The sequence below is a fragment of the Hypanus sabinus genome, chromosome 18 (genome assembly GCF_030144855.1).
Source record: "Hypanus sabinus isolate sHypSab1 chromosome 18, sHypSab1.hap1, whole genome shotgun sequence".
Taxonomy (NCBI): domain Eukaryota; kingdom Metazoa; phylum Chordata; class Chondrichthyes; order Myliobatiformes; family Dasyatidae; genus Hypanus; species Hypanus sabinus.
In genome coordinates this window covers 72,019,306-72,596,021 of record NC_082723.1, presented here as the reverse complement: position 1 = coordinate 72,596,021, position 576,716 = coordinate 72,019,306, and the positions used below count along the sequence as shown (strand labels likewise).

The 576,716-nt window shown below is 43.2% G+C and overlaps 4 protein-coding genes across 5 annotated transcripts; 3 read left to right on the top strand and 1 right to left on the bottom strand.

Moving 5' to 3' along the window:
* Window positions 1-27,075: 27,075 nt before the first annotated feature.
* Window positions 27,076-87,995, top strand: dgcr8 (DGCR8 microprocessor complex subunit). Its single transcript, XM_059994650.1, has 14 exons — window positions 27,076-27,171; window positions 31,040-32,041; window positions 33,400-33,562; window positions 39,288-39,430; window positions 41,746-42,091; window positions 48,388-48,585; window positions 49,717-49,818; window positions 51,779-51,877; window positions 53,347-53,429; window positions 66,860-66,960; window positions 71,928-72,034; window positions 73,335-73,462; window positions 75,468-75,581; window positions 84,867-87,995. The coding sequence occupies exons 2-14, from the start codon at window positions 31,328-31,330 to the stop codon at window positions 84,948-84,950; spliced, it is 2,382 nt and encodes a 793-aa protein (XP_059850633.1). The 5' UTR covers window positions 27,076-27,171; window positions 31,040-31,327; the 3' UTR covers window positions 84,951-87,995.
* Window positions 87,996-96,233: 8,238 nt separating this feature from the next.
* trmt2a (tRNA methyltransferase 2 homolog A) lies at window positions 96,234-147,130 on the bottom strand. Its single transcript, XM_059994649.1, has 12 exons — window positions 147,062-147,130; window positions 142,257-142,885; window positions 134,195-134,303; window positions 132,597-132,778; window positions 131,337-131,451; window positions 114,431-114,546; window positions 107,650-107,761; window positions 106,977-107,099; window positions 105,357-105,432; window positions 104,311-104,427; window positions 103,129-103,225; window positions 96,234-96,609 (listed from the first exon to the last, which is right to left on the bottom strand). The coding sequence occupies exons 1-12, from the start codon at window positions 147,095-147,097 to the stop codon at window positions 96,480-96,482; spliced, it is 1,842 nt and encodes a 613-aa protein (XP_059850632.1). The 5' UTR covers window positions 147,098-147,130; the 3' UTR covers window positions 96,234-96,479.
* Window positions 147,131-147,312: 182 nt separating this feature from the next.
* On the top strand, window positions 147,313-172,350 carry ranbp1 (RAN binding protein 1). 2 transcript variants are annotated; one of them, XM_059994648.1, is made up of 7 exons: window positions 147,382-147,464; window positions 151,764-151,823; window positions 153,079-153,215; window positions 162,109-162,266; window positions 163,525-163,653; window positions 168,982-169,038; window positions 171,004-172,350. In XM_059994648.1, the coding sequence occupies exons 2-7, from the start codon at window positions 151,812-151,814 to the stop codon at window positions 171,135-171,137; spliced, it is 627 nt and encodes a 208-aa protein (XP_059850631.1). In that variant the 5' UTR covers window positions 147,382-147,464; window positions 151,764-151,811; the 3' UTR covers window positions 171,138-172,350. The 2 variants fall into 2 exon arrangements, with proteins under 2 accessions (XP_059850630.1, XP_059850631.1); XM_059994647.1 differs by lacking the exon at window positions 151,764-151,823 and having other exon boundaries at window positions 147,313-147,464.
* Window positions 172,351-201,792: 29,442 nt separating this feature from the next.
* On the top strand, window positions 201,793-542,671 carry zdhhc8b (zinc finger DHHC-type palmitoyltransferase 8b). Its single transcript, XM_059994651.1, has 11 exons — window positions 201,793-202,082; window positions 429,270-429,391; window positions 450,829-450,986; window positions 454,083-454,255; window positions 457,214-457,316; window positions 457,560-457,651; window positions 460,171-460,303; window positions 461,763-461,886; window positions 466,248-466,366; window positions 474,639-475,651; window positions 538,527-542,671. Exons 1-11 carry the CDS (start codon window positions 201,985-201,987, stop codon window positions 538,708-538,710), a joined length of 2,319 nt encoding a protein of 772 aa, XP_059850634.1. The 5' UTR covers window positions 201,793-201,984; the 3' UTR covers window positions 538,711-542,671.
* Window positions 542,672-576,716: the final 34,045 nt, after the last annotated feature.

The following is a 576,716-nucleotide window of genomic DNA, read 5'->3' as shown; positions in this document are numbered from 1 at the left end:
TCTATAGTTTTGTGCAAAAGGCTAAGTCATCTATCTCTGTCCTTCCATCTATATCTATATCTATCCTTCGGGTGCCCAAGACTTTTGCACACGAGGAGTGTAAAATGAGTTTGTAACTCTGGCAGAAGCAAAGGATGTTGGGAATGGCGAGGATGGAGGGCCATGGGAGATGTGTGGGACAGGTGGCAGAGAAAGAGGGGGTGGTGATGCAGGTGCAGACACATCCAGCCCTGAGACACCAGGCAAGGTCAGTTGATTCCAAACAATTGGTTTATTGATCATTACAGAATATCTCTCTCATGCTTCCCACTCCCTCCCCTCTCCCTTCCCCTTTTCCCAACCATGATTCCCCTCTCCCTGTCCCCTTCCCACTCTCAGTCCACAATAGAGACCCATATCAGAATCAGGCTTATCATCACTCACATATGTCATGATATTTGTTTCTTTTTTACACAGTAGTACAGTGAAATACATAAAATTACTGTGCATATGTCTTAGGCACCCCTTTTGCACAGTTCTGTGCATTCAGGCTGCACGTTAGGTGTTTGTAACGTTAGGGGTTAAGACAATATATTAAACCCTTACTGTGTAGCCTTCAAAATCAAAGTTGAAAAGTATTGTCTAAGTACCATCTACCATATTGAGATTAATGGATTCACAGGCAAAGAAATCAAAGAAATAGCTGAAGGAAGGCACACACTCAGTGATTCAGGAACAGCTTCTTCCCCTCTGCCATCAGGGAGGAGGTACAGGAGCCTGAAGACACACACTCAGTGATTCAGGAACAGCTTCTTCCCCTCTGCCATCTGATTTCTGAATGGGCACTGAACCCATGAACACTATCTCATTTCTATCTTTGCACTACTCATTTTAACTTCACTATTTAATAAGCATATTTTCTCTATATTTATTATCATGTATTACACTGTACTGCTGCTGTAAATTTAACAAAATTTCACAACATATGCTGGTGGTATTAAACCTGATTCTGGAATTTACAAACAAATTATTGCCAACTAGCTGGACTGTTGTGAATCTTTAAAGGAGCCATGCTAGTTATCCATATTCCGGGGAGTTAGAGCACCTAAACCTCGCAAGCTAGTGTGATGGGCGAGTGTCGTAACAGGGCCTGCACCCCTATAGCCAACTCCTGATGGTCCTGCCTGCCCGGAAATAGGATGATTGTAGTCATAGATGAGAGCCAATCCAAGATGTCTCTTTCTCCTCCAGTCCATATTCTTCCTAGTCCATGAGATATTGCCGAACACCTCAAACAGTATGTATATCCAAAATTCTCATGGTGAAGACTTGCTCCCCATCAACAAAGTTGGATGGTGGTGGGGCCAGTGGGCTGGCAGCCACAGGTTTTAACTTGGAAATATGGAAAGTGGGTCTGACCGAGGCTCTCGTGGAGTTGCAAGGTGAAAGCCGCCAGGTTCACTTTCCCAAGAATCCTGAAGGCGCCAATTTCCTGAACTCTACTCGGAGAGGCAAATCCTGAGCTGATAGCCCGACCTGTTGTCCCGGCTGCAAAACTGGTCCCTGTCTTCTCTTGTGGTTAGCCTTTATTTCAGCCTTCTGTGTAGAAAATCTCCCTTGCCCTAGTTAATCTCTTCTTGCAACATCAGACAAGTTCTTCAGCTGCAGGAACCCCAATGTCCGCCTCCTGCTCAGGGAGAATATACAAATTGGCATTCGAAAGGGGACATCCTCTGCCCATATCAAATGGTCACTCCACTCATTTGGTCTTTCAGAGGCCAGGCAGGCATTTTAGGGTACGTCCCATATCTTGGGTCTGACCGTTGGACTGTGGGTGAAACCCAGAGGAAAGACTTGCTATTACCCCAGTTTGCAAAACCCCCTCAGGAAACACGATGCGAATTGTGTCAGATCAGGGTCTGCAATGTCCACTGGAAAACCATGGATCCTGAAGACCTGCTACAGGACAGTCTTGGCCATCTCCACCACAGATGGAAGTCTGTCCAAGTCGATGAATTTGCAGGCCTTTGAAAAGCAATCCACAGTTACCACGATTGTAGTCTTCCCCTTGGAAGGAGGAGGACCTGTGACTAAGTCCATGACGATGTGCACCCATGGTCTGTCCAGAACAGGCAGGGGTGAAGAAGCCCTTGAGGCCAGGTATGGGACTCTTTGTTCTGGGTGTACACCTGACACACCTGCACATACTGCCAATCTTCCATCATCATTCCAGGCCACCAATACCTCCTCTAGATAAACTCGAGGGTCCTGGCAATGCCTGCGTGAGCACTCATTCTCAATGAATGTCCTCACTGGGGTACCAGGGACCAGATGGAACTTGGGATGAACAGCCAACCTGGAGGACTGCTCTTAGGAATTTCCCCTTGCACTTGGTCCTTGCAAAGAAATGTCAACTCCCCAATGAATTGGCACTACCACCTTGGCCTGGGGCAAAATGGTGGACAGCTGCTCCTCAAACTGATGGGCCAAGGCATCTGGCTTCTTAAGTCAGGATGAAATTAAAGTGGTTAAAGAACAAAGAGCACCTGGCCTGCCTGCAGCTCAACCTCTTGCCCTCCTGAACACAAACCAGGTTCTTGTGTTCTGTCCAAACGATAAAAGGGTTCTTGGCCCTTTAGCCAGTGCCATCATTCTTCGAAAGTTAACAACTGCAAGAAGCTCCTGATGCCCGATGCTACATTTCATCCTGTTGGAGATAGCCATCTGAAAAAGAACGCACACGTTTATTGTCCGAATGTGTCCGTTGAGACAACACCCACTCCATTGACCAAGGTGTCCACCTCCATGAGGCCCATGTATGACCTGCTTCCCTGCAGGAACAGCAGCACCCTTCACTCCAACACCGGGATCTCTCTTCAGCAGAGATTCTGAAGTGGTCGATGTGTATGCGCTCGACAGGATCACGAACTGAGCACAAAGCAAACTCCAGACAAAGTCACTGGTCGGTTTACAGTTGAGCACTCAGCCTCTCTCCGGGTGCTCCTTAAACGCTCAATCCTTGGTGCTCAAAACATAATTGCCAATTAGCAAGACTGTCCTGAATCTTTAAAGTTATTCTTACTCCAGGAAGCTGGCGGAGCTGGGTGCACGTGGTAATAGTAATAGATTATTGTGGCACCACTCAGCCAAGTTTCCAATATCCATCCAATATGAGGCCATAAGACATAGGAGCAGAATTAGGCCATCTGGCCCCTTGCGTCTGCTCCGCCATTCATTCATGGCTGATCCTTTTTTTCTCTCCTCCTCAACCCCAGTTCCCAGCCTTCTCCCCGTAACCTTTGATGCCATGTCCAAACAAGAACCTATTAATCTCTGCCTAAGTACACCCAATGACCTGACCTCAAATTCCACAAATTCACCACCCTTTGGCTAAAGACGTTTCTCTGCATCTCTATTTTGAAAGGGTGCCCCTCTATATGCTGTGCATCAAAATTGTTGCTGTGTATGCCAATTTACAATCATGATTTTAAAGTTCAAAGTAAATTTATTATCAAAGTACATATACCGCCCTGAAATCCATTTTCTTGTGGGCACACTCAATAAATCTATAGAATAATAACCATAACAGAATCAATGAGCAACTGCACCAATTTGGTCATTGAACCAATGTGCAAAAACAACAAACTGTGCAAAGACTAAAAGATAGAAATAATAAGAATAAATAAATAAGCAATAAATATCGAGACCACGAGAGTCCTTGAAATTGAGTCCATAGGTAGTGGGAACATTTCAATGATGGGGCAGGTGAAGTTGAGTGAAGTTATCCCCTTCGGTTCAAGAGCTGGATGGTTGAGGGATAATAACTGTTTCTGAACCTGGTGGTGTGAGTCCTGAAGCTCTTGTCTATTCTACCTGATGGCAGCAGCAAGAAAAGGGCATGACCTGGGCGATGGGGGCCCCTGATGATGGTTGCTGCTCTCCCATGACAGTGTTTCATGTACACGTTTGTACATCAGAAAGTCTGCAGATGCTGGAAATCCAAAGCAACACACACACAATGCTGGAGGAACTCAGCAGGTCAGGCAGCATCTATGGAAATCAATAAACAGTTGATGTTATGTAGATGTGATCAATGGTTGGGATGGCTTTACCTGTGATGGACTGGGTAAGATTTTCCGTTCAACCTGATTCTGGTGTTTACGCCAATCACACAGATTTTCAGTGGACATAGTGTACTGTGGAATGTCCCGAAAGCCATTATAAAAATGCAAGTCTTTCCATCTGCCATAAAGGAAGCCAGCAGGGTCAATCATTGCTGTTTGACATGACCAGGTGATTAGCAAACACGAGGAAATCTGCAGATGCTGGAAATTCAAGCAACACACACAAAATGCTGGTGGAACGCAGCAGGCCAGGCAGCATCTATAGGGAGAAGCACTGTCGACATTTTACGCCAAGACCCTTCGTCAGGACTAACTGAAAGGAAAGATAGTAAGAGATCTGAAAGTAGGAGGGAGAAGAAATGCAAAATGATAGGAGAAGACCAGAGGGAGTGGGATGAAGCTAAGAGCTGGAAAGGTGATTGGCGAAAGGGATACACAGCTGGAGAAGGGAAAGGATCATGGGACGGGAGGTCGAGGGAGAAAGAAAGGGGGAGGGGAGCACCAGAGGGAGATGGAGGACAGGCAGAGTGATGGGCAGAGAGAGAAAAAAAAAGAGGAGGGGGCAGAAACTAAATATATCAGGGATGTGGTAAGAAGGGGAGGAGAGGCATTAACGGAAGTTAGAGAAGTAAATGTTCATGCCATCAGGTTGGTGGCTACCCAGACAGTATATAACGTGTTGTTCCTCCAACCTGAGTGTGGCTTCATGTTGACAGTAGAGGAGGCCATGTCCACCCTATAGATGCTGCCTGGCCTGCTGCGTTCCACCAGCATTTTGTGTGTGTTGTCAGGTGATTAGCTAATTGGGTTGTCAGTAACATCAATGCAATTTTGCTTTCTTCTACATATGCTTCCTGGCAACTGCATTTTATTTTGTTGTTTCAGATTTACAATAGTTGGATTTTCCAGCTAATAGTTTGAGCTGTTTTTGTTTATTTTCCCCTCTCCTGCCTTTGATTTGTTGAGCATTTCCAACAGTTTTGACTTTTTTTCAGATTTCTGAATCAGAATCAGGCCCTTCCGGAAAGATGGTATGTTTGGATACAACAGCTTCTCCGGTGCTAACCAAAGAAGTTTTTGCCTTTTTAAAAAAACATCTTTTTTTACTTTCACAAAACTTAGCAGGACATTAAGAACTTCAAGTGCTGCAGGCCTACCCCATCAGCGAGATGCTTGTAGGCGGTGGAGCTGGACTCACTGCACACTGTTACTGTCTGCTACCAAAAGGCTTTGGAGTCAGTGTGCAGTGAGTGATTGTCTTGGACATTTCTCTTGTAATTGCAAGATCCTGTTTGCCAATGGTAATGTAAAATACTACCATGAGTCAGTTTTCCTTGCTGATGGGGGAGATAGACAGCGAGGGAGCTGTGTGGCCTCAAGCCTTGGGTTTGCCTGACCAGCAGAGGAGATGGCTGAGGCCCATAGTACATCATCCATGCTGAGCTAGGGCAGGAGAGGTGCTGTCCCCTCCTATCAGTGTTGCCCTCTAGTGTTTACTCAGGGGAAGACAGGCTGGACTGCATGCATGCATACTTTCACCTGCATACTGCTGAGACCTGCTTGTTCTTGGGCTAATACACATACATCATTAATTTGCAGGACATGTCACTCAGGGACATACACACTAATATATATATACACACACACACAGATATTCTTTGTGTGTGTGACTATATGTTGTTATCTTTGTATTGAGTATGACTGTTGGTGCTGTGTTTTGCACCTTGGTCCTGGAGGAATGCTGTTTCATTTGGCTGCATTCATGGGTATTCATGTATGGTTGAATGATAATTAAACTTGAACTTGTACTTAATATTGCTGGCTTATGTTGTGAATTTGTTGTTTAGCAATATATTTCAGTACATAGTAAAACAAACCCTGTAAATTACAATAAGAAATATATTTTCAAAAATAAATAAGTAGTACAAAAGCTATTCGTTAGTATACATGCATTCAATGTCCATTCAGAATTGGATGGCATAGGGGAGGAAGCTGTTCCTGAATCATTGAGAGTGTGCCTGGAAGACTGGCTGGAAACATATGCGTTGTGAGGAGAAGAGGTCAGCTCCATGCCTGACAATCCAACCCTTCTCTCAAGCTCTCTATTCTCTCCTTCTCTCATTCTCCACCCGCACTTTCCTGCGTTCCTCCCCCACTGTTCACAGTACCCTTTGTTCATAGCACACACTCTGTTCACAGCGCACACTGTTGTCATTACCCACTCTGTTCACATTCGCACTATTGTCATTACAAACCTGTTCACATTGCCCACACTGTTCACATTCGCACTATTGTCATTACAAACCTGTTCACATTGCCCACACTGTTCACATTCGCACTATTGTCATTACAAACCTGTTCACATTGCCCACACTGTTCACATTCGCACTATTGTCATTACAAACCTGTTCACATTGCCCACACTGTTCACATTCGCACTATTGTCATTACAAACCTGTTCACATTGCCCACACTGTTCACATTCGCACTATTGTCATTACAAACCTGTTCACATTGCCCACACTGTTCACATTCGCACTATTGTCATTACAAACCTGTTCACATTGCCCACACTGTTCACATTCGCACTATTGCCATTACAAACCTGTTCACATTGCCCACACTGTTCACATTCGCACTATTGTCATTACAAACCTGTTCACATTGCCCACACTGTTCACATTCGCACTATTGTCATTACAAACCTGTTCACATTGCCCACACTGTTCACATACACACTATTGTCATTACAAACCTGTTCACATTGCCCACACTGTTCACATACACACTATTGTCATTACAAACCTGTTCACAGCGCCCACACTCTGTTCTCATTACCCACTGTTCTGTTAGGAACGCGGCCGGATGGATCCAAACGCAGGACGCAGACACTGAAGTACTAGGGGGAGGACAGGATGGGGCTGCCATGGCATTTAAGGGTAGAGCTGGGGTTCAGATAGATAGAGTTCAGGCAGGCAGAGCGGAGCGGGGCTCCCGGGGTTCAGGCAGGCGGAGCGGAGCGGGGCTCCCGGGGTTCAGGCAGGCAGAGCGGAGCGGGGCTCCCGGGGTTCAGGCAGGCGGAGCGGAGCGGGGCTCCCGGGGTTCAGGCAGGCGGAGCGGAGCGGGGCTCCCGGGGTTCAGGCAGGCGGAGCGGAGCGGGGCTCCCGGAGTTCAGGTAGACGGAGCGGAGCGGGGCTCCCGGGGTTCAGGTAGACGGAGCGGAGCGGGGCTCCCGGGGTTCAGGCAGGCGGAGCGGAGCGGGGCTCCCGGGGTTCAGGTAGACGGAGCGGAGCGGGGCTCCCGGGGTTCAGGCAGGCGGAGCGGAGCGGGGCTCCCGGGGTTCAGGTAGACGGAGCGGAGCGGGGCTCCCGGGGTTCAGGCAGGCGGAGCGGAGCGGGGCTCCCGGGGTTCAGGCAGGCAGAGCGGAGCGGGGCTCCCGGGGTTCAGGTAGACAGAGCGGAGCGGGGCTCCCGGAGTTCAGGCAGGAAGAGCGGAGCGGGGCTCCCGGGGTTCAGGTAGACAGAGCGGAGCGGGGCTCCCGGGGTTCAGGTAGACAGAGCGGAGCGGGGCTCCCGGAGTTCAGGTAGACAGAGTGGAGCGGGGCTCCCGGGGTTCAGGCAGCAGAGCGGAGCGGAGCTCCCGGGGTTCAGGTAGACAGAGCGGAGCGGGGCTCCCGGAGTTCAGGCAGGCGGAGTGGAGCGGGGCTCCCGGGGTTCAGGCAGGCAGAGCGGAGCGGGGCTCCCGGGGTTCAGGTAGACAGAGTGGAGCGGGGCTCCCGGGGTTCAGGTAGACAGAGCGCAGCGGGGCTCCCGGGGTTCAGGTAGACAGAGCGGAGCGGGGCTCCCGGAGTTCAGGCAGGCAGAGCGGAGCGGGGCTCCCGGAGTTCAGGCAGGCAGAGCGGAGCGGGGCTCCCGGAGTTCAGGCAGGCAGAGCGGAGCGGGGCTCCTCAGGCAGAGCGGAGCGGGGCTCCAGGAGTTCAGGTAGACAGAGCGGAGCGGGGCTCCCGGAGTTCAGGTAGACAGAGCGGAGCGGGGCTCCCGGGGTTCAGGTAGACAGAGCGGAGCGGGGCTCCCGGAGTTCAGGTAGACAGAGCGGAGCGGGGCTCCCGGGGTTCAGGTAGACAGAGCGGAGCGGGGCTCCAGGAGTTCAGGTAGACAGAGCGGAGCGGGGCTCCCGGAGTTCAGGTAGACAGAGTGGAGCGGGGCTCCCGGGGTTCAGGCAGGCAGAGCGGAGCGGAGCTCCCGGGGTTCAGGTAGACAGAGCGGAGCGGGGCTCCCGGAGTTCAGGCAGGCGGAGTGGAGCGGGGCTCCCGGGGTTCAGGCAGGCAGAGCGGAGCGGGGCTCCCGGAGTTCAGGCAGGCGGAGTGGAGCGGGGCTCCCGGGGTTCAGGCAGGCAGAGCGGAGCGGGGCTCCCGGGGTTCAGGTAGACAGAGTGGAGCGGGGCTCCCGGGGTTCAGGTAGACAGAGCGGAGCGGGGCTCCCGGGGTTCAGGTAGACAGAGCGGAGCGGGGCTCCCGGGGTTCAGGTAGACAGAGCGGAGCGGGGCTCCCGGGGTTCAGGTAGACAGAGCGCAGCGGGGCTCCCGGGGTTCAGGTAGACAGAGCGGAGCGGGGCTCCCGGAGTTCAGGCAGGCAGAGCGGAGCGGGGCTCCTCAGGCAGAGCGGAGCGGGGCTCCAGGAGTTCAGGTAGACAGAGCGGAGCGGGGCTCCCGGAGTTCAGGTAGACAGAGCGGAGCGGGGCTCCCGGGGTTCAGGTAGACAGAGCGGAGCGGGGCTCCCGGAGTTCAGGTAGACAGAGCGGAGCGGGGCTCCCGGGGTTCAGGTAGACAGAGCGGAGCGGGGCTCCAGGAGTTCAGGTAGACAGAGCGGAGCGGGGCTCCAGGAGTTCAGGTAGACAGAGCGGAGCGGGGCTCCCGGGGTTCAGGTAGACAGAGCAGAGCGGGGCTCCCGGGGTTCAGGCAGGCAGAGCGGAGCGGGGCTCCCGGAGTTCAGGCAGGAAGAGCGGAGCAGGGCTCCCGGAGTTCAGGTAGAGCAGAGCGGGGCTCCCGGGGTTCAGGAAGAGCGGAGCGGAGCTCCCGGAGTTCAGGAAGAGCGGAGCGGGGCTCCCGGAGTTCAGGCAGGCAGAGCGGAGCGAGGCTCCCGGGGTTCAGGAAGAGCGGAGCGGAGCTCCCGGAGTTCAGGAAGAGCAGAGCGGGGCTCCCGGAGTTCAGGCAGGCAAAGCGGAGCGAGGCTCCCGGGGTTCAGGAAGAGCGGAGTGGGCTCCCGGAGTTCAGGCAGAGCGGAGCGGGGCTCCCGGGGTTCAGGTAGACAGAGCGGAGCGGGGCTCCCGGAGTTCAGGCAGGCAGAGCGGAGCGGGGCTCCCGGGGTTCAGGAAGAGCGGAGCGGGGCTCCCGGAGTTCAGGAACAGCGGAGTGGGCTCCCGGAGTTCAGGAAGAGCGGAGTGGGCTCCCGGAGTTCAGGAAGAGCGGAGCGGGGCTCCCGGAGTTCAGGAAGAGCGGAGTGGGCTCCCGGAGTTCAGGAAGAGCGGAGCGGAGCTCCCGGAGTTCAGGAAGAGTGGAGCGGGGCTCCTGGAGTTCAGGAAGAGCGGAGCGGAGCTCCCGGAGTTCAGGAAGAGTGGAGCGGGGCTCCTGGAGTTCAGGAAGAGTGGAGCGGGGCTCCTGGAGTTCAGGCAGGCAGAGCGGAGCGGGGCTCCTGGAGTTCAGGTAGACAGAGCGGAGCGGGGCTCCCGGGGTTCAGGTAGACAGAGCGGAGCGGGGCTCCCGGAGTTCAGGCAGGCAGAGCGGAGCGGGGCTCCCGGAGTTCAGGTAGACAGAGCGGAGCGGGGCTCCCGGGGTTCAGGCAGGCAGAGCAGAGCGGGGCTCCCGGGGTTCAGGAAGAGCGGAGCGGGGCTCCCGGAGTTCAGGAAGAGCGGAGCGGGGCTCCCGGAGTTCAGGCAGGAAGAGCGGAGCGGGGCTCCCGGAGTTCAGGCAGGAAGAGCGGAGCTGGGCTCCCGGAGTTCAGGCAGGAAGAGCGGAGCGGGGCTCCCGGAGTTCAGGCAGGAAGAGCGGAGCGGGGCTCCCGGAGTTCAGGAAGAGCGGAGCGGGGCTCCCGGGGTTCAGGTAGACAGAGCGGAGCGGAGCTCCCGGAGTTCAGGCAGGAAGAGCGGAGCGGGGCTCCCGGAGTTCAGGAAGAGCGGAGCGGGGCTCCCGGGGTTCAGGTAGACAGAGCGGAGCGGAGCTCCCGGAGTTCAGGCAGGAAGAGCGGAGCGGGGCTCCCGGAGTTCAGGAAGAGCGGAGCGGGGCTCCCGGAGTTCAGGCAGGCAGAGCGGAGCGGGGCTCCCGGAGTTCAGGCAGGAAGAGCGGAGCAGGGCTCCCGGAGTTCAGGAAGAGCAGAGCGGGGCTCCCGGAGTTCAGGAAGAGCGGAGCGGGGCTCCCGGAGTTCAGGAAGAGCGGAGCGGAGCTCCCGGAGTTCAGGAAGAGCGGAGCGGGGCTCCCGGAGTTCAGGAAGAGCGGAGCGGGGCTCCCGGAGTTCAGGAAGAGCGGAGCGGGGCTCCCGGAGTTCAGGTAGACAGAGCGGAGCGGGGCTCCCGGAGTTCAGGCAGGAAGAGCGGAGCGGGGCTCCCGGAGTTCAGGTAGACAGAGCGGAGCGGGTCTCCCGGAGTTCAGGAAGAGCGGAGCGGGGCTCCTGGAGTTCAGGCAGGAAGAGCGGAGCGGGGCTCCTGGAGTTCAGGCAGGAAGAGCGGAGCGGGGCTCCTGGAGTTCAGGAAGAGTGGAGCGGAGCTCCTGGAGTTCAGGCAGGAAGAGCGGAGCGGGGCTCCTGGAGTTCAGGCAGGAAGAGCGGAGCGGAGCTCCTGGAGTTCAGGCAGGCAGAGCGGAGCGGGGCTCCCGGAGTTCAGGAAGAGCAGAGCGGGGCTCCTGAAGTTCAGGCAGGAAGAGCGGAGCGGGGCTCCCGGGGTTCAGGCAGGCAGAGCAGAGCGGGGCTCCTGAAGTTCAGGCAGGAAGAGCGGAGCGGGGCTCCTGGAGTTCAGGCAGGCGGATCGGAGTGGGCTCCCGGAGTTCGAGTTCAGGTAGACGGGCTCCCGGAGTTCAGGCAGGCAGAGTGGAATGCCCGCAATGTTCCCATTACACACTCTGTTCACAGCCGAAACATTCTGTTCACATTGCCCACACAACCTGTTCACATTACGCAATGTTTACCTTACCCACTGTTCCCATTCGCACTGTTGTAATTACCCACTCTGTTCACAGTGCACACTCTGTTCTCATAACCAACTGTTCACATTACACACTCAGTTCACATTCGCACTGTTGTCAATACCCACTCTCTTCACAGTACCGAATGTTCTCATAACCCAATTTTCACATTAGCCACTCTGTTCACAGTACACACTCTGTTTTCATTACCCACTGTGTTCTCATTACCCACTGTTCAGCTTTGCTCTGTTCTCATTACCCCCTCTGTTCCCATTACACTCTGTTGTCATTACACACTGTGGTCATTACACACTCTGTTCACATTCACAGTGTTGTCATTACACACGCTGTTCACATTTCCCACATTCTGTTCACATTCGCACTGTTATCATTACACACTCTGTTCACATTCACACTGTTGTCATTACACACTCTGTTCACATTGCCCACTGTTCTCATTACCCACTCTGTTCTCATTACACACTGTTCACATTACCCACTTATCGCATTACACACTCTGTTCAAATTACCCACTGTTTACATGACCCAATCGGTTCATATTACCCACTGTTCACAGCACACACTCTGTTCACATGACACACTATTCACATTAGCCACTCTATACTCATTACCCAATCTGTTCATATTACCCACTCTGTTCATATTACCCATTCTGTTCACATTACCCACTGTGTTTTCTTAACCCACTGTTCACATTACCCACTGTACACATTACTCACTCTGTTCTCATTACACACACTGTTCACATTAAACACTCTGTTCGCATTACCACTCTGTTCAAATTACCCACTCTGTTCACATTACCCACTGCTCTCATTACCCACTCTTTTCACATTACCCACTCTGTTCTCATTACACAGTCTGTTCACGTTACCCACAGTTCACATTACCCACTGTACACATTACCCACTCTGTTCTCATTTCCCAATGTTGAAATTACACATGGTTCACGTTGCCTACTGTTCACATTACATACTGTTCACAATCCCCACTCTGCTGACATTGCCCACTGTTCTCAATAACCACTCTGTTCTCATTACACAGTCTGTTCACATTACCCACTCTGTTCACATTAACCACTGTTCTCATTACCCGCTGCTCACTTTACTCGCTGTTCACATTACCCACTGTACACATTACCCATTCTGTTCTCATTTCCCAATGTTGAAATTACACACGGTTCACATTACATACTGTTCACAATACCCACTCTGTTCGTATTGCCCACTGTTCTCAATACCCACTCTGTTCTCATTACACACTCTGCTCACATTACACACTCTGTTCACATTACACACTTTGTTCAAATTGCCCACTCAGTTCACATTACCCACTGTTCAATTTACCCACAGTTCAGATTACCCACTGTTCTCATTACCCACTGTTCAATTTAATCACTGTTCACATTACACACTGTTCAAATTACCCCCACTGTTCACATTACCGACTCTGTTCACGTTACCCACTGTTCACATTACCCACTGTACACATTACCCACTCTGTTATCTTTACCCACTGTTCACATTACCCACTGTTCACATTACCCACTCTTTTCTCATTTCCCAATCTTCACATTACACGTTTATCACATTACCCACTGTTCACATTACCCATGGTGTTCACATTACCCACTGTTCGCATTGCCCACTCTGTTCACATTACCCAATTTGTTCTCATTACCCACCGTTCACATTAACCCCACTGTTCATATTACCAACCGTTCACCTTACCCCCACTGTTCACATTTCCCACTTATCACATTACCCACTCTGCTGACATTACCCACTCTGTTCCTATTACCCACTCTGTTCACATTACGCACTGTTGACATTATGCACTCTGTTCACATTACCCTCTCTGTTCTCTCTACCCACTGTTCACATTACCCATTGTTCACATTGCCCACTCTGTTCACATTACCCACTCTTTCCTCATTTCCCAATGTTCACATTACACACTATTCACTTTACCCTCTGTTCACATTACACATTTATAACATTACCCACTCTGTTCACATTACCCACTGATCACATTGCCCACACTGTTCACATTACCCAGTGTACACATTACCCACTCTGTTCTCATTTCCCAATGTTGAAATTACACACGGTTCACATTACCTACTGTTCACAATACTCACTCTGTTCATATTGCCCACTGTTCTCATTACCCACTCTGTTCTCATTACACACTCTGTTAACATTACCCATTGTCCAAATGACCCTCTCAGTTCACATTACCCACTGTTCTCATTACCCACTCTGTTCTTATTACCGACTCTGTTCACATTATCCACTATTCACATTACCCACTCTGTTATCTTTACCCACTGTTCACATTACCCATTGTTCACATTGCCCACTCTGTTCACATTACCCACTCTTTCCTCATTTCCCAATGTTCACATTACACACTATTCACTTTACCCTCTGTTCACATTACATATTTATAACATTACCCACTCTGTTCACATTACCCACTGATCACATTGCCCACACTGTTCACATTACCCAATCTGTTCTCATTATCCACTGTTCACATAACCCACTGCTCACATTACCCACTGTTCACATTACGCGCTGTACAGTTTACTTGCTTTTCACATTACCCAATCTGTTCATATTACCGACCGTTCACATTTACGCCACTGTTCACTTTACCCACTGTTCACATTAACCACTGGTCTCATTACAGCTGTTCACATTACCAACTCTGTTCATATTACCCACCGTTCACATTTTCACCACTGTTCACATTACCCACTATTCACATTACCCACTGGTCTCATTACAGCTGTTCACATTACCAACTCTGTTCATATTACCCACCGTTCACATTTTCACCACTGTTCACATTACCCACTATTCACATTACCCACTCTGTTGACATTACCAACTCTGTTCTTTTTACCCACTGTTTTCATTACCCATTCTGTTCCTATTACCCACTCTGTTCTCATTACCCACTGTTCACATAAGCCACTACATTCACCATCTCCTCTCTCCACATTACCCACTTTGTTCATATTACCCACTGTGTTCTCTTTACACACCATTCACATTACCCACTGTACACATGACCCACTCTGTTCTCATTTCCCAATGTTGAAATTACACACGGTTCACGTTGCCTACTGTTCACATTACATATTGTTCACTATCCCCACTGTGCTGACATTGCCCACTGTTCTCATTAACCACTCTGTTCTCATTACAGTCTCCCTCACATTACCCACTCTGTTCACATTAACCACTGTTCACATTACCCGCTGTTCACTTTACTCGCTGTTCACATTACCCACTCTGTTCATATTACCCACCTTTCCCATTACCCCCACTGTTCACTTTACCCCATGTTCACATTATCCACTCTGTTCATATTACCCACTGTTCTCATTACCCGCTGTTCACTTTACTCGCTGTTCACATTACCCAGTGTACACATTACCCACTCTGTTCTCATTTCCCAATGTTGAAATTACACACGGTTCACATTACCTACTGTTCACAATACTCACTCTGTTCGTATTGCCCACTGTTCTCATTACCCACTCTGTTCTCATTACACACTCTGTTAACATTACCCATTGTCCAAATGACCCTCTCAGTTCACATTACCCACTGTTCTCATTACCCACTCTGTTCTTATTACCGACTCTGTTCACATTATCCACTATTCACATTACCCACTCTGTTATCTTTACCCACTGTTCACATTACCCACTGTACACATTACCCACTGTTCTCATTACCCACTCTGTTCTTATTACTGACTCTGTTCACATTATCCACTATTCACATTACCCACTCTGTTATCTTTACCCACTGTTCACATTACCCACTGTACACATAAGCCACTCTTTTCACAATCCCCACTCTCCACATTAACCACTCTGTTCAAATTACCCAGTGTTCATGTTACGCACTGATCACATTACCCACTGTACACATTACCCACTCTGTTCTCATTTCCCAATGTTGAAATTACACACAGTTCACATTACCTACTGTTCACATCACATACTGTTCACAATACCCAATCTGATCACAATGCCCGCTGTTCTCATTACCCACTTTGTCCTCATTACACACTATTCACATTAGCCACTCTATACTCAGTACCCAATCTGTTAATATTACACACTCTGTTCACATGATCCTTTGTTCACTATACCCACTGTTCTCTTTACCCACTGTTCACATTACCCACACTGTTTACGTTAACCACTGGTCACTTTACCCACACTGTTCACATTACCCACTGTTCACTTTACCCACCCTGTTCACATTACCCACTGTGTTCTCTTTACCCACTGTTCACAGTACCCACTGTTAACATTACCAACTCTGTTCCCATTACCCACTCTGTTAATATTACCCACATTGTTCACATTACCCACTGTTCTCATTACCCGCTGTTCACTTTACCCACTGTTCACATTACCCACTGCTCTCATTACCCACAGTTCTCATGCCCAGCTGTTCAATTTATTCGCTGTTCACATTACACACTGTTCACATAAGGCACTCTGTTCACAATCCCCACTCTCCACATTACCTACTCTGTTCATATTACCCACTGTTTTCTCTTTACCCACCGTTAACATTACCCACTGTACACATTACCCACTCTGTTCATATTACCCACTGTTCACAGCACACACTATGTTCACATTAACCACTATTCACATTAGCCACTCTATACTCATTACCCAACCTGTTCATATTACCCAACCTGTTCACTTTACCCTCTGTTCACATTACCCACTGTTCTCATTACCCACTGTTCACATTACCCACTGTTCACATAAGCCACTCTGTTCATATTACCCACTGTTCACACTACCCTCTGTTCTCATTACTCGCTTTTCACTTTACTCTCTGTTCACATTTCCCACTCTGTTCTCTTTACCCACTGTTCACATTACCCACTCTGTTCTCTTTACCCACTGTTCACATTACCCATTGTACATATTACCCACTTTGTTCTCATTACCCACTCTGTACACATTACCCACTTAGTTCTCATTACCCAGTGTTCATATTACACACTGTTCACATTATCCACTTTGTTCACATTACGCACTGTTCTCACTTCCCACTGTTGATATTACCCACTGTACACATTACCCACTGTGTTCACGTTACCCACTCTTTTGATATAACCCACTGTACACACTACCCACTGTGTTCATGTTACCCACTCTGTTCTCTTTACCCACTGTTCACATTACCCACTCTTTTCTCATTTCCCATTGTTCACATTACACACTGTTCACTTTACCCTCTGTTCACATTACCCACTGTCCACATTACCCACTGTTCACATTGCCCACTCTGTTCACATTACCCACTGTTGACATTACCGACTATTCACATTACCCACTGTTCACATTACCCATTGTTCACATTACCCACTGTTCACATGACCCACTGTTCACATTACCCACTCTGTTCTCATTACCCACTGTTCACATGACCCACTGTTCTCATGACCCACAGTTCACATTACCCACTGTTCACATTACCCACTGTTCACATTACCCATTGTTCACATTACCCACTCTGTTCTCATTACCCACTGTTCTCATGACCCACTGTTCTCATGACCCACTGTTCACATTACCCATTGTTCACATTACCCACTGTTCACATTACCCATTGTTCACATGACCCACTGTTCTCATGACCCACTGTTCACATGACCCACTGTTCTCATTACCCACAGTTCATATTACTGACTCTGTTCACATGACCCACTGTTCACATTACCCACTCTGTTCTCATTTCCCAATGTTCTCATTACCCACTCTGTTCTCATTACCCACAGTTCATATTACTGACTCTGTTCACATGACCCACTGTTCACATTACCCACTCTGTTCTCATTTCCCAATGTTCACATTACCCACTCTGTTCTCATTACCCACTGTTCACATTACCCACAGTTCACATTGCCCACTGTTCACATTACCCACTGTTCACACTACCCACTGTTCTCATGACCCACTGTTCACATTACCCATTGTTCACATTACCCATTGTTCACATTACCCACTCTGTTCTCATTACCCATTGTTCACATTACCCACTCTGTTCACATTACCCATTGTTCACATTACCCACTGTTCACATTACCCACTGTTCACATTACCCACTGTTCTCATTACCCACTGTTCACATTACCCACTGTTCACATAAGCCACTCTGTTCATATTACCCACACTGTTCACACTACCCTCTGTTCTCATTACTCGCTTTTCACTTTACTCTCTGTTCACATTTCCCACTCTGTTCTCTTTACCCACTGTTCACATTACCCACTCTGTTCTCTTTACCCACTGTTCACATTACCCATTGTACATATTACCCACTTTGTTCTCATTACCCACTCTGTACACATTACCCACTTAGTTCTCATTACCCAGTGTTCATATTACACACTGTTCACATTATCCACTTTGTTCACATTACGCACTGTTCTCACTTCCCACTGTTGATATTACCCACTGTACACATTACCCACTGTGTTCACGTTACCCACTCTTTTGATATAACCCACTGTACACACTACCCACTGTGTTCATGTTACCCACTCTGTTCTCTTTACCCACTGTTCACATTACCCACTCTTTTCTCATTTCCCATTGTTCACATTACACACTGTTCACTTTACCCTCTGTTCACATTACCCACTGTCCACATTACCCACTGTTCACATTGCCCACTCTGTTCACATTACCCACTGTTGACATTACCGACTATTATCATTACGCGCTGTTCAGTTTACTCGCTGTTCACATTACCCACTCTATTCATATTACCCACCGTTCACATTACCCCCACTGTTCACATTATATACTCTGCTCACATTAAACACTGGTCTCATTACCGCTGTTCATATTACCCACCGTTTACATTACCACCACTGTTCACTTTACCCACTATTCACATTACCCACTCTGTTCTCTTTACCCACTGTTTTCATTACCCACTGTGTTCCTATTACCCACTGTTCTCATTACCCACTGTTCACATTACCCACTGTTCACATAAGGCACTCTGTTCACAATCCCCACTCTCCACATTACCTACTCTGTTCATGTTACCCACTGTTTTCTCTTTACCCACCGTTAACATTACCCACTGTACACATTACCCACTCTGTTCTTATTTCCCACTCTGTTCATATTACCAACTCTGTTCACATTACCCACAGTTCACATTACCCACTCTGTTCTTATTACCCACTCTGTTCACATTACCCACTGTTCACATTACCCACTCTGTTCTCTTTACCCACTGTTCACATTACCCACTGTTCACATTACCCACTCTGTTCTCTTTACCCACTGTTCACATTACCCATTGTACATATTACCCACTTTGTTCTCATTACCCACTGTTCACATTACCCACTCTGTTCTCTTTACCCACTGTTCACATTACCCACTGTTCACATTACCCACTCTGTTCTCTTTACCCACTGTTCACATTACCCATTGTACATATTACCCACTTTGTTCTCATTACCCACTCTGTACACATTACCCACTTAGTTCTTATTACCCAGTGTTCATATTACACACTGTTCACATTATCCACTTTGTTCACATTACGCACTGTTCTCACTTCCCACTGTTGATATTACCCACTGTACACATTACCCACTGTGTTCACGTTATCCACTCTGTTGATATAACCCACTGTACACACTACCCACTGTGTTCATGTTACCCACTCTGTTCTCTTTACCCACTGTTCACATTACCCACTCTTTTCTCATTTCCCATTGTTCACATTACACACTGTTCACTTTACCCTCTGTCCACATTACCCACTGTTCACATTACCCATTGTTCACATTACCCACTGTTCACATTACCCATTGTTCACATTACCCACTGTTCACATGACCCACTGTTCACATTACCCACTCTGTTCTCATTACCCACTGTTCACATGACCCACAGTTCACATTACCCACTCTGTTCTCATTACCCACTGTTCACATGACCCACTGTTCTCATGACCCACAGTTCACATTACCCACTGTTCACATTACCCATTGTTCACATTACCCACTCTGTTCTCATTACCCACTGTTCTCATGACCCACTGTTCACATTACCCATTGTTCACATTACCCACTGTTCACATTACCCATTGTTCACATGACCCACTGTTCTCATGACCCACTGTTCACATGACCCACTGTTCTCATTACCTGCAGTTCATATTACTGACTCTGTTCACATGACCCACTGTTCTCATGACCCACTGTTCACATTACCCACTCTGTTCTCATTTCCCAATGTTCTCATTACCCACTCTGTTCTCATTACCCACAGTTCATATTACTGACTCTGTTCACATGACCCACTGTTCACATTACCCACTCTGTTCTCATTACCCACTGTTCACATTACCCACAGTTCACATTGCCCACTGTTCACATTACCCATTGTTCTCATGACCCACTGTTCACATTACCCATTTTTCACATTACCCATTGTTCACACTACCCACTGTTCTCATGACCCACTGTTCACACTACCCACAGTTCACATTACCCACTGTTCACACTACCCACTGTTCTCATGACCCACTGTTCACATTACCCATTGTTCACATTACCCATTGTTCACATTACCCACTCTGTTCTCATTACCCATTGTTCACATTACCCACTCTGTTCACATTACCCATTGTTCACATTACCCACTGTTCACATTACCCACTGTTCACATTACCCACTGTTCACATTACCCACTGTTCTCATGACCCACAGTTCACATTACCCACTGTTCACACTACCCACTGTTCTCATGACCCACTGTTCACATTACCCATTGTTCACATTACCCACTCTGTTCTCATTACCCACTGTTCACATGACCCACTGTTCTCATGACCCACTGTTCACATGACCCACTGTTCTCATTACCTGCAGTTCATATTACTGACTCTGTTCACATGACCCACTGTTCACATTACCCACTCTGTTCTCATTACCCACTGTTCACATTACCCACTGTTCACATGACCCACTGTTCTCATGACCCACTGTTCTCATTACCCACAGTTCATATTACTGACTCTGTTCACATGACCCACTGTTCACATTACCCACTCTGTTCTCATTACCCACTGTTCACATGACCCACTGTTCTCATGACCCACTGTTCTCATGACCCACTGTTCTCATTACCCACTGTTCTCATTACCCACAGTTCATATTACTGACTCTGTTCACATTACCCATTGTTCACATTACCCACTCTGTTTTCATTACCCACTCTGTTCTTATTACCCACTGTTCACATGACCCACTGTTCTCATGACCCACTGTTCACATGACCCACTGTTCTCATTACCCACAGTTCATATTACTGACTCTGTTCACATGACCCACTGTTCTCATGACCCACTGTTCACATGACCCACTGTTCTCATTACCCACAGTTCATATTACTGACTCTGTTCACATGACCCACTGTTCTCATGACCCACTGTTCACATTACCCACTCTGTTCTCATTTCCCAATGTTCTCATTACCCACTCTGTTCTCATTACCCACAGTTCATATTACTGACTCTGTTCACATGACCCACTGTTCACATTATCCTCTCTCTGCTGTCCACCATTTTAGTCTCCAGCTCTCTGATGGCAATGACCTCCTGATACTCCACCGTACCGTCCTCGATCACCTTGCCCAACCGTTCCCTTCTTCTTCACCCTTTCCTCCAACTGTTCTACCACTCCATGAATTTGTTCCATATCCTCTCATTATCCTCCACTGCAGCTGACCCCTCAGGCTGGCTCTGTAGTTCAAGTTCAAAGTTCAACATATATTCGTGATCAGAGTATGTGTTCTGTATACTGTACAACCTCGTCTCGTTACCAGCAGCCAGAAAGCGGAGGAACCGAATAGAACGCATTAAAACAAAAACAAAAGAAGCCTGTCAAACTCCCAAAGCACAGTGAGAAAAAAATAATACAAGTTAAAACAAGAGAAGTAAGCAAATTGCATGCAGAACTGAAGTTCTCTGAAGTGAGTTCCGTACTGTGCTGGTTGCAGGCCGCAGCCTCAGTTCAGCACAGAGAAGAGTCGACCTTGCAGAGTAACAAGCTAAACTGGCCCATTCCTCAGCTCTGGCCCCAACACCCTGTGCTTTTCAATTTGACCCAGCGCTGAAATCATTCCTTGCTCTTGGATCCAGGCTTTTCTGCTTAGATATGCTCTTGGGCTTGCCTCCGCTGCCTGGATTTGGCCCTTTTCTGACATTTCCTTGGCTTGGAGCTTAAATTAAGCAATCCTCAAGTCTTTCCTTGGTCTTGGACCCAGGCTCTACCTTGATCCTGCTCTTCTCGCCTCGGTTCTGCCACATCAGAACAGCTGCACTAGCAAAGGCCAAACATTGGCTCATTCATGCAACCATCCTGCGCCTTCGAGACTTCAGTTATCACCATAAAAATGCCAGGTCAAACAAGCAGTCCAAGACCTCAACTCTGACAGTGAAGTCACAGAGTACTGTTTGCAGTCATCGTTTACCAGAAAAAGAGTGATTAATAATGTATTTAGTTGTTTTTTTAGAATTTATTTGCCACCATCAAGTGGTTGTTGAGCTTCCCCAACTCCATCTTGAAGCGTAGCGGAGAGTGCTATTCACTTCACACTGTACAGCACCAACAAAGGAGCTGGTTGTGGATTACAGGAGGAAAGGAGACAGGAAAACTCCAATTGACATCAATGGATCTGGGGTCGAGAGGGTAAACAGCTTCAAGTTCCTCAGTATCCACATCACCGAGGACCTCACGTGGTCTGTACACACCAGCTCTGTGGTGAAAAAGGCACCACAGTACCTCTTTCACCTCAGATGGTTGAGGAAGTTTGCTGTGGATGCCCAAATCCTATGACCTTTCTACAGGGGCACAATTGAGAGCATCCTGACTGGCTGCATCACTGCCTGGTATGGAAACTGTACCTCCCTCAATCACAGGACTCTGCAGAGAGTAATGCGGACAGCCCAGCACATCTGTAGATGTGAACTTCCCACTTTTCAGGACATTGACAAATACAGGTATGTAAAAGGCCCAAAGGATCATTGGGGACCTGAGTCACCCCAACCACAAATTGTGCCAGCTGCTTCCATCTGGGAAACGGTACCGCAGCATAAAAGTCAGGACAACAGGATCCAGGACAGCTTCTTCCACCAGGCCATCAGACTGATTAACTCACGCTGATTTGAGTGTATTCTATGTTACATTGACAGTTCTATTTATTATAAATTATTATAAATTGCACATTGCACATTTAGACAGAGACATAACATAAAGATTTTAATTGCTCACCGGCATGTGTCATGAAATTTGTTAACTTAGCAGCAGCAGATCAGTACAATACATAATGTAGAAGAGGAAAAAACAAAGTAAATCAATTATAGTATATGTATATTGAATAGATTAAAAATCATGCAAAAAATCCCTGAAAAAATATGTATTAAAAAAGTGAGGTAGTGTTCATGGGTTCAATGTCCATTTAGGAATCGGATGGCAGAGGGGAAGAAGCTGTTCCTGAATTATTGAGTGTGTGTCTTCAGGCTTCTGTATCTCCTACCTGATGGTAACAGTGAGAAAAGGGCATGCTCTGGGTGCTGGAGGTCCTTAATAATGGACGCTGCCTTTCTGAGACACCGCTCCCTAAAGATGTCCTGGGTACTTTGTAGGCTAGTGCCCAAGATGGAGCTGACTAGATCTACAACCTTCTGCAGCTTCTTTCAGTTCTGTGCAGTAGCCCCTCCATACCAGACAGTGATGCAGCCTGTCAGAATGCTCTCCACAGTACATATATAGAAGTTTTTGAGTGTATTTGTTGATATACCAAATCTCTTCAAACTCCTAATGAAGTATAGTCACTGTCTTGCCTTCCTTATAACTGCATCGATATGTTGGGACCAAGTTAGGTCCTCCGAGATCTTGACACCCAGGAACTTGACGCAGTTCACTCTCTCCACTTCTGATCCCTCGATGAAGATTGGTGTGTGTTCCTTCACCTTACCCTTCCTGAAGTCCACAATCAGCTCTTTTATCTTACTGATGTTGAATGCCAGGTTGTTGCTAAGGCACCACTCCACTAGTTGGCATACCTTGCTCCTGTACGCCCTCTCGTTATCGTCTGAGATTCTACCAACAATGGTTGTATCATCAGCAATTTATAGATGGTATTTGAGCTATGCCTAGTCACACTGTCATGGGTATAGAGAGAGTAGAGCAATGGGCCAAGCACACACCCCTGAGGTGCACCAGTGTTGATCGTCAGCGAAGAGGATATGTTATCACCAATCCACATAGACTGTGGTCTTCCGGTTAGAAAGTTGAGGATCCAATTGCAGAGTGAGGTACAGAGACCCAGATTCTGCAACTTCTCAATCAGGATTGTATTAAAGCTATAGTCGATGAACTGCATCCTGACATAGGTGGTTGTGTTGTCCAGGTGGTCTAAAGCCCTGTGGAGAACTATTGGCCTATTGTGGTGATGGGCAAATTGCAATGGGTCCAGTTCCTTGCTGAGGCAGGAGTTCAGTCTTGTCATAACCAACCTTTCAAAGCATTTCATCACTGTCGATGTGAGTGCTACTAGAATTGTTGTCTTTTTGAAGCAAGTGGGAGCTTCTGCTTATAGCAGTGGGAGGTTGAAAAAGTTCTTGAATACTCTTGCCAGTTGGTTGGCACAAGTTTTCAGAGCCTTACCAGGTACTCCATTGGGGCCTTCTGCCTTGAGAGGGCTCACTCTTTTTAAAGACAGCCTAACATTGGCCTCCGAGACAGAGATCACAGGGTCAGCGGGTGCAGCCAGGATCTTCACAGCTGTAGTTGTGTTCTCCCTTTCAAAGCGTGCATAGAAGGCGCTGAGTTCATCTGGTAGTGAATTATCACTGCCATTCATGCTACTGTATTGGGTTTTGTAGGAAGTATTGTCTTGCAAACCCTGTCAGAGTTGTCGTACATCCAATGTCGCCTCCAACCTCATTCAGTATTCTCTCTTCGCCCTTGAAATAGCCCTCCACAAGTCATACCTGGTTTTCTGGTACAGCCCCGGGTCACCAGACTTGAATGCCACAGACAACATACCTCCTGGTTCATCCACAGAATTTGGTTTGGGAATGTATAGTAAGACTTCGTAGGCACACACTCATTCACGCAGGTTTTAATGAAGTCAGTAACAACTACAGCATATTCATCCATATTCGAAGATGAACCCCTGAATACAGTCCAGTCCACTAATTCAAAGCAGTCCTGTAAGTGTTCCTGTTCTTCCCTTGTCATTAGGCTGTCCACGCCACTCTCTGCAAAGTCCTGCGATGAAGGAAGTACAGTTCCCATACCAGACAGTGATGCAGCCAGTCAGGATGCTCTCAATTGTGTCCCTATAGAAAGATCTTAGAATCTGGGGGCCCATACCAAACTTCGTCAACCGTTTGAGGTGAAAGAGGTGCTGTTGTGCCTTTCTCACCGCACAGCTGGTGTGTACAGACCACGTGAGATCCTTGGTAACGTTTATGCTGAGGAACTTAAAGCTGTTCACCCTCTCAACCCCACATCCATCGATGTCAATAGGGATTACCCACTCTCTCTATTCCTCCTGTAATCCACAACCAGCTCCTTTGGTTTTGTCACAATGAGGGAGAGGTTGTTTTCTTGACACCACTGTATCAGGGTGATGACTTTTTCTCTGTAGGCTGCCTCATTATTATTTGAGATTAGGCCAATCAGTGTAGTGTCATCAGTAAATTTAATTAGCAGATTGGAGCTGTGGGTGGCAACATAGTCATGGGTAAACAGAGAGTAAAGGATGGGGCTTAGGACACAGTCCTGAGGGGCACCTGTGTTGAGGGTCAGAGGATCAGAGGTGAGGAGCCCACTCTTACCATCTGCCGGTGATCTGACAGGAAGTCCAGGATCCAGCTACACAAGGCAGAGTGAAGGCCAGGGTCTCTGAGCTTCTTGTTGAGCCTGGAGGGAATGATGGTGTTGAATGTGAACTGTAGTCCAAGAACAGCATTGAAACTGTACCAGAACTGTGTTCTGTCCACACTCTCGTACAGGTCAGTATGCTGACACATGACAGAGAATGATCTCGCCAAGCTGTCATCATTCCACATCACCAGCCTCCAGATGATCCTCTGTATTTTCTGGCCAAGAAAGCTCTAACATGCCCAACTCCTTCAGCGTCCCCAAGGTGACATGGCCACAATCACCACGAAGGAACATTGGAGATGGATTGGCCATGTGATGAGAAGAGAAGCCGACTCCATCATCAAAACAGCACTACGTTGGACCCCTGAAAGGTGGAGGAAACACAGGAGACCAAAGGCAACTTGGCACCGTACTGTAGAGGTTAAAATGTGGACCCCGAACCACACCTGGGGCACAATAGAGAAGATGGCCAAGGACAGACAGAGATGAAGAAACTTCATTGATGTCGTAAATGGTAGTGGCATAACAGGCAGTAAACATTCCGAAGTCCCTGTCAGCTCTCTCCTGATTCGACCATCCATCTACACAGTTGAGATGATTTAATGGCCATCTTGAGGATGCCGCTTTTGGTCGAGTTGTTTGCTGGTGTCATCTTCTTCCAGATAGAGACAGAACATAATGCAATCACCATGATTACAGATAGGTGTGCTGCAGAGTGTAAAAGCTACCAAAACTACTAGTAAGCACAAAGTACACTGCAGATGCTGTGGTCAAATGCAGATTTTTACTGAGTTGGGCACCTCTGCACGTGCCTTCATGATGCTGTGCCCGAAACATTGACTCCTCGTTTCCACAGATGCTGCCCGACCTGCTGAGTTCTACCAAAACTACTGTTGCTTGAAATCTGAAATAAAACCAGAAGCCCTACCAGATTCTTGAGGTGTTGCACCTTGATAGGGAAGGTCCTTGCATTCACGTCATCACTCTCTCCCTCAAAGCTATTGGAGAATGGTGCAGGAGCAGGGTTTAATTGACGTGGATTGTAAATTGAACTCTAATTCATGTTCTGATGTGTTTTATTTTCTTGTCGCTCCCTTATCTTGATGCCATTTTTGTGCGATTTTAGAATCAGAGTGGCCTGCAGAAAATTTCAGCTGAACTGAAATGTGCCTTTTGATTTTGTGTTTTATATTCTGTGTTTTTGCTCTTTTTTGTTGCTGTTTTGTGTGGTGATTTGCTTTTTTTTTTACGCACATGGGGCTGGGGTTGTGTTTCTTTTTGCTTTGAATGGGTTCCATGGTTCTTTATTTTGTGGCTGTCTGTGTGAAGGTGAATCGCAGTATTGTATACTGCATATATACTTTAATAATAAATGTACTTTGAATTTTGCTTACTTTTGTATTGTTTGCACAATTCGTTTTTTTTCACATTGGATAATTGTCGGTCTTTGTGGTGTGGGTTTTGTTCTGTTTCATTAATTTGTTGGTTACCTGCAAGAAGATAAATCTCAAGCTTATAAATGGTGTTCATATTTGATAATAAATGTACTTTTAAACTTTGGTGGAGCGGAAAATCCCCGATGCGCACGGCAATTGGTGAAGCAAACTGTCCATCATTCTAGCGAGTGGCGCACTCGGCAAGGGCGGGTTAGAGCTCGCCACTGATCCGCCGGACGATTGGAGAATAAAGACATCTATCATTCTTCCTGGACGCTGATTGGTGAAGCTGCGTAAACGTACCCTTTTAGCCCCGCGTTTATTGATGGAGATGGCAATCAATCTTTAATTGTGGGCGGGTCTGGGTTGGAGCCGAGGCTGCGGCCGGTGCCGGGGCATTGGGGGGGATGAGGGGGAGGCGATGAAGTTTAATTACGTTAATAGCTGCGGCAGACACCACGGTAGGTTGGCCACGAGGTGTATTTAGAGGGGCATCTGTTTACTGGTGGTTGTGGTCGTGAGGTGGGGGGCAAAATGAGCAGTCTCTGCCAGTGGGGGTGAGCGGCCTACGTCCTCACTAGGCCTCGGGCCCTCGCCTATATCTTCTCTCCGTGGGTCAGGCAGGCGCATGGATCGTCTTTGCCGGTCTTTCACCGGCTCGGGCCTGCAGATTATCTACCTTCCCCCCGTCTGGTTGTCGAAACCTTTCTCTTCCTGGCTCACTGGGGCCCGCAGCAGCCTTTGGGTGCAAACTGTTGTGCAAAAGTGTGTACCCACTGGGTAGAATAAACTAGAAATGCGACATTTACTGCTCTAAAACCGGAGAAAACTTACTTTAAGCATTTCGCTTTAGTGATATACTAGTATTTAATCTACTAAGTGTTTAACAAATCCAAATGATCATTGGGACGTACTGAGGTCCTTACACAAAACCACTGGTGCAAACCAATTTGGGAGAATCGTACATTCTCTTAATAGAAAGGGAGACGGGAAGGGAATCTGATGATTCTCTAAAACTTTTTCTGCATTAATTATCACCAGGATAAGTGCAGTGAACACTTGTATTGATTTGAGCTTTTGCAGACTAATTCTTCATTTGTAAATGAAATGGGATAAGTTACATGTTTTATACACACACACACTCCCACCCTCCTACCTGGAGGAACTCAGCAAGTCAGGCAGCATCTATAGAAAACAGTTGTTGTTTTGAGCAGAGCCTCTTTGGGACTTGTCAACCGTTTGTTCCTTGCCATAGATGCTCCTGAGTTCCTCCAGCATTTTGTGTATATTGCTTTGGATTTCCAGCATCTGCTGATTTTCTCGTGTTTGTAAATTACAAGTTGTAAATTTGGGTGATGTTGGGAAAGGTATTGCGCAAATGGTAATTAATATGTGGTGGGGCTTTGCTTTTTTTTTCTATAATTGAAATTAGTTTCAAATAAAATTAGAGAGGAGTAGTGGACAAGCAAGGTAAAAACGATGCCAGTGAAAATAAGAGAAGAGAATTAGATCAGAATTGGGTTTAATATTACTGGTATATGTTGTGAAATTTGTTGTCTTTGTGGCAGCAGTACATTGCAATACATAATAAAACCAAATCGCAGTAAGTATATATTAAATAGTTAATTATGTAGTGCCAAAAAAAAAGTGAGTGAGTGTTCATGGGTTCAGTGTCCATTCAGACATCGGATGTCAGAGGGGAAGAAGTTGTTCCTGAATCATTGAGTGTGTGCCTTCAGGCTCCTGTACCTCCTCCCTGATGGTAGCAATGAGACGAGGGCATGACCTGGGCGATGGGGTCCTTAGTGAAGGGTGCCACCTTTTTTTTTGAGACATCATTCCTTGAAGGTGTCCTGGATACTTTGGAGGCTAGTGCCCATGATGGAACTGACTGAGTTTACAACTCTACAGCTCATTTCAATCCTGTGCTGCAGCACCCCACCCCCCACCCTCCCCTTGATACCAGCTGGTGAATGTAGGGTGATGCATGCTGTCCACTTTACATCCGTGAACGTCTGGTGACACACAGAATCTCCTTGAACTCCTGATGAAATGTCAGTAACACACAAAGGCACTGAGAAACTCCGAGGCAGGCTGAGAAGTTTTATTTCATCCTTTAGGACCTTGGTCTTCAGGGATGATAATGTACAAACTACTGCTTGCAATAGAATTAAAAATGCTTTAAGTTAAATCTCCTAGAAAATTATTTACATGAATCTTTAACTGTCCCATTTCCATTGGTTAGTGTCACATTTTAGAGCACCTGCTATCAGATCAGGGTTCAAATCCAGCTACTGTCAATGAGGAGGTTGTGTGTTCTTCATGTGACTCTGAATTTCCTCAAGGGGGTCTGTTCTCTTCCCACATTCCAAAGCTGTATTGTTGAGCATTAGCAAGTTGTGGGCATGCTATATTGGCGCCAGACACGTGACCACATTTGCGGACTGCCCAGCACAATCTTACTGATCTGATTTGATCCAAACGATGCATTTGACTGTATTTTCTAGTGTACGTGTGACAAATAAAACTAACATAAAACTCTTTAATTTCCACTAATGTCTGAGTTTTCCCAATATTGGGTTTTTGGCTCCTGTTTTTTGGCATCAATATCATTTTGATTTCTAGAATACAAAGTACATGAATGGGAGTGGGTAAATTTGTCCCCACTGATTATGTCTGGTCAACTGCATTAATGCATTTGTTCAAAATTTACACCCTTCCCATTAAATCATTGTCCCATCAGCCAGGTCATCCCCTCTTTTTGCTGCCATCGGGAAGAAGGTACAGGTGCCTCAAGTCTCACCCCACCAGGTTCAGGAACAGTTACTACCCTCAACCATCAGGCTCTTGAACCAGTAGGGATAACTTCACTTGCCCCATCATTGAAACATTCCAACAACCATCTCAAGTTCTCAATATTTATTGCTTGCTTAATTATTATTATTTCACCGTATTTGCACAGTGTGTGTCTTGCACACTGGTTGAATGCCCAAGGGTGCGAGCTATCATTGAATCTCATATATTGTGGTATATTTGGACTATGATTATTTACTTTTAGCTTTAGACAAGTTGTCATTTTCAAATGCATTGAGCAGTTATTTTAAAACATGAGTTGTATGGCTTTGGGGAAAGAGTGGGGAAATTGTATTTGCTGTTAATTAGATCCAGTAAGGACCTGGTGAGGCAAGTGGTTCCCTCCTTCACTGTAACCTTTAAATTCTGGGAGTCTTGAACAAAGGTGGAAGGCAAATTTTACACTTAAGTAACTTTAAAACATTGTCTCTTTTGCAATTTTGGAAGGCAACAGCAGGTTTAAGCATAGTGAATGGTAACAATCAATGGTTGCCAACTATATTTGAATGAACTGTTGTACACTTGTGTACTGGAAAAGACCTTAAGCAATCTCGAATCTTGTAAAGTGGGATAAGTTCAGTAGTCAGTAAATTACACTTTCCTTTGTAAATTCATTCGTCAGTGATGTCCACTCTCCTTCATAAATTCAGTCGTCAGTAACATCCACTCTCCTCTCCTTTGCAAATTCAGTCATGAGTAAATTTCAAAACGCAAGCACGAGGAAATCTGCAGTGCAGATGCTGGAAATTCAAGCAACACACACAAAATTACCCTCCCGACGAAGGGTCTCAGCCCGAAACATTGACTGTGCTTCTGCCTATGCACGATGCCTGGCCTGCTGCGTTCCACCAGCATTTTGTGTGTGTTGCATGAGTAAATTTCACTCTTCTCTCCTTCGTCAATTCAGTCGTCAGTAATGTCCATTTTCCTTTCCTTTGTAAATTCAGTCATTAGTAAAGTTCCCAACTTTTTTTATTCAATGAACCAATGCCATGAAGTAAGGATCCCAGGTTGGGAATAGTGGCTTTCTTTTATTGCTTGTAAACTTTTGAACTAAATTGTCTCAATGCTGATGAAGGCAAGTGTGCAATTGGTATTCTGGCTGAAGCTGGTTTTGGGGAGATAATGGTATAATGTAATTCCCAGTGCACAAATGTAAAGGAGAATAAAATAATTGTTACTCTGGATCCGAAAACAATGTATCTCGCCTATCGTCAGTGGGGCCTTTTGTACATAAGAGAGCTTCCGTTCTCTGTTTCTCTGATCTAAGAGGGCAGATTGATCACTGATTATGACCTTTCATAAAAGCTGTGCAGCACTCACAAGTTACTGCACAGAACTTTTGTTAGATGGTCTTCAAGTCTTTGGATCGGGACTTGAGAAGAGTGGACAGAGATTTCAATTGAAATGGCAGAGCTGTGATGACCAAAATTTTTTGGTGGAAGTGATTAACAGTATTTTATTTTACCTCTGCAGGTGATCAGGAGTAGAAGATGGTCTTGAGGACTCAAGATGATGAACTCTGTTTAATCTCTGACGTTGATTAAGCTGAATACATTGTGATTTTCAATAATTGAGACAGTGATTCTAAAAGCTGTCTACTTTAATGAAAAGAGTAATGTAGTCAGCTTAACTGAATCAACTGTAAATTTTGATTAGTACCATAACATTCAAATAATACACTTGGACTGCTATATGTTTAATTCCCCCTTAACAGGGGATTAAGTAAGAAATTATTTATAGAATTAGAATTATTTTTTTTAAATGGAGATGATCAGAAACGTACCTCCTCTGGCCGACGAGCCTTCATTGCCACTGAATGTGGAGGATCAGCCGTGTCCCCCACCTCTTCCTCCAAGCGTGCCGCCGCCTCCACCACCTCCCCTGCAAACGTCCAGTGACGCAGAAGTTATGGACGTTGGCTCTGGTGGTGATGGACTTTCAGATACTCCCGCTGCGGACTGTAACACGTCCAGCCAAGACCAGCACCTTGCGATGGAATCCACTGTCTTTAACAACCAGTTGACAGCAGTCTCGGGAAGCTGTCCTCTCAATCCGAGAACAGCGCGTCATGCACCAGCTGTTCCTAAGTTTGCCCCTGATATTAAGTTGCTGAAAGATGTTAAAATCAGGGTGGTTTTTTCAGATAACAGTAAAAATAAAGACAGACAGGTAGTATATGCTGGTGTTGGAGCTGGTGAGAAAGGTACTGAACTTAGCAATAGCACGAATGGAGGTTTGCATGGCACTCCTTTTGACGGGAAGGGCGCAGTAGGGCCAGGCGGTTTTTGTAGTAAAAGTATTGATAGGCAGGAAGTTGAAGACAATCAAGAGAAAAAAGTGGAATTTGCGGTACTCGACGAAATAGACTTCCCTGAAAACTTCGAAACCGATGACATGGAAGCAACGGGTTTCAAATCTGAAATGATTATTCAGCAGGATCGCGTCGATGAAGAAGCTCTGAGTTACTCGTTCGAGGTATGTGAGCAGGGTTCAAAATACTCACGTGCACATGAGACTGCGCGTGGATATATCCTCGTAAATACCAATGCCTTCCTATTTTTTCCCTCATATTTTGTCCCTTACGCCAACCTGGTGCATGTAAACCTCTGTTAATCGTTTTAAAAAGAGAGAAAATGAATGTTTAAATAATTAAGATTTGCAGGTCATGGTGAATATATTTAAAGGCTGTTTGCTGAACGTTTACATGCATCAGGTACCTGTATAGTATTTTGAACCCTGTATGTTGTCCGGTCCTTTGAGCAGCTCGTCTTGCCTATTTTCGCAACTTATAAAGAATAAAAAACTTGATTTCCGTCCACAGTTCAAAATTGTGTGTGGGTCTAAATAGGTAAGGAGAAAAGATTTGCATTATTGGTAAATAATGCAGTGTTTAGTATTTCAATGTCTGTGTGTCCTTCCGATACTATTTTCTGTGTTTGCAACTGGGGTCCTTCAGTCTATAGAATGGATGAACAGATAAGGAACCCCTGCGCAGTTGTGATGCCAGCCCCTTGTCTATGCATTGGTCAGTCGGACTTGTGTCCACCCATCGGTCGGTGTGTATGGATGAACCAACTCTGCAGACTGACCGAATAGATAAAGCTCAGTACAATGACAGCTTCGACCACAGGTTGGCACTAACACTGGAATTGTGAAACGTCTATCTTTTATATCCTCATTATATCATTTGTAAGTGTTTTGATTGAAGTGGCTTGCCCAGTTTATCAGTATTAAACCATTTATTTATGTGTTAAGCTATTTTCAGTATTTGAAAAATTATCACTACAGGCATCGAATTACATCAGTGGTCTCCATGTGATGTTTTACAGATCATCCAGATGTTTAGACAAGTCAGACTATTCCTTCAGATGTGTTACATTAACATTTGATTTAAGAAGCATTTTGTGAAGCGGAACTATCTCTATAGAAACTAATATTGCTTTTAAAAATTAATAGCATTTTCAAACAGAATTTTATTAAGATTCTGTTAAATATTGTCTTGTTAAGAATTAAAATTGTCAGGATAATTGATTCATAGTATGAGCTGAATCCATTGTAGTTTGGAGAACAACAGATTTATAGTTGAAATAGAAATGACCTGGCAGACTTTTAACTTTTTAAAGATAAATATATTCCTGTGCCACAGGGGGCCTACTATACCTGGGGCCTATGATCTGTATTGTGGCCATTCCTGTAGAATTCAGTGGGATTTGGGTTCAGTTGAATTAGAGGAAACAAGAAAGTTGATATCATAACAAGTCAATGTTTTTAAATGGCCCAATTAGAAATATTCAGTGTTACAGTAGGATGGCCTTTGATACTGTATTTTACAGGAAGACTTTGATCATGATGTTGATGCGCTCCTGGAGGCAGTGCTGCCTCCTCCCAAAAAGAGGAAGCGGGTTGAAGAGGATGTTACCGGTGACAGCGACCACCAAACAGATGAAGAAACCAGTGTGCAGCCCATGATGACCAAAATTAAAACTGTATTAAAAAGTAAGTGAATCGGACAGCGCGGGAGGTCAGAATTCAGAGTTTTCCTGGGTGCTATTGTTTTCTTCCAATACGCTAAAATGGACTTTCGGACCCCTCGTCTACCTCATTGTGACTTTGCATTTTGCAATCTGCCTGCAAGCACTTTCTCTGTACTATAAAACTATTCTGCACTCTTATTATTTTAACTTGACAGTACTAAAGTGTACTATTTTAGAACATAGAACATACAGGGTAAATGGTAGGGCATTGAGGAATGCAGTGGAACAGAGAGATCTAGGAATAACAGTGCATAGTTCCCTGAAGGTGGAGTCTCATGTAGATAGGGTGGTGAAGAAGGCTTTTGGAACGCTGGCCTTTATAAATCAGAGCATTGAGGACAGAAGTTGGGATGTAATGTTAAAATTGTACAAGGCATTGGTAAGGCCAAATTTGGAATATTGTGTACAGTTCTGGTCACCGACTTATAGGAAGGCTATCAATAAATTATAGAGAGTGCAGAGACGATTTACTAGGATGTTACCTTGGTTTCAGCACTTAAGTTACAGAGAAAGGTTGAACAAGTTAGGTCTCTATTCATTGGAGCGTAGAAGGTTGAGGAGGGATTTGATCGAGGTATTTAAAATTTTGAGAGGGATAGATAGAGTTGACGTGAATAGGCTGTTTCCATTGAGAGTAGGGGAGATTCAAACGAGAGGACATGATTTGAGAGTTAGGGGGCAGAAGTTTAAGGGAAACACGAGGGGGTATTTCTTTACTCAGAGAGTGATAGCTGTGTGGAATGAGCTTCCTGTAGAAGTAGTAGAGGCCAGTTCAGTTGTGTCATTTAAGGTAAAATTGGATAGGTATTTGGACAGGAAAGGAGTGGAGGGTTATGGGCTGAGTGCGGGTAGGTGGGACTAGGTGAGATTAAGAGTTCGGCACGGACTAGGAGGGCCGAGGTGGCCTGTTTCCGTGCTGTGATTGTTATATGGTTATTGTAATAAGTTCATCTATATGAACAGCACAGTACTGTGCAAAAGTTTAAATATCTGGGGTATCTAAGACTTGCACAGTACTGTAGTAATTTTATGTATTGCAATGTACTGCTGCAAAATTAATTCATGACGTGAGTGATGATAAATCTGATTCTGATATGGGTCTGTTGTGGACTGAGAGTGGGAAGGGAGCAGGGAGAGGGGAGGGAGTGGGAAGCACCAGAAAGATATTCTGTAATGATCCATAAACCAATTACTTGGAATCAGATAACCTTGCTTGATGTCTCAGGACTGGGTGTGTATGCACCCTCCACCTTGACCATTTCCAGCATCCTTTACTCCCATCAGATTAACAAGCTCACTCTCAGTTTCACATTGACAAATACAGTACTGTGCAAAAGACTTGGGCATCCTAGCTATATATATGTGCCTAAGTCTTTGCTCAGTACTGTATGCAAGACAAGCTTTTCACTGTGCATGTGACAATAATTAATTATTTTTTCCTGGGTTTGATGAGTATATGAATTGAGTAGTAGAGGCAGGTGTAATAGTGTCATTTAAGAAGTACTTGGATGGGTACCTGAGGGGGCAAGGTGCAGAGGAATATGGGGCAAATGCAGGATAATGGGACTAGCTAAGTGGTCGGCATGAACTGGTTGGGCCTGTATTTGTTCTGTATTGCTTATGAATCTATAACATCTTTATAAAAAGTCTTTGACTGAGGTTTATAAGATTATGAGAGGCCTAGATAGAGTGGACAGGGAGCATCTGTTCCCCAGGGTTGAATTGTCTGATACCAGAGGGCATGCGTTGAAGGTGAGGGGGGGGTACATTTAAAGGGGATGTAAGGGATAAGTTTTTTACTCAGAGTGGTGGATGCCTGGAATGCGTTGTCTGGTGTGGTAGAGACAAATTGTTTCGAGGTTTTTAAGAGACGCTTGAATAGGCACATGGATGTAACAAAGATGGAGGGATATGGAATGAATGAAATTAATTTATTTCGGTCAGTACAAACATAACAAAAAGCGTCATTTACATGGACAGAGTGTAGGTAGGATGGATTCGTGTTTGGGTGTTTTGGATTTGTTTTTTAGCTGGTTCATCACAACGTTGTGGGCTGAATGGCCTGTTCCTGTGCTGTACTGTTCTATGTTCCTGAAGGCCTTACTGAACTTTCAGCTAAAAACCGATAGAAAGTTTATAACTGTATTATGCTTGGCAGTAACCATTCTCAATCAATCTCATTGAAAAGGTGATACTGGACTGGTTTTGAGAGATTTAAGCCAAAAAATTCTTCAATAAAGCTATTCTTCATTTATATTCTATGTGTAGTGCGAAGGGTGGGGAGAGGGGCTTTCAGGGCTTCAATGTTTCATTTATTCTATGGGTATTTTGTTTCATGAACGTCTGTGAAGAGTAAGGATTTAAGGTTGTATACTGTACACATACTCGGATATTAAATGAATTTAAATGAACTGAATTACATTCCAGTATAAATTGCTGTTAGTATTTGGTAGTGTTTTTGAGAAGAGGGAATTAGAGAATAAGACACAATTGCCTTATTTTACCTGGGCAGAAAGGCATAGTTCAGAGATCTTTTGATCTAAGGTATTAGTGTTTTTTGAAGGAGACCTTAAAATCAATATTATGTTCTTGGCATGCATGGGTGTCCTGCATGTCCTTTCATTAGTGTCTTAAGTAAAACGTGTGAACATGATCAGAAATGAGAACCTTCCTGGAAATTAGTTTGCCAGTGAGCTCATTATTCACGTTGGTTTCTTACATTTCTTCCAGTCCAGTCATCCTGGTAATCTTGTGTCAGATTTTAATTCCGATTCCCAGTTCCATCCCGACATGTCAGTCCATGGTCTCCTCTTGTGTCAAGAGGAGGCCACCCTCAGGATTGGAGGAACACCACCTTATATTTCGTCTGGCCTTTCGTATAGCATGAATAGCAATTTCTCCTAGTAAACAAATCCTTCCCTCCCCACTCTGACCTTTTACTTTTTCTCACTTGCTTATTACTTCCCCTGGTTCCTCACCACCTTCCCTTTCTCCTGTGGACCACTCTCCTTCACTCTCATCCTATCAGATTCCTTCTGTTCCACCTTTTTATCTTTCCTACCCACTTGCTTTACTTATCACCTTCTAGCCATCCTCCTACCCCTTCCCCCCCCCCACCACCTATCTATTCTGGCATGTACCCTTCCTTCTCAGTACTGAAGAAGGGTTTTGGCCTGAAATGTCAACTGTTTATTTATTCCCATAGATGCTGCTTGATCTGCTGAGTTCCTCCAGTGTTTTGTGTGTTTTGCTTTGGATTTCCAGCATCTGCAGGATTACTAGTGTTTATAAACTTGTCAATTTGTGCTCACAGAAATAAAACAATGGTCATAAACTGTAAATCTTGTACCTTGTTTTAAGCTACATTGACTTGCAAACCCGAATGCAGAAATGTCCTTTGTTGCTTCATTTTACCTCAAAGACATATTTTTCTGCTCAGCCATCCACAATACATTAGTTTGTTTTTATATTGTGTCTCACCTCAAACTTTACAAAATCCTCCTTGGACCCATCTTCCACTCTCATTTTTAGGTGCAGAGTAAAAATCTTGAACCACTTTTAGTGAGATACAGTGTGGAATAGGCCCTTGTGACTCTTTGAGTGCAGCTGCCCAACAACCCCTGATGTAACCCTAGCCTAATCACAGGACAATTTACAATGACCAGTTAACCTACCAACCAGTGCATCTTTGGACTGTGGAAAGAAACTGGAGCACCTGGTCATGGGGAGGACATGGAAACACCTTGCAGAGAGTGGCAGGAATTGAACCCTTGTTGCTGGTTCTGTAAAGTGTTATGCTAACCTTTAGGCTACCGTACCTCTAGAAACAGTGCAGATCTACAAGCTCTTTGTTCTTTGTTCATGATCATTCATTATGTGTTGTGTTGCATTGATGTGGGCAAATACAGTCTTCCATGGCTCTTGACAAATTTTTCTACAGAAGTGGTTTTCCATTGCCTTTTTCAGGGCAGTGTCTTTACAAGATGGGTGACCTTGGTCATCATTAATATTCTTCAGAGATTATCTGCTTAGCATCACTGGTCGCATAAGCAGGAGTTGTGATATGCACCAGCTGTTCATACGACCATCCACCACCTCCTCCCTTGGCTCTATGTGACCCTGATCTGGGGGTGGGGGTGCTAAGCAAGTGCTATACCATGCCCAAAGGTGACCTGCAGGCTGGTGGAGTGAAGGAGCTTCCACCTCCTTTGATAGAGACAGATGGCTACCCCATTTGTTAGTTATGAGGAAGCAAAAACCTTAATCACTGAAGCTATTGATTTCTAACCATACGTAAATATGAATACACTCCTGCACCTGGAAAAGAGCAGTCTTATGCTAGGAGGCAGTAAATGAAAACTAATGTTTACATTAGTATTTTAAAATTTGTGCGTCCTAAATTGGGGCCATGTATGGCTACAGCTTAAAAATGATTACAGTTTACAGGTTAGCTCTGCTGTAATTGAGGATGCTAATAGCTCAGGGCATTCTGGAGTTCTGAGTTCAATTCTGGCACCGTCTGTAAGGAGTTTGTATGTTCCTCCAGGTACTCTGGTTTCCTCGCAGTCCCAACAATGTATCGGTTAATTGTTCATGGCAAATTGTCCTTTGATTACTTACTTCCCGTTATGCTGCTGGTGTTTTGGGCAGCACTTAAGGTCTTCCATCTCTGGCAGGGCTTCCTTCATCATGTCAGTAGCTTCCTTTCAGTTTTCACTACTGTCACTCATGCAAGTCACGGATGGAGACTAAGGAATACTGTTGCACTCAGATGTAGAAGGATTCTTCATTGCTGTTTCCATGACAATTTTGATTTACCAGTCAGGGTTGTTTGTCCTGGCTGAACCCCTGAACCTGGAGGACCTGTGGACCAGTCTTAGTCTGGCCTCTACCTTTTGACATTTTTTTGCATGGGTGACCCTACCAAGAGTCAAATCATAAGACCCTGACTCCAGCCAACATAGCTCTTCAGGTCATTGAGGCTCGCAAGCTTCCAAATCATGACAAGGTTGTGGTCCTCTTAGAGGTCTACTGTGATTAAAGTAATGGTGAATAGGTGGGTTGCTGGGTGGTATGGCTCGTTGGACTGGAAGGGTCTGTTCTGCACTGTATCTACTAAATGAATAAATAAACCAACCAGCTCACCCACCTACTCACTGGAGATACTCAGCAGGTCATGTTGTTGTTTCAGCACAATGGCATTTCATAGAATCCAGATGATACTAGTCTCCTTTAGTGGGAAGGAAGAGAGAATATTGGAGACCTATTGAAATAAATAACTTCATTATGTTTACAACGGCTAATTTTATTTTATGAGTTATTTGAAAGTGCTGTGTTTGGATCTGTTGGATAAGGAGCATACTTTAACAGTGTTGGTGCTGATGATGACTCTTGGGTTTGTCAGTAAATGTTATTAAATTAACACACACAAATGTTGGAAGAACTCAGCAGGCCAGGCAGCATCTATGGAAAAGAGTAAAGAATTGACGTTTTGTGTGGAGACCCTTCTTCAGGACTGGAGAAAATGATCCATAAATGCTGCCTGACCTACTAAGTTCCTCCAGCATCTGCAGATTTTCTCTTGTTTGTAAAGTTAATGAATTTCATCTCTTGGTTTTTACTGTGCCACAAAATAATTTAGACATTTTGAGTAATAATTGTCATTAAAGTTATCTTATTTCTTGTAGATCGTGGGCGTCCACCAACTGAACCCCTTCCTGATGGCTGGATCATGACATTCCATAATTCCGGTATTCCAGTTTACCTGCACAGAGAAACCAGGGTAGTTACCTGGTCACGACCTTATTTTTTAGGAACAGGAAGTATCAGGGTAAGATATAAATAAATTAATCTTGTCTTGCTGCGGACAGTGACTGTCTATTTAAAAATAGTTCCATGAATCCAGGGAGGCCTCTTGAATTTTATTCTTTCTTACAAGATTGGCATCGTTAAGGGAAAACTGGTACTAAAACAATGTTGAAGGATATTGTTAAACAACTGCAGACTACAAACTCAATTATTGGGTTCATTTGATGAGTTTTTGTGAGCTGTTCTTGGACATTGTGACTTTTGCTCAGAGATTTAATTAAGCTTAATTTGATCCCCAATTTTCTCTTCAATAATACAAGAATGCAAACATCAAAAGAACAAAGGAGAGGTTACAAGTCAAGTTTATTGATTTTTTGACTATGTACACATATTGCCATCAAACGTGACGTTTCCATTCTCCGGACCAGGGTGTAAAGCACATTTAGTACACATGACACACGTATAAACACACAATAATTTAGGAAAGTCAAAATTAAATCTGCAAATGAATTACACATAGATAAAGTAAAATACATAAATGTAGGGTACAGTACAAATTATCTGGTGACACTTCGAATGTGATGCGGCGGGGAGTTCAGAAGCCTAATGGCTTGAGGGAAGAAGCTGTTTCCATCCTGACCATTTTTGTGCATCGGAGTCTCCTGCCTGATGGTAGAAAGTCAAAGAGGATACAGGATGGATGGGTGGGATCCTTGATAATACTAAGGGCCCTGATAAATGTAGTGCTCCTGATAGATATCCCCCATGGATGGAAGGGACACTACTGTGAAGCTCTCAGCTGTTCTCACAATCCTTTGTAGGGACCTCTGGTCTGATGCTTAGCTGCTCCCATACTAGATGGAGATGCAACTTGTCAGGGTGCTCTCAGTGGTGTTCCCATAAAATTCAATTGAGATGGGAGGGGGAATCCTTACTTATGTCAATCTCATTAGGAAATGGAGGTGCTGCTTTGCCTTCTTGATCTGGAAGGTGATATTAAGGGACCAGGTGAGTTCATCATTGATGTGAACTCTCAGGATCTTGGTGCACTTAACTCTCTCTACAGAGAGGGGTGCTTCACTGTACCTTCCTGAAATCCATCAAGCTCTCCCACCTTTGGGCTTCTGATGTTTTTATCATTCATTCTATAGGTTGTCTTGTTTTGGGGATGTCTGTGAAGAGTAAGAAGTTCAAGTTGTATACTGTATACATTCTCTGATATTAAATTGAACCATTTGAACTCTTTGCCTGTTCCATACAATCTCCCTCACTTTTTCTCTTCCACAGGGTTGACTATTAGATATTTTTAATCTTCATATTTGATTCTGTTTCCTTATAAAGCTGTAGGAATTTAAATATTTTTATACCAGGTTGTGGTATTCACATGTCCTGAGTTCCAACACTAGTGTTATGATAAATCTGTGTTGGAGAAGATGGAGTGTTTCTCTTGTTTTCTCACCCTGCTAATGTGTAGAAAATCAACTATGCAGAAGACTTTAATGATATTTGTTTTGTAGAATGTGGATTGATCTGTCAACAGCTAGGTAGAATGTAATGTATGCATGCATCTTTGCTGTAACATCCTATTATCCTTTGTGCATTTGCTCTTATCTGCTGGAATGATAGATTATACACCATACATGTTTTTTAAACACATGTACCTAATCCAACTTCTTGTTTACATTTCTCCAACACATTATTTCTGCACATCCATGCTAATTTTGTTTCCTGTTTTTTCATTATTTCAAAGCACAAAATCTGCATTCAAAATTAACTTGTTACTCCTCATGTGCTGTTCTGTTATAATTTGTTCAAATGAATGCCAGAGAAAATGTGAAGTAACACGTTTTGTGCAAACTCTGTCTGCAGGTCTTGGCTGTTAGTTGGATGTTGATAGCTGTGCTCTCAGAATAGAATTGAAATGATGCCCAGTCTTGCTGTCTTCTCGGTATTTGACACCCTTGTCTCTCATGCAATGTCTCTTTCATAGCTTGAATTTAGTTGTAAACACAAGAGATTCTGCAGATGCTGGAAATCCAGAGCAACGTGCACGAAGAGCTGGAGGAACTCAGCAGGTCAGGTAGCATCTATGGAGGGAATAAACAGTTGGTATTTTGGGCCAAGACCCTTTATCAGTACTAGAAAGGAAGGGGGGAAATTTTGGCTCCTTCCCCCTTCCTTCCAGTGCAACCTGAGATGTTTACTCTGTATTCTTCTCCATAGATGCTGTCTGGCCTGCTGAGTTCCTCCAGCATTTTGTGTGTGTTGTCTTTACTTGTGTTTACCAGTTTTCCTCTGTCATCCTTGCAAGTCAGTGTTTCTTTTTGTTCTGTGCAGAAACATGATCCTCCGCAGAGTAGCATTCCTTGTCTGCACTATCAAAAAATGAAAGACCAAGAGAGAGAGCAGAATATGGCAGCAATCAATGGTGAGGTAACCAAAGTGACCATGAATGGAGATATGTCCCCAGAAAAAAATCAGAATGTTTCTGTAGACGGAAACGAGGAACCAGACTACAATGCCTCTGAGCAAAATCTTGTCACTAATTCAGTATCTCTTAGTAGCTCAGGGGCAGTGAACTCTAAGTCCCCGGAGGAAAGAGAAACTTTGGGTGGAATCGTTGCAGCGGGAGCCCTGGGGCAGGTGAAGGCTAAAGTTGAAGTATGCAAAGAAGAATCTATTGGTAAGATGGTGATTCTTAATCTGAAAGGGATTGTGCTCATAAAACTTTTTCTGTTCTGTCGTGTTGAACTTTGTGTGTGTGTGTTTCTCCATGGTCATGGGAATTTGCTGCCAGGCATTTCCTCAGGTTGCTTCAGAGATTGGGTTAACTTGGCCACTTTTTTGCTGCATGTTTTCAGCCTTTTCCGTAAATATTTAGTCCATAGATATTTAACGTTGTTATATTGAAGTTGTATAAGACATTGGTGAGGTTTTGGTCACCTACCTACAGGAAAGATGTAAATAAGGTTGAAAGAGAAAATACACAAGGACAAATTCAAAATTCGAGGAGCAGATAGGGAGACAGATTCTGGAAAGTAGTAATAATAACGGTTATTGTGGTGGGAGATTTTAATTTCCCAAGTATTGATTAGCATCTCCCTAGAGTGAGGGGTTTAGAAGGGATGGAATTTGTTAGGTGGGTTCAGGAAGGTTTCTTGACACAATATGTAGATAAGCCTACAAGAGGAGAAGCTGTACTGGATCTGGTATTGGGAAATGAATCTGGTCAGGTGGTGTCTCTCAGTGGGAGAGCATTTTGGAGATAGTGATCACAATTCTTTCTCCTTTACCATAGCATTGGAGAGGGAAAGGAACTGACAAGTTAGGGAAACGTTTAATTGGAGTAAGGGGAAATATGAGGCTATCAGACAAGAACTTGGAAGCATAAATTGGAAACAAATGTTCTCAGGGAAACATGGAAGAAATGTGACAAATGTTAAGGGGATATTTGCGTAGGGTTCTGCGTAAATATGTTCCAATGAGACAGGGAAAGGATGGTAGAGTACAGGAACCGTGGTATACAACGGCAGTTGAAGAAAAGATGAGCTTACGAAAGGTTCAAAAACCTAGGTAATGAGAGAGATCTGGAAGATTATAAGGCTAGCAGGATGGAGCTTAAGAATGAAATGAGGAGATCCAGAAGGGGCCATGAGAACGCCTTGGCGGACAGGATTAAGGAAAACCCCAAGGCATTCTACAAGTATGTGAAGAGCAAAAGGATAAGACGTGAGAGAATAGGACCAATCAAGTGTGACAGTAGAAAAGTGTGTATGGAACCAGAGGAGATGGCAGAAATACTTAATGAATAATGAATACTTTGCTTCAGTATTCACTACAGAAAAGGATCTTGGTGATTGTAGTGATGACTTGCAGCAGACTGAAAAGCTTGAGCATGTAGATATTAAGGCAGAAGATGTGCTGGAGCTTTTGGAAAGCATCAAGTTGGATAAGTCACCGGGACTGGACGGGATGTACCCTAGACAACTTTGGGAAGTGAGGGAGGAGATTGCTGAGCCTCTGACAATGATCTGTGCATGATCAATGAGGACCAGAGAGGTTCCGGAGGATTGGAGGGTTGCGGATGTTGTTCCGTTATTCATGAAAAGGAGTAGGGGGTAGCCCAGGAAATTATAGACCAGTGAGTCTTACTTCAGTAGTTGGTAAGTTGATGGACAGGATCCTGAGAGGCAGGATTTATGAACATTTGAAGAGGCATAATATGATTAGGAATAGTCAGCATGGTTTTGTCAAAGGCAGGTCCTGCCTTACGAGCCTGATTGAATTATTTGAAGATGTGACTAAGCAGATCGATGGTAGAGCAGTAGATGTATATATGGATTTTAGAAAGCCATTTGATAAGGTACCCCATGCAAGGCTTATTGAGAAAGTAAGGAAGCATAGGATCCAAGGGGACTTCGTGGATCCAGAACTGGCTTGCCCACAGAATGGAAAGAGTGGTTGTAGATGGGTCATATTCTGCATGGATTTCGGTAACCAGTGGTGTGCCTCAGGGATCTGTTCTGGGACCTCTACTCTTCGTGAGTTTTATAAATGACCTGGATAAGGAAGTGGAGGGATGGGTTAGTAAATTTACTGATGACACAAAGGGTGGAGGTGTTATGGATAGTGTGGAGGGCTGTCAGAGGTTAGAGCGGGACATTGATAGGATTGCAAAACTGGGCTGAGAAGTGGCAGATGGAGTTCATTTCGGGCTGAGATCCTTCCTGATGAAGTCCTGATGAAGGGTCTCTGCCTGAAACATCGACAGTGCTTCTCCCTATAGATGCTGCCTGGCCTGCTGTGTTCCACCAGCATTTTGTGTGTGTTGTAAGTGTGAAGTGGTTCATTTTGGTAGGTCAAATATGATGGCAGAATATTGCATTAATGGTAAGACTCTTGGCAGTGTGGAGGATCAGAGGTATCTTGGGGTCAGAGTCCATAGGACACTCAAAGCTGCTACGCAGGTTATCTCTGTGGGTAAGAAGGCATACGGTGCATTGGCCTTTATCAATCGTGGGATTGAGTTTAAGAGCTGAGAGGTAATGTTGCAGCTATATAGGACCCTGCTCAGACCTCACTTGGAGTATTGTGCTCAACTCTGATCGACTCACTACAGGAAGGACATGGAAACCATAGAAAGGGTGCAGAGGAGATCTACGAGGATGTTGCCTAGTTGAGGAGCATGCCTTATGAGAATAGGTTGAGTGAACTCAGCCTTTTCTCCTTAGAGCAACAGAGGATGAGAGGTGTACAAAATAATGAGAGGTGTTGATCATGTGGATGGTCAGAGGTTTTTCCCAAGGCTGAAATGGCTAGCGCAAGATGGCATAATTTTAAGGTGCTTGGAAGTAGGTACAAGGTAGATGTCAAGGGTAAATTTTTTATGCCGAGAGTGGTGAGTGCATGGAATGGGCTGCTAGCGGCGGAAACAATAGCGTCTTTTAAGAGACTCATAGATGGATACATGGAGCTTAGAAAAATGGAGGGCTATGGGTAAGCCCAGGTAGTTCTAAGGTAAGGACATGTTCGGCATAGCTTTGTGGGCCAAAGGGCCTGTATTGTGCTGTAAGTTTTCTATGTTTCTTTGTTACCAGATCTGGAAGACCTGATTTATATGGAAAGATTGAATAGAATAGGACTTTATTGGAATGTTTTATTGGGATGGGACCCGGAGTTAGAGCAGTGAAAGAAGTGCATGGAGTAAAGCCAGATCTAACATATAGAGAGGCTTTGAGGAAAGAGCAGCAGAATAAAGGGTATAAAGGTAGTAAGGTAGAAGGGCTAAAGTGTGTGTACTTCAATGCAAGAAGCATCAGGAACAAAAATGAACTGAGAGCTTGGATACATACATGGAATTATGATGTAGTGGCCATTACGGAGACTTGCCTGGCACCAGGGCAGGAGTGGATTCTCAATATTCCTGGATTTCAGTGCTTTAAGAGGGATAGAGAGGGGGGAAAGGGGTGGAGGGGTAGCATTACTGGTAAGGGATACTATTACAGCTGCAGAAAGGGTGGGTAATGTCGCAGGATCCTCTTTTGAGTCAGTATGGGTGGAAGTCAGGAGCAGGAAGGGAGCAGTTACTCTGTTGGGAGTATTCTATAGGCCCCCTGGTAGCAGCAGAGATACCGAGGGGCAGGTTGGGAGGCAGATTTTGGAAAGGTGCAAAAATAACAGGGTTGTTATCCTGGGTGACTTTAACTTCCCTAATATTTATTGGCACTTGATTAGTTCAGAGGGTTTAGATGGGGCAGAGTTTGTTAAGTGTGTCCAGGATGGATTCCTGTCCCAGTATGTTGACAGGCCGACTAGAGGGAATGCCATACTAGATCTAGTATTAGGTAATGAACTGGGTCAGGTCACAGATCTGTCAGTGGGTGAGCATCTAGGGGACAGTGATCACCGCTCCCTGACCTTTAGCATTATTATGGAAAAGGATAGAATCAGAGGAGACAGGAAAAATTTTAATTTGGGAAGGGCAAATTATGAGGCTATAAGGCTAGAACTTGCGGGTGTGAATTGGGATGATGTTTTTGCAGGGAAATGTACTATGGACATGTGGTCATTGTTAAAGGATCTCTTGCAGGATGTTGAGGATAAATTTGTCCCGGTGAGGAAGATGAAGAATGGTAGGGTAAAGGAACCATGGGTGACAAGTGAAGTGGAAAATTTAGTCAGGTGGAAGAAGGCAGCATACGTGAGGTTTAAGAAGCAAGGATCAGATGGGTCTATTGAGAAATATAGGGTAGCAAGAAAGGAGCTTAAGAAGGGGCTGAGAAGAGAATATAGAACGTAGAATAGTACAGCACAGTACAGGCCCTTTGGTCCACAATGAAGAGCAAGAAGGGGGCATGAGAAGGCCTTGGCGAGTAGGGTAAAGGAAAACCCCAAGACCTTCTTCAATTATGTAAAGAACAAAAGGATGACAGGAGTAAAGGTAGGACTGATTAGAGATAAAACTGGGAAAATGTGCCTGGAGGCTGTGGACGTGAGTGAGGTCCTCAATGAATACTTCTCTTCGGTATTCACCACTGAGAGTGAACTTGACGGTGGTGACAATATGAGTGAGGTTGATGTTCTGGAGCATGTTGATATTAAGGGAGAGGAGGTGTTGGAGTTGTTAAAATACATTAAGACGGATAAGTCCCCGGGCCCTGACAGAATATTTCCCAGGCTGCTCCACGAGGCAAGGGAAGAGATTGTTGAACCTCTGGCTAGGATCTTTATGTCCTTGTTGTCCACGGGAAGGGTACCGGAGGATTGGAGGGAGATGAATGTTGTCCCCTTGTTCAAAAAAGGTAGTAGGGATAGTCCAGGTAATTATAGACCAGTGAGCCTTACGTCTGGTGGGAAAGCTGTAAAGTAAAATGTAGAGTACAAAGTAAATGGCAGGATACTTCCTAGTGTGGAAGAGCAGAGGGATCTGGGGGTACATGTCCACAGATTTCCTTAAAGTTGTCTCACAGGTAGATAGGGTAGTTAAGAAAGCTTATGGGGTGTTAGCTTTCATAAGTCGAGGGATAGAGTTTAAGAGACGCGATGTAATGGTGTAGCTCTATAAAACTCTAGTTAGGCCACGCTTGGAGTACTGTGTCCAGCTCTGGTCGCCTCAGTATAGGAAGGATGTGGAAGCATTGGAAAGGGTACAGAGGAGATTTACCAGGATGCTGCCTGGTTTAGAGAGTATGGTTAATGATCAGAGATTAAGGGAGCTAGGGCTTTACTGTTTGGAGAGAAGGAGGATGAGAGGAGACATGATAGAGGTGTACAAGATGTTAAGAGGAATAGACAGAGTGGACAGCCAGCGCCTCTTCCCCAGGGCACCACTGCTCAGTACAAGAGGACACGGCTTTAAGGTAAGGGGAGGGAAGTTCAAGGGGGATATTAGAGGAAGGTTTTTCACTCAGAGAGTGGTTGGTGCGTGGAATGCATTGCCTGAGGCAGTGGTGGAGGCAGACACACTAGTGAAGTTTAAGAGACTACTAGACAGGTATATGGAGGAATTTAAAGTGGAGAGTTATATGGGAGGCAGGGTTTGAGGGTCGGCACAACATTGTGGACGGAAGGGCCTGTAATGTGCTGTACTATGTTCTATGTTTAAGATTGAATAGTTTTGAGAGAGCTATACGAAATTGAGGTGTATGGGTAGGGTAAATGCAAGCAGGCTTTTTTCTACTGGGATTGTGTGGAACTACAACCAGAGCTCATGGATTAAGTGTGAAAGGTGAAAAGTTTAAAGAGAGTATGAGGGGGATCTTCAGTTAGAGGGTGGTGAGAGAGTGGAATGAGATGCCAGTGCAAGTTGTGGATGCCAGCTCGGCTTCAATGTTTATGAGAAGTTTGGATAGGTACATGGAAGGGATATGGAGGGCTATGGTCCTGGTGCAGGTTGATGGGAGTAGGCAGTTTAAATGCTTCAGTGTGGACTAGATGGGCTGTAGGGCCTGTTGCTGTGCTGTACTTTTCTATGACCCTATAAGACAATAAATTTAAGAATGGTTAGTAATAATATTAAGATTTTGATCTGTCTTGTGTTGAAATCTGTTGCTGTAGGTATCGTAATATGGTCTAGCATTCCCCTTGAATCTAAATAATAACATTATGTAAATTGCTTGTGCTTGTAATTTGTGAGTGTAGAACTTCTATTATCTGATTTAATCATGATAAAAGCATGAAAGGTGGTTATTGTACTCTCACTTGTGGTGAATTATGTTCTTGTTTCAATAAGTTAATGCTGATTTCTTAAAGATGCTACAAATCTGTGTTCTTGTTGCCTATAGATATGTCGGTTTTATTGCTTTGGAGTAGTACCTCTTTCCTATACCAAACAATTTTTAATTATCTCACTCAGAATCTTGAGGGATTTTATATCTTGTGTGTTTCAAAGTGTGCATCTGGGGAGCCAGCAGTTTAGTTAAATACACTTCTGTCTATTTTATTGTTAATCCAATAATATAAACTCAACCAAATTTCCAGCCATTGATGAATTTAAAAAATACTTGGAGAAACGCTTTGATTTTGAACAAGTCACCGTGAAGAAATTCAGGACCTGGGCAGAGCGTCGCCAGTTTAATCGGGAGATGAAACGGAAGCAGGCTGAAGTGGAGCGGCCTATTCTGCCGGCCAATCAGAAGTTGATTACCCTCTCTGTTCAGGATGCACCTACTAAAAAAGGTAAAATAAATTATTTCTGCTTTGAACTTTGGATATCTGTGGCAGTTTTCAGAAAGTAAACCTTTGCAATGTGTGGTTGCCTTATCCTTATTTGTTGTTATATAATAGGCAAAATTGCACATCACATTGTAAAATGAAAATTATCTCACCATCGACCTGTATCCAGGGGTGATGGCAAAGAGAAGTGAGCATGTCCTGTGTGGCCTGCGATGGACTGGTTCAGATATGTGGAGAGACGAGAAAGGCAGTCCTTCAGAAGAAAGAGGGAGGGGGTGTGGGTATTTCATTGAAACCTCCTGAACATTGAAAAGTCTAAATGGAGAGGATGTAGAGAGGATGTTTCCTATAGTGGGAGAGTCTAGGACTGGAGGGTGGAGCCTCAGAGTAGAAGGACACCCCTTTAGAATGGCAATGAAGAGGAATTTTTTTAGCCAGAGTGTGGTGAATGTGTGGATTTCATTGCCACAGATGTCTGTGCAGGCCAAGTCATTGGGTATTTTTAAAGGAAAGGTTGATAGGTTCTTGATTAGTAAGGGCATCAAAGATGGTGGGGAGAATGGGGTTGAGGGGGAATAATAGATCAGCCATAATCAAATGAATGGCAGAGCAGACTCAGTGGACCAAATGGCCCAATTCTGCTCCTGTGCCATATGGTCTTATAATTTGCTTTGTGTTTGATTATCCTCTAACTGCATCACAACATTCAATTTGTTCTGTTGACTGTTGCTTCACTGTAATTCCATATTATTACAAAGAAAAGCTGTGATCTGGAACACAAGAGAAGTATAGAACGACTTTCAGTGATGCAGTCGGATCATTGCATAGACAGATTGTATAATGAACCGTTTATTTAAAAAATGAATTAATGGTTCTATATGTATTTATATATTGCATTAATCATCATTATTGGTTGACCATTTAATGAAAATTTGATTGAGCAAGTATGAGGCATTTTTCATGATGATTTATTTCACAAGGGATAAATGATTAATTTAGTGTTGGTAGTTAATCTGGATATTGTATTCCATTTAATGAAATTTTATTATTTAGTATTCTGAACATAATTCATGAGGGCTTAAAACAGCTTGTAACTGAAGCCTTTGATTCAGTATTCTGTCATTTCTTTGTCAGAGTTTGTCATTAATCCAAATGGGAAATCAGAAGTTTGTATACTACATGAATATATGCAACGGGTCTTAAAGGTTCGCCCTGTTTACAATTTTTTTGAATGTGGTAAGTTTTTCATGATGAGCATATTTTCCAAATTTTTGTTAAACATTATTCTGCACTTACCTCTGTAATCAAATTTATTTATTATGATACAGTGTGGAACAGGCCTTTCAAGCCATGCCACCCAGCAATTCTCCCTGATTTAACCTTAGCCTGATCACAGACCAATTTACTTCGACCAGTTAACCTACCAGCTGGTGTGTCTTTGCACTATGGGAATGAACCAGAGCACCCAGATGAAACCAACTGTTATGGGGAGAATGTACAAACTCCTTACAGGCAGTGTGGTGGGAATTGAACCTGGGTCATCTATACTGTAAAGCATTGTGCCAACCACTATGCTACTGTGCTGCTGCCTAATGCTTTGGCAAGAACACCTCCATTGAAGTTCTTCAGTTTGGGTCTCCTGGCATACAGTTGCAAAAATATGTTTGTGAGCCCTTTACAATTACGTGGTTTTCAGTCATCCAAGCAATGATGAGAGGAATCAAGGCACCTCCTCTAATGGATGTCAAATTAGACATCCTCAAATTATGGGTCCAATTAAAATCTCCTCTATGTCAAATGAGATTATGGGATACGTGCTTCACTGCAGGGGTCCCCTGACCTGGGTCCATGGGACCCCCCCTTGGTTATTGGTAGTGATCCATGGCATAAAAATAAGGTTGGGAAACCCCTGGTTCAGTGAGACCTTGGGGACAGGCAGAGAGACAACCTAGTGGGTTCTTGGAAATAGTGTTATGGTGTCCTTTGTAACAGTGAGACCTCAGGAAGCGGGATGAAGTGAAATAACTTAGACACTTGAAACAATTGTGATTTTTCAGCCTGACTAGTAAAAGTAGCTTTAAATATTAAAGCTATTATTAAAAACAATAACTATATACTGTAATTAAAAAGTACATGATTTTCTCTTGCCACTCTAGAATGTCCCTTGAATCCTGAACATTGTCAAAAGCATTTATTGATCCTCTTTGAAAGCAAGTACTGTGTAGAAATTAGCCATCTGGTCTGATGTGGGGGCGGATTGCAATAGTTGTAGCCCAAGGCAATTTTAAATTTAGCTTCCCTGCAACTTAAAGCCATTTGGAATTGATTTTACAGTAATTTATTTATTATTGACTTTTAAAAGCACTTATTCCAAATTTTCCCTGTAATTTAGACTGATACTTATGTTCAGAGGGTGTTGTAAAGCATAGGGTGGTTTTGTAGTCTTGACTGGGAGTACCACAAACAAGAGAATCTGCAGATGCTGGAAATTCAGAGCAACACACACAAAATGCTGGAGGAACTCAGCAGGTCAGGCTGTACCTATGGAAAAGAGGAAACAGTTTTATGTTTCAGGCCATGTCCTTTCTTCAGAACATCGTATTTCAGGCTCTTGGCCTGAAAAATCGACTGTTCACTCTTCCATAGATGCTGCCTGACCTACTCAGTTCCTCCAGCATTTTGTGTGTGTTGCTTTATTGGGAGTACGTTGTCTTTGCTGAGCTCCAGAAAAGAGAACAAGGGGGTAATTGCATGTTTAATGACTGTATGTACTTGCATTAAAGTTCATACCTGCAGTCCAGTCCAGGATGTAAGCGCCTAACAAGTCTGTCAGTTATAAAGCCAATCAGGGAGAAGCAATAATTCCAACTTCACTGATCTGGTCTTTGTCCTGAGAACCATTTCCTGAAACATTAAAACATCTGGCTGTTCAAACTGATCTGTCAAACAACAATGGATGTTCCACCCAGCAAGACTGAATATGGTTGTATTTCTGAGATTTAAATTGTACAGTTGATGGTGACTTAAATGACGTACCTGTTGCTACCTAGCCTGCTTATTTCCAAATAAAATTAAACCATTTTACTGAATTGATTTAAATAAAGAAGTTTAAGTTAAGGCCCCAACTTAAAATTATTATAGGAAGTTCTTTGGTTCACCGATATCTTTTAACTCCTAATTGTTGCATTTATTTCAGAAAATCCAAGTGACCCTTTTGGAGCCTCAGTGGTAATTGATGGAGTCACATATGGTACCGGAACTGCCAGTAGTAAAAAGCTTGCAAAGAATAAGGCTGGTAATGGTTGTTTTGTTATAATTTAACTGCCAGTGGCGAGACTGGAGGTAGTGCTGAGAAAGTTGACTACGTTTCGGTAATGATGGATTGGTGCATTTTCCAGACTTTTGGAGTTATGTTAATTCCCCAGTACATTTTCCACACTTTGACCTTTCACCTCACCTGCTGATTAAATCTCCTTGGGTCCTCTCCCCTTCCCTTTCTCCCCTTGTCCACTCCTACCTCCTATCAGATTTCTTCTCCTCCAGCCCGTTACCTTTCCCATCTGCATGGCTTCACCTATCACTTTCCAGTTAGCCTTCTTCCCCTCACCCACCTAATTCTGGCATCTCACCCTTCCCTCTCAGTCCCAAAGAAGGGTCTTATTCTGAAATGTTGACTGTTTCCTCCTTTCTATAGATGCTGTCTGACCTACTGAGTTCCTCCAGCGTTTTGTGTGTGTGACATTTTAAATTAGGTTTTTTTTTAATGATGAGTAATAAATTCCCCTGTGAACCTGGTTAGTTTCAGGATGAGAGCATGGGAGCCGAGGACCCAGTGAGGTTCTGGTGAGCCAACTGCCAAACCATCATGCAAGTTAATAGAGTTTTGCTGTAATGTTTGAAAGGAAAGAATTGGAAGTCAGTCATGACTTACTTACTGCCCATTACGCCACTGCTATTTATGACAGCAATAAAGGTACTCCTTCTCTTTTGGTCCATACTGTCGCACTCAGATGTAGAAGGATTCTTCATTGTTGTTTGCACAACAATTTTGTTTTACCAGAGGTAAACTCCTGAATCTGGAGGACTGGTGGACCACTCTTGGTCTGTCCTCTACCCTTTGACCTGTTTGGCATTGGTGACCCAACCAAGAGTCAAAGCATAAAGCCCTGACTCCATCCAACATAGCTCTGAGTCATTGAGGCATGGCAAACCTCCAAACCCAACGACAAGGTTGTGGTCCTCTTAGAGGGAGACAGTCATTAGAATGTGGGTATTTGGGACTAAAATTAAGGATCAGCTTTATTTGCCATATGTATTAGGAAATTGCTGTGGTGTGTTGGTGCAGCATGTAACATAAAATGGGAAGATTCATCAAAGAAATAGAATAAAGAATTATCTGAAAAAAAGGTAGAAGTACAGATATAGAATAAAATGTGCATAAATACCAACATTAATTTGACTAGATTGATTCTCTTCATGTAGAGCCGGTATGGATGACTCTCTCCTAGGCTGTGATAGTACAAGGATTTCATCCTTGAAGAATGCAAGCTCTTTTCCAGAGGAGCATTTTCTAAGTCAGTGGCCTAAATTAGATCAAACTATTCCTCTACAACCATACTGGAATTGTCCATGTACAATCTAATGGTCTAGTTATTATTGTTGTTTATTTGTAGAGAGTGAACAGGTTTTTCATTTTATGGAGGTGCAGTTTAAGGCCGATTGTGCATAATTTCTACATTTCCTATTGTCCTTTAACTTTGCCAGCCCGTGCTACACTGGAAATCCTCATTCCTGACTTTATCAAACAGACCTCTGATGAGAAGCCCAAAGACAGTGATGAACTTGAGGTAAATACAATGTGATTTAAACCTTATTTTGTGTTTTTTTTAAATCAGATTTTCTGTTTGCATTCTCTTACTCAATCAATGGTCTTAAAAGCAGAACATTGCAAATGGCAATAGGCCATGCAGTCCCGTGAGAGTGTTCCTTCGTAAATTAAAATTGTAACCGATCTATTCTTGGCTCTCCACTCTAGTCGTATTAATAGTTTGCAGAATAGCACTGTCTAATATTCTGCATTGTTTTATTGGAAGTATCCCAAGTCCTACTGGTGTTGGTTTAATTTTGTTTAGAAATGGAACTTTATTGTCATAGCTCAGGACTGTGAGATTGTGGTGCTACTTCAGTCCATGCAAAATAGATATTTACAAAGCATGCAGTATGGCATAATTTTTTTAAACTCTCATATTTACATGCAAAAACTGACTTTTATAGTCTATAAAGGCCATTGGCAAGCTGGAATTTAGCTACACAGCAACCTTTGGGAAGAAGCTGTTTTTCAGTCTTACTGTCTTGGCTAAGATGTTTCTGTATCTCCTATCAGATGGCAGAAGATTGAATAGACAGTGTCCGGGATGGGATGGGTTACGAGCAGGCATCGAAAGTTGTAGGTTGTTTCCAGGTCCAGTAGTTGAGTACAGTGCAGTAACAGAACCTTCAGTCCCAGTGAACCCACTTTGCCCAATTACATCCATGTGTAATTAACCTACTAACCCATACTGCTTTGAAATTAGAAGGAAACTGGAGCACATGAAGGAAACCCATGTGGTCATGGGGAGAATGTACAAAATCCTGACAGATAGCAGTGACAATTGAACCCTGGTCGCTGGTACTGTAAAGCGATGTGTTAACCACTCTGCTACTGTGCTGCCCCACTGTATTGCTTGTATATTTATTTTCACAATAGAGAGGAAGGATTTGTGTACATGGTGAAACAATGTAGTTCTTATTCCTATAATCTGCAGATAGACAGTTGAGCATGTGATCTAAATCATATACATCTTCAAAAAGGAGAGGCAAATGTGACTAGTAGCTACAAAGAGGTCTTTCTGCTCTGTGCCATGGGGAAGGGTATCATCAAGTTGCCCCTCGCCTGCTTCCTGCTTTTTAGCTGCTGTCCACCACATGACAAATGCAGGGAGCAGTGTCAGCCACTGGCAATTTTTCTACCTGAGTAATTGGAGCCTGCCGACCATGCCCCTCAGATTTAATTGTCTACAGAAATTCATCACTCTTTGCAACTGCTTCATGACTGCAGGCAAGCAATGATCTACAACGCAGCCAACTGCAGTGAAGACCAGTGTCAAAGATTAAGGATTAGCTTTATTTGTCATAATGTACATCAAAGCGTATGATGAAATGTGGTGTTTTCACCAACAGTAAGCATAGAACAGTACAGCCTAAGCACAAACAACTCAGAAACACCCAAACATTAATCTCCCCTTCCCAAACATTGTCCAGATCCTTCCATCTTCCTTACGTCCATGTGCCTATTCAGACATCTTAAAAGCCTCTAATGTATTTGCCTCTACCACCATACCAGGCAGTGCATTCCAGGCATCCACCACTCTCTGAGTAAAAAAACTTGCCCCTCACATCCCCCTTGAACCTACCTCCTCTCACCTTCAATGCATACCCTTTGGTATTAGTCTGATTGTGCTGGCAGCAGCCCACAACTCAGTAACCCTAACTGTACTTCTTCAGAATGTGGCAGGAAACCCACATGATCATGGGAAGAATGTAGAAGCTGCGTACAGACAGTGGTGGGAGTTAAGCCCCAATTGGAGATCACTGGTGGTGTAAAGTGATTACACCACCCATTGTTGACCCTGTAATAAGAGTTAATGCCTACTGCACAGAGCTGCTTTGGGAACTGGAGCCAACAGCACAGGAACAGTAGCAAACCACACCTCAGAACTAAAACCATCCACAATTTATTTGTTAAGCTGCATCATTGCAAATGATCATCTGACTTACTTGCACTCAAAAGGCTGAGAGCTGCCAAGTCATTGAATTGGTCCACCAGAGCATAAGAGCAGGTTGACCTTGAGTTCAACATCTGCAAGGCAAAAGACCTTGACCAAACTGAGCAATACACAAAATACTGGAGAAACTCAGCAGGTCAGAAACATCTATGGAGAGGAATAAACGGTCAACGTTTTCAGGCTGCAACCCTTCATCAGAACAGGAAAGGAAAAGTAAGAAGGTGGGTGGAGGGGAGGATGAAGTCCAAGGTGGCAGGTGATAGGTGAAACTTGGAGATGGGGAGGGGGTGAAGTCATGAGCTGGGAGGTTGATTGGTGAAAGAGATAAAGGGCTGCAGGAATCTGATGGGGGAGGACATGAGACCATGGAAGGAAGAAAGGGAATGGGGAGAAGCACCAGAGGGAGCTGATGAGCAAATAAGAAGATGAGGTGAGAAGGGAATGGTGAAGGGGGGGGAGGTGCAGCATTTACCAGAAGATAGAGAAATTTTGTTCATGCCATCAGGTAGGAGGCTATCCAAACAAAAGATGTAACTCTCTACCAAACTAAATCCACTGCTCGCTGCCCTCTGTCACTGAAAGATTTGGTAAATGTAAGCCACTTCCCATATGTTAGATTTCACCTCTCAGCAGAGGTGGACGTTGATGAAACTTGCCATCACTCTCACAGGGATTTGATTAATCAAAGTGAACATCCTTCAGCATCTTGTGAAATTTAACTACATTTTGCCCTCCTTATCCATGGGTTCCGCATGCGCGAATTCAACCAATCGCGGATCGGGAAAACCTGGAAGTTCTCTCTCCAGCACTTGTTTGAACATGTACAGACTTTTTTTTCTTATCATTATTCCCTAAACAATACAGTATTACAACTTACATAGCATTTGCATTGTATTAGGTATTATAAGTAATCTAGAGGTGATTTAAAGTATACGGGAAGACGTACATAGGTTACCACAGATCGGGAATCAAGAAAAAAAACATAAGTTCTCTAAGTTGGAACTGGTACATCCCGTATTATTTAGTGCCAGTTAGTCAAATGTTTGTTTTAGTATATAGTATATTACCTTTCTATGCATATAACACACTTAAGAAACGTATGTATTTCAATAATTAAACCACTGCGTTGCTTAGTAATAATTGTAGCTTTCATCGGGGCAGGGCTTTCACATGCTCCATTATTCGCACCTTATCCTTAAATTGTTCCAATCATTGACGGACTGTAGCGTAACGCTTTTCCAATGACCAATGGCATTTCACCTCTTTCTGATCACTTTATTATTTCCACTTTATTTTCAATTGTGATCATTTTCCGGAACAGAAGCACTGCAGGTGGCAGGCCCCAAGCTCTGCTGGGTTCTAAAGTCCACCTCACTGAGACAGGTTAAATAAGCTCCGGAGCTCCGCTGGGTCCTAAAGTCCACCGACTTGAGTGTCCATGTTTTTTTGCTATCCGCAGGGGGTCCTGGAACCAATCCCCCGCAGATAAGGAGGGCCAACTGTACTTCCAAAGGTAGACACTGCAAACTTGGCATGCACTGGTTGGATTGACAGTGTGGGTTCTTTCACCTACTCGAAGATCAGTCTAACCCTTTCATCCCACACAGCCCTCCATTTTTCTTTCATCCATGTTTCTGAAATATCTCTACTGTAGCACTCCCAGATGTGTATTCCATGCACTCACCACTTTTGCCCACATGCCCCACCGATCAAGGTCACATGAAGCCATGGGAGCAGGTGGTGGGTGGTCGTATGAGTAGCTGGTGCATATCACAAGTTCTGGTTATGTGACCACTGACACCAGACCGATAATCACTGAAGGGTATTGGTAATGGTTGGGGTCACTCATCTTGTAAAGGCACTGCCCAGATGGTGGCAGTTGAAAAATTTGCCAAGTACAATCGTGGTCATGGGAAGTCTATGATTACCCACGTCATATGACACAGCACATAACAAACGAATGAACCTTTCCTTCATTCACCCTTAAAACTATGCCCTCTTGTATTAGCCATTTCTGCCCCAGAAAAAGATGCTGGCTGTTCACTCAATCTATGCCTCTCATTATGTTGTAAACCTCTATCAAATTCCTTCTCAGTCTCCTCTGCTAGCTTACTCAACCTTTTCTTATAAGACATGCTCTGTAATCCATGCAGCATCCTGATAAATGTCTTCTGCACTCCCTCTAAATCTATCACATCCTATAATGAGTCGACCAGAACTGAACACAATACTTCCAAACATGGTCTAACCAGGATTTCATAGAGATGCAGCATTACCTCGTAAATCTTGAACTCAATCCCCTGACTAATGAATGCCTTCTTAACAGCCCTTTGTGGCAGCTTTTGGGAAGAAACAATCAGCTAAACAGAGGAAAAGACTGAGTAGTGCTCAAGAGTGAGTAATTTCAAGTTCCTGTGAGTCACCATCTCTGAGGATCTATCCTGGATCCAAAATATGGATGTAGTTACAAAGAAGGCACAACAGCAACTATATTTCAGTTAGAGTTTCTGGAGATTTGGTACGTCACCAAAGACACCTGCAAATTTCTGAAGAAGTACTGTGGGGAGCATTCTATCTGGCTGTATCACTGTTTGGTGTGGGGGGGCGGGTGGCTACTGCACAGGATCGAAAGTAGCTGTAGAAAGTTGTGAACTCAGTCAGCTCCATCATGGACACCAGCCTCCGTAGCATCCAGGACATCTTCAAAGAGCGATGCTTCAAAAAGGCAGCGTCCATTATTAAGGACCACTATCACCCAAGACATGGCATCTTATTGCTACCATTGGAGAGGAGGTATAGGAGCCTGAAAAGTGCACACACAATGATTCAGGAACAGCTTCTTCCCCTCTACCCTCTGATTTCTGAATGGACATTGAACTGACATTTGTATACTTAAATTTTATTATTATGTATTGCATTGTACTGCTGCCACGTAACAAATTTCACAACATATGCCAATGATATTAAACCTGATTCTGATGCTGAAATCTTCAAAACAGTACCCATGATCACTTATATTTATTCAAATTGCTGAAGGAGCCTTCTGCTCCATGCTTTGAAGAACTTTTAGCAAGTCCTACATATCTAGGCCTCAAACTGCGGTGGCGTCTCTTTACAGCCACCCAGGAGAGAGGCCTTGGAGTTTTTGCGTTTCACTGAACACATTGTGGCGTAACGTCCAAGCTGGAGTTGTTGCTGCTCTCCAGTGTTCGCTTGGCAGAAGATAAGCGGATATAGACTGTAGGCTCCTGCAAGTTCCATGGGGCTTGGTTCTATATGGTGACATATACAGTTGCAAGAAAAAGTTTGTGAACCCTTTGCAATTACCTGTTTTTTTGCATTAATTACTCATAAAATGTGATCTGATTTTCATCGGCATCACAATAATAGACAAACACAATCTGCCTGAACTAATAACACATGAACAATTGTACATCTTCTTGTCAGTACACTGTTTGACCAATCTCAGCCTAGGTTCAGAAATGTATGTGAACCTCTGGGGTAATGTCTTCTACAAAAGCTATTTGGAGTCTGGTGTTATAATCAATGAGATGAGATTGGAGGTGTGGGTTGTAGAGGTGCCCTGCCCTATTTAAAAAAAAGACACAAAGTCAGGTTACTGTTGAGCCTGCTCTTCTCAAGGGTAGCGGTCTGTCACCTGAAGCTTAATAGAAATTGAATGACGTAACAAGGCAATGATCCGAAGCACAGGAGTAAATCAACAATAGACTGGTTTAAAAAGAAGAAAATGTTATTTTGGAATGGTACAGTTCAAGTTCAGACCTTAACCCAATGTCTGTGGCATGACCCAAAGAGGGCTCTACATGCAAGGTACCCCAGAAATATTGATGAGCTGAAACAGTTTTGTATGTATCAGTGGTCTGAAATCCCTCCTCACTGTTGTGTAAGTCTAATCAGCAACTGCAGGAAACATTTGATTGAGGTTATTGCTGCTAAAAGAGGTTCTACCGGTTATTAAACACAGGGGCAGATACATCTTCCAGCCTAGACTGTGAATAATTAAACAATGTGTTCACTAAAAACATGAAAAGTACGATTGCTTGTGTGTTATTAGTTTTGGCAGATTCTGTTTTTCTATTGTGAATTAAATGAAGATGAGACTATATGAGAAATTAGTGCAGTAAGCCAGGTAATTGTAAAGGATTCACAAACTTTTCTTTGCAACTGTGTATTTTTGTATGAAAGTATTTCATTGACATTTTATATGTATTTTTATCTTATACATGCTGTGTATGACTGTTGGGACTGTGCTTTGCACCTTGGACTTGGAATAATGCTCTTTTGTTTGGCTGTATTCGTGTATGGGTGAATAACATTTCAACTTGAACTTGATGCATATCAGAAGGAGTGCTGCAGCTTACAAACTATCCACCTCTCCCATCAGGTTCTGCACTTCTTTCACTTGGCCCTGTCAGCCACCTCAGGTCCCACAAAGATGAGAAAATCTGCAAATGCAGGAAATCCAAGCATCACACAGAATGCTGGATGAACTCCGCAGGCTTGGCAGCATCTATTGAAAAGAGTAGTTGATGTTTTGGGCTGGAACCCTTCATCAGTGCACAGATTCTCCAGCATTTTGTGTGTGTTGCATAGGTCCCACAAAGCTGGAGTGAAAACAAGTCCTCAATCCCAATGAGCTGAACACTTGGTCACTGAAAATAATAAGCACAGATTTATCAAAATATGCCTGACAGAGCTTACAAAGAAGCTGGTAACATCTGCTGACCTTTATGCATCTATTTATTAACACAAAACTTTCCTGAAGGATTCCAACTCCAGTAATGAGCACCATAGTGAATTGCTGAGATCAGCTGCACAGCTGGTAAAAATCTCTTTGTAATTCCACCAGAGATTACTGTATTCAGAACGAACGATGGTGTTAATACTTCTTGGGCCTGTGATGTTTATCATGTAATTTCCATATGTCTACAATTGTGTAATTTTGAAATAAGATGTATTAAGTATTTGCAAAAAGTTAGTCTTCACAAGCCAAGTCATAGATCACTACATCACAGAAAGGGGCCCATCAGCTCATCTACTCCATGCTGAATCATTCATCTGCCTAGTCCCATCGACCTGCAACTGGACCATAGCCATCCATATCCCTCCCATCCAGAATCAATCAGGCATAGAATCACCAGCATATGTCATGAGATTTGTTAACTTTACAGTAACAGTGCAATGCAATACATTATAGAGAAAAAAGTGAATTACAGTAAGTATATAAAATAGTTAAATATGTACTGCAAAAAAAGGGGAAAAAGTGAGGTAGTGTTCATGGGTTCAATGTCCATTCAGAAATCAGATGGCAGAGGGGAAGCAGCTGTTCCTGAGATATTGACTGCGTGCCTTCAGGCTTCTGTACCTCCTCCCCGATGGTAGCAACAAGAAGAGGACATGTCTTGGGTGATGGCGATTCTTAATGATGGATGCCACTTCTCTGAGGTATCACTCCTTGAAGATGTCCTGGATACTGTGGAGGCTAGTGACCATGATGGAGCTGACAAATTTTACAACCCTCCAGCTTACTACGATCCTGTGCTGTAGCCCCCTCCCCACTACCAAACAGTGTTGCAGCCAATTAGAATGCTTTCCACTGTACATGTGTAGAAATTTGGGAGTGTCTTTAGTGACCAACCAAATCTCTTCAGGCTTTCAATGAAATATAGTTGCTGTCGTGCCTTCTTTATAGAGTAGCTGCTTTGATATATTGGGTTCAGGTTGGGTCCTCAGAGATATTGACACCCAGGAACTTGAAATTGCTCACTCTTTTCACTTCTGATCCCTCTATAAGGAATGGTGTGTGCTTCATCGTCTTACCCTTTCGAAGTCCACAATCAGTTTTTATCCATGTGCTTCTCTAGATATTTCGTAAATGTTGCAGTCGAACCCGCATCCACTGCCTGCGCTGGCAGCTCCTTCCACACTCTCACCACCTTCTAAGTGAAGAAGTTCTCCCTCCCATATTTTGTGTTTCACCCATTAATAAGTTTTTTAAACGTTTCTGTTCATTGTTCTTGTTTTTGATGGTTAGTATTTACTGTTTAAAACGAGGCACAAAAATCATTGTGGACTTCAGGATGGTGCAGATGAATCATCCCCCTCTGCAAATACAGAGAGTGAAGTGCACCACGTTCCTGAGACTTCACACTAAGTATGACCTCACCTGGTCCCTTAATATCACCTCCCTGAACAAGAAGGCACAGAGTGCCTCCACTTTCTAAGGAGATTGAGACAAGTGAGGCTGCCCCCTGCCCACCTTAACTGAATTTTATAGGAGCATCATTGAGAGCGTACTGACAAGTTGTATCTCCTGATAAGGGAGCAGTCAAGCATTGGACCGGAAGTCCCGACAAAGGACTGTGAGAACAGCCAGAAAGATCATAGGGATCACCCTGCCAACCATCTAGTATCCTCTTTGATTTTCTACCATCAGACAGGACACTTCGATGCATAAAGACAAGAATGGTCAGGGTGGGAAACGGTTTCTTCCCTCAGGCCATTGGCTTCTGAACTTCCTGCCACATCACATTTGAAATATCACTGGATAATTCGTACTGTACCCTACAGTATTTAATTTTTGCACTTTATCTATGTGTAATTCATCTGTAGATTTTATTCTGACTTTCCTAAGTTATTGAGTATTATATGCGTGCCATGTGTACTACCATGCTGTATGCCCTGGTTTAGAGAAACGTAGCCTCGTTTGATGGTATACATGTATATTGTTAACTAACAGTGAACTTGTACTTGGCCATTGGTGAGGATTTTACACAATGACTCCCAAGGAATCCTGGATATTGAGAAATAAAGAGCAAAAAGGTACTTAACATTTAAATCAAAACGGCAAAGGGGGAACTCTTAAAAGTAGTATAGGCAAGTTAGATTGAGGAAAATGGATCTAATTATTGAAACAGGATTAATCTGCACTGGAAAAGACATATTAATCAAGGATCATCAGGATGGCATTAATAAAGGGAGATCCTGTTATAAAGTAGATTGTCACTCTGTGTGTGTTAATGAGGCTAATTAAACACAATCTGCATGAATTTCAGTGAAGCTTTTGACAAGGTCCTTTGTGGGGGAAAATGTCCAGAAAACAAGACACCATGGCTGTGAAATAGACAGTGATAGGGAGGGACTTGACGGTCAAGGGTTGTTTTTGCAATTAGAAGTCAGAGACCATCTAGGTACCTACAGAGCTGGTACTTTTGGTATTTAATGACGTTGGTATGCATGTCCAAGGAAGGCAGAATAAATACAGATAAAGGTCAGTTAGGTTTTTGGGATACTTCATTTGTCAGCACATGGAATACAAGATGATATATGATAATTTATAACATTAGTTTGACCACAGTAATGGTCAGTGCATTTCAGAAGAATGGATTGCACTGGAAAAGGTCCAGAGGTATATTATGAGGATGTTAACTGGGATGAAATGTCTTAACCTTAAGGAGAGACTCAGTTGGGTTTTTCCCCCTATGAGCAGACAACTTTGAGGAGAGAGCTGACAGGAATGCCAAGTCAGGATTAGTAAAGATGGGGTAGATCCCCAAGCCATTGCCAAGCTCAGATTTGTGGTCAGTGATTGGATATTTAGAGTGGATTTGAGAAAGAATTTTTCATCCAGAGGTTGGTTGAAACATGGAACACACTGGCTTAATGGATGATGGAAGCAGTTTCTCCCATACTACCTAGAAACAGTTAGATGGGCACTTGAAGCACCACATAATGGAAGGCTAGAAAATAGTTTTGCTGTACATGAGCATGATGAGTTGAAGGATCTCTTCATGCTGCATGGTTCTATGCAAATTAACATTTGTTAAAAGTCAATTTGACTGAGGCTATGATTGATAACTAGCTCCTGAAAATTTGACATTGTTGAAAAGCTTCCTTCAGTTTTTTGAAGAAGGATGCTTGAATGTGAAGTCCTCTTTATAAATTCCTTCATCATTCAGCTTCCCATAACCTCTCAAATCTCTTCCTTATCAAAATATCAGCCTGTGCCCTCTGGTGTTTTTACTAAAGCCAAGTAATCTCGGCTTCCTCTACAGATTTTTTTTCTGTAAATGCATCCGTGTTGCAATTTTTTTCTTTTTTCTAGCTCCTTTCTGTTAATACTCAGCATTTACTAAATGTCACCAATCGTCTGTTAAGCTTCTAAACTAAATGGAGGCAGTTCTGTGCCCTTTTTATTCCCAGGGTCCTTTATCCTTCATAGCTTCTGTGAATAACAATGAAATGAACTATTTGTGTGTGTGCGGGATTCATCTTGTGATCTGGACATCTGACCTAAAGTATGTGGGTTTGAGAAGTGTGTATGTGGCTCCAGAGAACAGCGTGTTCCATCCCTTAATATCACTGTGTATTTGCTATTGAGAATTTTGACTTTTGGTTTAAATACTGCCATACACTCAGTGGCACCTTTACTAGGTACAGCACTGGAACCCAGTCCATCCGTTTCAAGGTTTGATGTGTGTGCATTCAGAGATGCTCTTCTGCACACCACAGTTGTAATGCATGGTTATTTGAGTTACTGTCACTTTCCAGTCAGCTTGAACCAGAATGACAGTTCTCCCCTGACCTCTCTCATTAACAAGGCATTTTTCCCCACAGAATTGCTCACTGGATGTTTTTTGTTGTAAACTCTATAGAAGGGGTTCCCATCCTGGGGTTCATTGGCCCCTTTGCTTAATGGTATTGGTCCAGGGCATAAGAACAGTTGGGAGCCCCTGATCTAGAGAGTGTGTGAAAATCCCAGGATCAGCATTTTCTGAGATACTCAAACCACCCCATCTGGCACCAGCAAACATCCCATGGTCAAAGTCACTTAGATCACATTTCTTCTCCATTCTGATCTTTGGCCTAATTAACAACCGATCCTCATGACTATGTCTGCATATTTTTATGCACTGAGTTACTGTCACATGATTGGCTAACTAGATATTTGCATTAAAGAATAGGTGTACAAGTGTGCATAATAAAGTGGCCACTGTAAGCATAAGATTTCTACTGCTTCACTAATGAGCTCTAATACTTTATTTATTTTTAAAATGATTTATATATGGTTGTTATTTTGCCAGTAGGGAAGGATGTATTTAGATGTTATGATTTTGAAATTCTGAAGCCTTTGCTCAACACAAGCAAATCATGTCTTTTGATGAAATGTTGTTGAAAGGTCTCGGCCCAAAATGTTCCCCTCCATGGGTGCTGCCTGAGTTGTTGTGCTGCCCCAGCATTTTGTGTGTTTTGCTCAATATTTCCAGTATCTGCAGAATCTCTTGTGTTTATGATAATCAGTGTTACATTGCCAGTTAAGAACAGTATAACAGCACAGTGGTGTAGTGCTTAGTGTCACGATATTACAGCTCGGGAAGAGTAACGGGGGAGTTCATTTCCAGTATCCTCGATAAACAATTTTGTACATTTCTTCCCATGTGCATGTGTGTTTCCTTCAGGTGTCCCAAAAGTCCAAAGACATATTGGTTAGTAGGTTCATAAGAACAATAAAATAAGGGCAGGAGTAGGCCATCCGGCCCATCGAGCCTGCCCCACCATTCAATAAGGTCATGGCTGATCTGTCTGTAAACTCAGCTCCATCTACCTGCCTTTTCCTCATAACACTAAATTTCCCTACTGTGTAAAAATCTATCTAACCGTATCTTAAATATATTTAGTGAAGAAGCCTCAACTGCTTCCCTGGGCAGAGAATTCTACAGATTCAGCACTCTGCGGAAAAAACAGTTCCTCCTCAACTCCGTCTTAAATCTTCTCCCCTGAATCTTGAGGTAATGTTCCCTAGTACTATTCTCACCTACCAATGGAAACAACTTGAATCGTTGTAAATTGTCCTCTGATTAGGCTAGTTTTAAATACGTAGGTTGCTGGGTGGTACGACTCGGGGCTGGAAGGGCCTGATTTGCACGGTATCTTTAAATAAATATTTGTCCCCCTCCTTGAAATGTTGGCTGCTAAGTATTAGTATTGAGTATTGGCATTCATGTGCTTGGGACGTACCGAAAAAGTCATTCATATGGACAGCAATCCATTTGAACTTCCTGACAGAAACTGGCAGGTTTTTTTTCTTCCTTTTTGTCCTTGGACATTTGGAAGTTTGATATTGAAGTCATCGTGGCTGCTTAGATAACCTTTCAGGGAAGAAAGCAGAACAAAACCAAAGCTAACTGGCTCAGTGGGATGCAAAACGTTGTTAACAAGTTCATCTTTGGCTCATGATGTCTGTTAAGACAATGAGCTGGAGCACAGCTGAGGGGGTACACACAGTATAATTTACCCTCACTTTTTGTCATTTGTTTTCACACTGTTCACTTTGTTTTCTGGTCTCCACCAACACTGAACTTCATTTGCCTTTTAGTCAATTTTATTTGTACTCTTGATATAGCTAGATATTGCCATCTAGTGTCAATGCTTAATATTGCACCTGAATTGAACCATGCTTAATTGATACACCACTGGACAACAAACTTTTTCGAAAGTTTTTCTTCCTCAGAATCTGTACTTGTTTAGGATAGACTGTTTTGATGCTGAACGCAAATATTATTTCAGAATTCTTGTGTCATGTAGGAATTTAGAGAAACAAGAAATTAACTTTTATTGAATATGTGTTTAATTACATATCGGTGCGGCGTTTTGCAATAGTTCAATTAAGCTAAAAATATTTTGTTGAAGATTCTCATCTGTTCTTAGTGCCTGAGGTTTATTGCTTCAGTGCCCAACAATAATCGGCCAGCATTGATGGAGTGTTGCACTGATACCGTTTCTCCATGACCGCAGTGTCCTGGTGAAACATTTCGTTGTGCTCGTCACTTACAGCACCTAGTCTAAATGGGAATGCTGAAATGTTTGAAGCATGTTGTCAACCAGCTGCATGTGGTTTGGTGCTCTGTAGTTCCCAAGAAACATTCTTGAATGCCTTCTATGTGATTTTCTCCGGTCCCATTAGAAGTTCTTTGAATTGCCGTTCACTTATGACCCGTTTGATTTGAGGACTAACAAATATCCCTTCTTTCATCTTGGCATCAGTTACTCTGGGAAACACCTGTCTTAAATATCGAAATCCCGCACGAAAATTTATAGCCATTTAAAAACTTCTTGCCATGCAGCATCTGCCCTGCCCAGGCATGCCTGGACAAGATAGAAAACTTTTCAGCTTACATTGTGAGCAACATTTTAACTGACTTGAATTATGAATTGAAATAACAAATAGAGGTGATTTCAAAGAAAATGGTGTACAATGGGGAAATTTTATGGTGATTTTCATGATCAACTGCCCAAAATCCATAAGATACACCCCAAAGTATTCAGGAAGCAAAATCTTTGTTCTCCAGCGTATTCGAAGCAAAGCTCAAAATGAACACAAAGTAGTGAGGATGGTTTTGTGTATTATTAATGTGAATTTCATTTCATTGTAGTACTTCAACCATATTAGTATTGAGGACTCGAGGGTGTATGAACTGACGAATAAAGCTGGACTGTTGTCACCATATCAAATTCTCCATGAGTGCCTTAAGAGGTAAGCTGCAAAATTGTATTTATATTTATTAATTTGATCGACCACTGAATGTTTGCTTTCCATGCAGAGTGTGACATCAGAATCAGAGTCTGTTTTATATGGCATATGTCGTGAAATTGTTATATAATTGAATAAAATAAGTATTGCAAAGCAGAAATAAAACAAAGCAGTGAGGTAGAAGTGTTCAGGGTTCAATATCCATTCAGAAATTGGATAGTAGACAGAAAGAGGCTGTTCCTGAATTGTTGAGTGTGTGTCCTCGGGCTTCTGTGCCTCCTTCCTGATGTTGGCAATGAGAACAAGGCTTCTGGGTTATGGGGGTCCTTAATGATGGATGCTACCTTTTTGAGACATCACTCCTTGAAGTGGTACTGGAAACTGTGGAGGCTAGTATCCAACATGGAGCTGATTAATTTTTACTATTCTCTGCAGCTTACTTTGACCCTGTGAATAATAGTATTATAATAGAATTTTTTCCAGGTAATATTGTGCTAAGCTGCTGTGCTAATTATTACAACCAATTACATTGAAATCAAATATGTTTTAGCAATGTTTTCAGACTATAGCTGAAGTAGTATTACATGTAACAAAGTATAGCACATTGGCATATTCATTATTTGTTCCTTATTTCCTTTTAGTATGTTGTGCAGTGTCACTTGTTACATGTGGCCATTAATCCATGAGTCAGAGATTGTGGTTTTAAGACTTGTCGCAAGGCTAACAACCCTGACTAGTCAAACAAACTTGTTATGGAAACAGCAATGAAAAATCCTTCTATATCTGAGTGTAACAGTATTCCTGAGTCTCCATCTGGGTCTTGCATGACTGAAAACCGAGAGGAAGCTACTGACACAAAAGCCTCCAAACCACGACAAGGTTCTGGTCGTCTTGGAGGTAAATGGTGTAAGTTAGTATAGAAATACTGATGGAGGTGTATAAGATGATGAGAGGCATTGATCTTGTGGATAGTCAGAGGCTTTTTCCCAGGGCTGAAATGGTTAACACGATACAACACTCTTTTAAGGTGCTTGGAAGTAGGTACAGAGGAGATGTCAGGGGTAAGTTTTTTACGCAGACTGTTAAGTGTGTGGAATGGGCTGCCAGCAATGGTGGTGGAGGCGGATAAAATGGCATCTTTTAAGAGACTCCGGATAGGTACATGGAGCTCAGAAAAATAAGAGGCCTATGGGTAACCCTAGGTAATTTCTAAGATAAGGACATGTTTGGCACAGCTTTGTGGGCCAAAGGGCCTGTATTGTGCTGTAGGTTTTCTGTTTCTAAATACATCAAAAGAGAGAATAGTTACTAGAACTGCCTTCTTTACAAGTTTTCAGTGTTTGACCCAAACCAAGAAGCTGTGCTAATTTTGGTTTCTTTCTATATTTTTGACGTGAGATCAAACTTTGCTCATTGCAATGGGTGATGCTTTGCTGCCCTCTTCTGGATATTATGGGACTGGTCTAACATCCTGGCATCTTGTTTGCTTTTTAAATTTCCCTTATTTGCTCTTTAAATTAATAAATGTAAATAATACAAGTGGAAACAAATAATCCTTAATCCTAAAACAATAAGAGAGAGGTTGTGTTTAACAGAGAAGTACAACTAATTCAAAGCCGTGTTGAGGGTACAAAGCCATGTTAAGAGGCTGCGAGTTTCAGTGAATGAGTTTTTGATCTGATTCAGGTTAAACTTTCCAAATGCAGTTAGCAGACATGGCTGTGCAGATTTAAGAACTTCTTTGACATTTGGAAAAATCTGCAGTGATTTCAAAGAACTTCTGACGTGCCACTTGCAATGAATGGTAGTTCAGCCAAAGCTTTTCTGACTGGATTCAGCCAATGCTGAAATCCAGATAGCGCTGTAACTACTGTGTGCTTTCTCCATGTCCAGTTTTATTTCAGATTATAGGAAAGTGACAAATTAAATATATTTCTGAATATATATGAGGAGGTAGTATAGCTACCTTCATGTCAGGCTGGGAAATTACTTCTTCCTCTAGGTTCTTAACACACTGCTTCCTCCCAGCGCACAAGTACATTTGTTTATTATATGATGTAAGTGATCATGGTCTCAAGACCATGATTATTGTTGGCAAAGTTTTTTGGCAGAAGTGGTGTGCCATTGCCCTGGGCAGTGCCTTTACAAGACGGGTGACCCCACCCGTTATCAGTACTCTTCAGAGGTTGTCTACTTGGTGCCAGTGGTCACATGACCAGGACTGGTGATGTGCACCAGCTACTCAAGCAACCATCCACCACCTGCTTCCATGGCTTCACGTGACCCGGAGGGGGGAGGGCTAAGCAGTGCAACACCTTGCCCAAGGGTGACCTGCAGGTTAGCAGACAGAAGGCGTGCCTTATACCACCCCACCACTCTGAGAGCCCTGCTGCACCCCACTCTACTGCTCCCCAACACACAAACTCTCATCCTGGGCTGGTATCTTTTTATAGCTGCTGTCTTGCATTTTTATATTGCTTGTTTTACTGTAATATTGGCAGTAACAATATACTGTTTGCATAAGCAGAGCACTCAAAAGGCTTACCATTTGAGATGCTTTTGATGGCTCATGACCTGTATACACCAGAATTCAGAAGAATGATGGAGTGGGGGGAATCTCATTGAAACCTATTGAATATTGAAAGACCTTAATCGAATGGAATCAGAGAGGATATTTCCTATGGTGGAGGACTCCCAAGATCAGAGAGAACTGCTTCAGAATAGAGGACGTCCATTTAGAATGGAGAAGAGGAGAAATTTCTTTAACCAGAGAGTGGTGAATCTGGTGAATTCATTGCCACAGACGGATGTGGAGGCCAAGTCATTGGGTATATTTAAGACAGAAGTTGATAAATTCTTGATTGGTCAGGGCATGAAGGGATACAAGGAGAAGGAAGGAGAATGGGGCTGAGAGGAAAGTGGATCCATCATGAAATGGTGGAGCAGACTCGATGGGCCAAATGGCTTAATTCTGCTCCTATATCTTATGGTCTTGTAACTATATGTGCTGGATTGTGAAAGGATATTAAAAAGTATTCCCCCCCCCCCCCAATCAGAAGTCTTCATGTTTTATTGTTTTACAACGTTGAATCACGGTGGATTTAATTTGGCTTTTTTGACACTGATCAACAGAAAAGTCCTTTTTTGTGTCAAAGTAAGACTAAATTTCTACAAATTGGTCTAAATGTATTACAATTACTAAATAAAATGATTCGCTGCATAATTACTCAGCCCTTTCAAGTCAATAGATGCACTTTTGGCAGAAGTTACAGCCTTGAGTCAGTGTGGATAGAACTGCCTATCTGGACACTGCAATTATGTAAGTTTGAAGTTAATAACTAATAGCCTACTGTGGGCCACAAACTTATCAATCACCCCTGCTGTGGACACTTCCCAGAGGTCCACGATCCATATGCTCCACAACCGCTGGACTAAGTGTGTAAATGTAGGAGAGGACTATGTTGAAAAATAAATGTCCTAGGTTTTCTAAAATTGACTCCTTCTACCTGAGGCCACGATCTTATCTATCACCCTTTGTATACTATAATTGATTTATATGCATTTATTTTTTTTTTAAATTTTTATTATTTCTTCTCTTCTATATTGAACTGCTGCTGCTTTAAGTTAACAAATTTCACATCATATGCTGGTGATAACAAACCTGATTCTGATATGTTAGGAGCTCCACACATCACTCTGCATCTTTAAACTGTGAAGTCTGTATTATGCCTCAGCTGGAAATTTGTCCTCGATCCTAACCAGATGTACTCATTTCCTGAAATTCTTTTCTATTGAAGTCAGTGAAGAAGTGCTCAGCAGCCTTGCACTGTCATGTCAGGTATAAATAGCATGAAGCTGAGGACAGATTTTTGTCCCATGCTTTTTGCCAAAATAAACACCAGATTTAAAAGTATTTATGCTAATAGTGGAGATTTAGTGTTAAAGATGCCATTGACAAAAAAAGGTAATAAAATTCTGGTCATTGAGGGACAGGCTGAATAAATCGCACAACTCAGTGTTATCATTTCAGAGGACCTGTCCTGGGCAAGTGCAATTGTAAAGAAAGCATGGCAGCACCAGTACTGCCTTAGAAGTTTGCAAAGATTCAACATGACATTGAAAACCTTGACAAGCTTCTATAAATGAGTATATTGACTGGTTACGTCACAGCCTGGTATGTGAATACCAATACCCTTGAATAGAAAATCCTACAAAAAGTAGTGGATACAGCCCAGTCCATCATGGGTAAAGCCCACCCCATCATTGAGCACATCTACCTGAAGCGTTGTTGCAGGAAAGCAGCATCCATCATCAGGGATACCCACCGGCCAGGACATGCTGCTGCCATCGGGGAGAAGGTACAAGAGCATCAGGACTTGCATTACCTGGTTTAGGAACAGTTGCTACCACTCAACCAAGAGGATAATTTCACTCAACTTCACTTGCCCATCATTGAAATGATTCCTCAATCTATTGACTCACTTTTGAGGACTCTTTATCTCATGTTCTCGATATTTGTTGCTTATTCGTTTATTATTTCTTTCTTCCTGTATTTTCACTGTTTGTTGTATTTTGCACACGTTGTTGTGGTCTTTCATTGATTCTGTTATGCTTAGTACTCTACGGATTTCTTGAGTGTGCCTGCAAGCAAATGTGTCTCAGGGTTATATATGATGACATATATGTACTTCAGTGATAAATTTACTTTGAACTTTGTTTGCAGAGGTATCATTCATGCAGATTTCATGTTTGTATATGACCAAAGTGTCTTGTATTTTTAATGAATGGTTTCGGCCCAAAACATAAACTGTTTATTTCCGTCCATAGATGCTGCCTGACCCACTGAGTTCCCCCAGCTCTTTTAGTATGTTGTTGAAGATTTGCAGAATTTTTTTTTAACTTAGGGTGAAGTTAGTAGAATCTGTTTTGACTTGATTCCTTGGTACAAACTAAAAATATTTTATTTTCAGAAATCATGGAATGGGCGACACAAGCATTAAGTTTGAGGTAATTCCTGGTAAAAACCAGAAGAGTGAATATGTCATGACCTGTGGCAAACACACAGTGAGGGGCTGGTGTAAGTATGGGAATAAGTGTTGATGTTAAATATGTTTTATTTTAATAATACTTCATCCACAAAGCTATTAAAGAGTGTCATATGTCTTTGTGTAATTTTTGATTATTGAAATATTTATCAAATGCATGTCCATAATGGGTGTCCAAGTCATGTTTCTGCTCTATAGCCTTGAAGCATTACTCCAGCTCATTGAAAGACTGGTTTGGGGGCGGGGGGGGGGGGGGGCGGCGGTGTGGTTCAGAAGTGCTGCTTCTTAACATTTCACAATAAGGTTGGGCATTGTTGGAGATGAAGGTCCTATTCTTACCCATTGGCTCCGTGGTGCTTGACGTCAGGATCACATGCCAGACCTAGCCAATAGCATGTTGGTCGGGTAACTGAATGAAAATTGTTCGTCTTTTATTAAAGACTGTGACAGCATAGTTGGAACAGGTTTCTTTGAAACAGTTTTATTTTAACTGAGGCTTTATGAATTTAATGTGAGTGCTTTTACTCCCATGATAAATGTCTCTGAATCAAAAATTGCATAATTTTAGAAATTCAGGACTTTGAAGTTTTTGGCTGTGTTGTTTCTTGATGGCCTCCAAGTGATGTTAATGGATTTCAGTTCTTTGTTAATGAAATGTGAAGGCCAATTTAAATTTGGGTTTCTATACCTCTGTAAAATTGAGCTGCCCATTGTCTAATATACTGATTCTGGCATTTTTGCTTTCTTCTTTTGCATTGGTTTCTATCTATAGACCACTGCAACACACCAAAAGAGGCCCTTTGGTCCATCTAGTCCCTCCATACATTGCCCATACACGTATTGACCAACTTTTTCTTAAATGACTCATCCATCACTTCCATTGGCAGCTCGTTACACACTCTCACTACCCTCTGAGAAGAACCTCTTCATATTCTTTCTTAAATATTTAACCTTTCATCTCGTTCTATTTTCATGCAACCTCAGCCTGCTTGTATTTACCCTATCTTTACCCTTCATAATTGTGTATACCTCTATTAAATCTTCCCTTGTTCTTGTATACTATAGGGAATAAAGTCCTAACCTATTCAACCTATGTAATTATGGTCCTCAAGTTCTGGCAACATCCTTGTAAATGTTCTCTGTAGTCTTTTAATTGATAATTTCTGAGTGCTGGTTCAGTGGTTTACATGTCATACTGAAGCTTTTACTTGAAGCTTACATTTGTACGTTCACCTGTCTGACTTGAATTGGCCTTTGGTGGATGGAAAATGAAATTGGGAGATAATTCCAATTTTACAACACTGTAATAAAAGGAAAAATTTAATTTCTCAGGTAAAAATAAGCGAGTTGGCAAGCAGTTGGCATCTCAGAAAATCCTACAGTTACTGCATCCTCATGTGAAGAACTGGGGGTCACTATTACGCATGTATGGCAGGGAAAGCAATAAAATGGTCAAACAGGTAAATATAGTCTGAAATTAATGTTTGATCATGATTTAAATGCCTCCATTCTGGTAGGTTGTAGAAGTATAATTTAAACATTTAAATTACAGAGCAGCACTATAATGTAGAGTTGAAATCTTGCCACTTACTTCGCTGGCCTTTAGGGTAACAATGGAGGTCTTCCATCTCTGGCAGTGTTTAGGCCTTCCTTCATCATGTCAGTTGCTTCTCTCGGTTTTCACTACTGTTAGTCATGCAAATCTCGAGTGGAGACTCAAATTTAGAAGGAATCTTCATTGTTGTTTCCATAACAATTTTGTTTGACCAGTCGAGGTTGTTGGCCCTGAGCTGAACCCCGGAACCTAGACCATTCTTAATCTGGCCTCTACCCTTTCACCCGTTTGGTACGGGTGACCCTACCAAGAGTTAAAGCATAAAGCCCTGACTCCAGTCAACACAGCTGTCAGGGTCATTGAAGCATGTGAGCCTCCAAGCCTACGATGTAGTTGTGGTCTTTTCGGACGTATGTGTATCATTTAGTGCAACGTTTTACGGTACTAAGATCAGGGTTCATTTCCCATTGCTGTCTACAAGGAGTTTGCATGTTTTCCCTATGACCGCAAGGTCCAAATAACAAGTTAAGTTTAATGAGTTGTGGGAATGCCACGTTGGTACTGGAAGTGTAGTGATACTTGTAGGCTGCCCAAGACAATCCTCACTGATTGGTTTGAAGCAAGTGACACATTTCACTATCTATTTCAATGTACATGCAACTAGTCAATCTAATCTTGTTATATTCTAAAAAGAGAGTGACATAATTTTTCTAATCCTTATCACACATTTACCCGATAGACTGTGTTCCAACTGGAAACAAAGATGGTAATTGTTTTCTTTACTGAACAGTAGAGTGTTTAAACAGTGTCATTGGCTGCAAACAATGTCAGTAGAGTCAGGAGTCATTCCCCATCCTGAATAGCTCTAGAGAGCTGGTGTTGAGCCTGCCTGCTCAAACTGGGTGAATGGTTTCACACAGTGGAGTGCCAGGATAAAATGCAGCGTGGGGTGCAGGGACTTGCAGCTCAAACCAATGACAGCCTCATCTAAGACATTTCAAGTTGAGAAAAAAGTTGTCAATGCATTTGATATGTGGTTATTCAGGATTGTTTGTCATTTCCAGTACACAAGTGTAAAGGAGGATGAAATTACCCCAGATCCGATTCTACACAATATAAGAACACACAAAATAAAATAAAGAACGCAACTAAAAAATAACACAATGTATACAATGACCTGGTATTGGTTCTTATATTTGAGGCCTCCACTGGTAAGTGTTGACCATGGATGTTGTGTCCTAGTTGTCTAGATATGCAAGCCTGGACGGTACAATGTGGAGAACAAGCTGTTGCCCATGTAGTAGGCTCCCCCTCTCCACGCATCTGATGAATCAAAGGAACGGCAGAAACCAATACGATTTGGCACCAGCAGCATTGCAGGTGTTGCCAGTCGGTGTTGAACTCAATGTAAGACTGCCTTGGGGACTCCACCTCTGGATTTTACTTCCTTGGAGTTTACTCCTGAAGCCTTCCTCATGAGCTGGGTATGGCTGCAAGGCAGCGAAGGTTTAAGATCAAGCATTTTCCACCTTCTAGATGAGCTGCCAACCACGGCTGACGAACCCCATCTGCTTGAAGCGGTTGGTTTTAAGGTGCCAGTAACCCACTTATGCCCCTTCTTCTGTCAGTAGAAACAGTTCCACCGGGTTTCATAGCTAAGCCACACTTGAAGGCCAGGAGCTGGACTTGGCTGTCAGGGGCTTTTTGAGATCCACGGCATTGGGAGCATTTAATTGATAGTGGGACCTTGGCCCTATTACCACCCCCTGTTATTGCAACCTTAAGAAACCTGTTTCTTGTATATGGAATTTAAAATGACTTGCTGTTCCTTTTTTATTCCTATTACTTGTGATACCTGTGGTTTTTATCTGCCATTTTAATATGCACATCTTTCTGTTATTTTCATGCAGGAAATGTCTGATAAAAGTGTGATTGAACTGCAGCAGTACGCCAAAAAGAACAAACCAAATCTGCATATTTTGAATAAGTTACGAGATGAGATGAGGAAGCTGGCACGGGACAGGGTAATTTTCTTTATTTTCCCTTTTACAGGGACTTGTTTCCTATCCTGACTGCTGTAAAAATAATTGATTCCACCAAAGCCTGTCTCTTATTTTCTATTCTTTGTAAATCCTCTTGTGTTAGAACATAGAGGAGTACAGCACAGGAACAGACTATTCCGCCCACAATGTTATGCCAAACCAGCTAAAAAGCAAATCAGAAACACCCAGACACTAATCCTTCCTATCGACGCCGTGTCCATATCCATCCATCTTCCTCACTTCCATGTGCCTGAAAAAATGTCTCTTAAAAACCTCTAATATATTTGCCTCTGCCACCATACCAGGCAGCACATTTCAGGCATCTGCCACTCTTGAGTAAAAAAACTTACCCCACATAACCCCTTTTGAGCCTATCCCTCTGGTATTAGACAATTCAACCTTGGGAAACAAATACACTCTGTCCACTATCTATGCCTCTCATAATCATATAAATCCTTTCTATATGGGGTAACCAGAACTGTATGCAATACTCCAGTTATGGCCTAACTAAATTTAAGTAAAATCTTAAGATATAGGAGCAGAATTGGGCCACTTAGCCCATCGAGTCTACTCTGCAATTTCATCATGGCTGATCTATTTTCCCCCTCAGCTCCAATCTCCTGCTTTCTCCTTTATTCCTTCATGCCCTGACTAATCAAGAATTTACCAACCTGTGCCTTAAATAAACTCAACTTAAATAGACTTGGCCTCCACAGCTGCCTGTGGCAACGAATTACACAGCTTCACCTCTCTGACTAAAGAACTTTCTCCTCATCTCAATTCTAAAAGGATGTCCCTTTATTCTGGGGCTGTGCCCTCTGGTCTTAGATTTTCCCACCATAGGAAACATTCTCGCCACGTCCACTCTGTCGAGGCCTTTCAACATTCGGTAGGTTTCAATGAGGTCTCCCCTCCTGAATTCCAGTGAGTAGAGGCCCAGAGCCAACAATCTCTCCTCATATGACAAGCTTTTCAGTTCCTGAACCATTGAATGGGATAGTTTGTGTTACGTTTTAATGGTTAATTCTTTGTTCACACACCTCTTCCCTACCACTACTGTTCAGGTAGCTTATAGTACCACGGCTACAAGGCATGACCAGTCCTTTGTCCGTTTTCCCCATTTGTTAAGTGTGAACCATGATCAGGAAACTATAATCCTAAGATGTATCTCTTCCTCCTCTGACTTTGAAAGGAAATTTGAAGATAAAAAGATTTGCAGCACAGGAAGCTACACTATCTGGAGAGAAAATACTTAACTGATCTTTCCAGTTCTCTATCTCCAGTCTTGCAAATTCCAAAATGTCAAGTGTTCTACATTTCTTCAACCTGATGGGGATTTCAGTCTCTTCCATGCTTTCAGGAAGTTCACCCCTATCCATACCGCAAGGCTGAGAATTAGATTTTTTAATCCTCTGCATTACCTGAAATGTGTCCTTTCTTGTTATTGAACCAGCTGAGGAAAAATAGTTTCCTTACAGTAGGCATTCTCAACATGGGGTTCATGGACCCCTCGGTTAATGTTAGGGGTCCATGGTATAATAAAGGTTGGGAAACCCTGCCATTAAGATCTTCCTTAATTTTATAACTTCAAATTAGATCTTCCCTTTAGCTGCTAACTTCTAATAAAACTCTTTCTCTAGCATTGCAAATATTCTCTGAACCTGTAAGAATACCATGATGAGTGTTCAGAGCCATCTGTGGGGTGCAGCTCAATATCCACTTGTTTCCTCAACATTTCCCGATGACCTTTCAATTCATGTTTTCTCTGATTTTGTTTGCCTCCCAAAATGGTTTACCTCACATGACTTGAATGTCATTGTCCTTTTCTGCCTGACTAACTGTGCCAACTTCTATGCAATCTGGGGCATTTTGTCTCCATTGGTAACCACACAAACTTAATCCCTTCCTCTCCCCCACGGTAAGTCTCCCTGTACACAATAGAAACTGAAAGGCCTAAAATTGTATTTTTTTGCAGAGCTGTATTGGAAACATCCTTTCCGTTAAAAATACAACACTGCAAAAGTCTTAGGTACTGTAGCTATACAGTTATAACCATATAACAATTACAGCATGGAAATAGGCTATCTCGGCCCTTCTAGTCCATGCCGAAAGCTTACTCTCACCTAGTCCCACCGACCTGCACTCAAGCGCTTAACCCTCCATTCCTTTCCTGTCCATATACCTATCCAATTTTACTTTAAATGACAATACCGAACCTGCCTCTACCACTTCTACTGGAAGCTTGTTCCACACAGCTACCACTCTCTGAGTAAAGAAATTCCCACTCGTGTTACCCCTGAACTTTTGCCCCCTAACTCTCAACTTATGTCCTCTTGTTTGAATCTCCCCTACTCTCAATGGAAAAATCCTATCCACGTCAACTCTATCTATCCCCCTCATAATTTTAAATACCTCTATCAAGTCCCCCCTCAACCTTCTACGCCCCAAAGAATAAAGACCTAACTTGTTCAGCCTTTCCCTGTAACTTAGGTGCTGAAACCCAGGTAACATTCTAGTAAATCTTCTCTGTACTCTCTCTGTTTTGTTGACATCTTTCCTATAATTCAGTGACCAGAACTGTACGCAATACTCCAAATTCGGCTTTACCAATGCCTTGTACAATTATAACATTACATCCCAACTCCTGTACTCAATGTTCTGATTTATAAAGGCCAGCATACCAAAAGTTTTCTTCACCACCCTATCCACATGAGATTCCAACTTCAGAGAACTATGCACCATTATTCCTAGATCACACTGTTCTACTGCATTCTTCAATGCCCTACCATTTACCATGTATGTCCTATTAGGATTATTCTAACAAAATGTAGCACCTCACACTTACCAGCATTAAACTCCATCTGCCATTGTCCAGCTCACTCTTCTAACTGGCCTAAATCTCTCTGCAAGCTTTGAAAACCTACTTCAGGGTACTTGGTAGTGTGGAGGAGCAGAGGGATCTGGGGATACATGTCCACGGATCCCTGAAAGTTGCCTCACAGGTGGATAGGATAGTTAAAGCTTATGGGGTGTTAGCTTTCATAAGTCGAGGGATAGAGTTTAAGAGACGCGATGTAATGATACAGCTCTATAAAACTAGTTAGGCCACACTTGGAGTACTGTGTCCAGTTCTGGTCATCTCACTATAGGAAGGATGTGGAAGCATTGGAAAGGGTACAGAGGAGATTTACCAGGATGCTGCCTGGTTTAGAGAGTATGGATTATGATCAGGGATTAAGGGAGGTAGGGCTTTACTGTTTGGAGAGAAGGAGGATGAGAGGAGACATGATAAGAGGTGTACAAGATATTAAGAGGAATAGACAGAGTGGACAGCCAGTGCCTCTTCCCCAGGGCACCACTGCTCAGTACAAGAGGACATGGCTTTAAGTTAAGGGGAGGGAAGTTCAAGGGGGATATTAGAGGAAGGTTTTTCACTCAGAGAGTGGTTGGTGCGAAGAATGCACTGCCTGAGTCAGTGATGGAGGCAGACACACTAGTGAAGTTTTAAGAGACTACTAGACAAGTATATGGAGGAATTTAAGGTGGAGGGTTATATGGGAGGCAGGGTTTGAGGGTCGGCACAACATTGTGGGCAGAAGGGCCTGTGATGTGCTGTACTATTCTATCTTCTAGGTTCTATCCACAACGCCACCTACCTTAGTATTATCTGCATACTTACTAATCCAATTTACCACCCCATCATCCAGATCATTAATGTATATGACAAACAACATTGGATCCAGTACAGATCCCTGAGGCACACCACTAGTCACCTGCCTCCAACCTGACAAAGTTATCCACCACTACTCTCTGGCATCTCCCATCCAGCCACTGTTGAATCCATTTTACTACTTCAATATTAATACCTAACGATTGAACCTTCCTAACTAACCTTCTGTGTGAAACCTTGTCAAAGGCCTTACTGAAGTCATATAGACAATATCCACTGCTTTACCCTCATCAACTTTCCTTGTAACCTCTTCAAAAAATTCAGTAAGATTTGTCAAACATGACATTCCATGCACAAATCCATGCTGACTGTTCCTAATCAAACCCTGTCTATCCAGATAATTATATATACCATCTCTAAGAATACTTTCCATTAATTTACCCACCACTGACGTCAAACTGACAGGCCTATAATTGCTAGGTGTACTCTTAGAACCCTTTTTAAATGGAACCACATGAGCAATACGCCAATCCTCTGGCACCATCCCCGTTTCTAATGACATTTAAAATATTTCTGTCGGAAAGTTGAAAGAAAAAGTTTGCGAACCCTTTGCAGTTACCTGGTTTTCTGCATTAATTACTCATAAAATGTGGTCTTATCTTCATCTCAGTCACAATCATAGACAAACACAATCTGCCTAAACTAATAACACCAAACAATTGTATTTTTCATGTCTTGTGATTAAACACATTGTTTAATCATTCACAGTCCAGGCTGGAAAAAGTACTTGATCTCTTGTATTAATCACTGCTAAAATCTCCTTTAGCAGCAATAACCTCACGAAATGTTTCCTGTAGCTGCTGAACAGACTTGCACAATGGCAAGGAATTATAGACCATTCCTTCATACAAAACTGTTTCAGTTCATCAATATTTCTGGGATACCTTGCATGAACAGCCCTCTTCAGGTCATGTCACAGCATCTCAATTGGTCTGGACACAGATTTGGCTGTTCGAAATTGCGAATTTTCTTCGTTTTAGACAATTCTGTTGATTTACTCTGGTCTTTCAAATCATTCTCTTGTTGCATCATCCAACTTCAATTAAGCTTCAGGTGACAGACCACTACCTTGACATTCTCCTGTAAATTGTCTTGATACAATTTTGAATTCATTGTTCCCTCAACGATTGCAAACTACCCAGGCCCTGAGGCAGCAAAGCAGCCCCAAACCATGATGCTCCTTCCACCATGCTTCACAGTTTTGGTGTTGGTGTACAGAGCCCATTTTCCCTTCAAGCCGAGTGGTGTACATTTCTGCCAAAAAGTTCACCTTTTGTCTCATCTGTCCACGGACCATTGTCCCAGAAGCATTGTGGAACATCTAGGTGGTCTTTAGCAAAGTTGAGATGTGCAGCAATATATTTTGTTTGAGAGCAACAGTGTCCTTCCAAGAACACCATTTTGCTCAGTGTTTTTAGTGGACAGATGAACAGAGATTTTAGTAAGTTCAAGATATTTCTGCAGATCTTTTGCTGTTACCCTTGTTCTTTGTCATCTCCTTCAGCATTCATTGATTGGAACACCTGACTCCAAATAGCTTCTGTAGAAGGTACTACCCCAGAGGTTTACATTCTTAAACCTAGACTGTGATTGTATAAATGGTGTACTCAATATTGATGAGAAGAAGTGCAATTGCTTGTGTGTTGGTAATTTGGTAGACTGTGTTAGTCTATTATTGTGACTTAGATGAAGATTGGACCACATTTTGTGAGTAATTAATGCAGAAAACCAGGGTTTGCGAATTTTTTCTTGCAACTGTATAACTCAGGTGCCTAAGACTTTTGCACAGTACAACATTTGTCAACCTGGAGCAGAGAGGGTATTTGTAAAACTTGTGAGCAAAGGATGTTGGGAATGGAAATGGTGAGGGTGGTGCACCGTGGGAGGGGTATGGGACAGATAGCAGAGAGAGGACCGGGGTGGAGGAGGGAGTGGCATGGGTGCAGACATACCCAGCCCTGACACACCAGGTAAGGTGATTTGATTCCAAACAATCGGCATATTGATAATTACAGGATGTCTTACTGGTACTTCTGACTCCCTCCCCTCTCCTGTCCCCTTTTCCGAAACGTGATTCCCCTCTCCCTGCCCCCTTCCCACTCTCAGTCCACAATAGAGACCCATATCAGAATCAGGTTTATCATCACTCACATACGTCATGAAATTTGTCATTTTTATAGCAGCAGCAGCAACAGTACAGTGCAATACATAAAATTACTACAGTACTGTGCAAGTCTTAGGCATCCTAGCTGTATATATGTGCCAAGGACTTTTGCACAGTATTGTACGTATTTTAATAATAACTCCTTGCTTGCTATCACTTTGGCTTTGGTACAGCTTACACACACAAAATGCTGGTGGAACGCAGCAGGCCAGGCAGCATCTATAGGGAGAAGCACTGTTGACATTTTGGGCTGAGACCCTTCGTCAGGACTAACTGAAAGGAAAGATAGTAAGAGACTTGAAAGTAGGAAGGGGAGGAGGAAATGCGAAATGATAGGAGAAGACCGGAGGGGGTGGGGTGAAGCTGAGAGCTGGAAAGGTGATTGACAAAAGTGATATAGAGCTGGAGAAGGGAAAGGATCATGGGACGGGAGGCCTAGGGAGAAAGAAAGGGGGGGAGCACCAGAGGGAGATGGAGAACAGGCAGAGTGATGGACAGAGAGAGAGAAAAAAAGAGGAGTGGGGAAAAAACTAAATATATCAGGGATGGGTTAAGAAGGGGAGGAGGGGCATTAACGGAAGTTAGAGAAGTCAATGTTCATGCCATCAGGTTGGAGGCTACCCAGCCAGTGTATAAGGCATTGTTCTTCCAACCTGAGTGTGGCTTCATCTTGACAGTAGAGGAGGCCATGGATAGACATATCAGAATAGGAATGGGACGTGGAATTAAAATGTGTGGCCGCTGGGAGATGCTGCTTCCTCTGGTGGACGGAGTGTAGGTGTTCAGTGAAATGGTCTCCCGGTCTGCGTCGGGTCTCACCAATATATAAAAGGCCACACCGGGAGCACCGGACGCAGTATATCACACCAGCCGACTCACAGGTGAAGTGTCGCCTCACCTGGAAGGACTCTCTGGGGCCCTGAATGGTGATGAGGGAGGAAATGTAAGGGCAGATGTAGCACTTGTTGCGCTTACTTCTCTAACTTCTGTTAATGCCCCTTCTCCCCTTCTTACCTCATCCTTGATAGATTTAGTTTTTTCTCTCTTTCTGCCCATCACTCTGCCTGCTCTCCATCTTCCTCTGGTGCTCCCCTCCCCCTTTCTTTCTCTCTAGGATCATCCCCTGATCCTTTCCCTTCTCCAGCTCTGTATCCCTTTTGCCAATCACCTTTCCGGCTCTCAGCTTCACCCCACTCCCTCCGGTCTTCTCCTGTCATTTCGCATTTCCCTCTCCCGCTCCTACTTTCAAATCTGTTACTATCTTTCCTTTCATTTAGTCCTGACGAAGGGTCTCGGCCCAAAACATTGACAGTGCTTCACTCTATAGATGCTGCCTGGTCTACTGTGTTCCACTATCATTTTGCGTGTGTTGCTTGAATTTCCAGCATCTGCAGATTTCCTCGTGTTTGCTTTGGTTCAGTTTGCCATTTTTCTTTATACGCTGTGAAATTTAACTTTTCTAAAGATTTTCTTTTGATTTGTAATTTTATCAAATGCCTTGCTAAAATCTTTGCTCATTGATACTCCTTTACCCAACTTGCATTCAATCATTCTTGGCTTGATAATTTTATATCCTTTAATATCCTTGGAAGATAATGAACATCACAGCATTATTTTTTTTTTATAAAGGATGTAGGTAAAATGTAGGTAACTATAGGCCAGTTAACTTAATGCCTGTAGTTGGGAAAATGTTTGAAGTTATCATTAAGGCGAGGCATTTGGATAGAAGATGCTCCATCTGGCTGGCACAGCATGGATCCATGAAGAACCAGGCCCATTTGACAAGCTTACTGGAATATAATGAGCACCGTTGATATTTGAATTGAATATTATATACTTGGTTTTCCAAAAGTGTTCAATAATGTGCCTTATAAAAAACCTAACCAAAAAAGTAAGTATGTCTGGATGCAGGTAATAGGCCAGAGAGTTGGGATAAATTGTTTGGTAGTCTGGTGTATGGAGTGCCTCAGTGGTTAGTGCTGGACACGCAACTGTTTATGATCATGCATGAACAATTTGGAAGAGAGGACCAAGGGTAGTGTTTGCTGATGGCATTACACTGAATTTAAAAGCAAATTGTGCAGAGAATGTGGAGATCCTGCAGGGGAATATAGAGTGGACAGGGTCTAGCAGATGGAGTACAACATTGGTGAATGAGAGGTCACCTACTTTTGGAAGAAAAGTTAGACAATCAGATAGTGAAATACTGCAGCATGCTGTTGTGCAAAGGGACTTGGGAGTGCTTGTGCATGATTGGTTTGCAAGTGCAACAAGTTATAGAAGAGTACAGAAAAGGGCAACTTGGCCCACTATGTGTCAAACCAACTGTAAACCAAATCAAAAACACCCAAACACTAATCCGTGTTACCTATGCCGTGTCCATATCTCCGTCTTCCTTACATCCATGTGCTTATCAAGCGCTTCTGAAAAGCCTCCGGTCTGTTTTCCTTCTTTCACCATACCAGGCAGTGCATCCAGGCATCCACTCTCTGAATAAAATACTTGACCCTCACTTCCCCCTTGAACCTACCCCTTGTTCTCACCTTCAATTCATGCCCTCTGGTATTAGACATTCAACCCTGAGAAACAGATACTCTCTCTCCACTCAATCTATGCCTCTCATAATCTTGTAAATCTCTATCAGATCTCCCCTCAGCCTCTGGTGCTGCAGAGAAACGACCCAAGTTTATCCAGCCTCTCATCATACCACATGCCCTCTAAGAAGGCCAATGAAATGTTGGCCTTCACTGCAAAAGGGATTGAATTTAAGAGCTGGGAGATGACGCTGCAGATTTACAGAGTACTGCAGACAGTTCAGATCTCACTTGAAGAAAGGTATATTGGCTTTGGAAGTGGTGCAGAGGAGGACCAACAAGATTGATACCAGAGATGAAGCGATTAACCTGTGAGGAGAGATTGAATTACATGGGATTGTACTCACTGGAATTCAGAAGAATGACAGGGGATCTAGAAGAATCATATAAAATTATGAAATAGATAAAATAGAGGCAGTGAAGTTGTTTACACTAATAAGTGAGACTAGAAGTAGGGGATATTGCCTCAAGATTCGAGGTAGTCAGTTTAAGATGGAGATGAAGAGAAAATGTTTTTCCCAGAGAGAAGTAAATCTGTGGAATTCTCTGCCCAGGGAAGCAGTAGAGGCTATCTCATTTAAACATATTTGGAAAGATTGATATTTGCAATGCAGGGGACTCGAGGGTAATGGGGAAAAAATCTTATTAAATGATGGAGCAGGCAAAATGAGCCGGATGGCTGACTTGTGCTCCTGTTTCTAATGTCAAAGATTTGAAAATAATTGCAAGTAATATTTTTTTTCTTTTGCCTCCTCCACTGCTATCTCATCCCCATAAAGGAGGAAACACGTAAGAAGCCGAAAATGACAATAATGGAATCAGCGCAGCCAGGCAGTGAACCTCTTTGTACTGTTGATGTGTAAAGCACTGCATTGTGGACAGCAATAACGCACTGGACAAATTCATCCTCGACAATTATCGCTGTAACCTTATTTTAAAAAAACTTCAGTTGCAAAATTTGTACAATTTTCAAAGTCTCCCCATCATAGGTTAACAGTGTACTCATTTACTTATGCATTACCATTACAACAGGCAATATATTACTGAACTTGAATCTTTACCTCTGTGATAGGAAAGGAAATGAGACTAAAGGTAGATTCAGAGAATGTTGGATATTACCTCAGAAAAGAACCTTTAGACCAGTGAATTTATAATTTGATTAATTAAATTGTAGGGGTCTTTTGAATTTCCTGCATTGGCCAGCTTTAGAATGGTGACTGAAATATTATGCACTGAGCTGTTGGTCAATTAACCCTTCTTATACTGAGGGGGGGTAACTTACTGGAAGAAGTACTTTTCATTGTTTACATGTAACCTGGTGCCAGTGTGAGATGGCTTTTAGTAGACACAATCTTAAGTTATTTCTTTTTAATACTACTTTTTTTTGTTAGCAGTTTTTAAGCAACTTTATGAGTAAACTACATTTTGAAATGAAGTGACACTTAGCCATTACTGAAGAAACACAAAGTTTATACATGAGATCATTTGAGGACAAGGTTTTGGAGAAAATTGGGGTTTTTTGGAAATATTAGAGCTTAAGGTACTGGTATTTTGACTCAACGGTTTTAATGGTGGCCTTTGTAGGATGTAATCATTCACAAATGGTTCTTAAATTGGAAAATAGTAACTACCGTGGTCTCTACTACATGGATACAATGGCATTTTCAACACATTTTGTAACAATTGTGACTTTGATTTCAATCTGTTAATATGCATCGTTTTTTAAATCTGGAAATGGTCAAAAATCTAGATCACATATAAGTAACTATAATGCATGTTGAGACTGCAAGATACCGTTGAAGAGCTTGCGATGTTTGTCTTTCACTTTCAACTCCTATCGTTCAGGCATATAGAAAATGTGTCATTTTTGTGGCAGTGTTAGTGCCATCAGCTTCGAAGTTTAGTATTAGAGCTGGAGTTACAGTTATGTGTCTTTATTTAAAGACCCTGTTTCTGATTTGCAGTATTGTTTTAAGCCCAGATCTTGCAAGTTTTAAATTCTAACTCACTTGCTCAATATATTTTGTTGTAGATTTTTGTTTGTATTTGTTTTAGTGTGGCCTTCTGTTTTAATTGGAACAGATTATTAACATACGAGTGAATAGGTTTGATTTGCCTACTGGCTGGAGAGTAGGTTATAAAATGTATTGTTTCTCCAACTACAATTTACATTATAACCAGGTATGCACATTTGGAGGTTTGAAAGAGATGCTTGAAATAGTTCTCATCGTCTTATATTTACAGTCATTTTCTTTAACAACTTAGCTTTTCTACTTCACTTGAACACAAACTAATAACCGGAAGGAAACAAAGTACCATGACAAAGCTCCTGTGTACTCTTGGAAACGTGAACCAAAGCTTTATAATTGTGTCTTATGCAAACTGACAAGACTAATACATTTTTAATGCTTGCTGCAGGCTTCAACAGTGCCGTGGGGATGGGGGAGGGGGGAAGAAAAATGCAGTAACTGCTGGAACAAAATTTACGTTGTGCACTGTTTTGTCAAGTTTTTCGTGTGTTTTAAATGTTTACTACACTTCTGTTGAATGCAACATTTCTCGCCTTTGCACATAAGCACAAGAGCTGCTGTGAGAGAGTACTGATAGTGGTTTAGCATTCACGTGATCAACTTTATGAATCCTAAACGAATACTAGTTGTCTTACCTTCCTAATTAATTTGTATGTTTAAAGTTGGTATTTGTGTGAATGGATTGTGATTTGTAAGTACATATTCAATGTAGATGTTTCTTTTTAATTAAACATGTCGATTTATTTCTGTCTCAAAGGTAATCATGAAGTAAAGGATTGTAATTTGACCACCTTTTTTTAACACATTGGAAACAAGACTTGTGATTATGGGTGTCTTTTGATTGGCTATAGTGCATTTTTCTTTTTTTTAAAAAGGCATGTCTTGTTGTTGTATTATTGTGTACATGCTGTTATAGGAAGGAATAACCAATTGGCCTGAAAGTATGTTAAACTTGTATCGAATGATAAAGATTTTTATGCACAACAAGGACTTAAAATTTAAGAGGTCATTTAAAAATGGGAAAGCACTAACACTCCAAGAACAGTATTGAAGTCTTAACATTATGAAATTTGGGTTTTTTTTTTGTAAAATTGCATTTGATTTGTCCAGAAATTTGAAGACAACTTTATATATGGCTATTAATCAACTGTAGTTATTACTGGTATTGATGTCTGAATTTATTCCAGCAAAGCTTCTAATAACTAATATATTGTATGTTCAAGAAGTTTTTAAGTGTGATTCTTTATGAACTGTCAAGGAGCAAATGAATTCCAGTGAACAAAGAAAGCATTCATGGAAATCTGTATTCTCACATGAGTGCAGAGACAAATTCTTGGAAAGTTTGATATGTTTTTCTTGTGTTTACTTCCTGAATTGTACAAAACAAAGCTTTATAAACTGGTTCTCTTATAGTGACTTGGTCTTCATTTACTACCACGGTCCACACACTATTACCCTTTCCCAGTGACTGATTAATGAAGATTCTCAAATTGAAATTAATTTCTTTTAAACTAAAGGAATGAAGACATTAGTAGAGTTTTAAAGGACAAAGTTAGTTACCAGTGTTTTTATGGTTTTTTTCTCTGATTTAGCAAGAAATAAGAATTATGAAGTTTTAAGAATCTGATCTGTTGAACCCTTTAAAAAATAATATTTTGTGTCTGATGGGAACTTGAAGTACGATACCGCACCTATGAATTATGTGCAGTTACTACAAGTGCTATTTTAAGTGGCTAATTTTAAAGGTTCAAGTACATGTCCTTTTAGCCTACGCTTGCTGCACTGCAGAGCCATCTGGAAATTTGTGTGGTCCTTTTCAAATGTAATTTTTTTTGCGCTGTAGTTTGAAGCAATAAAGTTTGATAACTCATTATAAAATGTCTTGTCTGTATATAAGCACCCCTGAAACATTGACTTTATTCATTTACATAAATGCTGCCTGACCTGCTAAGTTCCTCCAGCATAATTTTGTGTTACTATAATCCCTTTCTGCAACCTTGTTGTGGTTTGGAGGCTTGTGTGCCTCAATGACCCGGAGAAATATGTTGCCTGCAGTCAGGGCTTTATGCTTTGGCTCTTGGTAGGGTCAGCTGTGCCAAACAGGTCAAAGGGTAGAGGCCAGAGTGGTTCATTGGTCCTTCAAATTCAGGGGTTCCAGCTCAGGGCTAACAACCCTGACTGGTAAAACAAAACTGTTACAGAAACAGCAATGAAGAATCCTTTCACATCTGAATAGTTTATTGTAGGGGAGGGGAGACAGATTAAAATCAGAGGGGAGATCTGATAAGATCTGTTGGAGATTGAAAGGCATAGAGTAGACAAGAGTATCTGTTCCCCAGGGTAGAAATGTCTAATACCAAAGGCATAAATTGCAGGTGAGGGGTAAGTATTTTACTAAGAGTGGTGGTTGCCTGGAATGCTCTGCCAGATATGGTAAAATATTGGAGGCTTTTAAGAGACATTTAGGCACATGGATGTAAGGAAGATGGAGAAATATAAATGTGTAGGTAGGAGGGATTAGTGTTCTGATGTTTTTGATTTTGCTTTTCAGCTGGTTCGGCACAACACTGGACCAAATGGCCTGTTGCTATGCTGTACTTTTCTAAGTTTAGTGTTCTGTAAAATGCTGCTCACTAATGGGAATTGTCCAAGGAGAAGTCATAAAGGGATATAGGCAGGGTGAGTGTATGGGCAAAAAAGCACAAAACAGAAAATTTTTAAATGAAGCAAGTTGTCTGGAATTGTTGAATTCAACATTGTGTGGAGAAAGCTACAATGTGCCTAGATGGAAAATGAGGAACTCTAAGTATGCAGAATGAAACTGATGGACAACTGAACACCCAGTGGTCTGCAAGGTAGTCACATAATCTAGGTTGCCTAAGAACATAGAATAGTACAGCACATTACAGGTCCTTCGGCCCACAACGTTGTGCCGACCCTTAAACCCTGCCTCCCATATAATCCCCCCCCCCACTTTAAATTCCTCCATATACCTGTCTAGTAGTTTCTTAAATTCCACTAGTGTATCTGCCTCCACCAGGCAGTGCATTCCACGTACCAACCACTCTGAGTAAAGAAAAATCTTTCTCTAATATCCCCCTTGAACTTCCCACCCCTTACCTTAAAGCCATGTCCTCTTGTGTTGAGCAGTGGTGCCCTAGGGAAGAGGTGCTGGATGTCCACTCTGTATCTATTCCTCTTAATATCTTGTATACCTCTATCATGTCTCCTCTCATCCTCCTCCTCTCCAAAGAGTAAAGCCCTAACTCCCTTAACCTCTGATCATAATGCATGCTCTCTAAACCAGGCAGCATCCTGGTAAATCTCCTCCGTCCCGTCTAAAGCTTCCACATCCTCCCTATAGTGAAGCAAACAGAATTGGACACAGTACTCCAAGTGTGACCTAACCAGAGTTTTATAAAGCTGCATCATTACCCCGCGACTCTTAAACTCTATCCCTCGACTTATGAAAGCTAACACCCCATGAGCTTTCTTAACTACCCTATCTACCTGTGAGGCAACTTTCAGGGATCTATGGACATGCACCCCCAGATCCCTCTGCTCCTCCACACTACCAAGTATCCTGCCATTTACTTTGTACTCTGCCTTGAAGTTTGTCCTCATGCTTCTCCGGGTTGAACTCAATCTGCCACTTCAGCATCCTATCAATGTCTCTCTGCAATCTTCGACAATCCTCTACACTATCCACACCACCACCAACCTTCGTGTCATCTGCAAACTTGCCAACCCACCCTTCTACCCCACATCCAGGTCGTTAATAAAAATCATGAAAAGTAGAGGTCCCAGAACCGATCCTAGTCACAATTCTCCAATCCGAATGCACTCCCTCCACCACGACCCTCTGCCTTCTGCAGGCAAGCCAATTCTGAATCCACCTGGCCAAACTTCCCTGGATCCCATGCCTTCTGACTTTCTGAATAAGCCTACCATGTGGAACCTTGTCAACTGCCTTACTAAAATCCATGTAGATCACATCCACTGCACTACCCTCATCTATACGCCTGGTCACCTCCTCAAAGAACTCTATCAGGCTTGTTAGACATGATCTGCCCTTCACAAAGCCATGCTGACTGTCCCTGATCAGACCATGATTCTCTAAATGCCCATAGATCCTACCTCTAAGAATCTTTTCCAACAGCTTTTCCACCACAGACATAAGGCTCGCTGATCTATAATTACCCGGACAATCCCTACTACCTTTTTTGAACAAGGGGACAACATTCCCCTCCCTCCAATCTTCCGGTACCATTCCTGTGGACAACAAGGACATAAAGATCCTAGCCAGAGGCTCAGCAATCTCTTCCCTCACCTGGTGGAGCAGCCTGGGGAATATTCCGTCAGGCCCTGGGGACTTATCTGTCCCAATGTATTTTAACAACTCCAACACCTCCTCTCCCTTGATATCAATATGCTTCAGAACATCAACCTCACCATCATCAAGTTCCCTCTCAGTGGTGAATACCGAGAAGTATTCATTGAGGACCTCGCTCACTTCCACAGCCTCCAGGCACATCTTCCCACCTTCATCTCTAATTGGTCCTACCTTCACTCCTGTCATCCTTTTGTTCTTCACATAATTGAAGAATGACTTGGGGTTTTTCTTTATCCTACTTGCCAAGGCCTTCTCCTGCCCCCTTCTTGCTCTTCTCAGCCCCTTAAGCTCCTTTCTTGCTACCTTATATTTCTCAATAGACCCATCTGATCCTCGCTTCCTAAACCTCACGTATGCTGCCTTCTTCCACCTGACTAGATTTTCCACATGTCTTGTCACCCATGGTTCCTTCACCCTACCATTCTTTAATTTCCTCACCGGGACAAATTTATCCCTAACATCCTGCAAGAGATCCCTAAACATCAACCACATGTCTATAGTACATTTCCCTGCAAAAACATCCCAATTCACACCCGTAAGTTCTAGCCTCATAACTTGCCCTTCCCCAATTAAAAATTTTCCTGTCCCTTCGGATTCTATTCATGATAATACTAAAGGCCAGGGAGTGGCAGTCACTGTCCCCCAGGTGTTCACCTACTGACAGATCTGTGACCTGACCCGGTGATGCACCATCAATAACTCACTCTGAGACGTAAAGGCGAGATATCGGCTTTTATTGACTGGAAGAAGGAACCAGCAGTGAGCGACCACCATACTACATCCTGGAGACTGAGAGGCCAGCCCCAGGCCTCGATCGCCTTTATACAGGGGTCTGTGGGAGGAGCCACAGAAGCAGTCAGCAGGGGGCGTGTCCAGACAGGCACACGTAGTTCACCACACCTGGTTCGTTACTTAATACTAGATCTAGTATGGCATTCCCCCTAGTGGGCCTGTCAACATACTGTGACAGGAATCCGTCCTCCACACACTTAACAAACTCTGCTCTGTCTAAACCATTGGAACTAATCAGGCGCCAATCCATATCAGGGAAGTTAAAGTCACCCAGGATAACAACCCTGTTATTTTTGCACCAAAATCTGCCTCCCAATCTGCTCCTTGGTATCCCTGCTGCTACCAGGGGGTCTATAGATTACTCCCTATAGAGTAACTGCTCCTGACGTCCACCCATACTGACTCAAAAGAGGATCCTGCTACATTACCCACCCTTTCTGTAGCTGTAATAGTAGCCCTGATCAGTAATACCACCCCTAAGTGTGGAAATGTGGCTGAGTCTTGCTCCAGGAACCTTGTACACAGTCATAATGAGATCTATTAGGAATCTATAGTCTTCCATTAACAAAGAAACCCTATTGTCCAAACAAACTGATCTGTGCAATTCTGTGGCAAGAGCTGAAGTGCTTTAAACTTCACACTTCAATACCTGACTCTCATTAATGAAATATATTGGGTAACAGCAGGATCCTACTACACACTGAAGTGGCGGCAAGGTTTCTACAGTGCAATAATTGAATGGCTGGAATGTCAAAGAATTATAAATCATAAGACATAGGGCAGAATTATGCCATCTGACCCATTGAGTCTGCTTTGCTGTTCAATCTTAGCTGTTTCCTTTTTTTCTCCTCCTCAACCCCAGTTCCCGGCTTTCTCCCCGAAAACCTTTGTTGCCATGTCCAATAAAGAACCTATCAATCTCTCCCTTAAATATGCCCAATGACCTTGCCTCCACAGCAGTATGGCAACAAATTCACCACCCTTTGAAATTTCTCTGTTTCTGTTCTGAAAGGGTGCCTCTCTATCCTGAGAGTGTGCCCTCTTGTCCTGGACTCTTCCACCATGGGAAACATCCTCTCCACATCTACTCTGTCTAGGCCTTTCAACATTCAAAGGGTTTCAATGAGATTCCCTCCTCATCCTTCTGAATTCCAGCAAGTACAGACCCAGAGCCATCAAGCATTCCTCATATTCTTTCATACCTGGAATCCTTTCATTCTTGGAATCATCCTTGTGAACCTCCTCTGGACCTTCTCCAATGACAGCACACCTTTTCCAAGATGAGGAGCCAAAAACTGTTCACAATGTTCAAGGTGAGGCCTTACCAGTGCCTTATAAAGATTCAGCATCACATCCTTGCTCTTGTATTCTTGACCTCTTGAAATGAATGCTAACATGGCATTTGCCTTCCTCACCACTGACTTAACCTGCAAGTTAACCTTTAGAGTGTTCTACACAAGGACTCCCAAGTCCCTTTACATCTCAGATTTTTGTATTTTCTCTCCACTTAGAAAATAGTTTGCACATTTATTTCTACTACCAAAGTGCATGACCACTCATTTTCCAACACAGTATTTATTTCATTTGCCACTTTCTTGCCCATTTTCCTAATCTGTCTCAGTCCTTCTGCATCCTACCTGTTTCCTCAGCACTACCTGCCCCTCTACCAATCTTCATACCATCTGCAAGCTTGGCAACAAAGCCATCTATTCCATCATCTAAATCAATTATACAGTCGTAAACTTAAACATGAAGTGAATTGGAAGAAGAGATGCCCGGTTTAAAAATGTTCCTCAGCAGCTGGTAGGAAGCACCAGCTGCTGAGTGTTGAAGTTGTGGTTTAAGCAAGGATAGCCTGGGGTAATTATGGTGAAGTGTGACACTGCTGCTTACAGCAGATAAGACGGGCTGGGTTTCTGCGGCAGTTTGTACTCATGCCTAACAGGTGAGGCCGCTGTAGTGAGACTTGCCCAGAAAGATCTTCTTACGACAAGCATCTATTTCATAATAGGGGATGGTGGAGACAGATAACAGAAGGATGTGAAGCATACCCAACAACAAAGGCTCTATTGTCTTTACTAACTTCAAAATATCATCAACAGTCTCCTTGAAGTTTCAATTGACACCTCTTGTGAATGGAAATTGATCTTGCGTGTAAGGAATCCAAAAATATATACAATTTACAATTATCAATATTTGTAACCAATCAGTACAGGCAATTCTGTACAAAAGTAGCAGTTTTCTGTTTAGACTTCAGAGTGGTGTGGGTGACAGGCCCATGTTGTCCTCCTTGTGCAAAAGTAAAATAAAACTAATGCCTCAGACGTAAGAGTGCAGGTGTTCTGGGCCCAGTTGTTATCGGCGACATCACTCTGAATCATCTCCATGCATTTGGATATATTAAGTAACATCTAAATCTAAATAAAAAGACCCTATTCACTATTTAGAAAGCAAGGAAGATCTTCCAATGAGTTGGCCAACAAGTATTGTGAATTGTAATGTTGAGGCTTTAAGGCACGGGTGAGGCCTCACTTGAGAGTATTGTGAGCAGTTTTGGTCCCCTTCCCTAAGAAAGGTTGTGCTGGCATTGAAGAGAGTCCAAAAGAGATTCACGAAAACGATTACAGGGTTGAGGAGCATTTGCTGGTTCTGGGCCTGTACTTATTAGAATTCAGAAGAATGAGGATGGATCTCACTGAAACCTATCAAATACTGAAACCCTCAAGAGTGTATATGGAGAGTGTGTTTCCTATGGTGGGGGAATCTAGGACCAGAGGACGCAGCCTAATAGAGCGATGTCCTTTTAGCACAGAGATTTCTTTAGCCAGAGAGTGGTGAATCTGTGGAATTTGTAACACAGGCAGCTGGTCATTGGGTATATTTCAGGCTGAGGTTGATAGATTCTTGATTAGTCAAGGCATGAAGGGATATGGGGAGAAGGTAGGAGACTGGGCCAGAGAGGGAAATTGATTAGTCATGATGAAATCTCCTGTATCTTATGGTCTTGTGTTTTATTTCCATTTCATTATATACAGAGGGAATCAGAGTAGGAAGGCCTTGGCTCAACAGGGCTTAGGTGTTAACAGGTTGAGGCGAGGTAGTTTGCCTGTGCAGAAAACAGACAGGAAGAATGTGTGTGAGGCTGGTTTTCTGTGCTTGGTGTCATGGCCACATCTGCGCCACATGCATTGAGCTGCAGCTCCTTGGGGACTGTGTTAGGGAACTGGAGATGTAGCTCGATGACCCTCCTCTGGTCAGGGAGAGTGAGGAAGTGATAGAGAGTGGCTATTGGCAGGTAGTCACACTCAGGCCTGGGGAGATAGATAACTGGGTAACAGTCCGGAGAGGGAAGGGCAGGAGTCAGACACTAGAGAGTACCCCTGTGGCTGTACCCATTGACAATTAGAACTCCTGCTTGAGTACTGTTGGGGGGGGGGGGGGGGGAGGAAGACAGCCTACCTGGGGGAAGCAACAGTGGCTGCGCCTGTGGCACAGAGTTTGGCCCTGTGGCTCAGAAGGGTAGGGAAAGGTAAAGAAGATGGCAGCAGTGATAGGAGTTAGAAAGGAAGTTGAGAAACAGGACCAAAAAGGTAGTCATCTCGGGATTACTGCCTGTGCCACACGACAGTGAGTATAGGAATAGAGTGAGGTGGAGGATAAATGCATGGCTGAGGGATTGGAGCAGGGGACAGGGATTCAGATTTCTGGATCATTGGGATCCCTTCTGCAACAGGTGTGACCTGTACAAAAAGGACGGGTTGCACTTGAATCCCAGGGATATTCTGGTGGGGAAGTTTGCTAAGGCTGTTGGGGAGAATTTAAATTAGGATTGCTGGGGGTGGAAACCAAAATGAAGAAACTGAGGAAGAGGTGGTTGGCTCATTAATAGAGAAAGCTTAGACAGTGCGAGAGGTAGATGATTGAGAAGGGATGGGCTCAGACCGATGGTTTGAGATGAGTCTATTTTAATGCAAGGAGCATTATGAACAAAGCAGCTGAGCTTAATCGTGGATCAGTACTTGGAGCTATGATGTTGTGGCCAATAAAGACCTGGCAAGTGTCAGGCTTTAGATGTTTCAAAAGGAGAGGGAGGGAGGCAAAATTGGTGGGATCATGGCACTGTTGATAAAGAGTCATGGCCGTAGAAAAGGAGGAACCCTGGAGGGGTTGTCCACGGAGTCTCTGTGGGTGGAAGTTAGAAACATGAAGGGGTCAATAACTCTACTGCGTGTTTTTTTACAGACCACACAATAGTAACAGGGACATCAAGGAGCAGATAGGGAGACAGATTCTGGGAAGATGTAATAATAGCAGGGTATTTGTGGTGGGAGATTTTAATTTCCCAAATTTCGATTGGCATGCTCCTAGAGCAAGGGGCTTAGATGGGGTGGAGTTTGTTAGGTGTGTTCAAGAATGTTTCTTGACACAATATGTAGATAAGCCTACAAGAGGGAGAGGCTGTACTTGATCTGGTATTGGGAAATGAACCTGGTCAGCTGTCAGATCTCTCAGTGGGAGAGCATTTTGGAGATAGTGATCATAATCACTATCTCCTTTACAATAGCATTGGAGAGAGACAGGAACAGACAAGTTAGAAAAGTGTTTAATTGGAGTAAGGGGAATTATGAGGCTATCAGGCAGGAAATTGGAGGCTTAAATTGGAAACAGATGTTCTCAGAGAAAAGTACATTAGATATGAGGCAAATATTCAGGAGATATTTGTGTAGAGTTCTGTTTTGGTATGTTCCAATGAGACAGGGAAGTTATGGTACGGTACAAGAACCGTGGTGTGCAAAGACTGTAATAAATCTAGTCAAGAAGAAAAGTTTACAAAAGGTTCAGAGAGCTGGATAATGTTAGAAATCTAGAAGATTGTAATGTTTCTATGTCTGTAATAGAAAACAAAGTAAAATACAATCAAAACCTTGAAATACTGACCAGGCTTTATTTAGTTCCGATAAATTCACGTGAGGAGGGAAATACATACTAAACAATTCAGAGAAAAATTCTAATTGTTTTTTAATGATTGCAGTCACATTACTGTTTTAGTTAAAACATTATGCACAGTAAGTAATTAAAATACCAACACAAGAAATGCCATTTGAAATAATTCATACAATTTCCTGATTGTAGTGCTAAAACTACTGAATTCATACAAGCTTTAGCCATGATCAGTTCTAACACTCCACTCTCTCAAACAATATTAACAGCTCATAATACATTGTATGTGGAAAGAGATCGACAGCTAAGGCCTTAACAGGACGGAAAGGAGATCCCTTCACTCTGTGAGATGGGGCACGGCAAAGGCTGTGAGAAAAAAGCAAAAAGATATTCATAAAATTCATTGGTCCTGTTTATTAAAAACTTTGTTCATTTAGCCTGCAATATTGGAGCCAGAATCCCCAATCCCTGAGAAGATAAAAATTCACTATTATCCAGTAGGTGAGCAACAGCAGAACAGAGATCAAGATCAAGAAGTCAGCAGTGTAGTGGTTAGCACAATGCTTTACAGTACAGGTGACCGGGTTCAATTCCTGCCGTTGCCTGTAAGGAGCTTGAATGTTCTTCCCGTAACTGCGTGTGTTTCCTCCAGGTGCTCCGTTTTCCTCCCACAGTCCAAAGATGTACCGGTTTGTAGGTTAATTGGTCATTGTAAATTGTCCTGTGATTATGCTAGGGTTAAATCAGGAGATGCTGGGTGGCACAGCTCGAAAGACCATAAAGGCCTGTTCTGCACTGCATCTCAATCAATCAATAAAATAAACAAAACACTTACATTTTTATCATAGCATCACAATTACTATTCTGCATTTTCAAAGAGCATGTGCTGATTAAATTAAAATTCTTTTAAGTAACTTGACTATTTGTAAAAATCATGAACTCATAGATCCACATTTTCAAATAATCTGATTTCCTCCTACATTTGAAAGAGGTTAGTTCGTTTGGTGCCAGAGCATGGTGACACTTGTAGGCTGCTGAGCACATCCTCACTGATTTGATGCAACCAATGCATTTCACTGTATGTTCTGATGTGCATGTGACTAATAAAGCTAAACTCTTTAATCCCTGGACTGATTTGGATGTTTTAATTGAATGTAATGTTTCCATTTTCGTGATTTTCGTAAGTCAGTGCATCAAATCTATGCAAATCCCTGGATTTTAATCCTATTAAATAAAGTATCGCACTTTTATCCTGTTTACTGCACTCTTCCTCCTGGGAAGCACTTCTTAATTACAAATCAAGCTTTGCAAAACACTCAGCAACACCCTAGAGCCATGAATAAATGCCAACGTGTGCAGATTGCATGTTCCCAGTCACACTGTGAGCTACGTTTCAAGTTGTGGCGTATTCTGGAGTTATGGGTTATAGCAAATATTAATTTCAGCAGTAACCAGACCTCAGATCTGAATATAGATTTAAAATACAGCTCAGAACAACGGTCTTCCTGGAGCTGCAGACTGGAGTCAGATTGCAAACCCAGAAATACCTCACTGACCTGAAAGTAGACTAAAAAGGCAGTTGGAAAGGAAGTTGAGAAGCAGGACCTCAAAGATAGTAACCTTGGGATTACTGACTGTGCCACGTGACAGTGAGTATTGGAATAGATTGAGATGGAGGATAAATGTGTGACTGAGGGATTGGAGCAGGGGGCAGGGATTCAGGTTTCTGGATCATTGGGACCTCTTCTGGGGCAGATGCGACCTGTACAAAAAGGACGGGTTGCACTTGAGTCTGGGGGTGGGGGGGGGCAATATCCTGGCGGGAGGATTGCAAAGGCTGTTGGGGAGTGTTTAAACAAGAATTGCTGGGGGTGGGAACCGAACTGAAGTGACAGAAGAAAGGAAGCTTGGCTCACAAATAGAGAAAGCTTGGAGGCAGTGCGAAAGGGTGGATAGGCAGGTGATAGAGAAGGGACGCACTCAGACTGATGGTTTGAGATGTGTATTTTAATGCCAGCAGTATTATGAATAAAGCAGATGAGTTTAAAGCGTGGATCAGCACTCGGAGCAATGATGTTGTGGCCATTATAAGGCTAGCAAGAAGGAGCTTAAGAATGAAATTAGGAGAGCCAGAAAGGGCTATGAGAAGGCCTTGGTGGACAGGATTAAGGAAAACACCAAGGCATTCTACAAGTATGTGAAGAGCAAGAGGATAAGATGTGAGAGAATAGAACCAATCAAGTGTGACAGTGGAAAAGTGTGTATGGAACCAGAGGAGATGGCAGAGGTATTAATGAATACTTTGCTTCAGTATTTACTACAGAAAAGGATCTTGGAGATTGTGGTGATGACTTACAGCAGACTGAAAAGCTTGAGCATGTAGATATTAAGAAAGAGGATGAGCTGGAGCTTTTGGAAAGAATAAAATTGGATAAGTCACCGGGACCAGACAGGATGTACCCCAGGCTACTGTGGGAAGCAAGTGAGGTGATTGCTGAGCCTCTGGTGATGATCTTTGCATCATCAATGAGGACGGGAGAGGTTCCGGAGGATTGGAGGGTTGTGGATGTTGTTCCCTTATTCAAAAAAGGGAGTAGGGATAGCCCAGGAAATTGTAGACCAGTGAGTCTTATTTCAGTGGCTGGTAATTGATGGAGAAGATCCTGAGAGGCAGGATTATGAACATTTGGAGAGGCATAATATGATTAGGAATAGTCAGCATGGCTTTGTCAAAGGCAGGTTGTCCCTGACAAACCTGACTGAATATTTTGAGGATGTGACTAAACACATTGATGAAGGGAGAGCAGTAGACGTAGTGTATATGGACTTTAGCAAGGCATTTGATAAGGTACCCCATGCAAGGCTTACTGAGAATGCAAGGAGGCATGGGATCCAAGAGGTCATTGCTTTGTGGATCCAGAACTGGCTTGCCCACAGAAGGCAAAGAATGGTGATAGACAGGTCATATTCTGCATGGATGTGCCTCAGGAATCTGTTCTGGGACCCCTACTCTTTGTGATTTTTATAAATGACCTGGATCAGGAGGTGGAGGGATGGGTTAGTAAATATGCTGATGACAGCATATTTGGGGGCATTGTGGTTAGTGTGGAGGGCTGTTAGAGGTTATAGCGGGACATTGATAGGATGCAAAACTGGGCTGAGAAGTGGCAGATGGAGTTCAAACCAGTTAAGTGTGAGGTGGTTCATTTTGGTAATTCAGATATGATGGCAGAATATAATATTAATGGTAAGACTCTTGGCAGTGTGGAGGATCAGAGAGATCTTGAGGTCCGAGTCCATAGAATGCTCAAAGCAGCTGCGCAGGTTGACTCTGTGGTTAAGAAGGCGTATGGTGTACTGGCCTTCATCAATCGTAGAATTGAATTTAGGAGCTAAGAGGTAACGTTGCAGCTAATAAGGACCCTGCTCAGACCCCACTTGGAGTACTGTGCTCATTTCTGGTTGCCTCACTACAGGAAGGACATGGAAACCACAGAAGGGTGCAGAGGAGATTTACAAGGATGTTGCCTGGATTGGGGAGCATGCCTTATGAGAATAGGTTGAGTGAACTCGACCTTTTCTCCTTGGAGTGATGGAGGATGACAGGTGACCTGATAGAGGTGTTCAAGATAATGAGAGGCATTAATCGTGTGGATAGTCAGAGGCTTTTTCCCAGGGCTGAAATGGCTAACACAAGAGGGCATAGTTTTAAGGCGCTTGGAAGTAGGTACACAGGAGAGGTCAGGGTTAAGTTTTTTTACGCAGAGAGTGGTGAGTGCATGGAATGGGCTGCCGGCGGCCACGAAAGCGGAAATGATAGGGTCTTTTAAGTGGCTCCTGGATGGATACATGGAGCTTTATTAAAATAGAGGGCTGTGGGTAAACCTAGGTAGTTCTAAGGTAAGGACATGTTTGGCACAGCTTTGTGGGCCAAAGGGCCTGTATTATGCTGTAGGTTTTCTATGTTTCTATGACCTGAGCTGCTTGTAAGAGACAGTGGTGATTGATTAACATTTAATCTAGGGTGGCTAGAGTGTTGGTGTGAAGAAAGAGTTTGAAAATTATATGTAACTCAAAGTACGTATCAAATTCACTATCAACCAGAAGTATTGAAACAAACGTCGTTGTAACCATTGAAACTGTACTGAGTTACCATTGAGTTTAAGGGTATAAAAATGTGATATACTTTAAGTTTATGAGCCTCTTCCAAGAGCGCCTCCAAGTATGATACCTGTTTTTTTGGCTGAACAGAAATTTCTATATCCACAGGTTCAGTGTCTCTCTGGTGACTTCGTTCACAGTCACAACACACTTATTCAAACCATAATAGCAGAATTAGAGACCGAGAGATACAGCATGAAGACAGACCCTTGGGCCCACTGCATTTTACCCATTTTACTCAGAAGTGGGTTTGTTATGATGTGATATTTGTTGTGGCAGCAGCACAGCGCAAATGTAAAATTCCTACAAATTACAAAGTAAATATATAGTGCAAAACAATAACAAAGTAGTGTACATGGCTTCATGAACAGTTCAGAATTCTGAATGCAGAGAGGAAGAAGCTGTTCTTGAATTGCTGAATATGGGGTTTAAGGCTCCTGTACCTCCTCCCTGATGGCAGTAATGAGAAGAGAACACGTTCTGGATGGTGAGGATCCTTAGTGATGGATGTTGCCTTTATAATCCTACCCTGATGATGACTCCTGATGAAGGGTTTCAGCCCGAAATGTCGTCACTACCTCCTCCCATAGATGTTGTCTGGCCTGCTGAGTTCTGCCAGCATTTTGTGTTTTTACTTATAATCCTACCCTAACTCAGTTTGTACATTACCATACAATCTTTTGTTTCATATGGTGCACAGTACTGAATTTTATGTATTGTACTGTACCGCAGGTGCAAAAAAATTAATGACATATGTAAGTGATGATAAACCTGATGTTGATATGGGTCTCTATTGTGGACTGAGAGTGGGAAGCACTAGAGACATTCCATAATGATCAATAAACCAGTAGGTTAGAATCAAATTACCTTGCCTGGTGACTCAGGGCTGGTTGTGTCTGCACCGGTGCCACTGCCCACCCCTAGCAGTCTGCCACCTGTCCCACACCCCTCCCACAGCACTCCACCCTCATTGTCCCAATTTCCTTTGCTCCCACCAGATTTACAAACTCTCCATTCCACGTTGACAAATAGAGTGCTATGCAAAAAGGCCTTAGGCATCTAAGCTATATAAATGTATCTACGATTTTTGCACAGTACCGTACATTTACACCTACGCACGAGACAATTTGCAATGACTAATTAACTTACTAACCTGCCCATTGTTTGGGATGTGGTCGTAGAGAATGTGCAAACACTCAGAGCCAGCAAAGAGCTCAGAACTGTATTTCAGTCACTCCAGTACTTGCGGCACTGTATGTAAATGGCTGTGAATTTAACCCCACCTTATGACATTATTTCACAGCAGGCAACAGCTGATGCTATCTATCTGGTGTAAACGTAATGCTTAAGAATGCACATACCCTTTCTGACTGTCACCAAAGACTCGAGCAAATTTGGACAGATACACCATAGTGAGCATTCTGACTGGTTGCATCACTGAATGGTATGGGGGGGCCAATGCACGGGATCACAAATAAGTAACAGAGGGTTGTAAACTCAGCCAGATCTATCACAGGCACTAGCTTCCCCATCATAGACGACATCTTCAAAGGATGATACCTCACGAAGGTGGCATCTATCATTATGGGCCCATGCCATCCAGGACATGCCCCTCTTCTCAATATTACCATCAGGGAGGATATACAGGCACATGAAGACACATACTTAAAGATTTAGAAACAGCTTCTGCCCCTCTACCATTACACTTATGAATGGTCCATGGACCTTACCTGTTATTTTGCTCTCCTTTTACACTACTTACATATTTTATATATTTCTTACTGTAACTTAACAGTAATTTATTCTGTATTGCACTATACACCTGTCACAAATTTCAAGACTTGTCAGTTTTAATGAACCTGATTCTGATTCTGAACCATGTGGAAATGATGCCCAGCCCCATGTTGCAGCGTGAGTCAGTGGTGAGGAAGGAGATGCAAAGTTAGCATTCATTTCAAGAGGACTAGAAAATAAAAGCAAGGACATAATGCTGAGACTTTATAAGGTACTGGTGAGGCATCACTTTTTTGTGAGCAGTTTTGGGCCCCCAACCAGGAAAGGATGTGTTGACTTTGGAGAGAGTTCAGATGAAGTTCATGAGAAAGATTCCAGGAATGAAAGCGTTATCACATGAAGAACATTTGATGGCTTTGGTATTCAAAAGAATGAGGAACATCTCATTGAAACCTATCGAATGTTGAAAGGGCCAGATAGAATGGATGTGGATTAGACGTTTCCTATAGTGAGGGAGTTTAAGACCAAGAGGACACAGCCTCAGAATAGAGGAACATCCATTTAGAACAGAAATGAGGAGAAACTTTTTTAGGCAGAGGGTGGCAAAACTGTTGAATGTGTTGCCACAGGTGGCTGTGGAGGCCGAGTCATTGTGTGTTTTTAAGACAGAGGTTGATAGATTCTTGATTAGCCAGGGCATGAAAGGTTACGGGGAGAAGGCAGAAGGCAGAACGCAGAAGGATGAGGTTGAGGGGGAAATGGATCAGCCATGATGAAATGGTGAAGCAGATTCGACAGGCCAAATGGCCTAATTCTCCTCCTGTCTCTTTATGGACTGATGTTAAGGAATTGTACAACATGCTCATGAGTGAGAAACTAATATGGCAAAAGGCCCAACCACAAAAGGCAGAAAGTACGTGAATTACTTTAAAATTTGCACAACTGTATCTCTGTATTTAAAAAAGCTAAAATAATAAGTGCGTAACTTACTCCACAAAATTGTTCATTGCCGCTCGAGCATTGCAAGCAACATAAATCAGCCGCTTCAAGTGTTCTGCTCTTCTTATTGCTAGCACAACTCTGGAATCTGCAAATGAAAAAAATCACTCAGTGTCCACGTTATTGGGTATACCTGTACCCGTGCTCATTAATGCAAATATCTAATCAGCCAATTGTGGCAGCAACTCAATGCACAAAAGCATGCAGACATGGTCAAGTGGTTCAGTTGTTGTTCAGGCCAAACATCAGAATGGGGAAGAAATGTGATCTAAGTGACTTTGACCATGGAATCACTGTTGGTGCCAGACAGGGTGGTTTGAGTATCTCAGAAACTGTTGATCTCCTGGGATTTTCATGCACAACAGTCTCTAGAGCAGGGTTTCCCCACCTGGGGTAAAAGGACCCCTTGCTTAATGGTATTTGTCCATGGCATAAAAAGTGGTGGGAACAGTCTACAGTTTAGTGAATGGTGCAAGAAACAAAAAAAAAATCCAGTGAGTTTCAGTTCTGTGGGTGAAAACACTTTGTTAGTGAGAAAGGTCAGAGGAGAATGGCCAGACTGGTTCAAGCTGACAGGTGAGTGACAGTAACTCAAATAACCACGTGTTACAACTGTGGTGTGCAGAAGAGCATCTCCGAATGCACAATATGTGGAATCTTGAAGTGTATAGGCTACGGCAGCAAAAGACCACGAACTTAAACTCAATGGTCACTTTATTAGATAAAGGAGGTAGTCAATTTTGCATTGTACTCAATGGAAAACAGAGAAATAGAAACCCTACAGCACAATAGAGGCCCTTCAGCCCACGATGCCATGCTGAACACGTACTTATTTTAGAAATGACCTAAGGTTACCCATAGGCTTCTATTTTTCTAAGCTCCATGTACCTATCCAGGAGTCTCTTAAAAGACCCCATCATATCTGCCTCCACCACTGTCACCGGCAGCTCATTCCATCCACTCACCACCTTCGGCGTAAAAAACTTGCCCCTGACATTACCTCTGTACCTACTTCCAAGCACCCTAAAACTGTGCCCTCATGTTAGCCATTTCAGCCCTAGGAAAAAGCCTCTGACTATCCACACGATCAATGCCTCTCATCAACTTATACACAGAAATCAAATAATCAATCAGGAAAATTCATCAGAAGAGATCAGTGTCAGAGGTTCTTACGTAGTCCTGCTCTGGGTGGGTCCACAATAGCAACCAAGTTTTGTGACGTTAAAGAATTAATTACAGTCGGAAAGAGGTCTTCAGCTTTGCCACACAAGAATTCCACATTGGACAGACCTAAACAAAATCAAAGAATACACAGAACATAAGCTAAATACATGTCCAGCTATCCTCGAATAGGAACATAAAACGTAAAACAAATATTGGATTTCAGATTACACTGGCAATTGATTAATAATTGTTTCATTCAAGTCAGATGAGATCAGGAAGCTTTTCTAGAACCTGAGCACTAAGCACTTCCAGGCTGAAGACTCTTCATCACTGTCAACAGTTTCACTTTCAAAAGTCAAAGTTCAAAGTAAATTTGTTATCAAAGCGCACATATACAACCCTGAGGTTTGTTTTCTTGTGGACATACACAATAAATACAAAGAAACACAACTGAATCAGTGAAAGACCATGCACAAGACAACCAATGTGCAAAAGACAACAAACTGTAAAAATACACCAAAAAAAACAATAATTCTCAAGAATATGAGATGAAGAGTCCTTGAAAGTGAGCCCATAGGTTGTTGGAACAGTTCAGTGTTGGGGAGAATAAAGTTATCCACTCTGGTTCAGGTCTGATGGTGGGAGGCGGGGGGGGGGGGGGTGGGGGGTAAAAACTTCTTGAACCTAGGGGTGTGGATCCCCAGGCTTCTGAACCTTCTTCTCAATGGCAGCAGTGAGAAGAGAGCATGATCTGGGTAATGGGGGGGTGGGTCCTTGATGATGGATGCTGCTTTCATGTGACAGTGCTATGTGTGGATGTGCTCAACGGGAGGGAGGGCTTTGCCCATGATGGATGGCACATGCCTAAACTGCTGAGTGTTTGCAGCATTTTCGCATGATCAAACTCTTGCTATTCTGCTGGGTGCATCACAACAGAACAGAATTTTACATGAAACACGTGGGCAGTAGGAAGGATTGGTGGTTAAGGGAGGAAGGTTCTGAATTCCACATTGTTAACATTAATAAAACCTTCACCAGACATTATAAGTACTAACCATTTAGTTCTGTGTTCACTTTCGCATCTTCGATGGCTTCTTGACACATCTCAATTCCAATGACTTTCTTCACATTCTGGGCAACATGATAAAGAAAACATCAATTTCAATCATGATACCTGATGCCAGAAACCTTGCATCACTTGGCTGTCTCAACTAATTTTGGAATCAATCCCAGCTCTTTATTTCACACCTTTCCCCTCTCCCGGTTTCACTTCTCGCCTGCCACCTTGTACTTCTTCCTCCAAGTACGCTGGAGGCTTTTAAGGGACATTTAGATAGGTGCATGGATGTGAGGACGATGGAGGGATATGGAGATAGTATAGGTAAGAGGGATTAGTGTTTGGGTGTTTCTGATTTGCTTTTAGCTGGTTTGGCACGACACTGTGGGCCAAAGGGCCTGTTCCTGTGCTGTACTCTTCTATGTTCTATTATCATAAAATATAAATAGAAAGTGAATTTGACAGTGATGAGAATGCCAATTTATTTTATTTATTTAGAAATACAGCGTGGTTAGACCGTTCCAGCCCAGCAAGCACTTATTCCTGTATTATACCCATGTGACCAATTAACCTGCCAACTGGTACGTTTTTGGGATGTGGAGAAAACCCGAGCACCCTGGGGAAACCCGCATGGTCCTGGGGACAATGTACAAACTCCTTACAGACAGCAGCAGGCATTGAATCCGGGTCGCTGGTACTGTAATAGCATTATGCAAATCACTAAGCTACAGGGCCCTCTTTATACTGAACTGCAACTATATCAAGGTACAGGAGCTCCTAACATCAAACAAAACACTTTCAACTGGGGAAAGCAAATATATTGAGTTTGCAAGTATTAATAGGGCCATCACTGCAATTTCTGTGAATGCACTGCAAGTCATTGCTGTCCAAATTAACTGCTTGAGCTCTGGCTGGTACACTCGGAAACACACCCCACACCCCAAAATCCTCAAACCTGGGAACTACTGAGCCTCCTCCTCCCATTATATATCCAAAAACTAAACTTCATATTTTCCTATAATCTCCCAAATAATCTTCTCTTTGCAGCTCTTTACTCTAGGTGATGCTAAAAACTATTTGAAAACTATCAAATATTGAAACTCCTGAAGGGTCTTAGCACAAAACTTCAAATGTTTATTCTTTTCTATAGCGCTGCCTGACCTGGTCAGTTCCTCCAGCGTTTTGTGTGTGTGTTAATTTGGATTTCCAGCATCTGCAGACAGTGTTTTTAAATAGTAAAAGACCTAGATAGAGTGGAGAGGATGTTTCCAATAGCGGGAGAGCCTAGGACCATAGGGAACAGCCTCAGAATACAATGACATCCCTTTAGAACAGAGATGAGGAAGAACTTCTTAAGCCAGAGGGTGGTGAATCTGTGGAATTCATTGTCACAGACGGAGGTAGAGGCCAAGTCATTGGGTATATTTAAAGTTGAGGTTGATAGGCTCTTGATTAGTCAGGGCATCAAAACTACAAGGCGGCAGAAGAATAATATACAGCAATGACAGAATGCGGAGCAGACTCAAAGGGTTGAATGGTCTTTTCCTGCTCTCATGTCTTATGGTCTCTGTTCTACTGACACTAGATCATTCAACATGTTTTCTCAAGTTTTACTTACCTTTGCCAGAGAAAGCCCAATAGTTCCTGTGCCACAGCAAACATCTAACACGGTGCTGTCCTGATTAAGATCAGCCCAGTCTCCCACTGCAGAATAAAGCACTTCTGCAGCAAGGGTGTTCACCTAGACACAAAAATATGTTTAATTGATGTTTACTTATGTTATAAAGAAACTAGTTCAAAATAGTCCTTCCTGTATTTTGCAATGCAACTACATGTTTTTGTGATACTACTGAGAATTTATCCTGAACATCTGCAAACTGTCCTCCAAGAGGACCACATCCTTGTCATTGGGTTTGGAGGCTTGTGTGCCTCAATGACCTGGAAAGCTATGTTGGCTACAGTCAGGACTTTATGCTTTGGCTCTTGGTGGGGTCACACAAAACTGTTACGGAAAGAGCAATGAAGAATCCTTCTACATCTGAGTGAGACGGTATTCCTGCGTCTCCACCCAGGACTTGCATGACTGACAGTAGTGAAAACCGAAAGGAAGCTACTGACACAATGAAGGAAGCGTTGAACACCTCCAAGACCAGACAGACATGGAGGACATCATTGCTGGTCTAAAGGCCAGTGGTGTAACAGGCAGTAAGTAAGTAAGTAAGCTGCAATCTGCACAACAAAACAGTATGATTATATCTGGTTTTAAACCACTTAGGTACAATTCACTTCACCTGGAAAAATGCATGAGGGGAAATTCTGAAATTAAGTCCCAGGAGCTCTTCATATATGTACTTGTCTCCATGTACGTGGTCCAAAGGCAAGTCTTCCAGGTTGGGGGATTTTCTGGAAATGTTCAAAGCAAAATTTATTAATTCAACAAAAGGCCTTGACATCTGGTGTAGCCTGAGAATGAAAAGGTTTCCGGATTTCTAAAATTCAAGTTTAATTGTCATTCAACCTTACATGAGTACAGCCAAATGTAGCAGTGTTTATCCAGGGCTGAGGTGTAAAGCACTGCACCAACAGTCACACACAGCACAAAGCACGTATAACAGTTTGCTATTTGCTGTTCTTTTTTGCATCCTGTGGCACATCAGGCAGCATTTTTGCTGTTTCATTAGCACTTGTCTGTTTTTTTTTACAAGGTCAAGATGCCAGCTCGGCACTCAACCCAGCATCAGGCAGCAGTTTTGCCATTTCCTTAGCATTTGCCTGTTTTTACAAGGCTGAGTTGCTAGCTCGATGCTCAACCCAGCATAGATGGAAAGCATGCAAGGAGCCAGCCAAATTCACCTCCAAGTCCAGTGCTGATGCCACTACACCACCAGCCAGATAAACAGTCACACAAAAAGAAGTATAGCACAAGTCGCTGAGTTCAAGTCCTGTAGATAGATGGTTCGTCAAGAACAAGCCCACATCATGCGCTAATGCCACAGATAAGCACAATCCAGCCTGCATTCCTGGTGCAGCCTGACCCCAATTGCAATGCATCCACTGCACTTCTCTCTCCCACGCCGCCTGAGGCATCTCTCCCTGGGATAGCTGCAACAGACAAGCCTGCAGCATGAGGGCCTAGTCCACGCTACAACCCAGGCCACTCAGCTCCCCCTGCCATCAGTCAACAGATTCTCAGGATGTCCCCTTGAAATGCAGCCTTCTGGCGAGTTTGTAACAACGTTATTCAAACAGCAATGGTTGCTTTCTGATGGAGTGGAGGAAGATTAAGTTTGGGCAAGATAGTTCAAGGTAAACAAAGACAGGTTGCATGAAGTTCTGTACCCTACCTCTTCCAGCCAACACTGATTTTATGTGATGTGGGCAGCAATGACACAGCCAGTATTTATTGTCCATCTCTATTTGCCCCTGAGGTTTCATAAGAATTGCAACCGGACTCCCTGGAATCCAGAATCAGAGGGTACAGGTACAGAATTCATGGACGTCCATTCAGAACAGAGATGAGGAGGAATTTATTTAGCTGAAGGTGACGAATCTGTAAAAATCTATTGCCACTGATGACTGTGGAGGCTAAGTCATTGGGTATATTTAAAGTAGAGGTAGATAGGTATTTAATTGGTAAGGGCATCAAAGCTTAGGGGGATAAGGCAGGAAAATGATGTTGAGAGGGATCATAAATCAGGTGACACAATGGGTCCAATGGCCTAATTCTACTCCCATGTCAGGAACCCAGCACATAAGTGCAAACACTGCAGTGCCTTTTCTTAAAAGAGTCTGTGGAGATTTGGCATGGCATCTTAAACTTTGACAAACTACTATATTTGTGTCATGGAAAGTACGTTGACTGGCTGCATCACAGCCTGGTATGGAAACACCAATGTGTTTGAACGGAAAGTCTTACAAAAACTAATGGATTCGGCCCAGTACATCACGGATAAAGCCCTCACAACCATTTAGCACATCTATTTGAAACTTTGTTGCAGGAAAACAGTATTCATCATCAGAGATCTTCACCACCCAGATTATGCTCTCTTCTCGTTATTGCCATCAAACAGAAGGTACTCGCAACACCAGGTTCAAGAACAGTTACTATCCTTCAACTAACAGGCTCTTGAACAAAAGGGGATAACTACACTCATTATTGAAATGTTCCCACAACCAATGATCTCACTTTAAGATCTATTTAAGATCTTTAAGATTTATTACTACTTATTTATATTCACATTTGCACAGTTTGTTGCCTTCTGCACTCTGGTTGATCTTTCATTCATCCTGTTATAGTTACTATTCTATAGATATACTGAATATGCCCACAAGAAAATGAGTCTCATTGTTGTACATGATGACGTACAGATACTTTGACGATATATTAACTTTGAACATTACTTTGTACTTATGGCTTTAAAACAATGAAAAAAACAAGGTCAGAGAAACCCAGAACGATATCTGATTGAATCAGTTGTGTGAATAGGCTCCACAAAATAGACTTTAAACATCAGGAGAAATACCAGTGCAGGAGAGTCATGGAGTCAGTCCACTGCATCATGGACTCATCCTTCTCCATCACCAGTAGTATCTAGAGGAGGCACTGCCTCGAGAATGCAACATCAATCATCAAAGGTCCCCAACATCCAGGGCACACCATCTTCTCCCGGCTACATCGGACAGGACATACAGAAGCGTTTAGTCTCACACCACCAAGATGAAGAACAGCTAGTTCCCTTCAACCATTTGGTTCTTGCAACCAACCAGTACAACCTTAATCACTACAGTCCAGCAGCACCACCTGCGACCATTTCCATCAGTTTGCACTAAATTTGACATTTTCTGTTCTAATTGAGGGTATTCTTGTAAAGAATTGTGTATAAGCTATGCTTGATTTAGATTTTTCTTGTGAATGTTGGTTTTTAATTGTTCTGTGTACACATATATGTATGCGTGTATATGTATGTATAATATAGAGGGAGGGGGAAGGGGGGAGGGAGAGCGCTAGGATGCCTAAGACTTTTACACAGTACTGTAGTAATTTGACATATTGCACTGTACTACTGCCACAAAAATTTCATGACGTATGTGACTGATGATAAACCTGATTCTGATATGGATCTCTATTGTGGACTGAGAGTGGGAAGGGGGCAGGGAGAGGGGAATCATGGTTGGGAAAAGGGGAAGGGAGAGGCGAGGGAGTAGGAAGCACTAGAGAGAGATTCTGTAATGATTGATAACTCAATTGTTTCAAATCATACCACCTTGCCTGGCATCTCAGGGCATCTCAGGTCTGCACCAGTGCCACCCCCCCCCCCTCCATCCTCAGCACTCCCACCTGTCCCACACACCTCCCATGGTGCTCCATCCTTGCCATTTCCAACATCCTTTGCTCCTGTCAGATTTACAAACTGGCTCTTCACTTCACGTTGACGAATATAGTACTGTGCAAAAGTTTTAAGCACGCCAGCTATATATATATACCAAAGGCTTTTGCACAGTTCTGTCAGAATAATGTTTAATATTACCAGCATGTCATAAAATTTACTGTTTTGCTGCAGCAGTACCATGCAATACATAGTAATAAAAACTATAAATTATAATAACAAATAGATATTAAAAACATTAAATTAAATAAATAGTACAAAAAAAGAGGGGTCCATTCAGAAATTAGATGGCAAAGGCAAAGAAGCTGTTCCTGAATCATTGAGTGTGTGTCTTCACACTTCTGTATCACCTCCCTGATGGTAACAATGAGAACAGGGCATGTCCTGGGTGCTGGGGGTCCTTAAGGACCTCGAGGTACATAAGTTACACAGACCAGATGAACTGTACCCCTAGGATTCTGAAAGAGGTGGTAGCATTAGAAATGATTTTTCAGAAATCATTGGACTCTGACATGGTGCCAGAGGACTGGAAAACTGCAAATGTCACATCACTCTTTAAGAAAGGAGGAAGGCAGCAGAAAGGAAATTATAGACCAGTAAGCCTGACCTCAGTGGTTGGGAAGATGTTAGAGTCAATTGTTAAGGATGAGGTGATGAAGTACTTGGTGAAACAGGACAAGACAATACAAAGTCAGCATGGTATCCTTCAGGAAAAATCCTGCCTGACAAACCTGTTGGAATTCTTTGAGGAGATGACAAGTAGGATAGGTACAAAGGGGATGCAGTGGATCTTGTATATTTGGACTTTCAGAAGGCTTTTGACAAGGTGCCATACATGAGGCTGCTTACCAAGTTAAGAGCCCATAGTATTACAGGAAAGTTACTAACATGGTTAGAGCATAGGCTGACTGGTAGGAATCAGCAAGTGGGAATAAAAGGATCCTTTTCTGGTTGGCTACCAAAAACTAGTGGCGTTACGCAGGGATCTGTGCTATATATAAATGAATTAGATGATGGAATAGATGGCTTTGTTGCCAAGTTTGCAGGTGGTACAAAGATTGGTGGAGGGGCAGATAGTGTTGAGGAAACAGGTAGATGCAGAAGGACTTAAGACAGATTAGGAGAATGGGCAAGAAAGTGGCAAATGAAATAAATACAATGTTGGAAAATGCGTGGTCATGCACTTTGGTAGTAGAAATAAATGTGTAGACTATTTTCTAAACAGGGAGAAAATCCAGGAATCTGAGATGCAGAGGGACTTGTGAGTCCTTATGCAGAACAGCCTAAAGGTTAACTTGCAGGTTGAATCAGTGGTGAGGAAGGCAAATGCCATGTTAGTATTCATTTCAAGAGGTTTAGAATACAAGAGCAAGGATGTGATGCTGAGGCTTTATAAGGCACCGGTGAGGCCTCACCTTGAATATTGTGAAGTTTTGGGCCCCTCACCTGGGAAAATGTGTGCTGGCATTGGTGAAGATTCAGAGGAGGTTCACAAGGATGATTCCAGGAATGAAAGGCTCATCATATGAGGAATGCTTGATGGCTCTGGGTCTGGGCTTGCAGGAATTCATTAGGATGAAGGGGGGGTGGGGGGATCACATTGAAACCTTTTGAATATTGAAAGGCCTAGACAGAGTAGATGTGGAAAGGATGCTTCCCTTGATGGCAGAGTCTCAGCCTCAGGATAGAGAGGCACCCATTCAAAACAGAGATGTTGAAATTTCTTTAGCCAACGGGTGGTGAATTTGTGGAATTTGTTGCCACATGCAGCTGTGGAGGGCAGGTCACTGGGTGTATTTAAGGCAGAGATTGATAGGTTCTTGATTGGACATGGCATCAAAGGTTATGCGGAGACGGCCGGGAACTGGGGTTGAGGGGTAGAAAAAAAAATGATCACCCATGATTGTATGGCAAAGCAGACTCGATGGGCCAGATGGCCTAATTTTACTCCTATGGTTTTAATCAGTGGTCGCCAACCCGTCGATTGTGATCGACTGGTCGATCTTTGAGACTTTCCCAGTAGATCCCGCAAAAGAAAAATAAATACACAAATACTGTTGAGAGATTGTTTCCGGATTGTGGGGTTTTAGTTCCATTCTTTCTGCTCAGTGCGCATGTGAGCAGCTCTACTACAGCGCATGTACTACAGTGTACTTCAGTGGTCCCCAATGAGGAAACGATATGAGTCAGCTACACCTTTCCTCACTCCCTGTCATGCCCACTGTTGAACTTGAACGCACGCAAGGTCATCAGTCGCCTAAACGCAGTGATACCCTCGCGGCAGGGATCACTGGTTGGCCTCATGTGGCCAGTGGGAAGCACCGTTGCTACCAGCCTGGAGACAGATGGGTGCCACCTCTAAACCTGTTTACCACACCAAATGTTCGTGGGGAAACCTGGTGCTAAAATATTTGCAGACCACCTAATTCCGGTTCAGGGTTTCGTAAGTAGCAGAGCAGCTAGCTACCTTGATGCGATCTACTGAAAGTCATCCCTCCAGCCGGACTTCGGTTGGGTGGGGGGGGGGGGGGAGAGGTGGCCAGCGTGTCTCCTGTTGCACTCCTTGCTTGATCAGTCGCTCTCTCCAGACTGCGACCGCCGCGGCCCCGGCACAGGGATCTCCGGCCCTTACCTTGTCCTCTCACCCACCCACGACCAGCCGCGCTTGGCCAAGGCATCTGCACGGAGGCTGAAGCTCGGGCCCTCAATGGCAATGGAGCCCTCAAAACTGCTTTGGTACCTTGAGTTCAAGCACCCTGCACTTAAAGACAAACCCACTGAACTTTTTCAGTGGGAAAAATGTGAGCAAGTGAGACAGAAGCTAAGCGCTAAGAGCCAAGTAAACTAAATTGCGGAATAGACTGGACATAAGGAACCTGCTTCGAGTATCGCTGTATTCCAGTATTGGTTAACACCCCCTCACCTCCGTCAGCTGGTCCGCAAGAATATTATCAATATTAAACCGGTCCACAGTGCGAAAAAAGGGTGGGTACCCCTGGTGTTTATACATTATTTCTATTTCTGGGTTGCGGGGTTTTACTTCCGGTCTTTTCTGCCTGGTGTGCATGCGTATAACTAATCGATTTGGGGTCGATCTTGCCTTTCACTAAAGCCTAGGTAGGGAATCTTGGGCTTAAAAAGGTTGGTGACCACTAGTTTTAATGATGGATGCTGCCTTTTTGAAGGTGTCCCTGATGCCAGGAAGGTTGTGCCCATAATGGAGCTGGCTGTGTTTGCAACTTTCTGCAGCTTTTTCTGATTCTGAGCCGTGGCCCCTCCGTACCAGACAGTGATATATACAGATAAAATGCTCTCTGCAGTACACTTGTAAAAATTTGCTAGAGTCAAATACCAAAATACCAAATCTCCTCAAACTTCTAATGAAATATAGCCACTATTGAGCCTTCTTTGTAACTGCATCTATATGTTAGGCCTAGGATAGTCCCTCAGAATTGCTGACACCCAGGAACTGTTAATATCCACGAACTCAGTGACAATAAACTCAACTGTGCACTTTTGAAGTACTTTCCCCGTATACAGGCAATTCTTCTATTGTAACTGAATGCAGACACAATCTGGTATTTATACCACTTGCAAAGGTCAGCCATCTTTCTAACTAACATTAAAAAGCTTAACAAACTTTAGAAACTAAAAGCACTTATAATCACTTCCATGTATTCCTTACCTCTGACCTTCTTCTGCGAAGTAAAGTGATGTTACTCCACAATCTTTCCCTTCACCTTCTGTGAAATATTTGGCTAATTCGCCTTGTACCTCCATTAGTTCCGATTTCTTTAATTTCTATAAATTGTGGAGAGGAAATTAAGAGTTGTAGAAAGTCACCAAATAATGAAGGAAAATATGTCAACCTGAGGACAAAAATAACCCAGCTCCAAAAGCAAATACCAGAACAGGGGTAGGCAACCTACGTCCCGCAGGCCAGAACCAGCCCGCAAGCAAATATTGAGATAGTATGTTTATCCGGCCCGCAAGTGATTTTTCCTTATTCTGAGTGTTTCACGTGACCACACTGATGGACGTGCATGGCGTCTTGTTACACTGGCACCAGGTTCCGTTTTGTTCCAAATCAAACACTGGTATATACAAACGACGGGAAGGCAGATTACCTTATTAATACTCTCCATGCACGCACAGGTTTTCAGATGGGATTGTTCAAATTTGTAAATAGAAACAGCATCACTGTGTTTTAACAGGAAATCCACGCTAAATATCCAGATATTTACATGTGCTACGATACTTGTTGAATAACTCGTGTTTCGAAATAAAATCAACGAAAAAATTTCCAATGGCAATGAATGCAAAACGCAGGAAGGTAGACAATGAGTGCCAAAATTTCCAAGACACTTGGACACTAGATTTCTTCTTCATCGAGCAAGCTGGGAAAACAGGTTATCCCATTTGCCTAGAAAATGTTGCTGTGAAGAAGGTGGCAAATATCAGGCAACATTATGAGACCCGCTATAGTGGAAATTTTAACAAGTTTACTGGGCAAGCAAGGAAAGATGAAGTTGAGCGAATGAAGGTTAGTTTCAGAAAACAAACATCATTTTTTGCCAAGAAAAGCAGTGAAAATGAAGGAATTACCCGTGCCAGCTACAAAGTCTCAAAATGTATTGCAGAAAAGATGAAGCCTTTTACAGATGGAGAGTTTGTCAAAGAATGTTTACTGGCAGTGGTGGATATTGTTTGTCCTGAAAAGAAATCATTATCTGCATCTATCAGCCTGTCAGCAAGAACGATCACAAGGCAAGTTGAAGAAATGTCAGCAGATGTTAAAAGTTGTTTAAGGTATGCCTGCAACGAATTGCAATTTTTTTCAATTGCGCTTGATGAGAGCACAGACTTGAGAGACACTGCTGAACTTGAAGCATTTGCGCAAGGAGTGACCTCAACTTTTCAAATATTTATTCAATTTATTCAATTCAGTTTATTCAATTAATTCCTATGAAGGACATGGTTTACTGGAGACATTTTTGAAGCTTTGTTGAATATGATGTCAGAAATGAAACTTAATGGGTCGAAGCTTATTGGCACCACAACTGATGGGGCAACAGTAATGGTGGGACAGAAAAAAGGCATCATCGCATTGCTGCAAGGACGAATGGAAAACCTTAGAATCGCACAGGAACTGGTTAAAATTTTCTTTTTTATTATACTTAATTTACCACCATTCAATGCATCATATTCATACGTTTTATGTTTAAAGATTCTTTGTGTCCTTTTAATAGATTCAAAAGATGCCCTGATTGAAATAAATTGTAACTAAACGGAGTTCTTTGATTACTAATTGGCATCCTTGGTTAAGCACAAATGATTTTCTAGCAAGCGTTATTCATTAATTTGAGACAAAACATAACCAGATGTATCTAAATGGATAATTTCCATATTTCAAGTTTTTTTTTTTACGGCATTTATCTGGCCCACCGTCCGCTCATTAATACACGATTCAGCCCACAGAGGCAAAAAGGTTGCCGACCCCTGTACTATAAAATACACTAAGTGACCACTTTAATAGGTACCTACAATGAGTGCATGATTGTAATTTTCTGCCACCTGGCACCAACTGTCACATTTCTTCCCCATTCTGATGTTTGGTCTAAACAACAACTGAACCTTTTGACCATGCCTGCATGTCTTTATGCATTGAGTTGCTGATTAGGTATTTGCATTAGCAAACAGGTGTAGAGCTGTACCTAATAAAGTAGTCACTGAGTGGAGAGTTTTGGTTTTCTGTTGCTGTAGTCCATCCACTCAAGGTTCAATATGTTTGCTCAGAGATGCTCTTCTGCACACCACTGTTGTAATGCAAGGCTATTTGAGTTACTGCCGTCTTCCTGCCAGCTTGAACCAGTCTGGCCATTCTCCTCTGACCTCTGACAACAAGGCGCTTAAGCCCACTGAAATGCCGCTCTGGATTTTTGTTTTTGCACCATTTTCTGTAAACACTACAGACTGTTGTGTGTGAAAATCCCAGGTTTCATCCCGAGTTTAGCTGCCTCATGTTGGAGTTTGTGAATTCTCTCTGTGACTGTGGGAGTTTCCTCCAGCTGATCTGGGGTCCTCACACACCCCAAAGCCATGTGATTTGGTGGTTGGCAGGAGAATATTAAAGGGAATAAGTTCCAGGGATATAGGTGTGGGAATGGAATTAAGTCATAGGAGCAGAATTAAGTCATTCAGCCCATTGAGTGCACTCTGTCATTTCATCATGACTGATCAATTTTCCTCTCAACCCAACCTTCTGCCTTCTCCCCATAACCTTTCCATGTCCTGACTAATCAAGAACTTATCAAACTTCACCTTAAATACACCCAACAGATTCCACAGATTTACTACCTCTTGGCTAAAGAAATTCCTCCTCACCTCTGTCCAAAAAGGACTTCCACCTAATCTGAGGCTATGCCCTCTAGTCTTAGGCCCCCCTTTCAGAGGAAATATTCTCTCCACACCCACTCTATCTAAACCTTTCAACATCTGATAGGTTTTAATGAAATCCCCTCATACTTCTAAATTCCAGCAAATAAAGGCCCAGAACCATCATACAATAAGCCTTTCATTTCCAGAGTCATTCTCATGAACCTCTGCTGAACCCTCTCCAAGGTCAGCACATCCTTTTTTACAGAAGGGGCTTTTATATTCTAGTCCTCTTGAAATGAATGCTAATGTTGTATTTGCCTTCTTCACCACTGACTCAACCTGCAAACTAACCTTTAATGAATCCTGCACAAGGACTCCCAAGCCACTTTGCACTATGGATTTTTAAATTTTCTGTTTAGAAAATAGTCTATGCTTTTATTCCTTCTTCAAACTGCATAACCATACACTTCCCAACACTGTATTCTGCGAATAAATTACTGTGAAAAAAGGAGCATCTGATTCACAAATAAAAATTCCAAGTGAAATTGATAAAAATCACTGGTTGTAGTACTCATTTATCTGAACAAAGGGTTGGGGGCTGAATACTTTTAGAAGACACTATATGTGAGCTTCACCAAGAGCGATAATGTTACCAGCACCTCCCAAGAAATGGGACTGTATAGAGCATGGGGTTCCCAACCTGGGGTCCACGGACCCCTCAGTTAATAGTCAGGCTCCATGGCATAAAAAAAGGTTGGGAATTCTTGGTGCTGATGGAAAGGACAAAATTTGCAAGTGATCACTGAATGTAGTGTGACATTTGTAAGCTGAGTGTTGTCATTGCTGATAAACTAGACACTTACAAACTCACACTTGTCATTAAAACATACTTTATTTACTTATGCACAGCCCTGTCACCAAACTGTTCTGAAAAATGTAATTTTTATATGGAATTGACTAGCAATTATGGATATTGTCAAACATGTATGTTCAAATTGTTGATTTGTAAGATCAATCAGCATTAACAATAGAAATGTTAGCAGTCAATATGAACTATAAGCTCTCAACTGATACTTTTGTTAGTAAAGTAATTGTCCCTTAGTTGATGTGTAGCTTGTATCCTTCAATTGCACCTTTATCTTGTCTCCTTATGTTAAATGGTTCCGTAATATCCCAAACACCTTCAAGGACTGATGCCTCAAAAAGGCTGTGTCCATTATCACCGAGGACATGCATTCTTCTCGTTACCATCAGGAAGGAGGTACAGATGCCTGAAGGCACACACTCAATTATTCAGGAACAGCTTCTTTCTCTCTGCCATCTGATTTCTGAATGGATATTGAACCCATGAACTATTTTTTAATTTCTATTTTTGCACTACTTAATTTAACTACTTACTATAACTCAGTTTTTTTTCTCTTTATTTTTATGCATTGCATTTTACTGCTGCCACTAAAGTAATAATTTTCATGACATATGGCAGTACTTCCTCAGAAGGCTGGCGTCATTCAATGTTTGTAGTGAGATGCTGAAGATGTTCTATCCGTCAGTTGTGGAGAGCGCCTCTTCTTTGTGGTGGCGTGCTGGGGAGGCAGCATTAAGAAGAGGGACGCCTCACGTCTTAATAAGCTGGTAAGGAAGGCGGGCTCTGTCGTGGGCACAGAACTGGAGAGTATGACATCGGTGGCAGAGCGGAGGGCGCTGAGTAGGCTACGGTCCATCATGGAAAACCCTGAACATCCTCTGCACAGCACCATCCAGAGACAGAGAAGCAGCTTCAGTGGTAGGTTGCTGTCAATGCAATGCTCCTCAGACAGGATGAAGAGATCATTACTTCCCAACGCCATTCGGTTCTACAATTCAACCACCAGGGGCAAGACATGTTAAAGTGCCGGGGTTAGGACTGAGCTTAAGTTACAACTCAATGCACTTTAGTAACTATTTAAGAACTTTTTAAAAGCTATTTATTAATGCTTTTTGGGATGGTGATTTTAGATGCATATCATATTTATATTGAGTTAAATACTTATGTAATTAGTTTTGCTACAATAAGTGTATGGGACACTGGAAAAATGTTGAATTTCCCCTTGGGGATGAATAAAGTATCTATGTGGCGACCCATTTCCTGGCACATCCGAACCGGCTCACAATTAGCCAGCGTTCCGGCTAAGGGAGATAGCCTGCGGGGATTTGCGAGCACAGAGCTTTGGAGCCTCTGCGCCACGGGGGGCAGGTTGAGGGAGGCTTAAAAGTGAGGCTGGGGATTTCAAATAAAGTTTTTTCCTTCAACTGCAGTTACCGACTCCGTGTCGTAATTTTAGCACTGCGTGTAGCACACCGCTACAATTGGTGACCCCGACGGTCCAAACGATTTTTGGACCAGAAATGACCGACGCTGCCTCTGTTCATGCGGTTTCGTTGAAACTGCAGAGTTTCTGGACACGGTGTCCTCACCTGTGGTTTCAGCAAGCTGAAGCCCAATTCCACGTTTGGCAGATCGCCTCCGAAGACACCCGCTACTACTACTTGGTGAGCTCCCTCGACCAGGACACAGCGGCCCAGGTCGCGGAGTTCGTACAGTCGCCCCCAGCAGACGGCAAGTACGCAGAATTCAAAGCCCTGCTCCTTAGGACTTTCGGACTCTCACGGCACGAGCGGGCTGCCCGTTTACTGCACCTGGATGGCTTGGGCGACAGACCTCCATCGGCTTTAATGAATGAGATGTTGTCTTTGGCTGACGGACACACACCCTGCTTCATGTTTGAGCAGGCATTCCTGGAGCAGCTGCCCGAGGACATACGCCTGCTGCTGTCCGACGCGGATTTCAGTGACCCCCGGAAGGTGGCAGCCCGGGCGGACTTGCTGTGGAACACCAAAAAGGTGAGTGGGGCGTCCATCGCACAGATCACCCAGCCCCGCTCCCAGCAGCAAACCAGTCCAGGCCCGGCCGCAGAGCCCGCTAACCCCAGGGGCAGGGGTGGGGGGCCCAACGAACAATGGTGCTTCTACCACCAGCAGTGGGGCGCAGAAGCCCGCCGTTGTCGCCCGCCCTGCAAGTTCCCAGGAAACCGCCAGGGCCAGCCGTCGCTGATGGCTACGGCGGCTGGCCATCAGGATAGCCTCCTGTATGTGTGGGACAAGCGTTCAGGACGCCGCTTTTTGGTTGACACCGGTGCTGAGGTTAGCGTTTTACCTCCGACGAGTTACGACACCCGCAGCAGGGCATTGGGTCCCCCCCGAGGGCCGCAAGCGGCAGCACAGTAAGGACCTATGGCACCCATCAGGTGCAGCTACAGTTCGGCTCCAGCCAGTTCACATGGGACTTCACACTGGCCGCTGTAGCCCAACTGCTTCTGGGTGCGGATTTTTTGCAGGCTCACAGCCTACTGGTCGACCTGCCCAGGAAGAGACTGGTCCACGCCGAGACCTTTCAGACGTTCTCCCTGGGTGCAGCCCAGTTGCCAGCCCCTCACCTCGGCTCCATCACGCTGTCCGACAATGACTTCACCAGGGTCCTGGCGGATTTTCCTTCGGTTCTGGCACCGCAGTTCACAGCGGCCCTGCCCCGACACGGCGCACAGCACCACATCCCGACCCAGGGACCACCCCTCCACGCCCGCGCTCGGCGGCTTCCCCCGGACAAGCTCCGACTGGCAAAGGAGGAGTTCAGGAGGATGGAGGAGTTGGGGATCATCCAGCGGTCCGACAGCCCATGGGCCTCCCCCCTGCACATGGTGCCTAAAGCGACAGGGGGCTGGAGACCGTGCGGCGACTACCGCGGGCTGAACGAGGCTACCGCACCGGACCGCTACCCTGTGCCGCACATTCAGGACTTTGCAGCAAACCTGCACGGCGCACGGATCTTCTCCAAGGTAGTCCTCGTCCGAGAGTACCACCCCGTTTGGCCTTTTCGAGTTCCTTCGCATGCCGTTCGGCTTGAAGAATGCCGCACAGACGTTCCAGCGGTTAATGGACGCCGTGGGACGGGACCTGGACTTCGCGTTTATCTATTTGGACGATATCCTCATAGCCAGCAGCAGTCGTCAGGAGCATCTGTCCCAACTTCGTCAACTCTGCGCCCGACTGAGTGAGTACGGTCTAACGATCAACCCCGCCAAATGCCAGTTCGGGCTCGACACCATTGACTTCCTGGGGCACAGGATTACTAAAGACGGGGCAACCCCTCTGCCCGCTAAGGTAGATGCGGTCCGCCATTTCCCCCGACCCACCACGGTCAAAGGTCTTCAGGAATTCGTAGGAATGGTCAATTTCTACCACAACTTCCCCCCTTCAGCTGCCCGGATCATGCGCCCCCTGTTCGCTCTGCTGTCCGGTCCGGGCAAGGACATTACCTGGGACGAGGAGTCCGCCGCCGCTTTCATTCAAACGAAGGAAGCTTTGGCGAACGCCGCGATGCTAGTGCACCCCAGAATGGACACCCCTACCGCCCTCACAGTGGACGCATCTAACACAGCAGTCGGTGGGGTACTGGAGCAACTCATCGCAGGTCGCTGGCAACCCCTGGCATTTTTCAGCAAACACCTGCGGCCACCCGAGCTCAAGTACAGTGCTTTCGACCGGGAACTGTTGGCGCTCTACCTGGCAATCTGGCATTTCAGGTACTTCCTAGAAGGTCAGCCCTTCACCGCGTTCACGGACCACAAACCGCTTACCTTTGCGTTTACGAAAGCGTCCGACCCCTGGTCAACGCCACCTGTCCTACATCTCTGAATACACGACGGATGTCCGGCACGTCTCGGGTAAGGACAATGTCGTGGCAGATGCGCTCTCTCGCCCTACCATTCATGCCCTTTCCCAAGGGGTAGACTTTGCGGCACTGGCAGAGGCGCAGCAGGCAGATGAGGAGATTCCGAAGTACAGAACCGCAGTCTCCGGTTTGCAGCTCCAGGACCTCCCCATAGGCCCAGGTGTGAGGACCCTACTCTGTGACGTCGCCACCGGCCAGCCCCGTCCCGTCATCCCGACAGCCTGGCGGCGCCATGTTTTCGACTCCATTCATAACTTGGCGCATCCCTCCATCCGGACAGTTGTCCGGATGGTTTCCAGCAGGTTCGTTTGGCACGGACTCCGCGAACAGGTAGGTGAATGGGCCAAAACGTGCATGCACTGCCAGACGGCCAAGGTGCAGCAGCACACCAAAGCCCCACCGCAGCAGTTCCATCTCGCCCACCGGCATTTCGACCACATTCATGTGGATATCGTGGGCCCCCTGCCGGTGTCGCGCAGAGCGCGGCACCTCCTGACTATCATGGACCGGTTCACAAGATGGCCAGAGGCAATCCCACTCACCGACACCACCTCCGAATCTTGCGCCCGAGCCCTGGTCGCCACCTGGATATCTCGCTTTGGTTTACCGGCCCACATTACCTCCGACAGAGGCGCCCAGTTCACCTCCAGCCTGTGGTCAGCTATGGCCAGCCTTTTGGGGACTCAGCTGCACCACACCACTGCCTACCACCCGCAGTCGAACGGGCTAGTGGAGCGTTTCCACCATCACCTGAAGTCGGCACTCATGGCCTGCCTGAGAGGAGCCAACTGGGCGGACGAGCTTCCCTGGGTCCTACTTGGCATCCGCACAGCGCCCAAAGACGACCTGCACGCCTCGTCAGCCGAGTTGGTATATGGCGCGCCCCTGGTTGTCCCCGGGGAGTTCCTACCAGCCCCATTGGGGCAAGAGGAAGATCCCGCAGCAGTCCTGGGCAGACTACGCGAGAAGCTCGGTAACCTGGCCCCCATACCCACTTCGCAGCACGGGCGGAACCCGACCTGCGTACCCAAAGACCTGCAGAACTGTAAGTTTGTGTTTGTACGAAGGGGCGGGCATTGGCCACCACTGCAACGGCCCTACGAGGAGCCGTTTACGGTGCTCCGGAACAACGGGTCCACGATCGTGCTGGACGTTGGGGGGAGAGAGGAGGTTTTCACGGTGGACCGACTAAAACCGGCCCATATGGACCTGGCGCAACCGGTCGAGTTTCCGGCACCTCGGCGCAGAGGCCGACCTCCCAAGCAGGTTCCGGCCCAGACTGTGGACATTGGGGGGTGTAACGCCGGTTCTGGGGGGGGGGGGGGTTATGTGGCGACCCATTTCCTGGCACATCCGAACCGGCTCACAATTAGCCAGCATTCCGGCTAAGGGAGATAGCCTGCAGGGATTTGCGAGCAGAGCTTTGGAGCCTCTGCGCCACGAGGGGCAGTTTGAGGGAGGCTTAAAAGTGAGGCTGGGGATTTCGAATAAAGTTTCCTTCGACTGCAGTTACCGACTCCGTGTCGTAATTATTTTAGCGCTGCGTGTAGCACACCGCTACATCTATCTATCTATCTAGTAAACCTGATTCTACACTACCCCCCCCCCCCCCCCACCATGCAAAGGGAAGCTGTGTTCTACAAAGACCTTTCTCACCTGGGCAGACTGCACTGCATCTATCCTTGCCTGGACATTATGTTAACCTTTGCCTCATCTCAGTTCCCACACTGGGAGTGTTTGAGATAGGATGACAGGAACGGGATGTTTGTCACAGGAAAGGAAGCTGGCGACTAATATCAAAGAAGATACTAAAAGCTCTTTTTAAGTATATAAAGGGTAAAAGAGAGTCGAGGGTGGATATAGGACCAATAGAAAATGATGCTGGAGAGACACAGAAATGGCAGAGGAACTGAATGCGTATTTTGCCTCAGTCTTCACAGTGAAAGACATCTGCAGTATACCGGACATTCAAGAGTGTCAGGGAAGTGAAGTACAGTCGGCCCTCCTTATCCGTGAATTCCATTTGCGCGAAGTCAGCCGAACGCAAATTGCGAAGACCCGGAAGTGCTCTTCCAGTACTTGTTGTTCGAGCATGTAGACTTTTTTCCTTGTCATTATTCCCTCAACAATGCAGTATAACAACTATTTTACATAGCATTTACATTGTATTAGGTATTATAAATAATCTAGAGATGATTTAAAGTATACGGGAAGATGTGTGTGGGTTATCGTGGATTGGGATTGAAAAAAAATCAGAAGTTCTCTTACTAAGTAAGTCGGAACAGGTACATCTGGTATTACTTAGCGTCAGTTCGTCAAACGTTTGCATTCGTATATAGTATATATTTTACCTTTCTATGCATATAAAACACTTAAGAACGTATGTTTCAGCGCCAGACTCGGGAACGGAAAATCCTGAGTTCAATCACTATTGAGCACGCTCTCCACCGTGCCGGGTTGATGTGGAGGATCAAAAACCCAAAACCTCAAAACCCAATAATTAAAACACTGCGTTGCTTAGTAATAATTGTAGCTTTCATTAGGGCAGGGCCTTTCTCACTTTATCCTTTAAAATTGTTCTGATCATTGACCGATGTAGCCTAACGCTTTTCCAATGACCGATGGCGTTTCACCTCTTTCCAATCGCTTTATTATTTCCACTTTATTTTCAATCGTTATCGCGATTATTTCTTGAACAGAAACACTGCGGATTCAGATCTCTACCGCTGAGTCCCAATGTCCACCGCACTGAGAGAGGTTACATAAGGTCTTGGGTTCCGCTGGGCCCTAAGGTCCATCGCATTAAGACAGGTTGAATAAGGGACTGAGCATCGCAAATTTTGGTATCCGCAAGGGGTCCTGGAACCAAACCCTCGCGGATAGGGAGGGCTGACTGTATGTGCAGTGAAAATTACGACTGAGAAGGTGCTCAGGAAGCTGAATGGTCTGAGCGTGGATAAATCTCCTGAACCTGATAGAATGCATCCTCGGGTTCTGCAGGAAGTAGCTGGAGAGATTGCAGAGGCATTAACGATAATCTTTCAAGAATCGATAGATTCTGGCATTGTACCGGATGACTAGAAAATTGCAAATGTTACTCTGCTATTTAAGAAGGGTGGGAGGCAGCAGAAAGGAAACTATAGACCTGTTAGCCTGACATCAGTGGTTGGGAAGTTGTTGGAATCATTTGTTAGGGAAGAGATTACGGAGTACCTGGAAGCACATGTCAAGGTAGGCCAAAGCCAGCATGGTTTACTGAAAGGAAATTCCTGCCTCACTAACCTACTGCAATTTTTTGAGGAAATTACAAGCAGGGTAGACGAAGGAGATGCAGATGTGGTGTACTTGGATTTTCAGAAGGCCTTTGACAAGGTGCTGCGCATGAGGCTGCTTAGCAAGCTAAGAACCCGTGGAATTACAGTGGAGTTACTAGCATGGGTGGAGCATTGGCTGATCGGCAGTAAACAAAGAGTGGGAATAAAGGTATCCTATTCTAGCTGACTGCCAGTTACCAGTGGAGTTCCACAGGGGTCGGTGTTGGGACTGCTGATTTTTACAATGTATGTCAATGATTTGGACTATGGGATTAATGGATTTGTGGCTAAGTTTGCAGATGATACAAAGATAGGTAGAGGAGCGGGTAGTGTTAAGGAAACAGACAGCCTGCGGAGAGACTTACATAGTTTAGGGGAATGGGCAAAGAAGTGACAAATGAAATACAATGTTGTAAAGTAGTGGTCGCCAACCCGTCGATCGCGATCATCTGGTTGATCTTTGAGACTTTCCCAGTAGATCCCGAAAAAAATGAAAAATAAATACACAAATACTGTTGAGAGATTGTTTCCGGGTTGCGGGGTATTAGTTCCGTTCTTTCTGCCCAGTGTGCATGTGTGTAGCTTCCCCCACCACGCACCATGGTAGAAAAGACCCGAAGTAAAACCCTGCAACCCAGAAGCAACCTCTTTTCACAAACAGCTTCCATAGCAGGGGGCATTGCTAGATTATCATTATCCTAATTTGTATTAACTTATCTTTATAACGCTCACGTTAGAACACTTCTCCCCCTTTAAATTCCAACATTCCCCAAATGTAAATAACTAAGAAACAAAAAACAGTGTCATTAACTTGCATACCTCTGAAACTTATACTAGTGTCTCAGTAACAGTTTACCAATGCAAAACACCTGAAAAACGTGGCAGATTCAACATTCAGTCTAACAAAGGAAACTGTCCATTCAAATATTCAGTCTGTCAGGAGGTTTGTGAGGGCACTGTGCTGCAACACAGCAGCACAGGCCTGAACAGATTAGATATAGCAAACTTATTTCCCACAGCAGGGAGTCGAGGACAAAAGTGCACGACTTCAGGATTGAAGGACATCTATTTAGAACATTGATGCAGAGAAATTACTTCAGTCAGAGTGTGGAATTTGTTGCCACAAGTGGCTGTGGAGGCCAAGTCATTGGGTGCATTTAAGGGAGAGATAGATAGGTTCTTGATTAGCCAGGGCATCAAAGGGTATAGGGAGAAGGCAGGGGAGTGGGGATGACTGTAAGAATTGGATCAGCTCATGATTAAATGGCGGAGCAGACTCGATGGGCCGAATGGCCCACCTCTGGTCCTATAGCTTACGGTCTTATAGGAGGTTTCTGTGAGAATGTATGTAAGGAACCAGCAAGGAGTGGGGCAGTGTTCGCAGGAGGCTTTCAGTAACATCACTGTTTTCCAGGGGACTATAGGCAATGTATATGTTATTCTCAGGATTCATTTCTGTTTCTCCCTGCAATATTTCACTTTATTTCCTAATTCCTTCAAGTTAAATTAAACTGGAAAGAATAATTCAAAATATTTTGTGCTATGTCTTAGCCATATCCTTGTTCCCAAGCAACATTTTAGAACTGACACTCTCTTAACCTAGAGAGGGGCTCAGGGAGTATACATAATCTCACCTCTACCGTTCCTAAGGTCACAGATCCAGGGTTACCATGGAAACCAGTTACTCTTTCCATCTTCACCATATCATTGTAACCCAGTAAATGACCAGGGTTTTTACTAAATATGCAGATGTTGAGGTTTGATCACTCAGGGAGAGGTCAAATCCTGGCATCACATCAGATATCAAACTCTGGTCACCTGGACCTCAGATGCAAATCAACCCCTCAACACGGTTGCAGGCCAGTTTGCTGTTCTAAAGGCTGATGTAGACATGATCCGTTGAAATGCCTGGTTCTGGGCTGCAGATTTTGCTGATCCTCAGACAGCGACTTTGCAATTTGCCTGGTCTCCAAGTGATAAATCTGGTCATTGGATCTTCCTGCCTACCGGTGTTGCCAAGGAATGGCACAGATCAAGTTGGGGCCTGGTAAATTTGAACCTACAACCTAGTAACACCACAATGGGTGAACAATCTCACCTTGGACTCAAGAATACTTCTTTTAAGTGGGATTTTGCAGGTCACGTTATCGTACTGTTGTTTTACAACCAGTATCTGAAGCATTTACCATTGACACCATTCAGGGCACTAGAGATCTGGGGGCTTGGTGCTAGTGATAATCCCTAAGACGGTTATTTATCAGTGAAGTTGGAGGGTGGCATTTCAATTCTGGTGGGGACCAACACCCCTCTTCTGAACAGGCTCATTGGGGTCTGCAAGGAAAAGGCTGGCGAGAGCTTTCCAGGAACATTGTCCGTGCACCCGGGGTTTTGAGCTGCTTTTGAGGAAGTGTGTGGCAACACTGGGCCGGATACAGAATTTAAACGAGGGACTGTGTGGTTCACCCAGTCGAAGCCAATGGTGGTACAGCCCGGGTAAATAGCGAGAGTGATGGGGGGCCCCCTAAGGGCGAAGTCCTCTTAGTGGACGCTCTGGAAGGCCACGAGGGAGAGTCAAAATTTCCTGCTGGGGTACCGGTGAGGCCCGAGGATACCCTGTTCAGAGAAAGGTCGTGGCAACTGGCCCCTGCAGAGGTGGAGGACGTTCAGCGGCATTTCTACAAGTTGAAGGAAGCTGGGATAATCACTGAGTCCCGAAGCCCCTATGTGTCCCCAATAGCAGTGGCCCGAAAGAAAAATGAGAAGGTACAGATGTGTGTGGACTATAAGACTCGGAACAGGCGCACTATCGCTGAACAGTGTACTATTCTGAGGACTGAAGACACGCTGGCCTGCCTGAGCTGTGCGAAGTGGTTCAGTGTGCTGGACTTGAGGAGTGGATATTACTAGATGCCCATGAATGAGGCTGACAAAGAGAAAATGGCATTTATACATCCCCTGGGATTTTTCCAGTTCGAAGGGATGCCCCACGACATCTCGGGAGCTCCTGCAAACTCCTGTGAGGCTGCTGAAGGTGCTGGGCCGCCTGAAAGCTGAAGGGTTAAAACTTTCCTTGGACAAGTGCCAGTTCTGCCAAACGTCTGTTAGCCATGTTGGACGCATAGTCTCACGGGATGGGGTAGCTACAGACCCAGCTAATATTGAGGCAGTTACCACTTGGCCAAGACACCAGACTGTGAACGCTCTGTGCTCGTTCCTCGGGTTCTGTAGTTACTGTCGGAAGTTTGTGAAAGGCTACGCGAAAGTGAGTCACCCTTTGAATCAGCTTCTGTGTGGTTACCCTCCCTTGGGGAAGAAGGAGAGGGGGAGGAAAGGACAGGAGAGTGGAGAGTATCTTAGCCCGTCGGAGCCCTTTGGACCGAGGTGGGATGCAAAATGTGAGGAAGCCTTTCAGTTGCTGAAGGAGCTGCTGACCCAGGCGCCAGTGCTGGCTTTTGCAGACCCCCGATTGCCGTATGTACTGCACACAGATGCCAGCCAAGAGGGTTTAGGGGGCATCCTATATCAGGATCAGGGCTCCGGGTTGAGGCATGTTGTGTTTGTCAGCTGGAGTCCGTCGCCCTCCGAGAAAAACTATCCCACCTGCAAGTTGGAATTTCTGGTGTTGAAATGGGCGGTAGTGCATAAGCTGAGTGACTACCTCTATGGGGCCAAGTTTGAGGTGAGGATGGACAACAAACCCTTTAACGTATATCCTGACCTCGGTGAAACTGGATGTCACAGGCCTTTGGTGGTTGGCAGCGTTGTCTGCCTATAATTTCAGCCTGAAGTACTGACCGGGAAGCAGGAACTTTGATGCTGATGCTTTGTCCCGAGGGGCGCATGAGGGACTGGTCAGGGATGAGGAGTGGAAGAGCGTTCCTGCCCCGGGGTTGAAGGCCCTGTGTCAGTTTGCCATCACCTCTATGTCAGAGGAAAAGGAGGGTCAGGAGCAAGTGGTGGATCAATTGGGGGCGTCTGATGATGCCATTCCCCCAAGTTTATTGTAACCTGACTGTTCTGAAGACAAATCAGCTGCCGGATTTGAGTTCTGGGAAACTGGCTGCTGCCTAGCGAGATGACCCAGGCATTGGTACCATTTGGGTTGCTGTCAAAAAGGGAGACATGGCTCAGGCGGAGACGACGAAACATTATTACAAAACATTCACGTGCACAAAAATAAAAAGCAAAATATTAGTATTGGTTGATTACTGTCACATGTACACATACTATTGCCACGTAGGAGGTTGGCTTAGTTGCCAGTTGAAAGCCACTTCTGCCATGTCAGTCATTGATTGGTCTGTTTTTAAAGTCGCAGCCACACTTTCTTATAGGTTGGCTTGAACACCAGGGCACCAATATCCGGTTCCGAGCGCCTCAGGCGGTATAAGAAAGGATGGCTCAGCCACTTTCTTCCATCTCCACAGCGCGCCTCAAGCTGAAGTCGTGAGCAGCGCTGAAGGACTATTAAGAAAGGGCATTGCAAACATAGACAGGCCCCCATTTTTGTTTAGTTAAGTATTCATTTGTAACAGGCTTGGTTCTTCAGTTTTATAATTTGGGGAGATTTAAAAGAGTACCCATTAAATTAAAGGGTAACTGAATGTCCAGCAGTGTAGTTTTGTGTAGTTTACACAAACACTTGTTTAGCTAAATGCTCAGTTTAATGTTTCACTGTTCATTTTTAACTAAATACTTAAGGTGTCCATTTTAAATTTGTGTCTTCTGTTTCATTCAGTGGATCTTCAAAAATGCCTCCACATTATAATGATTACATTCGCTGGGCAAGAGAAATGATGCAAATGCTAGATTTCTACCAAAACATCAGGAAGTGTGCACAAGACCAGAGTGGCCAGCAAGTCTCGCAATAACCTGGCGGAGAGATGCCAAGCAACATTAACCGCTCCCTGACACAGAAGGAAAACAATATCAGTGGCTCCAATTCCAGATCCAGACACACATAAATTTCTAGAGGAACCATGGAGAGCATTCTAGCTGGCTGCATCAGCATCTCGAATAGGTCGACTGTTTATTCCCTCTCCATAGATGCTGCCTGACTTGCTGAGTTCCTCCAGCAGTTTGTGTGTGCATTGCTCTGGATTTCCAGCATCTGCTGAATCTCTTGTTTACAATCTGCTGTTACATTTTGTTTCACAAACAACTTTTCAGCAGATTCCCAGAAGCAAAATTTTTTGTGACACCCTTTTTGATCGTGAGGTAGTGAATAGGGCAAGACCCCTGGTTGGGAGTCTCGTTTCAAGATGCAGGCTACTGGAATCATTCCATCCAAATTTCCACTTCCTGGCCATCTCAAACAAGCAAATGGGGAAACTCACAAAAGGGACAAAAAAAGACTGTTGGATCTCTGTTTAATTTCTGATCCCTTAAATCTTAAGCAGTCTTAATTCCAAGATTTATTACAAATATGCAAATATGAAGCAAACTAAATAAAGAGTTGAAAAACTATGCTAAAAGAATTAATGCTAAGACAAAAAATAAACACAGCTTTTCTGAAAAATCTATCACTTTTACGGATAAGGGAAATTCCTTAGATAGAAATAAATTGATTAATTTTTTTGTGCCATACTCTGCCAGAGCCTCGGCGACCACTTTTTTTTTCAAGTGGTTGTCCTGGAGGGAAGGTTCTGTGAGTGGTCCCCCACGTCCTTTTCACAGTGCAGTTGTGTTTTTTTTCACGAGGCTGAGTTGCAAGCTCAACACTCAACCTGGCAAGGATGGAAAGCGTGCCTGGGAGCGGTCCGACTGGGTTCGAACTCGGGAACCTTCGCACCAGAGTCCGGCGCTGATGTGACTGCGCCACCAGCGGGCCAAAATTGATTAATAAGCCATATAATTAAATCACGCAGGTAATGTGCCAATACTTAGCCAATGAAAAATGAAAAAGGTGATAAACTGTTAATTTAGTTGCTATACCACTTTCTGTGAATGCGAAAAAATGTGTGTAAATAAGTACAAATCTTATGAAAAGTGTAATTAAAAATAAAACAGTGGTTTCCAGCACCAGCATATGCAAATTGCTAAATCACTTTTCCATAACAACTTATTAATTACAACAGGGCAGCCCTTGACTGGCAGAAAAGTACAAAATTACAAGAGGAATTATCCGACAGTACCTGAGGGTTGAAGTAAACAATGGCCATAATTTGCTTGGCTCTGGAAATGCGTACAGTCAACTGCTTCCAGTAACCTTCATAAGTTTCTGGATTATACACACAATAAGGAGATGACCTGCAAACAAAAATAAAATTGGACTCAATAGGATACAAGGTGAAGGACATGGTGGGGGAGGGGTTGCTTTTCTTTACTTTACTGGTCACTTCAGCATAATATTTTACCCCCAGTTTAGTCCAAACTCATCTTTTCAATGACATGGGTAACTAATAGGTTAACATTGGATGGTGCACGTTTGGACTGAGTTTCTGTATCAGTTCTGTCTGTGTGTGGTATTAGCTGGAGAATATTGCTAACAAATTGTTTTTGTTTTTGTGTGGCCACATTAATCACTGTTCAAATACAGCTACTAAACCATTTAAGAAGAAAGCTTTTGATGAATGTCTTTTAAACTGCATTGAGACTTACAAGAAGAGTTGCTTTGTAGCATCTTCCAAGTGGCACAAGAATGTTGGGCTGATGCTACAATCAGCAGTAAGAGGCACAAGAGGTGGAATCTTACCCTAGAATGCCTCTCCTTTGGCAGTATTTCATCAGAACATCTGAAACAGGACCTGCCCTCACTAATGGCAGTTGTCCCATTGATAGGAAACCTGTGTGGGAGGGTTTGTAAAGTAGAAAAGATGTTGCACTGGGGTAATCCCACTCTCTCAACCTTATGTCTGGGTTCCCTAAAATCATACTTCAAATCAGCACTAATGGGCGTGGCCAGGTATGCTTGGACAGGCTAATTTCTAAGGCTGCATTACGTCGGGTATGGGATGGGGGAGGGGGCAGGATCAAAGTAAGCTGTAGAGATTGTAAACTTAATTACAACATGGGCACTAGCCTCTAGAGTATCTAGGATGTCTTCAAGGAGCGATGTCTCAAAAATATGGCGTCTATCATTAAAGACCCCCATCACCCAGGTCATGTCTTGTTCTCATTACTACCATCAGGGAGGAGGTACAGAAGCCTGAAGGCATACACTCAGCAATTCAAGAACAGCTTCCCTTCTCCCATCCAGTTTCTGAATGGACACTGAACCCATGAACACTACCTCACTACTTTTTTATTTCCGATTTTTGACATAAGCCGATAATATTAAACCAGATTGAAATAGCAGATATTACTTCCATACAGAAGGATAAAAGAGACGATGTGAAAAAAATGCAGCTAATAATACAATATAATCATCCATTGAAATAGTGGCTTTTAATAACCTTAGGTACTTCTGAAATGCCTTGACAACTTCCTTTGTTTGGGCTGGAATATGAACAGTATCAAATGGCTCTACAACAGCACATGATCCTCCCTTGTATTTACCCAAGCGACATCCAACAGTTTTATCTTCTCCATTTGCTCCAACGCCAATTAGAAACTCACACTTGTTGCGGTATTCACTCTGAAACGGAAAATTGCAATGCTGGAAATCAGCTGGGGTGGCTGAATCCATAATTGAGTACAAACACCAACTTTGCACTACTGAAGCTCCCATGTTTGACTGATTGAATTTTACTAATATCTCAGTGAGTATTCATACAAGGTAAGTAACAATTCAGAAGAAGTTAGGTCAGTATATGTTCACATGCACAAGTTGAAATAAGGCAGTCAGCCAAAACGGCAATCACTGAATCAGCTACAAATCACAGTAGATCCAAACCACATCTCTTGCTGAGCTGAGGAGATTTACCAGGATGTTGCTTGGATTGGAGAATTTTGTCTTGGTTGAGTGAGCTAGGACTTTTCTCTTTGGAGTGAAGGATGATGAGAAGTAACTTGCCAGAGACATACAAGATGCTAAGAAACACAGATCAAGTGGACAGCATGAGACTTTTTCCCATGGCTAACACCAGGGGATACGTCCAAGAGCACCACATCACTGGACTGTCTCAATGACCTGGTGAGCTACATTGGCTGGAGTCAGGGCCTTGCCCTTTGGCTCTTGGTAGGGTCATCCATGCCAAACAGGTCAAAGGGTACAGGCCAGACTCAGGGTAGTCCACAGGTCATCTAAGTTCAGGGGTTCAGCTCAGGGCTAATAACACTGACTGGTCAATTTTTAAATTATTATTATTACGGAAACAGCAATGAAGAATCCTCCATCTGTGTATGATGGTATGGACAGACAAAGATGGAGGACCTTCACTGCTGCCCGAAACCTCAGTGGTGTAACAGGCAGTTAGTAAGTAATATCACAGGGAATAACTTTAAGATGACTGGAGAAAATTACTGGGGAGAGATGTCAGAGGTAAGAATTTTTACACAGAGTGGTGGGTGCATAGAATGCGCCATCATGATGGAGGCATATACATCAGGGACATTTAAGAGGCTCTTAGATAGGCACATGGATAAAATATAAAAGAAGGGCTATGTGACAGGGAAGGGATAGATTGATCTTAGAATAGATTGAGAGGTTGGCATAACATCATAGACCAAAGGTCCTGTACTATGCTATAATGTTCTATATTGTTAAAGGCTGAGTTGTCACTTGTACATTTTCAACACTCATCATTACAATGCCTGTGTGGAAATATTTTCACACCCAAGACAAGTGATGAAAGAGTCTGTAGATCACTGTGGCATTTTGTTCTTTAATCTGCATCTACCAAACAGGATCTAATTGCATCCAGGAGTGGATATCAATTGCTCAAAGCCAATGCCAGAAGAGCAGATATTCTGTACATTTACAGTTACGTATTAGAACTTCACGTCAATCAGATTCACTGTGGTTCTGCTCACTCAAGTCTTAGGAAAGATTCTGACTTTGGGAAACAGATACAACTGACAAAGTCATGTGAAATATGGAACATTAACATACCTGCACTGGCGATGGCTTCACTCCCTCTAAAGGGCAACAGATTCCACCATGCGTCTTTTTCTGTTGAAAAACCCAGGGCACAAAAGCTCGATTGTGGGCTACTATTTCACTAATAGTTTGAAAAAGAGAGAGAAACAATTACTCTGAGGTAAATTATGTTAAGAACAAAAATAGCAGCTGGAACAACCCATACAGACCCTTGGGTCTGCTCTGCAACATGTGGATTTTTCAATGGTTCTATTTAATATCAGAGAATGTATACAGTATACAACCTGAAGTTCTTATTCTTTGCAAACATCTACGAAAAAGGGAAAAGATCACGAAGAATGAATGACAAAAAAATGTTACAACCCAAAGCCCCTCCCTCCCGTGCACAAGCAGCAGCAAAGCATCACCGCTACACCCCATTTGTTCCAAACGGAAGCATCAGCCACCAAGCAAGCAATAGCAAAGCCCCCAAAGGGAGACTGTGATCTGCAGTCCAACAAAATCCATTATTCACTTGATAATTGGTCATGCCACAGGCTCTCTTGCTCACTAACAAGTGACAAAGAGGTGTCACCCCCTTCCACAGTGAGAGAGGAGATCAACAAATGTTACAGACTGAAACACTGCTTTTATTCTGAGTTTCTCCAACTTGAGAATCAGGGGAGAGGGGGTGGGGGCAAGGGAGAGGGGGATAGGTGGTAGGGGGAGGGAAGAGGAAGGGGAGGAGAGGGATCACCGGAATACTGAGGCTTCCAACAGCCACACCTGCTGTCACAATGTTCTGTTCTCCCGTGATGCCTCAGTGGGCAGCATCATCATGAAATCACTTCATACACTGAGCCCATAATATCTATCAATCAATTCTGACTTGAATATATTCAGCACTGAAACCTCCTCAATGTCTTGTGCAGGGAATTCTAATGTTTCTTTCCCACTTGGCTGAGAAAAAAATTCTCCTTGTTTGCTTTCCAAGTGAGTAACGATCGATTTCACATAAATTGGAGAGGGGAAGTGTTATCCTTGTAAACAGAAAGATTTTGAGCATTTCAATGGGATCACCTTTCATTCTAAAGAGTATAGGCCCAGTCTGCTTCAATTTGTACGACAAATCCTCTATACTTCTTCACTTGGACCTCATAACTACCAATTTGGAAATTCTAAACATAAATATTCATGATATTTTTCCTTTTGGCATGGGATCCAAGTTAGAAAAGTACACTTTGTTGGTTATCTTTAAATAAACTGCTTTACTTTCAGATTGAAATAAATGTTGCATGATTGATTTATTTTCCTTATGGCTCTTGCCCTTGAGTTGATAACTGAAACCTACAAATCTGATATTGGGTAGCTCTCTCTTGACCGGCACTGGCATCAAGAGTTGAATGAATAACTTCTCTTCATTATATTTCCTACTTTCTGAGTTAAATATTGCTTTCAAAATTGAAACACAAATAAAATGGATAATTGTTGCACCAAAATGAGCAAGTTTGTGTCAGACAAGAAGGTAAAAATTCACATATTTCAGTACTGAATCTGAACTGTCTGAAAAGACATTATTCAGATTTTAATTTATATTTTTATTCATAGTGTTGCAGGATAAATGATTTTATCTGTGTCCCAACTTTATCATTAGCAAGCTGGGTTACCCAGGCCTTGGTAAATGAGACAGTTAAAAGTCAAGAATTTCTGAATGAAACCACCCTGGGCACACTCTCTTCTCGCTGCTACCATCAGAAAGAAGATACAGGAGTCTCAGGAACCACACCACCAGGTTCAGGTACAGTTATTACCCCTCAACCATCAGGTTCTTGAACCAAAGAGGATAACTTAACTTGACTTGCCCTATCACTGAACTGTTTCCACAACCTATGGACTCACTTTCAAGGACTCTTCAGCTCATGTTCTTGGTTATTTATTGCTTAGCTATCTATTGTTATTATTTCCTTTTTTTTCCCTTTTGTACTTACACTATTTGTTGCCTTTTGCACATCGGTTGTTTGTCCGCCCTGTTGTAGCGGTCTTTCACAGATTCTATTATGGTTCTTGGACTTACTGAGTACTGTCTGCCCCCAAGAAAACAAATCTCAGGGGTGTATATGGTGACATATATGTACTTCGATAATTATCACAAATGATAATAAACTATAATTATGATTTTTAAAATAATTATAATTTAATTTCTTTGAACTTTTCTATCCCAAATGTAACACAAAAAACGCTGGAGGAATTCAGCAGATCAAGCCAAATCAATACAAGGAATAAACAGTGGAGTTTCAGACTGACACCCTTCAACAGGGTTGTAAAGAAAGTGGACAGAATAAGAACGAATCTGATAGGAGAGGAGAGTGGTCCATGGGAGAAAGAGAAGGAGGAGGGGAACCAGAGGGAGGTGATCAGCAGGTGAGAAGGTGTGAGAAACTAACCAGAATGGAGAATGGAAAAAGAGGGGAGTAAAAGGATGAAATTATCAGAAGTTGGAGAAATCAATGTTCATGCCATTAGGTTGGAGACTACCCAGGCAGAACATGAAGTGTTGCTCCTCTAACCCGAGTGAGGCCTCATAATAGCAGTTGAAGAAGCCATGGAGAGACATGTCAGAATGGAAATGGGAAGTTAAGTAATTTCTCCCCTTCCTACCTTCTCTCCTTTTCCATCCCCTAACCTGATTTCCATGACACACAAATGCTTGATGCCTGGAAGCAGGGTGCTGGGAAATGAGCAGATGCCGCACTGCCCTGCAATCCCCGATTTAACCTTAGCCTAATCACAGGACTATTTACAATGATTGATTAACCTAACTGATATGTCTTTGAACTGTGGGAGGAATCCAGAGCACCTAAAGGAAACACACATGGTGACGGGGAGAGCGTACAAACTCTGTATAGGCAGCAGTAGGAATTGAACTTGTGCCACTGGCACTGTGAAACATTGAACTAACCACTACACTACCACACTGCCATGCATGTGATATTTTTGTACCTGTCAACTTGAAAGCATTGCACTCATCGAAACCCTGGTTTCCATCAGTTAATCAATCATTGCATGGTGCTCATCTATTGCCATTAATCCACTGCAATAACTTTGTTTGTGGCAATTTGTGCCTTTTGGAAATTTACTTATTTATTGAGATACAGCACAGTGTCTCAGGGTTGGGTGTGTCACCATCTGCGCCACCCCCACCACCCCTGGCACTCCTTCTCTGCCACACCCCTCCTGCATCACTCCACTCTCACAATTCCCAATATCTTTTCCTTCTGCTAGATTTACAAGTGTATTCTCTGCTCCACAATGACAAATACAGCACTGTGCAGAAGTCTTAGGCACTCTAGCTATATATACAGGTATGTGTCTAAGACTTCTGCACTCTCCTGTATGTTTTGTTGACTACTTAATTACTCTTAAGTTTCATCACTTCAAGACAGGAAAGTTCATACTGTGACCTAGTTAATCTGGAAGGAGACCAATCCTGACACTATGCGCCAGACAAGAATGGCTGACTGTCTGGTGTGACAAGCTTTAATGACTTCAAGACTGCATGCTTACTTGCTAATAAATACATTTCTTTAACTTTGTGGAACATCATTATTATTGGATTGATCGGAGGAAGTATCATACAAGGAAAACAACCCATGATAGGTTGCCAGCCACAGCAACTGGCTTGTTAGAATTAATTGACTGCTACACAATCCTTAACTTTTCTTGTGATCAAATAGGATGTACATCTACTGGGAAATATAATTCTGTCCACCACTGTATGATTTCTAATAGAGGTGGAAGGGAGTGGAGTTGGAGAAAAATAAGGCAATTCCAGAATACAAAGTGAAGTCAATTGGAAATATTTCAATCAATAGTGGTCAATGTTTTAAAAAAATCAGTGGGGAAAAGATGTCATAGAATTGTGGTGGGTCATTGCCACTGACTGAAGTCAAACAAATGTTACAGATTTCAGGTACTGAGGACAAGAAATCAGAAGAGGGTATCAAGAATATTAATAATAGTTGGAAGTTGGATTGTACCCAAATCAGACTGATATTACTTACATTTGTTCTATATTCTAAAAGGTTAGATCAATCCTGGAGCAGGTTTAAAAGATTGGCAACATTGTGAGCTGAAATGCCCATAGAGTGCTGCACTATTCAATGTTCTATTTAATGAAAAAGTCAACAAGACATTGCACACCATGCACTTATGGTATTATGGTCCATTTCACTTTGTATTTCAATAGACATGATAAATATATAATCAAAATCGAATTCAAAATAAATCTGCTGACTTCATGAGATTTGAGGCAGTTATTGTGGAAATATAACTGTAACAATAGAACAATAGAAAGCTTTTGACAAGAAGCCATTGGCCCAACAAAGTTAGCCAAATTCCCATTCATATAACATGTTGAAATAACTACTGAGTTTAGATTTGAAAGTCTCTAAGGTTCTACTCTCAACTACACAACTAAGTAGTTTGTTCCATGTGTCCACAACTTGCTGGGTAAAGACTTCCTGATGTTAGTCTGAAATCGCCCTTTAACCAGTCTCCACCTACGATGATGGATTAATTTTCAAGTAGCAGTTGACATCCAGCTTACTTATATCCTTAATGATTTTGGATACTTCTTTCATGTCTCCTCTCATACGTCTACATATGCTAAAAAGACTTAATTATTTCAATCTTTCTTTTTAACTCATACCCTGCAGACCTGAAATGAGCCTAGTTGCCCTTCTCTGAATTCTCTCCAGTGCCTTCACATCCCTCACAGAATATGGAGACCAAATCGTACACCATACTCAAGGTGTGGCTTCACAAGCGCATTATACAGCTTAAGGAGAACGTCTCTAGACTTGAACTCCACTGAGCGCCTTATATAGCCCAACATTCTGCTAGTCTTCCTAATCACATTGTCTAGATGTTGAGAGTGATGAGTCTATTGGGCCACTCAAATCCTCATACACTGCACTTTCTAACTCAAGACCTCCCCCCCCCCCCCATTGTATATTTGGATCTAATATTTTTACTTCCTATATGTAATACTTTACATTTACATTACATTAAATTTCATGTGCTATTTATCTGCCCACATCTGTATTGATTCCGCTGCCTGAATGTTATCAGTACCCCCCCCCAAAAATTCTGTGTCATCTGCAGACATTACTAGTTTATTTGTGATGTGCTTAACCAAATCATTAACGTAAATTAAAAACAACTGCGGTCCCAAAACTGATCCCTGCGGAATCCCACCTTTAACATCTTCGAGGTGTGAAAATGATCCTCTCACCATAACTCGTTTTCTGTTTTTGAGCCAATTCTGCACCCATTCGCACACATTACCCTGAATCCCTACCTCTTGTAATTTGATTATTAACCTCTTGTGAAGTAACTTGTCAAAAGCCTTCTGAAAGTCCAAATAAATTATATCAACTGCTCTATTGCTATCATAAATTTAAGTTACCTCTTCATAGGGCTCCAGCATATTAGTAAAACATAAATTTCCCTTTCTGAACTCATGCTGGCTTCCGCTAACATGCCTGTTCTTATCAGCTGCTTTTCCACTTCATTCTTTATTATTGCTTCCATTATCTTACCTATGATACAGATTCAGCTTACTGGTCTATAGTTACCAGGGTCAGTGTGGTCACCTTCTTGTATACCAGGACAATGTTAGCCTATTTCCAGTCCTTAGGGATTCCGCCAGTCTTCAATGACTTTTGAAGTAATATGTTAGGGGTTTGTGTATATACATAATCACAGACCTCTTGGATATATGTTGTCTGGCCCTGAAGATTTATTAACTTTCAGCCTTTTCAGCTAAAGCAGTACTTCACTTCCTAAGAACTCTAAGTCACTTAAAGCAACCTTATTTCCTCCACTTACTGGCATATTGCTAACATCTTAGCAGGTGAATACTTCAGTAAAATATGAGCATCCACTATGTCCTTCCCTACATAACTTAACACCTCACTATTAGTCCTAATACACTTGACTTCCTCCTTGACTTTTCTTTTACTAGTAAAGTATTGAAAAAATCTTTTGCAGTCAATCTTAGCATTATCAGCAATATCCTTCTCAACCTGCCTTTTGGCAATCTGAATTTTCCTCTCGACTATAGCTCTCATATTTTCATATGCCCTACAGTTAATATCATTCCTGTTTTTCTGCATTCCTTATATAGCTCTCTTTTTTCAATAACTTTTAGTATATCTTTATTCATCCGTGTAGTTGATCTAATGTTTTTATTGCTTCTCCCAACTTTGGGTATGAACATTCCCTGCACTGCATGCATTACCTCTTTAAATCAGCCCCATTGTTCCCCAACTGACTCAATATCAAGCAGTTCCTTCCAGTTTATCTTCTGAAGTCTTTGTCATATCTGCACAAATTTTGCTTTTCTGAAATTCAATTTAATGGCTTTGGTTTTAACTGATATATTCTCTCAAAAATCTTTGAGACTAACAATGTTATGATCAATTATCCCTAAAGACTCAACATCTTCTGTACTCAAAATTCTATCCCAATTATTACGGAATAACAAATCTAGACTAGCCTTCCCTCTTGTTGGTGTATTACCATACTGGGTCAAAAAACAATCATTCAATAACTCAATGAATTCACTTTCCTGTAATCCGTTAGTCTCCCACTAAATATTTGCGAAATTAAAGTCACCCATAACTACAATATCACCTTAAGATTTACTTTAACAATATTCTGATGGAATCGTTGATTAAAATCACTATCTGCATTTGGGGGTCTATAACATATGACTAATGTTCTTCCTTTATCCTTATAGCCTTCAAATCTCACCCAAATATCTTCACTAAGCTTTGATTTATCTCCTATCATAAGCAGCCTCACATTTAATCCTGAAGTCTTTATCAATTTATAATTTTTGTGAAATGCAATGTGGCAAAATGGAACCAATGTGATCCAGAGTACTACTTTAGTTGGAGACTTACAAGTGTGTGCGTGTTTTATAACATGGGATGTGTTTATGGCAGGGAATGTTCTGACAACCAAGAAAAACAAGACGTAGCTGTCATGGGAGGAAGAAGCCTCAAAAGACAAATGGACTGATTAAACACAAATGTGATGGGTACAGATAAGTATGGAATACCATTATGGGATGGAATGACCTCAAAGACATGAAGTTGAAGCACTACTGGATAAAAATGGTTTGTTTTGTGCAGCAAGATCGAAGCTACCTTCCAGTGACTTAACGTATGGAGGGAGACTTTCCCTTACAAGTAATAAAAGTACTTATAATTTGATCCACTCTAACTTTTTGTAGTTTGTTACTGTATATTAGGAGACCTAGCTAAATGGTACATGACACTACCTACAGGCACTAATCCTGGGCCTCCTTTTGCACAAAGGGACACAAAATCCTTATCTGAGTAAAGATACAGAAGATGAGTCAATATAAGTAATTCTTGGAAATGTATCTACATACTACTATTTATTCACATTGTTATTAGACTGAATATAGGACAGAGAACACTACAGCACAGTAAAGGTCCTTTTAATCTAGAATGTATCTAACCCTTCCCTTCTAAATAGCTGTCCATTTTTCTATTATCCATGTGCCTATTGAAAAATTACTAAAATACCCCTAATGTAACTGCCACTCTACCATCACCCATAGCAGGGTGTTCCATGCACTTACCAGACTCCGTGGAACTTGTCTCTAATACCCCCCACCCCTTCACTTTCCTCTAATCACCTTAAACTTATGCCTTTTCATATTTGTTGTTTCTGCCCTGAGAAAAAGTCACTGGCTATCCACTCAATCTATGCCTATTACCATCTATCAAGTCACCTCTCGTCCTCCTTTGCACCAAAGAGAAATGCCCTAGCTCAATCTATCCTCGTAAGACAAATTCTTAAAAGTTAGTGCATATTATTGTACAACCAGATAAAGTTCAGCTTTTATACCTGCAGTTAATCTTGGATTGTTTTTAAACTACCCACTTGCAAATCCAAGTGATGTCTGTGTTTGCATGTGGCTATTCATAAAAATAATAAACCTTAATATTTCTTGCTTTACCATCACATTCAGAATCCCAAGGGGGAATAACGTACATACGTGGTCAACATTCCCAAGACTTGCAAGACATTTTGCTCTTTCTTTTTCAATTGCTCTTCGTATGGAATGTTCCACAAAGGCGTCACAACATCTGCAATCTGTTCACTTAACGGTCTATCTGAAATTTCCACTGGAACAGGACGTTTCAGCTCAGGATCACCATTCTCAGTCCCCTCCTGCTTTCGTTTTTTGGCAATTGGATCTGCTTTTGGCTTAGCTAATCGGACATGCAAGTTCTTGTTTTTCCACACTTGACCCTGAAGAACTTCCATGGCTTGATCTCGATCTTTCTCTTCTTTAAAAGTCACAAATGCAAAAGGTTGTTTACCAAACAGTTTAATTTTATGAGGAACCAGATTATTTTTGCTGAGGAATTTTCGCAAATCACTGAAGCTTACAAACTTTGGGAGGTTTTGAATTTCTATCTTGTAAATCTCAGAAGTAAAAAGATCACCCTTGATGTATCGATACACATCAGTCCCAGGCTCATCCGTTTCCACCTGAGTTTCAGTTGCGGGATTGGACTTTTTATTTTCCTCTGTCACACTTAAATCAGTTAAGTCACTCATTTCTCCTTGATCAGCTCCAGGAGATACACTAACTCCTTCTTCAGCCATGTTGCCAAGACTCTAAAACATGAACATAATCATTGTTACTCTTCTGCTCAGCATATCTGGCTATCACATAGTACTTCAGAATCACTGATATCACTGGCATATGTTATGAAATTTGTTGTCTTTGCAGCAGCAGTACAATGTAATACAGAATAATAGGGAAAAAACTAAATATAAATAAAATCGTTAAATTAAATAAGGAGTGCAAAAAATAGAAATAAAATAGTTGTGAGGTAGTGTTCACAAGTTCAATGTCCATTCAGAAATCAGACAGCAGAGGGGAAGAATCTGCTCCTGAATCACTGAGTTTGTGCCTTTGGGTTCTTGAATTTCTGATGGTGGCAATAAGAACAATGTATGATCTGGATCCTTAATGATGAATGCCCCTTTTTTGAGGTATTACTCCTTAAGGATGTCCTGGTTACTGCCCATGATGGAGTGAGTAAGTTAACAACTGTCTGCAGCTTATTTCAATTCTGTGCAGTAGCGACCTCCACCCCATACCAGACGGTGATGTAGCTACTTAGAATGTTCTCCCCAGTACATCTGCAGAAATTTGCTAGTGTCTTTGGTGACGTTCCAAATCTTAAGTTCCTAATGAAATATAGCCTTCTTTATACAGGCATCAACACAAAACAGAACGTAGAACATTACAGCGCAGGAACAGGTCATTCAGACCACAATGTTGTGCCGAACCAGCTGAAAAGCAAATCAAAGACACCTAAACACTAATCCATCCTACCTACACAATGTCTATATCCCACTATCTTCCTTATATCAATGTGCTTATCCAAGCGTCTCTTAAAAGCTTCTAATGTATTTGCTTTTACCAACATAGCAGGCAGTGCATTCCAGGCATCCATGACTCTCTGAGTAAAAAACTTACCCTTCACAGCCCCCTTGAACTACCCCCTCTCACCTTCAATGCACGCCCACTAGTCTTAGACATTTTCACCCTGGGAAACAGATATTTTCTGTCCACTCTATCTGTGCCTCTCATAATCTTGTAAACCTCTATCAGACCTCCCTCAGTCCCCAGCATTCCAGAGAAAACAACCTCCAGTTTATCCAGCCTCTCATGATCGCACATGCCCTCACGGTAAACCTCTTCTGCACCCTCTCCAAAGCTTCAACACCCTTCCTATAGTAGGGTGACCAAGATTATATGCAATGCTCCAGATGTGGCCTAACCAGAGTTTTATAAAGTTGCAACATAACCTTTGGAACTCAATGCCTTGACTAATAAGTGCAAGCATTCCATAAGCCTTCTTAACCTCCATATTGACCTGTGTAACCACTTCCAAAGAGCTGTGAACTTGGATTTGCTTCATAGCTGGTTCAGCACATTTTTGTCCGAATGGCCTGTTTCTGTGCTGTACTCTTTTAATGTTCTATCCGTTACAGGGCAAGGCCAGGGTTGCCACAGGGATGTGTTGACAGGATTCTCTAGCCAAATGGAGGCAGTTGACAATAGAAATTATAATGGATTAGTAATATCAAAGCTGTGGAACATGCTCAGTAGGACAGACTGTATTATTAGAGAAAGAAAGCTGAGGTAACATGACAGATGGCTGTCTTACAGCAGAAAGATCAACTTCTTTATCTGTATTACCTTCCGCCAAGTGCTCTCATTAATCCACTTGACAGACAGACCAAAGTGAACAACATTAGCCATATCCTATCACAGGATGGTGGGGGGGGTCTACTGGTCTCGAAGAAGGGTCTCAGCCTGTACCATCGAATGTTCGTTATTTCCATGTATGTTCTCTGGCCTGCTGAGTTCCTCCAGCAATTTGTGTGTTCCTATCACACTTATTCCATAGACTCAAGAAAATCTGCAGTTGCTGGAAATCCAAAGCAACACACACATAATGCTGGAGGAACTCAGCAGGCCAGGCAGCAACTGCAGAAAAGAGTGAGCAGTCGACATTTCGGGCCGAGACCTTCTATCAGAACTGAAAGGGAAGGGGGAAGGAGTCAGTGTAAGATGGGGGAAGGGAGGAAGAAGTACAAGGTGGCAGGTAATAGGTGAAACCAGGAAAGGGGAAGGGGGGGTGAAGTAAAGAACTGGGAAAGTCTGGAGAAGGGGGGAACTTATAGTAGAGGACAGAAAACCATGGAGTTATTCCATTGCTTCTACTCATATCCTCATCACATTCGCAGAAAATTACACTTTTTTTAAACCACAAGTGCTCTTTTCAGAGATGCATTCCATCAGTTGAGTTTTTCCAGCATTTTCTTTTTATTTTCATATAATGGGGTCTTTTGCATACGGCTGAGAGCTGTCAGAGTGCGAGGATATCATTGAAAACTATAATGCTACTTGAAAATACAAAGGAAGTAACTTTGTAACCTTCATCTGCTTTTCAATCAATAAAAAAGACTGAACATCCTGTATGTTAAATTTCCACCACTGCGGAAATTTTGAAAAAAATTTGGAAATATAGTTTGCCTTCAGTTAGTCACAAAAATTTTACAACTTCCATCTGACATTCACTTTCAAACTTTACACTTTTAGAAGATGCTACAGAGATTTAATACAAAATAAAACAAAAGCAGAAAATATGTAGCAATCAGGGAATTGAAAGGTTGACATATTTACAGCCTGTTTTAACTCTTTACATACTTTATCAAAACAACACACACACCAAGTGCTGGAGGAACTCAATAGGCCAGGCAGCATCTATGGAAAATAGTAAACAATAAATATTTCAGGCCAAGACCCACCCTTCATCAGACTTTCTCATGTTTGTTCTCGTCAATTTATTAAATTAGGTTTTTATTTCTAAATGTTTAATTCTAACTGTATTCTCACTGGCTACATCATTGTCTGGTACAGGCAGTGATGGAGCTACAGCACAGGATCGAAGTAAGCTGCAGAGTTGTAAAATTAGTGAGCTTTGTCATGGGCACTAGCCTCTGTAGTATCCAGGAGATCTTTGAAGAACAGTGCAAGGACCCCCACCGCCCAGGTCATGCTCTCTTCTCATTGCTATCATCAGGGAGGAGGTACAGAAGCCTGAAGGCACATACTCAATGATTAAGGAATAACTTTTTCCCCTTCAGCCATCCGATTTCTGGACATTGAACCCATGAATACTACTTCACTACTTATTTATTTCTGAATTTGCTATTTAAAATAAGTAGTCTTTCATCTATAATTAAACAGCATATGGTGGTGATATTAAATCTAATTCTGAACGACTTACCACTTAAATGACAAAACAATTCAGTATCCAATGCTCTACTACACAATGAGTTAAAAAGTATACTTCATTTCAAAAACAGTACATTATCAATAAACTGTTACACATTAGAAACCAAAGCTTACAACCGAGATGATGAATGATCTGCATGGATGGCATCCAGAACAATTTTTACTGCATCTTTTGGTTGGTACATGACATTAATAAACCAATTACATAATGTATACAGCTGTTTCTTATCTGCAACTACATTTAGGTGAAATATTACTTAGCAACTACAGTTGAGTAAGATCAAGGGAGGGGGAAAAAATCACCTGAGAATATTTGTATATTGTACTTGGAAACATATTATATTTATTTAAATAAAAAGAAATGGTACTACAAGATTTAAATGCAGTAATTAAAACCTAGATTATTGCAAGAGTGGTTAAGGTCAGCAGTACAAAAACAGGATAAAAACTAAAAAGCGACAAGAATTCTGAGGAGAAATAAAGACAGGAGAGAAATGAGGGAAATCTGGATCGACGCACACAAAATACTGGAGGAAATCAGCGGCTCAGGTAGCGTCTGTGGAGGTAAATGGAGCAGTTGAGGGTATTATTTTGAGTTTTTCGGGCCGAGAAAATTAGTAATCAAGGGATCTCAGACTGAAAAGTCGACTGACTGTTCATTTTCCTCTGTAGAGACTGTCTAAATCGGTGAGTTCCTCCAGCATTTTTGCGTGTATTGATTCTGATTCGAAGTCCCCGATTTCTTTACACAACCTGTGGCAAAAGGGGTTTAAAATAAACAACCACTGATATTCTTCTCACGATGAGACTTAGAGAGATGTGAGGCAAACAAATGAGGGCATATGGGTGAAATTGGAACATTGGTCAGTTCCCATGCAATATCGACCTTATGAGTGAGAATACATACATGCACGACTTTTTTGCAAAATAATCTTTACAACATTTTAAAAAAACACACTATCGAACCTACTCACACCTGACAAGAATTTAAGTGACTCTTTAAACACCATCAGCCGCCGAGGCCGCCGCCATTTAATAGAGGCAACCTCGCGGAGGATTGTGGGATTAACCCATCCCATGCCTAAAAAGCTGAGGTAACGCTTCAGAAAAACTATTTATATTTTATATTTCCCGCTGGAAAAAAATATAAAACAGATTTTTTGAATAGAAAAAATGTGAATGTGTGTTGATTATAACGCTTTAAGTGCGCCTTGCTTGTGATTTTTGGAGGCCGGCCCCCGGTTGCTAGGGAGGCCATATTGGACCGGGGTGAAGTGGGAGCAAAATCAAGCGCGAAAGTAAAAGAGCCGGAGCAGCTTTTTGTTGTTTGTCATCTACAATCTCGCACCATCCTCCCTTAAAATGGCAGATGAGAGAGTAAGTATCCTCACCACTTCAAGCTCAGTGACTCCTTTTTTGATCCAAGTTATTATTTCTTTTATACGCTTGACATCTTAACGGTTTTTTTTAAAGTGTACCAAAGTCACGATTATGCCGGGGCTGCGGTTTTATTTATTGGAGAGGCCTCCGTTATTCGTGTCGACGGTTAAAATTAATAGTACACTGGTATTTAGTCAATTATAATTTGCGCTAGTTAGTGTAAATGTTTTTATACCTGTAAGTTTATATATCTTGAGGCTCTTAATCTTTAATTTCGTCCCATCTCTGCAGTAAAATCCATCCCTGGTTAGGTCCACTGGTGGCCTAAATGATGGTGAATCATTTAAAAGCCAATTAACTAAGTTTGCCGTGTCATTTTGTTTTTTAAAAAAGTCATTTAGTTTTTTCCCTCATTTATGGAATTAGTGGGGATCGAATACTCTGCGACGGAGGTGATTTATACGGTCTTTTTCTCTCCAGTTAGTCTTATAGACCTGATGAGGTAACGTCTTCTGTATGCCTAAAGAGAAAAATGTGCTTCTCTCTACTTAAAAGGGCCTTTGAAAATTAAAAAAATGTCAAATCTTCCCATGAGACCACACTGCCTTTTTATGTGTTCTTTTTTTAAGAAATAAGTACACGTTATCACTTTCTTGTGTATATATAAAGTCGTTTTGTTATCTGTGACAGTTAAGTTTCTTTCACCAGTTAATAAAGTAAATGTAATTTTTTAACGTTAGTATCAGTGTTTTAATTTAGGGAGCTGTTGGTTTTACCGGATAATAGTGAGTAATTTTCAAATCACTTTTTAAGCATTCTTGAATCTTTAATTGTTTTTTTTAACCAAAGATATTGAGGGAGAAGGTACAAAACTGCATAAACCAATCTCAGCCTTGCCTCATTGAATGGGGGCATGAATTCAAAGATGTACATGCCTATTACTTCCTGTTGCTCCCTTTATATATTTCTGCCTTTTTTTTAGTTACTTTCTGCTGCATGTTTCTGAAAGGAACTAGTTTTCTGTTTCATTCCATCCAGAGAAGGAAAAATTACATCCTCATTAATGTTATGAGATGGAAGTTTAAAGGTTTTTCTTTCACTTTTTGTGTTCTTTATACTGTGTTACTACTGCTGTACCTTTGATTGTTCAAATAAAGGCCCTCTTTTAAATAGGCAGTTTTTAAGTTTCAGAATCAGGTTTAATATCACTAGCATATAGACATAGTAGAATTAGGCCATTTGGCCCATCAAGTCTGCTGTGCCATTCAATCATGGTTGATCCTTTTTCCCCCTCCTCAGCCCCAATCTCCAGCCGTTTCCCCCATAAATTTGATGCTGTGGCCAATCAAGAACCTGTCGATCTCTGCATTAACAAATTCCACAACTTCATCGCCCTCTGACTGAACAAATTCCTCCACATTTCTGTATTAAATGGACACCCCTCTATCCTGAGACTGTACCTTCTTGTCCTAGACTCCCCCATGATGGAAAACATTGTTTCCACATCTACTGTGTTGAAGCCTTTCAACATTCAAAAGGTTGAGGTGCCCCCCTCAATCTTCTAAATTCCAGTGAGTACATGACCATGGCCATCAAATGTTGCTCATACATTAACCCTTTCATTCCCAGAATCATCCTTGTGAACCTCCTCTGGATCTTCTCCAATGTCTTTCCTTTGATAAGGAGCCTAAAACTGTACACAATACTCAAGGTGAGGCCTTATCGCTGCTTTATAAAGTCTCAGCATCACATCCATTGCACTTGCCTGTCTCACCACTGACTCGATCTGCAAGTTCACCTTTAGGGTTTTCTGCACAAGGACTGCGTATTATAGCACAGGAACAGGGCCTATGGCTCAGTGTTGTGCTGAACCAGCTAAAAGACAAACCAAAAACACCCAAACAATTGTTCCTCCTCCATTCGCACAATATCCATATCCCTCCATCTTCCTCACATCCATGTGCCTACTTCTTAAAAGCTTCTAATGTATTTGTTTCTACCACCATACCAGGCAGCGCATTCCATTCATCCACGATTCTGAATGGGGGGAAAACTTGCCCCTCACATTCCCATGTCATGAAATTTGTCGTCTTTGCGGCAATACAGTGCAATAACAACAGAGAAATAACAATTACACTATATGTAATTTAGTAATTGTGTAATATGTGTATGTAATTGTATATGTAATTAGTGTAAAAAAAAAGTAGCAAGGTAATGTTCATGGGGTTCAAATCAGAAATTGAATGGCAGAGGGGCAGAATCATTAAGTGTGTTCCTTCAGGCTCCTGTACCTCCTTCCTGATGGTAACAATGAGAACATGACACAACCTATTCTCCATTTAAACCTCCTTTCCCCTGTAAACAATATTTTATTGTACAGTCTTTCTAGTAGCAATAAGGTGCTCTTAAATTTTGGCCTTTTCAGTGCATTCATAGATTGCTAAGGTGCACCAGAGTTTTTCTATGTTTTAATTTCCTTGCCTAAATAGGCAGCATTGTCATCCCATCAGCAATTCAGAATGAGGGCAGAATTTTTATTTTAACATATGCTCTAGAGGTAGTCAATGTTACCATGTTGATTTGGTATATTAAAATATATTTTGAGTAACTTTTAATAATTGCTAACTAGTCTTTGTTTATTTGCACAGGTGTAATGTTTGAAAATAAAACAAATGTTTGCTTGCACCTGGGTTTGCTCCTAAGTGATCAGAAAAGTAGCCGTTGATTCAAATTACATTTATTGCCAGAAGTATGTATACAGTATACAACCCTGAGATTTGTCTTTCCACAGACAGCCATGAAACAAAGAAACACCACAGAACCAGTTCAAAGAAAACATCAAACACCCAGTATGCAAAAGCAAAGAACAAACAAAAAAAATGAGCGAAAACACACTGGGATTTAAAAGAGGGTGAAAGGTTCTGTGAAACAGCTGGTGGTAGACCAATAATCCAGTGATCGATGATGAGTGGAAATAAAAACTAGCCCTGTGAAATCAACTGAAGAAGATGAGGGTTCAACACCCACTGCTGTCTGTGAGGAGTTTATACATTCTCCCCGTGATTGTGTGGGTTTCCTCTGGGTGCACCACTTCAAGTCAAGTCACTTTTTATTGTCATTTCGACCATAACTGCTGGTACAGTACAGAGTAAAAATGAGACAACGTTGTTCAGGACCGTGGTGCTACAGGAAACAATACAAAAACTATACTGAACTACGTAAAACAACACAAATAAAACTACACTAGACTACAGACCTATCCAGGACTGCACAAAGTGCACAAAACAGTGCAGGCATTACAATAAATAATAAACAAAACAATAGGCACATTAGATGGCAGTAAGTCGGTGTCATTCCAGACTCTGGGTATTGAGGAGTCTGGCTTGGGGGAAGAAACTTAAAGTTTGGTCGAGAGAGCCTGACTGCTTCGGTGCCTTTTCCCAGATGGCAGGAGGGAGAAGAGTTTGTATGAAGGGTGCATGGGGTCCTTCATAATGCTGTTTGCTTTGCAGATGCAGCGTGTGGTGTAAATGTCTGTAAAGAGGCCCCAATGATCTTCTCAGCTGACCTCACTATCCGGTGCAGGGTCTTGCGATCTGAGATGGTGCAATTTCTGAACCAGGCAGTGGTACAGCTGCTCAGGATGCTCTCAATACAACCTTTGTAGAATGGTGAGGATGGAGGGGTGGGAGTTGGACTTTCCTCAGCCTTCACAGAATGGAGAGATGCTGCTGGACTTTCTTTGCTATGGAGCTAGTGTTTAGGGACTGGGTGAGATTCTTTGCCAGGTGAACACCAAGAAGTTTTGTGCTCTTAATGATCTCTACCGAGGAGTCGTCGATGTTCAGCGGAGAGTGGTGGCTCCGTGCCCTCCTGAAATTAACAACCATTTCTTTTGTTCACGTTCAGAGACAGGTTGTTGGCTCTGCACCAGTCCGTTGGCTGCTGCACCTCCTCTCTGTATGCTGATGAGACCCGCCACAGTCGTGTCATCGGCGAACTTGATGATATGGTTCCAGCTATGTGTTGCAGCACAGTCGTAGGTCAGCAGAGTGAAAAGCAGTGGACTGAGCACACAGCCCTGGGGGGGGCCTTGTGCTCAGTATGATGGTGTTGGAGACGCTGCTTCCAATACGGACTGACTGTGGTGTACTAAGTCTAGAATCCAGTTACAGAAGGGGGGGTGTTCAGGTCCAGTAGGCTCAACTTTCCAATCAGTTTCTGAGGAATGATTATGTTGAGTGCTGAACTGAAGTCTATGAGCAGCATTTGAACATGCGTGTCTCTTTTGTCCAGGTGGGTTCGGACCAGGTGGAGGGCGATGGCAATGGTGTTGTCTTTTGAATGGTTGGGACGGTACGTGAACTGCAGGGGGTCCGGTGAGGGGGGCAGCAGGGTCTTGATGTGCCTCATGACTAGCCTGTCGAAACACTTCATGATGATGGATGTGAGTGCAACGGAAAAGGTAGTCATTGAGGCAGGACACTGAAGACTCCTTCGGCAAAGGGACAATGGTGGCAGCTTGAAGCACGTTGGAACGATGGCGCTGCTCAGGGAGATGTTGAAGATGTCTGTGAGAACATCTGCTAGCTGGTCTGCACATCCTGTAAGCACTCTGCCAGGAATATTGTCTGGTCCAGCAGCCTTCTGTGGGTTGACCCTGCACAGGGTTCTCATATCTGCCACGGTGAGACACAGCACCTGGTCATTTGGAGGAGGAGTGGAGTTCTCCACCCCAAAACAAGTGTAGCATTTGTTCAGCGCATCTGGGAGGGAGGCATCACCCGCACAATCAGGTGATGTTGAACTGTAGTTGATGTCCTGAATGCCCTTCCACATGTGTCGCGTGTCACCGCTGTCCTGGAAGTGGCTGTGGATTCGCTGAGCGTGTGCACGCTTTGCCTTTCTGATGGCCCGGGACAGTTTGGCCCTCGCTGTTGTTAGGGCTACCTTGTCACCTGCTCTGAAGGTGGAGTCACAGGTCCTCAGCAGCTCATGCACCTCTGCGGTCATCTGGTTGGGGCAGGTAGTGATGGTCTTGGACTCAGTGAGTTGTGGGTATGCTATGTTGGTGCTGGAAGTGTGGCAACACTTGGCTGCCCCTAGCGTATCCTTGGATTGTGATGCAAAGCTGCACATTTCACTGAGTGTTTGGGTGCACATGAGATAAAGTTAAAAGTACATGTATGTCACCATATACAACCCTGAGATTAATTTTCTTGGAATATTCAATAAATACATGGAGTAATAAACCTAAGAGAATCAATCAGACCACACCATTCTTTAATAATGACTCCAACATTGGGAGAAATTGGTGCTTACAATTTTTCGAAATGTGGTAAATTGGCAGGAATCATGTGTTCTTGCCTACACATTACAGTTTTAACCAATATCAAAATTCCAAGATAGCAAGGTTGGAATTGTCAGCCCAAACTGTCCTCTAATTATTTTTCACAGATGCTGCCTGACCTGCTGAGTTCCTCCACTGTTTTATGTGTGTTGCTCCAGATTTCCACCATCTGCACACTTTTTTTTTGTTTATGACGAGGGTCTTTTAAGTTTCTGTTCATAAAAGAAGGCCTGTTTCAGTTATCTGTCATATCTATTCCAGGAAGCAGGTGACCATGATACTTCTACAGAGAACGTGAATGAAGATGCTAACCATGATCCCCACTTTGAACCAATAGTCTCTCTCCCTGAGCAAGAGGTGAAAACATTGGAAGAAGATGAAGAAGAACTTTTCAGGATGTAAGTAACTAAAACAGTAAGTTTGCATATTGTGCCTGCAACCACCTCAATATGATTTGTACAGATAGATATTTCCAGATTTCGTAGCATGGTGTCTTGTGCTGTGTAGGTGATTTAGCCTATTTCTGGGCTTCATTGGAAAAGTAGATTCACTTCTTTTATATCCTACTTCTCGTCTAGTCTTGATTTCCAGCTGGCTTCCTGTTTTCTTCAGACACGTGTTTGATCTTGAATCGCAATTTTGGCTTGTGAAAATATAAAAATAGCTTAAAATACTTAAACCACTTTTCGAAAATGTAATCACTGGAGTTTCTATTGTGAAACCTTACAGGCCAATGTGTACACAGCAAGGTCCCACAAAAACTGAGAAAAATGATTAGTCAGTTTGTTTTCATAGGATTTTTTTAAAAATCAAATTTTAATGCTAGTTATCATTCAAACATGCATGAATACAGCCAAACAAAACTGTTCCTCTGGGGCCAAGATGCAAAACATACACAGCATATTCAAAGTAGTGAGCAAAAAGAAATCAGATATACGGCTCTAGGCCTTGAGTGTTAGTACAGTTCTGTGCAATGTGCAAAGAGGGTTTTATTATTATGGTTAATAATGTACTTTGTAATAATGTGGTAAATGAAATGGCCAACTTGTAGGTTAGATAACACCAAAGAAATAATGGCCCTGGAAGAGCAACCTTCTCTTTGTAGAGAGGACCTCACGTCATAGATCAACCGAACATTGGCATTATTCGTTCACCTGTAGAGTGTGTTAACTGTGTGCTCTTTGGCCCTAAAATGGATCATAGCTTTAAGCCAAAATCTACTTGATTCTCTGTGAAACTTGCCACTGAGCTAAAGCAAAGGAGTAACGGAAAATTTTTGAGGACTTGTGACTTTTTGATGTTTCAGCTAAAGATTTGTCTTAATTTAAGACCCCATCTTATTAATGCATTATCTAATTGTACCATAAATGTGAAAAACTCTGCAGAGCTGGAAATTCAAAGTATAACACACAAAATGCTTGAGAAACTATGCAGTTTGTGCAGCATCTATGGAAAAGAAGGGTCTTTGCGCGAAGATGCTGCCTGACCTGCTGAGTTCTTACCTAATTGCATCCTGTCTACAGTTGTGAATGCTTCTTAACAATATGTAAGGAACAGGTAATGCTAGAACATGTATTCCTGGATAAGTTTTGCTGTTCTGCAGGTATGTGGGTATCATAGTAAGTTAGACATTGCAGAATGAGGGATGCATGCAAACAGGTGAATTTTAAATTTAAAGACTGGTGAATCTTACCAATATTGGCCAACATGTAACATACTTATTAACTGCCCATTACACTGCTGGCATTTAGCCATGAGGGTAGAGGATCGTTGGACTCCTCAGTCTGGCCTCTACCCTTTGACCTGTTTGGCATGGGTGACTTTGCCAAGAGCTAAAGCATAAAGCCCTAAACTCTAGCCAACGTAGCTCTTCGGGTCATTGAAGCACGCAAGCCTCCAAATCCTACAACAAGGTTGTGGTCCTCTTGGAGGAACTTATGACTGATGGGTAAATGGGTTGTCGGGGTTGGGATACAGGTAAGAGCTAAGAGCTTTGGATGATCTTCAGGATGTATAAATTGTTGAGACTGTTGAGTTATTGAGTAGCCAATGTCAGCAGCTGTCTTCGTGAAGGTGGTTTATGAGCTTAAAGAACATCATTCAGAATTGCAAAAAATGATGTGATTCCAAACTGTCTTGGGCAGTGGCTGAGAAAGAGGATGAAATCTGTGGATAGAGACAGATTTTGTTAAGGTGGGGTAAGATCGAAGGTAACTGGGGATCTAATGTAATAGCCATTGGTCTTCCTAACATTTAGTTGGAGGAAATTTTAAATTTGAATAAGCACAGGCATCATTGAATCTCTGGATTTGTTGAATACAGATAGATTTGGGGTCGCATGATTTAGGGTGATGCTGAGTAATTGATTTAGGATAGTATTGTAAATCGTCGGTAATTGAGCAGGAAGAGCTAGCTTTTCATAATCTTTTCCAGCTGACTGAATAACTTTTGAGCCAATTGAATGTTGGATAGGAGCTGTTGAAGGATAATGATGTCACTTTGCAGTAAAGGATGATCAGATACGTGAGGCTTCAAAATTTATTAGGGGCACAAAAGTTAGTGATTATATAATTTTTTTTAAAAAACATGTTTAGTTCTTCTGATAGGTATCAGTCACATAGGAAAACACCCGAGTCCTGATGAAGGGTCTCTGCCTCAGCTATTTACTCCCCTTTCCGTAGATGCTGCCTGCCCTGCCAAGTTCCTCCAGCATTTTGTGTGTTGCTCTGGATTTTCAGCACCTCTTAGATATTTTTTATGCCCATGAATTATTTTGAGGCACCTTTTTATTTACATTTGTTGAATAATCTACAGGTGTATTCTTGAGCCTCAAACCTGAGTTTGACTCTTTACATTTCCAATGATGTGTCATGTTAATGAAACAATACTTTTCCTTCAGAAATGGATTAATCTGCTGCTGCTTCTAACTTTCTTGTGCTTTTTGTAAACAATTCTATAATGTTCTTAACAGTACATTTGAATACACAGCGGGGTGGGGGGCTTCTGCACAAGATCGAAGTAAGTTGCAGAAACTTGTAAAGTTAGCTCCATCATGCATTAGACTCTGCTGTATCCAAGACACCTTCAAGGAGCGGTGCCTTAGGAAAGCGTCCATCATCAAGGACCCCCACCAACCAGGAAATGCCCTCTTCTCATTGTTACCATTGGGAACAAGGTGAAGACACAATCAACGATTCAGGAATAGCTTCTTCCCTCTGCCATCTGATTTCTAAATGGAGATTGAACCCATAAACACTACTTATTTAATTTAATAGATATATGTTTTCTGTCATTCTTTTTTTTCTCTTATTTATTATGTATTGTAGTGGTTGCCAACCCATCGATATTTGAGACTTTCCCAGTAGATCCTGAAAAAAAAGAAAAATAAACAAATACTGTTGAGAGATTGTTTCTGGGTTGCGGGGTTTTAGTTCCGTTCTTTCTGCCCAGTGCACATGTAGTGGTCCCCAGCCACTGGGCCATGAGGGAATGATGTGAGTCAGATGCAACTTCCCTCATTCCCTGTCACGCCCACTGTTGAATGCACGTGAAGTCATCAGTCGCCTAAACGCAGTGATACCCTTGCGTCAGAATTCGCTGGTTGTCCTCGGGTAACCAGCGGCCTCGCGTGGCCAGCGAGAATTGCCGTTACTACTGGCCTGGAGCGCGGACAGATGGCCGCTGCCTCGAAACCTGTTTAACACACCAAATGTCCATGGGGAATCAGGTATTCGCAGATGACCTAATTCGGGCTCAGAGTTTCTTTCGTAAGTAGCAGAGCAGCTACCTCGCTGTGATCTACTGAAACAAACTTTTGTCGGCTGATAGATCCTACAAGGAAGGCGGGTGCTCTTTCCTCTTTCCGGACTGCGGCTGCCGTGGCCCCGGCATGGGGACCTCCGGCCCTGACCTTATCCTCACCCCACCCACGACCAGCAGCACCTGGCCAAGGCGTCTGGCAGTGGACGGGCAGGCGGTTGTCTAATGAGGCAATGAAGCCCTCAAAACTGCTTCAGCACCTTGAGTCCAAGCACACTGCACTTAAAGACAAACCCGTCAAGTTTTTTCCAGCGGAAAAAAAGTGAGCAAGCGGGACAGAAGCTAAGTGCCGAGAGCCGTGGAAACTAAATTGCGGAATAGACCGGACATACTGAACCTGCTTCGAGTATCACTGTATTCCCATCGTGTTTAACACTCCACCCCACCCCACCGGTCAACCGGTCTGCAAGAATATTGTCAATGTTAAACCGGTTCGCAGTGCACAAAAGGGGCGGGTACCCCTGGTGTTTATACATTATTTTTACTTCCGGGTTGCGGGGTTTTACTTCGTCTTTTCTGCCCTGGTGTGCATTAAAAAGGTTGGTGACCACTAATGTATTGTACTGCTGCTATAAAGTTAATGAATTTCACATTGTGTGTGAGTAATGTTAAACCTGACTCTGGGTTGCAGTACCTAACAAGTTATTATGCACTCACTGGTTATGTAGATACAATGGATGCTGTATCTAAAGTTTAAAAGTACTCTGATTCTAAGTACTCATTTCTTATCGAGGCCTGTCCATTTTTGAGTAATTGTTTTCATTGCTGGATGAAAGGTCTCCTTTGCAGCTGAGAGCTATTGTTCTGAGGCCCGAAAGAGATTGAGTCAAGTGTAGGTCGTGATCACTTTGGAGGGGAAAGTGCTCTTAATATCAATTCCTGAATTGCTATGAATTTGACAAAAAGGTCTTGCTCAGTTTCAATGTTCCCATTATCTTTTGCAGTTCTGATTAGTGTAGTTACCGGTCCCATTTGCTGTGTTTTCAAATGGCTCGACATCGTGGCTTTGTTCTGTTGATCTATCGCAGAGCGAAGACGCCTGTGCGTGTATCTGTTTTAATGTGTACCTGATGTACGATACTTCACAAATCAACCAACTGATTCCAATGGCATGGAAACCACGACGATTGGAGTTGATGGATTTGTTGCAGCCTTCCTCTGCCTTCACAACCATTGAGTTCAAAGTAACTTCATCTGCCTGTTCCACCGTTGAGGTCTTGGTTGGATTGTTTTTTGTCAGGGACCTCACCCTCGACCTTACTGCCATGGTGACCCTACCAGGAGCATAGCTCCAGACGGCATCACACTCGGGATCTCAGGACCACACAAGCTTCTCCACCACGACAAGGTGACAATCCACGGAGAAGTCAAATGACTGCCTTGGTATTGTCAAGTGGATATACAGTATTTGCTTATTCCAAGTGGTTATCCAGAAAAATAAAGGACTGTGTCTGATGCAGTTGCCAATTGAGATTCTTCAAGAGAAACACTTCCACATAATAGCACAAGCCTTTGCAGTCATAAACTGGCACTTTCCTCTACCCTTCCAGTTAATAATTTGCTTTCAAGTTCACTTTTCCACTGAAGTATACAGTAACATTCCTGAATGTGTGGTTTTGTTTGTGTTTATTCCAACCTACCAATAGTTATGGGGCTGGTATAACTGGAAGAAACGAGCTGGACTTACACTTGTGTGATAGTTCTCAGCCTCAGAATCCTGATCTTCTACAGTTGATCTTGTGTGACAAGTTTTTAGGGGCACCGGCACAATAGCTTTCCAGTACTGGCAATTTGGGTTCAATTCCTGCTGCAGCCTGTAAGGAGTTTATATGTTCTCCCCATAACCCCGTGGGTTTCCTCCCACAGTCCAAAGACATAGTGGTTAGGAGGTTAGCAGGTCATTGTAAATTGTCCTGTGATTAAATTGGATTAAATCTGAGGATTGCTGGGTGGCGTGGTTTGAAAGACCAGAAGGCCTATTCTGTGCTGTATTTCAATAAATAAATAAAATTCCACAGTTCTTTACAGCCGGTGGGGTACTTTTGAAGTCGGTGTTGTAGTTTAGGAAGTACAGCAAAGAACTATGTCCAACTTTCTCCCGTGAACAGCAGTAATCATTTTCTTTTTGTGTTTTATTAGTTTATTGAATAATATCAGTGATAATACAGAATGAAGTCCCTTACCACCTCCATTGAACTTGCCCTTGCCCGCATCTGTTTCCCAAGCCTCTGCTCTCATCCCATCCTTCCGCCCTCATAATAGGGATAGGAATCCCCTTGTCCTTACCTACCATTCTACAAGCTTCCATATCCAGCACATCATTCTGTGTAAAATCTACCATCTCCAACGGCGTCCTACAGTTATGCACATTTCCCCCACCCCCTCAAACTCTGCTCCATAGAGATTGCTCTCTATGTGACTCCCTTGTCCATGTGTCCCTTTCTACTGATCTCCCTCATGGCACTTAGCCCTGTGACAAGTGCTATGTTGCCCCTATACCTCCTCTCTCAACCCAAGCGGTTCGTCCAGGTGAGGTGACACTTGCCCTTCAAGTCACTCAGTTCTATTATATCTGGTGATCCCAGTGAGGCCTCTACATCAGTAAGACCTGATGCAGATTGAGGGACTACTCTGAGTACCATAGCTCTGTCCGCCACAAAAGCCAGGATCTCCGGGTGACTCCCTGTTTCAATTCAACTTCCCATTCCTATTCTGACATGTCTTGTCCATGGCCTCTTTTACTGTCATGATGAAGCCAAACTCAGGTTAGGTGAGCAACATCTCATTCTGTCTGGGTAGCCTCCAATCTTATGGCCTGAACATCAATTTCTCTGACTTCTGATTGTTTCATCATCTCCCTCTGGTTCTCTTCTGCTTTCCCTTCCTTCCATGGTCCACTCCTCTCCTATTGGATCCCTCCCTTTCTTTTACATAAATTTCTAATGTATTAGTATCAACAGAAAAGAGCAAATTTTAAATTCCCAAACATACATTTTCCCAAAAAAATTATATATTAGAGAAATGTTTGTATTTAGAAAAACATTTAGTAAACAACTTTTCACATTAAAAACTTGATTAATTTGTAGATATGTAGCCTACTGCATGATTAAACAAAGAGAATAAGCAGGATTCTAATGATCAGTGACAACAGGTTGCATGAACTAAACTGGCTAACTGAAACAGAAGCAGGTGTAGAAGGAAACAAACTGAGCAAAGGACTATTAAAACTAAAAGGTGAAGGTGTGGCAGATGTGACAGTTTAACCTTCAAATCATCGATTCTTACACCAAGGGTGAACACAGCAACAAGACACAAAGTGGTCATCCTGCATCAGCAAGGTCTCTCTCAAGCAGAAATTTAGCAGCAGTCAGGAGTTTAAAGATGTGCTGTCCAAGCTCAGAAGCACAAAGAAACAGGCAAGTTTGAGGACCAGAAGTGTGATGGTTGGCCATGGAAACTGAGTTCAAGACAAGAGATGCATCAAACTGGTATCCCTTCTAAATCAGAAGTCCAGCACTACTGTCAGCTGTAAACTCTCAGAACCCAAATAGACTGCTCAATGCGAGAAACCTTGTCAGAAGTCACCTTCATGGAAGAGTTGCTGCAAAAAGCCATTCCTCAAATGAAAACAAAACCAAGAGACTTGCCTATGCACAAAACACAGACTGGGGTGCTGAACAGTGGCAGCAAGTGCTCAGTAATGATGAGACAAAATTTGAAATTTTTGCCTCAAACAGGAGGCATTTGGGCTAGAAGAGCTGGAGAATGCAATATAAACGAGTCTGCAGCCAACAATGAAGCATGGCAGAGGGTTAGAGCTGCATTTCTACGTATGGAGTTGATCTGGTCAAAATTAATGGAATCGTAATTGCTGAGAAATACAAGCATTGCCATTAGGAGATGTCTGTTGATCCCATCTTCATTCTGCAGCAGGACAATGACGCCCAACACATGGCCAATGCCATAAAGAATTATTTTCAGCAAAAATTAGAACAAGAAGTTCTGCATAGTATGGACTCCAGAGCTCTGATCTCAACATCATTAAAGCTGTCTGGGATTACCTGGAGAGGCAGAAGCAAGCAAGACTGCCAAAGTCTGAAGAAGAACTGTGGTTAGTTCTCCAGGATGCTTGGAACAGCCTACCAGCCAATTTTCTTATAAAACTGCACAACGGTTTACTGAAAAGAATTGATGCAGTTTCAAATGCAAGGAGTGGTCACAATGTGCCCAAAACTTTTACACAGTACTATATTCTTTCCTGACTTCCTACTTCAAATTCCCACCTTATTATTTTGGCTTCTTTTCCCCCTTCCTTTCCGGTCCTGATGAAGGGTAACAATTGACTGTATTCCCCTCTATAGATGCTGCCTGGCTTAATGAGCTCCACCATTTTGCATTTTATGTGTTGCTCATCTGCTGTGTTTATGCCAGCAGGGATCAACCTTCCTCATGGTCAAATAGTTCCCTGCAACTCAGAGGCATGACAGGGTAATTGATCTTATTTAGATATTGAGCTTCTGTATTGTTTCAGAACAGGTTTTTCTAAAGTGCTGCTTAAATCCAGCCATCTGATTAGGAATCATGGGCAGTAACTCCTAATCATTTAAAGATTAAAATAGCTGTATTTAGATGTTAGGGTTTTAAACTTTTAAGACTTCTGGGCAAGTTATCCAAGTTTTATTTTTAATTGTCTTTAAATATTTTGTATCAAAGTGGAAATTCTGTGAAACCAAGAAACTCAAATGCCTTGAGTTCCAAATATTCAAGTCAGCTATATTGAACTGACCAGGTTGCCCTTTTGTCTTGGCACCAACCAAACACACATTTCCTTGGGAATTTTCTGTTCTTGTTTGTTCGGAGCCCCTCAGACTGATTGCATTGAACACTTTTACCATATTGCAGTCAATCTGGAGGGGCAATTTGCTGATGTTTTACTTGTGTTGTTGTGACTGAAGTCACCAGGGGACACTGAAGCTGTTGATTGATATAAAGGTCTTTATTCTGCACAACAAGGGAAGAAGCAGCCTCCTGATGCAATATTACATCACATTTTATGTTAAAGTACAATGTTAGGAACAAGACAATTTCTAAGTTACAATGCATTCATAAAGCTTCCTTTGAATTGCACATAATTTCAAACATCTAAATCTTCACACCAACACATCCAAAATGAGTATTAATCACTGCTGTCACTGAGCTGCATTCATACATTTAGAGACATCTCAGATCAATGGGGTGTTTCTTGGGTTGCAGTCTGACCCCAGTCTGCAGCTCCAAGAAGACCATTTTAAATTTCAATCTACAGTCCATATTCAGATCTGAAGACTTTGCTGTTGAAATTAATATTTGCTATGTTGTTTAACTCCAGAGTATGTCCTAACAAGTTATTTTATGAAGTAGATGAACTGCAAAGTGTTTGAAAAGGCTGGAAGCAGGATTTAAAATGTCCTAATTTTGTTTTTATTTCACCAGGCGTGCAAAACTCTTTAGGTATGCCTCTGAGAATGATCCCCCTGAATGGAAAGAACGAGGAACTGGGGATGTGAAGTTGCTGAAACACAAGGAAAGGGGAACAATTCGCCTCCTGATGAGAAGAGATAAAACTCTGAAAATCTGTGCAAACCATTATCGTACGTTACACAAATTACACGTGTTTTACCTTTGGCAGTTGTAAATCATTTTAATTTTTCTTGGAAATTTTGATTTCTTCCTATGCTAACATTTCATCCTTGCAAATGTCTGTTCAATGATTTGAGTAATCCTGTGAGGCACTCGTATTTTGTGCGTGTTGTGAATTTGAGGTGCTATTTACTTTTACTCTTGAGGAAAAGTTACTTGTTGCTATTACTTAAATACTAGTATTAATCATATCCATGGATCCCACAAAGTTGCAGTGCAAATTGATAAAGGTGTGGTGTATTGAGATGGTCAACATTTAGCCAGATTTATGCAGTTTCCTATTGCCTTCTGATTGCACTTGAAAGCATGCATGACTCAAATGAAAACCAGATTATTTTAAATTATGCTGGATTTAACAGTTGAATGTGTACGGAGTTTTCCACATTGATACATTTTTTTAAAAGTGCACACATTTAAGGCAATAAGGTCTGTGGTGGAACGAAGCACTGGCTCGAATTGAGAAGCCATTATTTAAAAGTGGGTTTATTTACCTCTTTGCACTGCTGTCTAAAATTGAGGAATTCTCCTTTGGACTAAAATGAAGTCTGTTGCTCTGACGTGACATTTTTTATTTATTAACATTTATAGCAAAAAAATTGTTCAGCTGGTTTAAGTCGTTGTTGCCAGTTGCGCCATTGGCGCTTCAGGAAACAGTGAAGGTCCTCCATCTCTCTCTGTTCTTGGGCATCTTCTCAGGTGTGCCCGGGTATGGTTCAGGGTCCTCATTACAGGTTGTATAGTATGGTGCCAAGTTGTCTTTTGTCTCCCACATTTCATCTGCCCTTCAGGAGTCCAGTGAAATGTTTTCTTGTTGATTGGGTTGGCCTCTCTTCTCATCACATGCCCAATCCATCTCCACAGTTTCCTCATGATGATTGTGGCATGTCCTCTTGGTGACACTGACGGAGTAGGGCGTTGTTGGAGATCTTTCTTGGCCAGAAAATTACAGAGGATTTTCTGGAGGCTCATGGTATGGAAGGTGACAATAACTTGGCAGGATCATTCTGTATCATGTGCCAGCATTCTGATCCATGCAAGAGTGTGGCCAGAACACAGTTCTGGTACAGCTTCATCTTGGTGTAGACCCTTTAGTTGGTTGATCCCCATTTGTTGCCCATGATTAAGACAACTGCCAAAATGAGATTTTTTTGTGTGTGTGTGAGACAAGCAAATTGTATTTTCACTGATTTTAAAAAAAATTATTCCCAGTTACACCTTCCATGGAGCTAAGGCCTAATGTTGGTAGTGATCGGGCATGGGTGTGGAATGCTCCCGCTGACTTTGCAGATGAAGAACCCAAACCTGAGCTTCTGGCAATCCGATTCTTGAATAAGGAAAGTAAGTATTAGATTTTATTGTCCCTATGAGTTCTAAACCTGTAACACAATTGGTAATCAACAATGTAGATTTGGTTTTATTAATCACACGTGCATTAAAACATGCAGTGATGGGCATTTTTGTGTCAACAAACAAACATGGTCTGAATATGTGCTGGGGACAACTTGCAAATTCGCCATACTTCAGGCACCAACGTAACATGCCCACTACTTAGTAACCCATCTGTATTTGGAATGTGGGAGGAAACTGCAGCATGCAGAGGTCACAGAACAAATATTGCCATCATTATGTGCTTTGTCGTATCAGGTGGGTGAACGTGGTCCATGACCATGATTGTTTTTGGCAAGTTTTTTTAACTGAAGTGGTTTGCCATTGCCTTCTTTTGGGCAATGTCTTTGGAAGGTGGGTATTACCAATATTTATTGATAATTACCCAGCCTTATCAATACTCTTCAGAGATTGGCATCAGTGGTCTCATAACCAGGACTTGTGATATGCACCAGCTGCTCATATGACCATCCAGCACCTGCTCCCATGGCTTCACGTGACCCTGATCCAGGAGGGGGCGGGGGTGGCTAACCAGGTGCTACACCTTGTCCAAAAGTGACCTGTAGGCTAGGGGAGGGAAGAAGCACCTATACCTCCTTCGGTAGAGATGCATTTCTACCCTGCCACTTGGCGAATATACAAACTCCTCAAAGATGGCAGTGGAAATTGAACCCTAATCATTGGCACTGTAAAGTACTGAACTAACTGCACTGTCACCATGCCTTTCTCTTCCCCCACCCACACCCCCAAACAGAGAATGTGCTGGGGACAGCCCACAAGTGTTGCCACATGGCTCCAATATAGCACACCCACAATGTTACATAGAACAACAGAGGTGGCAATGACAACAACAAAGACAAGACAACATCAAAACAAGCCCCTTTCTCATCCCTGCTGCCCCTTGTGCACACATTCAAACGAGAAAATGACCAGTCCTCCACACTGCTGTACTGCACTAATGGTGGTACAGCATTTTCCTTGCTAAGCTAGTAATTTAGAGTTCTGGACAAATAGTCCACAGAGTTTTGAGGTTACATTTTGGTGCTAAGTTTGGTTCATAATTATGAAGCTTTAAAAAATTGAATTGGTGATGATCTGAGGTGCAAAGGGACTTGGGAGACCAGTGCAGGATACTTGTATATAGGACAAAGCCAGCATGGTTTCCTTGAGGGAAAATCTTGCCTGATGAACCTGTTAGAATTCTTAGAAGAGATTACAGGTAGGATAGATAAAGGGGGATGCAGTGGAATTGTATATTTGGACTTTCGGGAGGCCTTTGACAAATTTCCACAGATGAGGCTGCTTACCAAGTTAAGAGCCCGTGGCATTACAGGAAAGTTACTGGCATAGTTAGAGCATTGGCTAATTAGTAGGAGACGGTGAGTGGGAATAAAAGGATCCTTTTCTGGTTGGCTGCCAGTGACTAGTGGTGTTCCACAGGGGTCAGTGTTGGGACCACTTTTTATGTTGTATATCAATGAATTAGATGATGGAATAGATGGCTTTGTTGCCAAGTTTACAGATAATATGAAGATTGGTGGAGGGGCAGGTATATTGCAGAAGACTCAACCAGATTAGGAGAATAGCAAATAAAATGCAATGTTGGAAAATGCATGGTCATGTACTTCGGTAGTAGAAGTCCAGATGGTCTGCATCCTAGGGTACTAAATGAGGTGGCCCTGGAAATTGTGGATGCATTGGTAATCATTTTCCAATGTTCCTTAGATTTAGGATCAGTTCCTGAGGATTGGAGAATGGCTAATGTTATCCCACTTTTTAAGAAAGGAGGGAGGGAGAAAACAGAGGGCTATCGACCTGTCAGCCTAACATCAGTAATGGGGAAGATGCTAGAGTCCATTATTAAAGATGAAATAGTGGCATATCTAGATAGCAGTAATAGGATTGGGCCAAGCCAGCATGGATTTACCAAGGGTAAATCATGCTTGACTAATCTATTGGAGTTTTTCGAGGATGTAACCAGGAAGTTAGACAAGGGAGATCCAGTGGATGTAGTGTACCTCAATTTTCAGAAGGCATTTGATAAGGTCTCACATAGGAGATTGGTGGGTAAAATCAAAGCTCATGGCATTGGAGGGAAGACATTGACATGGTTAGAAAACTGGTTGGCAGGTAGAAAGCAAAGGGTAGCGGTGAATGGGTGTTTCTCAGAATGGCAGGTGGTGACTAGTGGGGTGCCACAGGGCTCGGTATTGGGACCACAGCTGTTTACGATTTACGTCAACGATTTGGATGAAGGCATTGAGAATAACATCAGCAAGTTTGCTGATGATATTAAGCTGAGTGGCAGTGTGGCATGTGATGAGGATGTTAGGAGAATTCAGGGTGACTTGGATAGGCTGGGTGAGCGGCCAGATACTTGGCAAATGACATTTAATGTGAATAAGTGTGAGGTTATCCACTTTGGGAGTAAGAACAGGAAGGCAGATTATTATCTGAACGGTGTAGAGTTAGGTAAGGGAGAAATACAAAGAGATCTAGGAGTCCTTGTTCATCAGTCACTGAAGGTGAATGAGCAAGTGCAGCAGGTAGTGAAGAAGGCTAATGGAATGTTGGCCTTTATTACAAAGGGAATTGAGTGCAAGAGCAAGTAAATCCTCTTGCATTTGTAAAGGGCCCTGGTGAGACCACACCTGGAGTATTGTGTACAGTTTTGGTCTCCAGGGTTAAGGAAGGACATCCTGGCTGTAGAGGAAGTGCAGCGTAGATTCACAAGGTTAATTCCTGGGATGTCTGGACTATCTTACGCAGAGAGGTTAGAGAGACTGGGCTTGTACACGCTGGAATTAAGGAGATTGAAAGGGGATCTGATTGCAACATTCAAGATTATTAAGGGATTGGACAAGATAGAGGCAGGAAATATATTCCAGATGCTGGGGGAATCCAGTACCAGAGGGCATGGTTTGAGAATAAGGGGTAGGTCATTTAGGACAGAGTTAAGGAAAAACTTCTTCTCCCAGAGAGTTGTGGGGGTCTGGAATGCACTGCCTCGGAAGGCAGTGGAGGCCAATTCTCTGGATGCTTTCAAGAAGGAGCTAGATAGGTATCTTATGGATAGGGGAATCAAGAGATATGGGAACAAGGCAGGAACTGGGTATTGCTAGTAGATGATCAGCCATGATCTCAAAATGGCGTTGCAGGCTCAAAATTTCTATAGAAATAAATTATTTCTACTGTTTTCTCAATGAGAGAATCTCCAAAAGAGGTGCAGAGGGACTTGGGAGTCATTGTGCAGAACACCCTAAAGGTTTACTTGCAAGTTGAGTCAGTGATGAGGAAGGCTTATGCAATGTTAACATTCATTTCAAGAGGCTAGAATACAAGGGCAGGGATGTGATGCTGAGGCTTTATTAGGCACTGATGAGGCCTCACCTTGAGTATTGTAAATGGTTTTGGGCTCCTCATCTAAGGAAAGATGTGCTGCTATTGGAGAGAGTGCAGAGAAGGTTCACAAGGATGATTCCAGGAATGAAAGGGTTAACATACGAGGAACATTTGATGGCTCTCAGTCTATACCCACTGGAATTTAGAAGGGTGAGGAGTTTCTCATTGAAACCTTTTGCACGATGAAAGGCTTAGATAGAGTAGATGTGGAAGGATTATTCCCATGAGGGTGTCTAGGACAAGAGGGCACAGCCTCAGGATAGAGGGGTGTCCATTTAAAACAGATGTCAAGAAACTTCTTTAGCCAGAGCGTGGTGAATGTGTGGAATTTATTACCACAGGTGACTGTGGAGGCCAGGTCGTTGAGTATATTTAAGACAGCTTGATAGGTTCTTCACTAGACAAGGCATCAAAGGCTGAAGAGGGGAAAAAATTCAGGCATGATTGAATGGCAGAACAGATTTGATGAGCCAGAAGGCCTGATTCTGCTCCTATGTCATCTGGTGTTAAGTGGTGTTCATATTGGTTTATTGTTGTCACGTGTACCAAGGTACAGTGAAAAGTTTGTCAAAGGTTCAGTCTGTATGCCATGCACAACCCAGGGTTGTCTTCCCTAAAGACAACCACAAAGCAAAACCCTTCAGAGAAAATAATTAAACCCCATGCACAAAAAGAACACATTGCGCAAACAGCAACAGAAAATGTGTGAATAACACAAAATCAAGAGTCCATGCATATGCAGTTCAGCTCAGTTCATGTCTGCATTCAGAATACCCCATAGTAGCAAAATAGTGTTACATACTGTTTATGCACATCAAATCATTACAGTATTTTCAGCTGGAATAAGGTAAAACAATACCAATGCAGAATAAGTGTCATTGTTACCTATACCATTTTAAGCAACATGTCAATCTATAGCTGTCAACAAAGCATGACTTGCATTATATGCTCAATCTTGGGCAGAAACACCAGTTCTAATCATCACATTGTAAATACAAAGATAAATTTAAAATCAGATTTCACTGAGTTGATGGTAAACAGTGAAAACAAAGAGAAAGCTGCAGACTTTCAAGTTCAAGCAGTTGGTCTTTGATCTGAGTAACCTTAGGGAAATAGTTAATCATAAGATACAAGAGCAGAATTAGGCCCATTGAGTCTGCTCCGCCATTTCATCATGGCTGATCCATTTTCCCCCTCAGCCCCAGTCTCCTGCCTTCTCCCCATATCCCTTCATGCCCTGACTATTCAAGAAATTGTCTGCCTCTGCCTTAAATTATACCCAATGGCTTCTCCATATCTGCTTGTGGCAACAAATTCCACAAACTCACTGCTCTCTGGCTAAATAAGTTCTTCCTCATCTCTATTCTAAATGGATGCCCTTCTGTTCTGAGGCTGTGTCCTCTCTCTGATCTTAAACTCCCTCACCATAGGAAACATCCTCTCCACACCCATTCTATTTAGGCCTTTCAGCATTTGATAGGTTTCAATGAGGTCACCCATCATTCTTCTGAATTCCAGTGAGATGAGGCCCAGAGCCACCAAACACTTCTCAAAAGACAAGCCTTTCAATCCCTGAATCACTTTCATGAACCTCCTTTGAATGCTGTCCAATGTCAGCATCTTATCTTTTCTTGGATAAGGATGTTAACATCATCAAGATTTCTGAATTGACTGGAAACTTTCTGAATTCAGAAAATCAGTGGTGCTTTAAAAATTCTTACTTGGGTGTTGGTGAGTTTCCAGGAAGTGTTCTCAGTAGTGAAACTGCTGCAGTACATTGTTAATCTTTCTACTGTATATGTACCTACTTAATATATTTCAAAAATTTATTGCTTTAAACAAAAACTTTGCAACTTTAGATTTTTTTTCATTTATTAGATGCACAGAAGTTTAAGGCAAAGTTTGAAGAATGCAAAGAGAAGATGAAGCTAAAGGGTAATATACCTTTTTAATTACAACATGTATGACATATTTATTAGCCATAAATTATACATCGAGAAGTTAAAGATTTAATCAAAAGTGTTGACAGTTTTCATGTAAATTGAGCTTTCACAAAATCAAATGTTTAATCTTATTAATTTGTTTTGAAGTTGTGATTTATAAACGTGAATGCCTGGTTGGATAAGATTCCAAGATCCTTTATCGTGTTGTAAATTTCATAATCTTAGAATGATCTGTCTGGGGAGGGGAGGAGCAAAAGAAAACAAAAAATGGGAATCTAATATAAAAACCAAAAATACCCAGCAGATCAGCAACATCTGTGGAAAGAGAAAGGGTCCTAAAATTTCTGGTCATCTCTTTAAAACTGCCACACACTTTTCCGTGTCTGATCAGAAATCAACTAACTTTGAATCATACCTTATATCATTCTAGAATTTAAGTGTAATCTAAATTTAAATGTAATCTAAAAGATAATTCTGGTTTTGAAAGTGTGTGTTGAAACTGTTACCAAGATAAAACTGAAATACACAGATGTTATTCCAATTTGACTATTTGCAGGCTTCTGTCCTTATTGATATAAAGATAGTCTTTCAATGTTTCAAACAGTGCAGTTCAAAGACTTTTAATTGGTCAGTTTAAGTGACATACTTCACTAGATCCTTGACTTTGTGCCAATTTTATAACCTGTAATCTGTGTGCTCATGGGGAGTGATATTTTTCTTCCCCTTCTGCACCCCTGACCCTCCAACTCAGTTTGCCATTTTGTAAATTAAAATTGAAAACAATGAACTAGTGTTTGTTTAAGAAAATTCAGGCTTTTCTGTAGCCAAAAGAACAGTGACTGTTTACTGTATTCAGGGGTTTGGAATAAAGGAGGCAATGGATCTAGGAGATGGGTATGCACAAGTATGTTGAAGATTATCAACAAACCTGAGAAAGCCTGCAAATGCTGGAGGAACTCGGTAGGTTGGGCAGCATCTATGGAAAGGAATAAACAGTTGATGTTGTGGGCTGAGACCCCTCATCAGTTTACCCAATGACTCATTTTGTCTGGGTAGCCTCCAACCTGGCAGCATGAACATCAATTTCTCTAACTTGATTTTTTCCCCCATTCCCTATACTGGCTCCCCTCTTACTCCTCTTTTTACCTGCCCATCACCTCCCTCTGGTGTTCCTCTCCCTTCCCCTACCCCCCCCCCCCACCTTATTCTGACTCCTGCCTTCTTCCTTTCCAGTCCTAATGAAGGATTTCAGCTCAAAACATCGACTGCTTATTTCCATAGTTGCTGCCTGTCCTGAGATCCTCCAGCATTTTGTATTTCAACACATACAAAAGCTAGATGAACTCAGCAGGTCGGGCAGCATCCGTTGACTGCTCATTTCAGTGGATGCTGCCCAACCTGCTGAGTTCATCCAGCTTTTGTATGTGTTGATTTGACCACAGCATCTGCAGTGTACTTTGTGTTTAGCATTTTGTATTTGTTGCTCTATCAAATTTTGCATTGTTCCTGTAATTGTGATATCCGTAAATGCTTCACAGCCTGTAGTTCATCTGTGAGCAAACAAGGTAACCATTGGCCTTCCTGTCTGCTTTTGTGCTATCTAGTTATGCAGAGGCACGTCCTTTCTCTTTAGTAATCTTATTATATCCACCAGTTATTACCCCTCAACCGTTAGGTTCTTGAACCAGAGGGGATAGCTTCACTCACCCCAACATTGAACTGTCCCCATAATCTATAGACTCTTTCAAGGACTCTTCCTCTCATGTTCTCAATTTTTTTTTGTATTTGCAGTGTTATCTTTTACACATTGATTATTTATCCATCTTGAGAGCAGTCTTTCATTGACTCTCTGGGTTTATTTGTATTTACTGAAAGCTCACAAGAAAAATTAATCTCGGTGTCATATATGGTGATGAATCTGTACTTCGAACAACTCATTTTTGTTGTTTCTTATTAGGTAACAATGAAAGTGCAGATAAAGTTGCCGAAAAGCTAGAAGAATTGTCCGTTAAGGAGGATAACAAAGAATCTACCAAAGAGGAAGAAAGTGAGAAGAAGGAAGGGACCAGTGAAAAAACTGAAGCAAATTAATTAATCCTGGTCCTTGTTTTCCCTTTCCTTTTTTTTTTACAGCAGACTGTAATGAACTGGGTTTGGACACAGATGAGCCCTTTACCAGGCTCTTGCCCTGTGGTCCCAAATTGGTTATGAAGACACAGTACCTTCACAGAAAGTCATTCCTCAGTCATCAACCACCATTAATGTGCTAATGTATTCCTCGGTGAAAAATTCTTGGAGTGTTAACTACTGCCTTATCTATTTACAGTCTTCTGAGAGGATAATTTAAATCTATTGCTTTAATTCCTGAAAATTGGTGATCATAACATGCTTTACAGTGTATGACTGACTTTTAAAAAAAATAATAATTTTGTTTTGTGAATGAGACTTAATGTCAGAATTCCCGCATCGGGTAGCAGATGGTTTATAACCAAATAAAATTCAGTTAAGTTGTACATGGGAAAAAAAAGAACTCTTTAGGTTTTTTTATTATTATTTTTGCCCTGTAATGGTTCTGGGCCAAGTATGCCACCAATGTTGTAAGAGTACATTTAAGATTTTTTAAATTTTTACTCAAGTTTTTTTTTGTTCCCCATCTAAATTGGTTAACTGACAGATTACACAATAGAAAGATTAGTGGCAAGTTCATTTCGATATAGTTTTGTATCCTGAGAACTAGAAGAGAACCTTAGATATTTCCCTCATAATTTAACCGTGCTTGGATAGAGTATCCCAATGAGAGAATGGTGAAGCTGCAGGAAACTATTACCGTGCCAACATCTTTTGGAGTTTTTTTTTTGCTGAGTGACATCCCAAGGGAGAAAAAAATTGTAAACTAGTACAAGTCCAATGCTATCATATCTTAAAAACTGACACCAAATCTTGTCTGATGGTAATAATATAATGCACGAGTAATGTAAGTGAAGAGGAGTGATGCTGATAGTTTCAGTGGCCAACTTTATTTTCCTGCTGTTGGTACATAGCAAAATCTATAATACTAGCCATACAATTGGCATGCACATCATTAGTAACACAAGCTTTACCTACAGAAAAGATTGTTCAATTTGAAAGAGCTTGTTCTGATAAGTATGCATTTGCTTGCCATGAACCACAAACATTTGTGTATAATCCTGTTACTGCTGGAATGAACAAACCATCTTAATCTACTGTTTTGTAATGGGGAAACTTATAAATTGTTGAAAATTGATACTCGTTAGGAAATTTGCAATAAAGGTTTTTGCGAACAGCATGCAGTGCAAATATGTTTTATAGGTTGCTTCAGTTTTTTGTTTGCTTCCACCATCAAGCTACATTTTCTGGGAGAGTTTTTCCCATTGCTCGTGATCTTTGGCTTTTAAACATTTGAGACCTCTTTGGTTTTCCCAGTATTGATTGATTGTATCTCACTGTCAGATATAGGACAAATCAGAGCTTTACTCAGTGGTCACTTTATTAGGTACCCGAGTGCTGCTGTAGCCCACCCACTTAAATGTTCGACATAGTGTGCATTCAGAGATGCTCTTCTACACACTGCTGTTGTAATGCATGATTATTTGAGTTACTGTCGGCGTGAGTCAGTCTGACCATTTTTCTCTGACCTCTTTCATTAACGGCATTTTCACCCATAGAATGGCCATTCACTGGATGACATTTCTTAATCGCACCATTCTCTGTAAACTAAAGATTTGTGCATAGAAACCCCAGGAAGTCAGCAGTTTCTGGGATTCTCAAACCACCCCATTCGGCATCAATCATTTCACGGTCAAAGTCCTGTAGATCACATTTCTTCCCCTTTCTGATGTTTGATCTGAATGACAACTGAATCTCTTAACCATGTCTGTATGCTCTTATGCATTGAGTTGCTGCATTATAATTGGCTGATCAGATACTTGCATTAATGAGCAGGTGTACCCAATAGTGACTATTGAGTGTAGATCTTCATTCTTCAGTTCTACTGGTGAAAAGTAGGACCATTATCTGTTAATTTGTACATGTTTGCATAAAATTTCCTGTTAACATTTTTAGCATTACTCAAATACGTTGGCCTGCTTCGCACAGCTTCTCTGAAATATCTTCAGTTCTCAGTTGTGTCCAATCACATGTACCTAAGAAGTGGATGGACTTCATTTAAAAGGAACGTGAAGAGCCAGCTGCACCCTGTTGGGAAATTAATTAAGGAATTGTGTATGAATTTAAGAATGTCTTCAAGCTTTAGATTTTCAAAAGGCATTATGGTTAGGGTTGCAGGCTACAGTGATCAGAATCGGGTTTAATATCATATAACAATCACAGCACGGAAACAGGCTAGAGGTATAGTCAAGATAGACATGGGAGTTGGTAGGTTTATAAAAGAGATTGGTAAACAGTTTGTCTCTAGAGATCATGAAAGGGGAGAGAAGTGTCAGAGATGGACCAGGTAAATTTAGGCACAGCAGCATTTGGTATCTTTTACATTTTCCTCCACAGAGAGTGAAGGCCTTGCAACAGTTTATCTGTCGTCGTCCCCCGTGCTCCAGACAGTGTAGCATTCTGTTAATATTTAGTGAAATATCAGCCTAGGCTGTTGCCAAATTTAAATTGCTTGGATCTGATCTCTAATTGGTTTAACATTGATAGATTTTCACCTTTATGTAATGTCTACAAATTGAATCATTATTGCTTTAACCATATAACATATAACAATCACAGCACGGAAACAGGCCATCTCGGCCCTCCTAGTCTGTGCCGAACTCTTAATCTCACCTAGTCCCACCTACCCGCACTCAGCCCATAACCCTCCACTCCTTTCCTGTCCATATACCTATCCAATTTTACCTTAAATGACACAACTGAACTGGCCTCTACTACTACTACAGGAAGCTCATTCCACACAGCTATCACTCTCTGAGTAAAGAAATACCCCCTCATGTTTTCCTTAAACTTTTGCCCCCTAACTCTCAAATCATGTCCTCTTGTTTGAATCTCCCCTACTCTCAATGGAAACAGCCTATTCACGTCAACTCTATCTATCCCTCTCAAAATTTTAAATACCTCGATCAAATCCCCCCTCAACCTTCTACACTCCAATGAATAGAGACCTAACTTGTTCAACCTTTCTCTGTAACTTAAGTGCTGAAACCCAGGTAACATCCTAGTAAATCATCTGCAATATCACCAGCATATGTCATAAAAATTAACTTTGTGGCAGCAGTACAATGCAATACTTGATAATTGCTGAGCAAACTTCTGGACCTGAAGATGGATAAGTCCCCTGGTCCTGTTGGAATGCATTCCAGGTTACTGAAAAATGACAGAAATTATAGTTGAGGCTTTGGTGATAATTTACCTGGATTTTGGGCAGGTCCCAGCAGATTGGAAGATGGCAAATATTACAGCATTGTTCAAAAAGAATGTAGGTAAAAGGCAGGTAACTGCCAGTTAGTTTAACATCTGTGTTGGGGAAAATGCTTGAAACTATCATTGAAGAAGAAATAACAAGACATCTGGAAAGAAATGGATCCGTCAGGCAGATGCAGCATGGATTCAGCAAAGTTAAGTCCTGTTTGACAAAAACGAGTTCTTTGAGGATATAATGAGCACAGTAGATAGAGGGGAACAGGTAGATGTTAAGAGAATTTCCAGAAGGCATTTGATAAGGTGCCACGTAAAAGACAAACATAAGATAAAAGATGCATAGAATTGGGGGTGACATATTAGCATGGATAGAGGACTGGTTAACTAGAAAGGAGAGAGAGTTGGGATACACGGATGTTACTCTGGTTGGTAATCCATGGTGAGCGGTGTGCTGCAGAGGTCGATGCTGGGCCTGCAACTGTTCATGACAAACATTAACGATCTGGAAGAGGGGCCTGATTGTAGTATAAATGTGCTGATGATACTAAATAGAGTGGAAAAGCAAATTGCGCAGAAGATGGGGATAGTCTGAAGAGAGGTATAGATAGTGTAACGTTCTCCTTCGCGTGTAACGAAACGCCGAATTAAACGTCGAGATAAACCACAGTTAATAAGAACCAGATCGCAGTAAGATTAACCATTTACTGTTCACTCTTCACATTAACATATGGTGAAAACTGTTGATAAAACAATACAAGATTGATACAGTATTTGTTCCTTCCTAAATATCACATTTCAAGTGTAAATACTTGCAAAGGTGACTATAACTACATTACACTAAGGTGCAGTATACAGGGAGAGTTTACCTGCTCCATTGACTACTTTAAATACACTTCCATGCAAACTATCTGCGACTCTTTAACTAACGAAAGCATAAACATTATCGACCGTTGTTACTTCTAACAGGATCGGCATTAACATCTTAGTTCAATATATCGATTATCTATTAACTTACAGCGTTGCTCTCACTGTGATTTCTCATGCCTGCAAAACAACTTCTGCTCGGGTGTGCCTCGTGGTGAGCCCCCACCCTCGCGCTAATTTCGAACCGGTACTTTCCCACAAGACGCGGCGAAACCGGATGTGATGTCATCGCATGCCGATATATTTTACATGCAATGAATATACTTTAAACACTTCTAATTCTAACTAGAAAATACTATCCAATGAATTACTAAGCGAAAATATTATAAACTAAATAACTGTCGTAAAGACAGCACAGATAGGTTAAGTGAGTTGTCATGGGCCTGGCAGATGGAGTACAATATTGGTAAATGTGAAGTCATCCACTTGGAAGGAAAAATGAAAAAGCAGAGTTATTTAAATGGTAGAAATTTGCAGCATGCTGCAGAACAGAGGGACTTGGGACCACGTGCATTAATCACAAAGGGTTGGTTTACAGGTGTAGCAGACTATCAAGAAGACAAATGGAATGTTGCTAGAGGGATTGAATTTAAGAGCAGGGAGGTTATGTTGCAACTGTATAGGACACTGGTAAGGCCACACCTGGAGTGCTGAATGCAGTTCTGGTCTCCTTACTTGAGGAAGGGTATACTGGCTTCGGAGGTGGTGCAGAGTAGCTTCACCAGGTTGATTCCAGAGATGAGGGGTTAGACTATGAGGAGAGATTGAGTCGCCTGGGACTGTACTCTCACTGGAATTCAGAAGAATGAGAGATTTTATAGAAACCTAGATTATGAAATGAATAGATAAAATAGAAGCAGGAAAGTTGTTTCCACTGGTAGGTGAGACTAGATCTAGGGGACATAATAGTCTCAAGATTTGGGGGAGTAGATTGAGAAAGAGATGAAGAGGAACTACTTTTCCCAGAGAGTGGTGTGTGGAATTCTCTGCCCAATGAAGCAGTGGAGGCTACCCTTTGTAAATATATTTAAGACAAGATTGGATAGATTTTTGTGTAGTAGGAGAATTAAAGGGTTTTGGGGGAAAGGCAGGTAGGTGGATATGAGTCCATGGCCAGAACAGCCAAGATCTTATTGAATGGTGAAGCAGACTTGACAGGCCAGATGACCTACCCCTACTCCTATTTCTTATGTTCTTATTAATATAGAATAAAACAATTAGAAAACATAAATTACAGTATATTAAATAGTTAAAATCAGTAATGCAAAAACAAATTTAAGAAAAGATGGTGAGGTAGTGTTCATGGTTCAATGTCCATTTAGAAAACTGGTTGCGAAGGGGAAAATTGGTAGTAACGAGAAAAGTGGTGGGGTCCTTAAAGACAGATGGCGCCTTACTGAGGTACTGTTCCTTGAAGTCTTGGGCACAATGGAGGCTGGTGTCCATGATGGAGCTGATTAATTATACAACTTCCTGCAGCTTGCTGTATTCCTGTGCAGTAACCCCTCCATAACAGATGGAGATGCAGCCAGTCAGAATGTTCTCTGTGATACATCTGTAGAAGTTTGACTGTTTTATGTGACAAACCAAATCTCAAACTGCCTTGCCTTTATAGCTGCATCAATATGTTGGGATCAGGGTAGGTCCTCCAAGATATTGACACACAGGAACTTGAAATTGCTCACTCCACTTCTGATCCCTCTGAGGACCGGTTTTACCTTTTCTGAAGTCCACAATCAGCTCTTTGTTCTTACTAACGTCAAGTGCAAGGTTGTTGCTACGACACCACTCAACTAGCTGGATACGTCCTCTCTTCACCATCTGAGATTCTGCCAGCGATGGTTGTGTCAGCAAATTTATAGATGGTATTTGAGCTCTGTGGATTGTCACCTTGCTGTAGTGGAGAAACTTGTGTGGTCCTGAGATCCGGAGAGCGATGCCGTCTGGAGCTATGCTCCCGGTAGGTTCACCCATGGCGGTAAGGTCGAGGGTGAGGTCCCTGACAAAGAACAATCCAACCAAGAGCTCAACAGTGGAACAGGTGGATGAAGTTACTTCGAACTCAACTGCTGTGAAAGCTGCAACAAATCCAGCAACTCCAATCGTCATGGTTTCCATGCCATTGCAATTAATTGGTTGATCTGTGAAGGATTGTGTGCTTCTTGAAGTGCAACATCAAGTACACGTTATACACGCACAGGCGTCTTCGCTCTGTGATAGATCAACGGAACGAAGACCATCATCCTCGACCTCGAGGGATAGCCACGAGCCACACATTCGTGGGTGTAGACAGAGTAGGACAATAGGCTAAGCACCCCACTCTGAGGTGTGCCAGTGTTGATTGTCAGTGATTGACTTTTACTTAGAATTTGATGTCTATACCAGCTAGCTTGCAATATAATTATACAATGAAATGCTCCAAGTAGCAATAGGCCTCTACTCACTGGAATTCAGAAAAATGGTGGGGGAGGGGTTGACCTCACTGAAACCTGTTGAAAGGCTTTAACAGAGTGGACATGGAGAGGATATTTCCTATGGTGGGGGAGACTGAAAGGAACAGACAGCTTCAGAATAGAGGGATGTCCATTTAGAATAGAGATTAAGTGGAATTTCTTAAACCAGAGAGAGTTCATTGCAGCAGGAGTCTAGAGGCCAAGTCATTCGATATGTTAAAGGTAGAGGTTGATAGATTCCTATTTAACCAGAACATGAAGGGTGTGGAGCAGACTTGAGGAGCCAAATGGCCTAATTCTGTTTCTATGTCTTATGGATATGAAGAGAAAGCAGGAGCTGAGAGGGAAAATGGATTCGCCTTGATGAAATGGCAGAGCAGACTAGATGGGCCAAATAGCCAAATTCCTACTCCTATATCTTATGGTATTAGATGATCCTTAATGTTCAATTACCTCTGGTGGCAACTGGATATGAAGGCTTTACCTTCAGTGCATTGTAGGGCTGTTATCTCCAACCTTACATTTTTTTAATTTCTGCATGCTTCTAGTTTTTAACCTCTTAACCAACTTCTCCCATTTATATTTGCCTTTAGCTGTCTAAGCTCAAAGATCCAGTTATTATCAAAGTATGTATGCAGTATACAACTCTGAGATTCGTCTTCTCCAGATAGCCACGAAGAGTCATTCAAAGAGAAACATCAACCCCCACCCCCGCACAAAGAGCTAACAAATCGTGCCAACTGGCAAAAAGAAAGAACAGCAACACGATTATCAACATCTCCCCCTGCAAAAAAATTGCACAAGGCAACAAGAGCATCAACCCCCCCACCAAGAAAAAAATCATGCGAAGTGCAAGAACATCAAACCCCAGCACCCGCACAAAAAAAGCTCAAACAGTAACAAGAAAGAATGGATGAAAACACAGAAAATGAAAGATAAAACTGAAAAGAATCCAGTCCAATTCATAAATAACTGAACTTTGGTTACATTATCCAATGGCCTCAAGGGAGAGAGAGTCCACTCAAGTGTAGAGACAGAGCAGTAAGCCATCTCACAGAGACATCTGTTGAATTCCTTCCTTTAACTTCTTTGAATCCACAAACTGAAATCTGAGGGTGTTAATTCTTTGAAGTGGTTAGGAATGTGCTGTGAAAATGATGAATAGTTCAATTGTTATTTCCTTTTCATTGTCCTGTTTCAACTATCTGAAGCACATCAGATCATCATCATCAGGTGCCATGCCCAGTTTGAGCTTTGACTGCCATGGCCCACATGCACCTGTTTTGGGTCAAGTGGATCAATTCATTGATATTCATTTCCAATTCTCTGGCTACTGCCTCCATCATCATTTGTCTTTGCCTTCCTCTTGCTTTCTTCCCTTCAATCTTTCCCATAATTACCGTGCATTCTAACACCTCTTTCCTAATCACATGTCTAATGAAGTTATGTTGCCTTTTTATGATCTCATACATTATTTCTCTTTTTGTGCTTGCTCTGTTCATGACATCCTAGTTAGATATTCGTTTCATTCATGATATTCTTTGCATCCTCCTCAAAAATCGCATCTCTGCTGCTTCAATTCATTTTCTCATGTTACTAGATATTGTCCAACATTCTGAACCATATAACATAACTGGATAAACGTAACTTCTCAGTGTCATGCCTGGTTTAGTGTTGGTCAGTATATTCTTCATTCTCATAAAAGTGTCTTTTGCCATCTCTATTCTTCTTTTGACGCCCATGTTGCACCTCCCATCTGATGTCACCCAGCTTCCTAATTAGCAAAAGTTCTATTCTTGTTTTATGTCTTCCCTGTTTGTTCTCAGCCTGCAGATAGGATTCTCCTTCTTTTTGGCTAACACCATACATTCTGTCTTTTTGCAATTGATAGATAGACCCATTTTTGCACTTTCTTCAACAACTATATCAATTAAGTTTTGTAGTTCTTTCTCCATACTTTAACTTAACAGTGTCATCCACATATCTGAAATTATTGATGTTTTCACCACCAACTTTGATTCCTAAGATGTCTCTTATTTTTTGTAATATTGTTTCACTGTACACATTAAACAAATCAGGGAGAAAACACACCCTTGTCCAATGCCTCTCTTGATTTGCATAAACTGACTCACTTCTCCATCTATCCTTACAGCGGCAGTCTGTTCCCAGTACAGATTTCTGATTAGGTGGAGGTCTTTCGAATCTAGATCTAGAGTTTCCTGTAATATTTCAAATAACTTATTGTGCTTCACTTTATCAAATGCTTTTGTGTAGTTGATAAAACAAACAAACAAATCTTTTTGCACTTGAATAGCTCATTCTGATAGTATCCTTAATATCAATATTGCATTTCTTGTACCTTTGCCGTTCACAAAACCAGTTTTTTTTTACCTATTTCAGCTTGTATCTTAATACAATCAGAATCAGGTTTAATATCTTTGGTACATGTTAAGAAATTTGTTTTGCAGCAGCTGTATGGTGCAATATATACCTGTTTAAAAACTAAATTACAACAGTGATTCATTAGTTACATGCCGTGTCTGTGACATGGGGGTGATCACGGTCTTTCCATGACCATGATTGTTCTTGGCAAATTTTCCTACAAAAGTGCTTTGCTATTGCTTGCTTCTGGGCAGTGTCTTTACAAGACGGGTGACCTCAGCCATTATCAATACTCTACAGAGATTGCCTGGAGTCAGTGGTTGCATAACCAGGACTTAAGATGTGCACCAGCTACTCAAACAAATATCCACCACCTGCTCTCATGGGGGTGGGGGGTGGAGGGACTAAGCAGGTGCTACACTTTGCCGAAAGGTGACCTGCAGACAAGTGAGGGAAAGGAAGGCTTTACACCTCCCTTAGTGGAGACTTATCTTCACTCCACCACCCTTACAATAACATTATATCTATATATACTGTATATCAATATTAAGTTAGTGGTGCAAAAAAGTAATAAGAGTGAGATAGTGTCCTTTCAGAAATCAGGAAGAAGCTGTTCCTGAAATGTTGATTGTGTGGCTTCATGCTTCTGATGGTAACAATGAGAAGAGGGCATGACCTGGGTAATTTGGGGCCTTTATGATGGATGACACCTTTTGAGGCATTACCTTTTGAAGGTATCCTTGATGCAGGAGAGGCTAATACCCATGATGGAGCTGCCTAAGTTTACAACTCTGCGGCTTATTTCGATCCTATGCAGTAGTCCCCTGCCCCCCCCCCCCCCACCTCCCCATACCAGACAGGGTTGCAGCCAGTTAGAATGCTCTCCATGTCAGAATTCGTGAGTGTCTGCATCTGAAAGTGGAGCTGCTGCTATTGGCTCTAGAAATTTTCGAAATCTCAAACTCCTAATGAAATATAGATTTTAAGCAAATATGGCAAGAAAAAAACAAAGTTGCAAAGAACAAAAGATCTTGTGAGGATCAGAATGATGAAATGAAAAACAAGATATGGTAGAAAGGAAATGGTATCAGCAAATAAGGAAACTGGGATTCCCACCCTTTCTTATCCTGTGGATCCCTACTCTTAACCAAGGAGTCTGTGGATCCCAGTTTGGGAAACCATGAAACATAGAAAAAACATAGAAACATAAAAAATAGGTGCAGGAGTAGGCCATTCAGCCCTTCGAGCCTGCACCACCATTCGGTATGATCATGGCTAATCATCCAACTCAGAACCCTGTACCTGCTTTCTCTCCATACACAAGAAACACAAGATCTGTCTAAAGGCAGTAGAAATCATCAGATCATTACTCACATCTATTGTGAGAATTACAGAGCAGACTCAATGGGTGAAATGGCCTAATTCTGCTCCTATATTTTATATCTGATGGTCTTAAGCAGATTGATACTGCATTATGGAATTAATTGGGTATCTCAGAAGAAAATGTTGCTGATCTCTTATTTTGACCATCCTCTCTGAATAAAAAAAGTGAAATGTACTACAGCACAGGAAGAGGCCCTTCTCAAAATGTTGTGCTAACCTGATTAAATTCACAATCACAATAACTAAATGAATCCCTTCTGCCAAAACAATGCCCATGTCCTGCACAGTTGTGTGCCTACCTAAGAGCCTCTTGAATCCTTCTGCTTCTGCCACCATCGCAGGGAATGCATGTTTGGAACCCACCATTCTGGGAAAACAAAACTTGCCCCACACATCTTCTTTGAACTTGCCCCCCTCACCTTAAGTGCATGCCCTCTGCAATTAGAAATTTCAGCCAGTATCTTTCCCCCCAGATTCTCCCTTTACTGTATGCCTTTCATTCTTCTAGATCTCTATCAGTCTCCGCTGTTACAGAAAAAAACAAAGCAAACTTGTCCAACCTCTCCTGACAGCACACACCCTCTCATCCAGGTAACTCTCTCCAAAGCTTCCACACCCTTCCTGTACTGCAGTAACCAGACTGAAACCAATTCTCCAGATGCAGATGAGCTAGAGTGTGGTGAACTATGTGTATACCTGTCTGGACACGCCCCTGCTGACTGCTCCTGTGGCTCCTCCCACAGGCCCCTGTATAAAGGAGATCTGCGGCCTGACGCTCGGCCTCAGTCTCCAAGACATTGTATGATAGACACTCACTCCTGGTTCCTTCTTCCAGTCAATAAAAGCCGATATCTCGCCTTACGTCTCAGTGTGAGTTATTGATGGTGCATCATAGAGTTTTACAAAGCTGCATCATAACTTGTGACTCTTGAACTCACTTCCTTAACTGGTAAAGGCAAGCACGCTGTTTGCCTTCTTTACCACCCTGTCTACCCATGTAGCCACTGTCAGAGAGTTCCAGTCTTGGATTCCAAGGTCCCTCTGTATATCAACATTGTTAAGGGTCTTGTCATTAACAGTGTGCCCTTTACACTTGATCTCCTGAACGTCAATGCTTTGATTAAAAAACTTTATTATTCAAATGGTTTAATTTAAGATCAGAGAACGTAAACAGCATACAGCCTGAAATTCTTAACTCTTCGCAGATATTGACAAAACAGACAAAGAATGAAAGACAGAAAACGTTAGAACCCCAAAGCCCCCTCCCCCTCCCATGCACAAGCATCACCCCTCCCCCTCCTGCTCTAGCAAAAGCCTCAGCCCCCTCCACCCACCATACAAGTAACAGCAAAGCCCCAGAGACCATGGTCTAGAGTCCATCAAAAGTCACTGTTCATCCCAACATCTCAGACAGGCTCTATCTTACTAGTGAAGGAGGGGGAGAGAGAGATATCGCTCCTGCACCAATGAGAGGAGTGACCAACAGCTCACTGTTTCGAATTTACAACCTTTCCATGTCACTTGTTCAAGTTGAGGACCAACACCCTCACCATCAGGAGGATCACTCGAGTGCTAGGGCCTCCTGACAGCAGCGTACACTCCCTGCTGCCTCAATGTTTCATTCTCCCACGATGCGTCGGTCACCAACATCGGTGAGGAACCGGGTCGTTCACGGGGCCACACCCTGCAGGACATACCTGGAGGTATTGAAACGCCAGGCCTCACGGCAAGACCGAGAACAAGCACGCACCGCTTGTGGAAAACTGTAGATTGAGCTGGAGCTGAAGATCGCGGACTCCAGCAGGACCCCAGCCACTTTGAAAAGAAAAGAGAGACATGAAAAACGAAGAAGAAACTATTTTGCGGATGGAAGAAGTTGCCTGGGTCTGCAACGACCTCTGGCACCATCTTTAGCTCCTCCCTCTCCATGTCTCCAATTGATCTATATCCTGCAATATTTCCCAGTCGTCTGTGCTGTCGACGGCACCACCAATCTTTGTATTGTCTGCATACTTGCTTACCCACCCACCTACATTTTCATTTAGATATCTCACACACAGCAGAAGTCCCAGGATGGATCCCTGCGGAACACCACTCATCACAGGCATAGTAAGTCCCATCGATCACTACCCCATCCCTTTTCATAACTACCTTGAAACTTACAAAGTTATTGGAATTGATTCCAAAGAATCAGAATCAAGTTTAAGATCTCTGACATTTGTCGTGAAATTTGTTGTAACGTGGCAGCACTACATTGCAATACATAATAATAAAACTGTAAAGTACAGTAAGTATGTCTATAATTAGAAGATTAAATTAAGTAATGCAAAAAGAGAGAAAAAAGTAATTAAGTAGTGTTCATGGGTTCAATGTCCATTCAGAAATCGGATGTCAGAGGGGAAGGAGCTGTTCCTGAACCATTGAGAGTGTGTCTCCAGGCTCCTGTACCTCCTCCCTGATGGCAGAGGGGAAGAAGCTGTTCCTGAATCGCTGAGTGTGTGTCTTCAGGCTCCTGTACCTCCTCCCTGATGGCAGAGGGGAAGAAGCTGTTCCTGAACCATTGAGAGTGTGTCTTCAGGCTCCTGTACCTCCTCCCTGATGGCAGAGGGGAAGAAGCTGTTCCTGAATCGCTGAGTGTGTGTCTTCAGGCTCCTGTACCTCCTCCCTGATGGCAGAGGGGAAGGAGCTGTTCCTGAACCATTGAGAGTGTGTCTCCAGGCTCCTGCACCTCCTCCCTAGTGTCCACAATTGACATTTTTGCCACCTGTCCCATTTCATTTCCTAGGATAAGGTCAGGTACAGGCCCATCACTTGTTATTCTATCTACATATTGCCTCAAAAACTATCTTGGATGTACTTAACAAATTCCACCCCATCTATGCCTTTACCCCAGGGTGATCCCAATCAATATTGGGAAGATTGAGATAATATAAGATTGATGAGAGACTTTGATCATGTGGATAGTCAGAGGCTTTTTCCCAGGGCTGGAATGGCTAGCACGAGAGGGCACAATTTTAAGGTACTTGGAAGTAGGTATAGACGAGATGGCAGGGGTAAGTTTTTTTTTACGCAGAGAGTGGTGAGTGTGTGGAATGGGCTGCCGGTGACGGTGGTGGAGGTGGATACGTTAGGGTCTTTTAAGAGACTCCTGGACAGGTACATGGAGCTCAGAAAAATAGAGGGCTATGGGTAACCCTAGGTAATTTCTAAGGTAGGGACATGCTTTGTGGGCCGAAGGGCCTGTATTGTTTCTAGATTGTTGGGTTGAAACCTGTGCAGAAATAGACAGTCTGGAAATACTGGCACAAAACTGGTGTTCTGCAGGGGTCGGTGTTGGGACCACTTCTTTTTACATTATATGTCAATGATTTGGACGATGGAATTGATGGCTTTGTGGCCAAGTTTGCAGATATATAAAGACAGGTGGAGGGCAGGTAATGTTGAGCAAGCAGGGAGGCTGGAGAAAGAATTAGACAGATTATTAGACTGGGCAAAGAAGTGGCAGATGGAGAACAATGTCAGGAAGTCTATGGTCATGGACTTTCTTAGAAGGAACAAAAGTGTAGACCATTTTCTGAATGGGCAGAAAATTTAAAAATATGAGGTGCAAAGGGACTTGGGAGTCCTTGTGCAGGATTCCCTAAAGGTTAATTTGCAGGTTGAGTCTTTGGTGAGGAAGACAAATGTGATGTTGGCATTCATTTTGAGAGGACTAGAATAAGGATCGAATGCTGAGGCTTTTTAAGACCCTGGTGAGGCCTCACCTTGAGTACTGTGAGCAGTCTTGAGCCTCTGAAAAGGATATGCTGACATTGGAGAGGGTCCAGAGGAGGTTCATGGGAATGATTCCAGGAATGAAAGGGTTATCCAAAGAGATAAGTTTGATAACTCCGGGCCTGTACTAGCTGGGATTAAGGAAAAATGAGAGAGGATCTGATTGAAACCTATCGAAGATCTAAATAGAATGGATGTGGGAGAGGATGTTTCCTATGGTCCAGGACCAGAGGGTATGCCCTCAGGATAGAGGGATGTCCATTCTATTATAGATATGAGGAGCAATTTCTTTAGCCAGAGGGTAGTGAATCCGTGGAATTTGTTGCCAAAGGCAGCTGTGGAGGCCAGATTGTTGGGTGTGTCTAAGCTGGAGATTGATAGGTTCATGATTAGTCAGAGCATGAAACATTATGGTGAGAAGGCAGGAGAATGGAGTTGAGATGGAAAATGGATCAGCTCTAATGAAATGGTAGAACAGACTCGATGGGGCAAATTGCGTAATCGTGCTCCTATATCTTATGGTCTAAAATCTATTTTAATGATCTAGTCCACATGTAGCCTTGGCGCACTTTTCACAAAGCTCATTGCTTTGTAATTTATTGTTTGAACAGCAGAGGATGCAAGAGGATTAATTTTTCTGTTACACAGGAAATTCCACCCCAAGATAGCCAGTGTTATAATGGAGACAGAATCCATTCCCTTCAGTTTAATAAGCATTGTAGTTTCTAACAGGGATCTGAGTGATGATGTGTGCAGAAGCTTCTTCCTATTCGGCAAGGGGTCTCTGAATGGTCCACCAACACTAACTACACTCACTTTCTGCACTGTTCTGTAACTTCGCAACAGTGAGTTGCTGGTCTCCCACTCTTGTTGTTCCAAGGACACGACCTCTCTCTTCCTCTCGCTGGACAGAGAGAGCCTGTCTGAGATGCTGAACTGCTGGGCTATGGACTGTAGTTTTGATGGGCTCCAGATCAAGGTCTCTGTGGGGTGGGGGGGGGGGGGTGGGGGCTGGGTGCTTCTGCAGGTGCAAGAGGGGTGGGGGATGGCCAGTGCTGCTGCTTATTGGATGGAAAAGGGGAGGAGAGTTTGGCATTCTGATGTTTCCGTCATTCACTGAATGGGGTTTCTTGTTTCATGCATGTCTGTGAAGAGTAGGAATTTAAGGTTGCATACTGTGTACATTCTCAGATATTAAATTGAAGCACTTAGTTTTAAAGATAAGGAGGATCAACTTCACCCGTTGTATATATTAACATGTATCAAGAATTTGCTGTGGTGTGTGTGACATGCCACAACAAACAACAACGTTTAACAAATACATATGTAAAAAAAGGAATTATATAAAAAGTCAGAGGTTAAAGTACGGACGTTGAATAAAATGTGTATAAATACATAAATACAGGCATGTATAATATTGTGCAGAAGTATTTGGCACACAGATATATTGCTAGGCCAGCTAAGACTTTTATACAGTTCTGTATTTGTCAATGTAGAGCGAAGAGCAAGTTTGTAAGCCTGGCAGAGGCAAAGGATGTCGGAAATGGCGAGGGTGGTTAATGGTCCATTTGGCCCATCCAGTCTGCTTTGCTATTTCATCAAAGCTGATCCAGTTTCCCTCTCAGCTTCATATATCCCAAATTCACTGACATATGTTGTGAAACTTGTCATACATCAGAAGTACATCATAATAACTGTAAATTCCAGTAAGAAGTACTGTACAGTATTATATACAGTATTTATGAACTTAAATAAGTAGTGCAAAAACAGAAATAAAAAGTAGTGAGGTAGCATTCGTGGTTTCAATGTCCAATCAGAAATCAGATGGTAGAGGGGAAGAAGTTGTTCCTGGATTATTGAGTGTGTGTCTACAGGCTCCTGTACTCCTTTCTGATGGTAACAGTGAGAAAAGGGCATGTCCTGGGTTATTGGGGTGCTTAACGATGGAGGCCGCCTATTTGAGACACCGCTCCTTGTAGATGTCCTGGATGCTGCGGAGCCCAGTGGCCATGATGGAGCTGACTAACTTTACAACTCTCTGCAGCTTACTCGATCCTGTGCAAGGATGAGCAAGATCATAATAAGGTAGATTGTGAAGATCAAGAGTTCATCTTATCGTACAAGAGATCCGTTCAATAGTCTGATAACAGCAGGATAGAGGCTGTCATTCAGCTGGTGGTACATGCTTTCAGACTTCTGCGTCTCAGCAGGTCAGGCAGCATTTATGGAGGGGAATAAATAGCCAACATTTCAGGCCCAGACACTTCATCAGGACTGGAAAGGAAGAGGGCAGAAAGGTTACAGGAATTATTAAGTACCTCCACTACCTCCTTCGATTCCATGCACACGTTTTCACTGTCCTATTCTCACATGGCTCGTCCTCTTGCTCTTCACATTATTGTAGAATGCCTTAGGGTTTTCCTTAATCCTGCTTGCTAAGGCATTCTCATGGCCCCTTCTAGCTCTCCTCATTTCATTCTTAAGCTCCTTCCTGGTAACCTTGTAATTTTAGAGAACTCTACCTAGTTTCTTGAACCTTTTGTAAGCTTTTCTTTTCTTCTTAACTAGATTTTCCACATCCTTTGCAAGCCATGGTAATTTTACCCTACCATCCTTTTCCTGCCTCAATGGAACATACCTATGCAGAATGCCATGCAAATGCTCCCTGAACATCTGCCACATTTCTGCCGTGCATTTCCCTGAGAACATCTGCTCCCAATTTATGCTCCCAAGTTCCTGCCTATTAGGCATGAGAAAGCCTGTCTGTAATTAATTAGCATCATATTTCCTCCACCCAGTTAAATGCTTTCCCAAATTGTCTGCTCCTGTCCCTTTAAGTTTGATGCCTCTGGACCTGTACTCACGAAGTTTAGAAGAATGGGGGGGGGGGATCTTATTATAAACCATCAGATATTCAAAAACCTATATAGAGTGGATCTGGAGAAGATTCAAAGTACATTTATTATCGAAGTATCTATTCAGAATACAGCCCTGAGATTCCTGTAGACAGTCATGAAACAAAGAAACATCATGGAACCCATTCAAATAAAACATCAAACACCCAACATGCCAAAAAAAACAAATCATGCAAATTGTAAAAAATGAGTGAAAAACACACAGAATATGAAACATCAAACCGCAGAGTCCTCGAAACAGTCCAGGAATGTTCGGTTCAATTCAGTTCGGATCAATTCAGTTCTGTGTCATTTTTTGACTGCGGGCCAGAGAGCCAGTCCGCCCCAATCAAAATCACACAAAATAGCAATTTAAAAAGAGGAGCAACCAAAACCAAAACACATATAACATGAACTGCGGAGTCCTCTAACAATGAATCCTACCGTGGGAGAGTCTGGGACCAGAGGGCTCAGCCTCAGAATAGGAGGAAGTCTCTTTAGATCAGAGATAAAGAAGAATTCTTTAGTTAGAGGGTGGTGACTCTCTGAAATTGATTGCCACACATGGCTGTGGAAGCTAAGTCATTGGGTATATTTAAAATGGTGGTTGATAGTGTAACCCTCTCACCATCTAACTCTGCTAACAGTCACATGACTCAGCGGTGCGAGGGCCGCCTTTCATAAACAATATATGTCTAGGGTCGGTATGATTCGGGGTTCAACCAAACAGGAACATCGTGATATTCTGATTAGAGGAACCTCGATTTGAGCAAATGCTGTGTAAATACTGCCCATACACAGTCATTGGTAGCCCAGAAATGACAGATCACACACCAGCATAAAATGATAAAGAAAGGATATTCAACTTTAACAAACAGTCACAGAAAAGTACAAGGGGCTCACTACAGTTAAACCAGTCCAATGTGCACATAACATTGGAGCTCATTCTGGTGTAGTCGGGGGTGTGTCTCTTCACTCGTGAGCTGGACCCACGGTTTGCGTGAAAGCACCTGCCACACTCTAAACTCCCTTCGAAAACCATCTCGAACAAACTGGCTCTCACTCTCACTCTCCTCCTTGGCACTTCTTGCCAGTAGCATTCATCTTCCCTTGTGCTCTGCTCCCCAGCTCCAGCCAACAGACCCCAAACCAGAATACTATCCTTCAGAACGCTCTTCCCCACAGCGCTCTAGAACCTTCTCTCACATCCCACAATCCTGATCGGCTGACACACTTTCCTAATTTGGGCACCATGGCTCCTTATCTCAGCTGAAGCCAAAACACAATTTCCAGCATGGCACACTGCTTTTACAGAAAACTGACAATATAAATGACCTCACAGCATAACAGTAGAAATCTAACCAGGGCATTACAACAGGTTCTTGATTAGATAGGCCGTGAGGAGAAGGCAAGATAAAAGTGTTGAGCAGGATAAATCAACCATTGGGCTCTTTGGCCTAATTCTGCTCCTATGCCTTATAACATAGGTCAAAGGTTATGTGGCAGAGGTAGGAGAATGGTGTTGGGAGGGAAAATAAATCAGCCATGATCAAATGGTGGAAAAGACTTGATGGGCCAAATGGCCACATTCTGCTTCTGTCTTCTGGGACAAACTCCATGCAAAGTGATGGGTCAGGAGAAGATTGGGGCTGAAGATGAAACCCTACAATCCGCTGTGACTTCAGCAGAGCAGAGGAGCTTGCCGACCCTGTGTATGGTCCATTTTCCCACCTGTGGAACCATTGGCCTAGGAACCAATACGTGGAAAGGAAGGAATTAATTGTTGCATGGAAGCGTCATGTCATGGAAGTGAGTCTTAATTAGAATTCTGAGTTCTTATCTCTAACTCTTTAATGGATAACTTCTTGTCTATGATACCAACATTGCAAAGCTCAGGGACTCAAAAGATGCCGGATATCTTGAGCAGAACATACAAAGGTTGCTGGAGGAACTCAGCAGGTCAGGCAGCATCTATAAAGGGAAACAAACAGTTGAAGTTTTGGGCTGTGATCCTTCATCAGGACCATGAGTTCTGGTTCCATTTATCCCATAGCTGTGAATTGATCTTAATATTAAGATGCACATAACAAATAATAGAGGGAGGGAATTTTTATAATGTGGTTTTGAAGTACTTAGTATAATAAAGTTCAAAGTTCTAAGTAAATTTATTATCAAAGTACATAAATATCACCAGATACAACCCTGAGATTCATTTTCCTGTGGGCATACTCATTAAATGGTTCTTTAAGATTGTTATAGCTGGCGGTGGTTACGGGGACAAGCTCCCACTACCTATTAAGTGCTCCCAATGGAGTGTGCCTCAAATGGCCTCTGACAGCCAAATCCAGTTCCTGGCCTCCAATGTGGTTTAGCTAATAAACCCGCCTGAATTGCTTCTGCTGTGAGGAGAAGGGACAAAGGTGGGTTACCGGCGTAGGCCGTGGTCGGCAGCTCATCTAGGAGAAGGAAAACTCTGATCTCAAACCTCTGTGACCTTGCCGCTAAACCCACTCACGGGGAAGGTTTCGGGAGTGAACCCTGAGGGAAGAATCCAGAGCTGGAGTCCCTAAGACAGTCCTACATTGAGTTCAATGCTGACTGGCAACACCCGTGGCGCTGCTGGTGCCGAACAGTATCGGTCTTTGCAGTTCCATTCAGTTCATCAGATGCAGGGAGAGGGGGAGCTTGCTACATGGGCAACAGCTTGCTCCCCAGGTTGCAAATGCCTGGCTTTGTGTATCTGGAAAGCTTAAACACGACGTCCAAGGCCAACCCTGATCCACAGAGGCCTCACTGAATAACCGAATCAATGAAAGACTGCACCAATTGGACATATAACCGGTGTACAAAAAGAAATAATAATAATAAATATCAGAAACATGAGATGAAGAGTCCTTGAGTCCATAGGTTCAAGGAACATTTCACTAAAGGGGCAAGTGAAGTTATCCCATTTTGTTCAAGAACCTGATGGTTAAGGGGTAGTAACTGTTCCTGAACCTGGTGCTGTGAGTCCTGAGACTCCTGTACCTTCTTCCTGGTGGCAGCAGTGAGAAGAGAGCATGGCCTGGGTGGTGTGAGTCCTGAGACTCCTGTACCTTCTTCCTGGTGGCAGCAGTGAGAAGAGAGCATGGCCTGGGTGGTGTGAGTCCTGAGACTCCTGTACCTTCTTCCTGAAGGCAGCAGCGAGAAGAGAGCATGGCCCGGGTGGTGTGAGTCCTGAGGCTCCTGTACCTTCTTCCTGGTGGCAGCAGTGAGAAGAGAGCATGGCCTGGGTGGTGTGAGTCCTGAGACTCCTGTACCTTCTTCCTGAAGGCAGCAGCGAGAAGAGAGCATGGCCTGGATAGTGGAGGGAGATCCTGATGTTGGAAGCTGCTTTCCTGTGACAACACTTTGTGTCGATATGCTCAGTGGAGGGGAGGGCTTTACTTACCCGCATTGGACTCGTTTATTGTTGCTGATGGTCTGATTATAGGATTTGATTCAAAGGTTAATTCCTTTGATCCCTCTTTAGATCCTACTGTCGACAAAGACTGTCTGCAGTTTCCGCAGCTTGTTCTACACACACTACAATACAGCGTGAAACCTAGATCACTCTAGATGATTGTCCATCCTAGATGGACAATCTGAAACTTTTTCCTAGGGCAGAAATGGCTAATATGAGAGGACATCATTTTAACATTATTGGGGGAAGTACAGGGGGAAGGTCCCACATCAGAGTGGTGGGGTGTACAGGATCAGCTGGTTCAGTGGTGTTGTAGCAAAAACCTTCCATTCAACATCAGTAAGACCAAAGAACTGATTGACCTGAGAAAGGGAACACAAACCAGTCATCATAGCAGGGAGAGTGAGCAATTTCAAGTTCTTGGGTGTCAATATCTCTGAGCATCTCACCTGGGTCCGACATATTGATGCAGCTACAAAGAAGGTACAACGGCAGCTATATTTCATTTGGGCTTTGAGGAGATTTGTCACCAAAGATACTCGGAAATTTCTACAGAGAGCGTTCTAACTGTTTGCATCACCATCTGTATGGAGGTGGGAGGGGCCACTGCATAGGATGGAAGTAAGCTGCAGGGAGTTGTAAAGCAGTCAGCTCCATCATGGGTACCAGCCTCCGTAGTGTTGCAAGACATCTTCAAATAGCGACGCCTCAAAAAGGTGGGCTACCTTTAAGGACCCCCCCACCCCATCACCCAGGTCATGCCCTGTTTTCATTGCTACCATCAGGGAGGAGGTACAGGAGCCTGAAGACACACACTCAGCGATTCAGGAACAGCTTCTTCCCCTCTGCCATCAGGGAGGAGGTACAGGAGCCTGAAGCCACACACTCAATGATTCAGGAACAGCTTCTTCGCCTCTGCCATCAGGGAGGAGGTACAGGAGCCTGAAGACACACACTCAGTGATTCAGGAACAGCATCTTCCCCTCTGCCATCAGGGAGGAGGTACAGGAGCCTGAAGACACACACTCAGTGATTCAGGAACAGCTTCTTCCCCTTTGCCATCAGGGAGGAGGTACAGGAGCCTGAAGACACACACTCAGTGATTCAGGAACAGCTTCTCCCCCTCTGCCATCAGGGAGGAGGTACAGGAGCCTGAAGACACACACTCAGTGATTCAGGAACAGCTTCTCCCCCTCTGCCATCAGGGAGGAGGTACAGGAGCCTGAAGACACACACTCAGCGATTCAGGAACAGCTTCTTCCCCTCTGCCATCAGGGAGGAGGTACAGGAGCCTGAAGACACACACTCAGTGATTCAGGAACAGCTTCTCCCCCTCTGCCATCAGGGAGGAGGTACAGGAGCCTGAAGACACACACTCAGTGATTCAGGAACAGCTTCTCCCCCTCTGCCATCAGGGAGGAGGTACAGGAGCCTGAAGACACACACTCAGCGATTCAGGAACAGCTTCTTCCCCTCTGCCATCAGGGAGGAGGTACAGGAGCCCGAAGACACACACTCTGTGATTCAGGAACAGCTTCTTCCCCTCTGCCATTCGATTTCTGAATGGACATTGAACCCTTGAACGCTACCTCACTACTTTTTTAAATCTTTTCGTACAACTTAATTATATATATTTACTGTAGTTTGCAGTTCTTGTTATTATGTATTGCATTGTACTGCTGACACGAAGACAACATATCTCACAACATATGCTGGTGATATCAAACCCGATTCTGAATCTGAATGCGCTGCTGAGGGTGATGGAAGAGACAGATACATTAGGGACATTTAAGAGACTGGCACATGGATGAATAAAAGTAGGTGGGGGTGGGAAGGGTTAGCTTGATCTTAAACTAGGGTAAATGTTGGCACAACATTATGGGCTGAAGAGTCTGTACTGAAGATAATAATTCATTACAACTGTGGCAGCTAGTCAGAATTTGGAAGTTCCAAAACTGAGATCCATAGAACTATTTTCCCCTCTCTGGTCTATGTGTGGCCCTAGTCCTAGAATCATTGTTGGACCTTCTGGTAGCCCATCTTTGCAGTATTGCAAACTTTAAGATGCGTCTCTGGCGATGATGAGCCATTTTCTTCAGGTTAAGCAAGAGATTTGACTAAAAGCATAACTAATAACGCCTTTTCTGAAGTAAATTGTGGCAAATCATCATCACAAACAATGAAGAAGCGAGCAAATTCAATGGATGAACTGTCCGGAAAGATGTGCGAATGCAGTGGCCTCGCAGGGGCTTTTTTCTTTGTAAAATTAGTTTTTTTACCATCCAAAGACAACTCTACTCCATAAGATTGGGCACTGCATCAGTGAGCTGCTCGTTGATCAGAGTGGCTGGACTGGTGCTGGTGGCACAGCCGGCCGAGGCATTGAGGCTGGGATATATGGAGGAGCCGGATGAAGAGTCCGAGGCATTGAGGCTGGGATATATGGAGGAGCCGGATGAAGAGTCCGAGGCATTGAGGCTGGGATATATGGAGGAGCCGGATGAAGTCCGAGGGGTCAGCTGAGGTGTTAAAGGAGCCAACTGGGACGTCGGAGGAGCCAGTTGGGATATTGGAGCAGCCGGCTAATCTGTCGGAGGAGCCGGTTTGGGCTCGGAGGAGCTGACCGGGCTGCAGACCACGTTGCTGCCCACTACACAGGAGCATCGGAGTTGGTGCAGTATAACTGTGGGAGATTGTCTCAGACATTTCACTTGCAAATGCAATACCCTGTCAGACAGTGCTAATGTAAGTTGCTGCAGGCTTACCCTTGTCTGGTGGAGGGACAGTCAACATGGGAGTTGCGTAGACTCAGATGTAGCAAGAACTAGGCCTCAAGCCTCAGGCTCGCCTGCTACTGCAGTCCAGTGAGAGACGCGGAAGCACTACAGTGTGGTTGAGCTTGGCTGGGGCCCGGCCTTTCCCGTTGGTGCTGCTCTCCCATGTTCAAGCAGTGGAATGACTGGTTGAATTGTGTGCATTGTGTACTGCTGGACACAATGTAAAATCAATTGCTGGACATTGTCACTCAGGGTCTTGGACTATATATGTCTTTTTTTCCCCAAGTGAATATACTTCTTTGCTCAATATTTTGAATTATGTTACACGCTCTTTTTGAAGGTTTGCTTGCAATTTTGAATGTTTTGCACCTTGGCCCCAGAGAAACGTTGTCTTGTTCAGCTGTATCTGTGCATGGCTTGAATGATAATTAAACTTGATCTGATTTGATTGCTGGTACATTGCACAATCAATGCAGGTGGGTTGAACCATTCCGAGAGGAGAAGTCAAGGCAGAGGAGTTTCGATGCCTGTACAACTGGCTGCAAGGCTGGATCGCTCTGGGTACTGAGCTGATTTGGAGAAATCAAGAACTGGGCAGTGAAATCTGGGCCTGGAGCAAGTCGCTGAGTGGCATGTCTAGGCCTGAAGCCTTTTGCTGCAGCGGTGCCTGATTCCTAGTATGAGGTACGATACACTGTTTGGACAATTTAAACATCGGCCCAGATAGACTGGAGAAACAGGGTGTCAGGATCGGAGACAAGGGCCGATTTTGCTCACTCTCCTGTGATGTTCACTCGTCTCTCCATAGTGCTGAGGCTGTGAAGACTGTTCCTGGCTGCTGTGCTCCGTACCTGCTAATATGATGAACTGATCCTGAGGCTTTGGGCCTACTCTGGGGTTCAGAACGTTGTTCCTTTCTTCAGTTTTTTTGCATGACTTACGCTTTTTCCTTTTCTCTGCGCATTGGGTGTTGATCTTTATTTTGTTTATTTTAATTGTGTTCTTTTGGGTTTCTTGCTTTGTGGCTGTCTGTAAGTAAACAAATCTCATGGTTGACAACAAATGCACTTTGAAACTTTGAAATATTGGTGTTTTCAAAAAATGGTGTGTGATAGGGTAATTTCAATGCACTTTTCATGATTGGCAGCCCAAAATCCATACGATACACCCAAAGGTACGCAGGAAGCAAAATCTTTGTCATCCAATTAACTCGTTTGGGTTTTTAAATTTAACATGTTACATATCGACTGTTGTTTGTTTGCCCATCTTTGCCAAATTGATTCTATTGTATTTCTTTGTTCTACTGCAAGAAAATGAATCTTGGGGTTGTACACGGTGATGTATATGCACTTTGATAATAAATTTACTTTGAACTTTGGTAGTTCCATACATTTCACCTTTGGAACTAATTTCTTAATTCCAAATGTATTTAATGAACAGAATCCTACCATCTACCACAGTGGATTTTGAATTCATATCTCTAGAGAACTATCTTTCCTAATGAGAGAAGTAGAGGGGTTTACAGAGTCAATATCAGAGCTGAGATGATCACCAGCAGAAGAGTGTCGATACACAGGTGATGCTCTAAAAGCCTAAATGAATGAACAGCAGGGAAGCTTTAGCAAAAAAAGCAGATTAGGAATGAGGAAGGGATTTGAAGACGGCACAACATAATAAATTATTGCAAAGGTTTAATCTTAGCATTTTTACCAATCTAACTTCCCAATAATCCATCCTGGGGCAACTGATTAAAGCACGAGATAGAATGTTTGTAAAGAATGTTCTACATTCTAAGTCTGACTGTTGTTAAAATAATTACACCAGCACAGTAGCATAGTGACTAGCACAACACTTTACAGTACAGCCAATCTGAGTTCAATTCCCACCACTGCCTGCAAGGAGTTTGCACATTCTCCCTTGACTCCAAAGAGTTAGGGTTAGTAAGTTGTGGGCACAGTACATTGGTGCTTGAACCACTTGCGGGCTGCCCCCAGCACATTCTCAGACTTTGATGCAAGTAACGTATTTCACTGTAGGTTTCAATGTCTTAGTGTACTAATGTGATAATTAAAGCAAACCTTTAAATCACTCTTTAGTTTTATTCCTACCTGCTTTACCAAATTTCTTGTGAGTCCTCATGCAGGCTTTGCTAAAGGTTATTTTGCAGGTTGAGTTGCAGGTGAGGAAGGCAAGTATGATGTTAGCATTCATTTTGAGAAAACTAGAATACAGGTTGACCACTGATTTTACAGAAACTGATCATTTCGATGGTCGATGGTCTTTTAATTCAGATGAAATTATGAGATGTAGTTTACTGGACGGCCACCAGATGGCACTGTGTGTAGCGCATGCAGTGCCATCTGTGGCGAGACTTATTTTGACAAAAGCGTGCTATTTTTATTATTTACATTGCACTTGTTGGTGGTAGTCCCAATATTTTGCGCTTATTTTACATAAATTTAACCCTAGCTATAGATTCTAAGATAAGTGAAAGCACCAGTGGTGGTGTCAAAAAGTAATCATCAGTCCATATCAATCCAAGAGGAGATTGAAATGTTGACAAAGCTGGACCAATGTGTTTCTGTGCATGAGCTGTGTGACTTATATGGCATTGGTTTGCTAACAAAACACCAAAGAGAAAACAATTTGCATTTATGCAAACAGTGATTCACTAAAGCAAATGAGCATGAAAAAAAAAACTATGAAAGTTGTTAAGAGCACTGAGCATGATCAAGAGATGCTTTTGTCACTGTCAGAGTGATGGGGTCGGCTTGTTGGGCAGTATGATAATGAACCGAGCTAAGCTGTTCCATAAAGAACTGAAATTAGAACAGACTATAGTGAAGGATGGCTTCAAAGGTTTAAGAAGCACCATGCATAAAGTGTGTGGAGAAAAACAGGCTGTAAACCATGAAGAAGCCACAGAGTCCGTGGACAAAACCCTCTGTCCTGAGCAGGTTTATAATGCAGATGAAATTGCATTATACTGGCCTTGCACACCTAGGAAAACATCAGCAACAGAAACTGAAGAAGATCCCACAGGATTCAAACAACCTAAGGACAGAGTTACCATTTTGGGGTGCTCCAACGCAGCAGGTATTCACAGATGTAAACCACTGGTGATCAGAAAACATAAATGCCCTAGGGCTTTGAAAGATGATCAAATTTATCCAGTAACATATGCAAGTAAAAATGGTTGGATTACCACCAAGATTACGTTAGAGTGGTTTGAAATATATTTTGTGTCAGAAGCCAGAACATGTTGCATATCTGTAGGCCTTCCCGAAGATTGCAAAAGTCTTCTTAGTCTAGATAACTGTTCAGATCACCCTAAAGCTGAACTCCGGGGCAAGAATAATGTTTTACAATGTAATAATTACCAAATTGTACATCGCTTATCCAACCCCAAGACCAAGGAATACTGCATTCTCTAAAGGACAAGTATCGCTCACTTTTCATGTTAGATTCTGTACAGACATTTATTAAAGAATTTAACATGAAGTACGTTCTTTGGCTCATTGCTCAAGGGTGGGAGAAAGTAGAACCTTCAACACTAAAGAATGGCTGGCACAAGTTGTGGCCTGCCTTTATGATTGATAATCCGCCTGAGGAAAAGCTTGACAGTGATCTTAAAGGATTCCGTGTATCAAAGAAGAAAGTAGTTGTTTATGATTTAGATGGGGTGGAGTTTGTTAGGTCCGTTCAGGAAGGTTTCTTGGCACAATATGTAGATAAGCCTACAAGAGGAGAGGCTGTACTTGATCCAGTATTGGGAAATGAACCTGGTCAGGTGTCAGATCTCTCAGTGGGAGAGCATTTTGGAGATAGTGATCACAATTCTATCTCCTTTACCATAGCATTGGAGAGGGAGAGGAACAGACAAGTTAGGAAAGCATTGACTTGGAGTAAGGGGAAATATGAGGCTATCAGGCAGGAACTTGGAAGCATAAATTGGAAACAGATGTTCTCAGGGAAACGTACAGAAAAAATGTGGCAAATATTCAGGGGATATTTGCGTGGAGTTCTGCATAGGTACGTTCCAATGAGACAGAAAAAGGAGGGTAGGGAACAGGAACCGTGGTGTACAAAGGCTGTTGTAAATCTAGTCAAGAAGAAAAGAAAAGCAAAGCTTTCAAAAGGGTCAAAAAACTAGGTAATGATAGAGATCTAGAAGATTATAAGGCGAGCAGGAAGGAGCTTGAGAATGAAATTAGGAGAGCCAGAAAGGGTCATGAGAAGTCCTTGGCGGACAGGATTAGGGAAAACCCCAAGGCATTCTACAAGTATGTTAAGAGCAAGAGGATAAAACGTGAGAGAATAGGACCAATCAAGTGTGATAGTGGAAAAGGATCTTGGTGATTGTAGGGATGATTGAAAAACTTGAGCATGTAGATATTAAGAAAGAGGATGTGCTGGAGCTTTTGGAAAGCATCAAGTCGGATAAGGTGTTGTGGAGGCCAAGTCATTGGATATACTTAAGGCAGAAGTTGATAGGTTCTTGATTAGTGAGGCAATGAAGGGATAGGGGGAGAAGGCAGGAGACTGGGGCTGAGAGGGAAATAGATCAGCTATAATGAAATAGTGGAGCAGATTTGATGGGCCAAATGGCCTAATTCTGCTCCTATGTCTTATGATCTTATGGTCTTACATGTAGTTTCCCCTATAGAATATATTTGCACATTTTCTTTCTAAAATACCTTACTCATTGCCTGTAACGCACTGGCATTTAGGGCAGCAACGAAGGACCTCCATCGCTGGCAGTGCTCCACGGAGGCTTCCTCTTGGTTTTCACTACTGTCAGTCATGCAGGTCCCAGCTGGAGACTCAGGAATACTGTTACACTCAGAAGGATTCTTATTGCTGTTTTTGTAACACTTACATTTTTGATCAATTAGGGTTGTTAGCCCTGAGCTGTACCCTTGAACCTGGAGAACCACTCAGTCTGGCCTCTACCCTTTGACCTGTTCGGCATGGGTGACCCTACCAAGAGCCAAAGCATAAAGCCCCGACTCCAGCCAACTTAGCTCCCTGAGTCAACAAGGGACCATCGGTGCTGCCCTCCAGTGTTTGATTGGTGGAATGACAGACTGTATTGTGGCTGTCTGCACACTGCTAGGGACTGTACCTTCAATTGGCAGGATATACTGCTCAGGGTCTTGGACAATATATCTTTTTTTTTGGCTCACTATTTTGAATGTGCTGTATATGTTTTGCACCTTGCCCTAGGAGGACAACTGTTTTGTTTGGCTGTATTCATGTATGGTTGAATGATAATTGGACTTAAATTTGATTTGAAGCCTCTGAACCCAAAACAAGGTTGTGGTCCTCTCAGAGCTTCTAAAGTAATTGGGTTAAGAAAATAGTTTGTATCCAATGCATTACTCCTGAATAGTAGCTACAATCTAACGTATGAAGCACCAAAGACTAAGTTGTACAGAAAGATCCGACAAATAGTTAGACAAAGACAAGATGAAAGTTGAAAGATAAATACTGGCCAGGTTCAAATGTTCATTTATCATCAAAGTATGCATGCACTATGCAATTCTGAGATTCATCTTCTCTGGGGGGGCCATGAAACAAAGAAAACCAAGTAAGCCATTCAAAGAAAAATATCAAACTAACCCCCCACCACAAAAAAATGGCAACAAGATTGTCAACTCCCAACACCCCTTCCCCAGGCCGTAAAAAGAATGGGCAGAAACACAGAATATAAAAATCGTAAAACTAAAAGACTCCACAGTTCAATGAGAGAGAGAGAAAGAGGGAAAGAGAGAAAGAAAGAAACACAGAACTGAGGAAGAAGTACCAGATCTTTCTTCCTAGAACAAAAAAAAGCAAAGTCCATTTTAGATCAAAGTGCTCATAGTTTTTGCCAAATTCTAGGGATTGGGATTGAGCCAATTCCATTGCTTCTTTGAGTTTTGCTTCATTGTGTCTAAGCACTGTGGTGGAAGATGCATTTGTTAGGGAGAATGTTGGAGTTAGGACATATTAAAACAGAGTTGAGGAAGAGCTTCTTCTCCCAGAGAGTTGTGGAGGTGTGGAATGCACTGCCTCGGAAGACGGTGGAGGCCAATTCTCTGGATGCTTTCAAGAAGGAGCTAGATAGATATCTGATGGATAGGGGAATCAAGGGATATGGGGACAAGGCAGGGACTGGGTATTGATAGTGAATGATCAGCCATGATCTCAGAATGGCGGTGCAGACTCGAGGGGCCGAATGGTCTACTTCTGCACCTATTGTCTATAACTTCAGCAACCAACCCTCAGATCTGAATATGGATTGTAGATTAAATTTAAAATGCGGCTCAGAACAGGAAACATCCAATTCACTGGCATATGTCTGCATATGCATGAATGCAATCAACAGACAAAATAGAGCAAATTGTCCATACAGGAGGTATTTGCATATGCATGAATACGACAGTAATTAACACTTCTATTGGGTGCGTTTGTGGGAAGGTCCAGGCATTTGAAACCTGTACCTTACTCAAAGAAGTATTATGAGGACTGTAGAACGATAGAAATCGTTCTGTTACCTTTATGCATTTACTTATAAAATGTACTGTCATGTTGGGATCAGGACGTCTCTCCCTGAGTCTTTCACTCGAGTGACACCAAAGGCTGTCAGCTTATTTGTATGTGTGTATCGATTACAAGACTACTTTATATAGTAACCAGCTGCGACTCCTCGGTGATTTTGTTCACAACAGTGTTGACGTACTGTTGGTTCTGCGGCTATCTGTTTATCTCCCCCGATGCTGCGTGGCCTAATGAGTTTTGTTTAAGCATTCACTGCTTAACTGCCCAGAAAGCGGCAATGGGAAACCACTTCGGTGGAAGCATTTGCCAAAAACAACCCTGGTCATGGAAAGACCATGATCACCCACGGCATTCAACGAATGAACTGTTTCACTTAATCCAGAAAATATACCTCAGGCAAGGCGAAATCTCTAATAGCGTGACGACTTAAGAAAATGAGATACGTGACTTAAATGGGAGAATTTGGAAGCGTTTTAGAGGGACAGTCGCGTCCCTTCACATGAAGCTGCTGTTCCCACGCACTCCGTATGAATGGAACACGACGCGTGGGCGCGACCCGCCCCTCTCCTCAGCGCAGCCAATGAGAAAACAGCCGCCCTGAAACAGAGCCGCCAATTAGAGTGAGGAATCCTTGTCCCATGCAAATTTCATGCAAAAAAACCCACGATGGGCTTCCCGGCGGGTGGGCGGAGGTTCCGTATCGTCCAATGAAAAGGTGGTAGAGGAGGAGCCGGAGTGTGACGTCAGCCGCGTGGCCCCGCCTCCTCTCCGGCGGACCCCTCCTCCTGTTCGCGCTCGGGCTCGGTTGCTAGGGGGCTTCGTTCCCCGCCCCTCCCCCTCCCGGCCTCGGCCCTCGTCCCCTTCGTCCCCCGGTCCCCGAGCTCCGCCGGCCGGCTCATCTCGCCGTGCGAGTCCGCTCCGGAGTTGTCGGCCCATCACTCTCCTTCCCTCTCGGGACTATGTGGGAATTACAGGATGCCCAGTGGAAAGAAATTTAAGCCGACCAAATACATCCCGGTCTCGACAGCCGCCGCCTTGCTGGTGGGGGCCACCACCTTGTTCTTCGCATTCACGTAAGTCCCGGGGGAAGAGGGGTGGATATGCGGCGGCCGGAGGGGCGAGGTGGGACCAGAGTGGTCGGTTGACAGGAACCGCAGGCCCCCGCTGCTGCTGCTGATCCATTGTATTTATGCACCAAACAATGTCACAGAGAAATCGGATTGCATTGCAAATTACATTTCAGGTTTTAATGTGCCATGGGCGTGATTTATTTTACACATTCCCGATACTGATTATTATATGTGTTTTGCAAGTGTGGTGTCCAGTATATCGATGCGTAGTGTAGGATGACATGTACATGATAAATGTGTTTTCCTGCTACATGTCTGCATAGAGGTATACTGGTCTTGCGTATGCACAAAGTGCAAGTGTTGTATGTGTTATGTGGTAAAATATGCGGTGTGTATGTTATCTCTGGTGTCTTATGCATATGCTTAGATATACTAAGGAATGTACGTGTGTGTCTGTGGGAATTATATGAAGGACAGTCCTCTGGCATATCAGTTGTTGCAAATTGCTTTTTTAAATCTTTAGCAATACAGGCAGACACAAATACTACTGATGTATGAGAAGATATAACATTTGAGTTGTAATTCCTTTAATCATAGGAGAAGTGCCTTTAGTTTGTGAGAATTAGGAAGCTTTCAGCTGGCTTTTAAATTGTTCCTAATATGATGAAAAGGAATTTCAGTGTTTAACAAAAATGGCAAAAACGTTTATTTCTGCCTATTAAGATTTGGAAACTAGGATTTTTTTTTTGAATATTACATGACTGGTTTTCTAAGTGCTAATTCATTTTATAAAATTTGTATTGATCTAAATGATTATGGATTTTTAATATGCTGGTTCTCAGGGAAATCAATCTGAAATCTAATTTTGACAGTATTAATTTTGTGAAATACGAAGTATTGTATTAAAGTTTGTTCTAATACTTCACTTAGCAAGGAGGTGCCAGTCCAATATTAATGTAATTATATTTCTTCAATAATTATGCTGGAAGTTTTGATCAGTTTGGTTCTCTACTTACTGCCTATTACGTTGCTGGCATTTAGAGCAGCAGTGAAGGTCCTGTTCACGGTTTGCTTTGTCGAATCAGTAGCTTCCTCTCGGTTTTCAGTACTTTCAGTCATGCAAGTCCCTGATCAGGCTGAAATGGCTAACACGAGAGGGCACAGTTTTAAGGTGCTTGGAAGTATAGGTACAGAGGAGATGTCAGGGGTAAGTTTTTTTACCCAGAGGGTGGTGAGTGCATGGAATGGGCTGCTGGCGACAGTACTGGAGGCTCATGTGAAAAGGCCTTTTAAGAGACTCCTGGATAGGTACATGGAGCCTAGACATATTGAGGGGTATGGGTAACCCGAGGTAATTTCTAAAGTAAGTACACGTTCGGCACAACAACATGGGCTGAAGGCCCTGTATTGTGCTGTAGATTTTTCTATGTTTCTACGAGACTCAAGAATACTGTCACACACAGAATAGAAGGATTCTTCATTGCTGTTTTCGTAACTACTTTGAGCTGAGGTCCTTAACCTTGAGCTGAACACGTGAAACTGCAGGACTGGTGGACCACTCTTAGTCTGGCCTACCCTTTGACCTGTTTGGCATGGGTGACCTTACCATGAGTGAAAGCATAAAGCCCTGACTCCAGCCAACATAGCTCTCTGGGTCATTGAGGCACACAAGCCTCCAAACCATGAGTTGAGTTCATGTTGAGTTTATATTCTGTGCTTCAGTATAAAATCAAGTCAACAATACAAACTATTATTTTGATTTCATTCAGGATTTTCTTTCTCAGATTGATAAGTGGCCTGTTAGTTGAAAAGTTAACCCAAACTCTGTTTTCCCCTCAGTTTCCCTGTCACTGAAATTTCTTGTCCTGATTTGTATTTGATTCTCTGCTCCCACCCTTCCTGTGCTGCAAGAGACAGACTTTCCCACTACTGGATGGCCTCATTCTTAGGGTGGATTTATTATTCATTTATCTATCAGAATAGGCTCTGTTCAGCCACCCTAGCTTAGTCATTGGGCAATTTTCAATGACCAATTAACCTGCCTGTCGGTACAACTTTAGACTGTGGGGAGAAATCCACGTGTCACGGAGAGAATGTGCAAACTGCTTAGAGACAGTGGCAGGAATTGAACCCGGGTCACTTGTACTGTAAAGCGCTGTGCTAACCATTACATTATCGTGGATCCGTCACTTCAAATTTTTGGAGGAGGTACAGTAGCCTGAAGAGAGATGGTTAACAATCACTTAACTCTTTAGGAACAGCTTCTTCCCCACTGTCATCAGTTTTCTGAATGGTCTATAAACCCTACAACACTATCTTGCTCTCTTTAAGCACTGCCTATTTTTTAAAATATTTCAAATTCAAGTTTAATTATTATTCAATTATACATGAGTACAGCCAAATGAAACCTCTCTGCTCCAGACCCAAGATGAAAACCACAGTGCTGATAGTCACCCATAACACAGAGCACATAAGATAGCAGTCACACAAAACAATATGTAGCCCTAGTACCTGAGAGTCATGTCCTGTTGCATGGATGTTGTTGATAAGGCCAAGCTCTCAGCAGTCTGCAGACTAATACAGTCTAGCTTGTTGTCCACTGAATGAACACTGGATAGGGAGGGGGCCAGACCCCGTTCCAGCATGGATGCCGAGCCACACTACTTCTGACATCTCCCTCCTGGGTGGCTGCTACAGGCAACCCCGCGACACGAGGCCTTGTCCACACACCTCCTCTGCTTTCGGTCTTGCCAATGAACCAGTGAATCGGACTTGCAGTATTCTATATTACCTATGTCCGACAGGGTCTTGCAATCACAAGAAAAAATGTCCAAGACGATCACAAACAAGAGACAATCTGCAGATGCTGGAAATCCAAGCAACACATAAAAGGCTGGAGAAACACTTTGGGTCAGGCAACATCTATGGAAAAAAAGTGAACAGTTGATATTTTGGGCAGGGACCCTTCATCATTTTGTTTGTGTTTCCAAGACAGTCATTTGCTTTTTAAAAATTGTTTTGCTATTGTTTTAAAAATGTCCTTGCGTTTGCACACAGAATTCTGCCCTGTACATTTACGGTACTCCAGTATTTAAATGTAGTTTGACAGGAAAAGAATTAATTGTGCTGTGACTGCAAGAAATTCTTCTGCTGCATGACATTTGAAATTGGGTTTGGAAAACTTGTTTGGCAGGTCATTCTCGTCCACATCAATATTTTATTCAGATATCGAAAAGAAATGCAATAAAAGTGGACAGATAGATTTTGTTGTTGTTTTTTGAAGTTACGATTGTCAACATTTTTAAGAGTTGGAAGGTCTGTTGTCTGTGAGTCTGGGTCCAAGGACTCCAGTGGTGGACTGTCATGGGGTTGGAGGCCTGTTTGTGTGTATAAGTGAGCGAGAGGGAGGAAGGAGGCTTGTCTTGCCCTTATTGTTCTGTTTTGCTGCTTGAGTTGTTTTACTGAACATTGTGAGAATGCTACGTTGGCGCCAGAATGTTTAGGTTGTGTTGGTTGTTAACACGAATGACACATTTCATTGTATGTTTCGATGTTCATGTGGAGTCTACAGAGATTTGGCATGACGTCTAAAATTTTGACAAACTTATAAAGAAGTGTAATAGAGAGTGAGTGTATTGACTGGCTGCATCATGGCCTGGTATGGAAACACTAATGCCTTTGAATGAAAAATTCTACCAAAGGTAGTGGATTCGGCCCAATGCATCATAGTTAAAGCCCTCCCAACTATTTGAGCACATCTACATGAAACACTGTCACAGAAAAGCAGCATCCATCATCAGGGATCCCCACCACCCAGGCCATGCTCTCTTCTCACTGCTACCATCAGGCAGAAGGTACAAGAGCCTCAGGATTCACACCACCAGGTTCAGGAACAGTTACTACCCCTCAACCATCGAGCTCTTGAACAAAGGGGATAACTACACTTGCTTGCCCCATCATTAAGCTGTTTCTACAACCCGTGATCTCACTTTAAGGACTCCTTATCATATTATTTCATGTTCTCAATATTTATTGCTATTTATTTATATTTGCATTTGCACAGTTTGTTGTCTTCTGCACTCTGGTTGATCTTTCATTGAACCTGTTATAGTTACTCTACTATAGATTTGTTGAGTATGCCTGCAGGAAAATGAATCTCAGGGTTGTATATGTGACAGAGATGTATTTTGATAATAACATTTACTTTGAATTTTGTGGTGAATAAATGAATTTGTTTCCTGTAAAGATTTTATTCTGGCAATGTAGGATGGTTTATATGAGGAAATCAGCAGATGCTGGAAATTCAAGCAACACACACAAAATGCTGGTGGAACGCAGCAGGCCAGGCAGCATCTATAGGGAGAAGCGATGTCGACGTTTCAGGCTGAGGGTCTCGACAGTGCTTCTCCCTATAGATGCTGCCTGGCCTGCTGTGTTCCACCAGCATTTTGTGTGTGTTGCTAAGATGGTTTATATTGTACAGTATTAACACTGGACATCATCTGCTTCCTCTGAATTTTTTTTTGTTTATGATAGACTGCGTGAAGGTGAAAATGAATACAATTTCAGATAACTTGTATCATGTTGGAATTTGGAGAAACAAGAAATTAACTTTTATTGAATATAATGCATTTAATTTCATAACGGTGCTGATGCTTTGCAATAGTTCAACTAAGCTAACACTGTTTTGTTGACGATTTTCATTTGTGCTCAGTGTCTGAGGCTTCTTGCTTAGAGTGTCCAACAATAATCAGCCAGCATTGATGGATTCCTGTAGCCCTGATACCGTTTCTCCATGACCGCATTGTCCTGGTGAAACCTTTCACTAAGCTCGTCACTGATGGTGCCAAGATTTCCAGGGAAGAGGTCTAAATGGGAATGCTGAAAAATGAATCTTTAGTGACTGGTACTTAATGGTTTTGTATACTTGGAGCATGTTGTCAGCCAGTTGCATGTAGTTAGTTATCAAGAAAAAATTTTAACAACATCGTCAAATGACTTCCATGTGATTTTCTCCAGTCCAACCAGAAGTTCTTTGAATTGCCGGTTGTTGATGACCTGTTTGATTAGTGGACCAACAAAAATGGCATCAGTTATTCTGACTTGAATAATGAATTAAAGTAACAAATGTATGTGATTTGTTTTTTAAAAAGGTGTATTATAGGTAAATATCATAGTGATTTTCATGATCAGCCGCCCAAAATCCATAAGATGCACCTTTTCAATATTTTTATTAGTTTCTACATAGAAGAATACAGAGTACAAGAAAGTATATATAAAAGGTCAGAAAAGATAAAACAAAAACTACTAGTTACATTATATCTGTTCATAATAACAATTACATTACCCCGTATTCATATAAGTTAATCAATAGTTATATTGAACTTTACTAATTCATTACAAAAGAAAAAAAGTCTAACCCCTACCAAGACCGAAGCTGTTCATTAAGGAGAAAAGAAAGTAAATACCTTCTTGTGTAATAAAAATTAGTAATAGCCAACATCTGAGTTTAAATAACAAATTGAAGGTTTTGAAAATAATTCAGAAAGGTCCCCACAATGTTTGAAAGTCTTGACAAGATTCAGAAATTGAACAAACAATCTTCTCTAAATCTAAACATGACGTAACGTCGCATAACCATTGAGCTTGAATAGGAGGAAGAACATCTTTCATTTAAACAAAAGTGTCCTCCTAGCTACAAGAGAGCCAAAGGCCAAATATGTAAATCAGATGCCTTCAACTTAATATCTTGTCCTGCAACAATACCAAATATGCCGTCAGAGGGTTAGGCTTAAAATTAACTTTAAAAAGTAAGGAAAAAGTTTGAAAAACTTCCTTACAATATTTTTCAAGATTCGAGCAAGTCCAAAACATATGAATTAATGAAGCATTATTAATGAATCCATTGTTACATCTGTCACAGTAGGGAGATGTAGCTGAATAAAAATGAGATAGCTCATCCTTAGTCATATGAGCTCTCTGTACCACCTTAAATTGTATGAGGGAATGACAAGCACATAGTGATGAAGTATTAACCCAAAATGCACCTAAAAGTATTCAGGAAGCAAAATCTTTGTTGTCCAGTACCATGCAAATTAGCTGCCATTTCCCCCTTTTTATTCTCAATTATTTTAAATGTGATGAATGTTTCCCAACCTTTCCCTGTACTTATGTCAAATGCTCAGACTATGAAACTGGACATTAGGTCCCTTTCTTGATTGCTGCTTTCCAATTTAGTGCATGAGGTGCTTGCTTGGTGGAGGATGAATTGAGTGGGAATAGTACTGTGGCTGAAATAGAGGACTGCAAAGTTTCAGCTTTAAAAACTTTCTGCTGTATTGGTCCAACAATGTTTTGCATTTGTCTTACTTTGAGTTGCATATGTGGATTGAAGTCTCTGATTCTGTGCTGAAGCAAAGGTCCTCATTCTTTTTTCCAGTCCTGCTGAAGGATTTTGGCTCAAAGCATCGACTGTTCTTTACCCATAGATGCTGCATGGCCTGCTGAGTTCCTGTAGCATATTGTGTATTGAATTTATACTGGTGTTGTCACAGCTAAAAATTCTAGAAGTAGATGGTGTGGAACTTCCAATATTTCAAATTTAAATTATTTTCTAACTCCCCTTCCATAAAGCCTAATTTGTTTACCATAGTTGAAAATGCAACTCTGATTTTATAGAAGAAATCACAGATCCCTGCATTAGACCTTTGTATAACTGATGTTACAATCTTTTTTCTTCTATTCCCCTTGTGGAGCACAAATAGAACATCCAAGTCTTCAGTACTTGTAACGGGCTTCATGGGTACTTCACCTCTCTTCCCTCTCACTCATGATGTTCAAACTGTGAGATAGAATCTGGGAAAATGTCCACTTGATCTTGGTCCCACACTACCAGGTTCAGGAACAGTTATTGCCCTTCAACTGTCCGTCTCTTGAACCAGTGTGGATAACTTCACTCACCCCAGCACTGAACTGATGGCCGAACACAGCCTATGGATTCGCTTTCAAGAACTGTACAGCTCGCATTCTCAGGATTCTGTGCCTGTGCCTCTGTGTCTCTATTTGCATCATTCCTTGTCATTTGCACATGGGTTGTTTGACCGTCTCTGTGTGTAGTTCTTTTTTTGTTGTTTTAGGTTAGTTTAGTGTGTTTTTTCTTTTATACATACTTTTAATACATGAATTTACTTTGAACTTTTCAACCTGGGGTCCACAGACCTCTTGCTTAATGGTAATGGTCCATGGCATAAAAAAGGTTGAGAACCCCTAGCAACTGTGGATCTTGAACAAATGATCTGTAAGCAGATGAGCAATGCTGCTGTTTGGGCTGATTTGGTACTTAAACCTTGTAGTCTTTTTGGGTGGATGTTAGTTTTGATGCAAAAGGCACTTTAGTATTACTGGAATTCGATGAAGGAACGATGTCTATACACTAAGTTCCCCGTTTGCACTTGTTGCTGTTCAAAATTATAAATGTGGAAACCAACAACAGTCAGTGGGACCCAGGTATAGTTTTGATATTATGGGTCTGTCTCCAGAATATCAGTGAGGAAGACTGTGGATTGCATGAGATGCCATCTGAGAGTTTATTTCATTCTAATATCGCCAGGGTTTGTCCTTGTTCAGTATGTTCATTGTAATATTTTCAACTTTGAAGTCTGCGTCATATGTATACCCACTTCATTCTACAGAAGTGCAGTAGAGAGCATTCCAATAGTTGCATCACTGCATGGTACAGAAACTGTACTATGGCAGACAGGAAAGTTCTACAGTGGGTACTCAAAACTGCCTTGGGCATTTCCAGCACCAGCCTACTGGCTCTCAAGGACATATAGAGAAAAGGGCCAGTAATATCATGAAGGATGGCACCCACCCACTCATGGACCACCAGAATGAGGTGTAATGTCACTGGCGTATGTCATGAAAGTTGCAGCAGCAATACAATGCACTACATAATAATACAAAAAAAAGATTTACAGTGAGTATACACATATTAAAAATGTGGTTCAAAATTAGAAGATAGTAGTGACATGGTGTTCGTGGTTTCAATGTCCATTCAGAAATCAGATGGCGGAGGGGAAGAAGCTGTTCCTGAATTGTTGAGTATGTGCCTTCAGGCTTCTGTACCTCCTCCCTGATGGTAGCAATGAGAAGAAGGCATGTCGTGGGTGATGGGGCTGCTTAATAATGGATGTCACCTTTTTGAGGCATCACTTTTTGATGTTCTGGATACTGTGGAGGCTACTGCCCATGACGTAGCTGACTAAGTGTACAACTGTCTGCAGCTTATTGATCCTGTGCAGTAGCCTCCCATATCAGACAGTGATGCAGCCAGTTAGAATGCTGTCCAGCTACAGTCACTTTCCTCAAGCAGTAAGGCTGATCAACACCTCCACCCACCAACCACCACTATTTTATCATTTCCTGTCAGTTACCTTATCTACAGACATTCTTGTGCCTAGTGTCACTCTATGTATATAAGCTATCTTATTTATTTATACATTGTGTTTTTATTATTCTCTTTATCTTTTGTGGTGTATTGGACCGTAGTTATTTCATTCTCCTTTACACTTGGGTACTGGAAATTGCATTAAACAATCATGAACAAATGCAGTGTGGTAGGCAAGTTTTCTGCATAAACAGTTTTAATCTAAATCCCTCCTGATCTTTAGCTCATCTCCCAGCTGTGGAAGGCTGTTGGCCAACTGCATTGTTTAATCAGTTGTAGGGAGGCTCCTTGTTCTATCCCTCCAACAAAAACAAATGTTCATTTTCAGAGTAACTTTAACATGCTGAAACATCTGAAGGCACTCAAATGTTGACAATCAAACAGTGGCACTGTGCCCCCAGGGAGGTACTGACCTGGGTGCCAAAGCTTGATAAGAGAAATCTTCAGCGATGAAGGTGGAGAGGTTTAATGTTGCAAATTTCAGAGCAATTAAAATTGGAGATAAGACTTTGGGAACACAATTGGAGGGATGCAGATACTGAAGACAAGGAAATATCTCAAATAAAGAGGAATTAGACTGCAAAGAAATTTGAAAACAAGTATGAGATTGTATGGATAGTGTTGGGCTGGCCAATGTTGACTCAGCTGTTATCTGTGTAATATACTTCACAGATTGTTTAAAGTGTCTGGACTGATCTGCAGAGAATGACCAGTTGCAGACATGTCTTTCCTTCGGTTTCATATACAAAAAGAAACAGGTCTACAGACAGCAGAAGGTTGAGGTCCACAAAAAAATCATGACATAAAGAAAATGTTGAGTGGAAAGAGTGCATTAACTGCCACTGCCTGTAAGCAGTTTCTGTGTTCTCCTGTGATCACGTGGGTTTCTTCTGGGTGCTTCTGTTTCCTCCCACCATCCAATAGCAAACCAGTTGATAGGTTAATTGGTCATTCTATATTGTCCCTTGTTTAAACTAGGATTAAATCGGGGTGGGGTGGGGGGATTGCCAGGTGGTGTGGCTCAATAAATAAATAAAGAAATGACTTGCTGACAATGGTGATGCATGGCACAAACACTCAAAGGCCCTTACTGGCGACAGCCAAGAATGGAGTGGGCTTATCAAGCTCAGAGAGGCACTTAGTACCATTTGGAAGGCACAGTTTCAAGAGTTGCTTCTTCTCTTGATGTCAGTGCCCTTGGCAACCAACGAATAGCAAACTGCCTGGTGTAGCATCACTGCTATCCCAGGCTGACAAAAGGCCATACGCCAGCTGAAAACAATTCTTCTTGCCGATATCTAAGTCTTCAGTTACAAATTCACAGCCTAATCTCCTACAATTTAGAGTACAATATGCCAGGTGGTTGGGCCTTGGGTGTTTGCTGCTTGTTGGTGTCTGTTTTGTTGTGTCCTGTGTTGTTCTACTGAGCACAGTGGGCACACTATGTTGGTGTTGGAATGTGTGGTACTGCTGGAGGGCAGTGTCCAGCACATCCGTGGAATGCGTTGGTCATTGATGTAAACAATGCATTTCTCAGTATGTTTTGATGTGAGTATTATGAATCAAGCTAATCTTTTTAAAAATCTTAATAAACTTTGCTTCCTCCCAAACTATCTACTTGTTCCACTGATTGGGTACCTCGTTCCTCGCTGGTGGTAGTCTGCAAGTCCAGCATTAGTCTCATCAGTCAGCTCACAATCTATATGGCTGGAGTGGAATAGGAGCAAAGTCATTGTTATCACTGATGGACTGCCAAAGAATTTTTCAGTCTGTAGTGGGTGTATGGGGTGTCCATAGAGGGGCAGCTTCTGGTGAAGGGGCTTATTATGTCCATTCTGGGGCAGCTCACTCACCTTTGGTCCCCACTGAACACTTGGCTCTTACCTGCAGCATGTGACAGCAACTACACCCCAGTACACAGCTTCGACGGTCGGCTTAAACCAGATGAGGGTAGCTGGCAGCCTCACACCCTGGTAAGATAGGGACACACCTGCCCTAGCATGCAGAGTCAGCTCTGGTGTGCTGGTTAGATGAGATCTATTATGAAATCCAGTGGCCAGGAAGATGGCACTGCAATACGCCATGGAGAGCGAAGGGCATGACAATGCACAGAAAATGTCATGGTTATCCATTGTAACCAAGGAAGACCCCGGTTTGTGACGTTTGTTTGTAATATTGGAGCTGCCTTCCAAGGTCAAGAGAATGGAACTGCCCAGGTGCAATGGCTTTTCCACTTTAAAAACTCATAGAAAATCAAGTTTAATATCACTGTCGTATATTACATTTCGTATTTCATTTCGTAATTTCGTATGTGAAATTTGTTGTTTTGTGGCAGCAGTACAATGTAATATATTATAGAGGAAAAATCTGAATTATAGCAAGTATATATCTAAAGTAGCTAAGTAGTGCAAGAATAAAAAAAAGTAGTGAGGTAGTGTTCATGGGTTCACTGCCCATTCAGAAATCGTATGGCAGAGGGGAAGAAGCTGTTCCTGAATCGCTGAGTGTGTGTGTTCATGCTTGTGTACCCCCTCCCTGACGATAGCAATGAGAAGAGGTTTCTTATCATTGTCCACACAATGGACAACCACCACCACAGTGGCTGTTTAGTGAGTGCAGGGCCGATGTGTAAATGAACCTTGATTTGGACAGAAAATTATCAAAGGTATAAGAAGGTATCAGCTAGGAAGGCATTGGAATAGTTTACAAGTAATAATGACCTAGTTGAAGGTTACAGTAATGATGGAAAAAGGTGAGTCATGTTTGTGGAATTTGGCAGTATTGTGTTGTGGAGGATACACCGTTGCCTTTCTTTTAACTCTCACACTCCCTATTGCAGCTGAGGTTTAGGAGCTTACCATATGGAGAATCGTGAACAGCAATATATGTTTTTCCCTCTCTTTGTGTCATACTTTAGGTATGATGTATATTAAGTATAGTACTAACACCACGAGCTCTTCCAGTTTTTTGCAGCTTGCTAATTTTTCACAGATTTTTAAATAGTACATGTTTTATCAGCAAATTTGATCATTGCCTGTGGCCCACAGACTGTGTACTTGGCTCATATAATTGTCTTTGATTTTTTTAAAATCTTTTTGTTTATTGTTCTCTTGGAGTAGACTTGTAATTTGAACGTTAGTTCTGGGAATATTGGGTGAAATAAAAACAAAAGATGGTATTGGGCAGACCCAGCACGTTAGAGAGTGGCTGTGGAAGGAGAAACTGAGATAATAGTTCTGGTTAAAGATTTTCTGTATTTGGTTGAGATTACTTTCACCTGAGGTCCATTCACTGAGGTGAGGATTAAATAAGGGAAGGAGCTGAAGGTGCGGCTTAAAGTGCCAGAAAGACCTGCGTTTAAAAAAAAAATTGCTTTCATGCTAGCATGCCTCCTCGGCATTAGAATGCTAGATTTAACATTGCTGTAATTCATTTTGTTGAAGTTCTTTCATCTTTTACAGGAATGGGATTTTATACCTCTACCTTGATGTTTAATTTCGTGGTTTTTTTGTTATCTGCTTGCAAGGTTTTGTAGTTATGACAGTATGACTTCTTGTGGGCAGAAGATTTCAATTTGCCAGTACATCTGTTCCGAGTTGTCCATTTTTCATTTTCCTGTTGGCTATAAACACCTTTTCAATTGAGAATGTGTAAGGCTTCCGGAGCCTTGCTAAAAATGATGGCTTCCCAGGTGTCTCTGGAGATTGCATCATTTGCAAGGGCAATGTTAATAGGAGCCAGACCTGGTGTTAAAAGCCGTATAAAGCCTTCTGGCAGTTCTCAGCGACTCATTCTGTCCACACAGACTGGGATGGTTTTAAAATAATTCTACAATGTCTTTAGGCCTTTAACCTGGAGTTTTACACATCCACCATCATCTGGAGGTCCCATCGCTGGAAGGGTTCACTGAGAGGGACTGTCATCACCACTTCTGGTTACTAAGAGATAGTCATTCTTGCCAATGCTGCTGATGTGCTGAGAACTAATATGAAACAAAATAGCCCATTGCCATTGGGATCTAAAGCTATTCTGCAGCATAGGGAAGTTTTGAATTTTCATTTGAAGTCCAGACTGTTCTGTTCAATAATTTAACAAATGAAAATTATAAAATATACTTTGGTATATTTAGTTCTATATATTTTACACTTAGTTTTTAAAGTAATTTCAAAGTAAATTTATTGTCAAAGTGCATATACATCACTGTGTAAAATCTTGGAATTCATTTTTCTTGAGGACATACTCAATAAATCTATATAACAATAACAGAATCAATGAAAGACTGTCCAACTTGAACATTCGACAAAAGTGCAGAAGACAACAAACTGCAAATAAAGAAAGAGTTATACATAAGCAATAAATATCAAGGGCAAGAAATGAAGAGTCCATTGATTATGGGAACACCAACTTCAAGTGAAGTTGAGTTTGATTCAAGAGCCTGATGGTTGAGGGGGTAATAACTTTCTGAACCTGGTGGTGTGAGTCCTGAGGCTCCTGTACCACCTTCCTGATGGCAGCAGTGAGAAAAGAGCATGTCCTGTGTGTTGGTGGTGTTTGTTGATGATGGACGCTGCTTTCCTGTGATGGCGTTTCACGTAGATGTGCTCAGTGGTGGAGGGGGAGGGGCTTTACCTGTGATGGACTGGGCCGTATCTACTACCTTTTGTAAGATTTTCCATTCAAGGGAATTGGTTTTTCCCTATCAGGCTATGATGTAGCCAGTCAATTTACTCTCCACTACACATCTATAGAAGCTGTTAAACATCTGTTAATGCATAGTATTTAGTATTCTATATCTTCAAGAATAAATGTTTAATTTATATAAATGTGCCTGCATAGGCTCACTGTACACATATAACACTTATGCAGTATTTTGGTGTGTATAAAGGTGCTGTAAAATTGGAAGTTGTTCACTTCAAAATTATCTTTGAAGTGAAATTAGATCTCACCCAAACAAAAGATTTTCAATGGATTTTCACTGTACATATGACAATACTAAACCAATACAGACCTATGAATATTATTGTCTGTATTCTATTGTTCATGTTATGTCTTTGCAAAGTGAAAATATTATTCTGTTGACAAAGAGGCACTCTGTTGGTCAAGTGTGACTATGGATGTTGCATCCAAGCTGTCTATGTGATACGCAAGCCAGGGTAGTGTGATTTGGAGAGCAGGCTGTTCCTCGTGTAGCAGTTTACCCCTCTCCATGTAGCTGATGAATCCAAAGGAATGGCAGAGTCCGATGTAGTTTGGCACCAGCAGTGTCAGAGGAGTTGCCAGCCAGCGTTTAACTCAACATAGGGAATGCCCTGGGGACCCCAACTCTGGATTTATCCTCTCGGTTTACTCCCGAAGCCTTCCCTATGCGTAGCTATAGCTGCAAGGCAAAGCAGCAGAGGTTTGACGTTAGAGTTTTCCTTCCTAGATGAGCTGCCAACTATGAGTGATAAGTCCCATCTGCCTGAAGTGACTTGTTTTAAGGCGCCAGTAACCCACCTTTCCCCTTGTCTTGTCAATAGATGTTTAAAAGCAATTAATAAAAGCAATTAATGCCTTTGATAAATATTTCTAGAGTTTATAAATATGGTCAGTTGTTATAACTTATGTCTGTTTTCTGATTATCTTGGAAACCTGTAATTCCCATGTTATACTGTACAAGATTGATAATTCATTTTTAAATATATTCTTTATTTCTAGTTGTGTTCTGTTAGTTGGTCTAAGTAAGGCTTGGCTACAAATTTCCCTTATCAACCCTTTATTAGGGAGAGATTGAATAGAATTCAATTTGATATAAAACTCTGGTGGTTATCCACCCTGTCCAATGATGATAGGAAATCTATGGGGCAGAGTTTTTAAAGTGGAAAACCATTGTATAGGGGCAGTTTCACACTCTCAACCTCAGAGGTCTGGGTTCAGTGGTACGAACGAGCATTGCAAACTGGGGTCTTCCTTGGTTGCAGTAGATGATCATAACTCCTTGTCATGTGCTTCGCTCTCCATGGAGTGTCGCAGTACTGCTTTTCTAGCCATTGGATCTCCTTGTAGATATCATCTGCTCATGCTAAGACAGGTGTGTCTGCATCTCACCTCGCCTGGTTTAGCCCACCCGTCAAAGTGGTGTACATTTATAGTGTTGAACTATGTGTACGAGTGTGTATGGTGTTGACTTTTGAGTTGTGCTTAGAGGATTAAGGTATGATAAACATAATAGAGTCAATTCTGACACAGCAAATTCAGTAGAAATCAGCAGTTAGCTGCCCAGCAGGCTGTGTTTACAAGGTTATTTGCCATTTCCAGCCCTGAAAATGAAAGAATTTTGGTAAATGTGGGTAAATAAAGTTGTCTTATTGAATAGACCTGGAAGTTTGAATGGGTACTTTTTTCCTGAAATGTGGAAGTGTTGATCCATGGCTTCCTCTTATGTCAAGAAGAGGCCACCCTCAGGGTGGAGGAGCAGCATCTCTTTGGATTCCATTGGATACCCTCCAACATGACGGAGGAGATGCATATTATCTCCTTCCAGTTTAAAAAAAATACCCCCTTCCTCTATTCCCCACTCTGACCTTTACCTCTTCTCACTTGCCTATCACCTCCCCCGGGTCCCCTCCTCTTTCCCATTCTCTTATGGTCCACTCTCCTTTCCTATGGGATTCCATTTTCTCCGAACCTTTATCTTTCACAGCCACCTGGCTTCACTTTTCAGCTTCCAGCTATTCTCCTTCCACTCCCTCCAGTTTTTCTTCCCCCTTCCTTTCTAGTCCTGAAGAAGGGTCTTGGCCCAAAATGACTGTTTATTCATTTCCATAGATGTTGCCCGAGTTCTTCAAGCATTTTGTGTGTGTTTCTTTTTTCTGTTGTCTATTGGGCAGAATTATTTTTTTCTTGTATGTGGTTCTTATAGTTGAAAAGCCAAGCTGTCAAATTTTGGGCATACATAATTGGAAAAAAAGTACCTGAAGAATACTGCTCTTAATGTTACTGTATTCTACCCAGGATTTGACAGTTTCAGGGGTTTGAAGGAAAAAGTTAGCAGAGAGGGAACTTAAATCATCAAACCCATAACTGGGAAAGGATGGAGAATCATCAGGATCATTTTTATTTTAAAATATCCCAATGGCTGCTTGCTCAGATTCAGTTTCATTTATCAAAACGTACAGTAAAATGTGTTGTTTACTTTAACCACCAAAATAACATGCTGCATTAGTGCATGGCATGGGGACTGCACTGCAATGGGCAGGAAGGTTCTACAATGGGTGGTCAAAATTGCCCAGTGCATCACCTGGCACCAGCCTCCTAATCACCAAGGATGGAGATATCTATATACTGTACACACAAATAATTTATTTATATAAGATACCTTGTGAATTTAGATTATATATTTTTATTGTTGTATTCTTTATCTTAATGTATTTTTTGTGCTGTATCAGATCTGGAGTAGCAATTTTTTTGTTCTGCTTTACACTTGTGTACTGGAAATGATATTAAGCAATCTTGAATCTTAAACCTAAGGATATACTGGGGCAGTACATTCCAGCACTAACATAGCATAGCCCATAATGTTATTTCTCTGACACTTGCAGAGAAGTATTGACATTTTCCTCTGCAACTATCATTGCTGGGCTGTTGTCTGTAATAACAGAGAGGAAGATGCACCAATAGCATTTCTCCTGAGATTTCCATTTTTCTACGTGCTAAAACAAACTAAACATTTCTTCAGTTTCAAAGAGTTACAGGCAAAATGCTAATTTACTGCTGTACTCAATATGACTTCCTTGAGATTTGTGGGTGCAGTGCTTTTCAAGACTGTTCTACAAAACATTGAACCTGAAATAGCACCACAGCACAGAAATGGGCATTTTGGCCCATCTAGTCCATGTCAGCCTGATTTTCTGCCTAGTTGCATTGACTTGCCTCCAGACCACAGCCCTCCATACCCCTCCTGTCAATGTACAAACCCAAACTTCCCATAACTGCTGCAATTGTGCCCTCAACCACCAGACTCTCACCACTCTAAGTGAAGAAGTTCCCCTTTCAGTATTTCACCTTTCATCCTTACCCCATGACCTCAAGGTCTAGTCTCACTCAACAGGCAGAGTGCAAGAGAGGAGCTGGCAAAATAGATTAGGAGAAGATGTTTGCAGGTAGAACAGATCTAACGAGAAGGAATCTTTTACAAGAGTTGGGAAGAGTTTAGATCAAATGTGTTCCAGTAAGGGCGAAAGACAGAGGGCAACTCTGTACAACCCTGTACAACCCATGATAGAGTTACAGAAAAATACAGCATGGACACAGGCCCTTTGGCCCATCTAGTATGTACTGAACCATTTAAATTGCCTAGTCCCATCGAGCTGCACCTGGACCATTGAAATTGAACTCACATGCACCACTTGCTTTGACAGTTCATTCCACTCTCTCTCAACCCTCTGAGTGAAGGAGTTTCCCTTCGAGGTCCCCTTAAACTTTTCACCTTTCACCTTAACCTATGACCTCTAGTTGTAGTCCCACCTGACTTCAATAGAAAAAGCCTGCTTGCATTTACCCTATCTATAGCTCTCATTATTTGGTATAATCTATCAAATCTCCTCTAAATCTTCATGGAAAAAATACTTCCCCTTTCACTCAGGTCCTGACAACATCCTTGTAAGTTTTCACTATACTCTTTCAAACCTATGAATATCTTTCCTATAGATACATTTACAAATAATATATATCTCTAGTTCTTGCTTGCTCTTCATCTGATTTATCCAATGGATCCTTTTTACTTGTGTAAAGCCCCAGATAATAATTTCCAGAAAAATCGAGGTTGTCTTTCATTCTGCCATTGAGTCAGTTTTCACTTTTTAACAACTTGCTAGACTTTCTTGATCCAAACTGCACAATTATTTTCTAATTGCTGCAGGTTTCATAGAATAAAATAACAAATTAATGACTTGTAATTTCATAGACTGTTTTGTAATGATGGGCAAGTATTTTGCCCTCTGATTGTTCAACACTAAGTTGGAAGCTTGTTGCCCCAGCAATTGGCCAAAGATGCGGCAAACCCTCCACTTGCAATCTGATCCCTCTGCTACAATGCTGAGTTGCTGTTAAATCCAAATCCATCACTGGTAAAGCCCTCCCATGTTTCATACACATCTACTGTCAGAGGAAAGCAGCATCCATCATCAGAGATCCTCACCATCCAGAACGTGCTCTCTTCTCGCTGCTACCATCAGGTAGAAGGTACAGGAATCTCAAGACTCACATCACCAGGTTCAGGAATCAGTTATTACCCCTCAGCCATCAGGCTCTTGAACCAAAGAGGATAAATTCACTCAATGTCACTTGAGCACTCTTCATCTCATGTTCTCAATATTTATTGCTTATGTTATGAACCCTGTAACTGGGTTACTTACCAGCAAAGATAGAGACATCCATTGAAGTCTGATGATACTATTTTTAACAGTATTAATAAAAATACACGAAAATAATATCAATGCAAATATACAGATAATATACATCGTCAATACTAAATCTAAAAGTGCGGGTATATTAATAATCAATAAGAAATAAGCTCTATCGTTGTCTAGGGGATAATGAATGGTCCGATGGAAATATAAAGTTTGTTCAGTTCATGCAGGCTGCAGCCGTTGGGGACTGCTATGTTGCAATTGTTGGAGAGAGAGAGAGATTTAGGAGAATAACTTGCCGGCTTTCCTTTATGATTTTGATCCGTCAGGTGTCTCATTGACATGGCTGTTCAGTTGTGACCTCTCCTTTAGCTAAACCGTTCTTCCATGGTGAGCCCGCCACCCAGGCAATGGAGGACGCACACGAGCCCCCACCGGCTTTCGCTATCAAACGCTGTCACGGGAATTCTAGCGTTTCTCCTGGTGCGTCTCAAGGGGTGTTCCCCGACTCCTCTTTTATCCTCACTCACAGGGTCTCAGATGTCATTCAGGTTGGGATGATACAATCCCTCAACCAGACCACTCTGGTTGTCCTCTGAGGGGGTTTCAATGAATAGTACAGTACTCAATACACAACTCCGTCTCCAAGAGACAATGGCCGTTATCAGTGGTTCCATTCCGCTGATGTCAGGACATATTCCAAACCTGGTGTATTCTGGATGTCTCTCTCTCATTTCCTGGGTCTCAGACCCAAAATAATAGCGAGCTTGCGATTCTCAAAAAGGAGGGGGGCGACTTTGTACCCTTCGGCCCCTCAGAGTTGCTTCACATTCGTAACACTTATTTAGTATAATTATTTCTTTTTGTATTTGCACAGCTGTCTTTTGCACACTAGTTAAATGCCCAAATTGGTGCAGTCTTTCATTGATTCTGTTATCAATTTATTGAGTATGCCCACAAGAATAAGAATCTCACAGTTGTAAGTGGTGACTTTTATAATAAATTTACATTGAATTTTGAAGTGTAATGATCAAAGCTGATAGATGAAGTGTAAAAAAAAACAGCTTTTTTGTTTTGTATTCTCTGTTGTAAAAAATTGTGAATAATTTGTTTTTTTTGTGAGTGCTGTTTATGAGCCTATTTGTCTTTGACACTGCTGCAAGTAAGTTTTTCATTGTACGTATGCATATCGCAGTAAACTTTGGCTTAACAATAATAACTGCATTTTTAAAAACAAAACCTTGTACATTGTTTTAGAAAGCACAGTTGGGTGTAATTTGTACCCATAGCTTCTGATTCCCATAATATCTGAAATTATGGAAATGTAAGTGAAGGTAAACTGGATTTGTGCCTTGGTTATTTAAATTTTAAGTCTAACGAGTACAGTGCTTCAATTACATTCCACCAAAGGTATTTTTGTATTGTAACTTGACTCACTGTGCCTGTTAAGCCACTGGCATTTAGGGCAGCAATGAAAGTCCTCCCTCTCTGGTGGTATTCAGGGCTTCCTTCATAATGTCAGTAGATTCCTCTTAGTTTTCACTACTGTCAGTCAAGCAAGAACCAGATGGAGACTCAGGAATACTGTCGCACTCAGTAGAAGGATTCTTCATCGCTGTTTTCATAACAGTTTTGTTTTACCAGTCAGGGTTGTTAACCCTGAGCTGAACGCCTAAACTTAAGAGGACAGTAGACCGCTCTTAGTCTGTCCTCTACCATGGACCTGTTTGGCATGGGTGTTCCTACCAAGACCCAAAGCATAAGGCGTTGACTCCAGCCAACATAGCTCTCTGGGTCATTGAGGCACGCAAGCCTCACAACCCAACGACAAGGATGTGGTCCTCTTGGAGGAGCTTGACTAGTTTCCACGTCGCAACTGTCAAATAACTCAATGGCTTGAATTTATAGAGATTTATATGGTGTTTCAGATTAATACGACTGAATAATAAAGCTTGTTTAAAATTTTCACCTTCTATTCCCTCTTCGGCTATTAACTCTGCTATGATAAGGACTGAGATTAGATCATTCATACAGTAACTGGGAAGCATTGAAGTGCAGTTGCTCATGCCTGAGCCATTTCTGTATTCCTGCTTTCCTCCCACTGCTTCAGTCTGATTTCTGCTCTACATTTGGGGATATCTGTGTAAAAATGGAAAAAAGAAGTGCTGCCAGTTAAGAATTGCTAAATTTGACATTCTGTCTCATGAGTCCAAATTCTATTTTGCAGCACTTGCATAATTAGGTTTGCAAATTATAATCTCACTTTCAGTGTATTAATTGAGACTTCTGCTCTTTCTGGTCATTGAGGTATATCTGTGGGTATAGAACATGGCTTCCCAACCTGGGGTCCATGGACACCTTGGTTAATTATAGGGTCCATGGCATTAAAAAGGGTTGGGAACTCCTTGTATAGAAGGATGACTTGCAATAGAGGGGGGATGGTGAAAACTTTTTCATATTTACTAATTTCTTTGAGATGTGGCTGTCACTAGAATGTTTGTATTTATTGTCCATCCCTCATTACACTTGAGAAGGTGGGGGGAATCCTACTTTCTTAAACTGGTGTAATCTGCTGAGGATGTCCCTGCATTACTATGCTTGGATTTAGACACAAGGGATGGTAGTATACACCAGTATCAGGATGGGGTAGGACTTGCAAAATGGTGGTCCCATGTGCAGGCTGTCCTTCAAGGTGGTCTTGGTAGTAGAGGTCGCTCTGTTTTCAGAGTAGCCAGTGTGCACACTTGCAGTTCATTTGGCAGGTTGGCTTGTCTTGAGCCATATTAGTAATGAAGATTAAATTCCACTTGTGCTTGTCTTGTGAATTTGGAATCAATCAGGTTAAGACAATCCCTTCTTAACAGTGCTGTTGACATCACTGTTAATGTTCACATCATCAAACCCAGCTACAGTGGTTGTTCTGAACATGTAGCCCATGGATTGCAGGTAACCTGATCAGCACTCCACCTGAGCAAGTTGACATGCCTTTGATAATATGCATATTAAATAGGTGCCTGAGAAATACATTATGTGGGGGTGTCCTGTTTTGACACCTCACAGACTGTAAAAGTTATAGCTCATGGGTTGGAAACCTACAGTATGTAAGGTGGCACTTTGAAGCCAGTGTGTTGCAATATCCAGGGTATGGCCTTTGAATATGTGTTGATATTCATGAGCGATATTTCTGTCCGTCTCTTACTGGTGAGAGAGAGCCTGTCTGAGATGTTGATGTGTTGTGATGGGCAGTGGTTTTTGATGGACTCTAGATCATGGTCTTTGGGGGCTTTGCATTTACTTGCATGGTGGGTGGTAGGGAGTTGATACTGAAGCAAATGGGGGAGGGTTGATGCTTTTGCTGCTGTTTCTGAGGGAGAGGGGCTTTGGGGGTTTTAATATTTTCTGTCATTCTTTCTTTGCGGTTTTTTCTGTTTTATGGCTGTCTGTGAAGAGTGTGAATTTCAGGTTGTATACTTTATAGATACTCCAATATTAAATTGAACCATTGATTATCATCTTTATCCCGAATTTCCTCTCTAAGATTGCATTAGGGGTCTTTGGTGAAAGTACTCTCTCTACACTCATGACTGTATAGCACTGTGTTGACAGGATTTCAGATGATGTTGAGGAGGTTTACAGGAGTGAGGTAGGTCAGCTGTTTGAATGGTGCTGCAACAACGTTCTCACACCTGAAGCCACCACGTCAAAGGAACTAATTGTGGACTTTCAGGAAAGGGAGTTGAGTTATTGATTGTGCAAAATTCAGTCACGTTCCAGATAGATGGTGACAAAAGTTTATTATGTGTATCTTGCTCCGACATATTGCAAATTTCCTTAATCTATCTTCTGCATCAGTAATTGTTATATTATAATCTAGCTGCTTGATCATTTGAAATGTTGTCTTTGTTTTAGTTGGACAACCTGTAGCTAATGGCACTGTAATTAGATCATGATGAAATGAAAACTCTGTGAGGGTGATTTTTGAGGTTAGGGCATGTACCAAGTAACTTCAGCCACCAACCTTCAGATCTGAATATAGACAGTAGATTAGATTTAAAATGCAGCTCTGGACAAAGGCCCCCTAGAGCTGCAAAAATAGCAGTTGATTGAAGGACCAGACAATGTTGATTAACTTTGGAATGTGGGTGTGAAGGTGATGTGAAAGTTCTATGTAATTCAAAGGAAACATTGTAGATGCATTGTAAATATAGAATTGTCCTTTGATTTTTACCATATAAAATGTCATGTAGTGTTAGGTCAAACAGGCCTCTCCTTCTGAAAGGGTCTCAATATGATGCCTGCTATGTCCCAATTGTTGAATGAAGAGCCTGCTTCATATCTACCAGTACTTTTCTTGGTGACTTTGTTTACATGACAACAGACTCCAGGGTACATTTTGAAATTGTAATTTGCTTTTTATTTCAGTAGTGGGTGATTCAGGAATACTACATTACTTTTTGGGGTGAAAAAAGTTTAACCTTTTGCTTTAAATATGCCTATCTATATAATCGACAGAATGGTTAAAATTAATTGATAAACTGTAATTTTGGCCAAGTGTTTCTCAAGCAGAATATTACCAAAAGTAATTTGATTTGGAATGGAAAAGGTGGGAGTAAGGTCCTTAAAGCCCGAAGGCACACACTTACTGATTCAGCAACAACTTCTTCCCCTCTGCCATCTGATTTCTGAATGGATATTGAACCCATGAACATGACCTCACTTTTTTTTTGGCACTACTTATTTAACTATTTAATATATGTATATATAATTTTACTATAATTCATGTTTTTTCCTTGATTGTTATGTATTACACTGCTGCAAAGACATCATGACATATGCCAGTAATATTAAACCTGATCCTGATTCTGATTGTGGAGCACACATTTTAAATTCAGTCTGTTGGAAGAACTTTCATATTTCTGTGCTTAATTTTCTGATAATCTTACGGTGACCCATGAAAAGGGATATTTTTCTTTGCCCATCAAATCTGATTAATTTTATACTGTGAGCTGCTCAAAGTGTGAGCACATAACAACAGTGTTGACAGAACTAAGTTTTCCTCCTTAACTAATAACATTTATGGATTTGAATGGTTAGCAAAACTCTGTACTGGTAGTCACATCTGATTATTTAAATTGGTGAACTCAGCAGGTCAGACAGCATCTATGGAAATGAATAAATAGTCAATGTTTAGGGCCAAGACCCTTCATTAGGGCTGGAAAGGAATGGAGAAGGAGCCAGAATATTCTTTCTAATTATTCAAATCATGTTTATAATTACATGTAGGAAAATGTATAGCTCTGAGTTTCCATACTTGCAGAATATGACACCATGACTATTATAAGACAATGTCACTAAGTTCAAATTATTTGCTAATTCATGGTGTTTGGGAACTGAAGGCAGCTGTAACCTTTATGGGAAAGTTGTATGTCAATCAGTTTTAATGGTCTTTTTGCAGAAGTGAAATTTCAGTTTTTAGATTGACTTCTGATAGTTCTGCCTTAATAACAGCAAAACAATCTGTTGGAAGAACCCAGTGGGTTGAGGAGCATCTTTGGGGGAAGAAGAACTTTACAAGTTTTGGGTCGAATTCCAGTGTCAAGATTTGTGTGATGTAGGGTTTCAACCCAAAACAACATTGGTATTCCTCTCCCCCCATGAACCTATGAGTTCAAATAGCAGATATTTTAAAGATTCTGGTGTCTGCAGTCTCCTATGTCTGTTTTTCTTACTAAACTTGGGAATATTATTTGCTAATTTAAGCTCCCCTCGCTTGCTCCTTAATTTTTCTCAAATTAAGAGTGATTAAATGAAGTTTACATGTATAACATCTTGAATGCAATAGATCAAGCTAAGTCACTTATAAGAGCACATTTAAGTTTGACCTTTGACTATGTAGAGATATTAGGGCAACTGGCCAGAGAGGTAGTTGATTAACTTTTAGAAGGACCTACTCCCTACGAGCCCGAAGTTTTGCAGGCCTAGTGTCCTGGTAGCTGCTAAAAATGGAGCAATCAGAATTAGAGATGCCCCTTTAAAAACATACCTGAAACCTCACTGAACAACATTGACTCCAAGTCCAGCAAAGTCTTGATTTTTAAAATGTTCATTTTTCTTTACAAATCTTTCTTTGTCTTGCATTTCACTTTGTGAACTACAAGACCTAAATTCCTGTTCTGAGGTCTCCATTGATCATGGTTGACCAGGGTTGAGTCCTAGCTGTCTAGATACAGAAGCCTCGGCAGTACAATATGGAGAGCAAGCTGTTGCCCATGTAGCAAGCTCCCCCTTTTCAAAGGGGGATGAACCCAAAGGAATAGCAGAGACTGATACTATGTGGCACCAGCAGTGTTGCTGGAGTTGCGAGTCAGTGTTGAACTCAATGTAGGTATGCCCTAAGAATTCCAATTCTGGATTTTCCCTCTGGGTTTACTCGCAAAGCCTTCCCCACGTGTGGGTATGGACACAAGGCAGCGGAGCTTTGAGGTCAGAGTTTTCCTTCTCAATGAGCTGCCAACCACGGTTGATGAGCCCCATCTGCCCAAAGCGACTGGTTTTAAGCAGCCAGTAATCAGCCTTTGCCCCTTCTGCTGTCAGTAAAAAAGGTTCTGCCAGGCTGAGTAGCTAAACCAGAGGTGAAGTCCAAGAACTGTACTTGGTTGTGAGAGGCTACTTGAGACGCTTGCTGTTGGGAGCATTTAATAGGTAGTGGGAGCTTATCCTCATTACCTCACTCTTGGCTGTAACAACCCTAAAGAATCTGGGTTCCTGTACATCCCTTAATTTTAGGTTGTGCCTTCAGCTGCAAAGACAATAATTCACCAAAATCTCCTTGCTGGAGCATGAACTCAGATAGTCACTAGGCATCAGTGTACTCCAGGAATATTCAGTACCCTTTTGCCAATCTATTTGTCTTCCAACAGTGGGCAGGCACATTGGTATTCTGCCCGCGTTCTTTATCTGATCATTACCTTTGCGACAGGTTGACACAATAAAAACCAACCATCTCCTGCATATTTAACTCAATGATAGATCATTTGACATTGACCAAGATTAAACAATGTCCAATTTTCCAAATTTCAGTAGATTTTTGTTGATTATTAGATTGACTGAAGTAAAAAAGTTTACTAGTTAGTTCATGTATAATTAAAATTGGAAGGAAAATTGAGCATGTTAGATTCAAAAGTTAATGTATTACTTAAGTATGTATGTAGTGTACAACTCTGAGATTCATCTTCTCCAGGTAACCACAAAACAAAGAAAACCATGGAATTAATTCAGAAAAACATCAAACCCAACCCCCTAACAAAAAAGAACAGCAACATAATTATCAACTCCACCCCTTTGCACAGAAGCTTAACAAATCGTACCAAATGGCAGCAAGTACATTATCCCCCCCTGCCCAAACCCTCTCCCTTCGTACAAAGAAACTTAACAAATCACGTCAAATGGCAACAAGAACATCAACTTCCCTGTCCAAACCCCCTCTCCTCACAAAAAACTAACAAATCATGACAAACGACTAAAAGAACATCAAGCATCCTCCCTGTACAAGAAAAAGCAAATCGTGCCAAAAGGCAGCAAGAAAGAACGGGTAAAAACACAGAATATAAAAACCATAAAGCTGAAGGAGTCCATAGACCAACCATAATTCACAAAACTTCGGTGAGAGAGAGAGAGCGAGAGAGATACCTCTCAAAAGCAGAGGGCTTCCCTATGGAACTGCGAACAATAGGCTGCCACACAGACTCCTTCACTTTGTCTTATAAGCTGTTCTAACTGAAATACCATAGCTGCTTAAGGATAAATAACCAGGTTTAGTAACAGAAACTGGATGACTCCTCTGTGACAAGTAATGTGTTTGCTTTCTCCAGTGTAAATACTGTAAAGTGCATGTGGATGAAATGATGCTGAGAAGCAAACCTCTTGCACAAATAGCTCTGTAGATGCACTCAGCTTGTATGTTGACTGTATCAAAATTAGAATGGCAACTTATCAGTACATTGAGGTGATTTTTAACTTTTGTTTCGGATAACTCAGGATGACGGAATTGGAGGTACGTCTCTACCAAAGAAGGTGTAAGGTGCTCCTCTCTGCTAGTCTGCAGGTCACCCTTGGGCAAGGTGTAGCACCCACTTAGCTCACTGATCAGGGTCAGGTGAAGCTATGGGAGCAGGTTGTATGAACAGCTGGTGCATATCACAAGTCCTGGTTATGTGACCACTGATGCCAGGCAGGCAATCTCTGAAGAGTATTGATAATGGCTGGGGTTGCCCATCTTGTAAAGACACCACCCAGAAGAAGTCAATGGCAAAACACTTGTGTAGAATAAAATATGACAAGATCAATCATGATCATGAGACTATGATCGCCCGTGTCATACAACACTGGCACATGATGATGAATATGGAATTATTAACACGCTATGATAATTGTTGGATTTCTAAGGCATTGCTAAGATGTTGCCCTTGGGCATTCATATTTGGCAGCTGTCTACTAAAATGGCTTGTGGATGGATTTGGTAGACGAGGGTGGGGCAGTTTCAAGTTTAGATATGTAGTGTGCTGCTTTGTTGTCTGTGGTTTTCATTGGTTCAACTGTGATTGCCTGCTAGAAAATGAATCTCAAGGTAATATGTGGTTCTTTGATAATATATTTACTTTGAACTTTATGTATAAAGTTACTGCAAGCAGATTTGCATTTAAATCACATTTAGAGATTTTCTGCTGTGGTTATAAATCTGAGACTTAATCTGCCTCTTGGCATATTTTTGTAAAACTAGCAGATTCGAATAAAATTTTTAGCTTTTTTGTGATTATAGTTTGTCCCTGGATAATTCAGTAACTTCAATGCGTTATGAGATCTTATAATCTTTACAAAGTATAGTAAACAATGTTCTCAAACATGATTTACTGATAGCTGTGAAGTCTACTCAAGCCAACCATGAACCCTCTGAAATTATTCAACTTTTGGATGTGATTATGCTTGACTGAGCTTATGCCTGGGATTGCTCCTGAACAGCTGAATAAGTTATGTGCATTTTGCGAACTACTGTGCTTTACACCCTGGATTGGAGAAATGTTATCTAATTTGACAGTATACATGTATATAGCTAAATAACAATAAATTTGACTGGACTTGACAGCTGATGTTGGAGAACTTGGAGATCCAGAGTTTCCTGGGGAACTACATCTATGTGAAGTGCATCCAGTTGTAGCTGCTTGGAAACAGTGGGGATCTGGTGCAGCATCTGGATAACCTTTAGCTTGTACAGGAGAGTGAGGATATAATTGATCAAAGTTACAGAGAAGTGGTCACCCTGAAGTTGCAGGTTGCGAGTAGCTGGGTGACTGTCAGGAGAAATGGAAATGGGCAGTTAGACCCCTGTGGCCATTCCCCTCAAAAACAAGTATACCGCTTTGGATACTTTTGTGGGGGGGGGGGGTAACCTCCCAGGAGAATGCCACAGTGACTGGGTTACAGGCAGTGATCATGGGTCCATGTTGCAGAAAGGAAAGAGAGAGAAGGGAGTGGTAGTGATGGGGGACTCAATAGTGAGGTGAATAGATGGGAGGTTCTGGGAACATGAACCCGGATGGTATGTTGCCTCCCAGGTGCCAGGGTCAGGGATCTACAACATTTTGGAGAGGGAGAGTGAGTGGCCATATTGGTACCAATGACATAGGAAGTAAAAGCAATGATGTCCTGAAAAGAGAATTTAGAGAGCTAGGTAGAAAGCTGAGAAGCAGGACCTCCCGCATAGTAGCGTCTGGATTGCTGCCTGTGCAACACACCAGTGAGGGTAGAAACAGGATGATTTGGCGGTTAAATGCGAGGCTGAGAAGCTGGTGCAGCGGGCAAGGCTTCAGGTTCTTGGATCATTGGAATCTCTTTGGGCGGAGATATGACCTGTCAAAAGTGACGGGTTGCACCTGAACCTGAGGGGGGGGCAATATTCTTGCAGGCAGATTTGTTAGAGCTGTTGGGGAGGGTTTAAACTAATTTGGCAGTGGGGTGGGAACCAGAGTGAAGGGACTCAGGATAGGATAGATGGCAAAAAAGTAAAGATAGCATGTAGTCAGACTGTCAGGAAGGGCAGGCAAGTGATGGGATTTAGTTGTAGCCAACAGACTGAGTATCAAATCATTAGGGATGCAGAATCAGAAAGGATAGCAAATAAGGTTCTCAAGGTGTTGTATCTAAATGCATGTAGTATAAGAAATAAGGTGGATGATCTTGTTGCAATGTTACAGATTCCCAGGTATAATGGTGTGGCCATCACTGAATCATAGCTGAAGGATGGCTGTAGTTGGGAGCTGAATGTCCAAGGTTACACATTATATTGGAGGGAGAGGAAGGTAGGCAGAGAGGGTGGTGTGGCTCTACTAGTAAAGAATGGCATCATATCAGTAGAAAGATGTGACATAGGATCGGAAGATGTTGAATGCTTGTGAGTTGAGTTCAGAAACTGCAAGGCCAAAGGGATATTGATGGCAGTTATATACAGGCTTCCCAACAGTGACAGGGAGGTGGACCACAGGTTACAAACAGGAAATAGAAAAGGCAAGTCAAAAGGGCAATGGGTAGTCATGGGAGATTTTAACATGCAGGTCAATTGGGAAAATCAGGTTGGTAATGGATCAGAAGAGAGTGAGTTTGTTGAATGCCTAAGAGAGCTTTTTAGAGCAATTTGTCATTGAGCCTACTAGGGGATCAGTTATACTGGATGGGGTGTTATGTAATGAACTGGAGGCAATTAGGGAGCTTAAGGTGAAAGAACCCTTAGGAACCAGTGATCACAATGTGATTGAGTTCAACTTGCAATTTGAAAGGGAGAAAGTGAAGTCTGATGAAGTAGTGTTTCAGTGGAGTAAGGGAAATTACAGTGGTATGAGAGGAGAGTTGGCGAAGTAAATTGGAAGGAGCTGCTGGCATGGATGTCAGCAGAGCAGCAATGGCATATATTTCTGGGAAAATAAGGGAAGGTGCAGGACACATGTATTCCAAAATGAAGAAATGCTGATGGTAAAATAGTGGTGACAAGGGAAGTCAAAGCCATTGTAAAAGCAAAATAAAGGGCATAGAACAAAGCTAAAAATAGTGAGAAGATAGGGAAGTTTTTAAAAACCCACAGAGAGAAACTAAAAAATCATTAGGAGGGCAAAGATAAAATATTAAAGCAAGCTAGCAAATAATATAAAGTAGATAATAAAAGTTTTTTTCAGTATGTTAAAATAAAAGAGAAATGAGAGTGGATATAGGACCACTTGAAAATGAGGGAGGAGAACTAATAATGGGGGTCAAGGAGATGGCTGATGAACTAAATAAGTATGTTGCATCAGTCTTCACTGTGGAAGACATCAGCAGTGTGCCAGATGTTGATGTATGTGAAGGAAGAGAAGTGAGTGCAGTTACTATTACAAGAAAGAAGGTGTTCGAAAAGCTGTAAGACCTAAAGGTACATCAGTCATTCGGACCAGATGAACTGCACCCTAGCGTTCTGATACAGGAAGCATTAGAAATTGTGGTGGCATTAGAAATGATCTTTCAGAAATCATTGGACTCTGGTATGGTGCCAAAGGATTGGAAAATTGCAAATGTCACTCCACTCTTTAAGAAAGGAGGAAAGCAGCAGAAAGGAAATTATAGACCAGTTAGCCTGACCTCAGTGGTTGGGAAGATGTTAATTGTTAAGGATGAGGTGATGGAGTACTTGGTGACACAGGACAAGATAGTACAAAGTCAGCATGGTTTCCTTCAGGGAAAATCCTGCTTGACGAACCTGTTGGAATTCTTTGAGGAGATGACAAGTAGGATAGATAAAGAGGATGCAGTGGATGTTGTATATTTGTACTTTCAGAAGGCCTTTGACAAGTTGCCACACGAGGCTGCTTATCAAATTAAGAGCCCATGGTATTACAGGTAAGTTACTAACAAGGTTAGAGCATTGGCTGATTGGTAGGAGGCAGTGAATGGGATTAAAAGGATCCTTTTCTGGTTGGCTGCCAGTGTTATGCAGGGTTCAGTGTTGGGACCGCTTCTTTTTATGCTGTATATAAATGATTTAGGTGATGGAATAGATGGCTTTGTTGCCAAGTTTGCAGATGGTACAAAGATTGGTAGAGGGGCAGGTAGTGTTGAGGAAATGGGTAGAGTGCAGAAGGACTTAGATTAGGAGAATGGGCAAGAGGGTGGTAAATGAAATACAATATGATGTTGGAAAATGCGTGGTCATGCACCTTGGTAGTAGAAATAAATGTGTTGACTATTTTCTAAATGGGGAGAAACTCCAAAGCTGAGAGACAAAGGGACTTGGGAGTCCTTGTGCAGAACACCCTAAAGGTTACAAGTCGAGTCAGTGGTGAGGAAGGCAAATGCCATTTTAGCATTCATTTTCAAGAGGTCTAGAATACAAGAGCAAAGATGTGATGCTGAGGCTTTATAAGGCACTGTTGAGTCCTCACCTTGAGTATTGTGAGCAGTTTTGAGCTCCCCATCTCAGAAAAGATGTGCTGGCATTGGAGAGGGTCCAGAGGAGGTTCACAAGGATGATTCCAGGAATGAAAGAGTTATCATATGAGAAACGTTTGATGGCTCTGGGTCTGTATTTGCTGGAATTCAGAAGGATGAGGGGGGATCTCATTGAAAGGTTTCAAATGTTGAAAGGCCTAGAAAGAGTAGATGTGGAAAGGATGTTTCCCATGGTGGGAGAGTCTAGGGCAAGAGGGCACAGTCTCAGAATAGAGGGGCGCCCTTTCAAAACAGAGACGCAGAGAAATTTATTTAGCCAAAGGGTGGTGAATTTGTGGAATTTGTTAACACGTGCAGCTTGGAGGCCAGGTCATTGGGTGTATTTAAGGCAGAGATTGACAGGTTCTTGATTGGACATGGCATCAAAGGTTACAGGGAGAAGGCCAGGAACTGGAGTTATGGAGGAAGGATCAGACATGATTGAAAGATGAAGCAGATTAGATGGGTCAGATGGTCTAATTCTGCTCCTATATCTTATGGATGGTCTAATTAACCTGATACAGCACTGGAAAAACTCTGTTTTACTCATCGGATTCCAGACATGCAGAATGACCAGCTGACTATATTGCAAAACACGAAATACTGGAGGTTAAGCAGCATCTGTGGAGGGAAATAAACAGTCAACATTTTGGGCCCAGACCTTCCATCAGAACAGGAAATGAAGAGGGCTGAAGCCAGAACAAGAAGGTGGGGGGAGCAGGGGAGTGGCACCATATTGCAGATTATAAGGTTGGCAGTGTAGGAGAGAGTGGTGGCACAGTGGGTATGCTGGAGTCCGTGCTGGATTGGGGGCTGGTCCCTCCTATTGCTCAGTTGGTGGAAGGTGAGTTAGATTGCATTTGTCTGCGGCTACACTGGCATATGGTGGGAAGCTTCTATGTGCTTGTTCTTGCAGAAAATTGGCTTCAACCCATAACCTTCAGTTGTTGTCTGATTCAACCTTAGTGAAAAATGCTTGTTTGCATTTACCCTATCTGTACCCCACATAATTTTGTAAAGTTTTATCAAATTTCCACTTAATCTCTTACATTCCAAGGAATGAATTCCTAACCTAGTTACAAACAGGAAGGCTGAAGATCCGGCAGCATCACTGGAAAAGAATAAACAGTTGACGTTTTTGCCAAGACCTTCTTCAGGACTGAGAAGGAAGGTGGAAAATGCCAGATTGGACTTCTCGCACCCACATGGCTTCACCTGTCACCTTCTAGCTAGCCTCTTTCCCTTCCTTCCCCCTTTTTATTCTGGCGTCTTTTTTCTCATTCCTGAAGATAGGTTTTGGATAGAGGGACACCATTTAGAACAGAGATGAGCAGGATTTTCTTTAGCCAGAGAGTGGTGAAGCTGTGGAATGCTCCGCCATTGGTGGCTGTGATGACCAAGTCATTGGGTATATTTAAGGCAGAAATTGATGATGGATTCTTGATTAGTCAGGGCATGAAGTGTTATGGGGTGAAGGCAGGAGATTGGGGTTCAGAGGGAAATGGATTGGCCGTGTTGAAATGGCAGAGCAGACTCAAGAGACTCAATGGCCTAATTCTGCTCCTTTTATCTTATGGTCTTGTTAATGAAGTAGAAGATTATCCCATTTAAGTTCGAAATCCAACTGATTTTGGGTCTTGGGCCTAAACATTTACTGTTAACTCTTCTTCCATAGATACTGCCTGACCTGCTGCATTCCTCTAGTGTTTTCTGTGAGTTACTTTTACAGGTGGCCCCGTTTTTCGACCGTTCACTTTACGACAGCTCGCTATTACGAAAGACCTACATTAGTACCTGTTTTCGCTAACCAAAGAGAATTTTTGCTTTTACGAAAAAAAGACGCCCGCTTTATACGTGTTTACCCTGAGAAAGACCACCATGACCGTGAAGCCTTGTGTGGACAGTTGTGTGCATATGTGTGTACATGCACATGCATGTACGTGCGTATGTGTGTACTTGCTTAGGTGTGTACGTGCACAAGCGTGTATGTGCCAATTTTTTTTTCTGTCTCCAAATTGATTTTGGCTCATTGTCTTCCTGATTTTGATAAGTGAAACTACACCGTACATACAATATTTCTACTTTATATAGGGTGTGTAGTTATCATATCATTCCTGCTTTTACTATCTGTTAGTGTTATTTTATGTTTTATGTGTTATTTGGTAGATTATTTTTTGGGTCTGGGAATGCTCAAAATTTTTCCCATATAAATTAATGGTAGTTGCTTCTTCGCTTTATAACATTTTGAATTACAAACGGTTTTATAGGAAAGCTCTACCTTCGGATAATGAGGAAAACCTGTATTTAGAAGTTAACTCAAAGGAGTAACTATTTGAAAAATCTGTGGGAAAAGTTTTGATTTGATCAAATGTTTGGCAGCAGAGCTTAACGTAATAGATACATGATGGAGCTCCATAAAACTTTTTTAAAAAGTGAAAAATTCTTCTCTATTCAATATAGATTCTGTAGAATTCAGTGGGGGGTGTGGAATCAGTTCTAGAATCCTGTAGTTCCTTAATATTTTGTGTTACCATCAAATGGTTCAATACCAGGTGAGAGTTTGGAGTCCATTTTGTACCAAGACACTAAGTGGGATAACTGATGCATGCCACTTTTTGTGAGGAAAAATATTAGCTGAGAAAGGATCTAGTGCTTCCTTGAAAAAGATGGCAGAGTTTATCATCAAAACATTGGTTATAATTGATATCTGTACCAGGCTGAAAGCCTGAGAAGAGTTTATTTTAAAAAAATTAAGCTTGATCTTGTGATTTATTCATCTGTGTTGCTGTGTTCAAACAGCCTGTGTGAATTAATTTATTCTGATTACGGCCAGTAAATGTTATGTAATTTAAATCAGTTAATTGCACCTCTTAGAAATTCTGTGAAAAGAATTTGCAAACACATGTGAAAAATGACCTGGCAATAACCCTTTTTTTATGCTTTTAATAACCAGTATCCTTGATGAGAAAGAAGGTAGCAATCCTCAATGTATGCTTTCTTGTGTTGCTTTTTTTTATTGGTTTAATTGCCAATTTAAAATATATTTGCAAGTTTTTACTATCTGTGAGCTTGCTCTGCACTGTGTAAAGCCAGTTGTGCTGGATTGCCTCCACTACCATCTGGGTTAGAGAATGCTAAGGGTATAGAGTCATAGAAAAGTACAGCACAGAAACAGACCCTTCACCATCTAACCCATGCCAAACCATTTAAGTTCTCTACTCCCATTGATCTGCAGCAAGACCATACCCCTAACATCCAGGTACTTATCTAAACTTCTGTTAAACACTGAAATCGAGCTCGCGTGCACCACTTACGCTGGAAACTTGTTCCACACTCTCGCAACACTTTGAGTAAAGAAGTTTCTCCTCATGATTTCCTTCAACTTTTAAATTTCGCCCTTAACCCATGATCTCTGGTTGTAGTTCTCCCCACCCCAAAAAAAACCTCAATGGAAAAAGCTTGCTCGCATTTACCCTATCTATATCCCTTAGAATTTTGTATATTTCTTTCAAATTCCAAGGAATAAAATCCTAACCTAATCAATCTTTCCTTTAACTCTGGTCCGTCAGACCTGACAACTTCCTCATAAATTTTCACTGTACCCTTTCAACCTTATTTACATCTTTAATGTAGGTAGGTGACCAGAACTGCAAACAATACTCCAAAATAGGCCTCACCTTGTAATACGTTGGGGGGGTGGGGGGGGAGGGCTAACCACCTACCCTGTACCTCCTGCCATCTCTGGCCCAAGGAAATATATGATTAACATGTAAATATAGATGTCAAATGAAGGTGCCATCTCACAAATTTAATCTGATAATAAAATATTCTTAAATATATTAATGCAATAAATCACCAACATGGCCCAACGAGCAGTGCTGTTTAGCAACCGACCTATTTGCCCCTAGCTTAATCATGGGACAATTTACAATGACCAACCGATATGTCTTGAGAATGTGGGAGGAAGCAGCAGTTTATGCTGCTGTTAAAATAAGTGACTGTAACATTGGCCTCCCCTCTCGCTGTAGCGGGAATGATACCTCTCTCTCCCTTGTGAGTGAGATAAACAGTTTTTTTATGCACTCTAGATCATGGTCTCTTTGGAGGTGTTGCCAGGTGGTGGGACTGATGCTTTTGCTAAGGCAGGTGGTGGAGGGGGAGCAGGGAGGGTTAATGCTTTGCTGCTGTTTGTGCGTGGGAGGGGGAAGGGGCTTTGGGGTTGTAACGTTTTTCTGTCATTCATTCTTCGGGGTTTTTCTTCTGTTTGGTGGATGTATTTGAAGAGTAAGAACTTCAGGTTGTGTACTGTATATATTCTCTGATAATAAATGGGACTATTGAACCGGAACACCCGGAAGAAGCTCACATACTTGTGGGAAGGATGTACAAACTTAGATACAGCATCAGAATTGTGAACCTGGAACTCCCTACACCCCGAGCTGTAAAAGCATCATGCTAGCCACTCTACTACCGCGGTGTCATAAGCTTCTTAGTACAATTGTTGCAAAATGTAGGTCGGAAATGTGCAGATCTGGAACATCATTTAATATATGAATAAATATAATGCAATTAGTGGAGATTTTAGAACTTTTTGGCAGGAATGTTGAAATCATAATGGATATTCCTTAAAGTTATGCCACTCCTTGCTACACCTGCCCTTACACTTCCCTCACCACCACTCAGGGCCCCAGACAGTCCTTCCAGGTGAGGCGACACTTCACCTGTGAGTCGACTGGTGTGGTATACTGTGTCTGGTGCTCCCGGTGTGGTCTTTTATATATTTGTGAGACCCGACGCAGACTGGGAGACTGTTTCGCTGAACACCTATGCTCTGTCCGCCAGAGAAAGCAGCATCTCCCAGTGGCCACACATTTTAATTCCACGTCCCATTCCCATTTTGATATGTCTATCCATGGCCTCCTCTACTGTCAAGATGAAGCCGCACTCAGGTTGGAGGAACAATACCTTGTATATCGGGTGGGTAGCCTCCAACCTGATGGCATGAACATTGACTTCTCTAACTTCTGTTAATGCCCCTCCTCCCCTTCTTACCACATCCCTGATATATTTAGATTTTTTTTCTCTCTCTGCCCATCACTCTGCCTGTTCTCCATCTCCCTCTGGTGCCTCCCCCCATCCCTCTTTCATTCTCCCCAGGCCTCCTGTCCCATGATCCTTTCCCTTCTCCAGCTCTGTATAACTTTCGCCAATCACCTTTCCAGCTCTCAGCTTCACGCCCCCCCCCCCCCCACCGGTCTTCTCCTATAATTTTGCATTTCCCTCTCCCCCCACTACTTTCAAATCTTTTAGTATCTTTCTCTTCAGTTAGTCCTGACGAAGGGTCTCGGCCCAAAAAGTCGACAGTGCTTCTCCTTATAGATGCTGCCGGACCTGCTGTGTTCCACCAGCATTTTGTGTGTGTTGTTTAAATTTCTAGCATCTGCAGATTTCCTCGTGTCCACTCCTTGAAGTATTGCTTCATTTAGGGGATGAATGATAATATTTTTAACTCTTGTTTTTAAATTTACTTCACTAAACCTTACAGTAATTTGCAAGGAGAGTTGGGGATTCATATGGAAAATTATGCCTAGAGTTATTGTGATGTAGATGGATGTCTTGATGAAATATTTTCACCAGGTTTGAGCCTAAGAGATTAAAGTATATCTTTTATAAATTGGGGAAAAAAGTACCATTATTGGTCTAGATATCACCACTGGAATTTTAGTGAAGGTGGTTCATTAATTATTCTCTCAGCACCTCTAATCTTAACTGCACCCCCACCCCATCTTAACTTCTTAACTGAATTTTATAGGAATACCATTGAGAGTGTCCTGACAATTTGCATCTCTATCTGGTGTGGGAACAGCCGAGCTTTGGACAAGAAGATCCCATCTTGAACTGGAGCTGGGATCAGAGCATTGTTTTTTTTACCGGAAGAAAAACGTGCCTTGTTGTTAAGTTTAGCAGCATATGCTGTTGCAATTCCAGTTTTGACTTGAAATTATGAAACTTGTATAATAATAATTTGGAGAAATTTTAAAAAATGAGTGTAAGTATCTTTGTGGTATATTATGAAAGTTTCGAATCATTGTTTGCTTGCACCATTATACTTCTCTTACTCACTCACTGCACCCTGAGACTTGAGTGTGGAAAATATCATCATAGAACAAAAACAGAGTGTGGAATTATGGAGTAGACTCCCAACGGGACGGAGAATGAAGGAGGTGCTGTCAAGATAGATCTGTGAGACACTGGGGTCATAATGAATATTCGTCACTAACCTATCCCTGAGATGAGATGGTGATGTTAAGGAAGGGAGGTCAGATACAGTGTGTGTGAGAGCAGGGTTGTTCCTTGACCATGGCTTCCCTGCTACCATTGTTCATAAGATTTCAGTCATGTCTCCACCATTTCCCACATGTGCTGTCCTTCCAGTCAGATCAAGAATACAGTTCCCTTTTCTTCAAGCTTGTGAGCCTTCACATTTAACAGTTGCTACTACATGCAGTGAGCTTCTACCACTGGCCAGATCTTCCTTTTCAGAACTCCTCCATTCAATCCACTAGGATGTTATGAGCTTCCAGTTATGTCAAAGTTCAAGGTGAACTTATTATCAAGTAAATATATGTCACCATATATAGACAATAGACAATAGCCAATAGGTGCAGAAGTAGCCCATTCGGCCCCTCGAGTCTGCACCGCCATTCTGAGATCATGGTTGATCATTCACTATCATTACCCAGTCCCTGCCTTGTCCCCATATCCCTTGATTCCCCTATCCATCAGATACCTATCTAGCTCCTTCTTGAAAGCATCCAGAGAATTGGCCCCCACCGTCTTCTGAGGCAGTGCATTCCACACCTCCACAACTCTCTGGGAGAAGAAGCTCTTCCTCAACTCTGATTTAAATAACTGAGATTTATTTTCTTGTGGGCATACTCAATAAATCCATAATAGAATCAATGAAAGACAACACCAACTTGGATGTTCAACCAGTGTGCAAAAGACAACAAACTCTGCAAATAAAAAATAAATAAATAATAATAATAAAATAAATAAGCAATAAATATTGAGAACATATTGAAGAGTCCTTGAAAGTGAGTTCATAGGTTTTGAGAACATTTCAGTGATGGGGCCAGTGAAGTTATTCCCTTTGATTCATTCAAGAGCCTGATGAGTAAGGGGTAATAGCTGTTCCTGAAACTGGTGGTGTAAGTCCTGAGGCTGCTGTACCTTTTCCCTGATCACAGCAGCAAGACGAGAGCATGACCTGGGTGTTTTGGGGTCCCTGATATAAGGATGCTGCTTTCCTGCAACAGTGTTTCATGTAGGTGTGCTCAATGGTAAAGAGGGCTTTACCCTTAATGTACCAGGCTGAATCCATCACTTTTTGTAGGATTTTCCATTCAGGGGCATTGATGTTTCCATACCAGACTTTGATACAGATAGTCCACCACACATCTATAGAAGTTTGTCAGAGTTTCACTGGTTATGCTGAATCTTTGCAAACTCGTAAGGAAGTAGAGATGCTGCTGTGCTTTCTTTGTAATTGCACCTATGTGCAGGGCCCAGGACAGGTCCCCTGAAATGATAACACCAAGGAATTTAAAGTGGCTAACTCCCTTCACCTCTGATCCTCCAATGAAGACTGGCTCATGGACCTGTATGTCTCACTTAGGCAAGCATGACAAAACTTTATCCTATTTCATAAATCAGTTTTAATAGTGATGCCAATTCAGAACAACTATATTTAAAATAATACCACAAAGTGGATATACTTTTGTCTTTGAGACTTGACTGATTGACAAAATTTTATTCCCAATTGTTTAGATCTGGAATTGTGCTGCTGAATTTATCCCATTCTTACTTTATTTTGTATCAGTTCTGGAATTGCTTCATGGATTTTATGGTTGAATTAATGGCATTCCCTATATTGAGCTGCCTCAAGAAACATGGCTGCCACTGCTGAGTGAAGTTACACTCAGACAATTTGGACTGTGGGAGAAAACCAGAGCACACGGAGGAAACCCACGTGGTCATGGGGAGAATGTACAAACTCCTTACAGGCAGTGGCAGGAATTGAACCCAATTCACTGGTACTATAAAGTGTTGTACAAACCATTATGCTACTATAGCATAATGTCACAATCAAAAGGCTATAATTTTTTCTTGGGTGGTTACAAGAGCTTTGGTTTATTCTCTGAAGTCAGTAATTTGATTGAAAGTGCTTGAAGAAGCTTAACTCATTGTAAAAGTATCTATGTGCAGGATTAATTGGACTGTACATTTTGCCCTGAGGGAGGTTGCTTTATACAGTGTTATGTGAATACAAAGTTGGCTGTTATATTTGATTAGTTTTCTAGTGTTTATGGTTTGTTTTGCTATTGAGATGTACAAAAGGATGGATAATGCTAATGGAGCTGTGTCCTTCACTGCATAAAAGGAATGACTTCCAAGTTAATCTTTTCCAAGTCGCACAGTACAGTTTGCTATGCTCATTAATGTTCTGTTATCAGTTGTACCACTGTGGAGACACATGTGGACTGAATGCTTCCCACAGGAACAGTTTGTTGTTCTTGGAAGTTGGACATTGACAGCAACGGTTCCCAACATGGGTGCAAAGTTCATTAAGGGAGACTGGGTGTGGGGATGAGGAGGGAAAGTTTGATGCCAAAAATTACAAGGGCTCTGTGAGTCTCTGACAATATTGGTATAGTGCGGGGGTCGGCAACCCGCGGCTCCGGAGCCGCATGTGGCTCTTTTACGTCTGTGCTGCGGCTCCCTGTTGCTTTGGGAAATAATTGGTTGTGGCGACCCTTTTCCTGGCACATCCGAACCGACTCACAATTAGATAGCCTACGGGGGTTTGTGAGCACAGAGCTTTGGAGCCTCTGCGCCATGGGGGGCAGGTTGAGGGAGGCTTAAAAGTGAGGCTGAAGATTTCGAATAAAGTTTTTTCCTTCGACTGCAGTTACCGACTCCGTGTTGTAATTTTAGCGCTGCGTGTAGCACACCGCTACACGGTCAGTATTTAATTAAAATGTATTTTATGTTAGTTTGTTAGTTTTTGAAATGTAAATCTAAATTTGAAGATTATGGTGATCTTGTACAATCTAAATAAGACTTTGTGGCGACCCATTTCCTGACACATCCGAACCGGCTCACAATTAGCCAGCGTTCAGGCTAAGGGAGATAGCCTACGGGGGTTTGTGAGTACGTGTCTTTTGCAGCATCCGCGCCCATGGGGGGCGGGTTGAGGGAGGCTTAAAAGCAAGGCTGTTTAGTTCGAATAAAGCTATCTTTGACTGCAGTTTACTGACTGCGTGTAGCAACCGCTACAACGTGTTTTTATCGCTGGCTGTCCAGAGGGGAGGTGCTGAAACGCTTTGTCGCGTGTCTGGAAGAAGTGAAAACTTTCCTGGGCAGCAAAGGGCTCACCTTTCCTGAGCTGGAACAGCCAGAGTGGCTGGAAAAGCTACACTTCATGGTAGACATAACAGCGCACCTGAACACGCTGAACACAGCTCTTCAACGGGGTAAGGACGTACAGCCCTGCACATGTTGGAGGATGTTTTGGCATTCGAGCGCAAGTTGACGTTGCTTGCCAGAGATTTACAGAAAGGCACATTGTCTCACTTCCCCAATTTGAGAGAGTTCAAAAAAGGTCACGACATGATAAATTCGGAGTATTTACATTGGGCAATCATCGCAATGCAAACATCGTTTGGGAAACGCTTCTGTGAGTTCAGAGAGGAAAAAAACACATTATCCTTCCTGGTCACTCCCCTAAGCATCGATCCATCCCTACTGAATACGACTGCATTGTCAGGTGTGAGTCAACCTGAACAAGGATGATAAATATTTTAATTGCCTATTATTTTACGTATATTCATATGCTTTCATTGTTCAGTGAAATAGTCCTTTTATTTTTCAGGTTGACAGCTGGCTGACGTTATTTTTGGTTTGCTGCTGGCGGCAAATTTAAGTTTGGCGTTTTTCATAAATACAAGAAGGACTCAAATAGACGTTGAGTATTTTACTTAAAAGTAACCTTCAACCCAACGTCTTTTTTTCGGAGGTCAACATGTTTTTGTTGCATGCAGAAATGTAATTTCGTTTTCTCTGCAGGAGTTCATCAATTTCATAAATGCAACACATTATAGTTTGTTTATACATAGCATAAAGGCAAAACAAAACGTTGTATGCAGTGTTATTTCATTTTAAATGTCAAACGGGTTTTGCGGCTCCCAGTGTTTTCTTTTCTGTGGGAAACGGGTCCAAGTGGCTCTTTCAGTGGTAAAGGTTGCTGACCCCTGGTATAGTGAGAAAGCTCACAAAAGAGTCAAAGTAAGTAACATACACTTGGTATGCTGACTGCCTAGGCCCTAGGCTGCTGGCAAATTCCTGAACTACTCCAAACTCCTTATAAGGATTGGCCAAAGAATTAAACATTTATCTTGGCAGTACAATTTACTGACTAAGGACAACAGGGGCTTTCATTCAAAAAAGACTGGAATCAACTAGGTTACAGTTAAAAGTTTTAAAGTTAATAAACCAACTTCAAGAGTAATGCCCATACAGTGAGTTTAGAAGACCACAACCTTTTAGGGGTCTTGTGTGCCTCAATGATCCAGAGAGCTATGTTGACTGGAGTCAGGGCTTTATGCTTCGGCTCGTGATAGGGTTACTTATGTATAACAGGTCAAAGGGTTGAGGGCAGACTAAGAGTGGTCCGCCGGTCCTCTGGGTTTGGGAGTTCAGCACAGGGATAACAACCCTGTCTGGTAAAACAAAATTGTTACGGAAACAGCAGTAAAAAATCCTTCTATATCTGAGTATGACGGTATTCCTGAGTCTGCATCTCTGGGACTTGCATGACTGTCAACCATGAAAACAGAGAGGAAGCTTTGAGCACTTCCAGAGATGGAGGACCTTCATTGTTGCCCTAAATATGTCTAAGGGTTGAGGCTCAATGGTCAAAACATCTGGGTCAGCATTTCTGGAACTTGGAGGCTTGATGCCTGCCAGTCCGGACCAGGGACTAGAGGTTAGAGCCCAAAGACTGCCAGTAGGTTTTAGTGGACGGGAGGGAGGTAAGAACCTCGTTTTGCTGGGTTTTTTTTGGTTGCTTTGTTTTGTAGCTGTTGTTGTTGCTATTTGTGTTATCCCATTGAACATTGCAGGCATGCTATTTTGGTGGCAGAATGTGTGGCATCACTTGCAGGCTGCCCCCAACACTTCTTTGGTATGTCACCAAAAACACTCAGGTTTCTATAGGTGTACCATGGAGAGCATTCCAACTGGCTGCTTCACTGTCTGGTATGGGGGGAAGGTGGGTTCTGTGCTGGATGGTGTGATGGATGTGGACTATGCCTTTAAAAGAGAGAGAGGATAAGAAAACTGACTGCAGAACTGTTGCCTGCTTCTGGGTTGCCATGGTGGAGAGAGGTGGAGTTATTTGATGGACTGTCGAATGTTATGGTTTCTCTGCAGCTTGTTTACTTTTTACAAGGACAGTCACAGGCACACAGGCCGAGTCGAGATTGTTTTGGTCAATGAAAGACACCAGTGAGTGCGGTCGCTGGTTTAAACTTTCAGCAGCCCAAAGGGGTGAGTTGAGATCAATATAGAGTGTAAATGACTCTCACAAGTTGCTGCAATTAGAAGAAGTTTGCAGAGAGAGGAGAGGAGAGGAGAGGAAGATTTGAAGGAGAAGAAACCTAGCAACAAAGAGATCACTGTTTGGACTCCCTCTCCAAGTAGCAAGTTTAATTCCATTCGGATACGAAAGTGTGATTGTCACATAGTTAATCCACAGGGGGGGGGAGGAACCTTTGTGAATACCACTTGTGTGTATTACCCTTGTCTGGGTGTGGTATTTCACTGAAGAAGGCACTCCTGTGGCAAATCACTGTTGGAGTTACTTCATATGTTGTGGAACTGGATCAGTGGCTGTCACAGTGCCTGTAAGTGTGACCCTGTGGTAACTACCTTATGTGTTTAACCCTTGCCTGGGTTAGCAGTTTTACCACTTGAAGACGGTACCCTTAGTGGAGTCACATTAGGCTAACTTGAAGGATTTGGAGGACAGCGGGAAGATCAATGACATTTATTTATTTGGATTACAAATACCCCTCTTCCACCTTAATTCTGTGGATTGAATTGAATTTTCTTAGATACCATTGTAAGACTGTAACTCTTGACACCTGAGCTTGAATGAGTTTGGGAACTTTATCTGCACCTATATTTATGTACGTGTGTGTGTGTGTGTATATATTGTGTACACACACACACAAACACACACACACACACACACACACACACACACACACACACACACACACACACACACACACACACACACACACCCCTTCTAACTCTTGGTTTACCTGGTTTTAAGTTACTATATTTGGTAGTTACTAATAAAATAGTGATTGTTAACAGCAAAATCAGACTCCAGGTGTGTTCTATTGCTGCTGATATTTTTACAGGGTTGTATATATGTGACAATGGAAAGAAGTTGCAGAGAATTGTAAACTTTGTTAGCTCATTCATGGGTTCTAGTCTCCGAAGTATCCAGGAGCATCTTCAAAGAGCAATCCCTTAAAAAGGTGGCATCCATCATGAAGGACCCCCATCACCCAGGACATGCCCTCTTCTCATTGTAACCATCAGGAAGGAGGTACAAGAGTCTGAGGCACACACTGAGTGATTCAGGAACAGCTTCGTCCCTTCTGCCAACTGATTTCTGAATAGACATTGAATCCATGAACACTACCCCTCAATACTTTTTTATTCCTATTTTTGCACTACTTATTTAATTAAATAAGTGTGTGTGTGTATGTGTGTGTGTGTGTGTAATATAAAAGGAAAGGAGAACCATGCAAAAATTTAGGCACCCCCAGAGATTTGAGCTCTCAGATAACTTTTACCAAGGTCTCAGACCTTAATTAGCTTGCTAGGGCTATGGCTTGTCACAATCATTGTTAGGAAAAGCCAGGTGATGCAAATTTCAAAGCTTTATAAATACCTTGACTCCTCAAACCTTGTCCCAACAATCAGCAGCCATGGGCTCCTCTAAGCAGGTGCCTAGCACTCTGAAAATTAAAATAAATGAGAAAGCTATAAGAAGATAGCAAAGCGTTTTCAGGTAGCCGTTTCCTCAGTTTGTAATGTGATTAAGAAATGGCAGTTAACAGGCACGGTGGAGGTCAAGCTGAGGTCTGGAAGTCAAGAAAACTTTCCGAGAGAACTGCTCGTAGTATTGCTAGAAAGGCAAATCAAAACCCCCGTTTGCGTCCAAAAGACCTTCAGGAAGATTTAGCAGACTCTGAAGTGATGGTGCACTGTTCTACTGTGCAGCGACATCTGAACAAATAGACTTTCATGGAAGAGTCATCAGAAGAAAACCTTTCCTGCATCCGCACCACAGAATTTGGCATCAGAAGTTTGCAAAGGAACATCTAAACAAGTCTAATGCATTTTGGAAACAAGTCCTATGGACTGATGAAGTTAAAATCGAACTTTTTGGCTGTAATGAGCAAAGGTATGTTTGGAGAAAAAAGGATGCAGAATTTCATGAAAAAACACCTCTCCAACTGTTAAGCACAGGGCTGGATCGATCATGCTTTGGGCTTGTGTTGCAGCCAGTGGCACGGGAGAACGTTCCCCTGGTAGAGGGAAGAATGAATTCAATTAAATTCCAGCAAATTCTGGAAGCAAACATCACACCGTCTAAAAAAGCTGAAGATGATAAGAGAATAGCTTCTACAACAGGATAATGATCCTAAACACACCTCAAAATCCACAATGGACTACCTCAAGAGGCGCAAGCTGAAGGTTTTGCCACAGCCTTCACAGTCCCCTGACCTAAACATCATTGAAAATCTGTGGATAGACCTCAAAAGAGCAGTGCATGCAAGACAACCCAAGAATCTCACAGAACTTTTTTTGCATCTGTATTTACTAAGGAAACTGTCATGGAGTCAATGGAAATAAGGCAAACAAGTAGTGAGGTCATGGAACCTATACAGATTGAAGAGGAGGAGGTGCTTGCTATCTTGAGGGAATCAGATAAATCCCCAGATCCTGACAGGGTATTCCCTTGGACCTTGAAGAAGACTAGTGTTGAAATTGCAGGGGCCTTGACAGATATATTTAAAATGCCGGTATGTATGGGTGAGGTGCCGGAGGATTGGAGGATAGCTCATGTTGTTCCGTTGTTTAAAAAAGCCTGTAAAGGTAATCCAGGAAGTTATAGGCTGTTAAGTTTGACATCAGTAGTAGGTAAATTATTGGAAGGAGTACTAAGAGATAGGATCCACAAGTATTTAGATAGACAGGGACTTATTAGGGAGAGTCAACACGGCTTTGTGCGTGGTAGGTCATGTTTAACAAATCAGAGTTTTTCGAGGAGGTTACAAGGAAAGTGGATGAAGGGAAGGCAGTAGATGTTGTCTACCTGGACTTCAGTAAGGCCTTTGACAAGATCCCGCATGGGAGGTTAGTTAGGAAGATTCAGTCGCTAGGTACACATGGTGAGGTAGTAAATTGGATTAGACATTGGCTCAATGGAAGAAGTCAGAGAGTGGTAGTGGAGGATTGTTTCTCTGAGTGGAGGCCTGTGACTAGTGGTGTGCCACAGGGATCAGTGCTGGGTCCATTGCTATTTGTCATCTATATCAATGATCTGGATGATAATGTGGTAAATTGGATCAGCAAATTTGCTGATGATACAAAGATTAGAGGTGTAGTGAACAGTGAGGAAGGTTTTCAAAGCTTGCAGAGAGATTTGGACCAGCTGGAAAAGGGCTGAAAAATGGCAGATGGAGTTTAATACAGACAAGTGTGAGATATTGCTCTTTGGAAGGAAAAACCAAGGTAAGCCTACAAGGTAAATGGTAGGGCACTGAGGAGTGCAGTAGAACACAGGGATCTGGGAATACAGATACAAAGATACAGAGGTTTTGGCACATTGGCCTTTATAAATATCAAAGTATTGAGTATAAGAGTTGGAATGTTATGGTGAGGTTGTATAAGGTATTGGTGAGGCTGAATTTAGAGTATTGTGTGCAGTTTTGGTCACTGAATTTCAGGAAGGATATTAATAAGGTTGAAAGAGTACAGAGAAGGTTTATAAGGATGTTGCCAGGACTTGAGAAACTGAGTTACAAAGGAAGGTTGAATAGGTTAGGACTTTATTCACTGGAGCGTAGAAGAATGAGGAGAGATTTGATAGAGATATAATTTTTTTTTTCAGATTACAAACTTCAAAAAAGTTGGAAATAAATTTATTATCAAAGTACATATGTCATCACTACACACTGCCCTGGGATACGCTTTCTTTTTTTTAAACTTTTTTTTATTGCATTTTTAAATGGTTACAAAGTATGAAAAAACAATGTATATAACCCTTACCCCCTCCCCTTAACCCCTCCCCCCTAACTGCCCTATAGAAAAAAAAGAGAAAGAAAGAAAGATTGCCTGGTTGTTGGAAGATCTCCACATGCTCCATGGAATTCGTAATAACTTTAATATGTATATTTATTTCTTTCCCCTAATAACCAATTGTTTCATCTTCAGAGCATCTATATATTTAATCCTGTCTTTTGTAAATAAGGGCTCCAAATTTTCAGAAATGTTTCATATTTATCTCTTAAATTATAAGTAATTTTTTCTAATGGAATACAACCATAGATTTCTTTCTTCCAAGAATCTATACTTAAATGTGTATCCGATTTCCAAGTAACTGCAATAGCTTTTTTGGCTACTGCCAGTGCAATTTTTATAAATTCTTTCTGATACTTATTTAGTTTGAGTTTCGGTTTTAAAACATTTGATTGATTTATGGAATAAGATAAATGTTGATGATGAGACAAAAAAATCTTTATTAGCAAAGAGATCTTTAATTCAAAATAGACTTATTCCTTTCACAATGGACAATCAACTTTTATATAATTGGATTCAAAATGGGATTAGATATATAGGGAATTGTTTTGAAGGAGGTATATTAATGTCATTTGATCAATTAAAGAATAAATATAAAATATCAAATAACACTTTATTTTGTTACTTTCAATTAAGGGCTTATTTAAGAGAAAAATTAGGTCAAACAATGTTATTGCCGAAATCTAATGAAATAGAAATTTTAATTCAAAAAGGAAATATTAAAAAAATTATATCTTGCATGTATAATTTGATTCAAAGACAGGTAATTAAACAAGGGGTCCATAAGTCAAGACAAAAATGGGAAAGTGATTTGAATATTAAAATTGAAGAAACAAATTGGTCAAGACTATGCCTTGATAGTATGACAAATACCATAAATGTTAGGTTAAGATTAGTGCGGTATAATTTTCTACATCAATTATATATTACACCACGAAAAATAAAAAAATTAAATTCGAATTTATCGGATCAGTGTTTCCGATGTAACCAGGAAACTGGTACTTTTTTACATTTGACATGGTCTTGCTCTAAAATTCAACCTTTTTGGACAAATTTAAGACTTTTACTGGAACAAATTACAGGAACACAATTTCCTCATAATCCAATATTATTTTTACTAGGTGATATTGAAGGGAGATATAAAATTATGATGGGTATAGATACAGTGAATGCAAGCTGGCTTTTTCTACTGAGGCTAGGGGAGAAAAAACCAGAGGTCTTGGGTTCACGGTGAAGGGGGAAAAGTTTAAAGGGAACATGGGGGGCGGGGCTTCTTCACACAGAGTGGTGGAAGTGTGGAATGAGCTGTCAGATGAAGTGGTAAGTGTGGGCTCACTTTTAACATTTAAGAAAAACTTGGACAGGTACACGGATGAGAGGTGTATGGAAGGATATGGTCCAGGTGCACATCAGTGGGACTAGGCAGAAAAATGGTTTGGCATAGCCAAGAAGGGCCAAAAGGCCTGTTTCTGTGTTGTAATGTTTTATGGTTCTGTGGTTCTAACTGGAAGCCTTTTGTAAGGAAGTATGAGCGAAAATTCCCCCAAAGAAGAATTGAAAAACACTTAACTGGCTACAGAAAGCGTTTGCAAGCTGTGATATTTGCCAAAGGGGTTGTTACTAAGTACTGGGTGTAACTTTTGCTTTGGGCCCTTTTCCTTTTTTGTTATTTTGGAACTGTAAAAGATGGAAATAACCTTGCTTAAAATATTAAAGAAATGTGTCATGTTTAACTTAATGTCTTTTGGAAATCAGGTCATCTTTTACTCGCTTAGCTATTCACATTAACAGAAAGTGTGTGTGTGTGTGTGTGTGTGCTTTCTGCTCTTATGGCCGACGGATTGGACAGCTGCCTCATACAGTGCATAGCTGATACAGGTCCACTGTTGTTCCATGGTATTTTCTGAGCTCAGACAAGGTTCTAGCTCCACTGGGCTACCCCGCAGAGTGTTATACGGCCAGCTACATCATGGTCGACGCTCAGCTGGAGGGCCAAAGAAACGCTATAAGGATCGGATGAAGAATGCTTTAAGGAGTGTGATCAGACCCGAGGACCTGGAGGATGTTGCTGCTGACTGTAACACTTGACGACAGCTGTGCAGGGATGGTGTTCGTATTCTGGAGATGGAAAGAACAACCAGAAGAGAGCCAGGAGAAATGCAGCCGTGGTTGCCATCACTACCACCACCACCACATATACACATCCCACCTGCAGTAGAACTTGTGGGTCCAGGAGAGGACTGTATAGTAATTAGAGATCTCACCGTTCAAGGAGTGGATGTCGTCATCGGATTCGGATGGACAACAGAAGAAGTGTGTGTGTGTCTGTGTGTCTGTGTGTGTGTGTGTGTGTGTGTATAAGCATCTGTTAGTCTTGTGAGACCATGGATTTGAACCTTGGAAGGGTGCAGGCCTGGGCAGGGTTGTGTGGGAGACTGGCAGTTGCCCAAGCTCCAAGCCTTCCCCTCTCCACGCCACCGATGTTGTCCAAGGGAAGGGCACTAGGACCCAAACAGCTTGACACCGGTGTCATCACAGAGCAATGTGTAGTTAAGTGCTTTGCTCAAGGACACAACCTGCTGCCTCAGTTGCGGCTCGAACCAGTGACCTCCAGATCACTAGACCGATGCCGTATCCATTAGGCCATGCGCCTACACATGCATATGTATGTGTATATATGTGTGTATTGGTGTGTATATGTATTTATATTTACTGTAATTCACAGTTTTTATTTTCTATTATGCACTGCATTGTGCTGCTGTTGCAAAGACAACAAATTTTACAATAAATGCTGATGACAAATCTGATTCTTACAAGCTCGAGACACACATTGATGTGGCCTAGCCAATGTAACGGACAAAGAATAACGAGCTGAATGCTGCAAATGATTGCTTGGGAGAGAGCTCTGAATTAATTTGATTATCCTTTCAGTGAATTTAGAAGGATCCTGATTTTTTTTTCCCCTCATGTATATAGGAAGTCCGGGTCATACATACAGAAGGGCAGGGGTCACTGTTGCCAAATAGAACATGTTTTGTACCAGATCTGATGTGACCCCACAGAAGTTGTCAAAGTCCATAAGAAAAGATGCAATGCACTTAGAATTGCAGTCTCATTTCTTTTCTGCTTGTATTTTAGAGCTTTCTTCAACTTAATTTCATCAGAGCTACCGAGCAAGACTGGTGTCAAACAGTCCTCTCTTCTATCAGTCGTTACCAGTACCTTTCCCCTAGAATTCAGAATCAGGTTTAATGTCTCTGGCATATGTAGTGAAATTCGTTGTCATTGTGACAGCAGAACAATGCGAAACATAATAGTAGAGAAATAAAAACTGATTTACTGTAAGAATATATAGATATAGAGGGGGAGAGGAATCATAGATTCAATGTCCATTCAGAAATTAGATACTGAGGGGAAGAAACTGTTCCTGAATTTTTGAGTGTGTGCCTTCAGTACAGTGGATACTGTATTGGGCCATCAGTTAACTAGGGCAGTTGCTTATTTGGGACAGCTCTTAAAGAACAAAAGCTAATTGAGAAAATAGCTGGGATAATCTTCATTTAGGACACTTATGCCACTTAATTAGGACAGGAGACTTCTGCAGAACAGTTTCTATCTAGTGTCAGTCACATGCACTTGTGAAGACTGTTAGACACCACTATAATTGGGACAAATAGTTTTTGAATAGCATCAGTTGTTTGTGTAATGGTGTTCAATAAGCAGTGATTTTTTTTCATTGAGAGTTGGCAAGAAATAAGCAGTAAGACAATTCAGAACTGTTTTGCTCACTGCGGTTTCAAGTATTCAGGCTCAGTGATGCCAGAAACGGCTGGGAGTGAAAATGAAGCTAACTCACTGCTAAAACAAGTTAGGAACTATGAAGAATTTGAAGATATCGGCAAACACCTTGAATGTTATAATGAAAATGAAGATTTTGAGGGTGCAATCATTGATAGCTTATATGAAAGCAGGCTGTTATCTGCACTGATTTTGTTAACTTGCAGTCCATCAAAAGAAGACATACACTGCGTACATACACTGAATTCCTCAAGTGAAAACAATTGTGAACAAATACGCAATTTAATAGTACGTAGTGTTCTAATTTGTTCTGTATTTCATTTCAATACATAATTTGTTGCTCAGTTTGTCTTTAATGATTTCCACAAAAGAGGTTGTGTTGCAACTTTATAAAACTCTGGTTAAGCCACATCTGGAGTATTGCACACAGTTCTGGTCACCCTCCTATAGACAATAGACAATAAATGCAGCAGTAGGCCATTTGGCCCTTCGAGCCAGCACCACCATTCACTGTGATCATGGCTGATTATCCACAATCAGTACCCCGTTCCTGCCTTCTCCCCATATCCCTTGACTCTGCAATACACACAGAATGCTGGTGGAATGCAGCAGGCCAGGCAGCATCTATAGGGAGAAGCGCTGTCGACGTTTCGGGCCGAGACCCTTCGTCAGGACTAACTGACAGAAAGATAGTAAGAGATTTGAAAGTAGGAGGGGAGGGGAAAATGCAAAATGATAGGAGAAGACCAGAGGGGGTGGGGTGCAGCTGAGAGCCAGAAAGGTGATTGGCAAAAGGGATACAGAGCTGGTGAAGGGAAAGGATCATGGGACGGGAGGCCTCAGGAGAAAGAAAGGGGGAGGGGAGGCACCAGGGGGAGATGGAGAACAGGCAGAGTGATGGGCAGAGAGAGAGAAAGAAAAAAAAAGGTTAAAAAAACAAAAAAAAAACTAAATATATCAGGGATGGGGTAAGAAGGGGAGGAGGGGCATTAGCGGAAGTTAGAGAAGTCACTGTTCATGCCATCAGGTTGGTGGCTACCCAGCCGGTATATAAGGTGTTGTTCCTCCAACCTGAGTGTGGCTTCATCTTGACAGTAGAGGAGGCCATGGATAGACATATCAGAATAGGAATGGGACGTGGAATTAAAATGTGTGGCCACTGGGAGATCCTGCTTTCTCTGGTGGACAGAGTGTAGGTGTTCAGCGAAATGGTCTCCCGGTCTGCGTCGGGTCTCACCAATATATAAAAGGCCATACAGGGAGCACCGGATGCAGTATACCACACCAGTCGACTCACAGGTGAAGTGTCACCTCACCTGGAAGGACTGTCTGGGGCCCTGGATGGTGGTGAGTGAGGAAGTGTAAGGGCAGGTGTAGCACTTGTTCTGCTTGCAAGAATAAGTGCCTGGAGGGAGATTAGTGGGAAGGGATGGGGGAGGTGAGTGGACAAGGGAGTCGTGTAAGGAGCGGTCCCTGTGGAAAGCAGAAAGAGGGAGGGAGGGAAAGATGTGCTTGGTAGTGAGATCCCGTTGGAGGTGGCAGAAGTTACAGAGAATAAAACGTTGGATCTGGAGGCTGGTGGGATGGTAGGTGAGGACAAGGGGGACCCTATCTCAAGTGGGATGGTGGGCAGATGGGGTGAGGGCAGATGTGCGGGAAATGGGAGAGATGCACTTGAGAGCAGAGTTGATGGTGGAAGAAGGGAAGCCCCTTTGTTTAAAAAAGGAAGACATCTTCTTCGTCCTGGAATGAAAAGCCTCATGCTGAGAGCAGATGCGGCGGAGACAGACGAATTGTGAGAAGGGGATAACATTTTTGCAAGAGACAGGGTGGGAAGAGGAATCGTCCAGGTAGCTGTGAGAGTCTGTAGGCTTATAGTAGATATCAGTAGATAGGCCGTCTCCAGAGATGGAGACAGAAAGACCAAGAAAGGGGAGGGTGTCATAAATAGACCAGGTAAATTTGAGGGCAGGGTGAAAGGTGGAGGCAAAGTTAATGAAGTCAACGAGCTCAGCATGCGTGCAGGCTCCCTTGACTCTGCTATCTTTAAGAGCTCTATCTAATTCTTTCTTGAAAGCATCCAGAGAATTGGCCTCCACTGCCTTCTGAGGCAGAGAATTCCACAGATCCACATCTCACTGGGTGAAAAAGTTTTTCCTCAATTCCGTTCTAAATGGCCTACCCCTTATTCTTAAACTGTGGCCCCTGGTTGTGGATTCCCCCAATATCGGGAACATGTTTCCTGCCTGTAGCGTGTCCAATCTCTTAATAATCTTATATGTTTCAATCAGATCCCCTCTTATCCTTCTAAATTTCAGTGTATACAAGCCCAGTCACTCCAATCTTTCAACATATGACAGTCCTGCCATCCCGGGAATTAATCTTGTGAACCTATGCTGCACTCCCTCAATAATAGCAAGAATGTCCTTCCTCAAATTTGGAGACCAAATCTGCACACAATACTCCAGGTGTGGTCTCGCCAGTGCCCTGTACAACTGCAGAAGGACCTCTTTGCTCCTATACTCAACTCCCCTTGTTATGAAGGCCAACATGCCATTAGCTTCCTTCACTGCCTGCTGTACCTGCATGCTTACTTTTAGTGACTGATGAACAAGGACACCTAGATCTCATTGTACTTCCCCTTTTCCTAACTTGACACCATTCAGATAGTAATCTGCCTTCCTGTTCTTGCCACCAAAGTGGATAACCTCACATTTATCCACATTAAACTGCATCTGCCATACATCTGCCCACTCACCCAACCTGTCCAAGTCACCCTGCATTCTCCTAACATCCTCCTCATATTTCACACTGCCACCCAGTTTTGTGTCATCTGCAAATTTGCTGATGTTACTTTTAATCTCTTCATCTAAATCATTAATGTATATTGTAAATGGCTGTGGTCCCTGCACCGAGCCTTGTGGTACCCCACTAGTCACTGCCTGCTATTCTGAAAAAGACCTGTTAATCCCTACTCTTTGTTTCCTGTCTGCCAACCAATTTTCTACCCACGTCAGTACCCTACCCCCAATACCATGTGCTCTAATTTTACCCGCTAATCTCCTATGTGGGACCTTATCAAAGGCTTTCTGAAAGTCCAGGTACATACACTACATTCACTGGCTCTCTCTTGTCCATTTTCATAGTTACATCCTCAAAAAATTCCAGAAGATTAGTTAAGCATGATTTCCCCTTCATAAATCCATGCTGACTTGGACTGATCCTGTTACTGCTATCCAAATGTGCCACTGTTTCATCTTTTATAATTGACTCCAGCATCTTCCCCAACACTGATGTCAGGCTAACTGGTCTATAATTCCCTGTTTTCTCTCTCCTTTCTTAAAGTAGGATAACATTAGCTACCCTCCAATCCTCAGGAACTGATCCTGAATCTATAGAACATTGGAAAATGATTACCAATGCATCTACAATTTCTAGAGCCACCTCCTTAAGTGCCCTGGGATGCAGACCATCAGGCCCTGGGGATTTATCAGCCTTCAGTCCCATCAGTCTACCCAACACCATTTTCTGCCTAATGTGAATTTCCTTCAGTTCCTCCATTACTCTAGGTCCTCTGGCCACTATTACATCTGGGAGATTGTTTGTGTCTTCCCTAGTGAAGACAGATCCAAAGTACCTGTTCAACTCATCTGCCATTTCCTTGTTCCCCATAATAAATTCACCCGTTTCTGCCTTCAAGGGCCCAACTTTGGTCTTTTTTCCTTTTCACATACCTAAAGAAGTTTTACTATCCTCCTTTATATTCTTAGCTAGCTTACCTTGGTATCTCATCTTTTTTCGCTGTATTGCCTTTCTAGTTATCTTCTGTTGCTCTTTAAAAGTTTCCCAATCCTCTGGCTTCCTGCTCATCTTTGCTATGTTATACTTCTCTTTTATTTTTATACTGTCCTTGACTTCCCTTGTCAGCCACGGTCGCCCCCCCTACTCTCCTTAGAGTCTTTCTTCCTGTTTGGAATGAATTGATCCTGCACCTTCTGTATTATTCCCAGAAATTCTTGCCATTGTTGTTCCACTGTCATCCCTGCTAGGGTATCCAGTCAACTTTGGCTAGTTCCTGCCCCATGGCTCCATAGTCCCCTTTGTTCAACTGTAATACTGACACTTCTGATTTTCCCTTCTCCCGCTCAAATTGTAGACTGAAACATCATATTATGGTCACTACCTCCTAATGGCTCCTTTACCTCAAGTTCCCTTGTCAAATCCGGTTCATTACACAACATTAAATCGAGAATTGCCTTCTCCCTGGTAGGCTCCAGCTGCTCTAAGAATCCATTTCAGAGGCATTCCACAAACTCCCTTTCTTGGAGTCTAGTACCAACCTGATTTTCCCAGTCTACCTGCATGTTGAAATCCCTCATTACAACCGTAGCATAACCTTTGCAATAGGAAGGATGTAGTGGCTTTGGAGAGGGTGCAGAAGAGGTTCACCAGGATGCTGCCTGGTTTAGAGGGCATATGCTATCACAAGAGGCTGGATAAACTTGTGATGTTTTCTGTGGAGCGTTGGAGACTGAGGGGAGATGAGATAGAGGTTTGTTTGATTATGAGAGGCATAGATACAGTGAACAGAATAAGTTTCTCAGGGCTGAAGTGTTTAATACCAGATGGCATGCATTGGAGGTGAGTGAGGATAGGTTCAAAGGGGGATGTGAGGGGTGAGTTTATTTACTCAGAGTGGTGGATGCGAGGACTGTGCCTGGTATGGTGGTAGAGGCAAATGCATTAGAGGCTTTTGAGAGATGCTTGAATAGACACATGGATGCAAAGAAATGGAGGGATTATGGACATTGTTTAGATAGGAGGAGTGTTTGGGTGTGTTTGAGTTTTTTTTAGCTGATTTGGCACAACGTTGTGGGCTGAAGGGCCTTTTCCTGTGCTGTGCTGTTCTATGTTCAGTCAAACTTGAGCTAATTAGGGCAAAAGCTTAATTGGGCCAAAATATACTGGTCCCTATGCGTCTCAATTAACTGGAATCCATTGTTTATGCAAGCATGATATTTTGTAAAGATTCCATGCACATAATGGCAGGTTTCCAGTTGGTTTCTTTTGGCATCAAGTTGTGCTGCTGAGCTAAGATAGAGATATAAAATACAGCCTAAAATGTTCAGGCCCTTAATTTTAGTGGAAAGAAAATTATAGGCTGTGCATGCACAATTATTACATGTGCTTTGGCAAGAATGTGCTTTTGGGTGATTTACTCTATAGTTCCTACTGGTGTAGGTAATGATTCTGATTTAATGTGTTCCAGAAGATTGGACGTGCTTGCTTTGTTTGCCTTAGAAATAACACAAAAATATAGTATAAGAGCACAGGTTGAAATAGGAATGAGTTTTTCAAAGTTCAAAGTCAAGGTAAGCCACAGAGTTGTAAGCTCAGTCATCTCCATCATAGGCAGTAGCCTTCGTAGTACCCAGGAAATCTTCAAGGAACAGTGCCTCGAAAAGGTGATGTCCTTCATTAAGGGCCCCCATCACCTAGGACATGCCTTCTTCACTTTGCTCTCATCAGGAAGGAGGTACCCACTCGACAATCCAGAAACAGCTTCTTCCCCTCTGTCAGATTTCTGAATGGACATTGAAACCATGATTAAACTTGATTGTGATTCTCACATATATGTCACCATATGCAACCCTGAGATTCATTTTCCTGCAGGCACACTCAACAAATCTATAGAATATTAACTATGACAGGATCAATGTAAGATCAACCAGAGTACAGAAGACAACAAACTGCGCAAATACAAATATACATAAATGGTAATAAAAACAAAAACAAGAGATAACAGTGAGATCGTTGGTTGTGCGAGCATCTCAATGGATGGGCAAGTGAGTGTAGTTATCCCCTTTTGTTCAAGAGCCTGATTGTTGTGGGGGTTCTTGAACCTGGTGGTGTGAGAACTGAGGCTCCTTTACTTTCTATCTGAATGTAGCAACAAGAAAAGAGCATGGTCTGAGTGGTGGTGATCTCTGATGGATGCTGCTTTCCTGCACATGCGTTTTATGTAGATGTGTTCTGTGGTTGGGAGGGCTTTACTGGGCCAAATCCACTACCTTTTGTAGGATTTTCATTCAGCTTGATACATCTATTCCACTGTTCAATAAAGTGATGTCTGATCTTCTTTCTCAGCAACTCTTTCCTGCATCATGTCCATGCATTCATTTAACATTTAAAAAACTTATTGATTTGTATTTGAACATACTCCATGATTGAATGTCCATGTCTTGTGTAATACAAAATATATCCAAAGATTCCTGAATATATTTCTTCCCAGTGTAGTCCTGATTGGAACAGAAGAACACGGGCCTATGAGGCATTATGTAGTTAAACCATTTCTCCAGTATGAATCAAAATGTTCCAGCTTATGATTAACAGATGCTGTTATCTTCTCCATTTTGTAAATGTCCATTGTAATTTCCATCCATGTATTTAAAGTTGGGCTGTCCTGTGATAACCATTTCCTAGCAAGAGTCTTTTTACCAGCCACCAACAGTATATTCATTAAATATTTATCTCTTTTCAACTATTCTTGAGGTATATATCCAAAATATATGGTCTTACTCTCCAAGGGTATTTCACATTTAAAGATGTCTTGTAGGGCATTGTGTATCCCCCACATAGTTCTTTCCTTTTGCTTGTTTTTTCTTTCCACTGTTTTCTATAAGTGTATACCTCAGATAAATACTTTGTGGAGATTTGTGATATATATAATTATATGATGTATATGTACAATGTCTGAAATACATCTTATGGAAATGTTCGTTTGATGAACTTCAATAAAAAAATAAATTACAAAAAAAAAGAACAGAAGAACACAGGAACAGATCCTTTGGCTCGAGATGTCTGTGCTGTACATGATGCAAATTAAATGAATGGCTTCTGACCTAATAGCTAAATAACTGACCTTTTACTTTCAGACTGCGATCCTTTGTCCTGAGCAGATAAGCAGGAGAATAATTAGTCCTGCTCTTTCTTTGCCAAACTCAAGAAGAATTTTGTATATTAATAAGATTCTGTCTCATTGTTCTACATAGTACTGTGCAAAGTCTTAGGTACATGTACATAGCAAGGGTATCTAAGAGTTTTGCACAGTAATTGGCCTTCCTTATTCGCGGGGGATTGGTCCCAGATCTGCCCCCCCCACCCCCCAACGGATACCAGAAAACATGGATGCTTATTTAACCTGTCTCAGTGTGGTGGACTTTAGGACCCAGCGGAGCACCAGGGCTTATTTAACCTGTCTCAGTGCGGTGGACTTTAGGACCCGGCAGAGCTTGGGACCCACTGTTTGCAGTGTTTCTGTTCTGGAAAACGATCACGATTGAAAATAAAGTGGAAATAATAAAGCGATTGGAAAGAGGTGAAACGCCATCAGTCATTGGAAAAGCGTTAGGCTACAGTCGGTCAACGATCAGAACAATTTTAAAGGATAAAGTGAGAATAATGGAGCATGTGAAGGCCCTGCCCCGATGAAAGCTACAATTATTACTAAACAACACAGTGGTTTAATTATTGAAATGCATACGTTTCTTAAGTGTTTTATATGAATAGAATGTTAAACTATATATTATATACTAAGACAAATGTTTGACTAACTGAAGCTAAGTAATACCGGATGTACCTGTTCTGACTTGCTTATAATACCCAATACAATGTAAATGCTATGTAAATAGTTGTTATACTGTACTGTTTAGGGAATAATGACAAGAAAAAAAGTCCATACGTGCTCAAACAACGACTGCTGGAGAGAGAACTTCCGGGTTTTCCCAATCCGCGGTTAGTTGAATCTGCACGTGCAGAACCCGCGGATAAGGAGGGCCGACTGTACTGTTCTTAATGTGGAGAGAAAGTTAATTTGTAAATCTTGAGGGAGCGAAGGATGTTGGGAATGGTGAGTGTGGAGCACCGAGGGAGGGGTGTGGTGTGGGACAGGTGGCAGAGGAGTGCCAGGAGCGGGAGGGAATGACTTGGCACGGGTGCAGACACACCTAGCCCTGAGACATCAGGCAAGGTAATTTGATTCCAAATAGTTTATTGATTATTGCAGAATGTCTTTCTGGTCTTTCCAGAGATGCTCCTTGCCCTGCTGAATTCTTCCAGCTTTTTGTTTTTATTCTAGCTTCCAAGATTTGCAGCCTCATTGTTTTCTGTCTTGATTATATCAGTCTAAATAGTCTATCATTCGTTCATTATGTGCCTTGTAGTTTGACGTGGCTGATTTCCATGACTGTGATTGTTCTTGGCAAATTTTTCTACAGGTAGTTTGCCATTGCCTTCTTCTGAGCAATGTCTTTACAAGACGGGTGACCCCAGCCATTATCAATACTCTTCAGAGATTGTCTGCCTGGCAATCAAATTGTGATCTGCACCAGTTGCTCACACGACCATCCACCATCTGCTCCCATGGCTTCAAGTGATCCTGATTGGGGGGGGGGGGGGGGACTAAGCAGGTGCTGCACCTTGCCCAAGGGTTTAGGCTAATAGGCTAGTGGAGGGAAGGAGAATCTTACACCTCCTTTGATAGAGATGTATTTCTCCACTCCGCCATCCATATATAGTCTAGATTAAATAGACTAGATCAGTACCATGTTACATAAACTCAGGCTGCATCATCCAAAATCAGTCTCATCACAGGTTTCAACAAAATAATGGTAATCAGCTTGTGTTTTTGTGAGAAGCTGTATTTTTTAGGGGAATGAAAGATGTAAACAGAATTCTGATACAATGTCTGTACTGCAATCTAGTATTAAAATGTTATCATTGGTTTTTAAAATTAGAACTGAAGCAAATAAAAACCAGATCTATATGTCCTTGTCTAAATTCAGACTCGATGGGCTGAATGGCCCAATTCTGTTCCTATGTCTTGTGGTCTCCAAGTAAATGAGTTTGGTCTTAATTTCTTTTTTATTTTTTTATATTCCATTTATCTTAATGGCATTTTATTCCCAATTAGGCTCGTACAGCCCTGTTCTGTCTCTCCTTCCTGCAAGCTCATGTAGCTTCACGGATTATTTAATTCAGATCATTTTATTTTTCCTCTCTTCCTGTGCACAACTTGTTCTGTCTTCATCTCCACAATTTTCTGAAGTATTCTTTTGTTACTTGATATGTTCACAAGCTCATAATATTTGGGAAAAATTTGGAATTGTTGGGTTCTTGTTGTTAAACTTTATAAAACTGGGAGGAACAGGAGAAGGCTTAAGTATGGAGATCTGATAGAAGTCTATAAGATTGAGAGGCTCAGAAGGAGTAGACCGGGAGTACCTTTTTCCCAGGGTAGAAATGTCCAATACCAGAGGGTATGCATTGAAAGTGAGAAGGGATTGGTTCAAAGAGGATGTGACTTACTGCCCAATACATTGCTGGCATTTAGAGCACCATCTCTGGTGGAGTTCAGGTCTTTTATTACGTCAGTAGTTTTCTCTTGGTTTTCACTGCTGTCAGTTCTGCAGATCACAGGTGGAGACTCAGGATTAGCATTGCCCTTGGGTGTATTGAATTGACATTATTTCTTGCATCCTTCACATACGTGAGTAAAACTCTTTACGTTATGTCTCTGTAAATATGCATTTGCAATCATAGTAATTTATAATAAATAGAACAGTCATTGTAACATAGAAATACACTCAAATCAGCGTGAGTTAATCAGTCTGATGGCCTGTTGGTCCTGGCTTTTATGCTGCATTACCATTTCCTGGATGGTTCCAGCTGGAATAGATTGTGGTTGGGGTGACTTGGGTCCCCAGTGATCCTCTGGGCACTTTTTTCACACCTGTCTTTGTAAATGTCCTGAATCATGGGAAGTTCACAACTACAGATGGGCTGGGCTGTCCGCACCACTCTCTGCAGAATCCTGCGATTAAGAGAGGTACGGTTCCCATACCAGGCAGTATGCAGCCAGTCAGGATGCTCTCAATTGTGCCCCTGTAGAAAGTTCTTCTAATTTGGGGGGCCCATACCAAACTTCCTCAACTGTCTGAGGTGAAAGAGGCACTGTTGTACCTTTTTCACCACACAGTGGTGTGTACAGACCACTTGATCCTCGGTGATGTGGATGCTGAGGAACTTAAAGCTGTTTACCCTCTCAACCCCAGATCCATTGATGTCAATAAGAATCTTCATTCCAAACATTCTTTGCTATTTCCGTAAGAATTTTGTTTTACCAGTCAGGGTTGTTAGCTCTGAGCTGAACCCCCAAACCTGGAGGACTGGTGAACCACTCTTACTCTGGCAGCTACCCTTTGATCTGTTTGGCATGGATGACCCTACCAAGAGCCAAAAGCCCTTTACTCTGAGACTATCACCATTTCTGACTCAAGCCAACATAGTTCTCCAGGTCACTGAGGCACACAAGCCTCCAATCTCTGCAAACAAGGTTGTGGTCCTCGTGGAGGAAAGGGGATGTGAGGGGTAAGTTTTTTACTCAGAGTGGTGAATACCTTTAATGTGTTGCTTGGTATGGTGGTAGAGACAAATGCAACGGAGGTTTTTAAGCAATGTTCAGATAGGCACATGAACATGAGGAATATGGGGGGATATGGACACTGTGTAATCGAGAGTGATTAGTTTTTTTGGTTGGTTTTGATTTACTTTTCAACTGGTATGGCACAACATTGTGGGCCAAAGGGCCTGTTCCCATGCTGTACTGTTCAACTTTCATGGAATAACATTCAAAAAGATCACAGCCAATTAAAATTCCTGCCCTGTCTGTATTTCCTTGAAATACAATAATCTATCAACCTCTGTTTGACCCTATGTTGACAGAGATACTCTGGAGCTCAGAAAAGTCTAAAGGTGGGTAAGTCACCTGGGCTGGATGGACTACACCCTAGAGTTCGAAAAAAGTAGCTGAAGAGATTGTGGAGGCATTAGTAGTGATATTACAAGAATCACTAGACTTGGGAATAGTTCCAGAGCAATGGAAAATCACTACTGTCAATCCACACATTAAGATAGGGAGGCAAAAGACAAGAAACTATATGGCAGTTAGCTGACCTCAGTGATTGGGAAGATCTTAGAGTCCATTATTAAGGATGAGATTTTAGGGTACTTGGAGGCACATGATAAAATTGTCCAAAATCAGCATTGTTCCCTTCAGAGGAGATCTTACCTGACAAATTATTTGAACTCTTAGAGGAAATAACAGGCAAGATAGACAAAGGAGAGTCAGTATATGTTGTTTACAGAGATTTTCAGAAGGCCTTTGACATGAGGCTTCTAAACAAGATAAAAGCCCATGATATTACAGAAAAGATGCTAGCATGAACAGAAGATTAGCTGACTGGAAGAAGGCAATGGCTGGAAATAAAGGGGATCTTTTCTAGTTGGTTGACGGTGACTAGTGATTTTCAGTAGGGATCAATGTTGGGTCTGCAACTTTTCACATTATATCGTAATGATCTGGATGATGGAATAGATGGCCAAGTTTGTGGACTATGCAAACTTAGGTGGGTATTTCAGAAGTAGGAAGACTTCAGAAGGACTTGAATAGGTTGAGAGAATGGACAAAGAAGTGGTTTATGGAATACCATGTAGGGAATCTTGTGTTCATGCACTTTGGTGGAAAGAATAAATGCATAGACTATTTTATAAATGGGGAGAGAATTCAGAAATTGGAGGTACAAAGGGACTTAGGAGTTCTAGTGCAGGATTCTCTAAAGGTTAACGCAGAAGGAGTTGGCTGTGAGGAATACAACATCAGCGTTCATTTTCACAAGACCAGAATATAAAAGCTAGGATCTGAGAATTTTTAAGATGTTTGTCAGATCACGTTTAGAATATTGTGAGCATTTTTCCTGACCACCATCAAAGGAAGGATTCATTGGCATTGATGAAGGATTGAAAGAGTTTTGTATGTGAGGAATGTTTGTCTCTGGGCCTGTACTCACTGGAGTTCAGAAGGCTGAGGGGAGATCTCATTGAAACCTACCTTACATTGAAAGGTATTGGATAGAGTGGATGTGGAGACCACGTGCAGTAATGGGAGAGTCTAGCACCAGAGACTGAAACCTCAATAAAAGGATGCCCCTTTAGAACATAGATAAGGAGAAATTTCTTCAGCCAGAGGGTGGTGCATCTGTGGAATTCATTGCCACAGAGAGCTTGGGGACCCAAGTCATTGGGTATATTTAAAGCAAAGGTTGATAAGTTCCTCATGAATGAAGGTGTCAAAGGTTATGGGGGAGAAGGCAAGAGAATGGGGTTGAAAGGGAAAATTAAATCAGGCCTGATTGAATGGTGGGAATTCTCGATGGGCTGAATGGCCTAATTCTTCAACGTTTTGTGGTCTAATGCACAAACTCCCACATTGCTTGCTAAAGAACCCCCCCCCCCCCAAAAAAAAATCACAATTCTCAGGAGATATCTGTAATTTCACTCTAAGAGCCCTTTACCTTGAGGCTATCACAATTTCTAAATCTTCTTGAGGAGGAAATGATCTCACATGATCTACCCTTTCAGTTCTTCTTGGAAGTACTGTTCTAAAGCAAGCAGCTTTCATTTCTCAAAACTTCAGCACTGGTTTATTCTATGAACTCACCCTCTTCATAAGTCGTCCTTGTTAACTCCATGAATAAATTGCTTTGAGTTCTCCCTGCTCTGTTTCGAAAGGGAAACAAATCATTTCCTGGGCACAGAAAACTACAAAAGCCTGAGAGCGCCTATCAGCATCCTCTAGGAGTTGGAGAAGAATTGGAATGTCACTTAAGACACTCAAATTTCTACAAATGTACCGTGCAGAGCATTCTATCTGGCTGCACCACAGCTCCATCATAGGCACTAGTCTCTATAGTATACAGGACGTCTTCAAGGACTGACACCTCAAAGAAGGTGGTGTCCATCATTTAGGACCACCACCACCCAGGACATGCCCTCTTCTCATTGCTACCATCAGGAAGAAGGTACAGAAGCCTGAACTCATGAACACTACCTCACTGCTTTTTTAAAAATTTCTGTTTTTGTGCTACTTAATTTAAAAAAAAGTATAGGGTATTGTTATTGCATGTTCTGATTAATTATTGCTATTTATTTGTGTTTGCATCTGCACTTCTCAACTTGATCTTTCATTGATCCTGCTATAGTTACTATTCTGTAGATTTGCTGAGTAAACATAGAAACATAGAAAACCTACAGCATGTTCCAGTGACATAATCGTCGAGAATGGCAGCTTAAGTCACTAGCTCCTCCGGAAAAATGCTTATCAAGCCCTGTTATTCCATCAAATATAATATTTTTTGAAAAATATTTTAACTGAAAAGAGGGGCAAGAATGGGGAAAAAGAACGGAAATAAAAAAGTGACACTGCGGAGCCTGCGGCCGAGAGGAGTGCAGCGAGCGGTTCTCTGACCCGACCGCGTGCGAGTGAGGTGGCTACTGGGCCTCATTCAGGCGAAGCGGCGAATATCTTCGAAATCCTGAAAGAAATAATGGAGGTCCAGAAAGAAATAAAGCAGCAGCTCCGGGATATTAAGGCAGAGCTTGCCAGCGTTAATCAAAAAATAGCGGTGGCAGAGACTCGAATCGAGAAGGTGGAAGATCGCGTTCAAAATGTGGAACGGATACTGAATAAGACAATAAAAATATTACATCACCAAGAAGGTAAACTGCTTGACCTGGAGGGAAGATCACGGCGGAAAAATATTAGAATCTACAACGTTCCCGAAGGAGCAGAGGGCTCGTCTGTGACGGAGTTTGTCGAAAAGCTACTGCGGGATGCACTGGATATTCCCTCGGTTATGAAGCTGGAAATCGAGAAGACGTGGGCTGGTTCCGAAACCTACCCAGTACAGAAAGCCACGCTCTATAATAATTAAATTCCTTCGGTACAGTACCAAGACGCAGATTCTACAAAGGGCCTATGGTAAGAAGAGAGTGTTTTTCGATGATAAATTAGTATATTTTGACCAAGGTTACCCCCTTACGGTCCTGCAGAAACGCAAAGAATACTCTGAAGTAAAGCGAGTACTAAAGCAAAATAATATTAGATTTCAAGCTCCGTACCCTGCTAAACTTCGAGTGTTTTATGACAACGGGACGTGGTTGTACCAGATGGTGGAAGTGGCGACTACAGACATGAAGGCCAGAGGTTTGCCCATCAGTGTCAGTCACCAAAATGAGGGAAAGCCTGACTGAGGAACTGTCCCACTCTGCTTGGGAAATAGTGCGAGAATCGAGAAGGCAGGAGACGGGAGGAGGCCGAGAGAAACATATCAGGAAGAGACCGGGAGTTTCCCAAAGACAGTCCTCACCCCCTTCAGAAGAGCCATAAGGTTTAGCTAACTTTAAAAATGTTGAGAAGCTAAATGAAAGCAAAAATACACAGTGATATACCTATCTTGAGAAATACTTATCATAATGTGGATTTTATATTACTTAGTTGTTATTCTTGTTTTATCCCCCACAGCTAGACATTTTCTCTAGCTCAACGTAGGGTCATCTACTAGTGACCTCAGCCTTGGAATCACGCGTTCGTTGCCATTTTTGTTATTATCTGCGTTTCTTGGTTCTTATTTATTCAGGGAGTAGATCGATTAAGTTTTATTCTAATTTCGATGATACATTGACAGATAAATACAGATGGCTAAGGACAAGGTAAAATTCATTTCTTTTAATGTCAACGGGCTATTAAATCCAATCAAACGTGAGAGAATTTTATCCAATTTGGAACAATTTGATTCATACTGGGAAAAATGGTTTAACTAAATAATGCCTCATAGGCCTGACTTTATTCTCACAAATCAATGAATCTGTTGTAAAAACAAAAGATCACTCACTACTTGTACATAGTTCTTTCCTTTTGCTTGTTTTTTCTTTCCACTCTTTTCTATAAGTTTGTACCTCAGATAAATACGTTGTGGAGATTTGTGATGTATATGATTATATGATATATAGGTACAATGTCTGAAACACATCTTATGGAAATGTTTGTTTGATGATGAACTTAAATAAAATAAATTACAAAAAAAGAAAACCTACAGCGCAATACAGGCCTAGTATTCCCGCAGGAAATGAATCTCAGGGTTGTATGTGGTGGCATATTTGTACTCTGATAACAAATTTACTTTGTTTCATTGTTTCAAACTACTTCATCGTGGCCTTGCATCTTATTGTTTACCTGCACTGTACGTTCTCTGTAGGTGTAATATTTAATTCTTCATTCTGTTATTGTTTTTCATTGTCCTACTTAAATGCACCATTGAAATTATCCGTATCAGTTTTTTATTGTATCTTGGAACATAAGAAACCGGTTCACGAATTTGAGGTCAGAATCAGATTCAGGTTTAATTTCACCAGCATATGTCATGAAATTTGTCTTTGTGGCAGGAGCACAATGCAATACATAATAATAGTGAAAAGAAACTGAATTGCAGTAAGTGTGTATGAATAAATATATAAATTAGTTAAGTAAGTATTGCAAAATAGGAAATAAAGTAGTGTGGTAGCGTTCATGGGTTCAATGTCCTTTTAGAAATCTGATAGCAGAGGTGTGTGTCTGTCTGTCTTCAGGCTACTGTACCTCCTCCCTGAGGGTAGCAATGAAAACAAAGCTTGACCTGGGTGATGGGGATCCATGATGATGGATGCTGCCTTTCTTTGAGGCATCACTCCCTGAAAGTATCCTGGATTCTGCAGAGGCTAGTATGAGGGGTGATTGATAAGTTCGTGGCCTAAGGTAGAAGGAGTCAATTTTAGAAAACCTAGCACATTTATTTTTCCTACATGTACACACTTAGTCCAGTGGTCTTGGAGCATATGGATCCCTTCTTTGTAGAAGTCGGTCTTGGACCTCCAGAAGTGGTCCACAGCATGGGTGATTGATAAGTTCATGGCCTAAGTAGAAGGAGATGAGTTATTAAATTCAAAACTTCCTGCATTTTCACTCAGAGTTGAACTATAAGTGCATGTAACAAGAGCTGTATAACTCATCTCCTTCTACCCTAGGCCACAAACTTATCAATCACCTCTGCTATGGACCACTTCTACAAAGAAGGGATCTGTATGCTCCACAACTGCTAGACTAAGAATGTATGTGTAGGAGAGGACTATGTTAAAAAATAAACGTGCTAGGTTTTCTGAAATTAACGCCTTCTATCTTAGGCCATGAACTTATCAATCACCCCTCATACTATTATGCTCGATTTTATGGAAAAGATGTTACAATTTTCTTAATTTTTTTTTAGAAAATGCATTTTCCAAAGTACAGTTGATGAAATGCCTTTGACAAACAATCAAACCAGGAAGGCTTTTAACAAGTGATCTCCACAATACACCCAAATCCTTATCTAGGCTGTGAAGTAATTATTAACTTGTTTTGATGGGGTCAATAATGCTTCTAAACATAAATGGTATAGACCATAATTACATTTCTATATGGTGTGCAGGATATCCTTTTTCAATGAGCTTCCCACATTTGTTCTCTGCCCAAGATGATGAGATCTGAAATGCTGCCAAGCATGCTGTGCAACTTCCGTGCAGTTTGACTGATTTATTGTTCCTATGAATGTGATTTTTATCGAACAACAATGTACCCTTTCATTAACAATATGTCAATTGATTCTCTTTGTTTCTTAGAAAAACTTACTCTGTGGAGTTAATTTATTGAACTTGCATTCAGTTACAAGTAATAAAAAATGTAAGATTTAGATCTGAGCTTCGCCAGTTCTTTGTCTGAAGATTGGAGATGCCTTACATTTTCTACTTACCTATTTTTTGGTTGTAAGGTACCACTCAATCCACACAGCATATGCAAATATCTTTACCATCCTGAATTTATAACGTTTGTTAAATTTTAATACAAAGCAATTGTACCAGGGTCTCAATCCTGTACATTTGTGCATGCCGCTGGAGCAGTGGGGTCCATAAGCCATATCTCTTGATCCATATCCATCTTGTGGCTTGCTCTGCAGCCCCTGTGACGGTCCTGTTGGCTGTTTTCTTTGCAGCCCCTGTAATACCAAGGAGGGATTAAGATCTGTACAGCAAGCAGCCAGCAAACCCTCTACACAAAACCCCTATAGGCTTGCATTATGCCCCTGTCTCTGGCGCCGCTTTACCTGCTCCTGGTATTTGGCTTTCTTGTGTTCAAATGCCTCCTCAATCTGGTCTTTCCCAAGGAACTATCAGTTCTGCCTTGACCACCTGCATTGAGGATTTTGACGACTGACCATGTCAGGCCTCAGTGATGATAATGTGATGAAATCAGGGAACTTTCATTGCTTGCCAAGATTGACTTCCAGTTGCCAGGGCATGCTGTTCTGATGGTGATCTGGACTGAGGCTGTAGTTGGTCTCCATCTTTGACAAAGGTTATGGGCTTTCAGGGTTGTTGGAGGTGCCTACTGTTGTGAATGGTGGGGAAGATGTTTCCTGCCACTGCCTTTGGCACCTGGTTGTGGCACCAGTGGTAACAACCTTCTCCCAGGGCTTTTGGGTAATACTGTCTGCCTGCATTGCACTTTTTCTGTAACTGTAACACTGTTCTGCATTCAGTTATTGTTTTTTCTTGTGGTTGGCATGCAAAACCAAGTTTTTTTATTATACCTCAGTACATGTGACTATAATAAACTTAAGTTAAAATCATCTGATATGCTTACTCTGATTTTATTGTCTGAATTAATTTTTTAATCAAGTGCAGTTTATTATAACTATATCAACTGCATTGTATTCTGTTACCCAAATTGTTCTGCGCACGGGTTTCTCCTCTTTGTAGATTTGTCTCCTATCTACCTGTCAGGTTCACACAACACATTTACTTTTTGTCATCTCAAGCTATATCCCTCTATTAATTTAACCCGAGATGCTGATGTATCTTTGTTTAATCAAATATATCACTTGAAATATTTCACACTATCCTTGAGTTGTGTTTGACTGGGGAAGTGAGATAGTGTTTAGTTAAAACAACAGCACACACAAAATGCTGATAGAACACAGCAGGCCAGGCAGCATCGATACGGAGAAGCGCTGTTGGCGTTTCGGGCTGAGACCCTTCGTCAGGTGTTTAGTTGTTAGTTTTTACTATATCATGAAGCTGGACAAAGAATATATTTGGTCTGTTTTCTCCTTCTGCTTGATATAGTTTTTAATGTGACAGAAATTATCACTCAGATCCTGCAGAGGCTTCTTTTCATTGTCTATATTATTTTACTTTTTCTATTTAGAGATGCAGTACGGAGCAGGCCCTTCCAGCCCATCAAGTTGCACTGCCCAGCAACTCACCCTAGCCTAATCACAGAACAATTAACAATGACCAATTAACCTACTAACCAATGCTTCTTTGGAACGTGGGAGGACACTGGAGCACGCACAGGTAGCCCACGAGTTTATGAGGAAGTCGTACAAATTCTTTATTGATGGCATTGGAAGTGAACTTCGAACTCTAAGCCCAAGCTGTAATAGCATTGCACTAACTGCAGCACCCCAAAAATGATAGTTTCAGAAGTCAGGATTTTAATTTACAAATTGATTGTTAAACTATGCTAGTTTGCAGAAAACTGGAGAAATGTCAGTCATGTTCTGGAATGTTGAAAGTTTATGGCACTGTAATGAATTATGTCTCGGAATCATGTTGGTATATTAACCTTGGAATCGTGTTAGTATATTCAATTTAGTGTTTATTCAGATTCAGTTTATTGTCATTTAGAAACCACAAATGCAATGCAGTTAAAAAAAAATAAGACGAAGTTCCTCCAGAATGATATCACAAAAGCATATGACAGACCAGACTACACCAGAAAATCCACATAACGTTTGGCAATCCCCAATCCAGAGTCCGGAGAGGCTGCTGCGTATTAATATCGTGCTACCATCTTAGCGCATTCCCCGGAAAGGAGCTCCAAACCCATCAGACAAAACAAGACCAAAAACTAAAGCTACAAGACCTGCACAAAACCACATAGTTACAACATATAGTTTCAACAGTGCAAACAATAGCATAATTGAGAAAAAAAACAGACTATGGGCACAGTAAAAATAGTCCAAAGATGTTAAAAGACTATAAGTTCGAAAGAAGCCACCACACAGTTTCCAGAAGTCCTCAAGGTCCCAATAGACTCGTCATCTCACGCCGGCGGCAGAAGGTAATACCCCCACTATGGACTTCCACGGCGCCGCCCGACTCAGCCTCACAGACGCAGCAGATTCAGAGTTTGTCGAACCTCCGACCATCCCCTCTGACACAGCTTCTCTGAGCACCATCCTCTGCTGAGCGTATTAAGACATATGTATATATGTAAGCCAATAAGTATTTATAAAACTGATGAAGTATTTCTCCTTTGAAGTCTAATAGGTACTGTGAACAAATGCACATTGGCAAAAATTGTCACATGGTATTTTGTATTTTTAAGGTAACCTGCAGTTTATGACTGGATTGAGATTGTAGATCTTCTATTTCTATTGACATATAGTAAACTTATATAAATATGTTGTGGAGATTTTATTGATTGCATCACTGCCTGGTGTGGAAACACCAATGGCCTTGAACAGAACTTCCTACAAAAGGTAGTGGGTAGGGCCCAGTCCATCACAGGTAAAGCCCACCCCACCCTTGAGCACATCTACATGAAACTTTGTCGCAGGAAAGCAGCATCCATTATCAGGGACCTCCATCACCCAGGTCATGCTCATGCTCTCCGGCTCAGGACTGGCACTGCAGGTTCAGGAACTGTTATCACCCAACCATCAGGCTCTTGAGCCAGTGGGAACAACTTCATTCGACTTCTTGTGTCCTCTCACTGAATTGTTCCCGCTACCAATTTCAAGGACACTTGGATTCTCAATATTCCTGGATTTCAGTGCTTTAAAAGGGATAGAGAGGGGGAAAAAGGGGAGGAGGGGGTGGCATTACTGGTCAGGGATACTATTACAGCTGCAGAAAGGGCAGTAATGTAGCAGGATCCTCTTTTGAGTCAGTATGGGTAGAAGTCAGGAACAGGAAGAAAGCAGTTACTCTGTTGGGAGTATTCTATAGGCCCCCTAGTAGCAGCAGAGATACCGAGGAGCAGATTGGGAGGCAGATTTTGGAAAGGTGCAAAAATAACAGGGTTGTTAACATGGGTGATTTTAACTTCCCTAGTATTGATTGGCACCTGATTAGTTCCAATGGTTTAGATGGGGCAGAGTTTGTCAAGTGCATCCAGGACGGATTACTGTCACAGTATGTTGACAGGCTGACTCGGGGGAAATGCCATACTAGATCTAGTATTAGGTAATGAACCGGGTCAGGTCACAGATCTCTCAGTGGGTGAGCATCTGGGGGACAGTGACTACCGCTCCCTGGCATTATCATGGAAAAAGATAGAATCAGAGAGGACAAGAAAATTTTTAATTGGGGAAGGGCAAATTATGAGGCTATAAGGCTAGAACTTGCAGGTGTGAATTGGGATGATGTTTTTTGCAGGGAAATGTACTATGGACATGTGGTCGATGTTTAGGGATCTCTTGCAGGATGTTGGGGATAAATTTGTCCTGGTGAGGAAGATTAAGAATGGTAGGGTGAAGGAACCATGGGTGACAAGTGAGGTGGAGAATCTAGTCGGATGGAAGAAGGCAGCATATGTAAGGTTTAGGAAGCAAGGATCAGATGACAAGAAAGGAGCTTAAGAAGGGGCTGAGGAGAGCAAGAAAGGGGCATGAGAAGGCCTTGGTGAGTAGGGTAAAGGAAAACCCCAAGGCATTCTTCAATTATGTGAAGAACAAAAAGTTGACAGGAGTGAAGATAGGACCGATTAGAGATAAAGGTGGGAAGATGTGCCTGGAGGCTTTGGAAATGAGCGAGGTCCTCAATGAATACTTCTCTTCGGTATTCACTAATGAGAGGGAACTTGATGACGGTGAGGACAATACGAGTGAGGTTAATGTTCTGGAGCATGTTGATATTAAGCGAGAAGAGGTGTTGGAGTTGTTAAAATACATTAGGACGGATAAGTCTCCAGAGCCTGACGGAATCTTCCTAAGGCTGCTCCACGAGGCGAGGGAAGAGATTGCTGAGCCTCTGGCTAGGATCTTTATGTCCTCATTGTCCACGGGAATGGTACCAGTGGATTGGAAGGAGGCAAAAGTTGTCCCTTTGTTCAAAAAAGATAGTAGGGATAGTCCGGGTAATTATAGACCAGTGAGCCTTACGTCTGTGGTGGGAAAGCTGTTGGAAAAGATTCTTAGAGATAGGATCTATGGGCATTTAGAGAATCATGGTCTGATCAGTGACAGCATGGCTTTGTGAAGGGCAGATTGTGTCTAACAAGTCTGATAGAATTCTTTGAGGTGGTAACCAGTCATATAGATGAGGGTAGTGCAGTGGATGTGATCTACATGGATTTCAGTAAGGCAATTGACAAGGTACAAGGTACAAGGTATTCAGAAAGTCAGAAGGCATGGGATCCAGGGAAGTTTGGCCAGGTGGATTCAGAATTGGCTTGCCTGCAGAAAGCAGAGTGTCGTGGTGGAGGGAGTACATTCAGATTGGAGGGTTGTGACTAATGGTGTCCCACAAGGATCGGCTCTGGGACCTCTACTTTTCGTGATTTTTAGTAACGACCTGGATGTGGGGGTAGAAGGGTGGGTTGGCAAGTTTGCAGATGACTCAAAGGTTGGTGGTGTTGAGGATAGTGTTGAGGATTGTCAAAGATTGCAGAGAGACATTGATAGGATGCAGAAGTGGGCTGAGAAGTGGCAGATGGAGTTCAACCCGGAGAAGTGTGAGGTGGTACACTTTGGAAGGACAAACTAGAAGACAGATTACAAAGTAAATAGCAGAATACTTGGGAGTGTGGCGGAGCAGAGAGATCTGGGGGTACATGTCCACAGATCCCTGTAAGTTGCCTCACAGGTAGATAAGGTAGAAAGCTAATGGAGTGTTAGCTTTCATTAAGTCAAGGGATAGAGTTTAAGAGTCACGGGGTAATGATGCAGCTCTATAAAACTCTGGTTAGGCCACACTTGGAGTACTGTGTCCAGTTCTGGTCGCCTCAACAGAGGAAGGATATGGAAGCTTTAGAAAGGGTACAGAGGAGATTTACCAGGATGCTGCCTGGTTTAGAGAGTATGCATTATGATCAGAGACTAAGGGAGCTAGGGCTTTACTCTTTGGAGAGAAGGAGGATGAGAGGAGACATGATAGAGGTATACAAGATATTAAGAGGAATAGACAGAGTGGAGAGCCAGCGCCTCTTCCCCAGGACACCACTGCTTTAATACAAGAGGACATGGCTTTAAGGTAAGGGGAAGAAAGTTCAAGGGGGATAGTTGAGGAAGGTTTTTTACTCAGAGTGGTTGGTGCGTGGAATGCACTGCCTGGTGGAGCAGATACACTAGTTGAATTTAAGAGACTACTAGACAGGTAGATGGAGGAATATAAGGTGGGGGGTTATATGGGAGGCAGGGTTTAAGGGTTGGCACAACATTGTGGGCCGAATGGCCTGTACTGGGGTGTATTGTTCTTTGTTCATCTTATGTTCTTGGTACTTATTGCTTTTTGTTTCCTTTTGTATTTGCATATTTTATTGTCTTTTGCACACTGGTTGCCACCCGTTGGATGCGGTGTTTCAGTGATTCTAATCTGGTTTTTGGATTTACTGAGTATGCCTGCAGGAAAATGTATCTGACTTGTTTATGGGACATACATATACTTTGATAATAAATTTACTTTGAATGATTGTAGAATGATGATCATTTCAGATCCCACTGAGACAAATTGAGAAACTGAATTTGCAAAGTTTATGTAATTCTAGGTCGTATGCTCTTGATATTTATTGTTTATTTATTATTCTTTCTTTCTTTTTGTATTTGCACAGCTTCTTGTCTTTTGCACACTGGTTGAACACCCATTGCAGTCTTCCATTGATTCTTTTATGACTATTATACTTTGGTAATAAACTTACTTTGAACTTTACCTGGAAAATATACATGAAATCTGTAAGAATAGAGCTGTTTCATGAGCACCCTCTAATTTGCTTGACCTAAGCTTTGGTGTTGGCTTTGTCCCAATGATGATACTTAGATAAGTCGTTGCTATGTGTGTGTTTTATGAATGTTTGTGTTTGAAGTGCACAAGAGAGGTGGAGTTATAAATATGAGGAAGTCTGCAGATGCTGGAAATCCAGAGAAACGCACATAAAATGCTTCAGGAACTCAGCAGGTCAGGCAACATCTATGGAAATTAATAAACAGCCGACATTTCGGGTTGAGATCCTTCTTCAGGACTGAGAAGGAAGCGGGAGGATACCAGAATAAAGAGGTGGAGGGGAAAGAGGCTAGCTGGAAGGTGATAGGTGAAGACAGGTGGGTAGGAAAGGTCAAGGGCTGGAGATGAAGGAATCTGATAAGAGAGGAATTTCAGATGGGATAAGACCCAGTTGGTGACATTAGTGTTTTACAGACATTGGTAGATTGTGACCAGTTGACTGAAGCATAAAATAGTGGGTGATGTTGTAGAATCAATTATAAATTTAAACCAACTTTGGAACATTGTTAAGCCATGTCTACATTGGAGTCAAAAAGTTTGAACGGGAATTTAGAACTAGTTGTGCAGGTGATGTGTCTTTCGATCATGAAAATAGTCTCTATAGTATTTGTACCTCATCTCCAAAGTTCGAAGTATATTTTACTTTCAACATACATGCGTCACCATATACAGCCCCCAGATTGATTTTCCTACAGGCATACTCAGCAAATCCGTAGAAAAGTAACATAACAGGATCAATGAAAGATCACCCAGAGAGCAGAAGACAACAAACTGTGCAAATACAAATATAAATAAATAGCCATAAATAATGAGAATGTGGCGACCCACTTTCTGCGCAGGCGAACCGGCTCACAAATAGCCAGCGTGCGGGGGGAGACTTTGGTAATGCACCTCTGACGTCATTTCCGCCCGGAGAGGGTGGGCGCTAGGGATTAAATGCCAGCACCACGAAGTTTGAATAAACTAGTCTTGAAACGACTTAACGACTGTGTGTTGTTATTTCAGCACTGTGTGTAGCACATCGCTACAAGAACCTGAAATAAGATAAAGAAACCTTGAAGTGAGATCATTGGTTGTGGAAATATCTCAATTGATGGGCAAGTGAGTGTGGTTATCCCCTTTATTTCAAGAGCCTGATAGTTGAAGGTGGTAATTGTTCTTGAACCTGGTGGTGCACATCTTGAGGCTCTTGTATCTGCCTGATGGCAGCAGTGAGAAAAGAGCATGGTCTGGGTGGTGGGGATCTCTGATGATCTACAACAGTGCTTCATATAGATGTGCTCAATGGTTGAGAAGGCTTTACCCATGATGTATTGGACCTAATCCACTGCCTTTCCTAAGAACTTGAATCCACATCACTGCACAGCAAGTGAGTATTCTGCAATCATTGTATTTGTGTACTTGCTTAAGTATATCTGCATATCTGGCATGAACGTTGATTTCTTGAACTTCTGGTTAAGCCCCACCCTCTCATTCACCATTCCCATTCCAGCTTCCCACTCTCACCTCATCTCCTTATCTGCCCCACCATCTCCTTATCTGGTGGTACTCCTTCCCCCTTCCATGATTTATTTTACCCTCTCCTGTCAGATTCCCCCATCTCCAGCCCTTTATCTCTTCCACCAATCAACGTCCCAGCTCTTTACCCTCTCCCCCTCCCAGTTTCATTGATCAACTGCCACCTTGTACTTCTCCTCCCCTCTCCCACCACCTTATTCTGACTTCTCCCCTAAATTTCCAGTCCTGATGAAGAGTTTCAACCCAAAACGTCAACTGTTTTCCATAGATGCTGCTTAGCCTGCTGAGTTCCTACAGCATTTTGTGTATCTGTTGCTTTATCAGGAGGTTAAATTCGATGAGGCAGAATCCTATTAGCAGTCCAAAGTACATTTGTTATCAAAGTATCTTTAACAAGGTATCTCAAGGTTTATAAACCTTGAGAGTCAACGTCTTACAGGCAGCCATAAACCAAAGAAACATCAAAGAACAAAGAACCCATTTAAAGAAAATTCCCACACAAGAAGATCATCAAATATGCAAAAAAAGAACAAAAAAAACAAATGACACACTGACCATTAAACATCAAATGACAGAATCCCCACAGCCACAAGCCACTAAGACAAGTACAGCCCGTCCAGGAGCCAGTGGCTCATTCCATTCAGTGCTGTGTCGATGGCTGTGTCATTGCTTTTTCTATTTCAGAATCTCCTCTGCGTTTAAGCTTTTACACATTGACGTTAACGGTTATCTAGAGGCAAATGTCACAGGAGCAAATGGAAGGCACATGCTTTCTTGCGTCTCTTCCACCAGTCAATTAAATCAGAGCTGCTCAATCAGCTATCCAAACCCTGTACTGCTCTGTTGTGAAACGTGCATGTGTGATGTGAAATTTTCTTATCTTTTTACTGTGATCTACTTGTTTTATACTAATGGTCCTTATTTATTATGAGACATCTATTGATACTTTTGGAGTTGGTTTTATTAGTTCAATCAGAAGACGTTTGTTGCCTATTTTAGCTTCTGTGGTGAATTAACTCATAGTTCCTTTGTTAATGTTTATTTCATGGCCTCCTCTTGTGCCTAGATGAGGCCACTCTCAGGGTGGAAGAGCAACTCCTTACATTCCATCTGTATACTGTCCGACCTAATTGCATGAATTTTGACTTCTCCTTCCAGTTATATACTTCCCACTCTGGCCTCTTACCTCTTCTCACCTCCCCTGCGTCACCACCTCCTTCCCTTTCTCCTCTCTTGTCAGATTCCTTCCTCTCCAGCCCTTTCTCTTTTCCACTGGCTTCCTAGCTATCCACCTTCCTCTCTCCCTACCTTTTTATTCTTTCCATTACATACTGAAGAGAAGGGTTTCAGCCTGAAATATCAACTGTTTATTCATTTCCTTAGATGCTGTCTGACCTGTTGAGTTCCTGCAGCCTTTTTTGTGTGTTGCTCTGTATTTCCAGCATCTATAGAATCTTGTGTTTATTCTTTACATCGAGGTGCTTGGCAACTCTCTTGGGAACTCACATGAATTTTGATTATGGGTATAGTAATTTAACTGTTAACTATAACTATTATTACTCTTGTTTCTTCCTATTTTTGAGATTGTTCTTTAAGTTTCCATTAGCAGTAGATGTGGCTATCTCTTCAATATACTTGATTTTATTTTAATTACTGATTTAACTAAGTAATTTTACTAAGTATTTTTGCAGCATTTTTCACAACAAACTCTTCTTATGGTTGGTTTTTAATTGACTTGTAAATTCCAGATGAAATTCATATAAAAGAAACTTAAAAATTCTGACATTTTCCTGGAACATAGAAGATTGGTTCTAGATTTGATAAAGGTATACAAAATTATGAGGGCTATAGATAGGGTAAATGCAAGCAGGCTTTTTCCACTGAGATTGGGTTAAGGGTGAAAGTTGAAAATTTAAGGGGACCAGGAAGGGAAACTCTTCCCTCATAGGGTTGTGAGATTGTGGAATGAGTTGCTAGCACAAGTGGTCCATGCGAGCTTGATTCCAACTTTTAAAGAGAAATTTGGATAGATAGGTGAATGGTAGAGGAATGGAGGGCTGCAATCCCGTTACAGGTCAAGCAGTGGGAGTGGGCAGTTTAAACAGATTCACGTGGACTGGATGGGCCAGAGGACCAGTTTCTGTGCCATATTTTTCTATGACGCTGCATTTGTTTATATTTAATTCAATATTAAGTGTTACAGATGTGTTAAATACAAACTATTTCAGAAGCATATGGTACAGGGTCTTAAGAAATTAGACAATTATCATAACACAATACTTCCACTGGTTGCATGTTCAGCCCTAAGACACTCCTATTGCTATTTGAAACATAGAGTTTGAGGCAATAGGCTGATACAGATTTGTTTGAAACTTTTGACCTAAGTTTAAATCCAATGTTGCCTTTTCAAGTCAAGTCAAATTTATTGTCATTTAACTATATACATGTATACTGTGAAACGAGACATCATTTCTCTGAACCATGGTGTAAAGCACAGTAAGTAATACACTTAACATGGAAGTACCACAAAATAACTTGGGAAAGTAAGAGTAAAATCTACAGATGAATTATTTATAAATAAGCAAAATAAAGTGCATAAGTTAAATGTTGCAGTGTACAGAACAGACTATCCAGTAACACTTGAATGCAGTGTGGCAGGGAGTTCAGAAGCCTGATGGCCTGAGGGAAGAAACTTTTTCCCATCCTGAGCATTCTTGTTTTTAAGCATCGGTGCCTCTGCCTGTTGGTAGAAGGTCACAGAAGATGCTTGATGGACCCATGGGATCCTTGATAATACTAAGGGCCCTGCATACACAGCTATCCTGATAAATGTCCCCGATGGATGGTAGGGAGACCCCTATGATCCTCTCAGCTGTTCTCACAAAGAGACTTCAGGACTGATGCTCAGCTGCTCCCATACCAGATGGAGGTGCAACTTGTTGGGATGCTCTTCGTGGTGCTCCTATATAATTCAGTTAAGATAAAATTTGAACAAAATTCCCTTTTGCTCCAACAGATCACCTTGGGCGAAATCCTGAATATGGTGTGTGAGAATTTGAAATTCCAGACTGAGTTATTTTGATCAATTGCAAAGACGGCAATAAGCCTGAAGCCAGAAGAGTTAGAAATGTACTCACCAAATACTTTGACCCATAACTTACTGAATAAATAAGTATACTCACTTTGCCTTGTTTTTTGTCCTTGCTTGTATGAAGTTGGTTTACCTATTTATGCAAGTACTTCCCTGACATTGATGTGTAACAGCCTAATGTAGGATTGTAAGGAAGTACAAGATAACACTGATGCAGACATGTTTTATACATTTAACAAGGTGCTTTATTAATGCAACAGTTAGTCAGTTTTTCAATGTTCGTTGTCAGCCAGGTCATACTGTCAATGAGCTCCCTGTCGGTTGCCTCCATACGCTCCAGTATTTGTTTTTTTTTAGTTTTAAGTCCTCCTGTGCGAGAGCCAACAGCTGTCTGTCACTTAGCAATTCCCTTTTAAGTTCTTCTAGTCTGTAACTGCACAAACTTGTACTTTTACTGTGTGATTTGACACCAAAGATGTCGCTTGTTTTCTCTAGATGTGTCCTGCGCATGCCCAGTAGGAGGAGATTCGCCCAAATACCTGTTTTAATGTGGAAGGAGGTATTTTCAAAAACGCTTGGTGTGGATGCCTATTGTTTTATGTGAAATCGGTGTTTACAAAATTATCCGGCCTAGTGTGGATGTAGCCTTCGATACATTGTCATGCAGTTTTAAAAGAAAATTGGCTAGTGGGTTGTTCCAAGCATCTTGGAGAACTTGCCACAGTTCTTCTGCAGCCTTTAGCTTCCTCTCTTGCTCCTGTCTTTCCAGGTAATCCTGGACAGACTCTATGATATTGAAATCAGGGCTCTGTGGAGACCATACCATCAGAAACCATACAAAAAATCTAGGGTGCCCAAGAGCTTTGCACAGTACTATATATTGTGAATTCTATTTAAATGAAATAGAAGTTGGAATTAAGTAACTCTAGTCACATAGTTACCAGAAATAGTAACTAGTTCTATCTATTCCTATTCTGCTAACTAATTGTTCTTTAATATATTAGAACATGGGTTCTCAACCATCCAATCCAGTTACTTGTTATGCTGCTGGTATTTAGGGCAGCAATGAAGGTCATACATCTCTGGTGTGTGCTAGTAACTTCCTCTATCGTGCCAGTAGCTTCCTCTCAGTTTTCACTACTGTCAGTTACGCATGTCCCAGATGGAGGCTTAGGAATACTGTCACACTTAGATGTAGAAGGATTCTTCACTGCTGCTTCTGAAAAGATTGTTTTTCTGGTCAGGGTTGTTAGCTCTGAGTGGAACCCCTGAACCTGGAGGACTGGTGGACCACTCTTAGTTTGTCCTCTACCCTTTGACCTGTTTGGCATGGCTGACCCTACCAAGACCCAAAGCATAAAGCCCTGATTTCAGTCAGCATAACTCTCTGGAACATTGAGTCATGCAAGCCTCCAAACCCTAATACAAGGTTGTGGTCCTCTTGAGGTTTTTATGCGGTGGACTAGTACCATTATGCAAGCGGGCTTTGGATTCCAGTCTGGGAACCCCCTGTTTTAGAGCAAAGATATACAGAGTGACTTAAGAAAAAAAAACAAGTTGGAAAGACAGCCCGAAATGTCAACTGTTTTACAAACATGAGAGAATTTGAAGATACTGGAAACTCCAAAGCAACACGCACAGAATGCTGGAAGAACTCAGCAGGTCAGGCAGCATCTATGGAAAAGAGTAGAGTTGACGTTTTGGGCCCAGACTCTTCATCAGGACTTGTGTATGATGCCTGACTTACTGAGTTCCTATAGCATTTTGTGTATGTTACTGTTTGATTGGAATCTGTATTGGTGTGAATCTCAGATGTAAATCTAGTATTATTAGCCACTCAACTCTTCCAGCTGAACACATTTTGAAATGCCTTCAGCACTTGTTTGGTTTCTGTTCCTGAGGGCCTTTAGTGTAGTTATTGACATGTATAACAACAGCGTCATCACTACATTATCCATTGGTTCTAAGTGTTGGAATGTCCTTGGATATGACAGATAGCTGTAGAGATTCAAATTTACTTTGTTTCTTTACATTGAACTTAGTGTACAACTTGTCGATGATCGATATTAACAGGCCGTTTGATAAATCATAAAGAATTGACATAAAAGATGAGTCTTATAACTATTCAATAATTATCTCAAGATAAAATTTCTAACATTTCTTCACTTGTTAATTCATAGAATTATTACTTGACTTCCAGAATATTGCTGACTGCTATTACCATTAGATATAGGAACAAGTTAGGCCATTTGGCCCATTGAGTCTGTTCTGACATTTCATTATGGCTGACCCATTTTCCCTCTCAACCCAAATCTCCTGCCTCTCCGAGCTAGCAGTAATTATTTATAAGCCATAAATTTAGCATAGTAATTCAGAATACAAAATGAATTCTTCCTCCCCCCCATTCCAATTTATAGACAGGAAATAATGTTTTTATTTATTTACTTTCATACTTGCATATGTACTAGTGTACTTGCATAGTTACATCGCGGAATTGGCCTTTCCAGCCCTTCATGCGACACTACCCAGCAGCCCCTGATTTAACCCTAGTAGGACAATTTATAATGACCAATTTACCTTTGAACCAGTACATCTTTGGACTATGGGAAGAAACTAAAGAATTTGGAGGAAATCCATGTGGTCACAGGAATTGAACCTGGGTTGATGGTACTGTAATGCATTGTACTAACCACTACATAATTGTGATGCTCCAGTAATAGAGGGCATGTGAATAATTGCTTTTTTATGAATTATCAGGTTCATTGCACCCTGTTCTTTAAAAATCAGTACACCATTAAAATATACATAATGATTTATTACTTGCATAAAGGGAAAAAGATCTTTGTTTCTTGGATTTTTTTCCCTTGTTAATAGTTTACTTTGTTTCATTGTGAAGCTTAATTTACTATATGATTTGGGACCATGGGGATTCTAAAAGGAATCCCAGCTGATTCAGTTTTGTAATTGCTCTTTGAGGTTCTTGAGTCAGTGCAATTGGAAAAGCAACTGATGTTCAGTGGGTGTCTGCCTTTCAGAAGAGATGTTGAACTCAGTTTTTCAAATGCAATTTGAAAATCTGGAAGTGCATTAGATTTTTCCCAGTTTCCTTGTCATATGTTTCTCACATACAATCTAAGAAGTAGAATTGTGAGACCTTGCTATCTGCAGACTGCATGCTGCGCTTCATACAATTAAGATACTTCAAAGGGGTTTCTTTGGCTGTAAAAATACTTTTTGCAAAACTGTGGTATAGAAGGACTCTAAATAAATCACACCCATTCTTACCTTGAGCTAGTACAGATGGAGTGACCCTTATCCAAAATGCCTGGGGAGAAAGTGTTACAGCTTTCGGATTTTGGAAGATCTGTATCTGTATACAGCTGTCCCCTCTTTACAAAGATAGAGCGTTTCTATGAAACATTTCTTAAGCCAAAATGGTGTAAAGCGAAGAACCATTAACTTATATGGGAAAACTTTTCGTAAAAGCGAAAATCCTCTTTGTAATGCGAAAACAGGTTACTAATGTAGGTCTTTTGTAAAAGCGAAGTGGCATAAAGCTAACATTCTTAAAGCGGGGGACACCAGTAATGAGATAGCACACACACAAAATTCTGGAGGAACTCAGCAGGCCAGGTAGCATCTATGGAAAAGAGTAGACTGTTGATGTTTTGGGCCGAGACTCTTTGTCAGGACTGGAAAAAAGATGAGATGTCAGAGCAAGAAGGTGGGGGAGGGGAGGAAGAAGTACAAGGTGGCAGGTGCTAGGCAAAGCCGGGAGAGGGGGCAGGGTGAAGCAAAGAGCTGGGAAGTTGATTGGTGAAAGAGATGAAGTGCTGGAGAAGGGGAATCTGAGAGGAGAGGGTAGAAGACCATGGAAGAAAGGGAAGTGGCAGGGGGAAGCACCAGAGGAAGGTGATGCGCAGGTAAGGGAAAAAGGTGAGAGAGAGAAATGGGAATGGTGAAGGGGAGCGGCAATTACCTGAAGATACCTTGGCGATGATGGAGGTGCCGTGGGGATGGGACCCAATTCTAAACACGGTCTATTTACATTACATAAATTATTTATGTACAGCTGGTGTGAAGCACAGAGTGAGCAGTCTGCAGTCAGAGCACAACCTGGTGTCACAGAGCTGGGTCTTCCACAGGCTGTAGGAGTTGAGTGACAGCTCCTGACTGCATCTGTTACCAGCTTCCAGCACTGCGATTGGCTTCATATCCACCATTGACTTCAAACAACTGCCCGTTCCACTGCAACTATGACAGGAGGCTGGGGGTTAGTTTTATACAATATTTTTAATAATTTTGTACATGAAAGAATTATCTTCAATTTTCAGTTCATTGTGATAGATCTTAGCTTGCTTCATGATCAGTATACTGTTAAATGGCAAAATTTCACTCCAATGTTGACGAATCCACTCTTTCAATATATACTTAGATCTTCATTTTTTGCTTCATGCAGTGTTTTTCTATTTTTCATTCTCTTCTGTTCCTCACATATGAGGACATTTTCAGAACTGTCTGTGGCACACAGAGGCCTGCACCTGGGAACTTTCTCAAGTGCCTTGTGGGATTTTCTGTTTATCTTGTTGATGCTCAAAGAAAGTTCAGATTTCAAAAGTTTTTGGATTTTGGAACTTTATATAAGGGGTAGTTAACCTGTAGTAGTGAAGCTGAAAAGAATCCCACAAGTGTCTGTATTTGTTCAGAATCAGGTTTAACATCACCCACTTACATTGTGAAATTTGTTGTCTTTATGGCAGCAATGCAATGCAAAACATAATCATAGAAAAAACATGAACTATAGTAGATATAATATTTATACATAAAATAGTTAAAAATAGAAATAAAAAACTATTTCCAATGTCCAATGTCCATTCAAAAATCGGATGGTAGAGGAGAAGAAGCTGTTCCTGAATTGTTAAGTGTGTGCCTTCAGGCTTCTGTACCTCCTGATTGTAGTAGTGAGAAGAGGGTATGTCCTGGGTGATAAGGGTACTTAATGATGGATGCCACAAGCGGCATTGCTCCTTGAAAATGTCCTGGTTATCACGGTAGCTAGTGCCCATGATGGAGATTTCTAAGTTTACAACCCTCTACAGCTTACTTTAATCCTATGCAGTAGCCCCCATCCCCATACCAGATGGTGATGCAGTCATTTGGAATCCTCTCCATGGTACACCTGTAGAAATTTGCAAGTTTTTGGTGATATACCAAATCTTGTTCCTAATGAAATATATTCGCAGTCTTGCCTTCTTTGTAGACGTATCGATATGATGGGTCCAGGATAGATCCTTGGAGATATTGACATCCTAGAATTTGAAGTTGCTCACTCTTTCCACATCTGATCTCTTTACGAGGACTAGTGTGTATTTCTGTGTCTTACCCTTTCTGAAGTCTACAATCAGCTTTTTTTTGTCGTACTGATGTTGAGTGCAAGGCTCTGTAAGATTATCACACTTAACATCTTATTTAAATTACACCCTTGTCATGTTTTTGTGATCCCTCGTTTACCTTTTCAGTAAAATCATACAGTCAAGATTTGATGACTGTGTAATTTAAGGTATTTTATAGAGTACTTAAAGTAATATCTTAAGCAAAAAACCAACAGAAGTTTTCCTTTTAGAAAAACTGTGTGTGTGTGTGTGTGTGTGTGTGTACGTTGCCTGAACTTTTTTCTGTTGTACTGAAACATTAAGCCTCTTGGAAGACCATTGAATGTTGCTTCTTCAGGAATACAGAAGAAAAAGCCTTTTTAGCCCACAATTTTAATATAAGTTTCACTTGAGCTAAATTTTTTAAATATTTATTTCAGTATCAGATTTAATCTAGCTCAGTCCTGAAGGTCGACTGTTTGTTCTTTTCCATAGATACTGTGTGACGTACTGGATTCCTGCAGCATTTTGGGTGTTTTTGTTAAATTTCTTGCTTTGTAGCACAGTAATAAAAGCTTTTAAATAAATTCCAATTAGTGTTGCTGAGGAGAGAAACTTTGGGATCCAAGTACATAGCTCCTTGAAAGTGGCTACACAGTTTTGACAAGCTGGTTAAGAAGGTTTATGAATGCTTGCTCTTATTAGTCAAAGCATTGACTTCAAAAGTTAGGAGGTTATGTTGCAACTTTATAAAACTCTGGTTAGGCCACATTTGGAGTATCGTGTACAATTCTGGTCTATAGGAAGGATAATCAGGATGTTGCCTGGTTTTGAGGGCATGTGCTTTTGCGAGAGGCTGGGTAAATGGTTTCTTTGGGGCGTTGGAACCTGAGGGAGATCTGATAAAGATTTATAAGATTGAAAGGCATAGATAGAGTGGAAAGAAAATATTTGTTTTCCAGGGTAGAAATGTCAAATACCAGAGGACATGCATTGAAGGTGAGAGGGGTTGTGAGGGGTAGGTTTTTACTCAGAGAGTGGTGGATGCCTGGAATGCACTGCTTGGTATGGTGGTAGAGGCAAATACATGAGAGGCTTTTAAGAGACGTTTGGGCAGGCACATGGATGTAAGAAAGATTGCAGGATATGGATATTGTGTAGGTAGGAGGGATTAGTGTCTGGGTGTTTCTGATTTGCTTTTTAGCTGGTTCAGCACAACATTGTGGGCTGAATGGCCTGTTCCAGTTCTATGTTCTAATAAATTAAATAAGTAGAGCAAAAAGAGAGGAGAAAATACTGAGGAAATATTCTTGGGTTCATTGTCCATTCAGAGATCCAATGGTGGATGGGAAGAAGCTATTCAGCATTAACTATCCTATTCAACAGTACTGGCAGATTTCTTTCAACCATCCTTTGTGAGTGGGAAAACAACATAAACTGCAGCAGGTGTAGAGATGACTCTGATTTGAATTGAATTGTGCTTTTTCTTCTTTATTGGTCAGTGATTCCTCTATTTAAAAAATGTTAGGTCTCTTGTCAATGTTGTTGATCCCTTTAAACGGTCGGAGATGATGTTGAAAGTTTGGCAGAGTGAAATTTAAGATGACATTTGAATTGAACCTATAAATAAGATTGTTGCCAGGGGATTCCCGATCTCAAATTCCGAAGAAGCAGCTGATGTACTTTTAGGAAAATTGCTGTTGAACTTTAATAATGTATGTTATTTCTCATATGATTTTAAAATTAAGCAGAAGTTTTCTGTAAGGAAAAGCTAGGCAGGCAGTAATTGGGGGTACGGCTTTTATTTTCTGTAGTGTTTGAGTTCCTTCTCTGTTGTGCTCGAACTTTAAGCCACTTGGAAGACCATCTAATGTTGCTTCAGGGACACAGTAAAATACATTCCTGGTGTTCACCATAGGCATTGCAACATCACTGTGAGCAAATCACAGTAGAGTCTGGTTATTTGGGACAAATCGGGACTTGTACATTTTGATCCAATAAAGCAGCTGAAGTTTCATGGAAGTAGTTAAAAAGATATTTGTAAAAGAACACAATCAACCGTTTAACTGTGACAAATTATGTATTTAAATGAAATACAGAACAGATTAGAACACTACTAGTACCTCTACTATACTATAAAACTGTATTAGTTGCTAATAGTTATCGACAGAAGAGTGCATCCAGTGTATGGACTAGTGTGTTCTTCTGACTGACTGTAAATGAACAAAATCAGTGCAGACATCTCATGCAGATAATGGACTGCCTTCATACAATGTTTTAGACAATTGCATCCTCTAAATCTTCATTTTCTTTGTAACATTCAAGATGATTGTTAATACCTTCAGATTCTTTGTAATACCTAACTTGTTGAAGTACTGAAATCATTTCATTTTCACTCCCAGCCTTTTCTGGCATCTCTAAGCCTGAATGCTTGAAACCGAAGTGAGCAAAGCAGTTCTGAATTGTCTTTACTGCTTATTTATCACCAACTATCAGTGACAAAAATAGCTGTTTTTTTGAACACAAACACATGCAACTGAAGCTATTTAAAAACTGTTCACTCTGAGCACTGTGTAGTGTCTAACAGGCATGCAAGTGCACAAGTCTGATGCTAGTTTAAAAACTGTTCAGCAACAATCTCCTGTCCTGATAAAGTGACGTTATGTCCTAAATAAACTAAGGGAATCTTGGCTATTTTGTTGATCAGTTTTTGTTCTTTAGGAGATGTCCCTAATAAGTGGTTGCCCTAATTCACCTATGGCCCAATTAACTGGAATCTTCTGTATATGCTGTAACTTCTGAGGCAGCTGTTCTCAGCTATTATGAAGGGTGTGGTCATGGCAATTTCAGTTATGTGGCAAAGTAATCTGAACTCTTGCATACTACACAATGATTTTAAGCAATATCAAGGAGATAGGAATCTGAAGCTACAAACCGATTTCTTTTGGGCAATTTTACACAAGCTTACAAAGTGCAGTGACATTAGATATTAAATAACAGCCCAGTTCAACTTTCGCATGGTCCTAAATGATACTATGGTTCGTTTGTTCATTTGTTACATGTCATGTCATATGACGTGGGTGATTATGATCTTTTCATGACCATGATTGGTCTTGGCAAATTTTTCTACTGTAGTGGTCTGCTACTGTCTTCTGGGCAGTGTCTTTACAAGGCAGGTGACCCCAGCCATTATCAATACTCTTCAGAGATTCCCTGCCTGGTGTCAGTGGTCACACAACCAGGACTTGTGATTTGCAACAGCTGCTCATACTTCCATGGCTTGACGTGACCCTGATCAAGGGCTAAGAATGTGTTACACCTTGCCCAAGGCTGACCTGCAGGCTAGCGGAGGGAAGGAATGCATTACACCATCTTTTATAAAGATTTATCACCAGCCTGCCACCCAGATACTGGAGTACTTTATTAAAAGAAAAATGGAGTTGATCTCCCAAGTGCCCAGGCCAATATATAATCTTCAACTCTTATCATTTAATACAGATTTTCTGGCCATCCTTTTCTCTTGGTTGAATAGAATAGAACTTTATTGTCTTTGCTCAAGACAACAAGATTGAGGAGATTGGTACATAACAGGATCTCATTAAGTAATCTGCGCAGTTTCCCATGTAACAGTCCAAGGTCATGACAGCTATTAATTTACTCTTTCCAAAATTCCCATCCTCTTCCTCTCATCTCCTTTCTATTCGTAGTTATGATAAGACTTGTCAAAATAATGCCAGCACTATTTATGACCAGAGTCATATTCTGTTAGCAGAACAGTAATCTCGTATTTATTTCAATCTTAGCTTGATTGGGAAATAACACCGACGGCCAAGTATTTAATTTGGAGTTTCAGTAATGACTCCTTCCCCAGTGAAGCAAAGACCAAGAGAAATACTGCTTCGCCGTGAAAGGCCAGGCCAGAGACCAGGGTTGGGAAGGTTCTGCTTGCCGCTCTGCAATGTTTACTCAGCTCTGCACTGAACTGAGGCTGTGGCCTGCTCTGGCTGCTGAGGGCTCTGTGTCTGTGTCTGAGGGTGCACAACATTTACTCAGCTCTGCACTGAACTGAGGCTGTGGCCTGCTCTGGCTGCTGAGGGCTCTGTGTCTGTGTCTGAGGGTGCACAACATTTACTCAGCTCTGCACTGAACTGAGGCTGTGGCCTGCTCTGGCTGCTGAGGGCTCTGTGTCTGTGTCTGAGGGTGCACAACGTTTACTCAGCTCTGCACTGAACTGAGGCTGTGGCCTGCTCTGGCTGCTGAGGGCTCTGTGTCTGGGGGTGCACAACGTTTACTCAGCTCTCCACTGAACTGAGGCTGTGGCCTGCTCTGGCTGCTGAGGGCTCTGTGTCTGGGGGTGCACAACGTTTACTCAGCTCTCCACTGAACTGAGGCTGTGGCCTGCTCTGGCTGCTGAGGGCTCTGTGTCTGAGGGTGCACAACATTTACTCAGCTCTACACTGAACTGAGGCTGTGGCCTGCTCTGGGCTTTGTGTCTATGTACTCACTTTTGTTCCGAATACTATTTGCCAACTTTTATTGTTTGCACAATTCATTTTTTTTCCCTCTCTGCACATTTTGTTTCCCCTTGCCCCTCTGTTGTAAGCGATGAATGAAGCTACAGGTAGTCTGTAACCAGTTAAAGATAATTGCCATCTAAAAGAAATATAAGCGAGTTTTGTAAAGGTAGTATAAAAGTAGAAACACACATTTGAAAGTTCACCTTGGTATTATTAGTGACACTACCAGTGATGATTTTGCCCTGAACAATGGAATCATTAGTAAATGAGCTTCTTTTCAGTGTAAAGAGGATCTTTCGGTGGTGGGGGAGTATAAGATCCGAGGAAACAGCCTCAGAATAAAGAGATATCCATTTAGAATGGAGATCAGGAGGAATTTCTTTCGCCAAAGTGTGGTGAATCTGTGGAATTTGTTGCATCTGGTGGCTGTGGAAGCCAAGTCCTTGGGTATGTTTAAGGCAGAGGTTGGTCGGTTCTTGATTAGTCAGGGCATCAAAGCTTACAGTGAGAAGGCCGGAGATTGGGGCTGAGCAAGGAAATGGATCAGCCGTGATAGAATTGCAGAACTGACTAAATAGGCCAAATGGCCTAATTCTGCTCCTACATTTTATGGTCTTCTTCCTAAGCTCATCACCCCTTCTGCGGCATAGGCTGCTGACAGCAGCTCACCAGACTTCTCTGCCCAGACCGGAATTTCAGCCTTTTAAGGTGCAACCCATCAAAGATCCTTTCTCTTCCATGGATGAGGTCTTTGGAGCCTTTGACATTTCTGTAACACTTTTTTATATACATAAATTCTGTATGTATATATAGAATGGGGTTGCTAGCTCCATGCCCAACCCTTCTTTCACCATTGGACTTGGGGCTGTCCATAGCGGTGTTAGTAAGTGAGCTGATGTTGCAAAATGCTCTACTCTGTCTGTGTGATTGCTACAGTGTAGGTCATAATGTCATAGAGTACTGCAACCCAGAAACAGGCCCCTTAGTCCATCTAGTACCGATTGAACTGTTATCCTGCCTACTACCATTGGCCCATACCTCAACCATAGCCCTCCATACCCCGCCCATCCATGTACTTAACTAAACTTCTCAAGTTTTGCAGTCAAACCTACAAACATCATCTCCACTGGCCGCTTGTTCCGCACTCACGCCACCCTCTGTGTGAAGAAATTCCACCTCGGGTTCCCCTTCAATGTTTTACATTGCACTTTAACCCATGACCTCTAGTGCTGGTCTCACCCATCCTCAATGAAAGAGCCCCCTTGCATTTACCCTATATCTCTTATAATTTTATATACCTCTTTAAATCTCCTCTCATTCTCCTATGCTTCAGGGGAAAAAAAAGCCCTAACCTATTAATTCTTTCCCTGTAACTCAGGCCCTATTCCTCTATTCTGTTCCCATCAAGCATTCACTGTCATACTGTATATCGCCATGCATTCAGAGATAAGATTGGCTTTATTTTGTCACATCCAGATTGAAAATTGAAACAGAGTGAAATTTTGCATCAATGACCAACACAATCTAGGGATTGTGTTGGGAGTAGCCTGCTGGTGTCACCATTCTTGTAATGCCAACATAGCATGCCCTCATCTTGTTAACCCTAACTGTTACATCTTTGGACTGTGGGAGGAAACTGGAGCACCCGGAAGAAATCCACGCGGTCACGGGAAGAATGTGCAAACTTCTTATAGAAGGAATGAGGAATTCCCTCAGTGGTGGGAATTGATTACTGGTGCTGTAAGTGGTTGCACTAACCACTACGCTACAGTGTCACACCTCTCCTTTCATGTCTTCCTCATCTAGGAACCCAATCAGCCGTTGCAGGTGAAGCAAATTTACAGGAGTCTTCAACTCCTTGTAATCTAGTGCACTGTATTTAGTGTTCAAAATGTGGTCTTCTCTTCATTGGAGAAACCAAGTGTAGATTATCTTTACAGCAGACCCATGCTAATTTTCTAGGTACGACTCCTGAGTTTTCTGGTTGGGTGCCACATCAACTCTCCATCACAGTCCCAGTATGTCCTATATATGTGTGTACACAGTTACTGGCTCAGTGCAGGTTTGAGGAACAGCACCACATCTTTTGCATTCATCTGCAATTTAGTTCAGTTTTTCCTCTCATAACAGACCTGACGTATTGGGCAGGCCCGTACAGTTAGTGACACCAAACACAGACAAAGAGGAATTATCTGCATCTAACTCCCAGGTTTACCCATTTAGTTTCTTTGTATCAGTTAATGGTTTTTTTTGTAGAGATGATATTCTGGAAGAATTAAAGGATGGTGCTGAAGAAATCATCTTCATTAGTACTCTATGCCTGGAAATTTATGACTGAATTTTGTATTCAGCAGTGAAATAAGAGTTGATAGCTCTCTTTTACAGTACAGTAGCTTTGAGGTGAATACCTGCTGTAATCTGGCTTTTGTCATCCTCAAGATTCAAATTTATTATTCAAGTATGCATGTCACCAAATAACTACCTTGAGATTAATTTTCTTCAGACATTCACAGTAAATAAAAGTTAAATAGAATCAATAAAAAACTACACGGGACTGATGAAACATGCAAGTACAAAAAGAAACGAGTGATAATCAGGAAAGTTGATGAAGTCAAGGCAGTGGATGTTCTCTACAAGTCCTTTGGCAAGGTTCTGTATAGGAGGTTGGTCAAGAAGGTTCAGTCACTTACCATTCAAGATAAGATAGTAAATTGGATAAGACGTTGGCTTTATGGGAGAAACCGGAGAGTGGTAATAGATGGAGGCCTGTGACTAGTGATGTGCGACAGGGATCAGTGCTGGGTCCTTTGTTGTCTGTCATCTTTATCAGTGATCTAGATGATGTGATTAACTGGATCAGCAAATATGTGGATGACACCAAGATTGGGGGTGTAGTTGACAGTAAGGAAGACAAAGATTGCAGTGGGATCTGGACCAGCAGGAGAAATGAGCTGAAAGGTGGCGTCACAGGTAGATAGGGTCGTAAGGAAAGCTTTTGGCCTATTGGCCTTCATAAATCAAAGTACTGAGTTCAGGAGTTGGGATGTTATATTGAAATTGTATTCAATGCTGGTGAGGCCTAACTTGGAGTATTGTGTGTAGTTTTGGTCACCTACCTACAAGAAAGATGTAAATAAGATTGAAAGATTGAAAATTTACAAGGCTGTTGCTGGGTCTGAAAAACTTAAATTATAAGGAAAGATTGAGTAGGTTAGGACTTTATTCCTTGGAACATAGAAGATCGACGGGAGATTTGATAGAGGTGTTAAAAATTATGAGGATGTAGATACAGTAAAATACAAGTAGGATTTATCCACTGAGGTTGGAGGAGATGACAACTAGAGGTAATGGGTTAAGGGTTAAAGATGAAATATTTCAGGGGAATATGGAAGTGTGGACTGAGCTGCCAGCAGAAGTGGTGGATGTGGGGCCAATTTAAACATTTAAGAGATTTTGTTAGGTACATGGTTGGGAAGGGCATGGGTGCAAGTCAATGGGACGTGGCAGATTAATGGTTTAGCAAGGACTAGATGGACCGAAGAGCCAGTTTCAATGCTGTGGTGTTGTATGACTAAGTTACTCTAATGCGTTTTTTTGTCAATCCTGTGTGGTTCTTTACAATGCTTTCTCATTTTCTTTTATTGATTCCTATTCTTCAGAAAGGGAAAGAAAACTGATTTCTGGTTTAATTATTACAGTGGCAACAACCACAGATTGTGGTTCGATACCTGCCACTGTCTCTAAAGAATTGATATGTTCTCCATGTGAATGTGTAGGTTTCCTCTGGGTGCTCTGGTTTCCCCTTCCCATGTGTACTGTTGGGGTTAAAGTCAGTGAATTGTGGGCATCCAAGTGTTGGTGCCAGAAACATGGCAACACTTGCAGCTGACTCCCAACAAAAAATTCAGACTGTCGGTCATTGACGTAAATGACACATTTTCACTGTGTGCTTCAACATTCATGTGACAAATAAAGCTAATCTTTCTTTCATTTCTTGATGTAGCGATCTTACAAGAACAGCGAAGTTATTTGAAAGGAAGAACAAACTACTGCAACTTAGATACAAAATATGTTTTAGAGGATTGGTTTAGTGTTCTAATGATCACACATCTTGTTTAAAATGTCTCCATTTCTAATTAGTCCTACAAATATAAGTGGGTTGTAGCGATGTGCTACACACAGCGCTGAAATAATGACACGCAGTTGGTAAGTCGTTTCGAGACTAGTTTATTCAAACTTCACGGCGCTGGCGTTTAATCCCTAGCGCCCACGCTCTCCGGGCGGAAATGACGTCACAGGTGCATTACCAAAGTCTCCCCCCACGCGCTGGCTACTTGTGAGCCGGTTCGCCTGCGCAGAAAGTGGATCGCCACAGGGTCATAATTTAACCTGTTAGTTTCCTCAACTGGTTTTCTAACATGAGTTTGAAAACTTGCTAACAAATCATTTCATACTCACATGCAACAAAACTTCGCCACTGTTAATGCTTCCAGTTGCTTTCTTCATGGTTATGGCAGCTTAAAAAATCCTCATTTTGTAGCCAGTGAATGGTGAGTCTGTGGAATCCATTGCCACAGATGGTTGTGGAGGCCAAGTAATTAGGTATATTTAAGGCAGACGTTGACAGGTTCTTGATTAGTCAGGGCATGAAGGGATATGGGGAGAAGACTGGAGATTTTATGCCATGGACCATTTCTGTTAAGCAAAGGACTGTGGACCCCAGGTTGGGAACCCTTGATGTAGGGTATCAGTATTAAGGGAGTTGCATTGGATGGGGGGGGTGGAATCTGAACAGGTTAGAGCTTTTTAGAAAAAGTTAGGATATAAGGAAATCCAGATAGAGATCTTAAAAACAGTATTATGAATAAAGTGATGGGAGATGTAGAATCCTAAAGCTAGGATCTAGTGATGGCAAATAATTAATATAAAGTGTTATAGATCAAGATCACCTCAAAGTTACACCAGATCAAACTTAAACTCACTATGTAGTCCCATGGTTGTTGCAAGGATCTTCTGACCTACATGTAGGAGGAGGAGAGTGGCTCTCTGAGGTGGCTGTGTCATTGGGTATGTTTAAGGCAGAGCTTGATAATTCTTAATTAGTAAAGGCATGAAGGGTTACGGAGTGAAGGCAGGAGATTGGGCCTGAAAGAAGTAGATTAGCCATGATGAAATGATGGAGCTGATTCAGTAGGCCAAATGGCCTAATTCTGCTCCTATGTCTTATATTCATTCAAGGATCTAGGTTTTACAGGTTGAGTCATTGTTTACTTGTCTATCTCCAGATGCTCTTGAGAAGGTGGTGCTGTGTTGCCGCCTTAACCGCTGTAGTCCGTGATGTGGGTACACCCACAATGCTGTTTTGACACAGTTTTCACACCAAATGTAAAGGAATCTGAATCAGAATCACCGGCATATGTTGTGAAATTTGTTCTTTGTGACAGTAATTTCAAGGTTGCATAATTTATGCATTCATTGATAATAAATGTACTTTGAATATCAAATAGCTAAATTAAGTTAGTAGCATAAAAATAAAAATGATTAAGTGTGAGGTAGTGTTCATGGGTTCGATATCCATTCAGAAATTGGATGGTAGAAGGGAAGAAACCGTTCCTGAATCATTTGAGTGTGTGCCTTCAGGCTTCTGTACCTCCTTCCTGATGGCAGCAATGAGAACAAGGCATGACCTGGGTGATGGGAGTCCTTGATTGTGGAAGCTGACTTTTTCACGCATCGCTCCTTGAAGATGTCTTGTATATGATGGTGTCTAGTGCCCATGATGGAGCTGACTGAGTTTACAACTCTCTGCAGCTTATTTTGACACTGCGTAGCATCCCCCCTCCTCCCCCCCCAATACCAGATAGTGGTGCAACCAGTTAAAATGTTTTCCACGGTACATCTGTAGAAATCTGCAAGTGTTTTTGGTGACATACCAAATTTCCTCAAACTCCTAATGAAATATAGCCAATGATGTCCCTTCTTTGTAACTGTAAAGACATGTTGGGTCCAGGATAGAACCTCTGAGAAATTGACAGCCAGGAACTTGAAGTTGAGCGCTCTATTGCATATCTTGTAGATGCCTTCTATCAAATGCAGTTATCTAGATCAGAGCTATATAAGCGCATTTCCCTCTGTGCATTTAGTTAATTAGAAATAAGTGGGATTGTCGGGTGTATGTAGTTAAATTTTATTTTTGACCTTAAAAGGTATTCATCAGTGGGGCCAGTGCTCTGACTGACACTTCAGAATATACAATTTCAGTGTCCTAAAGTTATGAATTGAAGTGGCACCCAAGATATATCTGAGTATTTACTTACTGAGATACAATGTGGAACAGACCCTTCCAGCCCTTTGAGCCACATTGTTCAGCGATCCCCCGATTTAATCCCAGCCTAATCACAGGACAATTTGCAATGTTCAATTAACCTTTGGACTGTGGGAGGAATCCAGAGCAGCCAGAGGAAACCCAGGTCACGGGGGGGGGGGGGGGGGGGGGATGCACAAACCCTTTACGGATAGCAGCGGGAATTGCTTGTACTGTAAAGTGTTGTGCTAACCATTATGCCACCATGTATGTGTGGTGAGTTTTTATCCCCCCCTACCTTGCTCTCCTTCAGACTGCTCTTTAAAACTACTGCTGATCAAATTTTCCTGTCTCTGTACCACTGTATGTGATTTACTGCCAGTCGTTTGGTAACAGTTCAATGAAGCACGGAGAATGTTTAAACTTTAAGATTGAGTTGGCAGTAAAGGAAGGCAAATGCATTGTTAACATTCATTATGAGAGGAATGTTAAAATATAAGAGCAAGGATGTGATGCTGAGGCTTCATAAGGCATTGGTCAGACAACACTTGGAGTATTGTGCGCAGTTTTGTGTCCCTTATCTGAGAAGAAATGTGCTGGTCTTGGAGAGAGTCCAGAGGAGGTTCACGAGAATGATTTCGGGAATGCATGAGTTAACGTATGAGGAGCATTTGATACCTCTTGGCCTGTACTCATTGGAGTTTGGGAGTTTAGATCTCATTGAAACCCATCGAGTGTTGAAAGGCTTGGGTAGCTTGAAAATGGGGAAGATGTTTCTTGTAGTGGGAGAGTCTAGGACAGAGGTCGGCAACCTGCGGCTCCAGAGCCACATGCGGCTCTTTGATCTCTGTGATGCGGCTCCCCGTGGTTTGTTAGCTTTTGAAATGTAATTCGAAATTTGAAGATTATGGTGATCTTGTACAATCTGAAAACTTTGCGGAGACACCGTTTCCTGGCACATCCGAACCGGCTCACAATTAGCCACCGTTCCGGCTAAGGGAGATAGCCTACGGGGGTTTGTGAGTACGTGTCTTTTGGAGCATCCGCGCCCACGGGGACAGGTTGAGGGAGGCTTTAAATCAAGGCTGTTTAGTTCGAATAAAGTTACCTTTGACTGCAGTCTTTATTTTAGCGCTGCGTGTAGCGCTACACCGCTACAACGTGTTTTTTATCGCTATTAATATACATCACCACTGCCAATGCCTGACACCCGCCAGTGCGCGCTTTCTTTTAATTCTTCGATCCAAGGTAGGCTAACTATGGAGTAACCTTCAACCCAACGTCTTTTTTTTCGGAGTTCAAAATGTTTTTGTTGCACGCAGAAATGTAATTTCGTTTTCTCTGCAGGAGTTCATCAATTTCATAAATGCAACACATTATAGTTTGTTTATACATAGCATAAAGGCAAAAAAAACCCCGTTGTATGCAGTGTTATTTCATTTTGTGGCTCCCAGTGTTTTCTTTTCTGTGGGAAATGGGTCCATATTGGCTCTTTCAGTGGTAAACGTTGCCGACCCCTGGTCTAGGACCTGAGGGCACAGCCTCAGAATAGAGAAACATCCATTTAGAACTGAGATGAGAAGAAATTTCTTTAGTCAAGACGGTAGTAAATCTGTGGAATTTATTGCCACAGGCTGCTATGGGGGGGGGGGGCTAGCCACTGGGTATATTTACAGCAGAGGTGGTGGGTTCTTGATTAATCAGGCTTAAAATGTGATTGGGAGAAAGCAGGAGAATGGGGTTGAGAGGGATAATATATCAACCAGCCATGATGAAAAGGCAGAGCAGAGTTGCCAAATTCTATTGTGATGTCCTATGGTCTTATATTTTGTTATGTTGTTGTAGAACTAATTTCTTTTGATTAGAAATAATCTATAGTAAAATGCAAACACGAGGAAATCTGCAGATGCTGGAAATTCAAACAACACATACAAAATACTGGTGGAATGCAGCAGGCCAGGCAGCATCTATAGGGAGAAACACTGTTGACGTTTTGGGCCGAGACGTTTGAGTCCTGACGAAGGGTCTCAGCCCGAAACGTCGACAGTGTTTCTCCCTATAGATGTTGTCTGGCCTGCTGCGTTCCACCAGCATTTTGTGTGTGTTGCTATAGTAAAATGCAGTTATTTCTGAATAAGTTAGTAAAAATTGAAGCCTGAGGGAACAAAAAGATATTGGCCTGGCTTTTGCCGGCAGTTGCAACAGGGACAATTGGCTGATTAAGTGAAAGTCATTGGAGGGAAATTTGTTTGGCAGATAGGAGTAGGCATTATAAACTTAAAGGCACATCATTACAGAAAGTCGGGATGAAAAGTGGTGAGCTGGTAGCAGCATTGTGATACTGTTGGTAGCATGACCATTTCATAGCTCCAGCAACCTTGAATTCAATTCTGACCCCTATGTGGAGTTTCACCATCTCCCGTCACCAAACCTGTTTCCTCAGATGCTCGCTTGTCTCGCATACTGTATCTACAAAGGCGTGCTGGTGGTTACAGTCAAAGTTCAAAGTAAATTTATTATCTAAGTACATGTATGTCACCAGATTCAATCCTGAGATTCATTTTCTTGTGGGCATACTCAGAAAATCTATAGAACAGTGACTATAACAAAATTAATGAAAGATCAGCCAGAGTGCAGAAGACAACAAACTGTCCAAATGTAGATATAAATAATGAGATAGACCTTGAAAGTGAGATCATTGGTTGTGGGAACATCTCAATGATGGGGCAAGTGAGTATCTCCTTTTATTCAAAAGCCTGATGGCTGGGGGTAGCAACTGTGCTTGAACCTGGTGGTGCGAGTTATTTATGTGAATTTACACTGAAACATCGAAGTTTAAGTAGCGGCAAAATATTTATTCAAATTCAAACGAAACAATTGCCGCCAGCCTATGACCTTATGGACTTGCCTGACACGCTCACAGCTCCAGTGATTGCTCCAAAGAGTTGAATTCACTATTTCAATCCTTTATTAGTAATTATCAAACATACAGTTAAGCATTAATGAGCATGATCTCAGCAGTTGGCAAAGATATGAGCTCTGCGGGTCTCAAGCTATGAAATGAAATGAGCATGAATGCATAACTTATTCCCTTTGCTTTTGCCACACCCACACTGATGTGACTAGTTACCATTATACACATTATAAACCCGTAACACAATATACATGCCTCCTACAGTACGTTTATTCTTGAAGTTTGTATACAGCTTGAGATTCATCTTGCAGGCAGCCAGAGCATAAATGTAAGAGAACCAATTTAAAAACACACACACAACAAAGACTGTCAAACAGCTAATGTGTGGGGAAATAAGAACAAATCGTTTAAACCAATTAAAAAAAAAACAAATAACACCCAGAGCATTAACTGCAGAATTTCCAAAAGTGAGTCAAATATTTATTTATTTTTTAAAACGTGGATTAACAGAGACCCAAGATAATAGATACTGGAATCTGGATCAACACAAAATGCTGGACGAACTCAGTAGATTCGGCAGCATCAGTAGAGGGAAGTCCAAATGAAGGGTTTCAACTCATACACCAAAAGTCCATTTCCATTCTTAGATGCTGCCTGATCCACTGAATTCTCCAGCTCTTTTTGCATTGTGGATTAATGGGGCGTACCTTGTGAAACACTCTGGTTCCGTCGGCTGCGTAAGACTAGGGAAGACAATCTCCAGCCCACCAAACATGTGAGATTGAGGTGCAAGCCCATCCCTAAACCCCCTGTTTGTATGGATGCTGCATGATTTGTTACCGTTAGAAATGAGTACTACGAAATAACAGACAGTACACTGCACACAATTAAACGAATTAGCTTTGTAATTCGACCAATTTTAAAGGGTTAGTAAAGAAAAAGCAAAAAAAAAGGGCCCACTTTAGTGAAACAGTCAAATGTGCACATGTTGGAACCTTCTCCGGGTTGAGTTCTACGACCTCTTCTCTCCGACGTCTTCTCCCTTCATCTCCTGCCAAACAAAAGACCCAGCTCACACCAGTGTCAGGCACACAGCACGAAAACACACTCCCGTCATTGAACGGCTCACATGCCAAAGCACCCATTATCTCTAACCATAACCTAAACACTGCTTCTACAGAAAGACCATTATGTTAGCAGTGAAACCTTTCCCAGTTATTACACTTGTATAATGAAACTATATTAACTCATAAAAGACTTGTTGTTTGAACTGTGTTGATGTAGATTACCTTCATATTTTAACACTCTCAATTTTCTACAGTTGTACCATAGAGAGCATTCTAACTGGCTGCATTACTGTCGGGTACTGGAGGGTTGGGTGGGGCTACTGCACAGGATCAAAGTAAGCTTTAAAGATTCATTTATTGCCCCTCTATTATGTATTGTACTGCTACTGGAAAGTCAACAAATTTCACAACATATGCTGGTGATACCAAATCTGATTCTGATGATTTAGTGTATTTGATTACATTTCTGACACAATGTTTTGTGGACAGATGATACAACATTTGAACTTTTTGGCAGAAATGCACACCGCTATGTTTGGAGGACAAAGGGCATTGCACACCAACACCAAAACCTCATCCCAACTTTGAAGCATGGTGGAAGGAGCATCATGGTTTGGAGCTGCTTTGCTACTTCTGGGTCTGGATAACTTGTAAACATTGAGGGAGCAATGAATTCAAAATTGCAACAAGCCATTTTACAGGAGAATGTCAGAGTAGTGGTCCCATTATCTGCAGCTTAATAGAAGTTGGTAAATCAACAACAATGGTTTACAGTGGTGCTAGAAAGGTTGTGAACCCTGTAGAATTTTCTCTGTTTCTGCATAGATATGACCTAAAATGTGATCAGATCTTCACGCAAGTCCTAAAACTAAAGAAGCCCAGGTCCAGTGGTACAAACAAGTGTCACAAACTGGACCCTTCCTTGGTTTCAGTGAATGGCCAGGACATACGCTTCACTCTCCACGGAGGGTTGCCGAGTTGACTTCTTTGCCATTGGATCTCACCTTAGACCTCATCTGCCAAGTTTGATAGAGTTGACTTGGCATACTAGGACAGGCATGTCCCTTTCTTACTGGAGTATGAGGCCCACCTGTTACCCTCACCTGGTTTAGCATGCCTGTTGAAACTGTGTACTGCTGTTGCATGCAGTTACTTAGAGCCACAGGTGAGAGCTGAGTGTCTGGTGAGGACCAAAGGTGAGTGAGCTGTCCTGGAATGGACATGACAAACGCCTCCACCAGAGGTGCTACATCTTTTCGGGACACCTCACCATCTCATTGCACTATGCTACTGCAGCAAAATAATAAATATTGTGACAGATGTCAATAACAATTAACCCGATTCTGATTCTAAAGGAGATATTGGAGCAGCATTTTGTCATTTATGAACAAATTGATCTGGCTAATCTGCCACATCAGAAAGTGAATTACTTCAAGTCAAGTCAAGTTTATTGTCATTTAACTATATGCATGTATACTGTCAAATGAGACAACGTTTCTCTGGACCAGGGTGTAAAGCACAATGGTACACATAACAGACAATAACTGAGGAAAGTTAGGATAAAATCTACAGATGAAGTAACGTACATATATAAACCTTATAACAATTACAGCACGGAAACAGGCCATCTCGGCCCTTCTAGTCCATGCTGAACGCTCGCTCTCACCTAGCCCCGCTGGCCCGCACTCAACCCATAACCCTTATCAACATTAAACTCCATCTGACATCATTCAGCCCACTCTTCTAACTGGCCTAAATCTCTCTGCAAGCTTTGAAAACCTATTTCATTATCCACAACGCCAGGTAGATGAAACTACCCTAGTATCATCTGCATACTTACTAATCCAATTTACCACCCCATCATCCAGATCATTAATGTATATGACAAACAACATTGGACCCAGTACAGATTCCTGAGGCACACCACTAGTCACCGGCCTCCAACCTCCAACAAACAGTTATCCACCACTACTCTCTGGCATCTCCCATCCAGCCACTGTTGAATCTATTTTACTACTTCAATATTAATACCTAACGACTGAACCTTCCTAACTAACCTTCTGTGCGGAACCTTGTCAAAGGCCTTACTGAAGTTCATATAGACAAAATCCATTGCTTTACCCTCGTCAACTTTCCCCGTAACTTCAAAAAATTCAATAAGATTTGTCAAACATGACCTTCCATGCACATATATTAAATATTGTAGGGTACAGAACAGAGGAACTGCTGAGACTTCGAATGTGATATGGCAGGGAGTTGAAAGTCTAATAGCCTGAGGATCAAAGCTGTTTCCCATCCTGACTGTTCGTTATTTTATGCATAGGAGTCTCCTGCCTGATATGCTGGAAGGATGAGTGGGATCCTTAATAATGCTAAGGGTCCTGCATATGCAGCACTCCTGATAAATGTCCCTCATAGCTGGTAGGGAGACCCATATGGTGCTCTCAAAAATTCTCACAGTCCTTTGTAGGGATTTCCAGTCTGATGCTTACCCTTGTTGTTTAATGGTATCAGCTTCACTAAGTTCTCTCCCAGAATCGTTCTTGACCAAAAAACTCAACTAGACCAGTCACATTTAAATCAAAGATCAAATTATCAAAGATTCATTTGTTGTCAAAGTATACAACTGAGATTCTTCTTCTCCAGATAGCCATGACACCAAAAAAAAGAACAGCAACACAATCATCAACCCCCAAATCCATCACCCCCAGACAAAACACAACAAGAACATCAGTCCCAAATACTCCTCTCCCCACACAAAAGAAACAAAAACACAACAAGAACATTGACCTCCAAACCCCTTTCCCCAAATGAAATGCAAAAAGAATATCAGTGTTCTATTTCAATTTTCCAGCAATTACTGCACCTTTATTCAGTTGTTGGGATGGAGCATTCTGGATCAGAATATGTTGTATGTTTCAGCTAATATGAACACATCCATCTGTATTAAGCTTATTTCAACACTTCATCCTGCTTGTTTTATACAGCCCAAAGGACCAGGAAAAAGAATCACTGAGCAATGTAGTTGAAGTAAGTGTAAAATTCTGTCAGTGGTTTTCCTACTGGCAAAATGAATTCTTTTGCTATTGGTGTTATTGGTTAGATATGTCAAAAGATGAAATGGAAAACACAGCATTTTCATCTGCCTTTGGGTTCATGAGTCAAGAGCAATATCTTTGATTATAATAATTAGTTGGCACTTCACTAAATTGAACTGTTGATGGATGATCACCAGTGGTGAATGGATGTATCAACCATATCATGAACTTATAGAAACACAAAAGAATCTTTGAGGATTGGCAGCATGACATGAAGTCCAGACTCTGTAAACGTTTCTCATTAATGCTAATTTAATTTTAATTAGTATCTGTCTCTTTGGCATACTTTATCAAAGGAGGTCATGTTGAAGTTGCTTGAATACCTTGATCTGTTTAGAAATAATAAATAATTTATGTTGTCCTTGTTAATGCTTTATAGAAGTCTCTTGTTCTGCATATGATGGCCAGCTGCCAAGTGAATTTCCAGATTTTCCTACATGCAATATTTTTATCTGAACCTAGAACACTCCTCAGCTATTTACTGCGTTCCATCATCACCCATCCCTCCTATTGATTTACTCTCATAAATTGAAATTTGCCTGGCACACAAAAGATAATTCTGTTTTCTGTTCATTGTCAATAAAATACAGATCATAAGAATGACTTTTGCCTCTTGTAATAGATGTAAAATTAAAAATACACACAAATTAAATAAGGGTAAAAATAGAAATTAAGAAAAGTAGTGAGGTGGTGTTCACGGGTTCAACGTGCAACTAGCAGATCAAGTAGCATGTGTCGTGAAATTTGTTAACTTACCAGTAGCAGTTCAATGCAATGCATAATATATAAGAGGAAATCATTTACTGTTTATGTATAATGAATAGATTAAAAATTGTGCAGAAACATAAATAATATATATTTAAAAAGTGAGGTAGTGTGTATGGGTTCAATGTCCATTTAGGAATCAGATGGCAGAAGGAGGAAGCTGTTCCTGAATCGCTGAGTGTGTACCTTCAGGTATGTGCAGTGTGACCCAATGAGAAAAGGGCATGCCCTGGGTGCTTGGGGGTCCTTAATAAAGGACACTGCCTTTTTGAGACACTGCTCCTTGAAGATGTCCTGGATACTTCGTAGGCTAGTAGCCAAGATGGAGCTGACCTATATTTACACACCCTGCAGCTTCTTTCGGTCCTATGCAGTTGTCCCCTGCTGTCCTGCCCATAACTAGACAGTGAGGTAGCCTGCCAGAAAGCTCTCCGTGGTATGTCATAAAAGTTTTTGAGTGTTTTTGTTGACATGTCAAATCTCTTCAAACTCCTAACAAAGTATAGTCTTTGTCTTGCCTTCTTTATAGCTGCATCGATATGTTGGGACCAGGTTAGGTTCTCAGAGATCTGGACACACAGACATTAGGTGTTGACTGATGTTGAGTGCAAAGTTGTTGCTAAAACACTGCTCCTGTATGCCCTCTCATCTCCATCTGAGATTCTTCCAACAATGGTTGTATCATCAGAAAATTTGTAGATGGTATTCGAGTTATGCCTAGCCACATAGTCATGGGTATAGAGAAAGAGTAGAGCAGTGGGCTAAGCACACATGCCTGAGGTACACCAGTGTTGATCGCCAGCAAGGAAGAGATATTATCACCAATCTGCGCTGATTGTGGTCTCCTGGTTAGGAAGTTGAGGATCCAATTGCAGAGGGAAGAACAGAGGCCCAGGTTCTGTAACTTATCTATCAGGATTGTGGGAATGATGGTGTTAAATGCTGAGCTATAGTCGAGGAACAGCATTCTGACATAGCTGTTTGTATTGTCCAGGTGGTCTGAAGCTGTGTGGAGAGCCATCAAGGTTGCGTCTACTGTTGACCTCTTGTGGCGATAGGCAAATTGCAGTGGGTCCAGGTCCTTGCTGAGGCAGGAATTCAGTCTAATCATGATCAACCTCACAAAGCCTTTCATCACTGTAGATGTGAGTGCTACTGGGCAATAGTCATTAAGTCAGTTCACATTATTCTTCTTAGGCACTGGTATAATTGTTGCCTTGTATATGTACTTTGGTAATAAAATTTTCTTTGAATTTCTGAACTTTGAAACACACAGTGACATACATCGTTTGCCTCAAATCAAATCAACGAGGATTGTGCTAGGCAGCCTGCAAATCTTGTCACACTTCTAACACCAACATAGCTAAACCACAGTGCACTTAACTGTATGTTTTTGGAATGTGGGAGAAAATCGGAGCATCTGGAGGAATCCTGGGTAGTCATGGGGAAAATATCCAAACTTCTTACAGACAACAGCAGGAATCAAATCCAGATCGGTGATCACTGGCACTGTGAAGCAATTGTGCTAAACGCTACACTGCCTTCATTAGGTCAAATTTGAGTTCTATAGGACCTCAGTCTGAAAATCGATCTTGTGCTGCTTTTCAGCCCTGTAATCTTAACATCAGAATTGTTGAAGTTGTCTGATAGCAGCCAAGGTTGATTTTCCCTTCAATATCATTCATCCTCCTTTCCACCTCCTCTCCCCATTTACCTTACCTATTAAAAACAACTGAAGCAGTGAAACAGAGTTTCAGGTGCATTCTTCCAAGGTTGGCTGAAAATAACTCCCGAGTTACTGCATGGCATTGCGTCAGGACGACTTGTGGCATTAAAAACTGCACCAATGCAAGTAGAGCATTTACTTTATTACAAACTTCTGAATGGCTTTGTTCTGTTTTTGGAAGGTGAAGACTAAATGCCGTTCATTTAAACATTTTTCTGCCTTGTTCAGATGTTTGGATAGGGTAACAGTGGTTGATAATGGATGTCTGAAAGGCAAGATTCCAGGCATCAAGGGGTCTGTCAGCAATGATTTTTATTTGATAGTTTTAACAAATAATTCATTCTTTGGGGATTTATTATCTTAGCTTTTAGCGGTGATCTTAAAATCAGATTCAGGTTTAATATCACCATCATATGTCATGAAATTTGTTAGCTTTGCAGCAGCAATATATAATAATGGCAAAAAACCTGTGAATTACAGTAAATATATTAGTTAAATTAAATAAGTGGGGCAAAAATAGAAATAAAAGTAGGGAGGTAGGATTCAAAGTCCATTCAGAAATTGGGTGGCAGAGGGGAAGCAGGTGTTCCTGAATCATTGAGTGTGTGCCTTCGGGCTTCTGTACCTCCTCCCTGATGGTAGCAATGAGAAAAGGGCATGTCCTGGGTGATGGACTCCAGATTTTTGAAGGCATCGCTTCTTGAAGATGTCCTGGATCAAGTACCCATGATGAGCTGACTAAGTTTACAACTCTCTGCAGCCTATTTTGATCCTGTGTAGTAGACCCCCTCCTCCTCCATACCAGGTGGTGCTGCAGCCTTTTTTTATGGTACATCTGTAAACATTTTCAAATGTTTTAGTTGACATACCAAATGTCCTCAAGCTCCTAATGAGATATAGCCACTGACTTGTTTCCTTTATAGCTGCATCAATATGTTGGGACACGTATTTGAATTTTGAAACCTTTGAATAACTATCAACCACATAAGTACTTCATAGAAGCTGTAATCAGAAGTTTGCTGAGACATTTGTTATCTAATCAAGTCACCTTAATATGGTGAAGTCTGTAACAGTGTATATTTTGTCCAGCTACATGACAGCATTTATTCACTAATTTTATTCATTTATCACTAATGTAAGTTCAAGCTTCTTTACATTAAATTGTAATTGTAGTGTGTTCACTTGATGTGGAGTGGTTTCTGATTCTGGGCACACTGACCTGTAGGGTTACAGCATGAAATTCAAGTATTATAACAAGGGCAGTTTAGCTGTAATAAACATGAGAAAGTCTGCAGATGCTGGAAATCCAGAGCAACACACACCAACTGCTTGAGGGAGAAACTCAACACGTCAGGCAGCACCTATGGAAATTAATAAACAATCAATGTTTCGGGCCAAGACCTTTCTTCAGGATGGAGAAGGAACGGATAAGACACCAGGATAAAAAAAATGAGCAGAGGGGAAGGTCATAGGTGAAGCCAGGTGCATGGGAAAAGTTAAAGGCTGGAGAGGAAAGAAGAAAGAATCTGATACGGCAGTAGAGTGGACCACAGGGGAAAAGGGAGGAAGAGGGGACCCAAGGGGAAGTATAGGGCAGAGGAGAGGGTGGAGGAAAGGTGGGGGGGGGGAAGAATTTGTTTTCTGGAAGGAGAAATAATCAATGTTCATGCCATCAGGTTGGAGGCTACCCAGACAGAATGAGGTGTTGTTCTTCCACCCTGAGAATGGCCTCTTCTTGGCAAAAGAGGGCATGGACTAACACGTCGGAATGGGAATTGGAATTAAAATGACAGCTATAATATTGGGGCAGCAGAAGTCCTCTGTGTGGAATGGGGCATATCGAATTTATTTATCAGGACTTATTTTTTTACAGAAACTTTCACCTACTCATTGATACTGATGTGTCCCTTGTATACAATGCACTATAACAACTCTGTTTACTACCACTTCCTAAAGCTATTTTCCCTTTCATCTGGAAGGACAAGGCCAGTAGTCAGATGAGAAAAGGACAATGTCCAACATCATATCTGAAACACATTGCATCTTGAGTTGGAAGTACGGTGCATCACTATTCTTTCTTTGCCACTGCATGAAAATTCTGGAACTTCCTTACTCCAATATCATAGGAGTACCAAGGGCATATCATCACCATGTGCTGTGTCGGATGACGTGGATGATCATAGTCTTAACCACGATTGTTCCTAGCAGATTTTTCTATGGAAGTGGTTTGCCATTGCCTGCTTCTGAGAAGTGTCTTTACAAGATGGGTGACCCCAGCCATTATCAATACTCTTCAGAGATTATCTGTCCAGCATCAGTGGTCGCTCAACCAAGACTTGTGATATGGACAAACGCTCAAATGACCATCCACCACCTGCTCCCATGGCTTGACCCTGATCTGGGGCAAATGGGGCTAAGCAGGTGCTACACCTTGCCCAAGGGTGACCTACAGGTAAGGGAGGAGATCTGCACCTCCTTTGGTGGAGACTTATCTCCACCCTGTCACCCTGCAGGGAATGTAGTGGTTTACTGAATAAGTGTACATTTATTAGCAAATTCTGTATGCTATTTATAAACTATAGATTTGTCTCCTTACAGGCAGCCACAGAACAAAGAAACCCAATAGAATCCATTAAAAAAGAAATGTTTCGGCTGAAACATCAGCTGTTTATTCTTTTCCATAGATACTTCCTGACCTGCTATATTTAAAAAAACAAGGTGCTGGAAATTCAAGCAGCACACACAAAATGTTGGTGGAACGCAGCAGGCCAGGCAGCATCTATAGGGAGAAGCACAGTCAAGTTTCGGGCTGAGACCCTTCATCAGGACTAACTGAAAGAAAAGATAGTAAGAGATTTGAAAGTCGGAGGGGAAATCCAAAATGATAGGAGAAGACTGGAGGGGGAGGGGTGAAGCTAAGAGCTGGAAAGGTGATTGGCAAAAGTGATACAGAGCTGGAGAAGGGAAAGGATCATGGGACGGGAGGCCTAGGGAAAAAGAAAGGGGGAGGGGAGCACCAGTGGGAGATGGAGAACAGGCAAAGAGTGATTGTGAGAGGGGCAGAAACTGTACCCAAGTTCGTTTTTCATTAATATAATCTTCCAGCAGAATTCATTGGTAGTTGGGCACAGGGAGTCTCTCTGATGTCCTCTGTCCTTTCATTCTCTGAAACACAGCATGTTTTATTGTAAGTCACCTTCCACCCCTAGCATAATTCTAATGTTAACCCACATTAGGAATTGGGTCTGATTTTATCTAACTATTTGGACTGAAATAGGCTTTATTTTCTTAAAGCAAATACTGTTCTTTCTTGTAAAATATATGTTTAATATATTTATGTTTTTGCAAATATTGCTTATCTGATGCTATATGCCTTTGATGCTGCTGAAAGTAAACTGCACGATGGACCTGTGCATACATGCATACGACATTTGGATAGATTTAGACCAGCCCATTCCCACACATCTCCAATGTCATCGCTAATTCGTTACTTGTCAAGATTTTACAGCTCTGGAATGTATCTCCAGTTTCATTAATATAAAAATGACTCCACATACCCTTCCCATTCCTGTTGCTGTTCATTGTTTATATCTGTGTGAAGTGCATCCAGCTGCAGCTCCTTGAAGACCGTGTTAGGGATCTGGAGCAGCAGCTGGATGACCTTCAGCTTGTATGAGAGAGTGGGAAGATAGTTGATCAGAGTTACAGGGAAGGAAGCTGGGTGACTGTCAGGAGAAATGTAAATGGCACAGAGCACCCCGTGGCCATTCCCCTCAAAAATAAGTATACCATTTTGAATACTGTTGTGGGAGATCTCCCAGAGAAATGCCATGGAGGTTGGGTTACTGATGGGTCCATGGTGAGGAAGGGAAAGAGGGAGAAGAGGGACACTGTAGTGATAGGGGACTCAATAGTTAGGGGAACAGACAGGAGATTCTGTGGACGTGAATGGGACCTGGTATGTTGCCTCCCAGGTGCCAGGGTCGGACATTACGAATCACGTCCACAACATTTTGGAAGGGGAGGGAGAGCAGTCAGATGTCTTGGTACATATTGGTACCAATGATATAGGAAGGAAAAACAAAGAGGTCCTGAAGAAATAATTTAGAGAGCTATGCAGAAAGCTGAGAAGTAGGACCTCCAGGGTAGTAATTTCTGGATTGCTACCTGTGGCATGTGCCAGTGAGGGTAGAAACAGGATGATTTGGCAGATTAATGCTTGACTGAGAAGCTGGTGTGGGGCACAGGGCTTCAGGTTCTTGGATCATTGAGATGTTTTCTGGGGGAGACAGGTTGCACCTGTCGGGGAGGGGAACTGAAGTGAAGGGGCTCAGGACAGGTGGTAAAAAAGCAAAGTTAGCATGCAGTCAGACTGTAAGGAAGGGCAGGCAGCAGTTGAGTATCAGTGCATTAGGGATGCAGAATCAAAAAGGGTAGCAAATACAGTATGCAAAGTGTTCAATCTCAATGCACGGAGTATAAGAAATAAGGTGGATGATCTTGTGCACTATTACAGATTGTCAGGTATAATGTTATGGCCGTCATTGAATTGTGGCAGCAGGATAGTTGTAGTTGGGAGCTGAATGGCCAATGTATTGGATGGGAAGGAAGGCAGAGGAGGTGGCTTGGCTCTGCTGATAAAGAGTAGCATCAAATCAGTAGAAAGATAAGACATAGGATCGGAAGATGTTGAATCTTGTGGGTGAGTTAAGAAATTGTAAGGGTAAGATGACCCTGATGGCAGTAACATACAGGCCTCCCAACTGTAGCTGGGATATGAATCACTGATTACAACAGGAAATAGAAAAGGCGTGTTAAAGGGCAACGTTATGATAGTCATAGGAGATTTCAATATGCAGGTCAACTGAGTAAATCAGGTTGGTAATGGATCTCAAGACAGTGAGTTTGTTGAATGCCTACGAGATGGCCTTTTAAAGCAGTTTGTCATTGTGCCTACTCGGGGATCAGCTATACTGGATGAGTGTCATGTAATGAACTGGAGATGATTAAGGAAGTGATTTTTACTCCAGATCTGATGCAGCACAAAAATAAAACACAATAACATAAAGAACTTAATATTTTTTGTCTTTTTGCACTATTTATTTAAATTAATGTGGCGACCCACTTCCCAGCGCACTCGAACCAGCTCACAAATCAGCACACGCTGACATTGAGGCCAGTCCCAAAAAGGGCGCCAAGTCTGCTTCACCAGCAAGGGGAAAAGCCTGCGCGCGGGACGGGACTGTGAATATGCGCCCCCTACAGCATTCCCGCCCGGGGAGGGCGGGATCAGGAAGGCTTTAAAGCGAGGCCGCAAAGTTTGAATAAATCTCTTTTGCAACTGCAGCTCATCGACTACGTGTCGTTATTTCAGCGCTGCGTGTAGCACACCGCTACATTAACATATATATTTGCTGCAGTTTACAGTTTTTATTATATATGGCAATGTTCTGCTGCCACATAACAAATTTAACGATGTAGGCCAATGGTATTAAACCTGATTCTAATTTTTAAAAAACACAATAAGTATACAAGATAGCTTATAGACATTGATGTATGTCCATAAATTGACTCTAGGAGTGTTTGCACATGAGGTGAATAACAGGAAATGATAAAGTAATGGTGGTAGGGATCATGGAGGCGTAGGTTAGTGGGTGGAGATGTTGATCAGCCTTGTGGCTTGGGGAAAGTAACTGTTTTTTTGAGTCTGCTAGTCCCGGTGTGGATGTGATGTAGCCTCCTCCCTGATGGGGGAGGGACAAACAGTCCGTGAGCAGGCTGGAACAGACCAGTGCTAAAGAAACGATAAAGTTGCCACCTGATGTGCCACAGGCATGGAGAAGAACAACATCATCCACTCTATCAGGACTTTCTACATTTTATAGGTTTCAATGAGATCCCCTCTCATTCTTTTGAATTCCAGTGAGTACAGGCCCAGAGTCGTCAAACGCCTTTCAATCCTGGAATCATTTTCATGAACCCTGTCCAATGTCAGCACATCCTTTCTCAGATAATAGGCCCAAAACTGCTCATAATACTACAAGTGAGGCCTCACCAGTGCCTGAAAGTGACTAGTATTGTGAAGCAACACACACAAAATGCTGGTGGAACGCAGCAGGCCTGGCAGCATCTATAGGAAGAAGTACAGTCAACGTTTCAGGTCAAGACCCTACGTCAGGACTAACAGAAAAAAGAGATAGTAAGATACTTGAGAGGGGGAGGGGGACACCTAAAATGATAGGAGAAGACAGGAGGGGGAGGGATGAAGCTAAGAGCTGGGAAGTTGATTGACAAAAGGGATACAAGGTTGGAGAAGAGGGAGTATCATAGGACGGAAGGCCTTGGAAGAAAGAAATGGGGAGGGGAGCACCAGAGGAAGGTGGAGAACAGGCAAGGAGTTGTTATGAGAGGGAAAGAGAGAGAAAAAAAATTAAATTAAAAATTAGGGATGGGATAAGAAGAGGAGGAGGGGCATTAACGGAAGTCAGAGAAATCAATGTTCATGCCATCAGGTTGGAGGCTACCCAGACGGAGTATAAGGTGTTGTTCTTCCAACCTGAGTGTGGCTTCATCTCGACAATAGAGGAGGCCATGGAGAGACATATCGGAATGGAAATGGGACATGGAATTAAAATGTCTGGCAACTAGGAGATCCTGCTTCCTCTGGTGGGCAGAGCATAGGTGTTTAGTGAAATGGTCTCCCAGTCTGCGTCGGGTCTTACCAATATATAGAAGGCCATACCGGGAGCACCGGATGCAGTATATCATACCAGCCGACTCACAGGTGAAGTGTCGCCTCACCTGGAAGGACTGTCTGGGGCCCTGAGTGGTGATGAGGGAGAAAGTGTAAGGGCAGGTGTAGCACTTGTTCCGCTTACAAGGATAAGTGCCAGGAGGGAGATTGGTGGGAAGGGATGGCGGGGGGGGGGGGGGGTGATGAATAGACAAGGGAGTCGATCCCTATGGAAAGCAGAAAGTGGGGGCAAGGGAAGGATGTGCTTGATGGTAGGATCCCGTTGGAGATGGCGGAAGTTACAGAAAATTATATGTTGGACATAGAGGCTGGTGGGGTGGTAGGTGAGGACAAGGGGAACCCTATCCCAGGTGGGGTGGCAGGCGGATGGGGTGAGAGCAGATGTGTGTGAAATGGGAGAGAAGCGTTTGAGAGTAGAGTTGATAGTGGAGGAAGGGAAGCCCCTTTGTTTAAAAAAGGAAGACATCTCCTTTGTCCTGGGATGAAAAGCCTCATCCTGAGAGCAGATTCGGCGGAGATGGAGGAATTGCGAGAAGGGAATGGCATTTTTACAAGTAACAGGGTGGAAAGAGGAATAGTCCAGGTTGCTGTGAGAGTCTGGGCTTATAGTAGACATCACTGGATAAGCTGTCTCCAGAGATAGAGAGATTAAGGAAGGAGAGGGAGGTGTTGGAAATGGACCAGGTAAATATGAGGGCAGAGTGAAAGTTGGAGGCAAAGTTGATGAAGTCAATGAGCTCAGCATGCATGCAGGAAGCAGTGCCAATGCAGTCATCATTGTAGCGAAGGAAAAGTGGAGGATGGATACCCATATAGGTTTGGAAGATGGACTGTTCCACAAAGGCAACAAAAAGGCAGGCATAGCTGGGACCCATACAGGTGCCCATGGCTACACCTTTAGTTTGAAGGAAGTAAGTGGGAGAAGCCAAAGGAGAAATTATTAAGAGTAAGAACCAATTATTAAGCAGTTGTTATTCTATTCCGCTAGACGGAGGAGAGTGGTGGTAGAGGGGAACAGGTTGGGTCTAGAATCCAAAAAGAAACCGAGAGCTCCGAGACCTTCCTGGTGGGGGATGGAGGTATATAGGGACTGGACATCCATGGTGAAAATAAGACGATGGGGGCCAGGGAACTTGAAATCATTGGAAAAAATTCAGAGCATGAGAAGTGTCATGAACATAGGTAAAAAGGGATTGAATAAGGGGGGATGAAACAGTGTTAGGGTATGCAGAAATGAGTTCGGTGGAGCCTCGGCAAGGTCGAGCTCAGTATGCCAGACTACGACAGTGCCTTCCTTATCAGTGGGCTTTATGGTAAGGTTAGGGTTGGTGCGGAGGGAGTGGAGAGCAGAGCGTTTGGACTTGGGTCGGAGGTAGAAACGGGAAGTGCGGGGTGTGGGAGTAGTATTGTAACATTTGTTTTTCACCACATGTATTGTGTAAACAAATAAAACTACTATAAATTACAAAATAAATTGTTTGGAAAAAAGGAATGATGAGGTAGTGTTCATGGTTCATGAACCGTTTCAAATTATGATTGCAGAAGAAAAGAAACTGTTATTCAGTCATTGACTGGAAGTCTTTAGGCTCCTGTACCTCCTTTCTGGTGGTAGTGACAAAAATTCAAAATACATTTATTCTTAAAATATATATAAATAAATTATACAATCTTGAGATTCATCTGCTTATAGGTAACCACAAAGCAAGAAGCCCAAAGGAACCCAAATTTTTTAAAAAGCACCCACTGCACAGAGAAAGAGGAAGACAAACACAAATCATGCAAAGAATAAAAGCAAGCACCAGAATTCCGAACCAAGCTGAGTCCATTGCCTGGAGCAGCTGGAGTAGGCCCATAGTCTCAGTTCATTGCTCAGTGGGACGAAGCTCACAGACACGAACCGTGTGGCAGCCGGAACAGCCTCAGCACCGCGAAGAGAGGAGTGAGCGAAATTAGCCCGACCCCCTCCTCCAGTCCCAACATCCTGCCTTTCTAATCTATTTCAGTAGCGCCATCTTAAACTGCAGGGCATGATCCAGGTGGTGAGGGCCCTTAATGGTGGATGTCTCCTTCTTGACATACCATCTCTTGAAGATATCTTCAATGGTAGGCAGGTGTGCAGTAGTTTGTATTTTTGGGTGTATTTTGTATACTTAAAACCCCCAATTTAATAATCAGTGAAATACATCTGTAGTGTGATCATCGCTCTAATGTATAATAATTGGTGGTTTCATTTGACTTCAGGTTTCAATACAAAGACAGCAGCCACATTTGTAACTTATAATCTCAGTGCTGTGCCACACAGTTGTTTGTGGGCTCACAAAGAGTTAAATTTTCATTTTGAACTGTCAGACATTCATCCTGTACTTTACAAAATTTAATACAATCTAGTATGTTACCATATGCTACTTTAAGATTCATTTCCTGCAGGTATTCATAGTAGAACAAAGAAATACAATTGAAACAATGAAAACTATACACAAAGACAAACAAAAAATGTGCAAAAGAAGACAAACTGTGCAAACATAAATAATACTGAGAGCATGAGTTCTCAGTCCTTGAAACTGAGTCCGAAGGTTGTGGAATCCCTTCGTTTTCTTCTTCTTTCTCCCATAATCCTTCTGGACTTGACCATGGACCCAGACGCAATTGACTTTCTTCACGTTCTCTCCACTGGCATAGCATGTGAAGGAGAAACCTTACCTTGTTTAAGACAGATCCATTTGGCCTGACAACTTGGGTCGTTGATTTTCTGAGTGTTTGGCCTTACTAAATCTAGCTCTGGAGATACCAAGAACATCTTCAGTCATAATTTGGTAATAGTTCTAGGCAGTATCTATAGCGAATAAAATTCACGTCTTTGGTTTTAAAGCCCTCACCTTCCCCTATGTAGCAGCAAATTTAAATCAAAATCAAACAAAAAATTGCTGCTAGCTGCGTCCGCCACAGTTGTTATTTATATTTGCATAATGCACCCTCGGTTCTAATGAGATGATTGTTCTAAAGAATCTAATCCTTTATTAGCAATTAGCAAACGTACAATTAAGCATTATTGAGCGTTATTTCAGTGATATTAAGTGGTCAGCAAAGATGTGGCTTTAGCCAGTCCCTTTGCTTTTATCAGGCCCCCACTCACACTAGTTACCAAAGTCAAAGCAAAGTAAAATTTGTTAACAGAGTACATGTCACCACATACAACCCTGAGGTTCTTTTACTTCGGGCATACCATAATAAATAAATGAGTAACACAGAATATGTGGCTCCTACACCCTAATTATTTTAACTTTCTTTAGCCCTGCAATCTAACAGGATCTTTGTGCTGCTGCAGTTGTGGTTATTGATGCATTCCTGAATTTTATCATTTCTCCATCTGCCAAGGCTTTTAGCTCTGAAATTTCTCCCTACACCACCCCCACACCTCTAAGTCACTTCTTTAAACCCACTTAAATGACCAGCTATCCTAAGGTGACTTTAGTTTGTGTGGGGCACGAGAACATTTTGCTGGACAATGCTCCTATTGCAATCTGTTGCAATATAAAAGGTGCTGTAGTTCTGTGTTCTTTGAACATTGCCTTCAATTTGTAAAGGCTCGGCAGTACTTGGAAATCCAAAAATGTGACTGCACAGTTTTGTAGTCTTTATTTATTAGATAATTACAATAATTTTATGTCTTTGCATTGTACTACGGCTGCAAAACAACAAATATCACGTCATATAAGACATCGACAATAAGCCCACTTTTGATTCTGGAATTTTATTAAGACTGATTCATTGTTGTACATTGTAGTGGCTACTGCTTCATTATGCCAGCCTTCATAGCTGCTGAGCAAGATTTTGAACTCCTGCTGTGACTGCTGGAGCCTCAAAAGAGTAGTTTATTCTAAGCTTGGTCTCAGTCCCAGACAGATTTTAGTTGCTAAGCTCCCTGAATAATTCAGTTTGTTTATCCAGTCTATTTTTGTTGGTGAAGTACTATATAAAGATTGCTTTATTCTACTGAACACAGCCAGTAAGGGGCAAATTCTGATCACCAGAAAGAAACACTTTTTGGCTGTCCTAACAAATATGTGCCAATTGATTTAAATTTTCCTTCATATAATTCCTAAATTTCCATCGGTACAGTATATATTTACAGAGCATGCACACACAGGGTTTATGGTTTTGCAATTACAGTATTCCTACTAGACACAAAGACCGAGAATGTGCAAAAGAAGACAAACTTCAAACATAAATAAATAATACTGAGGACATGAGTTCCGTTATTAATTGTTAATAAAGTTTATTTTTGTTTAACATAATATCCATCTTTCCTCAGTACAGCATGGAATAAGCCCTTCTGGCACTTTGAGCAGCCCCCCCTCCCCCCCCCCCGGATTTAACCCTAGCCTAATCAAGGGACAATTTATATTGATCAATTAGTCTACCATCTTTAGTCTGTGGGAGGAAACCCACAGGGTCATAAATTCCTTACAGGCAGTGGTGGGAATTAAGCCCAGGTCGCTGGTTCCATAAAGAGTGTACTAACTACCATACTACCATATTCAGGTTTGTTTTCTGGATGCTGATATATTTTAAATTTCTGAGAGACTACCATTATATCAGCCAATTCAAGTCCATCAGCAATAAGCAGGATTTCTTGGTGGCCAACCAACCATATTCCCATTCTAATATGTCGGTCCACTGCTATGATGAACCTACACTCAGGCTGGAGGAGCAGCACCTCATATTCTGTCTGGGTAGCCTCCAACCTGATGGAGTCGACATTGATTTCTCTAACATAATTTTACCCCTCCCCCTCCCCTCTTCTTCCATTCCCCACTCTAGCTCCCCTCTTATGTCTTCCCCTCATCTAACTATCACCTCCCCTGGTGCCCCTCTTCCTCCCCATTCTCCCATGGTCCTATCAGATTCCTCCTTCAGCTCTTTGCCTTTTCCATCTATCACCTCCCAGCTTCTCATTTCATCCCCCCCCCCTCCCACCCACCGAGCTTCCCTTTCACCTTCTAGCTTGTGTTCCTTCCCCCACTACCTTAGTCAAGCTTCTTCCCCCTTCCTTTCCGGCCCTGGTGAAGCCAACTGAAACAGCTTATTCCTTTGCCATGGATGCTGCCTGACCTGCTGAGTTCCTCTGGCATTTTGTATGCCTTACTCACATAGTTATTTATATAACCATATAACAATTACAGCATGGAAACAGGCCATCTCGGCCCTTCTAGTCCGTGCTGAACTCTCACGTAGTCCCACCGACCTGCACTCAGCCCATAACCCTCCATTCCTTTCCTGTCCATATACCTATCCAGTTTTTTTTTAAATGACAAAATTGAACCTGCCTCTACCACTTCTACTGGAAGCTCGTTCCACACAGCTACCACTCTCTGAGTAAAGAAGTTCCCCCTTGTGTTACCCTTAAACTTTTGCCCCTTAACTCTCAACTCATAAGAGTTTTATTTGAGAATAAAATTACTCTTGTAAGATTTCATCTATCTAGAAATAATTAGTTTTAAAAATTGCAAGGTGAGTGTCGCATTCTCTTTAATTCCCAGATTCCAAGCTAAAGTTTGTTCTTCATTTGCAACACAGATGAGAACAAGAGCAAATGTAAGTTTTTGTGCCCAAGCCATTCGTAGTGACGCACATTTGTGAAGTAACATTTTCTTTAGGGAAAAAAAAATCATTGTATTGTAGTGTGTGATTTAAAATTTTGAAGTTCTCTTTCATAATAAGCTTCCATCTAAGGAAGTTTGCTTGAACACAATTTACATTCAAAAATGTTTCCTTTTATACACTCTGGAAAAATTCCCATGGTGAGGAATGTTTATGCTTGGATAAACTGGCAGCCCTTGAATACATTTTCAGATGCATAAAAATCCAAAAGGTTTGTTTTACTTTGGGACAGATCGAGATCTGGAATGGTTTTGGAGGGAAATGTTCCGTAATCCTACCTGTTCTATTACATCGTAATGTGTTTGACTGCTTTTGTGAAGAAAATGTGTGTATTGTCACAGATCTGTCAATGGCACTGAAGATATCTTTTACTAAGTTCAAAAAAGATTTGTTTCCTTTCTGAAATAATTTAATGTATTGTGAACATTTCAGTTGCCAAATGATTTTTCTTAAGACTCCTTAGCATTTTCTTAATCAAACTTTTGTGTTATTTAGCATAATGTGCATATTATGATTCAAAGTACATTTATTATCAAATTATGTATGTAGTATACAACCTGAGCAAGAGAGAGAGAGTGACACACAGACACTTTTTCCAGCAGCAGCGAGCAAGAGGCTGGTAGATGGTGCTGAACACCTACTTCCCTTGATTTCATTCTTCCTTAGCAGTTTAATCAGCAAGTTTGGCATGAAATGCAGTCAATAATGGTCTCGCGGCCCGTGTACGGGGTTCTTGGCATCGAAGCCTCATGGAACCCTCTTTGAGACATCTGAAAAGGACGTGGTCTCTGCAGATGAAAGATTGAATAGAAAAATAGAAAAATGAATAGATTAAGTAAGTTTGCTGTCTGCAAGAAGGTTCCATGTGGCTTGGAGGTCAAGAAGCCTGGAGATGGACCACAAGCCCACAATGAGCTCCATTTTTTCTGGTTTCTGGTCGCTCCTTTTGTTGCTCTTTGGGCAACTGTGAATTGTGGTGGCCAACAGATAGTGAACACTGAACTGAAGTGAATATGCCTGAAATCTTCTGTTTTTGTGTTTTGTATTCTGTGTTTCCTGCTTGTTTTTTTTTGCCATTTGTGTTTTTTTTTTGCCATTTGTGTTTTTTTTTGTACATGGGGTGGTTGATGTTTTTCTTTGAATATATTCCATGGTTTTCTTTGTTTTGAGGCTGTCTGTGGGGAAGACAAACCTCAGGGTTGTACACTGCAGACATATTTTGATGGTAAATGTACTTTGAATCTTTGGATCAGAATATGATCAGTAAACTGCAGTATAGGGAAATGTGGAGTCTTTATTTGAGGCAGAATACAAAAGAAAATGAAACTTACTTTGAATGTTGGCATTGCAAGGCAACACAGTAGTGCAGCCATTACAGCACCAGAGACCAGAGTTCAATCCTTCCCACGAGTGCTGCCTGTGTGGAGGTTTGAGCGTACTTCCTGTGACTCTGTGGGTGTCCTCTGTGTGCTCTGGTTTCCTTCCCAATTCTAGAGGTATACAGAGTATTCGGTATAATTGATCACTGTAAAATTGCCTCTAGTATATTGGCAAGTTGCAGAATCTGAGAAGCGTTGGTGAGAATGTGAGGAATCCTATATCACATTAATTTTGAGAATGTGGCAAGTTGCCTGTGACTGATTGGTCAAGTGTTGAAACAGTTGGGCATCCTATCGAGGGAGGGTTCCCTTTTCACATGTCCTTTCAAGTACGCATGTTTTTCGTTTTGGAGGCTCCCGCACTATACGCTGCCCAGACAGTACAGTAGCTAATGTGACTCAGTAAGAACATTTCATCTTTCTGCTCTGGTGTCATTCTTGCTCTGCATATACATAAGGAGAATGAAAATAGGATTAATGGAGGATTGGTTTAAGTATCCTCTGAGAGGACCACAACCTTGTTGCTGGGTTTGGAGGCTTGTATGCCCCAGTAATCAGGAGAGCTATATTGGCTGCAGTTAGGCAGGCTTTTGTGCTTTGGCTCTTGGTAGGGTCACCCATGCCAAACAGGTCAAAGGGGAGAGGCTGGACTAAAACTGGTCCACTGGTCCTCCAGATTCGGGAGTTCAGTTCAGAGCTAGCAACCCTGACTGGTGAAACAAAATTGTTATGGAAACAGCAATGAAGAATCCTTCTACATCTGAGTGCGACGGTATTCCTGAGTCTCCCCTGGGGATTTGCATGACTGACACGATGAAGGAAACCTTGAATACCACCAAAGATTGAGGACCTTTCACCATTTCCAACAGTGTGATCGCTCTCTTTGTTTGTCCTTTATGTTAACCCTTAAATTCATTTGACAACCCTTCTGAGAAGCATTCTTCAATGCTGTGATTGTTTCTTTAACAAATGTAGATTTTATTTATTTGGAGATACAGTGCAGAACAGGCCTTTGCAGCCCACTGCCCATCAATCCACCTATTTAATCCTGGTCTAATCACAGGGCAATCTACGATGACCAATTAATCTACTAACTGGTTTGTCTTTGGGATGTGGGAGGAAACTGGAGACCCTGGAGGAAACTCATGCACTCATAGGAAGGACGTACAAAACTTAGAGAATGCCGAAATTGAACTCCAAACTAAGGTGCTCCAAGCTGTAAATAGTGTCATGCTACCGTAGCACCCCGGAAGGTGTCAACAGCATTTGTGTCCCTGATGTGTTCTGAACATGCACCTTCTGATCTGAAGTTATACACGCAAGCATTGCGTTGAGTTCTGATAGAGTACTACTCTTCCCCTCATTTAAAAAAAATTCTTGCTCTAACTTATTGAAAAACCCTATAACCTCTGTAAAATTGACATGTACCTCTTGTGTCTGTCATATAAGTAATGATTTAGAGTTTGGGAGAGAGAAATGGTTAGTCCTGGAACACACATTTAATGTCTCAAGTTACTAATCCATTAGAAAAGTCATGGAAAGAAATTCTGTTCCTTCCAAATGAAGTCATGAGTAGTATGATAATGTCCACTAAACTGTTTTGATTGAGGTTTTGGACTTGATGGTATTTTAGGTTCAATGTACATTTATTGGAAAATGTAGCCACTGTGACATGCTGTCACACTGTTAGTAACATGTGCTCCGTGCCATATGGCACTATGTCATCATAGAAACTTGGTCCCCTGTATTAGCTGTGACATTCTCAGGCTATAAATAGGACTTTCAGATGTTCCAAGGTAGTCCTAATGGTGCAGAATGTATACTAGGTTATTTTGGTATGTTGAAAATTCAGCTGTTCTGTACTGCTGGCACAACAAAAATACTCACATCATTTGTTCATTTTTGGGCAGTTGCTATTTATTCAGTGTTACAGCAAGTACTTGCATTCTTTTAATTCTGAGCTGTAGCATTATAATTTTGAAGAAGACTTGAACCATAAGAAATTGAAGCAGAATTTGGCTATCTGTCCCGTGAAGTGTACTCTAGCATTTCATCATGGCTGATCCATTTTCCCTCTCAGCCCCAATCTCTTGCCTTTCCCCGTATCCCTTCATGCCCTGACTAATTAAGAATCTAACAACCTCAGCTTTAAATATACCCAATGTCTTGGCCTCCAAGGCCGCCTGTGGCAACGAATTCCACAGATTTACCACTCTCTGGCTAAAGGAATTCCTCCTCATCTTCGTTCTAAAAGGATGCCCCTCAATTCTGAGGCGCTGTACTCTGGTCTTAGACTTACCAACCATAGGAAACATCCTTTCAAGGCCTTTCAACATTCAATAAGTTTCAATGAGGTCACTCCTCATTCTTCTGAATTCCAGTGAGTAGAGGCCCAGAACCATGAAGCACTCCTCATATGACAAGCCTTTCAATCCCTGAATCATTTTTGTGAACCTCCTTTGAATCCTCTCCACTTGTTAAAAGAATTGTGTTGAGAAGGTTTGAACTGATAATACAGAGAATGCATGAGCTAAAATTTTTTTAATTCTCTCTCAACATAAAACAAAGCATTTAGAACATGAAACACAATATGGACCATTCAACAAACAATGTTATGTTGTCCCTCTAACCTGCTCTAAAATCAAAGTTTAGTCCGATTTATTCTTCCTAAGCGAAGTAAGTATCTGCATTTTTATTAGATGTGGTCTTGGACTGCTTCATTGAGCACCTCTGCTCCATCTGCCAAAAGTATAACTTCCCGGTGGCCAAACATTTTAATTCTGATTCCCATTCCTGTTTCGATATGTTGGTCCATGGCTGCCTCTTGTGCCACAATGAGGCCACCATCAAGGTGGAGGAGCAAAACCTTTTATTCTGTCTGGGTAGCCTCCAACTTGATGGCATGAATATTGATTTCTCCTTTGGTAAAAACTTTCCATTCCCCCTCCCGTCTTTTATTCTCCACTCTGGCCTTTTGCCTCTGCCTCTTGCCTCCCCTGGGACCCTTTCTCCTATGGTCCTCTCTCCTCTCCTATCAGATTCTTTCCTCTCCAACCCTTTACCTTTCCCACCCACCTGGCGTCACCTGTCACCTAGCTATTCTCCTTCCCCCCCCCCAACCTTTTTATTCTGGAGTCTCCCCCCTTCCTTTCCATCCCTGAAGAAGGGTTTTGTCCCAAAACATTGACTGTTATTTTCCATAGATGATGCCTGATGAGTTCCTCCAGTATTTTGTATGTGTTGTTCTGATTTCTAGCATTTGCAGACTTTCTTGAGTTTGGGTATAAAACTATTTAGCTCACAAGACTTGTACAGTAATTTCAATATAATAAGTGTTAAATCTGAGGCTAAATGTTGGTGACCAATAAGTATGTCATTACTTTTTCTTCCAGTGTGTTTGTTTCATTTAATTGTTCCATGTTTGCCTTTGGGGTTGTAAATATAAGAATATATGTAACGTATAATGTCAGAGCTTGTACATTGTAAATTTTCGCCACCTGTACCACCTCATCTGGCCACTCGTTCCACATACCCACTGCCCTCTCTGGAAGAGCTTACCACTCTTATCCCTTGTGAATCAGAATCAGGATTGATATCACCAGCATATGTTGTGAAATTTGTTAACTTTGCAGCAAGAGTACAATGTAATACTTCATAATAGAGAGAAAAAATAAAACAATTACAGTAATATATATGTGCAAAAAATAGGAAATAAAAAAACCAGTGAGATTCAATATCCATTCAGAAATCAGATGGCAGAAGGGAAGAAGCTGTTCCTGAGTGCGTGCTTTCAGGCTCCTGTATCTCCTTCCTGATGGTAGTGTTGAGAAGAGGGCATCTCCTGGGTGGTACTTTGTCAATATCAAATGCTCCACTTCAGTTATTCTGTAATCAGAAAATGTTCAAAGGAGTAAATATGCAACTTCTGTACCGGCTCTTGAGAATCCCTGGCCCTTTATGCTTGGAATGGGGAAGTACTTGGAATGATAATCCCAACCATGCTTTGAGAAGCCCTGGGAAGGAAGAGCATACCACCTCACAAGCTGTGCACCCACATATCCCAGTGGACTCCTCTTGGTCCCATCTGTGGTTCCCACACCGGCCTCATCAATAGTCCTAGAATATACAGACATACATGGAATGTCATACTCAAAGCCAACATTGCTTGAGAAGACTGCACCAATGTTACAAGTGAAATTTGTGTTTGAGATACTATCGTCTGAGCCTGTACTGTTATCTGTTAAGAAATCATGTCAAAGCTATTATACTGTTTATAAGTTCTGAAGCTACTTTTGAAAGCATTTTCTTGGAGCTCATTATACCATCTGCTACCCAGTCAAAATCTAGTTGACTGGTTCTCCACAATAAGGCTTTATTATGTAACCTAGATGAAGACTTTAATGCACTGCTAAGGTATTCCAGAACTGTTATATCAGGTGTTCTGCAGAGCTGCAGTTAAACCAGATAAGTTCCCAGCAACCACAACCCACTGGATTTATGGTTTGGATGGATGCAAAAGATCTCTGTCTGATCTGAGTTCTGATGCCAAGACCAACATTATTCAGATACTAAAAAGGATTAACTGATCAATAACTTGATTGTCATTTGCCAGTCTTGCTGTGCATAAATTGGTAGCATTTTGTATTTGTTGATGGTGGCAATGGTGAAAAGTACTAACTTTCAAGTATTTAGCATGTAGCCGTGAATCATATAAATATAATTGCAAAGAAAGCACAACAGCGCCTCTACTTCCTCAGGAGTCTGTGGAGAATCGGCATGACATGGAAAACTTTGACAAACTTCTGTAGATGTGTATTGACGGGCTGTATCACAGCCTGATTCGGAAATGCCAATGCCTTTAAACAGAAAATTGTGCAAAAGGGACTGGATTCGGCCCAGTACATCATGGGTAAAGCCCTCCCAACCATTAAGCACATATATGTGAAACGTTGTTGCAGGAAATCAGCATCCTTCATCAAAGATCCTTGCCACCCAGGCCATGCTCTCTTCTCCCTGTTGCCATCAGGTAGAAAGTACAAGAGCCTCAGAACGCGCACGAATTCAAGAATTGTTACTACCTCTCAAGCATCAGGCTCTTGAACAAAAGGGGATAATTACACTCACTTGCCATCAATTGAGACGTACCCACAATTTGAAAGATTCTTTATATTGTTATTTCATGCTTTTGCTATTTGTTTATACAGTCGGCCCTTCTTATCCGTGGGGGATTGATTCCGAGACCCCCATCCCGCGGAAACCAAAAAACACGGATGCTCAAGTCCCTTATTTAACCTGTCTCAGTGCGGTAGTCTTTAGGACCCAGCGGAACCCCAGACTATATTTAACATGTCTCAGTGCAGTGGACATTAGGACTCAGCAGTGAAGCCCTGAATCTGCAGTGTTTCTGTTCACGAAAATAATCACGATCCCAATTGAAAATAAGGTAGAAGTAATAAAGCAATTGGAAAGAGGTGAAACACCATCGGTCATTGAAAAAGCATTAGGCTATAGTAGGTCAATGATTGGAACAATTTTCATTGAGAATGTGAAAGGCCCTGCCCCAATGAAAGCTACAATTATTACTAAGCAACGCAGTGGTTGAATTATTGAAATACGTATGTTTCTTAAGTGTTTTATATGCATAGAAAGGTAAAATATGTACTATATACTAAGAAAAACTTTTGACTAACTGATGCTAATACTGGATGTACCTGTTCCGACTTCATATCCAACTTAAAGACAGACTCAGGAATGGAACACATTCATAACCCGGGGACTGACTGTACTTTTAAGTCATTTCTAGATTACTTATAATACCTAATACAATGTAAATGCTATGTAAATAGTTGTTATACTGTATTGTTTAGGGAATAATGACAAGAAAAAAAGTCTGTACATGCTCATACAACGAGTGCTGGAAGAGCACTTCCGGGTTTTCCCGATCCGCAGTTGGTTGAATCTGCACATGCGGAATCTGCTGATAAGGAGGGCTGACTGTATTTGCATTTGCACAATTTGTTGTCTTCTACGGTCTGCTTGATCTTTCATTCATCCTGTTACAATTACTGTTCTATAGTTTTGTTAAGTATGCCCTCAGGAAAAAGAATCTATGTGGTGACATATATATACTCTGATAACAAACTTTACTTTGAATTTAAGGTTGTTATATATGGGTGTGTAAATGGGGGCAAGCTCCTACTACCTATTAAATGCTCCCAATGCCATGCACCTCAAATAACCTCTGACAACCAGATCCAGTTCCTGGCCTTCACGTGTGGCTTAGCTACTAAGCCTGGTGGAACTGTTTCTACTGACAGGAGAAGGGGCAAAGGCAGGTTACCGGCACCTTAAAACCAGTCACTTCAGGCAGAAGGGGCTTGTCAGCTGTGGTTGACAGCTCATCTAGGAGAAGGAAAACTCTCCTCTCAAACCACCACTGTTTTGTGGTAACCACTCATGGGGACAGCTTCTGGAGTAAATCCTTTGAAAAAATCTGTAGCTAGAGTTCCTAAGCCAGTCCTACATTGAGTTCAATGCTGACTGGCAACTCCTACAATGCCGCTGGTTGCCAAACTGTGATGGTCTCTGCTGTTCCTTTGGATTAATCAGCTCTGTGGAGAAGGGGAGCCATGGGCAACAGCTTGCTCTCCACTTCATACTGCCCTGGCTTGCATATCCTGTAACATCCATGGACCCCGACTAATGGAGAGCCTCAAAGTGTATTAAGTTAAATATTTGTTTCTGTTAAATTAAAAACTAAATTTCCATCAGGGTGGACTGGCTCTGCAGCTGGCAGTCAACAAATTGCACAGCGTTAAATTGAACTGAACTATATTAAACATTCCTAGACTCTTTCAATGACTCTGATTTGATGTTTTATATTCTATCCTCCTTGCTCATTTTTGTTGTTAGCTCGATGATTTTTCTTTTTTTTGTGCGTTGGGAGTTTGATGTTTTCTTTGAATGGATTCCATGGTTTTCTTTGTTTCATGGCTATCTGGGAAGTCGAATCTTAGGGCTGTACACTGCACGCACATTTTGATAATAAATGTACTTTGAACTTTGAAAAACATTACTTTTTAAATATTATGGCATTTTCTCATTAATAATTTTCTTGCATTTTAATCTAGATATTTGACAATGTATTTTCTCTTTCATAACAAGTAAATAAGCAGATTATATTTACTAATCACGTACTTCCAAAAGAATGGGAGGCCTGGCTCTCAGACTCTCAATTGTTTTTTATACCAAACATGAATGGAACTCATTACAACTACACTGGGAGAATTGTTTTTAATTCTGTAACAATGTCAGTACATCTACCAAAAATTCCCGTAAGTGCCTAATAGGTCTGATAGCATCTATGGAAGGAGAAGTAGTTAATGTTTCCAGTCAATAATCTTTCATCAGTACATAAGTGTGTATTTTCCAGTGCTAGAGTAACTAATGTGCACATTCAATATTCAGAATAAATTCTGACATTCTTTTTTAACTATAACCTACTAGTCAACTTACTTACTGTCCGTTACTCTGCTGGCATTTAAGGCAGCAATGAAGATCCTTCATCTCTGTCTGTCCGTACCGTTGCACATAGGAAAGGAAGGATTCTCCATTGTTGTTTCTGTGATAATTAGTTTTTAACCAGTCTGGGTTGTTAGCCCTGAGCTGAACCTCCGAACCTGGAGAATGGGTGGACCACTCTTGGTCTGGCCTCTACCCTTTGACCTGTTTTGCATGGGTGACCCTACCAAGAGCCAAAGCACATTTCCCTGTCTCCAGCCAACATAGTTCTCCGGGTCACTGAGGCACACAAGCATCCAAATCCTACAATAAGGTTGTGGTCCTCCTGGAAGATACTAGTCAAGGAAATAGTTTGTTGGAGAAGGATCACTTCTGTGTGAATTTCACTTTATCTTCAGATTTTGGACCATGGAAAGTATAAAAAGCAAATCTTTATTGTTCCAAATGCAAGAGACTCTGCAAATGCTGGAGATCCAGACTCCACCTCCACCTCCTGCTACACCAACACCTACAGGGACTTAGAGAGGAATAAGCAGTCAATATTTTGGGTTGAGGCTGAGTGACAATGGGTTTCCAGCTTCACTTTCCTCCCATGGCCCAAAGGCGTACCATTTAGGAGGTTAATAGGTCATTGTAAATTATTATTCAGAATGTAAGTCATTATTCAGAACAATACGCACAAAATGCTGGAGGAACTCAGAAGGACAGGCAGCATCTATGGAGAGGAGTAAATAGTTGACGTGTCAGGCTTTTGCATATTTCTGTGTGTTGATCTGGTTTGTTTGTTGGGCTTTTTCAGCAATCCTTCGATTCATTCATTAATAACTATTGTCATTTCACAACCTGAATTAAATCTGAACTGCTGTAGAGATAGAAAAAGAAGTAGATCAACTTAAGTAAAGAATTTAATTAAATTTTGGCATTTTATGATGCAAGTAGCACTTGATTAATTAGAAAAGCTGAACCAAAGCTTTATTTTTATTCTACAAATACACTCTTTAGTGTTGGTGTCAAAGTGTTGTCCACTTGGTGCAGGGGAGGGGAATAGGAGTAGAATTGGAAGACAGTAGAAGGTGAAAGATGGAGGCATGGAGAGACGGTGGGGGTGGGGGGGGGGGGAGAAGATGCATGGAAAGGCAGATCCGATTCAATTCAATTTCAATTTAACTTCAACCATACATCAATACCCATGAATACAGCCAAATGAGACAAATTTACCATGGGGCCAAGGTGAAAAACACAGCACAAAGCACAAGTAGCACATACAAGATAACAAGCAAGTGTAAGGTATCAGTAAAATATAGTGATGAGAAAAAAGTAGTCCAAACCCCAAGTCCACGAATGCCACAGAATTTGCAGTCAACCTGCTGAGTGAACACCAGGGTGGGTGCAGCACCGATTCCAGCCTGGATGCTGTGCCACACTGGTGGAGCTCACCGGCTCTGAAGCCTCTCTCCTGGCAGCTATAAACAGGTGACACTGTGGCTTGAGGCCTGGTCCTCACTATGACTGAGGCCATGCAGATGGAGGAGGGATGGGGAAAACAAAGAGCTACCGGTGCTGGGCTCCAATAAATATAAGACATAGGAGCAGGATTAGGCCATTCAGCCCATCAAGGTAACACCGCCATTCCATCATGGCCGATCCCAGATCCCACTCAACCACATACACCTGCCTTCTCACCATATCCTTTGATGCCCTGACCAATCAGGAAACGATCAACTTCTGCCTTAAATATACACATACACTTGGCCCCCATTGCAGTCTGTGGCAGAGCGTTCCATAGATTTACTACTCTCTGGCTAAAAAAAATCCTCCTTACCTTTGATCTAAAAAGTTGTCCCTCAATTTTGAGGCTGTGCCCTCCAGTTCTGGATATCCTCACCATAGAAAACATCCTCACCATGTCCACCCTATGTAGTCCTTTCAACATTCAGTAGGTTTCAGTGAGATTCCCACATATTCTTCTAAATTCCATGCCCAAAGCTGTCAAATGATCCTCGTATATTAACTCCTTCATTCTCAGAATCATACTCGTGAACCTCCTCTGGACTCTCTCCAATGACAGTAAATCCTTTAAAAACTGTTGACAATACTGCAAGTGTAGCCTGATTAGTGTCTTGAAGGTTCAGCACATCTCCTTGCTTGTATATTCTATTCCCTTGAAATAAATGCCAACATTACATTTGCGTTCTTTACCACAGACTCAACCTGTAAATTAACCTTCTGGGAATCTTGCAGAAGGACTCCTAAGTCCCTCTGTTTGAACTTTCTTCCCATTTAGATAATAGTCCACATTATTGTTCCTTTTATATTATCATATATTTCCCAACTCTGTATTCCATCTGCCACTTTTTTGCCATTCTTCCAATTTGTCTAAGTCCTGCTCCAATTGCATTGCTTCTTCAGCACTATCTACCCTCCACCTATCTTCGTATCATCAACAAACTTGAAATATCATCCTTAATAATAGACTCCAACAGTCTCCCAACCACTGAAGTTAGACTAACGAGTCTATAATGTTTTTTCTTTTGCCTTCCTCCCTTTGTAAAGAGTAGATTGACATTTGCAATCTTCCAGTCTTCTGGGGCCATGCCAGAATCAGGTAATTCTTCAAAGGTCGTAACCAATACAACTGTTATCTCTTCATCAACCTCACTCAGGACTCTGGGATGTAGTCCATCAGAGTGTGGAATAGAGAAAGAGGTGGGGGTGTGGAATTTGTTCATTGGAAGGAGAAATCTATATTCATGCCATCAGGTTGGAGGGTACCCAGACAGAACATAAGGTGTTGCTCCTCCACCCTGGGCACAGACTCATCTTGGCACAAGAGAAGGCCATGGATTGACATGTCAGAATAGAAATTAAAATGTTTAGCCACCGAGTGGCCCCACTTGTGACAGATGCTGCGGAGGTGATTGATGAAGCAGTCCCCCAATTTATGGTGGATCTCACCAATGTAGAGTAGACTGAATTAGCACCGGTCACAATAGATTATCCCAGCAGACATGTAAATGAAGTGCAGATTTTCTCATGTTTGGAAAATTATATTTATGCCATTGGGTTGTAGATCATCTAGGCAGAATATGAGGTGTCATTTCTCTAGTTTGCATAGGGCCTCATCCTGGCAGTAAAGAAGGCAGAGGATTGGCAGGTTATTGTGGGAATGGAAGGAATTGAAATGTCATGGAACTGGAAGTTTGGGATGGTCACTGTGGACCGAGCATAGGTGCTGTGTGAAAGCGATGCCCAGTCTGCACCTGGCTACATTTAAAAGAGAAAGCCACATCAGGAGCACTAAATACATTAGACAAGTTTGGAGGAGGTGCATGTGAACCTTTGCGTCACCTGGAAAGGCAGCTTTGATCCCTGGATGGCGATGAGGCAGCTGGTGCAAGGATAGGAGGAGAAAAACCAGGGGTCAGGGAGGAAGTGATCCTTGCAGAAGGTGGCAGTGGGTAGGAGGAGATGTGGCTGGTGCTGGAATCTCATCGCAGCTGAAAGAAATGATGAAAGATCATATGTTGGATATGGACTTTCAGAAATCAGCACAGTTCAAGGATGGAATCGTGCACCTCGTGGATGTAGGGTTTAAATGGTACTGTGCACTCAGTGGCCACTTCATTAAATAAACCTGTACACCTCATTAATGCAAGTACCCAGTCAGCCAATCATGTGGCAGCAACCCAATGCATGAAAGCACGCAGACAAAGTCGAGAGGTTCAGTTGTTGTTCAGACCAAACATCAGAATGGGGAAGAAAGTAATCTCAGTGGCTTTGACCATGGAATGATCATTGGTGCCAGACAGGGTGGTTTGAGTATCTCAGAAACTGTTGATCTCCTGGAATTTTCACACACAGCAGTCTCTACAGTAGGGGTTCTCAACCCGAGGTCCACGGACCCCTCTGTTAATGGTATTGGTCCATAGCATAAAAAAAGTTGGGAACCCCTGCTCCAGAGTTTACAGAGAATTGTGTGAGAAACAAAAAAAAGGTCCAGTGAGTGGCAATTCTGTGGGCAAAGATGCCTTGTTAATGAGAATGGCCAGAATGTTTTTTTGAAGGCGACAGTAACTCAAATAACCATGTGCCACAACAGTGGTGTGCAGAAGAGCGTCTCTAAATGCACAGCACATTGAACCTTGTAGTGTTTGGGCAGCAGAAGATCATGAACATGCACTCAGTGGCTGCTTTATTAGGTACAGGAGGTATGTATTAAAGTGGCCACTGGGTGTACTTTACCTATTAAGGTTAATAGTTAGAAACTTAATTGCCTTCATGATTCATAGACAGTGACCTAGTTTAGATGTTAACTGAGATTTGGTGTAATTGCAGCACCGTAGAGTTTTACCCTGAATGGTGTTTAAAAAGGACAAGTCCCATTCTTTAAAAGAATTGTTCTTCATATCCAATCTGTATTCTCCAATCAGACCATTTTAAACAACTCTTTTGCAGATGAGTACACATTTCCTTTCTGAGAGCTGAATTATGAATACTGCTTTCAGTATGTTCTGATGGGACATTCCATGTCTTAAAAGCTGAACAAATAATAACTTTTAACTAATAACTTATTCTTTAAAAATTTATATTATTTTCTTCTATCAGACTCCTCAGGTGCCATAAGGTGCCACAGCATCTCTCATCTTCCTTTGTTCCTCCTGTTGTCTTATATTAATATCGCTTCTCCCATTTAGTTTTCCCTTGTTCTGTTTCTTTTCCAAGTGCTATTTATGGATGCAATCTTTCAGTTTTAATAAAAAAGCTCAACACCCAAGATCATTTATTTTATAGTGACAGATGCTGTCTCACTTGTGGATTTCTTCCAATGTCATTTCTGTTCTATGGTTTCCAGAATAGGCAAGTTGTTTTTACACCTTGTTCATAAATTTATGTCCTTGGAGTTTCTTTCTCTCTTCTTCCTCCACAACAATTAAGGGAGCAGGTGAGGTGGACATCTTCTTCTTGCCCACCGAACTTGCCCCCTTCTTTCTCTCACCAACTTAGTCAGTGTAATTTTGCCTGATGCTTGGACAGTTTTTCATTTCCAAAAAGAGCTTCCTTTTGAGGTCTTTGTCAATTTCAACAATTCAAAGATTCAAGGTACATTTATTGTGACAGTATGTATGCAGTACACAACCCCTGAGATCTGTCTTCCCACAGACAACCACGACACAAAGAAAACTATGGATCCCATTCAAAGAAAAACATCAAACCCCCAGCGTGCAAAAAAAAGAACAAATTGCGCAAATGGCAAAAAGAATGAGCAAAAAACACAGAATATAAAACTTCAAACCACTAAGTCATTGGAACTGTCCAGAAATGTTGACACCGAGGGTATCCTGATATTTCAAACTAAAATTAGAACTGTCATTCAAGCTTTTGATGAAATAAATTTAGTTAATTTTCCTTCTGCAGCTTTGGATGTGGTTAATATTTATTCCTCAGAAAACACTGGCATGTTGAAATGCTGCTGTCTTTGCTGCAGAGTTGCCAACATTACTACTAAGGGATAGCGCCTGTACCAATGTATTAATCTGCCTAGTCCCATTGTTGGGTGGTGGCGAGAAGATACCTCCCTACCATAGGAGGTGTAAGGTGCTCCTTCCCTCCGCTAGTCTGCAGGTCACCTTTGGGCAACGTGTAGCACCTGGTTAGCTCCCCCCCACCTCCGATCAGGGTCATGTGAAGCCATGGGAGCAGGTGATGGATGGTCGTATAAATAGCTGTGCAGATCACGTTCTAGTTATGTGAATTGATTTGACGCCAGGCAGATAATCTCTGGAGAATATTGATAATGGCAGGGGTCACCCATCTTGTCAAGGCACTGCCCAGAAGAAAACAATGGTAAACTAATTCTGTAGAAAAATTTGCCAAGAACAATCATGGTCATGGGTAGAGATCGATGGAAGACATTGATCAGCAATGTCTTCCAACATGGCACACGATGATGCGTCCCATTGGCTACACCTGGACCATTACCCTTCATACCCCTACCATCCATGCTCTCATCCCAACTTCTCTTAAATGTTGAAATCAAACCCATATCCACTATTAGATAATGTAAATACTTTCTGATTAGAAGGAGCCTTCGGTTAGAAATATTCCTGAATTACTGGCCAAGAAAGATCTCCAACCATGCCCTACTCCTTCATTGTCATCAGGATGATATGGCCACAATCATCATGAGGAAGCATTGGCGATGGATTGGGCAGATGATGAGAAGAGAGGCCATAATCAAGATGGTGCATCATTGGACCCCTGAAGGGCAGAGGAAATGAAGGAGACCAAAGAAATTGGTGCCATGCCGTACCGTATGCCGTACCGTAGAGACAGTAATGAGGACCCTGGACAGTGAAGACAATAGAGAAGATGGCCAAGGACAGACAGATGGAGGACCATCTTGGTTGCCCTCAATGCCAACAGCGTAACAGGCAGTAAGTAAGTAGTACCTAATTAAGGTGCTAGTCAGGTAATTTGTACTGGGATTATGAGTTACAAATTCTGTGTTTAAGATGATGCATTTTTATGGAACACAATGCAAAGTGCAGTTTTTATTATTGATGTTAATTTTCATTGCCAGCTGTTCCAGCAAGAATATGAGCTGCATCAAAGGCTACACCAATATTAATGCCAATCTTAACCGAGATGCGAGTTTGATCCATGACTTCAGATTTGGTATCAAAGTTAATTCTGCTGTGGTGTGTGTACTTTGAATGGCTTGCTAGTGTTTGGCATGGTAAAAAACTTGAGAAAAGAATTAATGAGCCTCAACGACCCATAATTCAAAAGCACTGCAGGCTCAGAGTGAGTTAATCTATTTCACACAGGTAACAGAATAGAGTTCTTGTTCAAACACGAGGAAATCTGCAGATGCTGGAAATTCAAACAACACACACAAAATGCTGGTGGAACGCAGCAGGCCAGGCAGCATCTATAGGGAGAAGCGCTGTCGATGTTTCGGGCCGAGACCCTTCGTCAGGAGTTCTTGTTCCACCTCTTTCCCCCTCTTTCCTTCCAGTCCTGATGAAGGGGTGAGACATCGACTGCCCATTTCAAAGTTAATTTATTATCAAAGTATTTATAAGTTATACAACCTTGAGACTTGTCAGCTTACAGATTGCCACTAAACAGAAAAGCTGAAAGAACCCAATTTTAAAAAAGGACTTAACACTCAGTACGCAGAGAGAGAGAAAAAAATTATGCAAACAATAAAGCAAGTATTTAGAATGAAACAGAGTTGATAAACCTGAAGTTGGGAGCAGCCAGAGCAGGCCCTCAGCCTCAGTTCCTCACACAACAGGGCAAATCACCACAAAGCTCACAGACACTAAACCCAGAGCAGCTGGAGCATGACAACAGTCTCAATGCCGAGGAGGACGGAGTAAACATCGTGGAGCAGAACTGTCCCGCATCCTTGCCTGTAGTCCCAACACCCTGTGTTTTCAGTCTAGCTGGCCCAGTGTTTAAATTGTCCAAGCACAGGGGCATACACTGCAGTAGGATCGGGCCTGCCACAGCAGTACACTGTGGGGCGGTTCTGGTCTGTACTTGAACTTTCCAAATCAGTGTGGATGCAACCTTGCTGCCGATTTAGTTGAACGGACTCCAACAAAACAACTCTGTTCCACTTTCTCCAATTCCGTCTCTGTCTCTATTTTACACCCCACTGCCTCGACCCTCGGAACAGCCTCGCCTTCACTTGCCTCTTAATTGTTTGTGGTGATTGTTTACTACAATTTTTCACATACACGGTTTTATTTTGTCATACCTTTTGCTTTGAAAACAGCCAGTAAGCTTCACTAGCTCTATCTGAAACAGGAAGTATTGGAAGATCCCTCCCTCCGTAGATGCTGCCTTACTTACAGCGTTCCCCAAGCCTTTAATTTTGTTGAGATACTGCATGGAATAAGCGGAAGATTGGGGCTGAGAGGGAAATACATCAGCCGTGATGAAATGGTGGAGTAGACTCAATGGGCCAAATGGCCTAATGCTGCCCCTTTATCTTATGGTCTTATGGAACAGGCCCTTGTGGTCCAATGATCTGCACTGGCCAGTGACCCCTGATTTAACTCCAGCCTAATTCAGGAAAATTTACAATGACCAATTTAACCTACCAACTGGTAAGTCTTTGGACTGTGGGAGGAATTTGGAACACCCAGGGGAAACCCATGCGGTTATGAGGAGAATTACAAATTCCTTGCAGGTAGCGGCAGGATTTGTGGGTGTTGCTTCAGAAGAAAATGAGTCTTTTGTACCCTGGAAGCATGTTTTTCTTATTTTAAGTTAAGTCATCTGTTCCAGATTGTCATGAAAAAAGCCCGTCTGGTCTGTCAAATGGTAAACTGCCATCGGTAACCAAAATAACCTCAGTGTGACTCCATACCCACAGATGTAGCTGACTCTCGATTGAAATGCTCTAGCAAGCCATTCGAGTTTAAAGGCAATTAGAAATGGTCAATAAATAACAAATATTTGATATTGAAAAATATATATATTTAAATAGACATATTGTAATTTAAATATATATATTCTACAGTTTCCACCCTAAAATAGCCGAAAATGAGCCTAGATATAATACAGCAGCAAGTAAAGAGTTAATTTGAACAATAGGTCAAGTATTTAAGATTGGAAACTTGTAAATGATAAATGTCATCGATTTCAGTAATTGTGTGTATGTTTGAAGAAATCTTTGTTCTTTATACAATACATGTTTGTAACTGCAACCTAATAATATGCAGACAATGGAGGAGACTTTTAATCTGTGAAGCAGATCCAAGCATTAAAAGGTTTGTGGGGCAGAAAGCAGCCAATGTCATTAGTCAGTATTTTACTGAAGAAGATGGAATTTCTGACATGAAGTGGAAACTTCTGGAAAAACTGTGGATAGAGATACTGGAATTAATGTTTAGGCAGAGGATCTTACTTTGGAACGCAATAGAATCTTGCTGAAAATTGTGGAGAAGTCTGCAGATATGAAACATAACCCCTGTAGTGGTTTAAAACAAACCAAAACTGCACAGAGACAAAGCACGGGGGGGGGGGGGGGGGGGGGGGGGGGGGGGGGGTGAGGGGGTGTGGTTCGCTGTATGATGCGTTCCACAAGTAGCAAAGTACTAAATCCAAGAAAGTACATTCAATCCTTTACCAAGAAACCAGCAAAGACTAACAAACTTGTAACTTGTAAAACTAATAAGACTAAACTAGCAATAAACTGAAGTGCATAAATTAAATTAAATACTGTAAGGTACAGATTAGATTAACCAGTAATATTTTGAATGCCAAGCAGCAGGGAGTTCAGAAGCCTAATTGCTTAAGGGAAGAAACTGTTTCCCATCCTGACTGTTCTTGTTTTTATGCTTTGGAGTCTCTTGCGTGATGGTAGAAAGTCAAAGAGGATGCTGGATAGATGGGTGAGATCCTTGATAACATTAAGGGTCCTGCACTCCTGTTGGATGTCCCTGATGGATAGTCGGGAGACCTCTATGATCCTCTCAGTCCTTTGTAGGGACTTGTGGTCCAATGCCTGGTAGCTCTTATACCAGATGGAGGTGTAACTTGTCAGAATGCTGTCAATGGTGCTCCTATAAAATGCAGTTAAGATTTGGGGTGTGGGGGAAAGTATAGCTTTCCTCAGTCTCCTTAGGAAGTGGAAACACTGCGGTGTCTTCTTGTTCAGGGAGGTGATATTATGTATTGTTCATTGGACTATATAGACCACTTTTGCTCCTATTTCTATGTTCTTATTAGCAGTAGATTTAAGAGGGATTTCACATACTGAGTTCAGAGCTAGAAATAGTTGTTAAAGAAAAAAATGTGGCAGATGCCTTCTCAAACTTTGAAAGAAAGATGAAGAGGAGCAAGAGACAAATCTTGTCAGAGAGAAGCACAGGAAGTGGATATACCTGGAAGAAAAGATATGAATTCAGCATTAAATGCTGGAAACATGAAAAAATGCTCGAGTGCCTAGGACAACCTGGGGTCCATGGCATAAAGAAGGTTGGGATCCCTTGTCAAGAGCCACAAATTAGGTGTTGCATGTAAGTGACTTTTTGTCAAAGTAAATAAAGTAAATTAAAAAATAGTAACATGGTTTGGAAAGTAGTGGTTCAAGTAATTCACCCACTTCTGTCATTCGTCATTTTTAAATAATATTTTAATTCCACAAAATTTAAGTGAAATTTATTTAATTTTTATTTACATCACAGATTCGATCCTTCCAGCTCTTCAAACTGCACCTCCCAACAATCCCCTGATTTAATTTGAGCCTAATTGTGGGACAATTTACAAACACCTACCCACTGTTACATTTTTGGACTGTTGGAGGAAGCCAGAGCACTCGGAGGAAACCCATGCAGTCACAGATAGAATGTGCAAACTCCTTACAGGCGGTAGCAGGAATTGAACCTGGATCAGCTGTACTATAAAGTGTATTGCTAACCACTATCATGTCGCCCCCCCCATATGAGAAACTAAAGATGTGGGAAGCGCCCAGATGCGGATTTGTGGCTAGGGAATGGAGCCAAGCAATAAAATTATTTGTGGTCACCTTTCATCTGAATCCACTAATATAATGAGGCAGGGTTCTTTAATGCATTTGTAAACCAGAATGGATAATTGTCAGAGGCCAAGAGAACTGTGGAGCTGTTTGACTGTACTGTTGGATTACAGCCTGTAGTGTAGAGCATTGACTTGTTTTTTTTAAGCCAAGGGTATCTTAATACTTTACCAATCTATGCAGAATTGTGAAATAATCATGAGGGTGCTGGTTCTTTGGATGACCAACCACCAGCTCCCTTGCTGATTCACTAAAGGCGTGTCAATTTTCTTCAAGTATTTCTTCAGTTCTTTTTGGAAAGTCCTGTTGAATATGCTTCATCATACCCCCCAGGCTTCAGACTCTTGACATACTTGCACAAGCAGAATTACTGTTAATCTCTTTTCAATGTACAGATGAACCACAAAATTCCCAACAGGCTTACTCTGAATTCAGAGTTAATCTTAGCCAATTTCCCTGTGAGGCCTAACATGTAGATTTTACTTTCCTGTAGAATTTCTGCTTTGAAACTTTTTGGGGGGATTAGGCACTCTAGAAAAGGTGGCTACTCCTTGGCTGGTCATCTGGCAAAAAACCTTTCAAAGTCAAAGTAAATTTATTATCGAAGTATGTATATGTTACCATATAGACTTTGTGGTCACTTTTTTTAGGTACAGGGGTGGAACTTGCTGTGATCTTCTGTTGCTGTAACCCATGCTGTTCTGTACACCACTGTTGCAATGTGTGGTTATTTGAATTATTTGCCTATCTATCAGCTTGAGCAAGTCTGGCTATTCTCCTCTGACCCCCCCCCCCCCATTAACAAAGCGTTTTCATCCACAGAACTGCCGCTCACTGGATCTTTTTTGTTGCTCGCTCCATTCTCTGTAAACTCTAGAGACAGTTATGCATGAAAATCTCAGGAGTTCAGCAGTTTCTGATATACACAAACCACATGTCTGTATACTTCTTTGCATTTAGTTGCTGCCATGTGATTGGCTGTTTGGGTATTTGAATGAACAAGCAGTAAACACAAAGTACACTGCAGATGCTGTGGTCAAATCAAGACGTACAAAAAAGCTGGATGAACTCAGCAGGTCGGGCAGCATCCATAATGAACGAGCAGCTGTGCAGGTGTAACAAAGAAAGTGGCTACTGAGTGTACTACCTTGAGATTCACTTCCTTGCTTAAAAAAGACCAACCAATGTGAAAAAGGGGAAGAAATTTTATGAATAAAATGTAAATAATAATGAGAACATGAGATGTAGAATTCTTGAAAGTGAGTCTGTAAGTTGTGAAAATAGTTCAAAGTTGTGGTAGCAACTAAATCGTTGCAATGTACAGCAGGAGCTCACAATTTAGGAATAGCTGGGACAAATTCTCATCTATACCATTGAGTTGGGTCAGGGCATTTAATTTATATGACCTTAAAGTATATGAGCAGAATTAGGCCATTTACCTATTGAGTCTGCTCCGCAATTTCATCATAACTGGTCCATTTTTCCTCTCAGCGCCAGTCTCCCACCTTCTCACTGTAACCCTTCATGCCCTGACTAATCAAGAATCTATCAACCTCCACCTTAAACGTGCACAGTGACTTGGCCTCCACAGCCAAGACGTACAAAAAAGCTGGATGAACTCAGCAGGTCGGGCAGCAGACATCCACAGCCTCCACAGCTGTCTGGGGCAACAGATTCCACAGATTCATGGTGCTGTGTCTCATGATGGCCTGACAAACTGATGAAAAACACTCTCAAATGCTGTACATGATTCCAGCATCCACAGTAGAGAAAAATCCAAACTTGCATGATGAGAGAGTAATTGACCACAGTCTTGACAAAGGAGTGTTTTTTTTTGTGCCTCTAAATATGTTTCTCAGGTTTGTCATGGATATTTCTCCCATTCTCCTTCATCCTGGGCTTTGGTCTCTGCCTCCCTTCATTTTCTCTTGACAGTCACTTGTTCTCAGGTTTCTGAAGTGGCCAGTGTTGCTGGAGGTACCTGATCGCATGAGTAGATTGGGTTGATTAGTGGTGTGAGTCCTGAGGTTTTGTACCTCCTTAAAGATGGCAGCAGTAAGGAGAGAGCATGTCCTGGATGGTGGGGGCCTTTGATGATGGATATTGCTTTCCTGTGATAGTATTTCATATAGATGTGCTCAATGGTGTGGAGGGTTTTACCCATGATGAACTTCACTGTATCCACTAATTTTTGTAAGATTTTCCATTCAGGGGCATTGATGTTTCCATACTAGGCTGTGAAACAGACAGTCAGTACACTCTATAGAAGTTAGTTAAAGTTTTAGATGTCATACCGAATCTTTGTAAACTCCTAAGTAGAGGTGCTGTCATGTTTTCTTCATAATTGAACTTGTGTGCTGGGCCCAGGACAGGTCCTCTAAAATAATAACACCAAGGAATTTAAAGTTGCTGTGTGTAGTTTTTTTTATTGATCCCATTGGGTAAGAAAATGAATCTCAGGGTTGGTTGAGAACTCCTGCATCAGAGGATTGCCATGTGGCCGCACAATAGTGTAGTGGTTAGCCCAATGCTTTACAGTACCAGTGACCCAGGTTCAAATCCTGCCACTGCCTGTAAGGAGTTTGTACATTCTCCCCGTAACCAAGTGGATTTCCTCTGTGTTCTTGGTTTTTCTCTGACATACAGGTTAATTGGTTACTGTAAATTGTCTTGTGATTTAGGTTAGGGTTAAATTGGAGGATTGTTGGGTGGTACCGGAAGGGCCTATTCCACTTGTAAGTCAGTAAATAAATGTAGGGACTTTGCAATAATTATATTTGAAGTAGTATCTTTCCTTTCTTTAATTTTCCTTTAAAGGATGCCATTTTTGTTTAAATGACATTTGTTAGATGAGTGTGATAGTACAGTAATGAGTTGTCAAATGTATAAAAGTGCTCTATAACACATTATGTAATTCCTATTAAAATATTGAAAAGTTCTATATTAGAACCTAACTAGCCTATTATTACCATGTTAATGTATTTTAAATATTCATTAGTTAATAAGATGGTCATTGAATTTCAAAGTCCATAAAAAAGTTGGCTTTTACAGTTTTAGTGCTGTAATGATCTGTTAAAATAGATCTTGAATGGAATTGTGTAAAATAGTAAACAGTTTAGCAAATGTATCAGTTTAAACTAAATCAGGGCAATAGGCAAAAAGGAAATGGTTCACAGTTGTCAAAGGCAAGTGCAGTACTTGTGTGAATAAAAATTTCTCATAATGATTGATATGACAAATAGAGTTGCCTTTTGGCAGTGGCAGGTAGCCAGGAATCACTTTATGTTTGAGTGCCATAATGAGGATCGATGGATTTCTATCTAGAATGGACCTTGTAAAATGGATTAAATGGGTTTCATTCATCTTTTGATCATGTAAGTGCTTGCTTTGTTGTCTCTTGAGAATGAAAGCTTGTGCTAAGATGTAGCTACTTGCTAGAGGAAACTAGCTCAAGTCGGTGTAAATATTTTAAGTGTCAGTTTGGTGAGAGGTGTTGATTAACTCTGAAGACCATTGCAGCTTTGTTTTTTTGCTCTTCATTTACGCCCACTTATCTTTCCAACAGCAATCCACAGTACTTAAAATAAGAATCAAAAATGCTTCAAATTCAGCAGGTTCGGTAGCAACTGCTTCTTCTTAATTTGTTCTCTCTCTTTCCCCTCTCCCTCTCCCTCTCCCCCTCTCTCCTCCTCTCTCCCTCTCTTCCTCTCTCTCTCTTCGAGCAACCCCAGATTTAACCCTAGCCTAATCACAGAACAATTTACAATGACCAATTTACAGTAACCTATCAAACGGTACACCTTTGGACTGTGGGAAGAAATTTAGTGTTTTCACTAAAAGTTACTTTTTTTCTATTCTAATTATGTTTCCTGTTTTAAAAATGTGCAAGGTGGTTAATTTATGTTTTCTTGTGAGGGTTCAAAGGAGGTTTACGAAAATAATTCTGGGATTGAAAAGCTTATCGTATGAGAGCATCTGATGGCTTTGGGCCTGTACTCACTGGAATTCAGAAGAATGGGGATGGGGGAGGAATCTCATTGAGACCTCTAGAATGTTGAAAGGCTTTGATAGAGTGGATATAAAGAGGAGGGTGTGGATAAAGGGAGTCAGCACAACCTCAGAATAGAGGGATGTCCATTTAGGACAGAGATGAGGAATTTCTTTAGCCAGAGGGTGGTGAATCTGTGGAATTCATGCCACAGGCAACCGTGGAAGCCAAGTCATTAGGTATATTTAAAGCAGAAGTTGACAGGTTCCTGATTAGTCAGGGCACAAAGGATTCAGGGAGAAGGGAAGAGACTGGGATTGAGAGGGAAAAATGATCAGCTGTAATGAAACGGCAGAGCAGACTCAATGGGCCAAATGGTTTAATTCTGCTCCTATATCTGATGGTCTTGTGGTTCTCTCCGTGACCATGTGGGTTTCCTCTGGATACTGTGATTTCCTCCCCCCCCCCCGCCCCCCACCACAGTCCACAGATGTACAGGTTAGTAGGTTAATAGGACAGTGCAGACTTATTAACTTATTCAGTGCAGACAGAAGAACCTGTTACTATGCTATGATATCTAACTAAATAAGTAAAATGTGATTTAAATGTTAAGCCTGTGTTGCACGACCTGGTCTTCAGAGCTCAATGGGTCAAAAGGGTCGAATTCTGCTCCTAGATCTTATGGTTGTCTTGGACCTCCTTTTCATGATGCCATATTACAGTGTAAAAATACTGAGTTAATGGGAAGCGTGCATTGATAGTGGCAAATGAACAGTTAAAGTATGCTGCCTCTAAATGCTTCCTCCTCGACATGCTTGTATCCATTTCACCAGTAGGAGCACTAAACACAAATTGTTTGAGATGTTCAATAGGTCTGGTTGTATTTGTGGAAAGGGAAATAACATTCCTAGTTGCAGACATTGCATTACATTTCCAAAAAGTGAATTTTTATTTTTGAAAAATTAGTTGTGGATTCTGGTGGTAATGGCAGAAATATTAAATTAAGTCCACTTTCTGGTTGACTTTAGCAGTTTGGCTTCATAATTGATTAATTATTTTGCAGACAAATTGGAAAGAAAATCTTTTGGCTCTCTTTATACACAAACATCCAAAGTAGAAGCAGGATTGGGTCAGTCGGCCCCTCGAATTGGTCTACCTTTCAGTCATTCATTCAAGCAGCAGGGAGTTTGTAAACTCAGTCGCCTCCATCATGGGCACTTGCCTCTGTAGTTTCCAGGAAATCTTCAAAGAGCAGTGTCTCAAAAAGGCAGCACCATCATTAAGGACCCCCCCATCACCCAAGACTGCCATCAGGAAGGAGGTGTGAAGATACACACTCAACAATTCAGGAACAGCTTTTTCCCCTCTGGCATCTGAATTCTGAATTGACATTGACCCCCTGAATGCTACCTTATTACTTTGAAGGTCCTAATGAAGTGTCTTGGCCCAAAACATTGACTGTTATTCCTGTCCATAGATGCTATCTGACCTGCTGAGCTCCTCCAGCATTTTATGTAAATGATTCAAGATTTCCACTTCATTAGGACCCTTTATCAAAGTAATGAGGTTAGTATTCATGGCTTCAATGTCCATTTAGAAATCAGATGGCAGAATTCAGAATTCAGGTATTCCTGAATTGTTGAATGTGTAAACCTTTTGTGTCTATTCATTACTTTCTTATTTCTATTTTTCTGTGATACTTACTTAATTCAACTATTTTATACATATTTTAATGTGTGTGTGTGTGTGTGTGTGAATATATACACATACATACACACATACGACATGTGCCAGTGATACTAAAACTAATTCTGATTCATTTAATCACTGATCTGATTGTATCCTTACTCAACATTCCTGCCTGTCCCTAATACTTTTCACTCTCTTGCATTCAAGAGTCTATCAAACACTGCTTTTCCCTTTGAAGAAGAGAGTTGCAAAGGCTTTTGAAAGGTAAAACCCTCAAGTACACAGGAGACTTTCTCTTCCCACTTATTCCCCCAATTCACAATGACACTTTTCCATCCACCATTCCGACCCACCAACTCTATATCTGCTTGAATCAGTTTTCAAATGTCTCTGACATTCAAACATTTGCTTCAATTTTAATCAAAGGGTTCAAAGTACATTTATCAAGGTATGTATGCAGTGTTCAACTCTGAGATTTGTCTTCCCCAAGGACAGCCATGAAACAAAGAACCATGGAACCAACCTTTTCAAAGAAGAATATCAAACATCAACCCCCCCCACGTGCAAAATAAATTGTGCAAGCAGTAACAAAAAAACAAGTGAAACACAGAACATAAAAACACAAAATGAAAAGGTGTATTTCAGTTCAGTTCAGCTCAGTGTTTGTTATCTGCAGGCCACTTCAACTCAAGGATCACCCAAAATTAGTAACAAAAAATGCAAATAGATCTAGAAACGAGAACACATCAAAAATCTGAATTGGTGTTCAAATCTACAATCCGTGTTGATTGTGCCTTGCTCCATCACCATTCGCTGACAGCATTGAGGGAGAGAGAGATCACTTGAATGCAAGGATCTTCCCCCTTGGGAGCTGTGAGCAAGAAGGAGGCAGAGACTGCCACACCCAGACACAGCTGTGAGCGAGAGGCTGGTAAACAGCACTGATCTCTAGCCCTCCACACCCACCTTGATGATTTCAGTCTTCCTCGGTGCTTTAATCGGCGAGAGAGAGAGTCAATCATGGGTTCTACTTTAATCAGTTTAAGCACTCTTGGCCTCATTCCACACGGTTTGATCGCAACCTTGAGGAATCCTCTTGGAGACAGCAAAGCGCCTGATTGTGTAATCAGCCAGAAATCACACTGCTAGAATATAGATAACAGGCTCTAACAGAACCATATCTGAAATAAAAAGAAGTAAAAGAAGTGAAAGGAACCAACTTGAGGATGTTACCTTTGGTACAATTGTTCACTGGTGCCATCTTCCAAAAATAATTTTAAAGAGTTTTTTAAAAAAATTAAGAGCACAAAAACACTGAAGTAATTTAAAAGCTGAAATTAAAAACTGAATAAAAATATGTAAGTAACCTGCCTTCCAATTTGCTTGCTAATGTGCTAGTCTAGAATCACGGGTGCAATAATTGAGGTTCTTGGAAATGAGAGCTGATTTTCCCCAATACTGATGCTGAGGAGTCCCAGCAAGACTTGGTTCCCTGAAACTGAAATTCTCTGGGTCATAGCATAGTGCATTAGTAAAGGTCTTACCTTTGCTTAAATGGCTGATTAACACTAGTGGCAGTTTGCAATGAAAAATTAGTCGGCCACATTTCTCACATGTTATGACGTAGCTCCACTTCAGAAGCACCACATTGGCTTTTGAATATTCTGAAAGAGTTCAAAAGATGCTCCAGACAGAATTTTTCAAGTCTTTCTCTGTGAAAGGGTGCTTAATACTTTTGCCCAGAACTGTATTTGTCCATGTCGAGTGGAGTGTGAGTTTGTAAATCCAGCAGGATGTTGGGAATGGTGAGGGTCGAGCACCGCAGGAAGGGTGTGGGACAGGTGGCAGTGAGAGTGTACTAGAGGCAGGGGCGGGTGGTGTGGGTGCAGACACACCCAGCCCTGAGACACCAGGCAAGGTCATTTGATTCCAAACAATTGGTTTATTGATCATTACAGAATGTCTCTCTGGTGCTTCCCATTCTCCCCTCTCTCCCTTCCCTTTTACCGAACCATGATTTCCCTCTTCCTGCCCCCGTCCCACTCTCAATCCACAAAAGAGACCAATATCAGTATGAAGTGTATCAGCAATCAAATATGTTACTATTTTTTTTTTTGCTTTTTTTTGTAGCAGTAATACAGTGCAATACATAAAATTGCTACAGTACTTTGCAAAGGTCTTGGGATTCCTTCCTATGTATATGTTTTTAAGACTTTTGCACAGTACTGTACAGGTACTTCTTGCTGTAAAAGTGGGAGTGTATTCTGGAGTTGGAGTATATGGCAAATACAAATTTCAAAAGCAACCCCAATTTTCAAATTTGAATGAGGATTGTAGATTGAATTTAAAATGCAGCTTTGAACAATAGTTCTCCTGGAGCTTTAGACTGGGGTTCATTACAAACCAGGAAACACCCATTTTCCTGATATTGGCATATCCATAAATCCAGAGAGGGAGAGACAGTGTTGATTAACATTCATTTTGGGTGTCTGGAGTGTGGGTGTGAAAAAGCAGGTGTTTGAAAAATAATATATAATTCCAAGGAAACATTGTAGATATATTGCAACTATAGAATTGTTATGTTACCATTGATCTTTAGCATATAAAAATGTCATGTAATATTGGGCCAGGCAGGCCTCTTCTTCCAAGTGTGTCTCGAATAGCTGCTTGTTTTACTGAAAGAACACTTCTATATTGACTAGCTTCAGTGTCTCTCCAGTGACTTTGCTCACAGTTACAACAGAGACCAGTCTTGAAACCAGAGTTCAGAACTCCTCCCCTTGCCTTGAGGGATCTGTAGAAACTGGGGCTTCCATTGCAGATCCTGTGCCTCTGGCAAAAATTGGGCGCAGCACTAAGAAAAGCATCAGCAAAAGCAGCAGAACAATTTCTTAACTAAATATTGAAATATAACCGCAGCTGCCAAATTGTAGGCTGGCGCATAAGAACAAAATGCTTGCAGTCATAATTTACAGCTAACTAGACTACTGCTCACAGCATTATTTTGGGCATGTTTTGAGGGAGTCATGAATGTGACGACTCATCTTTCTGCCTGGTAAGTCAATAATTGTGCGTTCTTGCACTGAAAAGAAGAAAACAGATCAGTAATACCTAATCATGCTAGGAGTAGTCTTTATGTGGCATCAATTAGTGCTCCTGACTCACTGCTTAAGCAGCCTAGATTCTAAGGCTAAAGGTTAGCTTTACTTGTTACAGGTACATTGAAGCGTACAGTGAAATGAGTTGTTCTGCATCAACAACCAACACAGTCTGAATATGTGCTGGGGATCCCCGCAAGTGTCTCATTGTTTCCAGCCCCAGCATAGCATGCCCACAGTTTGCTCATTTGTACTAATCTGTATGTTTTTGGAATATGGAAGGAAGCAGGAACACACAGTCACTGAGAAACCGTACAGACCCCTTACAGACAGTGTTGGGAATTGAACCACAATTGCTGGCGCTGTAAAGCACAGTGTTAACCACTGCGCCTCCTGCTGCCCTTGATTTGATCCTGACATCCTGTGCTGTTTGTGTGGAGTTTCTTCTTGTGATGGTGGGAAGATGCTGTGGTTCCTCTCACGTCCAAAAGACATCCTGGTGTATTAACTGGCCACTGCAAACTGAACTGCTGTGGAGAGCGTCAAGAGAATTGTATTGAGAGCTGGAGTTGATGTACATGAGTTCGAGAATTATTTTAAAGGAAATGGCATCATGCTCTACAGCCTGACAATCGGAATTCCATTCCCATCCCCTCTCAATAAGTAGTTTGTATATTCTCGCCATGACCAAGTGGGTTTCCTCTGGGTGTTCTGGTTTCTTCCCACATTCCAAAGATGTATGGGTTAGGATTAGTGAGTTGTGGGCAGGCTAGGTTGGCGCTGACAACCTAGGTTGTGGGCTGCTCTGGATTGTGTAGGTTGTAGAGGTAAATGATGCATTTCACTGTGTGTTTCAATGTACATGTGATGAATAAAACTAATCCTTCTTTAATCTAACCTTCAGAATGAGAGCCGGCAATGGCCATAGGGCCGATGACTTCTTCTCTGTCAGAAATATGAGGCGGTGTATTAATTGTTTATTGACTTCCAAACTGTAGGTGATTACCCTTCACTAGTCTCAAAGCTATCACACTGGGTACAGCTGTCATGTTACAGTAGAAGAGCAATCTCATTATGTCATATAATTGTTTAAAGAAAACCAAGGGAAATATCAATGGTTCAAAGGTTCAATTTAATATCAGAGAAGCAATATACAAGCTGAAATTCTTACTCTTCAGACATCCATGAAACAGGATAAAAAAAACCCAGAGAATGAATGACAGAAAACGTTAGAACCTCAGAGTCTCTGCTCCTCCCTCCCATGCACAAGCAGCAGTAAAGTATAAACCCTCCCCTCCCTCACACCCCACTTGCTCCAGCAAAGGCATCAGCTACCTCCCCACCGTGCAAGTGATAACAAGTCTCCAAAGAGACCCATCAAAAACTACTGTCCATTCCCATACTTCGACATCTCAGACAGGCTCTCTCTCTGATGAAATCCAGAGCAATACACACAAAATGCTGGAAGAATTCAAGAATTCAGCAGGTCTCAGGGAAAGGAATAAACAGTCTAAGTCTTGGACTGAGACCCTTCATCAGGATTTTGTACATCTTCTGCGGAATCTCTTGTGTTTTTGATGAAATGCATTGAGGGCTTGCTCCTCTCTGCACTGGTGCATGTTATACTGCATACACTCATTGTCAAACAATATGAGTAAAAACAGGCCAAATTAAAGATGTGCTATCTATTTGCAAGAAACCACTCAGATGTGCATAAGTTTTAAAGCTGAAAGTACATTTATTATCCAAGTATGTATGTTATACAACCTTGAGATGCGTCTCCTTGCAGGCAGCCACAAGACAAAGGAACCCATAACTAAAGGAGACTGTCAAACACCCAGTGTGCAGAGAGGGGAAAATAAAACCAAACTGTGCAAACAATAAAAGCAACAGTTTCCTGAATCAAAGTGAGTCCATACACACAGCCTGGAATAGCTGGAGCCTTATTTCATTGCAGAGACAAACGACACGGACCCCTCAGACACAAGAAGGCCACAACCTTAGCCTCTGTTCAGTGAAGAGTGGAGTAGAAGTCTCTTGTCCTGACACGCTGTCTTTTCAATCTGTCTGGCCCGGGGTTTCAATCGTCCAAACACTGGGTTGTTGCTCGCACTAGGATCTGGGCCTGTCTCATTGATAGCTCTGTGCCAGTGCCTGACCTTTCCAAATCCTGGCCTGGTGCTGATTTAAAAAAAGAACTTGCAAGTAGCAAACGTTTCTTTGAACAATATTTAAAAAGTAGTGAGGTAATTAGAACTTTTGTGGTGCAGCACAGAATAATTAATCTGTCTGACCTGTTTCTGAATGATGTAAACATGTTTTGGATTTCTTGTCAAGACATTAAGATGTGAGCCAAGCCAACTAATTTGCTTATGTAAGATATTGTCTTGCTGTCAGAGTACACTTTAAGATAAAGTCCCACTAAACCTTAAAAACTCTATCTCTAAACACATCAGTGGACAAAAATATCCAGTACCTAATTTTCCAAATGCTGTTTTGATTTTTAAGTAAATAGCAGTCAGTTTTGTACATAATTGGTGGAAAGGTTAAGATTCTGCTTCAGGATTCAGTTTTCCATGTTGCGGAACATTTTTTTCTCTCGAGTGTAAGCATTGTTCTTGGGCTTTTTTCAGAGAGAAGGAAAGGAAATCTCAGCAAAAGGAATTTCTAAGACTTTTCCTAAATGGAAACAATATTGTTTCATATGTGGACTTTGATACCTGTGTATTTTTTTGTATTGGCTTGTTGTGACTGAACGAAGTCACCAGGAGATACTGAAGCTGGTGATATAGAAGTCTTTATTCAGCACACGAGGAGCCATCTTAATGGAGATACATCACTTTTTTTTGGGTTAAAAAACAAGAGTAACAACAGGAGAATTTCTATAGTTACAATGCATTTATAATACTTCCTTTGAGTTACACATAATTTCGAGTATTTAGAACTTCACACCAACACACCCAAAATGATTGTTAGCTCTGTCTTTCCAGTTGCATCATGAATATGCGGGTATATGAGGTGTTTCTTGGTTTGCAATCAACCCCAATCTGCAGCTCCAGGAAGACCACTGTTTTGAGCTGCGTTTTAAATTCCCTCTGCACTCTTCATTCAAGTCTGAAAACTGGTTGCTGTTGAAATTAATATCTACTATATACCCTAACAGGCTCATGAATTCAGAACAGTAAATGTTGTTTAACATGTGCCCAATATTGGCAGTGTATAATGGAAAATGTACTATATTGTTGTTTAGTATACTTTAATATCCTAATTGTTCAGGAGTAGAGACCTGCCATCAGAGGGTCTTTAATTTATATAGGAAACAATGATGTAAACAAGAACCTGCCTTCAAGCTGCTTACAAGCAGTGATTCATTTCTGAATCCAAAGGCTTTAGCTGTGGAAACAAAGATTGCTGTATATTAAATTAACAGCTGGAATGATACAAAATGCAGATAGCTACTTGTTAGAAATTATCTGTGATCAATGGTAACGATCGGCTACTCCTTTGCAAATAAAATGTATAAAATTTGATTGTCAGGGAGATTCTTCCCCTTGATTTCAGAATCAGGTTCAACAGCATATGTAGTGAAATTTGTTGACTTTACAGCCGCAGTACAATGCATTGCATAATAATAGAGAGAAAAGCTGTGAATCACAGTCTTATTTAAGTATAAATAATGCATACGTACAGCCAAATGAAACAGCATCCCTCTGGACCACAGTATGATCACAAAACTTGTATCACACACAGCACATAAAATTTTACCATAAATAAATTAATAAAATATAATTCAAAATGCATGTAGTGCGCAGTACAGTAAACAGCATGCTGTCCTTGTGATTGTCTGGATTTTAGGGGCATACGATCCAATGATTTGATCTTGCCTTCAAGTTTTTCAACAAGCTACATGTATAAATTGTGAGAACCTTCTCTGCTGTCTGTAGCTAATGAGTTTCTGGATTTTTGGTTTAACTGGATCAATTATTCTTGAACAACGTTCAGTTTCATTTAAACTGTCAGCAAGCCTTTGTAACCAATATGCCTCTTGTTCCTGGAAACTTTGCTTCCTTCAGCAAATAGTTCATTTTTTGCTAGTAATTGAACTATGGCTGAAATTAAACAGGGTCAAATCCAGTGTACGCCATCTGGGGCAGTGTGATACAGCATCCCAGCTGGGGCCAGTATTGTCCCCTCCCCAGCATTTGCACTCCACTGGGGTTGTGTAGCGAGTTGTCCAGGCTGGAGTCAGTGATGCCCCCAGTGTTCGCTTGGCAGAAGGCAAACTGTACTGCGGTTGACTGCAAATTTCTGCGGCATTCGTGGACTCAGGGTCTGGACTATTTTTTCTTGCGAGGCTGTATTTTACTGATACCATACACGTACTTGCTATCTTGTATGTGCTGTGTGTGACTGTTGGTAAGGTGGTTTGCACCCTGGCCAGGAGTAACACTGTCTCATTTGGCTGCATTCATGTATGGTTGAATGACAATTTAACTTGAAAGTGAAATATTATCAATTGATAATTCAGTTAGTCAACCTGAATTGATGCTTCAATCTGAACAGCACCTAAACTGGTGCTTCAGTCTTCTTTGGTTTTATTTTCAGTAACAGTAAGAATTTTAGTACTTTACATTTGAGTTTGTTGTCCGTTTGTGGTTGATGAAATTGTACAGCAAAAAGGTCTAGTTACAATAATTGAGTTAAGTTTGTTATTGAAATCTCAAAAATTGATCTGTTTGCATTGATTATAAAACCTCTAAACAGTAATTCAGTACAGTCACAGGGTCTTTTATCTATGAAAGAAAACCTCATTATATATCCTGATTCTTCTGAAAGCAGTAACCTGAGATTGTTGAAACTAAATCTCCAGTTTATTTCCTACATATTTGTGAATTTTTCTGATCTTATTATAGATTAATTGCTTTTTATTATTAAGATCTTGTTTTGGAAGACAAAATATTAACAATGCTAGAAAATTTTACTTAGAGCGGGAATAAAGCCAATCTCTTCTAATATGCAACTTCGTTGATTAGATGGGCACAATTGCATTACTTAAGCCATCTCTTACATAAATGTAAAGTTTGCTAGTAAAACTATTCATTTCAAAATTGGGTGAAGACTTAGATGCACTCAGATGTAGACAGATTCTTCATTGCTGCTTCCATAACAGTTTTGTTTGACCAGTCAGGGTTGTTAGCTCTGAGCGGAACCCCCGAACCTGGAGGACCAGTGGACCACTCTTAGTCTGGCCTCTGTTTGGCATGTGTGATCCTACCAAGTGTAAAAGCACAAGGACATGATTCCAGACAGCATAGCTCTCCAGGTCATTGAGTCACACAACCCTCCAAGACTATTACTGGCTGTTGATGGAGTAGCAGCACTTTTATAGGTGCTCCTACTCTTTTTAATTTACTGCTTCCAACTTGTTTCGAAAACTTACTTTTAAATGCAATATTGCTTTACGATGAGCCGTGCTAAAGCTACTTAAAAAAGAAGAGGACCCTCCTGTAACTTTGGAAGCTATTATGGAGACACTTCAGAAGCATAAAAATGAACTTTTGGAGGAGTTCCAGCAACTCAGCGCTGAATTTAAACGAATGGATGTAAAATTGGATTCTATTCAAAAAACTTTAAGTGAACGCGATAAAAGAGAATGAAGACATTTTGACGATGTTCGACGCGAAGTCTGACAACCTGGAACAGATCTGTGATAAACAGCTAAAGGTTAATGAAACATTAAAACAGAAGATTATTGACTTAGAAAATAGAAACAGAAGAAATACTTTACGTATTCTGGGTTTTAAGAAGTCATTGGAAGGCAATCAGCCTTCAGAATTTTTTGCAAACCTTTTGGCTAAACTATTTCCGAATATTTTAAAATCTCCACCTAAAATAGACCAAGCTCAGAGATCACCTGTACCAAGACCTCCTCTAGGAGGACGACCCCGTTCAGTGATAATTTGCCTGCATGATTTTCAAACAAAGGAACTTTTAATTCATGAATCTCATCGGAAAGGTATGATTGATTATGAAGATCAGAAGTTCAGAATTGTGGAAGATTTTTCACTCAAGGTGTTGAATGAACGCTTCAAGTTTAAAAATGTCATGTTGGAGCTGTATAATAAAGGTTTTTAACCCTCTCTCCATTACCTCACTCATCTTAGAATCATTTTGAAAAATGGCTCTCGGAGATGGTTCCAGTCCACTCAAGAGGTGCAGGATTTCTTGAGTGCCAAATCAATTTAACTGTTCAATAACTCTGCACAAATTTTTGATGCGTCTGCTTGATTGATTTTTTTTTTAGAATCAGCAGTCTAGCTGTTCATTACTTTCTTTTATGAACAATTGTTTTTTTTTAAATTTTGGTATACCTTTGTATCTAATTTTTTTGTACTTTTATTCCCTTGTTTAGAAAATTTAGGGCTTAATATTAGTAAGTTTTCTTTGAGTTAATACTTTCTAACTTAATATGTTTTGAACTTTCATATTTCTTTCTAATTTTCATACTATAATTTTCTATGAGGTTTTTTAATATGCTCTGTTTTTTGTTGGAACGCAATTTAGCCTTGAAAGTTTTTTTTGGAGCTCAGCCAGTGGTTTGTTTTGGGAAGGGAATGATAGGTTTAGCTGTCGACTGTTCTTTGGGTGGGTTGTGGGGGGTGGTTTTCTTTTTTTCTATCAGCTGTTTGGTTTTCTTAGCTTCATTTGTTGCTGGTTACTTTATCTTAAAGCTCATTGTTTGGATTTAATATATATTCCTGTGATTTTTATTCTAACCTCTCTTTTAAGTAATATTTAAAATGGATCATGCGATTAATTTACTTATTTTTAACATGAAAGGATTAAACCATCCTGTGAAACGTAATAAGATAATTATATTAAGAAATTGAATGTCTCTTTTTTTTACAAGAAACACCTTTTCATAAATGTGATAATTTACATCTTTTCAGCTGATGGAAAGGTGTATCTTTCCATTCCTCCTTTCAGGCGAAGGCAAGAGGAGTTTCAATTCTTATATACAATTCAGTTTCGTTCATTCAACATAATGTAGTATCTGATACCAATGGGTGTTTTGTTATAGTGTCAGGAAAAGTAGATCATAAATAAATGGTTTTTGCTAAGTTGTATGACCGGAATATAGATGATCCAGGCTTTTTTGAACTCTTTTTTTTTACTTTTACCAGACATAAGTTTATATTCTTTGGTTTTAGGAGGAGACTTCAACTGTTGTTTAGATCCTGTTATAGATCATTCTTCTTCTAAACGATTGTCATGTAGTAGATCTGCCTCCTTTATCCAATCTTTACTAATGAAATGTGAAATTGTTGATATTTGGCGTTTTTTTGCATCCAACAGATAAAGTGTACTCCTTGTTTTCTCATGTTCATCATTCATATTCCAGGATTGATTGTTTTTTGTTGATAACCAATTGATTCCATTAGTTCGATGCTGTGGATATAAAGAAATTGCCTTTTCAGATCATGCTCCTGTGTTTTTATCTTTGAATCTTCGTTGTCTCCCAAATAAACAGATTCTGGTGTTTTAATTCAACTTTGTTATCAGATAAAGATTTTTTTTAATTTTTGGAAAGACATTTTTTTTGAAGAGAAAACACTAGAAGGGACTTCTAGTCTTATTTTATGGGATGCTTTTAAGGCTTATATTAGAGGTCAAATTATTCCTTTACTACAAATGTTAAGAAAAAAGTTAATAAGGAGAGAATTGAGTTGGCCAATCAGTTGAAACAATCAGACCAAACATATGCTTTGGCTCCAGATCCTGTTTTATATAAAAGATGTGTTGAAATTAAAACTATATACGATCTGCTTTTAACTTACCCAATTAAATTGTAACTTTTAAAAGATAAAAGTCAGTTTTATGTTCATGGAGGAAAAACGGATAAACTATTAGCTAACCAATTAAAAACTTTTATAGTTAAATGTCAAATTAAAGAAATTTGTAAAGCTAATGGTGATAAAACATCTGATCATTTAGAAATAAATGATGCTTTTAGAGAATTTTACTCTAAACTTTCTAGTTCTGATCCTCCTAAAGATAATACTCTAATGAATAATTTTTAGATGGATTAAACATTCCTGCACTTTCTGATGATATTCAAAAATTGTTGGATCAACCTATTTCTTATGAGGAAATTGCCGAGGTTGTTCACTCTTTGCACTCAGGGAAGGCTCCGGGTCCTGATGGATTTTCTGGAGAGTTTTATAAGGCTTTTTCCTCTTTGCTATACCTCGTTTATAGTCAGTCCTTTCCGACTTTTTTAAATTAGGTAAGTTGCCACAATCTTTTTTTGTAGCCTCTATTTTGCTTATTCTTAAAAAGAATAAGGACTCAATTGAATGCTCTTCTTATAGACCTATTTCCTTACTTAACATTAATACTAAAATTTTATCTAAACTTTTGGCTCATAGGATTGAAAATATTTTGCCATCTATTATCTCTGATGATCAGACTGGATTTATCAAAGATCAATACTCCCACTTTAATATTTGTCATTTACTGAATGTTATTTATTCTCCTTCTAAAGAGATTTCGGAATGTGTGATACCCTTAGATGCTGAGAAAGTGCTTGATCGGGTTGAATGGAATTATCTATTTAAAACTTTAGAAAAACTTAACTTTGGGCCTGATTTTATTCAATGGATTGAATTACTTTATTTATCTCCCTCTGCTCAGGTTCTTACTAGCTCTCAGTACTCTAAACCTCATCGTGGAACTAGACAAGGTTGTCCTTTGAGTCCTTTGCTTTTTGATTTGGTTTTAGAACCTTTAGCTATTGCTTTCCAGGAATCTAATGGTATCACTGGTATTTTAAGGAGAGGCATTACTCACAAAGTTTCACTTTATGCTGATGACCTTTTGCTTTAAATTTCTAATATGGAGTCTTCTTTACCTTATTTACTTTCTTTACTCTCTAGCTTTAGTCAGTTTTCAGGATATAAACTTAACTTTCATAAGAGTGAACTTTCTCCTTTGAATAATTTGGTATTAATTAATACTAACCTTCCTTTTAAAATTGTAAGAAATCATTTTACTTATTTGGGTGTAACAATCGCTAGGAAATATAAATTCCTTTTTAAAGAATTTTTTTTACACTTCTGAATTATGTTAAGAAGGTACTCTCAAGTTGGTCGACCCTCTCTTTATTGTTGATTAGCCGAATCAATTCTACTAAAATGATTTTGTCTAAATTTTTATATTTATTTCAGGCCATACCTGTTTTTATTCCTAAATCCTTCTTTGATTCTTTGGATTCTATTATATCTTCGTATATATGGAATAATAAAATGTCTGGATTAAATAACGTTCATCTTCAAAAAGCTAAAAAGAATGGAGGTTTAGCCTTATCCAATTTTAGGTTTTATTACTGGGCAGTCAGTATACGGAATCTTACTAGCTCTCAGTACTCTAAACCTCATCGTGGAACTAGACAAGGTTGTCCTTTGCTTTTTGATTTGGTTTTAGAACCTTTAGCTATTGCTTTCTGGGAATCTAATAAATATACAGAATCTTGGTTATATTATATTAATCGAGAGGACTGTCTGGTCTGTGTTTCTTTAGAAGCTAACTCTGTTAATAAATTTTCTATCATTTCTCGGATCCTCTATTCCTTTATATTTAAATAATTTAACTGATAATTTTGTAGTTAAGCACTTTTTTAAAAACTTTTTTTTATTGAGTTTTCAAATGATTACAGAAAGAAAAAAATATATATACCCTTCCCCCCTCCCCTTAGCCCCTCCCCCTAACATCCCTATAGAAAAAAAGAAAAAGAAAAAAAAGAAAGAAAGAGAAAGTGCCTGGATATTGGAAGATCCCCACATGCTCCATGGAGTTTGTAATAACTTTAGTATATATATTTATTTATTTCCCCAAATAACCAATTATTTTATCTTCGGAGCACCTACATATTTAATCCTGTCTTTTGTAAATAAGGGTGCCAAATTTTCAAAAATGTTTCATATTTATCTCTTAAATTATAAGTAATTTTTTCAAGTGGAATATAGCTGGAAATTTCATTCTTCCAACAATCTATACTTAAGTATGAATCCGATTTCCAAGTAACTGCAATAGCCTTTTTGGCTACTGCCAGTGCAATTTTTATGAATTCTTTCTGATATCTATTCAATTTGGGTTTCGATTTTATCCCTTCAATATCGCCTAATAAAAATAATATTGAATTATGTGGAAGTTGTGTTTCAATAATTTGTTCCAATAAAACTCTTAAATTTGTCCAAAAAGGTTGAATTTTAGAACAAGACCAAGTAGAATGTAAAAAAGTACCGACTTCTTGGTTACATCGGAAACACTGATCAGATAAATTTGGATTTAATTTATTTATTTTTTGTGCTGTAATATATAATTGATGTAAAAATTATATTGCACTAATCATAACCAGACATTTATTGTATTGTCATACTATCAAGACATAGTCTTGACCAATTTGTTTCTTCAATTTTAATATTCAAGTCACTTTCCCATTTTTGTCTTGACTTATGGATTCCTTGTTTAATTGCCTGTTTTTGAATCAAGCTATACATACAAGAAATAATTTTTTTAGTTTTTCCTTTTTGAATTAAAGTTTCTATTTCATTAGATTTCGGCAATAACATTGTTTGACCTAATTTTTCTTAAATAAGCCCTTAATTGGAAGTAACAAAAAAGAGTGTTGTTTGATACTTTATATTTATTCTTTAATTGATCAAATGACATTAATATACCTCCTTCAAAACAATCTCCTATATTATCTAATCCCTTTTTGAAACCAATTATATAAAAGTTGATTATCCATTGTAAAAGGAATAAGTCTATTTTGAATTAAAGATCTCTTTGCTAATAAAGATTTCTTTGTCTCATCATCAACATTTATCTTATTCCATAAGTCAAACAAATGTTTTAATATAGGAGATTCTTTCTTTTCCCGTATCCATTTAGATTCCGATTTATATATAAAATCTTCTGGTGTATTTTCTCCTATTTTATCTAGTTCTATTCTAATCCATGCCGGTCTATCTTTCTCAAAAAAAAGATGCAATAAGTCTAAGTTGATGTGCTTTATAATAATTCTTAAAATTTGGAAGTTGTAACCCTCCAAGATCAAATTTCCATGTCAATTTTTCCAACGATATTCTTGACATCTTACCTTTCCAAAGAAACTTACTCACATATTTGTTTAACTCTTGAAAAAACTTCTGGGGTAGTTGTATTGGTAGTGATTGAAATAAGTATTGTAGTCTAGGGAATATATTCATTTTTACAGTATTTACTCTACCTACTAATGTTATTGGTAATATCATCCATTTATCAAGATCTTCTTGAATTTTTTTCAATAACAGTAAGTAATTTAATTTATATAAGTTCTTTTTATCATTATCAACTCTTATACCTAAATATTTTATACCGTTTGTCGGCCATCTAAATTGAGTTATTAAGCGACATTGACTATAATCTCCTTTAGTAAGAGGTAAAATTTCACTTTTATCCCAATTTATTTTGTAACCTGATACTTTCCCATATTCTTCTAATCTAGAGGATAATTTACGCAACGAGTGCAATGGGTTTGTTAAATAAAGCAGAACATCATCAGCAAATAAGTTAATCTTGTATTCATCCTGGTTAACTCTTAAACCCTTAATATCTGGGTCCATTCTAATTAATTTAGCTAATGGTTCTATCACCAACACAAATAAAACAGGTGATAATGGACAACCTTGCCTAGTTGACCTTGTTAACTGAAATGGTGTTGAAATTTGACCATTTGTCACTACTTCAGCTTTGGGATTAGTATTTAAGGTTTTAATCCATTTTATAAAATATACTTCTAATTCATATTTTTCCAATACCTTAAATAAAAAAAATCCCATTCCAATCTATCAAATGCTTTTTCTGCATCTAAAACAACTGCCACACTCATTTCGTCCCTCTTTTGAGCCAAATGAATTATACTAAATAACCGAGTTACATTATCTGCTGATTGTCTATTTTTAATAAATCCTGTTTGATCCATATGTATTAATTTTGGTAAGTATTTAGATAATCTGTTAGATAAGATTTTTGCTATTATTTTATAATCAGTGTTTAACAGAGAAATAGGTCTATATGATGTTGGCTTTAAAAGATCTCTATCTTTTTTGGCAATACTATTAAAATAGCTGTCGAAAAAGATTCTGGAAGTTTATGTGTTCTTTCCGCTTGATGTATTAACTCCATAAAAGGAGGAATTAATAAATCTTTAAACTTTTTATAAAATTCAGGTGGAAAACCATCTTCTGGAGATTTATTACTTTGAAATGATCCTAGAGCTTCTTCAACCTCTTTTAATGTAAAAGGCACATCTAATCCCTTCTGTTCTTCCGTATTCAATTTTGGAAGAGTTATTTGTGATAAAAACCTTTCTATCTTGACATTATCATTTTGTGATTCTGATTTATACAATTCAGAATAAAAATTCTTGAAAGTTTCATTTCTAAAGGTTTATAAGTAATTTTATTTACTCTTGTTTGAATTGCATTTATTGTTTTAGAAGTCTGGTCTGTTTTTAACTGCCATGCAAGGGCCTTATGTGATCTTTCACCTAGTTCATAATATCTCTGTTTAGTTCTCATAATTGCTTTTTCTGTTCGATATGTCTGAAGTGTATTATATTGTAACTTCTTGTTTATAAGTTGTCTTCGTTTTTCTTCTGTCATATATCTTTGAGATTCTTTTTCTAATTTTGTAATCTCTTTTTCCAGTTTATCTATTTCTATTATATATTCCTTAATTTTCTTTCTTTTTCAATCTTTTTAATTATCATTAATAATATGTACAAAATACAATTGATATACTAATAAAGGGATTACAAACGTACAAATTCCCATTGTACCTGGAAGAATAACCTTCTTAATTTTAGAAGTATAACTTATTATCTGACCTCTCAAATATGCCTTCATTGCTTCTCACAATATAAATTTATCATCAACTGAATGTGAATTTGTATCTAAAAAGAACTGAACCTGCTTTTTCATAAAATCACAAAAATCTTGACGTTTTAGTAATATTGAATTAAATCTCCATCTATAAATTGATTCCTCTTTATCTATCATTATCATTGTCATTATCAAAGGAGAATGATCTGACAATATTCTCGCTTTATATTCCATATTTTTCATTCTGTCTTGAATATTTGTTGATAATAGGAAAAAGTCTATCCTTGAATATGTTTTATGTCTATTTGAATAAAATGAATAATCTCTTTCTTTTGGGTTATTTCTTCTCCATATATCAATCAAATTTAAATCTTTCATCAATGATAGAGTTAATTTTGCTACTTTTGATTTTGTGACAACCTTTGTTGATCTTTCTAAAACTGGATCTAGACAAAAGTTAAAATCTCCACCTATTAATATTTTGTCATGTGCGTTAGCCAAATTCAAAAAGACCTCTTGTATAAATTTTACATCATTTTAATTTGGTGCATAAATATTCATAAGAGTCCATAGTTCTGAAAAAATTTGACAATGTATAATTACATATCTCCCGCCGAATCAATTAATACGTTTTGTATTTTAATTGGTAAATTTTTATTAACCAAAATTGCAATTCATCTCGCCTTTGAATTAAATGAAGCTGCAATAACATTTCCAACCCAGTGTCTTTTTAATTTCTGATGTTCTATCTCTGTTAAGTGTGTTTCTTGTAAAAAAGCTATATCTATTTTCATTTTTTAATGTATGTTAAGATTCTTTTTCTTTTCACTGCTCCATTAAGCCCATTAACATTAAAACTTTAAAAATTCAGTAAATTAGTCATTATTTTTAATTGTGTTACTCCAATCTATAATAATACCTAATCTTTCAACTTTCGTGGTATCTTGGGGAATCTTTTTAAAATTCTCCATGTTGCTATGTGTGTCCCCACCGATCATCCAGGCAGAAAGATAGAAGAAAAACAGAGTATAAAGAAATAAACAAAATACCCCCCTACTAATGTGAAAAAAAAGAACACAACATTACCCGCCTCTGTTGTACGGGTCATGGCAATCGCCATGATTACACACGTGAATCCCACAGTAATCGATCCAAAGCTCCCCAGCACCCCCACAACATAAAAAAGTGTATATATAAAAGAAGAAAAAAAACTATTCTCAATTAGTATTTCTCAAATTTTGCCTCTCTCCCCTGTATCATCCTTAAATGTCCATCACTTCCATTCGCTGTCTCTATCTTCATCTTTAATCCATTACGCTTGGAAATCTCTATGTGTAGTTAGTGAATAATTGGGAGTTTTTGTGTGAATTCCTCCACTTCTCGATAATCGGTAAAAATTCTTCTTTTTACATCCTCCAAAAAAATTATCAGTATTGCTGGGTGACACATTATAAATTTATAACCCTTTTCCCATAAAGCTTTTTTCACTGGATTAAATTCCTTCTTTCTCGTCAAAAGGTTATAACTTATATCAGGATAGAAAAGAACTGCTTTCCCTTCTATCATCAATGGCCCGTTTCTCTTTTTGGCACATTGGGCAGCTGTCTTCAGGATCTTTTCTTTATCTTGGTATCTTAAGCATTTTATCAAAATTGATCGTGGATTTTAATCAGCTTGAGGTCTTGACTGTAAGGCTCTATGAGCCCTTTCAATTTCAATTAGAGTTTCTCCTTCCATTTCCACGTTTTCAGGGATCCATTTTTGAAAAAAATTTATTGGATCTTCTCCTTCTATATCTTTAAGTCCAACAATTTTAATATTGTTTCGTCTACTAAAATTTTCAAGCTTATCCATTTTTTCCAACAATTGTTTTCTTTCTGATGTCCAGGCAGTAATATCATCTTCCATTTTATTCATTCTTTCAACCATGTCTTCCGTTGTAGCTTCCAAATCTATAATTCTCTTTTCCATTTTTCCTGTCTTTTTGTCATTTTATCAAACATAATCTCCATATTTATCATTTTTTGATTGCTTTTAATGCGTTTAATTTTTCTAATTTATGCATTATTTGCATCAAAGTCTTTTCTATATTTCCAGAAAAACTTTTACCTCCATCTTCGTCTGATTCTTCCAGAGAATCTGAATCTATCTCAGATTCACTTTCACTTTCAGTTTAAATCGTAACTGTGATTTGTAGTTCAGGTTGCTCTCGTTTGCGCATGCTCCTTCCTTCACGTTTGCGCAGTTCTCGTTGATCTTTTTCTTTAGAAATGGTCGATGTTGCCGCAGTTTCCTGTTCTGTATCGCCGGAGGTAAAATGTACCTGAGCCTGCGGTTCTTTGGCAGAAGTGGGCCTTGATTCTGTTCCAACTTGCGTTGTCTTCACGGTAGTAGTTTTCTTCATCTTCTGTTTGTGAGGCATAACTTGAAACAGTCCGGAGTAGTTTATAAGTAACTTTTAGAAAGTATTGACTAACTTTTCTTCACTTAAACATTAATTTACTGATTTTTTTACGGGAGAGCTGGGTTCCCGCATCTCAATCCTACACCATCACGTGACGTCCCCAGTTAAACACACTTTGAGGATTTGGGTACAATTTAGAAAATATTTTGGTTTGTTGAGTTTTTCACTTTCCAGACCCATTTTTAAAAACTTTTTTTAAACATTCTATGTGTAATGTAGTTTTTAGCGAGTGGAATAGATTGGGTATTAAATGTTTTCATGATTTGTTTGTTGGAGATAGTCTCTCTTCATTTGAACAACTGTCAGTTAAGTATAGTGTACCAAGAACTCACTTTTTTCAATATTTACAAATTAGAGACTTCTTGTGTTCTCAAATACATAGATTTCCTAAAAGTCCAGATAAAAATTTACTTGATATAATTTTTAATTTGAAACCCTTCTATAATGCATCTATATCTAATATTTATGGTATGTTGTTGGGAATGAGAAATATTCCTTCAGATAAAATCAAAATTCTTTGGGAACAAGATTTACAGATTTAAATTTCTGAGGACACTTGGAATGAAATTTTTAAACTGGTTAATACCTCATCATTATGTGCCTGTCATTCCCTTCTAGAATTTAAAGTGGTTCATAGAGCCCATATGTCTAAAGATAAGCTGTCTCGGTTTTATTCAGACTTATCTCCCTGTTGTGATAGATGTAATAATGGAGAAGCTTCACTAATCCATATGTTTTGGACTTGTCCAAGTCTTGAAAAATATTGGAAGGAAGTATTTCAAACTTTTTTGGTGCTTTTAAAGTAAATTTTAAACCTAATCCTTTGACTGCCTTAGTTGGTATTGTTGGAGGGAATGATATTATTTTGGAGATAAATGATTTGCATATTTTGGCCTTTATTTCTCTTATAGCCAGGAGGGCATTGTTGCTTAAGTGGAAGGATGCCACTCCGCCTACTCATGCTCATTGGTTACATGATGTCATGTCTTGCTTAAATTTGGAGAAGATTTGCTGTTCAATTTCTGAACCTAGACAAGATTTTTTTAACATTGTGGGGACCTTTTATGAATTACTTTCAAAATCTTTGATTTGCTATTAAGCACAGATGTTGGCAGAGATGTTTTACTATATGTTAAGGATTTTTCTCTTTTTTTAACCAAACAGCTGTTTTTTTTTCTGGTAGTGGGTTTTTTTTGTATACTAAAATTATTTCTTTTCAATTTTATGTTTAAATTTAATATATGTATATGGGCTAATTACACTTTATTTGTGATTTCAATATATTGTAATTGATATATATCTTACTGTACCCTGTGTTCTTTTATGTAAGAAATGAATAAAAATATTGAAAAAGAAAGAGCACACAACCCTCCAAACTCTATGTCAAGATCGTGGTCCTCTTGGAAGAATATTATACTTACTAGAATGTTATTATAGACAATAGGTGCAGAAGTAGACCATTCAGCCCTTTGAGCCTGCACCGCCATTTTGAGATAATGGCTGATCATCTATTTTTGTGTTATTGTGATGCGAAATATCTTGCAGGTTACCAAAGATGATGTCAGTACAGTTATATTCCCAGAAGTATAGAGCAGAATTATTTAAAGAATAACGAGTGAAAAAAATCTTTGATTTATGCAACACCCTTCGCGATCCCCAGGTGTTTCAGAGCAATTTGCAATGAAGTACTTCTGAAATATAGATGCTGCTGTAATTCAGGAAGCCTCTGTGTCCCACATGCAGCAGCAATATGATGATAGTTCAATTTTTTTTTGTTTGTGATTTAAAAATAAGCCACAAAGAAAATTCGGGAGTACAAGTGAGGGTTCAATGTCAATCACCCGCATCTCACTGTGCTGTGACGGATCTCTGCTGGATAAGGTGTCTGTTTGTGACTGCCTATCTCCTCACTACTCTGCCTCTGCTTTTGAGTTGTCCCCCTCTCCCTCGAAGCTGTTGGAGGATGTTACCGAAGTTCTGCGATCTATGCACTCTTTTTCAGTTTTGTGTTTGCATCCATTCTTTCTTGATGCCATCTTTGCAACTTAATTTTGGGGCTTTGATCTCGCAGTTTACCCAACTTGATTTTCTGCACGGGGTAGGGGGATGATGCTCCTGTTGTTGTTACAATTTAAATTTGGGGTTATTTGTAAGTTTATTTTCTGTGCGAGGGAGGGCTTTGAACGACTTCCTTGGTTTTTCTTTGCTTTGTGGCTATCTGAAGAGGACAAATCAGATTTGTGTACTATATACGTAATAAATGAACCTTTGAATCTTTGAAACCCTACACTCTTATTTGAGTTTCTTCAAAGATTCTTAGCACATTTATTATCAAAGAATGTGTAAGCTGTACACCTTGAGATTTGTTTGCTTACACAGCCAGAAAGCAAGAAACCCAAATAACCCAATTTGAAAAAAGGCCAAAAACTACTGCGTAGGGAAAGAGAGCTGGAAAGGAAAAAAATCACAAATCATGCAAACAATAGAATTCTATAATGCTATGGAAACATTTTATATCTATCTTCTTTAAGTATCTCTCTGGCAATCCAGCATTCTCTCAGTACTGCCCTGGAATACCAAATTTAGAAGTACTGATGCATGATTTTTGATTTAATGGTTCATTGAGATTTAACCTGTAACTCTCCATTATGAGTGGAGGATATTTTAAGTGCAGAGATACTGCAATTAGGAATGTTTGGCAATTCCTAAACTGGCAGCTTTTTCCCCTGTTCATTTTGTTAAAATATCTGATTCATCATGTAGATAAGAGGCAGTCTCACATGCTTTTCAGTTTTTGAGTTATTACACACCATGGAGGTGCTGATTGAAGTTGTGAATGCTGGAGAATACTGTGCATCTCCATCAATGATATCCGATTTCAGAATGGGCAATGAACCCACGAACACTACCTCTTGATTTTTTTTCCTCTTTTTGCACTCATTCATTATGTGCTATGTTGTATGACCATGTCCAAAATCACATCCTTAGCATAAAGCAGCCTGACTTGGAAATACTGTTCCTTCTTTGCCTGAAAATTCGGGAACTTTCCAACTCCAATATCATAAGAGTACACAGGGAATTGCATCATCTTCATTATGTGCCGTGTCATATGACATGGCCAATCGTGGTCTTTCCATGATCATGGTTATTCTTGGCAAATTTTTCTACAGAAGTGGTTTGCCATTGCCGCCTTCTGGTCAATGTCGTTGCAAGATGGGTGACTCCAGCCATTATCAATTCTCTTCAGAGATCTGGCATTAGTGGTCACATTAACAGGACGTGTGCTATGCACCAGCTGCACATATGACCATCCACCACCTGATCCCATGGCTTCACGTGACCCTGATCAGGGGCAGTGGGGCAGGGGTGAGCTGAGCAGATACTACACCTTGCCCAAGAATGACCTGCAGGCTAGTGAAGGGAAGCAGCACCTTGCAACTCCTTTGCTAGAGGTGCATGCTACCCTTGCACTACTTAATTTATTTTTTGTATCGACTTATTGTAACTTACAGCTCTTTAAAAAGTTATTTTGTATTGCAATGTACTACTGCCACAAAACAACAAATTTCACAACTTGTGCCAGTGATATTAATGATTCTGGTTCAACGACTAGAGAGAAAGTTTGTGTTAATATTTAAATGCATTATTTTTCCTTAGCATTGGGCCTTGTCTACACACAGTGTATGTCTGGACTTGTGTATTTCCAGTAGTTCAAATTCTGATTTATTATGCTTGAAGAATATATGGTTAGCAACACACACAAAATGTCATATGAAGAGCATTTGATGGCTCATTCAGAAGAATGAGGGGTGAACTCATAGAAACCTATCAAATGTTGAAAAGTCTCTCTGTTGAGAGTCTAGGACCAGAGGACTGTCTCAGAATAGAGGAGCATCCTATTAGAATAGAGATGAAGAGGAATCTCTTTAGCTAGAGAGTGCTAAATCTGCAGAATTCACTGCTACAGGTGGCTGTGGAGTCCAAGTCTTTACATATATGTAAGGCAGAGGTTGATAGATTCTTGATTGGTCAGGACATGAAGGGATAAGGGGAGAAGGCAGGAGATTGGAGCTGAGAAGGACATTGGATCAGCTGTGATGAAATGGCAGAGCAGGCTCGATGGGCTTATTGGCCTAATTCTGCTCCTATGTCTTATGGTCTAACTCAGCAGCTCAGGCAGTCTGTATGGGAATGAATTAACAGTTGACATTTGGGCTGAGGCTCTTCATTGGGACTGGAAAGGAAGGGAGAATAAAAATGGGGAAGAGGGAGATGAAAGGATGAAGGATAGCTGGAAGGTGATGTGAAACCAGGTGGGTACAAAGAGTAGAGGGGTGGAGAAGAAGGAATCTGATAGGAGAGGAGAGTGAACCATAGGAGAAAGGGAAAGAGGAGGAGAGCCAGGGAGCGGTGATAGACAGGTGAGAAGAGGTAAAGGGCCAGAGTGGGGAATAGAAGAAGGGAGGAGCAAGGAATTCTTTTTAGCTGGAAAGGAAAATCGATATTCATGACATCATGTTGGAGGCTACCTAGACGAAATTCTATTATATGTCCATAACGGTACAGCAAAGTGCAGAGCAGACTTGATGGGCCAAATGGCCTAATTCTATTTCTGTGTCTTATGGTTTTATGTTTGCATCGTCTACAATGACTACTTAAAAAAATCATTTATGGTAGTGTGGTGGCTATTACAGCTCAGGGAGTTCAGAGTTCAATTCCAGTGCTGTCTGTAAGGAGTTTGTACATTCTCATGACTACGTGGATTCCTCCGAAAATTCAAAGATGTACCGGTTAGTAGGTTAATTGGTCATTGTACATTTGTCTTGTGATGAGGCTCAGGTTGCCAAGTGATGCAGGCTCATTGGGCCTGTTGGGTCCTTGGAGTTCTTCCAGGAGTCAAAATGGTGAGCTGTCTTAATTCCAAGATTTCAGTTTATTTTAGAGTACAAACAACTATACAAATACCGAAGAACTGAGAAACGATGTTGAGAGGTGAATGCAAAGACAAAGAATAAAGAACCAAAAGAAGCAAAGATGACGCCTCTGAAAAATCCATCACTGTTATGAATAAGATAAGAGATTCCTTAGACAGGGATAACCTAGTTAATAGGCTTGGGTGATGTGCTAATGCTTAACCAATGAAAAATGAGAAAAGTGATAAACTGTTAATATAGCTGATGGAACACAGCAGGCCAGGCAGCTTCTATAGGAAGAAGCGCTGTTGACGTTTTGGGCTGAGACCCTTCGTCAGGATTTCCAGCATCTGCAAATTTCTTTGTGTTTGTTAATATAGCTGCTGTACTCCTTTCTGCCACCACACACTATGAAAAATGAGTACAAATCTTATAAAGTATTATTTAAAAAAAACAGTGGTTTCCAACAGGCTAGAAAGGCCTGTTCTGTGCTATATCTCTAAATAAATTTTTAAAAACTATCTATTAAAATGGGGCAGCAGGGCAGTGAAGTGGTTAGGGCTACACTTTACGGTACTAGCGACCTGGGTTCAATTCCTGCCGCTGCCTGTAAGGAGTTTGTTTGTTCTCCCTGTGACTGCATGAGTTTCCACAGGGTGTTCTGGTTTCCTCCCAGAGTCCAAAGACGTACTGTTAGTATATTAATTGGTCTTTGTAAATTGTCCCGCGATTAGGTTGGGGTTAAATCAGGGATTGCTGGGTGCAGCTCAAAGGGCCGGACTGGATATATCTCAATAAATAAATCAGTTAATACATGTGTAACCCCCGGGTCACCTCAGGCTCGCTCAGCTCGTTCTCGTTTAGGGGGAACAGCCTTCGGCCCTGCCAAACTGGGTAATCAGCTTGTGTGGATGCTGTGTGATGTCCCCGCCTCGCCAAAGAACAAACAGGACACCATATGCGATTAAATGATTACAGTTTATAAAGATTACTATAACTAATTAATAACGATACAGTATACACGAAGGAAAAGAAAATAAAGAAAAGGCGCCAAACTTATCAAAGTCCAAACCATTTCGTGCACAACCGTTGGAGCTCAATTACTGAAGTCTTCTGGCCACCATTCGATCCCCTCTGAACTCCTCAACTCACAACTCAGGACCACCCGAAGTGATCAACCAAGCACATCTATTTTCGTCTCCTCTCCTCGAGGTACCTCCTAGCCTTGGACCCCCGCTTGGGGTCCATTCCTCACCCAGTTTACAGCATCGTGTCCTCTCTCTCTCACCCCCTCGCGCCGATCTCCCCAAAAGCCCGCCAACAATAGCTTACAGACTCAGAAGAACAACATTAATCCCAATTGGTTTACAAAAGAATACAATTCTCATTATCAGTAAATTTTAGCCCAAACAAGCTTCCAGCAATCTCGCAACAAAGAAGCATTCCTACTTTTAACAAAACAAAGAAGCCATTTTGATTAACATATGCAGTAACAAAGAAAAAGAAGAACCCCCCCCCCTTTACACATGCATACATAAATAAAAAATTGGCACATTTCAGGTAGAACAGTGGATATAGTCTATATGGATTTCAGGAAGGCATTTGATAAGATTTCCCATGACACGTTCATTCAGAAAGTAAGGAGGTATGGGATCCAAGGAGATCTTGCTTTGTGGATCCAGAATTGGCTTGCCCACAGATGGCAAAGTGTGGTTGTAGAGGGTTCATATTCTGCATTGAGGTCAGTGACCAGTGGTGTTCCGCAGGGATCTATTCTGAGACTCTTTCTCTTTGTGATTTTTTATAAAAGACGGGTGAAGAAGTAAAATGGTGGTTTAGTAGGTTTGCTGATGACACAAAAGTTGGGATAGCGTGGAGGATTGTCAGAGGTTACAGCGGGACATCGATAGGATGCAGAACTGGCTGAGAAGTGGCAGATGGAGTTCAACCTGAATAAGTGTGAAGTGGTTCATTTTGGTAGGTCAAATTTGAAGACAGAATATAGTATGAATGATAAGACTCTTGGCAGTGTACAGATTCAGAGAGATCTTGGGGACCATGTTGATAGAACACTCAAAGTACTGCGCAGGTTGACGGCGTTGTTAAGAAGGCATATGGTGCGTTGGCATTCATCATCTGTGGGATTGAGTTCAAGAACTGTAAGGTAATGTTACAGCTATATAAGACCTTGGTCAGACTGCACTTGGAGTACTGTGTTCAGTTCTGGTCACCTCTCTACAGGAAGGATGTGGATACTATAGAAAGAGAACAAAGGAGATTTACAAGGATATTTCTTGGATTGGCGAGTGTGCCTTATGAGAATAGGTTGAGTGAATTTGGTCTTTTCTCCTTTGAGCGACATTGGATGAGAGGTGACCCTATAAAGGTGTATAATATAGTGAGAGGCATTGATCATGTGGATAGCCAGAGGCTTTTTCCCAGGGCTGAAATGGTTAACACGAGGGAGCATAGTTTTAAGGTACTTGAAAGTAGGTATAGAAGGGATGTCAGGGTAAGTTTTTCACACAGAATGGTGGGTGTGTGGGATGCACTGCTGGTGATGGTGGTAAGGACTTTTAAGAGCCTCTTAGATAGGTACATGGAGCTTAGAAAAATAGAGGGCTATGTAGTAAGGTAATTCTAGGCAGTTTCTGGAATAGGTTACATTGTGGGTCGAAGGGCCTGTAATGTGCTGTAGATTTCTATATTCTGTGTTCTATGTTCACATTTTCAAGTCATGTTTCACAGCGAAGTGAGGATCACTACGCTACCAAGTGTTTCTGGCATGAAATTTGTGAAACCGTTCCATTAATCACAACACCAAATGGGACCAAAGCAGGGATAATATTGTTTTGTGAGAATATGCTGCCATTAGTTAGGCATGGGTTTATTAAGCAACGAGATGTCATCTCAGAGTGCTCGGTGCCGAATGGAAGACTGGTTTAGTTGCCATGGTCAGTCAAGTGCTTAATCAAGTACTTGTTCTTTCTTTCAGTGAATTTTAAAAGCTAATCAATACTGTTGCCTTTTACCACTGAGAGCGAATAATGATTGTTAGTGATTCACAGGTATCTCTATCTTCAAGGAGGAGACAGCCTGTAAAAAAATATATGGAACATAAATCCATTTTACAGTTATGCTTTATGTCTATTTATCGCAACGCTGTTGGATTTTCTATTGTCTGAAGAAATGTGAAAAAGAGATTGTTCCATGAATTAAGTCACCCGAGAAAAGTACTGGTGGATATGAAGTCATTAGTTGACAATATGATATACAGTAGGCTTCATATTGAGGCCCTTTCAGTGGAAAAGGTCTGCTTGGGCCAGCTTTACAAAACATTTCATGTGTTAAAAATCAAAGAAAAATTCACACAAATCCCTATTTTACAATGCTTCCTTTGAACTACACACCCATTTCACACCTCCCTCCTTCACACCCATACTACGGCCATCCAAATACACAGAAGTAATATATTTAAATCAGTATTGTCTTCTAATTGTTCATAGTTGCATTTTAGATTTAATCTTCAATGCATATTCAGATCTGAAGGTTGCTCACTGAAGTCAATATTCGCTTTATGTCTTAACTCCCAAATGCCCTGAAATTAGCCTTATTGGTCACATATACATCAAAACATACAGTGAAGTGAGTCATTTGCACCTTATCAGTGAGGATTGTGCTCTCCTTAACTGCCCTCCCTTTGGTGTTCCACCCCTGCTTCCCTTTCTTTCATGGCCTTCTGTACTCGCCTTATCTGATTACCCCTTCTCCAATCAACTTCCCAGCTCTACTCCACCTGCTCTCCTTCTCCCAGTTTCATCTGTCACCTACCACCTTGTACTTCTTCCTTCCCTCCTCTAACTTGTTACTTTGACTTCTGCTCTTTCTTTCCAGTCCTGAATTAGGGTCTTGGTCCAAAATGTTCGACTGTTCACTCTTTTCCATAGATGATGCCTAGCCTGCTGAGTTCCTCCAGCATTTTGTGTGTGTTGCTGAGGATTGTGCTGGGTAGCCCGCAAGTTTCACCATGATTCCAGCACCAACGTAGCATGCGCACGTGCTCAAGCACAACTCACTAGCCTAACCTGAAGGAAGGAAACCAGAGCACCTGGAGGAAATCCTTGCGTGCAGTGGGAAGAACATACACACTCCTTATGGATAGCAGCAGGAATTGAACCAATAGTGCTACACCATTCCATCAAGGTTGATTTCCCTCTCGACCCTGTTCTCTTCGTAGCCTTCAATGCCCTTCCTAATCCAGAACCTATCAACCTCTGCTTTAAATACTGTATACCCAGTGACTTGGCATAGAGATTAAATGCTAGAATGTATAGAGAGCAGTTCAGAATGTTTTCCAGTTCGCTAAGTAAACAGTACATTGTGGTTTTGATCATTACCAAACTTCCACACAAGAACGAACAAGCTTTCACAACATTAGATGGTTTCTTGGTATTTTTCCTTAGGACAATGATGGTTTGCCACTTTGCATACAGCAAGCTTTCACAAACAGTAAAGAAATAACAATGGGATCATCTGTGTTCAGTTACGATGGCTGGCAGTTAAATATTAGCCAGGATAGTTGGGTTGATTGAGTTATTGTCCGATCCTGGCAATTTATTTGCAAACACTTCATCCCCATGTGAGGAGACATCGTCAGTGTGCTGTTGATGGTGGTGTGTCCTCCGAATGTTCGTATACAATTGCATACTATTACATAATTATTACCAAGACTCATAAGACCATAAGATGTAGGAGTAGAATTGGGCCATACAGCCCAAGTAGCAGTCCCCTGTTTCGTCCCCATATCCTTTCATGCACCGACTAATCAAGAATCTATCAACCTCTTCCTTAAATATACCCAACAACTTGGCCTCCAGAGCCAATATCATGTTCTAGCTAAAAAGTTCCTCCTCGTCTCTTCTAAATAGACATCTCTCTATTCTGAGGCTGTGTCCTCTGGTCATAGACTCCCCCACCATAGGAAATATCCCGTCTGCATCCACTCTATCAAGGCCTTTCAACATTCAATTGGTTTCAGTGAGATCACCCCCATTCTTCTGAATTCCACTGCATATGAGCCCAGAGCCATCAAACACTCCATATGATAAACCTTTCAATTCTGGAATCATTTTTGTGAACCTCATTTGATCCCCCTCCAATTTCAACACATCCTTTCCTAGATAAGGGGCCTAAAACTGCTCACAAAACTCCAAGTGAGGCCTCCCTGGTGCCTTATTAAGTCTCACCATTAAATTTTTGCTTTTATATTCTAGTTAAGGGACTCTTTAGGCAATCCCTTCCGAACTGTGACCTTAACCAGCACAGTCAAACTAGGGGAACAACACCAGCTGGAAATTGCCCTTCAAGCCACATACCGCGCTGAGTTGAAAATAATCGCCAGTCCTTCACTTTCGCTGGGTCATAATCCTGCTTCTTTTTCCTTCTCAGTAGTATGGGGTGTACCCACACCTCATGGACTGCAATAGTTCATGCGGGCAGGTCGCCACCAGCTTTTCAAGAGCAATTAGAAATGGGGAACGTAGAACATGCAGCCGTACTACACAGGAGCAGGCCCTCTGGCCTACAATATTGTGCCAAACCAATGAAATTAGTAATCAACTGGCTAGCTATAAACTAATCTCTTATGCCCTTACAATGTGCATATCATTCCATCTTCTTCACATTCTAAATGTTTCCTAAAAGTCCCAAATGTATCTGACACTGGCAGTGCATCTAGGCACCCGCCACTCTCTGTAAAAATAAACCTTGTCCTTTGAAATTACCCCCTCTCATCTGAGGAAAAGGATACTATTTACTCTATCTATGCCTCTCATAATCTGATAAACAAGAGTGCAGAAGACAACAAACTGCAAATACAAAAGAAAGAAAAAAAGAAAAATTTTCAATAAATAATAAATATTAAATTTATTTAAAAGTATATTGCTCAGGGGGAAATTACATGCTGCAGATTTCAAATTGAGAATATTTCGATCGAGGTATATTTAAACGTATTGTTGCCACAGAATATCTTTTCATTAAATGCTGCCTGGCCTGTTGAGTTTCTCCAGCACTTTTTTTGTGTTCTCAGATTTCCAGCATCTGTAGGTATTCTCTTGTTTGTGACAGAATATCACTGCAGTTTACCGGAGCCATTATTATGTCCACTGACTCTACTCTGTCTAGCCTGTTTATCATTTACCCAAAGATTTCCTTCACTTCCCTCCATAGTCCACTGTCCTCTCCTATTAGATTCCTCTTTCAGCCCATTACCTCTTCCACCTTACAAATTCTTATTTCATCCCGCCTCACCTATCAACCACTATCTTCCACTTCTCCCCCACTCCTCATCACCTTCATCAGTCTTCCAATCCCAATGAAAGGTCTTGGCCCAAACATCAACTGTTTATTTTCCTACAGAGATACTGCCTGACCTGCTGATTTCCTCCAATATTTTGTGTGTTGACGTATTTGCTTTTAGCTTCATTAATTTTAATTAAATGTAGTTATTCTATAAAGCTGGTTTAATTATTTTATCAAAGTATGATCCAATTAAATTTTATCAGCACAGGATTAATCCCAGCTAATTGCACAGATTTTAATAATTTGGACCTCAGCCATTTTCTTTTTCCAACATGAGTTGGGTGCAAAGCCACATAACAAAAATATGAAAATATTTGTGTAGCTGGAAGAAAAGCAAGTTAAAATTAAACCAGAATATAGTTTCCTGAAAATTACAAGCAGAGCTCTAAGTAGTTGTAGTTGAGGTGGTTTAAATTTTTATGAAGAATCTGGACTGTGCAATACCGAATAAATAAATAATTAGTTTTGCAATTCAGAAGGGTCTCATAAAATTTGCATATTTTATAGAGTCTGGCCATTAAGTTTCCTCCTCAGTTTAAATGTGCACATTGTGAGCTGGTTTAAGGTGGTGCTACTGAAGGGGGTGTCAGTTTACTGGTGGTTTTCAAAGCAAGAAATTTGACTAAATATTTTAGTAATAAAACTTTTTATATGGAAATTTGTGGTAACGATCACTGCAAATAATGAAGAGGTGTTCGAAGGAGAGACTGATCTGAGGGTTGAGGCTTGCGGGTGCAAGACGGAGTCAGAGAAAGGTCAGGACATTTTCCAGAAGTAGTTGAAGTGACTGGAGTGGAGACAGGTTGACATGGAGCTGTTTTGGCCATCTAAGCCAGGAGTGAGGTTTGATCCACCTAAGCGCCACGCCGATTTTGAAGCATTGAGTGCGGGCCAGAAGTGGCTCAGAACGTATTGCTGCAGTGGGGCCCAGATCCAAGTGCGAGGGTTAACCAGGTGCTTGGACAATTTAAATGCTGGATCAGATGGACTGAAAAGGCAGGGTGTTGGGACTGGAGGCAAAGGTTGTGCTGGTTCTGTTCTGCGCCGTTTTACTCCGCTCTCCTCGGTGCTGAGGTGCTGTCGGGCACCAGCTGCTCTGGGCTTGGTGTCTGCAAGTTGTGGTGAACGGAGACTGAGGCTATGGGCCTGTTCAGGCTGCTTTGGGCTCTGGGTTTATATACTCAACTTCATTCTGAATGCCGTTGCTTGCTTTATTGTTTGCATGATTTGTTTTTTCTCTCTTTTTCTCTGCATTTTGTATGTTGATCTTTATTTTTTAAAATTGGGTTCTTTTTGGCTACCTGTAAGCAGATCAAGTCAAGTCGTCAACTTTTATTGTCATTTCGACCATAATTACTGGTACAGTGCTTAGTAAAAATGAGACAACTTTTTTCAGGACCATGGTTAACATGACACAGTACAAAAAACTAGACTGAACTACGTAATAAAAAAAAACACAGAGAAAGCTATTCTAGACTACAGACCTACACTGGACTGCATAAAGTGCGCAAAAAACAGTGCAGGCATTACAATAAATAATAAATAGGACAGTAGGGCAAGGTGTCAGTCCAGGCTTCGGGTATTGAGGAGTCTGATAGCTTGGGGGAAGAAACTGTTATATAGTCTGGTCGTAAGAGCCGGAATGCATCGGAGCCTTTTCCCAGACGGCAGGAGGGAGAAGAGATTGTATGAGGGGTGCATGAGGTCCTTCATAATGCTGTTTCCTTTGCGGATGCAGCATGTAGTGTAAATGTCCATGATGGCAGGAAGAGAGACCCCGATGATCTCATCTGACCTCACTATCCGCTGCAGGGTCTTGCGATCCGAGGTGGTGCAATTTCCGAACCAGGCAGTGATGCAGTTGCTCAGGACGCTCTCAATACAACCCCTGTAGAATGTGATGAGGATGGGGGGTGGGAGATGGACTTTCCTCAGCCTTCGCAAAAAGTAGAGACGCTGCTGGGCTTTCTTTGCTATGGAGCTGGTGTTGAGGGACCAGGTGAGATTCTCCGTCAGGTGAACACCAAGAAATTTGGTGCTCTTTACGATCTCTACCGAGGAGCGGTCAATGTTCGGCGGGGAGTGGTCGCTCCATGCCCTCCTGAAGTCAACAACTATCTCTTTTGTTTTGTTGATGAATTTTGAGGTTATATAATTTATATATTCTTTGGTAACAAATGTAATTTGAACTTGAATTTTGAACTTAATCTGTTTTTGTTGAAGGAGAGGAGAAAATACAATTTAGAAAGAAAGATTTAAGTTTATTTGTCATGTGTATGTTGAAATATTGAAAAATAGTGGAATGCGTTGTCTTGCGTCAGTGACCAATAGAGTCTGAGGGTTGTGCTGGAGCGGCCTGTAAGTGTTGCCATACTTTCAGTGCCAATGTAGCATCACGCAAATTGCCAGAGGAATTCAGCCAGAATCTATGAAAAAGAATAGACAGTCGATATTGCAAGCTGAGACCCTTCATCAGGACAGAGCAGGAAGGGGGAAGATGCCAGAATAAAAATGTGGGGGGGGGTAGGGGAAAGAGGGTAGCTAGGAGGTGATAGGTAAAGCCAAGTGGGTGGGAAGGTGAAAGGCTAGAGAGAGAATGAGATTGGACCAGAGGAGAAAGGGAAGGAGGAGGGTCCCAGGGAAGGGGTAGGCAGGTGAGAAGAAGTAAAAGGTCAGAGTGAAGAACAGAGGAAGTGGGGGAGGGGGAAAATTTGTTTACTGAAAGTAGAAATCACTATTTATGCCATCAGGCTGATGGCTGCCCCGATGAAAGTTGCTTCTCCACCCTGAGGGTGGCCTCATCGTGGCACAAGGGGAGACTATGAACTGATACATCGGAACAGGTTTGGGAATCGGAATTAAATACTGACAACTAAATTACCCTAACCATACCTATTGGAATGTGGGAGGAATGCAGAACCCATCCCCCCACCCACATAATTGCAAACTCCTTACAGACAATGGGAATTGAACCGCAATCTGTGATCATTTGGGGCCAAAAAGCGATTATGCTAACCGCTATGCTATCGTGCTGCCTTCACGGTATGGAGTTATATGTTACTATTATTTCTTTCAGACTTACTGCCCATTATAACATTGGCGTTTAGGGCAGCAATGAAGATCTTCACCGAGATGAGAAGGCTTCTTTATTGCTGTTTCCATAACAGTTGTGTTTATCCAGTCAGGATTTTTAGCCCTGAGCTGAACCCCCAAACCTGGAGGACCAGTGTGGACCACTCTTAGTTTGGCCTCTACCCTTTGACATATTTGGTATGGGTGATTCTACCAAGAGTTAAGATACCTTTCCAAGTCATTGAGACATGCAAGCCTCCAAACTCAACAACAAAGTTTTCCCTTTGTAAATCAGAAATAATATTGTTTCCATCATCATTTCGCCTATGTACCTTTTTTTTTAACCAAGGCACTGGCAAGAAATGAAGCAAACTAGACACTAGGCAAAAGCATGGTTGATGCAGATATAGAACTAAGAAGTGCCTTTCAGGGCTTGTACTGACAGGAGAAGAAGGGCTCAATGTCAACAGTTTGGTCCAGCCATCATCTCCGTAGTCTAGTCGGTCTTTTCCAATCTGTCAGTTTATCAGGTCCATTCAAGGCTGAGATCAATAGTCTTTTATGCACAAAGATATCAAGGAATTCAGAAAGAATTTACAAAGATGTCGCTGGTGCTGGAAAGGTTTAATAAGTTACAGTTGTGTTTTCTTGGAGTGGAAAACTTAATTGGAGTGTATAAAATTTGTTGGTGGCAGGGTGGAGATACTTATCTACCAAAGAAGATGGAAGGTGCTCCTTCCCTCCACTAGCCTGAAATGTACCTTTGAGCAAGGTGTGGCACCTGCTAAGCATTCCGCCCCACCAGGGATTAGGGTCACACGAAGCCATGGGAGCAGCTGTTGCTTATCATACGTCCTGGTTATGCGACCATTGACATCAGGCAAACAATCTCTGAACAGGAGTTGATAATGGCTGGGGTCACTTATTTGGTAAAGACACTGCCCAGAAGAAGGCAATGGCAAACTACTTCTATAGGAAAATTTGCCAGGAACAATCATGATTACCATGATCACCCACATCATATGACACAGCACATAATGAGTGATGAAATTTGAGGGGCCAGGAAGGCACTATTTCCCTTAGCAAGGTGAGTCAAACTATGTGGGGAGTGCTTTGCCCATCATGAATTGAGTTGTATCCTCAACTTTTTATAGACTTTTCTGTTCAAGGGCATTGGTATTTCCATACCAGGCTGTGATGCAGCCAGTGAATATACTCCATCACATATCCATAGAAGTTTGTCAAAGTTTTAGGTGTCATGATGAATCTTCACAAACTCCTAAGAAAGTAGAGACACTGCTGTGCTTGTTAACATGTTGAAGAAATGCAGAAGCCTGGTCCTATTTGTTATGTCCAAATTTGTAATGTAACTGTAGGTGAGAACAAAGGTGAGATCTGTCATGTCAATCCACATAAGCTTATTAAAATGTGCCAACTCTCCAATGATTGAGAAGTGATCATTCAGCTAGCTGAAATGGGAATCATCAAAATGTGCATATGTAGTTTGAGTTTGATTACACAGAATTCATTCGACTGCTTCCCCCCCTCCCCCCCCCCCCCCATTGATTTGCAAGAGATCTGTTTTTACTTACTTACTGACATGCAGCATGGAACAGGCTGTCTGGTCCTTCGAGCCATGCCATGCAGCATCCCGCCAAGTTAACCCTCGCCTAATCATTACAATAACCAATTAACCTACCAATTGGTGCATCTTTGGACTGTGAAATGAAACCTGAGCATCTGGAGGAAACTAGCACGGTCATGGGCAGCTGCAGGAACTGAATCCAGGTCATTGGTACTGTAAAGCATTGTGCTAGCCGCTACACTACCATGTCACCCCAACTTGTTGGCATGTCTGAGTCAAAAATCATAAATGCAGGAGATCCTGGAGATGCTGGAAATCCAAAGCAGCACAGACAAAATGCTGAAGGAACTCATCAGATCATAAGGTCTCATCAGCATATATGGAAATGAGTAAACAGACAAAGTTTGGGCAGAGGCCCTTTTAAGTCCATTAAAAGCTGTTTTTTCATGAACGTTTTTGCTTCAAGTACTTGTGTGAGGGAGAGCTTTTGGAGTTTGATGTTCTAGCTGCCGTTCTCCACTTAGAGTGATCTGCTAGTTTTTTTTGTGCAGGGGAGAGGTTGGGGGGGTTTGGTGATTGCAAATTGTTGTTTCTTTTTTTGTGTGTGCAGGGGGTTGTCTTTGAACGATTCCTGGTTTTTCTTTGTTTTGTGGATACCTGGAGAAGACCTATCTCAGATTTGTATACTGCATACATACAAACATTTGTACTTTGATAATAAATGTACCTTTGAATCTTTTGAAACATCAAAATATTTTAACATGGGCAATGTCTCAGACTAAAGGAAAATTGCCATTGTATTTTCCTGTGGTCTGTGCTGTACGTGAATGCAATGGACACAAATTATTTCAATGCAAGCTGCAGGTTTTTCAATTCCCTTGACCCTTGTCCATTCATCCCCCTCCCCCATTAATCTCCCTCCTGGCACTTACTACCTGCAAGCAGCCTAAGTGCTATACCTGCCCATTCACCTCCTCCCTCACCTCCTTTCAGGGCCCCAAACAGACCTTCCAGGTGAAGGCTTAATTTCACCTGTGAATCTGCTGGGGTCATCCCCTGTGTCCAGTGCTCCTGTTATGGCCCCCTCTACATTGGCGAGACCGGTTGTAAATTGGGGGACCGCTTTGTTGAGCACCTCTGCGCCACCTGCCGCAAATGGGACTTTCCAGTGGCCATTCCCCTTCTGAAATGTTGGCCCGTGTCCTCCTCTTGTGCCAAGATGAGGCCACCATCAGGATGGAGGAGCAACACTTGATATTCTGTCAGTGTAGTCTCTAACCTGATAGCATGAATATGAATTTCTCCTTCCGGTTAAAAAAAATTTCCTCTCCACTCTGGCCTCTTACCTCTTCTCACTTGCCTATCACCTCCTCCTGGGTCCCCTCCTCCTTCCTTTTCTCCTATGGTCCACTCTCCTCTCCTATCAGATTTCTTCATCTCCAGCCCTTTATAGAACCATAGAACATTACAGCACAGAAACAGGCCCTTCTTGGCTGTGCTGAACCATTATTCTGCCTAGTCCCACTGACCTGCACCTGGCCCATATCCCTCCATACACCTCTCATCCATGTACCTGTCCAAGTTTTTTTTTAAATGTTAAAAGTGAGCCTGCATTTACCACTTCATCTGGCAGCTCTTACCACACTCCCACCATTCTCTGTGTGAAGAAGTTCCCCCTAATGTTCCCTTTAAACTTTTCCACCTTCACCCTTAACCCGTGTCCTCTGTTTTTTTTTCTCCCCTGACCTCAGTGGGAAAAGCCTGCTTGCATTCAGTCTGTCTATACCCATCATAATTTTATCAAACCTCCCCTCATTCTTCTATGCTCCAGGGAATAAAGTCCTAACCTATTCAACCTTTCTGTGTAACTCAGTTTGTCAAGTCCCAGCAACATCCTTGTAAACCTTCTCTGCACTCTTTCAACATTATTACTATCCTTCCTGAAATTCAGTGACCAAAAATGCACACAGTACTCCAAATTCGGCCTCACCAATGCCTTTTACAACCTCAGCATGACATTCCAACTCTTATACACAATACTTTGATTTATAAAGGGCAATGTACCAAAAGCTCTCTTTATGACCCTATCTACCTGTGACACCACTTTTAGGCAATTATGTATCTGTATTCCCAGATCTCTCTGTTCTACTGCACTCCTCAGTGCCCTGCCATTTACCTTGTATGTTCTACCTTGGTTTTTCCTTCCAAAGTGCAATACCTCACACTTGTCTGTATTAAACTCCATCTGCCATTTTTCAGCCCATTTTTCCAGCTGGTCCAAATCCCCCTGCAAGCTTTGAAAACCTTCCTCACTATCCACTACACCTCCAATCTTTGTATCATCAGCAAATTTGCTGATTCAATTTACCACATTATCATCCAGATCATTGATATAGATGACAGTTAACAATGGACCCAGCACTGATCCCTGTGGCACACCACTAGTCACAGGCCTCCACTCAGAGAAGCAATCCTTCACAACCACTCTCTGGCTTCTCCCATTGAGTCAATCTTTATTTATTTATCTTTCCTACCTATTTGGCTTCTCCTATCACCTTCCAACTATCTTCCTTCCTCCCCTCACCTTGTTATTCTGGTATCTTCACCTTTCCTGTCCAGTCCTGAAGAGAAGGGTTTCGGCCCAAAATGTCGGCTATTAATTTAATTCCTTAGCTATTTATTTTCTGACCTAATGTTGCTCTAGGTTTTTTCAGTTACTAGTTTGACTTCTACACTAACTCATGAACCAAAATATGAGATTGGAAGGAAGAGTTCAGTGCTTGGCAGAACAAGAATAGAGTATTTTAAAAGTAGCAACCTCATTCTGTCTAGTGTAATTAACAGAATTAGACAAATTAAAAACAAATTGGGCACAAAGCGGTGCTTTAAAATTTAACATTGCACTGAAGCCAAGTTTCTGACTTTAGACAAGCGTCATTTTGCATTTTAATTTGGAAAATGATGAAATAATGAGTCCCTTTGAGTTCTCATTGGGAAGATGATGTCTGTTCTGGTGTACTAATGGCGTGTGTTTGGGAGGGACTGCGAAAAATAAAATTAAGCACAGTCGGCCCTCTTTATCCATGGGGGATTGGTTCTGAGACCCCCCCCCCCCCCGCGGATACCAAGATACACGGATGCTCAAGTCTCTTATTTAAACTGAATCAGTGCGGTGGTCTTTAGGACCCAGCAGAACCCCGAACTTATATTTAACATGTTGAGTGCAGTGGACATTAGGACCCAGCGCAGCTCTGAATCTGCGGTGTTTCTGTTCACGAAAATAATCATAATCACGATTGAAAATAAGGTGGAAGTAATAAAGCAATTGGAAAGAGGTTAAACGCCATCGGTCATTGGAAAAGTGTTAGGCTACAGTCGGTCAACGATCGGAACAATTTTAGTGGAGCATGCGAAAGGCCCTGCCCTGATGAAAGCTACAATTATTACTAAGCAAAGCAGTGGTTTAATTATTGAAATACATATGTTTCTAAGTGTTTTATATGCATAGAAAGGTAAAATATGTACTATATGCTAAGAAAATGGTTTGACTAACTGATGCTAAATAATACCGGATGCACTTGTTCCAACTTCAAATCTGACTTAAAGACGGACTCAGGAACGGAACTCATTCATAACCTGGGGGACTGCCTGTACTTCTAAGTCATTTCTAGATTACTTATAATTCCTAATACAATGTAAATGCTATGTAAATAGTTGTTATACTGTATTGTTTAGGGAATAATGACAAGAAAAAGTAGTCTGTACGTGCTCAAACAACAAGTGCTGGAAGAGCACTTCCGGGTTTTCCTGATCCGCAGTGGGTTGAATCCGCGGATAAGGAGGCCGACTGTATGTCCTTTTGGGTAGGTGGATAGCTTATCAGCTTTCCTATTCTTTAAGGCCATTGAGATGTGAAGCAAAGAGCTTCAAACTCTGGAAGCTTGAATCATTTTGCAGAGTGAAAAGGAAAGAAGGTGAGGAGAGGACGGAAACAAACAGAAAGCAATTATTTTGAGAAAGGAAGAACATGTAAGGAAATTAAGTCATGGTATCCTTTTCTTTATAATAGATGCAGTTTAGAGCTTGGGCGTCAGAGTTCAGAGTTAAATTCTGGTGTTGTCTGTAAGTGAGTTTGTCCATTCTTTCCACTATGCGCTCAGATTTTCTCCAGGTGCTCCAGTTTCCTCTCAGACGTGCCAGTTAGTAGGTTAACTGCAGATTGTCCCGTGATTAGGCTCGGGTTAAATCGAGGGATTGTTGGGTGGTGTGGCTGGAAGAGCCTATTCCGAGCTGTATTTCTGAATAAAAATTGAAAAATAAGTAACATTGGAATTCAGTTGAGTTTCAAGTGAAGAAATTATGTAGAGAGAACTGTGCATAATCTTAAAGGCAGAACAGGTTAAGGAAAGATTTAATGAACCTATTAAAATCATGAAAATCAAGAAAATAGAATTGGTTACTGGAGGACACATATGTTGAGGGAAAGCAACAGATGTTGAACTTATAGCTGAATTGTACCCACTAACTTCGTGGTTTGGTTTTACTATTTCTATTTTCATTCATCCCTCCCCACTTATCTCCCTGCCAGCACTTACTCCCAGCCTAAGTACTATCCCTGCCCATCACCACCTCCCTCCCCTCTATTCAAGCCCCCCAACTGTCCTTCACCTGTGAATCTACTGGGGTTGCCCATTGTGTCCAGTGCTGCCGATGTGGCCTCCTCTACACTGGTGTGACCCATCGTAAATTGAGGTACCATTTCATCAAGCACCTCTGTACCCGCCCCCACCAGTGGGACTTCCTGATGGCCAGAGTCCGAGTCTGAGTCCGAGTCCCATTCCCATTTCGCCATGTCAATACATGGCCTCCTGTTGTGCCAAGATGAAGCCACCCTCGAGATGTAAGTGAAACACATTATACTCCACCTGGGTAGCCTCCAACCTGATGGCATGAATATTGATTTCTCCTTCAGGTAAAAAATAATCCCTCCCCCTCCCTTCCTCTGTTCTCCATTCTGACCTTTCATTTCTTTTGACTTGCCTACTACTTTCCCCTGGGGCCCCTCCTCCTTCTCTTTCTCCTATTGCCCACTCTCCTCTCCTAAAAGATCCCTTTTTTCCCCTCCACCCACCTTTGAATTCAGGCATTTCCCCCCCCCCTTACTACTATATAAGGTGTTATTCCTCCAACCTGAGTTTGGATTCATTTTGACAGTAGAGGAGGCCATGGATAGACATATCAGAATGGGAATGGGACGTGGAATTAAAATGTGTGGCCACTGGGAGATCCTGCTCTCTCTGGCGGACCAAGTGTAGGTGTATCATGCCATCATGTTGGAGGAACAACACCTTCTATACTGGCTGGGTAGCCTCCAACCTGATGGCATGAACATTGACTTATCTAACTTCCGTTAATGCCCTTCCTCCCCTTTTTACCCCATCCCTGATATATTTAGATTTTTTTCTCTCTCTGCCCATCGCTCTGCCTGTTCTCCATCTCCCTCTGAAGCTTCCCCCCATCCCCCTTTCTTTCTCCCCAGGCCTCCCATCCCATGATCCTTTCCCTTCTCCAGCTCTGTATCACTTTCGCCAATCACCTTTCCAGTTCTTAGCTTCATCCCACCCCCTCCAGTCTTCTCCTATCATTTCACATTTCCCCCTCCCCCCACTACTTTCAAACCTCTTACTATCTTTCCTTTTAGTTAGTCCTGACGAAGGGTCTCGGCCCGAAACGTCGACAGTGCTTCTCCTTATAGATGCTGCCTGGCCTGCTGTGTTCCACCAGCATTTTGTGTGTGTTTGAATTTCCAGCATCTGCAGATTTCCTCGTGTTTGCTCTAGCGGATATAGATGAGTCTTATTCAGCAAAAATGAGCAGCAGGCATTATATTGAGCCACTCCTGGAGGAAGGGGCTTCCCGACCCACTTTTATGTGCTAAAGATCAAAGGCAACAACAGGACAATTCTATAGTTACAATGGTTCCTTTGAATTACATGTAGTTTTCACACACCTCTTTCTTCACACCCACACTGCAGACTCCCAAAATAAATGTTAATCAGCATTGACTGGTTTGCAATCAACTCGAGTCCACAGCTCCAGGAAAACTATTGTTCAGGGCTGCATTTTGAATGTAATCTACTATCCACATTCATGTCTGAAGATTTGTTGCTCGTGAAGCTTCAGAGTATACCCTAACACTATGTTGGTACCAGAACTGTACCGACATGTGCCCCCAGCACATCCTTGGACTGTGGTTGTTGACACAAATGATACTGTAGCGCCTCATTTCCTAGCGTATCCGAACCGACTCACAATTAGATAGCCTACGGGGGTTTGCGAGCACAGAGCTTTGGAGCCTCTTCGCCATGGGGGGCCGGTTGACAGAGGCTTAAAAGTGAGGCTGAAGTTTTCGAGTAAAGTTTTTCCTTCGACTGCAGTTACCGACTCCGTGTCGTAATTTTAGCGCTGCGTGTAGCACACCGCTACAATTGGTGACCCCGACGGTCCAAACGATTTTTGGACCAGAAATGACCGACGCCACCTCTGTTCATGCGGTTTCGTTGAAACTGCCGGGTTTCTGGACACAGCGCCCGGACCTATGGTTCCAGCAAGCCGAAGCCCAATTCCACGTTCGCCGGATCACCTCAGAAGACACCCGCTACTACTACGTGGTGGGCTCCCTCGACCAGAACACAGCGGCCCAGGTCGCGGAGTTCGTACAGTCGCCCCCGGCAGACGGCAAGTACACGGAATTCAAAGCCCTGCTCCTCAGGACTTTCGGACTCTCACGGCGCGAGCGGGCTGCCCGTTTACTGCACCTGGATGGCTTGGGCGACAGACCTCCATCGGCTTTAATGAATGAGATGTTGTCTCTGGCCGAGGGACACACAGGCCTCATGTTTGAGCAGGCATTCCTGGAGCAGCTGCCCGAGGACATACGCCTGCTGCTGTCCGACGCGGATTTCAGTGACCCCCGGAAGGTGGCAGCCCGGGCGGACTTGCTGTGGAACGCCAAAAAGGTGAGCGGGGCGTCCATCGCACAGATCTCCCAGCCACGCTCCCGGCAGCAAACCAGTCCAGGCCCGGCCGCAGAGCCCACTAACCCCCGGCCCAATGACCACTGGTGCTTCTACCACCAGCGGTGGGGCGCAGAAGCCCGCCGTTGCCGCCCGCCCTGCAAGTTCCCGGGAAACGCCAGGGCCAGCCGCCGCTGATGGCTACGGCGGCTGGCCATCGGGATAGCCTCCTGTATGTGTGGGATAGAAGGTCGGGACGCCGGTTTTTGGTCGATACTGGGGCTGAGATCAGCGTTTTACCTCCGACGAGTTACGACACCCGCAGCAGGGCACCGGGTCCCCCCCTGAGTGAATGGCAGCACAGTAAGGACCTATGGCACCCGTCAGGTGCAGCTACTGTTCGGCCCCAGCCAGTTCACGTGGGACTTCACACTGGCCGCCGTAGCCCAACCGCTTCTGGGTGCGGATTTTTTGCGAGCTCACAGCCTGCTGGTTGACCTGCCCAGGAAGAGACTGGTACACGCCGAGACCTTTCAGACGTTCTCCCTGGGCGCGGCCCAGTTGCCAGCCCCTCACCTCGGCTCCATCACGCTGTCCGACAACGACTTCACCAGGGTCCTGGCGGAGTTCCCATCGGTTCTGGCACCGCAGTTCACAGCAGCCATGCCCAGGCACGGCGTACAGCACCACATCCCGACACAGGGACCACCCCTCCATGCCCGTGCTCGGCGGCTTCCCCCGGACAAGCTCCGACTGGCGAAGGAGGAGTTCCAGAGAATGGAGGAATTGGGGATCATCCGGCGGTCCGACAGCCCCTGGGCTTCCCCCCTGCACATGGTGCCCAAAGCGACGGGGGGCTGGAGACCGTGCGGCGACTACCGCAGGCTGAACGAGGCTACCACACCGGACCGCTACCCTGTGCCGCACATTCAGGACTTTGCGGCAAACCTGCACGGCGCCCGGATCTTCTCCAAGGTCGACCTTGTCCGAGGGTACCATCAAATCCCGATGCATCCTGACGACGTCCCCAAAACGGCTCTCATCACCCCGTTTGGCCTCTTCGAGTTCCTCCGCATGCCGTTCGGCCTGAAGAATGCCGCACAGACGTTCCAGCGGTTAATGGACGCGGTGGGACGGGACCTGGACTTCGCGTTCATCTATTTGGATGACATCCTCATAGCCAGCGGCAGTCGTCAGGAGCATCTGTCCCACCTCCGTCAACTCTGCACCCGACTGAGTGAGTACGGTCTTACAATCAACCCTGCCAAATGCCAGTTCGGACTTGATACCATTGACTTCCTGGGCCACAGGATTACTAAAGACGGGGCAACCCCTCTGCCCGCTAAGGTAGATGCGGTCCGCCACTTCCCCCGACCCACCACGATCAAAGGCCTTCAGGAATTCGTAGGTATGGTCAATTTCTACCGCCGCTTCCTCCCTTCAGCTGCCCGGATCATGCGCCCCCTGTTCGCCCTGATGTCGGGTCCGAGCAAGGACATTACCTGGGACGAGGAGTCCGCCGCCGCTTTCGTTCAAACGAAGGAAGCTTTGGCTGACGCCGCAATGCTAGTACATCCCAGAATGGACACCCCTACCGCCCTCACAGTGGACGCATCAAACACGGCAGTCGGTGGGGTGCTGGAGCAGCTCATCGCAGGTCGCTGGCAACCCCTGGCGTTTTTCAGCAAACACCTGCGGCCACCCGAGCTCAAGTACAGTGCTTTTGACCGGGAACTGTTGGTGCTCTACCTGGCAATCCGGCATTTCAGGTACTTCCTAGAAGGTCGGCCCTTCACCGTGTTCACGGACCACAAACCGCTTACCTTTGCGTTTACGAAAGCATCCGACCCCTGGTCATCCCGCCAGCAACGCCACCTGTCCTACATCTCTGAATACACAACGGATGTCCGGCACGTCTCGGGTAAGGACAATGTCGTGGCGGATGCGCTCTCTCGCCCTACCGTTCATGCCCTTTCCCAAGGGGTAGACTTTGAGGCACTGGCAGAGGCACAGCAGGTAGATGAGGAGATTCCGAGTTACAGGACTGCAGTCTCTGGTTTGCAGCTCCAGGACCTCCCCGTGGGCCCAGGTGAGAGGACCCTACTCTGTGACGTCGCCACCGGCCAGCCCCGTCCGGTCGTCCCCGCAGCCTGGCGGCGACGTGTTTTCGACTCCATTCATAACTTGGCGCATCCCTCCATCCGGACAACTGTCCGGCTGGTTTCCAGCCGGTTCGTTTGGCACGGTCTCCGCAAACAGGTCAGTGAATGGGCCAGAACGTGCATGCACTGCCAGACGGCCAAGGTTCAGCGGCACACCAAAGCCCCACCGCAGCAGTTCCATCCCGCCCACCGGCGTTTCGACCACATTCATGTGGATATCGTGGGCCCCCTGCCAGTGTCGCGCGGAGCGCGTTACCTCCTGACTATCGTGGACCGGTTCACAAGATGGCCAGAGGCGGTCCCGCTCACCGACACCACCTCCGAATCTTGCGCCCGAGCCCTGCTCGCCACCTGGATATCCCGCTTTGGTGTACCAGCCCACATTACCTCCGACAGAGGCGCCCAGTTCACCTCCAGCCTGTGGTCAGCTATGGCCAGCCTTTTGGGGACTCAGCTGCACCACACCACTGCCTACCACCCACAGTCGAACGGGCTAGTGGAGCGTTTCCACCGTCACCTGAAGTCGGCCCTCATGGCCCGCCTGCGAGGAGCCAACTGGGCGGACGAGCTTCCCTGGGTCCTTCTCGGCATCCGCACAGCGCCCAAGGACGACCTGCACGCCTCGTCGGCCGAGTTGGTATACGGCGCGCCCCTGGCCGTCCCCGGGGAGTTCCTACCAGCCCCGAGGGTGCAAGAGGAAGAACCCGCTGCAGTCCTGGGCAGACTTCGCGAGAAGCTCGGTAACCTGGCCCCCATACCCACTTCACAGCATGGGCGGCACCCGACCTGCGTACCCAAAGACCTACGGAACTGTAAGTTTGTGTTTGTACGAAGGGGCGGGCATCGGCCACCGCTGCAGCGGCCATACGAGGGGCCGTTTACGGTGCTCCGGAACAACGGGTCCACGTTCGTGCTGGACGTTGGGGGGAAGGAGGAGGTTTTCACGGTGGACCGCCTCAAGCCGGCCCATGTGGACCTGGCGCAACCGGCCGAGTTTCCGGCGCCTCGGCGCAGAGGCCGACCTCCCAAGCAGGTTCTGGCCCAGGCTGTGGACATTGGGGGGTGTATCGCCGGTTCTGGGGGGGGGTTATGTAGCGCCTCATTTCCTAGCGTATCCGAACCGACTCACAATTAGATAGCCTACGGGGGTTTGCGAGCACAGAGCTTTGGAGCCTCTTCGCCATGGGGGGCCGGTTGACAGAGGCTTAAAAGTGAGGCTGAAGTTTTCGAATAAAGTTTTTCCTTCGACTGCAGTTACCGACTCCGTGTCGTAATTTTAGCGCTGCGTGTAGCACACTGCTACAATACATTTCACTGTATGTTTCTGTGTTTCAATGTACATGTGACCAATAAAGCTAATATTGAACAACACACACAAAGTGCTGGAGGAACTCGGCAGGTCATTTAATATCAATGGAAAGGAATAAACAGTCAATATTTCAGTCTGAGATCCTTCATCAGGACTGGAAAGGTAGGGTAGAGAGCCCCTTTCCTTTCCAGTAACTTAATGGAATCCTGTTGATACCACACAGCAAAAGAAAAACTTCTTTTATCTATCATGTATCAGGGACTTTGCAGATGTGCCTTTCAACTTGAAAATGTTTCAGCTAAGAGAGAAAAGAACATTATAAATTGTTCTTGGAAATCTTTTAGTTTTACTGCTGGTGGGCAAGGAGAAGGAAGAAGGTTTTGAAAATATGCAAAATAGTTTCTGTCAACAAAGGAACTGCTTACATGTAAAGATTAACCTGATGAGGTGTGGTGTATGTGGTGTTGACAATGGAGCATTATGAAATCCAGGATGGTTGAGTAGAGAGTGCGTAGTCTATAGAGCAGTTTGATGTACATCTGAAATGAAATATTTTGTATTCTATTTAGATCTATGACATTATTGCCTGTATTGGTTATAATATCACTTTCAGATTTGATTTTATTGAATCATTGTGGACTTCCAGAAGGTGCAGATGAACCATCCCCCTCTGCAAATATATGGCTTCTTCATAAAGAGTTAAGTGCACCAAGTTCCAAGGAGCTCACATCACAGATGACCTCCCCCAGTCCCTTTATATCATCTCCTTGAACAAGAAGGCACAGCAATGCCTCCATTTGCTAAGAAGATTGAGGCAAGCAATAACCCCCCCCCCCCCCCCCAACCATCTTAACTGCATTTTACAGGAGCACCATTGAGAGTGTCCTGATAAGCTGCACCTCCATCTGGTACGGGAGCAGCCAAACATCGGACTGGAAGTCCTTACAAAGGACTATGAGAACAGCTGAGAGGATCATAGGGGTCTCTCACCATCCATTGGGGACATTTACCAGGAGCGCAGCTTACTCAGGGCCCTTAGTATGATCAAGGATCCCACCCATCCATCCAGCATCCTCTTTGACTTTCTACCATGAGGCAAGAGACTCTGATGCATAGAAACGAGAATGGTCAGAATGGAAAACAGTTTCTTCCCTCAGACCATTATGCTTCTGAGCTCCCTTCTGCATTGCATTCAAAGTATCACTGGTTAATCTGTTCAGTACCTTACAATATTCAATTAATGCACTTTAGTTTGTTATTTGTGCGTGCTTCATCTGTAGGTTTTATCCTTGCCTTCATAAGTTATCATGTGTTATGTGTACTATTGTGCTTTACACCCTGGTTCAGAGAAATGTTGTCTAATTTCTATATACGTTACGTGGTTATATATGTTATATGCATGTATATAGTTAAATGGCAATAAACTTTACTTGACTTATTGCCCCTCCAAAGATCACATGTCCAATCCTCCTGTTTGTAATGAGTTGATTAGGTACATAGCAGTTGTGTTCAAATTTCAAAATAAATACATACCTGTCACCATATACATCCCTGAGATTTGTTTTCTTGCAGTCATTCACAGTAAATACAAAGAAACAAAACAGAAAAAACTAATAATAAATAATAAGCAATAGATATTTCCAACTACGCCCTACTCCTTCACTATCACCAAGAGAACGTAGCCACAGTCATCATGAGGAAACTTTGAAGATGGATTGGGCATATGATGAGAAGAGAAGCTGACTCCATCATCAAAACAGCACTTCATTGGATCTCTGAAAGGTGGAGGAAACATTGGAGACCAAAGACAAATTGGTGCTGTACCATTGAAGCAGAAATGAGGACCCTGAACCACACCTGGGCACAATAGAGAAGATGGCAAAGGATAGACGGAGATGGAGGATCTTCATCGCCGCCCTAAGCGCCAGTAGCGTGGCAGGTATTTGATGTCGATGAAGCAATAAATATCGAGAACATGGGATGAAGAGTTCTTGAAAGTGAGTACATAGGTTGTGGGAATGTTTCAATGATGGGGCAAGTGAACTTATCCTCTTTGGTTCAGGAGCCTGATGGTTGAGGGGTAGTCTCAGTTCCTGAGCCTGGCGGTGTGGGTCCCAAGTCTTCTGCACTTGTACTTCTACATAGTTTCAAACTGTGTTCTCACTCACTCATTTGGTTCTCCTTTTGCTCAGGCCAGCAAATGTTAGTATTCTATCAACCAACTAGTAAATCAACTAAGTAACTGCATTCAACATGCCTTTAAGATCATTAAAAGTGAACAGTGCTAATGAGCAAATTCAAATACTTAGACAATACTGTATATTGCCCAAGTTGTCCACTGCTCGACTCTCTCTACACCTATGACTGTGTGGCAAGTCACAGCTCAAACACCATCTATAAATTTGCTGATGATGCAAGCCTTGTTGGCAGAAACTCAGATGACAATGAGAGGGCATACATGAATGAGATATACCAGCTAGTTGGTGTCACAGCAGCAATATTGCACTCAACATTGAGAAGATAAAAGTGCTGATTGTGGACTTCAGATGAGGGAACACGCACCAGACCTCATCAAGGGATCAGAAATGGAGAGAGTTAACAATTTTAAGTTCCTTGTGTCAATATCTCTGGGGACCTAACCTGTACCCAACATATTGATGCAACTGTAAAGAAGGCAAGACAGCAACTACACTTCATTAGAAATTTGAGGAGATTTGGTATGTCACTAAAAACACATGCAAATTTCTACAGATGTACCATGGAGAACATTCTAATCAGCTGCACCACAATCTGGTATGGGGAGGGGTGGGGCTATTACACAGGATCAAGGTAAGCTGCAGAGTTGTAAAATTAGTCAGCTCCATCATGGGCACTAGCCTCTGTAGTATCCAAGACATCTTTAAGGAGTGATGCCTCAAAAAGGCAGGGTCCATAATTAAGGATCCCCATCACCTAGGACATGCCCTCTTCTCATTGCTGTCATCAGGTAGGAGGTACAGAAGCCTGAAGGCACACAATGATTCAGGAAGAGCTTCTTCCACTCTGCCATCCAATTTCTGAATGGGCGCTGAATCCATGAACACTACCTCAGTCCATTTTTTAAAATTCCTACTTATTTTGCACTACTTAATTAATTTAACAGTCTAATATACTTTAATTCATTTTTTTCCTCTCCATCATGTATTGCATTGTATACTCTTCTATTTCAAGGCATGATGGTGGGCATCTAGTTCAACATCTTTCATCTAATGTAGACCTTCACTTTTTTTAGTTTGACATCTGTTATGCATTGACATACATTTCATCTGGTGAACCATTTAGACTTCAACAATAAATCAGATGTTCTGGCAATATTGGCCCAATATGGTACAAATTAAATGGGACGTGTGGTCAAATGTCATGATTCCAAAATGTTTTTTCTAACTGTATGTTGTTTCTTAAAGAACAAATATTCAGACATTTTTCGATATCACTGATTTCACTGTTTCTAAACAATATTTAGAGTTCAAAGTAACTTGTATTACCAAAGTACATACTTGTCTCCCTGAGAATCGTTTTCTTACGGGCATACTCAGAAATTCCAAGAAACCCAATAGAATAAATGAAGGACCGCACCCAACAGGACAAACAACCAATGTGCAAGGGGCATCAAACTGTGCAAATATGAAAGAGAAAAGAAATAATAAATAAATAAGCAATAAATATCGAAAACAGGAGATGAAGAGTCCTTGAAAGTGAGCTCATAGGTTGTGGGAACGGTTTATGTTGGGGTGAGTGAAGTCATACCACTATTTCAAGGTTGATGGTTAAGGGGTATTAACTGTGGTAGTATACGTCCTGAGGCCCTATACTACCACCTTCCTGAAGGCAGCAGTGAGAAAAGAGCATGTTCTGGATGGTAGTGGGTCCAAGATGATGGATGCTGCTTTCGTGTGACACTGTTCCATGTAGATATCCTCAATTGTTGATAGGGTTTTACTTGTGATGGACTGGGCCACATCCTCATATAATGCTGAAGGAATTCAGCAGGCCAGGTAGCATCGATTGAAAAAAATAGTCGATGTTTTCGGCTAAGACCCGCAGATTTTCTTGTGTTTGGACCATATTCACTACTCTTTACAGGGTTTTCCATTCAAGGGCATTGGTGTTTTCATATCACACCATGATGCAACCAGTCAATAAATAATATTGTGGTGGCTTTTGAAGACTGATTTTATAATATCTCTTAGATTTCCTGTAGTGGGGCTCACAATCTGTTCGGGATGTGCATAATCATAGCAATAGTCATTCAGAAAGAAATCGCTTGACCCTAAATGCTTTTGCCATCTTTTTTAAAAGAGCTATTTAGTTAATCCCAATCTGCTGTTCTTCCTGATAGCTATCCAACTCCCTTTTGAAAATTACTGCTGTATCTACTTCCACCACTATTCACTGTATTTTGTCACCCTGCTTGCAGTTAACTCTCTAGTTGCTAACAAACACAAAGTCTTCAGCTTTCTAACACAGGGAAGGGCAGTTCTAAACACTCTCCCAGTCCTGAATCACATTGCAGATTCTTTCCGGCACGATGACATAAATTTCACTGTGACATCTTATCGAGATAGAAGTAAGAAGCAGAAACAACACTGTGTGGTCTTATTGACTTCAAAAAGTCTTTCATGCATCAACTGAGACAGATTATAAAGAGGTCCATCACTGACTCATTTCCTGTCTAGTATGGAGTCTTGTTAATCAATCTTCTTCAAACTGCCCACTTGAGTGGAATAATCTACAGCACTTCATCCTATACCGTTTCCACTTCACATCCAAAATCTCTCCACCCTTGCTCATCGAGCTCCAGTGCACAGAAGATACTTGCATACGTACCCATTCAAAGCTCTAGGTCATTAAAGTAGGTACTTTATTGAGATATGGCACAGAGCAGGCCCCATGAGACAGCTTACAATGAACAATTACCCTGCAACTGGTACGTCTTTGGACTGTGGGAGGAAACTGGGGCATTTGGAAGAAACCCATGCAGTCATGGGGAGAACATCCAAACTCCTACAGACAGCGGTGTAATTGAGCCCACTTTGCTCGTAATGTAACACATTTTACTATTATGCTACCATGTGACTATTGTGGATATTTTCTTGAAAGCGTGCTATAAAACTGAAATTAAAACATGCTGGAAAAATTCAGCAGGCAGAAAGAGAAGTGCTTCATATACACAAAAGATTCTGCAAATGCTGGAAATCTTGAGTAACATATGCAGAAAATGCTGCAGGAACTGAGCTGGTCAGGCATCATATATGGAGAGGAATAAATAGTTGATGTTTTGGGCCAGGACCCTTCACTAGAACTAGCTTTTATTCCACATCATTCTTGTTCAAAGTTCAGACTAAATTTATTATCTAGGTACATATATGTCGCCTTGTACAGCCCTGAGATTCATTTTCTTTCAACCATTCACAGTAAGTACAAGAAACACAATAGAATCAATGAAAGACTGCCCCCAGCTGGATGGGCCAATCAAAGGATGTACAAAAAACAAAAAACAAAAAAAAACAGCAAATACAAATCTGCTCCAATTTGCCTACCATCACAACAGGTCCACAGCAGGTGTCATTTCATTGATTCTTCACGCAATCCTGGAACATCTGGACATGAAGATGCATACATCAGGATGCTTTTAATTGATTACAGCTCAGCATTCAGTACTATCATCCTCTTAAAACCAATCAATAAGCTTTAAGACTTTAGCTTCAATACCCCCTTGTACAACTGGATCCTCGGTTTTAGACACTAGACACTGGAATACTACACTCGTTGACCCCAGTCAGTTTAGATTGGTAACAACTCCACCTCAGTTTCCATGAGCATAGCTGCACCACAAAGCTGTGTGCTTAGTCCCCTAATCTACTCACTTTGCACTTATGACTGTGAAGCTGAGCACAGCTCCAATGCCATCTGTAAGTTTGCTGATTACATCACTCTCGTAGGCTGAATTAAAGGCAGTGATGAATTAGCATATAGGAGGGAGATAGAAAATCTGGCTGACCAGTATCATAACAACAATCTCTCTCTTAATGTCAACAAGACCAAGCAGCAGCTTATTGACTTCAGGAGGAGAAAACTGGAGGTCCATGAGCCAGTTTTCATTGGGAGATCAGAGGTTAAAAAGTGTTGACAATGATAAATTCCTCAATGCTTTCATTTCAGAGAACCTGTCTTGAGTCCAACACACAAGTGCCATTACAAACACAGCATGGTGGCACCTCTTAGAAGTTGTTTTATCCTTCTTTCATTAGATGTTTGCAAAGGTTCGGCATGTCATCTAAAACTTCAACAAACTTGTGATGGAGAGTATATTGACTGGTTGCATCACAGCCTGGTAAGGAAACTCCAAAGCACCTGAGTGAAAAAATCCTACAATAACTAGCATAATCAGCCCAGTCCATTATGGTAAAGCCCCCACCACTGAGCACATCTACACTGCTGCAGGAAAGCAGCATCAAGGATCCACACCATCCTGGCCATGCTCTCTTCTCACTACTGTCACCAAAAAAAAAGCTACAGAAGCCTCAGGACTCTCACCGCCAGGTTCAAGAACAGCTACTACCCCTCAACCTTGAACAAAAGAGGATAACTGCACTCAACTGCCTATCCATTGAGATGTTCCCATATCCCATGATCTCATTTTAAGGACTCTTTATCTTGTTATTTCATGCTTTCTTAATTTATTGCTATTTATTTATACTTGCATTTGCACAGTTTGGTGTCTTCTGTGCTCTTGCTCTATCATGGATCCTGTTTACTGTTACTGTTCTATAGATTTGCTGACCATACCTGCAGGAAAAAGAATCTCACGGTTGCATGTGGTGATATGTATGTACTCTGTTAATAACTTTGAGAAGTTTTGTTAAGATCATGGCTGTTATTGTTTCCGTTCTCACCAATATACTGCACCTTGACTTGCTTTTTGTGAGATCTCACCCTTCTAACTGTCATTAACAACCCAGCACAGCAATCTTTGTCTTAACCTGTCACAGGCTACATCCCTTGTCTTACTCATTCTCCTCCAACCCCCACCTTCTCTGCAAATTAGCAACTTGTAAATGACTCACTTACTGTACTGCATGTGGCCATTGCTGTAAAATCCCCATTGGCCTCATTAACAACCTTAAAACTGGAGTGGAAGCAAATAATTTTTGATGAACTGATTCTAACTAGCTAAATGCCCTGAATGCTGAGGCTTGACTTATTGCATGGGAGTCTCACTGCCTAGTACCCCAAATGCTGAGGTCTGACCGGTGGAATTTTGGATGCAAGGATTATGTAGAATCAGTGCACCCATCACCTCCAAGAGAATCACAACCTTGCCGTTGGGTTTAGAGGCTTGCATGACTCAATGACTGGATTCAGGGCTTCATGCTTTGGCTCTTGGTAGGCCCACTCATGCCAACCGGTCATAAGAGTGGTCCACCGGTCCTTCAGGTTCAGGGGTTCAACTCAGGGCTAATGACCCTGACTGGTAAAACAAAATTGTTAAGGAAATGGCAGTAAGAATCCTTCTACATCTGAGTATTCCTGAGTCTCCACCTGGGACTTGCATGACTGACAGTAGTGAGAACTGAGAGAAAGGTACTAACATGAAGGAAGGAACATTGCCAGAGATGGAGGACATTCATTGCTTTAAATGCCAGTGGTGCAATGGACAGTAAATAAGTGCACCCACAGAAATAGATGCTATTAAGCTCATACCCTAAAAGGTCCCCCTGGCCCAAATTTTCCCTTTATTGGATGCAGTCTATTAGATTATTTTGTATGTAAATACCTGACCTGATTATCACAAAATAGTTATAGTAGTGTGATCACTTGACTCAAGTATGATGGTCTCCTAAGGTGGCAGTAGAGGCTGATCTGGCATCCACATATTTTGGTGTAGTGCAGGCAAAAGTCATGTTTTTTTGTTTCTGACATCATATGATGATCTCTGTGGACACTGTGACTTGGAGCTTCCAGACCTCTCAATCCTGCCCCCTTCCCTTCTTGCTAATCACCGCAGGATTTAATCCAGGATGTTGAGGTGGATTCCCTTAAAGGAAACACCTGTGTATAACATGGGAAGGCAGCCACCACGCGACCCTTGACAGATCAGGGTCAGGGTCCAGTGGCATGGAGTGCAAGATGACCAGGGACCCTTCACTGCTGCAGTCTTCCTCCAACTTCACGGCCATTGTGAGGTATCATCGACTTCCACCAACTCCACCATTGAGGTCTTGGGATCAGTTTTTGTCTGAAACATTACCCTTGATCTTACCGTCATAAGTGACCCTTCCAGGGGCCAAGAACCAGATGTTAAACTCCAAAAGGCATTATCTCAGGATCTCTGAAACTCACAAGCCTCTCCACCATGACAAGTTGACAATCCTTGCAGAAGACAAAGTAGATACATCCATAATAGATCTGAAGATAGTTTATTAAAGATGAAGTCCAGAAGAAGGGTCTTGACTTGAAATGGCAGCTTTCAAGGTTTAAAGTACAGAGTAAATTTTATAATCGAAGTACTGTAGATGTATGTCACCATATACAACCCTGAGATTCATTTTCCTGCGGGCATACTCAGCAAATCTACAAAATAGTAACTATAACAGGATCAATGAAAGATCAGTCAGAGTGCAGAAGGCAACAAACTGTGCAAATGCAAATATATAGAAATAACAATAAATAACAGGAACATAAGATAGTGAGGCAAGGAGTCCTTAAAGTGAGATCAGTGGTTATGGGAACATCTTGATAGAAGGGCAAGTGAGTGTAGTTATCACCTTTTGTTCAAGAGCCTGATGGTTGAGGGGTAGTAACTGTTCTTGAACCTGGTGGTGTGAGTCCTGAAGCTCTTGTACCTTCTACCTGATGGCAGCAGCGAGAGAAGAGCATGGCCTGGGTGGTGTGCATCCTTGATGATGGTGCTTTTCTACAACACCATTTCATGTAGATGTGCTCTGTAGGCTACATCTGCTGAGTTCCTATTTGTTTTTCGGTAAAGATGTTGGGATCTTTAAGTAGACAAATAATTGTAGTCAAAACACTGTTTATTTTATAGAATAAAATGTGAAGAAATAATAAAATCAATCCTGGAGAATTGATTTAATTTTACAAGCGAATTATTACGGTGACACTATGGAGTAATTAGCATTCTCTATGTACCTTGAAGTTCATTTTTGATTGGACGCACTAGCTGTAATGTAGCAATGTGTAGTTGCATTATACTCTGTTACTGAAACTTATGCTGATGAGATCAATATGATGAATTTTTGAAGGTGGTATTTAATGCATCAATGTCTACTGTCTACTCTGTTCTTTACTGCTGACATGGGATAACCAATCAGACTTTGAGTTCTTCGTACCATTACCTGTAAATGAAACAACTTTAACTACACCTTCATTGATCGGACATAGGTTTCCTTTCCTACTCGCTTGTTGCTGCTGGTTTCCTGCGTGATGGAATCTGCCCTTTTGTTTGGTACTGACTCTGTTTGATTTTAATTTCCATGTATCCACACTTTCTAAAGATGTAGGACAACAACATTACGTTTAGGATTAAGATTTTAAAAAACCTCAACTCTCTGCAACCAAATAAAGTCTGTCATAGTATTGCACAGGCTTCATTTCATTTTTTTAATGTACAGTACTGTGCAAAAGTCTTGGGCACATATATATGTATAGCTAGAAGGATTCTGTATCATGGGTTCCAGCTGCAATTGATGTGTATATGGACATTGAAAGATCATCTGGTAAAGTACTTGTTAACAGAGGTACGATACAATACATGAGATTCTATGGACGTATAGATGTGGGTATTGTACAGCAGTGGTGAGTGGTATAATCTGGATTGAAGGGAGCTATAAAGTGGAATGTCTCACGCACAGTAGCAGAGCTAATAGATCTGCTTTCTCACAGCTCCAGTTGCTCAGGTTCTGTCTTAACCTCTGGTGTCATCTGTGTTGATTTTGCACATTGGGGTCATCTCTGGCTGCTTTTCTCCCACATCCTGAAGACATGAGCATTGGAAAAACTAAACCAGAATCAGAAACACGTTTATATCACTGGTACACATCGTGAAATTTGTTGTTCTGCAGCGGCAGTACATTGCAATACATAATAAAATTCTATAAATTACAGAAAGAAACATACAGTATACATATTTAAATTAAATAATTTGTGCAAAAAGAGAGCCAAAAAATAGTGAGTCAGTGTACATGGATTAATTGTCCATTCAGAACTCTGATGGCAATGGAGGCAGAAACTGTTCCTGAAGCATTGAGTGAGTGTCTTCAGGCTCCTGTACCACCTCTTTGATGGTACCAAAAAGCTTAAGTGGGTAGCTAGGTGGTTAAAAGAGGCCCAATTTGTAGGAATGCCGATATTTTGCAAAATTCTCTGGCTGAGTGAAGGTTACAGAGATAGGGCAATACCCTAGAGATTCGTAAACCAAAAAGAGAATATTTAAAAGTTGAGGTGTCAGTGACAGGCTATGGTTTCTGCAGAATAATCTAAAAATTAATAGGGGGCTGGGTAGGACTGTTTGGCCAACCAGAAAAAGGCATGGATATGTTCTGTTGCTTGATCAGCTAGGTATGGGGATGAAATCAGACAGTCATAGTCTTGTTTCTCATATAATTTGGTGGTTAGGGTTAGATATGATACCATCTCAATCAACCTTGAGTGCCAGGTCTAGGCTAGGAATAGGGTTTATGTAGGGATCAAAGTCAATGGCTTTAGTCATCCCACTACTTGGAGGAAATTTTAAGCATTCTTTTCCTTAGAAAAGCCGGAGTTTGAGCAGTGTGTTGTGGAGAATTGGTCAAACTTAACACCACAATATGAGTCATGATGAATGTTCTTGGCCTGAAACATTGACTGACTGTACCCCTCCATATATGCCACCTGATTTGTTGAGTTCCTCCAGTATTTTGTGTGTGTTGCTCAGGATAACTGATAGATCCTCAGCATTATACGGGAATAATTCCTGTTCCCATTTCTGAAGTGTATGCAGGAGCTATCCTTATTCCTAATTCAACTCAATTCAATTCAAGTTTAATTGTCATTCAACCATAATGAATATCCATAAATGCAACCAAATGAGATGGTGTTACTATGGGGCCAAGATGCAAAACACAGTACCAACAATCACACATAACACAAAGCACATGTAGAAAATAGAAGATAGCTAGCACATGTACGATGTCATTAAAATATAGCCATGCCAAAAAAATGTCCAGACTGAGTCCATGAATGCTGCAGACTCTGCAGTTGACCGCAATAAATTTGTCTTTTGCCGAGTGAATATTGGGAAGGTGGGGGGCAGCGTTGACTCCAGCCTGGATGCCACGTCACATTGCTCCCGTTGTGATGTACTGGCTCTGACAACTCTTTTCTGGCGGCTGTAAACAGGCAACACTGTAGCCACGCAGCTCCCCCACCATCCACCTCTGCTGTTTGCTAATAAATCATGAATTAGACTTGCAGCATTCCATATTAACAATGTCCTAAAGGGTCTTGTGATCACAATAAAAGTGACTAAGACGACCCCTCTTCCTTTGGGCACAGACTCCTCTGTGACACAAGCAGCAGCAGAGCCTGCACCGTCCAGCTCCTTCAGTTTCTCTGCCAACAAGCAGCTCACTCATGGGTGGATCTGCAGTGCCGGTATCCCCCGCTTTTCGAAAGTTTGCTTTACGCCACTGCACTTTTACAAAAGACCTACATTACTACCTGTTTTTGCTAACCAAAGGAAATCCGAAGAGGATTTTCACTTTTACAAAAGAAGGGAAAAAGCAAAAATAGCGCTCTGCGTTTGTTTTGCAGCGAGGCAGTGTGCACCCCGAGCTGCGAGAGTAGCGCCACCAAGCTCCTTCCCCGGGAACTACACCCAGCACCAAGCCACCATAGCTTCGAACTGTGTCTGTGAGCATCTGTGCTTTATCTCGATTTATTATGTGCACCCGTTAGCAAGGTGTGTCCTAAGGTATCAGAAAAGCCTAAGAGAGCTCGTAAGGGTGTTATGCTTAATGTAAAACTGAATGTAATTAAACGTTTCGATTGTGGTGAACAAAGTAAAGACATTGTGTGTGCATTGAACTTGCCTGTGTCCACCATTCGTACTATTTACAAGCAGAAAGAAAGAATCTTGAATGCTACTGATGTTACTATTGGTTTTGCTCGTAGCAAAGTGGTCTCTTTTAGTTGACATCCAGTCAAGTCAAGTCACTTTTATTGTCATTTCAACCATAACTGCTGGTACAGTACATAGTAAAAATGAGACAACATTTTTCAGGACCATGGTGTTACATGACACAGTACAAAAACTCGACTGAACTACGTAGAATAAACAACACAGAGAAAGCTACACTAGACTACAGACCTACCCAGGACTGCATAAAGTGCACAAAAACAGTGCAGGCATTACATTAAATAATTAACAGGACAATAGGGCAAGGTGTCAGTCCAGGCTCTGGGTATTGAGGAGTCTGATAGCTTGGGGGAAGAAACTGTTACATAGTCTGGTCGTGAGAGCCCGAATGCTTCGGAGCCTCTTCCCAGACGGCAGGAGGGAGAAGAGATTGTATGAGGGGTGCATGGGGTCCTTCATAATGCAGTTTCCTTTGTGGATAATAGATAAAATGGAAAGTCTATTGCTTGAGTGGATTAATGGCTGTACAAAGCGTGGTGATGAAAGTGTTGCAAAAGTAGAATTTAAAGGTAGTCAAGGGTATTATTTTAGGTTTTATGTGTTATTTGGTTTGATTTGGTAGGTTATTTTTTGGGTCTGGGAACACTCAAAAATTTTTCTCATATAAATTAATGGTAATTGCTTCTTCGCTTTACGCCATTTCGGCTTATGAAAGGTTTCATAGGAATGTGGTACTTTCGGATAGTGGGGGAAACCTGTACTTTAATTTCTTAGTGAGTAGAAGGATCTTATGATCTTAAAAATAAGTTTATAAAGGACGGTAGTACCCTTTGTTGACCCCATAGAAGACACTGCGATTGAATGCACCGCCATCCCACCAAAATATGGTTATAGTAAAGCTTCCATTTAATTTCTGTGCTAATACAGTGATATTGGATGGAGTGTTAAACAATTTTTATGCTAGTGTGCTTTATACATATTAATTGAATCTGTCAGTGAAACCAGGTGTCATAACATGGGATCTGCACAGTTCAAAGTACATTTATTATCAAGGTATATATACAGAATACAACTCTTTGAGTTTAAATTCAGATCCAAAATGCATTACTTTTACCATACTGGAGGAACTCAGCTGGTCAGGCAGCACTACAGAGAGGAGTAAGTAGTCGATACTTTGAACTGAGGCCTTTCATCATGACTAGAGAAGGATTGGGAAGTAGCCCAGCCCATTACGGGTAAAGCCTTCCCTACCATTGAGCCCATCTACATGGAGCATTGTCTCAGGAAAGCAGCATCCATCATCAAGGACATGCTCTCTTCTCACCGCTACTAGGAGGAAAAAAGTACAGATACCTCAGGGCTCATACCACCGGGTTCAGAAACAATGACTGCTCTCAGTCATCAGGCTCTTGAACCAGAGGGGATAACTTCACTCAACTTCACTTGCCCCATCACTGTTCTGATCCCACAACCTATGGACTCACTCTCAAGGACACTTCATCTCATGTTTTTGATACTTCCTGCTTATTTATTTTTTATTATTATTATTTCTTTTCTTTTTGTATTTGCACAGTTTGTTATCTTTTGCACGATGGTTGTACACCCAAGTTGGTGCAGTCTTTCATTGATTCTATTATGGTTATAGATAGACCATTACTCCAGCACTCCACCGCAAAGAAGATTGTACTGGCAACAATAGACTAGTGGAACATGTGAAGGAGAAGGCTGCATACTGCACGTGACCTCAGTCTCCTCAGGACATAGAGGTGACTCTGGCTCTTCTTGTATACAGCTTCTGTGTTGGTGCTCCACTCAAATCTGTCATCCAGGTGCACCCCCAGATACTTGTCGGTCCTCACCATCAATAGTAACGGAGCAATGCAGGCTTTGTCTTCCTGAAGTCCATCACCATCTTTGTCTTACTGATGTTGAGCTGCAGATGATTCAGCTTGCACTATTTGACAAAGTCTTCCAGCATGGCCCTGTATTCATCCTCCCATCCTCCCTTTATGCACCGGACTATTGCTGAGTCGTCAGAGAATTTCTGCAGATGATATCACTCAGTGTTATATCTAAAGTCTGAGGTATACAGGGTAAACAAGGAAGGAGCTAATACAATCCCTGTGGGGCTCCAGTGCTGCTTACGGCCATGTCTGACACACAGCTCTGAAGCCACACGAACTGTGGTCTGCCAGTCAGGTAGTCCATTACCCAGGATACAACGGATGTGCCAATTTACATTGAAAGAAGCTTTTCCCCAGCAATGAGGGTTGTATGGTATTGAAGGCACTTGAGAAATCAAAAACCTGATCCTCACAGTGCTGTCTTATTAGTCTATAATGGATTTTTGAGTATGCCCACAAAAAATTGAATCTTAGGGTTTTATATGGTGACATACAGTACTTGGATAATAAATTTACTTTGAATTCCCCTTTTCTCCAATCTTTATAAAGGATCTCATTTTACAATATCAACCATTTACTCCTCTCTGTAGATACTGCCTGACCTGTTGAGTTCTTCCAGTATTTTGTGTTGTTGCTCTGGATTTCCAGCACCTACGGAATCTCTTACAGTTACATTTACTGTAGTTGCTTATGAGCATCTGGTCACTGAAGTAGCATTTTATCTAATGGGGTCCAACCTCAGCACTTTCATGGAACACATGAATGACATAGAATTGAGTGCTGAAGTGGTCATTCAGCCGAACCATTCAATACACACGGTACTGATCAACTTGCCTGTCTTTTTCATTTCAGCATCACGCTCTGTTTCTTCCTGATGTGTTTCTCCAGATTCCCCCTAAGTTCAATGAAAATTATTAAGTTTCAATGTAAATTTACTATCAAAGTGCACATATGTCACCATATACAACCCTGAGACAGAGTAATAACTGTAACAGAATCAATGAAAGAACAACAAGCTAAGGTGCAGAAGAGAACAACCTGCAAGTATAGAAAGATAAAATAATAAAAGATAAATAAGCAATATGATTCAAGAATATGAGATGTAGAGTCCTTGAAAGTGAGTCCATAGGTGTGGGAACATTTCAAGGATGGGGTAAGATTTGGTTAAAGAGCCTGATGGTTGAGGAGTAGTAACTGTTAATGAACCTGGTGGTGTGGGTCCTGTGGCTCCAATATAATTTAGTACCTTCAGGTTCAAAATTTTAGCATTTTAATAAACAGTACCAGGTGCCTTTAGAAATCTAGTCCTCTGAGTGGCATGACGTATGGAAATGTGTAATCTAATTTAGAAATCATAATCATATTAGTAGGCTTTTTAATTTAAATACCTAGCTTATTTGAAGAGAGTTTAATCAATCCAAATGTAGTCAATTGACCAAATAACAGGTCTTTTGTAAATCTGTTAAACATAGTTTTATTTGGTTGATACTGCCAGGTGCTCTATGTATCAGTACACTAGTGTAGATCAATTTGAATCACAAGTTGGTATCCCAATTTGTTGAAACAGTTCAAAGAACAAAGAGAAAAAGACTCAAAGATTAGTGTTATTTGTCACATGTAGATTGAAACATACAGTGAAATGGATTGTTTGCATCAACAGCCAGCACACTCTGAAGATGAGGCCCAAGTGTCTCCATGCTTCTGACATGGGCATAGCATGCCCACAAAAAAGAAACTGGATCACCCTATGTAAGGTCATGGGGAGAATGTGCAAACCCCTTGCAGACAGTGAAGGGAATTGAACCTGGTTCACTGGCACTATAAAGCGTTATGCTAACAGCTGTGCTACTGTGCCAACTTGCCATGCCACCATCTTCTTCGTAAGCCCATCACCCCTACTGGGGTATAGGTCACTGACAGCAGCTCGCCAGAGTTCTCTGTCCTGGGCCAGTCTTTCACATAGTCTCCAGGTCATTAAAAAGTACAGCACAGAAACAGGCCCTTCAGCCCATCTAGTCCTTGCCAAAACCTTTTAAACAGCCTTCTCTGATCGACCTACACTGGGACCATAGCTCTGCATATCCTTATTATCCATGCAGCTATCCAAACTTCTGTTAAACATTGAAATTGAGCTTGCATGCACCACTAGTGCTGGCAGTTTGTTCCAAACTCTCATGACCCTCTGAGCAAAGACGTTTCCCCTTAGGCTTCCCTTAAACTTCTCACCTTTCAACCTTAACCCACCCAACCTCAGTGAAAAATCCTTCTTCCATTTACCCAATCTGCACCCTTCATAATTTTGTAAACCTCTAGCATATCTCCTCTCAATCTTCTACGTTCTGAAGAATACGGTCCTAACCTATTCAGTCTTCCCTTATAACTCGGATCCTCTAGACCCGGCAACATCCATGTAAATTTTCTCTGTGCCGCTTTGACCTTGTTTACATCTTCCCGTGTATGTAGGTAACTTAAACTGCACACAATACTCCAGATTAGGCCTCACCAATGTCTTAAACAACTTCAACATAACATCCCGTCTCCTGTACGCAGTACATTGATTTATGGAAGGCTAACGTGCCAGAAGTTTTCTTTGCAACCTGTTCTACCTGTGATGCCACTTTCAATGAATTAAGGACCAGTTTTCTCAGATCCTTCTGTTCTACCATACTCCTCAATGCCTTAACTTGCAATCCTTTTGCTCTTAACATATCTGTAGGATCCCTCAGGATTCACCTTCACCTTGTTCGCTAGAGTAAGTTCACGTTTTCTTTTAGCCTTCCTGATTTGTTTCTTAAGCACCTCATATGTTCCTACCTGCCTATACCTGCTGTGCGCCTTTTTCTCTTAATGAGGGCCTGAATATCTCTTGAAAACCAAGGTTTCCTATACTTGTTATCATTACCTTTTATTCTGACAGGCACATAGATAGAGGTGTAGCCCATTTTCTAGGTGTATCCTCCCTCTTCCAGGGATGAGGTCTTTGGAGATTCTGTTGGCATTTCTGGTTTTATGAGATGGGGTTTCTAGCCTCTTGCCCAACTCTCCTCCTTTCGCAGCTGTGTTCTGACCATCTGTAGTGGAGTTGCTATGCTAGCATGCTGTTCCATAAATCTGCTAATTTGTGGGTTTGTAGTATGACAAAACTGGCAATGAATATTATTAGAGAAGATTTATTTATCGCGATATAGCACGGAACAGATCCTTCTGGTCCTTTGAGCCATGCTGCTCAGCAATCCCCAAATTTAACCATAGCCAAATCATAGGACAATTTACAATGACCAATTAACCTATCAACTGGTACGTCTTTGGACTGTGGGTGGAAACTGGAACACCTGGAGGAAACCCACATGGTCAGAGGGAGAATGTACAAACTCCTTACAGGTAGCAGCAAGAATTGAACCTGGGTCACCTGTACTGTAAAACCCTTGTCTTTCTGAATAATGGCTTGGGATGTTTGATATCCACCTGAACTGATATTTGCCAGTGGTTTGTTTGAAGAATAGTGCATCTCACAATGCAGCACTCCTTCAATGAAATAGCAATCTGCAGCTCAAACCATACATTATGGCATACGTTATTACTTCAATATATCATCATTCACAGTGTACATCAATCTTGACATTTATAATGCACATCATCAGCAGAGCCACTTGAAAATTTAAGAACACTTAAATTTGCATTATTATTGATCTGGAAATTGTAGGAAGTGTTGTTATTTAAGGTAATTAAAGACCGTTTTCCTGCCAATCCTTACCTGACTCATAAATAGTCCTATAGCTGTATCAATAGTTAATGAGTGAACATCCATTCAGCAGTGCTGTTGAGAACCCTATTTTACCAAAATTTGATTGTTCTTAGTTCAAAGTAAATTTTATTATTGAACTACATATAAGTTACAATATACAACCCTGAAACTCATTTTCTTGTGGGAACACTCAATCTACAGAATAACTATAACAGAACCAATGACCCCCAGCCATGTTGTTCAACCAGAGTGCAGAAGACACCAAATTGTGCATATACAAAAAGAAAGAAAGAATAATAAATAAATAAACATTGCATGAGAACATGAGATGAAAGTCCTTGAAAGCATGTCCATTGGTTGTGGGAACATTTGAACGATGGGGCAAGTGAAGTTATCCCCTTTGGTTTCCAGAGCCTGATGGTTGAGGGATAATAACTGTTCCTAACCTGGTGGTGCGAGTCCTGATGCTCTTGTACCTTCTTCCTGATGACAGCAGCAAGAAGAGAGCATGTCCTTGGTAATAGGGGTTTTTAATGATGGATGCTGCTATTCTGTAATAGTGTTTTATCTAAATGTGCTCAGTGGTGGGGAGGGCTTTACTGGTGATGGACTGGGCCATATCCACTACTTCTCGTAGTATTTGCCATTCAAGAGCAAAGTCCTTGATAGTAATTGACAGGGTTTAACACAATTTTAAGAAAATGAAGCAGCATTTGTTTACAACTCCAGTGAGCTAGGTTTGATTCTGACCCCCATTGTTGGCTGTGGAGAGTTTCAATAATTCTTCTGTTTCCCATTTTCCTCCCACACCTCAAAGATGTGCTGGTTATTACATGAATTGGTTATTCTATATTGTGCCTATTAAAAGGAGGGGGGGAATTACATGAGAGAATGTTACAGGGGAATAAATGGGGAAAAGTATTGAAGGGTCTGCTCTGACAACTGGCATAGACTTATTACTCTGAATTCCTTCCTATGTCATGAGTAAAGCCCAAAAATTTGCAAGAGCTCTAAAAATTTCTCCATTGTATCAAGCATCTTGATTCTTTATCCTGAGACAATGCCCCCTCCTCCTAGACTCACACACAATGGGAAGATTTCTCCATGGCCAGTCTGAACTCTCATCAGACTGTTTGTGTGTCTCAATGAGATCATCTCCCATTCCTTTAAACCAGGGGTTCCCAACCTTTCTTATGCCTTGGACCAATGCCATTAAGCAAGGGGTCCATAGACCCCAGGTTGGGAATGCCTGCTTTAAACCAAAGAATAAATTTATTCTACTCAGTCTTTCCATAGGGCCATAGGACATAAGAGCAGAATTAGGCCATTCAGCCTATCATGTAACCTTCTCCATGTAAATTTGATGCCCTGACTAAATCAAGAACCTATCAGCCTCCATTTTAAATCTGTACAATTACTGCACCCCATAGCCATCTGTGGCAATGACATCCACAGATTCACCCTATGTCTAAGGAAAATTCTCCTCATCTGTCTCAAGCGATAGCCTCTTCAATTCAGGTCTTGATCCTGGAAGCGTTTGTTGCACTGTCAACATAGCAAATATTTTCTTCACGAAATAAAGTGACGAAAGCTGTAAACTGGTCAAGGTGTGGGCTGACCAGAACCCTGTAGGATTTCAGCAAGACCAGTATGTTCCTTGTCTTTCCGTCCCCTTACAATAAAGGAGACATGGTGCTTGGTTTCCTAATTGTATCAATGCAAGAGATTCTGCAGATGCTGGAAATCCAGAGCAACACAAAAATGCTGGAAGAACTTAGAAGTTCAGGCATCATCTATAGAAATAGTTAAATGGGCCAAGACCCTTTATCAGGACTGGAAAGAAATGGGGAAAACGCCAGAATAAAAAGGTGGGGGCAAGGGAAGGAGGACTAGCTAGAAGATGATATATGGGAAAGTTCAAGGGCTGGAGAAGAATGAATCTGATAGGAAAGTGGACCATGGGGCAAAGAGAAAAGGAGGTTGATAAGCAGTCAGTCAAACATAGGAGCCTGGGATCTTTGGTGGTTCCAAACTGGGAGGCCTGAAAATGGAGCTAGAAGCCATGTGGAACAAGATGGCAGCGATGATGTTCCCAAACACCTAGCTTCACCTATCATCTAGCTATTCTCCTTCCCCTCCCTCTACCTTGTTATTCTGCCCTTTCTTTCCAGTCCTGAAAGAGTCTCTCCCGGAAATGTCGACTGTTTATTCATTTCCAGCTGCCTGTAGTGTTCCTCCAGTGTTTTGTATGTGTTCCTAATTATAAGTTTTGTCTAAATCCTGTGACTTTTCATGTGGGAACAACAAGTTTCTCTGGTTTTGAATGGTGTTATTCCCCAACAATTACAATAAGAAACTAAAAAGGTTAAAATATTCATTTTTTACCTAGTTTTCCTGACTTTAACAGTTAAAGATGATAAGCTATTTTTAAATTTTTTAATTGGCTCTTTACATGACAGCATCATAAATCTTTCTCAAATTGAAAGAATTGTTACTTGTGGATTACAACATTTGTAAATAGGAGACGTCTTCAAAATTATAGCCTTGGAGCAGTCCTGGTCTTCAAACCGGAGCTATTGAAGCTCAGGAATCATATGGCATGTATTTAAGAATGTAGGATATTATAGTACTGCACATTACAGGCCCTTTTAACTTACACTAAGATCAATCTAACCTTTCTGTCACATGCTGGTGATAATAAACTTTCCTACATTGCTCTCCATTTTTTTATCATCCATGTGCCTATCAAATGTCCCTAATGTATCTGCCTCTATCACCACCATCAGCAGCACATTCCACACACTCACTACTCTCTGTGTCAAAAACCTACCTCTCATCCCACCTTACACTTTACTCCAGTTATCTTAAAATTATGCCCATCCCCCCAATTAGCCATTTCTGCCTTGTGAAAAAGTCTCTGGCTGTCCATATGATCTATGCCTCTTATCCTCTTGTACACATCTATCAAATCAACCTTTGGATCATTAGCATAATATAACCAATGAGGGATTCAAGGGACTTTCCATTTCCCTGAAAACCTGCAACTTATGGCAACACAGAGTTTGTGGTTTTATAGAAAGAATGTGCTTCAGGGGCAGGCTGAACTTGACACTGGATGACCAAACCTACTCTAAGATCAATCCCTACCACATAGTCCTCCATTTTCTTCATTTTCTTTTATCATCCCTGTGCCTACCTAAGAGTTTCTTAAATGCCCCTAATGTATCTGCCTTTACCACAACCCCTGCAAGGCATTCCACACATCTTCCATTCTCTGTGTAAAGAACTTAGCCCCCAACCCCCACCTGCAGTATACTTTCCTCCAGTCATCTCAAAATTATAGCCCCGTGTTAGTCATTTCCGACCTGCAAAAAGTTCTATGTCTGTCCACTCGATCTATGCCTTTTATCATCTTGAATACCTCTATCAAGTGACCTCTCATCCTCCGCTCCAAAGAGAAAAGCTCTAGTACACTCAACCTATCTCCACCAATACATGTCTTTTAGTCCAGGCAGCATCCTAGTGAATCTCCTCTGCACCCTCTCTAAAGCTTCCACATCATTCCTGTAATGAGATGACCAAAACTGAACATAATACTCCAGGTATGGTCTGACCAGAGTTTGATGGAGCTATAACATTCCTGGCGCTACCTTTAAAGAGTTTGTGCATTCTTCCTGTGACCAAATGGACATTGAGACCCTTCGTTGAATAAATAAATTACCACATGGCTCTTGAATTCAATGCTAACGATCCATTTCATGCTCATTATATTGTTTTATTCATAACTTCTATCTTTGGATGGTTAATGGAAAGTTTTGTAACAGGAGAATAATTTTTGCCTAACAGGAACTGAGATATCTCTCTATGAATCGAAGCATTCAACTTTGAGTAGCAGTCACTTGAGAATTTGAGTTATGCATCCAAATAGTTCGGAAAGATAAAAAGGTTAGATGTAGCTGATGTGTATGGTCACGAAATAATGAGAAGAGAACTGTGGACTGAACCAAATTAAACTGGAATTAAAATAAAATGGAACTAAAACGCTCCTCCTAGGGGAAGTGTTTGCTACTGCTGATCAGGAGGATTTAAACTAATGTGGTGGGGGTTGGGAACAAGTACAGAGAGACAGGGGTGTAAAATGAGGGCAGAAGCAAAAAGTAGTAAGGTGAAAAGTAAAAGTGGCAGGCAGGCAAATCCAGGGCAAAAATCAAAAAGGGCCACTTTTCAACATAATTGTATAAGGGCTAAGAGTATTGTAAAAACAAGCCTGAAGGCTTTGTGTGTCAATGCAAGGAGCATTTGTAACAAGGTGAATGAATTGAATGTGCAGATAGTTATTAATGAATATGATATAGTTGGGATCACAGAGACATGGCTCCAGGGTGACCAAGGATGGGAGCTCAACATCCAGGGATATTCAGTATTCAGAAGGGATAGACAGGAAAGAAAAGGAGGTGGGGTAGCGTTGCTGGTTAGAGAGGAGATAAACGCAATAGAAAGGAAGGACATTAGCCTGGAGGATGTGAAATCAATATGGGTAGAGCTGCATAACACTAAGGGGCAGAAAACACTGGTGGGAGTTGTGTACAGGCCACCTAACAGTAGTAGTGAAGTTGGGGATGGCATTAAGCAGAAATTAGAAATGCGTGCAATAAAGGAACAGTAGTTATAATGGGTGACTTCAATCTACATATAGATTGGGTGAACCAAATTGGTAAGGGTGCTGAGGAAGAGGATTTCTTGGGATGTGTGCGGGATAGTTTTCTGAACCAACATGTCGAGGAACCAACTAGAGAGCAGGCCATTCTAGCAATGAGGAAGGGTCAGTTAGCAATCTTGTCATGCGTGGCCCCTTGGGTAAGAGTGACCATAATATGGTGGAATTCTTCATCAAGATGGAGAGTGGCATAGTTAATTCAGAAACAAAGGTTCTGAACTTAAAGAAGGGTAACTTTGAAGAAATGAGATGTGAATTAGCTAAGATAGACTGGCAAATGATACTTAAAGGGTTGACAGTGAATATGCAATGGCAAGCATTTAAAGATCGCATGGATGAACTACAACAATTGTTCATCCCAGTTTGGCAAAAAAATAAACCCGGGAAGGTAGTGCTCCCGTGGCTGACAAGGGAATCAAGTCCAAAGAAGAAACATACAAATTATCCAGAAAAAGCAACACACCTGAGGACTGGGAGAAATTCAGAGTCCAGCAGAGGAGGACAAAGGGCTTAATTAGGAAAGGGAAAAACGATTATGATGGAAAGCTGGCAGGGAACATAAAAACTGACTGTAAAAGCTTTTATAGATATGTGAAAAGAAAAAGATTGGTTAAGACAAATGTAGGTCCCTTACAGTCAGAAACAGGTGAATTGATCATAGGGAACAAGGACATGGCAGACCAATTGAATAACTACTTTGGTTCTGTCTTCACTAAGAAGGACATAAATAACCTTCCAGAAATAGTAGGGGACTGAGGGAAATACATGCTAGTAGGGAAGTGGTGTTAGGTAAATTAAAGGCAGATAAATCCCCAGGGCCAGATGGTCTGCATCCCAGAGTGCTTAAGGAAGTAGTCCAAGAAATAGTGGATGCATTAGTGATAATTTTTCAAAACTCTTTAGATTCTGGATTAGTTCCTGAGGATTGGAGGGTGGCTAATGTAACACCACTTTTTAAAAAGGAGGGAGAGAGAAACCAGGGAATTATAACCGGTTAGCCTGACATCGGTGGTGGGGAAAATGCTAGAGTCAGTTATCAAAGATGTGATAACACCACATTTGGAAAGTGGTGAAATCATCGGACAAAGTCAGCATGGATTTGTGAAAGGAAAATCATGTCTGACGAATCTTATAGAGTGGATAGGGGAGAACCAGTGGATGTGGTATATTTGGATTTTCAAAAGGCTTTTGACAAGGTCCCACACAAGAGATTAGTGTGCAGACTTAGAACACACGGTATTGGGGGTATGGTATTGATGTGGATAGAGAATTGGTTGGCAGACCAAAGAAGCAAAGAGTGGGAGTGAACGGGACCCTTTCAGAATGACATGCAGTGACTAGTGGAGTACTGCAAGGCTCAGTGCTGGGACCCCAGTTATTTACAATATATATTAATGATTTAGACGAGGGAATTAAATGCAGCATCTCCAAGTTTGCGGATGACACGAAGCTGGGCAGCAGCATTAGCTGTGAGGAGGATGCATGGTGACTTGGATAGGTTAGGTGAGTGGGCAAATTCATGGCAGATGTAATTTAATATGGATAAATGTGAAGTTATCCACTTTGATGGCAAGAACAGGAAAACAGATTATTATATGAATGGTGGCTGTTTAGGAAAAGGGGAGGTGCAACGAGACCTGGGTGTCATTGTACACCAGTCATTGAAAGTGGGCATGCAGGTACAGCAGGCAGTGAAAAAGGCAAATGGCATGTTGACATTCATAGCAAGAGGATTCGAGTACAGGAGCAGGGAGTTTCTACTGCAGTTGTACAAGGCCTTGGTGAGACCACACCTGGAGTACTGTGTGCAGTTTTGGTCCCCTAATCTGAGGAAAGACATTCTTGCTATAGAGGGAGTACAAAGAAGGTTCACCAGATTGATTCCTGGGATGGCAGGGCTTTCATATGAAGAAAGACTGGATCGACTAGGCTTATACTCGCTGGAATTTAGAAGATTGAGGAGGGATCTTATTGAAACGTATAAAATTCTAAAGGGATTGGACAGGCTAGATACAGGAAGATTGTTCCCGATGTTGGGGAAGTCCAGAACGAGAAGTCACAGTTTAAGGATAAAGAGGAAGCCTTTTAGGACCGAGATGAGGAAAAACTTCTTCACACAGAGAGTTGTGAATCTGTGGAATTTTCTGCCACAGGAAACAGTTGAGGCAAGTTCATTGGCTCTGTTTAAGAGGGAGTTAGATATGGCCCTTGTGGCTAAAGGGATCAGGGGGTATGGAGAGAAAGCAGGTACACAGTTCTGAGTTGGATGATCAGCCATGATCATACTGAATGGCGGTGCAGGCTCGAAGGGCCGAATGGCCTACTCCTGCACCTATTTTCTATGTCTATGTCTAAATACAATAGAATTTATGAGGAACTGAGCTGGTGACAAAACATTTGCGAACTAACCTCCAGACTCAGCGAGCAACCCTACAAACAAGCTGCCAACCCAAGCTACCAACCTCCTCTTTCATTTCAAAGTAGCCTGTTTAGTCCCCTTCATAGATGATGTGGAACTTGCTGACTTCCTTCAGCATGTGCATGTTGCTTCTAATAAACAATATGTTCAACTTATAATTAGCACATTTATAGAGCAATAGGGTGAACATTTAATGGGAGTATCCATTTTACTCCACACTGAACAAATCATTCCATGATAATGAAAGAGACTTCACTTAGTGACCTAGTGCCCTCTTTTAGTTACAGAGTCTGGGAATGCAACTGTTACACGCCGCATGTAAATCTATGATGGTACTGCAAAACTGGAATAGGATGGAACACCCATACTTTTGCACAGTACAGTGATAATTTGAAACACTGTAATTGCAGTCACTTGGAATCTGAAGTATGTACAGTAGTGCAAAAGTATTAGGCACCAAGTGACTGAAATTTCAGTACAACTGACTGTAACTACTAAAGCAACAGTGGCAGACAACAGTTGGTTTGAGCCTACTTATGGTATTTTTGTGCCTAAGACTTTTGCACAGTACTGTAGTTGTCAACGTGGAGTGGAGAAACGAGTCTGTAAATTTTGCGGAGCAAAGGATGTTCGGAATGGCAAGAGTGAATGAAGTGCTGCGGGAGGGGTATGGGACAGGTGGCAGATGAGGAGTGCCAGGGGTGGGGGGGGGGGGGTGATGGTGCAGGTGCAGACATACCCAGCCCTGAGACACCAGACAAAATCATTTGATTCCAAACAATTGATTTATTGATCGGTAGAGAATGTCTCTCCTGGGTGCTTCCCTCTCTCTTCCCCTTTGATGTCTTCATGAGGTTTCTGGGAGGCAGTGAGCACAAGCCTCAAGGCAAAGAGACTGCGGGACAGGGCGCAAGCTGATGTTTGATTCCATTTTGCTGATTAAAGCTTCAATTGTTCTCCGATTAAAACGGCAAGGGAGATTGAAACATCAGGGTGAACGAGGAGGATGGGGACCGACAGCCTGCCTTCTGTTCACTGCCAGAGAAGAGAGCCTCTGTGGTCTGCTGGTATGCCCAGAGAGTAGGCCTCTGGGTTCTCTGTCTTTTAAGATGTTGGAAGATGTAACCAAAGTTTTCTATGTTTGTAGATTTGGACTATGGATTATGGACTTTTTTCAGTCTTAAGAGTTTTTTATATTCAGTTTTTTCACCCATTCTTTCTTTTTTATTCTGCAAGGGGAGGGCGATTTGGGAGTTGAAGTTCTTGTGGCATTTTGTGTATTGGGGGGTTTGAATGTTTTTGCATTTTTGTTAGTTTTTGTGTGGGGAGGGGGTTTGAGAGTTCATGATGTTAAGGATTCAGCAACAATAAATATATAAGTGAGGCAGGGTTTTTATATAACAAATAAAACATTTATTAAACACTGAAAAACAAACCCCAAAAGTAAACAAACAGCTAACACAACTGGAAATCAGCTGCTGTGCGGCAGCTTAAACAGTTCTTAAAGTGATAAAGCAAAAAAAGCTCTTAAAGCGATGTTGCAAAAACAGTTCTTCAAAGTAGTACTGCAAAAGTTCAAAATGCTTACAGTCCATTAAAGGAGAGACTTTTTAGACGATTTAAGTTCTCTTTCACGTCGTGTTGCTGTGGTTCCCAGTCAAACTAGAAATAGAAATCCAAATAGAACATACAGGGTAAATGGTAGGGCATTGAGGAATGCAGTGGAACAGAGAGATCTAGGAATAACAGTGCATAGTTCCCTGAAGGTGGAGTCTCATGTAGATAGGGTGCTGAAGAAGGCTTTTGGAACGCTGGCCTTTATAAATCAAAGCATTGAGTACAGAAGTTGGAATGTAATGTTAAAATTGTACAAGGCATTGGTAAGGCCAAATTTGGAATATTGTGTGCAGTTCTGGTCACCGAAATTATAGGAAAGATATCAATAAATTAGAGAGAATGCAAAGACGATTTACTAGGATATTACCTGGGTTTCAGCACTTAAGTTACAGAGAAAGGTTGAACAAGTTAGGTCTCTATTCATTGGAGCGTAGAAGGCTGAGGGGGATTTGATCGAGGTATTTAAAATTTTGGGAGGGATAGATAGAGTTGACATGAATAGGCTGTTTCCATTGAGAGTAGGGGGGATTCAAACGAGAGGACATGATTTGAAAGTTAGGGGGCAGAAGTTTAAGGGAAACATGAGGAGGTATTTCTTTACTCAGAGAGTGATAGCTGTGTGGAATGAGCTTCCTGTAGAAGTAGTAGAGGCCAGTTCAGTTGTGTCATTTAAGGTAAAATTGGATAGGTATATGGACAGGAAAGGAGTGGAGGGTTATGGGCTGAGTGCGGGTAGGTGGGACTAGGTGAGATTAAGAGTCCGGCACGGTCTAGGAGGGCCGAGATGGCCTGTTTCCGTGCTGTGATTGTTATATGGTTATATGGAACTATACTTTTCCTGGAGGACTTACGAAGATGAAAATGAAACCGCTTAAAGGCACTGACCTTTCCTTTACAGAACTGTACCCAATCCTTTCTGCTATTATTTGCAGGGGTTAACACGGGCACAGCCAACAAATTCCTTCCGAATGAGGATCAAACAAGGTCGAACCTGTTTCACCGTTGAAATCGACTTTCCTCGATCTTTTAGCTCCTGAACTCTGATCTTCACTCTCCACTGATTTTTAACTGGCAGTATTATAAAGAAACTGCCAGCAATGACCTTTTAAACTTTAGGCATTAAATAAAACTCCACCTTTTAACCAAACTGTGTCATAATATTGGACCACGCAGTGGCATGGAGTCAAAATGGCAAATCCAGCCACGAACTGCCCCTTCTCACAGGGAGGGGTTCTCGTTTTATACCCTGTAAAAAAAACTCACATGACCTCTGCTGGCAGGAAAATGACGTCACTGCACCATCACAAGACCATTACCTTAAGTCCAGTATAGCTTCAACACAGATCCTTCATCAGGACTGCGGGTTTCAGTCTGAAACGTCAACTGTTTATTTCCCTACATAGATGTCCATCTATATCCATCCATCCCTCAAGATACCACACAAAATAGTCTCTTCCAGCCTTTTGAACCATGCTGCCCTGCAACCCCCAATTTTACCTGAGCCTAATCACAGGACAATTTAGAATCTACCAACCGGTACATCTTTGGACTGTGGGAGAAAATCGGAGCACCCGGAGGAAACCCATGCGGTCACGGGGAGAACGTACAAACTCCTTACAGGCAGTGGTGAGAATCGCTGAGTTCCTTCAGTGCTTTGTGTGTGTGTTGATCAAGATTTCCAGCATCTGTTGAATCTTTTGTGTTCAGTCTATTAAAATAATCTGTTTTTATCTTGTGTCTTTTGGATTATTTGTAAAGCTGTAAGCAAAGTAGAAGTTTGCACTGATTGTACAAAGATGCAGCTTTTGAAATTCTAGTAGCCTTCCAATTTTACCATGTAATTATATTGTTTCTGTGATACAAAGGATTTTTCTCAGGCTAAGCAAAAACAAATCCTGCAATGAGCTCACTATGTCAACAGCTTGCATTTAATTGGTAATGTTAATGTAGTAGAGGCCCCTGAGGCACTTCACTGAAGATTTAAAATTCAAGATTGTTTAATGTTATTTCCAGTACACAAGTGTAAAGGAGAATTAAATTATTGTTACTCCGGATCCAATGCCACACCAAAAACAAGATAAGGAACACAATAATAATTTTTAAAAACGCAATAACTATGAATATGTAAGATACCAACACTGGCACAACACAGGGATGTGTGCTTAGCCCACTCATGACTGTGTAGCCAAGCACAGCTCTAATGCCATCTGTAAACTTGCTGACAATACAAACACTGAAGGCAGAAGTTCAGATGACGATGAGAGGGCGTACAGGAGTGAAATATATCAACTATTCGAGTGGTGTCGCAGCAATGGCTTTGCAGTGAACACCAGATCTAATTGTAGACTTCAGGAAGGGTAAGATGAGGGAACACACACCAGTCCTTACAGAGGGATCAGAAATGGAAAGTGTAAGCAGTTTCTAGTTCCAGGGTGTCAATATCTCCGAAGATCTATCCTGGACCCAACATATCAATGTAGCTACAAAGAAGGCACAACTGTGACCATGTTTCATTAAGAATTTGAGGAGATTTGGTATGTCACTAAAACACTTCCAAATTTCTACAGATGTAACATAGAAAGCATGCTAACAGGCTGCATCACCATCTAGAATGGGTTGAAGGGGGTGCTACTGCACAGGATCAAAGTAGGCTGCAGAGAGTTTTAAACTTATTCTACTCCATCACGGGCACTAGCCTCCACCGCCTCCGAGGCATCTTCATGGAGCGATGGCTGAAAAAGGTGGCATCCGTCACTAAGCACCGCTATCACCCAGAAAATGCCTTGTCCTCATTGCTACCATCAGGAAGGAGGTACGGAAGCCTGAAGGCACACACTCAAAAGTTCAAATTTACAAATAAAGATTATTATCAGAATACATGCATGTCACCACATACAACCCTGAGGTTCCCTTTTTGCGGGCATACTTAGCAAATCTATAGAACAGTAACTGTAGACATCAGGAGCTATAAACTGTGCAAATGCAGATATAAATAAATAGCAATAAATAATGAGAGTGAGTAACAATATTATCGAGTCCTTAAATTAGTGTAGTTATCCCCTTTTGTTCAAGAGGCTGATGGTTGAGGGGTAACTGTTCTTGAACCCAGTGGTACAAGTCCTGATGACAGCAGCAAGTAAAGAGCAAGCTCTGGGTGGTGAGTATCTGTGATGATGGATGCTGCTTTCCTGCAGATTTGTTTCACAACAAAGCTGTGCTTAACAACTCAGGAACAGCTTCTCCCCCTCTGTCATCCGATTTCTGAATGAACATTGAACCCATGAACACGACCCCTTTTTTATTTCCATTTCACCACTACTTTTAATTTAACTAACATACACACACACTTACTATAATTCACAGTTTTTATCTGTTATTAAGTATTTCATTGTACTGCTGCCGTAAAGTCAACAAATTTCATTACATATGCCAGTAATACTAAACTTGATTCTGATTATATACTTTGATTGTATGTCCACAAGGTGACGCTGAGCACAGGAGCATTTGTACATAAGGTGACTGACAGGATGGTGACTGACAGGACATGTTAAAGTAGGGGTGAGTTCATGTTGGAGGTGTTGATCAGCCTTACTGGAAAATAACTGTTGTAGAGTCCAGTTGTCAGAGTGGGTACTACATAACCTCCTCCATGATGGGAAAGAGGCAAAAAATCCATGGGATTGGATAAAATAAAAGCAAGAAATGTTGGAAGCACAAGGGATTCTGCAGCTGTTGGAGATCTTGTGCAACATACACAAAACGCTGGAGGAACTCAGCAAAATGGCAGCAGCTATGGAGAAGAATAAACATTCCATGTTCCAGGACAAATCTTGGCCCGAAACTGCAACTGGTTATTCCCTTCTGTAAGAAATACTGCAAAAAAAGACAACTACCTGGGAAGGAAAAATAATTAACATTTCAGTCCCAAAATCTTAAGAATTCCAGAACTGCTAAGTGTTTCCAAAATTTTCTATTTTTATTTCAGATTTTTAGCATTACAATTTTCTTAATTGTAATTAAGAATTTTTAGCATTACAATTTTCTTAGGTAGGAAAAGGGAAAAGGTCCTGAAAGGAGAATATAGGGAGTTAGAAAGGCAGTTGAGAGGAAGGACCACAAAGGTAGTAATCTCAGGATTACTGCCTGTGCCACGCAACAGAGAGAGTAGGAATGGAATGAGGTGGAGGATAAATGCATGGCTGAGGGACTGGAGCACGGGGCAGGAATTCAAGTTTCTGGATCATTGGGACCTCTTTTGGGGCAGGTGTGACCTGTACAAAAAGGACGGGTTACACTTGAATCCTAGGGGGACCAATATCCTGGCGGAGAGATTTGCTAAGGTTACTGGGGAGACTTTAAACTAGAATGGTTGGGGGGGGGGTGGGAATCAATTTGAAGAGACTAGGGGAGACAAGGTTAGTTCACAAATGGAGAAAGCTAATAGACAGTGTGTGAGGTAGGATAGGCAGGTGATAGAGAAGGGAAGCGCTCAGACCGAAGATGTAGGGGAGAAGGAAGAAAAAGATAATAAAGTTGATCACATCTTTAGGGATAAACAGAGAGGAAGAGGTGGAGAGTTTCTTAAATGCATCTATTTTAATGCTAGGAGCATTGTAAGAAAGGTGGATGAGCTTAGAGCATGGATTGATACCTGGAAATATGGTTGTAGCTATTAGTGAAACATGGTTGCAGGAGGAATGTGATTGGCAACTAAATATTCCTGGATTTTGTTGCTTCAGGTGTGATAGAATCGGAGGGGCAAGAAGAGGAGGTGTTGCATTGCTTGTCCGAGAAAATATTACAGCGGTGCTTTGGCAGGATAGATGAGAGGGCTCATCTAGGGAGACTATTTGGGTGGAATTGAGGAATGGGAAAGGTGTAATAACTCTTCTAGGGGTGTATTATAGACCACCTAATGGGGAGCAAGAATTGGAGGAGCAAATTTGCAAGGAGATAGCAGATATTTGTAGTAAGCACAGGGATGTGATTGTGGGAGATTTTAATTTTCCACACATAGACTGGGAAGCCCATTCTGTCAAAGCACTGGATGGATTGGAGTTTGTAAAATGTGTGCGGGATAGTTTTTTGCAACAATACATAGAGGTACTAACTTGAGAAGGGGCAGTGTTGGATCTCCTGTTAGGGAATGAAATAGGTCAGGTGACGGAAGTATGTGTTGGGGAGCAGTTCGGGTCCAGTGATCACAATACTATTAGTTTCAATCTAATTATGGAGAAGGATAGGACTGGACCCAGGGTTGGATTTTTGATTGGAGAAAGGCTAACTTTGAGGAGATGTGAAAGGACTTAGAAGGAGTGGATTGGGACAATTTATTTTATGGGAAGAATGTAATGGAGAAATGGAGGTCATTTAAAGGTGAAATTTTGAGGGTACAGAATCTTTATGTTCCTGTTAGGTTGAAAGGAAAGGTTAAAAGTTTGAGAGCTCCATGGTTTTCAAGGGATATTGGAAACTTGGTTCAGAAAAAGAGGGAGATCTATAATAAATATAGGCAGCATGGAGTAAATGAGGTGCTCGAGGAATATAAAGAATGTAAAAAGAATCTTAAGAAAGAAATTAGAAAAACTGAAAAAAAGATATGAGGTTGCGTTGGCAAGTAAGGTGAAAATAAATCCAAAGGGTTTCTACAGTTATATTAATAGCAAAGGGATAGTGTGGGATAAAATTGGTCCCTTAGAGAATCAGAGTGGACAGCTACGTGTGGAGTTGAAAGAGATGGGGGAGATTTTGAACAATTTCTTTTCTTCGGCATTCACTAAGGAGAAGGATGGTGAATTGTGTAAGATAAGGGAAAAAAGTAGGGAAGTTGTGGAAACTATGACAATTAAAGAGGAGGAAGTACTGGCACTTTTAAGGAATATAAAAGTGGATAAATCTCGGGGTCCTGTCAGGATATTCCTTAGGACCTTGAGGGAAGTTGGTGTAGAAATAGTAGGAGCTCTGACAGAAATATTTCAAATGTCATTAGAAACGTGGATGGTGCCGGAGGATTGGCGTATTGCTCATGTGGTTCCATTGTTTAAAAAGGGTTCTAAGAGTAAACCTAGCAATTATAGGCCTGTCAGTTTGATGTCAGTGGTGGGTAAATTAATGGAAAGTATTCTTAGAGATGGTATATATAATTATCTGGATAGACAGGGTCTGATTAGGAATAGTCATCATGGATTTGTGCGTGAAAGGTCATGCTTAACAAATCTTATTGAATTTTTTGAAGAGGTTATGAGGAAAGTTGACGAGGGTAAAGCAGTGGATGTAGTCTATATGGACTTCAGTAAGGCCTTTGACAAGGTTCCACACGGAAGGTTATTTAGGAAGGTTCAATCGTTAGGTATTAATATTGAAGTAGTAAAATGGATTCAACAGTGGCTGGATGGGAGATGCCAGAGAGTAGTGGTGGATAACTGTTTGTCAGGTTGGAGGCCGGTAATTAGTGGTGTGCCTCAGGGATCTGTATTGGGTCCAATGGTGTTTGTCATATACATTAATGATCTGGATGATGGGGTGGTAAATTGGATTAGTAAGTATGCCCATGATACTAAGGTAGGTGGCGTTGTGGATAATGAAGTAGGTTTTCAAAGTTTGCAGAGAGATTTAGGCCAGTTAGAAGAGTGGGCTGAATGATGGCAGATGGAGTTTAATGCTGATGTGTGGGTGCTACATTTTGGTAGGAATAATCGAAATAGGACATACATGGTAAATGGTAGAGCATTGAAGAATGCAGTAGAACAGAGTGATCTAGGAATAATGGTGCATAGTTCCCTGAATCACATGTGGATAGAGTGGTGAAGAAAGCTTTTGGTATGCTGGCCTTTATAAATCAGATCATTGAGTATAGGAGTTGAAATGTAATGTTAAAATTGTACAAGGCATTGGTAAGGCCGAATTTGGAATATTGTGTATAGTTCTGGTCACCGAATTATAGGAAAGATATCAACAAAACAGAGAGAGTACAGAGAAGATTTACTAGAATGTTACCTGGGTTTCAGCACCTAAGTTACAGGGAAAGGCTGAACAAGTTAGGTCTTTATTCTTTAGAGCATAGAAGGTTGAGGGGGGACTTGATAGAGGTATTTAAAATTATGAGGGGGATAGATAGAGTTGACATGGATAGGTTTTTTCCATTGAGAATAGGGGAGATTCAAACAAGAGGACATGATTTGAGAGTTCGGGGGCAAAAGTTTAAGGGTAAACGAGTGGGAACTTCTTTATTCAGAGAGTGGTAGCTGTGTGGAATGAGCTTCCAGTAGAAGTGGTAGAGGCAGGTTCGGTATTGTCATTTTAAAGTAAAATTGGATAGGTGTATGGACAGGAAAGGAATGGAGGGTTATGGGCTGAGTGAGGGCCAGTGGGACTAGATGAGAGTAAGCGTTCGGCATGGACTAGAAGGGCCGAGATGGCCTGTTTCCGTGCTGCAATTGTTATATGGTTATATGGTTAATTCTCATTATCTGGCCAAATGAGCATTTAAAAAAATCTGCATCTGAGGTGTAAGGACAAGCCACCAAAAAGCATAGTCAAAGATGAAGGTTTTAAAAAAGGCCTTTTATGAAAAGAAAGATGTTTCATGAGGGAATTGAAAGGACTATGACAATGAAAACATGGCAGACAATAGATGAGCAACAGAAATTACGGTCTCACAATTTCCTGGAACAGTCCCCCACTGTGTTGTATTCATGTTATGTAGATGACATTAATTAAAGGTAGAATACTCAATCTTAAATTCTTGAGAACACTTCAATCATCATGGATTTGTAAGAAAGAAACAAAAAGGCTTCAGGCAGGGTATATAGGCAGAGGAAGTAAATGGATGAGGATACAGCTGATCAAATCAGGATTAATATCACCAGTTTATGTTGTGAAATTTGTTAACTTTGCAGCAGCACTGCAATGCAATGCATAATAATAGAGGGAAAAAACTGAATTACAGTACTGCAGTATAGGCGTATATATTAAATAGTTAAATAAGTAGTGCAGAAGTAGTGTTCATGGGTTCCATGTCCATTCAGAAATCAGATGACAGAGGGGAAGAAACTGTTCTTGAATCATTGAGTGTGTGCCGTCATTTTTGTGTACCTTCTCCCTGATGAGAACAATGAGCAACAAGAGCTCATTAGCAATGAGAACAAGGCAAGACTTAGGTGATAGGGGTCCTGATGATCTGAGCAATGAGATCAACATGCATGAAACAATGCACCCTAATGCCTTCACCATTGTTTTGGGAGATTTTAACCAGGCCAGTCTGAAAAAACTCACTAAGCAACTACCATCAACTGATCTCTTGCAATACCAGAGGAAACAACACACTGGACCATTGTACACCACCATCGAGAATGCCCACCGTACTATTCCACGCCCTCACTTCGGTAAGTCTGATCACCTTGCTGTACTTCTACTCCCTGAGTATAGGCAGAGACTGAGGACTGCAGCACCAGCAGTGAGAACCAAGAAGATTTGGACAAGGGAAGCACAGGAGTGTCTACAGGACTGCTTTGGACTGGACTGGACTGTATTCAGGGATTCATCTTTGAACCTGGATGGGTATGCTGCGGTTATTACCAACTTCATTAAAACCTGTGTGGATGAGTGCATGCTCAAAAAGACTTGCTGTACATTCCCAAAGCAAAAGCCGTGGATGAACCAGGAGGTACGTTGTCTGCTGAAGGCTACGGTCCAGAGGAGATTTACTAGAATGTTACCTGGGTTTCAGCACCTAAGTTACAGAGAAAGGTTGAACAAGTTAGGTCTTTATTCTTTGGAGCGTAGAAAGTTGAGGGGGGACTTGATAGAGATATTTAAAATTATGAGGGGGACAGATAGAGTTGACGTGGATAGGCTTTTTCCATTGAGAGTAGGGGAGATTCAAACAAGAGGACATGAGTTGAGAGTTCGGGGGCAAAAGTTTAAGAGTAACACGAGGGGGAATTTCTTTACTCAGAGAGTGGTAGCTGTGTGGAACGAGCTTCCAGTAGAAGTAGTAGAGGCAGGTTTGATATTGTCATTTAAAGTAAAATTGGATTGGTATATGGACAGGAAAGGAACGGAGGATTATGGGCTGAGTGCAGGTCGGTGGGACTAGGTGAGAGTAAGCGTTCGACAGGGACTAGAAGGGCCGAGGTGGCCTGTTTCCGTGCTGTAATTGTTATATGGTTGTATCTGTGGCATTCAAGTCTGGTGACCTAGGTCTGTACCAGAAAACCAGGTATGATTTGTGGAGGGCTATTTCTATTTCAAGGGTGAAGAGACAATTTTAAATGAGGTTGGAGGCGATATCGGATGCACGGCAACTCTGGCAGGGTCTGTAAGACATTACTTCCTACAAAACGAAACCCAATAGCATGTATGGCAGCAATGCCACTCTACCAGATGAACTCAATGCCTTCTATGCTCGGTTTAAAAGAGCGAACACAAGGATAGCTGTGAAGATCCCTGCTACACCTGATGACCGTGTGATCTCTGTCTCAGAGGCCGGTGTTAGGCTGTATTTAAAGAGAGTGAACCCTCACAAGGCAGAAGGTCCTGATGGAGTACCTGGTAGGGCTCTGAAAACCTGTGCCAAGCAATTAGCGGGAGTATTCAAGGACACTTGCAACCAGTAGCACCCATATCTACAGTGATGAAATGCTTTGAGAGGTTGGTCATGACTAGACTGACCTCCTGCCTCAGCAAGGACCTGGACCCATTGCAATTTGCCTATCGCCACAATAGGTCAATGGTTCTCCACACGGCTTTTAGACGACCTGGACAATACAAACACCCACATCAGTATGCTGTTTCTCGACTACAGCTCAGCATTTAATACCATCATTCTCACAATCCTGATTGAGAAGTTGCAGAACCTGGGCCTCTGTACCTGCCTCTGCAGTTGGATCCTCAGCTTCCTAACCAGAAAACTAAAATCTGCGGATTGGTGATAACACATCCTCCTCACTGACAACACTGGCGCACCTCGGGTGTGTGCTTAATCCACTGCTCTACTCTCTTTAGACATTATTGTGTGGCTAGGCATAGCTCAAATACCATCTATAAATTTGCTGATGATACCACTATTGTTGGTAGAATCTCAGGTGGTGACGAGAGGGTGTACAGGAGTGTGATATGCCAACTGGTGGAGTGGTACCGCAGCAACAACCTGGCACTCAACATCAGTACGATGAAAGAGTTGGTTGTGGACTTCAGGAAGAGTAAGACGAAGGAACACACACCAATCCTTATAGAGGGATCAGAAATGGAAAGAACATGCAGTTTCAAGTTCCTGGGTGTCAAGATCTCTGAGGATCTAGCCTGGTCCGAACATATCGATGTAGTTATAAAGAAGGCAAGACAGCGGCTATACTTTATTAGGAGTTTGAAGTGATTTGGCATGTCAACAAATACACTCAAAAACTTCTGTAGTTGTACTGTGGAGAGCATTCTGACAGGCTGCATCATTGTCTGGTATGGAGGGGCTACTGCACAGGACCGAAAGAAGCTCTTGAAGTTTGTAAATCTAGTCAATTTCATCTTGGGTACTAGCCTACGAAGTACCTAGGACATCTTCAGAGAGTGTTGTCTCAGAAAGGCAGCGTCCATTATTAAGGACCTTCAGCACCCAGGGCATGCCCTTTTCTCACTGTTACCATCAGGTAGGAGATGCACAAGCCTGAAGGCACACACTCAGCGCTTCAGGAACAGCTTCTTCCCCTCTGCCATCAGATTCCTAAATGGACATTGAATCTTTGGACACTACCTCACTTTTTATTAATATACAGTATTTATGTTTTTGCATGTTTTTAAAAATCTATTCAATATACTTTAATTGATTTACTTGTTTATTATTCTTATTTTTATTTTATTTATTATTTTTTTCTCTGCTAGATTATGTATTGCATTGAACTGCTGCTGCTAAGTTAACAAATTTCACATGACATGCTGGTGGTAATAAACCTGGTTCTGATTCTAATAATTGATGCTGCCTTTTTGAGGATCCTTGAAGATGTCCCAGATACTACGGAGGCTAGTACTCATGTTGGAGGTGGCTAATTTTAGAACTCTCTGCAGTGTGCTTTGATCCTGTGCAGAGATGCTGCCAGTTAGAATGCTCTCCACGGTGCTTTTGACATTTTTGAGTATTTTTGGAGACAGACCACATCTTCTCAACTGCTGATAAAATGTAGCTGCTGTCATTCCTTCATCGATAGGTTAGGCCTGGGATAGATCCTCAGAGATATTGACATCAGAAACTTGAATTGCTCACTCTTTCCACTTCTGATCCGTTGATGAGGACTGGTGGATTCCAATTAAGTGGGCCATTGGTTAAGTGAGGCAGCTGCTTATATTGGATGTGCTGCTTAATTGGGACAGGAGACTCATGCTGAACAGCTTTTAACTAGTGTCAGTTGCGTACATTTGTGTGGCCGTTAGATACTACACCACGCTTACAGCCACTGCGCATGTTTGCATTCAAAAAAGCAGTGAGTTTGGTCACTGATAGCTGCGAGAAATAAGTAGTAAGACAATTTCAGAACTGTTTTGCTCACTGCAGCATCAAGTATTCAGGCTTGGAGATGACAGAAATGGTTGGGAGCGAAAATTAAATAATTTCACTCCTTAAACAAGTGAGGAACTACGAAGAATTTGAAGGTATCGACAATCATTTTGAATGTTATGACAAAAATGAAGGTTTGAAGGATCCATTCATTGAAACATTGTATGAAGGTAGTTCATTATCTGCAATAGGGGTCTGCATTGATTTTGTTCATTTATAGTCAATCAAAAGAACGCAGCGACATACTATTGATAGCTATTAGGAACTAATACACAGTTTTATAGTACTGTAGTGGTATTGATAATGTTCCAGTTTGTTCTGTATTTCAGTGGTCCCCAACCACACGGGCTGCTAAGCGTGTTACCAGGCTGCGAGGAAATGATATGATTTGGCGATATGAGTCAGCTGCACCTTTCCTCACTCCTTGTCACGCCCACTGTTGAACATGAATGCATGTGAAGTCATTACCCACCTTAGGCTTCGACCTGTCTAGGTTGGCTTCGGGTAACCAGGCACCTCACGCGGCCAGTGAGAAGTGTTGTTGCTACAGGCCTGGAGCGCGGACAGATGGGCGCTGCCTCTAGACCTGTTTAGCACACCGAATGTTTGTGAGGAACCCACTGCTAAAATATTCACAGGCAACCTAATTTGGGCTCAGGGTTTCATAAGTAGCAGAGCAGTTACCTCGCTGCGATATACTGAAAGTCAACCTTCGAGCCAAACTTTTGTCAGCCACTCTCTCCGGACTGTGACCACCGGCCCTTATCTTATCCTCTCACTGGTGTGTTGCAATGATTTTATATGTTCATACAAGGAAAATATGCGCTGTGTTTAATATTAAATTTGTTAGGTAAACCCTTTTAGAAGCAAAATTGAGTGTATTAGCCACTTATAAGTGACTGATAGTTGACATCACCTATATTCCGGTCGTGATTAACACCCCCCCCACCCCAGTTGGCTGATCCGCAAGAGTATTGTCAATATTAAACCGGTCGGCGGTGCAGAAAAGGTTGATGACCCCTGCTGTATTTCATTGAATACACAATTTGTTACTCAGTTAAATGGTAGTTTGTCTTTTTAAAATCTTTTAAACTATTTCCACAAAACTTCGGCTAATTGGGGCAACAGCTTAATTAGGCCAAAATGTACTGGTCTTGATGTGTCCCAATTAACCAAAATCCATTGTAATATGAAAAATGAGAGGTAAAAATAAAACAAAGTACTTTTGTTTAAATGGTGAGAGTTTAAAGGGTAGTGATGTTCAGAGGGATCTGGGTATCCATGTACACAAATTACTGATGCTTAAGACCATGAGACATAGGAGCAGATTTAGGCCATTCAGTCCATCAAGTCTGCTCAGCCATTTGATCATGGCTGATTTATTATCACTCTTGACACCCTTATTGATCAAGAACTTATCAAACTCTCCAATGACTTGGCCTCCACAGCCATTTGTGGCAATGAATTCTACAGACTCACCACCCTCTGGCTAAAGAAATTCCTCCTCATCTCCATTCCAAAGGAATGTCCTTTTACTCTGAGGCCATGCCCTCTGGTCCTAGACTCTCCCTCTATTGGAAACTTCCCCTCATGTCCACAGATCGATCTAAATCTTTCAATATTCAATAGATTTCAGTGAGGTCCCTCTTATTGGAATAAGCGATGCTGGAGACTATCATCGAAACAGTTAGCTGTTGGCCTCCCCCTTTGCAGAGGCAGGAGAGAATATTCTCTCTCTCTCTCTCTCTCCCCCCCTTCTCCCTCTCCCTTTCTCTCCCTCTCTCCCCCTCTCTCTCACTCTCACTCTCTCTCTCTCTCTCTCTCCCTCTCCCTCTCCCTCTCCCTCTCCCTCTCCCTCTCCCTCTCCCTCTCCCTCTCCCTCTCTCTCTCTCTCTCTCTCCCTCTCTCTCCCTCTCTCTCCCTCTCCCATTCAGCTGTTAGGATGGGCAGTAGTTTTTGATGGTCTTTCAATCATGGTCTCTGGGGCTTGGTAGAGAGGGACTGATATTTCTGCTGGAACAATGGGGGGGAGTGGAGGGTTCATTTTGCTGCTACTTTGGGGTTCTAATCGTATCTGTCATTCTTTGGGGTACTCTTCTGTTTGGCGGATGTCTGTGAAGAGTAAGAATTTCAGGTATATATTCTCTGATATTAAGCTGAACCAGTGAATGGTATGTCAGCTCTTGCTTCAAGATCATTTGAGCACAAGAAAATACTGTAGATGTCTTACCAGAGGTATATGGGGATTTGCAAAATATTTGTAAATCTCTCGTGGATAAAGGGCATCATTCCATGATGGAGTAAATTAATTTATAGGTTGATGGGCAAATAGAGAGCCAAGCCAAACACATCGATTTAACCCAAATGTTAATGAGCTCCACATATCAAATGTTATATGGCACTTTCTATAAGCCTTTTTTTATTACATTGGACAGTAAAGATTTTGCTTCCTGAATACTTGTGTGTGTATCTTATGGGATTAGGGCTGCTGATCATGAAAATCGCAATGAAATTTCTCTAACACAGACCAATTTTTTAAATTGCATGTATTTGTCATTCCAGTTCATAATTCAAATCAGCATATCTCATGCGAAGTTTAAGGAAGGCATTTTTGTTGATCCACCAATCAAACAGGTTATCAGTGACAGGTAATTTGAAGGACTTCTAGTGGGACCAGGGAAAAATCACATGGAAGGCATTCAAGGATTTGTTGAAAGTTCTCTTACCAACTACAGGACACCAAACTACGTGGAGCTGGTTGACAACATGCTTCAAGCATACAAAACCACAAAGTGCAACTTGGCACTAAAGATTCATTTTCTGCATTCCCATTTAGACTTCTCCCCTGCAATTCTTGGCGCTGTCAGTGACGAGCACGGTGAAAGCTTTTACCAGGACATTGCAGTCATGGAGAAACGGAATCAAGGCAACTGGAATCCATCAATGCTGGCTGATCATTTATTTTTTACTTATTGAGGTGCAGCACAGAATAGGCCCTTCAAACCACACCACCATGCAATCCCCCAATTTAATCCTAGCGTAATCCTGAGGCAATTTACAATGACCAATTAACCTATCAATTGGTTCCTCTTTGGACCATGGGAGGAAAGTGGAGCACCCGGAGGAAACCCATGCAGTCACGGGGAGAATGTAAAAACTCCTTACAGGCAGCGTGGGACACATAAGCAAGAAGCTTCGGATACTGAGTACAAATGAAAATCATCAACAAATCATTTTTAGCTTTGTTGAACTATTGCAAAGCATCTGCATCATTCTGCAGTCAAACACATTATATTCAATAGAAGTTAATTTCTTATTTCTCCAGTTTCCTATGTGATACAAGTAGTTTGAAGTTATGTTTGTGTTTAGCTTCAAACTGTCTATCTTAAACAAAAAAAACTTATGAGGAAAGAATACTTACGAAAAAATTTGTTGTCTAGTGTTACTGTTAATGCAGTCAGACACTGTAGTGTTTGTCCCTCTGCTGTTTTTTGTGTTTCAGGGTAAGCGTCATAATTATATTCATTGGCAGTAGCATTTGTCGGACTCTGGCGCACACTTGATACAATGCAGTAAATGCAGAAGCCCAGTTAATCACTCAAGCAGCAATCTTTTTTGAAACCTAGAGCAAAGAACCTTGGTTGACTCCTTCCCTAATCTGCATGTTTCTTACTTTCCAATAGGTGCCCTTGGTTAACGAAAGAGATCTCTCCAGCGATTCCAGTCTACAATGGCCTCGTGTTTCTATTTGTTTTGGCAAACTTCAGCATGGCGACATTTATGGACCCGGGGATCTTTCCACGAGGTTAGTGTGCCAAGATGACATGACAACAGTTTTCAAAATTAGAATCATATAGTTGTAGAAAGGTACAGCACAGTCCTTCAGTCCATCTAGTCCACGCCAAACTATTTAACTGCCTACACTCATCAACCTGCACTGGAACCATAACTCCATGTCCCTCCCATCCATGTATTTATACAGACTTCTCTTAAGTATTGAAATTCAGCTCATATGTAATGTTTGCGCTGGCAACTCACTTCACACTCTCACAACCCTCTGAGTGAAGAAATTTCCTCTCATGATCATCTTAAACTTTTCACCTTCATAACCTTTGGTTGTAGTCCCACCCAACCCCAGTGGAAAAAGCCTGCTTACATTTACCCTTTCTATGCTCCTCATAATTTTATATACCTCTATCAACTCTCCCCTCAATCTTCTATGTTCCAAGGAATGAAGTCCTAACCTATTTAATCTTTCCATATAACTCACATCCTCCAATCCCAGCAAAATCCTCGTAAATTTTTGCTGTGTACTTTCAGTCTAATTTACATGTTTCCTGCAGAAAGGTGACCGAAACTGCACACAATTCTCCAAATTAGGCCTCACTAGCATCCTATACAATTTCAACATAACATCCCATCTCCTGTACTCAATACATTGATTTATGAAGGCCAATGTGCCAAAAGCTTTCTTTATAGCCCTATCTACCTGTGATTTCTCAGCATTTTTAGAAGAGTAGTCAGTAAATGCAGAAGTTGTGAATAACCAGTCATGTTACTTGGTAAAAAGACCCAAGAAACTGCAGATGCTGGAATTTGGAGCAAAACAACAAACTACTGAAGGAACTCAGTAGATCAGGCAGCATCTGTTGTGGGGTTGAAGAGGAGCTATTGACAGATCAGAATTGGAATCAGGTTTGCTATCACCAGCAAATACCGAGAAATTTGTTAACTTTGCAGCAGCAGTACAATACAATACATGATAGATAAATAAATATAGATAAAAATGAGTTACATCAAGTATATACTGTATATGTATATTAAACAGTTATATTAAAATAAGTAGTGTAAACAAAAAACAGAAATAAAACTAGATGTAATGTTCATGGGTTCAATGTCCATTCAAATCGGATGGCAGAGGGGGAAGAAGCTGTTCCTGAATTGCTAGTGTGTGCCTCCATGCCCACAGATCGAACTAGACCTTTCAATTTTCAATAGATTTCAGTGAGGTCCCCTGTGAATGGGATATGTGCTGGATGATGGGAATTCTTAGTGATGGACTCAGTCTTCCTGAGGCACCGCTGCTTAAAGATGTCTTGGATACTACAGAGGCCAGTACCCATGATGGAGCTGACTAATTTTACAAGTTTCTGCAACTTCAACCTTGTGCAGTAGCCCCTCCCCCAGACCAGACGGCGATGCAGCCAGTCAGAACGCTCTCCACGGTACATTTGTAGAAGTTTTTGAGTGATCAAGTAGGGTCATTTGCAGGAAAATCTGCAGATAGCTCAATGGCGTAATAGTCAATGATTCACAATACATTTTGTTGTCAAAATTTCACTAACGGTTTGAATTGATTAAGGAAAAAATGCGTATAATGCCATTCCAGTGGAAACATGACATACATAAAACACAGAAAATACTTGCTGTATTTCAGTTAATTGGGACAAGAATAACAGTACAGCACAAAGACGTCCACTTGGAAAGAGGAGTTGACAGCTGGATATTCCTTTATCAAAGATTTACGTGATAAGTGGAGTCATTCTGTGCTTAAATGGAAGTGAAAATACAGTATATTTTCCTTTTTTTGAAGTTAAATAAACTCATGCAAACATACATGCCTACAAAAAGTATTCATCCCCCTCCCCTTGGAAGCTTTCATATTTTATTGTTTTACAATCACAGTGGATTTAGTTTGGCTTATTTTGACACTGATCAATAGTAAAAAGACTCTTTCGTGTCAAAGTGAAAGCATCTCACTACAAAGTGATCTAAATTAATTACAAATATAAAACAGAATAATTGATTGCATAAGTATTCAACCCCTTCAAGTCAGTATTTGGCAGCAATTACAGCCTTGAGTCTGTGTGGATAGGTCTCTATCAGCTTTGCATGTCCGGGCACTGCAATTTCTCCCTGTTCTTCTTTACAAAATTGCCCAAGCTCTGTCAGGTTGCACAGGGATCATGAGTGAACAGTCCTTTTCAAGTCCAGCCTCAAATTCTCAACTGGATTGAGATCTGCATTCCAGGACATTAACCTTGATGTTTAATGCATAAACTTAAGCTTTGGCTTTATGCTTGGGGGTCATCGTCTTGCTGGAAAACAAATTTCCCAAGTCGCAGTTCTCTTGCAGACTGTATCAAGGTTTCCTCCAGGATTTCCCTGTATTTTTCTGCATTCATTTTACCCTCTACCTTCACAGGCCTTCCAGGACCTGCTGCAGTGAAGCATCCCCACAGCATGATGCAGCCACCACCATGCTTCACGGTAGGAATGGTGTGTTTTTGATGATGTGTGGTGTTTGGCTTACACCAATCATAGCATTTAGTTTGATGGCCAAAAGCTCAGATTAGATTTCATCAAACCATAGAACCTTCTTCCAGCTGACTTCAGAGTCTCCCACATGCCTTCAGGCAAACTCTAGCCAGGATTTCATGAGAGTTTTTTTTCCAACAATGGCTTTCTCTTTGCCACTCTCCCATAAAGCTGCAACTGGTGACACTCCCGGGCAACAGTTGTTGGATGCTCAGTCTGCAGCTCAGCCACTGAAGCTCGGAACTCCTCCAGTGTTGTCATCAATCTCTTGGTAGCCTCCCTCACTAATCCTCTTCTTGCTTGCTTGCTTGCTTTGGGGATGGCCTGCCATAGGCAAATTTACAGCTGTGCCATACTCTTTCCATTTCTTGATTGACTTACTGATTGATTGACAGACAATCAATCAGTCTTGATTGACTGATCGAAGTCATCCCTTGATTGACTATCCAAGGGATAGTGGAAATTTTCTTGTATCCATCTACCGAAGTGTGCTTTTCAGTAACCTTTTTGCAGAGTTTCTTGGAGTGCTCTTTTGTCTCCACCATATAGTTTTTGCCGGGATACTGACTCACCAGCAGTCGGACCTTCCAGATCCAGGTGTATCAATTGAAACACCTTGACTGCACACGGTGATCTCCATTCAATTATGTGACTTCTCAAACTAATTAGCTGCACCAGTGATGATTTGATGTGTCATATTAAAGGGGTACATATGTATACAATCAATTATTTTGTGTTTTATATTTGTGATTAATTTAGATCACTTTGAAATCTGTTTTCACTTTGACATGAAAGAGTCTTTTTCTGTTGATCAGGGTCATAAAAACCAAATTAACTCCAGTGTGATTCAATGTTGTAAAACAATAAAACGTGAAGAGTTCTGGCGGGGGTGGGGGAGAGAATACTTTTTATAGGCACTGTACTTACAAACATGCACACTGAACATATTCCAGAAATGTAGTTCAGCTGTGAAAGTCAAAGTGTGTTTCTCCCCTGGAGGTTTCTTTCTGGGCAATTCATACCAATTTCACTGGAGCCGATAGGGGACAGGGTGCGGGTGCTCAAAGCCGTGTCAGGGTTAAGTAGAAAGACAAAACACATGGAAGTGACCAGCAGGCCCACATCTCCTCACACAAGGTTAGTGCTTCGGGTAGGAGCAGAAACCTCAGGAAATCCCAAAGTGCTTTACAGACAACAAAATACTTCTGAAGTATTGTCACTGTTGCATCGATGTACAGGTGGCCCCCGTTTTTCGAACATTCGCTTTACGACACCTCGCTGTTAAGAAACACCTCCATTAGTTACCTGTTTTCACTAACAGAAAGTGTTTTCACTGTTATGAAAAAAGGCAGCATACGCCTGGAGCAGCCAAACTCCTCCCCGGAGCTGCATTCCAGCCGCCATTGCTTAAAGACATGCCTGTGAGCAAATGTGCTTTATCTCGATTTATTTTGTGCATCCGTTAGCAAGATGAGTTCTAAGGTATCGGAAGAGCCTAAAAGAGCTCGTAGGGGTCTTACATTTGGCATAAAACCAGACATAATTAAGCGTTTCGATCGTGGTGAATGAAGTAAGGACATAATGAATTTGGCTAAGGAGGCTGGGTTTGTGGAAGTTGATGAAGATGATGTTGAAGAGGTTTTGGTGTCCCATGACCAAGAACTGACAGATGAAGAGCTGCTGCAATTGCAAGAGGAAAGGATAACAGTTGAAACCGAACGCAGTAGCGAATGGCCTGAAAGTGAAGTCGTCCAGGAACTGAACATGAAGCAATTGCGTGAGATTTTCGCTGCAATTGACAACGCTGCAATGATTGTAGTAAAGTATGACTTTAATTTTGAAAGGGTACGTAGGTTTAGGGCATATTTGCAGGATGGCTTGAATGCTTACAAACAAGTGTATGACAGAAAAATGCGCGAGGCTAAGCAGTCAAGCATACTGTCATTTTTCAAGCGTTCCACATCAGCCACAGCAGATGACAAACCTCGACCTTCAACATCGAGGCAGGCAGACATAGAAGAAGGTGACCTGCCTGCCCTGATGGAAACAGACGACAATGAGATGACACCCCAGTCTCCTCTACCTCCCACCACCCCAACCTCCGACGACTCAGCTTAACACACCATCATCATGCGCTCACTGTCTTCCCGATTCCGGTAAGTGAAACCACACTGTACATACATTATTTCTATTTTATACAGGCTGTGTATTTTTATGTGTTATTTGGTTTGATCTGGAGCTTCATAGCTTAAAGATTACTGGAGAGAGTGTTTCTGCCGAGAGTGCTTGCGCCGAGTGTTTCTGTCGAGAACGGTTGCATGAGATTTTCGCTACCATGGACAGTGCTGCAATGATTGCAGAAAAGTATTTCTACTTTATATAGGCTGTGTATTTATCATATCATTCCTGCTTTTACTATGTGTTACTGTTATTTTAGGTTTTATGTGTTGTTTGGCATGATTTAGTAGGTTATTTTTAGGATCTGCGAATGCTCACAAATTTTTCCCAGATAAATAAATGGTAATTGCTACTTCACTTTACGACATTCCGGCTTACGAACCATTTCATAGGAACGTTCTACCTTCGGATAGCGGGGGAAACCTGTAAATATGACAGACAATTATTACCCTTCAACCATCAGGTTCTTGAACCGGTGTGGATAACTTCACTCACTTCAAAACTGAACTGGTTCCACAACATACAAACTGTCTTTCATGTTCTCAATATTATTTATTTACTTATTTGTTATTATTTTTTCTTCTTTTGTATTTGCACAGTTTGGCTTCTTTTGGTTGTCAGTCTTTATGTCTCTGGTGAAACCCTCTTAGAGTATTGTGTTCAATTCTGGTCACCTCATTATAGGGAGGATGTGGGAGCTATGGAGAGGGTGCAGAGGAGGTTTACCAGGATGTTGCCTGGATTGGAGAACAAGTCATATGAAGCAAGGTTAGCAGAGCTGGGACTTTTCTCTTTGGAGCGTAGAAGAATGAGAGGGGACTTGATAGAGGTCCACAAGATTATGAGAGACATAGATAGGGTGGATAGTCGGTACCTGTTTCCCAGGGCACCAATGGCAAACACCAGAGGGCATATGTACAAAATTAAGGGAGGGAAGTTTAGGGGAGACATCAGGGGTAAGTTTTTTACACAGAGGGTTGTGAGTGCCTGGAATGACTTGCCAGGGATGGTGGTGGAAGCTAAAACATTAGGGATATTTAAGAGCCTCTTAGACAGGCACATGGATGAAAGAAAAATGGAAGGTTATGGGGTAGTGTGGGTTTAGTGCTTTTTTTTTAAGGATTATATGGGTCGGCACAACATGGATGGCTGAAGGGCCTGTACTGTATTCTGTTACGTACCCTGTAACTGGGTCACTTACCAGCAAAGATAGAGAGGTCCGTTGAAGTCTGATGGTACTATTTTTGTTTATTGATAAAAATACACAAAAATAATATCAATGCAAACATACAGATAATATACGTCGTCAATACTAAATCTAAAAGCGCGGGTATAATAATAATCAGTAAGAAATAGCTCTATCATTGTCTAGGGGATAATGTATTGTCCGATGGAAATATAAAAGTCACTTTAGTTCATTCAGGCTGCAGCCTTTGGTTGGAGAAAGACAGATTTTTAGAACTTGCCAGCTTTTCCTTTTTATGATGTCGATCTTTTGAAATGTCGTCGGTGGTGATCTCTTCTTTAGCTAAGCTGTCTTCCGTGGTAAGGCCCCAATCCCAGGCAACGGGAAAGGACACCCGTGGGCCCCCCACCGGCTGTCGCTATGAAACGCTGTCACGGGATTTCTAGTGTTTCTCCTGGTGCGTCTAAAGGGGTTGTTCCCCAGACCCTCTTTTATCCTTACTCACGGGGTCTCAGATGTCAGTCAGGTTGGGATGGTGCCATCCCTCAACCCAGCCCACCTTGGTCATCCCTGAGGGCTTCGAATAAATAGTACAGTACTCAATACACAATTCTGTCTCCAAGAGACAATGACCGTTTCCCGTGGCTTTGTATCGCTGAGAGGCCAGGACATTCCAAATCCCTTGTGGATTCTGCGTGTCTTTCTCTCATTTCCTGGGTCTCCTGACCTGAATTAATAGCGATCTTGCGATTCTCAAAAAGGAGGGGGCTACTTTGTACCCTTCGGCCCCTCAGAGTTGGGGCACAGGCGTAACAGTTCTATGGTTCTATGTGTCATTTTTAATTGATTCTATTGTATTTCTTTGTTCTACTATGAATATCCACAAGAAAATGAAATCTCAAAGTAGTGGCATGGTGAGGATGTTTCCAGTAGTTGGAGTCTCTAGAACCAGAGGACACAGCCTCAGAATAGAGGGACGTCCATTTCAAGCGGAGATGAAGAGGAATTTCTTTAGCCAGAGTTTGCTGAATCTATGGAATCCATTGCCATCAGAGGCTCTGGAGGCCAAGCCATTGGGTATATTTAAAGCGGAGATTGATAGGTTTTTGATTAGTAAGGCTATCAAAGGTTATGGGGGGGAAAGAAGGAGAATGGGATAAGAGGTAATGGCTGACTAAATGGTTAGGTGGCTTAATTATTCTCCTTTGCCTTATTGTTTTATAAATATTTCCATTCTTTATACACTTGTTTCCACAACTTTCTCTAGCTCCTTCTCCCATATCTTCTCTCCGGAGATCTGGGTGACTTCATCATAGTTCCTTCCTTCCCCCTTTGTCCTCACTTATGAAAAAGCTTTCAGATGACGTGACTTTTTCTGATCAGGTTATCATGCCTCATTTTCCCAACCACTTAACCTACACGTTCAGCCCTGTTGACAAAGCGCCTTTCTCCTATTGCACGCCTCTGCGTGTCTCTTGCAAAGGATCTCGCAACATGATCACTAAATTAAAGGGAAGATGTTGCTCATCTCTAGAATAGTTCCTATCTGATAAGATCAGATATAGGAGCAAAACAGGCCATTTGGGCCATCCAGTCTGCTCCAATATTTCATCAGGGCTGATCCATTTCCCTGTCAGCCCCAATCTCCTGCTTCCTGCCCATATCTCTTCATGCCCGGACTAATTGAGAATCTATCAGCACCTCCCTTAAATATACCAAATGACTTGGCCTCCACAGCCATCTGTGGCAACAAATTCCACAAATTCATCTCTCTCTTGCTAAAGAAATTCCTCCTCATCTGGTCCTCTGGTCATAGACTCCCCAATATAGGAATCATCCTCTTCACATCCTCTCTACTGAGGCTTTTTAACATTTGATTGGTTTCAGTGAGATCCTTCCTCATTCTGCTGAATTCCAGTAAGTACAGGCTCAAAGCCACCAAACGCTCCTTGTATGACAAGCTGCTCAATCCCAGAATCATTTTTGTGAACATTCTCTGTACCCTCTCCAATTTCAGCACCTTTCTTAGATAAGGGACCCAAAACTGCTCCAAGTGAGGCCTCACCAAGTGCTTTATAAAGCCTTGACATTACATCCTTTCTTGTTGTCATAGTGATTTGTAACAAGCCTGCTGAAGGAAATAATTTAAACTGACCCACTGCTCATTGGTAAGTGGGGACAGTATATCTGCAGTTAATACAGTCGGCCCTCCTTATCCGCATGGGATTGGTTCCAGGACCCTTCGCGGATGCTCAAGTCCCTTATTCAACCTGTCTCAATATGGTGGATCTTAGGACCCAGTGGCAGAAGTCTGAATCCGCAGTGTTTCTGTTCACAAAAATAATCACGATCACGATTGAAAATAAAGTGGAAGAAATAAAGCAATTGGAAAGAGGTGAAATGCCATCGGTCATTGAAAAAGCGTTAGTCTATGTCGGTCAACAATCGGAACAATTTTAAAGGATAAAGTGAGAAAGACCCTGCCCCGATAAAAGCTACAATTATTACTAAGCAACGCAGTGGATTAATTATTGGGTTTTGGGGTTTTGGGTTTTTGATCCTCACATCAACCCGGCATGGTGAAGAGTGCACTCCATAGTAATCTGTCACTGGATCAAACTTGGGAATTTCCCGAGCCCAGCGCTGAAACATATGTTCTTAAGTGTTTTATATGCATAGAAAGATAAAATATATACTATATACTAAGACAAATGTTTGACTGACTGACGCCAAATAATACTGGATGTACTTGTTCCGACTTACTTAGTAAGAGAACTTCCGATTTTTTTCGATCTCAATCCTTGATAACCCACGCACATCCTCCCATATACTTTAAATCATCTCTAGATTACTTATAATACCTAATACAATGTAAATACTATGTAAAATAGTTGTTATACTGCATTGTTTAGGGAATAATGACAAGAAAAAAAAATCTGTACATGCTTGAACAACAAGTGCTGGAAGAGCACTTCCGAGTTTTCATGATTCACGCATGCAGAATTTGCGGATAAAGGGGGCCAACTGTACTGAGGTAACTGCGTGCCCCTTGAGCACACAGTAGATTTTTTGTAACAGATTTTTTGAAAATGTTCTGTTCTTTGAATTGAAAGCAAACAAATCCCAAGGCTTCAAATACAAAACTTTTCATTTATTTTGATTAGCATTGCTACTTCAATTCTTTGTTCCATTTGACTTTTTAATTCAGTATTTACATCCAGCTGGTGCTAAAATATCATCATCATTATATGACATGGGCAATCATGGTCTTCCATCTGTCTTTGCCTGTGAGGAGTACCTCCTCCCCACTGTTGTTTTTATTCTTTTCTCTATCCTTTGACCATGATTGCTCTTGGCAAATTTTTTTACGGGAGTAGTTTTCCATTGCCGCCTTCTGGGCAGTGTCTTTACAGAACGGGTGACCCCAAGCTATTATCAATACTCTTCAGAGATTGTCTGCGTGTGGTCAGTGGTCGCATAAGCAGGACCATCTGCTACCTGCTGTCATGGCTTGACGCGACCCTGATCGGGGGAAGGACTAAGCAGATGCTACACCTCGCCCAAGAGTGACCTGCAGGCTCGTGGAGGGAAGGAATGCCTTGCATCTCCTTTGATAAAGATGTGTCACCAGCCCGCCATCCAGAAGGGTACTGCTTGAAATTTTGCAAGCAAATTAAACTGTCACTAACCATTTGTATATACATAAATTTTGTATGAATTATTGAGAGGGCTAAGATTACCTTTGTTTCCAGTAAAGATGGCGTTGGCATTAACAGAAAAGGTGTGTGTTTCCTCCAAGTGCTTCGGTTTTCTCACAGGGTCCAAACACATACCAGTTGGTACGTTAATTGATCATTTTATGTTGTTCTGTGATCAGTGGATTGCTGGGCGGCCCGGCTTATAGGGCCTGAGGGGCCTATTCCACGATGTATCTCAATAAATAGATAGAGAAATACTCAGAATAAGAATCAGGTTTAATATCATTGGCATATGTCATGAAATTTGTTAACTTTGAGGCAGCACTACAATGCAATACGTTCAAAGTTCATAGTAAAATTTATTATCATGGTATATACATGATACTTACAACCTTGAGATTCTTTTTCCAGGCATACTTGGCAAATCGATGGAACAGTAACTGTAAACAGGATCAATGGGCAACAAATTTAGCATATTCAGATATAAATAATTAGCAACAAATAACGAGCATGAAATAACAAGATAAAGAGTCCTTAAGGAGAGACCATCAGTTGTGGGAAAACCTGAAGTAGAATCATCCACTTTTGTTCAAGAGCCTGATGGCTGAGGGGTATTAACTGTTCCTGAACCTGATGGTGTGCATCCTGAGGTTCTTGTACCTTCTACTTGATGGCAGCAGTGAGAACAGAACATGACCTAAGTGGTGAGTATCTTTGATGATCGAAGCTGTTCCTGAATCATTTGTATGCTTTCAGGCTTCTGTACTGTACTTCCTACCTGATGGTAGCAATGAGAAGAGGGCATGTCCTAGGTGGTGGGCATCCTTAATGATGAATGGCTTGCCTGCAGAAAGCAGAGGGTCGTGGTGGAGGGAGTACATTCGGATTGGAGGGTTGTGACTAGTGGTGTCCCACAAGGATTGGTCCTGGGACCTCTACTTTTTGTGATCTTTATTAACAACCTGGATGTGGGGGTAGAAGGGTGGGTTGGCAAGTTTGCAGACAACACAAAGGTTGGTGGTGTTGTAGATAGTGTAGAGGATTGTCGAAGATTGCAGAGACATTGATAGGATGCAGAAGTGGCAGATGGAGTTCAACCCGAAGAAATGTGAGGTGGTACACCTTGGAAGGACAAACTCCAAGGCAGAGTACACAGTAAATGGCAGGATACTTGGGAGTGCGGAGGAGCAGAGGGATCTGGGGGTGCATGTCCTCAGATCCCTGAAAGTTGCCTCACAGGTAGATAGGGTAGTTAAGAAAGCTTATGGGGTGTTAGCTTTCCTAAGTCCAGGGATAGAGTTTAAGAGTCGTGGGGTAATGATGCACCTGTGTAAAACTCTGGTTAGACCACACTTGGAGGACTGTGTCCAGTTCTGGTCGCCTCACTATAAGAAGGATGTGAAAGCATTGGAAAGGGTACAGAGGAGATTTACCAGGATGCTGCCTGGTTTAGAGAGTATGGATTACGATCAGAGATTAAGGGAGCTAGGGCTTTACTCTTTGGAGAGAAGGAGGATAAGAGGAGACATGATAGAGATGTACAAGTTAATAAGAGGAATAGATAGAGTGGATAGTCAGCGCCCCTTCCCCAGGGCACCACTGCTCAGTACAAGAGGACATGGCTTTAAGGTAAGGGGAGGGAAGTTCAAGGGGGATATTAGAGGAAGGTTTTTCACTCAGAGAGTGGTTGGTACGTGGAATGCACTGCCTGAGTCAGTGGTGGAGGCAGGTACACTAGTGAAATTTAAGAGACTACTAGGCAGGTATATGGAGGAATTTAAGGTGGGGGGTTATATGGGAGGCAGGGTTTGAGGGTTGGCACAACATTGTGGGCCGAAGGGCCTGTAATGTGCTGTACTATTCTATGTTCTATGTTTGTAATACTGCCTTTCTAAGACATCGCTCCTTGAAGATGTCCTGGATACTGCAGAGGCTGGTGCCCATGGTGGAGGTGACCAAGTTAACAACTCCCTGCAGCTTACTTCCAACCTGAGCAGTAGCTCACCACCCCCCCCCCCCCACCCACCATACCAGATGGTGATGGAGCCAGTTAGAATACTGTCCATGGTACACATTCCGAAGACATACCAGTTGGTAGGTTAATCGATCATTGGAAATTATCCCGCGATCAGGCTAGAGATAAATCGGTGTGGTTTGAAGGGCCTATTCAGTGCTGCATCTCAATAAACAAACAAATAGATATATTGATAGAAAGAAAGAACTGCTACCTACTCCTTTGCCGTGGCCATACTGAAGCAGCAGGACCTGGGCCCGAGAGCAAAACAAAACAAACCAATATTCGGCCATTGCTGGAGAGGGCTTGAAGTTCAAGTTCATTGTCATCTGACATTACAAGCAAACGAAACAACGTCCCTCTAGACCACGGTCTCCCATGTAACATATACACCATGCATTTGCCAAAATATTATACTATAAATAAGTTGATAAAATATAATTCAAAATGCATGTAGCAAATTAGCACTGGACAGTACAGTAAACAGCTCATTGTCCTCGTGGCAAAACCTCTGGTGCAGGGTATTCATTAAGCCAAGAACACTACCACACTAGTTTTTAATCTCTTTTTGCACCATATATTTAATGTAACACTATAAATATATATATATACCTTCAGTAATTTACAGTTTATTATTTTGTATTGCAATGTACTGCTGCCACATAATAACATGTTGGTGATATTAAACCTGAACCTGATTCTGATTCTGATTCATTCGTCTCACAGGCTGAGGTAAGAAGCTGTTACCCAGTGCTACAGTTCTACTCCTGATGCTTCTGTGCCTCCTTCCTGACCATAGTGGGTCGGAGTTATTCAGAGATGGGTGGTAAGGGATTCTCAACAACGCTTGAGGCCAGATTGAAACGGCAGGACAAAAACCACACCACGGTTTGGCTGATTTAAGTGCTGGGCCAGATTAAAGATATCAAGACATCAAGGCTGAGGGCGAAGGCTGAACTGGTGTTCAGCTCAGTACTCTGCGAGGTTCACTGGCCTTAGGGTTAAACTCTGAAGCTGTGACCCGCAACCATTAGCACTCGCCTCAGTGCTGAACGGGCCTGTAGCTCCCTGGACTAGCTTCATTTGCCTCAGCACTGAACTGGCTCCATGGCAGCAGGCTCACTTTCACAGACTCTGCAATTAACATTTTGTGTGTTATTAGCTTATATTTTTTTTATTTACATGATTTGTTCTTATTTTCGCAAATTGGGTGTTTGACAGTCTTTGTTGTGTGTGTCTTTTTTATGGGTTCTATTGTGTTTGTTTTCTATTGTGTCTGCAAGAAGATAAATGTCAAAGGACATTTATTAACAAATTATGTGCACTGCATACAACCCTGAAACCCTGGAGCAAATGGCTGAGGTAGGCCCAGGGCCCTTCACAGCCGCCGTGTCTGGGTCCTGTTTAGACACCGGCCCAAATAAGAGGGGCAATCTGATTTCACTTGCTCTCTGCAATCTTCACTCCTCTCTCCAGGGTGCTGAAGACTTTCACTGTTCCAACATTGGCTCAATTTAAACACCAGCCCACATAGACTGAAAAGACTGGGTGTTGGTGGAGACAAGAGCCGATTTTGCTCGATCTCTGCAATGGTCATCTTCATGGCGCTGAGGCTATGATGACTGCTCTGGCTGCTGTGCTCTATGCCCGCTAATATGATGACCTGATAAGTGAGGCTTTGAGGCTGCTCTGGGGTTCAGATCTGAGGACTCCATTTCAGTTCAGAATGCTGTTGTTTGTTTCCAAATCTTGACACCCTGTAACCTGTGGTTTAGAGCAGAGATGCAAAACTGCAGATTCTGGAATTCGGAGCAAGAACGCAATGCCTATAGTGGCTTAGTGTGTGGAGAGGCAGCTCTGGGGAGTGGTGGGGGGAAGACACCTGAACCAAGAAGGAGACTCAAGAATCTTATCATTTTCTTTGGTGGAGTGGTGTAATTGGATTACAGTGAGCAATTTCAAGTTCCTGGGTATCAATATCAATACCTAACATGGACCCAACATGTTGATGCAGCTCTAAAGAAGGCTATATTTCATTAGGAGTTTTTGGCCTGTCACCCAAAACACTCACAAATTTCTACAGATGTACTGTGGAGAGCATTCTAACTGGCTGCACCACTGCCTGGTGTGGGGGCAAGGGGCTACTGCACAAGATTGAAGGAAGCTGCAGAGAGTTGTAAACTCAGCTCCATCATGGATACCAGCCTCCAAGGACATCTTCAAGGAGCGGTGCCTCAAAAAGGCAGCGTCCAACATAAAGGACCCCAATCACCCAGATCATGCCCTCTTCTCATTGCTACCATCAGGGAGGAGGTACAGAAGCCTGAAGACACACATTGAATGATTCAGGAACAGCTTCTTCCCCTCTGCTGTCCCATTTCTGAATGGACAATGAACCCATGAACACTACTTCACTAACTTTTTTATTTCCTATTTTTGTGTTCTAATTGAAATTAACTACTATATCTACCTAGATATATATATATATATATACACACACACACACACTCACACACACACATTCTTAATACTTAATGTAATTCAGAGTTTTCTTTTTTCTGTCTATTATCATCATATATTGCTTTGTATTGCTGCCACAAAGAAAATAAATTCCACAACATGTGCTGGTTCTGATTCTGATTCTGACAATCTTCTAAACATCTGAGCAAGGGTTCCCAATCTTTTTTATGCTGTGGACCCCTACTATTAACTGAGGGGTATGTGGATGTGAACTGCTGCATTAGAACGTAAGCAAACCAAATAAAAAACAAGATCCACTTGGCAGAAATCAGGGAGGGAATGACAAACTGAAGAAATATTAAGAATTTCATCTTGGCAGTTCTCCAATGTAAGCAGGTCGGTCATGTGATCTCTGGTCCACTATTCTTTATTGATTGAATAATATGAAAGTATGGTTTCACTATAATAATTTAAATCTTTTTACAATGTCCTTTACCAGCTGAGTTTCTGTCACCAGGTATGCCGATCTTATGCTTTTCATTAGTTAGAGTTCTCATTGCAACTAGTGGATGGAATTTGTACATTGTAAAGTTTTTATAAAGTAGGGGCTCCTAACCTTCTTTATGCCATGGACTCCTGCCATTAACTGAGGGGCCTGTGGACCCCAGGTTGGGAACCCCTATTGTAAAGTAAGGAGCTTCCACTAGCAATGTGCATAGAAGCTTGAAGAAATTTAGTAAAAGTGTCAGATGAAGAATATCTTTTGCCCCTTCAATGAATTATGATATGCTTAATGATGCCCAGAGAGGTGATAGAAGCAACTGCACTGGTAACTTTCAAAAAGGAGTCGATGGACACCTGAACGAGAGAACATTACAGTTGCAGAGAAACTGCACTGTGTACACTTATGTTCAAAGTACATTTATTATCAAACTGTATAACATTATACAACCTTGACGTTTGTCTCCTTGCAGGCAGTCGCAAAACGAGAAACCCAAAAGAACCCATTTTTAAAAAATCCAACAAGCACCCAGTGCACAGAGAGTGAGAGAAACAAATCATACAAACAATAAAATCAAGCGAACAGCATTCAGAACAAAAGTGTGTCCATAGACACAAAGCCTGGAGCAGCTGGAGCAGGCCCCCAGCCTCAGCCTCAGTTCCTTACACAGTGGAGTCCACAGACACAAAGCTCATTACACTGAATCAAATTGACTTTTTTACTTACATCCTCCATACACATGAGTAAAAATCTTTGTTACATCTCTGTCTAAGTGTGCAATGTATAGTAATTTATAACATATTATGTGCAACAGGATAGTCAATATAACATAGAAATACAGTTGTGTCAGCATGTCTGATGGCCTGGTGGAAGAAGCTGTCCTGGATCCTGTTGGTCCCGGCTTTTATGCTGCAGTACCATTTCCCAGATGGTAACAGCTGGAACAGTTTGTAATTGGGGTGACACAGGTCCCAAGTGATCCTTCAGGCCCTTTTTACACATCTGTCTCTGTAAACGTCCTGAATAGTGGGAAGTTCACATCTGCAGATGCACTAGGCTGTCCGCACCACTCTCTGCAGAGTCCTGCGATTGAGGGAAATACAGTTTCCATACCAGGCAGTGATACAGCCAGTCAGGATGCTCTCAATTGTGTCCCTGTAGAAAATTCTTAGAATTTGGAGGCCTATACCAAGCTTCTTCAACTGTCTGAGGTGAAAGAGGTGCTCTTATGCCTTTTTCACCACACAGCCAGTGTGTACAGACCACATGAGATTTTCATTGATGTTTATGCCGAGGAACTTAAAGCTGTTCACCCTGTCAACCCCAGATCCATTGATAGCAATAGGAGTTAGCCTGCCTCCATTCCTTCTGTAGTCCACAACCAGCTCCTTTGTTTTTGCGACGTTGAGGGAGAGGTTGTTTTCTTGATACCACTGTGACAGGGTGACGACGTCTTCTCGGTAGGCTGCCTCATTATTATTTGAGATTAGGCCAATCAGGGTAGTGTCATCAGCAAATTGAATTGGCAGATTGGAGCTGTGGGTGGTGATACAGTCATGGCTGTACAAAGAGTAAAGGAGGGGGCTTAGTACACAGCCTGAGGGGCACTTGTGTTGAGGATCAGGGGGCAGAGATGAGGGAGCTCACTTTTACCACCTGCTGGTGATCTGACAGGAAGTCCAGGATCCAGCCTCACAAGAAGTGGGTTAAGCAAGGAGACCCCCTGTCACCCATTCCGTTTAACATTGCAATGGACCCACTAATAAGCACATTTGAACAGCGAGGAGTAGGAGTAGAAATTAATACAGTGTAAGGGAGATCTAGGTGCAGGGCACGAGCCCTCCTTGGTAGCTCTTATAACAGAGCATTCTAAACACCTTTTGCAAGGCAACCGTGTCGGGATTCATTGGGAGGAAACGGTAAGGAAAACGAAAGGAATGAAGCCTGAATGGAAAGGATATACATTCATTCCTTCAGGCGAGATTCAGAGGTAGCTGGGCTCAAGGATAGGTGCATGGTGCAGAATATCGGATGAAGGATAGAAAAATAAACTGACTAAGTAGTTTAAAAGCTTGAAGGCAGCAAAGCTGAAGTCATTGCAGAAGATCGAGCCAGTGATGACTCTCATGATACTGAGAGTCTACTATCTCCTAACTAAGTCTCGCCGAACACCTTGAAGGACCTGGATTAGGAAGAGATTCTCCATCTTCCCCATGATACCAATGATGGGGTGTTATATGCCCATAGCAAAGATGGAGGGATATGCCTGCTGAATTTGGAGTTACAGATTCCAATTGTGACACTAGAAAGAGACTGGCATTAGAACACTCAGAGAACAGAACCATCAGGAACTCCTTCTACACGGCCGATGAGAACAACCAGGCCACAACTGAAAGATTAGCAAATCTCGAGGTGCTGAAGGAGATAATGGACAGAAAGTTCTACCTGTCAGCATTCCTCATGAAAGAGATGCCCTCCAAGCGGGTCCTGTAGACTGAGGAACTAATGGAGATCAAAGTTCACTCTGGACTGGAGGTTGCACGAGTTCAATAAATGGGTCAGGTTGACGCTACAAGGATCAGGAAACAAAGAGTTTAAGAACAATGAGCTCTTGAATGCATGGCTGAAGAAACACAAAGGCTGGAAGGGGTACCAGCTAGTGAATGCCTTGCTGTTGAAATGTGGCCACTACCCCACGAGGTGCATGAGGAATAAAGGAAGGCCAGACAGCGTGAAACCCTGCAGGAAGTGTGGTATAGCCAATGAGACTCTGGCACGCATCTCAGGGTGTTGCCTTTCACTCAAGAACTGCCGGATTAAAAAACACAATAAGATCACCGGCAATTTGAAGGAAAAAGCCGGGAAGTACAGTTGGGGAGCATTTGTTGAACCACATTTAAGAGCAGAGGATGGATCGCTGTGGAAACCTGGCCTTATCTTTGTGAAGAGAGGCAGAGCGGTCATGGTCAACGTATACAATCAGGTATGAGGACAACCAGCAGTTCCTCAAAAAGGCTTGGAAAGAGAAGGAGGAGGAGTAGAAGTACCTGACCCAGCAAATTAAAGTGCTAACCGGAGCGAGAATGCTGGAGTATTTTGGTTTTGTGGGTGGAGCGAGAGGTCTCTGTGAGGAAGAGAACAACAGAGTGATGGCATGTCTGGGAATTAAGGGGTTCAAGATGTTTGCTAGGAACATTTGTAGTCTTACAGTGCAACTGACAATGGACATCCTGCAAATATTTAGACTTTTAGGTTGCTATAGACGCCAGTCATAATATACCAGGGATAAGAAATAGACTGGTCACCTGGGAGTGTGTTAAATAGATTTGAAACCTCCATGGTTCATCCGGGGAGGCAGACACACAGAGTAAAATTCACGACAAGGAAATATTACCATGTTCTTTGTCATGGCAATGTTAAAAGATCTATCCAGTGCTCATGTTCCCTGGTCCCATTCTATTGGACACTGCTTCACAGCCCACAAGATTGGTTTATTACAAATTACCCCTGAACTCCTCACAGGCAGCGGTGGGAATTAAACCCCGCTTGCCTGTACTGTAAGTCATTGTGCTAACCATGACACTACCATGCCACCCTGGATGGAGCTGGCTAAGTATCTACAAGCATCTGCAGCCTCATTCATCCATGCAGAAGGCAGTGAATACTTGGAACAATCAGCCAGAGGAGGCCATGGAGGCAGATACAATTCATCGTCAGCGTGTACTGTGTCATATGATGTAGACGATCATGGTCTTTCCATGACCATGACTGTTTTTGGCTAATTTTTCTACAGTAGGTTTGTCATTGCCTCTCCCGGGTGGTGTCTTTACAAGACGGGTGACTCCAACCATTATTAATACTCTTCAGAGATTGCCAGGCGTCAGTGGTTGCATGTCCAAGGCTGGTGATATGCACCAGCTACTCATCCACCACCCACTCCCATGACTTTACGTGACCCTGATCTGGGGATGGGGGTTTTGCTGAGCAGGTGCCACACCTTGCCCAAGAGAGACCTACAGGCTCGTAGAGGGAAGGAGTGCCTTACACCTCCTTTGGTAGAGACGTATCTCCACCTAGCCACCCAAGGTACAATTACAACATTTTAAAAGTGATTTGTACAGGTACTTGGCCCAAAGCAGATAAAGGGAATTAGCATAGACAGGCACCACAGGCAGTGTGGTCAAAGAGGAGCAGAGAGGGATGAGTCCAGTGTTGCATGATACTATGAACAAGTAAATTGTAATTGACTGGATGTCTCTTAGTAAGAACTGGAAAGAAGATAGTTTATAAATATTCTCTTTTCATACTCTGATTTTGTTTGTGTTATTTGTACTCAAGGTGTATGCAAAATATTCTATAATTAAAATGTTTTAATGTTCTTACGTCAAAGGATTACTAACCTTTTTCAGAATCAGAATCAGGTTTAATATCACCAACAAATGTCTTTGTGGCAGCAGTACAATGCAATACATCGTAATAGAGAAAAAAACTGAATTACAGTGAGTATGTATATGTTAAATAGTTAAATGTGCAAAAGTAAAACTAAAAAAGTAATGAGGTAGTGTTCATGGATTTAATATCCATTCAGAAATTGGATGTCAGAGGGGAAGTTGCTTTTCCCAAATTGTTGAGTGTGTGTACCTCCTTCCTGATGGTAACAATGAGAAGAGGGCATGTCCGGGGTGAAGTTTTGAGGCATCACTCATTGAAGATATCCTGGATATTACGGAGACTAGTGCCCATGACAGCTTACTTTGATCCTGTGAAGTAGTCTGTACCCTCCCCCCCCCATACCAAAGGTGTTAATCGCGACTGGAATACAGCGATACTTGAAGCAGGTTCCTTATGTCCAGTCTATTCTGCAATTTAGTTTACTTGGCTCTCAGTGCTTAGCTTCTGCCCCTCTTGTTCACGTTTTTTCTGCTCTAAAAACTCAATGGGTTTGTCTTTAAGTGCAGGGTGCTTGGACTCAAGTTGCCGAAGCAGTTTTGAGGGCTTCATTGCCTCATTAGACAGCCTCCAGGCCCGAACTCCAGCCTCCCACCCGTCCACCACCAGATGCCTTGGCCAGGTGCGGCTGGTCGTGGATCGGGTGAGAGGACAAGGTAAGGGCTGGAGGTCCCTGTATCGGGGCCGTGGCGGTCGCAGTCCGAAGAGAACGTGGAGTGCAACAGGACGCACACCCGCTCCCCCCCCTTGTAGGATCCATCGGCCGACAAGGGTTTGTCTCAAGGGATGATTTTTAGTAGATCGCAGCGAGGTAGCTGCTCTGCTACTTATTAAACCCCTGAGCCCAAATTAGGTTGTCTGCCAATATTTTAGCAGCAGGTTCCCCACGAACATTCGGTGTGCTAAGCAGGTTTAGAGGCGGCGCCCATCTGTCCACACTCCTGGCCAGTAACAACAGCACTTCTCGCCGGCCGCATGAGGCGGCCAGTGGTCCCTGGCGAGAGGGTATCTCCGTGTTTAGTTGACTGATGACATTGCGTGCGTTCAAGTTCAACAGTGGGCGTGACAGGGACTGAGGAAAGATGCAGCTGACTCATATCGTTTCATATCGCCAAATCATATCGTTTCCGCGCGCATGCTTTGCGGCCCGGTGGTTGGGGACCACTGCTTTACAGTACAGGCAATGTGTGTTCAATTCCCACTGCTCTCCATAAGGAGTTTATACATTCTCCCCATGACTACATGTGTTTCCTCCAGGAGCTCCGGTTTCCTCCCACAATCCAATGGTTGTTAGGTTAATTGGTCATTGTAGGCTGGAATTAAATTGGGGTTGCTGGGCAGCATGGCTTGAAGGACCGGAAGGGCTTGCTCTGCACTGTATCTCAATAAAATAAAATTTTAAAAATCTCTTGAAGAGATCTCTCAAAGGAGGAAGCTGGTGTCAAGGCATTACAACTGTAAATCCACTACAATCAGAGAGCAACTGCAATGAAAATAATTAAAATTAGAAAACAAGTGCAAGTTTTTTAGGGGTTCAGTGATTGAATATAGTATCAGAGAATGTATCCAATATACAACCTGAGATTCTTATTCTTCACTGACATCCACAAAACAAGTTAAAACCAAAGAATGAAGTTAGAAAGAGGTTAGAACCCCAAAGACACCATGATTTAGAGTCCATGAGAAACTACAGTCCATAGCCCAGCACTTCGACATGGTGCAGGCTCTCTTTTCCTCTCTCTCACTAACAAAATAGAGGTATCACCCCTTCCATAGCGAGAGCGAGACCAGCAGCTTTCACTGTTACAGTCTGCAGCACCATTTTTATTTGGAGTTTCTTCCACTTGAGAATCATTGGCATACTCTATCTCACCATTGTGAGAGAGAGTAAGTAATCACTTGAGTGCAGAGGCCGCCGACAGCTGCACCTGCTGCCTCGATGGATGCCTTTTTATAACAGAAGATTTTATAACTACCCCTTTTATTCACTACAAATGGCAGATTGATCATTTTGAGGATTATTGCCATGTTGAGGCAATTCATCATTGCAAAGGATTTAGATTTATTCAACAGAAAATATGCAGTTATATAGCCACTCAAGTTAACAACACAGTACGCAACAATTAGCATAACGTTTTACAGCACTAGCAACCTGGGTTCAGTTCTGCTGCTGTCTGTAAGAGTTTCCTGTGGGTGCTCTGGTTTCCTCCCACAGTCCAAAGGCAGGTGGGTTAGTGAGTTGCGGCCAGAAGCATGGCGACATTTGCAGGCTGCCCCCCAGCACATCTTTGGACTGTGTTGATTGTTGCTATGAGCCGTGCATTTGAATGTACACGTGACAAATAAAACTAGTCTTGAGTTTGAAATCTGTGTGATAGAGAAGATATTTCAAATTCTAACATGATCTCTGTTGGTAAAAATATTTGATATCTTTCAGCTCATGAGGATGAGGATAAGGATGATGACTTCCGGGCTCCACTCTACAAGAATGTGGAAATCAAAGGAATCCAAGTACGGATGAAATGGTGTGCAACGTGTCATTTTTATCGGCCACCCAGATGTTCTCATTGCAGTGTGTGTGATAACTGTGTTGAGGTAAGAGCTGTGGTTGGTTCTTACAACTGCTTATTATGGTGCTAACACAACAGCACATTAGACACTGTCTTCTTTATTTACATCACCAGTTATTTTCCCCTCTCCTGAATCACTGACACATCAATGGTTCAATTTAAAACTGGAGAATTATATAATATACAACCTGAAATTCTTACTCTTCGCAGACATTCATGAAACAAAAAAACTCAAAGAATGAGTGACAGAAACATCAGAATCCCCAAGCCCCTCCGTCGTGCACAAGCAGCAGCAAAAGTATCAACCCTCCCCCTTCCCCTACTCACCCGCAAAAACACCGATCCTCCTTACCCACCATGTTAGTAATAGCAAAGACCCCAGAGAGATCTTGATCTAGAATCCATCAAAAAGCTGCAGTCCATAACCCAACACTTCGGTATCTCAGACAGGCACTCTCCCACTAGCGAGGGAGAAAGAGACACCGCCCCTTCAGCAAATGAGCGGGAGGCCAGCAGCAGCTCGCTGTTTCAATGTTACAATCTGTCGCATCGCTTCTCCAAGACTCCCAACTCGAGGACAGGCAGGCTCTCACCTTCCTTCAAGAGCGAGAGAGAGAAAGATCGCTCAAGTGCAGAAGCCTTCTTCCAGAAGTAGCACACCTGATGTTCCAGTCTCCCATGACGCTTAAGTTGGCAGCATTAGCAAGGAACCTTTGCCTTTGACTCTGCGGATGCTGGAAACTTGTGAATACGTTGTTCAAGCAGCCAGTACTCACATGTAAATCATGGTAAACTGTTTGGTCATGATGGCAAGGTTTGAATCTTCATTAGTCTTGTGATTCTAGTCAGGTCTATGAACAGTGATTAGAAGCCAGACCCTTCCCCGACAGCTTTATCAGATCCACTTCCAAAGTTTAAATAAGTGGATAAGCAATGCTGAGATCTGAACTAATATTTCAGAAGCATTGGTTTAAATCTATTGCCATTTTATGTAATTTAATTAATATAGTAAAAACCTAGTGTCAATAATTGTGATAATTAAATTTTAGTATTGTTTTTTATAAAAAGATATCTAATTCACTAATATTCTTTAAGACCACACAGGTAGGCAGGTTGGTAAAGAAGTCATTTTGCATGCTGACAAACATGAGAAATTCTGCATATGCTGGAAGTCCAGAGCAGCACACGCACAAGATGCTGGAGGAACGCAGCAGATCAGGCAGCGTCTATTGAAAAGAGTAAAACAGTTGTCGTTTCGTGGCCAAGACCCCTCTTCAGGACCTGAAGAAGGGGCTGTGTCCGAAACGTTGACCATTTTGCAACCTGGCCTTCATTAGTCAGGTGATCAAGATTGGGAGTTGGGTCAATATGTAGCAGTGACATAAGTCACTGGTGAGTCCACACTTTGAAATGTCACAAACATGAGAAAATCTGAAGATGCTGGAAATCCAAAGCAACACACACACAATGCTGGAGGAACTCAGCAGGTCAGGCTGCATCCATAGAGAGGAATAAACAGTCGATGTTTCAGGCCAAAACCTTTCATCAGGACTGGTAAAAAGTAGAATTGAAATGGGTAGCTTCCCAGCTCTTTAATTCAACCCCCTCCCCCTCGCCTGGTTTTACCTATCACCTATTACCTTATACTTCTTCCTTCCCTCCTCCTGCCTTTCTCCGTTTATTCCAGACTTCATGAAGGGTCTCAGCCCAAAACGTCAACTGTTTATTCCTTTCCATAGTTGCTGCCTGGCCTGATGAGTTCCTCCTGCATTTTATGTGTGGTACACTTTTGAGTATAGCACAGTTTTGGTCTCCCCGTGATAGAAAAGACGTCAAGCAGGAGAGGGTTCAGAAGAAGATGTTGCCCAGATTTGAAGGTCTGAGTTATCGGGAGAGGTTGGCCATCTTTACTCCCTCGAGTGGAGGAACATGAGAGGTGACCTCACAAAAGATTATAAAATCAAGGTGCAGGTTCATAGCTTTCTCACAGAATTGGGAGCTGAAAACTAGAGAGCACAGACACAAGATAAAAGGGGAGAGGTAACATTGTTAAACAATGGGATGAGTATCTTCTGTAAAACCATTTGTACCGTCTAGGATAAAATCTGAGCAATCTGAAGAAAGTTTGTGCAGTAAATTGAATTGTAAGCTTAACATCTCAGATTACAATTAGTTGAAAGTGGGATGGGGTCCATAAGGTATTTGAGTTGTGCAGAAACTGTGCTTATGATCAGTTGCCCTTAGTACTATTCTCTTGCTCACATGCCGTCCCAAGATATTCTCATTTCTCACATGTCAGTCTATGGCCTCCTGGTGCCAAGATGAGGCTACCCTCAGGGTGGAGGGCAACACTTCATATTCCATCTGGCTAGCCTCCAACCTAATGACATGAATATCCACTTCCCCTTCTTGTTAAAAAAAAATCCCTCCCCCTTCCCTCCTTCTTGCCTCCCCACTCTGGCCTTTTACCTCTTCTCACCTGCCAATCACCTCCCCCTGGGTCCCCTCCTCCTTCCCTTTCTCCGCTGGTCCACTCTCCTCTCCTGTCAGAATTCTTCCTCTCCAGCCCCTTACCTTTCCCACCCACCTGGCTTTACCTATCACATTCTAGCTAGTCCTCCTTCCCCTCCCACCACCATTTTTATTCTGGTGTCTTCCCTCTTCCTTTCCAGTCCTGAAGAAGGATCTCAGCCGAAAACATCAACTACTGTATTTATTTATTTCCATAGATGCTGCCTGACCTGCTGAGTTCCTCCAGCATTTTGTGTGTGTTTTTCTCAGTTATAGTAAATATCGATACCAAGTAATTTGTGAAAACAGTACAGGCCATGCATCACAACCTTATCAACTAAACTGAATCTCTAAGAAATCAAGAAGCTTTTAGCACTGCATTGGGACTGAAGAACGGGACACCAGAGAGTGATTGGTTTGCATTTCCTGCTGTTGATTCTCAGAATAATGAGAAATATTCCCAGGTCATAAGCGAAGAACATTTGTATGAATTACTTTTAAAAAAAATACAGCCTGCAATGGAAAAAAGTTTATATATCAAATGTTGACAATGCTTCACAATGAGAAAAAATTGTTCCTGACTTCTTTGTCTTGCTTATTTGGTTTCCAGGACTTTGATCATCACTGTCCATGGGTGAACAACTGCATAGGACGAAGAAATTACCGCTACTTCTTTCTCTTCCTGCTCTCCCTAAGCACACACATGGTTGGAGTGTTTATCTTTGGGCTGATCTACGTTTTAAATCATATTGAAGAGCTTTCTGCCCCACGCACTGCCATCACGTATCCTTTGCTGTTCTAATTAAACCTTCATTCAGGTTTCAGTGACCTGTATTTAATTTAGGGGCCTCATCTAAGAAAGGATGTGCTGGCTTTGGCAAAGGTCTGGAGAAGGTTTACAGGAATGATCCCAAAAACAAAAGGGTTAATGTATGAGGAGTGTTTGATAGCTCTGTACTCGTTGAAGGGGGACCTCATTGAAACCTAAATACCGGCATGGTAGCATTTGGTGCTGCGCAATGGTTAGCGCAATGCGTTACAGTATAGGCCTGGTTTCAATTCCCACAGCTGCCTGTTAGGAGTTTGCACATTCTCCATGTGACTTTATGGGTTTCCTCCACAGTCCAAAGTTGTACCAGTTGGTAGGTTAATTGTCCTTTATAAATTGCCCTGTGATTGGGCTAGAATTATATTGGGGATTTCTAAGTGGCATTGCTTGAAGGGCCAGGAGGGCCTGTTCTGTGCTGTATCTCACCAAATAAATTAATATTGCAAATCTACATGGAGCGAATGTTTTCTATGGTGGGGGAGCCTCTGACCAGAGAGCACAGCCTCAGGATACAAGGACATCCCTTTAGAATAGAGATGAGAAATTTCTCTAACCTGTGAAATTCGTTGCCACATTTGGCTATGGAGGCCAAGCCATTGGGTATGTTTAAAACTGAAGTTGGTAGGTAAATGTTTTGTACGGGTGTCAAAGGTTTTGCAAAGAATTCAAGAGAATTGGACTGAGAGGGATAACAAATCAACTATGATGGAATGGTGGAGCAGACTCAATGGGCCAAATGGCTTAATTCAGCCCTATTGCTTATGGTTGTATGGACTCCCCTAAACACAGCATTCAGAGCTATAAACTCCTTTACCTGTTCCTTGTGACAAGACATAGTCTCTACACACTCTTGCTTCCTCCATATTGCCCCTATTAAGGCTTCCAGTTGTTGATCTGATATGAGTGACAATTTCACTAATAGTCAAAGTCCAAATACACTTATGACACCAGACAACAAATTTTTTTGTAAGTGTTGCTTCCTGAGAATTTTTTTTATGATTGACAGCTTAAAGCTGAACACAAATATAATTTCAAACTACTTGTATCACATAAGAATTTTGAGACACAAGAAATTAACTTTTATTGAATGTGATATGTTCAATTTTTTAAAGATTGGCAGGGGAGAAGTCTAAATGGGAATGCAGAAAATGAACCTTTAGTGACATGTTGCACTTCATGGTTTTGTATGTTTGAGGCATGTTGTCAACCAGCTGCACATAGTCCGGTGCTCTGTAGTTACCAGGAAAATTTTCAACAACATCCTTGAGTGCCTTCCATGTGATTTTCCCCGGTCCCACTAGAAGTTCTTCGAATTGCCTGTCATTGATAACCTGTTCGATTTGCGGACCAACAAAAATGCTTTCCTTAATCTTGGCATCAGTTATTCTGACATGAATTATGAGTTGAAATGACAGATACAGGCAATTTTAAAAAAATTGTGTGATAGGGAAGTTTCATGGCAGTTTTCATGATCAGCAGCCCAAAATCCATAAGGTACACCTGAAAATTATTCAGGAAGCAAAATCTTTGCTGTGCACTGTTTTCAAAGTAGTCATTAGTCAAAAGGAGAAATTCCACCAATCACAGCAAAGTGAATTTCAAGCCTTATGCTTTTAATATTTTGGAAGTTCTAAGTAAACTTATTATCAAAATGCATATGTGTCACTATGTACTACCGTTAGATTCATTTTCTTGTGGGCATTCACAGTAGGTACAAAAAATTCAGAATCAGGTTTAATATCACTGGCATATATCATGAAATTTGTTATGCAGCAGCCAATACATAATACATTATTATGCAATACATAATAAAATTGTAAATTGCAGAAAATACATACATTTAGATTGATAGATATATAAATATATAGATAAAGTTTAAGTAGTACAAAAAGAGAAAATAAAAAATAGGTAATGTTCAGGGGTTCAGTGAGAAACTGCACAGAAAGGACAAACAGCCAACATGCAAAACTACTTAACAAGTTGTGTAAATACACAAAGAAAAACAAAATAATAAATAAATTAATAGACTTTTGAGAATATTAGTTTAGAGTCCTTGAAAGTAAGTCTATAGGTTGTGGAATTAGTTTAGTATTGGGGTGAGTGAAGTTATCCACTCTGGTTCAGGAGTCTTATGGTAGAAGGGTAATAACTGTTCCTGAACCTGGTGGTGTGAGATCCAAGACTCCTGTACCTCCTTCCTGATAACAGCTGTGAGAAGAGAAGAATACTATTTTATATGAAGCCAAAAACTGAAACAGTGCTGATAAATTTACCAATTGTCGCCTTTGGCAAAAGCAACACATTGAATACATCTACTTGAAGCACTGACATGGGAAAGTAGCATCCATCGTCAGGATCCCCCACCACGCAGGGCATGCTCTCTTCTCGCTGCTGCCATCGGGAAGCAGGTACAGGAGCTTCAGGACTCTCACCACCATGTTCAGGAACAGTTACTACCCCTCAACTATCAGGCTCCACTTGCTCCATCATTGAAATGTTCCCACAAACTACGAATTCACTTTCAAGAACTCTTCATTTCAAGTTCTTGATATTTATTGCTTATTTATTTATTATTATTACATCATTCCTTTTGTATTTACACAATTTGTTGTCTTCTGCCCTCTGGTTGAAGGCCCAAGTTGGGCGTTCTTTCATTGATTCTGTATTGGTTATTATTCTATAGATTTATTGAGTATGCCTGCAAGACAATGAATTTTGGGGTTGTGTATGGTGACGTATACGAACTTCGATAATAAATTTACTTTGAATTTTGAACTTTATGTTTGATCCAGAGATTACTTTGAATTAAAGTTGAGTAAAATTACAAATTTTAATGTTGGTTGCTGATTCTAGTCATTACAGAGTGAAGTAAATTGCTTTTTAAAGCTTTCCTTGACCTACATAAAAAAAAGCATGGCTGTCATGTGTGTAGCAGGTCTTTTCTTCATTCCTGTGGTGGGTCTTACAGGATTTCACATGGTTTTAGTTGCGAGAGGGAGGACGACAAATGAACAGGTATGGCGATTAGACACTGTATGTATAACAGATTATACATGTTCTTAAACATTAAAGCTTCCAAAGTAATGTTAGTGTCTTGGTCACTTTTGTTTTGCTCACTGGTATAATTAACGAAATATGGATCCCAAATAAAATTCCTATAAACACTTTTAATATTTAATTTTCTCATTGCCACCCAGGCTCGACAGTACTGGACCAGTGAATTAACTTTATACTAAATCCACCTTGTACCTCACACAGGTAACAGGCAAATTTCGAGGTGGTGTAAACCCATTCACCCGTGGATGCTGTGGTAATGTGGAATACGTACTTTGTAGCCCTTTAGCTCCCAGGTAGGTTTTCTATGGCATTTCTTGTTGCTCAGATTAATCATTTTTAATATGACAAATCCAATGTCTGGCTTCTATAAATGGCAAATTTAATCTTTTTTTATATCCTTTTATAAATTTTAAATGTTTGAAAAATGTGGTGCAATAGGAGAAATATCTAAATTAAGTTAGTGGGATAGTTCAAAGTAAATTTATTACCCAAGTGCCTATATGTCACTTTGTACTACCTTGAGATTCATTTTCTTGTGAGCGTTCATAGCAAATAGAAAGAACCACAATACAATTGATGAAAAACTGCACACAATGGACAGCCAGTGTGCAAAGGACAACAAGCTGTGCAAATGCAAAAATGAAATAATAGTAAATAAGCAAGCAATAAATATCAAAAACACATGTTGTAGTCCTTAAAAATGAGTACATAGGTTGCGGAATTAGTTCAGTGTTCGAATAAGTGAAGTTAAAGTAAAGGTTTTACAATTACCACTAACTTTATAATAGGGTTGCTCAACATTAAAGGCTGGCATCTTAAATTATAAAATATCCAACAGTGCTTCAACCTACACCAACTTATAGTTAATCCTGTTAATGTCTGGTTAGGGTTCAGAACAAACTACTGTTCTGAATTCTCACCTTAGACCTTGGCAAATCTGTATGGCTGTGATAATTTATATGTAATACTCTCTTTTCCCTTCTGTAAAAAATCCAATTCAATTCAGATTATTTGAGTTAACTTTAATATAACTGTATAATTAATGTTTTATCAAGAAAAGCATTTAATTTGAAGTCTGCTTTTGTTTTGGCTGAGGTATATAAGGGGCATAGAGTAGATAGGGAGTATTTTGTTCCCAGCTTTGAAATGTCTAATACCAGAGGACATATATTGAAGGTGAGAGGAGGTAGATTCAAGGGGGATGTGAGGGGTAAGTTTTTTACTCAGAGAGTGGTGGATGCCTGCGATGAGCTGCCTGTTATGATGGTAGAGGCAAATGCATTAGAGGCTTTTAAGTGACATTTAGATAGATGTACATGGATGTGAGGAAGATAGAGGAGTATGAACATTGTGTAGGCAGGAGGGATTATTTTCTAGGTTTTTTAATTTACTTTTTAGTTGATTCTGCACAACATTGTGGGCTGAAGGGCTTGTTTCTGTGTGGTACTGTTCTATATTCTATATAAAGGAATTATTGCTTTCTCCATACTGTTAATAAGTGACTGAAGTTCTTAAAACTTTGCCAATGGGACAAGGCAGCTTAAATGGTTTGGCATGGACTAAATGGGCTGAAGGGCCTGTTTCTGTGCTGTGACTCTTATGAGCAGAATATAAACTCTGCTGGAACAGCTGGACAGATCAATCAACATCTGTGGCAGAAGCCGGAGGCAGGGGGGGGGGGGGAGGAGAAGACATGGGGATGAAGTTCTTCCAGCAGTTTATTTTTCCTCCAGATTCCAGAGCAAGGGCTCCAGACCCCTACCATTAACTGAGGGGTCCATGGACCCCAGGTTGGGGACCCCTGAGAGTGTCTCCTGAAAGTTTCTGAACCAGTTTGCAATGGGGCATCGTTAAGTCCTTCAGTGTGAAACAAACCCATCAATCCGGCAATTCTATACGCTGACTTCAAACTTCCTGCTTAGAAGTTGGAAGATGATTTTGCTAAGAATACAAAGAGAGTGCAAAGACGTTCGTGGACTTTTAAGACTACTCGATTAACCTTTTCTGTATATTGCATAATTTCAAAGGTTCAAAGTACATTTATTATTAAAATATTGAGTGTATACATTATACAGCTTTGAGATTCATCTCCTAACAGGCAGCCACAAAGCCAAGAAACTCAAAAAGACCCATTAAAAAAAAGACCGTCAAATTCCCAACATGCAGAGAAATAAAACAAATCATTACAAACAAAAAACGCAAGTAAATAGCATTCTGAACTGGTCCAGAAAGTGAGCTCTTCAGCACAGAGCTCAGTAACAAGCTGAACCAGCCTGACCCTTGACCTTTTCAGTTTGGCCCAGCGTCCAAACATTGGGGTCTGCTGCTTCGATACACTCTGGGCCTGAACCCTACCACTTCGATTCAACCTGTACCCAACCTTTCCAATTCATCCCGGCTCTTAAATTGATTGAGCCTGATTCTTCCTCGCTCTCAGCGATGGGCCTGCTGCCTTGCCTCGGTTCTTCCACATCAAACTGCATCCAAGTCCAAAGGGAAGTTACAGATTATTGCTAGGAGAAGTGTGATTAGCAAAGTGTTTAGTTGTTTTCCTTGTTTGATTAGCCACCAGCCAGAAGTCACTGAGATTCACCGACACCATCTTAAATCTTCCTTGGGAAGAATTCCTTTTGATGAAATTTATCCATTGCTATATTCATGATAGTCATTGAACTTTTTGGTTTAGGTTGTATAGTTGTTTTTCATCAGCATGTTTTAACAACAGTGTTAATGACCTATTGTAATTTGAACTCTTCTCTGCATCATGTAAGTAGTTACTCTCAGTACAATTCTATTTCAATCCTGCATCTAGGTACATAGTTGACTACAGAAAGAAAGAATTGGTCATGGTGAAATCTCCTTTTGTTAGACTTCAGTTGTCTGAGAAACAAATTACACTCAAAATAAACGATAATGGAATTCAGGGCAGTTTGAATAGGACCAAGGTAAGAGACAGAAATTGTGATTTTAAAAAACATTAACATTTGTGTTACTATATCCATTTATTTAAATGATGATCTTTAAAACCTTTTAATACATTTGCACTTTGGATTTAATGCTTAAGTTTCTAATATCATAACAAAACAGTGCATTAGAATTTGTGTTTTTTTAGCTCTAAATGTTCCAAGCATCCAGGCCACGACTAAATCCAAGATTCCCGAGTCGTCTAGGTGGTTATACAATCAGATTTTTAAGGTTATAAATTGGTTCATTACATAAACACAAGAAATTCTGCAGATGCTTGTGGAATTATATCTGTAACCCTGAAGTCTATGAATTTATAACTTTTGTAAAATGTAATGTATCAAAATGGAACCTATGTGATCCCAGAGTATTTTGCTGGTTTGCAAGCACGTGTGTTTTATGTCACGTAGTATTTTGACAACAGAGAAAAACAGAACATAGCTGTTGATAGGGTAGGGTGGCAGGAAAGGCATCAAAAGACAAATGGACTAATTAAAGACAAGTTCAGACGGATGCAGATAAAAAAGGAATGCAATTATAGGAATGACCTCAAAGACATGAAACTGATGAATTACTGGGCTCTAAACGTATAAAATGGGTTGTTTTGAGCTGTGAGATTGAAGCTACCTACCAGAGGTTAAGCATAAGGAGGTAGACGTTCCCTTGCAAGTAATAAACGTGCGGTTCATTTCATGCTTGATACCTCAAGCATTCGGAGTTTCAGAACTTGCCAAATTTATCTGTTTCACCACTGAGGATGTTATCCTAGTTTTGTGATTTCTCAACTCTGTTGGTGAGAAGACAGAAATTTGTAGCAAACTTCTCCAGTTTCCTTTTGTGTATGTGTTAATTTGCGAATGTCTTAAGTCATTTTTATTGGTTGAAATAGACATACTAGTAAGAGCTTAGGGATAGGAAGGTGCGAAAATTATAATTAAACAAACTTGTCCAATTAAAAAGTTTAGTATAGTATAGTTAAGGGGTGTTTTTTTTGTTACATTACCTGTTGCTTAGAGCAGACGTTCTAGCCTGATAAATAAATTTAAATAGGGGTGTTAAGTAAAGCACTGTGAGCAGTCCAAACACATCTTGATCAGTACACAGCCAATTTACATGCTGTCCCACAATGATCATTCTGTTAATCTTTCTTTGATGGCTTTGCACTGACTAATATGATTTCCTGTTGGAGGTTTGTTAATAGTGGACCAAATGCACATTTTCTTCGGTTCACATTTGAATGTGAAAAGCTCTCTTCTGTCCTTCATAAAGTATACAAAGAGTGTCATTTCTGATCTGAATCTGAGGCTGAAAATTACATGTTTCCAATAAACAACGTGAAAACAAAGAGAAATTTCTGACCTTGAAAATCCAGGAGTTAAAATGATGACTGTGATGTTCCAAAATAAAACTTACATTTTCTTTTCTGAATTGTTCTTTTAGTCCAAAGGAAGTTTGGAGACTTTGGATGTTCAATCAACAGAAGTTGAGCCTCCTCTCCCACCCAAACTATGTCCAAGCAAATATGCAAACCTTAAAAACCAACTTGGTACTTCAGCTAACGAAGGTAATGCACTGAGGTGAAACAAAATAATTCTGATAGTGAACGTACTTAACTAGGGTATTATTTTCTTGATGCACAGACCTGTCCTTAAGAAATATTGTTATTTGATTCTGATATGTTTTAAGTGGACAATACAATGGGGCTTTCATAAGGATTTTACTTTCTTGAAATCACATACCTTTATTTCTTGCCATCCATATGATGCAACTTATTTTTATTGTCTGAAAAGTAGAATGCTGGAAACATTTGAAAAATCAGGTAGCATCTGTAGAGGGGAAAACGTAATGCAGAGAAACACAAGCCGCAGAGCCCATTTTCCCTTTTCTGTTCCCTCTATGATTTAATAAAGTTACTACTGGTCTTTTACTTCATTTTCTGCTCTAACCTCATATTTCTTGATTCACATGGTAAGGTTGATAAGATTAGTTCTGATTTGTCACATGTACAGTACTGTGTAAAAGTCTTAGTCACATATATTGTTTATAGCTAGGGAGCCCAAGACTTTTGCACAGTACTGTCTTTGTCAACGTAGAGTGGAGAGCATGTTTGTAAATCTGACAGAAGCCAAGAATGTTGGGATAGGCAAGGGTGGAGCACCGCAAGAGGGGTGTAGGACAGGTGGCAGAGAAGGAATGCCGGGGCAGGGGAGGGAGTAGTTCTGGTGCAGACACACCCAGCCCTAAGACACCAGGCAAGGTCATATGATTCCAAACAATTGGTATATTGATCATTACAGAATGTCTCTCTGGTGCTTCCCACTCCCTCCCTTCTCCCTACCTCCCTTTTCCCAACCATGATTCCCCTCTCCCTGCCCCCTTCCCACTTTCAGTCGACAATAGAGACCCATATCAGAGTCAGATTTATCATCACTCACATATGTCATGGAATTTTTTTTTGTTTGCGGGCAGCAGTACAGTGCAATAAAATTGCAGCGGTATTGTGCAAAAGTCTTAAGCACCCTAGCTCTATATATTCTTATATAAATGCCCAAGGTTTGTGTATATCAAAACATTGGAACATGCCGTGAAATGTGTCATTTCAACCAATGCCCAACACAGTTTGAGCATGTTCTAGGGACAGTTGCTAAAAAAGTGTTGCTATACTTCCACCGCCATCATCATATGCCCACAACTCACTAACCCTAACCTGTACATCTTCAGCATGTGGGAAGAAGCTGAGACATCAAGAGTGAAGGAGTTTATCTTCATGTTCCTCTTAAACATTTTACCTCTCACCCTTAACCCATGATCCCTAGTTGTAGTTCCACCCAACCTCAGTGGGAAAAAGACTTTGAGTGGAGGGCAAGAAATTGCTGTGGAGTTGTCCCATCAAACAGTTTATCTGGCCCATTTTGATCCTGATAGTCAGCTCTGTAGTTGGAGTGAGCTAAGACTTTCAGGCGAGTGACACAGTAGACTCAAAAAAGGTATTTTGTAATTTTCAACTAAATTTCAAGCACAGGGTAGCAGTATAAACAAGACTGGTTCAAGATGCTGGGAGATGATATTTGTTGTTCTGAATAGCGATGACTGGTGAAATGTTTCATGGTGAATTATTCTGTTGACGGAGATTCTGATCTGTGAAGGTGTAGCTAGAAGGAAGTTAGAGTAATACCATGATTGAAATCCAACTGTTGTGAAATGTATTTTAGATTATATAAAATATAAGAGATTAATTATAATAAAAACCAGTTTACACAGGATAAAAGTATTTCTGCCAAGTTCGGAATGGCGGGGTGGAGAAACATCTCTACCAAAGGAGATGTAAGGCGCTCCTTCCTTCCATGAGCCTGCAGGTCACCCTTGGGCAGGGCGTAGCACTTGATCAGGATCACACAAGGTGGATGGTCATATGAGCATCTCATGCGTATCACAAATCCTGATTATGCAACCATTGACGGCAGGCAGATAATCTCTGAGGAGTATTGATCATGTCTTATTGATATTGATCATCTTGTAAAGACATTGCCCAGAAGGCAATGGCAAACCACTTCTGTAGGGAAATTTGCCAAGAACCATCATGGACATGTAGACAAGGTTCGTCCATTTCATACAACACAGCACATAATGATTATGACCAAGTTCATCTAGTAACTGGCATCTGGTACATTGTTCTAATGGTTATAATAGTTTTGCAGGATGATCCACCAATGTACCTTACTTAAGTTATAATTAAAGCTCTGCTTCCAATTTTAAAATTTTTATTTATTATCTCCTCTCCTCTATTTCTTATCTGTCCCCAGAAGGAAATGATTACTGATATCTTGGATAGCTCCATAGTTAGCACGGTAGTGTAGTGGTTAGCACAACACTTTACAGTACCAGTGACCTGGGTTCAATTCCCACCACTGTCTGTAAGGAGTTTGTACGTTCTCCCCATGACCATAAGGTGCACAGGGTACTGCAGTTTCCTCCCACAATCCAAAAACATACTTGTTAGTAGATTAATTGGTCATTGTAAATTGTCCCATGATTAGGCTGGGGGTTTGCTGGTGGTGTGGCTCAAAGGCCTGGAAGGGCCTGGTCTGCGCTCTACCTCAACAATTTTTTTAAAATAACTATATTAATTGCTAATTTACTCATAGGACATTCTTTGGCAAGTCTGAAGAATGAATGTTAGGAAGGGCATAAGGAATTCATTGAAGCCAAACCTGCTCAAATTATATGTGAAAATCTACACATGATCACCGGCTGTTGATTGTGACCATTGTTCTCTGTCCCTAAGAACAGTCATCACAATCAGAATCAAGTTTATTATCACCAGCATATGTCATGAAATTTGTTGTCTTTGCAGCAGCAGTACAATGCAATATATAATAGCAAAAAGTGTGAATTACAGTAAGTATATATATTAAATAATTAAACAGGTAGTGCAAAAATAGAAATAAAAAAGTAGTGAGATAGTGTTTGTGGGCTCAATGTCCATTCAGAAGTCAATGGCAAAGGGGAAGAAGCTGTTTCTGAATCATTGAGTGTGTGTCTTCAGGCTTCTGTACCTCCTCCCTGATGGTAGCAATGGGAAGAGGGCATGACCTGGGTGATGGGGGTCCTTAATGATGGATGTCACTTTTTGAGGCATTGCTTCTTGAAGATGTCTTGGATATTACAGAGGCTGGTGCCCATAGTGGAGCTGACTCTCTGCAGTTTATTTTGATCCTGTGCCGTAGCCCCACACCCTCATACCAGACGGTGATGCAACCAGTTAGAATGCTCTCCATGGTACATCTGTGGAGAATTGTGAGTGTCTTTGATGACCTACCAAATCTCCTCAAACTCCTAATGAAATATAGCCACTGTCCATACAAACCATAAGGATTATGTCATGACCCTGACTGAAATCATGTAACCTAACTTCAACCTTGATGTACTCAACCTTGCTGCATCTTATGAATTCTTTGCCACAGGCTGCTGAGGCCAAGTCTTTACATATATTTAAGGCAGAAGTTGATAGATTCTTCATTAGTCAGGGCATGAAGGATGCGGGGAGAAGGCAGGAGATTGGGGCTGAGAGGGAAAATGGATCGGCTATGATGAAATAGCAAAGCAAACTCGATGGGCCAAATGGCTTAATTCTGCTCTTACATCTGAAGGTCTTAAGGTCTTATAATAAGTGTATTCTTCCATTCCAGTCGTATACTTTTAAAGTTTTAGAGTGCTTAAAGTAGGGTTAACTAAGTGTGTTTATTTTAAAACAATTGTGGTGAAAAGATTTACAGAAAAGGGAAGTCCACTTAAGTGTCTTTGTGATGATGAAGTGTTTGTAATTATCCATGGACAATCTTATTTACTGTAAAAATGTTAATGCGGAACACTGAATCCATTGTGAAACATCTTACAGTTCAATTTACATAATAAACTCTTTGAATACTGAATTTTTACACACTATGAAAATGTTAACTTGCAGAGAGCAATAAGTAACGTACCCAACTAGAGGCCTTTGTGAAGTAATATAGAAAAAATTACAGACTGGCAAATATGCCTTTACTTTGGTGAAAATTTTCAATTGCTTGGTTACTTATGTACATTCTCTTAAACAAAACATAAATGATACCTCAGTATACAAAGGGTTTATTATTGTCTACCAATTTCCTTAATACACTCCACCCTCATTATATTCCGATCTGACCTAAAGTTACGGCAGTTTGCCTTCAATTTTCATGTTTATGCTCGGATTGGGATCAAAATGGGAGTTAAAATGCACATCTGGTTCGAACGTGCTTAAACTCCTCAAGACTTTATAATAAGGATGGTGTGAATCCTAGATCCCTCTGCCGTTCCCCTCCTGTTTTCTTTTCAGTAGTTAGAGTGTACCTTTGTGTCTGTGTGTACTGCTGCCTGTACTACATTGTCATTGTCTTATTACAGATAGTGATCTCTCATCCAAGCCCATCAACCCACCCACTCCTGCCATGTTTAAGTATCGACCAGCACTCAGCAGTTCAGGTGCAAACCCCAAAGTTCTCTACCATGCTGCTAGTGAGAAGGTGAGGAAATGTAGGATTCGGTGCTAGACAAATAATCCTTGGTTATTGCTTTTTGTTGGGGCATTGTAGGTTAGGATGGAAAGACTTGAGTGGAGATGTAACTACAGTACTGTGTAAAAGTCTTAGGCACCCTAGATTTTTTAAATGGTTAGATGGTATGGTCTTCAGAGCTCTGATCTCTGTAACATAGAGGCTGTCTGGGATTGCTTGGAGAGATGGAAGCAAGCAAGACAGCCAAAGTCTGAAGAAGAACTGTGGCAAGTTCTCCATGACACTTGGAACAACCAGTCAGCCGATTTTCTTATAAATCTGCACGACAGTGTACCTAAGAGAACTGATGCCGTTTCAAAGGCAAAGGATGGTCACACCAAATATTAATTTGATTTAGCTTTAAACAGTTTACTATTCTTTATAGTATTTAGAAACTTTTCATTTCATTACTTTTGAAAGCATCTTCACTTTACAGACTTTTTTACATGTGCCTAAGCCTTTTGCACTGTACTGTAAAAATTCTGAAGGAATACATCCATCACCCTCAACAAGCCATTACATTACTTCTCTGTGGAATGTCAAAGGATTACCATTTATAGTTTTTAACAACTGATTTTTGATTGTTATAGCATGTGTGTGTTATGTTTAGATGAAATAACTAAGTGAACCAGTGGGAACCATATTCAGTTTGCTCTCAAATTTCTTCTGACACTGAGTGTTTGAAAATGTTTTAGAACTAGGGGTATTCCTGTGACTGGACTCACTGTGGTCTTTATCAATATACTTTTAATTAAAACTCAAAATGTTCAGATATTCTTTTCAAAGAAAACTTGGTTTATCTTATAAAAGTATCATGTTGATTCAGTAATTTCTCACATTACTTATGCAGATCATGCAGAATAAATGTGTATCAATTAACACGCTGATGAAGAGAAAATATTGGAAAGAAGGAATCATTCAGTTGTTGCTATTAATGTGGGGGGGCACAAATTACCATAAAATATGGTGCACTAATTTGATCTTGAAGTGGAATTTTGGCATAGATTGATTCTTGCTGAGCCTTCAAAGATTCATTTACTATCAAAGTGTGTATGCACTTTGCAGTTCTGAGATTCATCTTCTCCAGATAACCACGAAACAAAGAAAACTATGGTAGTCATTCAAGGAGAAACATCAAACCCACCCCCTTTGCCCAAAAAAAACAGCAACACAATCATCAACTCCCAAACCCCCACCCCTGCACAATAAAACTAACAAAACACAACAAGAACATCAACATCAAAACCTCCTCCCATACAAAAAAAGAGAAAGAATGGGCAAAAACACAGAATATAAAAGCCATAATAATATAATAGTCCACGGTCCATTGTCCATTCCATAAATAATATCCCCCAACATCATCAAAAGAGAGAAATGCTACTTGAATGCAGAGGTCTACCCTCCAAGCACAGCTGCCACACTGAATCTTTCTCTGGCAGCAGAGGGGTAGCAAATACCTGTCTTGAAATGACCAGACACCTCAAAAAAAACTTTGACTAGTATTGCGGTGATTGGACAGAATGGCAGCTTTCAATATTTCTGTGAAAGATAAGACAAGATTGCAGTGTGGTCTATCTTTGGATAATGCTTGATTGCATGGGGGTTACATGCACAACCCTGCATATTGAATCAGACAACAAAGGCATGTCCAATCAAAGTACAAAAATAAATTCATTATCAAATATATTCAAGTATATACATTTGCAAGAAAAAGTTTGTGAACTCCTTGCAGTTACCTGGTTTTCTGCATTAATTACTCAAAATGTGGTCTGATATTCATCTAAGTCACAATAATAGACAAACACAATCTGCCTATCACACAAACAATTGTACTTCTTGTCAGTACCATTTAAACAATCACAGTTTAGGTTCAAAAAGTATGTGAACCTCTGGGGAAATGCCTTCTACAAAAGCTGTTTGGAGTCAGGTGTTCCAGTTAATGAGATGAGATGGGAGGTGTGGGTTGTAGAGGTGCCCTGCCCTATTAAAAAAGGCACACAAAGTCAGATTACCGACAGAGCCTGCTCTTCTCAAGAAAGGTCTGTTTATGTGCCCCATGCCCCCATCAAAACAACTTTCTGGGGACCTTAGAAGAAGAATTGTAGAAATGCATGAAGCTGGAAAAGGCTACAAAAGCATTTCTAAAGACCTGAGTGTTCATCAGTCCGCAGTAAGAGAAATTGTCTCCAAATGGAGTAAATTCAGTACTGTTACAACTCTCCCTAGGAGTGGGTGCCCTGCAAAGATCTCACCAAGAGCACAATGTGCTGCTAAAGAAGGTGTAAAAGAACCCCTATGGGTAACAGCAAAAGACCTGCAGAGATCTATAGAACTTGCTAAAATCTCAGTTCATGTGTCCACTATGAAAAAAACACTGAACAGTGTTCATGGAGGAACACAATGGAGGAAACCACTGCTCTCCAACAAAAAAAACAAGCACTTCTGTATGTCCAAGTTTGCAAAAGACCATCTGGATGTTCTACTACAATGTTTCTGGGACAATGTTCTGTGGATGGATGAAAACAAAAGTCGAACTTTTTGCCAGAAATGCTCATTGCTATGTTTGGGGAGAGAAAGGGCACTGCACACCAACACCAAAACCTCATCTCAACTGTGAAGAATGGTGGAGGGAGCATCATGGTTTGGGGCTGCTTTGCTGCCTCAGGGACTGGACAACTTGCAGTCGTTGAGAGAACAATGAAATCAAATTGTAACAAGACATCTTACTGGAGAATATCAGAGTAGCAGTCCATCACCTGAAGTTTAATAGAAGTTGTATAATACAGCAAGACAATAATCCAAAAGATGAGTAAGTCAACAACAGATCAGTACAAAAAGAAGAAAATTTGAGTTCTGGAATGGCAGAGTGCAAATCTTAATACAATTGGGATGCTGTGGCATGACCAGAAGAGGGCTGTTCATGCAATGTATCCCAGAAACATTGATGAACTGAAACAGTTTTGTATGGAGGAATAATCTAAAATTCCTCCTTGCCATTGTACAACTCTGATCAGCAGCTACAGAGAACATTTGGTGGAGGTTATTACTGCCAAAGGAGGTTTTACCAGTTCTTAAATACAAGAGTTCACATTCATTTTCCAGCCTGGACTGTGAATGATTAAACAATGTGTTCAATAACGACCTGTAAAGTACAATTGTTTGTGTGTTATTTGTTTAGGCAGATTGTGTTTGTCTATTATTGTATCTTAGATGAAGATCAGACCACATTTTATGAGTAATTAATGCAGAAAATTGAGTAATTGCAAAAGGTTTATAAACTTTTTCATGCAACTGTATGTCACCATTTACAACCTTGAGATTCATTCTCTTGTGGGCATCCTCAATAAATCTATGGAACAATAGCCACAACAGAATCAGAATCAAGTTTAGTATCACCAGCATGTAAACCTGTTGACTTTGTGGCAGCAGTACTATGCAATACATAATAGTAGAAAATAAAACATGAATTACAGTAAGTGTATATGAATCATTGAGTGTGAAAGACTGCCCAACATGGGCATTCAATTGCAGAAGATAATAAACTGTGCAAATACAAAAAGAAAAGTAATAATCAATATAAACACATGGAAATCTTGAGTGACACACACAAAATGCTGGTGGAGCTCAGTAAGTCCGGCAGCATCTAGGGAAAGGAATAACCAGTCAATATTTTCAGCCAATACCCTTCTTTGACTTGTTTATTCCCCTCCATAGATGCTGCCTGACTTGCTGAATTCTTACAGCATTTTGTATTGTTGTAATTAATATAACTGCATTTAGAACCATAGAACATTACAGCACAGAAACAGGCCTTTTGGCCCTTCTTGACTGTGCCAAACCACTTTTCTGCCTAGTCCCACTGACCTGGACCTAGACCATCTCCCTCCATACCCCTCTCATCCATGTACCTGTTCAAGTTTTTCTTAAATGTTGAAAGTGAGCCCACACTTACCACTTCATCTGACAGCTCATTCCACACTCCCACCACTCTCTGTGTGAAGAAGCTTTAAACTGTTCCCTTTAAACTTTTCCCTTTTCACCCATAACCCATGTCCTCTGGTTTTTTTCTCCCCTAGTCTCAGTGGAAAAAGCCTACTTGCATTCACTCTATCTATACCCATCATAATTTTATATACCTCTGTCAAATCTCCCCTCATTCTTCTACACTCCAGGTAATGCAGTCCTAACCTATTCAACCTTTCTCTGTAACTCGGTTTCTCAAGTCCCACAACATCCTTGTAAACCTTTTCTGCACTCTTTCAACCTTATTAATGTCCTTCCTGTAATTAGGTGACCAGAACTGCACACCATACTCCAAGTTCGGCCTCACCAATGTCTTATTCAACCTCACCATAACTTTCCATCTCTTATACTCAATACTTTGATTTATAAAGGCCAATGTGCCAAAAGCTCTCTTTATGACCCTGTCTACCACTGACTCCACTTTTAGGGAATTATATATCTGTATTTCCAAACCCCTGTGTTCTACTGCACTCCTCAGTGTCCTACCATATACCTTGTATGTTCTACCTTGGTTTGTCCTTCCAAAGTGCAATACCTCACACTTGTCTGCATTAAACTCCATCTGCCATTTTTCCAGCTGGTCCAAATCCTTCTGCAAGCTTTGAAAACCTTCCTCACTGTCCACTACATCTCCAATCTTTGTATCATCAGCAAATTTGCTGATCCAATTTACCACATTACCATCAAAATCATTGATATAGATGACAAATAACAATGGATCCCTGTGCACCGATCCCTGTGCGCACTGCTAGTCACAGGCCTCCACTCAGAGAAGCAATCCTCCACTACCACTCTCTGGCTTCTTCCATTGAACCAATGCCTAATCCAATTTTCTACCTAACCATGTATACCTAGCAACTGAATCTTCCTAACTTAACCTCCCATGCAGGACCTTGTCAAAGGCCTTTCTGAAGTCCATGTAGACAACATCCACTGCCTTCCCTTCATCCACTTTCCTGGTAACCTCCTAAACAAGACCTACCACACACAAAGCCATATTGACTCTCCCTAATAAGTCCCTGTCTATCCAAATACTTTGTCAAGTCCTGGGGATATATCTTCTCTGATTTGGCTCAAGACAGCAGGCACTTCCTCCTCTTTAATCTGTATAGGTTCCATGACCTCAGTACTTGTTTGCCTTATTTCTATAGACTCCTTGCCAGTTTCCTTAGTAAATACAGATGCAAAAAACACATTTAAGATCTCCCCCATTTCTTTTAGTTCCATACATAGCCGACCACTCTGATCTTCAAGAGGACCAATTTTATCCCTTACTATCCTTCTGCACTTGATATATCTGTAGAAGCTCTTTGGATTATCCTTCACCCTGACTGCCAAAGCAACCTCATGTCTTCTTTTAGCCCTCCTGATTTCTTTCTTAAGTATTTTCTTGCACTTTTTATACTCCTCAAGCACCTTATTTGCTCCTTAAGACATACAAAAAAGCTGGATGAACTCAGCAGGTCGGGCAGCATCTGTTGAAAGAAGTAGTCAACATTTCGGGTCGAAACCCTTCGTCAGGACATTTGCTCCTTGTTGCCTATACCTGTCAAACATCTCTCTCTTCTTCTTTATCAGATTTCCAATATCCCTCAAAAACCAAGGTTCCTTATTCTTATTCACTTTGCCTTTAATCCTGACAGGAACATACAAGCTCTGCACTCTCAAAATTTCTCCTTGGAAAGCCTCCCACTTACCAATCACATCCTTGCCAGAGAACAACCTGTCCCAATCCATGCTTTGTAGATCCTTTCTCATTTCTTCAAATTTGGCCTTTTTCCAATTTAGCACCTCAACCCGAGGACCAGATCTATCTTTATCCATGACCAAATTGAAACTAATGGTGTTATGATCACTAGACCCAAAGTATTTCCCTACGCACACTTCCTTCACTTGTCCTAACTTGTTTCATAATAGGAGATCTAATATTGCATTCTCTCTAGTTGGTACCTCTATATATTGATTCAGAAAATTTTCCTGAACACATTTTACAAACTCAAACCCGTCTAGACGTTTAACAGTATGGGAATCTCAATCAATTTATGTTGTGGTTCCGCTATAAAGCAAGAGACATCATCAGAGAGAGCAATAGTTGAGGCACATGGCAGTCTTGAGTCACGTGACAGTCCATTTGCTAAATTTAAATGATCCTGTATCTCCTTCACGTGAAAAGATGGAAGACAGATTAATGCAATGAGCTCTTTAACTCAACACGTTCATGCCTACTATTGTTATGTGATCAAAGTCACTGGAGAGGTACCGAAGCCAGTGGATGTAGAAGTATTTCATTCAACAAAGATGAACATCAGACACCGTACTGAGAGATTCTTGGACAAAGAGGCCTGCCCAAACCAATATTACATGACATTTTTGTATGCTGAAGGTAACAGCAGGACAATTCTTTTGTTACAGTGTATCTACAGCTTCCTTTGAATTACATGTAATTTTCAGACACCTCCTTCTTCACACCCACACGTGAGATACCCAAAATGAATATTAATCCTCCACTGACTCTAGGCTGCATTTATGCATTTAGGCAGGCATCTGAGGTCTAATAGTTTAGAGCTGCATTTTAAATTCAATCTACAATCCACATTTAAATCTGAAGACTGGTTGCTGGTGAAATTAATGTGGGCTGTATACTCCACAAAACCCTCTAACAGCTACCAACAACAACCGTCACATTTTTATTCTTCCCTCATTTCCACGATCTCCTGCCAAATACCACCACTTGTGGCAATTTACAGTAGCTAATCAACCCGCAGGTCTGAGGGATGTGGAAGGAAACACGCAATCACAATAGTAAGGTGAAAGTTCCACAAAGACAGCAAAATCAAACCCAGACCACAAGCTTTGGGGTCCAACTCTACAAGCCAAACTACAAGACTACCCTTCAAAAACACATATATACCTTCAGTGCTTTTCATGACCTCAGGCTACTCCAAAGCAGTCAGAGTCAGAATTGGGTTTACTATCACTGGCATGTGTTGTGAAGTTTGTTGTCTTTGCAGCAGCACAATGCAATACCTAATAATAGAAAAAAAGTGAAATACTGTAAAAACAATATGTTAAATTAAGTAGTGCAAAAATAGAAATAAAGAAGTATTGAAGTAGTGTTCATGGGTTCAATGTCTATTCAGAAATCTGATGGCAGAGGGGAAGAAGCTGTTCCTGAATTATTTAATGTGTGCCTTCAGGCTTCTGTACCTCCTTCCTGAGGGTAGCAGTGAGAAGAGGGCATGCCCTGGGTGATGGGAGTCCTTTACAATGAATGCCACCTTTTTGAGGCATCGCTCCTTAAAGATGTTCTGGATACCACAGAGACTAGTGCCCATGATGGGGCTGACTGAGTTTACAACTCTCTGCAGCTTACTTTGATCCTGTGCAGTAGCCCCCAGCTCCTTCCCCATACCAGATGGTGAGGGAGCCAGTTAGAATGCTCTCTACAGTATAAGTGTGGAAATTTGCGATCTGGAATCTGAACTGAACTGCTACATTGGAGAAAGTGTGGAAGCCGATCTGTGTGGCAGAGTAGGCTCACAAACTGCAGTGTGATATACTCGGTATGTTTTAAGTGATGCTGATCGAGGGATGAATTGAGCCAGGACAAATGAAGAACTTTGCTGTTCTTACTCAGAGCTGTACTATTGGAATTTTTCTCTAGAGGGAGAGCTAATAGTGCCTTAGCCTAACATCTCATCTGAAAGCCACACTCCCTCACTGTGATGTTGGGATAGATTTTTGTGCTCAAGGCTCTAATAAGGATTTGAAGCCGCAGTCTTCAATTTCAGAAAGAAAAATAGAGATGAGGAATTTTGTTAGCCAGAGGATGATGAATCTGGGATTCATTATCACAGATGGCTGTGAATGTCAAGTCATTGGGTATATTTAAAAGTGGAGGGTGATAGGTTCCTGATTAAAGATTATGGGGACAATGCAGGAGAAAGAGGTTGAGAGGGATACTAAATCAGCCGTAATCGGATGGTGGTGCAGACTTGATGGGTCAAATGGCCTAATTCTGCTCCTAGGTCTGAAGTGATACCAATCGATCCACTACTGACATGTTCTTTTTTTGTTCAGATTTACAGTGACAGTAAAATTACTTACTATCTTTAGTTTGCTCAGGATCCTATAGAATCAATCAACTGAATAAATTAATGTCAGCATTGACTGTGGTTATTGATCAATTTGGGTAATTGTCGAATCTCTTTTCTTGAAGATTTCCATGCAGGAAGGACATAACGAGTCCCCTTTCATTGAGGAGTGCAGCAGAGCCCATGATTACAGGTCTGAGCCGAACCTTGACATGCCTGACTACCGGTCGCCATCGCTTCACAAGACTTACCAGTCATCACCTTTTCAACTTGACTCACTCTCTAATAGTTCTCGTTCTCTGAGCCTGAAGTCTGCCCACAGGAGAGGAATGGACAAGGTTCAGTTGCACCAAATGAAGACAGACTGCTCATCCCCCAACCAGTACAAGAATATTTTTGGTCTGAACTCGTTATCCAACAGAAACGGAAGCCTGTCCTACGATAGTTTGCTGAATCCCCCCTCCACCCACCAGGGGATGGAGTCCATGGCACAGGCTGGAATTCCACCTGTTGGGTACCACTCACCGTACTTATCAGCCAAAATGTGCCAGATCCAGCGTCACGCTGGCCATGGTTACAGCCCGATACACAGAGGCTCATCTCCACAGCAACGGGATCCGTCACCAGTTCGCTACGACAACCTGTCGAAGCAAATCATGGCCTCCATTCAAGAGAGGAAGGCAATGGAAGAGCATGGAAAGCTCAGAGCCTCTCCTGATTCGATGTTCCTAGACTCAGGGGTGTATGAAGCACCAGGCTCGTACGGCTTGCAACAGATGAACACTTTCTCAGAGGACTCGAGGAGGACAACCACTGGCATGTGTGGTTCTCGAGATAATCTCGTGTCTGCTGCGGCCTGCAGTGTGAGGAGCCCTCTGCTGCGTGCCTCTGCCTCCTCCTTGTCGAGGGTAGCAAGGACTTCTACAAATTCTCTCCACGCAGACATTGCAAACAACAACGTGCAGTCCAATCACACTTTGCAAAGCAGATCTGTTGAGACTTCATATAGGTCTCCAGTACATCAAATCCCACCCTCCTCATTGATTAGATCCCCTACTTACGGAAGCCAAAAGCCTCTATCCTTTGTCACTGCATTGGAAATGTCGGAAGGAGTTCCTCAGCCTCTGATGACCCCACGGTAGGTAGACTGCTTCACTCTGAACCTTTGTAAAGCTGTAAAAATAGGCATTCACAAATTAGTCATATGTTGCACTGTTTTATTAGAATCATAATCAGGTTTAACATCTCTGGCATACGTTGTGAAATTTGTTAACTTTGTGGTAGCAATAAAGGGCAGTACATGATAATAGAATATGTACACAACGCTGGAAGAATGATAAAGAAAACTATGAATTACAGTAAGTATATTAAATAGTTAAATAAGTAGTGACAAAATTAGTAAATAATAAAAGTAGTGAGATGGTGTTCATGGATTCAATGTCCATTGAGAAATCTGATGGCAGAGGGGAAGAAGCTGTTCCTGAGTTGTTGAGTGTGTGTCTTCAGACTCCTGTATCTCTTTCCTGACGGTAACAATCAGAAGAGGGCATGTCCTGGGTGATGGGAGTCCTTAATCCTGGACACCGCCTTGCTGAGGCATCGTTCTTTGAAGATGACCTGGATACTAAGGAGCCTGGTGCTCATGATGGAGCTGACTGAGTTTACAACTCTCTGCAGCTTATTTTGATCCTTTGCTGTACCCCACCACCCCACCCCACCAGACCAGACGATGATGCAGCAAGTCAGAACTAATTTTTTTTAACCAGAGTGAAAGGTGTACATAGAACATAGAATCATACAGCACATAGAACAGTACAGCACATTACAGGCCCTTCGGCCCACAATGTTGTGCCAACCTCAAACCCTGCCTCCCATATAACCCCTCCAACTTAAATTCCTCCATATACCTGTCTAGTAGTCTCTTAAACTTCACTAGTGCATCTGCCTCCACCACTGACCCAGACAGTGCATTCCACGCACGATTCACTCTCTAAGTGAAAAACCTTCCTCTAATATCCCCCTTGAACTTCCCTCCCCTTACCTTAAAGCCATGTCCTCTTGTATTGAGCAGTGGTGCCCTGGGGAAGAGGCGCTGGCTGTCCACTCTGTCTATTCCTCTTAATATCGTGTATACCTCTATCGTGTCTCCTCTCATCCTCCTTCTCTCCAAAGAGTAAAGCCCTAGCTCCCTTAATCTCTGATCGTAATCCATACTCTCTAAACCAGGCAGCATCCTGATAAATCTCCTCTGTACCCTTTCTATTGCTTCCACATCCTTCCTATAGTGAGGCAACCAGAACTGGACACAGTATTCCAAGTGTGGCCTAACCAGAGTTTTATAGAGCTGCATCATTACATCGCAACTCTTAAACTCTATCCCTCGACTTATGAAAGCTAACACTCCATAAGCTTTCTTAACTACCCTATCTACCTGTGAGGCAACTTTCAGGGATCTGTAGACATGTACCCCCAGATCCCTCTGCTCCTCCACACTACCAAGTATCCTGCCATTTACTGTGTTCTCTGCCTTGGAGTTTGTCCTTCCAAAGTGTACCACCTCACACTTCTCCGGGTTGAACTCCATCTGCCACTTCTCAGCACACTTCTGCATCCTATCAATGTCTCTCTGCAATCTTCGACAATACTCTACACTATCTACAACACCACCAACCTTTGTGTCATTTGCAAACTTGCCAACCCACCCTTCTACTCCCACATCCAGGTCATTAATAAAAATCACAAAAAGTAGAGGTCCCAGAACAGATCCTTGTGGGACACCACTAGTCACAACCCTCCAATCCGAATGTACTCCATCCACCACGACCCTCCACCTTCTGCAGGCAAGCCAATTAAGGGTACTTTTGTAAGTTTAGCTGGGCATCTCCTAGCATGAGTCACAGATACATTCCTTGTGTGGCTTTTACATCTGTCACACATGGGAACGTATTCTCACAATCAGATAGATTTTAAATTTCTTTATCCAGAGGATGATATGGAATTCATTGCCACAGATGGCTGTGGGGCCAAGTCATTGGGTGTACTTATATATTGAGTATAAGAACTGTATGCAAGTCACTAGGCACCATAGTGATATGTAGCGGTTAGTGTGAAACTATTACAGCTTGGGGCTTCAGAGCTCAATTCTGACACTGTCAGTAAGGAGTCTGTATGTTCCTCCATTTTCCTTCCACATTCCAAAGATATACCGATTAATAGGTTAATTTGTCATAGTAAATTGTCCTTTGATTAGGCTGACGTTAAATCGGGGGTTGCTGGGCAGTGAGGCTCATAGGGCCGGAAGAGATTATTCAACACGGTATATCTAAATAGATAAAATAAAATATTTAACACTGCGGTTCAGAAGTTCTTGATTTGGAAGAGCATCAGAGGTTATAGGGAGGAAGGAGAATGGGGATGAGAGAGAAAATAAATCAGCCAAGATCAAATGCTGAAGCAGATGATAAACCAAATGGCCTAATTCTGCTCCTATAGCCTTCATTATTACTGACACATGTCATGCAATTTGTTTACTGGCAACGGTACAAGTGCAAGACATAAAAATTTACTATAGGAAAGCACTCAGAAATAGCTTCTACTTAACACAATAAATTGGACTCTTGCCTTACAATCTTCCATTGAACTTGCACCTTATTGTTCACCTGCACCGTGCTTTCTCTATAGCCGCTACCCACCATTCTGTACCATTATTTTTTTACCTTGATGCACCATGTATTTTATCTAATCTGGGTAGCATGCTAGCATAGTGCTTAGCACAATGCTTTACAGTACCAGCGACCCAGGTTCAATTCCCATCACACGGTAGTGTAGTGGTCAGCACAACACTTTACAGTACCAGTGACCCGGGTTCAATTACCATCACACGGTAGTGTAGTGGTTAGCACACACTTTACAGTACCAGCGACCCAGGTTCAATTCCCATCACACGGTAGTGTAGTGGTTAGCACAACGCTTTACAGTACCAGTGACCCGGGTTCAATTCCCATCACACGGTAGTGTAGTGGTTAGCACAACGGTTTACAGTACCAGTGACCCGGGTTCAATTCCCATCACACGGTAGTGTAGTGGTTAGCACAACACTTTACAGTACCAGTGACCCGGGTTCAATTCCTGCTGCTGTCGGGAGTTTGCACATTCTCCTTATGACCATGTGGGTTTCCTCCTGATGCTCTGGTTTCCTCCCACATTCTCAATTTGTTCCAGTTGGTAGGTTAAGTGGTCATTGTAAACTATCCTGTGATTAGTCTGGGGTTAAACTGGGGGGGGCGGTTTGCTGTGCAGTGAGGCTGGGAGGGCTGAAGGGCCTGTTCCACACTCTTACCTCAATAATGATTAAAAAGTAGCTGGAACAGTATTGCAAGAAAAGCTTCTCACCATATCTTGTTACATGTGACAACAATAAACCAATTCCAAAATAAATAGTGCAAAGGAGAAATAACAAGTTAGTGTTTATAGGCCATTCAGAAATATGATGGCAGAGGAGGAGAAGCCGATCTAAACATTGAACTTGAGTCATTAAGCTCCTTTACCACTTCCCAGACAGTAGTAACTTGAAGAGGGCCTGACACGAATGGTGTAAGTCTTTAATGAGGGACACGCCTTCTCAAATGACTGCCTCTTGAAGATGTCCTCAATAACCAGGAAGGTGGTACCCCTATGGAATATGATGGAGATGATTCCCTGTGCACTATGTTTTAAGAACATAGTTGAATTGAATTGACTTTATTATTTACATCCTTCATATCAGTTCAGTTCAGTTTGTTTATTGTCATTTAGAAACCACAAATGCAATGCAGTTAAAAAATGAGACTAAGTTCCTCCAGAATGGTATCACAAAAGCACATGACAAAACAGACTACACCAGAAAATCCACATAATGTTTGGCAATCCGCAATCTGGAGTCCAGAGAGGCTGCTGCGTATTAATATTGCGCTACCATCTTAGCACGTTCCCCGGAAAGGAGCTCCAAAGCCACCAGACAAAACAAGACCAAAGACTAAAGCTACAGGACCTGCACAAAACAACATAGTTACAACATATAGTTACAACAGTGCAAGCAATAGCATAATTGATTAAAAAAAAACAGACCATAGACACAGTAAAAATAGTCCAAACATGTTAAAAGACTATAAGTTGTAAAGAAACCACCACACAGTTTCCACAAGTCCTCAGGGTCCCGACAGACTCGCCATCCCACGCAGGTGGCTGAAGGGAATACCCCCGCTATGGACTTGCACAACGCCGACAGACACAGCCTCGCAGACTCAGCACACAGTGAAAGCTCCGTCAAACCCAGCCTCGCAAACACACACACAGTGAAAGCTCCATCAAACCCAGCCTCGCAAACACAGCACATAGTGAAAGCTCCATCAAACCCAGCCTCGCAGACACAGCACACAGTGAAAGCTCCATCAAATCCAGCCTTGCATACACAGCACACAATGAAGGCTCCATCAAACCCAGCCTCACAAACACAGCACACAGTGAAAGCTCCATCAAACCAAGCCTCACAGACACAGCACACTGTGAAAGCTCCATCAAACCCAGCCTCGCAAACACAGCACACAGAGAAAGCTCCGTCAAACCCAGCCTCGCAGACACAGCACACAGTGAAAGCTCCGTCAAACCCAGCCTCACAGACACAGCACACAATGAAGGCTCCATCAAACCCACCCTCGCATACACAGCACACAGTGAAAGCTCCGTCAAACCCAGCCTCACAGACACAGCACACAGTGAAAGCTCCGTCAAACCCAGCCTCACAGACACAGCACACAGAGAAAGCTCCGTCAAACCCAGCCTCACAGACACAGCACACAATGAAGGCTCCGTCAAACCCAGCCTCGCAGACACAGCACACAGTGAAAGCTCCATCGAACCCAGTCTCGCAGACACAGCACACAGTGAAAGCTCCGTCAAACCCAGCCTCGCATACACAGCACACAGTGAAAGCTCCATCGAACCCAGCCTCGCAGACACAGCACACAGTGAAAGCTCCATCGAACCCAGTCTCGCAGACACAGCACACAGTGAAAGCTCCGTCAAACCCAGCCTCGCAGACACAGCACACAGTGAAAGCTCCATCGAACCCAGTCTCGCAGACACAGCACACAGAGAAAGATCCGTCAAACCCAGCCTCGCATACACAGCACACAGTGAAAGCTCTGTCAAACCCAGCCTCGCATACACAGCACACAGTGAAAGCTCCATCAAACCCAGCCTCACAGACACAGCACACAGAGAAAGCTCCATCGAACCCAGTCTCACAGACACAGCACACAGTGAAAGCACCATCGAACCCAGTCTCACAGACACAGCACACAGTGAAAGCTCCGTCAAACCCAGCCTCACAGACACAGCACACAGAGAAAGCTCCGTCAAACACAGCCTCACAGACACAGCACACAGAGAAAGCTCCATCAAACCCAGCCTCGCAGACACAGCACACAGAGAAAGCTCCGTCAAACACAGCCTCGCAGACACAGCACACAGTGAAAGCTCCATCAAACCCAGCCTCGCAGACACAGCACACTGTGAAAGCTCCGTCAAACACAGCCTCACAGACACAGCACACAGAGAAAGCTCCGTCAAACACAGCCTCGCAGACACAGCACACAGTGAAAGCTCCATCAAACCCAGCCTCGCAGACACAGCACACAGTGAAAGCTCCGTCAAACCCAGCCTCGCAGACACAGCACACAGTGAAAGCTCCTTCAAACCTAGCCTCACATACACAGCACACAGTGAAAGCTCCGTCAAACCCAGCCTCGCATACACAGCACACAGGGAAAGCTCCGTCAAACCCAGCCTCACAGACACAGCACACAGCGAAAGCTCCATCGAACCCAGTCTCGCAGACACAGCACACAGAGAAAGCTCCATCGAACCCAGTCTCGCAGACACAGCACACAGAGAAAGCTCCGTCAAACCCAGCCTCGCATACACAGCACACAGTGAAAGCTCCGTCAAACCCAGCCTCGCATACACAGCACACAGTGAAAGCTCCATCAAACCCAGCCTCACAGACACAGCACACAGAGAAAGCTCCGTCGAACCCAGTCTCACAGACACAGCACACAGTGAAAGCTCCATCGAACCCAGTCTCGCAGACACAGCACACAGTGAAAGCTCCATCGAACCCAGTCTCGCAGACACAGCACACAGTGAAAGCTCCATCAAACCCAGCCTCGCAGACACAGCACACTGTGAAAGCTCCGTCAAACCCAGCCTCGCAGACACAGCACACAGTGAAAGCTCCGTCAAACCAAGCCTCACAGAAACAGCACACAGTGAAAGCTCCGACAAACCCAGCCTCGCACACACAGCACACAGAAAAAGCTCCATCAAACCCAGCCTCACAGATACAGCACACAGTTAAAGCTCCGACAAACCCAGCCTCGCATACACAGCACACAGAGAAAGCTCCGTCAAACCCAGCCTCGCATACACAGCCCACAGTGAAAGCTCCTTCAAACCCAGCCTCACAGACACAGCACACAGTGAAAGCTCCATCAAACCCAGCCTCGCAGACACAGCACACACAGAAAGCTCCGACAAACCCAGCCTCGCATACACAGCACACAGAGAAAGCTCCGTCAAACCCAGCCTCGCATACACAGCACACAGTGAAAGCTCCATCAAACCCAGCCTCGCAGACACAGCACACAGTGAAAGCTCCGTCAAACCCAGCCTCGCATACACAGCACACAGTGAAAGCTCCATCAAACCCAGCCTCACAGACACAGCACACAGAGAAAGCTCCGTCGAACCCAGTCTCACAGACACAGCACACAGTGAAAGCTCCATCGAACCCAGTCTCGCAGACACAGCACACAGTGAAAGCTCCATCGAACCCAGTCTCGCAGACACAGCACACAGTGAAAGCTCCATCAAACCCAGCCTCGCAGACACAGCACACTGTGAAAGCTCCGTCAAACCCAGCCTCGCAGACACAGCACACAGTGAAAGCTCCGTCAAACCAAGCCTCACAGAAACAGCACACAGTGAAAGCTCCGACAAACCCAGCCTCGCACACACAGCACACAGAAAAAGCTCCATCAAACCCAGCCTCACAGATACAGCACACAGTTAAAGCTCCGTCAAACCCAGCCTCGCAGACACAGCACACAGAGAAAGCTCCGTCAAACCCAGCCTCGCATACACAGCCCACAGTGAAAGCTCCTTCAAACCCAGCCTCACAGACACAGCACACAGTGAAAGCTCCATCAAACCCAGCCTCGCAGACACAGCACACACAGAAAGCTCCGACAAACCCAGCCTCGCATACACAGCACACAGAGAAAGCTCCGTCAAACCCAGCCTCGCATACACAGCACACAGTGAAAGCTCCATCAAACCCAGCCTCGCAGACACAGCACACAGTGAAATCTCCATCAAACCCAGCCTCGCATACACAGCACACAGTGAAAGCTCCGTCAAACCCAGTCTCGCAGACACAGCACACAGTGAAAGCACCATCGAACCCAGTCTCACAGACACAGCACACAGTGAAAGCTCCATCGAACCCAGTCTCGCAGACACAGCACACAGTGAAAGCTCCATCAAACCCAGCCTCACAGACACAGCACACAGAGAAAGCTCCGTCAAACACAGCCTCACAGACACAGCACACAGAGAAAGCTCCATCAAACCCAGCCTCGCAGACACAGCACACAGAGAAAGCTCCGTCAAACACAGCCTCGCAGACACAGCACACAGTGAAAGCTCCATCAAACCCAGCCTCGCAGACACAGCACACTGTGAAAGCTCCGTCAAACACAGCCTCACAGACACAGCACACAGAGAAAGCTCCGTCAAACACAGCCTCGCAGACACAGCACACAGTGAAATCTCCATCAAACCCAGCCTTGCAGACACAGCACACAGAGAAAGCTCCGTCAAACACAGCCTCGCAGACACAGCACACAGTGAAAGCACCATCAAACCCAGCCTCGCAGACACAGCACACTGTGAAAGCTCCGTCAAACCCAGCCTCGCAGACACAGCACACAGTGAAAGCTCCGTCAAACCTAGCCTCACATGCACAGCACACAGTGAAAGCTCCGTCAAACCTAGCCTCACATACACAGCACACAGTGAAAGCTCCGACAAACCCAGCCTCGCAGACACAGCACACAGTGAAAGCTCCATCGAACACAGTCTCGCAGACACAGCACACAGAGAAAGCTCCGTCAAACCCAGCCTCGCATACACAGCACACAGTGAAAGCTCCGTCAAACCCAGCCTCACAGACACAGCACACAGTGAAAGCTCCGTCGAACCCAGTCTCACAGACACAGCACACAGTGAAAGCTCCATTGAACCCAGTCTCACAGACACAGCACACAGTGAAAGCTCCATCGAACCCAGTCCCGCAGACACAGCACACAGTGAAAGCTCCATCAAACCCAGCCTCGCATACACAGCACACAGTGAAAGCTCCGTCAAACCCAGCCTCGCATACACAGCACACAGTGAAAGCTCCATCAAACCCAGCCTCACAGACACAGCACACAGAGAAAGCTCCGTCAAATCAGCCTCGCAGACACAGCACACAGTGAAAGCTCCATCAAACCCAGCCTCGCAGACACAGCACACTGTGAAAGCTCCGTCAAACCCAGCCTCGCAGACACAGCACACAGTGAAAGCTCCGTCAAACCTAGCCTCACAGACACAGCACACAGTGAAAGCTCCGACAAACCCAGCCTCGCATACACAGCACACAGAGAAAGCTCCATCAAACCCAACCTCACAGACACAGCACACAGTGAAAGCTCCGACAAACCCAGCCTCGCATACACAGCACACAGAGAAAGCTCCGTCAAACCCAGCCTCGCATACACAGCACACAGTGAAAGCTCCTTCAAACCCAGCCTCACAGACACAGCACACAGTGAAAGCTCCATCAAACCCAGCCTCGCAGACACAGCACACAGAGAAAGCTCCGACAAACCCAGCCTCGCATACACAGCACACAGAGAAAGCTCCGTCAAACCCAGCCTCGCATACACAGCACACAGTGAAAGCTCCATCAAACCCAGCCTCGCAGACACAGCACACAGTGAAAGCTCCATCAAACCCAGCCTCGCATGCACAGCACACAGTGAAAGCTCCGTCAAACCCAGCCTCGCATACACAGCACACAGTGAAAGCTCCATCAAACCCAGCCTCGCAGACACAGCACACAGAGAAAGCTCCGTCAAATCAGCCTCGCAGACACAGCACACAGAGAAAGCTCCGTCAAACCCAGCCTCGCATACACAGCACACAGTGAAAGCTCCATCAAACCCAGCCTCACAGACACAGCACACAGAGAAAGCTCCGTCGAACCCAGTCCCACAGACACAGCACACAGTGAAAGCTCCATCGAACCCAGTCTCGCAGACACAGCACACAGTGAAAGCTCCATCGAACCCAGTCTCGCAGACACAGCACACAGTGAAAGCTCCATCAAACCCAGCCTCGCAGACACAGCACACTGTGAAAGCTCCGTCAAACCCAGCCTCGCAGACACAGCACACAGTGAAAGCTCCGTCAAACCAAGCCACACAGAAACAGCACACAGTGAAAGCTCCGACAAACCCAGCCTCGCACACACAGCACACAGAAAAAGCTCCATCAAACCCAGCCTCACAGATACAGCACACAGTGAAAGCTCCGACAAACCCAGCCTCGCATACACAGCACACAGAGAAAGCTCCGTCAAACCCAGCCTCGCATACACAGCCCACAGTGAAAGCTCCTTCAAACCCAGCCTCACAGACACAGCACACAGTGAAAGCTCCATCAAACCCAGCCTCGCAGACACAGCACACAGAGAAAGCTCCGACAAACCCAGCCTCGCATACACAGCACACAGAGAAAGCTCCGTCAAACCCAGCCTCGCATACACAGCACACAGTGAAAGCTCCATCAAACCCAGCCTCGCAGACACAGCACACAGTGAAAGCTCCATCAAACCCAGCCTCGCATACACAGCACACAGTGAAAGCTCCGTCAAACCCAGTCTCGCAGACACAGCACACAGTGAAAGCACCATCGAACCCAGTCTCACAGACACAGCACACAGTGAAAGCTCCATCGAACCCAGTCTCGCAGACACAGCACACAGAGAAAGCTCCGTCAAACCCAGCCTCACAGACACAGCACACAGAGAAAGCTCCGTCAAACACAGCCTCACAGACACAGCACACAGAGAAAGCTCCATCAAACCCTGCCTCGCAGACACAGCACACAGAGAAAGCTCCGTCAAACACAGCCTCGCAGACACAGCACACAGTGAAAGCTCCGTCAAACCCAGCCTCGCAGACACAGCACACTGTGAAAGCTCCGTCAAACCCAGCCTCACAGACACAGCACACAGAGAAAGCTCCGTCAAACACAGCCTCGCAGACACAGCACACAGTGAAAGCTCCATCAAACCCAGCCTCGCAGACACAGCACACTGTGAAAGCTCCGTCAAACCCAGCCTCGCAGACACAGCACACAGTGAAAGCTCCGTCAAACCTAGCCTCACATGCACAGCACACAGTGAAAGCTCCGTCAAACCTAGCCTCACATACACAGCACACAGTGAAAGCTCCGACAAACCCAGCCTCGCAGACACAGCACACAGTGAAAGCTCCATCGAACCCAGTCTAGCAGACACAGCACACAGAGAAAGCTCCGTCAAACCCAGCCTCGCATACACAGCACACAGTGAAAGCTCCGTCAAACCCAGCCTCGCATACACAGCACACAGTGAAAGCTCCATCAAACCCAGCCTCACAGACACAGCACACAGAGAAAGCTCCGTCGAACCCAGTCTCACAGACACAGCACACAGTGAAAGCTCCATTGAACCCAGTCTCGCAGACACAGCACACAGTGAAAGCTCCATCGAACCCAGTCCCGCAGACACAGCACACAGTGAAAGCTCCATCAAACCCAGCCTCGCATACACAGCACACAGTGAAAGCTCCGTCAAACCCAGCCTCGCATACACAGCACACAGTGAAAGCTCCATCAAACCCAGCCTCACAGACACAGCACACAGAGAAAGCTCCGTCAAATCAGCCTCGCAGACACAGCACACAGTGAAAGCTCCATCAAACCCAGCCTCGCAGACACAGCACACTGTGAAAGCTCCGTCAAACCCAGCCTCGCAGACACAGCACACAGTGAAAGCTCCGACAAACCCAGCCTCGCATACACAGCACACAGAGAAAGCTCCGTCAAACCCAGCCTCGCATACACAGCACACAGTGAAAGCTCCTTCAAACCCAGCCTCACAGACACAGCACACAGTGAAAGCTCCGTCAAACCTAGCCTCACAGACACAGCACACAGTGAAAGCTCCGACAAACCCAGCCTCGCATACACAGCACACAGAGAAAGCTCCATCAAACCCAACCTCACAGACACAGCACACAGTGAAAGCTCCGACAAACCCAGCCTCGCATACACAGCACACAGAGAAAGCTCCGTCAAACCCAGCCTCGCATACACAGCACACAGTGAAAGCTCCTTCAAACCCAGCCTCACAGACACAGCACACAGTGAAAGCTCCATCAAACCCAGCCTCGCAGACACAGCACACAGAGAAAGCTCCGTCAAACACAGCCTCGCAGACACAGCACACAGTGAAATCTCCATCAAACCCAGCCTTGCAGACACAGCACACAGAGAAAGCTCCGTCAAACACAGCCTCGCAGACACAGCACACAGTGAAAGCACCATCAAACCCAGCCTCGCAGACACAGCACACTGTGAAAGCTCCGTCAAACCCAGCCTCGCAGACACAGCACACAGTGAAAGCTCCGTCAAACCTAGCCTCACATGCACAGCACACAGTGAAAGCTCCGTCAAACCTAGCCTCACATACACAGCACACAGTGAAAGCTCCGACAAACCCAGCCTCGCAGACACAGCACACAGTGAAAGCTCCATCGAACACAGTCTCGCAGACACAGCACACAGAGAAAGCTCCGTCAAACCCAGCCTCGCATACACAGCACACAGTGAAAGCTCCGTCAAACCCAGCCTCACAGACACAGCACACAGTGAAAGCTCCGTCGAACCCAGTCTCACAGACACAGCACACAGTGAAAGCTCCATTGAACCCAGTCTCGCAGACACAGCACACAGTGAAAGCTCCATCGAACCCAGTCCCGCAGACACAGCACACAGTGAAAGCTCCATCAAACCCAGCCTCGCATACACAGCACACAGTGAAAGCTCCGTCAAACCCAGCCTCGCATACACAGCACACAGTGAAAGCTCCATCAAACCCAGCCTCACAGACACAGCACACAGAGAAAGCTCCGTCAAATCAGCCTCGCAGACACAGCACACAGTGAAAGCTCCATCAAACCCAGCCTCGCAGACACAGCACACTGTGAAAGCTCCGTCAAACCCAGCCTCGCAGACACAGCACACAGTGAAAGCTCCGTCAAACCTAGCCTCACAGACACAGCACACAGTGAAAGCTCCGACAAACCCAGCCTCGCATACACAGCACACAGAGAAAGCTCCATCAAACCCAACCTCACAGACACAGCACACAGTGAAAGCTCCGACAAACCCAGCCTCGCATACACAGCACACAGAGAAAGCTCCGTCAAACCCAGCCTCGCATACACAGCACACAGTGAAAGCTCCTTCAAACCCAGCCTCACAGACACAGCACACAGTGAAAGCTCCATCAAACCCAGCCTCGCAGACACAGCACACAGAGAAAGCTCCGACAAACCCAGCCTCGCATACACAGCACACAGAGAAAGCTCCGTCAAACCCAGCCTCGCATACACAGCACACAGTGAAAGCTCCATCAAACCCAGCCTCGCAGACACAGCACACAGTGAAAGCTCCATCAAACCCAGCCTCGCATGCACAGCACACAGTGAAAGCTCCGTCAAACCCAGCCTCGCATACACAGCACACAGTGAAAGCTCCATCAAACCCAGCCTCGCAGACACAGCACACAGAGAAAGCTCCGTCAAATCAGCCTCGCAGACACAGCACACAGAGAAAGCTCCGTCAAACCCAGCCTCGCATACACAGCACACAGTGAAAGCTCCATCAAACCCAGCCTCACAGACACAGCACACAGAGAAAGCTCCGTCGAACCCAGTCCCACAGACACAGCACACAGTGAAAGCTCCATCGAACCCAGTCTCGCAGACACAGCACACAGTGAAAGCTCCATCGAACCCAGTCTCGCAGACACAGCACACAGTGAAAGCTCCATCAAACCCAGCCTCGCAGACACAGCACACTGTGAAAGCTCCGTCAAACCCAGCCTCGCAGACACAGCACACAGAGAAAGCTCCGTCAAACCCAGCCTCGCATACACAGCCCACAGTGAAAGCTCCTTCAAACCCAGCCTCACAGACACAGCACACAGTGAAAGCTCCATCAAACCCAGCCTCGCAGACACAGCACACAGAGAAAGCTCCGACAAACCCAGCCTCGCATACACAGCACACAGAGAAAGCTCCGTCAAACCCAGCCTCGCATACACAGCACACAGTGAAAGCTCCATCAAACCCAGCCTCGCAGACACAGCACACAGTGAAAGCTCCATCAAACCCAGCCTCGCATACACAGCACACAGTGAAAGCTCCGTCAAACCCAGTCTCGCAGACACAGCACACAGTGAAAGCACCATCGAACCCAGTCTCACAGACACAGCACACAGTGAAAGCTCCATCGAACCCAGTCTCGCAGACACAGCACACAGAGAAAGCTCCGTCAAACCCAGCCTCACAGACACAGCACACAGAGAAAGCTCCGTCAAACACAGCCTCACAGACACAGCACACAGAGAAAGCTCCATCAAACCCTGCCTCGCAGACACAGCACACAGAGAAAGCTCCGTCAAACACAGCCTCGCAGACACAGCACACAGTGAAAGCTCCATCAAACCCAGCCTCGCAGACACAGCACACTGTGAAAGCTCCGTCAAACACAGCCTCACAGACACAGCACACAGAGAAAGCTCCGTCAAACACAGCCTCGCAGACACAGCACACAGTGAAATCTCCATCAAACCCAGCCTTGCAGACACAGCACACAGAGAAAGCTCCGTCAAACACAGCCTCGCAGACACAGCACACAGTGAAAGCTCCATCAAACCCAGCCTCGCAGACACAGCACACTGTGAAAGCTCCGTCAAACCCAGCCTCGCAGACACAGCACACAGTGAAAGCTCCGTCAAACCTAGCCTCACATGCACAGCACACAGTGAAAGCTCCGTCAAACCTAGCCTCACATACACAGCACACAGTGAAAGCTCCGACAAACCCAGCCTCGCAGACACAGCACACAGTGAAAGCTCCATCGAACCCAGTCTAGCAGACACAGCACACAGAGAAAGCTCCGTCAAACCCAGCCTCGCATACACAGCACACAGTGAAAGCTCCGTCAAACCCAGCCTCGCATACACAGCACACAGTGAAAGCTCCATCAAACCCAGCCTCACAGACACAGCACACAGAGAAAGCTCCGTCGAACCCAGTCTCACAGACACAGCACACAGTGAAATCTCCATCAAACCCAGCCTTGCAGACACAGCACACAGAGAAAGCTCCGTCAAACACAGCCTCGCAGACACAGCACACAGTGAAAGCACCATCAAACCCAGCCTCGCAGACACAGCACACTGTGAAAGCTCCGTCAAACCCAGCCTCGCAGACACAGCACACAGTGAAAGCTCCGTCAAACCTAGCCTCACATGCACAGCACACAGTGAAAGCTCCGTCAAACCTAGCCTCACATACACAGCACACAGTGAAAGCTCCGACAAACCCAGCCTCGCAGACACAGCACACAGTGAAAGCTCCATCGAACACAGTCTCGCAGACACAGCACACAGAGAAAGCTCCGTCAAACCCAGCCTCGCATACACAGCACACAGTGAAAGCTCCGTCAAACCCAGCCTCACAGACACAGCACACAGTGAAAGCTCCGTCGAACCCAGTCTCACAGACACAGCACACAGTGAAAGCTCCATTGAACCCAGTCTCGCAGACACAGCACACAGTGAAAGCTCCATCGAACCCAGTCCCGCAGACACAGCACACAGTGAAAGCTCCATCAAACCCAGCCTCGCATACACAGCACACAGTGAAAGCTCCGTCAAACCCAGCCTCGCATACACAGCACACAGTGAAAGCTCCATCAAACCCAGCCTCACAGACACAGCACACAGAGAAAGCTCCGTCAAATCAGCCTCGCAGACACAGCACACAGTGAAAGCTCCATCAAACCCAGCCTCGCAGACACAGCACACTGTGAAAGCTCCGTCAAACCCAGCCTCGCAGACACAGCACACAGTGAAAGCTCCGTCAAACCTAGCCTCACAGACACAGCACACAGTGAAAGCTCCGACAAACCCAGCCTCGCATACACAGCACACAGAGAAAGCTCCATCAAACCCAACCTCACAGACACAGCACACAGTGAAAGCTCCGACAAACCCAGCCTCGCATACACAGCACACAGAGAAAGCTCCGTCAAACCCAGCCTCGCATACACAGCACACAGTGAAAGCTCCTTCAAACCCAGCCTCACAGACACAGCACACAGTGAAAGCTCCATCAAACCCAGCCTCGCAGACACAGCACACAGAGAAAGCTCCGACAAACCCAGCCTCGCATACACAGCACACAGAGAAAGCTCCGTCAAACCCAGCCTCGCATACACAGCACACAGTGAAAGCTCCATCAAACCCAGCCTCGCAGACACAGCACACAGTGAAAGCTCCATCAAACCCAGCCTCGCATGCACAGCACACAGTGAAAGCTCCGTCAAACCCAGCCTCGCATACACAGCACACAGTGAAAGCTCCATCAAACCCAGCCTCGCAGACACAGCACACAGAGAAAGCTCCGTCAAATCAGCCTCGCAGACACAGCACACAGAGAAAGCTCCGTCAAACCCAGCCTCGCATACACAGCACACAGTGAAAGCTCCATCAAACCCAGCCTCACAGACACAGCACACAGAGAAAGCTCCGTCGAACCCAGTCCCACAGACACAGCACACAGTGAAAGCTCCATCGAACCCAGTCTCGCAGACACAGCACACAGTGAAAGCTCCATCGAACCCAGTCTCGCAGACACAGCACACAGTGAAAGCTCCATCAAACCCAGCCTCGCAGACACAGCACACTGTGAAAGCTCCGTCAAACCCAGCCTCGCAGACACAGCACACAGAGAAAGCTCCGTCAAACCCAGCCTCGCATACACAGCCCACAGTGAAAGCTCCTTCAAACCCAGCCTCACAGACACAGCACACAGTGAAAGCTCCATCAAACCCAGCCTCGCAGACACAGCACACAGAGAAAGCTCCGACAAACCCAGCCTCGCATACACAGCACACAGAGAAAGCTCCGTCAAACCCAGCCTCGCATACACAGCACACAGTGAAAGCTCCATCAAACCCAGCCTCGCAGACACAGCACACAGTGAAAGCTCCATCAAACCCAGCCTCGCATACACAGCACACAGTGAAAGCTCCGTCAAACCCAGTCTCGCAGACACAGCACACAGTGAAAGCACCATCGAACCCAGTCTCACAGACACAGCACACAGTGAAAGCTCCATCGAACCCAGTCTCGCAGACACAGCACACAGAGAAAGCTCTGTCAAACCCAGCCTCACAGACACAGCACACAGAGAAAGCTCCGTCAAACACAGCCTCACAGACACAGCACACAGAGAAAGCTCCATCAAACCCTGCCTCGCAGACACAGCACACAGAGAAAGCTCCGTCAAACACAGCCTCGCAGACACAGCACACAGTGAAAGCTCCATCAAACCCAGCCTCGCAGACACAGCACACTGTGAAAGCTCCGTCAAACACAGCCTCACAGACACAGCACACAGAGAAAGCTCCGTCAAACACAGCCTCGCAGACACAGCACACAGTGAAATCTCCATCAAACCCAGCCTTGCAGACACAGCACACAGAGAAAGCTCCGTCAAACACAGCCTCGCAGACACAGCACACAGTGAAAGCTCCATCAAACCCAGCCTCGCAGACACAGCACACTGTGAAAGCTCCGTCAAACCCAGCCTCGCAGACACAGCACACAGTGAAAGCTCCGTCAAACCTAGCCTCACATGCACAGCACACAGTGAAAGCTCCGTCAAACCTAGCCTCACATACACAGCACACAGTGAAAGCTCCGACAAACCCAGCCTCGCAGACACAGCACACAGTGAAAGCTCCATCGAACCCAGTCTAGCAGACACAGCACACAGAGAAAGCTCCGTCAAACCCAGCCTCGCATACACAGCACACAGTGAAAGCTCCGTCAAACCCAGCCTCGCATACACAGCACACAGTGAAAGCTCCATCAAACCCAGCCTCACAGACACAGCACACAGAGAAAGCTCCGTCGAACCCAGTCTCACAGACACAGCACACAGTGAAAGCTCCATTGAACCCAGTCTCGCAGACACAGCACACAGTGAAAGCTCCATCGAACCCAGTCCCGCAGACACAGCACACAGTGAAAGCTCCATCAAACCCAGCCTCGCATACACAGCACACAGTGAAAGCTCCGTCAAACCCAGCCTCGCATACACAGCACACAGTGAAAGCTCCATCAAACCCAGCCTCACAGACACAGCACACAGAGAAAGCTCCGTCAAATCAGCCTCGCAGACACAGCACACAGTGAAAGCTCCATCAAACCCAGCCTCGCAGACACAGCACACTGTGAAAGCTCCGTCAAACCCAGCCTCGCAGACACAGCACACAGTGAAAGCTCCGACAAACCCAGCCTCGCATACACAGCACACAGAGAAAGCTCCGTCAAAACCAGCCTCGCATACACAGCACACAGTGAAAGCTCCTTCAAACCCAGCCTCACAGACACAGCACACAGTGAAAGCTCCGTCAAACCTAGCCTCACAGACACAGCACACAGTGAAAGCTCCGACAAACCCAGCCTCGCATACACAGCACACAGAGAAAGCTCCATCAAACCCAACCTCACAGACACAGCACACAGTGAAAGCTCCGACAAACCCAGCCTCGCATACACAGCACACAGAGAAAGCTCCGTCAAACCCAGCCTCGCATACACAGCACACAGTGAAAGCTCCTTCAAACCCAGCCTCACAGACACAGCACACAGTGAAAGCTCCATCAAACCCAGCCTCGCAGACACAGCACACAGAGAAAGCTCCGACAAACCCAGCCTCGCATACACAGCACACAGAGAAAGCTCCGTCAAACCCAGCCTCGCATACACAGCACACAGTGAAATCTCCATCAAACCCAGCCTCGCAGACACAGCACACAGTGAAAGCTCCATCAAACCCAGCCTCGCATACACAGCACACAGTGAAAGCTCCGTCAAACCCAGTCTCGCAGACACAGCACACAGTGAAAGCTCCATCAAACCCAGCCTCGCAGACACAGCACACAGTGAAAGCTCCATCAAACCCAGCCTCGCAAACACAGCACACAGAGAAAGCTCCGTCAAACCCAGCCTCGCAGACACAGCACACAGTGAAAGCTCCGTCAAACCCAGCCTCACAGACACAGCACACAATGAAGGCTCCATCAAACCCAGCCTCGCATACACAGCACACAGTGAAAGCTCCGTCAAACCCAGTCTCGCAGACACAGCACACAGTGAAAGCTCCATCAAACCCAGCCTCGCAGACACAGCACACAGTGAAAGCTCTATCAAACCCAGCCTCGCAGACACAGCACACAGTGAAAGCTCCATCAAACCCAGCCTCGCATACACAGCACACAGTGAAAGCTCCGTCAAACCCAGCCTCGCAGACACAGCACACAGTGAAAGCTCCATCAAACCCAGCCTCGCAGACACAGCACACAGTGAAAGCTCCATCAAACCCAGCCTCGCATACACAGCACACAGTGAAAGCTCCGTCAAACCCAGCCTCGCAGACACCGCACACAGTGAAAGCTCCATCAAACCCAGCCTCGCAGACACAGCACACAGTGAAAGCTCCATCAAACCCAGCCTCACAGACACAGCACACAGAGAAAGCTCCGTCAAATCAGCCTCGCAGACACAGCACACAGTGAAAGCTCCATCAAACCCAGCCTCGCAGACACAGCACACTGTGAAAGCTCCGTCAAACCCAGCCTCGCAGACACAGCACACAGTGAAAGCTCCGTCAAACCTAGCCTCACAGACACAGCACACAGTGAAAGCTCCGACAAACCCAGCCTCGCATACACAGCACACAGAGAAAGCTCCATCAAACCCAACCTCACAGACACAGCACACAGTGAAAGCACCGACAAACCCAGCCTCGCATACACAGCACACAGAGAAAGCTCCGTCAAACCCAGCCTCGCATACACAGCACACAGTGAAAGCTCCTTCAAACCCAGCCTCACAGACACAGCACACAGTGAAAGCTCCGTCAAACCCAGCCTCGCAGACACAGCACACAGAGAAAGTTCCGACAAACCCAGCCTCGCATACACAGCACACAGAGAAAGCTCCATGAAACCCAGCCTCGCATACACAGCACACGGTGAAAGCTCCATCAAACCCAGCCTCGCAGACACAGCACACGGTGAAAGCTCCATCAAACCCAGCCTCGCAGACACAGCACACAGTGAAAGCTCCAACAAACCCAGCCTCGCAGACACAGCACACAGTGAAAGCTCCGTCAAACCCAGCCTCGCAGACACAGCATACAGTGAAAGCTCCGTCAAACCCAGTCTCGCAGACACAGCACACAGAGAAAGCTCCGTCAAACCCAGCCTCGCATACACAGCACACAGTGAAAGCTCCGTCAAACCCAGCCTCGCATACACAGCACACAGTGAAAGCTGCATCAAACCCAGCCTCACAGACACAGCACACAGAGAAAGCTCCGTCGAACCCAGTCTCACAGACACAGCACACAGTGAAAGCTCCATCGAACCCAGTCTCGCAGACACAGCACACAGAGAAAGCTCCGTCAAACCCAGCCTCGCATACACAGCACACAGTGACAGCTCCGTCAAACCCAGCCACGCATACACAGCACACAGTGAAAGCTCCATCAAACCCAGCCTCACAGACACAGCACACAGAGAAAGCTTCGTCGAACCCAGTCTCACAGACACAGCACACAGTGAAAGCTCCATCGAACCCAGTCTCGCAGACACAGCACACAGTGAAAGCTCCATCAAACCCAGCCTCGCATACACAGCACACAGAGAAAGCTCCGACAAACCCAGCCTCGCATACACAGCACACAGAGAAAGCTCCGTCAAACCCAGCCTCACATACACAGCACACAGTGAAAGCTCTGACAAACCCAGCCTCGCAGACACAGCACACAGTGAAAGCTCCATCGAACCCAGCCTCACAGACACAGCACACAGAGAAAGCTCCGTCAAACACAGCCTCGCAGACACAGCACACACTGAAAGCTCCATCAAACCCAGCCTCGCAGACACAGCACACTGTGAAAGCTCCGACAAACCCAGCCTCGCATACACAGCACACAGAGAAAGCTCCGTCAAACCCAGCCTCGCATACACAGCACACAGAGAAAGCTCCGTCGAACCCAGTCTCGCAGACACAGCACACAGAGAAAGCTCCGTCAAACCCAGCCTCGCATACACAGCACACAGTGAAAGCTCCGTCAAACCCAGCCTCGCATACACAGCACACAGTGAAAGCTCCATCAAACCCAGTCTCACAGACACAGCACACAGTGAAAGCTCCATCGAACCCAGTCTCGCAGACACAGCACACAGTGAAAGCTCCATCAAACCCAGCCTCGCATACACAGCACACAGAGAAAGCTCCGACAAACCCAGCCTCGCATACACAGCACACAGAGAAAGCTCCGTCAAACCCAGCCTCACATACACAGCACACAGTGAAAGCTCCGACAAACCCAGCCTCGCAGACACAGCACACAGTGAAAGCTCCGTCAAACCCAGCCTCACAGACACAGCACACAGAGAAAGCTCCGTCAAACACAGCCTCGCAGACACAGCACACACTGAAAGCTCCATCAAACCCAGCCTCGCAGACACAGCACACTGTGAAAGCTCCGTCAAACCCAGCCTCGCAGACACAGCACACAATGAAAGCTCCGTCAAACCCAGCCTCGCATACACAGCACACAGTGAAAGCTCCATCAAACTCAGTCTCGCATACACAGCACACAGTGAAAGCTCCATCAAACCCAGCCTCACAGACACAGCACACAGTGAAAGCTCCGTCAAACCCAGCGTCGCAGACACAGCACACAGAGAAACCTCCGTCAAACCCAGCCTCACAGACACAGCACACAGAGAAAGCTCCATCAAACCCACCCTCGCAGACACAGCACACAGTGAAAGCTCCGTCAAACCCAGCCTCGCAGACACAGCACACAGTGAAAGCTCCGTCAAACCTAGCCTCACAGACACAGCACACAGTGAAAGCTCCGACAAACCCAGCCTCGCATACACAGCACACAGAGAAAGCTCCATCAAACCCAGCCTCACAGACACAGCACAAAGTGAAAGCTCCGAGAAACCCAGCCTCGCAGACACAGCAAACAGAGAAAGCTCCGTCAAACCCAGCCTCGCATACACAGCACACAGTGAAAGCTCCTTCAAACCCAGCCTCACAGACACAGCACACAGAGAAAGCTCCGTCAAACCCAGCCTCACATACACAGCACACAGTGAAAGCTCCATCAAACCCAGCCTCGCAGACACAGCACACAGTGAAAGCTCCATCAAACCCAGCCTCGCAGCCACAGCACACAGAGAAAGCTCCGTCAAACCCAGCCTCGCATACACAGCACACAGTGAAAGCTCTGTCAAACCCAGCCTCGCATACACAGCACACAGTGAAAGCTCCATCAAACCCAGCCTCACAGACACAGCACACAGAGAAAGCTCCGTCGAACCCAGTCTCACAGACACAGCACACAGTGAAAGCTCCATCGAACCCAGTCTCGCAGACACAGCACACAGTGACAGCTCCATCGAACCCAGTCTCGCAGTCACAGCACACAGTAAAAGCTCCATCAAACCCAGTCTCGCATACACAGCACACAGTGAAAGCTCCATCAAACCCTGCCTCGCATACACAGCACACAGTGAAAGCTCCATCAAACCCAGCCTCACAGACACAGCACACAGAGAAAGCTCCGTCAAACACAGCCTCGCAGACACAGCACACAGTGAAAGCTCCATCAAACCCAGCCTCACAGACACAGCACACTGTGAAAGCTCCGTCAAACCCAGCCTCGCAGACACAGCACACAGTGAAAGCTCCGTCAAACCTAGCCTCACAGACACAGCACACAGTGAAAGCTCCGACAAACCCAGCCTCGCATACACAGCACTCAGAGAAAGCTCCATCAAACCCAGCCTCACAGACACAGCACTAAGTGAAAGCTCCGACAAACCCAGCCTCGCATACACAGCAAACAGAGAAAGCTCCGTCAAACCCAGCCTCGCATACACAGCACACAGTGAAAGCTCCTTCAAACCCAGCCTCACAGACACAGCACACAGGGAAAGCTCCATCAAACCCAGCCTCGCAGACACAGCACACAGTGAAAGCTCCATCAAACCCAGCCTCGCATACACAGCACACAGAGACAGCTCCGACAAACCCAGCCTCGCATACACAGCACACAGAGAAAGCTCCGTCAAACCCAGTCTCGCATACACAGCACACAGAGAAAGCTCCATCAAACCCAGCCTCGCAGACACAGCACACAGTGAAAGCTCCATCAAACCCAGACTCGCATACACGGAACACAGTGAAAGCTCCGTCAAACCCAGTCTCGCAGACACAGCACACAGTGAAAGCTCCATCAAACCCAGCCTCGCAGACACAGCACACAGAGAAAGCTCCGACAAACCCAGCCTCGCATACACAGCACACAGAGAAAGCTCCGTCAAACCCAGCCTCGCATACACAGCACACAGTGAAAGCTCCATCAAACCCAGCCTCGCAGACACAGCACACAGTGAAACCTCCATCAAACCCAGCCTCGCAGACACAGCACACAGTGAAAGCTCCATCAAACCCAGCCTCGCAGACACAGCACACAGTGAAAGCTCCATCAAACCCAGCCTCGCATACACAGCACACAGAGAAAGCTCCGACAAACCCAGCCTCGCGTACACAGCACACAGAGAAAGCTCCATCAAACCCAGCCTCGCATACACAGCACACGGTGAAAGCTCCATCAAACCCAGCCTCGCAGACACAGCACACAGTGAAAGCTCCATCAAACCCAGCCTCGCAGACACAGCACACAGTGAAAGCTCCATCAAACCCAGCCTCGCAGACACAGCACACAGTGAAAGCTCCGTCAAACCCAGCCTCGCAGACACAGCACACAGTGAACGCTCCGTCAAACCCAGTCTCACAGACACAGCACACAGAGAAAGCTCTGTCAAACCCAGCCTCACAGACACAGCACACAGTGAAAGCTCCGACAAACCCAGCCTCGCATACACAGCACACATAGAAAGCTCCGTCAAACCCAGCCTCGCAGACACAGCACACAGTGAAAGCTCCATCGAACCCAGCCTCGCAGACACAGCACACAGTGAAAGCTCCATCGAACCCAGTCTCGCAGACACAGCACTCAGTGAAAGCTCCGTCAAACCCAGCCTCGCAGACACAGCATACAGTGAAAGCTCCGTCAAACCCAGTCTCGCAGACACAGCACACAGAGAAAGCTCCGTCAAACCCAGCCTCGCATACACAGCACACAGTGAAAGCTCCGTCAAACCCAGCCTCGCATAGACAGCACACAGTGAAAGCTGCATCAAACCCAGCCTCACAGACACAGCACACAGAGAAAGCTCCGTCGAACCCAGTCTCACAGACACAGCACACAGTGAAAGCTCCATCGAACCCAGTCTCGCAGACACAGCACACAGAGAACGCTCCGTCAAACCCAGCCTCGCATACACAGCACACAGTGACAGCTCCGTCAAACCCAGCCTCGCATACACAGCACACAGTGAAAGCTCCATCAAACCCAGCCTCACAGACACAGCACACAGAGAAAGCTTCGTCGAACCCAGTCTCACAGACACAGCACACAGTGAAAGCTCCATCGAACCCAGTCTCGCAGACACAGCACACAGTGAAAGCTCCATCAAACCCAGCCTCGCATACACAGCACACAGAGAAAGCTCCGACAAACCCAGCCTCGCATACACAGCACACAGAGAAAGCTCCGTGAAACCCAGCCTCACATACACAGCACACAGTGAAAGCTCTGACAAACCCAGCCTCGCAGACACAGCACACAGTGAAAGCTCCATCGAACCCAGCCTCACAGACACAGCACACAGAGAAAGCTCCGTCAAACACAGCCTCGCAGACACAGCACACACTGAAAGCTCCATCAAACCCAGCCTCGCAGACACAGCACACTGTGAAAGCTCCGTCAAACCCAGTCTCGCAGACACAGCACACAGAGAAAGCTCCGACAAAACCCAGCCTCGCATACACAGCACACAGAGAAAGCTCCGTCAAACTCAGCCTCGCATACACAGCACACAGTGAAAGCTCCATCAAACCCAGCCTCACAGACACAGCACACAGAGAAAGCTCCGTCGAACCCAGTCTCGCAGACACAGCACACAGAGAAAGCTCCGTCAAACCCAGCCTCGCATACACAGCACACAGTGAAAGCTCCGTCAAACCCAGCCTCGCATACACAGCACACAGTGAAAGCTCCGTCAAACCCAGCCTCACAGACACAGCACACAGAGAAAGCTCCGTCGAACCCAGTCTCACAGACACAGCACACAGTGAAAGCTCCATCGAACCCAGTCTCGCAGACACAGCACACAGTGAAAGCTCCATCAAACCCAGCCTCGCATACACAGCACACAGAGAAAGCTCCGACAAACCCAGCCTCGCATACACAGCACACAGAGAAAGCTCCATGAAACCCAGCCTCGCATACACAGCACACGGTGAAAGCTCCATCAAACCCAGCCTCGCAGACACAGCACACAGTGAAAGCTCCATCAAACCCAGCCTCGCAGACACAGCACACAGTGAAAGCTCCATCAAACCCAGCCTCGCAGACACAGCACACAGTGAAAGCTCCGTCAAACCCAGCCTCGCATGCACAGCATACAGTGAAAGCTCCGTCAAACCCAGTCTCACAGACACAGCACACAGAGAAAGCTCTGTCAAACCCAGCCTCACAGACACAGCACACAGTGAAAGCTCCGACAAACCCAGCCTCGCATACACAGCACACATAGAAAGCTCCGTCAAACCCAGCCTCGCAGACACAGCACACAGTGAAAGCTCCATCGAACCCAGCCTCGCAGACACAGCACACAGTGAAAGCTCCATCGAACCCAGTCTCGCAGACACAGCACTCAGTGAAAGCTCCGTCAAACCCAGCCTCGCAGACACAGCATACAGTGAAAGCTCCGTCAAACCCAGTCTCGCAGACACAGCACACAGAGAAAGCTCCGTCAAACCCAGCCTCGCATACACAGCACACAGTGAAAGCTCCGTCAAACCCAGCCTCGCATACACAGCACACAGTGAAAGCTCCATCAAACCCAGCCTCACAGACACAGCACACAGAGAAAGCTCCGTCGAACCCAGTCTCACAGACACAGCACACAGTGAAAGCTCCATCGAACCCAGCCTTGCATACACAGCACACAGAGAAAGCTCCATCGAACCCAGTCTCGCAGACACAGCACACAGAGAAAGCTCCGTCAAACCCAGCCTCGCATACACAGCACACAGTGAAAGCTCCGTCAAACCCAGCCTCACAGACACAGCACACAGAGAAAGCTCCGTCAAACCCAGCCTCGCATACACAGCACACAGTGAAAGCTCCATCAAACCCAGCCTCACAGACACAGCACACAGAGAAAGCTCCGTCGAACCCAGTCTCACAGACACAGCACACAGTGAAAGCTCCATCGAACCCAGTCTCGCAGACACAGCACACAGTGAAAGCTCCGTCAAACCCAGCCTCGCATACACAGCACACAGTGAAAGCTCCGTCAAACCCAGCCTCGCATACACAGCACACAGTGAAAGCTCCATCAAACCCAGCCTCACAGACACAGCACACAGAGAAAGCTCCGTCAAACCCAGCCTCGCATACACAGCACACAGTGAAAGCTCCATCAAACCCAGCCTCACAGACACAGCACACAGTGAAAGCTCCGTCAAACCCAGCGTCGCAGACACAGCACACAGTGAAAGCTCCAGCGAACCCAGCCTCACAGACACAGCACACAGAGAAAGCTCCGTCAAACACAGCCTCGCAGACACAGCACACACTGAAAGCTCCATCAAACCCAGCCTCGCTGACACAGCACACTGTGAAAGCTCCGTCAAACCCAGCCTCGCAGACACAGCACACAGTGAAAGCTCCGTCAAACCTAGCGTCACATACACAGCACACAGTGAAAGCTCCATCAAACCCAGCCTCACAGACACAGCACACAGAGAAAGCTCCGTCGAACCCAGTCTCACAGACACAGCACACAGTGAAAGCTCTATCGAACCCAGTCTCGCAGACACAGCACACAGTGAAAGCTCCGTCAAACCCAGCCTCGCATACACAGCATACAGTGAAAGCTTCGTCAAACCCAGCCTCGCATACACAGCACACAGTGAAAGCTCCATCAAACCCAGCCTCACAGACACAGCACACAGAGAAAGCTCCGTCAAACCCTGCCTCGCAGACCCAGCACACAGTGAAAGCTCCATCAACCCCAGCCTCGCAGACACAGCACACTGTGTAAGCTCCGTCAAACCCAGCCTTGCAGACACAGCACACAGTGAAAGCTCCGTCAAACCTATCCTCACATACACAGCACACAGTGAACGCTCCGTCAAACCCAGCCTCACATACACAGCATACTGTGAAAGCTCCGACAAACCCAGCCTCGCAGACACAGCACACAGTGAAAGCTCCATCGAACCCAGCCTCACATACACAGCACACAGTGAAAGCTCCATCAAACCCAGCCTCACAGACACAGCACAGAGTGAAAGCTCCGTCAAACCCAGCGTCGCAGACACAGCACACACAGAAAGCTCCGTGAAACCCAGCTTCACAGACACAGCACACAGTGAAAGCACCATCGAACCCAGTCTCACAGACACAGCACACAGTGAAAGCTCCATCGAACCCAGTCTCACAGACACAGCACACAGTGAAAGCTCCATCGAACACAGTCTCGCAGACACAGCACACAGTGAAAGCTCCGTCAAACCCAGCCTCGCATACACAGCACACAGTGAAAGCTCCGTCAAACCCAGCCTCGCATGCACAGCACACAGTGAAAGCTCCATCAAACCCAGCCTCACAGACACAGCACACAGAGAAAGCTCCGTCAAACCCAGCCTCGCATACACAGCACACAGTGAAAGCTCCATCAAACCCAGCATCACAGACACAGCACACAGTGAAAGCTCCGTCAAACCCAGCGTCGCAGACACAGCACACAGAGAAAGCTCCGTCAAACCCAGCCTCACAGACACAGCACACAGAGAAAGCTCCATCAAACCCTGCCTCGCAGACACAGCACACAGAGAAAGCTCCGTCAAACCCAGCCTCACAGACACAGCACACAGAGAAAGCTCCATCAAACCCTGCCTCGCAGACACAGCACACAGTGAAAGCTCCGTCAAACCCAGTCTCGCAGACACAGCATACAGTGAAAGCTCCGTCAAACCCAGTCTCACAGACACAGCACACAGAGAAAGCTCCGTCAAACCCAGCCTCACAGACACAGCACACAGTGAAAGCTCCATCAAACCCAGCCTCACAGACACAGCACACAGAGAAAGCTCCATCAAACCCTGCCTCGCAGACACAGCACACAGTGAAAGCTCCGTCAAACCCAGTCTCGCAGACACAGCATACAGTGAAAGCTCCGTCAAACCCAGTCTCACAGACACAGCACACAGAGAAAGCTCCGTCAAACCCAGCCTCACAGACACAGCACACAGTGAAAGTTCCTACAAACCCAGATTCGCATACACAGCACACAGAGAAAGCTCCGTCAAACCCAGCCTCACATACACAGCACACAGTGAAAGCTCCATCAAACCCAGCCTCACAGACACAGCACAGAGTGAAAGCTCCGTCAAACCCAGCGTCGCAGACACAGCACACAGAGAAAGCTCCGTGAAACCCAGCTTCACAGACACAGCACACAGTGAAAGCACCATCGAACCCAGTCTCGCAGACACAGCACACAGTGAAAGCTCCATCGAACCCAGTCTCGCAGACACAGCACACAGAGAGAGCTCCGTCAAACCCAGCCTCGCATACACAGCACACAGTGAAAGCTCTGTCAAACCCAGCCTCGCATACACAGCACACAGTGAAAGCTCCATCAAACCCAGCCTCACAGACACAGCACACAGAGAAAGCCCCGTCGAACCCAGTCTCACAGACACAGCACACAGTGAAAGCTCCGTCAAACCCAGCCTCGCATACACAGCACACAGTGAAAGCTCCGTCAAACCCAGCCTCGCATACACAGCACACAGTGAAAGCTCCATCAAACCCAGCCTCACAGACACAGCACACAGAGAAAGCTCCATCAAACCCTGCCTCGCAGACACAGCACACAGTGAAAGCTCCATCAAACCCAGCCTCGCAGACACAGCACTCTGTGTAAGCTCCGTCAAACCCAGCCTTGCAGACACAGCACACAGTGAAAGCTCCGTCAAACCTATCCTCACATACACAGCACACAGTGAAAGCTCCGTCAAACCCAGCCTCACATACACAGCACACTGTGAAAGCTCCGACAAACCCAGCCTCGCAGACACAGCACACAGTGAAAGCTCCATCGAACCCAGCCTCACATACACAGCACACAGTGAAAGCTCCATCAAACCCAGCCTCACAGACACAGCACAGAGTGAAAGCTCCGTCAAACCCAGCGTCGCACACACAGCACACAGAGAAAGCTCAGTGAAACCCAGCTTCACAGACACAGCACACAGTGAAAGCACCATCGAACCCAGTCTCACAGACACAGCACACAGTGAAAGCTCCATCGAACCCAGTCTCGCAGACACAGCACACAGTGAAAGCTCCGTCAAACCCAGCCTCGCAGACACAGCACACAGTGAAAGCTCCATCGAACCCAGTCTCGCAGACACAGCACACAGAGAGAGCTCCGTCAAACCCAGCCTCGCATACACAGCACACAGTGAAAGCTCTGTCAAACCCAGCCTCGCATACACAGCACACAGTGAAAGCTCCATCAAACCCAGCCTCACAGACACAGCACACAGAGAAAGCTCCGTCGAACCCAGTCTCACAGACACAGCACACAGTGAAAGCTCCATCGAACCCAGTCTCGCAGACGCAGCACACAGTGAAAGCTCCGTCAAACCCAGCCTCGCATACACAGCACACAGTGAAAGCTCCGTCAAACCCAGCCTCGCATACACAGCACACAGTGAAAGCTCCATCAAACCCAGCCTCACAGACACAGTACACAGAGAAAGCTCCGTCAAACCCAGCCTCGCATACACAGCACACAGTGAAAGCTCCATCAAACCCAGCCTCACAGACACAGCACACAGTGAAAGCTCCGTCAAACCCAGCGTCGCAGACACAGCACACAGTGAAAGCTCCATCGAACCCAGCCTCACAGACACAGCACACAGAGAAAGCTCCGTCAAACACAGCCTCGCAGACACAGCACACACTGAAAGCTCCATCAAACCCAGCCTCGCTGACACAGCACACTGTGAAAGCTCCGTCAAACCCAGCCTCGCAGACACAGCACACAGTGAAAGCTCCGTCAAACCTAGCCTCACATACACAGCACACTGTGAAAGCTCCGTCAAACCCAGCCTCACAGACACAGCACACAGAGAAAGCTCCGTCGAACCCAGTCTCACAGACACAGCACACAGTGAAAGCTCCATCGAACCCAGTCTCGCAGACACAGCACACAGTGAAAGCTCCGTCAAACCCAGCCTCGCATACACAGCATACAGTGAAAGCTCCGTCAAACCCAGCCTCGCATACACAGCACACAGTGAAAGCTCCATCAAACCCAGCCTCACAGACACAGCACACAGAGAAAGCTCCATCAACCCCAGCCTCGCAGACACAGCACACTGTGTAAGCTCCGTCAAACCCAGCCTTGCAGACACAGCACACAGTGAAAGCTCCGTCAAACCTATCCTCACATACACAGCACACAGTGAAAGCTCCGTCAAACCCAGCCTCACATACACAGCATACTGTGAAAGCTCCGACAAACCCAGCCTCGCAGACACAGCACACAGTGAAAGCTCCATCGAACCCAGCCTCACATACACAGCACACAGTGAAAGCTCCATCAAACCCAGCCTCACAGACACAGCACAGAGTGAAAGCTCCGTCAAACCCAGCGTCGCAGACACAGCACACAGAGAAAGCTCCGTGAAACCCAGCTTCACAGACACAGCACACAGTGAAAGCACCATCGAACCCAGTCTCACAGACACAGCACACAGTGAAAGCTCCATCGAACCCAGTCTCGCAGACACAGCACACAGTTAAAGCTCCGTCAAACCCAGCCTCGCAGACACAGCACACAGTGAAAGCTCCATCGAACCCAGCCTCGCATACACAGCACACAGTGAAAGCTCCATCAAACCCAGCCTCACAGACACAGCACACAGAGAAAGCTCCGTCGAACCCAGTCTCACAGACACAGCACACAGTGAAAGCTCCATCGAACCCAGTCTCGCAGACACAGCACACAGTGAAAGCTCCGTCAAACCCAGCCTCGCATACACAGCACACAGTGAAAGCTCCGTCAAACCCAGCCTCGCATACACAGCACACAGTGAAAGCTCCGTCAAACCCAGCCTCACAGACACAGCACACAGAGAAAGCTCCGTCAAACCCAGCCTCGCATACACAGCACACAGTGAAAGCTCCATCAAACCCAGCATCACAGACACAGCACACAGTGAAAGCTCCGTCAAACCCAGCGTCGCAGACACAGCACACAGAGAAAGCTCCGTCAAACCCAGCCTCACAGACACAGCACACAGAGAAAGCTCCATCAAACCCTGCCTCGCAGACACAGCACACAGTGAAAGCTCCGTCAAACCCAGTCTCGCAGACACAGCATACAGTGAAAGCTCCGTCAAACCCAGTCTCACAGACACAGCACACAGAGAAAGCTCCGTCAAACCCAGCCTCACAGACACAGCACACAGTGAAAGTTCCGACAAACCCAGCCTCGCATACACAGCACACAGAGAAAGCTCCATCAAACCCAGCCTCACAGACACAGCACACAGAGAAAGCTCCGTCAAACCCAGCCTCGCATACACAGCACACAGTGAAAGCTCCATCAAACCCAGCATCACAGACACAGCACACAGTGAAAGCTCCGTCAAACCCAGCGTCGCAGACACAGCACACAGAGAAAGCTCCGTCAAACCCAGCCTCACAGACACAGCACACAGAGAAAGCTCCATCAAACCCTGCCTCGCAGACACAGCACACAGTGAAAGCTCCGTCAAACCCAGTCTCGCAGACACAGCATACAGTGAAAGCTCCGTCAAACCTATCCTCACATACACAGCACACAGTGAAAGCTCCGTCAAACCCAGCCTCACATCAACAGCATACTGTGAAAGCTCCGACAAACCCAGCCTCGCAGACACAGCACACAGTGAAAGCTCCATCGAACCCAGCCTCACATACACAGCACACAGTGAAAGCTCCATCAAACCCAGCCTCACAGACACAGCACAGAGTGAAAGCTCCGTCAAACCCAGCGTCGCAGACACAGCACACAGAGAAAGCTCCGTGAAACCCAGCTTCACAGACACAGCACACAGTGAAAGCACCATCGAACCCAGTCTCACAGACACAGCACACAGTGAAAGCTCCATCGAACCCAGTCTCGCAGACACAGCACACAGTTAAAGCTCCGTCAAACCCAGCCTCGCAGACACAGCACACAGTGAAAGCTCCATCGAACCCAGCCTCGCATACACAGCACACAGTGAAAGCTCCATCAAACCCAGCCTCACAGACACAGCACACAGAGAAAGCTCCGTCGAACCCAGTCTCACAGACACAGCACACAGTGAAAGCTCCATCGAACCCAGTCTCGCAGACACAGCACACAGTGAAAGCTCCGTCAAACCCAGCCTCGCATACACAGCACACAGTGAAAGCTCCGTCAAACCCAGCCTCGCATACACAGCACACAGTGAAAGCTCCATCAAACCCAGCCTCACAGACACAGCACACAGAGAAAGCTCCGTCAAACCCAGCCTCGCATACACAGCACACAGTGAAAGCTCCATCAAACCCAGCATCACAGACACAGCACACAGTGAAAGCTCCGTCAAACCCAGCGTCGCAGACACAGCACACAGAGAAAGCTCCGTCAAACCCAGCCTCACAGACACAGCACACAGAGAAAGCTCCATCAAACCCTGCCTCGCAGACACAGCACACAGTGAAAGCTCCGTCAAACCCAGTCTCGCAGACACAGCATACAGTGAAAGCTCCGTCAAACCCAGTCTCACAGACACAGCACACAGAGAAAGCTCCGTCAAACCCAGCCTCACAGACACAGCACACAGTGAAAGTTCCGACAAACCCAGCCTCGCATACACAGCACACAGAGAAAGCTCCATCAAACCCAGCCTCACAGACACAGCACACAGAGAAAGCTCCGTCAAACCCAGCCTCGCATACACAGCACACAGTGAAAGTTCCGACAAACCCAGCCTCGCATACACAGCACACAGAGAAAGCTCCATCAAACCCAGCCTCACAGACACAGCACACAGAGAAAGCTCCGTCAAACCCAGCCTCACAGACACAGCACACAGAGAAAGCTCCGTCAAACCCAGCCTCACAGACACAGCACACAGAGAAAGCTCCATCAAACCCTGCCTCGCAGACACAGCACACAGTGAAAGCTCCGTCAAACCCAGTCTCGCAGACACAGCATACAGTGAAAGCTCCGTCAAACCCAGTCTCACAGACACAGCACACAGAGAAAGCTCCGTCAAACCCAGCCTCACAGACACAGCACACAGTGAAAGTTCCGACAAACCCAGCCTCGCATACACAGCACACAGAGAAAGCTCCATCAAACCCAGCCTCACAGACACAGCACACAGAGAAAGCTCCGTCAAACCCAGCCTCGCATACACAGCACACAGTGAAAGCTCCATCAAACCCAGCATCACAGACACAGCACACAGTGAAAGCTCCGTCAAACCCAGCGTCGCAGACACAGCACACAGAGAAAGCTCCGTCAAACCCAGCCTCACAGACACAGCACACAGAGAAAGCTCCATCAAACCCTGCCTCGCAGACACAGCACACAGTGAAAGCTCCGTCAAACCCAGTCTCGCAGACACAGCATACAGTGAAAGCTCCGTCAAACCCAGCCTCACAGACACAGCACACAGTGAAAGTTCCGACAAACCCAGCCTCGCATACACAGCACACAGAGAAAGCTCCGTCAAACCCAGCCTCGCAGACACAGCACACAGTGAAAGCTCCATCGAACCCAGTCTCGCAGACACAGCACTCAGTGAAAGCTCCGTCAAACCCAGCCTCGTATACACAGCACACAGTGAAAGCTCCATCAAACCCAGCCTCACAGACACAGCATACAGAGAAAGCTCCGTCGAACCCAGTCTCACAGACACAGCACACAGTGAAAGCTCCATCGAACCCAGTCTCGCAGACACAGCACACAGAGAAAGCTCCGTCAAACCCAGTCTCGCAGACACAGCACACAGTGAAAGCTCCGTCAAACCCAGCCTCGTATACACAGCACACAGTGAAAGCTCCATCGAACCCAGCCTCGCAGACACAGCACACAGTGAAAGCTCCATCGAACCCAGTCTCGCTGACACAGCACACAGTGAAAGCTCCGTCAAACCCAGCCTCGCAGACACAGCACACAGTGAAAGCTCCATCGAACCCAGTCTCGCAGACACAGCACACAGAGAAAGCTCCGTCAAACCCAGCCTCGCATACACAGCACACAGTGAAAGCTCCGTCAAACCCGGCCTCGCATACACAGCACACAGTGAAAGCTCCATCAAACCCAGCCTCACAGACACAGCACACAGAGAAAGCTCCGTCGAACCCAGCCTCACAGACACAGCACACAGAGAAAGCTCCGTCGAACCCAGTCTCACAGACACAGCACACAGTGAAAGCTCCATCGAACCTAGTCTCGCAGACACAGCACACAGTGAAAGCTCCGTCAAACCCAGCCTCGTATACACAGCACACAGTGAAAGCTCCATCGAACCCAGCCTCGCAGACACAGCACACAGTGAAAGCTCCACCGAACCCAGTCTCGCTGACACAGCACACAGTGAAAGCTCCGTCAAACCCAGCCTCGCAGACACAGCACACAGTGAAAGCTCCATCGAACCCAGTCTCGCAGACACAGCACACAGAGAAAGCTCCGTCAAACCCAGCCTCGCATATACAGCACACTGTGTAAGCTCCGTCAAACCCAGCCTTGCAGACACAGCACACAGTGAAAGCTCCGTCAAACCTATCCTCACATACACAGCACACAGTGAAAGCTCCGTCAAACCCAGCCTCACATACACAGCATACTGTGAAAGCTCCGACAAACCCAGCCTTGCAGACACAGCACACAGTGAAAGCTCCATCGAACCCAGCCTCACATACACAGCACACAGTGAAAGCTCCATCATACCCAGCCTCACAGACACAGCACAGAGTGAAAGCTCCGTCAAACCCAGCGTCGCAGACACAGCACACAGAGAAAGCTCCGTGAAACCCAGCTTCACAGACACAGCACACAGTGAAAGCACCATCGAACCCAGTCTCGCAGACACAGCACACAGTGAAAGCTCCATCGAACCCAGTCTCGCAGACACAGCACACAGAGAGAGCTCCGTCAAACCCAGCCTCGCATACACAGCACACAGTGAAAGCTCTGTCAAACCCAGCCTCGCATACACAGCACACAGTGAAAGCTCCATCAAACCCAGCCTCACAGACACAGCCCACAGAGAATGCTCCGTCGAACCCAGTCTCACAGACACAGCACACAGTGAAAGCTCCGTCAAACCCAGCCTCGCATACACAGCACACAGTGAAAGCTCCGTCAAACCCAGCCTCGCATACACAGCACACAGTGAAAGCTCCATCAAACCCAGCCTCACAGACACAGCACACAGAGAAAGCTCCATCAAACCCTGCCTCGCAGACACAGCACACAGTGAAAGCTCCATCAAACCCAGCCTCGCAGACACAGCACACTGTGTAAGCTCCGTCAAACCCAGCCTCGCAGACACAGCACACAGTGAAAGCTCCGTCAAACCTATCCTCACATACACAGCACACAGTGAAAGCTCCGTCAAACCCAGCCTCACATACACAGCACACTGTGAAAGCTCCGACAAACCCAGCCTCGCAGACACAGCACACAGTGAAAGCTCCATCGAACCCAGCCTCACATACACAGCACACAGTGAAAGCTCCATCAAACCCAGCCTCACAGACACAGCACAGAGTGAAAGCTCCGTCAAACCCAGCGTCGCACACACAGCACACAGAGAAAGCTCAGTGAAACCCAGCTTCACAGACACAGCACACAGTGAAAGCACCATCGAACCCAGTCTCACAGACACAGCACACAGTGAAAGCTCCATCGAACCCAGTCTCGCAGACACAGCACACAGTGAAAGCTCCGTCAAACCCAGCCTCGCAGACACAGCACACAGTGAAAGCTCCATCGAACCCAGTCTCGCAGACACAGCACACAGAGAGAGCTCCGTCAAACCCAGCCTCGCATACACAGCACACAGTGAAAGCTCTGTCAAACCCAGCCTCGCATACACAGCACACAGTGAAAGCTCCATCAAACCCAGCCTCACAGACACAGCACACAGAGAAAGCTCCGTCGAACCCAGTCTCACAGACACAGCACACAGTGAAAGCTCCATCGAACCCAGTCTCGCAGACACAGCACACAGTGAAAGCTCCGTCAAACCCAGCCTCGCATACACAGCACACAGTGAAAGCTCCGTCAAACCCAGCCTCGCATACACAGCACACAGTGAAAGCTCCATCAAACCCAGCCTCACAGACACAGCACACAGAGAAAGCTCCGTCAAACCCAGCCTCGCATACACAGCACACAGTGAAAGCTCCATCAAACCCAGCCTCACAGACACAGCACACAGTGAAAGCTCCGTCAAACCCAGCGTCGCAGACACAGCACACAGTGAAAGCTCCATCGAACCCAGCCTCACAGACACAGCACACAGAGAAAGCTCCGTCAAACACAGCCTCGCAGACACAGCACACACTGAAAGCTCCATCAAACCCAGCCTCGCTGACACAGCACACTGTGAAAGCTCCGTCAAACCCAGCCTCGCAGACACAGCACACAGTGAAAGCTCCGTCAAACCTAGCCTCACATACACAGCACACAGTGAAAGCTCCATCAAACCCAGCCTCACAGACACAGCACACAGAGAAAGCTCCGTCGAACCCAGTCTCACAGACACAGCACACAGTGAAAGCTCCATCGAACCCAGTCTCGCAGACACAGCACACAGTGAAAGCTCCGTCAAACCCAGCCTCGCATACACAGCATACAGTGAAAGCTCCGTCAAACCCAGCCTCGCATACACAGCACACAGTGAAAGCTCCATCAAACCCAGCCTCACAGACACAGCACACAGAGAAAGCTCCATCAACCCCAGCCTCGCAGACACAGCACACTGTGTAAGCTCCGTCAAACCCAGCCTTGCAGACACAGCACACAGTGAAAGCTCCGTCAAACCTATCCTCACATACACAGCACACAGTGAAAGCTCCGTCAAACCCAGCCTCACATACACAGCATACTGTGAAAGCTCCGACAAACCCAGCCTCGCAGACACAGCACACAGTGAAAGCTCCATCGAACCCAGCCTCACATACACAGCACACAGTGAAAGCTCCATCAAACCCAGCCTCACAGACACAGCACAGAGTGAAAGCTCCGTCAAACCCAGCGTCGCAGACACAGCACACAGAGAAAGCTCCGTGAAACCCAGCTTCACAGACACAGCACACAGTGAAAGCACCATCGAACCCAGTCTCACAGACACAGCACACAGTGAAAGCTCCATCGAACCCAGTCTCGCAGACACAGCACACAGTTAAAGCTCCGTCAAACCCAGCCTCGCAGACACAGCACACAGTGAAAGCTCCATCGAACCCAGCCTCGCATACACAGCACACAGTGAAGCTCCATCAAACCCAGCCTCACAGACACAGCACACAGAGAAAGCTCCGTCGAACCCAGTCTCACAGACACAGCACACAGTGAAAGCTCCATCGAACCCAGTCTCGCAGACACAGCACACAGTGAAAGCTCCGTCAAACCCAGCCTCGCATACACAGCACACAGTGAAAGCTCCGTCAAACCCAGCCTCGCATACACAGCACACAGTGAAAGCTCCATCAAACCCAGCCTCACCGACACAGCACACAGAGAAAGCTCCGTCAAACCCAGCCTCGCATACACAGCACACAGTGAAAGCTCCATCAAACCCAGCATCACAGACACAGCACACAGTGAAAGCTCCGTCAAACCCAGCGTCGCAGACACAGCACACAGAGATAGCTCCGTCAAACCCAGCCTCACAGACACAGCACACAGAGAAAGCTCCATCAAACCCTGCCTCGCAGACACAGCACACAGTGAAAGCTCCGTCAAACCCAGTCTCGCAGACACAGCATACAGTGAAAGCTCCGTCAAACCCAGTCTCACAGACACAGCACACAGAGAAAGCTCCGTCAAACCCAGCCTCACAGACACAGCACACAGTGAAAGTTCCGACAAACCCAGCCTCGCATACACAGCACACAGAGAAAGCTCCGTCAAACCCAGCCTCGCAGACACAGCACACAGTGAAAGCTCCATCGAACCCAGTCTCGCAGACACAGCACTCAGTGAAAGCTCCGTCAAACCCAGCCTCGTATACACAGCACACAGTGAAAGCTCCATCAAACCCAGCCTCACAGACACAGCATACAGAGAAAGCTCCGTCGAACCCAGTCTCACAGACACAGCACACAGTGAAAGCTCCATCGAACCCAGTCTCGCAGACACAGCACACAGAGAAAGCTCCGTCAAACCCAGTCTCGCAGACACAGCACACAGTGAAAGCTCCGTCAAACCCAGCCTCGTATACACAGCACACAGTGAAAGCTCCATCGAACCCAGCCTCGCAGACACAGCACACAGTGAAAGCTCCATCGAACCCAGTCTCGCTGACACAGCACACAGTGAAAGCTCCGTCAAACCCAGCCTCGCATACACAGCACACAGTGAAAGCTCCGTCAAACCCGGCCTCGCATACACAGCACACAGTGAAAGCTCCATCAAACCCAGCCTCACAGACACAGCACACAGAGAAAGCTCCGTCGAACCCAGCCTCACAGACACAGCACACAGAGAAAGCTCCGTCGAACCCAGTCTCACAGACACAGCACACAGTGAAAGCTCCATCGAACCTAGTCTCGCAGACACAGCACACAGTGAAAGCTCCATCGAACCCAGTCTCGCAGACACAGCACACAGTGAAAGCTCCGTCAAACCCAGCCTCGCATACACAGCACACAGTGAAAGCTCCGTCAAACCCAGCCTCGCATACACAGCACACAGTGAAAGCTCCATCAAACCCAGCCTCACAGACACAGCACACAGAGAAAGCTCCGTCAAACCCAGCCTCGCATACACAGCACACAGTGAAAGCTCCATCAAACCCAGCATCACAGACACAGCACACAGTGAAAGCTCCGTCAAACCCAGCGTCGCAGACACAGCACACAGAGAAAGCTCCGTCAAACCCAGCCTCACAGACACAGCACACAGAGAAAGCTCCATCAAACCCTGCCTCGCAGACACAGCACACAGTGAAAGCTCCGTCAAACCCAGTCTCGCAGACACAGCATACAGTGAAAGCTCCGTCAAACCCAGTCTCACAGACACAGCACACAGAGAAAGCTCCGTCAAACCCAGCCTCACAGACACAGCACACAGTGAAAGTTCCGACAAACCCAGCCTCGCATACACAGCACACAGAGAAAGCTCCGTCAAACCCAGCCTCGCAGACACAGCACACAGTGAAAGCTCCATCGAACCCAGCCTCGCAGACACAGCACACAGTGAAAGCTCCATCGAACCCAGTCTCGCAGACACAGCACTCAGTGAAAGCTCCGTCAAACCCAGCCTCGTATACACAGCACACAGTGAAAGCTCCATCAAACCCAGCCTCACAGACACAGCATACAGAGAAAGCTCCGTCGAACCCAGTCTCACAGACACAGCACACAGTGAAAGCTCCATCGAACCCAGTCTCACAGACACAGCACACAGTGAAAGCTCCATCGAACCCAGTCTCGCAGACACAGCACACAGTGAAAGCTCCGTCAAAACCAGCCTCGCATACACAGCACACAGTGAAAGCTCCGTCAAACCCAGCGTCGCAGACACAGCACACAGAGAAAGCTCCATCAAACCCAGCCTCACAGACACAGCACACAGAGAAAGCTCCATCAAACCCTGCCTCGCAGACACAGCACACAGTGAAAGCTCCGTCAAACCCAGTCTCGCAGACACAGCATACAGTGAAAGCTCCGTCAAACCCAGTCTCACAGACACAGCACACAGAGAAAGCTCCGTCAAACCCAGCCTCACAGACACAGCACACAGTGAAAGTTCCGACAAACCCAGCCTCGCATACACAGCTCACAGAGAAAGCTCCGTCAAACCCAGCCTTGCAGACACAGCACACAGTGAAAGCTCCATCGAACCCAGTCTCGCAGACACAGCACTCAGTGAAAGCTCCGTCAAACCCAGCCTCGCATACACAGCACACAGTGAAAGCTCCGTCAAACCCGGCCTCGCATACACAGCACACAGTGAAAGCTCCATCAAACCCAGCCTCACAGACACAGCACACAGAGAAAGCTCCGTCGAACCCAGCCTCACAGACACAGCACACAGAGAAAGCTCCGTCGAACCCAGTCTCACAGACACAGCACACAGTGAAAGCTCCATCGAACCTAGTCTCGCAGACACAGCACACAGTGAAAGCTCCATCGAACCCAGTCTCGCAGACACAGCACACAGTGAAAGCTCCATCGAACCCAGCCTCGCAGACACAGCACACAGTGAAAGCTCCATCGAACCCAGTCTCGCTGACACAGCACACAGTGAAAGCTCCGTCAAACCCAGCCTCGCAGACACAGCACACAGTGAAAGCTCCATCGAACCCAGTCTCGCAGACACAGCACACAGAGAAAGCTCCGTCAAACCCAGCCTCGCATACACAGCACACAGTGAAAGCTCCGTCAAACCCGGCCTCGCACACAGCACACAGTGAAAGCTCCATCAAACCCAGCCTCACAGACACAGCACACAGGGAAAGCTCCGTCGAACCCAGCCTCACAGACACAGCACACAGAGAAAGCTCCGTCGAACCCAGTCTCACAGACACAGCACACAGTGAAAGCTCCATCGAACCTAGTCTCGCAGACACAGCACACAGTGAAAGCTCCATCGAACCCAGTCTCGCAGACACAGCACACAGTGAAAGCTCCGTCAAACCCAGCCTCGCATACACAGCACACAGTGAAAGCTCCGTCAAACCCAGCCTCGCATACACAGCACACAGTGAAAGCTCCATCAAACCCAGCCTCACAGACACAGCACACAGAGAAAGCTCCGTCAAACCCAGCCTCGCATACACAGCACACAGTGAAAGCTCCATCAAACCCAGCATCACAGACACAGCACACAGTGAAAGCTCCGTCAAACCCAGCGTCGCAGACACAGCACACAGAGAAAGCTCCGTCAAACCCAGCCTCACAGACACAGCACACAGAGAAAGCTCCATCAAACCCTGCCTCGCAGACACAGCACACAGTGAAAGCTCCGTCAAACCCAGTCTCGCAGACACAGCATACAGTGAAAGCTCCGTCAAACCCAGTCTCACAGACACAGCACACAGAGAAAGCTCCGTCAAACCCAGCCTCACAGACACAGCACACAGTGAAAGTTCCGACAAACCCAGCCTCGCATACACAGCACACAGAGAAAGCTCCGTCAAACCCAGCCTCGCAGACACAGCACACAGTGAAAGCTCCATCGAACCCAGCCTCGCAGACACAGCACACAGTGAAAGCTCCATCGAACCCAGTCTCGCAGACACAGCACTCAGTGAAAGCTCCGTCAAACCCAGCCTCGTATACACAGCACACAGTGAAAGCTCCATCAAACCCAGCCTCACAGACACAGCATACAGAGAAAGCTCCGTCGAACCCAGTCTCACAGACACAGCACACAGTGAAAGCTCCATCGAACCCAGTCTCGCAGACACAGCACACAGAGAAAGCTCCGTCAAACCCAGTCTCGCAGACACAGCACAGAGTGAAAGCTCCGTCAAACCCAGCCTCGTATACACAGCACACAGTGAAAGCTCCATCGAACCCAGCCTCGCAGACACAGCACACAGTGAAAGCTCCATCGAACCCAGTCTCGCAGACACAGCACACAGTGAAAGCGCCGTCAAACCCAGCCTCGCAGACACAGCACACAGTGAAAGCTCCATCGAACCCAGTCTCGCAGACACAGCACACAGAAAAAGCTCCGTCAAACCCAGCCTCGCATACACAGCACACAGTGAAAGCTCCGTCAAACCCGGCCTCGCATACACAGCACACAGTGAAAGCTCCATCAAACCCAGCCTCACAGACACAGCACACAGAGAAAGCTCCGTCGAACCCAGCCTCGCATACACAGCACACAGTGAAAGCTCCATCAAACCCAGCATCACAGACACAGCACACAGTGAAAGCTCCGTCAAACCCAGCGTCGCAGACACAGCACACAGAGAAAGCTCCGTCAAACCCAGCCTCACAGACACAGCACACAGAGAAAGCTCCATCAAACCCTGCCTCGCAGACACAGCACACAGTGAAAGCTCCGTCAAACCCAGTCTCGCAGACACAGCATACAGTGAAAGCTCCGTCAAACCCAGTCTCACAGACACAGCACACAGAGAAAGCTCCGTCAAACCCAGCCTCACAGACACAGCACACAGTGAAAGTTCCGACAAACCCAGCCTCGCATACACAGCACACAGAGAAAGCTCCGTCAAACCCAGCCTCGCAGACACAGCACACAGTGAAAGCTCCATCGAACCCAGTCTCGCAGACACAGCACTCAGTGAAAGCTCCGTCAAACCCAGCCTCGTATACACAGCACACAGTGAAAGCTCCATCAAACCCAGCCTCACAGACACAGCATACAGAGAAAGCTCCGTCGAACCCAGTCTCACAGACACAGCACACAGTGAAAGCTCCATCGAACCCAGTCTCGCAGACACAGCACACAGAGAAAGCTCCGTCATACCCAGTCTCGCAGACACAGCACACAGTGAAAGCTCCGTCAAACCCAGCCTCGTATACACAGCACACAGTGAAAGCTCCATCGAACCCAGCCTCGCAGACACAGCACACAGTGAAAGCTCCATCGAACCCAGTCTCGCTGACACAGCACACAGTGAAAGCTCCGTCCAACCCAGCCTCGCAGACACAGCACACAGTGAAAGCTCCATCGAACCCAGTCTCGCAGACACAGCACACAGAGAAAGCTCCGTCAAACCCAGCCTCGCATACACAGCACACAGTGAAAGCTCCGTCAAACCCGGCCTCGCATACACAGCACACAGTGAAAGCTCCATCAAACCCAGCCTCACAGACACAGCACACAGAGAAAGCTCCGTCGAACCCAGCCTCACAGACACAGCACACAGAGAAAGCTCCGTCGAACCCAGTCTCACAGACACAGCACACAGTGAAAGCTCCATCGAACCTAGTCTCGCAGACACAGCACACAGTGAAAGCTCCATCGAACCCAGTCTCGCAGACACAGCACACAGTGAAAGCTCCGTCAAACCCAGCCTCGCATACACAGCACACAGTGAAAGCTCCGTCAAACCCAGCCTCGCATACACAGCACACAGTGAAAGCTCCATCAAACCCAGCCTCACAGACACAGCACACAGAGAAAGCTCCGTCAAACCCAGCCTCGCATACACAGCACACAGTGAAAGCTCCATCAAACCCAGCATCACAGACACAGCACACAGTGAAAGCTCCGTCAAACCCAGCGTCGCAGACACAGCACACAGAGAAAGCTCCGTCAAACCCAGCCTCACAGACACAGCACACAGAGAAAGCTCCATCAAACCCTGCCTCGCAGACACAGCACACAGTGAAAGCTCCGTCAAACCCAGTCTCGCAGACACAGCATACAGTGAAAGCTCCGTCAAACCCAGTCTCACAGACACAGCACACAGAGAAAGCTCCGTCAAACCCAGCCTCACAGACACAGCACACAGTGAAAGTTCCGACAAACCCAGCCTCGCATACACAGCACACAGTGAAAGCTCCATCGAACCCAGCCTCGCAGACACAGCACACAGTGAAAGCTCCATCGAACCCAGTCTCGCAGACACAGCACTCAGTTAAAGCTCCGTCAAACCCAGCCTCGTATACACAGCACACAGTGAAAGCTCCATCAAACCCAGCCTCACAGACACAGCATACAGAGAAAGCTCCGTCGAACCCAGTCTCACAGACACAGCACACAGTGAAAGCTCCATCGAACCCAGTCTCGCAGACACAGCACACAGAGAAAGCTCCGTCAAACCCAGTCTCGCAGACACAGCACACAGTGAAAGCTCCGTCAAACCCAGCCTCGTATACACAGCACACAGTGAAAGCTCCATCGAACCCAGCCTCGCAGACACAGCACACAGTGAAAGCTCCATCGAACCCAGTCTCGCAGACACAGCACACAGTGAAAGCTCCGTCAAACCCAGCCTCGCAGACACAGCACACAGTGAAAGCTCCATCGAACCCAGTCTCGCAGACACAGCACACAGAAAAAGCTCCGTCAAACCCAGCCTCGCATACACAGCACACAGTGAAAGCTCCGTCAAACCCGGCCTCGCATACACAGCACACAATGAAAGCTCCATCAAACCCAGCCTCACAGACACAGCACACAGAGAAAGCTCCGTCGAACCCAGTCTCACAGACACAGCACACAGTGAAAGCTCCATCGAACCCAGCCTCGCAGACACAGCACACAGTGAAAGCTCCATCGAACCCAGTCTCGCAGACACAGCACTCAGTGAAAGCTCCGTCAAACCCAGCCTCGTATACACAGCACACAGTGAAAGCTCCATCAAACCCAGCCTCACAGACACAGCATACAGAGAAAGCTCCGTCGAACCCAGTCTCACAGACACAGCACACAGTGAAAGCTCCATCGAACCCAGCCTCGCAGACACAGCACACAGTGAAAGCTCCATCGAACCCAGTCTCGCAGACACAGCACACAGAAAAAGCTCCGTCAAACCCAGCCTCGCATACACAGCACACAGTGAAAGCTCCGTCAAACCCGGCCTCGCATACACAGCACACAGTGAAAGCTCCATCAAACCCAGCCTCACAGACACAGCACACAGAGAAAGCTCCGTCGAACCCAGTCTCACAGACACAGCACACAGTGAAAGCTCCATCGAACCCAGTCTCGCATACACAGCACACAGTGAAAGCTCCATCAAACCCAGCATCACAGACACAGCACACAGTGAAAGCTCCATCAAACCCTGCCTCGCAGACACAGCACACAGTGAAAGCTCCGTCAAACCCAGTCTCGCAGACACAGCATACAGTGAAAGCTCCGTCAAACCCAGTCTCACAGACACAGCACACAGAGAAAGCTCCGTCAAACCCAGCCTCACAGACACAGCACACAGTGAAAGTTCCGACAAACCCAGCCTCGCATACACAGCACACAGAGAAAGCTCCGTCAAACCCAGCCTCGCAGACACAGCACACAGTGAAAGCTCCATCGAACCCAGCCTCGCAGACACAGCACACAGTGAAAGCTCCATCGAACCCAGTCTCGCAGACACAGCACTCAGTGAAAGCTCCGTCAAACCCAGCCTCGTATACACAGCACACAGTGAAAGCTCCATCAAACCCAGCCTCACAGACACAGCATACAGAGAAAGCTCCGTCGAACCCAGTCTCACAGACACAGCACACAGTGAAAGCTCCATCGAACCCAGTCTCGCAGACACAGCACACAGAGAAAGCTCCGTCAAACCCAGTCTCGCAGACACAGCACACAGTGAAAGCTCCGTCAAACCCAGCCTCGTATACACAGCACACAGTGAAAGCTCCATCGAACCCAGCCTCGCAGACACAGCACACAGTGAAAGCTCCATCGAACCCAGTCTCGCAGACACAGCACACAGTGAAAGCTCCGTCAAACCCAGCCTCGCAGACACAGCACACAGTGAAAGCTCCATCGAACCCAGTCTCGCAGACACAGCACACAGAAAAAGCTCCGTCAAACCCAGCCTCGCATACACAGCACACAGTGAAAGCTCCGTCAAACCCGGCCTCGCATACACAGCACACAGTGAAAGCTCCATCAAACCCAGCCTCACAGACACAGCACACAGAGAAAGCTCCGTCGAACCCAGTCTCACAGACACAGCACACAGTGAAAGCTCCATCGAACCCAGCCTCGCAGACACAGCACACAGTGAAAGCTCCATCGAACCCAGTCTCGCAGACACAGCACTCAGTGAAAGCTCCGTCAAACCCAGCCTCGTATACACAGCACACAGTGATAGCTCCATCAAACCCAGCCTCACAGACACAGCATACAGAGAAAGCTCCGTCGAACCCAGTCTCACAGACACAGCACACAGTGAAAGCTCCATCGAACCCAGCCTCGCAGACACAGCACACAGTGAAAGCTCCATCGAACCCAGTCTCGCAGACACAGCACACAGAAAAAGCTCCGTCAAACCCAGCCTCGCATACACAGCACACAGTGAAAGCTCCGTCAAACCCGGCCTCGCATACACAGCACACAGTGAAAGCTCCATCAAACCCAGCCTCACAGACACAGCACACAGAGAAAGCTCCGTCGAACCCAGTCTCACAGACACAGCACACAGTGAAAGCTCCATCGAACCCAGTCTCGCAGACACAGCACACAGTGAAAGCTCCGTCAAACCCAGCCTCGCAGACACAGCACACAGTGAAAGCTCCATCGAACCCACCCTCGCAGACACAGCACACAGTGAAAGCTCCATCGAACCCAGTCTCGCAGACCCAGCACACAGTGAAAGCTCCATCAACCCCAGCCTCGCAGACACAGCACACTGTGTAAGCTCCGTCAAACCCAGCCTTGCAGACACAGCACACAGTGAAAGCTCCGTCAAACCTATCCTCACATACACAGCACACAGTGAAAGCTCCGTCAAACCCAGCCTCACATACACAGCACACTGTGAAAGCTCCGACAAACCCAGCCTCGCAGACACAGCACACAGTGAAAGCTCCATCGAACCCAGCCTCACATACACAGCACACAGTGAAAGCTCCATCAAACCCAGCCTCACAGACACAGCACAGAGTGAAAGCTCCGTCAAACCCAGCGTCGCAGACACAGCACACAGAGAAAGCTCCGTGAAACCCAGCTTCACAGACACAGCACACAGTGAAAGCACCATCGAACCCAGTCTCACAGACACAGCACACAGTGAAAGCTCCATCGAACCCAGTCTCGCAGACACAGCACACAGTGAAAGCTCCGTCAAACCCAGCCTCGCAGACACAGCACACAGTGAAAGCTCCATCGAACCCAGCCTCGCATACACAGCACACAGTGAAAGCTCCATCAAACCCAGCCTCACAGACACAGCACACAGAGAAAGCTCCGTCGAACCCAGTCTCACAGACACAGCACACAGTGAAAGCTCCATCGAACCCAGTCTCGCAGACACAGCACACAGTGAAAGCTCCGTCAAACCCAGCCTCGCATACACAGCACACAGTGAAAGCTCCGTCAAACCCAGCCTCGCATACACAGCACACAGTGAAAGCTCCATCAAACCCAGCCTCACAGACACAGCACACAGAGAAAGCTCCGTCAAACCCAGCCTCGCATACACAGCACACAGTGAAAGCTCCATCAAATCCAGCCTCACAGACACAGCACACAGTGAAAGCTCCGTCAAACCCAGCGTCGCAGACACAGCACACAGAGAAAGCTCCGTCAAACCCAGCCTCACAGACACAGCACACAGAGAAAGCTCCATCAAACCCTGCCTCGCAGACACAGCACACAGTGAAAGCTCCGTCAAACCCAGTCTCGCAGACACAGCATACAGTGAAAGCTCCGTCAAACCCAGTCTCACAGACACAGCACACAGAGAAAGCTCCGTCAAACCCAGCCTCACAGACACAGCACACAGTGAAAGTTCCGACAAACCCAGCCTCGCATACACAGCACACAGAGAAAGCTCCGTCAAACCCAGCCTCGCAGACACAGCACACAGTGAAAGCTCCATCGAACCCAGCCTCGCAGACACAGCACACAGTGAAAGCTCCATCGAACCCAGTCTCGCAGACACAGCATACAGTGAAAGCTCCGTCAAACCCAGTCTCACAGACACAGCACACAGAGAAAGCTCCGTCAAACCCAGCCTCACAGACACAGCACACAGTGAAAGTTCCGACAAACCCAGCCTCGCATACACAGCACACAGAGAAAGCTCCGTCAAACCCAGTCTCGCAGACACAGCACACAGTGAAAGCTCCATCGAACCCAGTCTCGCAGACACAGCACTCAGTGAAAGCTCCGTCAAACCCAGCCTCGTATACACAGCACACAGTGAAAGCTCCATCAAACCCAGCCTCACAGACACAGCATACAGAGAAAGCTCCGTCGAACCCAGTCTCACAAACACAGCACACAGTGAAAGCTCCATCGAACCCAGTCTCGCAGACACAGCACACAGAGAAAGCTCCGTCAAACCCAGTCTCGCAGACACAGCACACAGTGAAAGCTCCGTCAAACCCAGCCTCGTATACACAGCACACAGTGAAAGCTCCATCGAACCCAGCCTCGCAGGCACAGCACACAGTGAAAGCTCCATCGAACCCAGTCTCGCTGACACAGCACACAGTGAAAGCTCCGTCAAACCTAGTCTCGCAGACACAGCACACAGTGAAAGCTCCATCGAACCCAGTCTCGCAGACACAGCACACAGTGAAAGCTCCGTCAAACCCAGCCTCGCATACACAGCACACAGTGAAAGCTCCGTCAAACCCAGCCTCGCATACACAGCACACAGTGAAAGCTCCATCAAACCCAGCCTCACAGACACAGCACACAGAGAAAGCTCCGTCAAACCCAGCCTCGCATACACAGCACACAGTGAAAGCTCCATCAAACCCAGCATCACAGACACAGCACACAGTGAAAGCTCCGTCAAACCCAGTCTCGCAGACACAGCATACAGTGAAAGCTCCGTCAAACCCAGTCTCACAGACACAGCACACAGAGAAAGCTCCGTCAAACCCAGCCTCACAGACACAGCACACAGTGAAAGTTCCGACAAACCCAGCCTCGCATACACAGCACACAGAGAAAGCTCCGTCAAACCCAGCCTCGCAGACACAGCACACAGTGAAAGCTCCATCGAACCCAGTCTCGCAGACACAGCACTCAGTGAAAGCTCCGTCAAACCCAGCCTCGTATACACAGCACACAGTGAAAGCTCCATCAAACCCAGCCTCACAGACACAGCATACAGAGAAATCTCCGTCGAACCCAGTCTCACAGACACAGCACACAGTGAAAGCTCCATCGAACCCAGTCTCGCAGACACAGCACACAGAGAAAGCTCCGTCAAACCCAGTCTCGCAGACACAGCACACAGTGAAAGCTCCGTCAAACCCAGCCTCGTATACACAGCACACAGTGAAAGCTCCATCGAACCCAGCCTCGCAGGCACAGCACACAGTGAAAGCTCCATCGAACCCAGTCTCGCTGACACAGCACACAGTGAAAGCTCCGTCAAACCCAGCCTCGCAGACACAGCACACAGTGAAAGCTCCATCGAACCCAGTCTCGCAGACACAGCACACAGAGAAAGCTCCGTCAAACCCAGCCTCGCATACACAGCACACAGTGAAAGCTCCGTCAAACCCGGCCACGCATACACAGCACACAGTGAAAGCTCCATCAAACCCAGCCTCACAGACACAGCACACAGAGAAAGCTCCGTCGAACCCAGCCTCACAGACACAGCACACAGAGAAAGCTCCGTCGAACCCAGTCTCACAGACACAGCACACAGTGAAAGCTCCATCGAACCTAGTCTCGCAGACACAGCACACAGTGAAAGCTCCATCGAACCCAGTCTCGCAGACACAGCACACAGTGAAAGCTCCGTCAAACCCAGCCTCGCATACACAGCACACAGTGAAAGCTCCGTCAAACCCAGCCTCGCATACACAGCACACAGTGAAAGCTCCATCAAACCCAGCCTCACAGACACAGCACACAGAGAAAGCTCCGTCAAACCCAGCCTCGCATACACAGCACACAGTGAAAGCTCCATCAAACCCAGCATCACAGACACAGCACACAGTGAAAGCTCCGTCAAACCCAGCGTCGCAGACACAACACACAGAGAAAGCTCCGTCAAACCCAGCCTCACAGACACAGCACACAGAGAAAGCTCCATCAAACCCTGCCTCGCAGACACAGCACACAGTGAAAGCTCCGTCAAACCCAGTCTCGCAGACACAGCATACAGTGAAAGCTCCGTCAAACCCAGTCTCACAGACACAGCACACAGAGAAAGCTCCGTCAAACCCAGCCTCACAGACACAGCACACAGTGAAAGTTCCGACAAACCCAGCCTCGCATACACAGCACACAGAGAAAGCTCCGTCAAACCCAGCCTCGCAGACACAGCACACAGTGAAAGCTCCATCGAACCCAGCCTCGCAGACACAGCACACAGTGAAAGCTCCATCGAACCCAGTCTCGCAGACACAGCACTCAGTGAAAGCTCCGTCAAACCCAGCCTCGTATACACAGCACACAGTGAAAGCTCCATCAAACCCAGCCTCACAGACACAGCATACAGAGAAAGCTCCGTCGAACCCAGTCTCACAGACACAGCACACAGTGAAAGTTCCGACAAACCCAGCCTCGCATACACAGCACACAGAGAAAGCTCCGTCAAACCCAGCCTCGCAGACACAGCACACAGTGAAAGCTCCATCGAACCCAGTCTCGCAGACACAGCACTCAGTGAAAGCTCCGTCAAACCCAGCCTCACAGACACAGCACACAGAGAAAGCTCCGTCGAACCCAGTCTCACAGACACAGCACACAGTGAAAGCTCCATCGAACCTAGTCTCGCAGACACAGCACACATTGAAAGCTCCATCGAACCCAGTCTCGCAGACACAGCACACAGTGAAAGCTCCGTCAAACCCAGCCTCGCATACACAGCACACAGTGAAAGCTCCGTCAAACCCAGCCTCGCATACACAGCACACAGTGAAAGCTCCATCAAACCCAGCCTCACAGACACAGCATACAGAGAAAGCTCCGTCGAACCCAGTCTCACAGACACAGCACACAGTGAAAGCTCCATCGAACCCAGTCTCGCAGACACAGCACACAGAGAAAGCTCCGTCAAACCCAGTCTCGCAGACACAGCACACAGTGAAAGCTCCGTCAAACCCAGCCTCGTATACACAGCACACAGTGAAAGCTCCATCGAACCCAGCCTCGCAGACACAGCACACAGTGAAAGCTCCATCGAACCCAGTCTCGCTGACACAGCACACAGTGAAAGCTCCGTCAAACCCAGCCTCGCAGACACAGCACACAGTGAAAGCTCCATCGAACCCAGTCTCGCAGACACAGCACACAGAGAAAGCTCCGTCAAACCCAGCCTCGCATACACAGCACACAGTGAAAGCTCCGTCAAACCCGGCCTCGCATACACAGCACACAGTGAAAGCTCCATCAAACCCAGCCTCACAGACACAGCACACAGAGAAAGCTCCGTCGAACCCAGCCTCACAGACACAGCACACAGAGAAAGCTCCGTCGAACCCAGTCTCACAGACACAGCACACAGTGAAAGCTCCATCGAACCTAGTCTCGCAGACACAGCACACAGTGAAAGCTCCATCGAATCCAGTCTCGCAGACACAGCACACAGAGAAAGCTCCGTCAAACCCAGTCTCGCAGACACAGCACACAGTGAAAGCTCCGTCAAACCCAGCCTCGCATACACAGCACACAGTGAAAGCTCCATCAAACCCAGCCTCACAGACACAGCACACAGAGAAAGCTCCGTCAAACCCAGCCTCGCATACACAGCACACAGTGAAAGCTCCATCAAACCCAGCATCACAGACACAGCACACAGTGAAAGCTCCGTGAAACCCAGCGTCGCAGACACAGCACACAGAGAAATCTCCGTCAAACCCAGCCTCACAGACACAGCACACAGAGAAAGCTCCATCAAACCCTGCCTCGCAGACACAGCACACAGTGAAAGCTCCGTCAAACCCAGTCTCGCAGACACAGCATACAGTGAAAGCTCCGTCAAACCCGGTCTCACAGACACAGCACACAGAGAAAGCTCCGTCAAACCCAGCCTCACAGACACAGCACACAGTGAAAGTTCCGACAAACCCAGCCTCGCATACACAGCACACAGAGAAAGCTCCGTCAAACCCAGCCTCGCAGACACAGCACACAGTGAAAGCTCCATCGAACCCAGCCTCGCAGACACAGCACACAGTGAAAGCTCCATCGAACCCAGTCTCGCAGACACAGCACTCGGTGAAAGCTCCGTCAAACCCAGCCTCGCATACACAGCACACAGTGAAAGCTCCGTCAAACCCGGCCTCGCATACACAGCACACAGTGAAAGCTCCATCAAACCCAGCCTCACAGACACAGCACACAGAGAAAGCTCCGTCGAACCCAGTCTCACAGACACAGCACACAGTGAAAGCTCCATCGAACCCAGTCTCGCAGACACAGCACACAGTGAAAGCTCCGTCAAACCCAGCCTCGCAGACACAGCACACAGTGAAAGCTCCATCGAACCCAGCCTCGCAGACACAGCACACAGTGAAAGCTCCATCGAACCCAGTCTCGCAGACCCAGCACACAGTGAAAGCTCCATCAACCCCAGCCTCGCAGACACAGCACACTGTGTAAGCTCCGTCAAACCCAGCCTTGCAGACACAGCACACAGTGAAAGTTCCGTCAAACCTATACTCACATACACAGCACACCGTGAAAGCTCCGTCAAACCCAGCCTCACATACACAGCACACTGTGAAAGCTCCGACAAACCCAGCCTCGCAGACACAGCACACAGTGAAAGCTCCATCGAACCCAGCCTCACATACACAGCACACAGTGAAAGCTCCATCAAACCCAGCCTCACAGACACAGCACAGAGTGAAAGCTCCGTCAAACCCAGCGTCGCAGACACAGCACACAGAGAAAGCTCCGTGAAACCCAGCTTCACAGACACAGCACACAGTGAAAGCACCGTCGAACCCAGTCTCACAGACACAGCACACAGTGAAAGCTCCATCGAACCCAGTCTCGCAGACACAGCACACAGTGAAAGCTCCGTCAAACCCAGCCTCGCAGACACAGCACACAGTGAAAGCTCCATCGAACCCAGCCTCGCATACACAGCACACAGTGAAAGCTCCATCAAACCCAGCCTCACAGACACAGCACACAGAGAAAGCTCCGTCGAACCCAGTCTCAGAGACACAGCACACAGTGAAAGCTCCATCGAACCCAGTCTCGCAGACACAGCACACAGTGAAAGCTCCGTCAAACCCAGCCTCGCATACACAGCACACAGTGAAAGCTCCGTCAAACCCAGCCTCGCATACACAGCACACAGTGAAAGCTCCATCAAACCCAGCCTCACAGACACAGCACACAGAGAAAGCTCCGTCAAACCCAGCCTCGCATACACAGCACACAGTGAAAGCTCCATCAAATCCAGCCTCACAGACACAGCACACAGTGAAAGCTCCGTCAAACCCAGCGTCGCAGACACAGCACACAGAGAAAGCTCCGTCAAACCCAGCCTCACAGACACAGCACACAGAGAAAGCTCCATCAAACCCTGCCTCGCAGACACAGCACACAGTGAAAGCTCCGTCAAACCCAGTCTCGCAGACACAGCATACAGTGAAAGCTCCGTCAAACCCAGTCTCACAGACACAGCACACAGAGAAAGCTCCGTCAAACCCAGCCTCACAGACACAGCACACAGTGAAAGTTCCGACAAACCCAGCCTCGCATACACAGCACACAGAGAAAGCTCCGTCAAACCCAGCCTCGCAGACACAGCACACAGTGAAAGCTCCATCGAACCCAGCCTCGCAGACACAGCACACAGTGAAAGCTCCATCGAACCCAGTCTCGCAGACACAGCACTCAGTGAAAGCTCCGTCAAACCCAGCCTCGTATACACAGCACACAGTGAAAGCTCCATCAAACCCAGCCTCACAGACACAGCATACAGAGAAAGCTCCGTCGAACCCAGTCTCACAGACACAGCACACAGTGAAAGCTCCATCGAACCCAGTCTCGCAGACACAGCACACAGAGAAAGCTCCGTCAAACCCAGTCTCGCAGACACAGCACACAGTGAAAGCTCCGTCAAACCCAGCCTCGTATACACAGCACACAGTGAAAGCTCCATCGAACCCAGCCTCGCAGACACAGCACACAGTGAAAGCTCCATCGAACCCAGTCTCGCAGACACAGCACACAGTGAAAGCTCCGTCAAACCCAGCCTCGCAGACACAGCACACAGTGAAAGCTCCATCGAACCCAGTCTCGCAGACACAGCACACAGAGAAAGCTCCGTCAAACCCAGCCTCGCATACACAGCACACAGTGAAAGCTCCGTCAAACCCGGCCTCGCATACACAGCACACAGTGAAAGCTCCATCAAACCCAGCCTCACAGACACAGCACACAGAGAAAGCTCCGTCGAACCCAGTCTCACAGACACAGCACACAGTGAAAGCTCCATCGAACCCAGTCTCGCAGACACAGCACACAGTGAAAGCTCCGTCAAACCCAGCCTCGCATACACAGCACACAGTGAAAGCTCCGTCAAACCCAGCCTCGCATACACAACACACAGTGAAAGCTCCATCAAACCCAGCCTCACAGAGACAGCACACAGAGAAAGCTCCGTCAAACCCAGCCTCGCATACACAGCACACAGTGAAAGCTCCATCAAACCCAGCCTCACAGACACAGCACACAGTGAAAGCTCCGTCAAACCCAGCGTCGCAGACACAGCACACAGTGAAAGTTCCGACAAACCCAGCCTCGCATACACAGCACACAGAGAAAGCTCCGTCAAACCCAGCCTCGCAGACACAGCACACAGTGAAAGCTCCATCGAACCCAGCCTCGCAGACACAGCACACAGTGAAAGCTCCATCGAACCCAGTCTCGCAGACACAGCACTCAGTGAAAGCTCTGTCAAACCCAGCCTCGCAGACACAGCATACAGTGAAAGCTCCGTCAAACCCAGTCTCGCAGACACAGCACACAGTGAAAGCTCCGTCAAACCCAGCCTCTCAGACACAGCACACAGTGAAAGCTCCGTCAAACCCAGCCTCACAGACACAGCACACAGTGAAAGCTCCATCAAACCCAGCCTCACAGACACAGCACACAATGAAAGCTCCGTCAAACCCAGCCTCGCATACACAGCACACAGTGAAAGCTCCATCAAACTCAGCCTCGCATACACAGCACACAGTGAAAGCTTCATCAAACCCAGCCTCACAGACACAGCACACAGTGAAAGCTCCGTCAAACCCAGCGTCGCAGACACAGCACACAGAGAAAGCTCCGTCAAACCCAGCCTCACAGACACAGCACACAGAGAAAGCTCCATCAAACCCAGCCTCGCAGACACAGCACACAGTGAAAGCTCCGTCAAACCCAGCGTCGCAGACACAGCACATAGTGAAAGCTCCGTCAAACCCAGCCTCGCAGACACAGCATACAGTGAAAGCTCCGTCAAACCCAGTCTCACAGACACAGCACACAGAGAAAGCTCCGTCAAACCCAGCCTCACAGACACAGCACACAGTGAAAGCTCCGACAAACCCAGCCTCGCATACACAGCACACAGAGAAAGCTCCGTCAAACCCAGCCTCGCAGACACAGCACACAGTGAAAGCTCCATCGAACCCAGCCTCGCAGACACAGCACACAGTGAAAGCTCCATCGAACCCAGTCTCGCAGACACAGCACTCAGTGAAAGCTCCGTCAAACCCAGCCTCGCAGACACAGCATACAGTGAAAGCTCCGTCAAACCCAGTCTCGCAGACACAGAACACAGTGAAAGCTCCGACAAACCCAGCCTCGCAGACACAGCACACAGTGAAAGCTCCATCGAACCCAGCCTCACAGACACAGCACACAGAGAAAGCTCCGTCAAACACAGCCTCGCAGACACAGCACACAGTGAAAGCTCCATCAAACCCAGTCTCGCAGACACAGCACACTGTGAAAGCTCCGTCAAACCCAGCCTCGCAGACACAGCACACAGTGAAAGCTCCGTCAAACCTAGCCTCACATACACAGCACACAGTGAAAGCTCCATCAAACCCAGCCTCACAGACACAGCACACAGAGAAAGCTCCGTCGAACCCAGTCTCACAGACACAGCACACAGTGAAAGCACCATCGAACCCAGTCTCACAGACACAGCACACAGTGAAAGCTCCGTCAAACCCAGCCTCGCATACACAGCACACAGTGAAAGCTCCGTCAAACCCAGCCACGCATACACAGCACACAGTGAAAGCTCCATCGAACCCAGTCTCGCAGACACAGCACACAGTGAAATCTCCGTCAAACCCAGCCTCGCATACACAGCACACAGTGAAAGCTCCGTCAAACCCAGCCTCGCATACACAGCACACAGTGAAAGCTCCATCAAACCCAGCCTCGCAGACACAGCACACATTGAAAGCTCCATCAAACCCAGCCTCGCAGACACAGCACACAGTGAAAGCTCCATCAAACCCAGCCTCGCAGACACAGCACACGGTGAAAGCTCCTTCAAACCCAGCCTCGCATACACAGCACACAGAGAAAGCTCCGACAAACCCAGCCTCGCATTCACAGCACACAGAGAAAGCTCCATCAAACCCAGCCTCGCATACACAGCACACAGAGAAAGCTCCGTCAAACCCAGCCTCACAGACACAGCACACAGAGAAAGCTCCGTCAAACCCAGCCTCACAGACACAGCACACAGTGAAAGCTCCGACAAACCCAGCCTCGGATACACAGCACACAGAGAAAGCTCCGTTAAACCCAGCTTCGCAGACACAGCACACAGTGAAAGCTCCATCGAACCCAGCCTCGCAGACACAGCACACAGTGAAAGCTCCATCGAGCCCAGTCTCGCAGACACAGCACTCAGTGAAAGCTCCGTCAAACCCAGCCTCGCAGACACAGCATACAGTGAAAGTTCCGTCAAACCCAGTCTCGCAGACACAGCACACAGTGAAAGCTCCGTCAAACCCAGCCTCGCAGACACAGCACACAGTGAAAGCTCCATCGAACCCAGCCTCGCATACACAGCAGACAGTGAAAGCTCCGTCAAACCCAGCCTCGCATACACAGCACACAGTGAAAGCTCCATCAAACCCAGCCTCACAGACACAGCACATTGAGAAAGCTCCGTCAAACACAGCCTCGCAGACACAGCACACAGTGAAAGCTCCGTCAAACCCAGCCTCACAGACACAGCACACAGTGAAAGCTCCGTCAAACCCAGCCTCACAGACACAGCACACAGTGAAAGCTCCATCAAACCCAGCCTCACAGACACAGCACACAATGAAAGCTCCGTCAAACCCAGCCTCGCATACACAGCACACAGTGAAAGCTCCATCAAACTCAGCCTCGCATACACAGCACGCAGTGAAAGCTCCATCAAACCCAGCCTCACAGACACAGCACACAGTGAAAGCTCCGTCAAACCCAGCGTCGCAGACACAGCACACAGAGAAAGCTCCGTCAAACCCAGCCTCACAGACACAGCACACAGAGAAAGCTCCATCAAACCCAGCCTCGCATACACAGCACACAGTGAAAGCTCCGTCAACCCCAGCCTCGCAGACACAGCATACAGTGAAAGCTCCGTCAAACCCAGTCTCACAGACACAGCACACAGAGAAAGCTCCGTCAAACCCAGCCTCACAGACACAGCACACAGTGAAAGCTCCGACAAACCCAGCCTCGCATACACAGCACACAGAGAAAGCTCCGTCAAACCCAGCCTCGCAGACACAGCACACAGTGAAAGCTCCATCGAACCCAGCCTCGCAGACACAGCACACAGTGAAAGCTCCGTCAAACCCAGCCTCGCAGACACAGCATACAGAGAAAGCTCCGTCAAACCCAGTCTCGCAGACACAGCACACAGTGAAAGCTCCATCAAACCCAGCCTCGTATACACAGCACACAGTGAAAGCTCCATCGAACCCAGCCTCGCAGACACAGCACACAGTGAAAGCTCCATCGAACCCAGTCTCGCAGACACAGCACACAGTGAAAGCTCCGTCAAACCCAGCCTCGCAGACACAGCACACAGTGAAAGCTCCATCGAACCCAGTCTCGCAGACACAGCGCACAGAGAAAGCTCCGTCAAACCCAGCCTCGCATACACAGCACACAGTGAAAGCTCCGTCAAACCCAGCCTCGCATACACAGCACACAGTGAAAGCTCCATCAAACCCAGCCTCACAGACACAGCACACAGAGAATGCTCCGTCGAACCCAGTCTCACAGACACAGCACACAGTGAAAGCTCCATCGAACCCAGTCTCGCAGACACAGCACACAGAGAAAGCTCCGTCAAACCCAGCCTCGCATACACAGCACACAGTGAAAGCTCCATCAAACCCAGCCTCACAGACACAGCACACAGTGAAAGCTCCATCGAACCTAGCCTCGCAGACACAGCACACAGTGAAAGCTCCATCGAACCCAGTCTCGCAGACACAGCACGCAGTGAAAGCTCCGTCAAACCCAGCCTCGCAGACACAGCACACAGTGAAAGCTCCATCGAACCCAGTCTCGCAGACACCGCACACAGAGAAAGCTCCGTCAAACCCAGCCTCGCATACACAGCACACAGTGAAAGCTCCGTCAAACCCAGCCTCGCATACACAGCACACAGTGAAAGCTCCATCAAACCCAGCCTCACAGACACAGCACACAGAGAAAGCTCCGTCGAACCCAGTCTCACAGACACAGCACACAGTGAAAGCTCCATCGAACCCAGTCTCACAGACACAGCACACAGTGAAAGCTCCATCGAACCCAGTCTCGCAGACACAGCACACAGTGAAAGCTCCATCAAACCCAGCCTCGCAAACACAGCACACAGTGAAAGCTCCGTCAAACCCAGCCTCGCATACACAGCACACAGTGGAAGCTCCATCAAACCCAGCCTCACAGACACAGCACATTGAGAAAGCTCCGTCAAACACAGCCTCGCAGACACAGCACACAGTGAAAGCTCCGTCAAACCCAGCCTCACAGACACAGCACACAATGAAGGCTCCATCAAACCCAGCCTCACAGACACAGCACACAGTGAAAGCTCCGTCAAACCCAGCCTCAGAGACACAGCACACAATGAAGGCTCCATCAAACCCAGCCTCACATACACAGCACACAGTGAAAGCTCCGTCAAACCCAGCCTCACAGACACAGCACACAGTGAAAGCTCCATCAAACCCAGTCTCGCAGACACAGCACTCAGTGAAAGCTCCGTCAAACCCAGCCTCGCATACACAGCACACAGTGAAAGCTCCGTCAAACCCAGCCTCGCATACACAGCACACAGTGAAATCTCCATCAAACTCAGCCTCGCATACACAGCACACAGTGAAAGCTCCGTCAAACCCAGCGTCGCAGACACAGCACACAGAGAAAGCTCCGTCAAACCCAGCCTCACAGACACAGCACACAGAGAAAGCTCCATCAAACCCAGCCTCGCAGACACAGCATACAGTGAAAGCGCCCCAACCGTAGTGGACTCCAAGTCTGTTGAACCTCCACGCCTCCGACCATCCCCTCTGGCACAGCTTCTCCGAGCACCATCCTCTGCCAAGCGTATTAAGACGCCCCTGCCAACGGCAACATGACCCCGGGGGCTGGGGGCCTGTTCTTCTCAGCAGAGTCCCAGACATCACAGCAGCAGCAGCAAAGAAAACCGCCTTCCTGGAGATTTCCGATGTTCCTTCGTGCTCCCACGTCTGTTTTTCATCAGATTAGGATTGCGCACGGCACCCCGCTTAACAAATAACAGTTATCAGCTCTGGAGTGGCCGCTGCAAGCTTCGTCACACCGCCATCTTGGCTGGTCTCATATACATCGGGTAAAAATCTATGTTATTTCTCCATCTGAATGTGCAATTTATAATAAATAGTATGTAAACAGGACAGTCAATAAAACATAGAAATACAGTTGTGTCATCAGTCTGATGGCCTGGTGGAAGAAGCTGTCCCGGAGCCTGTTGGTCTTGGCTTTTATGCTGTGGTACTGTTTCCCGGATGGTAGCAGCTGGAACAGTTTGTGGTTGGGGTGACTCAGGTCCCCAATGATCTTTCAGACACTTTTTACACACCTATCTTTGTAAATGTCCAGAATAGTGGGAAGTTCACATCTACAGATGCGCTGGGCTGTCCTCACCACTTTCTGCAGAGTCCTGCGATTGAGTGAAGTACAGTTCCAATACCAGGCAGTGATGCAGCCAGTCAGGACCCTCTCAATTGTGCCCCTGTAGAAAGTTCTTAGAGTTTGGGGGCCCATACCAACCTTCTTCAACCATCTGTGGTGAAAGAGGTGCTGATGTGCCTTTTTCACCACACAGTCAGTATGTACAGACCACGTGAGATCCTTGGAGATGTTTATGCTAAGGAACTTAAAGCTGTTCCCCCTCTCATCCCCAGATCCACTGATGTCAATAGGGGTTAGCTTGTCTCCATTCCTCCTGTAATCCCCAACCAGCTCCTTTGTTTTTGCGAGTTTGAGGGAGATGTTGTTTTCTTGACACTCTGTGTCAGAGTGATGACTTATTCTCTGAAGGCTGCCTCATTATTATTTGAGATTAGGCCAATCATTGTCGTGTCATCAGCGAATTTAACTAGCATTTTGGAGCTGTGGGTGGTGACACAGTCATGGCTGTACAGAGAGTAAAGGAGAGGGCTTAGTACACAGCCCTGAGGGGCACTTGTGTTGGCGATCAAAGGGTTGGAGGTGATGGAGCCCACTCTTACCATCTGCTGGCGATCTGAGAAGAAGTCCGGGATCCAGCTGCACAAGGCAGGGTGAAGGCCGAGGTCTCTGAGCTTCTTGTTGAGCCTGGAGGGAATTATGGTGTTAAATGCTGAACTGTAGTCCAAGAACAGCATTCTCACATAAGCATCCTTCTCCTGATGTGTAAGGACGGTGTGTAGAGCTGTGGCTATTTGTGTTATCTGTCGATTGGTTGTGATGGTAGGCGAATTGTAGGGGGTCCAGTGTGGGTGGTAGCATGCTGCAGGTGGAATAGGAGCAGGAGTAGGCCATCTGGTCCATCGAGCCTGCTCCACCATTCAATAAGATCATGGCTGATCTGGCCATGGACTCATTTCCGCCTACCTGCCTTTCCCCCTTAATCCTTAGTTCCCCTACTATGCAAAAATCTTTCCAAATCTGTCTTAAATATATTCACTGAGGTAGCCTCCACTGCTTCATTGGGCAGAGAATTCCACAGATTCACCACTCTCTGGGAAAAGCAGTTCCTCCTTACCTCTGTCCTAAATCTACTCCCCCAAACCTTAACACTATGTCCCCTGGTTCTAGACTCACCTACCAGTGGAAGCGACTTCCCTGCCTCTATTTTATCTATCCCTTTCATAATCTTAAATGTTTCTATAAGATCTCCTCTCATTCTTCTGAATTCCAGCAAGTAGAGTCCCAGGTGACTCTCCTCATAAACTAACCCCCTCATCTCTGGAATCAACCTGGTGAACCTCCTCTGCACCACCTCCAAAACCAGTATAAGCTTCCTCAAGTAAAGAGACCAGAACTGTACGCAGTACTCCAGGTGCAGCCTCACCTGTATCCTGCACAGTTGCAGCATAAACTCCCTGTTCTTAAATTTCATCCCTCTAGCAATGAAGGCCAACATTCAATTTGCCTTCTTGATAGCCTGCTGCACCTGCAGATCAACCTTTGTTGATTCCTGCACAGGCACTCCCAAGTCCCTCAGCACTGCTTTTTTACCATTTTTTACCATTTAAATAATAATCTGCTCTTTCATTTTTCCTTCCAAAGTGGATGACCTTGCATGCACCAACATTTTACTCCATCTGCCTGACCCTTGCCCACTCACTTAACCTTCTCCCTCCCTTCCCCTTCCCTTTGCCATTCTCCCTTCTCTCTCCCTTCCCCTTCCCTTCACCATCCTGCCCCTCCCTTCTCCTTCCCTTCCCCTTCCCACTTTCTTCTCCTGACCTTGCCATAGTTCCCGATTAGACCTGTGGGTAGCCTGCCCTGGGACTGGAGGCCTACCTGTATGTATATTTGAGATAGTGGGTGAGAGGGTGGGAAAGGGGCTTGTTTAGCTGTTGTTGTTGTTTGTGCTGTTCTGCTGAACGTTGTAGACTGCTATGTTTGTATCAGAATGTGTGGTGACACTTGCGGACAACCTCCAGTACATCCTTGAGTGTGTTGGTTGTTAATGCAAATGACGCAGTTCACTGTATGTTTTGAAATACATGTGATAAAGAAATCTGAGTCTCCCCTGTGGCCCCTAGCCCTTGTAATCTTGTTCCTGTTGAAGAATTAGTGCTATTGTGTAAAGTACTAGAAAATGTAGGTGATTGTGTGTTCATAGGGAGCTTGGCTGCAGAGTTGACAGTATTAATTGACTTTTGTTTGTTATAAAGTCGTAGAAATATACAGCACCAAAACAGGCACTTTGACCCATTTAGCCTGTGCTGAACCATTTACTCTGCCTACTCCCATATAGTTGGCCTAAGTAGCACCTGAGGAACAGGGCGTGAGGTTTACTGTGTGGGGAGGAGATGTCACTGTTTGTGTTTGGGTTATGGTGTGTTGGCAGGAAAGGTGGCGAGTTATTTACTAGTCATGAGGACATGACTTTTATTTGGTGGGGGGGAGAGCGTAAAGGGGGTTTCTTCTTTTTTCTTTGTTACTGTGTATGTAATCAAAAGGGCTTCTTTGTTTTGTTAACTAGCAGGATTGCTTCTTTGTTGCGAGAGAGTGCTGGGAGAATTGTATTCCTTTGTAAACCAAATGGAGATTAATGTTCTTTCTTCAGAGTCTGTAAGCTTTTGTTGACGGGCTTTGAGAGAGAGGACGCAATGCTGTAAGCTGGGCGAGGATCGGACCCCAAGCGGGGGTCCGAGGCCAGGAGGTACTCCGAGGAGGGGGGATGAAGCTAGATGTGCTTGGTTGACCACTCGGAGGGTCCTGAGCTGCGAGTCGAGGAGTTCGGAGGGGATCGAATGGTAGCCAGAAGACTTCAGTAATTGAGCTCCAATGGTTGTGCACGAAGTGGTTTGGACTTTGATAAGTTTGGCGCCTTTTCTTTATTTTTTCTCTTCATATATACTGTATCGTTATTAATCACTTAGTTATAGTAACCTTTATAAATTGTACTCATTTAATCGCTTATGGTGTACTGTCTGTTTCTGGGTGAGGCGGGGACATCACACAGCATCCACACCAGCTGATTACCCAGTTTGGTGGGGTCGAAGGCTGCTCCCCCTAGGCGAGAACGAACTGAGCGAGCCTGAGGCGACCCAGGGGGTTACACTGGGGTCTGTGGGAGGAGCCACAGGAGCATTCAGCCGGGGGGCGTGTCCAGACAGGTATATGTAGTTCACCACACCTCCCCACCCCCCGCACCCGGGAATACATGTGGATTGAACAAATGCACCAATTTCCTTTTTTCTATTTTACAGTGACGAGGTTCAAATGAAGACCGCTCACAACAAAGTCAATGGACAGACAAAGCGTTTATCCAGGATGGATAGCCGGCTAAGCTCAGCTTCTATTTCCCATGGTGCTACAGTCAGTCCCACCAGACAGTCGAACGTCAAAAAGGTGTCGGGTGTGGGCGGGACCACTTACGAGATCTCAGTGTGAACAGCCATCAGCCACGGCAGCTGGAAAGTGGGACACACTGTGAAGACTGTCACAGCAGCTCTGTGTGTTCTTGTCCAACCAGCTGCAGCCTTATTTCTTCAGAGGTAGTAAAATCAAATCAAAAAAAAAAGTGGTTTCAATCCAGGGGCTGGCCCACCACAAACTCTTTTGCTTTTTATTTTTTTTGCTCTTCTGCACTGTCAAGTGACATTTTAGCATCTTGTAAAAGAGGTATGGTTTTTATTGAAACCACTATTGTGTACTTGCCTATCCATGGGAATCTTGTGTAAAAGTTTGTGCAGTGTTGGATTAGTATTAACCTGGACCTCTGCAATGATTTTCTGGTGAAGTTTGTCTGCCCTGCCATTCAAACTTTGACAAATACAGTTTGACGAATGAGGAATACCTTTTATTTTGTGTTAATGGATGTTGGCACAAATGTGAGGCTCAAAGCTTGCCAATTCCTTTCCTTCTGTGGAAGGAAATGAAGCTCATGCATCAGCCAAAAGATCTTTTAAAACTCTCATCTCAAATATGAGACAACATGACATTAGACAACTCTGTGTGTGTGTGTATGTGTGCGCACGCGCGCGTGTGTGTGTGTGTGTGTGTGTATGTGTATGTGTGTGTGTGTGTGTGCGCTTGAGTGTCTAGTAGGGCTTGTATATAAGTCCAAATGGGAGTGTATTCCTTCAGGGCACAAGACTCTCAAAGCTTTAAGGATAAGATTCTTTAATAATCGTATGACTTGTCAGTAATCAAAAGTTGACATTGATGGTCTTATAGATACCTACGAGAAGAGTGAGCACAGCTTCTGGGATAAAGATGAAAGAACGTTATCTGCTTTTCTCGTGTACGTAAGTCTGGTGAACCCATCTGTCGATGGGTTAGGGTATCAGAAATCAGGTCATCTCTGCACTGCCACTAACAGTTGAACATGGGGCTCGTGTACCTGTGATTCACCAACATGGCAAATTTTTTGATTGTTGCCATGGTTTTAATGCGCCAGTGAGGTGAGCCAACTTCACCAAACAGGCAGACAGAAGTCCAATTAGCCACGTATCCATCCCTGCGTCTTGTGACGATGTCGATGCCAGACTGAGAACAAGGTTTCTTCTTCTCCCTGCTTGTCCGGGATTGGCTGGAGGTAGGTCACACCAATAAGGAAGGAACCAATTAAATCCAGTGTCACTTATTTCCTATGCAATGTCTTGCATATTATTTCTTGGTTGCCAGCAAGTAACTCAAATGTATGTTTGCCGGGCATTTTTATGCTGAAGAGACACGTTGTGACATTAACCACTTAAGTGGACCTTGGTTTACCAATGCCAAAGGAAGATGGTGAGCTGTACTTGCACCAACTTGCGGGTATTACGATTTTCTGCTTTTAATCCAGATTAGTTTGATATATTTGATCCTTTTAACTTAATTACTAAAGCAGGTCTGAGATTGAACAATCAAAGGGTTTTTTGTGTGGAATAAAATTGTAATTGTGTCAGATTTTATTATTTTAGGTAAAATGCAGCCATTTTGTATTCTAGTATTATTTAATTCAGTTAGGAAGCTCTGCAGTAGCCATTAGGCTGAGTTTCCAAGATCCCTAAACTCAATATTAACAATCTGTTCCCAGTTATCTTGAAGAAGGGGCTAAAGATTGATAAAAGGGCTTGAGGCTAACATGGTCACCTCCTGGGCATGTTCGACATCCAAGCCTACTTTAAGAATGTGAGCACACAGATCTACATTGCCAGACCACTACTGAGGGAGGGTGGCATTGTTGGAAGTACCAACAACTATTAACCCAGCACTGGTGGATGTAAAAGGTCGTGTGGGATTATTTTGACCTGGACCAGGGAAAATAGTGCGCTGGGGGTACAGTCAATATGCACCTCTCACTCAACATTACTTCTTGAACCAGTCAGCGTGCCATGGAGTCATAGAAAAGTGCAGCGTAGAAACAGGCCCTTCGACCCATCTAGCCAATGCCGAACCATTTAAACTGCCTACTCCCACTGACCCGCACTGGAACCATAGCCCTTCATATCCCTGAATTCCACATACCTACCTAAACTTCTCTTAAACATCAAAATTGAGCTGGCATGCACCAATTGTGCTTGTGGTTCATTCCACACTCTAATTACCCTCTGAAGAAGCTTCCCCTCATGTTCCCCTTAAACTTTTCACCTTTCAACCATGACCTCTAGTTGTAAAGAAGTTTGCATTTGAGTCATTTCTAAACCATTTCGAAGTGTTTTTGGACATCACATGAAAAGCAATATAGAAATTATTGTCTGAATTCAAAATTAACATTTAGCTAATAACGCTTCTTGTTAGGGACCCTAGAGACCCAAGCATCCACTCCACAATAGTTCATTTAGATCAGGGAATGTATTGAGTACACAACCTGAAATTCTTACTCTTCACAAACATCCATAAAAACAGAAAACCTCAAAGAATGAATGACAGTAAAAGTTCAAACCCAAACCCTCTCCCCCTCCCATGCACAAGTAGCAGCAAAGCATCAGCCCTCCCTCACAATCCCATTTTCCTAGTTCTTCATCGCAAAGCAAAATAGGGATTTATTTTATAATATTTTGATGGGGTCAGCTACAGTCCATAAATTCAAGTCTTAGTTTATCCTCCAGTTCCATCTCACTGATTTCTGGTTTTTATTGTGTAACCGTTGCTCCTGTGGTTCTGTCTCTGGCTCCACCTAATCTTAGTTCACCTCTGTAATTTTGGATAGGAATGGGGATGACCCTTTAGTCCCTGGGGCCTGTTTCATGGTTCATTGGATGATCTAACTCAACTGACCCATATCCCTTGACCTGACGATAATCATTCTCTGTAGAAGGGAGTACCGTATTGCTGCCACACACATTTCCTATTTTCGTTTGCAAAAGACGCATCTTAATTTTGTACCCCCACCAATGAAAGTAGCTTCTACCAGATCTGCACTTTGCAGTACATAGAAAACTCATGAAATCCCATTTCTAAATTCTAGCAAATTTCATTTAATACTGCTATTGTAATCTCTCTTCATTATTAAACTCTAGGTTTAGATATTGTTCTGATAGATTTGTGCCACACTTCATCCAAGGCTAATTTCTTTCCATACTTACTTACTTACTGCCAGTTATGCTGTGGCGTTTTGGGCAGCAATGAAGATTCTCCATCTCTGTACAGAAGGATTGCTGTGTCCATAACAATTTTTTTGGACCGGTCAGGGTTGTAAGCTCTGAGCTGAACCCCTGAACCTGGAGGACCAGTGGACCAATCTGAGTCTGGCCTCTACCCTTTGACCTGTTTGGCATGGGTGACCCTACCAAGAGCCGAGCCATAAAGCCCTGACTCCAGCCAACATAGCTCTCCAAGTCGTTGAGGCACGCAAGCCTCCAAACCCAATGACAAGGGTGTGGTCCTCTTGGAGGTTTTTTCCAAAGTTGTGCCCATAATCACTCTAAATGCAATTAACTGCACATTATATAGCTGTAGCCAAATTCATGTATTCTTTTTCCCAGATACAAAGACTAAATAGAACATAGAACAGTACAGCACAGGACAGGCCATTCAGCCCATGAATCTGTGCCAACTTTGATGCCAATTTATACTAAATGTCGTCTTGTTTATCATCCATTTCCCATCATTCCTTTCATGTTTATTTTATTTCGGGATACAGCACAGTAACAGATCTTTCTGACCCAATGAACCCAGTTACAGCCGTGTGACCAATTAACCTACAAACACGTATCTCTGTGCAATGTGGGAGGAAACCCACGCAGTCCTGGGGAGAACATGCAAACTGCTTACATACAGCATTGGGAGTTGAGACTGTGTTACTGCTGCTGTAATAGTGTTATGTTAATTATTGTTGTGTCTGTCTAAAAGCCTCTTAAATTCCACCAAATTGCATGCTTCCACTAACATCCCTGGCAATCCATTCCAATCACCTACCACTCTCTGTAAATAGAAACTTGCCCCTCACATCACCTTTAAATCCAGCTCCCTCACCCCCACACCCTCTAACTTCAAGAGCATGTCCTCTGGTGTTTGACATTTGTACCCTGGGAACAGATTTTGACTATCTACCCTATCTATACCTCTCATGATTTAAAAAAAATAGCTCTGTAACAGGGATTTCCAACCTTATTTATGCCATGGACCAATACCATTATGAAGGGGTCTGTGGACCCCAGGTTGTGAACTCCTGCTCTATAAGGTCTCCCATCAGCCTCTGATGCTCCAAGAAGAACCCAAGGTTGTCCAAACTGTCCGAAACCTCATACTCTCTGATTTAAGCAAGACCTCATAACCTTTGTCAGACAACATTCTGAAGGAACTAAGTCCCAGCTACTGGGGTCAAATTTGGCCATCCCCTTGACACATGGAATTTCTGTTTGGGGAGTTTGTTAACCTGTACGGCATGGCGGCAGTTTTGGCTGAATGTGACCATTGCCCACGTGAATCTTAGGACAGGGTCCCACAGCAGGGACTGATTTGGGTGGATGTGCCGGCTGAGGGGTGGCTTTTTCCGGCAGACTGCTTGTGCTTTGGCTGCCAAATCGGAACATTGCCCAAATTACTTTCAGCAAGTCAGACAAAATCTGTGGAAATGAATAAACAGTCAATGTTTCAGGCTGAGACCTTTCTTCAGGACTGGAAAGGAACTGGGAAGATACCAAGATGGCACAGTAGCGTAGTGGTTAGCAGAACATTTTACAGTACCAGTGACCTCGGTTCAATTCCTGTGTCTATAAAAGTTTGTACGTTCTCCACGTGACTGCACAAGTTTTCTCCGCATGCTCTGGTTTCCTTCCACAGTTCAAAAACGTACTGGTGGTCGGTTAATTGAGCATTGTAAATTGACCTGTAATTAGACTAGGATTAAATCAGGGCTTCAAAGGGCCAGAAGGACCTATTGCATGCTGAATCTCAAGAAATAAATTAAAAGATGAAAATGTGGGGAGGGAGGAGGACAAGCTAGAAGGTGATGGGTGAAGCCAGGTGGGTGGGGGTGGGGAGAGTGAAGTAAGAAGCCATGAGACCCAAAATGTCAACTGATTATTCATTTCCATAGACGCTGCCTGACCTGACTTCCCTCCAGCATTCTGTGTGTGTTATTCTGGATTTCCCAAAGCATCTCCTGTGTTTAAACAGTTTCAGAATAAAATCAGAATCTGCTTTATTATCACTTTTGTGCCATGAAGTCTGTTGTTTTGCAGCAGCAGCACACTGCAATGCATAAAAATAACTGCAAGTTAGAATAAGTATTTTTAAATAAGTACAGTAGTACGGAAAAAGAGAGGAAGGGGTGAGGTAGTGTTCACCTATTAGCTTTACTGCATCTTTTCCACAATCCTTCCTATTGTTGGCTTCTGATTGACTTCAGAAAGGGTAAGACAAGTGGACACATCATTCCTCATCGAGGGATCAGTAGTGGAAAGAGCGAGCAATTTCAAGTTCCTGGGTGTCAACATCTCTGAGAATCTAACCTAGTCCCAACATATTGATGTAGTTACAAAGAATGCACAACAGCATCTGTGTTTCATTTGGAGTTTGAAGAGATATGCTATATCATCAAAGACACTCACGTCTTTCTACTGATGTACTGTGGAGAGCATTCTAACTGGCTGCATCACCGTCTGGTATGGAGGGGCACTGCACAGGATTGAAATAAGCTGCAGAGAGTTAGAAAACTTAGCTCCATCATGAACATGCACTTACCGACTCAGGAACAGCTTTTATACACACACACTGTAATTCGTATTTTTTTAAGATTATGTTTTACAATGTACCGCTGCCACAGGGACAACATACACTGGTGATATTAAACCTGATTCTGATTCTGATAATAGTGCTGCACATGTATTCCAAGTGTAGTCTATTCCAAGTTTAGCTGCAAAGCAATTTCCTTAATGTTCTGTTCACCACTGTTCATATTTTAGAAGTTTAATCTCTGCAGTGTTTGGCCTTTGTTTCAGAGTACACTGTTCATTTAGACAGGGCTCTATTTTGCCCTTTTTTCTGGGTTCAGAGTAATAGATCTGTCTTTGTAAGGTTCATCTTGAAGGCAGAGATTAATGACAGAATTGGGTTGACGTTCTCTGATCTTGGCGATTTACTGCAAACGTTTTGTCTCCATGTGAGGAGACGTTGTCAGTGCGCTGTTGATTCAGCAGTACACTGCACACTAACAACGTCTCTTTGCATGGTGACGAAACGTTTACAAATAAATTGCCAAGATCAAAGAACAACTCAGCCCAACCATCAACCACCTACACGTCTTACAAATTATTTCCAACGGCAGTATTGTTAGCAGTCTGGAGGAACAGAGGGACCTTGGAGTCCACATCCCTCAAAGTTGCTGCACAAGTTGATGGGGCAGTTCAGAAGGCATGCAATGTGTTGGCCTTCATTCGTGGGGGTAATGAGTTCAAAAGCTGTGAGATAATGTGGCAATTCCATGAAACTCTGGTTAGACCATGCTTGGAGTACTGTGTTCAGTTCCGGTCATCTCATTGTTGGAGGGATGTGGAAGCTTTAGAGAAAGTGCAGAGGAGATTCACCAGAATGATTACTGCATTAGAGAGCATTTCTTATAAGGAAAGGTTGAGTGAGCTAGGGCTTTTCTCTTTGGAGAGAAGGAGGATGAGACGTGGCTTGATTGAAGTGTACAAGATGATAAAAGACATAGATTGAGTGGCCAGCCAGAGACATTTTCCCAGGGTAGGAATGGTTAATGTAAGGGGGCATAATATAAGTGGTGGGTTTCATGCACAGAGAGTTGTAGGCCCAAAAAGTTCTGTATTTCTTTCCTCAGATGCTGCCTGACCTGCATTTTGTGCGTGTTACTGTAGACATTGGACTCCCTTCACAAAGTAACTACATCATGTTACAAGATCTAATGCTATCATTTGAACATTGCAGCTCAGTTGAAAGTATTGCCATTGTTCTGCTTCGTCTGTAAAGCTTGCTATTTTACATCCCGGAACAGTGGCTTATGCAAAATCTCCTCAAACCTGAGTACCAGTCCTCATGAAAACCTCACTTAGACAGGTTTATAAGAGGTGCCTTGTTATTGAAATGGTCCATCTAAATGGGTAGCATGGTGATGTAGTGGTTAACACAACGCTATACAGTACCAGCCCCTAGGGTCCAATCCTCCCCTCTGGCTGTAAGGTGTTTGTGCGTTCTCCCTGTGACTGCGAGGGTTTCTTCCAGGTGCTTCAATTTCCTCCCACAGTCCAAAGACGTACTGGTTGATAGAATAATTGGTTACTATACATTGTCCTGTGAATGAGATCAGGTTAAGTCAGGGGATTGCTAGGTGGCATGGCTCAAAGAGCCGGAAGGACATATTTTGTACTGGAACTCAATCAATAGATCGATAGACAGAAAGAAAAGAAATTGTCCAACAAGTTGTTAGGCTACAGTCAGTCTTACAAGCAGATCAGTTCATATTGAGCTGATGTTATGACCAAATTTCTATGAAACACTTAATATTTTCAATGAATGAAGACAGGAAGAATATCATTACTGCTCCAGATATCAGACAAGTCACCATTTTGCTAATTTTCCTACAATTAAAAAAATAACATAATAGAACCAGTTGAATTCACAGCCAATGGGTCAATCCACAGTCAGTCATGAATAGTGGTGGATAATTAAACAGGGGTGGCAGCTACAAAAACGTTCCCTATCCTCCGCATTCTTCTTTTTGTCAGATTTCTTCATTGTCTCAACCTGCTTGTTTACTGTGTGTTATGCCGCTGGTGTTTAGGGCAGCAATGAAGGTCCTCCATCTCTGGCATAGTTCTTGGCTTCCTTCACCATGTCAGTAGGTTTCTCCCAGTTCGCTGTCATAAATCCTGGGTGGAGACTCAGGAATTCCGTCACCATAAGACACAGGAACAGAATTAGCAGCCATTCAGCCATCATGGCTGATCCTGGATCCCACTCAACCACATACACCTGCCATCTTGCCATATCCTTTGATGCCCTGACCAATTGGGAAACTATTAACCTCAGCCTTAAATATACCCACGGATTTGGCCTCCACCACAGTCAGTGGCAGAGCATTTTTGAAACTGTGCCCTCTAGTTCAGGATACCCCACCATGGGAAACATCCTCTCCACATCCACCTTTTCTAGTCCTTTCAACATTTGGTAGGTTTCAATGAGTTTCGCCCCCCCCCCACCCCCCACATCTTTCAAAATTCCAGTGAGGACAAGCCTGAGGGTGTCAAACACTGGCCATATGTTAACCCCTTCATTCCCGGAATCATCCTTGTGAACCTCCTCTGGACTCTCTCCAATGACAGTACGTCATTTCTGAGATACGGGCCCAAAACTGTTGACAATACTCAAAGTGTGGCCTGACTATAAAAGTTCAGTATTATCTCCTTGCTTTTATATTCTTTTCACTTGAAGTGAATGCCAACATTGCATTTGCCTTATTTACCACAGACTCAACCTGTAAATTAACCTTCTGGGAGTCTTGCTCGAAGACTCCTCCATCCCTCTGCACCTCTGATGTTTGAACCTTCCCCCTATTTAAATAATAGTCCACACTGTTGTTCCTTTCACCAAAATGCATTATCGTACATTTCCCAACACTGTATTCCATTTGCCACTTTTTTCCTCCTCCTTCCAATTTGTCTAAGTCCAGCTGCAATCACATTGCTTCCTCAGCGCCACCTACCCCTCCACCTATCTTCATATCATCCACAAACTTTGCAACAAAATCATCAATTCCGTTGTCTAAATCATTGACAAACAATATCACACTTAGATGTAGAAGAATTCTTCACTGCTGTTTCCATAACAATTTTGTTTGACCAGTCTGGGTTGTTAGCCCTGTGCTGAACCCCCGAACCTGGAGGACCAGTGGACCACTCTTAGTCTGGCCTCTACCCTTTGACTTGTTTGGCATGGGTGACCCTACCAAGAGCCAAAACGTAAAGCCCTGACTCCAGCCAGTATAGCTCTCCAGGTCACTGAGATACGCAAGCCTCCAAACAATAAGAAGATTGTGATCCTCTTGGAGCTCGGTGATGCATGTTCACACTAAAAACAAGAATAAAGCCTTTGCAGCCATGCTCCACCAGAAGTGCTGAACGGATGATCCATCTGAAATTCCTCCACATCACAGAAGCTGGTCTCCAGGCTGTTCAGGGTGATATCAATACACCACTGTAGACAGCAAATGTTTTGGGACCAGACAACATTCCAGCTGAAATTAGGAAGATTTGCGCTCCAGAATTAGCTATGTCTGTCTCGAAGCTATTCTGATAGAGTTATGATACTGCTATGAACTTGGTAATGTTGAAAAGAATTCCAAAGGGCATTCTGTTCAAATCCCTTCCCACTGATCAGGCCACTCTCAATCGTCAGTAAAGTGATGATAGTTCAAACAGCAATCACCCACTAATCACCTGTTTGAGCTTCACCAACAACACTGAGCTCCAGACCTCCTCCTAGGTCCGAATGTGGAGTGAAGTAAAAGTGGTGGCACTTGATATAGAGGCAGAACTTGAAGAGGTGCAACATCAAGCTTAAAGTCAGCGGGCCTTAGTGAATACTCTGCAATGACTGGAGTTATTTCCTTGCAAAAGGGATAACAGTTGCAGTTCAAAGTAAATTTTATTATCAGAGTACATATTTATCACCATACTGAGATTCATTTTCTTATGGGAATACTCAACAAATCTATAGAATAGTAACTGTAATAGAATCAATGTAAGACCATCCAACTAGGGCATTCAGCCAGAGTGCAGAAGACAAATAAACTGCACAAGTGTAAATAAATAGCAATAAATATAGAGATCTTGAGATGAAGTGTCCTTGAAAGTGAGTCCATTGATTGTGGGATGAGTTCAATTGATGTCCAAGTGAGTGTACTTATCCCCATTTGTTCAAGAGCTCGATAGTTGAGGGGTAGTAACTGTTCCTGAACCTGGTGGTGTGAATCCTGAGGCTCTTGTACCTTCTTCCTGATGGCAGCAGTGAGAAGAGAGCATGGCCTGGGCGGTGTGGGATCCCCAATGATGGATGCTGCTTTCCTACGACTGCATTTCATGTAGATGTTTTTGATGGTTGGGAGGGCTTTACCTGTGATGGACAGAGCCATATCCACTTTTTTTTGTAGGATTTATTTGCTGATATACGCTCTACTGATTCATCACCACCTTTGATTCAGCCCACGAGAGTGGTGTCATCATCTATATGAATTTTTCTGAAGGTGTCCTAAAGCCAACCATCTTTAGCTGTTTGATCAATGAATCTCCTTTCATCATTGGACCAGGAGTAAAGATACTATTTTCAATTCCATTGCAACTCCACAGACGTAGGAGCAGATTTAGGCCATTCAGCCCATTTAAGTCCGCTTCACCATTTAATCATGGCTGATATTTAATTTCCTCTTCAAACCCATTCTCTTGCCTTTTCTCCCCATAACCTTTGACATCCTTACTAATTAAGTACCTATTGATCCTTACTTTAATATACCCGGTGACTTGTGGCCTGCACATGTATCTATGACAATGAATTCCACACATTCGCTACCCTTTACCTAAAGAAATACCTCTTCACCTCTGTTCTAAAGGAACATCCTTCTATCCTGAGGCTGTGCCCTCAACTTCCAGACTCTCCCACTAATGGAAACATTCTTTGACCTTCCATTCTATCTAGGCCATTCATTATTTGATAGGTTTCAATGCCCCTCATTCTTCTAAGCTTCTGTTAGTATAGGCTCTGAGCCATCAAACACGCCTCAAACATTAACCCTTTCATTCCCAGGAATTTTCCTCTGTAGCCTCTCCAATGCCAGCACACCCTTTCTTAGATTTGGGATGAAGCAGCTCATATCAGCAAGTAGTTAGCTCCTTTAGGCAGTGAACATTTTCAACAAGAGAGGGACTGTCCAACTGCTGTTAGTGTCAAACCTTTTACCATGTTCTTTCACCATCAACAATGAAGGTCCTCCATTTTGCAGTGTTCAGGACTTCCTTCATTTTGTCAGTAGCTCAGTTTTCACTACTATCAGTCATGCAAGTTCCAAGTGGAGAATCGGGAACACTGTCACACACAGATGTAGAAGGATTCTTCATTACTGTTTCCATGAACAATTTTATTTTACCAGTCAGGGTTGTTAGCCTAGAGCTGAACCCCCTCCTTCCACCCCAAAACTGGAGCACCAATGGGCCACTCTTAGTCTGGCCTCAACCCTTTGACCTTTTTGGCATGAGTGACCCTACCAAGAGCCAAATCACAAGGCCCTGACTCCAGCCAACATACTCTCTGAGTCATGAGGCACGCACAGCTCCAAACCCAACAGCAAGGTTATGGTCCTCTTGGAAGTTCACAGCACTTCAGAGACAGTTTATTCTGTGGAAAGGCTTTGGAGTATTAGGAAATTGTCTCATTTCCTAATATTCAAAAGCCTTTCATCCATATACAATTCAGGACTGTTACAGAATATGTATCGTATCTATATGAGCATAGCTCCACAAGTTGTCACAAAGTTGTTCATAATAAGAATACCCATTTCATTGACACCCCATCCAGCAGTGTAGACATTCATTCTCTTCATCACCAACATGCCGTAACTGCAGTGTGGGACATTGTTCCTCCTCACTTAGGCTGGCAGTGCCTCCTGAAGCTGCAGGCATGTGCGTGGCAATATTCCCACTTGTGCTCCCTCCTCCAAGTCACGACCACCCCCAGAATCAGCTTTCATATCACCAGCATATGTCAGGAATTTTGTTAACTTTGCAGCAGCAGTAAAATGCAATACATGATGAACATGTAAAAAACTGAATTACCCTAATATATATGTGTATTAATTAGTTAAAATAATTAGTGCAAAAACAGAAGTAAATTTTAACAAGTATTGAGGTAGTGTTCATGGTTTCAATGTCCATTCAGAAATTGGATGGCGGGGGGAAGAAGCTGTTCCTGAATCACTGAGTGTGTGTCTTCAGGCTTCTGTAGCTCTTTCCTGACAGTAACAATGAGAAAAGGGCATGTCCTGGGCAATGGGGGTCCTTAATGATGGACGCTGTCTTTCTGAGGCACTGCTCCTTGAAGATGTCCTGGATACTATGGGGGCTAGTGCCCGTGACAGAGCTGACTAAGTTTACAACTCTCTGCAACTCTCTTTGATCCAATGCAGTAACTCCCCCCCCCCCCCCCCCCCACCATGTACCAGACGGTGATGCAGCCAGTCAGAATGCTCTCCAGGGTACATCTGTACAGGTTTTTGAATGTTTTAGGTAACAAAACAAATCTTCTTAAACGCCTAATGAAATAAAGCCACTGTCTTGCTTTCTTTATAGCTGCATCGATATGTTGCAACCAGGTTGGGTCCTCAGCGATATTGACACCCAGGAACTTGAAATTTTTCACTAACCCCTCTATGAGGATTGATTTGTGTTCCCTCCTACTACCCTTTCTGAAATCCACAAACAGCTCTATCTTCAATCTTCTCTGACTTGAGAACATTGCATTGTTAGTCTAAAACATGGAATGCCTCACCCAACGTTGCGGGAGCGCCTCCCCTGAAGGTCGAGAAGCTGACACATCCACCCCTTCACAGGGGAATTATTGATGGGGTGAAGGTGTGGGCATCGGGGGGGGGGGGGGGAATTAATAAATTAAAAAGTCCTCTTAAACATGTTTCTTTAAAAGCACAGGATCTCTGCAGTGCCCTTTTCTTCATGTGGCATTATATAATATGCCTATCACCAGTGTCCTAAATGTTTGAAATTCCTCCTCATTATGCATCTGGGTATCATTTTAAACTAAATTGCACAAAGTTATTTTCAAATTTGCAATGCTCAGCAGTTCGTAGTCTTAATTGAATTATCCGAGAGTCAAGCTATGATTAATATGCCTGTGTCTGAAGTACATTTATAGTCCTGCTACTGCCTCCACTCCCCAATCACTACATTCCTGTCCCAGAACCAGCAGACAGCAAGGAATGTATTGCAAAACAATGCTTCAAATCGGCAATCTTGCATCATAGTTAAACCATTTCTCCCGATAGTGTGCGAAAACCCATAGGCTGGGAGCTGCCCACACAGTCTGTGGGTTCAGTACAACAAGCTGAATTTCCCACCCACCTATCATCTTTCTGAAATCCTCCCCCCACCTTTTCACTCTGGCATCTTTCCCCTTCCTTTCCAGTCCCAATGAGGAGTCTCAGCCTGAAACCTTAACTGTTTATTTGTTTCCGTAGACGTTGCCTGACTACTGAGTTCCTCCCGTGTTTTGTGTGCGTTGCTCTAGAATTCCAGAATCTGCAGAACCGCTTGTGTTTAAACCAAATCTCTTCTTGTTGGAACATTGTCAAAATATCAAATAGAGTTTTTCATTCTTGCATCTGTAACTCTCTTTAGAAAATGGCACTACTCCAATCCTGTGTATAAACAGCCACTTCTAATGAAGGAGTTTAAAGTCATTGAGCACTACACAACAGAAACAGACCATTCAGCCCATTGAGAATATTCTTCATGGTTTTATTGGCCTGAATCCAGACAATAGCCCTCCATACCCCTCACATCTAATGTACTTACCCAAACTTCTCTCAGAAGTCGCAAACCAACCCCCATCCTCCATTTCCACTGGCAGCTCATTCCACACTCATATCACTCTTTAAATGAAGAAATTCCCTCAGATTCTCCTTAAATATTTGACTTTTCACCCTTAACCTATGATCTCAAGTTTTAGTTTCACACAACCTTAAAGAAAAGACTGCATGCATTTATCTTATCTCTACCCCATATCATTTTGTATACCTCTATCAAGCCTTCCCTCATTCTCCTAAACTCCATGGAATAAAATCACAACCCATTCAGCCTTTCCCTATAACTCATGTCCCCAAGTGCTGGCAACATCCTTGTAAAGTCTCTCCGTACTCTTTCAATCTTATCAATATCTTTCCTGTAGGTAGGTGACCAAAACTGTACACAATATTCCAAATTAGTCCTCACCAAATCTTATACAACTTTAGCATAACACCCCAGCTCCTTCACTCATTACTTTGATTTATGAAGACCATTGTGCCAAAAGCTCTCTAGGACTGTTGCAACACTTTATCATGGTAATTTCTTTAAAAGTCTGCAAATATATAAGAAGCTTCCTCTTGTAAAGAATATTCCCTTGAAAAGAGTTTTACAGTTCTCCAGATTTGCACCATTTTTCTAAGACCTTTGAGAACAATGCTCTCCATTCCATGGTGTGACACAGCTTTAGGCTTTCCCCAGTTACCTTCTGTGCGGAAAGCTTGGGTTGATTGGTGTAGGTCCCCAGATGTGGAGAGGGATGGGACATAAACTTTGTTGCTGGAACTTGCAATTTGCAAATTTTCTCTTTGCTCATGACTCTGAAAGCTTTTGCACAAGAAATCTTGATCTACATTTGTCCTGCTTATATATTTAGTAACCACTGAGTTAGCAAGCTGTAGGTTCTGATCGCACTGCTATGCTTAGCACACAATAAAGACTGATGTAACAGGGATACTGCCAAGGTCACCTTTGGGATAAGATGTTGAAACCCTTGAAAAATGATAGGGGACTGATCAATACTCTCTGTTATGGTGCTTGTGTTCAGGGCAGTAAAATGTTCCTCCATCTCTGGTGGTGTACAGGACATCCTTCATTGTGTCATGAGCTTCCTTTCAGTTTTCATTACTGTCAGTCATGCAAGTTCCATACTGTCATACTCAGATGTAGAAGGATCCTTCATTGCTGTTTCTGTAACAGTTTTGTTTTACCAGTCAGGGTTGTTAGCCCTGAGCGAAGCCCTGATCCTGGAGAACAAGTGATCCACTCTTAGTCTGTCCTCTATCCTTTGACCTGTTTGGTGTGGGTGACCCTACCAGGAGCCAAAGCATAAAGCCCTGACTCCAGCCAGCATAGTTCTCTGGGCCATTGAAGCACACAAGCTGTGGCCCTCTTGGAGGGCACGGATGAGTGCTGTAGAACAAAGGGATCTGGGAACACAGGTCCATAATTCATTGAAAGTGGCGTCACAGATAGATAAGGTTGTAAAGAAAGCTTTTGGCACATTAGGCTCCATTGATCAAAGTACTGAGTACAGAGATGGGATGTTATGTTGAAGTTTTACAAGACATTGGTGAAGCCTAATTTTGAGTATTGTGTGCAGTTTTTGTCACCTACCTATATGAAAGGAGGTTTAAAGAGGAAATTTACAAGGATGTTGCCAGGTCTGGAGCACCTGAGTTATAACGGAAGATTGAATAGGTTAGGACTTTATTCCTTAGAATCTAGGAGAATGATGGGAGATTTAATAGAGATAGACAAAATTATGAGGGGTATAGATAGAGTAAATGCAAGCAGACTTTTTCCTTTGAGGTTGGATGAGACTACAACGAGAGGTTTTGGGTTAAGGGTGAATGTTTAAGGGGAACATGAAGGGAAACAACTTCTCTCAGAGGATGGTTAGAGTGTGGAACGAGCTGCCAGTGTAAGTGGTGCCAGGGAGCTTGGTTTCAACATTTAAGAGAAGTTTGGACAGGACCACAGGTGGTCGGGGTATGGAGTGCTGTGGTTTGGGAGTAGGCAGTTTAAATCATCCGGTACGTACTGATGGGCCAAGGAGCCTGTTTGTGTGCTGTAGTTTTCTGTGACTCTATGAGTCGGTTCCAAATGTCCCGATCAGTTTGTCACCGGTATTAATACAGATTATATGTTTATTTAACTCATTAATATTTGTGGGGCATTATTCTGTGTGAACTGGCAGCAAATTCTACAAATGAATATCCTTTAGAATTGTCTAATTTTCTGTGAAGAATTTCAGTTTACTCTGAGGTGCTTGAAGATTATTTGTACTCGTCACACTTACACCAAAACACACAGTGAATGCAGCATTGACCAACACAGCCCGATGACCTGCTGGGCACAGCCCACAAGTGTTGTCACACTTCCAGCATCAACGCAACGTAACCAGAACAGCTGGAGGAAGCCCAGGCAGTCAGGGAGAGAATCTACAAACTCCTTACCAAGAATCCAACCCTGACTGCTGGCACCTTAAAGCTTGCTTTCACTGTGCTGTAGTCTCCAACGTAAATAGAATTCAATAACCTTACAATCATCTGTCCAATTAAACTCTAACCTGAAATACCTTATTTGTTTCCCCCACATTTTATGCTTTATCTCAATCAATCAATAAATAAATTTTGTATTTGATGGTAGCCCGTCATCTTGGATTGGAGCCCCTGCTTAGAGTATGTTACACAGCAGGGTGTAAGTACTGTAATTGAATGTCATAAAGTGCAGTATCAAAGTTCAGCTTGTTCAATTTATCTTAAGCAATTACAGTCTCAGTTTGGATATTATTCTACATGTTCCTTTTGCCAGTGAGCTTCATTTGACCTGAAATCTAAGCATATTAGTTCAACAGAATCTGTCTAAGGCAGCCTGTTCTGTATTGATTGGTGCATTGGCCTGCACAGAAACTTTTCGAAAGAAATGTTATGTATTTAATCGGGGGGGGGGGGGGGGGGAGGTGGCCACAGACCTATGAAGTGAGTGGATTTGGTTCTGTAATATCCTTTATCTGCTACCCTGACCCAGGTTGACTTAACTGCTAGAGATTCTGCTGGAAATCCAGAGCAACACATACAACGTGCTGGAGAAACTCAGTAGATCACAAGTTGCATTTATATAAATGAATAAACAGTTGACATAACAGGCCAAGGCTCTTCTTCAGGAAGGGGCCTGCAACGCATCTGTTTATTCCTCTCCATCGATGCTGCCTGACCTGCTGAGTTCCTCTTGACATTTTGTGCGTGTTGATCATGATACATATCTTATTAATAATGATAGATCAAGCATGTTGGGCTCCAATGAGTAGTGAGATCACATCAATGTTTTCTGAAACAATGTTCTCCTCCACACTGTCATTGAGCTGGTCTCCTTCCCCTCCTCAATCATGGAGGCAGATCTCCAGACTCACTGTACCTTGGCAAGAATATCTTAACAAAAATAAGAATACAATGTGCCACATTTAAATAGTAGTGCTTTAGGCAGAAGTGCTTTTGGTAGTTCCCAAAGCTAAAGTTTCCAGGATGAGGGAATATATCACTTACACCCTAGGACATGGAGGGATACGGGGAGAAGGCAGGAGATGGGGCTGAGAGGGAAAATGGATCAGCCATGATGAAATAGCAAAGCAGATTCAATGGCCTGATTCTGCTCCCTTATGGTCTTTTGACTTCCTGAATTGATTTTAAAGTTCTCTTGCTTTTTTTTTAAAGCTGTTAATTTTCTGGGACCAGAATACATCACAGAATTATTTTCACTTTATAATCCCACACAAGCTTGCAGATCTTCTTCTGCTGGTCTCTTAAATTTAAACAACCTCCCTCAAAAGATAATTGACAAGTCAGCTTGTTTGAACTACGCTCCTGTACAATGGAATTCAATAGCTAAACCTGTAAGGGATGCAGACTTGGTTGACACTTTTAAACTCCAGCTCAGAACCAATTTATTCAACCTTTTAACAAACATCTTTTTGTCTTTTTTTTTCATGTTTGCACTTTATCCGGTTGTAATGCAATTGGAACTACATCATCTGTATGAAAAGTGCTCCATAAGAAAACTTGTTTGTTTGTTATGTATAACGTGGGTGATTGGTATAACTTGGATGACCATGATTGTTCTTGGCAGATTTTTCTACAGAAGTGGTTTGCCATTGCTGCCTTCTGGGCAGTGCCTTTACAAGATGGGTGAGACTAGCCGTTATCAATACCCTTCAGAGATTGTCTGCCTGGCATCATAACCAGGACTTGTGCTGTGCACCCGCTGCTCAAACAACCATCCACCACCTGCTTCCATGGCTTCTCGTGACCCTGAACGGGGGACTAAGCAGATGCTGTGCCTTGCCCAAGGGTGACCTGCAGGCTAGTGGAAGGAAGGAGCGCCTTCAGCCTCCTTTGCTGGAGAGATATTCCCACCCCACCAGCCTAGGGAACAAGGATGTTAAAAGAAAATTCTGAAGGGAGCCTACTCATTGGGAACTAAGATTGTTGACAGTTATCTTCCACTTTCCATCCAAAACCATGACCTCCACTCCTCTTCCTGACACAGAGATGGTCGGTACTGGATTCTGTCGTACTCTGACTTCTGTTTGCTTGGTGATTACGGAAGAGCCAGCATAACTGATGAATGTATGTTCTACTTCTGCCCAGCACTCAAATCTTTACCCAGATTTGAGGACCCATGAGGGATGGGATATGCGCTGGACTGCTGTGGTGCTGGGGTAGAATGACAGTACATGTTGGGGCAAGTGAGTTCCCATGCCATTGATGTCCAGGTCTCAATATACAGTACCTGTACATTTCACCTATTCAACATATTTCCTTCTGTAATGCTGTTCTGCTGGGTGTAGGTGTCTCATCCAGTTGTAAAACTCAGTCCATTAACCAAAATCAGTTTCATTATCACTGACATAAAGTATTGTAGTAATTTTATGTATTACACTGTCGCTGCTGCCCCAAAAAAAAACAAATTTCATGCCATATGTGAGTGATGATAAACTGATTCTGATCTGGGTCTCTATTGTGGACTGAGAGTGGGAAGGGGGCAGGGAGAGGGGAATCGTGATTGGGAAAAGGGGAAGTGAGCGGGAAGCACCAGAGAGACATTCTCTGATGATCAATAAACCAATAGTTCAGAATCAAATGACCTTGCCTGGTGTCTCAGAGATGGGTGTGTCTGCACCACCGCCAACCCCCACCCCAGCACTCCTTCTGTACCCCCGTCCCACACCCCTCCCACGTCACTCCACCCTCACCATTCTCAACATCCTTTGCTCCCACCAACTTCACAAACTCACTCTCTGCTCCACATTAACAAACACAGTACTGTGCAAAAGTCTTAGGCACCCTGGCTATATATGAGTGCCTAAGACTTTTGCACAAACTGTATATCATGATATATGTTTTGTGGCAGCAGTACAGTACAAAACATAAAGATACTGTAAATAAAATAAAAAATAAATCAATGAAGTACAGAAGGGGATTAGCGAGGTAGTGTTCACAAACTGTTACAAAATCTGATGGCAGAGGGGAAGAAGCTGCTCCCAAAACATTGCATGTGTGTCTTCAGGCTCCTGTACCTCTTCCCCAACCTCCCATGGTCCCAAAGTCATGTCAGTTAATAATCGGTCATTGTAAGTTGTCCTGTGATTGGGCGAGGGTTGAAACGGGGATTGCCGGGGACTGAGACGACCTGTTCCACGTGGTATCTCAATAAATAAAAAAATCCTCCAACAGCGTCTGCAAACTGTTGCTTGTGCATCCTGGCAGAGAGTCTTACAACCTGTTGTTTGGGGGTTCAATGCACGGAACATCTAGGGTCCAGTTTGTACATCAATTGCCACCTTTAAGTTATCAGTTCTGCAGTGTTAAACATCTAGCATTGTAAACACATTATACACCTCATAATAATCATTCACAAATGGTGCTACATTATCAAGGAGACCTGACTGACTCTTAATGGAATATTATGACGTTTTTGAGACCATAAGGCCATAATATATAGGAGCATCATGGCTGATCCATTTCCCTCTCAGCCCCAATCTCCTAACTTACCCCTGTATACCTTCATCCCCTAACTGCTCAAGAATTTATCAGCCTCTGCCTTAAATTTACCCAATGGCTTGGCTTTCACAGCGGCCTGTGGCAAGGAATTCCACAGGTTCATCACTCTCTGGCTACAGAAATTCCTCCTCGTCACCATTCTAAAAGGTCTGCCCTCTTATCTGAGGCTTTGTCCTATAATGAAGATGCTTTAAGTAGTATGGTTGTTCTGAAGAATAAGAAATGGCTGCTAGTCTCTTTAAGATAAATGTACTGTCTGGGATTCAGTAAAATCAGCAATAGATTCTCCAGATAGTAGAAGTGAACAAAAATTTAAATCAGTGTCCATTTTTTAAAAATTTCTTTAAAAAGCGATTACTTGTGTCAGAAACCTAAATAAGCAATTGAAAACTTCTGGTGTTTCCACATCCCAAAGAGGAAAGCTGGCCTGCAAATTGACGCTTTCTCCAGCCCTGACTGAGGCGTCAATTTATATTTTGAAATCAGAAAGGCACGGGTGCAAATTCCACCACAGAGGTTCGAACTCGAAGGTTGTGGCCAGCGCTCCAATGCAGAGGGAATGCAGCACCATCAGGTGAAATGTAAACCAAGACCCCAACCACCAGTTCAGGTTAGAAGCAAACATTATTTAGAAGAATGGTGTCCCCACCCGATCGCCCTGGTGTTTACCCATCAGCCATTGCACCACTTAAATGGTCTCTCTGACTCTTGTTGGAGCTTGCTCTGCACAAATTGTCAAAGTTCAAAGTAAATTGATTATCAGAGTACATGTGTGCCACCATATACACCCTGAGATTCCTTCTCTTGTGGGCATTCACAGTAGAAAAATGAAATACAATAGCATCAATGAAAAACAACCAATGAGGAAAATCAACCAAACTGTGCAAGTACAAGAAAACAAATAAAATCACTGGACAACAAATTTTTTTGAAAGTGTTGCTTCCTCAGAAATTTATTTTGTTTATGATAGACCACTTGAAACTGAACACAAATGTATCAGACTACTTGTATCACATAGGAAATTGGCGACACAAGAAATTAACTTTTACTGACAATAATGTGTTTAATTGTTTAACAGTGCTGACACTTTGCAACAGTTCAACTAAGCTAAAAATGTTTTGTTGATGATTTTCAATTGTATTCGGTATCTGAGGCTTCTTGCTTAAGTGTGTAATCCAGAATTGATGGATTCCAGTGGCCTGATACCATTTCTTCATTACCCCAATGTCCTGGTGAAACCTTTCACCGTGCTCGTCCCTGACAGCTCCAAGATTGGTAGGGGAGAAGTCTAAATGGGAATGCAGAAAATGAATCTTTACTGACATGTTGCATTTCATGCTTGAAGCATGTTGTCAACCAGCTGCATATAGTTTGGTGCTCTGTAGTTGCCAAGAAAATTTTCAACCACATCCTTGAATGCCTTTCATGTGATTTTCTCTGGTCTCACTAAAAGTTCTCATGTCATTGATGACCTGTTTGATTTGTGGACCAACAAAAATGCCTTCCTTCATCTTGGCATCAATCACTCTGACTTGAATTATGAATTGAAATAACAAATATAGGTGATTTTTTTTTAATGGTGGGTGATAAGGAAATTTCAGAGTGATTTTTGATCAGCAGCCCAAAATCCATAAGATAGATCCAAAACTACTCAGGAAGCAAAATCTTCGTTGTCCAGTGTAATTAGGTTAAAAAGTAAATAACTTAATAAATAGGTAAATAAATAATATTTAGGACATAAGTTGTAGAGTCCTCAAATACGAGTCTGTATGTTGTGGAACCAGTTCAGTGTTGAAGTGAGTGAAGTTATCCACACTGATTCAGGAGCCTGATGGTTGAAGGGTAATAATTGTCTGTCACATTTACATCGATGCAACAGTGACAATACTTCAGAAGTATTTTGTTGTCTGTAAAGCACTTTGGGATTTCCTGAGGTTTCTGCTCCTACACGAAGCACTAACCTTGTGTGAGGAGATGTGGGCCTGCTGGTCACTTCCATGTGTTTTGCCTTTCTACTTAACCCCGATACCCGCACCCCGTCCCCTATCCGCTCCAGTGAAATTGGTATGAATTGCCCAGAAAGAAACCTCCAGGGGAGAAACACACATTGACTTTCACAGCTGAACTACATTTCTGGGAATGTGTTCTGTTTACGTGCTTGTAAATATGTTTGCATGAGTTTATTTAAATGTAAAAAAAAGGAAAATTATTTATTTTCACTTGTATTTAAGCACAGAATGGCTACATTTATCTTGTAAATCTTTGATAAAGGAATATCCAGCTGTCAACTCCTCTTTCCAAGTGGACGTCTTTGTGCTGTACTGTTACTCCTGTCCCACTTAACTGAAATAAATGTTTTCTGTATTTTATGTACATCCTGGAATGGAATAGCACACAGTTTTTTCCTTAATCAGTTCAAATCATTAGTGAAATGAGCAAGATTTTTTTTCTTTCTGAAGACATTTGAATTGTTTTAACTGGGCGGGTAATGGATTGGTCTTTAACCAGCGTTGTCCTGCTAACAACATTCTGAAATGTTAACAGTTGTATTTTAGTTTTTGTACTTTTCACAGGTAGACCAATGGATATTAACAGCCGTCAGTTCATGCTGTTGTGTCTCTTTCCCCCCACATCCCCTGCTCATGCGTTTCCTAGTGACTTGGATGATGTGATAATAGATGGTTAGGCAGCCACCAAAGAGCGTTGCGTTAATGTAGCAGCTTGTAACATTGTCAAAGAAAATACAAGTGGGGAAAAATGAATTGCTACACTATTTATTTCCTATAGTCAGTATTCTGTAAAGCTAAGCAATTGGAAAATGTACTTTTTGGTTGAAGGTTGTTGCTTGTTAGAGTATTTTATTATCCACTTAACCTGGTAGATGTACTCTCACTAGATTTGGAAATCCTTTGCAGTTATCAGTGTCGATGAGGGCGGGGTCACTTATTGGACTCCAGGCATAATCCTGGGACTGTGCTGGAGGGCTGACCCTCCTCAGAATGGCTTTTGGGCATTTGTCCCTGACTTCATCATCTCTGGCCAGCGCCAGCAATGGGTTTGCAGTGACTTTGGGCTGTGTTCAAATCGCTCACCATGTTTGAAGACAGGATCAAGCTGCCATATTCAGCCACACGGTCAATTATCCCAGCATCTACAAAAGGCAGGTGTGTGGGGAAAAGGAATTCAGGCATTGACGCAGTCTGCCTTCTCAAAGGGCTTTTTGTTGCATTTCAATACTAGAGTTGCTAAAATCAAAGCTGGAAAATCAAAAGAAAACCTATTGGGCCCGATCAGAGGGGAAAATTGGAACTAACGAATGAGTGGATAATAAAAATACAATTTCAAGCCTTACTGTGTAATTTCATGTGGATGTTGCACTTAAAGCCAAGTAGATACAGCTGGTGGGTTCCAATCAGCCTGGTATGCCTCCTTAACCACCTGATTATTGTATTTAGCGGTAATATTAAAGTCTTGTTTTATTGTAGGAACCATTACAAAAGACAAGTCTATAAAATCTTTATATTTTCAGAACTTGCTTTTAAATAAATTTAACAGAAACCCAAATCATTTCAAATGACTTCTTCAAAGTAACACTCATTTATGGCGGGTATAACTCCATTCAACAAAAACATCAGCTGAGAGAGTATTACTGAGGTTTTTACAAAGATCACAAAGACACAAGTTCTTCAGGAGAAGGAAACTGATGCACCATCAATAACTCACACTGAGACGTAAGGCGAGATATCGGCTTTTATTGACTGGAAGAAGGAACCAGGAGTGAGTGTCCATCATACTATGTCCTGGAGACTGAGGCCGAGTGTCAGGCCTCAGATCGCCTTTATACAGGGGCCTGTGGGAGGAGCCACAGGAGCAGTCAGCAGGGGGCGTGTCCCGACAGGCACATAGTTCACCACAGAAACCAGGGGTCATCAATGGAGGATCAGAAGTGGAGAGGGCCAGCAGCTTTAAATTCCTCTGTAATTATTTCAGTAGACCAATTCTGGGCCCAGCACGCGAGTGCAATTGCAAAGAATGGTCAGCAGCACCTCGACTTCCCAAGGAGTTTCTGGAGATTTGGCTTGACATCTAAAACTTTGACAGACTTCTGTAGATGTGTAGTGGAGAGTGTATTGACTGGCTGCATCACAGTCTGGTCTGGAAACACAATGCCCTTGAATGGAAAATCCTATAAAAGGTAGTGGGTTCGGCCCAGTCCATCGCAGGTAAAGCCCTCCCTACCATTTAGTGCATCTACATGAAACACAATTGCAGGAAAAGATCATCAGGGACCCCCACCTCCCAGGTCATGCTCTCTTCTCACTGCTGCCATCAGGAAGGAAGTTCAGGAGCCTCAATTCCCACACCACCAGGTTCAGGAACAGTTATTACCCTTCAAACATCAGTCTCCTGAACTGGCCTAACAGTCAGAAAATCACCAGCAAGGTTGACCCAAGCTGTGGGGCCAACTGAATTTGTCTTAAATAAGTTATGTCAGTGGAGAGAGCATGAAGAAAGTCAGTTACGTCTGGGTCTGTGGTCAAGTCCAGAAGGATTGTGGGAGAAAGGGGAAGAGAGCAGAGGAATTCCACAACTTTTGGACTCATTTCAAGGACTGGGAACTCGTGTTCTCAGTATTTTTTTGTATTTGCACGCTGGTTGTTTGTTGGTCTCTGTAGTTTTTCAGTGATTCCACTGTATTTGTTCTTCTGCGAGAAAATGGTGATGTACTTTGATGATAATGCAGCAGTGAGAAGAGAGCCTTTCCTGGGATGCTGGGGGTTCCTGATGATAGAAGTCTACAGGCAGCAGACACTAACAAGGAAACAAGCAATGCTTTTGTCTTTTTTCATTTCCCTGATGTAGTCTTGCTGAACTCATCCAACCTTGACTCTAACTTTGTAAGTTGGAGAATTTCTGGTTTGTTTGCCAACTAAGTTTCATGACTGGATATGGATGACATCAAGTGTGAATGCGAATTGTAGCTTTCAAATCAGTGAAGGTGACTGATTTCATTGTGCCTTCAGAATCAGAATCCAGTTTAATATCACCGGCATATGTCGTGAAATTTGATAACTTTGTGGCAGCAGGACAATGCAGTACATAATGATAGCAGAAAAAGAAACTGTGAATTACAGTTAGTATATAAATAATTTAATAAGTACTGCATGAACAAAAATAAAAGCTTAGTGAGGTAGTGTTCATAGGTTCAATGTCCATTCAGAAATCAGATGGCAAAGGGGAAAAAGCTGTTCCTGAAATATTGAGTGTGTGCCTTCAGGCCCCTGTACCTCCTCCCTGATGGTAACAATGAGAAGAGGGCATGTCCTGGGTGATGGGGGTCCTTAATGACGGATGCCGCCTTTTTGAGGCATCACTCCTTAAAGATGTCCTGGGTACCAGGATGGGGCTGACTAATTTTACAACTCTCTGCAGCTTACTTCGATACCATCTCACCCCTCCCATACCAGACAGTGATGTAGCCAGTTAGAAGGCTCTCCATGGTACATCTGCAGAAATTTGCGAGTGTTTTAGGTGACAAGCCAAACCTTCTCAAACACTGAATGTCTTGCCTTCATTATAACCTTGTATCGCCCTCCGTTACCACAGTCATGGGGGTGGCATGGCAGCAACGCATCATAGCGCCAACGACCAGGATTCAGTTTGAGTTTGAACATTCTCCCTGTGACTGCCTGGGTTTCCTCTGGGTGATCCACATCCCAAAGACGTGTAGGTTAGTAGGTTCATTGGTCAACTGGGTGCCACAGAAGGGCCTGTTACTGTGTTTTATCTCTGAATTAAATAATATAAAACTTATTTTCCATTTTCAAATGTGGCCACAGACACAAGCCAAGAAACACAAACCTTATGAATTCTATCTTCTCAATCAACATCCAGATTATAAGCACAAGATATTCTGCAGATGCTACAGCTACAGGAGGTGAAATGTTTAAGGGGAACATGAGGGTTGTGACAGCACAGAATGAGTGTCAGCACAAGTGGTGAATGCAATTGTGATTTCAAAATTTAAGAGAAGTTTGGGTAAGTACATGGTTCCAAAGCAGGTTGGTGGGACTAGGCAGCTTAAATGAATTGGTATGGACTAGATGGGCCAAATGGCTTTTTTCTTTTCTATGACTGCTGGAAATCTAGAGCAACACACACAAAATGCTGGAAGAACTCAGCAGGTCAGGCAGTATCTGTGGAGAGAAAATAAGCAGTGGACATTTTGGGCTGAGACCCTTCATCGGGACTGAAAGGGAAGGTGACAAACCGCAGCATAGGAAGGTGGGAGGAGGGAAGGAGCTCAGGCTTACGGGTGAGATGAGGTGATGGGGAGGATGAAGTGAGAAGCTGGAAGAGGTAAAGGGCTGGAGAAGAAGGAATCTATACATAGGACAATAGAGCATGGGAGAAAGGAAAGGAGGAGGGGCACCAGATGGTGGTAGTAGGCTGGAGAGGAGAAGAGAAGGGGTGAGAGGGTAATCAGAATGAGAAAAACCAAGTTTGAGAAATTGATGTTCATGCGGTCAGGTTAGAGGCTACCCAGATGGAGTATGAAGTGTTGTTCCTCCACCCTGACAGTGGCCTCATCATAGCAGTAGAGGAGGCCATGGCCCAAATTATAACAGAACAGTGGTGTGGTCCTCTTGAATGATGTGGGAGGTTTGGGAGACCACCAGAGTTTCTAATGACTAAACCTGTAATGAGCGCATCTGACCACAGCTCCTTACGGACGGTGTTAGGAACTGGAGACAGATGTGGATGATCTTTGGCTCAGTAGCTTCATTAGAGCTATTAAGGACAAGAGAAGGCCTTAGAGGGTAGAATGAGGAGGTGATAGATAAGAGTTACAGGGAGGTAGGCACTCCTAAGTTGTTTATGATTGTCAGAAGAGGGAAAGGGAATAGACCGACAGCACAGAGTACCCTGTGGTCATTCCCCTCAATAATAAGTATGCTGCTGTGGATACCATTGTGGGGGGGGGGGGGGAAACATACCAGGGAAAGCTGTAGCAACCAGATCTCTGGCACTGAGTCTTGCTCTGTGGCTCAGAAGAGGAGAGTGGTGGTGTTAGAGGAGCAGACAAGAGATTCTGTGGGCGTGAAAGAGACTCCTATATGGTATGTCACCTCCTTAGTTGCCAAGGTCAGGAACGTCTTGCATTGGGTCCACAGCATTCTTAAGGGGGAGGGGGAGCAGCCAGAAGTGTTGGTACACATTGATACCAATGAAAGGGGATGAGGTTCTGAAGAGAGAGCTAGATAGGAAGCTGAAAAGCAGTACCTCAGGGGTAGTAATCTCTGGATTGCTGCCTGTGCCATGTGCCAGTGAGAATAAGAATAGGATGATCTGGCAGATGAATGAAGAGGCAAGATTTCAGATTTCTGGTTTATTGGGATCTCTCTTGGGAGAATGTATGGAGGAAAAGGAGAGGTTACATCTGAAGTCAGGAAGGACCCATTTCTTTGCAGGCAGGTTGGTTAGAACTATTAGGGAGGGTTTAAACAGGTTTGACAGGAGGATAGGAACCAGAGGGATAGGACAGAAGGTAGATCAGTTGGTGTAAAGGTAGATGTAGTGTGCAGAGAGTCTGTGAAAAAGGATAGGCATAAAGGCAGGAGGTATCAGGAACAAGGGTGATGAACTTAAGAGCATGGACTGTACATGGAACTATGGTGTTGTGACCAATACATGGACGTGTCTGTCACAAGGGCAGGAATGGTTACTGGATGTCCCAGGGTTTAGATGTTTCTAAAGGGTCAGGGAGGAAGGTAAAAGAGGTGGGAGAGGTGGTGTCACAGCTACAGAAAGAGAGGACATTGTGGAGGGATCGTCTACAGCTTGGGTGGAAGTCAGCAACCACTCTATTCTGTAGACCCCCAAGAGCAGCAGAACAGATCAGCAGGCAGATCTCGGAAAACTCCGTGCTGTATCTCAACAAATACATAGATAAATAAATCAGACGTGGCTCCTGAGAGTTATAAAGTATCCAGGAAGCAGCTTAATCAGTGAGTTCGGAGAGCTACAAGGGAGCTTGAGAAGGCCTTGGCAGGTAGGATTAAGGAAGACCCCGAGGAGTTCCATGTGTAAGTGAAGAACAGGAGGATGACTCGAAGGAGGGTAAGACCGATCAAGATTAGGAGAGGAAACGTGTGCCTAGAGTTGGATGAGGTAGGAGAGGACCTAATGAATTTGTTTCAGTACTCATCAATGAGAAGGACCTTGACAAATGCCAGTTCAGTGTAGCACGGGCTAACATGTTGACATTATAGAAGAGTCTGTACAGGAATTCTTAACGAACGTTAGGACAGTTAAGTCGCCAGAGATACACTCCAGGTTATTACAAGAAGAGAGGGAAGAGATGGCTGTGCTGTTGGTGATGATCTTTGCACCTTCACTGGCCACAGGATTAATAACAGAAGATTGGAGGATGGCAAATGTACTCGCTTGTTCAAAAATGCTAATAAGGATAATGGGCTGACTGGTGTCGTGGTGGCATCAGCACAGGATTTCAAGGCAGATGATCCTGAGTTCAAACCCAGCCGGGAACCAACCTGGGCAGCAGCAGTATCTGTGCGGGAGAAAGGCCTGGCAATCTGCTTCCGTGTCTTGCCATGAAAACCCTACGGACCATCTGGTCCATGAGGTCACGAAGAGTTGGACTTGACTTAATGAATGAACAAAACAACAGTAGGGATAATCCTGGGAATTATAGACCAGTGAGTCTTACTTCAGTGGAGAGGATTCATTGAGACAGGATTTCCAAGCATTTGGAGAAGCAGAGTTTGTGCTAATCAACATGACTTTGTGAGAGGAGGGTTTTACCTCATGAGTCTGGTTGACTAATTCAAGGAAGTGACAAAACACATTGATGAAGTTAGAGTGGTGAATCTGGATTTTAGTAAAGCATTCAAGTCAAGTCAAGTTTATTGTCATTTAACTATATACATGTATATCGTCAAACAGGGCAATGTTTTTCTGAACCAGGGTGTAAAATACAGTAGTTCACATAACACAGATAAAACACATAATAATTTAGGAAAGTCAGGATAACTTCTACAGACAGATTACTCATAAATAAACAAAGTGCATAGATTAAACATTGTAAGGTGCAGAACAGATTAACCAGTGACTCTTTGAATGTGATGGAGTTCAGAAGCCTAACGGCCTGAGGGAGGAAACTCTTTCCTATCCTGACTATTCTTGTTTCTATGCATCGGAGTCTCCTACCTGATGGTAGAAAGTCAGAGAGGATGCTGGATGGATGGGTGGGATCCTTGATAATACTAAGGGCCCTGTGTACACAGCGCTCCTGATAAGTGTCCCTAGTGGATGGTAGGGAGACCCTTAAAAACTTCTTAGCTGTTCTCACAGTCCTTTGTAGGGATCTCCGGTCCGATGCTCGTCTGCTCCCAGACCAGATGGAGATGCAACTTGTCAGTACACTCTCAATGGTGCTCCGGTAAAGTTCAGTTTTACAACATTTGATAACATTCCCCATAGTAGGCTCATTCAGAAAGGTTGATCCAAGGAAACTTGGCTGCGTGAATTCAGTATTGCGTTGCTTACAGAGGCAGAGGGTGGTAACAATGCAGCATATTCTGCCTGGAGGTTGGTGGCTAGAGGTGTTCCACAGAGATCTGTTCTGGTAATCCTGCTCTTTCTGTCATTTGCAAACTTACTAACCCATCCTTCCAGTTATTAAGATCACAAAAGTTGGTGGTGGTGTGGATTGTGTAGAAGGTTGCAATGGGACATTGATAGGACGGAGAATGGGGCTGAGGAGAGTTCAATCTGGAAAAGTGTGAAGTGACTCACTTTGTAAGGTCAAACTTGAAGGCACAGTACAAAGTTAATGGTAGGATTCTGAGCTGTGTGGAGGAGCAAAGAGATCGTTGATCCCTCAAAGTTGCTGCTTGGGTTCATAAGGCATATGGTGAGTTGGTCTTTATTAATCAGAGATTGAGTTCAATGCCTCAAAGTGATGTTGCAGCTCTATAAAACCCTGGTTAGACCAGACTCATTCAGTTCTGTTCATCTCATTATGGAAGCTTTGGAGGGGGTGCAGAGGAGAGTTACCAGGATGCTATTAGAGGGTATGTCTCATGAGGAAAGGTTGAACAAGGCAGGGCTTCTCTCCTCGGAGAAAAGCAGGATGAGAGGTGACTTTGTAGGGGTGCACAAGATAAGAGGCAGAGTGGACAGCCAGCACCTTTCCCCAGGGCGGAAACGGGGGCCATAATTTTAAGTTTATTGGAGGGAAGTACAGGGGCGATATCAGAGATAGATTTTATACACAGAGACTGGTAGATGGGTGGAATGCACTGCCAGGGGTGGTGATAGTGGTAGATACATCAGGGTAATTTAAAAGATTCTTGGATAGGTATGTGAATGAAAGAAAAATGGAGGGCTATAGGTGAGGAAAGGGTGAATCAACTCACTTCCTATATTCTGTAATTTCCTTTCATGGATACTCCCAACCCTGAAGAAAAGTTCAAAGTACATTTATTAACAAAGTATGTATGCTATATACAACCTTGAGATTTATCTTCCTGCAGGCAGCCACAAAACAGAGAAACCCAAAAGAGCCCATTAAAACAAAAAAGACCACCAAACACTCAATGTGCAGGAAAAAGAGCACGTCATGCAAACAATAAAAAGTAAGAAAATAACCTTTAGAACTGAAGTTCATAAAAGTGAGTTCGCAGCCACTGCAGCCGGCCCAGGAGCCACTGGGTGCAGCCCACAGCCTCAGTTCAGTGCAGACGAGTAAACTGTGCTGAACACACACCAGCACCGCCCTCACTCAAGCTGGCAGCATTAACCCTCCCATTAAGTGAAAGGGAACTACACGTGATTAACCATAATCTTGCACATTATTATTTGTGGAATTCAGGTATTCTGCAAAACCTCCATCATTATTGTGTTTTGGAGTAGACTTTACAAAGAGGAGCAGCAGAGACCCTGTTGGTTTCCAGTTGAAATGAGATTTCTCAACCAGAATTGTTGAAGAACAAATAGCCCATGCTTTCTGCTCATCAAGCAGGAAGTACAGGAGCCTTAGGTCCCATGCCACCAGGTTCAGGTATAGTGATTATCCCTCAATCATCAGACTCCTGAACCAGAGGGGATAACTTTACTCACCCCAACAATGAACTGTTCCTACAACCTATGGATTAATTTGCAAGGACTCTACAACTCATATTCTCAATATCTATCTATTTACCTGTTATCTCTATCTGTCTCTAAAGTTTCATTATCAAAGTATGTATACAGTATACAGCTCTGAGAATTATCTTCTCCAGATAGCCACGAAACAAAGAAAACCATTGTTCAAAGAAAAACATCAGCCTTACCCCACACACACAAAAAAACAAGTTTTGCAAATGGCAACATGATCAACACCCCCACACAAAAAAACTTGTGCAAACAACTCGATCGTCAACCCCCCTCCCACACGCAAAAAATTATGCAAACAGCAACAAGAATATCAAACCTCAAACCCCCAACCCCCTCCTAGCACAAAAAAGCTAGCAAATCGTGCCAATGGCAACATGAAAGACAGGTGAAAACATAGAATATGAAAGCAGAGCTGAAGAAGTCCTCAATCCAATCCATAAATTGCAGAACTTCAGTAACATATAACTATATAACAATTACAGCATGGAAACAGGCCATTCGGCCCTTCTAGTCCCTGCCGAATGCTTACTCTCACCTAGTCCCACTGACCCGCACTCAGCCCATAACCCTCCATTCCTTTCCTGTCCATATACCTATCCAATTTTACTTTAAATGACAATACTGAACCTGCCTCTACCACTTCCACTGGAAGCTCGTTCCACACAGCTACCACTCTCTGAGTAAAGAAATCCCCCCTCATGTTACCCTTAAACTTTTGCCCCCCGAAGTCTCAACTCATGTCCTCTTGTTGGTAAAAGCCTACCCACATCAATTCTATCTATCCCCCTCATAATTTTAAATACCTCTATCAAGTCCCCCCTCAACCTTCTACGCTCCAAAGAATAAAGACCTAACTTGTTCAATCTTTCCCTGTAACTTAGGTGCTGCAACCCAGGTAACATTCTAGTAAATCTTCTCTGTACTCTCTCTATTTTGTTGACATCTTTCCTATAATTCGGTGACCAGAACTGTACACAATACTCCAAATTCGGCCTTACCAATGCCTTGTACAATTTTAACATTACATCCCAACTCCTATACTCAATGCTCTGATTTATAAAGGCCAACATACCAAAAGCTTTCTTCACCACCCTATCCACATGAGATTCCACCTTCAGGGAACTATGCACCATTATTCCTAGATGACTCTGTTCTACTGCATTCTTCAATGCCCTACTATTTACCATGTATGTCCTATTTGGATTATTCCTACCAAAATGTAGCACCTCACACTTATCAGCATTAAACTCCATCTGCCTTCGTTCAGCCCACTCTTCTAACTGGCCAAAATCTCTCTGCAAACTTTGAAAACCTATTTCATTATCCACAACGCCAGGTAGATGAAACTATCCTAGTATCATCTGCATACTTACTAATCCAATTTACCACCCCATCATCCAGATCATTAATGTATATGACAAACAACATTGGACCCAATACAGATCCCTGAGGCACACCACTAGTCACCAGCCTCCAACCTGACAAACAGTTATCCACCACTACTCTCTGGCATCTCCCATCCAGCCACTGTTGAATCCATTTTACTACTTCAATATTAATACCTAATGATTGAACCTTCCTAACTAACCTTCCATGCGGAACCTTGTCAAAGGCTTTACTGAAGTCCATATAGACAACATCCACTGCTTTACCCTCGTCAACTTTCCTCGTAACCTCTTCAGAAAATTCAATAAGATTTGTCAAACATGACCTTCCATGCACAAATCCATGCTGACTGTTCTTAATCAGACCCTGTCTATCCAGATAATTATATATACCATCTCTAAGAATACTTTCCATTAATTTACCCACCACTGATGTCAAACTGACAGGCTTATAATTGCTAGGTTTACACTTAGAACCCTTTTTAAACAATGGAACCACATGAGCAATATGCCAATCCTCCGGCACCATCCCCGTTTCTAATGACACTTGAAATATTTCTGTCAGAGCCCCTGCTATTTCTACACTAACCTCCCTCAAGGTCCTAGGAAATATCCTGTCAGGACCCCGAGATTTATCCACTTTTATATTCCTTAAAAATGCCAGTACTTCCTCCTCTTTAATTGTCATAGTTTCCATAACTTCCCTACTTGTTTCCCTTACCTTACACAATTCAATATCCTCCTTAGTGAATACCGAAGAAAAGAAATTGTTCAAAATCTCCCCCATCTCTTTTGGCTCCACACATAGCTGTCCACTCTGATTCTCTAAGGGACCAATTTTATCCCACATTATCCTTTTGCTATTAATATAACTGTAGAAACCCTTCTGATTTATTTTCACCTTACTTGCCAAAGCAACCTCGTATCTTCTTTTAGCTTTTCTAATTTCTTAGTGGGAAGTCGGGAGCTGATGCACTGAAGATACGCAACTGTAGACCGATTGGATATGCTAATGCAACTAAACCAGGAGATTGCTATAAAAAATACTATGTACAAGGATCGGCGGGCAATCAGCGACGAGCTCTCTGACTGTCTCAGCTTTGATTTGCAAATTAAAGTTTAACACTTCTTGAAGAATCTTCTGAGTCTCCTGCTCGTTTGTGGGGCACAAGAAACCACGACACCCCTTCTCTATTTGGTACCTCTATGTATTGCTGCAAAAACCTATCCTACACACATTTTACAAACTCCAAACCATCCATCCCTTTTACAGTATGGGCTTCCCAGTCTATGTGTGGAAAATTAAAATCTCCCACAATCACAACCCTGTGCTTACTACAAATATCTGCTATCTCCTTACAAACTTGCTCCTCCAATTCTCGCTCCCCATTAGGTGGTCTATAAGTGTTACTACACCTTTCCCATTCCTCAATTCCACCCAAATAGTCTCCCTAGATGAGCCCTCTAATCTATCCTGCCAGAGCACTGCTATAATATTTTCTCTGACAAGCAACGCAACACCTCCCCCCTTGTCCCTCTGATTCTATCACACCTGAAGCAACGAAATCCAGGAATATTTAGTTGCCAATCACACCCCTCCTGCAACCATGTTTCACTAATAGCTACATCATATTTCCAGGTATCAATCCAGCTCTAAGCTCATCCACCTTTCTTACAATGCTCCTAGCATTAAAATAAATGCATTTAAGAAATTCTCCACCTCTTCCTCTCTGTTTATCTTTAACAGTACAAAGAACTTTACAGTCTTCTTTTCCTTCCTTCTCCCATACATCTGTTCCTACACTCTGGTTCCCCTCCCCCCTCATATCTAGTTTAAAATCCACTGGAGCCTCTCTAGCAAATCTACCTGCAAGAATATTTGTCCCCCTCCAGTCCAGATGTAAACCATCCCGCCGGAACAGTTCCCACCTTCCCTGGAAAACTGCCCAATTACCTATAAATCTGAAGCTCTCCCTCCTGCATCATGTCTTCAGCCACATGTTGATCTGCACTATCTTACTATTTCTAAACCCACCTGCACGGGGCACCGGTGGCAATCCTGAGATTGCTACCCTCTGACAGCATCGAGGGAGAGAGAGAGAGAGAGAGAGACCGCTGAAATGCAGAGGCCTTCCGAGCTCTGTCACACACAGACACCTTATCCGACAGAAGCAAGAGATGTCTATTTATTCATCTTTTAGCCTTTTAGACATTCGGTCTGTTGGTTTTTATGTGTTTTTTTCATTGATTCTATTGAATTTCTTTGTTCTACTGGGAATGCATGAATGAAAATGAGATACTTTGATAATAAGTTTACTTTGAACTTTGGAACGAGCACATTGCTCTCTGTAGGAGCTGGTTGTGTTTAATCTCGCTGCTGTGTTCTCTGAACACAGAATCAGATTTATCACTGACATGTCGTGAAAGTTGTTTTGTGGCAGCGCTACTGTACAATTACAATGTAACACAAAACAAGTTACAAACGGGAATATACAAATAGTGACAGGCACCTATACAATAAGGTGGTTGGAGGGTATGGCGAGAGAGAAGGAAAGTGGTTTAGGGGCCGGATCTTGTTGAATAATGGAGCAGATTCAAGGAACCTTGAACGTTTCAAGTTCAAGTTTATTGTCGTCTGACTGTACATGTACAACCAAACGAAACAACGTTCCTTCAGACCACGGTACACCCACAAAACATTTATCACACACACAACATGTAAAATATTACCATAAATAAGTTAACTCAAGATGCACGTGGGGTACAGCACAGGTAAACATTAATCAGCTCGCTGACGTAGTGACAAGACCTCAGTGGTGGCAAGGGTATTCATTTATGTCACAGCCTGAGGGAAGAAGCTGTTACCCAGTTTGGCAGTCTAGTCCTGATGCTCCCGTACCTCCTTCCTGACGACAGTGGGTCGAAGAGATTGTGGGATGGGTGGTGAGAATCCTCAGCAACGCTTCAGACCCTTTGTGTACAACACTCCCGGTAAATGTCAACAATAGTGGGGAGGGAGACCCCAGTGATCCTCTCAGTGGTTTTTACCGTCCTCTGTAGGGTCCGGCAGTCTGATGTCTCGCAGCTTCCGTATCGTACAATTGTCAGAGAGTGATAAACCTGTGAAGACCAAGTCTTGACAGAACTTGATAGTTTCTTGATCGGTCAGGGCATGAAGGGATACAGTGGGGTGGGGGGTGGAGGCAAGAGATTGGGGCTGAGTGGGAAATGGATCAGCCATGGTAAAATGGTGGAGCAGACTCGATGGGCCAAACAACCTAATTCTGCTCCTATGGTCATAATGCAGCTTGTTCAGGCACACACCCCTGCTCCCTTCCCACCACTCTCAAAGGTGGAAGGACAAACCAGGGTAGGACTTCCATGATAAGCAGTGAAACAGAGGGATCTGGGAATACAGATCCATAATTCCCCGAAAGTGGCGTCATAACTGGATAGGGTCCTGAAGTGAAATTTTGCCACATTGGTCTTCATAAATCAGGATGCTGAGTACAGGAGATGAGATGTTATGTTGAAGTTGTACGAGATGTTGGTGAGGCCTCATTTGGAGTATTGTGTGCAAGTTTTGGTCACCTGCCTACAAGAAAGATATCAGTAAGGTTCAAAAGGTCCTGTTGCCAGGACTTGAGGATCTGTTTTATAAGGAAAGTTTGAACAGGTTAGGACTTACACCTTGGAATGTAGAAGACTGAGGGGAGATTTGATAGAGGTATAGAAATCTATGAGGGATTCAGATCGGGTAAATGCAAGCAGATGTTTTCCACTGAGGTTGGGTGAGACTAGAACTAGAGGTCATGGGTGAACGGTGAAATCTTCAAGGGGAACACGAGGGGGAACTTCCTCACTCAGAGGGTGGTGAGAGTGTGGAATGAGCTGCTAGTGGAAGTGGTGGATGAGTTCAATTTCAACATTAAAGTTTGGATAGGTACATGGATGGTAGGGGTATGGAAGCCTATTGAAGCGGACCGCATGCAGGCCGGTGGGAGTAGGCAGTTTAAATGGTTCAGCATGGACTAGATGGGTCGAAGTGTCAGTTTCTGTGCCCTAGTGTTGTATTACTATAAATTTATTATCAAAGTATGTATATGTTATCTTGAGATTCATTTTCTTACAGGTATTTACTGGAAAAAAATACAATTTATGAAAACTACATCGAAAACAAAGACCAAGAAACAACCAATTTGTAAAAGAAAACAAACTGCAAATTAATGAGAACATGAGTCATAAATATGAGTCCTTGAAAGTGAGTCTGTAGTTTGTGGAATCAGTTTGTGAAGGTATACAGGCTGGTTCACAAACCTGATATTTGAAGGATAACAACTGTCCCCGAACCTGGTGGTGTGGGGCCTAAGCCTTCTGATGTTAGTTGTGAGAAGAGGGCTTGGCCTGGAAGATGGATGTTGTTTTGTTGTGGCAGTGGTCAATGGTGGGTAGGGCTTTGCCTGTGATAGACTGTCTCTGACCTCTGTCGCAACATACTGGCAACCATCATCTTCATGTTCCTGAATCGACTCCAGATGCCTCCAAAGACCTGGGTACTGAGCGTTAATCCCTCCATTGTGGGTAGGTGTGCTAGAACACTGGAACTACATCCCTAAATCTCTCTCACATCTGCTCTGTTGACCTGTTCTGATTTGTCCTCTCACTGTGGGCCTTCCACAACACCCTGCATTTGTTTCTTAAACCAAAATCAAACTTCATTGCCTGAACCGTTGCTGGCATGAGCGACCGTAAACTCATTCTGTGTTCTGTTGCTGTTTTCCCTGGGACTACCTCAATGCAGACTGTAATTGTTTTGGGAACGAAGTGATGCAGTTGATAGAAATGAATTAATCTCTTTATTTGACAAAATGAGACCCAGCAGGCATCATATTGCAACCCTTTCAGAGGCAGAGGCCTGCTCGACCCATTAGTACATGACATTTTATAAGCTAAAGGTCAAAGGACAATGCCATATTTACACTGCTTCCTTTTAATTATTTAATTTTCACACCTCCTTCTACTGACACCCAAAATGAACGTTCACTCAGCATTGCCTGCTTTTCCAGTTAACTGTGGTTTACCCATTGTCCACAGCTGCTTTTTACATTTAATCTATAGTCCATATTCAGATCTGAAGATTGATGGCTGCAGTTAATAGTTAATATTTTTCTACATGTCCTAACCCCAAAAACGCCCTAAAAGTAATGAACTACTTGGTATGGTTGGTGGGCAGGACAAACTTATTCACTAGTTTTACATCCCTCTGATCTCAGGCAGGGGTCTAATCAGTTCCACGTTTTCTGTTAACATAAGCTGGGTATACAGCTTATCCCCCCTCCTCCCCTCCCTCTCCCCTCCCCCTCCCCCTCCTCTCCACCTCCCCTCTCCCTCCTCCCCCCTCCCCTCTCCCCCCTCCCCTCTCCCTCCTCCCCCCTCCCTCCTCCCCCCTCCCCCCTCCCTCCTCCCCCTCCCCCTTCCTCCTCCCCCTCCCCCTTTCCCCTCTCCCTCCCCTTTCCCCTCTCCCTCCCCCCCTTTCCCCTCCCCCTCCCCCCCTTTCCCCTCCCCCTCCCCCCCTTTCCCCTCCCCCTCCCCTTCCCCCTCCCCCTCCCCTTCCCCCTCCCCCTCCCCTTCCCCCTTTCCCCTCCTCCTCCCCCTCCCCCTCCCCATTCCTCCTCCCCCTCCCCCTCCCCATTCCCCCTCCCCCTCCCCATTCCTCCTCCCCCTCCCCCTCCCCATTCCTCCTCCCTCCTCCCCTCCCTCCTTTCCCCTCCCTCCTTTCCCCTCCCCCCTTTCCCCTCCCCCCTTTCCCCTCCCCC

What these genes read in the sequence shown, in the direction of transcription:
- dgcr8 (XM_059994650.1), top strand. Translation starts at nt 31,328, where the DNA reads ATGGAGATGATCAGAAACGTACCTCCTCTGGCCGACGAGCCTTCATTG. An exon ending in ACACACAGTGAGGGGCTGGT is followed by an intron (nt 72,035 to 73,334) that starts GTAAGTATGGGA and finishes TTAATTTCTCAG; the next exon opens with GTAAAAATAAGCGAGTTGGC. An exon ending in GGAAGCTGGCACGGGACAGG is followed by an intron (nt 75,582 to 84,866) that starts GTAATTTTCTTT and finishes ATCCCCATAAAG; the next exon opens with GAGGAAACACGTAAGAAGCC.
- trmt2a (XM_059994649.1), bottom strand. Translation starts at nt 147,097, where the DNA reads ATGGTGTTTAAAGAGTCACTTAAATTCTTGTCAGGT. An exon ending in CACTTAAATTCTTGTCAGGT is followed by an intron (nt 142,886 to 147,061) that starts GTGAGTAGGTTC and finishes TTCATGTTTTAG; the next exon opens with AGTCTTGGCAACATGGCTGA. An exon ending in CCCACCCAGAGCAGGACTAC is followed by an intron (nt 103,226 to 104,310) that starts GTAAGAACCTCT and finishes TTTCATTTGCAG; the next exon opens with ATTCCAGAGTTGTGCTAGCA.
- ranbp1 (XM_059994647.1), top strand. An exon ending in AATCTGTGCAAACCATTATC is followed by an intron (nt 162,267 to 163,524) that starts GTACGTTACACA and finishes AATTATTCCCAG; the next exon opens with TTACACCTTCCATGGAGCTA. An exon ending in AGAGAAGATGAAGCTAAAGG is followed by an intron (nt 169,039 to 171,003) that starts GTAATATACCTT and finishes GTTTCTTATTAG; the next exon opens with GTAACAATGAAAGTGCAGAT.
- zdhhc8b (XM_059994651.1), top strand. Translation starts at nt 201,985, where the DNA reads ATGCCCAGTGGAAAGAAATTTAAGCCGACCAAATACATCCCGGTCTCG. An exon ending in TGTGTGATAACTGTGTTGAG is followed by an intron (nt 450,987 to 454,082) that starts GTAAGAGCTGTG and finishes TTTGGTTTCCAG; the next exon opens with GACTTTGATCATCACTGTCC. An exon ending in TGGTACTTCAGCTAACGAAG is followed by an intron (nt 461,887 to 466,247) that starts GTAATGCACTGA and finishes GTCTTATTACAG; the next exon opens with ATAGTGATCTCTCATCCAAG.